Below are 518093 nucleotides of genomic sequence, written 5' to 3'. Positions count from 1 at the left end.
ACGGAAGTAATGTATGGACTTAGCGAAAATGATCTGCAGCATTGCTATGAACAGTGGAAAATTCGTATGGAGCGGTGTAGAGACCGAGGAGGAGAGTACATTGAAGGAGAGAACATGAAATTGTAAATAATTGTAAATAAATGTTTTTTCCAGCATCAGTCTGGTTTTTTTCTAGCCGCACCTCGTATAATGGTTCAGATATGAATTTAAAAAGCAAAAACTTTCAAATCTGTTTGTAAATCCTGACATTATCAAATGATGGAAAAAAATTGATCTTATATAAGGCTACATAACTATTTCATTCATTATCAAAGCTCTACATTTTCCAAAGTATTGCTTATACAAATATTGTTAATGCACGAGTAGAACCATGAACCCATAAAATTTGCTTTCTGCATTCTACAAATATTCCACGAGAGCCCCTCTGGCCATATGACACACTTCAAAGTGGTAGCCTAGTTCATTCTATATCTAACATAGCCACATCCTGTCAATGGTTATCACAACAGTATTGATGGATTCTCTGAGCTATTCCAATGTTTTTGGCAGTGGGGGTTCATAGATACAGTTCTTAATGTCACTCCAAAGGAAAAAGTCACAAGGCATAAGTCAGGTGATCTACAGGGTGGGTGAATGATGCTGTAAGGGAACAGAGCCACATCATCTTCATATTCATTGCAACACTTATCCAGCAATGTGGATGTTCATGGTTTAGGTAGTGAAAAAATCGATGGTTTAGCAAGTGGCTGGGGGAGGGGGTGTTAGAAGATGAAATTCCCAGAATTAGCAGTGTGGAAATAACCCTGCAACATATCAAGGTAAGAGGTACCTGTCACATTCTTATCACAGAAGTAAAATGGTCCATACAGCTTTGTATGTTATATTGCATAGGAAACATTGACCTTCTTTGAATCTTGATTGTGGTACAGAATTTCATGAGGATTGTCAGCATCTCACGCACATATTGTCATGATTTACCATTTAAGGTAAATGGAGGTTGGTTAGTCACTGAATATCACCTTGTTGGCACCCCCAGGGGCTCACCACACTTTGGCGGGTTTCTGTTTGGCTGCCATGGGGTCTCAGCCTTCGCAACATCTTTTCCCTTCTGTGCTGCATGCCTGTCCTGTTGCTATTCTTTTGTTCCCCCCTTGGGGAACATATCTGGGACATTTCTGGAAATGTGTTCTGCATTTTCAGTAGCTGACCTCAGACAGTCCCTCCATTGTTTTTTGTTCCTTTTTTTTTCTTTCTTTGTTCCCCTTCTCCTATCCTACCTCTGCTTCAGTGTTTGAGGTTCTTCTTCTTCTTCTTCTTCTTCTTCTTCTTATTCTTATTGTTCCCCCTTGTGCACTCTTGAAGGCCAGCCCATGCATCTGACATGTAACAGGTGCAGGGTAATGTGTAATTCCAGGCCACGAGTTGTCTGGTAGGGTTCTTATGAACCTCCAGTACAGGCCAGGCCCAGGGAGGGGCGATTGCCCAGGCTGCTGCCTTCCTAAATTGCCAATTGGTCACTGTGTCAAGTATTTGGGAGCTGTGACCCGAGGTATGAGCATTCATCTAAGTCAAGATCGTCCCCACTCTGGGTGGGTAGAGGTGAGGGGCGGTGGGGCTGGGAGTTGGAAGGAGTGCGCTGTCTAGATACTGGCAGTTGTGGGGGGTTTTCTCATACTGAGCCAATCATCATCTTCACAGTCGACATCTACTCAGACATAAATGGAATGAGGGTTACAATTCAACGGTCCTCCTAGCTGCACCATCGTTCCTCATGGTTTCATGTACTGACAATGGTCAGTCCTTTGCTAGAGTAGATCCATTTATTATTCAGAAAGGTGTTGGTGCAATTGCTGGCCCTGTGAAATTCTGCTCTCGTTTAAGTAACGGCTCTTTGTTTTTGGAGACTGCTACTAATTCTCAAGCACGGTTACTGCTTGCAGCTTTGCTCCTCCACAGCTATCCTACTTATGCCGAGGCCCATTGAACACCGTATTCTTCCTATGGTATTATTTACACTAGGCTGCTCGATGGTCTGGCCAAGGGGAAATCCAAATGTACCTCTCAGATCAGGGCATCATTGCAGTCCATCGTGTGATGAAAACCGCAGAATCATCCTTAGTGCCCAAATGCACTCTTTTTCTCCCTTTTGATAGAGTGGTACTTCCATCTAACATCAAAGAAGGTTATGAAGTTATCACAGTCAGACTGTATATTCCAAACCCAAAGTGCTGCTACCAGTGTCATCATTACACCACACTCGAGAGTCCTGTTGACACCGAGCCAAGTGTGTAACCTGTAGTAGGGACGGTCACGATGCAATGATGACCGTGCCACCACCTTCCATGATTGTCCCATGTATCTCGATGAGTGGGCTGTCCAGGAGATCTGGGTGAAGGAAAAAGTGCCTTACTCTGTCACTCACAAGTTGTTGGCTATTCGGAAACCCTGCATTCTGCCATCTGGCATCTAGAGTACTGTTCTTGCCACATCTCACTCCACAAAAGACATGGCCATGCTGACATGCAACCTAAAATTCAGCACCGCAGTTGTAAAATTGCTCAGTGTCATGGCAGCATCCCTGTCTCCTCCTCCAGCTGTGCAACAAGCCACCAAACTTTAACATCACTGGGCAAAGTCACCTGCTACACAAGTGGCAGGCCAAAAAGGACAGGAGGAGTACTCCCATGAAAACTTTGTTTCCCTCTAGCCAACAAACATCTGAGTGTTCCTCTGCCAACTGGAAAGATTCCAAGAAATTAAACAAAGACAAACAGTCTTCTCCTTCGCCGACTCGGAGATCCTCTTAAATGGTGTCGCCACGTGATACTCTCACCTGACTGACCTCCGTGTTGCCGGCGTGCACTGCCAACTGTTTTTCTGCCCTGGACTTGGCAGACCAACAAAAAGAGAATGCTGACACCTCTGTAGATCTCATGGGGCAAGAGCCTCCAGTCTCTGCACCCTGTACCTGTGAGGCTTTGAAGGTTGGTACTTGGCAGCTGCCGAGGTGACACCCCTTCATGTTCTCCTTCCTCGCCTTTCCTTGTCATGACTGTCCTCCATTGGAACATTCACAGTCTTAGATCCAACAAAGACAAATTATGGCTGCTCTTGGAATCACAACGTCCACTTATCTGCCTCCAGGAAACAAAATTGTGTCCTCACAATTTCTTTGACCTCTCATATTGGTTTGCAGTCCGCTTTGACCTTCTGCCCAAGGATGGTATTCCATCTCATGGGGGAGTCATGCTGCTCATCCAGGATGACATTCATAGCCAGACCATCTCCCTGGCATGTCTTCAAGCTGTTGCAGTTGACATTTTCCTTCCTCACTTCACCTGTTCCTTTTTACTGTTTGCATACCTCTATTATTCAGTGTCATGAGGGCAGACTTTCTCCAGCTTATTGGGCAACTATCTCACTCCTTTTTGTTGCTCACTGACTTTAACATGCACCATCCCCTTTGGGGCTCTCCCAGAACCTGTCAGAGATTCCATCTTGGCTGACCTCATCAATTCAATATCTGCCTTAATACTGTAGCATACAAGTTCCTTTCAGAATTCATGTGCACCTGTTCCTATTTGGACCTTTCCTCCTGCACTGCCCAGCTTCCCTGTTGTCTTGAGTGGTCTGTTCTCTCTGACAGATGCACAAGTGATCATTTCCCATGTGCTATCTGTTCCCTGACTCCTACCCCACCTATGTGCACACCCAAATGGCAGCTTACTAGAGCCAACTGGAGACTTCACTCCTCCCTCACAACCTTAACAAACAACATTTCCCCACTTGTGAAGACCAAGTAGAGTATCTTACAAAACATTATCCTTACCACCACAGAACATTCCATTCCTTCCACTTCCTCTTTACCATGCCATGTCCCAGTCCCTTGGTGGACTGAGGCATGCCATGATACAATTCGCTCAGATGTGCTTTCCCATATTTTTAACTGTTATCCTACAATGCCAAATGCATTCTTTACAAACAGCTCTGTGCGCAGTGTGGTCACGTTCTTTGGCATAACAGAAAAGCTAGCTGGGTTTCATTTACTAGTTCTTTTAACAGTTCCACTCCCTCTTCTGTAGTGTGGTCCAACCTCCAATGGCTGTCTGGGACCAAGGCCCATTCCCCAAATTCCATCCTGACTGTAGCAGATGATGCCATAGTGGACCCTATTGCTATCCCCAACACCTTGGGCCGCTATTTTGTGGAGATTTCGAGCTCCACCCACTATCATGCTGCCTTTCTCCATTGGAAACAAGTGGAGGAGGCTTGGATGAAACCCCCTCTTCTCAGAATCATGGGTCGTACAATGCCACCTTAACTATGAGGGAGCTAGATCATGCTCCAACTTCATTCCAATCCTCTACCCCAAGGCCAGACAGATGTTGCCGAACTTTTCTCTTGCACTGCCTCCTTCATACGTACAATCACATCTGGTGTGAAGCCACTGTCATACCCATACCAAAGCCCAGAAGGAAAAACACCTTCCTTCTAGCTACCATCCCATTTCTCTCACCAGCTGTGTTTGCAAGGTGATAAAATGAACGATTTATGCCCGGCTAGTATGGTGGCTTGAGTGTCTCAGTTTATAGCCGCTGCACAGTGTGGATTTTGAGTGTGCCGTTCTGCAGTTGACCATCTTATTACATTGTCAACCCATGTTTCCTGCAGAAAAACCAGATTGTGAGTGTGTTTTTTGATTTGGAGAAAGCCTACTACACCTGCTGGCAGACTGGTATCCCTTGTACTCTTGACACATGGGGCTTCTGAGGCTGCTTGCCCTGTTTCCTTCAGGAATTTTTAAAAGACGGTTTCCAAGGCATGTGTGGGTTCTGCCTTGTTGGACATATTTAGCCAGGAAAACGGTGTGCCTCAGGCTTCAGTCCTGAGCATTGCCTCTTTGCTATCACCATTAACCCTATTATGGCCCATCTCCTGCCAGGCATCTCCGGCTCCGTTTTCATTGATTATTTTGTCATATATTGCATTTTTCCACAGACTTGCCTTCATGGGTAGCATCTTCAGTGTTGTCTGGATTCTTGTTACTTGTCAACTGTTGACATTGGCTTTTGCTTTTCCACTGACAAAACAGTTAGTATGAATTTCTGGAGGCACAATTGATTTCCTCCATTGTCCTTATATCTTGGGCCTGTTGCTCTTCCGTTCATTGAAACAACATAATTCCTGGGGTTGATGCTCAATTGAAAACTTTCTTGTCCTTCCACATATCTTACCTGGTCACCTTATGTACGGTCCCGCAGTGTCCTATGTGTCCTCAGCGGTACTCCCTGGTGAGCAGATTGGACCACCCCCTCTGTTTGTACTGGTTCCTTGTCTGTTTGAAACTAGACTATGTGTGTTTCATTTATACATCTGCACATCTGTCCATCTTATGTTTGTCCCAATACACCATTGTAGTATACGTTTGGCCACTGGCGCCTTTTACCCTAGCCCTGTTGACAGACTGTATGCAGAAGCTGCCGAACTACCACTCTCATACTACTAATTTTCTCCTCAGCAAATATGCATGCTGTTTTCTGCCATGCCTGGCCACCCTTCCTATGCCTTCTTCTTCAAGGGTTCCTTTGATTGCCAGTATGGCATGCATCCCTCTTCTATGTTACCTCCTGGAGTGCTTTCGACAATTGCTCCAGCAGCTTAACATCACGCTAGCTGCTATTTTCCCTGTGGGTGTGAACCCTTCACCACATTGGCTTCATGCAGTGGCCCCTGTTAATCTTGGACTTCATTCACTTCCTAAGAACACTACTGCATTCTTGCTCTGTCGCCACGAGTTTCTCGACCTTTGCATGGAACTCCACGATAGTAGCGTTGTGTACACTCATGGCTCTCGGACTGATTGTGGTGTCGAGTGTGCCATTTTCAGTATCAGCTTCTGCAACACAAATCAGTATTTACAGTGAAGCTCCTTGCCCTGCATCAAGCCACACAGTACATCTGGCAACAAAGGCTTTTCAATTGTGTCACCTGCTCAGATTCTCTCAGTGCCCTTCAGAGCCTCTGTGTGATGTACATTGTCTATCTCTTAATGCAATGGGTCCAGGAAAGCTTTCAATTGTACACTCTTGAAGGAGTCACTGTGATGTTTTTGGGGGTCCCTGGTCACATTGATCTGACAGGGAAGAAGCTGCTGATGCTACTGTCAAGGCTGCAGTCCTTGTGCCTATCCCACTAGTTGTTCCATTTCCTCTGGTTGATGATATGTGTTGCTGTCTGTCAGCAGTTGGTATCACTGTGGCATTGCCACTTGTATTCCCTTCATGGAAACAAGCTCTGAGGAATTAAACCTCTCCCAGTGGCTTGGACAACCTCCTCTTGCCCATCTTGCTGTGAGCAGATAATTTTTGCTAGATTGTTCATTGGACACTGTCTGTTTAGCCATTGCTATTTGTTAAGTGGTAATCCCTCACCACTTTGTGCTCATTGACATCAACCTTTGATGGTTCATCATACTGTGACAGAATGTCCTTTTTTAACCACTTACATTCTCATTTATGCTTGCCGTCTAAGGTATCTGCCATTATAGCAAACATGTGGGTTATGGACCACATTTTACTTTTTATCTTTTGTTGCAATAGAGTGAAGGCCAGTTAATCTTCAGTTCAGGACTTCTGTTGTCTCTATGGCATATTTTATGACCCTTTCTTTTTAGCTGTCTTTCCTTGCATCAGTTGGGCTTAAAGTGTAGTCACTTTTAACTTCTTTTTCATCTTCATGTTCTGCGGTTCTGACATGGGCGCGTATGACCCTAGTTGTATTTGCACCCTAAAACCAAACAAAACAAACCTTGCAGGCAAAATGTTCATCCTCATGTGCTTCCTCCATTTTGTCAAGGCACTGCCCCATTACGCCAACTGGAGGGTGTCATAGCAAGAACAAACATGATTTGTGAAACATAGTATTTTAAAGAGCAGCACGTAAGATACAGGTTGTGTGCAGCACCAAACACATTGACTGTACAACGGTAACACAACATCAAGAAAACAATAGGCCAAGTAATTATTTGTGACTGTTCAAATAATGCTGTTGCATTGTTGACTCACTATAGTGTGCCGGGGGCTGATCCGGACAGCTCTATAAGCAGGCCTGTGAACTGTGTGGACACATGCTTTCTGAAATTGTGCAGGCAAGGAGTGAAGGTACATCACTCCCCCCTTCTAGGTGGATAGAAGATCACATACATCCATCCATACATATAACAATTGGCACAGAAAAATGCATGGTATAGAAAAAAAAGACACTGGTACGAAAAGGGCACTGTTACAGAAGAAAAAGCACTGCTACCAAAGGATGCTGGCACCATGGGGGGGAGAGGGAGAGGGGGAGGGGGAGGGGGAGGGGGAGGGGGAGGGCGTGCGCGAGCGCGCATTGGTCTCACAAGACACTGAGACTACAAGTCATGGAAAACACCAATGACGGTGCTGATGTCCATTTCATTGCCCAATGATGGCAACTGCTGCAACATGTGGCAGGCAGGCACAGGTGAGTTGGTCGTGGAAGTGATGAGGGGCATGTTGGTGCACTGTTCCTGCAATCGTGAGAGGCCATGGAGCAGGACCAGGGATGGCGTCTCCACAGAAACATCCTCAGCAAGGCGACTGGTCAGCGCCAGAGGCATCATCAGGGGCCTCAGAGATGACTGCCACACAGGACCCAGCAACAGAGATGGTGGTGGCTGCGGCATCAGGTGCAGTGGGGACTGCACCAGCGATGGTAGTCAAGCAGGGGGGCCGAGGCAGGAACCCCATATAGCGATCTGCCAGGCAGCTACCGCCTATGTGGCGTGAACAAGAATGTCTGTGACACAGGAACAGGCATTGGTGGCAGGGTAGGTGGTGGGCCCTCTGGAACAGGCCCTGCCATGTGTGACTGCAGCTTTGTTCGTGGAGGCAGTAATCGTAGAGATAAAGTTTACGTCCATCGGTACTACTGTGTCCGACATGTTTGAAGACCAAGTTACACACCAGTGCAAAGTGAAGTTTCTTTTGACATTTGTTGCAAACTGCCCAATACTTGGGGCATGTAGTACACTCATCTTGATGAAAGAAGTAAAAGCAAGATGGAAGAGGGACATATCGCCACTGCTGTGATGTGGCTTGTTGCTGCTGTGACCACAACAGACACTGCCCCAAACGAGACTGAATTGGAGATTGTACTGCTGCAGTGGCTTCCCCATCATCCTGAAGACTTGCTGAGTGCCTAACAGGGGTTGACTGAGCAACTTCCTATACCTCCCCCCATTTGCCAATCTGATTGCCTGTGGCCCGTGACATTTCAAAGGATTGTGCTGTATTGAGAACATCTGTAAGTGTGAGATTCTCGCACTGAAGCACTTTTTTGCAAACATCCATATCCGGGACCAGAGGAATCATATCTTGCAGCAGGTGATAAGGGCAGGACGGGTACTAGTGACAAATTTATGACGATGGCTCAATCTGTGTAACTCTGCAGAGTGGTTTGGTCATTTCTTACAATTGTAAAACTCTATGTGCATTGCACTGACATGCTTTCTGTCGCAGTAATAGGTGGAGAGAAGCTTGCACATTTCTTCAAATGATAAGCTGGCTGGTTCTTGCAAAGGTACAAGTTGGCACAACAACTGGTCCATGCTCAGTGAAAGCCAGGAAAGAAAGAGAGCCCTACACAGGTTTGCATTGACCACATAAAAAAACCTAAAAATGTTGGTGTAACCATGTCTCATAGGAGTCCCAATATTCAGCTGATTCATCATATGCCAGAAAGGGTGGTGGCTGCACTGATGGGATAGTAACATTACACAAATATGCTGACGCCACTTGATTGAGAGCAGTGGTGAGAGCCTGCTGTTGATCCACAAAAGCTTGCTGCTGGGCAGTGAGACATCGAAGCATTTCTTCCATTGAGATATTTGTTGAGTGATATAGCACTGACACTAACATGCAGAGAAAATGAACCCTTAACCATTGCCAAGTTTGTTACAGCAAGAACAAACATGGTTTACAGAAAAAAGTACTTTATAGAACAACACATAAGATACTGGTTAATGAACACTGAACACACTGACTGGACAACAGCAATACGGCATTGAGAATAGGCAGAGACCTCATTTGAGATAGCTGAAATAATGCTGTTTCTTCAGCAGCTCACCAGAGCACACAAGGGTGGTAACCCAAGAAACCTCTATTAGTGGGCCTGTGGACTATATGGATGTGTGCTCTCTGAAACTGCATACATCATAAGTGAAGGTACATCAGAGGGCACAATGTGAACTTGATGAGTTTATGGTTCAGTTTATGCATCCATCATATTTGCATATGTAATACTTCTGAAAATATGTCTTTGCAAATGAACTAATGAAAATGAACTTGCCTATTTGTAAAACATTAAAAAAAGAATTTTACAAAATCTTTCAACTGATGGCTAAAAACATATTATGAGGACGTGCTGAAAAGTAATGCCTCCAGAGATTTTTCTCCTCTTCTTAATATCAACTGAGGTGTTACATGTCATTCATATTACTCGGTGACTTTTGTACTTCACTGTCACAAGCTGTAGCCCCCTAGTAGTAGAGGGCTCTGAATTCTAGTGGAAGTGTGTAATATTAACTACGTTGGTTTGTGAGAAACAGAGTGGTGTAATAGTGTTTCTAAGTGCAGAAAGTGGGCCTACAATTGAAGGGCATAGAAGGAAGAGAGCTGTGTACAGTGACTGTATTGACATAAGTAATGTGTGACATTGGGTTGTTCATGCTTGTAATGAAAGTGTGGCAGCAGACAATGTGGTTCAAGTCAACTATCTCTGTGAGAACAAACTTGTCTGTATTGTTTCTCTGGTCTGTCAGCTTGTCAGCCATGTTTTATACATTGTTGTTGTTATTTTCCATGAGCTTTATGTAAAGATACCATTAATAAGATATATATACTTCAAAAGTGTGTCCAGTACTTCTTACTATGAAGTAATTTTGGAGTATAAATGGTGGTGACCCCTTTATTATGCATTTACAAGTCATGTTGACTTTCCTCATTGATTATCACTGTTTGTTGTGAATAATGTTTCCCATGACCAGTGCTTTCTCGTTGAATCACGCATCAGAATTTGCATACCGACCCCTGTATTAGAGTGCAGTACAGTGTGTCACTGCAAGTATGTTGAACACCAGTTTCCATGTCGCAAGTATGTTGAACACCAGTTTCCATGTCGCCATCACATCCAATGGTTGGGTTCCTCCCCCACACCCCTCCCCCCATCGGCAGCAGACATCTACAACATTTCAAGATATAGCACAATGAATACTCAGCTTGAAGAAATAGTGCTCAAACAGGATCCAGGCATCTTGTCCCCAAATCAGACTATGCAGCACACGAGCATCTATCCCTCACAATTTGTCATTTTTTTCAGCCTTCGGACAGTGCTGCCCCGTCCGCTCAGTTTGAGCATTCTGGACTCTTTCATGATTTAACAGCCATGACCACACCTACCACACCCATCATGTCATCAGTATCATCTGCTTTCACATCCATGCTCATCTGCCACTATGTGTGATATCCCAAGTGCCCCCCCCCCCCCCCCCGCCCACCCTCCTGCCCCACTATGACTGAGACATCAGGCACCATACCACTGTTGCATGCTGCCCTCGCTCCATCGTGCGTGCTGGCCTTATCTAGCACCTGCTTTCGTGCTCCCGTGCTGGCTCAGGGCACCCCTCCCACTGGCTGCTTCCCTAAGCTACCTCCCCTCAACAAGGGTAGTCCTCACACAATGTTCACTGTGGTGTACTCTATTCTGGATGTTAGCAACATCGCCAGTGATGATGCATGTTTTGTATGCCTTACTGGACATTTACACACTGACCTGGAACTATTCAGGGGTATCATGCTGACCTCGCCTCTTCCTCCTAGATATCTTAACAGCAGGCAGATCATCGAAGAGTGTTGTTTTCATTTACTAAATGGTGCACTTCATCATGTAACTCATGTGGAACAAATTGTCAACAGGATGACCTCATAACTCTGGCATTGCATACATGCCCTTGTTGATTCTAACATTAAGCCAGACACTGCCTTGTGGGCCATAAGACATCCAGTTACAGCTCTTATCTTTGTCCATAGAACTACTGCACAGATCACATGTATCGAGTGATGCAACACCACCAGCATGTCACTTCTGCAAGAACAGATTCTGCTTTCTATGTTAGCAGTCCTCCTTCAGTTATGGATATGCCTCCTTCTTGCCCATCTGGAATAGATTGCGTGAGATCTTGTGCATCACGCAATGGAGCAGTGAAGCCTCCTAGTGGCAGACAAGCTGTTCTACCTGTACTCCCTGCCACCCTCTCCTCACCTTCTACTCTTGACGGCTCCCAGAGCAATGTGGCAGTAGACGTCGGAACTTCGTGTCCTGCTCCCCACCACACCTACCTGCTATGTTGGTTCCACTCAAACTTCGCAGATGCCACTTGTAATTGCTGCATCCCATGTGCGATGGAAAACCTACTTCTGGATAGGCTGCAGTAGGCACTACATCCTGCACTACTTCTCCAGGGCCCTGGCTTCAAAATCAATCATCAATCCAATGTTCACCTCATTTCTCGATGCCTCTTTAAGCTCGACAATTCCCCAAGATTCACGTCCTGATTGGCACCGATGCAGATGTAAGCATTATTCTGCCAGCTCTCGCTCTGCCAAGCATCCTCCTCTCACCTGGTCTCACCTGGTACATTGCACACCTCTAATAATTCAGATGTCGAAGTCCGTGGTGCAGCAATACTATAGCTGCAGCTCATCCCTCATCTGCAGTTCTCGTGGCCTTCCTTCTGCTGGATGTTGAGAGTCCTGTCCTCAGGAGGGGCAAAGCACTTTGGCCTCTCGCCGCACATCCAGTCTGTAGTGCTGCTGCATCATACTCAACAGGTACTCAACAGGTCAGTGGCTCTTCTTGTATCAGTGTTGCACCCCTCCTGCACTTCACACCTCATTGCTATGTGAAATGGTACCTGTCACAGGTTAAAGATGACTGAAGGGCCCAACCAACCATTACAAGGTGAGGTGCCTAGCCACACAGGAACTGTTAAATGCAGGTGTAGTCCACTCCTCTTCAAGTAAAAAGTCTCCACCTCTCCACCCAGTACCTAATAAAAGACAGCACCTACAGCTTGTGTGGAGCCAGCCACAATGAATGCACAAACTCAAGCAACAGCTGATTGGCACTTGTGTGTTTAGCATCATACTGCCACAAGGCTTACTATAAAATACCTATGCAAGCTGATGACATTGCAAAAACTGCCATTATTACACCATAAGCCTAGTCAAATATTGTTTCATGCCTTACGGACTGAAAAATGCTGCCCAGTGCTTTATTCATACTCTACTTTTCTCTCTGCCATTCTGTTATGCATATCTGGATGACGTCCTTATTGTCTCCTCTTCTGATGACGAACATGAGAAACACCTGTCAAGTGTGTTGTCCTTGTGGACAATGGTGTCAAAATTAATCATGAGAGAACTCAACTTTGCCACAGTAGTGTCACCTTACTTAGTCATGTAGTTAAATGCCAAGGGCATTAATCTAACTTCCAACCATGTTGTCTCAATCTCTGACCTACCAATACCTGAAACCTACTGTGATCTTCGCAGGTTTTCAGGTATGGTAAACTTTTTCAGCCACCATATACCCCATGAAGCCTCACTTCAAGGCCCTCTCACAGACGCTTAAGCAAGCAGGAACACTCCTGGATCACATGGAATGAACTGGTCTGATGCTATGTTACAAGCTTTCGAAAATCTCGAGGTTGCACTCTTTAATGCTGTTACACTCGCACACCCCATCACCGTTGTGCGGATCTCTATTACCACGGATGCTAGAGACTACTCTCTCAAAACTATGATTCAGCAACAACTCACAGGCTCCTTGCTTCTTCTTCAAGAAATTTTCCTCCTGCCAGTGCAAATGGTGTGCTTTTGACAGGGAGTTATACACTATTTGCGAGGCAGTGAAATAATTCCAAGAAGACACTGAAGGTTGTGAGGTTACCATTTTTATGGACCACTGCTCCCTTGCGGATGTATGATGGAATCCTGCTACCAACTTTCCCCATCATTTCTGACATATGGATGTAATTTCTCAGTACACTATGGATGTCCATTACATGAAACGTGCTGACAATATCTATATCATTGTGGACTATGTGTCGAAAATTAACTCCATTACCTTTCCCCTTGACGTGGATGAGTTGGCTCACTTGCAGCAACAAGATACCATTGTACAGAACTTGTTACAAGACTCTACTACATCCCTTAGAGTGGAATCTCAACTCCTACCTGGATCAGCTACTGCAGTGTTGTGTGAGACTAATACTGGCATGCCACATGCCATAGTTCCTTTTGCCCTGTGACACACAGTTTTCAACACTATTCACAACGTCTTCCACACAGGCATCAAAGCCACTACTAACCTGCTTATGGAGCATTTTGTTTGGCTGAACATAAAAAATTACTGCCGCATTTGGGTATGTGTCTGCATTCCCTGCCAACATAGCAAGATTGGTTGACATGTGCTAGCTCCTCTCGGACCTTTCAGCAACCCAAAAGGATGTTTTCACCATATACATTTCAATCTGATTCATCTGCTCCCTCCTTCAGAAGTTTTCAAATACATTCTTTCTACGATCGACTGGACTAGGAGGGTGGAGGATGCCCCCCTTGCTGACATATCGGCCAACCCGGTAGCCTGTGCTTTCGTTCACACGTGGCTTGTCTGCTTCGGCTGCCCATCATCTGTCACTGCAGATCAGACTTGGCAATTCACATTGGTCCTTTTCACTAAGCTCTGTAATCTGTGTAGTGTTGCCAGGTTCCATACCACAGTCTACCATCCACAAAGTAATGGACTTTTGAAGCTCTGGAATTGCACTCTGAAAGCGATACTCAGGTGTCACACCAGTGGCTGAGTGGAAGCACTGACATGTGTCCTCTTCGGCATACATATTGCCTCCAGACATGATATTCAATCATCTTTAGCCAAGGTACTGTATGTCAAACCTTTGGTCCTTCCCATAGAGTATGTTGAGAACTGATCTCTTCCTCCCTCTGTTCTACCCCCATTGGTCGAGTGTATCCACTCACACATATCACACATTCTCTTGTCCCTTCCCTCCCCACTTCCACAAGACTCCTCATGCTTTTATTCACAGCAACCTCACCACATGCACCTATGTCACACCCTGTGACGACTCAGTTTGTGTGGCTTTGCAGCCCTCTTATTAAGGCCCTCATGAGATACTATCACACTCTAACAACACGTTTGTTATTCATCTTGATGGTAAGCCACAAACTGCATTCTTGCACAGGTTAAAACTGCCCTTGAGAATTGAAGACACTATGAATGGCAACCAACCACCCAGTGAACCTACTCCAGTTGAGTGTGGTGACACATTGTTAGATCAAAGCACACCGATTCTTGCATCTGCTTCTGAACCTCCTTCCTTCCAGTGATACTGTGATACCTACAGTTTTATGGTTGGGAAAACTGATTATCATGTGCTCATTCTGATGATTCATCTCTCACCAGCACCACCGAGTGTCACAACAATCTCTGTTGACGTCCCACCAAACACACTCGAAGATCTTTCAATCCAGATCCATGATGATACCATCTTCCTTCTCCATACCCCTCTGTACTCCTTCGAGGCCCCCAACACCACCCACATTACCCTTCTGAAACATTACCCTTTACTTCCTTCTGCAGACGAAGCCAACATTACTGCCTCCATTGACTCAATCGGTCATCTTACCATTACCATACCTCTCCTCTCCACATCCTCAACCCATTCGGTCTCCCCCTCCCCTCACATTCTTTTATCCCATGCAGGTCACCCCCTCCACCCCCTTCTTGGCACCAAGATTACATGCTTTCCTCATACCCTCCCCTCTTGCAGAGCAGAGGTCCAGCCTTCCCCCCATGGCATCTACAGCACACCTATCACACTGGGAGATCCATCACTGGTTTATATGCCATTCTTATTATTCATCATGAACTTTGTGTAAAGATACTGTTAATAAAGTGTGTGTAATTCAAAAGTATGTCTCTACTTCCTGCTTTGATGTGGTATTGGAGTACTCGCGAAGTGGTTGTAACTTGAACTTGGCACCATCTGATATGCCTCAGTTTCAAAACTTAAAGAAAACCTTCAAGTATTACACTTTGATAGTGATGGTGTGCAAGCAGAGGTGAGGTTGTGGCTCCATCAACAAAGTTAAACATTCTACAGTGATGGTATCAACAAACAGGTCTCATGTTGGGAGAAATGTTCTCATCACCAGGTTGACTGTGTTGAGAAATAAATGTGAAGACCTGAAGAATAAAGATGTAGAATGTTAATAACGTTTGTGTGTTTTGAAAGCTTAAAGAGTTGTCACGTAGAAAATTCAGAGACTTTACTTTTCAGCACACCTTTGTACATAACAGTTCATCACCAGTACTAGTTTCAGTTGCTAAACAAGCATCTTCAGATCACTCAAGGTAAATACACTATGCCTACATTCACTGTAGGCTAGAACACTATCACCTGATATTATATCATTCTATATGTTCATAAATTAGTCAAGTTTCAATACAATGTTGGTTGTTTCAACTAGGTTAGAGTGCAGCTTTGAACCCTTCTTATTAAGAAGTGTACTTGTGTATGAAGTTTACACACCCTCGTTATGAAATGCAATTAGTCAAGAACAAGAACGTGAAATACAAAAATATACAAAGTTGATCAAATTGGTTTGTCACCGCACTTGTGTGTTCCAGTGACATCAAATGGTGACAATATATGTAGAGACAGTATCTCTACCATGAATGATCTGAAATTAGTAATCAATTGTAAGGTAATATATTTTTTTTTTTTTTTTTTGTGATCAACACAATTAGAAGATTTTGTAAAAATTATTTTTTAAAAAGTTTCAAGTTTTGTAATTGATTAGGTTTACAGGGTTTAATGTAAATGATTTCGTTTTCAATAATGTAAATAAATGCCATCTTCAATGTCAGTACAGATAATACAATTGATAGGCATGTTTTAATTTTCAACATAACAGTGTAAAACAATTGAATAAAACAAAAATAAGTAACATAAGGTAATCAAAAATGAGCTGTCAGAAAATATCAGAATTGCCAAAAGAACTCCAAAATATGCAAAAGCATATCACAAAATTGGCACAAAAGTAACACAAAAATTGGGAAATATTAACACTGATTAGATTAGATTAGATTAGATTAGTACTTGTTCCATGGATCATGAATATGACACTTTGTAATGACGTGGACTGTGTCAGGTTAATAAAAGGTGTCTATACAAGATATTACATTGCACAAAATATTACATGACACTTTGGTTTATATATATATATATATATATATATATATATATATATATATATATATATATATATATATATAAAGAAAGATGATGAGACTTACCAAACAAAAGCGCTGGCAGGTCGATAGACACACAAACAAACACAAATATACACACAAAATTCAAGCTTTCGCAACAAACTGTTGCCTCATCAGGAAAGAGGGAAGGAGAGGGAAAGACGAAAGGATGTGGGTTTTAAGGGAGAGGGTAAGGAGTCATTCCAATCCCGGGAGTGGAAAGACTTATCTTAGGGGGAAAAAAGGACAGGTATACACTCGCACACACACACATATCCATCCACACATACAGACACAAGCAGACATCTGCTATATATATATATATATATATATATATATATATATATATATATATATATATATATATATATAATAGAGGGAAACATTCCACATGGGAAAATATATATATAAAAACAAAGATGCTGTAACTTACCAAACGGAAAGCGATGGTATGTTGATACACAATAAAAAACACACAAACACACACACAAAATATATGGAAACATTCCACGTGTGAAAAATATATATAAAAAACAAAGATGCTACGACTTACCAAACAAGAAAGCACTGAAGGATACACAATAAAAAACACACAAACACACACACAGATTTCAAGCTTTCGTAACCCAAGGTTGCTTCATCAGCATAATTTACCCCCTTCTGAGTTAAAGTTAGATTTAACCTTAAGTATTGAAGATCATCCTTCCTCTTAGTGTTGTAGCCATGTGCACTGCTGTTACTTTTGAATTCGTTGAGATTGTTAATAACAAATTTCATAAGTGAATATATATATATATATATATATATATATATATATATATATATATATATATATATATATATTTTTTTTTTTTAATAGAGGGAAACATTCCACGTGGGAAAAATATGTCTGCTTGTGTCTGTATATGTGTGGATGGATATGTGTGTGTGTGCGAGTGTATACCCGTCCTTTTTTCCCCCTAAGGTAAGTATTTCCGCTCCCGGGATTGGAATGACTCCTTACCCTCTCACTTAAAACCCACATCCTTTCGTCTTTCCCTCTCCTTCCCTCTTTCCTGATGAGGCAACAGTTTGTTGCGAAAGCTTGAATTTTGTGTGTATGTTTGTGTGTCTCTCAAACTGCCAGCACTTTCATTTGGAAAGTCACATCATCTTTGTTTTTAGATATATTTTTCCTACGTGGAATGTTTCCCTCTATTATAATTTTGCCTACACTGTGACGCATTCTATGTGGGAATGACCAGCAACAAACTGTCCATTCGCATGAATGGACACAGGCAGACAGTGTTTGTTGGTAATGAGGATCACCCTGTGGCTAAACATGCCTTGGTGCACGGCCAGCACATCTTGGCACAGTGTTACACCGTCCGGGTTATCTGGATACTTCCCACTAACACCAACCTATCCGAACTCCGGAGATGGGAAATTGCTCTTCAATATATCCTCTCTTCCCGTTATCCACCAGGCCTCAATCTCCGCTAATTTCAAGTTGCTGCCACTCACACCTCACCTGTCATTCAACAACATCTTTGCCTCTGCACTTCTGCCTCGACTGACATCTCTGCCCGAACTCTTTGTCTCTAAATATGTCTGCTTGTGTCTGTATATGTGTGGATGGATATGTGTGTGTGTGCGAGTGTATACCCGTCTTTTTTCCCCCTAAGGTAAGTCTTTCTGCTCCCGGGATTGGAATGACTCCTTACCCTCTCCCTTAAAACCCACATCCTTTCGTCTTTCCCTCTCCTTCCCTCTTTCCTGATGAGGCAACAGTTTGTTGTGAAAGCTTGAAGTTTGTGTGTATGTTTGTGTTTGTTTGTGTGTCTGTCGATCTGCCAGCACTTTTTTTTATATAAAAGTGGGCTAACGCTTTTGTGTAATGAACACTCTTTTACTCAATGACAAGTTACCCCAGAATATGATGCCATATGAAAGCAGAGAATGAAAATAGGCATGGTAAGCTAATTTACTGAGATGTATATCACCAAAATTTGCAATGATCCTAATAGCATAAGTAGCTGAACTCAAACATTTTAGCAAATCTTCAGTGTGTTTTTTCCAGTTCAACCCCTCATCAATGCAGTCTATATTTATTAATGATGTCATTCCATTTACTGTGTGGAATTGTATATACTGTGTTCTTGAGCATCCCGTCGGTGCTGAACGTTGCGGTTATGGCAGCCGTATCCACCCCATTTGGGATAGGGACTGTGCGCAGGATGGTGATGTGTGACGTGGGTGTGGACCCACGTGAAGTGTCCCCTATGCGGAGGACGAAGATGGATCCCTTGTGGAGCTGCAAGGAAAGCTCGTCGCGTTGGCAATCAGAGGTGTTGATTGCGATGCAAATTTCGACGACAGTGGATGTAGGGTGCACTAGGGGCGGGGGGGGGGGGGGGGGCGAAAAGTAACGTAGTTCAGGAGAAACATTGGAACACTCTGTGGAGGTATTGGGTACCAACACTTGGGATGGTGTAATGTCACACGCAACATGAGGTTGAGCCTGAGGTTGTGGATTGTCACACGCAGTGCCTGTTTGGAACGAGGGTAGAATGTCATCGTACGCAACCGCTGAGTTGCCCTTGGGTGTAGGCTCGGTGCACATACGGTCATGGTGGGACGCAGGAGGGTGGGTGGTCTGTGTGGGATCGGGGTCGTTACCATCTGATGGAAGAACACTCAACTCGGGGGGTGTGTTACAGATTCTTCGATCGTCCAGGCTGGTTTCATGCGTTGGAGGGAAACTGTCTGCCGGCGACCACTGACGAGAATGTCCATAGTATTTTCCCTGCGAGCCACTACTCGATGTGGGCCAGAGTAGGGTGGTTGTAATGCCGGTTTGACTGTGTCATCCCGTAACATGACGAACTCACAAGAGTCCAGAGCCACATGCCTGAACACGCGAGGGCGGGTATGTGGCCGAGGGGGAGGCGTGCGGATCGCTTCTATGTGTGTCCGGACCCGTTCAACTAGCATGGGGAGGTCGGACAGGTCGGCGATTGCTTCGTCGTTGACGAACTCTGCGGGGAGGACTATGGTCTCGCCATACAGGAGCTCTGCGAGTGAAGCCTGGTGGTCTGTCTTGTAAGACGTGCGTATTCCTAGCATAACCCAGGGAAGGGCATCACACCACTCACCACCGTGGCACACGAGTGCCGCTTTCAGCGTTCTGTGCCACCGCTCGACCAGTCCATTGCTGTGGGGATGGTAAGCCGTAGTGCGGAATCTGTCCACCCCACAGAGGACACAGAATTTGTTAAACAGCAGGGATTCAAACTGTCTTCCCTGGTCGGTGGTGATGGATGTAGGACAGCCAAATCGAGCTATCCAGGAGGATACAAATGTGTGCGCTACGGAATCTGCTGTGATGTCCTGCAGGGGGCTTGCCTCCACCCAACGTGTAACGCGATCAATGCCGGACAGGATATACCTGAAACCATCCAACACGGGTAATGGTCCTACAAGATCCACATGTACATGACGGAAGCGGCCTTTCGGGATGTCGAATTTACCTAGACTGGGTTGTGTGTGCCTGCCAACTTTGCTGCGCTGGCACTGTAAACAAGCACGAGCCCAAGTACGACAATCCCTCTTCACACCTGGCCACACAAAGCGTTCTGTAACCAGGCGCGTAGTAGCCTTAGCACCAGGATGTGCCAGGATATGTAAAGTAGTGAACACTTGGCGACGTAGCACAGGGGGAACAATAGGCCGAGCGGTGCCCGTGGATGTATCACACTACAGTGGCTTGGCCGAGCCCGGTAGGTTGCACGAAACGATCTGAAGGGAAGTATCTGGGTCCTGTCGGAGGTTGTGCAATTCGGTGTCACTGTCCTGTAAGTGGGCCAATTCATCGAAATTAATGGGGGATGAAATTGCAGTGATACGTGATAGGTAGTCAGCCACCACATTTTCTGACCCTCGAATGTAACGGATGTCTGTTGTGTATTGGCAAATTAAGTCCATTTGCCGGAACCTACGTGGAGGGAGGTCAGTAGCGGGGTTACGGATAGCCTCCGCAAGGGGGCAGTGGTCCGTGAAGATTGTTATATTCCTTCCTTCAATGTCTGTGCAGAAATATTTTACAGCTTCATAAACTGCAAGCAGTTCTCTGTCGAATGCTGACCATTTACGTTGAGCTGTAGATAATTTTTTGGAAAACAAAACGGAGTGGTTGAGTCATGTCATTGACATGCTGTTGTAGGACTGCACCGATTGCGAAATCACTTGCATCCGCTGTAATCGAGATGCAGGCATCTGGCAAAGGATGGGCGAGAGTGACACCACGTGCTAACGCTGATTTAAAGTCTTCAAAAGCTCTCACCATGTTGTCAGACCACGGTACTCGGCGACTGCCTGAAGTTTGTTTTCCAGCCAATGCACCAATCAAAGGGGCTTGAATTGCTGCCGCCATCATCAGGTTACGACGGTAGAAATTGACAGTTCCTAAAAACCGGCATAATTCGCGAAACGACACTGGGAGGGGTAGCTCACGAATGCAGTCAACCCGCTCCTGCAGGGGGAATATACCATCCGAGGAGACTGTGAACCTCAGAAAAGTGACAGCAGTGCAGCAGAGTTGTGACTTGTCATTATTGATCTCGACTCCGTTACGTGTCAATAAGTCCTGTATCGTGGCCAGGTGGAGTTCATGTTCCCTGTCAGAGGAAGAGAAACTTAGTATGTCATCGAGGTATGCGTAGCAATATGTGCAGTTAAAAAGAAGTGAGTCTATAAAACGCTGCCAAGTTTGGGCCGCGTTTTTGAGACCATAAGGCATGTAACAAAATTCGTACAGGCCAAAAGGTGTGATTACTGTTGTCTTTGGGATGTCACTCTGTTCCATTGGTATCTGTAAATATGCCTTGCAGCAGTCCAAGACACTGAAGATGCGTGCTCCGCTAAGTACTTGTGCAAAGTCTTGTATGTGAGGTATCGGGTAATTGTCTAATACCGTCCATGCGTTGAGGTGACGATAGTCGCCGCACAGATGCACAGTGCCATCCTTTTTGGGAACTAAATGTATGGGGGAGGACCAGTTACTGTCCGATGGGCGAACAATGCCTGTCCTTAGAAGTTCCTTCACTCCGGCTTTAGCAAGGCGTAGTTTATGTGGTGGCAGTCGGCGCGCTTTATGGCGCACTGGAGGCCCATATGTCGTGACAATTTTGTGTGTCGTGCCATTCGTAATAGCATTCAGCTTGGCTGGCGAACTCATTTGGGGGCCGTCGTGAACGGGGATCGGTAGCTCACAAGAGTCACTAACCTGATGTGCCAGGGAAGCAGTCTGCTTCGGTGTCGACAAAGTTCCATGAGGTGCATCTCCAGTGTCAGGTGGTGGCGGCATTGGCAGGCGTTGTACGAGGCGTCATGCCTCGGTGAGGGTTTGCGTAGCCGATGATCTGGCACGGTTCCGTTCGACGTTGTGAGGATGTAGATCGTCGACTGCAGGGCGTTCGGGCTGGAGATGGGTGGTGGAAATTGTGAGGCTGTCTGCCAATGAAGAGCACTTGATGGGAGCTGTGTCCAGCTCGTTAGGCAGCTGAGGGGGAGGGGGGGGGGGGGCCGAAGAGGCGACTGAACATGCAATGTGTGCGGACGAGGTGTGGTGCAATAATGCGGCTGACTGAAGATCTGGAGACAGTCCGAAGTGGAAAAGGAAGTCGATGCCTAATACTGGATCTTCGACATCAGCTACGTAGAAGGACCAAGTGAACTGTTTACCAGGTATGAGTTCAATAGGTAACTTGGCCAAACCCTCGACACGAAGTGTTGACTTATTTGCTGCTCGAAAGGACAGTTTGGTTGGTGTCATGTCCTTTACAGAAAATGTGGGAGGCATGACACTAACGTCTGCTCTGGTATCGACGAGAAAATACCGGCGCGAACCTACATCCAAGGCGTACAGATGTCCTCATGGGGTGGGGGATCTGACAGAATGCAATGTCTGTGTGCGCCCCTGCCTGTATCCGCGGGCCGTAGCGCCTACTGCGGCCCGCGTGCGGCGTTTGGGAACGCGCAGGGCGGACAGCAGTTGCGAGCGGCGTCCCTGAAAGTGGTGTGAAACCAGCATATTCGTGAGTCGGCTGTACTCGTCCCGCCAGCCGAAGCGTCAGGTGGGGGGAAGGCGGGGTGGGCAGGTGCTATCCCGGTTGGGGTGGGGAGCGGCTGTTGCCGACCCGCTGGTGGTTCCCGGTCTTGGCCACTAGGTGGCTGCTGTTCCGTGTGCTGTCCACGATACGCATGCGCCCGGCCTCTACAGCCCGACGGTGGAAGTATACACACAGAGTTACCAACCTCAGCGGTGTTAGACACTGTGCTGTGTCGAATAAAGGCGTATGCCTGATCCGCCAGCCGTAGTTTATCCTCGAGTGACGCTGTGGTATGTGGAAGCAAATGTAACTGTAGTTCTTGCGGCAGCTTCACCAACCACAATGCACAGAGCGCTAAGTTCGGCAGGATCTCGGTACCGACCTGTGCACGCAAGCGTCGTCGCAGCTGTGAGGGTGTTCTGTCGCCTAAAGTCTCGTCGTAAATTATGTTGTGAATAGTATCGGCCAGTGGACGAGAGAGGCGTTCGATAAGTAATGTGCGGGCAGAGGCATATTTGTTGCTCTTAGGTGGGTTCAGCAATAAGTCACTGATGAGATCAGGGTGGTCGTGCGGGTGGTTCACTAAACACACGAAACGGGTGCTGTCGTCCGCAATACCGTGTATGTCCAACATGTTGTCCACCAAGATAAACCACGTCACTGGGTTGTCCGGTTGTAACGGCGGCAGCTTCGGAAAACGGCCGGGGGCCAGTGTTTGCGGGGCTGTAGGAGAGGCACGAAACGCATGGGGATTCTGCACGGTGTTCACTGGTGCGAAATGTGCCTCAGTGGCAGGCGATGTGTTGCATTGAACGTCCGTTAGCTGTGTAGGTGAGACATGGTATCCAGTCCTTGTAGGCACAGAATCTGTACGGCCACACGACAAGCACAGCGTGGCAGGCACGGGCGGGTCAACTGCCGGTGCAGCCGAAATCTCGAGCAGAGGCGTGAGATCGCGATTGAGCACCGAGTGACGGGGCGGAACCACGGCAGGTGTGTCGCCCGAGGTGTGCGCGGGGCGGCAGGACGGATAGGCGTATAAATGGTCCGGCGCGGTTGGCGCGAGTGTCCCTTCGACCGGCGCAAAGGGGGGCATGTTACATGGCGGCCGTGCATGTGGACCCAGAAACTGCCCAGCTGCGTGGTCCATGCTGTGTGGGGTTTCCGGGGTCCTGTGCTGAAGGGACATTCTGTTGAGCGTAGAATGCCGTAGAAGGTGTCCGCGACAATGTGTACAGCGCCCGGTGTGGTATGCCGGCAGAGGTTAGAGTCGTCCGGCCAGGCGAGGCAAACACGGGAGATACGAACATTCCCGGTGTATTAGTGGCACACGGGGTGAAGCGTTGCGCTTCACAGTCGAATGTGCATTCTGCGGTCGCGGCGTCGTGCACTGCCGTAAAAACTGGAGGCTGCGACATTGTCTGTTGGCGCGAAACCGGTGATACACAGCGAGCGACTGCAACGTATTTTCGCGACTCGGGGTCACCAATGTGGGTATTTATGGCTATAGTGACGGTCCACGCACCAAAAATTCCAACTTATTACGATAAGGCACTTTATTTAAGGTTCGTATATTTACAGAAACACAAGGAAAACAATGCACAATTTCATGACACGTGTATCACTAGTCAAGTTGCAGACGGGACTGCCAAAGAAGCTCGAGTCTCCAAAGACCTTTTACTCTGCGCTTTGCCGGTGAAGTTACTGGCAGTTGACTGTCGCCACATATTTAATGATTTTCTGAAAAACATCGTTTACAATTTCACCAGTTAATTCTTGTCTGTTGAGTGTGATAGCTATACTTGTATCATCGGCAAAAAGTACCAGTTTTGCACCTTCGTGAATATAGAATGGCAAGTAATTAATATATATTAAGAACAACAGAGGACCCAAGACCGAACCTTGCGGCACCCCATTCTTGATTGTTCACCAGTTTGAGAAATCACCAGTTTTTTGCATATTATGTGAACTGCTTAGTTCACCTTATTGCACTCTTCCAGTTAGGTATGATTTAAACCATTCATACCAGTACTTGAGCTTATCTAGAAGTATTCCATGATTTACACAATCAAAAGCCTTTAATAGATCACAAAAAATCCCAACGAGTGACTTCTGGTTACTCAGGGCATTTAATATTTCGTTAGTGAAAGTATATATAGAATTTGCTGTTGAAAAACCCTTCTGGAAACCAAACTGACAATTTGTTAAAACTTTATTTTTACAAAGGTGTGAAGCTACTCTACAATACATTACTTTTTCAAGAATTTTGGATAAGGCAGTCAGAAGAGAGATTGGGTGGTAGTTGTTGACATCAGACATATCCCCTTTTTTATGCAGTGGTTTAACAATGGCATACTTCAGTCTATCTGGGAAAATACCGTGCTTCAGAGAGCTATTACATATGTAGCTAAGAATCCCACTTATTTCTTGGGAACAAGCTTTTATTATTCTGCTGGAAATGCCATCAATTCCATGTGAGCTTTTATTCTTGAGAGAGTTTATTATCTTCCTAAATTCAGAAGGAGAGGTGGGTAGAATTTCAATTGTATCAAATGGTGTGGGTAAGGCCTCTTCCATTAACTGCCTTGCTTCTTCTAATGAACATTTAGATCCTATTTTCTCTACAACATTTAAAAATGATTATTCAAAATGTTTTCAACTTCCGGCTTGTTGTTTATCAAGTTTACATTCGTTTTGATGGTGATACTGTCATCCTGTACTCTTGGTTGCCCTGTCTCCCTTCTAATAATATTCCAAATTGTTTTGATTTTGTTATCAGAGGTGTTAATCTCAGACATGATGCACATGCTTCTGGACTTTTTAGTAATCTTTCTTAATGTAGCACAGTAGTTTTTATAATATTTGGCTGTTTCTGGGTCATTACTCTTTCTTGTTGTTAGATACAGTTCCCTTTTGTGGTTACAAGATATTTTTATTCCTTAAGTAAGCCATGGTTTCTTGCATGGTTTCTTACAATTAGATTTAACTACTTTCTTAGGGAAACAGTTTTCAAATCTTGGGCTGCAGCAGGTAACAGTGTACTGATTGCTAGGGAGAGTGGCCTTTCCAATGTTTGTCATTAGTGACATTGCAAATAGAGGTGTTGGGTGACCTAAGAACTGAGATCACACCACACCCCCACAAGTAAAAGAAAAAAAAATTAAATACCTTGAGCTACAAAATGTATGCTCTCTCGAAAAGCGAAAAGCAGCTGCAGTTTTCATCTGTAATGTGGCGGGATGTTGGTGGGTCAGATGGTGTGTGGGTAACCGCTGTATCAGGATGGGCAGTGGCCATTTGGATTCCAACTTAGCCACTCTGCTCTCATTAATATTGTGCTGCCAGCTGTGGCCTGCTGTGTCAACTCATCGAGATGAGAGAATGTCTTCCAGTCTTTCTCTCTCTGGTCTTGTAGTAACCACCTGCAGAACAGAGGCCTCAGATACTTTGTATGGGATCTCTACCAGCATGCTCGAGTTTACCTTGTGCATTACCTAGAGCAGGATGCGATGCATCTCTCGGAAGCGAGTCATCTGTACGGACTGGAGGAGTGTGTCGCAGACATCCAGTCTGACCGAGGTGCAGAAGTATTGCAGGGATTATGACAGTTTCCTTTTACCATTTTACTCCCTGTACAACAACTACCCCAAGTGTTGCCTGTTAACAGAGGTAGGGTTGTCTGATGAGAAAGTAAATACATTCCTTTCACATAGCACCAAGACATTTGAAGACAGCACAGATTCAATAATCCTTGGATCCTTTTATTTGCATACTTACATCTGTACCTTTTGAACTATGCAAAGTGTAAATGACATTACACTATTTTCATTTTTCTAGTTATGTTTATTTGGAAAGATAGCCATGTCCTACATGGAGTTGCTGTCCTGAGCCACACAAATAAATGAGGAAGATGAGCATATTGCTCCAGGAGTCACTTATTTGCTGCTTTCTAGATCCAATAGAAGCTTTCTAGGGGCATATGTCACAGTTCAAGGGACAGTAAAAGTTTGAGACAGATATTATACATAGTGAGGTGGTCCACAAGGATGAACAATGTCAGATATACACATGTTATAAATGAAGTGACAACTGATTTTTAATTATCCATCTGGATTGCTTCAATTTTTAAATTGATTGTTGTAACTTCAATCTGAACCACCCTCATATTTGTAGAAAAAAGTAAAACAGCCAATCAAAATATGCTCTACAGTGCACAATGTTGCTATTATACCAAGCCACCAAAATATAACAGATTGTATGGATTACAAGAGTAACCCATGCAGCTTATCACCAAAGTTTACATTATGTCACATGATAGAACAGTGGTGTAGTAGAATCCACATTGATCATATAATTTGCAAGGCAACTGCTACATTTGTCACATATGAATGAAAAAAAAAATACATTTCCAAACTGAATTAATAATAACTATGTTTGTTCATTGAGAATACTGTTCTCGGAAATACTTCATTAAAACTTGTCATTTGTTACAAGTAAAACATAATAAACACATCACACAAATATGTAATCTGATAGGTGATGTCTGTATCCATGGTGCTGCTGCATACCTGTCTCTGTTGCAGTGTGTTCCACAAGTAGTCGCTGTTTTGGGGCTTTTGGAACATGCTGAGCAATCGTCCTCTAACTGCCACTGTGGGTAGAGGGCCATGCCAAAATAGGCCCCTTGCACACATCAGGCACAGCACCTGAAAGCCAGCTGTCCCATCACACTCACCTACTGCCTTGGACATCCAGAAGCAGTTGTCACCACCTTATCAAGTCTTCATAAATGTTAAAATAGACATTGTAATTGAATTCACTTTTCTCATTCAACGTTAGATTTCAGTCTTGCTTTCAGTGGCTGTGAATTTCGAGCTCCTCCAAGGCATTAATGAAGCAATCGTTTTTGAGCTCTGTATGGGATGTCCAAACTACAATCAATATCTGTGATAAGAGCCCTAAATTCTGTTCCATTCTGAGAGTGCACTGCTCCCTGATGGTGTTTCGAAGCTGCTCCTTAGGAGAACACCCCTCTGAAGATGTCCAGCGCAGCTCTGGACGAAACGTTAGGAGCTGAAGAGTTTCATGGACCACGACCTCACATCCCGGAAGGTTTACCAGAAGATATGTCATCCGGTCATGAAAGCCTTCATACTATGCTCCTTGTCTGCTGTGTGTACCATTTTCTGCAGTCATTGTGCTTAAAGCTATATATGTCTGAATCCTGAAGCTTTTTCCTAATATTACAGACTTTATGGTGAATGTAACAAAGCAATTGGATGTGTCCTTTCTGTCATGTTTTTATTCCTCCCAAATTTATTTTGTTAGCAGGTATCTCCAGTAATATTGTGATTCTTGAGTTTCTCCCGGCGTATTTGATAATCAAAATATCCAAGGGTGTGCTGCCGGTCTATAGTGTCCAACGGGCACAATATTTCAGCGATCATACATGTCGCCATCATCAGGTGAACTGACGGACTGAGCTCCTGTGAACGTGCCGGCACGGAGATCTGTACGCTATGGTTGCTCAGAGGGAACTGGGTTCGGTCGCCACGGCGGCCGATTTAAATACCCTCCGCCTGCGGCGCGCTCCCTCCGCCGTCCGCGCCATGGTGGAACAGATTGCGACAGCGTCTGAGATAACGTCGCTGTAATATTATTTAAATGGCAATTACACAATACGAAAATCTTGAATATTAACTCAAGCTTTAGCCTACTTAATTTTACTATCCATTACATTCTTTAGGGTAACTGGGATTCATAAGTGTGATTAGTTTATCAAAGACCCATGCTAATTATAAATGCCAGTAATTGCAAACTTCATTATCATTGTTTGTATGTGAACGTATACCTGATTGCCAACTTTCTGATTAAGTAAATGAAATATTTTAGTTCAGAATTATTACCATCCTTATGCAAGACATTGTTACTGAAGTAGAATCCCATATTTTGGCAAACTAGACAGAATACTCCAATAGCAATTATTGTTTTATCTGAAAGTTCTCAGTCGAACAAATCTTATTCCACTGTTCAGTTATTCGGAAATAAAAATCTTTAATTGTAATTTGTGAAAAAAACAACAGACAAGAGCTGAATGCACTGCTAATTATTGCACTCTTATAAAAGAGAGGCTGCTGGAAGCCAATTTGGTCAGTCTGTGAATGGCTATGAAATAAGCAAGACCTGTGCCAGAATTACTGGACAATGTACCACATATGACTTAGTCCTGAATACAAGTCAAAAATGCATTGGTAGTTATCTAGAGTTTGAGATTTTTATGGTGACTGGTTTTAATGATTGACTGTGAACTTGTAAATAACTTCATGAAGTGTATTAATTTTCAAACAATGCCATTTGCTAACTGTGACAACACATGTGGACTGTGGATTGTGTTATTTCTAAATTACACTCCTGGAAATGGAAAAAAGAACACATTGACACCGGTGTGTCAGACCTACCATACTTGCTCCGGACACTGCGAGAGGGCTGTACAAGCAATGATCACACGCACAGCACAGCGGACACACCAGGACCCGCGGTGTTGGCCGTCGAATGGCGCTAGCTGCGCAGCATTTGTGCACCGCCGCCGTAAGTGTCAGCCAGTTTGCCGTGGCATACGGAGCTCCATCGCAGTCTTTAACACTGGTAGCATGCTGCGACAGCGTGGACGTGAACCGTATGTGCAGTTGACGGACTTTGAGCGAGGGCGTATAGTGGGCATGCGGGAGGCCGGGTGGACGTACCGCCGAATTGCTCAACATGTGGGGCGTGAGGTCTCCACAGTACATCGATGTTGTCGCCAGTGGTCGGCGGAAGGTGCACGTGCCCGTCGACCTGGGACCGGACCGCAGCGACGCACGGATGCACGCCAAGACCGTAGGATCCTACGCAGTGCCGTAGGGGACCGCACCGCTACTTCCCAGCAAATTAGGGACACTGTTGCTCCTGGGGTATCGGTGAGGACCATTCGCAACCATCTCCATGAAGCTGGGCTACGGTCCCGCACACCGTTAGGCCGTCTTCCGCTCACGCCCCAACATCGTGCAGCCCGCCTCCAGTGGTGTCGCGACAGGCGTGAATGGAGGGACGAATGGAGATGTGTCGTCTTCAGCGATGAGAGTCGCTTCTGCCTTGGTGCCAATGATGGTAGTATGCGTGTTTGGCGCCGTGCAGGTGAGCGCCACAATCAGGACTGCATACGACCGAGGCACACAGGGCCAACACCCGGCATCATGGTGTGGGGAGCGATCTCCTACACTGGCCGTACACCACTGGTGATCGTCGAGGGGACACTGAATAGTGCACGGTACATCCAAACCGTCATCGAACCCATCGTTCTACCATTCCTAGACTGGCAAGGGAACTTGCTGTTCCAACAGGACAATGCACGTCCGCATGTATCCCGTGCCACCCAACGTGCTCTAGAAGGTGTAAGTCAACTACCCTGGCCAGCAAGATCTCCGGATCTGTCCCCCATTGAGCATGTTTGGGACTGGATGAAGCGTCGTCTCACGCGGTCTGCACGTCCAGCACGAACGCAGGTCCAACTGAGGCGCCAGGTGGAAATGGCATGGCAAGCCGTTCCACAGGACTACATCCAGCATCTCTACGATCGTCTCCATGGGAGAATAGCAGCCTGTATTGCTGCGAAAGGTGGATATACACTGTACTAGTGCCGACATTGTGCATGCTCTGTTGCCTGTGTCTATGTGCCTGTGGTTCTGTCAGTGTGATCATGTGATGTATCTGACCCCAGGAATGTGTCAATAAAGTTTCCCCTTCCTGGGACAATGAATTCACGGTGTTCTTATTTCAATTTCCAGGAGTGTATATTTACTGTGCACATTGTTTTCATTTTGATATGACTGTCTACTTGGAAGGACAATGTACTTATAGACTATACAGGGTGTTACAAAAAAGTATGGCCAAACTTTCAGGAAACATTCCTCACACACAAATGAAGAAAAGATGTTATGTGGACATGTGTCCAGAAACGCTTAATTTCCATGTTAGAGCTCATTTTAGTTTTGTCAGTATGTACTGTACTTCCTCAATTCACCGCCAGTTGGCCCAATTGAAGGAAGGTAACGTTGACTTCAGTGCTTGTGTTGACATGTGACTCATTGCTCTAAAGTACTAGCATCAAGCACATCAGTACGTAGCATCAACAGTTTAGTGTTCATCACAAATGTGGTTTTGCAGTCAGTGCAATGTTTACAAATGCGGAATTGGCAGGTGCCCATTTGATGTATGGATTAGCACGGGGCAATAGCCGTGGCACGGTACATTTATATTGAGACAGATTTCCAAAACGAAGGTGTCCCGACAGGAAGACGTTCGAAGCAATTGATCGGCGTCATAGGGAGCACGAAACATTCCAGCCTACGACTCGTGACTGGGGAAGACCTAGAACGGCGAGGACACCTGCAATGGATGAGGCAATTCTTCGTGCAGTTGACAATAACCCTAATGTTGTGCTGTACAAGGTAATGTTGACCACGTCACTGTATGGAGAGTGCTACGGGAGAACCAGTTGTTTCCGTACCATGTACAGCGTGTGCAGGCACTATCAGTAGCTGATTGGCCTCCACGGGTACACTTCTGCGAATGGTTCATCCAACAATGTGTCAATCCTCATTTCAGTGCAAATGTTCTCTTTACGGATGAGGCTTCATTCCAACGTGATCAAATTGTAAATTTTCACAATCAACATGTGTGGGCTGATGCAATTGTGCAATCACGTCATCAACACAGATTTTCTGTGAACGCTTTGGCAGGCATTGTTGGTGATGTCTTGATTGGGCCCCATGTTCTTCCACCTACGCTCAATGGAGCACGTTATCATGATTTCATGCGGGATACTCTACCTGTGCTGCTAGAACATGTGCCTTTACAAGTATGACACAACATGTGGTTCATGCATGATGGAGCTTCTGCACATTTCAGTCGAAGTGTTCGTATGCTTCTCAACAACAGATTCGGTGACCGATGGATTGGTAGAGGCGGACCAATTTCATGGCCTCCACGCTCTCCTGACCTCAACCCTCTTGACTTTCATTTACAGGGGCACTTGAAAGCTCTTGTCTACACAACCCTGGTACCAAATGTAGAGACTCTTCATGCTCGTATTGTGGACGGCTGTGATACAATACGCCATTCTCCAGGGCTGCATCAGCGCATCAGGGATTCCATGGGATGGAGGGTGGACGCATGTATCCTCACTAACGGAGGACATTTTGAACATTTCCTGTAACAAAGTGTTTAAAGTCATGCTGGTACATTCTGTTGCTGTGTGTTTCCATTCCATGATTGATGTGATTTGAAGAGAAGTGATAAAATGAGCTGTAACATGGAAAGTAACCGTTTCCGGACACATGTCCACATAACATATTTTCTTTGTGTGAGGAATGTTTCCTGAAAGTTTGGCCGTACCTTTTTGTAACACCCTGTATAAATTATTTAGTTGCCACATGTAAACTTTTGGGTCACTTCAGTTTTAAATTACTACACTCAAACACTCACAATATAGGACAACAGTGTAGTATGTGACTTATCCTTCATCTGTGCATAGATTATAATAAATAAGACTTGATCTGGCCATAAACTGTAGGTTATTTAATATCAAAGTGCAATTAAAATGTTTTGGTCTGTGAACCTGCTGTGGGAATCATCATTTGAAATACCCTGCTTTCACCATGTGATGGAGGTGCATCTACTGGAGGTATATTAATACAGACAAATAGTGTAATGTTACATGGAGTCTGAATTTAATTTTTGTACCTGCATTGGTTTTGCCTCTTTTGTATAATAAAATCGAGTAATCTAATATGTACACTAATATATGATCTCCTTTATAATGCCAGAATTTTCATCAAAGAATTCATTTTCCTGGTTATTTGTAAACTGTTCTCCATTGCCATTTCATCCATCTGTTGATCCACTTTTCCATTTAAGGTGCAGTAACTGAAAGCTGTACTATTTCCAACATTTCCTCTAGTTCAGTCACTTCTATTGTTATTTTTTGAATGTGAGGAGATTGTTGTTGATAATTTATATCATTTCTTTCATGGGGATACTTGTATACAAACTGCTAATGTTCACTGGCACTAGTGATACATGCTTAAGTATACCTTTGATTTCTACATCTACATCTACATCTACATCTATGTGGTTACGCTGCTATTCACAATCAAGTGCCTGGCAGAGGGTTCAATAAAACCACCTTCAAGCTGTCTCTCTACCATTCCACTCTCGAACGGCATGTGGGAAAAATGAGCACTTAAATTTTTATGTGTGAGCCCTGATTTCTGTTATTTTATCATGATGATCATTTCTCCCTGTGTAGGTGGGTGCCAAAAAAGTGTTTTTGCAATCAGAGGAGAAAACTAGTGATTGAAATTTCATGAGAAGATCCCGTCGCAATGAAAAATGCATTTTTTTTAATGATTGCCACTCCAATTCACGTATCATGTCGGCAGCACTATCTCCCCTATTTCACAATAGTACAAAACGAGCTGCCCTTCTTTGTACTTTTTTGATGTCATCCATCAGTTCCACCTAATGCGGATCCCACACCGCACAGCAATACTACGGAATAGGGTGAACAAGCATGGTGTAAGCAGTCTCTTTAGTAGACCTGATGCACCTTCTAAGTGTTCTGCCAATGAATCACAGTCTTTGGTTTGCTCTACTCACAATATTATCTATGTGATCATTAAAATTTAGGTTATTTGTAGTTGTAATCCCTAAGTATTTAGTTGAATTTACAGCCTTCAGATTTGTATGACTTATCGCATAATCAAAATTTAGCTGATTTCTTCTAGTAATCATGCGAATAACTTCACACTTTTCCTTATTCAGGGTCAATTGCCACTTTTTGCACCATACAGATATCTTATCTAAATCATTTTGCAAGTAGTTTTGATCATCTGATGACTTTACAAGACGGTAAATGACAGCATCATGTGCATACAATCTAATATGGCTACTCAGATTGTCTCCTATGTCATTAATATGGATCAGGAACAATAGAGGGCCTATAACACTTCCTTGGGGAATGCCGGATATTACTTCTGTTTTACTCGATGACTTTCCATCTATTACTCCGAACTGTGACCTTTCTGACAGGAAATCACAAATCCAGTTGCACAACTGAGGCAATACTCCGTAAGCACACAGTTTGGTTAGAAGATGCTTGTGAGGAACAGTGTTGAAAGCCTTCTGGAAATCTAAAAATATGGAATCAATTTGACATTCCCTGTTGATAGCACTTATTACACCATGAGTATAAAGAGCTAGTTGTGTTTCACAAGAACGATATTTTCTGAAACCGTGCTATGTGTTTTCTTTGAGGTACTTCATAATGTTAGAATACAGTATAAGTTCCAAAACCCTACTGCAAATTGACGTTAGTGATATAGGCCTGTAATTCAGTGGATAACTCCTACTTCCCTTTTTGGGTATTGGTGTGACTTGAGCAATTTTCCAGTCTTTAGGTACGGATCTTTCTAAGAGCGAGTGGTTTTTCTCAGCAAATTCATAATTGTACACAATATTAAAAGACCAGCTGATATGCATGCATGTGAGAATGTGCATGCCACCCCCCCCCCCCCCCCCCCACACCATCTCTTTCTCTCTCTCTTCTCCCTCCAGTTTTTTAGTCAATTCTGTATTTATTATGAGGCAACAGATGTTATTCACAATTGGAGGTATAGGCTGCTTTATTTGTGAGCATAATTTAGGGATTCACTGAGCCATAACTTTGTGTTTGAAATTCTCATGTGTGAAGAGAGACAAGCTGTTATTCGTTTTTTCCCTAACACCTCTCTGAATTTCCTGGTAGGATCATTCTTGACCTCTATTATTCCAATAGCTGTACCAGGCCATATTTTGCTGTGACTCAGTCTGCTTAAATGGAAAATAAAGAAAAGAGAAAATGCACATTTCTAATGTATATGGGAATTGGATATACATCCTTCTCTCCTATCTCTGTCAACTCCTCCTCCTTCAGCCCGCTTTCTATCCATCACCTCCTTCCCCATTTCTCTGTCGATCTTCATCTTCTCCCCCTCCCCTTCCCTCCATCTTTTTCTGCCCCCTCTTTCTGTCCATTTTGCATATCCTGGTTTCTATGTCCATTTCATCCCACCCCACTGCTCATCCCCTCTTGCCCCCCCCCCCTCTCTCTCTCTCTCTCTGTGTCTCTCTCTCTCTCTGTCTCTCTCTCTCTCTCTCTCTCTCTCTCTCTCTCTCTTTCTGACCTTGAGCCTTGTTTCTAGATGCTACAAATTCAGATTTTTGTTGTGGTATTCCAGTCATAAACCAATAACCCCTAAACACAACTTTCCTGTAGCGGAGATGTTGAGTTGTAGACAGACACCATAAAAAGAGTACTAAACACATACGCTTTTGGACAGAAGGCCTTCGTCTGAAATAGACAATATACACACACATTCATGCAAACAAAGCACACATGACCACTGTCTCTGGCTGCTAAGGCCAGACTGTGAGCAACTTCACATGATGGAAGAAACAATCTGGGTGGAAGGGGTAAAGAGGAGATGGGAAAGGTAGGGGGAGGAAGCAGGATACGGGGAACACTAAAGTACTGTTTGTGGGAGCATGGAGGGAGGAGGTGCAGAGAGGATAGGGAAGCTAGGTGCAGCTGGGAGGTCAGATGGAGGGTGATGGGAGAGGAAAAGGAGAGAAGTAACAAGGCTATGAGTGTGCTTGTGGAATAGACGGCTGTGGAGTGGGTACAGGGTAGGAGATATGTGGGTGAAGGACAATGACTTTAACAAGGATTGAGACCAGGAGGATTACAAAAACATAGGATGTCTTACAGGGAGACTTCCCACGTGTGCAGTTCAGAAAAGGTGATGTTGGTAGGAAGGATCCATGTGGCACAGGCTGCGAAGAAGTCATAAAAATGAAGAACATTGTGTTGGGCAGTGTGCTCAGCAACAGGGTGGACAGACAGTTTGTTGGTTGTCATGTGCATGTGGAATGAAGGATAGTGGTTGCAAATTAGCTTGTAGATTGAGCCCTACCTTGGATGGTATAGATGATACTTGTAACCATACTGGAGTAGGTGTTGCTGGAAGAATGTATGGGACAGGTCTTGCATCTAGGTCTGTTACAGGGATACATGCCATGAGGCAAGGGGTTGGGAGCAGGGGTTGTGTGGTAATGGACAAGGATATTGTGTAGGTTTGGTGGGTGGAGGAATACCACTGTTGGTGGGGTAGGGAGGATAGTGGGTAGGACATTCCTCATTTCAGGCATGATGAGAGATAGTCCAGTCCTAGGTGCTACTGAGTTACGAGTGAAATGATTCCCTATGGCCACACAGGGGGATTTTTGGAGGTGGTGGGTGACTAAATAGATGAGGTACGGGAGATTTGTTTCTGTACACAATTGGGAGAGTAATTATGGTCTGTGAAGGCCTCAGTGAAATCCCTGCTGTATTTTGAGAGGAAGTGCATGTCACTACAGATGTGATAGCCATGGGTGGCTAGGCTGTGTTGAAGTGATTTTTGGTATGGAATGGGCTTTAGCTACTGAAGTGGAGATATTGCTGGTTGTTGGTAGGTTTGATATAGATGGAGGTACTGATGTAGATGAGGTACGGGAGATTTGTTTCTGTACACAATTGGGAGAGTAATTATGGTCTGTGAAGGCCTCAGTGAGATCTCTGCTGTATTTTGAGAGGAAGTGCATGTCACTACAGATGTGATGGCCATGGGTGGCTAGGCTGTGTTGAAGTGATTTTTGGTATGGAATGGGTTGTAGCTACTGAAGTGGAGATATTGCTGGTTGTTGGTAGGTTTGATATAGATGGAGGTACTGATGTAGATGAGGTACGGGAGATTTGTTTCTGTACACAATTGAGGTGGAGGTCAACATCGAGGAAGGTGGCTTGTTGGGTTGAGAATGATCCAGTGAAGTGAATGGGGTATAAGGTGTTGAGTTTCTGGAGGAATGTGGATAGGGTGTCCTCACTCTCAATCCAGATCATAAAGATATCATCAACTGAGGGGAAGGGTTTGGAATTCTGGGTGGTTAGGAAGGAATCCTCTGGATGGCCCATGAATAGGTCAGCATAGGATCATGCCATGCAAGTGCCCATTGCCATATGCTGGATTTGTTTGTAGGTGATGCCTTCAAAGGGAAATTAATGGTGGGTGAGGATGCAGTTGGTCATGGTGACAAGAAAGAAGGTTATACGTTTGGCACCTGCAGCACAATGGGAAAGGTAGTGTTCAATAGAGATTAGGCACTGGGCATTAGGGATGTTAGTGTACGTGGAGGTGGTATTAATAGTGCTGAGCAAGGCACTGTATGGTAAAGGAACGGGGGCTGTGGGCAGTTGGTGGAGAAATGGTTGGTATCTTTTATCTAGGTGGGTGATAGGCTGAAGGTGTTGGTCTACGAGAGCAGAGAGTCTCTCAGTGGGAACACAGTAACTGGCCACAATGGGGTATCTTGGGTTTATAGACTTTAGGAAGCATGTTAACAGGAGGTGATTTGGGTGCAGTGTTGGTGGTGACTCAGGCAGGGTTTTACATTGGTCTTAGGTTGAATCTGATTGGTAGGGTTGTTGGCTAAAAACTGTTTCCATTGCAGGGTTGGGGAGAAGGAGACCAATCAGACACAACATATGATCTAACCTCCCAACTGCACCTAGCTGTCCTACCCTCTTGCCACCCCATCCCTGCATGCAGCACTTTACCATCCCCCACCCTATTCCACCTGCCCCCCTTCTGCCTTAGCCCCTCATCACCCAGCCTGCTTCCCCCATCATGCACAGTTGCTTACAGCCTGGCCACAGCATCCAGAGACAGTGGTCATGTATGTGTGAGCAGCATTTGTGTGAATGGGTGTGTGTATGTTGTCTATTTCAGAAGAAGGTCTTCTAGCCAAAATTTTACATGTCTCGTAATCTTTTTGTAGTCAAAATTTCAATCAATTGGTCAGAACTTTCAGAGATACACAATATTGAAGAAACAAACATTATTTTTATTTATATAGGTTATCAATAAAAGTTTGAAACTCAATTCAGGGTGTACATGTACTTTCAGAACAAAACAGTGTTTCAGGTACGTACACCAACTTTAAAGCACTCCATCACAAATATTGAACAGAATTTGGTCACCCTAACAGAGCTCAAAAGGAATGATTCCTTAATGTGTTGGAAGAACTTCAGATTTACAGTCACAAAAAACTGGATCCCAATCTAATTTTGAGTGAGCATAGTGAATTCCATCACAGTGTCTGTTTTAACATTTATAGAAACTTAAATAAGTTGGCAACTGTTGCATGTGGTTGTTCAAGATGGTTGGTGAGAGTGAGTGTGCAGTTGAACAAATGCAACACATGTGCCGTGCCTCAAATTGGTGAAGGGACACTTCTGTACTGCCCTCTGCTCAAGGCAGCAGTTAGCAGATGACTGTTCAGCTTGCTGCACAACACCAAAGCAGCGACAATGAGAGGGGGCATGCTGCGATGGAGACAAGCCCTGCAGTAGTGCTGCCATCTAACATTCAAATTACACATTTCTGTGATGGTTTTATAATGTTTTTCCTTGTGACAAACCACAATGAAAACAATTATATGTAACTAGCTCTTACCTGCACTACTCTTGCATATCAGTAGTTTTGTAATGATGGGTGATGGTAGAGTAAATTTTATAGCACTGATATGTGTAGTGGTAGCTTCCCTCACTTGTCTGCTTGTTTGAGTGATCATACGTCATGATGTGCCCCTCCCACCCCGTGCCCTAATGCACGCTGGCATGGCTTGCATAGTGTCACTACTGAGTGGTGTGGTCAGAAATGCTCATCTGTGTATCATGCTGTTTGAGCAGCTGTGTGTTATACAACATGTACACTATACAACAAATTCAATAATTTTTAACATGGTTTGTGTTCCCTGATGTACAAGTCATTCCATCCCTTACTCCACTCTCTTAGGGACCAAAGTTTAGTAAGTATCCTATGTGCTTCATTAAAGTCTTAAAGTCATTTCAGCAATTCAATCATGAGAGTGTAGCAAACAGTTACTTCCGCATTTGTAGTACTAACATGGATTCAGTTTGGAAATGTTTTCGTTAATATGTGACAAATGCATCAGACACCAACTGTTTGTAGTTGCCTTTTAGAGTATCAACATGGGTTCTGCCAGAGCACTATCTTATCGTGTGACATATCATGTAAATTTTGTTTAAGTTGGATGGGTTACTCTCATAAACAATACAGTCAGATAAATTCTGATAAATTTTATGGTAGATGATGTGGTGTAATAGCACCATAGTATGTCATAGAGCATACGTGGATTACTTATTTTATTTTTACCTACAGATTTGAGGATGGTTCAGATGAATCAAAACCAGTCATTTTAAATGGAAAAATTAAAAGCAATCCAGGAGGACAGCAACAAAATTTCTTTTACAATATCTGCTTCCGGATCTTCTCTGAGGATATTATGTCAATTTTTCTCAGACTGTTATTAAATAACTAATATCAAGCTTGTCACCCCCCCCCCCCCCCCCACACACACACACATACACAGGACACAGCTGATATGGAAAATGCTGCTTTTACTATCAGTTGTCCTGGAAATGGGAGTAAATTCAGATTATCAGCAGTTGCCAGTATCAAAATCACAAACTAAGTGCTTAATGACATACCTAAATTTATAAAGTTCAATGTGTTCCACTTGACAAAGGTATGAAGGTGAAATACAAATACTCAGTCACTGATGTGGAAATTGGCAAAGTTGTTGAAGAAAAAATACTGCTTAACTGTCACTTTACTGCTTAAGTACAAAAATGCATGAAATCACAGCACTTGGTTGTTGCTTGTTGTGTACACCTCTCTCAGCAAACAATTATTGAGAGATGGCTTCAGTGGATGAAAACTGACAGCATTTCACAAATCGACCTTTTCACCAAGAAAGAAATTGTTGTGCAGTTGAAAGATGCATATAAAAGAGATGATTTGTTTTAGGATGTGATTGATAGTTACCAGCAACTGTAGCCATCAACCAATCCTCTGCATGTTCTTTCTGCATTTCACTAATCTTCTGGCATTGCAACCTTCTTATAGACAACAGCATTATCAGAGAATTGCTTTAAGGGGGCTACAGCACCCACGTTATGTGGCATTTCATTCTTTTGCAGTTATACAGAATTTTCACTTGTTTTTTAAGTTACATGACTTACACAGTTCTCTATCAGCTTCATTTTCATTTTCAGGAATTGACAAATTCATCATTCCTGCAATAACAGCAAGTGCACAGAGTCAAATGTGACAACTGACCAAAATCTATGAAAACTGGAAGAACTTGTTATGTGGTATTATTTCTTAAATCACCATAAGTTATTTCATAGGTTCCAGCATCGATGATGACATTCAGGTATGAAAACCAGTCAGATAATAAGCAGTAAGAAACAGCTCTATAAATTGCTGCATCTGGATACAGTACCCACATTTGCTATCGTGTTATGGTCTAGAGCATCAGTCATAAATTACAGGTCAGGGCATCTTCACTGTTGCCTGCAGTTTGCTAATAACATGATTCACACAGAGTGAAAACAAGGCAGAGGGTATACATAAGATTGACTAGCCAATGACTATAATTTATCATACTTGCAGGCAAATGGAATAAACATCTCAATCCATATTTACAGCACTGATTATCAGATATTGCACTTTCAAACTATGACCATATGACTTGCACATCAGAAATTGGTCTAATGTATTTCCATTATCTACAGGCTTTAGCTCAATTGCTACATGAAAAAATAATAAAAATGCTATGCCACTAATGAAAGTCAATAGAGGAGCAGAACAGATGGTTAAACTAATGTTACACAGTATATTTCATGTGGCTCCATTTCAGTTATGCTCACCTGTACTTTGATGTGACTTCTGAATCTGTAATGTTATGTGAGCCTCACTGCCCTTTCTTTTAACTAATTAAAAAGTGAGGACAACAACTTAGAATTGGAGTTGAATTTTTTAAAGAGGACATTGAAGGCAAATGGGTATGATAGTTATTCAATCGACAGGGCTTTTAGGTGGAATATTAATACCACTAATAAGAATGATGAGGAACCGCCTTCTCACTGCGTCAGGTTACTGTTCGTTTCTGGGGTCACTGACCACATTGGCAGAATTTTAAAGAAAAATGGTATTCAGACATCTTTCTTTAGTCAAAACAAAATAAAAGACTTTTTCCAACAGAAAACGGATGCACCTGATTACCTCCACAATGCAGGTGTCTATCAAGTTTCCTGTGGCTTCGGCAAAGTGTATATAGGCGAAACGGGAAGAACTGTTGAGAACTGTTAGAGAATGCATTAAGGAACATGAATGGCACATGAGGCTAAAACAAAGTGAAAAATCGGTAGTAGCGGAACATCATGAGAACTGTGGCTCTGACATCGATTTTAATAATGTATGTGTACCGGCTAAAGAAACAAACACTTATAGAAGAAAGGTCCGAGAAGCTGTTGAAATTCCTAAGAATGCATCTAATTTCAATAGGGAGGATGTCTATAGGCTTCCGGCATTGTGGCTCCCCACCATCAAGGAAGTAAATACGTGGCTGCAGTGTGTGAGCGGCATAAACAACGCGCTGCAAGTCACCTAGGCGGACAATAATATTTTGGGTGAACATTCCCCCTCTCTTGCTCTGTCCGCTTCGAAATTAGCCACTGATGATGACCAACCTATAGCAGTAGCAGGCATTTCAACTAATAACCCTTCTCTAGCATAAGTGTGGAATAGTGCCTTTCTATCCAATGACGAGGACTGCCAATGGTATCCACAGGAGATGAGCTACCAATGCCCATTCTTCTGTTTTAGCCAATGACTATGGCCCACCTATGGTAGCCATATGAATTTTAGCCAATACTATCACTTCTCCAGCACGAACGCCAGAAAATTCCCTCTTTATAAGTGGATGTGACACTTGTCTCTGACAGTGTTCTAGCAGTGATGGACACCAAAAGATCCTGAGGAAGATCCCAGCAGAGAGTTCGAAATGTCAAACATTTTAGAAGAAACATGAAGCAGCCGAATAACCCAGAAGATTTTAACTTCAGTGACAATGGACATGAAAGCCTGCAGATTTACACAATTAAAATTTGTTCCTGATTTTATTCTGAGAAGTTCAGTAATGTATGTAAATACCGTAAATGTGAATGTGGTTCAAAAAGTACTTGATGTGAAGCAAAGTGCAGCTGGACAGCAAGAAACTCTTTAGTGCGCAATCCCCGCAATGATAGTAGTTGTGAATCTTTGAGTATGGACTCAAAAAAAAATGACAATTGATTTATTAAAAAAAGAGAGGACTGTTAATCTGTATCTTGTGGAAAGAGGAGGTGTTGCTAGGCCATCACTCAGAATGTATTGTTGCATGTAATGAAAATTGCTATTGTAGTGATAAAACTGAGTAAAGTATGTGTGAGAGTTGCCAAACATTTATGTATACAAATTTTCTGGAAGTGAGGAATAGAAATATCTTGTTTTTGGAAAAGGAGGTGAACTTCATTGTCGTCGATTTGTATCAATCGACAGAATTGTAAGTGTACAAAGCTCACTAAAATACAGGAAAAGAAATGCATTCTCTATAGTTTTCATTCAATATGTAACAACCTCTTATAATTTCTTAATTACAGTAATTGGATAATGTTCTTGTACAATAGTATGGTGCTGAACTCCACTGACTAATTTTGATGTAGCAAGATGGGTAGTTTGAAGGAAGTTAGTTTGCCAAGCAATCTCCTTTTCTCACGAAAAGCAGATTGCTGTTTGATCGTATTTACTTACAACAGTGGTCCCTTAGGTATGATAAGCTACGAAAACTTGGGCTCAAAGCTATCCGCAATACAACCAAATTATAATACATCACCAACTGGTGCAGAAGCTGATCATTTAAGGAGGCAGCAACCAAAATTCAAGTACCAGTTACAACTTAATGTAAAATCTCAATCAAAATCAATCTCTCTCTCTCCAAACATGTATATAAATATTCATATTATTAAGATAAAAGTCATTTTATAAATCAGCATTATGTCTTCCGACAAATGCATCAACAAAGAACTCCATTTGCTTTGGTTGCAAAGTATCAACACCAATAAATACCCACTAGTGGCTACGAGCAAATCTATCATATGTCATCAAAATATTTTCACAGAATTATTAAAATTAGCACTGTTTATGGAAGGACATATGAAAGATAAGAGTACTGCCCATAAAAAACATAGTTTGGGGTCAGAGTCCTCATCCAGGTTGTAGATTTAATCTTTCAGGAAGTTTCAACTCAACCTAGTACTTTCTCCTAGTGCTTTGTGAGAAACGCCTTCACAGAGATGTCATATTTTCAAAAGAAGATAGAAACATTGAGACCCACACAATATTTCTTATTAATAGACCTTATACAGTCTAAAACAGAGGAATTAAAGACAGACATATTCTCAAGATGGTTGGCACATATTTGTGTATTATTGCCTCAAGAATATTTATTATATGATCAGTACTGTGTGGTTTTGGATAAACTTGATAAATAGGTTTACCACGAAGGTCTATGAGAATGTGAGAAATAGAGCTTTCTGTACTGTAAGTGCAGCAAATTCTGTTTATTTATACAAAAATAAGTTGTATAATGATATTTATTTTCTATTTCAATTTATATTTGAAATTATTACAGCATTGATAAATATTTTAACAGCTCCACAAAACAGAGATTTATAAAATAATTCCTATATGCACATTTCTCTTAAAATAATTTAATATTCTTTGGTTTTGAAAATTAGTATTTTGGTATATAAAATAAATATTTTCTCATATCAGTTTAAATAAAATTTCAAAACTGATGTTTCAGCTTTGATAAATCAAGAGGTACAGTCCTGAGGAAGCTTGCACTGTCACGAGCGTGAGTGACTTGATGGGTGCTGTCAATAGATGTCTTCTTACTCGTGTCCATAAGAATTACTTCGTCTTTGGATTCCTTTTGTCTGCTTATCTGGTCAGCCTCCTCACCTGTCATGCCATACCTGTAAAAAAGTTGATAATATTACTGACAAAACTTTTAAATTTTGAACATGGTAACACTGAAAGCTTAATCAAATGAAAAAACAGCATGAACATGGTCTATAACAGAAGTGCAGCTTATGTCACAGTCTTTTTTTATCATTAATCATCAAATACTGTGTCATAAAACATACAAATAAAGGCTCCAAAATGGAACCATCTTAGCACACAATATACTACCTGATAACAGACCAAAAAGCTTCTTATCAGAGAGTATCAACAATGTAAGGAAAAGATAGGTTGCCACTTACTGTAAAGACAACATGTTAAGTTGCAGACAGGTGCAACTAAAAGACACTTACATTTTAGCTTTCAGGCATTCTGGTTCAAGCTTCTGGAGATGGCAGTCATTTGTGTGTAAGGTGTGCTTGCTTGTGTGAATGAATGTGTGTGTTTTCTCTTTCTGATGAAGGCTGTGATGAAAAGATAACATGTAAGAGTCTCTTAGTTGTGCCTGTCTGCAATTCAACATGTTGTCTTTACAGTAAGTAGCAATCTGTCATTTCATTACATTGTTTATATTCCAGTAAGGAGTTTCCATTGTTTGATCTTATCAGTGAGTATCACAGACATAGCAACAAATCAATAAAAATATTAGTTTCTGGAATTAGGGGCTTCTTCAACCAGTAAAGTGGAACAAAAGAGTGTACAAAAGACATACATGCCATTTCTGATGACCCTCGTTAATAGTATGTTGCCACAGGATATAAGGAATTTGGAGTAATCTGGATCTGTACAGTAAAATCTCCCGGGACTCTGGTTGGAAGGGAGGATAGACAAACCATGTGAGAAAGAGGCACATTCACACACAAAAAATCAGAAATAGCTGCTGTGTTGGAGGTAGGGCATTTCTGTCACTACAACAAGTGTAACACTTTAGTATGTCACATGAATAAGATTATGTCAGACCATGTTCAGAGAGAAAGTCATGTGCAGGATGGGAAAGACATGCAGTATTGGCTGAATAGAATGTGACTATATCATAGGTGCCCAAATCATGGACAAGCCATCACTGAGCTCTTGCAGGGACTGGGCGTTTCACAGCCCATGCACCAAGAGAGTTCAGGAGCACTTTGATTCAGTAAAACATTTCCCAGACAAATTAGGTGTCATATACCTAGACCTCCACCAATGGGATGGTATAATATGATAAGCACATGAGGCTATGCATTCCTCTAATCTACAAGGGGCCCATAACTTCAGCAAAATTGTCAGTTCAAAATTGTGTTTGGCATAGTATGAAGAACACTCCCCAGGCGATGAACATTCTTCTTGTTTGCACCTCCCTCCAGATCTGCTGCCTTCAATCCTACTGAGAATATCTGGAATCCCATCAACTAAGACTGCCAAACCTGGAACCACTGCTGACCAGTCTCCATTTTTGGGATGGTGACTGAGTAGTTGCAGATCAAAATGGCATCCTGACACACACACACACACACACACACACACACACACACACACACACAGAGTTTAGTGGAGTCCACACCATGACTTGCTGCCATCGTCATTGTGGTGAAAAAAGTACTACATGCTACTAGGTGTCTTTAATGTAATTACTCATGAGTGTAATACAAAACTACATAAATTAGAATATAGAAAGTATAAAGACCGTTCCATCTCAAATCAACAAATGGAACTATGATTTTCAACCTGTTGGATTTATTTAGTATAAATGTAGTATTTGTAAATTGTAATGCAAAACATTTTTTTCACATTTTTCTGATGTAAGATTACTGAGTAATGGGCGCTTAAAATGTAGAAAAGAAATCAAATTTTTGACTTCCAGAACAACATTGATTTGTTCATGACTTGTGTTCTAATTAATCTAGAACACTAAAATTTAGTTCATTTGAAAGCTCTTTTAAAAGGCTTTCATATGATACAAACAATTACTATTTGAAAAAAATATATACTTTTTAAATTAAAAAAAACATCATTACTGAATTTTGAAAAAAGTGCATTGTTAAAATTATTAAGAAAACCTATATGAAAAATAGCACTTTCTTCTAATATTCTGAAAATTTCAACTTGGAATGGTGTGTGGGATCACTATCAAAATTAATTTTATGTTTAAGATGGTGCTGTAAAACCCCCTCAAAAATTAATTTATTGTGAATACTGGGCCTAAGTATTATGGTATAGCTCAAGGTAGACATCAAAATAAAATAACTTATAATAGATTAAAAATGAAGATTCCATGACTTACCAAACGGGAAAGCGCTGGTAGATAGACACAATAAAAAAACACAAACACACACACAAAATTTCAAGCTTTCACAACCAACGGTTGCTTCGTCAGGAAAGAGGGAAGGAGAGGGAAAGATGAAAGGATGTGGGTTTTAAGGGAGAGGGTAAGGAGTCATTCCAATCCCGGGAGCGGAAAGACTTACCTTAGGGGGAAAAAAGGAAAGGTATACACTCGCACACACACACACATATCCATCCACACATATACAGACACAAGCAGACATATTTAAAGGAAAAGAGTTTGGGCAGAGATGTCAGTCGAGGCAGAAGTGCAGGCACTTCCACCTCAACTGACATCTCTCTCTTTGCCTTTAAATATGTCTGCTTGTGTCTGCATATGTGTGGATGGATATGTGTGTGTGTGCGAGTGTATACCTTTCCTTTTTTCCCCCTAAGGTAAGTCTTTCTGCTCCCGGGATTGGAATGACTCGTTACCCTCTCCCTTAAAACCCACATCTTTTCGTCTTTCCCTCTCCTTCCCTCTTTCCTGATGAAGCAACCATTGGTTGCGAAAGCTTGAAATTTTGTGTGTGTGTTTGTGATTTTTTATTGTGTCTATCTACCAGTGCTTTCCCGTTTGAAATGGACTGTGATAAAAAGGAAAACAAATCTCTCGGAAAAATGAAAAAATGTTGTTTGTATACACTAGAACTAAGAAAATAAACTTTTCATGACTTTTAAACTATATACAAATTAACAAGGTTACTTGTGAAGCCAAGAAACTGTATAACAGGGAGTTTATATTCTACTCCAGGAGTAAATATAAAGCCTTGTGTGGAGTTGCAATGATAAAACATGATGTACTGCCAGTTATAATGTACTGAAGAATGGTGTTAGCTGAAAATTTAATGTGTAAACAAAACAAATTCAGAAATAATGTCATGTCTTGGGATCGAAAAACATAGGGTTTTATGGGAGTCAGATATGTAAAATGCTGCTAAAGCTTCTCAGTTAGATTTTCAGGAAGCCAGTTTTCTTGGAGTACCAATACTGTACTTTCCCTTGTTTGGTTCTTTATTATGGCATAACGCCATACATGCTAGAAGATGAAAATGTGCTCTTGAAATTCAGCAAACAGTTGAAACTAGCCAATGGTGTGGAGTGAAAGACTTTGCTCCAAATAAATTGACTGCCTCTGGAGGAAAGATTAACAAAAGCCAAACTTCTTCAGCAAACCATTGTTTTGCAAAGCAATTAATGCTTGACTGCCAATAATGTGGAAATAAAATAAAATCAGGAAACTGAAACTAAAATATATATTTTAGTCTTCTGTAATTATGTGAATGTATTTGACTCGTTCCACATCATTACGAAATATCGTATTCATGATCCATGGAACTAGTATTAATCTAATCTAATCTAATCTAATCTAATTCGTCTGATATCTCCTAGTCACAGAAGTCAGTTTTGTTTTCATTTGATACAAGAGCTGCAAATGAAGAGAGAACAGAAAAATCATGAATAAATATGAGTCATGTGGAGACTTCTCCTCACTACAACTCTGACTGCCCTGCACATGTGCAAAACTAGCAGCTTGGACACATCAGAAAAATTTTACCATTTAGCACATGGCTGCTTGCAGTCACTGCTTACACATCTAACAGCCACACTTTGCTACAAGTAGCGAGAAGCAGGAGAAGATGCTACTCATATGTGACTTCAGCTCTGCGCATGCACATGAACCCAATGGCAACTGCTCAAATTATCCTAATTTAAACAGTTGTGACACTATGCTCATCAAAAGCAACTATGGATGAAAATGTTCCTGGCTGTTTCCCAGATTTCCTGGTTATCCTGCAGTGTATACCCCCTGTAATGACACGACTTATTTGTTTGACTTTAAATTCTCCTAGCTGGGGCTGTAATTCCTCTCTGTTTTCGTGTCTTTTAACATACCTTAACAACAATTTTCCAATGCAGAGTGTCATGTGCAAATTCCAAAACTTCTTACCCAAGTTTTACTTTTAGTTTCATTATATATCTTTATTTTTGCCACAGGTGATTGTATTTTCCACTGCATAAAATTTTCTATTTTTTTTAGTTGTTGGTTCAGTCTCCAGTCAGGGATAGCTGAAGAATGCAGTGTCATGAGGAGCATATGTGTTCAGAGAGGCTACCAAAGGCCAAAGATGAAGATTTGGAAACTCAGAGAAATGATTTTACACCATGTGTACCTGTCTCTCTTTCTCATTTACTGTCACTGTACGTCAGTACCACCGTGGAGAACAGCATACTGCAGTCAGAGAGAGAGGAGTCAAAAGGCGCATTTCACAGTAGAGCCACGCTTCCCCACCAGCTGTGCACTAGGTCAAGCTTGGGCAAGCGTTTAGTGGCTTGACGCTCATCGCCGATCGTAAGGGTGAAACAGTCAAGACAGTTGGAAAACGGCAATGTGGATACTGCCAGCAGCAGCGGTGTGCCAAATCCGATATCTTGTCGAGGGCTGTAAGATCTCACTGACCATTATCTTCTCTCTTTGGCTAACTCTGCTATTGTCTTCATTCATCTCTCTTTCTCTCTCACTGACATTTTCTCTCCCCCACCATCACTGCCTCATCTCTCATTTTCCACTGGTACTGTCTCCTCTCTCTTCCACTGCCACCATCTCTCTGCTACTCTCTTTCAGAACAAAAAAGTGCTTAAGTGTTCGCATGCCAGACTTTTTTTTGTGAGTAAGGCCAAATGAGGATTTAGGCAGCTGATTTCCCACTTTTACCAGAGCCTTTTAAAGAGGAACATATTTGTCTTCTTTTATGCTCCAAAAGGAGCAGTTTTCCACTGGCTCTCTGTTTCTCCTGCTACAATAAGGTGTGCTGCTTATATGAAATGAACTTTATAGATCAGTGAAGTTTTTACAGATTATATAATTTGCCACACATGAACAACAAATAATATCACGTTAACACAAAGATCATTTCCTTTACATTTTCCTGGATACTTTGCTCATCAGTTATTGAAAAGAAAGAAGGACAGCTAAGGAATTTTTGAAGTTCCATGAGGACATCTTCTTAAGAATATATGGTACGAATTTCAACAATCTCCCATGAACTGAAACTATAAAAGTGGCCATCGACGTAACTGGTGCTTTTCATGTGCAAAAATCATGGTTTTTCAGGGTTTTCTCAGGAACTTTCCATGAACAAATGGTGCTTTCATTAGTCACCTAAGGCCCACCCTAGATCACACCTAATGCTTACGGTATGGCTATTCTTCCAATAGGTATACAAATCTTTGTTAGTCCAAGGGCTATCCAAAACACTCGACCCCTTAATTCTGTGCTGAATAGAACCCAAGTTATGACCCCCTTAAAAACCAGCTTTTCGCACAAGGCTCTCCGAAACATATTGGTACCATGATGCAGTGTTTGACATGGACCAAACTACTTTTTAAGTGGCCCTTTTCCATGGTTTTGTGCTGTTTGTGCATCAACTTATAGTACAAATAAGTTGTGCTAGTTACTTTGTAGTTGGGTTCCTTCTGCCTTCTCTGATTGACTCCTTCCTCTCATTTGACTTGATTTTTTATTAGTAGTATCCAAAAAGGTTTCATGTAATAATGTATTAAGGCTGTTCTTTTTAATTCTGACTTGTCTTGGAATGTTTTAAATACACTCTTCCTCAGATAATTACAAACAACTCTCAAGTCACCATTTTTGTAATAGTTGATTGCGAAATCCTCAGATGTCATGGCAGCATTTGATTCTTTGTAGTTATAAACAAACTGCAAATACAATTCACAACTGTGGCTACTGATGCTGATTACAAACCTATAAAATTATTTGTCATAGGCTCAGTACTAAATGACAAAAATTCCCCACAAACATTTCGTCAGATGGTTAAGTGGGGAATACAGATGATAACTGTAATAGTTTCAGCTGATGTCTATGTATTATATTATTTTCTTTAAAGTGTTTAGCATTTCTTAAGAACATACTTTCAAACATTAACTGATATTCATTTTCATAAATATTTGGTTTTAATTTATCTTGGTAGGGTGTCATTTTATGCCTCTCCAATACTGTAACAGTACCTGTTCTCTGTGAAATGTGCCAAACAATAACTAGAAATATAGCTAAATATATAAAATGGAGTGAAAGTAGCAAAGATAACAGAAATAGGAGAAAAACACTTTAAGAAGCAGTATTTCATACCAGTTATCTATTCAGGTAACTAATTCTGCAGACGACAGCAGTTGTGTAATATTGTAATTGTAAGACATGTCTGCTCAAATATTAACTGTCTATTTTCTGGACGTGAACTATGAACTCAACAGAAGGAGCTTGCTCCTTTAACACTCAATGACTGAAAGAAGATGCCAACATTCAGCCTTAAAATTAATCTCTGAGTGGTGGATAGCCATGTGAAATAAAGTGACCTCATAGGCTTTTGAACTATCACTGAGAGCACCCAGTTTGAACAGAGAAATTTATATGAACTTCTGATTCCACAGCAAAATATGGAGGTCTAAAAAGGACAAACCATGGAATGAGAAGATGATTGAATGTTTACTAAAGTGAACAGACAGGGCAGGGATATGGGAAGACAGGGGCCACTCAGAAAGATCAGTAAAAGCATGGAAAGTTTCCTCTTTCTTTTCTGTGTGTGAAACTGTCCCTACTTTCACGTTGTTCTAGAAGCTTTCTCAGTATTCTTACAGGTATCTTCCTCTTAATGATGAAAATTTAGCATTTATATAAAACAATCTTAACTGTTACATCAACGGTCTTAAATGCACAGAAGTTCTTTGTTACTGCAGATAAAAATCATGTACACAATGCCCATATGTGACAATTTTACTTCCAGTTTGCCATCTTTCTTTTTTTTTTTTTTTCTCTTTTTTTTTGCTCATGTAGGAATTGCATGGGGTGTGGGATATGAAATCTGCTATGAAATTTACAGTAAATCAAACAAGAAGAATGAAGATGTTCAAGAAACTGACAATGAGCACCATAAATTTACTTAGTGTAGTATACCATCAAATGATTGTGCACCTTCTGATGATGGATATGGATGAAAATGTCCAAAACCAGCAATGGAAGATAAAACCAAGTAAGATTAGCTTCCGCAATTCCTCTAAAATAGACATGTTGCTCAGGCAATTAATTGCCTAAAAGATTAAGTATAATTTCTCAGTTTTGTAATTATATTTCTAGCTCCACTATCACACTAGGTGGTAACATACCTACAAATACATATAGTGGATTTCTTATGACCACAGAGACTGAAGTGATACTTACATTCTAGCAGACGAATCAGTATCAGGAGTCACACAAAGTGCATGAGGAGTGGAACCAGTGACTGCCAGCCCAAGCTGGGGAGGAACAACAAACCGCACTGGTGCAGTCAGAGGGTAGAATCCTCGGTGGAGGAGTGGAGTCACAGCTGCATTACAGTAGGGGTCCACAGAGAACATTGCTGGGTTTGTAGTGGCGTGCGCAAATGAAAACATTTCAGGTCGCAGTGTTGGTAAAACTGCTCCAGGACCACTGAGTGGTCGGCACAGCTGGCGTGTATCTTCACTTCCATCCCTGTTTGTAAAGGAAAAGAAAAACAGAATTAATGTCTAATGCATAACTACTTGCAGTAAGTGTCTAATTAGCATAATACAAAAACACAGTTCCACTACCGCACTAAAAAAATCTCAAATCATTGATTCTACTGCTCATAACATGTCATTTGTCAGCAGTGTGTCTGTGAGCATAATGGAAACAAGTGGAATAAATTTTCTACATTTCAACTCTCATACATTTTATTCATTTTTTTTTTATTTTGTAGACCATACATACGCCTATGACATGATATGAAATTACACATAATAACATCACATTTGCAAGTATCAGACAATGTAAAAAAATGGTATTTTGTTGATTTTTAAGACAAATACGGTCAATAGTGACAACAACAAAAAATCGGCTCTCACAGGGTGTGAGGGCAAGTCCAGTAAGTGCCAGTGGTTTGAAGACAGGTTTCATTGGTGGTATCATCATGCACCACAATCTGTTTGGTGATACTTATTTGAAACTGACAGTGATTCATATGTTGTTTTGGATTTGGCAGCTATTTCAGTAAATCACACTAAATGGTTTGGCAAGAGCATAGTATCATTCGGTGATTTCTTTTTGAATAAGGAAATATTTGACAAGATAATAGTGAAACTGGCTGCTGTCTTTGATGAACTTGCATCAATGACAAAAATTTGGGGATGCCAGGCAGATGTGGTTGTCAAAGAAATCATTTAAGCAGTCCACTACAAAATTGTCATAGATCATTTCACAACAGTGTGCAAAGTGTAGGTAGTAGAGGCATAGATATCTTAATGGACATGGAAATTAGTATTTCACATGATACTTTGGCAATGAAAACACATTTTCAGCCTGATGGTAGTTTTGACTGTTAGTGGCACATGACAAGTGCATTCAAATTTTTATTACAAAGCTGTGCTTGGAGCAATTTAAGTGAGATCTGAAGTATTTTTCATGTTATCACCATTGGTGAGACCTGGATTTAATGTTACAACCCAGATGCCAAGGAACACATAACATACCGCATTACTGCTGGTGAATCTGCTCTAAAAGACAGTAAAGACTGTCCCATTAGTTAGAAAAGTTATGATAACTTTCTTTGCAAAAGGCCTCAAACTCATGAATTCTTAGAAAAAAGAAAAACTATATTTGGACATTACTACAGTCACTACTGGACAATATTGTAAAAAACCTGAAGCAGAGACGGCTCCATTTGGCAAAGAAGGAAAAGTCAGTAAGAGGACTGAAATCATCTGTTAAGTTGCTGAGTGATCATTCTGGCACCAAAACAGAAGATAACAGAGGAAAGGGAATACTGAATTCACTCTTCCAAAATTGTTTCACCATTTAAACTCTTAACAGTGTTCCTCCACTCAATAATCACATGAACGCCAAAATCACAATATTGAAATAAGTAGTTGTGGAATAGAAAATCAACCATAAGTGCTAAACAGTGGAAAGACAACTATAGGGGATGAGGTACATGTGAGGACCCACCAAGGTTATACAAAGGAACTTGCACTCCTCCTTGCAGTGTGTTTTAGACTCTTGGATTATATTTTTGCAGAATGTAAATCTCCTCTATAAAAATCAACATGGGTTCCGCAAACAGATTTTTTGCAAAATTTAGCTAGCTCTGTTCATACATGAGATACATAATGCCATAGCCAATGGTGCCCAGATATACTTCATGATGCTGGAAAGCATTTGATACATTTCTTGCATTATTGTTTAGTGAATGAAATATAAACTTACCAAATATTGGATCATATGTGTACGATTGGATACAGAAGTTTCTTGCAAATAGAACTCAATACACCATTATAATTGAACAAAATCAAAAAATGTAAAAGGGTCATTCCATATCAAGTCAACCAGATGTCCTACGCTGACCATCTTGAATTTTGTTGAGAAAACCTTTTACCATAGCTGCAGGCACAACACAAAGGAAATTCTGTAAAGTTTAAGCTGTTGGCACCAGAACTGTCAGGTTGGAAGTCAACAACACTGTATAAGTTGACTAGTGCAGTGAGAAATCTGAAGATTGGTATACCCACTCAACTTTTGGTGCTGAATTCAAACATAACATGAACAAGATCAATGAGGTAGCACATTTTCATCAATTGCTGTTCAAAGTGGCCAAAAAATATTTCCCACAGTGTGTCACCCCAGTTTCAACCATTAATATCTCCAGCCTAAAATATTTTACATTTCTTTTACGAAGGCTAGGTATTCATATATGTATGAAAATATTAACTTTCAAGGTTGTTTAGTTATCAAGATATCTCAACCTACACTGGGTGTCTTAAATTTTATTCTCAAATTCGACCAATGTTCAGGATCAATTATCTCAAAATGATGGACAATCAATTTTTCGTACCTAGTTTCACTACAAACTGCAAATTTTTATCTCCTAGGCACTGTTTTTGTTTGTTGGTACCTTTTGTTTAGGGTAAGGCTGGGCAAATAGCAGACTGCGGGTCGCATGCAGCCCACTAATAGTTTTTGTGACCTTGCAAGACAGTAAAAAATTTAGCAATGAACCAAGATTTTCTTCCATGGATGACTGAGGACTTCCACTAGCAAGGGCACACCAATATGCATGTGTAATGCACAGTGTAGATACTGTTAGCACAAATGAAGTAGTGGACAATTGGAGTGACCCTAAAGGCGTTTTTCATTTACTTGTTGACATGCAGTCAAATCATACTGTGGAAGACATTTCATGCTGTGACATTATTTGACTTTCACAAATCTTTGCTGAAAAATTTCTGTGTATCAAGAAGTTTGCCGGGAAAATGTTCTTTATATTTGGGCCTACATATGTTTGTGAGCAAAGTATTTCTTGTTTGAAAAACAACAAGGGTAAATGTACACCCCTACATGCTCTTTGACAGACATTAACTTGCAGCTTTAATTTTGAAAACAATTTCAGAAAGGGGTGATAGCATACATTTGTCTCCTTAAATTGATTCTAAAATTAAATGTGCCTTCATCTATAGATAATATGTAATTACCACAATACATATATTTATTAAAACTACCACTACTTTATTCAATTTGTATTTATTGATTTTTATGGTAAAATTCATACCTTTTCTGAAATGCAATGCTAACTAATGAACACAATCATTTTAAAATATGTGGCCCTCCTCTAACCTCTGTTTCCACAATGTGGCCCCTGAGCCACAACAATTGTTCACCCATGGTTTAAGGGGTAATATTAGCTTGTATACACGAAACTTTGTTGCAGCAAGTGCATAAGTGCATATTTGATGTACATGGATTCTTCAAAAACAATTTATTTTTAAGGCCATATAAACTGGAAATAAGCATTCTTTATGTAGTGAGTAGCAATCTATCCTTTCCATATTATTGTTATTCCATCCAGGACTTTCCATAATTTAATACACAATAAGGGATTACACAATAACTTAATGAAATCATAATTTTTTTTCTACACAAAATTAGAGATTGACTTAGAAACACAAATGTAATAGATTAATTATTTCTTGCAAACTTTGGTTTAAAATTATATTCTTCTTTTTTGTTTGACATAAAGACTCTTCAGTTTAAATGAAAGTTGGATATGTACCGTGTTCTAGATGCCTCCCGGAATCCTTTAGCAAAAGGGTTACTTGCAATCTTCAGACGAGTGATCTGGAACAAACAAAAGCACAACTTTTTAGTAATGAAGATATGTGCACGGTATACCTTTCATATTACCAACAATAGTCGTATTGACTAGGTTGCAATAGATATCCCAGATCTGAGACAGCTCTGCTACTGTATTGCAGAAGAACTGTGAATATATTATATAGAAATGTGACATGTCTGAATGGGTGATACACATGATAATTCACAGCTACTGAATAATTGTGTGCATTTGGTCTCTCCAGAAATAAGCTCCCAATTTATTGAAAAAAGTATAGGAAAGGAGAAACTTTCTGGAGACATATAGTACCTTCCATCAGAAGTAAAAGTGTCATATGTAACTGAGGATGAGCATCTCTTTTGGACAGAAAACATTGTCATCACATGAAGTGAGACCTTCATTTGTCTCTATATGCTCCATAAATTTCAGAATACATTTCCACAGGATGTGAAATACACACTTCTGCAATAATTCATTCTCCTGAACATTCACTATTGCAATTCAATCAAACACAGCACCAGGAGTGATAACTCTGCATGGTAGAACTAACTATGGTTGCTTGTATATGTTACATCTGCAGTTTCCCTTTATTTGATACTGTCAGTACATCATATACTTAATCTCCTTCTTCCCCTCTTTATTCCTCAGTCAGTCACTCCACTTTTTTACCTGCTCTCTTTGTTATTTGTTTTCCATTACATTCCTCTCTCATCAATTCTCTCACACTTATTGTTGTCACACTCATCAGTTTAAATCTACCTGACTGCAATCAATCTGTGCTCTTCTTCTTTTTACAACTAATACAAACTCTGCTCATTTTTAAAGTTTCTTCTAATTTTCACTGTTTACATTATAGTTACTTCTATGTCTTGTAGTCCACATTAAATTTAAATCTTTTTACAACAGCTCTGTTACTGTGTGAACATAATGAAAATAAATTGATGAACCAAAATATTATAAATACTGCCCATTGTAAGACTGAGTGCTGCATGGTGTGCTGCCTACTGAGAACCTGTGAATCCATGACACCCGAACTCGCTGCTGTACAGAATCCCAATGCTGGACCAGTGCTAACAGGGATATCACAATGTTTTGGTTCATCAGTGAATAACCGTGCATCAGGGAACATTTGCAAATGTTCCTACTAACTCTGACAGATTGACAATGTCACTAGTTTCTTTATTTAGTGTGTGAACTGTGTCAGTGGATGCACAGAAGGCTGGACATAGTGAATCAAACTTTTTTGCCTAGGACACTGCCATCATCTTTCTCTTTCTTGTTATTTTACACTCACAACAAATGGGGTCTATGCAGTACTGTACAGCTCAATGTTAACTTGTTGACTTAGTGCCAGGACCTGTGTATGGTGGTTGATCAAATTTAAATTTATGATTGTCACCCATGATTCTTGCTGCTATTACTTCCAGAGTATTAAATACTGTACAGTTGGATTTACTGGATGAACCGGAAATCGAGACTGAAGAGGGCTGGACAAATGAGTTTCCACTGTACCTCCTGATCAAGCATGTCACAGCAACCTTGGCTGCAACTTCATTAATTCAATCATCTTGTTACATATACCCCAACACGAAGGAGTGTTGATGTTCCAAAACTACTTGCTCAAACTAATACAGAAAATACAGAATGTCAAAACAAATATATTTAGTTACAGTATAGATGATCCATGACAGCAATTTCTGTCACTATGGAAGATTTTCACAGTTAGCATGCTAATTACAGCAGAGGCATTCACAGGAATTGCTCAAGTGCTGGACCACTGCCCTGTATGCATGCAGTACATCGTAGGACCATCGACTGTTGTGTCTGTTTGAAGGTTCCCGGTATGCTCCCAATGGTACAGCCTCCAGCAGTTCTGGCAATAAGTCCACAAAGATGAGATATCTCAGTCTGTTGAGGTGGAGTGTAAAAATGTATGATCCAATCAACTTGTCACCGCTTTTATCAAGAGATGTTGATGTTTGTGAATGAATTGTCATATTTACAAGCAGACCTCAGAGCCTACCACCAATACACAGAGAAGTTTTGGATGTCAGTATACATTCCAAGTCAGTGACACCAACAACGGGTTACATCAGTACCAGTAATAAAATGTTCCCTATCATTACAAGTTCACATCAGAGACCATATGTTTCTTAACGAAATATATCTATTTTTATATTCTCTACCTTCTGTATTAATTTGAACAGTTTGGGAACACCCTGTATGTTAGCAAAAGATAGAAACTTTACCTGTAAACTGCATTGAGTGAGGTTTGCATAGAAAATTACATTGTAATCATATAAGTACAAATAGAGAACCTTCCTGTTTTAACTAGATGTCATGTGGTTTATGACAATGGAGACCTTTTTTATCACTTCCGATAGACACACATGCACATGCGTGTGCACACACACACACACACACACACACACACACACACACACACACACACACACACACACACACACACACACTACTCTGTTCTCAGCACATTTTGCAGACAATATCCATATGTACCACTGAATGTAAAAGCATAGGCTACCCTCAGGATATGTCATAAATATTGTGATGCATGAAAAACTAGCTTTTGCTTAAAATGGACTGCAAATTATCCAGACTAAAATCTTCCAATTTTTGATTATGAGGACCCTTGTGACTTCCAATAAACTTTAAACATAATTTCATATTTTTTCTTGCTTTCGTCCTTAACATCAAATGTTTAATGCATTAACTCATTTGTAAGATAAATAGAAGTTTGAAGCTGTTTTATACATGGGGTTTGCTCTTTAAAGAATTGGTGGTTCACTAGTTTATGTCTATCAGAAGTGATAAAAAAAGGACTCCATCGTCATAAACCACATGACATCTAGTTAAAACAGCAACTTTTCTCTATTTGTACTTCTATGATTATAATGTAATTTTCTATCCAAAACTCAGTCAATGAAATTTACAGATAAAGTTTCTATGATTTGCTTGTCTTTTACTAATATACATGTTGTTCCAAAAATATTTGTTCAAATTAACACAGGAGGTAGAGAATATAAAAAAAATATATTTCATTAAGAAACATATGGTCTCTGATGTCAACTTGTAATGATAGAGAACATTTTGTTATTGGTACTGATGTGACCTGTTGTTGGTGTCACTGACATGAAATGTGTACAGACATCCAAAACGGTTCTGTGTATGGATGGTAGGCTCTGAGATCTGCTTGGAAATATGGCAATTCATTCACAAACATCAACATCTTGTGACAAATGTGGTGATATATCTGTGTGTGTGTGTGTGTGTGTGTGTGTGTGTGTGTGTGTGTGTCTAAAATTTGTTGCAAGTGACTAAGTTCTCTCATTCTCAAATACTGGATAAATATTATCTGCATATTTGCACTGCCTCAGGACATATACACAGTTCCTAATGGTATTACTTATCATAGCATGTTAAACATTAGACATAATTTTATACCTCTTACTCTTAATTAGTAAATTATGAAGCATAGTGTAGACTTTTACCAACTGGACACTGCAATTACATATCCATCTTAGTAATTAGTAATACTACAGTGGATTGGACCTCAGACAGTGCTAAAACCACCAAAGTGACTTTTGTACTGATACACTGATGAATAACATACTTTTGAAATTCTTCAAAAAATTTTGGAGTAGCAGCATTTTTAATATTTTCTCATACTGAAGAAAATGTTTTATGCAATGCTGTAGGCTATATTTTCAAGTATATGTAGCAGTTCAAGTTGAGGAATGGTGGAACACAAGAGGCAAATAAGCTGACCAGGTGGGAAGATGGATTCTCACAGACAGACAGTGCAATACAGTATCTGTAGTATTATTCACAATATTGCTTATATTTTCACTAGTAAACAGAAATCTTCCATGTTACCATGAGACAGAACTCAGAGAGCCTCACCTGTTGGTTTTGATATGCGGTGACTGTTGTGAAGGCCGTCTCAGGGAATGTGTATGTCAGAGCTCGTTCCACACTCGCCTGCTGCTCTGCTGGAGTCTCTAGGTCTGTTGTCTCGAGTATGTGCACTCTCGGCAGGTATTTATGCATTGAGTGCAAGGAAACCTAAAATGTGAATTTCACATTTATTCACTAGTCTTTGGAAGCATTATATTATTCGTATAATTGTGTTGAAGAATTGTGTAGCTTTACTCTAAATTAATTTACCAACACCTATCTAGATGAACCATAGTATTTCATTCAGCTGCAATTAATATTAATGAATCAAAAATCAAGAATCTTTATTAGCCATTATTTATATGAAATCAGATAATCTTTATCATCGGTACCCAGTAAAAACTAACAAAGCTATGAAAATAAGAAATAAATAAAATTCATATGTAAGTAGTTACTAAATACAGTAAATACTGAAACAGTGAATAGAGAGATTATTTAATCATTCATATAAAATCAACAAATTAACATAAACTGATAAACAAAAAGAATTATTAAGGTGTCTAATGCTGATTGTAAATTGGAAGGATATGTAAGAGTGTGGCTAGTTCGTTTTTCATATAAAATCGGTTTCTATTGACCAGTTACACATTCTTTGTCTGTGATATTTTAATGGCATGGACAAAGCAGACTGTAACAAGTTATTGGAGGTTTTGAGAGATTTTGTGTGAGTTACTAGTTTTTGTGAGCTGGTGGCTTCATATATTTTAATTTGCCTTCATTTTGGTGGTGTATCTGTGTATTTACTCCCTGGTGACATGTATCATGCCATTATTTCTGGCAAAGCGTACACATATGTAAGTGTACAGATTTATTGTGGTCAATTGGCAACAGTGCTCCACAGGACTTGTCTCACACATTGTGTCATTGTGTACGAAATTCCTTTTTTTGTATTTTAAAATGTTGATAATGTGGGCAGTATATCCCCAAATAAAATGTGTGACTGCAAGAGTCCAAAACAGACAGCTCTAAGGAATGATACTGTGACTAACACCTTCAGGTGGTGAATTAAATAACTTTACTCTCTTTAAGTTACAATTTACATGAAGACCTTCAAGTACAAAAGTTGAAATTGAAATCTGCATATCACTGTTATCGACTGCTTACAGTCCATAAATTACAGTAAATTTGATAGCAGTCCTTGGAAGCAATGTGCTCATCACAAACAGTATGTTGTGAAAACTCATTATTATACAGAACAATTATGCCAAGAGCTAAAATGTCATGATGTATTCATCATTCAGTTTGGCTTGCAGATACTCTCAGAACAAGCAAAACTTGTGGTTCAGGCGAAAGTAAACAAGCAGTTACAATTAAAATAGAGCACACACAGAAGCAATATTATGGGGATATGAGCAGTACAATCAGTGTATTAGTGTTGAGTGTATGGAAGCTTATTGATGGGCTATGACATGTCAGTGACATTGACGTACTGCTAACACACACACACACACACACACACACACACACACACACACAGGCAGGCATGCACACGCCTACACGCACATGAAGTTCAGTTTTTATACATGGGGATGGTATGTACACGGCAACTAGCAGTGAATAAAGTTGTTTAAGTCAACAGTTTAAAGTATTAATCACCAATGTCATTCCTCCAGTACATCGCAGCTGTGGATGCCACTTAAGAAAAATCTTACATTGTTCCAAAATAGCCACTATTAATCACATCTCTACGTTTCCATAAGAAATAAATGGCTCATGAAATATTTATAAATACACGGGTGATGTGTCCTTACTAGTTAAGTTTGCATTTCTAATGGTTTGACAGATTTACTTTCTGTGCTCTTGGACATCATTAAATGGACACTGTGTTTTCTTTGGATCATAGAGAAGTTTCTTTGATGAGGGACATATAGTGAAGAAGCAAGTGCTTCCTGTAAAACATTGTCCTTGGCTGAGATGCCCTGATTTGAAGTCAGCAGAGATGTGTCAGCATAACATCATTTCACAATCTGACTACATAATGACTACATAATGAGCAATGATGAAAAAGGAGGCTCCGAGGACAGAGCCCTGTACCAACTGTCTTATTATGATGCAGTAATTTGAACAGTAACAGTGCACTGAATACTAACTGTCTTATTATGACCCAGTAATTTGAACAGTAATAGCACACCGAAAACAACGTATTATCAGTAATAACAGTTTTAAAAATAAAATCTGCTATGATAGGAAAACTTTTTCTCATATTACTCTTTATAGAATTCAACCAGCATCCACCAAAATTTGTTTTATAATGACTGAATATACTAAATCTTTGTGACAAAGTTGTGTTGAAATCAAGCCACAGCATCAGCCTGCAGTTTGTAAGAGCAATATGTGAACCTCAACATTCACTTCTATGGACTGGACAAGCCACTATACAATGAGGTGATAAAAGTAATGCGATACATCATTATGTCATGTTGTATCTTCTTTTGACCAGCATAATGCAGCAACTCTACATGGCATGGACTCAACAAGTTGTTGGAAGTCCACTGCAGATGTAATGAGACGGAGCGGGGTGACGCAGTGGTTCGCACACTGGACTGGCATTCGGGAGGATAATAGTTCCAACCCACGTCTTGCCATACAGATTTAGATTTTTCATAGTTTTCCTATATTGCTAGAGGCAAATACCAGGGTGGTTGCTTTGAAAGAGCACGCACAATTTCCTTCCCAATTCTTGACATGATAGGAGCTTGTGCTTCACCTCTAATGATCTGTATGTTGACAGGACGTTAAACACAATCTTTCTTTCTTCCTTCCTTCCTTTCCGATATAATGAGCAATGCTGCCTCTGCCCATTATGTTGCCTGTGCATGAACTGACCTCTTGATTAAGTTCCATTAATTCATTCATTTCATTCGTGTATTGAGCATCCATTTTATCATATACAATGATATAGGAGTTGTCATGTTACATTATATGAGTTTGTAATTATACAGTAAATTAATAACATAGGCCTACGGTGGTAAAACATATATAAATATACACTCCTGGAAATGGAAAAAAGAACACATTGACACCGGTGTGTCAGACCCACCATACTTGCTCCGGACACTGCGAGAGGGCTGTACAAGCAATGATCACACGCACGGCACAGCGGACACACCAGGAACCGCGGTGTTGGCCGTCGAATGGCGCTAGCTGCGCAGCATTTGTGCACCGCCGCCATCAGTGTCAGCCAGTTTGCCGTGGCATACGGAGCTCCATCGCAGTCTTTAACACTGGTAGCATGCCGCGACAGCGTGGACGTGAACCGTATGTGCAGTTGACGGACTTTGAGCGAGGGCATGTAGTGGGCATGCAGGAGGCCGGGTGGACGTACCGCCGAATTGCTCAACACGTGGGGCGTGAGGTCTCCACAGTACATCGATGTTGTCGCCAGTGGTCGGCGGAAGGTGCACGTGCCCGTCGACCTGGGACCGGACCGCAGCGACGCACGGATGCACGCCAAGACCGTAGGATCCTACGCAGTGCCGTAGGGGACCGCACCGCCACTTCCCAGCAAATTAGGGACACTGCTGCTCCTGGGGTATCGGCGAGGACCATTCGCAACCGTCTCCATGAAGCTGGGCTACGGTCCCGCACACCGTTAGGCCATCTTCTGCTCACGCCCCAACATCGTGCAGCCCGCCTCCAGTGGTGTCGCGACAGGCGTGAATGGAGGGACGAATGGAGACATGTCGTCTTCAGCGATGAGAGTCGCTTCTGCCTTGGTGCCAATGATGGTCGTATGCGTGTTTGGCGCCGTGCAGGTGAGCGCCACAATCAGGACTGCATATGACCGAGGCACACGGGGCCAACACCCGGCATCATGGTGTGGGGAGCGATCTCCTACACTGGCCGTACACCACTGGTGATCGTCGAGGGGACACTGAATAGTGCACGGTACATCCAAACCGTCATCGAACCCATCGTTCTACCATTCCTAGACCGGAAAGGGAACTTGCTGTTCCAACAGGACAATGCACGTCCGCATGTATCCCGTGCCACCCAACGTGCTCTAGAAGGTGTAAGTCAACTACCCTGGCCAGCAAGATCTCCGGATCTGTCCCCCATTGAGCATGTTTGGGACTGGATGAAGCGTCGTCTCACGCGGTCTGCACGTCCAGCACGAACGCTGGTCCAACTGAGGTGCCAGGTGGAAATGGCATGGCAAGCCGTTCCACAGGACTACATCCAGCATCTGTACGATCGTCTCCATGGGAGAATAGCAGCCTGCATTGCTGCGAAAGGTGGATATACACTGTACTAATGCCGACATTGTGCATGCTCTGTTGCCTGTGTCTATGTGCCTGTGGTTCTGTCAGTGTGATCATGTGATGTATCTGACCCCAGGAATGTGTCAATAAAGTTTCCCCTTCCTGGGACAATGAATTCACGGTGTTCTTATTTCAATTTCCAGGAGTGTATATCTTGTGCAGTGTATAGTAGATAATAACAAAACAAACAATAATTAATTATTTATAGTGCATACTATTTCATAGATTTGTTTTTCAGATATGACTTATCATTATCATTGACCACTCTAGTAGAGAATAACGGAACAAACCATAATTAATTAATTATAGTGTCTACAGGCAGACTATGTTCATACATTTGTTCAAATATGAATTATCATTATCATTGACCACTATGTCACTATGTTCTGAAAATCCATGTACTCTGTAACACTGTAAAAACATTCTCTTAATAACATTTTTAAGCTCATTTTTAAAAATGTAAAACTTTTCTATTTTTTTATGCTTAAGGGAAGAGCACTAAAAAGGATTTTGGGGTGATATATTGGACTTTTGTGATATTGGGCTGTTTTGTGTGTTTCTCTGTGGAAATAATTCCTGTGTCTTGTTGGGAAGTCATGGCACTGACTATTTAAAGAAGAAAATTGGGGGTGAGATTTGAAAAAGCAGATACTTTCGTAGATATATAAAGATGGAAGTGATATTATTTGAAATTTTTTGAAAATTTCCCTGCAGGGCAATGTGGATGACCAAATTATTTGCTTTAACTGTCAAGAATATTCTTCAAACCAATTGTTAACAATTCTGGCCCAGTGGCATGGCACATTGTAATGCATAAAAATTCCATCGTTGTTTGGAAACATAAAGTCCATGAATGGCTGCAAACGGTCTCCAAGTAGTCAAACATAACCATTTCCAGTCAATGATCAGTTCAGTTGGACCAGTTCCATGTAATCACTGTCCACACCATTATGGAACCACTACCAGCGTGCACATTGAGTTGTTGACAACTTTTACCAACTTGTAAGCTTTTACCAACTGAAATGGAGACTCATCTGACCAGGTTACAATTTTCCAGTTATCTAGTGTCCAACCAATACGGTCACGATCGCACGAGATGCGGTGCAGGCGATGTCGTGCTGCTAGCAAAGGCACTGACGTCAGTTTTCTGCCGCCATAGCCCAGTAACGACAAATTTCGCTGCACCGTCATAACGGATACGTTCGTCAGACGTCCCACACTGATTTCTGCGCTTATTCCATGCAGTGCTGCTTGTCTGTTAGCACTGACAACTCTCTACTCAAACGCTGCTGCTCTCGGTCGTTAAGTGAAAGTTGTGGGCCACTGCCTTGTCTGTGGTAGAGGTAATGCCGGAAATTTGTTATACTTGGCATACTCTTGACACTGTAGCTCTCAGAATATTGAATTCCCTAACGATTTCGAAAGTGGCATGTCCCATGCACCTAGCTCCAACCACCATCCTGTCATGCGGCCAAATCGCGCCGGGAACCTTTTCACATGAATCACCTAGCTAGAAATGACAGCTTCTCCAATGAACTGTCCTTTTATACCTTGTTTAGGCGATACTACCGCCATCTCTATATGTGCATATCGCTATCTAATGATTTTTGTCGCCTCACTGTAATGTATACAGGGTGGTCCATTGATCGTCACCGGGCCAAATATCTCACGAAATAAGCGTCAAACGAAAAAACTACAAAGAACGAATCTTGTCTAGCTTGAAGGGGGAAACCAGATGGCGCTATGGTTGGCCCGCTAGATGGCGCTGCCATAGGTCAAACGGATGTCAACTGCGTTTTTTTAAATAGGAACCCCCATTTTTTATTACATATTCGTTTAGTATGCAGAGAAATATGAACATTTTAGTAGGACCACTTTTTTCGCTTTGTGATAGATGGCGCTGTAATAGTCACAAACGTATAAGTATGTGGTATCACGTAACATTCCGCCAGTGCGGACGGTATTTGCTTCGTGACATATTACCCAAATTAAAATGGGCCGTTTACCAATTGCGGAAAAGGTCGATATCGTGTTGATGTATGGCTTTGTGATCCAAATGCCCAACGGCCGTGTGCTATGTATGCTGCTCGGTATCCTGGACGACATCATCCAAGTGTCCGGACCGTTCGCCGGATAGTTACGTTATTTAAGGAAACAGGAGGTGTTCAGCTACATGTGAAACGTCAACCACGACCTGCAACAAATGATGGTGCCCAAGTAGGTGTTTTAGCTGCTGTCACGGCTAATCCGCACATCAGTAGCAGACAAATTGCGCGAGAATCGGGAATTTCAAAAACGTCTGTGTTGAGAATGCTATATCAACATCGATCACATACGTACCATATTTCTATGCATGGCGACGGCTTTGAACGTCGTGTACAGTTCTGCCACTGGGCACAAGATAAATTACGGGACGATGACAGATTTTTTGCACGTGTTCTATTTAGCGACGAAGCGTCATTCACCAATAGCGGTAACGTAAACCGGCATAATATACACTATTGGGCAACGGAAAATCCACGATGGCTGCGACAAGTGGAACATCAGCGACCTTGGCGGGTTAATGTGTGGTGCGGCGTTATGGGAGGAAGGATAATTGGTTTATGTCTATCTTCAAGTATCTGCCATTTCAGTTCTTTAAAGATCTATGTGACGGTCCTCCGCAAACCTGTGACCACTCATACTGCACTTCCCTGGGATATGAGACAGCGCATTTAGTGTTATCACTGAATTACAGGAAAAATATTTAAACAAATTGAGTGAAAGGGAAATGAAACCAAATTTAAAAATAATTGCGAAGGCACGCTGAATAGAAGACCTATTTTTTAAACAGGTATCATAATTTTAGAAACAACAATAGTTACACTTCAAACAGCAACTACACTCCTGGAAATTGAAATAAGAACACCGTGAATTCATTGTCCCAGGAAGGGGAAACTTTATTGACACATTCCTGGGGTCAGATACATCACATGATCACACTGACAGAACCACAGGCACATAGACACAGGCAACAGAGCATGCACAATGTCGGCACTAGTACAGTGTATATCCACCTTTCGCAGCAATGCAGGCTGCTATTCTCCCATGGAGACGATCGTAGAGATGCTGGATGTAGTCCTGTGGAACGGCTTGCCATGCCATTTCCACCTGGCGCCTCAGTTGGACCAGCGTTCGTGCTGGACGTGCAGACCGCGTGAGACGACGCTTCATCCAGTCCCAAACATGCTCAATGGGGGACAGATCCGGAGATCTTGCTGGCCAGGGTAGTTGACTTACACCTTCTAGAGCACGTTGGGTGGCACGGGATACATGCGGACGTGCATTGTTCTGTTGGAACAGCAAGTTCCCTTGCCGGTCTAGGAACGGTAGAACGATGGGTTCGATGACGGTTTGGATGTACCGTGCACTATTCAGTGTCCCCTCGACGATCACCAGTGGTGTACGGCCAGTGTAGGAGATCGCTCCCCACACCATGATGCCGGGTGTTGGCCCTGTGTGCCTCGGTCGTATGCAGTCCTGATTGTGGCGCTCACCTGCACGGCGCCAAACACGCATACGACCATCATTGGCACCAAGGCAGAAGCGACTCTCATCGCTGAAGACGACACGTCTCCATTCGTCCCTCCATTCACGCCTGTCGCGACACCACTGGAGGCGGGCTGCACGATGTTGGGGCGTGAGCGGAACACGGCCTAACGGTGTGCGGGACCGTAGCCCAGCTTCATGGAGACGGTTGTGAATGGTCCTCGCCGATACCCCAGGAGCAACAGTGTCCCTAATTTGCTGGGAAGTGGCGGTGCGGTCCCCTACGGCACTGCGTAGGATCCTACGGTCTTGGCGTGCATCCGTGCGTCGCTGCGGTCCGGTCCCAGGTCGACGGGCACGTGCACCTTCCGCCGACCACTGGCGACAACATCGATGTACTGTGGAGACCTCACGCCCCACGTGTTGAGCAATTCGGCGGTACGTCTACCCGGCCTCCCCCATGCCCACTATACGCCCTCGCTCAAAGTCCGTCAACTGCACATACGGTTCACGTCCACGCTGTCGCGGCATGCTACCAGTGTTAAAGACTGCGATGGAGCTCCGTATGCCACGGCAAACTGGCTGACACTGACGGCGGCGGTGCACAAATGCTGCGCAGCTACCGTCATTCGACGGCCAACACCGCGGTTCCTGGTGTGTCCGCTGTGCCGTGCGTGTGATCATTGCTTGTACAGCCCTCTCGCAGTGTCCGGAGCAAGTATGGTGGGTCTGACACACCGGTGTCAATGTGTTCTTTTTTCCATTTCCAGGAGTGTATTTTTGTGTAAAAGATTCTCGGACTTCCTGCCGCGTCAGATCAGGGTAAAACTTCGAGCTTTCGTCAGTTACGTACATCGTCTTCGTCAGGATCAACTGACTGTCAAAACTGCTTTTTTTCTTTCTTTAGTGGATTTCGACATCCCGCTGATGGGGGGAGGGGGGGGGGGGGGGGCTGGCATCAACATAATACGCCACTCTGCAGCCTACAGATAAGTTAAAAACAGAATCAGCGGATATTGTAACCATAAAAGCAGGCGATAAAGTGGTGACTGTTAAAAACTGAAACACGGTGAAGAAGTTGCAAAGAAAATATAAAAACAAAGGGGTCGGCGATGCTGATTAAAACACATAGTAAATAGTCAGGCATGATTAAAAAACACGGCGACTGTCTGGTTTCTGTTCAGTATGACAGTGTTTGACAGTATGGTGTCTGTTCGCAACACTTAAAAAGGGGACGCACAACACTGTACACTCATGGAAAACACCGCACTATAGAGTATGAAGGCATATGGGGGTGGTGGGGAGGACCCGGACAGATGAGGGGAAAATGGTGGAGGAGAGGAAAAGCAAAAAAGGGGGGAGCCGATGGAGCGATAGGATGGAGGGGGCCAGGGTGGACGCTAGAAGGAGTGGGGAAGGAAGTGAAGGGGAAAGAAAAAAGACTCGGGCAGAGAAAGGTCAAAGAGAGGGTAGGCAGAGAAAAAAAACAGGATGGAAGGGGGAGGGAACCCGGGGAAAGGACAGAGGGAGGGAGGGGAAGGTGAGGATCAGAGTTGATAGGAGGGATAAATGGAGGGAGAGAGGGCATCATCTGGGAGGGGGAGTTGACGGAAGCCACCTTGGGAAAGGAGATGAAGAGTGTAGAAGTGGAGGGTATGGGGGACACAATGGTGAAGGCACGGCAGTGGGCGGGGATTGGAGAGGAGAGGAGCAACTAGGGGATGGGGGGCATCAAGATGGCAGGTGATGTAAAGGATATGTTCGAGGAAAAGGAGCAGATGGGAGAAAGGAATCAGTTGATAGGGGATCCGCACTGGGGACTGGAGGTATATACAGATGGCGAGGCGGAGTGCATGGTGCTCGAGGATCTGGAGGGACCTATAGAATTGGGGGGGGGGTTCCAGGTGGGACTGGCATAACAGAGGATGGGATGGATTAAGGATTTGTAGGTGTGGAGGATGGTAGATGGGTTCAACCCCCATGTCCAGCCAGAGAGGTTTAAGGAGATGGAGGCAGTTGTGGGCTTTGAGTTGGACAGAGTGGAGATGAGGGATCCAAGTGAGGTGACGGTCAATGGTGAGTCCAAGGTAGGTGAGGGTGGAGGAGAGGCAGACAAGACGGGTGCAGAGGGTAAGGGAAAAATCAAGGAGCCGGAAGGAGCGAGTGTAACTACCTACGATGATTGCCTGGGTCTTGGAAGGATTGATTTTGAGGAGCCACTGGTTACACCCTGTGGCAAAAAGGTCAAGGTGATACTGGAGAAGGCGGTGGGACCGTTGAAGGGTAGGAGTGAGGGCAAGGAAGGCTGTGTCATCGGCATACTGCAGGAGGTGGAGGGGTGGAGATATTGGGGCATATCTGCTATGTACAGGAGGTAGAGGAGAGGGGAGAGAACAGAACCCTGGGGCAGTGGAGTGGAAGGTATGGGAATCTGCGTTATGGATGGTAATGTAGGAGGGGTGGTGGGAGAGGAAGGAGGCAATCAGACAGACATAGTTGATATGAATGGCATAGGTCCAGAGAAGTGGAGAAAAGAATCAAGAGAAAGAGACCGAGGGATAATTTGGCTCCTAATAGAAATAAAAGTCTACAAAACTCCGTGAGAACTACAGGTCTTTCCCCTTTTGATCCAGAAGCCGTTTTGAAAAGCTTCCAGCATATGGCTCAGAAGACATTGGATGTGTTCTCGACAGCAGTCTTCTGGAGTTTTAAAAGACACAAGGGGCTACATCTCTGAAAGAACTCGACACAGAAGAGCAAATAAAGTCGTTCTTAAATCAGGTACACAGATATCTGTAACAAGCCAAGATGTCCCAACGATCGATGATGCCCCAAAAATGGAAACGGATGTCTCGGCTGTTGAAACTGTCTCAGCTATTGCGACAGATCAGACTTCTTTCGATGTAGACGTTCTTCTAAGTGGTTTGACTAGCAAGAAGAGAATAACTGGCAAGCAGAAAGGCAAGAAGAAGGACAACCACCTCTCTTACATTTGTAAGTGTGCCTGTATCACCAGATGCTGACTGGATTTGCTGCATCACTTGCAAAAATTAGATTTGTGGCATGTGTAACAAATGGTCAACCAATCCTGCCTTTGAATGTATAGTGTGCAAGGATACAGATTAATAATTATTTTTAACTTTTTCTATTGTTGTTCAAATTTGCTATGGTTATTGGTAAAGTTGACTGTAATAACGCTTAAGTTAATAATGAGTCTAAAGATAATTATAAGACCGATTATGTGCCTAAAATTGTACCTTAAGTGTCTGGTATTATTATGTTAAATATTTCTTTAATAAAAATGACGAACTGACTGTGAAAACTCGTTTTTAATTTAACTTCCTGTCTAATACATAAAATATTAATATTTGTTTATCAAAATGATGTCAAAGCAACGTTTAAACTTTAGATCTTTGACATAATTTGAATTCAGTGCATCATCAAAGCAATTCCACACTCAGAGTATATTTCACATTTTTAAAAAAAGACAATATGAAATTGTGGGGGCTAATGGGAATTGATATTGATATGCATTTGATAGCCGAAGGACACTGTATCCTGTTGCAGCAAAAAAATAATTAATTTTGGATATTAAAAAAAGTAAGCACAAAATAACTACAGAAATGTGCAGTGGTAGCCCCATTTTACGTTGATGTTATTGTTGAATCGGCTTACGAGCTTTTTCATTGCAGAAAATTAAGAATCTGCAACTTTGCTGTAGTTATAAAGATTAAATTTATCTTTGCATACCGCAAAAGTCTGTTTGCTGTATGCCACTTACCATCAGACAGAACAGGCAAAAATACTGACATATTTTACTAGAAGATGCTTGACACATTTTTACTATACCATATACAACTACGATTACTGAAAGAATGAACATGAGTGTCATTATAATTGATGTTATGCTTCATACAGAAATATGAAATGCTGTTGATGCATTTAGCAAAGAGTCTACGCAACTTATCGTTTGTAGCGGAACTGTTGTTAGAATTTCTGAATAATTTAGCGCCAAGAATATTCAGTCGGTTGTAACGAAGTTGTTGTTACTATATCCGATTATCAGATGTATTGGTTTTGTGCTAAACGTGAAACATTTGACACGTGATCTAGTTTGTAAAGTAGTCAGACGCTTGAAGGCCTTTCGATTCCCTAAGGAATCGAGGGTTGGGCTTGGGGGGAGGGGGGTTACTGGTTGACACTATTTTGTAGATTTAAACTGGGGCTGTTGATAAAATATCAACTTGTTTTCCCAAGAAATATTGATAAATATCGATGATATTACTGTTCCCAATATACCGATGTTGAAATGGCAATACAGAGTGCCGATATTTCTATTTTACATTATCTTTTTTTCGCAGTTTTTGCTAAATACACTCCTGGAAATTGAAATAAGAACACCGTGAATTCATTGTCCCAGGAAGGGGAAACTTTATTGACACATTCCTGGGGTCAGATACATCACATGATCACACTGACAGAACCACAGGCACATAGACACAGGCAACAGAGCATGCACAATGTCGGCACTAGTACAGTGTATATCCACCTTTCGCAGCAATGCAGGCTGCTATTCTCCCATGGAGACGATCGTAGAGATGCTGGATGTAGTCCTGTGGAACGGCTTGCCATGCCATTTCCACCTGGCGCCTCAGTTGGACCAGCGTTCGTGCTGGACGTGCAGACCGCGTGAGACGACGCTTCATCCAGTCCCAAACATGCTCAATGGGGGACAGATCCGGAGATCTTGCTGGCCAGGGTAATTGACTTACACCTTCTAGAGCACGTTGGGTGGCACGGGATACGTGCGGACGTGCATTGTCCTGTTGGAACAGCAAGTTCCCTTGCCGGTCTAGGAATGGTAGAACGATGGGTTCGATGACGGTTTGGATGTACCGTGCACTATTCAGTGTCCCCTCGACGATCACCAGTGGTGTACGGCCAGTGTAGGAGATCGCTCCCCACACCATGATGCCGGGTGTTGGCCCTGTGTGCCTCGGTCGTATGCAGTCCTGATTGTGGCGCTCACCTACACGGCGCCAAACACGCATACGACCATCATTGGCACCAAGGCAGAAGCGACTCTCATCGCTGAAGACGACACGTCTCCATTCGTCCCTCCATTCACGCCTGTCGCGACACCACTGGAGGCGGGCTGCACGATGTTGGGGCGTGAGCGGAAGACGGCCTAACGGTGTGCGGGACCGTAGCCCAGCTTCATGGAGACGGTTGCGAATGGTCCTCGCCGATACCCCAGGAGCAACAGTGTCCCTAATTTGCTGGGAAGTGGCGGTGCGGTCCCCTACGGCACTGCGTAGGATCCTACGGTCTTGGCGTGCATCCGTGCGTCGCTGCGGTCCGGTCCCAGGTCGACGGGCACGTGCACCTTCCGCCGACCACTGGCGACAACATCGATGTACTGTGGAGACCTCACGCCCCCGTGTTGAGCAATTCGGCGGTACGTCCACCCGGCCTCCCGCATTCCCACTATACGCCCTCGCTCAAAGTCCGTCAACTGCACATACGGTTCACGTCCACGCTGTCGCGGCATGCTACCAGTGTTAAAGACTGCGATGGAGCTCCGTATGCCACGGCAAACTGGCTGACACTGACGGCGGCGGTGCACAAATGCTGCGCAGCTTGCGCCATTCGACGGCCAACACCGCGGTTCCTGGTGTGTCCGCTGTGCCGTGCGTGTGATCATTGCTTGTACAGCCCTCTCGCAGTGTCCGGAGCAAGTATGGTGGGTCTGACACACCGGTGTCAATGTGTTCTTTTTTCCATTTCCAGGAGTGTATTTGAAATTTTTCTTTTGAAATTGTAGTAGAACTAATTCTACTATTTTACTTTCAGTGTGTGAAGGAGTCTTACTACTTTTTGGGCTTTCATCATCTCCAGTCTTTCTCTTTGAGTGTGTAAAGCAACTATAGGTGGCCCAAGCATGGTGTCCGATTGCTCTGGGGGATGGCGGTGTGAATGGAAGAACAAGATTCCCGATATGAAGAAATAGCACGCCAGTTGCGTTAAAAAACAATTTTTAATGTAACTATGTGCTATTTCTTGACTTCGGCATTCTTCAGAAACAGTTGCTGAAAATTATGAACAAAAATCTAAGTGACAAGATTGGTATTTGCGGTGGGTGGAGACGTGGAAATGTTCATGTAATCGGCGCTCGGTGCTTGTAACACAAACTGCAACGTTTAGCTTCACCGCGCAATTCTGTCGCAACTACTACGTCGCTAGCGTTTGCAGAAATGAGAAAAACAGGGAAGTCGACATGAAGTGTACGGAAAAATCCGATACGTGACGACACCAAACGACGGACCCGTCGGACACCTTTTATTGTGCCACTTGCATGCAGTTACTGTTGCTAGCAAAGTGGTTATCGGCCAGCGTTAACCAGCATATTTTCCTTTCAATTCTTGGTCTAAGGGGGATAAGAAGGCCGGTAGCTTGTTGGAGTACAGAATGTGTAATAATAAATCAATAATTACACTAAAACTCGCAGTATATTTACAATGTCCAGCCAATATTTTTATAGGCAGGCAGGTCGATATTTTTTTCGTCGATATATGTATATCGATGTATCGAGGGCTGATAATGTTTTTTTTTTCAAACATCCATGAATCGGATTCCCAATATTTTAAAAAAATATCAACAGTCCTAATGTAAACTGATCCGACTCCGGTAAGAAACGCCTCCTAGCACAATTCACATTGTGGACCGAGGGCCACGACACTGAGTTTAGTTCACGCAACATTATGGTGACTCCGAGAGAGAAAGCAGTTGGTTGGTTGGTTTTGGGGAAGGAGACCAGACACCGTGGTCATCGTTCTCATCGGATTAGGGAAGGATGGGGAAGGAAGTCGGCCGTGCCCTTTCAGAGGAACCATCCCGGCATTTGCCTGGAGTGATTTAGGGAAATCCTAAATCAGGATGGCCGGACGCGGAATTGAACCGTCGTCCTCCCGATTGCGAGTCCAGTGTCTAACCACTGCGCCACCTCGCTCGGTAAGAAAGCAGTGTATGTACTCTTGTAAGGTGGCATAGTCCTAATCTTCATTTCTTACGTATTCTGTCCTCACAGTCGTATTCTCCGCATCAAGATGCTACATTCGAACCCAAACTTGATAAGGTAGAGTCAATTTTGTATGAATTCATGCAAGCGATATGCAAATCTAATAAGTAAATCGCAAGTGCGCACCGAGGTTGAAAAAGTCGAGGCTGGCGTACACAACATGACAGCCACAGGAATTTTCGTTCTAGGGAGGCGGCCGGTCCGCTGGAGGCCCGTCCCTTCAGAGGGGAGGGTCGGCACACACCTACTTCGGCCGGAACGACCGCCCACAGAGAGGACAGGTTTTGCCAGAGGGAAAGGATAACAACCCCCGTCTTTGACTTAAAAGCAAATTCCGCTACATTTTGTGGGAGCGCCCAGAAGAGGCATTTTTTGACGGACCGACTGTGTAGTTACGGAGTTCTCCCATTTAAAAGAGCAATGCTGATTGGCGGAATATTTCTGATGCAAAGAGCCAGAGGAGTGAGGGAAGACAGCGAATGATATACCCTTGCAACTTTTCCAGAAAGAGGGACTGTTCAGTTGTCGCTCTTTGAGCGGGAACATGTAACGAGAACAAGTGCGCTCGTACGTGTACGCAAAGAGCGAGGAACAAAGTCTCTCCTCAGTACTTCACTGGGAGAACACCTCTGTCGTTAGTGAGTCGGAGTGATACTCTATACTGAGTCGCTCGCGATTAAGCATTGTTCACTGTGTTGGCCACCACACTTATTGTGCGGTGTGAACGGACAGAGTAATAGTTAAACGCTTGCGAGTGGATATTGAGTGGCATCGCGGTGGACTGGTTATCTGATTGGTGTACCGTGCCAATAGTTAGCCTAGGGGCAGACAGGAGTCTTTGACTTGATCAAGGCGTAGGGAGAGTTGAAGGTCAATCTGGATAGAAAGGGATAGTTGTGTTATTTATCAGCAGCGAGCCACGCAGGCAGCAGTCGTTGCAGCTCATGGTATTGTGCGCTACAGCATATGTGAGGCCCATCTGCCCTCCATAACAATACACTCCATTACATTTCTCATGCGACAGCCTTGACCGTACCTAGAAAAGTTATTCAAGTTGTGTAGGCGCAGGTCTCAGCCATTATGTTGAGTGAATAACATTCTTAAAGAAAAGGGAGAAAAGAACCTTTCCATATGAAACTTCCTGACAGATTAAAACTGTGTGCCGGACCGAGACTCGAACTCGGGAGGTTCGCAAGAGAGCTTGTGTTAAGTTTGGAAGGTAGGAGACGAGGTAGTGGCAGAAGTAAAGCTGTGAGGACTGGGCGTGAGTCGCACTTGTGTAGCTCTGTTGGTAGAGCACTTGCCCGCAAAAGGCAAAGGTCCCGAGTTCGAGTCTCGGTCCGGCACACAGTTTTAATCTGCCAGGAAGTTTCATATCAGCGCACACTACGCTGCAGAGTGAAAACCTCATTCTGGAACCTTTCCATACTTTGTAAATTAATAGCATTCCTATCCACAAGAGGCAATCTACTGTTCCGAAAAGAATCAGGAAATTTATTAATAAGAAAAAGTGACACTTGTCTTCTCAGAATTTTTTTCCAATAAATAATATTTTTCGTTCATTTTATGTTTTTCTTACACTAACTAGCAATACTCTAATCTCCAAGTAATCCACTTGTTACGTAAGAATATAGAATATTTTTGTGTCTTTTCCTTACAGCGGACGACTCCAGAAGATATTTGTTGCTGAATGCTTTTCAAGCAGTTCTTGTTGGTACATTAGGAGCGTCTGTCCGACTTCTGTAGTAGTGTGAGGTGGAAATTATTTCTTGCAGGACCTAAAGGGTACTTGTTGGATCAATCGATTGCGCAACCTGACAGAATAAAACCCACACACTCGCACGCTACGTAAGCCAGGTACAGAGTGCAGCGGCTCCCTCGGGTGGGTATTTTTAGGGGTGCCGCCCCGGCCCTTTTAAACGCGCGCCCGGCGAGGGTAATGGATGTCGGTGCTCGTCCGTGCCACGGCGCCGGGCGCGATAAACGCCTCCTCATCTGTTGCGTCCCCAGATTGCATTTTGATATATCGCGCCGGTTTCCCTCACTTGCGCAAAAATATCGACAGCCGCCGGAAGAGTAACGATAATGACCGCGCTTCTTACCGGCCCGTATCGACGAGAAATGTCGAGTGGCGGCAGGGGGCGGGGAGGCGATTATTTCGTGGCCGTATCCGACCACCTCCAAGCTACGAATGTGATTCTGGAAGGAGCGTAACAGGAGCTTTCGAGCGCGAACGTCGTCCCACAGACACCTTCCTGATGCGCACACGTCGGCATCACCGTTATCTCAACGCTTGTCCGCAGTCAGTACAATGAGACCAGTATGCACGTGGGGTAGTACGGGACAGCGCCCTGTATCGGACAAGGGCCGTTTCCAAACTCTAGCATTAGTGGCAAAACCTGTCGCGCCACTCCAGTGTCAACTATGAAGGAGCAAGAGATGTTACGTCGTTTTGAATGAAAAGAACATTGCATTTCGTAACGGCAACAAATTACCTTTTTCTAGTGAGTTTCTTAACTCTGGAATATTGTCTTTTAGTTCCAAGTAAGGAATAATACATTTTTATCGTTAGTAACGATGAGAATGTGCTGTTTGAGGCTTTCCCGGCGCTGCATCTGCTTGATAGGTTCCCGGGAATTACGCCGGATAATATTGTAGAAACCGCACAATATTTCAGCGACACAACTGCCCGCCATCTTCAGGTGCTACTGTCGCGTCGCTGGGAAGCTCGCCAATTTATATGCTGGCTTTCTAGAACAGCGCACCGTATGTCGGTGGCGTGTCTTTTAAGGTGGGCAGAATTTTCAAGAAACACCGGATAAAATGTGTTTTCCGGCTTCCAGCACGAGTGCAATCAATTCTGGGCTCTGTTAAAGACAACCTCGGCCTGAGGAGACCAGGAGTATATAAAATCCCGTGCCAATGTGGGAAGTCTTATATTGGCCAGACGTGTCGTACGGTTAAAGACAGATGCGACGAACATAAACGGTACGCGAGGTTGGGTCAGCCAGAGAAATCTGCGGTTGCCGAACACTGCCTTGACACGGGACACGGCATGAATTATGAAGAAACCAAGATCCTCTCGCATGCTTCCACATACTGGGACTCCATCATCAAAGAGGCGGTCGAAATACGTATAAAGAGTGACCTAATAAACAGAGACACGGGGTTTCACCTGAGCAAAGCCTGGGAGGCAGCCTTGGCGGCACTAACGAATCGTCAGCCACAGATTAGCAACCGCACCGAGTCAACGCAGATGGGAAGCCTTATCGCAGATGCTTAAATCGCGCGCGCGAACGGGGTCCGTCGCTCCCGGCCGCATTTTCCCGCGCCGCGGCGCGCTTCCACAGACCGCGACCCGTTTCTCCAGCAGAGGGCTCCGGTATTCGACGCTGTCTACGATTGGTCTTCGATGACGTTATGCCCCGCTGGCGCCTGCGCTGTTCTAGAAAGCCAACGCGAGCTTCTCAGCGAAGCGACAGTAGCACCTGAAGATGGCGGGCAGTTGTCACACTGAAATATTGTGCGGTTTCTACAGAATGTTTAAACTATCACGACAGTACTCTCGGGGATAAAGCAACTTACTGTTGTACCGGACGAAACAGATAGTGTAAGACCTAAATTTTTATGGTTTCTTTCTTTAGCAGGCAAATGTGGAGAAGTCATGTCATAAATGGGTTGAAAATAATATGAAGGAACCCGCAGAATAAGCCTAGCTTTTTAAACGACAACCAGGAAGATGAATGAGAAATATTAAGTTGCAAGAAGTGCACTACGAGACAGATTTACAGCTGTATGGGAACACGGACAGGTGGCCGTGGAACCTGTTTCGGGAAATAACAAGTCTTTTTGCAAGAATATTTAGTGGTGAACAGGAAACAGTATTGTACGATCCTGTTACAAATAAAAAATTTATCCTTATGAGTAAAGACGAGTCCTTAAGCACAGTGCACAAATATTCAAAGCAACTGAAAATGAAGCATCGGTACAATAACATAAAAATGAAAGCGAGTAAAGACTTTTATGAAAATACATGCAGACTCAAGGGTGAGGATAGCTGAATCCCCGAGTTCTGCAGGGGGCAGTGAGTTTCGGCAATGAAGAAACTGACGTGTTCTTTGACGAGCTAGGTGAGCCGAGGCGTAAGTTCAAGTTTATAACCATTTACGATCCAACTAAATATTTATTTCAACAAAATGAATTTTTTGACTCAATAAAATTTCATGTCCGATACAACAATTAAGGAATTCAAACGATCGAAATGGAAAGGGTGAAAAAAAAATTTAAGAAATCAACGAACGTATATTCTTACGACACTGAATTTTGCAACTGTAAAACTGTTGAAACCAGCAATGCTTCGCAATTTCTAAATATGTATGGGAATTGGATATACGACTGGTCTCCTCCCCCCGCCCCCCCCCCTTTTGTCCCTCTCTTTGTTTATCTCTTTCTCTTTATATCACTTCTTCACATCTGTACACCTATCGCCGCCCGGGGTGGTCGAGCGGTTCTAGGCGCTACAGTCTGGGACCGCGCGACCGCTACGGCGGCAGGTTCGAATCCTGCCTCGGACATGGATGTGTGTGATGTCCTTAGGTTTGTTAGGTTTAAGTAGTTGTAAGTTCTAGGGGACTGATGACCTCAGACGTTAAGTCCCATAGTGCTCAGAGCCATTTGAACTATTTTTTTGTACGCCCATCATCTCCTTCCCTTATCTCTCTCCCTTATCCCCCCCACCCCCTCCCTCTGTCCGTCTCCTCTTCCCCCTCTATCGCTCACTTTGAGCCTTCTTCATTGTTATACCCCATGGAAACTTGATTGGGAACTGAAATCGCTTAAAATAAATCATTGCTATGTGAGGTAAGAAAGACCTCTCCTGCTGCTGGATCTGTGAGGATAATGTAGCTTCAGTAATAGCATTTCGCATTGTATTACTCTGCAAATGGATAGTGTGCATTACAAGGTTTCGGATGATTCAGATTCCTTAGTAGTAGTATAATCATACGCTGATAAGTCATAAATACAACTTTCCTGTTATCTGCTCAAACCAACAGGTAGAAAGAAAACGGGAGAAACACTTTGTCTAATGGTTTAAATACCCTGCTATCGAAGCTAAAACTGTCCGCGAGAAAGAAAACGAAACCGCATATTCTCACAGCACAGCATTTTCTTTCTGGCAGTTAGTTTTAACATTGCTGATCGAAAAACGTATGTTCTAGGTCCGTCTGAATGTTCATGAGTATCGTATAAAAAGTTGAAATCAGTCCGTCCAAACTATTCGAAAGTTTTACTAACGTCTTTTCCCTACAGGTGGATGAGGAAGAGCAGTCCAATGACGTCTCGTGACCTCCTCTCGGCTCTACGCAGGCTTGTGTGAAGACTCTGCGACGTCATGCAGAGACAGAAGTTCGTTTGCATTTTTGTGGCGACGAACTCACTGAAGTCGTTTCTTCCATTTCCTGAAGGTAGCACAGGGCACTTCAAAAAATGGTTCAATGGCTCTGAGCACTATGGGACTTACAACTACTTAAACCTAACAAACCTAAGGACATCACACACATCCATGCCCGAGGCAGGATTCGAACCTGGGACCGTAGCGGTCGCGCGGTTCCGGACTGAAGCGCCTAGAACCGCTCGGCCACTTCGGCCGGCCCCACTTCAAAATCGACCGTTGCCATGAGGGGGCACATCCAGCACAATATTCTATTCTATTCTATCGCTTGCGCCTTGTCCCGCGATTACGGAGGGTCGGCCATGATTAATCGGATTTGGCATGTTAAGTGTAAGGGGTGGCCGGATGCCCTTCCTGCCGCGACCCCGTACCCACCCCCCCCCCCCACCACCACCCCCAGGACGGAATTAGTGTACCCCAGCTGTATGCCTCTAGTATAAATCGTGAAATAGTGTGAATGTGTTTCAAATGTCTCTGAGTCGTGTAACTGAGGCGGGACGGGGGTACCAGCCCAGTATTCACCGAGTAGGATGTGGAAAACCGCCTAAAAACCACATCGAGGCTGGCCGGCGGATTCGATCCGGGGCCGGCGCGCCTACCCGAGTCCAGGAAGCAGCGCGTTAGCGCTCTCGGCTATCCTGGCAGGTCACATCCAGCACAATAATCCCCTGAGAATCCCAGAAGCCCGCTGAAAGAGCGGGTTTAACTTTTTCTTCAGAGAAGGGAGTGTATGAGGCCACTCTATACACTGCCGTCTTGTTTCTGTCTGAAAGTGATGAGCCGACGTTTCATCGCCTGTGATGATGTTCGGAAAAAAATCGTCACAATCAACCTCGCAACGCGCAAGCAATTCGGCAGAGATGGACCTTCGACACTCTTTATGGTCTTTTGCTAGGCGGCGAAGAAACCACTGAGGACACACCGCTGATTATTACCCCAACTGGTGGACGAGTGCGTCACCGCGACCAGAGGAGACGTCCATTTGAGTAGCGAGCTGTTTGACTGTGGTCCCACCATGTCCTCGAATGGGAGCGGCCGCACGTTCCAACACTGCAGGCAAGCGGGAGGTCACACAGGTTTCCTCGACCTTTCTGCGATGATGACGCCTCGCCCAACGACTCACCGTGCTTTTGTTCACTGTCAGGTCTCTGTAGACGTTCTGCATGCGCCTATGGGTATCTGCGATGCTCTGGTTTTCCGCCAAAGGCAAATCAATGATAGCTCTCGGCTTGAAACGCACCTCCGTTACAGACACCACTTTGAAGGTTACGTATAGCGCTGCCACCAATAGGAACTTCATGAGGCTACAGGGGCTGAACTTAGAATATTCCACGATGTCCCACAGCAAATTCCACATTTTTTTAACTGAAACTAGCCGAGAGAAAAGAATGTGTTGCGTTAGTTATTGAACGCCCCTCGAATATTTAAAAAAAAAGGCATGTAACCTTTGTCTGTCTGAATGATTATTAGAGCATCCTGTAAAAGTTTGAAGTAAACAGGTTAAGTAATTATCAAGATTTTTGGTAACAACGTTAAACAACCACTTCTCCTTAGATATAGTGTTGTACGTGAACGCATCACAGTATTATTTAGTCTGAAGAATGTTCCGATATAATCTTTAGAGAAAATATGTAACGTCCCCTTAGAAAAGTTTAAAAATAACAGTGCTGGAAAGCCTCTTACATTATTTGATTTTCAAACAGGTGAGCAAAACTCAACATACTCAAACAGTTTTCTCTTTACTTATTCTGATCGTCACTAAACTGACACACAATATTTTTAGCGCAACACAATCTGACTTTCAATAATCCCTACAAAAGAATGGCCCTGACCAACAATAACCTATACCTTTCATGAATCACTTACCTTTCAAAAATCTTTGTTACTCGAACTACTGCAATACAGTGAGCGCCAGTACTTCCAGCTAAATAAAAGATTCTAACTACTGATGGCACTAACTACTGATAGGCATAGTTAGCAAATGAACGATTTTGATAGAGAACAAACAATTTAAGTCATCATATACAGGGTGTCCCAGCTATCTTGTCCACCCAAAATATCTCTGAAACAATAACAGCTATTGGAAAACGACTTTCACCGTTATCAATGTAGGGCTGGGGCCCATGAATGTACATATTTGGAAACATTCTAAAACGAAAGCATATGTGTTTTTTAACACAAACTTATGTTTTTTTTAAATGGACCGCCTATATTTTTTCTTCAGCAATCCATAGCATGACAAAGCACATACACAATGGCGTTGATTGCATCGCAATATTCCCATTACATCCCGAGATATTGAGACGCGAAGTTGACGCTTGAAACACCCGACATGCGCTGCTAGCGCACGTCCTGAGGCTCAGGCGTGAACCCCATGCTGCCCGTAATCGCGATGTGATTGAGATGTGTAATCACACCTCCATACTTATCAAGAGGTCCGAAACAACGGTAAAACTTTTAGTCTACTTGCTCGTTTCACTAAAACCATCAATATGAATTTTACTATTACGAGTGAATAATTAACTGTCACTTGCGCTAGATCTACAGTAAAGTTTTAACGTTGAACGGCATTACCTTTTTAGTAACGGATTAACGATAAGCGAAGTTAACTTTGTGACTAACGTTGCGGTACACAGATATGTTACAGAACCGCATCATCCCTAGCCTATGGGATAAATACCTGCTGGAATGTACGACGTTAATGCAGCATGCCAGCAGACCGTATTATTCGTTTCGGACCTCTTGATAAGTATGGAAGTGTGATTACGCATGTCAATCACATCGCGATTACGGGCAGCATGGGGTTCACGCCTGAGCCTCAGGACGTGCGCTAGCAGCGCATGTCGGGTGTTTCAAGCGTCAACTTCGCGTCTTAATATCTCGGGATGTAATGGGAATATTACGATGCAATCAACGCCATTGTGTATGTGCTTTGTCATGCTATGGATTGCTGAAGAAAAAATATAGGCGGTCCATTTAAAAAAAACATAAGTTTGTGTTAAAAAACACATATGCTTTCGTTTTAGAATGTTTCCAAATACGTACATTCATGGGCCCCAGCCCTACATTGATACCGGTGAAAGTCGTTTTCCAATAGCTGTTATTGTTCCAGAGAACCGAGCGAGGTGGCGCAGTGGTTAGCACACTGGACTCGCATTCGGGAGGACGACGGTTCAATCCCGTCTCCAGCCATCCTGATTTAGGTTTTCCGTGATTTCCCTAAATCGTTTCAGGCGAATGCCGGGATGGTTCCTTTGAAAGGGCACGGCCGATTTCCTTCCCCATCCTTCCCTAACCCGAGCTTGCGCTCCGTCTCTAATGACCTCGTTGTCGACGGGACGTTAAACAACACTAACCTAAACCTAACCTAATGTTCCAGAGACATTTTGGGTGGACAAGATAGCTGGGACACCCTGTATATATATATATCAATTGATGACATCCATCTTTACAAATTTCCACCGCTTGGGATTAGCCGAGCGGGTTAAAGGCGCTGCAGTCATGGACTGTGCGGCTGGTCCCGGCGGAGGTCGAGTCCTCCCTCGGGCATGGGTGTGTGTGTTTGTCCTTAGGATAATTTAAGTTAAGTAGTGTGTAAGCTTAGGGGCTGATGACCTTAGCAGATAAGATTTCACACACATTTGAACATCATTTACAAATTTCCTTTTTCTGGCGGACACACGTTCAGATCGTCCGCTTGTAGCAACCTCTCAAAACTCCGCCATCTCTCTCTCCACATCCACCACTGCTGGCGGCTCACCTCCAACTACCCAACGCTATGCGCTGTTCACATCCAACTGCCCAGCACTACAATAGCGAATATTCCAACAATGCCAACCAGCCACAGACTGCACACAGCACAGTCAGTGATTTTCATACAGAGTGCTACGTGGTCTTACCAACATAAAAACCTAAACAGCCCACTTACAAATATTACACTTCCGCAAAAACTTGTGTGTCCGGTACTACCTGCCGTTCCCTTATAGGAAATTAGCTTCCGTATGGTGGAGACGAGAAATGACGTCGGCATTAGCTATGAATAGCCTTCTTTGGCGGCTCTGGTAGATCGCTGGTTGTCACGCCCACGGTCTAGGAAGGGTGGTCCAGCAGCAGTACGGTTCAAAAATTTGAAGATGTGTGTCATCGACTGTGTGACATCGAGCACTGTCGTGCAGCGACCTGGCGTCCATTCGGAAAGGTACAGCTCATAGTGTGCCACTTTCGTCTCTCTCAATTCCCTCAGTATGTCATAATATCTGCCAGCAGAAAAAGAAGGAAGATTAAAGTTTATCGAACCGTCGACGAGTAGCTCATCAGAGATGGAGCACGAGGGTGGACTGGCAAAAGGAAATAACTCAGCATTCGCTTTAAGCGATTAAATGAAACCACGAAAACCAAAATCTAAATGCGAATCCACTGCGCCATCTCGCTTGAAACAATCAGCATTCGATCTCATCTCCTCTCAGCATGCATGAATAAAATCTTCTCGGTTTTCAAACTGCGACATCTCGAATAAATCCTCGAGCTTTCGAAAGCTCACTGCTTCGTCATCAGAACTAGTCGAAATCCCGAGGATTTCACTAGAATGATGTGGGTTGAAATCCAGAAGATTTTATTCCAGTTGAAATTGTAATAATAAAATCATACTATTTCTGTGGAGTACTATAACTTGCTTGGTAACTCTGAGCTGTAACTCGAGGACGTTTTGCAGGTCTCGCTAACCTGTGTATATGGGGACTATGGTATCAACTGAAATTCATCAACGTGATTCTGTAACCACTCTAGGAACATTTTGACCTTGAGGCATGCGTATTGGTGCCAATGGAAAAGGCCACATGCGCAATGGATGTCATCAGCTTTCAAAGTGCTTTGTACGACTACCAAAGATTCAAGATGGGTTCAAGCGACTATCCCCCAAGGCAGGATGCACCACTAGCCTGTACCCACTATCTGACCAAAAGTATCCGGACATCAATATCGGGCATGTCCTCCGTTCGCCTTTATGACGGCTTAAGCTGCTCTGTTGGGCAGACTTTCAATGAAGTGTATGAATGTCTATACTGGAATGCAGACCATTCCTTCTCAAGAGCCGAAACCAGAGAACGTTGTTGGACGCTGGGGTCCGGAACGAAGTCGACGATTTTTGCTGATCCCAAAGGTGTTCCATCAGGTTTAAGTCGAGACTCCAGGCCTGCCCATTTCATTTCAGGAATGTTATTGTTCGCAAACCATTGCCAGGGTGCGCTGTCATGCTGATAACGAACAACCATCGTCTCCGGGTTGTTCCTCCCCTGTAGCAGTACACACGGCTGTAAAATGCATTCATATCCTTCCACATTTAGCGTTTCCACATTTAGTGCAATGTGCAATGACGGGACCTCACTCTAAGCACGGGGAATACTCCCATGCCGTAATACTTGTACCACCTACTCTGTGCCTCACATTGGCACTACACATGATGGCCAGTAAAGGGCTCCAGGTATTAGCCAGACGCTTCCTATCGGATTACGACAATGTTTATCGTGATTTGTCACTCCAAATCACTCAAGTCATTCACTGTTCAGTGTATCTGCTCTTTACACCACCTTAATGGTTTAGCAATGGCTATAGAGATGTGCGTCTAAAGAGGATATGTGCTTGACCGTCGTACTTTTTTTTTGGTCATCAGTCTACTGACTGGTTTGATGCGGCCCGCCACGAATTCCTTTCCTGTGCTAACCTCTTCATCTCAGAGTAGCACTTGCAACCTACGTCCTCAATTATTTGCTTGACGTATTCCAATCTCTGTCTTCCTCTACAGTTTTTGCCCTCTACAGCTCCCTCTAGTACCATGGAAGTCATTCCCTCATGTCTTAGCAGATGTCCTATCATCCTGTCCCTTCTCCTTATCAGTGTTTTCCACATATTCCTTTCCTCTCCGATTCTGCGTAGAACCTCCTCATTCCTTACCTTATCAGTCCACCTAATTTTCAACATTCGTCTATAGCACCACATCTCAAATGCTTCGATTCTCTTCTGTTCCGGTTTTCCCACAGTCCATGTTTCACTACCATACAATGCTGTAGTCCAGACGTACATCCTCAGAAATTTCTTCCTCAAATTAAGGCCGGTATTTGATATTAGTAGACTTCTCTTGGCCAGAAATGCCTTTTTTGCCATAGCGAGTCTCCTTTTGATGTCCTCCTTGCTCCGTCCGTCATTGGTTATTTTACTGCCTAGGTAGCAGAATTCCTTAACTTCATTGACTTCGTGACCATCAATCCTGATGTTAAGTTTCTCGCTGTTCTCATTTCTACTACTTCTCATTACCTTCGTCTTTCTCCGATTTACTCTCAAACCATACTGTGTACTCATTAGACTGTTCATTCCGTTCAGCAGATCATTTAATTCTTCTTCACTTTCACTCAGGATAGCAATGTCATCAGCGAATCTTATCATTGATATCCTTTCACCTTGTATGTTAATTCCACTCCTGAACCTTTCTTTTATTTCCATCATTGCTTCCTCAATGTACAGATTGAAGAGTAGGGGCGAAAGGCTACAGCCTTGTCTTACACCCTTCTTAATACGAGCACTTCGTTCTAGATCGTCCACTCTTATTATTCCCTCTTGGTTGTTGTACATATTGTATATGACCCGTCTCTCCCTATAGCTTACCCCTACTTTTTTCAGAATCTCGAACAGCTTGCACCATTTTATATTGTCGAACGCTTTTTCCAGGTCGACAAATCCTATGAAAGTGTCTTAATTTTTCTTTAGCCTTGCTTCCATTATTAGCCGTAACGTCAGAATTGCCTCTCTCGTCAGTTTACTTTTCCTAAAGCCAAACTGATCGTCACCTAGCGCATTCTCAATTTTCTTTTCCATTCTTCTGTATATTATTCTTGTAAGCAGCTTCGATGCATGAGCTGTTAAGCTGATTGTGCGATAATTCTCGCACTTGTCAGCTCTTGATGTCTTCGGAATTGTGTGGATGATGCTTTTCCGAAAGTCAGATGGTATATCGCCAGACTCATATATTCTACACACCAACGTGAATAGTCGTTTTGTTGCCACTTCCCCCAATGGTTTTAGAAATTCTGATGGGATGTTATATATCCCTTCTGCCTTATTTGACCGTAAGTCCTCCAAAGCTCTTTTAAATTCCGATTCTAATACTGGATCCCCTATCTCTTCTAAATCGACTCCTGTTTCTTCTTCTATCACATCAGACAAATCATCACCATCATAGAGGCTTTCAATGTATTCTTTCCACCTATCTGCTCTCTCCTCTGCATTTAACAGTGGAATTCCCGTTGCACTCTTAATGTTACCACCGTTGCTTTTAATGTCACCAAAGGTTGTTTTGACTTTCCTGTATGCTGAGTCTGTCCTTCCGACAATCATATCTTTTTCGATGTCTTCACATTTTTCCTGCAACCACTTCATCTTAGCTTCCCTGCACTTCCTATTTATTTCATTCCTCAGCGACTTGTATTTCTGTATTCCTGATTTTCCCGGAACATGTTTGTACTTCCTCCTTTCATCAATCAACTGAAGTATTTCTTCTGTTACCCATGGTTTCTTCGCAGCTACCTTCCTTGTACGTATGTTTTCCTTCCCAACTTCTGTGATGGCCCTTTTTAGAGATGTCCATTCCTCATCAACTGTTCTGCCTACTGCGCTATTCCTTATTGCTGTATCTATAGCGTTAGAGAACTTCAAACGTATCTCGTCATTCCTTAGTACTTCCGTATCCCACTTCTTTGCGTATTGATTCTTCCTGACTAATGTCTTGAACTTCAGCCTACTCTTCATCACTACTATATTGTGATCTGAGTCTATATCTGCTCCTGGGTACGCCTTACAATCCAGTATCTGATTTCGGAATCTCTGTCTGACCATGATGTAATCTAATTGAAATCTTCCCGTATCTCCCGGCCTTTTCCAAGTATATCTGCTCCTCTTGTGACTCTTGAACAGGGTATTCGCTATTACTAGCTGAAACTTGTTACAGAACTCAATTAGTCTTTCTCCTCTTTCATTCCTTGTCCCAAGCCCATATTCTCCTGTAACCTTTTCTTCTACTCCTTCCCCTGCAACTGCATTCCAGTCGCCCACGACTATTAGATTTTCGTCCCCCTTTACATACTGCATTACCCTTTCAATATCCTCATACACTTTCTCTATCTGTTCATCTTCAGCTTGCGACGTCGGCATGTATACCTGAACTATCGTTGTCGGTGTTGGTCTGCTGTCGATTCTGATTAGAACAACCCGGTCACTGAACTGTTCACAGTAACACACCCTCTGCCCTACCTTCCTATTCATAACGAATCCTACACCTGTTATACCATTTTCTGCTGCTGTTGATATTACCCGATACTCATCTGACCAGAAATCCTTGTCTTCCTTCCACTTCACTTCACTGACCCCTACTATATCTAGATTGAGCCTTGCATTTCCCTTTACAGATTTTCTAGTTTCCCTACCACGTTCAAGCTTCTGACATTCCACGCGCCGACTCGTAGAACGTTATCCTTTCGTTGATTATTCAATCTTTCTCTCATGGTAACCTCCCCCTTGGCAGTCCCCTCCCGGAGATCCGAATGGGGGACTATTCCGGAATCTTTTGCCAATGGAGAGATCATCATGATACTTCTTCAATTACAGGCCACATGTCCTGTGGATACACGTTACGTGTGTTTAATGCAGTGGTTTCCATTGCCTTCTGCATCCTCACGTCGTTGATCATTGCTGATTCTTCCGCCTTTAGGGGCAATTTCCCACCCCTAGGACAAGAGAGTGCCCTGAACCTCTATCCGCTCCTCCGCCCTCTTTGACAAGGCCGTTGGCAGAATGAGGCTGACTTCTTATGCCGGAAGTCGTCGGCCGCCAATGCTGATTATTTATGGCGGGGATCGAACCCGGGACCTAGGACGTTTTGATTATGAATCAAAGACGCTCCCCCTAGACCACGGGTACACTCTTTCTAACACTCTACGCATTACCTTTCTGCTTGTTTCACGCTAGTTTTACATCCATTGACCAGTCCACTTTCGAAGTCACTGAGCTTCGCTAAACGCCATACTCCGCTGTTACCACTTCTCTACTGACAACAATATACTCCCTGCCTTCTTTTATACTGGCGGATTGGCCTCTTGTGGCATCTGTTGGTCTATTCCACAGTATATACGGATACTTCCGCTCAAATAGTGGGAGTGTAGTGGTGGATCAGCCGCGCAAGTGTTCTCCTGAAAGGTGTCGTATACCTGACCACAAAAGGATGTAACATGAATGAAGCGTTTCTGGTCGGATAACTCAGTTCCATCGATCTCCACATCTTCTCAGACATTCCATTGATGACTACAGCAACATAGTCAAAACTGATACGCTGAGAAGAACGCTAAAACTTCTGACATACATGCACAAAATTCGTCAATTCATACCGACCACACTTATTGATAATCTCACCAAAACATTATCCTATCTTGAAGATAACCTGATTGCTAATTATCCTAACTTTGGCTGCTCCGTGGCTCCCTAAGAGCAACCATGCATAACACTTCACCCATGACCCAAGTTTCCGACAGTTACTTAATGAACTACATGAGTATTTTAAATGTCTGCCATGTCACAGAACATTAAGAAAATATGCTGCGTAAAACACAACACATGAGCGTCCCTGTCGTAGCGGCCCCTTATCAGATAGAGGGCCCGCACAACAGACAAGAAAGGTGGGCTGCCGACCTTCCTTCAAGAGCTCTGATAGAAACATCGCCAGTGGATGTAAACGACAACAGATTTTCCGCATATACATGGAACTACACTATGTGATAAAAAGTATCCGGACACCCCCAAAAACATACGTTTTTCATATTAGTTGCATTGCGCTGCCACCTACTGCCAGGTACTCCATATCAGTGAACCCAGCAGTCATTATACGTCGTGAGAGAGCAGCCTGGGGCGCTCCGTGCAACTCACGGCCTTCAAATGTGGTCAGGTGATTTGGTGTCACTTGTGTCATACATCTATATGCGAGATTTGCACACTTGTAAACATCCCTAGGTCCATTGTTTCCGATGTGATAGCGAAGTGGAAACGTGAAGGGGCACGCACAGCATGAAAGCATACAGGCCCACTTTGTCTGTTGACTGATAGAGGCCGCCAACAGTCGAAGAGGGTCATAATGTGTAATAGGTATACATCTATCCAGACCATCACACAGGAATCCAAACTGCATCTGGATCCACTGCGCCCGCATCTCGTGGTCGTGCGGTAGCGTTCTCGCTTCCCACGCCCGGGTTCCCGGGTTCGATTCCCGGCGGGGTCAGGGATTTTCTCTGCCTCGTGATGGCTGGGTGTTGTGTGTGATGTCCTTATGTTTGTTAGGTTTAAGTAGTTCTAAGTTCTAGGGGACTAATGAACATAGATGTTAAGTCCCATAGTGCTCAGAGCCATTTGAACCATTTTTTTGGATCCACTGCAAGTACTATGACAGTTAAGCGGGAGGTGAGAAAACTTGGCTTTCATGGCTGAGCGGCTGCTCATAAGCACACATCACGCCGGATAAATGCCAAACGACGCCTCTCTTGGTGTAAGGAGTATAAACATTGGTCGACTGAACCGTGGAAGAAGGTTGTGTGGAGTGACGGATCACGGTACACATTGTGGTGATCACATGGCAGTGAGTGGGTATGGGGAATGCCCGGTGAACGTCATCTGCCAGCGTGTGTAGCGCCAATAGTAAAATTCGGAGGCGGTGGTGTTATGGCGTGGTCGTGTTTTTCGTGGACGAGGCTTGAACGCCTTGTTGTTTTACGTGGCACTATCACAGCACAGGCCTATGTTCAAATGTGTGTGAAATCTTATGGGACTTAACTGCTAAGGTCACCAGTCTCTAAGCTTACACACTACTTAACCTAAATTATCCTAAGGACAAACACACACACCCATGCCCGAGGGAGGACTCGAAGCTCCGCCGGGACCAGCCGCACAGTCCATGGCTGCAGCGCCTTAGACTGCACACAGGCCTACATTGATGTTTTAAGCGCCTTCTTACTTCCCACTGTTGAAGAGCAATTCAGGGACGGTGATTGCATCTTTCAACACGATCGAGCACCAGTTCATAATGCACGGCCTGTGGCGGAGTGGTTACATGACAATGACATCCCTGGAATGGACTGGCCTGCACAGAGTCGTGACCTAAACGCTATAGAACGTCTTTGGGATGTGCTGGAGAGCCGACTTCGTGCCAGGCCTCACCGACAGACATGGATACCTCTCCTCAGTGCAGCACTCCTTGAATAATGGGCTGCCATTCCCCAAGAAACCTTCCAGCACCTGATTGAACGTATGCCTGTGAGAGTGGAAACTGTCATCAAGACTAAGGGTGGGCCAATAACATGTTGAACTACAGCATTACCGATGGAGGACGCCACGAATTTGTAAGTCATTTTCAGCCAGGTGTCCGGATACTTTTGATCACATAGTGTCTTTCGTGAAAAGCCATGTGACAGAGATCTACCAATTGGAACTAATGTGAGTACGTGTCGCACTCCGCCAGCAGAGTCAGACTGGCAGTGCGTACCTACAGCTGGGACAGCTCCGGCCAATACCTAAGCCAGCTCTAGCATAGCAGACACTCGCTGTAGCATTCAGGAGAACGTTATATCTTTGTAGTTGGTAGAGTAGTATTTTGGTTATTATTTTATTTTAATCGTCTTGTACTGTTATCTGGTTTTTGCCACCCCAAGAATTGTTGTGCTTCTTGTTGTTCTTGCGTTTGGAAATTAGTGCACGCCAAGAAGGCGTTTTAGTTATACTAAAGTGTGTTCAAACTTGATTATTAGTCCTTTCCTATCGACCGCAGGACACTACAGTCCCCTCCCCCCATCCTCTCTCATCCACGAGTTCATCATATACCACCACCTACAAGAATATCCTTTTTCCTTTCCACGCACCTTCACCATGCAGTACAAAGCCATTCTGTTGCCATTCTGTTGCATTCGCAGGGCCGCATTAACTCTGCTAACCTCGTGTTCCCTCACGTCAATATTCCTGCGGCACTTCAAGTGACAAGATCGCTAAGTTCAAAATGGTTCAAATGCCTCTGAGCTCTATGGGACATATCATCTGAGGTCATTAGTCCCCTAGAACTTAGAACTACTTGAACATAACCAACCTAAGGACATCAGACACATCCATGCCCGAGGCAGGATTCGAACCTGCGACCGTAGCGGTTGCGCGGTTCCAGACTGTAGCGCCTAGAGCCTCTAGGCTACTCCGGCCGGCGATCGTTAGGTCTTTTAAGAGAATGGCTAAACGAAATTCGGCAACTTGAGATGAGTTATATTTCGCGAAAAGTCAGTTTCTTACTACGTCATTTCATTCAAACCAGGACTCGTAAAACGTTACAGGTCTTCTCCTAATATCGAGATTTCTCACGATCACGAACAGCAAAGCCGAATTTCATCAAAAAGAGAATTCCGATCTAAATTGGGTCTCTACATGTGAGAAGACAGGTTCAACAGTTTTGCTTCACTCAGTATTGAAACTTGTGCTCAAAGGCGAATAAAATTAAATAAAATGTCGTATGGAATTCCGATCTAAATTGGGTCTCTACATGTGAGAAGACAGGTTCAACAGTTTTGCTTCACTCAGTATTGAAACTTGTGCTCAAAGGCGAATAAAATTAAATAAAATGTCGTATGGAATTGTTGGTTATGGTGTTCTTCTTCAGCACACATTAGCCCCTTTCCATGCAGGTATGCTAGAGTTGTATAGGTCCCGAGTTCGAGTCTCGGTCCAGTACAATTTTAATCTGCCAGGAAGCTTCATATCAGCGCACACTCTGCTACAGAGTGAGTATCTGATTCTGGAAACATTCCCCAGGCTGTGGCTAAGCCATGTCTCCGCAATATCCTTTCTTTCAGGAGTGCTAGTTCTGCAAGGTTCGCAGGAGAGCTTCTCTAAAGTTTGGGAGGTAGGAGACGAGGTACCGGCAGTAGTAAAGCTGTGAGGACGGGGTGTGAGTCGTGCTTGGGTAGCTCAGTTGGTAGAGCACTTGCCCGCGAAAGGCAAACGTCCCGAGTTCGAGTCTCTGTTCAGCACACAGTTTCAATCTGCCAGGAAGTTTCATATCAGCGCACACTCCGCTGCAGAGTGAATATCTCATTCCAGTTGTATAGTTGTGAATTTGTGGAGTGTGTGTGATTGTAACCGGTGCGTGTATAGCGTAGCCCTATATTTGTGTTGTATAACGACGGTCAGTGAAGCTGAGGATGAACCCCGGCGCCGGCGCACAGCCTACTCTCCTCGAATGACACCTAGGGGAACGTCAAGCTTAACGTTCCCATCCGAAGGGCGGGGCATCAATCAGCAGAGTCGGATGCCCTCACTTCATCAGACATTGTGGAGAGGTTTGATACTTAAAGCAGGACATTGGCAAACATGTCCGATGATCAGGAACTTTATGGCACTGTCTTTCCTACCCTTTTCGGGCAAAAACTGGCAATGAAAATTTCACCCACTACCTCCGAGTCGAGTGCTGCCGCACAAGCGTGAGTCAGCGACCCCCGCTATGGGGGCGGTTTCAGAGGCACACGTTATCAGTGTATTATAAATACCTTATATAGTATGACATGTAGACGGAAACCAACTCTATATTTTACATCTGTACTCTGCAAATCACCGTGAGGTGCATGGCAGAAAGTATGTCCCACTGTAGCAGTTATCAGTGTTTCTCCCTGTTCCATTCACGTATGCAGCGCGGGAAGAATGACTGTTTGAAGGCCTTTGTGCGTGCAGTAATTATTCTAACCTTATCCTGGTGATCCCTAAGTGAGCGATATGTAGACGGTTTCTAGTATATCCCTGGCGTAATCATTTCAAGCCGGTTCTTGAAACTTTGTTAATAGGCTTTCTAGGGATAGTTTACGTCAAGAGTCTGCCAGTTCAGTTCCTTCGGTATCTCTACCACAGATTAAACAAATCTGCGACCATTCGTGCTGCCCTTCTCTGTATACGTTCAATATGCCCTGTTAGTCCATTCTGGTACGGGTCCAACAGACTTGAGCAGTATTCTAGGATGGGTCGCACCAGTGATTTGTAAGCAATTTCTTTTGTAAACTGATTGCTCTTCCCCAGCATCCTACCAATGAACCAAAGTCTGCCACATACTTCACCCATTACGGGACCTATGTGATCATTCCATACCATATCACTACAAAATGTTACATATCATAACCCTACAAAGTGTTACACCCAGGTATTTGTATGACGTGGACGACTACAACAGTGACTCATTGATATTACAGTCATGGGATACTACGTTTTTTGGTTTTTGAAATGCACAATTTTACATTTCTGAACATTTAGAACAAGTTGCCAATCTCTGCACCATGTTGAAATCTTATCAATATCTGACTGAATACTTACACAGCTTCTCTCAGATAGTACTTCATTATAGAGAATTGCATCTTCTGCAAAGAGCCAGATTTTACTATTAATACTGTCTGCAAGGACATTAATATACACACATCAAAAAGAGTTTTGCATCACCCCGGTTCCCAGACTTCTTGAAGATAGACGTTGACTGTGGATATTGTATCACAGACACAGTCCCTTTGACTGTTCAGATATGTCACTAAACCCGCCCGAAGATGTAGGCAACCACGCATGAGCAGCGCCCATTAGACGGTGGGCGTCCGACAGCCGATCAGTTCCAGTCATTCTACTGGGAACACAGCTCGTGTTGTCTGTAGTGCAACCATGCCTAGACGGTCAATACTGCGGTTAGATCGCGTCCGCATTGTTACTTTGAGCCACGGAGGTCTCTCAACAAGGGAAGTGTCCAGGCGTCTCTGAGTGAACCAAAGCGATGTTGTTCGGACATGAAGAAGATACAGAGAGACAAGAACTGTCGATGAAATGTCTCGCTCAGGCCGCCCAAGGCTACTACTGCAGTGGATGACCGCTTCCTACGGATTATGGCTTGGAGGAACCCTGACAGCAACGCCACCGTGTTGAATAATGCTTTTCGTGCAGCCACAGGACGTCGTGTTACGACTCAAACTGTGCGCAATAGGCTGCATGTTGCGCAATTTCACTCCCGACGTCCGTGGCGAGGTCCGTCTTTGCAACCACGACACCATGCAGCGCGGTACAAATGGGTCCAACAACATGCCGAATGGACTGCTCAGGATCGGCGTCACGTTCTCTTCACCGAATAGTATCGCATATGCCTTCAATCAGGCAATAGTCGGAAACGCTTTTCGAGGCAACCCGTTCAGGCTGAACGCCTTAGGCACACTGTCCAGCGAGTGCAGCAAGGTGGAGGTTCCCTGCTGTTTTGGGGTGACATTATGCGGTGCCGACGTACGCCGCTGGTGGTCATGGAAGGCGCCGTAACTGATGTACGATACGTGAATGCCATCCTGCGACCGATAGTGCAACCATATCGGCAGCACATTGGCGAGGCATACGTCTTCATGGACGTCAATTCGCGCCCCCATCGTGCACATCTTGTGAATTACTTCCTTCGGGATAACGACATCGCTCGACTACAGTGGCCAGCATGTCCCCCACACATGAATATCGAACATGTCTGGGATAAATTGAAAGGGGCTGTTTATGGACGACGTGAGCCACCAACCACTCTGAGGGATCTACGCCGAATCGCCGTTTAGGAGTGGGACAATCTGGACCAACAGTGCCTTGATGAACTTGTGGACAGTATGCCACGACAAATACAGGCATGCATCAATGCAAGAGGACGCACTACTGGGTATTAAAGGTACCGGCGTGTACAGCAATCTGGACCACCACCTCTGAAGGTCTCGCTGTATGGTGGTACAATATGCAATGTGTGTTTTCATGAGCAATAACAAGGGCGGAAATGAGGTTCATGTTGATATCTATTCCATTTTTCTGTACAGGTTCCGGAACTCTCGGAAGCGAGGTGATGCAAAACTTTTTTTGATGTGTGCACAAACAACATGAACAACAAGGATCCCGACACACTTTCACATCTGACGATGACTCACCATCCAAGATAACATGCTGCGTTCTCCCTACCAAAAAGTCCTCAATCCAGTCACAGATTTCACTTGATACCCCATATGACCTTACTTTTGACAATAAGTGTAGGTGCGGTACACAGTCAAATTCTTTTCGGAAATCAAGAAACACTGCATCTATCTGGTTGCCTTGACCCACAGCTTTCAGTCTGTCATGTGAGAAAAGTTCGATCTGGGTTTCACATGATCGATGTTTTCGAAATCCATGCTGGTTGGCACTGAGGAGGTCATTCTGTTCAATGTACCTCGTTATGTTTGAGCTCAGAATATACCGAAGTAATCGATGTCAAGGATATTGGATGGTGGTTTTGTATATCACTTCTACTACCCTTCTTGCAGACGTGTGTAACCTGTGCTTTTATCCAAGAATTGGGCACAGTTTTTTGTTCGAGGAATCTACGACAGATTATAGTTGGGAGCTCATTCAGCCATATTTGAGTATAGAATCTGCCAGGGATGCCATCGGGACCTGGAGCTTCGTTCAAATTTATCGATTTCAGCTGTTTCTCACACCACTAACATTAATGATTATTCCATTCATCTTTGCAGTGGTATGAGGACTAAATTGGGTCAATTCTCCTGGATTTTTCTTTGTAAAGGAACATTTGAATGCGCAGTTAAGCATTTAAGCTTTTGGTCTGATACCCTCAAATTCAATTCCTCTCTCATTCGCTATGAACTGGACACTAAATTCGTTGCGATTAACAGCCTTCATAGATGACCCGAATTTCTTTGTATTTTGTGAAATGTCATTTAACTATATGGTGCTATGGTAGTCACTGAAGGCATCACGCGTTGCTGTCTTGCCAACTAAACGCGTTTCATTCAGCATTTCTCTACCTATAGCCCTACGCTTTGTTTTACATATATCGTGCAGTAATCTCTGTTTCTTCAGAAGTTTCTTTACAGTGACAGTATACCATGGAAGTTACCTTCCATTATGAACTGTTTTACTGGGTACACGTCTATCCAGTATGTGGTCAACTATTCTTTTAAGTTTGAAGTTCCTCTACGTGCCTCTAACCTATGCTGGAAGTTTCAAGTTCCTCACTGAGATATGACACTACTGATTTTTTATCTCGTTTAGTGAATATGCATATCTTTCTGTTTGATTTAGTTGTCCATTGTACTTTGGTAACCATTGTTGTTAGAATCGCGTTGTGACCACTGATACCAGTTTCGATGTGGACATGCTCAAAGAGGTCAGGTCTCTTTGTTGCCATTACATCCTATACTTCCCATCATGAGTGGGGTTTCTAACAATCTGTTCTATGTATTTTCAGAGAAGACAGTAAAGTTTCGCAGGGTATGTAATTACTGCCACCACTAAAAAAGCTGTAATTTTCCCAATTGTTGGATGTTTACAGTCTGATTGCAGTATGATTGGGGAACCTAACGTACAAGTGAACTGAAGTTTTTTCGGAAGTTTTATGTTACATCAGGTGATGAATCTGCTGGCCCACAGGAGGAACCAATTATCATTTTATGTCTACCCCTGATACTGAGTCTTCCCCATACAATCTCACATGCAGGTTCAGTTTCTATCTCAGTAGATTTGAGTTTGTTTACAAAGACAAATACACCACCTCCGTTTCCCACTTGGCTATCCTTGCGAGATACACTTTAATTTTCCCCGAAAACTGATCAATCACGTTAATTAAGAACATATCAAGGCTGATTATTTGGGAAAGTATTGTATCTGTATTAAATACAGCTAAAATATGTTTGGTTGATTCATTCTTTTTGTTATCTTGCATTTGCCTTAGAACGATGTTTGCCTGTAGTTACAGAATATTACTCTTCAATTGCGAATACCGATTTTTGCATGAACATGAACGTTAACTTATTGTTCTTTTCTCAAAAAAATGTAGTTATTTATAGTGATGTTATTAAAACGATTGAAACCCAATGATGTCAGTTTTTAAAGCCATTTATTCATTAAATCGTGAACCGTATAGTAAAATTTTACACAATCAAATAATAAATGTTGCGGTACAGGCTTTTAATTCGAAAATTGCTCCCAAGTGTTATTTTCACAGGATAGTTATCACAAAAGAGGGTCCAAACCAGAGGTTCAGTCAAGGGGTCTATATATACTAAAAACGACTCTGTTTATTCTTTCAGCTCTAGACACCACGTAGGAAATCTCTTGCTACTGGTAATCCAGCCTGACATCCATTTTCAGCACTGATCTTAATCAACAATCCTCTTCACCACACCCAATGTGAGTTCTATTCCAGATACCTCGCTATATAACCTCTCAACAAATAATAATTTGCTCTCGTCCACCTTTGTCCTCCATAACCTTGAAAATGCCTTCGGCTATGCTTGTTAGTCCAGTATGCATTTCTAATCACTTAGGTTGGCCTGACTGCTCGTTTCTTGAAGAGCAGCACCATTACTACTGATTTGGTTGGGAGGGGGCGGGGGGGGGGGGGGGGAGGGAAGAGATTGAAACATTCTGTACACTGTTGCATCTGCCCAGGTTCCCGTTCTCCAGCCTTGAGTTCGTTCTCGCCCGGATGAGTTCCGTGCCGAGTCGTTGGTAGCCCTGCGGCTATCTGGAGTCCCGTAACGGCGGGGGTTCCCCGGCGTGGCGCACGCGGCGCGCCCGACCGTGACCCATCCCGACTACTTATCTCTTATTGGCAATTAATTCGTGGCCGCGCTGCCGGCCATATGGCCACAAATCGATCGGAAGCGGACTGCATCGACTCGGAAATTACCGACAGGCAGGTGCTCGGCCCGACCGCTGGAATCCCTCCCTCAGCTCATATTTCGAGCATCCTTCAGCAGCAACTGGGTAGCGGGGAAAGGCTGGACGGAAAGGTGTCACGCAGCCTGATGGCGCTAACACTGAGTGCACCCCAACACGCAGACCTTTCTCGGAAATGAAAGCTAAACACTAATTACGTATCTCTACAAAAAGTATGTTAGCATCGAAGTTGGGAGACTTCGCCAAAATCGGTCGAAATATTCTCAGTCAGAAAGAGACACGTTGGTCACCGGAAACCAGACAACTTTTTTTCGTATGAAAACGTACGTCATACATACAAAAAGACTGGGAAAACCAGATTCCACGATTATGTCTAATGCATACGCACAAACTGACAAGCCGCTACTGTGTGACGAAAAAATAGAGGGTACTGTTGACGATCAACTTGACTACCGAAAGAGACGTTCTCAAAAATGGTTCAAATGGTTCTGAGCACTATGGGACTTAACATCTGAGGTCATTAGTCCCCTAGAACTTAAAACTACTTAAACCTAACTAACCTAAGGACAGCACACACATCCATGACCGAGGCAGGATTCGAACCTGCGACCGTAGCAGTCGCGCGGTTCCGGACTGAAGCGCCTAGAACCGCTCGGCCACCACGGCCGGCGAGATGTTCTCGATGAAGGCCAAGATAACAACAAGTTCGAGAGGTGTCTGATGCAGTTAATGTACTTTCATGGTAGAGTGTCATTCATAGGCCGTATGTGTACAGGGGATGTGACGCAGGATGGTATGCAAAGAATCCTTAGAAGGACACAAGTCATCACGCCTACAGCTCTAGAACATCAGAACAGCTTCATCCACAAATAACGTCATGGCAACAGTCTTTTGGGACAACAAGGAAATATTTTGGTTTTATAAGGCAGAAGAATTTGATGGAAATGTTTTGCAGTGCATTAGTGGTGCTTCACGAATCATGCGGACGAAGTCCTACGAGATATGGAAATAATTCAATCATTTATATTTTCTGTACGTGCAAGAGCATGGAGGGGTTTAACATAAGAAATATTATTGTATCAAATGTTCAAATGTGTGTGAATTCCTAAGGTACCAAACCGCTGAGGTCATCGGCTCCTAGTCTTACACACTACTTAAACTAACTTATGCTAAGAACTACACACACACCCATGCCCGAGGGAGGACTTGAACCTCCGGAGGAGGGTATTGTTGTATCACGGGGCTAAACTAATAATAAAAACTCAGAGTATTAATTTTACGAGTTTCGGTGCTGATTCCCTTCTACAGAATAAAGAGAGATGTGGAACAAGAAGTCATTTCATTCAGTCTTAAACACATCTACGACACGTTTAATGTAGCGTGTCAGATTACTAAATACATGCGTACCTCTTTATCTGACTACTCTCTGTACTAATTTAGCCTCATGGAGCCCTTATAGAGGTTCTGTTAGGTTCACGGGTTGTTCTGTTTTTTAATAAAATATATTTCTTGCGGCAAATAACATCAGAAACTATATAATGTGAAACAGTTGTCAAAATATAAAGTTTTTGAACTCTTAAGGATGCTCTGGGACAAACATGGCCTATAACAGCTTCTCTGTTCCGAAAATACCATCACTATAAACTGATTTTTTCCCACAAGTAATCCGATAAGTCACTGGTGAATGGAAATATACAGGATAATCGAGTTTTTACGATTTGCTATCGCCCCTATGAGTGGCACTCAATAAAGAAAGCGACACATTTTTTTCTGAAAGTAGGTTGGTTTTATTTAGGATTCCTACACATATTTACCCCCCACCTTTTGGCTACAGAACCCTATTTTTCGACAAAATCTCCGTTTCATGCGACGGCCTTACGCCACCTTACTGGCGGGCCCTGTATGCCCGCGTGCCGCCACCACAACCACTCTACTGGTTGCACCAGCAACCTCCCCCTCATCCGTGTACTGCTTCCCACGGAGCGCTTCTTTTATTAGGAGAAATAGATGGGAAGTTGAAAGGTGTGACATCTTGCCTGTAGGGCGGATGAGGAAGAACTCACCTTTGAGTATCCCAACTGCTGTGTCAGCAGACATGTCCAATTACACACCGAGACGTCTGGCTGTGATCCGTCGATCACCTCGAGTGAGAGTGTCCGCACGTTCCGACATTGCAGGAGTCAGAGTTGTGTGCGGCCGGCGGCCGGCCGGCACCGACCTTGTTGCAATGATAACAGGTGCCTCCCCCAACAACTCACCGTGCTTTCGTTCACTATTAGGTCACCGTAGACATACTAAAAGCGCCTATGGGTATCTGCCATTCTGTAGGCGACGTATAGCGCTGCCACCTATCGGAACTCTTGAAACTATAAGTGCTGAAGTGGAAATATTCTACGCTGTCCTACAAAAAATTCCGATTTTTCCAAATGAAGTTGGACGGGAAAAAGGATGTGGTGCATTATTTATTGAACGCCCGTCGTATAAATGTAGGGCATTATCAAGAGCACTAACTAATACACAGATGCGGCTCCTTGGATCCACCGTTTGGGGCACCTTTTTGGAAGAATGTCTCAGCTTCCTGCAGGCCCACAGGTCCTCGTTGAAATTTTTTAAATTTTACAAACAGTAGTTATAGAAGCTGATATGTTAATTCAGTCAGTATTTGCCGAGCCAGTGCCATGTACAGATAGTATAGCCTCACCGTCTTCATAGTCTTGTGCTTGACTTAAACTTTCGTCTGCTTAAGTCAGGTCCTGTAGTTTACATTCCGTTGACCACTTACGTAGAAGTCTGTCGTGAGCGCATTTTAACATAACACTGCCTATCATATTCCCGGTACCTTTATAAGTTGACTTTTGTGTCGTGTCTACTGAAATCGATTTTGTCAATTTTTTTGTAGAAGGTTTCCGCAACAATTGGAAGTCAAACGAAGCCATTAGAAGTTGTCGTCACATATTATTACACGTACATTCAACATGTTATTAAATAGTGTCAATATGCTGCGCTTCTCGATGTAATTAGCGTTTCAATGTGTGCTTGTAAATATACCGGGTGATCAAAAAGTCAGTATAAATCTGAAAACTTAATAAACCACGGAATAATGTAGATATAGAGGTAAAAATTGACACACATGCTTGGAATGACATGTGGTTTTATTAGAAAAAAAAAGTATTGCTAGTCGCGTGAAAGATCTCTTTCGCTCGTCGTTTGGTGATGATCGTGTGCTCAGCCGCCACTTTCGTCATGCTTGGCCTCCCAGATCCCCAGACCTCAGTCCGTGCGATTATTGGCTTTGGGCTTACCTGAAGTCGCAAGTGTATCGTGATGGACTGACATTTCTAGGGATGCTGAAAGACAACATCCGATGCCAATGCCTCACCATAACTCCGGACATGCTTTACAATGCTGTTCACAACATTATTCCTCGACTACAGCTATTGTTGAGGAACGATGGTTGACATATTGAGCATTTCCTGTAAAGAACAATCTTTGCTTTGTCTTAATTTGTTACGCTAATTATTGCTATTCTGATCAGATGAAGGGCCATCTGTCAGACATTTTTTGAACGTTTGTATTTTTTTTTGGTTCTAATAAAACCCCATGTCATTCCAAGCATGTGTGTCAATTTGTACCTCTGTATCTACATTATTCCGTGATTTATTCAGTTTTCAAATTTATACTGACTTTCTGATCACCCGGTATTTAAAAAATGTTGAGATATTTACTAATTTTATACCATATATTATTCATGGCGTATGTGAAACACAAACAGGAGTTAGGAGGTTCTAAACTGTGGAGAATCCCAGAAGAATAGCCTTCATGTCACCTTGTGGCAGATTTTGGTAACGCAAACAAAAGAGCTGTGACTCGGACGTAAGACAGCTGCTGGTACATCGAAAACATTTTGAACGCGTAATTGTGTTGGAAAGCAACCGAAAGAGAAACACGTCGCCACATTGTGGAAGTCAACAACGATTCTACTCTCTCCAGAACACTGTATATCGGCCAGTATGGTGGCACTCCGTAGTGAATGCGTATTAATCGATTATACGCTGTCCATATTCCAAAAATTGTAATATCGATACTATTCTTCGAATTTCAACCAGAAGGTAAGTATTATTGCGGGTATCCATGGATGTACCACATCGCCGTTGGCGTTTACCACAAAGTCGTTATTATTGTGCATAACATAGACCTCTAGCAAGAGGCCGAATTCCCCTACAGTTACAACACCATACAGTTCCCTCTGGTGGGCGTGGAAGTTACTCCTTGATGTCTTACCAAATGCCCTACCATCCTACCCCTTCTCCTTCTCCTTGTCGATGTTTTCCTCACTTTCACGCAGGATAGCAATGCCGTCAGTGAACCTTATCATTGACCAGCGAAGCTGGCAATGCTTCGCAATTTCTAAATACGTATGGGAATTGGATATACGTGCTAATCTCCTTCTCTCTCCATCTTTGTCCATCTCTTCGTCCTTCTCCCTCTCTCTGTCCATCACCTGCTCCATCCCCCCCTCTCTCTCTCTGTCCATCTCCTGCACCATCCCTCTCTGTCCGTCTCCTCCTTCCCCTCATTTATGTCCATTTTGTCACCCCCCCCCCCTCCCATCTCCTCTTTGTCCACTTTCTCTCCCACTCTCTCTGTCTCTGACCTTGAGCCTTGTTTAGTGCTATTGCAAACGACAACTTGATTGGAAACTGAAGTCGCTTAAAATGAATGGTCATTGGTACACAAAATACGAGAGAGACTTCTCCATCTGCTGGATGTCAAGATAGTAGCTTCAGTGACAGTATTTCGCATAATTTTATTCTGCGTATTGGTAGGATTAAAAAACTTTCAGACATTCATATTCCGTAGCAGTATGGCAATGATATGCCGATAAGCCGTAAATACAATTTTCCGGTTTCCTGTTAGAACCGACTGCGAGAAAGAAAACAAAACAGCATGATGTTATGTATACAGATCTTATTTAAAATTATACATATGGGAAACACAATTTATCTAATGGTTTAAACACCCTGCTATCTTAGTTAAAACTGACTGCAAGAAGGAAAACGAAACAGAACATTTTCGCAACAGAGCACAGCACATTTCCATCCTCGCCGACAGCTTCAACAGAAAACCTGTGCATTTGTTTATTAGAGGATGCTATAAAAATCTGAAATAAATCGCTCAAGAATTTCTCGAGGTGTTTTGAAAGAACGCTTCGCCTTTGCATACTACTAGCTGACCACCTGGCGGAGCCCAGGTATGTATTTATTTTAATTCCAGTAGTCCACCACTTCCTCTCCCTTCTCCCTGTCTCGCTCTCTGTCCGTCTCCTTCTCCTTTTATCTGTCCACTTTGACCATGTTTGAAATTGTTGTGTGTAAAGCTTTTTTTTTCAAATCACTGAGCGCTGTCGTTGTACAAAAAGCATTTGAACCGTATCACGTAGCACATATTAACCAACAAAAGCATTGTTACAAATATGATAAAGTTCGAAAGTCTAAGAGTAAACAGTTTTTCAAAGAGTATGTCTTTTCCGTAATTCACGTAAAATTCTTCAAATCAATAAGTTTATTGTACTATAAACTTTCTAAAGTAGTGTGTCTTCTTCCTCAGCTTTCAAACTGGCCAGAATGCTGAATAATGTCGCAAATTTTTCTAGGACGTTCGATAACGTTTTAGAATGTTTCAGTATGTTTGGTAATATTCTCGAATGTTCCGTTATGCTGTTGTGGTGTTGATGTGCCCCAGCTAAGATAGGTATATGTAAGCAATGGCGAGCATTTGCATCACTTACCTTTTGCAAATCAATAAAGGTGGATCAACGAAATGAGAAAACGATAAAATTGCGTAAGGTAGTGAACTGTGTGTTAAGTGGAATTTTAGTGTATTAATCAAGCTTAACAATAAATGACGCCGATTCGTAAAAGAGGAGAAGATCTTACCACTGGTGAACAGAAAAGATGGAAATAGAACAGTGACGAAATGAAACAGAACAGGAGCGAAAAGCGTGATTAGCTTCACAATTTAATTAACAAACTGAGAGAAAGAAATGAACAACGAGATGAAATTAGAGAAGAGGATCGAGTGAGACACTTCGCAAGGTGAGAGAGAAACTGCTGAACAAACAAGATTACGAAACTAAGTAGTTCCAAGGAGTGATAGAATTTGTTGCATAAGTGGAAAAATTTGATTAGCACCAAATACGGCACGGTAGCTCACAGTGTTCGGTCAGAGGGTTAGCAGCCCTCTGTAATAAAAGACTGAGTTAATGGACCAACGATGAACTTAAACAAGCGTCATGGGACGTCCGCCCTGAACAAATACATCGAAGAATAACGAACAAAATGAGATCAACGAAAAAGAAGTGGTTCAAAAAATCTGGAGGTGCCTCTACCACAATTATAACATGACTGAAGAAACTCTGGAATCAAAAAATTTCTACAAAATATGAAAGTATACGATGCTTCCTCTGAAATTACATCATTGGTGCTACTTCCATGAGCTGTGAAGAACGTCAGTTCAATCCTGTGTTTTAGATTAAAGGAGAAGTCTGTCATAGAGTGAGATCAAACGAATCATCAATTTTTAAAAGTGTATTTCATTGGCGACCGACAGTTTCCAAAGTTTTCCTTCACGTTCATTATTTATGATTTGTTTATAATGTTACCGAATGGTTTAGGATGTTCACGAATTTTTGGAGCGTTCTCGGCGTTCCATAAAGAAATATTGAGTGAGTGAAAGAATACTTTATTTCAAATTAGGTTATTGTTGAATACTGAACTCACAATATTTTTAAGCATTTGAGAGTGCTTTTGAGCGTGATATACTAACAGTTTATGAATTTGTTTTATTGTTTTCGAGTAATCTGGGATTTTTTCAGAAAACAAATCAAAAGAAAGACTAAGGGAAGTGAACCTTTTCAACTAGTGTATATACCTATACTGACAATAAAACCGTCGAGTCTCTCTGTTTTTGAACACAATGATTTCCAAACATACTCTACGGATAACGATGGAGTTTTGTCTGGTAACTGCAGCGTAACTTGAGACAACGTACAAGCTTTATTTCATCGATATCGGATCACCAAATGAAAATGATGTCCGTACATAGTATAAAAACGTATGTATGTATGTTTGTCTTTATGTTCCACATCACCTAAGAAACCACTGGACCGATTACAACCGCTCTTGGTACACATATGACGTACTGTCAGGGAATAATCGTTTGGGGGTAAGAAGCACCTACCTTTCAAAGGCGTAGGGGTAAAAAACAATTGTAGGCCACGACGCGCGAATACACAGACATAATTCATCCTGTATTTGAGAACGAGAGCACTTAATAAGTTGCAAAAAACTTCACGCACAAATTCAAACCTCTGCGAAGCTTTCTCTCGCTGACAACCCTGACAAAATAATGAAAGGAAAAACGTTATCGCTTATTAAATTTTCGCTGTACATGCAGTAAAAATTCCATATCAGGTAAGACTTTCAATTTATTAATAGTAACCCGCTGAACAGATTTCGATGAAATTTCGTATCGAGACGGTCGCGGCCACTTCGGCACCCGATTAGCAGCTGCTTCACCACCTTTCCATAAGAATTCTATTGGTGCAACTTCGAAACCAACCCCTGCAGCTGAAAACCGAAACCTTCTTCATGGATGGGGGGATGGAGGGCTACCGTACCACATAATCTCCATGTTGCGAAGTTATAGCAGCACGCAGAGAGACACCACACTTGTATTTATTATATATATTGATTTATACATTATGCATATTACAAATATGTGGCCTATGTCCGTCAGAATGTTTATTAGAGCATCGTGTAAAATTTTGAAGTAAATCAGTCAAGAAATTTTCGAGGCTTTTAGAAACAACGTTAAACTGCTGCCTTTATATGGTAGTATAGAAAGATAGATATCTTTTCATCCTGAATTTTAATCTCCCTCTTAGATTCTTTCTTAAAATTTATTTTCGTCATCGCTTCTTCGATGTATAGACTAGATATTAGGGTGCAAGACTGCATCCTTGTCTGACATCCTTTCTATTTCGAGCACATTGTTCTTAGCCTGCCAGAGCTACATTGGGCACTAACAGAGACTTAAAACGATAATCATTACTACAGTGATGCAAATAGATGAAAATTGCAGTCTCGACACTATTCTTTAACTTTAAACCGAAAGAAATTATTACTACAGATATCCACAGATATACCTCGCGGGTATCCGGATTGGCATTGGCTTTTGGCTGAGCATATACGCGGATGTATCCGAGGATATGCGCACCCGTGCAATCACTTAGAGAGCGGTCTGAAAGTATTCAGAACATTATGTGGAGGCGAAAGCGTTCGAGACTGCCATATCCCCACTGCACACACCGCTGATCTCAGTGGCAGCAGGTACATCGGACGTACAAAGGCACGTTTTCAGTCGCAGCGACTGATCAATGTAACTTGGACGTTTTCTGTAGCGCCTTTGCCTGACGTCTCTCGACGAGGGTTCCTACCCCTCAGCTTGACCTTCAAGATACGATATACAGCCCCTCAAAGGTTCTCTGTTATTATTTTTTAATACCTTTTACAGCGCAGTGCTTAGAAACGTTTCCTTTACTGCTCTCTATCTGTGCCTCATAAAACTATGATGTTTGTATGTTAAGGGCTTGCAAGTGTCCATTTCTCAGTCTGCTGCCGAGCATTTCGGTCAGCTACTAATTTCTTGTAGATTTTACGCAGAGGAGAATGCGAAAGTACATTGAGGGCTTCTACGAGACAGAGAGACTATCTGCTGAGATTATAGAAAACTAAATCGGTGTCTATTTGGAAGACATCACGGAATTCAGCGCTTCGGAAGTTGACAAAGCCTTAGAAGATTTATTATAAAATTAGGCTGAAGTTTTAAGTGTGAGTTGACAACTGAACGATTACTACAGTTTGTGTGTAGGATCTACAAGACTTTAGACATACCATCCGACGTTTGCATGAATATTATCCTCGGACTCCCTAAGATATCCATGTGTATTATTATTTTATTATTATCATTATTACTATTTTGTTTGGCCCTTTAAGGAACACATACAACTCCTAGTTGCCTTTAGGCTCCTTGTTCTTCTTATCCTCCCAAAAATACGTCGTCCTGTCTCTATCGGTCTGTTGTGCCAATGCGTTTTATTCGCTTATCTGCTACGGGGTGATGTTAGGAGAGCCTTATTTAGTCTGTGTGTCGTCCATGTAGTTGCCAGTGGGTCACTAACGCCCTCTTTGAAATCTTTCTGGGTTTCGTACTTTGGTCTCGAGTGTCGTTTATGATTTTGAAGACTTTCTTGGTCAACCGTGAGCCGTCCATTTCTGCTATATGTGCATAAAATTTCAGACGTCTTTTCCGTTCAGTGAAACTAAGCCGCTCTTTCAGCAAACACAGTTCTTCTGAGCATTATCGTCTTGGATCTTTTCCACAGTATCCGTCGCTCAGTCAGTTTCCTTGAAGATACTGACACGGATGGCTAATGATGTCTCACCTGCGTAGAGTGCTCCTAGGAGCCGCAGTGTTTGGTGACGGTGTCATTTGGCTTTGGTGGAGAGGGATTTCTTGTTACAAATGATTCAGACGATTGTGTGGACTTTGCACAGTTTCTCTTCACGATTTTTATTGTTCACTTTCTCATTGTCATAGTTCCTGAAACTATCGCCTAAGTGCTTCTAGTGTTGAGCCTGAGAGATGTTGCCATATTTTGCCACGAGGGATCTGAGCCGTGAGGCCAGTTTTCACCGGCTCACACCAATTCCGCAGCTGCTGCCTCTTCAACACACATGCCCAGAACTGCTCTTATAGAGGGTACAATGACTCCGCAACTAGCGGCAGACCTGCTATTTTCTCGTGAGCACTTCTCTCAACAGTGTAGCAACGAGTATTATTACATTTTTATTACAAAATTTACAAAAAGACAAATTATTAACTTATATATAGTCCATCTGACAGAAGGAGGACGAAAAGATGTTTAAAGGAAAGAAATTGTATAACGACTGTCAGCTGAAAATAATTTTATTCAGGAGATATTTTTAAACTAACGATAATATCAGGCTTTGTACGAAATACACCTCATAAAATGTCATGTATCCATTTGATCATTGCATAACTTTGTCTCTCTCGTATTTTTTAGTTTCCTTGTTAGCTTTCCGTGCCGAACCCGATCTGGCATTATTCACCCTACTGTAAGACTCTGCTTGAATTCTTTCAGGTTACAAAAATGTATCCAGAATGACATTTTCACTCTGCAGCGGAGTGTGCGCTGATATGAAACTTCCTGACAGATTAAAACTGTGTGCCGGATCGAGACTCGAAATCGGGACCTTTGCCTTTCACGAGCAAAGGTTTTATTCATTAGTAGATCACTTTTACAACGATATTGGACACATCCTGATATTACAATTCAAGAACAACAAAAATAAAGTATGTACGTAGGTGTACAGGCATTTACACCTTACAAGGATGAGTCAGTGGGTCGGGTAGTGGGCCGTGGCCATATAGTAGAGACTCTTCCCCCCTTTGCGAAAGCCAAAGGTCCCGAGTTCGAGTCTCAGTCCGGCACACAGTTTTAATCTGCCAGGAAGTTTTACAAAAATGTAACTAAACTTTGGAGTGAATCGATTCAAACAAGAGGTAAAACAAGAATAAAAACTTCCGCACGCACTTGTCGTTCTCTAAAGCACAGAACACTGGTCAGCCAAAATAAAAGGAGAGAAAGAAGCTTTTTTTCACCAATAAAATTTTTTTTATGGAGGTCGCCAGCGAACTGCGCCAGTAACGGATCTTCTGACATGATGATCATTACATCACGAAACGCCTCTCACATTTCTTTACGTTTTAAGTAAGCTAGAGAGAAGCCACCGCCCTAATGTAACACAGTTAGTAAACAGAGTGGCACTGTATTCGGGAAGATGGAGGCTACAATCTCCATTCAGCCATCCTGGTTTAGGTTTCTCATGGTTTCCCACTACCCGACCCACTGATTCATACTTGTAAGGTGTAAATGCCTGTAGACCTACATACTTACTTTATTTTTGTTGTTCTTGAATTGTAATATCAAGATGTGTCCAATATCGTTGTAAAACTGATCTACGAATGAATAAAACTACCAAAAGTACTACTACCACCACTACTACTACTGCTACTAGTAGTAGTAGTAGTAGTAGTACTAGTACCAACCACCACCCCTTTCTTCACACTCCGTTTCCTTTCTTTTTCGTTTCATTTTTTGCCGATTTCCTGTCCACCTCTTGTACTGAAGATAGATGATGTACAGAGACTAAACATGACCACTTCGCACTCTAAAAATTTTGCAACTATTTGTTCATGGTAGAGCAGCTACAATCCAGTTCACCGGTAGATTTCACTTACCTATAGTAACGGAATGTACAGCTTCACTGTACGTTAATTGCACACTGTTCTCCTCCATCTTCTGCATCACTATCCTGCTATAATTTTACAATTATGTCAAACTCCTAGAAGACAGCGTCCCAGATCTCAAATGTATTAGCTGCGCCTGTCAGTTTCATCCACCGTAAATCTCAGCTCTTAAGCTTGAGAGCATGTTTGTATCTATGTGCCACGAATTGTGGAGAATTTTCCCCATAAACTTTAAATGGAATAATTAAATTACATTAAGAGCAATTAAAGCTAACATTTCAAAGCAAAGTAATTCGTTTTAGAATGTCAGACGGTTGAAATATGTAAAAGTTAGTGACATTCTGGAGGGGACTACTTCGCGTGTGTGGGATGTGGGACAAGTAGAGCCGGCTGCGAAAGGACCCAGGTATACAAAGCTCGGCGCCTTCTCGTTGGGACTGTGCTGGCGTACAGACGTTATGATTGGAATAAAGTGCAACACGTCCTTTACAGCGACTTTTTCTTTACCAACTACCTTCATACGCTTTAGTAAGTCATGATTCAGCTCAAAACTGGCATTGTAAAGTGGCAAAGAGCTGAACATTAAGTTACACAGTAGTTAGCTAGTAATGTTTTACGTGAAATTTTCGCGGCCAGCAGTGTTGGTTAGCGTTATACCGCGTGTCTAACGCCACTTTCCAGCAACTTGCTCTCTCGGTACTGAGCCCTCTCTAACGCCACCTACAAACTACTTTCCCTTGCAGGGGCATGCACACATTCAATATTTATAGATAATAGTAATTTTCCAGCCCTTCAACTACTGAAACGACACACTCATCATCAATGTTATTGTCAATGCTGTTAGTTTGTACAGCGATTTTTTAATATTAAGATGTCGAACAACCAAAAGAAAGAGCCTGTCCCAAATGTATTAGCTGTAAGAACAAAAACAATGGGGGAATGGGAAATTGGTCAGAAAATGGCTGAAAAAGAGGAGCGACTTATCGTTGTGTTAATTTACTGACTGAAATTAGAAACACGTTCCCAAAAATTTCATAAACTATTTTCATATCACTTCTGCATCGTACGAAAAATTATTAATGTCGATACGTAATAAAATGGAGAGGAAAGTACGTTATTGAGGAATCAGTCGCTGCAGAGGATGGATTACGAGTAACTTCGAGATTCCTGGCGACAAGCATTTGACTAGAATGCGTTAAGTTTCGTTATATAATATCAGTAAACACAATTAGTAAAATTGTATGGATACATGTGAAGCAATTACATCGTCGGTAAAGCAGATGCCAGACTGAGATTCATTGAAAGAATCCTAAGGAAATGCAGTCCGAAAAAAAAGGAAGTAGGTTACAGTACACTTGTTCGCCCACTGCTTGAAAACTGCTCACTGGTGTGGGATCCGTACTAGATAGGGTTGATAGAAGAGATAGAGATGATCCAACGAAGAGCAGCGCGCTTCGTTACAGGATCATTTAGTAATCACGAAAGCGTTACGGAGATGATAGATAAACTCCAGTGGAATACTCTGCAGGAGAGACGCTCAGTAGCTCGGTACGGGCTTTTGTTGAAGTTTCGAGAACATACCTTCACTGAGCAGTCAAGCAGTATATTGCTCCCTCCTACGTATATCTCGCGAAGAGACCATGAGGATAAAATCAGAGAGATTAGAGCCCACACAGAGGCATACCGACAATCTTTTCTTCCACGAACAATACGAGACTGGAATAGAAGGGAGAACCGATAGAGGTATTCAAGGTACCCTCCGCCACACACCGTTAGGTGGTTGCAGAGTATGGGTGTAGATGTAGATGTAGATGTCGATGCCTGGCAAAAATACGTCCAGGTAATTAACGTATTTTTTCGAAGTGGAAACGTTTTTCCCACGCTGCTATCTAATTCACCAACATACACTATATTTTTAAACTAATAAAATAAGTAGTGTCAGCGAATGCTGCATTCATCATCCTAAAGTGGTATAAACGATGATTAGGCAATTTTTATAATCGTATGGCAATGGGGCCCCCGTCGGGCAGGCCGTTCGCCGGGTGCCGGTCTTTCAATTTGACGCCACTTCGGCGACCTGCAGTCGATGAGGATGATAGGATGATGATGTGGACAGCACAATCGGGAATCGAACCCGGGTCCAGAGGATTGATAATCCGACACGCTGACCATTCAGCTACCGGGGGCGGACGTATAGGCAATATTGTTTGGTGTTACAAGACTACTTGAGAAATTGGTCAATACTTGATCTCACACGTTCAGTATTTTTATTCACAATACTGAGAATATTTTAGGGCCGTCAGTACTGCTCGTTAGTGTTTATAGTACTGTCATACGTCAATACGCGCCCTAAAACGGTCAATATATTGACGATTTGACAATATTGTCCGACGTGCGACTGCCCCTTAAAGTGACGTTGCCGGACGCATCTGTTTGATGGAAATCGCACTCCTCTACCCGAGGGACAAGCTGCGGACTTCGTGTCTGCGTTTTGACAACGATCCCATGGAGCTTGCCTAGAGTGTGTTTGGTTTCACTGCTAGATATGGAAATAAATGCTAAATCATTAGCAATGGAAAGATGTTTTATAACTGTTCTTTTACTATTTAGCCGGACGAAGTGGCCGTGCGGTTAAAGGCGCTGCAGCCTGGAACCGCAAGACCGCTACGGTCGCAGGTTCGAATCCTGCCTCGGGCATGGATGTTTGTGATGTCCTTAGGTTAGTTAGGTTTAAGTAGTTCTAAGTTCTAGGGGACTAATGACCTCAGCAGTTGAGTCCCATAGTGCTCAGAGCAATTTGAACCATTTTTTTTTTTTTTACTATTTAGTGCGATGTGTATCGTAGACATTTCTTTCTTTTCACAGTGAAAAGCAATAGAGATCAACTTGCTTTATACCTGCTTCTATATAAAGAATGGTGTATGAATGTCGTGGGCCCTTTGAGGTAGTGGGAGTGTTGTAGTGAACTTCAGAATCCGGGAGAAGGTGATTGTGGTGTGCGTACTGTAAGACCTTCGGTACACAGACCATCAGATTATTTGATTTGTCGCTCTAACGAAGTAGGCGAGTGTCAGCAATATGTCTCGTGGTCTTATCGTGGCGTGTTTATCTTCTGCCGTTAGGTCAGACGATAGAAATGCCACTTGCACGCTTAGAGTAGCAGATTGACGGTGACCAACTTTAAACAGAACTTGATTAATTTTCACACACATTTATTACAATAATAACAATCATAAACCTTACTTAACTTGATTCTGGATGCTATTTACAATTGAAAATCTGAAGTTCCTTTGGTCTTGGTACGTTAATCTTATTCTCACATATCTCTGATACTTGACAAAGTGTCTACACATTTCTCTTCATGGCGATGTACAGGAATACGATAATCTTATTAGGCGCAGACTGAAACTTGACTATAAACTGGTACAGGCTAATGTAGACTGGTACAGACAGGTGCAGACTGGTGCAGACGAATGCAGACTGACTAATCGGAGGTCTGTACACTCGTTATAATACCTCGCGCGTTCAGGTATCATTGCGCGAGAGTGATCCGCGAGGAGAAAAGGTTCTACGTTAGCAGCAACCTCACTGGCTGCGTTACATATTAATACGGGGATCGGCGGAAGCAGAATTTGGCCCGTCTTTATGGCAGCGCCATCTCGTAGAGCGGAGACGGACTAGCGCTGCGCCTGCTCTGTTGTGCTTAGCGGGGCGCGCTCTAGTGGGAAAGTTGTGTACGCGCTGACTACGTGGAACTATGTACACAGCAGTGATGCTTGGTGAACAACCGAGCAATTTGTCGCAGGGCGTGTGGATTTCTTCTTGGGCACTTCTTTGCTTGTCTCGGTGAACGTTGTAGATTAGGCAGAGATGACTTCTTCGGTAAAAAAGCGTAGATTAGGCGGAGATGACTTCTTCGGCAAAAAAGCGACCTCAGCAGAGGCGTGCAGCCATTAGTTAGCTAGAGATGATGATGGATGAAAGTGGCGGACTCGATTAGAGTTAATTCTATCAAGTACACTTCGCAACACAAATACAGGGTAACTTTCTCGAAACACCTTAATCTGTAAGGTGCCTACAGCGTTCCTCTGTAATCATGCAAAAGCATGGCTCCCTACGACGTCACCCTTCAGCTTGCCAACGCTTCAAACAGCAAGATATCGATGCATGTGAAAGAAAGGCCACAGCTCAGAAGTTCACGCGACGTGTAAGGTGGGTTAATATGTCACATCAGCACCAATATCCTGCCCACTCCTCAGTGGACGTGTCACACCTTGGAAAGGTCACCACACTCCTACTTACATTTCACCCCCCTTTTTTTTTTATAATCATCGACGCCTCTTCACTGGAGGTCAGAACCGTGACGCCCAGCATTGAAATCACGTAGTTTTCTTATCACTGCTCGAGAAAAACATTTCAGGCATTGCACCGCTCACAACTGACACCAAAAGGCGTCAACGGTTGGCATAAAGAGCATCAGTGAAACAAGCCCTTTCCTTGGGTTATTGATTCCCACACATTTGGCGGAAGACAGTTCGCCGTGCTACGAACAACACGAAAACTTTCTCGACTGCCTTTCGCACTGATGACACCCTGCGTGCTATTCAATACTCCTCTAAGGACATCGTGCGCCTGTAATCCCATGGCACACCATTTAAGGGGAGTTGGACGTCAAACGGGCCGACTTGGAGCAGGATAGCCACCACAGACGCTGTAATTTCCAGTCTAGCATTTATTTAATTTATGAAAAAATGAATGAGCTGCTACATTTTAAACCATATGAAGCCTCGAAATTTTATAGTTATCTTAATATTTATCACAGTTCTTAATAGATTTGGAAAATTCTAAAGTTTCATACACCTGTAAGTTTGGTTTGTATGCTGTGCGCAAAATTCATCGAAGTCTGAGAATTCATCGTGCCCTTGACACACTCTCCAGGACAATTCCCTAAACATTTTGAGGATACTGAGTCTCTTCATCTATTTTTAATCTGTTTTCGAGACTTTTTTCCATTTCAGTAGAAAGTTCCTCTGTGCTTGTAGAGATGTAACTGACTGACCTGCAAGCTAATTATCGTTTTAAAGACAAATTGCTTTAACGTTAAAACTGTTCACGAAATCTACGTTGCTTTCCTCACATGGACTTTACACGTCTCCATTGTAAGGTTGCAAAAGCGTTACAACATTTCGAACAATATTTGTGTACGAGAGGCGTTTTTTCAACTACGGAACTGTACAAGTCACAATTATGTGGCAACCTGAATTCAAAAGTGTGAAATTGTCTGTGTGCCTGTGTGTAAAACGATCTAACAGTGTTCAGAAAGTATAGATTAAATACGGATGGTGTTGGAGTATTTAGTGCTGTCAGAAGTAGTTTGCCTTGTAGTGAAATTGAAGTAGATATCCTGCGAAATAGTATAGGTAGGGGTTATACTTGACAATCGGACTAAACTATTAACTGGATCTTTTACCGACCCCCCCCCCCCCCCCCCGATTCAGAAGATACAGTTACTGAACAGTTCAAAAAACCTTGAGTCTCATTTCAAGTAGGTTCCCCACCCATCTGTTATAGTAGGTGGTGACTTCAATCTACCCTAGATATGCTGGAAAAATTATACGTTTAAAGCCGGCGGCAGGCATAAAACGTCATCCGAAATTGTAATGAATGCTTCCTCATACAATTATTTTGAACCATTAGTTCATGAGCCTACTCGAATCGTAAATGGCTGCGAAAGCATACTTGACCTCTCAGCGACAAATAATACTGGACAAATAGGGAGTATCATGTCGAATACAGGGATTAGCGAACACAAGGCAGTTGCTGCTGGGCTGAATACCGTAACACCCACAACCATTAAAAAGAAGAGCGAAGTACATCTATTTAAAAAAAGCTGATATAAATACTCTTAACGCCTTTTTATGAGACAGTCTCCACTTCTTCCGATCTGATCACCTAAGCGTAGAAAAGATGTGGAATGATTTCGACGTAAGTTGAGAGATATGTACCAGATTTATTTATAAGAGATGGTACTGATCCCTCACGGTACACAAAACGGGTGAGATCGCTGTTGGAGAAGCAACGAACAAAGCATGCCAAATTTAAAAGAACGCAAAATCCCCAAGACTGGCAAAGTTTTGCAGAAGTTCGAAATACAGCGCGTGCTTCAATGCGAGATGCTTTTAATAATTTTCGAACATATACTGTATTCGAACATTATGAAGTACCTTCAAGAAAACGATTTGTTGACACATAGTCAGCACGGATTCAGAAAGTATCGTTCTTGCGGAACACAACTAGCTCTTTATACTTCTAAACAAACTGCGTGCCTGTGGAATATCGCCTCAGTTGTGTGACTCGATTCGTGATTTTCTGTCAGAAAGGTCACAGTTCGTAGTAGCAGATGGAAACACATCGAGTAAAACAGAAGTAATATTCTGCGTTCCCCAAGGAAGTGTTATAGGCCCTCTATTGATCCTGATCTATATTAACGACATAGGAGGCAATCTGAGTAGCCCTCTTATATTATTTGCAGATGATGCTGTCATTTACCATCTTGTAAAGTCATCAGATGACCAAAACGAGTTGCAAAATGATTTATATAAGATATCTGTGTGGTGCGAAAAGTGTAATTCATGAGTACTAAAAGAAATCAGCTAAATTTCGATTACGCGATAAGTCATGCAGATATGAGAGCTGTAAATTCAACTAAATACTTGATTACAATTACAAATAACCTAAATTGGAACGATCACATAGATAATGTCGGTAGAACAAACCAAACCAAAGAGTGAGATCCATTGGCAGAACACTTGTGCAACAGGTCTACTAAAGAAATGATTACACCACACTTGTCCGTCCTATTCTTGAGTATTGCTGTGCGATGTGGGATCCGCATCAGGTGGGAATGACGCATGACATCGAAAAAGCTCAAAGAAGGGCAGCTCGTTTTGTATTATCGCGAAATACGGGAGATAGTGCCACAGACAGGATACGTGAATTGGAGTGGCAATCATTAAAACAAAAGCGTTTTTCGTTGCGGCGGGATCTTGTCATGAAATTTCAATCACTAGTTTTCTCCTCCGATTGCGAAAACATTCTGTTGGCACCCACCTACATAGGGAGAAATGATCATCACGATAAAATAAGAGAAATCAGGGCTTGCACAGAAAAATTTAAGTGCTCGTTTTTCCCGCGTGCCATTCGAGTGTGGATCGGTAGAGAGGCAGCATGAAGGTGGTTCATTGAACCCTGTGCCAGGCACTTAATTGCGAGTAGCAGAGTAATCACGTAGGTGTAGATGTAGATGCTGACAGTTGTGCTAGATTAAAAGTGTATGTCTTCAGCGCGCCAGAAATAAATAATATTGAAAATTTGTCTTGTTTCTGATCTATGTTGTTGAGAAATGTGAAACGTAAAAGCAAGTGGTTGTAGTATGACTATGTAGCCATTTAAATGTGGCTCATTCGTAGTTTCCCCCTCTTCCCCTTCCTCACACTAAGACACTGTGGTGCGGGCCGGCCGAAGTGACCGAGCGGTTCTAGGCGCTGCAGTGTGGAACCGCGCGACCGCTACGGTCGGAGGTTCGAATCCAGCCTCGGGCATGGATGTGTGTGATGTCCTTAGGTTAGTTAGGTTTAAGTAGTTCTAAGTTCTAGGGGACTCATGACCTAAGTAGTTAAGTCCCATAGTGCTCAGAGCCATTTGAACCATTTTTGTGGCGCGGTGGTGGGTGAAGCGTACAGCCCGTCAAGTCTTTAACAAATGTCCTATCTTCACAAGCTGCGACACTGTCGTGAATAAAACAGTGACCCGTAAATGCAATAAGTTTCCTTTACTTTACGTCTATGGTCACTAACTTTTTGTTAACATATTACCGGTTTCGATCTATAATGACCGTCATCAGATCTGTTTCATAAGGACTTTATTTTTATGAAACAGATCTGATGATGGTCATTATAGACCGAAACCGGTAATCTGTTAACAAAAAGGCTGTGACCATAGACGTAAAGTAAAGGAAACTTATTAAAATGTCCTGTCATCCTTTCCCTTCTTCTTGTCAGTAGTTGGAGGTCGTGCTGAGGGTGAAAGCTAGGCCGGCGAACGTTGCTTAGACTGATATTCCTGTTTACGAATGCAGAGAATTCATCCTGGGTTGTCTATGAACGCTTCCGATTACATCTGCGAAGCGGCACGTCGCGTCATTTCTTTCGCACGCCGCACTTCGCCGAGAGGCTGAAATCGTTATAGGTACAGAGAGCTGGCTTAAGCCAGAGATAAATTCTGCCGAAATTTTTACAGAGGTACAGACGGTGTTTAGGAAGGATAGATTGCATGCAACCGGTGGTGGAGTGTTTGTCGCTGTTAGTAGTAGTTTATCCTGTAGTGAAGTAGAAGTGGATAGTTCCTGTGAATTATTATGGGTGGAGGTTACACTCAACAACCGAGCTGGGTTAATAATTGGATCCTTTTACCGACCTCCCGACTCAGCAGCGTTAGTGGCAGAACAACTGAGAGAAAACTTGGAACACATCTCGCATAAATTTCCTCAGCATGTTATAGTCTTAGGTGGAGATTTCAGTTTACCAGATGTAGACTGGGACACTCAGATGTTTAGGACGGGTGGTAGGGACAGAGCATCGAGTGACATTATACTGAGTGCACTATCCGAAAATTACCTCGAGCAATTAAACAGAGAACCGACTCGTGGAGATAACATCTTGGACCTACTGATAACAAACAGACCCGAACTTTTCGACTCTGTAAGTGCAGAACAGGGAATCAGTGATCATCAGGCCGTTGCAGCATCCCTGAATATGGAAGTTAATAGGAATATAAAAAAAGGGAGGAAGGTTTATCTGTTTAGCAAGAGTAATAGAAGGCAGATTTCAGACCACCTAACAGATCAAAACGAAAATTTCTGTTCCGACACTGACAATGTTGAGTGTTTATGGAAAAAGTTCAAGGCAATCGTAAAATGCGTTTTAGACAGGTACGTGCCGAGTAAAACTGTGAGGGACGGGAAAAACCCACCGTGGTACAACAACAAAGTTAGGAAACTACTGCGAAAGCAAAGAGAGCTTCACTCCAAGTTTAAACGCAGCCAAAACCTCTCAGACAAACAGAAGCTAAGCGATGTCAAAGTTAGCGTAAGGAGGGCTACGCGAGAAGCGTTCAGTGAATTCGAAAGTAAAATTCTATGTACAGACTTGACAGAAAATCCTAGGAAGTTCTGGTCTTACGTTAAATCAGTAAGTGGCTCGAAACAGCATATCCAGACACTCCGGGATGATGATGGCATTGAAACAGAGGATGACACGCGTAAAGCTGAAATACTAAACACCTTTTTCCAAAGCTGTTTCACAGAGGAAGACCGCACTGCAGTTCTTTCTCTAAATCCTCGCACAAACGAAAAAATGGCTGACATCGAAATAAGTGTCCAAGGAATAGAAAAGCAACTGGAATCACTCAACAGAGGAAAGTCCACTGGACCTGACGGGATACCAGTTCGATTCTACACAGAGTACGCGAAAGAACTTGCCCCCCTTCTAACAGCCGTGTACCGCAAGTCTCTAGAGGAACAGAGGGTTCCAAATGATTGGAAAAGAGCACAGGTAGTCCCAGTCTTCAAGAAGGGTCGTCGAGCAGATGCGCAAAACTATAGACGTATATCTCTGACGTCGATCTGTTGTAGAATTTTAGAACATGTTTTTTGCTCGAGTATCATGTCGTTTTTGGAAACCCAGAATCTACTATGTAGGAATCAACATGGATTCCGGAAACAGCGATCGTGTGAGACCCAACTCGCTTTATTTGTTCATGAGATCCAGAAAATATTAGATACAGGCTCCCAGGTAGATGCTATTTTTCTTGACTTCCGGAAGGCGTTCGATACGGTTCCGCACTGTCGCCTGATAGACAAAGTAAGAGCCTACGGAATATCAGACCAGCTGTGTGGCTGGATTGAAGATTTTTTAGCAAACAGAACACAGCATGTTGTTATCAATGGAGAGACGTCTACAGACGTTAAGGTAACCTCTGGCGTGCCACAGGGGAGTGTTATGGGACCATTGCTTTTCACAATATATATAAATGACCTAGTAGATAGTGTCGGAAGTTCCATGCGGCTTTTCGCGGATGATGCTGTAGTATACAGAGAAGTTGCAGCATTAGAAAATTGTAGCGAAATGCAGGAAGATCTGCAGCGGATAGGCACTTGGTGCAGGGAGTGGCAACTGTCCCTTAACATACACAAATGTAATGTATTGCGAATACATAGAAAGAAGGATCCTTTATTGTATGATTATATGATAGCGGAACAAACACTGGTAGCAGTTACTTCTGTAAAATATCTGGGAGTATGCGTGCGGAACAATTTGAAGTGGAATGATCATATAAAATTGTTGGTAAGGCGGGTACCAGGTTGGGATTCATTGGGAGAGTGCTTAGAAAATGTAGTCCATCAACAAAGGAGGTGGCTTACAAAACACTCGTTCGACCTGTACTTGAGTATTGCTCATCAGTGTGGGATCCGTACCAGATCGGGTTGACGGAGGAGATAGAGAAGATCCAAAGAAGAGCGGCGCGTTTCGTCACAGGGTTATTTGGTAACCGTGATAGCGTTACGGAGATGTTTAATAAACTCAAGTGGCAGACTGCAAGAGAGGCGCTCTGCATCGCGGTGTAGCTTGCCCGCCAGGTTTCGAGAGGGTGCGTTTCTGGATGAGGTATCGAATATATTGCTTCCCCCTACTTATACCTCCCGAGGAGATCACGAATGTAAAATTAGAGAGATTAGAGCGCGCACGGAGGCTTTCAGACAGTCGTTCTTCCCGCGAACCATACGTGACTGGAACAGGAAAGGGAGGTAATGACAGTGGCACGTAAAGTGCCCTCCGCCACACACCGTTGGGTGGCTTGCGGAGTATGAATGTAGATGTAGATGTAGAGGGAGCGGATTCTGGCCCCGGCGCCGAGGATAGGAGGGGGTTCACCGCCGCTGCTTGTCACGGCGGAGCCTCCCTGGCCAGTGGCTCTGCGGGCGTGGCCGGGCTGCCGCCTCATTGCGCCGGCCTAACTGCTACATCTAGCACTGCGCGCCGTGCAGACAATGGAGCGCCCCGTCTCGTTAGAGCCGATCCGCCCCGGAATTTACCAGCAGCGGGCGAGCTAAGAGGCCGGCGCCTCTCGTATTTACATATAGATGGGCAGACCGGGCAGGAGCGGCGGCGCGGAAGCGGAAGCGTGGCAGACGTCGGCGCCTCGACACCAATATTCGGTCCGGCGCCTCGGCGCCATCGACGCACACTGGCTGCGATAACCGACGTCACATCAGCGAGGTGCACTCTCCGAGCAGACCATCCATCAAAACTCTTTAGAACTCTACATGTTTTCAGTGCGTTCTTTAATTTCTTCACGAAAATGTGTCGAGGGTTTCAAATACACCGATAACTTAGCAAACTTACCGATACGATGGGTACATACAGGGAGGTCCATTGATAGTGACCGGGCAAAATATCTCACGAAATAAGCATCAAACGAAAAAAACTACAAAGAACGAGACTCGTCTACCTTGAAGGGGGAAACCAGATGGCGCTATGGTTGGCCCGCTAGATGGCGCTGCCGTAGGTCAAACGGATATCAACTGCGTTTTTTTTAAATAGGAACCCCCATTTTTATTACACATTCGTGTAGTACGTAAAGAAATATGAATGTTTTAGTTGGACCACTCTTTTGGCTTTGTGATAGATGGCGCTGTAATAGTCACAAACATATGGCTCACAGTTTTAGACGAACAGTTGGTAACAGGTAGGTTTTCTTAAATTAAAATACAGAACGTAGGTACGTTTAAACATTATATTTCGGTGGTTACAATGTGATACATGTACCATTGTGAACTTAGGATTTCTGAGAACGCATGCTGTTACAGCGTGATACCACATTAACGCAATAAAAGCTCAAAATGATATCCGCCGACCTCAATACATTTGGCAATACCTGTAAAGACATTCCTCTCAACAGCGAGTAGTTCACCTTCCATAATGTTCGCACATGCATTGACAATGCGCTGAGGCATGTTGTCAGGCCTTGTCGGTGGATCACGATAGCAAATATCCTTCAATTTTCCCCACAGAAAGAAATCCGGGGACGTCAGATACGGTAAACGTGCGGGCCATGGTATGGTGCTTCGACAACCAATCCACCTGTCATGAAATATGCTATTCAATACCGCTTCAACCGCACGCGAGCTACGTGCCGGACATCCATCTTGGCTCTGAATGGCTCTGAGCACTATGGGACTTAACATCTATGGTCATCAGTCCCCTAGAACTTAGAACTACTTAAACCTAACTAACCTAAGGACATCACACAACACCCAGTCATCACGAGGCAGAGAAAACATCCATCTTGTTGGAAGTACATCGCCATTCTGTCATGCAGTGAAATATCTTGTACTAACATCGGTAGAACATTATGTAAGAAATGAGCATACTTTGCACCATTCAGATTGCCATTGATAAAATGAGGCCCAATTATCCTTCCTCCCATAATGCCGCCAAGGTCGCAGCCATTGTGGATTTTACGTTGCCCAATAGTGCATATTATGCGGGTTTACTTTACGCCTGTTGGTGAATGACGCTTCGTCGCTAAATTGAGCGCGTGCAAAAAATCTGTCGTCGTCCCGTAATTTCTCTTGTTCCCAGTGGCAGAACTGTACACAACGTTCAAAGTCGTCGCCATGCAATTCCTGGTGCATCGAAATATGGTACGGGTGCAATCGACGTTGCGGTAGCATTCGCAACACCGACGTTTTTGAGATTCCCGATTCTCGCGCAATTTGTCTGTTACTGATGCGCGTATTAGCCGCGACAGTAGCTAAAACACCTACTTTGGCGTCATCATTTGTTGCAGGTCGTGGTTGACGTTTCACATATGGCTGACCACTTCCTGTTTCCTTGTTGTTGTTGTGGTCGTCAGTCCTGAGACTGGTTTGATGCAGCTCTCCATGCTACTCTAGCCTGTGCAAGCTTCTTCCAGTACCTACTGCAACCTACATCCTTCTGAATCTGCTTAGTGTATTCATCTCTTGGTCTCCCTCTACGATTTTTACCCTCCATGCTGCCCTCCAATGCTAAATTTGTGATCTCTTGATGCCTCGAAACATGTCCTACCAACCGATCCCTTCTTCTAGTCAAGTTGTGCCACAAACTTTTCGTCTCCCCAATCCTATTCAATACCTCCTCATTAGTTACATGATCTACCCACCTTATCTTCAGCATTCTTCTGTAGCGCCACATTTCGAAAGCTTCTATTCTCTTCTTGTCAAAACTAGTTATCGTCCATGTTTCACTTCCATACATGGCTACACTCCACACAAATACTTTCAGAAAAGACTTCCTGACACTTAAATCTATACTCGATGTTAACAAATTTCTCTTCTTCAGAAACGATTTCCTTGCCATTGCCAGTCTACATTTTATATCCATTCTACTTCGACCATCATCAGTTATTTTACTCCCTAAATAGCAAAACTCCTTTACTACTTTAAGTGTCTCATTTCCTAATCTAATTCCCTCAGCATCACCCGATTTAATTTGACTACATTCCATTATCCTCGTTTTGCTTTTGTTGATGTTCATCTTATACCCTCCTTTCAAGACACTGTCCATTCCGTTCAACGGTTCTTCCAAGTCCTTTGCTGTCTCTGACAGAATTACAATGTCATTGGCGAACCTCAAAGTTTTTACTTCTTCTCCATGAATTTTAATTCCTACTCCGAATTTTTCTTTTGTTTCCTTTACTGCTTGCTCAATATACAGATTGAATAACATCGGGGAGAGGCTACGACACTGTCTCACTCCTTTCCCAACCACTGCTTCCCTTTCATGTCCCTCGACTCTTATAACTGCCATCTGGTTTCTGTACAAATTGTAAATAGCCTTTCGCTCCCTGTATTTTACCCCTGCCACCTTCAGAATTTGAAAGAGAGTATTCCAGTTAACATTGTCAAAAGCTTTCTCTAAGTCTACAAATGCTAGAAACGTAGGTTTGCCTTTCCTTATTCTTCCTTCTGAGATAAGTCTTAAGGTCAGTATTGCCTCACGTGTTCCAATATTTCTACGGAATCCAAACTGATCTTCCACAAGGCTGGCTTCTACTAGTTTTTCCATGCGTCTGTAAAGAATTCGCGTTAGTATTTTGCAGCTGTGACTTATTAAACTGATAGTTCGGTAATTTTCACATCTGTCGACACCTGCTTTCTTTGGGATTGGAATTATTATATTCTTCTTGAAGTCTGAGGGTATTTCGCCTGTCTCATACATCTTGCTCACCAGATGGTAGAGTTTTGTCAGGACTGGCTCTCCCAAGGCCATCAGTAGTTCTAATGGAATGTTGTCTACTCCCGGGGCCTTGTTTCGACTCAGGTCTTTCAATGCTCTGTCAAACTCTTCACGCAGTATCTTATCTCCCATTTCGTCTTCATCTACATCCTCTTCCATTTCCATAATATTGTCCTCAAGTACATCGCCCTTGTATAGACCCTCTATATACTCCTTCCACCTTTCTTTCTTTGCTTAGAACTGGGTTGCCATCTGAGCTCTTGATATTCATTCAAGTGGTTCTCTTCTCTCCAAAGGTCTCTTTAATTTTCCTGTAGGCAGTATCTATCTTACCCCTAGTGAGACAAGCCTCTACATCCTTACATTTGTCCTCTAGCCATCCCTGCTTAGCAATTTTGCACTTCCTGTCGATCTCATTTTTGAGACGTTTGTATTCCTTTTTGCCTGCTTCATTTACTGCACTTTTATATTTTCTCCTTTCATCAATTAAATTCAATATTTCTTCTGTTACTTAAGGATTTCTATTAGCCCTCGTCTTTTTACCTACTTGATCGTCTGCTGCCTTCACTACTTCATCCCTTAGAGCTACCCATTCTTCTTCTAATGTATTTCTTTCCCCCATTCCTGTCAATTGTTCCCTTATGCTCTCCCTGAAACTCTGTACAACCTCTGGTTCTTTCAGTTTATCCAGGTCCCATCTCCTTAAATTCCCACCTTTTTGCAGTTTCTTCAGTTTCACTCTGCAGGTCATAACCTATAGATTGTAGTCCGAATCCACATCTGCCCCTGGAAATGTCTTACAATTTAAAACCTGGTTCCTAAATCTCTGTCTTACCATTATATAATCTATCTGATACCTTTTAGTATCTCCAGGATTCTTCCAGGTATACAACCTTCTTTTATGATTCTTGAACCAAGTGTTAGCTATGATTAAGTTATGCTCTGTGCAAAATTCTACAAGGCGGCTTCCTCTTTCATTTCTTCCCCTCAATCCATATTCACCTACTATGTTTCCTTCTCTCCCTTTTCCTACTGACGAATTCCAGTCACCCATGACTATTAAATTTTCGTCTCCCTTCACTACCTGAATAATTTCTTTTATCTCGTCATACATTTCATCTATTTCTTCATCATCTGCAGAGCTAGTTGGCATATAAACTTGTACTACTGTAGTAGGCATGGGCTTCGTGTCTATCTTGGCCACAATAATGCGTTCACTATGCTGTTTGTAGTAGCTAACCCGCACTCCAATTTTTTTATTCATTATTAAACCTACTCCTGCATTACCCCTATTTGATTTTGTATTTATAACCCTGTAATCACCAGACCAAAAGTCTTGTTCCTCCTGCCACCGAACTTCACTAATTCCCACTATATCTAACTTTAACCCATCCATTTCCCTTTTTAAATTTTCTAACCTACCTGCCCGATTAAGGGATCTGACATTCCACGCTCTGATCCGTAGAACGCCAGTTTTCTTTCTCCTGATAACGACGTCCTCTTGAGTAATTCCCGCCCGGAGATCCGAATGGGGGACTATTTTACCTCCGGAATATTTTACACAAGAGGACGCCATCATCATTTAATCATACAGTAAAACTGCATGTCCTCGGGAAAAATTACGGCCGTAGTTTCCCCTTGCTTTCAGCCGTTCGCAGTACCAGCACAGCAAGGCCGTTTTGGTTAATGTTACAAGGCCAGATCAGTCAATCATCCAGACTGTTGCCCCTGCAACTACTGAAAAGGCTGCTGCCCCTCTTCAGGAACCACACGTTTGTCTGGCCTCTCAACAGATACCCCTCCGTTGTGGTTGCACCTACGGTACGGCTATCTGTATCGATGAGGCACGCAAGCCTCCCCACCAACGGCAAGGTCCACGGTTCATGGATTAAATAACGTAATTATGCGTCGAGCGGTCCGGACACTTGGATGATGTCGTCCAGCATACCGAGCAGCATACATAGCAGACGCCCGTTGGGCATTTTGATCACATTAGGCATACATCAACACGATATCTTTTCCGCAATTGGCAAACGGTCCATAATAATGTATCACGAAGCAAATACCGTCCGCACTGGCGGAATGTTACGTGTTACCACGTACTTATACGTTAGTGACTTTGCATCACCATCTATCACAAAGCGAAAAAAGTGGCCCAACTAAAACATTCATATTTCTTTACGTACTACACGGATATGTAATAAAAATATGGGTTCCTATTTTAAAAAACGCAGTTGACATCCGTTTGACCTATGGCAGCGCCATCTAGCAGGCCAACCATAGCGCCATCTGGTTTCCCCCTTCAAGCTAGACGAGTTTCGTTCTTTGTAGTTTTTTCGTTTGATGCTTTTATTGCGTGAGATATTTTGCCCGGTCACTATCAATGGACCACCCTGTATAAACTTCCAATCACCACCCCCAATAAATTGTAATTGTGCAACAAATTGTTTTTATTCGTAGGCACATGTCTGCAGCGCTGGCGTATACCGAAATCCCTGCGCCACAGTACCGGAGTATTCTGGTTGACGTCAGAAAGAAACCACGCAGCCAGTCTCCACTTTAACGCTAGGCTGCGACCATCTTGCGTTGGATGTCCTAGTGGCGAGCTACAGTACTGTGGCGCGGGGATGTCAGTGTACGCGAGCACAGCATACCTGTGCCTACGAACTACACAAATTAATTACAGAATTAAATTTTGTTGGTGGTAATAATTACAGCTTCACTTGTATTCCACGTTCACACTCGTACAAGGGTTGCATAAAAATGTGAAAAGACAGCGAGAAATGCATGACTGAACATACGAAGATGCTTTCATAAGTCTGGAAAAGAAAGAAGGAAAAAATATGTTTGCTCCTTTAACAACACACCTTATTTCTGGACATAGTCTCCTCCGGTCCAGCAATCCTCCAGCTTTTTCATCCCATGGGAGAGTAAGATTCTGTCAAACTCCTCAAAATACTGGTTGTCTGCAACTATCACGTCGTCATTTGACGAAAATATTTACCCAGCAAGCCAAAGTTTCAGGTTAGGGAACAGGAAGACGTAACTTGGATCTAAATCTGTTTAATAAGGTGGATGAAGAACTAATTCAAAGCGTAACTGCCAGCCGTGGTGGCCGAGCGGTTCTAGGCGCTACAGTCTGGAACCGCGCGACCACTACGGTCGCAGGTTCGAATCCTGCCTCGGGTATGGGTGTGTGTGATGTCCTTAGGTTAGTTAGGTTTAAATAGTTCTAAGTTCTAGGGGACTGATGACCTCAGAAGTTAAGTCCCGTAGTGCTCAGAGCCATTTTGAACCAAAGCGTAATTCACGGACTTTCGCCATTGTTATCGCTCTTGCATTATCCTGGTGAGCACCCTTTTGCTTGTCTGTCTTGGTCATTTTTCAAACAAAGAAACTTTTAAACGAACGAACAATGAAGCATGATTGGGTCCAGTTATAGTTCTGCCTTTTTACAAGTAATTTATGTGGGTTATTCCTTGCGAATCACCCCCCTCCCCCTCCCAAAAAAACAAAACAAAACAAAAACGTGGAGTTTGTGTACGATATGAAATGTTCACAAGCTAATATCTCCTTAAATAAACCACCTACAAGGCTCAGACTTTCACAAAATACTATTGTAGTCGCTTTTCGTCGGCGACACGGGAACCAATCAAACGCGCGAATTTCTTCATTTTGGTACAAATCTGATCAGCGTGGTTTAACATTCTGGAGGTGCTTATTAGAAGACGGCTCTCGACCGATTATTTCGACTCATAGATCTGAGGCACAAAGCCCTACTCAAATGCGAGGGAAACGCTGAATTCCTATTGGCTAGTATGTTAAACAGCCAATCGGATCATCTCGAGCACTTGTATAGTGCGCTTCAAGCTGGAATCACTCGACAGGTTCGGATCCTGCCTCAGGCATGGATGTGTTTGATTTCCTTAGGTTGGTTAGGTGTAAGTAGTTCTAAGTTCTAGAGGGCTGTTGACCTCAGATGTTAAGTCCCATAGCGCTCAGGGCCATTTGTATAGTGGCGGTATTTCTAATGTCAGCCATTCAGATTACCATACGTGGACTAGAACTCTCGTAATTCTGAAACTAGTTCAAATTTAATGAAAACAAAATACGATTCTATTCCACAATTTAAGTTACTAACCAGTGTGCTACTCAACGTCCCTTGTGGCTGGCCTTTACAAAATCAAGCTCACTCTGACACATTTTCCCCTTTACACAACTTTCTCACACTTACATTTACATAGTGTTGATAAAATATAACATTCTCACTTTATATATGTCCTTCATTTACTCTCTCAGTCTCTCCAAAACACTCACACAATAAGACACAATGAAATAATAATTTTCAAGTGTACCGTTAATTAAGTCAGACATCTGTGGCGATGAAACTAAAGAAAATTCCAGAAAATTAGATTAAATGAATCTATCCTTTTGGTTGTAGTTTCAATTGATACTGCAGGTGAATACATTACAGCCCTAACTCGGTTTCGCAATGCGAGCACGGTTATTATGTGTTTTAGGTAAAAATTTATTTCTCCGAAAGTATGGAAGTAATTGATTCGAAACTTTAACCGTATAGTTATGTTACCAATAGAATTTGATGTACAAAGAAAGAAAAAGATCGATTAATATTTAATAGTACTTCTTCAGATTTATAGAGAGTATGTGTAACGTATTGCACGCAGTGTTAAGCAAGTAGCCATGTAAAAGCGGTGGCTCGTTTTATTTTTACAGGTTACTATTCCTATCTGTATGGGCTGTGATTTTTGATATTTTTTGTCTAAACTAGCAAGGCAAAACAGGGGCCACTACTTCCATCACATGAAGTGGATTTAGTGCTCACGTACTCACACTGAGCCGTGAACACTTCCCAGTTCATCAGTGGGGAATAGTTGAACATGATTACTACTGTTATCGGTGCCATGCGTGCAATGGGCGTGCCAGGCGCGCGATATTGAATCTTTATACTATCGTTAGTGGCGCGAGACCTGCACGACCTTATAGCAACCGTTATAGTTACGCATTATTCTGTTACACTAGGGGTGAGTTCACGTAAGGAAAAAGAGAATGTAAGATTAACGGACGCATTTATTAAACAGCTGAGAATCGAACAATAATACAACCAAATGGGGGGGGGGGGGAGAAAGATTAGAGTTCAGCAGCCTGCCCCAACGTACGTTCATAACACACCACGACAGCAGGAGGAATGGAATTTTAGTAACGATCACCGTATTATCAAATAGAAGCCCATTTAGTAAAGGAAGGGGTTGCAGGCGTGCAACAACCACCACCAGGAATTAGCCAAAGACTGAGAAGAATCGTTCGATAGCCTCCCATACTAAAGCAATAAGACCCGCAAGACGCGAAAATATTCACAGTGACCGATAGGTTCCTTCTGGGCCGCAGGGCGCGAATCTACAGCGCACGTCGGCGCTCATGCTTACCGAACTTCATCTCCTGGATTAGGCACCTGTGGTATCCGGCACGGTCACACTAGAACTGCCTTACTGCCCCTTTGTCCACTATCCAGCCGCGGATGGCGGTTGGCGCCTACCCGCGAAAAACGGGCGCGCACCTGTACTGGCCAATCATAGGGCCGGAATTTCACAGGGAGGCGACCTCGCGACGTTAAAATCGAGAATGAATAGCAGTTACAAGGTTGGTAAGGCAGGTTGGGGGACTGAGGAGAACTTTGGCCACCACTGAATGTTCAAACGACACCACGTGCTACCCTGTCGATCGGAAAAAAGGATGGGAAACGGGAAGCCATCATGGCTGCTAGGAAGACTGCTGCCCTCGCCCATAAATCAAGAAAATTTCTAACGCCAAGTTCCTCTCACAGGTCAGTGTGGGACAAGCTGTAAAAATCGTCAAATAAATCAGGCAACCCATAGAAATTATTAATATTGCCTGAATTATTATTTTACCGAATACCAGAATGCTGGGATTAGAAATATGAAATACGAGCACTGAATGGTGAGTGAAGTGCACGTCTTTCAGCCAGCTCGCGTGCTCCAGTGGCCACCTTCCTGCTCTCTTCCGCTCTCCAAGGCAAACCACGCTTTCAATGCAAGTAATAATTTGCTACGTCACAGTAGTCCAAACCATCAACGAACCACTCTCCCGTTTCATTCTTCGCACGTGATCTCGGCCAGAAGTTTGATACAGTGTGCAAGACGACACATCCGACCAAATGAGATTCTTCCCTTGCTCCATAGTCCACGTTTTGTGGCTTCGGCGCTACATTTTCGTGTTACGGGCATGATGTGCGGTTCTGGAATTCCAAGTTGCCCTGAACTTCCTTGCATCTGGAGCTCCTATCGTGTTGTTTTGATGCTGACATCGTTCGCGAGTGCCACATTCAATTGTGCAGTGACTTTTGTTGTTGTACTCAAAGTTTTCGTCACATTCCTTTTCAATGACAATCTGTCCGAATTACTCAAGACACACCATCGTTCGCATATTGACTTGGACAATGTTTTTCCGCTTTTCCTAGATGCGATGTAATCTTTGATACGGTGCCTCTTGAAACACCAAACACTTTGGCTCCCTCCATGCGAGCACCAACAATTTGTCGACTTCAAATTCACTTAGCTCCGGCTACACTGTTCTGGCCGCGACTGAAACTCGTAACGTGCTGAGGACACCGCACTTGTGCCGTTCGTGGTCAAGTACAGCAGCACAAGCTGCAGGCTTGGCGTGCATCTGCGATTGTGACAGAAAGTGCATTGGTCACGGTGTTCCCATATTTGTGTAGAAGCCCTGTATTTTCTACTTGGATTTCCAAGAGACATTCATAGCTAGAGACAAAAAAAAAAATAGTTCAAATGGCTCTGAGCACTATGGGACTTAACGTCTGAGGTCATCAGTCCCCTAGAACTTAGAACTACTTAAACCTAACTAATCTAAATACAGCACACACATCCATGCCCGAGGCAGGATTCGAACCTGCGACCGTAGCAGTCGCGCGGCTCCGGACAGAAGCGCCTACAACCGCTCGGCCACCGCGGCCGGCGAAAAAGAAAGAACTGGAGGAAGTATTTAGGATAAAGGTTGCGTATTTCATGCAACTGTCTCTGAGAATAGGACTCGAATCTGTACGTATGGTTTTCGCTGTCAGTGCTGCCCCCGAACTGCGATATTAGCAGTGCCTGTAGAAGGCAGCGGTCCTGGTATGTGTCTAGGTTAGGCACAACCTTTAAACAGAATGAGATTTTCACTCTGCAGCGGAGTGTGCGCTGATACGAAACTTCCTGGCAGATTAAAACTGTGTGCCGGACCGAGACTCGAATTCGGGACCTTCGCCTTTCGCGGGCAAGTGCTCTACCAACTGAGATACCGAAACACGACTCTCGCCCCGTCCTCACAGCTTTACTTCCGCCAGTACCTCGTTTCCTACTTCCCAAACTTTACAGAAGCTCTCCTGCGAACCATGCAGGACTAGCACTCCTGAAAGAAAGGATAATGCGGAGACATGGCTTAGCCACAGCCTGGAGGATGTTTCCAGAATGAGATTTTCACTCTGCAGCCGAGTGTGCGCTGATATGAAACTTCCTGACAGGTTAAAACTGTGTGCCGGACCGACACTCGAACTCGCGACCTTTGCCTTACGCGGACAAGTGCTCTACCATCTGAGCTACCCGTGCACGACTCACGACCCGTCCTCACAGCTTTACATCTGCCAGTACCTCGTCTCCTATTTTACAAACTTCACAGAATCTCCTGCGAGTTCGAGTCTCGGTCCGGCACACAGTTTTAATCCGCCAGGAATTTGCCTATCAGCGCACACTCCGCTGCAGAGTGAAAATCTCGTTCTGAAAACATCCCCCAGGCTGTGGCTAAGCCATGTCTCGGCAGTATCTTTTCTTCCAGGAGTGCTAGTTCTGAAAGGTTCGCAGGATAGCTTCTGTGAAGTTTGGAAGGTAGGAGACGAGGTACTGGAGGAAGTAATGCTGTGAGGACGGGGCGTGAATCGTACTTGGGTAGGTCAGTTGGTAGAGCACTTGCCCGCGAAAGGTAAAGGCCCGGAGTTCGAGTCTCGGTCCCGCACACAGTTTTAATCTGCCAGGAAGTTTCACAACCTTTAAACGTTTCAGAAACTCTCGTAACAGAATACGGGACAGTCGTTCCCTGTACCCGTGCTGGAGCTCCTCCTGGCGGCAGGCGAGCACCGAGATTTCTGGCCGCCTTAATTCGATCTATAGCGATATCTCGAAACACTGCTGCGGTGACACTGCTGTGCTGTCAGCGGTGGGTGGAGTGTCTGGGCTGTTTCGGTGACCGCCGCGCCCGCCCGGGGAGAGGGCGTCAGAGAGCGGCCATTCTGTCAACACGCGGCCAGTTATCTTCGTGTTAACATTTCCGCTACAACTTGTTCGTGATAGCTTTGAGCGGTTTCCACCTGCCGCCCGAGTAATATCTGAACCCATTCCACGCTTCGTCACAGGCGTGCCGACCAAATCCGACGGTTCTTATCAGGAGTTCCCTAAACTGAAGACAGTCACCGGCACATTACGCATTTTTCCTTAAAACCAGCTGTCGCAGGTTTCTATATGTCGTCAATATACACTACTGGCCATTAAAATGACGTGCTACAGAGCCGAAATTTAACCGACAGGCAGAAGATGCTGTGATATGAAAATGATTAGCTTTTCAGAGCATGCACACAAGCTTCGCGCCGGTGGCGACACCTACAACGTGATGACATGAGGAAAGTTTCCAACCGATTTCTCATACACAGACAGCAGTTGACCGGCGTTGCCTGGTGAAACGTTGTTGTGATGCCTCGTGTAAGGAGGAGAAATGCGTAACATCACGTTTCCGACTTTGATAAAGGTCGAATTGTAGCCTATCGCGATTGCGGTTTATGGTATTGCGACATTGCTGCTCGCGTTGGTCGAGATCCATTGACTGTTAGCAGAATATGGAATCGGTGGGTTCAGGAGAGTAATACGGAACGCCGTGCTGGATCCCGGCGGCTTCGTACCACTAGCAGTCGAGATGACAGGCATCTTATCCACATGCCTGTAACGGATCGTGCAGCCACGTCTCGATCCCTGAGTCAACAGATGGGGACCTTTGCAAGACAACAACCATCTGCACGAACAGTTCGACGAAGTTTGCAGAAGCATGGACTATCAGCTCGGAGACCAAGGCTGAAGTTACCCTTGACGCTGCATCACAGACAGGAGCTCAACGACGAACCTGGGTGCACCAATTGCAAAATATCATTTTTTCGGATGTGTTACAGAGAAAGCCTGTGGGCACCTTTGAGGCAAATTTCAAGCTTCTGCCTCGCAGTGGGACTGCATGAAATACGCATCATGACGGTCGGATCCGTGTTTGGTGACATCGCGGTGAACGCACGTTGGAAGCGTGTATTCGTCATCGCCATATTGGCGTATCACCCGGCGTGATGGTATGGGGTGCCATTGGTTACACGTCTTGGTCACCTCTTGTTCGCATTGACGGCACGTTGAACAGTGGACGTTACATTTCAGATGTGTTACGACTCGTGGGTCTACCCTTCATTCCATCCCTGCGAAACCCTACATTGCAGCTGGGTAATGCACGATCGCATGTTGCAGGTCCTGTAGGGGTCTTTCTGGATACATAAAATGTTCGACTGCTGCCCTGGCCAGCACATACTCCAAATCTCTCACCAATTGAAAACGTCTGGTCAAATGTTGCCGAGCAACTGGCTCGTCAAAATACGCCAGTCACTACTCGTGATGAACTGTGGTATCGTGTTGAAGCTGTATGGGCAGCTGTACCTGTACACGCCATCCAAGTTCTGTTTTACTCAATGCCCAGGCGTATCAAGGCCGTTATTACGGCCAGAGGTGGTTGTTCTGGGTACTGATTTCTCAGGATCTATGCACCCAAATTGGGTGAAAATGTAATCACATGTCAGTTCTGGTATAATATATTTGTCCAATCAATACCCGTGTATCATCTGCATATCTTCTTGGTGTAGTAATTTTAATGGGCAGTAGTGTAGTAATGAAAGTCGCTGTTTAAAAACACTTTTCATTGTTGCAGTTACTCAAAGATCTCTACTATGGTACTACAAGTGCGCTCAAGCTGTGTTGTTGCTTGTCAGTATAGTGGATGTATCATGCAATCTTACTCTGTTAATGAGCCATTCTTTCCACTAGAATGGTACAAGTCTACATTTGAAAATTCCCTTGAAAGATCGTATCTCAAATGTGAATTAGCATGGTCGGTGGACTGATCTGGACATTGTAGGACTTAGTAATACATGCTACTTCGTCAGAGGCTCTCGCAAAAGGATGTGCACAATACACTGATGAGATAAATAAATTGTAACCACCTGCTTAATAGCATGTTTGTTGACATTTGAAACGCATTACGGGAGCGGTGCTGCGTGGCATGGATATAGCATACCTCGGTAGCTTTCCAGAGGTATGTGGTAAGAGAGGTCTGCGCACAGGTCACGCAACTCCAGTAAATTACGTGCGGCTGGCTTGTGAGCGCAGAGCTGGCGCCAGACAGAGTCAGAGAAAGGTTCAGATAACTTGAATTTTGTGGCCAGGACATCAAAGTGAGTTCACTACCATGCTACTAAAAACTACTGTACTAACCATGTGACTGGAATATGCCATCGCAGTCAAGAGAGACATCAAGCAGGTCGTCCACAATGAAGTTGACATAGTCCACAGCTATCACGGTCCCTTCCTGCGCTTAAACATACCGAGCAATACAATTAAAAGACCAGTTACGCCGTAATTGTGTCCCACTGCGAGGCAGAAGCTTGAAATTTGCCTCAAAGGTGCCCACAGGCTTTCTCTGTAACACATGAAAAGTACCGGCAGTTGCGAATATGGTCAACCATCCGCTATATAATGGAATGACGACAATGAAAATTAGTGCGGGAGCGGGACACGAACCCGGATTTCACGCTTATCGCGAGCGGTCGCCTTACCATTTGGCTATCCGAGCATGACTCGCGGCTAGCCCAATGTTCCATATGTCGTCAACCATGCGTCTACGACCTGTACTTGCGCATCCGTTACGCATATTCCCGTACAGGGGAGACATTTTACTTGAAGGTCGCTTGCCAGGTGTCAACGGATAAATACGATACTTCAGCGACAGTCTAAACAATGCTGTCGGTCAACGTTCTCGTCCGTCTGATGGGAATCTGATGTTGGTTGGCGGAGTATATAATTTCATCATCAACAAGCAAAAAAGTTGTCTATGCATCATTTTATCATTTCAGAAGCTTGCCACCACTAAAAGCAATAAATTTAGTATTACATTATTTAAAAAAAATAATAAAAAATTAAACTGGCTACTGTGTAATTATACGAAGGATATGATTTCTAATCATCTTCAATGTGAAAGTGAGATAATTATTACATTGGTTATTCAGGTACTGTTCGTCTTGTGGAATGATTTGTATTAAATGATAGTCTCAGTTACCGCGTTTACGTTTCAGTATTTACAGATCGGAACCCCTTGTTCGCACTGAATACTACACTCCTGGAAATGGAAAAAAGAACACATTGACATCGGTGTGTCAGACCCACCATACTTGCTCCGGACACTGCGAGAGGGCTGTCCAAGCAATGATCACACGCACCGCACAGCGGACACACCAGGAACCGCGGTGTTGGCCGTCGAATGGCGCTAGCTGCGCAGCATTTGTGCACCGCCGCCGTCAGTGTCAGCCAGTTTGCCGTGGCATACGGAGCTCCATCGCAGTCTTTAACACTGGTAGCATGCCGCGACAGCGTGGACGTGAACCGTATGTGCAGTTGACGGACTTTGAGCGAGGGCGTATAGTGGGCATGCGGGAGGCCGGGTGGACGTACCGCCGAATTGCTCCACACGTGGAGCGTGAGGTCTCCACAGTACATCGATGTTGTCGCCAGTGGTCGGCGGAAGGTGCACGTGCCCGTCGACCTGGCACCGGACCGCAGCGACGCACGGATGCACGCCAAGACCGTAGGATCCTACGCGGTGCCGTAGGGGACCGCACCGCCACTTCCCAGCAAATTAGGGACACTGTTGCTCCTGGAGTATCGGCGAGGACCATTCGCAACCGTCTCCATGAAGCTGGGCTACGGTCCCGCACACCGTTAGGCCGTCTTCCGCTCACGCCCCAACATCGTGCAGCCCGCCTCCAGTGGTGTCGCGACAGGCGTGAATGGAGGGACGAATGGAGACGTGTCGTTTTCAGCGATGAGAGTCGCTTCTGCCTTGGTGCCAATGATGGTCGTATGCGTGTTTGGCGCCGTGCAGGTGAGCGCCACAATCAGGACTGCATACGACCGAGGCACACAGGGCCAACACCCGGCATCATGGTGTGGGGAGCGATCTCCTACACTGGCCGTACACCACTGGTGATCGTCGAGGGGACACTGAATAGTGCACGGTACATCCGAACCGTCATCGAACCCATCGTTCTACCATTCCTAGACCGGCAAGGGAACTTGCTGTTCCAACAGGACAATGCACGTCCGCATGTATCCCGTGCCACCCAACGTGCTCTAGAAGGTGTAAGTCAACTACCCTGGCCAGCAAGATCTCCGGATCTGTCCCCCATTGAGCATATTTGGGACTGGATGAAGCGTCGTCTCACGCGGTCTGCACGTCCAGCACGAACGCTGGTCCAACTGAGGCGCCAGGTGGAAATGGCATGGCAAGCCGTTCCACAGGACTACATCCAGCATCTCTACGATCGTCTCCATGGGAGAATAGCAGCCTGCATTGCTGCGAAAGGTGGATATACACTGTACTAGTGCCGACATTGTGCATGCTCTGTTGCCTGTGTCTATGTGCCTGTGGTTCTGTCAGTGTGATCATGTGATGTATCTGACCCCAGGAATGTGTCAATAAAGTTTCCCCTTCCTGGGACAATGAATTCACGGTGTTCTTATTTGAATTTCCAGGAGTGTATTATCCTGACAAACAACCACACTCTCGACTCACTTGTTAGGGACACCTGTCCCCCTTCCGTTTCCTTTGCGCACAATTCATTAAATACACCTGAGTTGTAAGGGGGGGCGGGGGAGGGGGTGCGATCTGTGCATAGAACAGTTTCGCTCGATCCAGACCCAGTGGCGTCTTGCAGCTCTTACCATAATTTTGTGCACCAATACCGTGGCAACAAAACTTCTGTGTGTGTATTACTTCTACTAAAGTTTTCGCAGTTTATTGATGTACTTTGTGCTTTTTCCCTAATCAGTGCGAACTGTGCATTATGTCGTTAACACTGCCTTCTCGTCCCCCGTTTCCAGATATCAAAAGTCAGAGCTTTCTGGTCTAAATATTTCTCTCTCTTCGATTGTCGAGAAGTACATGTATTGTGATATAGACACCGGAAAATAGTCTTGTTTCTCCACGTGTTTTCCAGATATGCTTCCAAACGGAAATTTTAACCGAGACAATCAATTCGAGGGTATATCCCTCCAGACGTAGTTCGTTTTGTCTCTTTACTAGGCCTGTACCTAATCATCTAGAGATTCTACGAATAAAATAAACCTTCTTGCACTATTTTCATTGTTTCCTTGTCTCTTCCAAGTCGCGCTCCCGGGTTCATATTGATGCGAAGTATTCGACTTCAGAGCACTGAAGACGACCATGATATCGTCTCACTTTTTCGTATATATTAACAACTATGTAGCCGGCTTGCTTATTATGTTCTATAATGACCTGCTCCTGAATGAACTCTGAGCTCACACTGTGCATCATGGCAGACACCTGAAACTCCGAGGAAGTGTTCCAGCTGCGAGATATGTTGTACCTCAACAATAATAGCATGTTATCTTTTTAGGACGCAGCTGACAATTTTATTACTCACTTAGCTCTCGGGGTTCACTACCGTAATCCGTTCTCAGCTTGCTTACCGGTTTCTCTCTCATGTGGTTCACGACACTGAATGTATGCCACAGTTATTGTCACTGCCGTAATTAGATTTTGCTGGGATTGTATCCTCTGAGCCTTAAAACTTCTTGCCAGCGCTTCGGTAAAGTTTTTTTCTGGACATTCAAGTGATACCTGATTAGCGTGATAATTACCCGTTTGATTAAAAGCATCCAGACAGCTATTAGAGGACATCAATATAGGATGCGTCCATCGTTTACTTTTACGACGGCTTCAGCTCTTCTGGGCACGCTTTCAATGAGGTGTTTGAATATCGGTGGAGGAATGGCAGCCCAGTTTTCCTCAAGAGCCGATACCAGAGAAAATAATGATATTGGACGTAGTGGTCTGTGCCGAAGTCGACATTTTAACTATTTCCAAAGGTTCCAGAATGAGATTTTCACTCTGCAGCGGAGTGTGCGCTGATATGAAACCTCCTGGCAGATTAAAACTGTGTGCCGGACCGAGACTCGAACTCGGGACCTTTGCCTTTCGCGGGCAAGTGCTCTACCATCTGAGCTACCCAAGCACGACTCACGACCCGTCCTCACACCTTCAATTCTGCCAGTACAGAAGCTCTTCTGTGAAGTTTGGAAGGCACGAGACGAGGTACTGGCAGAATTGAAGCTGTGAGGACGGGTCGTGAGTCGTGCTTGGGTAGCTCAGATGGTAGAGCACTTACCCGCGAAAGGCAAAGGTCCCGAGTTCGAGTCTCGGTCCGCCACACAGTTTTAATCTGCCAGGAAGTTTCATATCAGCGCACACTCCACTGCAGAGTGAAAATCTTATTCTGGAAACATCCCCCAGGCTGTGGCTAAGCCATGTCTCCGCAGTATCCTTTCTTTCAGGAGTGCTAGTTCTGCAAGGTTCGCAGGAGAGCTTCTGTTAAGTTTGGAAGGTAGGAGACGAGGTACTGGCAGAAATGAAGCTGTGAGGACGGGTCGTGAGTCGTGCTTGGGTAGCTCAGTTGGTAGAGTACTTGTCGCGAAAGGCATAGGTTCCGATTTCGAATCTGTCACACTGGTGCAAATAATCATCGCCTCCGATATTTACGGCGCTGCGGTTCTCATGGAATAAGAGAGAGCTGAGTTACGCTGGATTTCTGTTTGAGGAATAGATATTGATTTTTGTACAAGAGATTTTCGTTCTCCAGAAACGTCATAACACATGAGAATTGAACGTGTTCCATTATTCTGCATCAGATTGACGTCAGTGATATATGCCTATAATTATGTGTATCTTTCCTCCGATCCTTCTGTAAAACGGCAATGACATGTGCTGTTATCCAGTCGCTGTGTTCCCTTCGCTGCTCCAGCGGCCTACGACAAACTGCTGCTGGATGGGGGAGCGAGTTATTTCGTATAATCTCTGTTGAATCTCGTATCTATATCCGGTCCAGATGCCTTTCGTCCATCAACCTATCGTAACGCCTTTGCTACTCGGTGTTGCCTTATCTCAATATCTGTCATCTCATCGGTCGTCCAATGACTGAAAGGCATAAGCGTTTTACGATCTTCCGCTGCGAATCACTTTCGAAAGATCGATTTTAGGATTTAGTATCCATTTGGTTCATCTTCCGTTACGGTGCTAGTATGGTGATTAGGCTACTGAATAAATGACTTCGATCCGCTTAGTGACTTTACATAGAGCAAAACTTTTTAGTACCTTTAGTCTGATCGGTTGATAAAACGTTACTTACAGGTTCACTGAACACTATTCGTAGGCTAACTTTCGCTTCGGACAGCTTGTGTCTCTCAGGCAGGCTTTGATTTGGCTAAAATCTGTGTTGAAGCTGTCTCTGCTTTCGTGGCAAATTTCTAACACGGCTACTGAAGCACTGCCATCCCTCATAGCCTTGTTCGGAGTATACCAATCTGTGCGGGTGGGCATGGGTGAGATTAAGAGAGAGTGAGTCCAGTTTCATTTCAGACTGTTTTTTATTCCTTTTATTGCACACACACACACACACACACACACACACACACACACACACACACACTCGCACACACACACTCGCACGCGTGTAAAGTATGACTGGACAGACTGAAGCTTTAACGGAGTGGAACGTAGATATTTACCCAAAAGAAGAAGTGCCAGAGTGCACACAATACACAGTTCATGAATTGATGATGTGGATAATTCTATTAACAGGTAGCAATTTTTTTCGATATTATGGAAAATACAACGAAATACAGCAAATAAACCGTAGGCAAAATCTTACCTGGAAAGTACGTACTTAATGCACCTTAAGGCAGACAACCCGTGCGTGGATGATGATCATCCAATTTAAGACAAGCAGCGCAGATTACATTTTCCAGTATAGGGTACCTCTTGTGTTAAAGCGACGTTTTATTTCCCTATTTTCTGTTTTACAATTTTTTATCATATTCTGTGAGTAAAGCGGTACTGCAAATCGGACACAGTCTGAAGTAAGATTTCAGTTCACACGCTGGCTGTAGAAGCCTGTGGACCATATGGCGTTACCAGTGGAAGCTGGTGTGAGGCGCCATGGATAGACATGAGAACGCCCGTTGCGTCAGCAGCAAGGAAAGCGCAGTTCTTCTGGAGCGAACCAACTAACCCTGCTAAATACAGTATGTGCTAGTTAAAGTCGCTTTTTCCAATACAGATATCAGGAGAAGCCTACAGGTCATAAGTACTTCCTTACAACAATATTACAACGCTAGGAAAAAAAATGATTCAAATGGCTCTGAGCACTATGGGACTCAACTGCTGTGGTCATCAGTCCCCTAGAACTTAGAACTACTTAAACCTAACTAACCTAAGGACATCACACACATCCATTCCCGAGGCAGGATTGGAACCTGCGACCGTAGCAGTCGCCCGGTTCCGGACTGCGCGCCTAGAACCGCGAGACCACCGCGGCCGGCTACAACGCTAGGAATCGACCATAAGTCAATAATGTTTAACCTAACGAAAATGTAGTGACGCCTTCGAAATATCACAAGTACGAGGTACAGGCTACGCCCCATAGTCTTCAGTCACCGACAGGATACCTTCCGATCTAGTTCCGTCGTAAGACCACTTTCTCACGAAATTGTTAATTTTTAGTTAATCGCATAATTGTGTCGAAATTTTCAGCTTATAGTGTTTAGTAAATAAATACACTCCTGGAAATGGAAAAAAAGAACACATTGACACCGGTGTGTCAGACCCACCATACTTGCTCCGGACACTGCGAGAGGGCTGTACAAGCAATGATCGCACGCACGGCACAGCGGACACACCAGGAACCGCGGTGTTGGCCGTCGAATGGCGCTAGCTGCGCAGCATTTGTGCACCGCCGCCGTCAGTGTCAGCCAGTTTGCCGTGGCATACGGAGCTCCATCGCAGTCTTTAACACTGGTAGCATGCCGCGACAGCGTGGACGTGAACCGTATGTGCAGTTGACGGACTTTGATCGAGGGCGTATAGTGGGCATGCGGGAGGCCGGGTGGACGTACCGCCGAATTGCTCAACACGTGGGGCGTGAGGTCTCCACAGTACATCGATGTTGTCGCCAGTGGTCGGCGGAAGGTGCACGTGCCCGTCGACCTGGGACCGGACCGCAGCGACGCACGGATGCACGCCAAGACCGTAGGATCCTACGCAGTGCCGTAGGGGACCGCACCGCCACTTCCCAGCAAATTAGGGACACTGTTGCTCCTGGGGTATCGGCGAGGACCATTCGCAACCGTCTCCATGAAGCTGGGCTACGGTCCCGCACACCGTTAGGCCGTCTTCCGCTCACGCCCCAACATCGTGCAGCCCGCCTCCAGTGGTGTCGCGACAGGCGTGAATGGAGGGACGAATGGAGACGTGTCGTCTTCAGCGATGAGAGTCGCTTCTGCCTTGGTGCCAATGATGGTCGTATGCGTGTTTGGCGCCGTGCAGGTGAGCGCCACAATCAGGACTGCATACGACCGAGGCACACAGGGCCAACACCCGGCATCATGGTGTGGGGAGCGATCTCCTACACTGGCCGTACACCACTGGTGATCGTCGAGGGGACACTGAATAGTGCACGGTACATCCGAACCGTCATCGAACCCATCGTTCTACCATTCCTAGACCGGCAAGGGAACTTGCTGTTCCAACAGGACAATGCACGTCCGCATGTATCCCGTGCCACCCAACGTGCTCTAGAAGGTGTAAGTCAACTACCCTGGCCAGCAAGATCTCCGGATCTGTCCCCCATTGAGCATGTTTGGGACTGGATGAAGCGTCGTCTCACGCGGTCTGCACGTCCAACACGAACGCTGGTCCAACTGAGGCGCCAGGTGGAAATGGCATGGCAAGCCGTTCCACAGGACTACATCCAGCATCTCTACGATCGTCTCCATGGGAGAATAGCAGCCTGCATTGCTGCGAAAGGTGGATATACACTGTACTAGTGCCGACATTGTGCATGCTCTGTTGCCTGTGTCTATGTGCGTGTGGTTCTGTCAGTGTGATCATGTGAAGTATCTGACCCCAGGAATGTGTCAATAAAGTTTCCCCTTCCTGGGACAGTGAATTCACGGTGTTCTTATTTTAATTTCCAGGAGTGTATATTATAATGGCATCCCTCTGAACGTTGTGCCGAATAGATCAGCTTCCCGTTTCATCACTTAGAATCACGTGAAGTGGAATTGCATTTTACGGAGAACCCGACGGCGCTGCTTCTGGGAGAGACATAATCTGCGCAAAAATCGGATGGAAAACGACGGCCAGTCATACTGCGGCTCTTATACCATCCTGAACGGACTCACTAGCTATACTGAGAAATTTCGGAAGGCTCAGTGTAAGTTGAGGGTTGTTGCACAGGTAAGTTTTGTTCTGTCCTCGCTATACAGAGTGTTTCAAAAACGACTTTACAAATTTGAAAATTCATATAAATTACGAGTAATTCATATTACCTACTGAGGTGATTGTAATATCAAGTTGTAGGGAAATACATCAAGTTTTATCTCGCGTAGTCCGCTAGTGCCGAATCGCACCCGAGCGTGCAAGCTTTGTGTTTTGGTTTGAAGAATCGAAGTCGGCGACAACAATTCGGCGTAATTTCCGTAGCAAGTACGCTAAAGATCCACCTAGTAGGCCTAAAGTTTAAGAAACACGGCGCTCGGTAAGACATGGGAAATCAACAGGTAGTCCAGGCACATCTGACGACGTCATTGAGCGAGTGAGACAACGTTTTTCAACAGCCCTGCGACATCGACCCGGCGTGCACCTCGAGAACTGCAAATCGTGCATACGACTGTCTGACGTGTGTTGAGAAACCGTTTAAATTTGAAACCGTTCAGATTCACGATCGTTCAAAATGGTTCAAATGGTTCCGAGCACTATGGGACTTATGAGGTCATCAGTCCCCTAGAGCTTAGAACTACTTAAACTTAACTAACCTAAGGATATCACAAACATCCATGCCCGAGGCAGGATTCAAACCTGCGACCGTAGTGGTCGCGCGGTTCCAGACTGTAGCGCCTAGAACCGTTCGGCCACCTCTGCCGGATTGACGATCGTACAAGCAATAAAAGACACTGATAAATTTGCTCGCAAGAACTTCTGTGCGGAAATGTTAAATCGATTACACGAGGATGAACATTTCTTGGACAAAATCATCTTTTGTGACGAGTCGACTTTTCACTTAAGTGGCAACGTTAACACACCTAACTACAGGATTTGGGGGAGTGAAAACCCACAGTAATCATTGCAACATGTTCGTGATAGCCCTAAACCGAACGTTTTTTGTGCATTGACCAAGAACAAAGCGTACAGCTCCACTTTTTTCCGTGAGACAACCATCAACGGGTTAGTGTACCTGGATGTGTTATAACAATTTTTGATACCACAGATAGGTGAGGATGACCAAGAACGAACTGTTTACTTCATGCGAGACGGTGCACCACCCCACGTCCGGGAATTTCTCAGTGACCGCTTTACACATCAATGGATTGGCCGTCCTGCGAAAATTGCATGGCCCCCACGTTCCCCAGACCTGACCCTACTCGATTTCTTTTTATGGGGGTTCATCAAGGATATCGTGTTTATACCTCCTGTGCCAGCTTTTCTACCTGAACTTAGAGCAAGAATTTACGGCGCTACTGAACAAGTTACACGTGCTACAGCGAGCATGGGAAGAAATTGGCTTCCGATGGGGTGCGTGCAGGATAACCAACGGAAGTCACATACGAGGGCAGTTCAATAAGTAATGCAACACATTTTTTTTCTCGGCCAATTTTGGTTTAAAAACCGGAAATTTCTTGTGGAATATTTTCAAACATTCCCGCTTCGTCTCGTATAGTTTCATTGACTTCCGACAGGTGGCAGCGCTGTACGGAGCTGTTAAAATGGCGTCTGTAACGGATGTGCGTTGCAAACAACAGACAGTGATCGAGTTTCTTTTGGCGGAAAACCAGGGCATCTCAGATATTCATAGGCGCTTGCAGAATGTCTACGGTGATCTGGCAGTGGACAAAAGCACGGTGAGTCGTTGGGCAAAGCGTGTGTCATCATCGCCGCAAGGTCAAGCAAGACTGTCTGATCTCCCGCGTGCGGGCCGGCCGTGCACAGCTGTGACTCCCGCAATGGCGGAGCGTGCGAACACACTCGTTCGAGATGATCGACTGATCACCATCAAACAACTCAGTGCTCAACTTGACATCTCTGTTGGTAGTGCTGTCACAATTGTTCACCAGTTGGGATATTCAAAGGTTTGTTCCCGCTGGGTCCCTCGTTGTCTAACCGAACAGCATAAAGAGCAAAGGAGAACCATCTGTGCGGAATTGCTTGCTCATCATGTGGCTGAGGGTGACAATTTCTTGTCAAAGATTGTTACAGGCGATGAAACATGGGTTCATCACTTCGAACCTGAAACAAAATGGAGTGGCGCCACACCCACTCCCCTACCAAAAAAAAGTTTAAAGCCATACCCTAAGCCGGTAAAGTCATGGTTACAGTCTTCTGGGACGCTCAAGGGGTTATTCTGTTCGATGTCCTTCCCCATGGTCAAACGATCAACTCTGAAGTGTATTGTGCTACCCTTCAGAAATTGAAGACACGACTTCAGCGTGTTCGTAGGCACAAAAATCAGAACGAACTTCTCCTTCTTCATGACAACGCAAGACCTCACACAAGTCTTCGCACCCGAGAGGAGCTCACAAAACTTCAGTGGACTGTTCTTCCTCATGCACCCTACAGCCCCGATCTCGCACCGTCGGATTTCCATATGTTTGGCCCAATGAAGGACGCAATCCGTGGGAGGCACTACGTGGATGATGAAGAAGTTATTGATGCAGTACGACGTTGGCTCCGACATCGACCAGTGGAATGGTACCGTGCAGGCATAGAGGCCCTCATTTCAAGGTGGCGTAAGGCCGTAGCAATGAATGGAGATTAGGTTGAAAAATAGTGTTGTGTAGCTAAAAGATTGGGGAATAACCTGGTGTATTTCAATGCTGAATAAAACAACCCCTGTTTCAGAAAAAAAATGTGTTGCGTTACTTATTGAACTGCCCTCGTATAATACGAGGGTCAGTCCAAAAGAAATGCAAACTATTTTTTTTAAATACATCTTTTATTCTACATGTTTGAAAGTTTTACAGTGTGTAGATACATCCTTTAGGAACAATAAGCCGGCCGGGGTGGCCGAGCGGTTCTAGGCGCTACAGTCTGGAACCGCGCGACCGCTACGGTCGCAGGTTCGAATCCTGCCTCGGGCATGGATGTGTGTGACGTCCTTAGGTTAGTTAGGTTTAAGTAGTTCTAAGTTCTAGGGGACTGATGACCTTAGAAGTTAAGTCCCATAGTGCTCAGAGCCATTTAGGAACAATATTTTCATTTCTCCACATAATTTCCATCCGTCTCAAATGCCTTACGCCATCTTGGAAAAAGCACCTTTATACCAGCACGGTAAAATTATGGACCAACGTATTGGAGCGACTGTTTGGCGGCGTGCACAAGGGAGTCATCATCTGCAAACCTTGTTCCACGAAGAGAGTCTTTCATTTTCCCAAAGAGATGACAGTCACATGGAGCCAGGTCAGGACTGCGAGGCGGGTGTTTCAATGTTGTTCATCCGAGTTTTGTGATCGCTTCCATGGTTTTTTGACTGACATGTGGCCGTGCATTGTCGTGCAACAGCAAAACATCCTGCTTTTGCCGATGTGGTCGAACACGACTCAGTCGAGCTTGACGTTCCTTCAGTGTCATCACATATGCATCAGAATTTATGGTGGTTCCACTTGGAATGATGTCCACAAGCAAGAGTCCTTCGGAATCGAAAAACACCGTAGCCATAACTTTTGCAGCAGAAGGTGTGGTTTTGAATTTTTTTTTTCTTGGGTGAATTTGCATGATGCCACTCCATTGATTGCTTCTTCGTCTTTGGTGAAAAATGATGGAGCCATGTTTCGTCACCTGTCACAATTCTTCCAAGAAATTCATCTCCACCATTCTCCTACTGTTCCAAAAGTTGGGAGCATACCGTTTTTCTTGTTTCTTTGTGAGCCACCGTCAACATCCTGGGAACGCACCTGGTACAACCCTTCTTTAATGTCAACACCTTCAGTATTCTGCAAACACTTCCTTCACCTATCCCAACGTAGCGTGACAAATCGTTCACTGTGATGCGTCTGTCAGCAGTCACCAATTCGTTAACTCTCTGCACATTGTCTGGAGTGTGTGCAGTACGAGGTCTGCCACTGCGAACACAATCCTAAATTTTAACTATATATGACCATGCAGCTTTATTAGAATTGAAATGATAATTAAATGAACACCCTAACTGCAAGCAGGCGTGATACACTTCGTTGGGGACATGTTGAAAATGTGTGCCCCGACCGGGACTCGAACCCGGGATCTCCTGCTTACATGGCAGACGCTCTATCCATCTGAACCACCGCGGGCACAGAGGATAGTGCGTCTGCAGGGACTTATCCCTTGCACGCTCCCCGTGAGATCCACATTCCCAACATGTCCACAACACTACATTCGTACATGGATGGATAGAGCGTCTGCCATGTAAGCAGGAGATCCCGGGTTCGAGTCCCGGTCGGGGCACACATTTTCAACATGTCCCCAACGAAGTGTATCACGCCTGCTTGCAGTTAGGGTGTTCATTTAATTATCATTTCAATTCTAATAAAGCTGCATGGTCATATATAGTTAAAATAAATATGGGTTCCCGGCCTTTGACCTTCTTGTGTGCGAACGCACACGCTATGCCCGAACTCGTACGGGACTTGGTAGATTAATCTGCCACGAGTAATGAGTATGATGGGCAAACATCTAATAGGCGCACTACGAATGTAGTGTTGTGGACATGTTGGGAATGTGGATCTCACGGGGAGCGTGCAAGGGATAAGTCCCTGCAGACGCACTATCCTCTGTGCCCGCGGTGGTTCAGATGGATAGAGCGTCTGCCATGTAAGCAGGAGATCCCGGGTTCGAGTCCCGGTCGGGGCACACATTTTCAACATGTCCCCAACGAAGTGTATCACGCCTGCTTGCAGTTAGGGTGTTCATTTAATTATCATTTCAATTCTAATAAAGCTGCATGGTCATATATAGTTAAAATAAATATGGGTTCCCGGCCTTTGACCTTCTTGTGTGCGAACGCACACGCTATGCCCGAACTCGTACGGGACTTGGTAGATTAATCTGCCACGAGTAATGAGTATGATGGGCAAACATCTAATAGGCGCACTACGAATGTAGTGTTGTGGACATGTTGGGAATGTGGATCTCACGGGGAGCGTGCAAGGGATAAGTCCCTGCAGACGCACTATCCTCTGTGCCCGCGGTGGTTCAGATGGATAGAGCGTCTGCCATGTAAGCAGGAGATCCCGGGTTCGAGTCCCGGTCGGGGCACACATTTTCAACATGTCCCCAACGAAGTGTATCACGCCTGCTTGCAGTTAGGGTGTTCATTTAATTATCATTTCAATTCTAATAAAGCTGCATGGTCATATATAGTTAAAATAAATATGGGTTCCCGGCCTTTGACCTTCTTGTGTGCGAACGCACACGCTATGCCCGAACTCGTACGGGACTTGGTAGATTAATCTGCCACGAGTAATGAGTATGATGGGCAAACATCTAATAGGCGCACTACGAATGTAGTGTTGTGGACATGTTGGGAATGTGGATCTCACGGGGAGCGTGCAAGGGATAAGTCCCTGCAGACGCACTATCCTCTGTGCCCGCGGTGGTTCAGATGGATAGAGCGTCTGCCATGTAAGCAGGAGATCCCGGGTTCGAGTCCCGGTCGGGGCACACATTTTCAACATGTCCCCAACGAAGTGTATCACGCCTGCTTGCAGTTAGGGTGTTCATTTAATTATCATTACAATCCTAAATATTGCCGTGCCCGCTTTCATCACGTAACCTGCTTGCCCACCACCTAACTGTACTGCGATCGACAGCAGCATCTCCATACACCTTTTTTAACCTCTTATGGATCTTTCCCACTGTCTCGCTTTCACAGCACAGGAATTCTATGACAGCACGTTGCTTCTGACGAACGTCAAGTGTAGCAGCCGTCTTGAAGACATGCTGTGAAGGCGCCACTCACGGGAACAGGTTGAACTAAGTTTGAAGACAAGCGGGAAGTATGTGTCTACACACTGTGAAACTTTCACACATGCTGAATGAAAACTGTATTTTTACAAAAATAGTGTTCATTTCTTTTGGAGTGACCCTCGTGTGTTTAGTTTAAGATATGGAAACTTGATGTGTTTCCCTTCAAAATAACACTAAACACAGCTCTATATCTTCTTTCAATAAATTCATATGAATTTTTAAAGTTGTTAAGTCCTACACTCCTGGAAATGGAAAAAAGAACACATTGACACCGGTGTGTCAGACCCACCATACTTGCTCCGGACACTGCGAGAGGGCTGTACAAGCAATGATCACACGCACGGCACAGCGGACACACCAGGAACCGCGGTGTTGGCCGTCGAATGGCGCTAGCTGCGCAGCATTTGTGCACCGCCGCCGTCAGTGTCAGCCAGTTTGCCGTGGCATACGGAGCTCCATCGCAGTCTTTAACACTGGTAGCATGCCGCGACAGCGTGGACGTGAACCGTATGTGCAGTTGACGGACTTTGAGCGAGGGCGTATAGTGGGCATGCGGGAGGCCGGGTGGACGTACCGCCGAATTGCTCAACACGTGGCGCGTGAGGTCTCCACGGCACATTGATGTTGTCGCCAGTGGTCGGCGGAAGGTGCACGTGCCCGTCGACCTGGGAGCGGACCGCAGCGACGCACGGATGCACGCCAAGACCGTAGGATCCTACGCAGTGCCATAGGGGACCGCACCGCCAGTTCCCAGCAAATTAGGGACACTGTTGCTCCTGGGGTATCGGCGAGGACCATTCGCAACCGTCTCCATGAAGCTGGGCTACGGTCCCGCACACCGTTAGGCCGTCTTCCGCTCACGCCCCAACATCGTGCAGCCCGCCTCCAGTGGTGTCGCGACAGGCGTGAATGGAGGGACGAATGGAGACGTGTCGTCTTCAGCGATGAGAGTCGCTTCTGCCTTGGTGCCAATGATGGTCGTATGCGTGTTTGGAGCCGTGCAGGTGAGCGCCACAATCAGGACTGCATACGACCGAGGCACAGAGGGCCAACACCTGGCATCATGGTGTGGGGAGCGATCTCCTACACTGGCCGTACACCACTGGTGATCGTCGAGGGGACACTGAATAGTGCACGGTACATCCAAACCGTCATCGAACCCATCGTTCTACCATTCCTAGACCGGCAAGGGAACTTGCTGTTCCAACAGGACAATGCACGTCCGCATGTATCCCGTGCCACCCAACGTGCTCTAGAAGGTGTAAGTCAACTACCCTGGCCAGCAAGATCTCCGGATCTGTCCCCCATTGAGCATGTTTGGGACTGGATGAAGCGTCGTCTCACGCGGTCTGCACGTCCAGCACGAACGCTGGTCCAACTGAGGCGCCAGGTGGAAATGGCATGGCAAGCCGTTCCACAGGACTACATCCAGCATCTCTACGATCGTCTCCATGGGAGAATAGCAGCCTGCATTGCTGCGAAAGGTGGATATACACTGTACTAGTGCCGACATTGTGCATGCTCTGTTGCCTGTGTCTATGTGGCTGTGGTTCTGTCAGTGTGATCATGTGATGTATCTGACCCCAGGAATGTGTCAATAAAGTTTCCCCTTCCTGGGACAATGAATTCACGGTGTTCTTATTTCAATTTCCAGGAGTGTATTTGAAACACCCTGTACTTAACAGCTCTTGTATGACAGAACTGGTCGTCAAGACTAGCAAGAAACCTCCGAGAAAAATTTCGTCCATGGGAATTGGTTTTCAAATTGCGATAATTAAGTAGTCGTTACGTGCGAAGATGATAGTTTGCAAAATTAGAGTTTTACGAAAATGAATCACGATCGAAGTAAAGTGAGTAGCTGTTTATTCAGACAAAGTGCGGAGTCATTCGAGTGTGAATCAATGTTATCTGAGAGATAGTGAATAAGAGTCAAACAACAGCGCCTGTGGAGATTCACTTCTGGTGAATGCAGGGCATCGACGTACAGACGTGTGGCGTGTGGCAGCGCTGCGCTCTTGTCAGCTGCCTCCGCCTCGCGTCTCTCTTTCTGCAACAGATCTGCCGCCCTGGCGAGGCCTCGAGCTCGCCTCTCAGGGGCAGCAGGTGTGCTACCACGAGCTGGTCGCTCGGCAGCGCTCGGCTGTGAGAGTGGCTGAGTGACTGACCTGGCCTCGGACGAGCGGCCGGCGGTTGTTTGTGAGCTTGAGCTTGTCGAAGGCGACGACGCCCTGCGCCATCCACAGCTGGCCCGTGGCCGGCGAGTCGGGGTGCACGTACACGTTGTGTGCCAGCGGGGGGTCCCCGGAGCCCGCCACCATCCACTGCGAGCTGCAACAGGCCGACACACCTCGTCGCCTTCACACCGTCTCGAGAGCGGCTGGCGCAGTTTCGTATTTTTTTTATGTCTATAGTATGCGATGACACTGTAATTCTGTCAGAGACAGCAAAGGACTTGGAAGAGCAGTTGAACGGAATGGACAGTGTCTTGAAAGGAGGCTGTAAGATGAACATCAACAAAAGCAAAACGAGGATCATGGAATGTAGTAAGTCGGGTGATACTGAGGGTATTAGATTAGGAAATGAGACGCTTAAAGTAGTAAATGAGTTTTGCTATTTGGGGAGAAAAATAACTGATGATGGTCGAAGTAGAGACGATATAAGATGTAGACTGGCAATGGCAAGGAAAGCGTTTCTGAAGAAGAGGAATTTGTTAACATCGAGTATAGGTTTAAGTCAGGAAGTCGTTTCTGAGACTATTTGTATGGAGTGTAGCCATGTATGGAAGTGAAACGTGGACGATAAATAGTTTGGACAAGAAGAGAATAGAAGCTTTCGAAATGTGGTGCTACAGAAGAATGCTGAAGATTAGATGGGTAGATCACGTAACTAATGAGGAGGTATTGAATAGAATAGGGCAGAAGAGGAGTTTGTGGCACAACTTGACAAGAAGAAGGGACCGGTTGGTAGGGCATGTTCTCAGGCATCAAAGGATCACAAATTTAACATTGGAGGACACCATGGAGGATAAAAATCGTAGATCAACAGATGAATACATTAAGCAGATTCAGAAGGATGTACGTTGCAGTAAATAATGGGAGATGAAGAAGCTTGTACAGGATAGAGTAACATGGAGAGCTGCATCAAACTAGTCTCAGGACTGAAGACCACAAAAACAACAGTATCCGAAGTTCAGAAATGTCCGATACGTCCCATTGTGAACTCTATCAATAGCCCAAGCTATAAAATCACCAAAAAAGTTAATGATATTATCCGCAAGGCATATGTATTTGAAAATAACTACTCCATTAAAAACAGTTATGAGCTCATCAATAGTATAAAAGATATCCCCATCCCAGTCACAGCCAAATTTGCATCTCTTGACACAGTAAACCTATATACAAACATACCTGTCAAGGAAACAGTTTCATAAGGAATAACTTACTGAAACATGGGACAATGGGTAGAGCTGAAATCTATGAACTCATAGAGATCCCAGAACTTATATTGTCACACAACTGCTTCCTGCTCAGCAACAAGTTTTACATTCAGGAAGATGGACTGGCAATGGGTAGTAGTCTTGCAGGCTTGCTAGCAGACATATATATCAATAACCCAACTAAAAGATAAGCTGCTTTATTACAATTCTGTTCAATGGAGCAACAGAAGAAATAGATAATCTAGCCAAAGAACTTAATAAAATACACAATAAAATCCAATTCACAGTAGAACATGAAACACCAGAAGGCATTAACCATCTTGATCTAACAATCTCAAATAAAAATCAGAAGCATAAATTTCAAATTTTCAGAAAGCCAACAACCACCAATGTTACCATACACAAATCCTCTTGCCATCCAGACCAACATAAAAAAACATTCTTCAGAACAGTGCTTAATCGCATGCTTAAAATCCCAATGGACACAAGTGAAAGACAAAAAGAAACAGAAATTATTAAATCAATTGCCTCCACCAATGGGTACAACACTGCAATAATAGATAAACTAATCCATACAGCAAAACTAAACCACCTGCTGAACATCCACCCACAAACAAGGAAACCACATTTGTTAGCCCGCCTTTCCTAGGGAAGATTTCTCACCAAATTGCCAACCTCTTCAAGACATACAACATAAAAATAAGTTTCTTCACCAACAACAAAATACAAAATAAAATCATACACAGTACCAAAACCACTATACAACAGTATCAAAAGTCGGGTGTGTACAAGCTCACTTGCAACTCATGTCCAAGCTTCTACATTGGACAAACTGGTAGAAGCTTCACAACAAGATTTAAAGAACACATTGATGCATTCCGTCTCTACAACCTGAACAAGTCCAGCTTTGCTTCACATCTTGCCCAACACAATCATTCTGAAAACAACATAGAACAGGATCTCCGAAAACTACATTTTGCCAACAAAATACTTGACCTTCTTGAAGAAATTGAAATATTTATCTACACAAATACAGCACCTGACTACCTACTCAATGATCAAACTGAACTGAGAAACAAATTTTTCCTTCAGAACTTTGAAGATCTAGTAGATCAAAACAAGTAACCACCCAACGAACCCTACACCGCCTACCCAGCCGCCCCCCCTCCCAATCACCCACCCCCTCCCTCTCCTTACATATAACCACACCGGTGTCAATGTAATATACTACCACAAAATAAGCCCTGTACCATATCTCTAAATGTTAAAGCTCTCCATGGCTAACATAAATTCTAGCTGGAACAAACAGAATTTGCCTCTACCAATATCCCAGATCTCTCAAATGTTAGAATAAAAATAAGTCAAAAGTTAAAGAATTTTTGTTCATGATTTTCTAAATATTAAATGTACGGCCATACAAACAGTTTTAGTCCATTACAATCACTATAACTCTTATACATGTACCTTTAGCTAAAATAAACAGAATCTGCTCTTGATAATACCCCAGATCATGTTAACGTAACAACAGAAATAGGCCAACAGTTCATCTGTAGATTTATTATTAATTTAAATACACAGGCCCTAGTCATACAGACAGCTGCATCTCACTGCAAATACAATAACCCTGTATTATTGATTCCTTGGGATTCATGTTAATGCCAAACATGATAATTGCTATTATATATAAAAAAACAACCTGCCTGTAATATACAAGTAGAAATAAGATATCAGATCACCTGAAATTTGTTCTTGTTTTAATTTATTTATTTTATCTCGTGCTCTCATGTTATCGCCATTAAAATACTTGCCCTTATATTGACTTTAACACATGTAAAGAACAACAAATTACATCTCTGTACAAAGTAGGTTATGCCATATCTTTCTGTCAAGATCTTTGTTACAAGCAACAGTTGTAAAGCGCATGCTGGATGCTGGTAAAGTGTAAACTAATACGACGTGTGGCTAGAAAAAAACCGGACTAGTACTGGTGAAACAATAAAACGAATGCAATAAGGTTGAAAGTCGCGTGGCCTGTCACGTGACTCTCGCTCCGCCTACTGCTCGAGTTTCATCTGCCTCCTGCACTCAGTCTGCCCGTGGCGTCTGTTTTAAGTAGTTGACGTTTTGTCTGTGCGTCGGAAAATGTTGAGTGTACAGAAAGAACAGCGTGTTAACATCAAATTTTGTTTCAAACTAGGAAAATCTGCAAGTGAAACGTTTGTAATGTTACAACAAGTGTACGGCGATGATTGTTTATCGCGAACACAAGTGTTTGAGTGGTTTAAACGATTTAAAGATGGCCGCGAAGACACCAGTGATGACACTCGCACTGGCAGACCATTGTCAGCAAAAACTGATGCAAACATTGAAAAAATCGGTAAACTTATCGACAAGATCGCCGTTTAACAATCAGAGCAGTGTCTGAGTTAACAGGAGTTGACAAGGAAAGTGTTAGGCAGATTCTTCATGAAAGTTTCAACATGAACAAAGTGTGTTCAAAAATGGTTCCAAAGTGTCTCACAATTGAACAGAAGGAACGCCGAAGGATGATTTGTTCTGACATCCTGGAAAACATTGAAAGTGATCCCACCTTCTTACAAAATGTTATTACTTGCGATGAATCGTGGTTTTTTACTTACGATCCCGAAACTAAACGCCAATCGATGCATTGGAAAACTCCTGGTTCTCCACGACAAAAAAAAGCACGAATGTCAAAATCGAAATTCAAGGCAATGATTTTTTTGTGCACATTGATTGGGTACCAGAGGGACAAACAGTGAATCAGCATTACTACATTAGCGTCCTGGCTACCCTACGTGAGCGAGTACGGAGAAAACGGAACGATTTGTGGAGAAAAAAGTCATGGATCCTTCACCAAGACAATGCCCCAGCTCACTGTGCGTTGTCAGTGAAGACGTTTTTGGCAAAACACAACATTCACATCTTAGATCATCCACCCTACTCACCTGATTTGGCCCCCTGTGACTTTTTTCTTTTCCCTAAAGTCAAGTCAGCTTTGAAAGGAACTAGATTTGAGACTGTTGAAGCAGTAAAAGAAAAAGCGACGGAAGTAATGTATGGACTTACCGAAAATGATCTGCAGCATTGCTATGAACAGTGGAAAATTCGTATGGAGCGGTGTAGAGACCGAGGAGGAGAGTACATTGAAGGAGATAACATGAAATTGTAAATAATTGTAAATAAATGTTTTTTCCAGCATCAGTCCGGTTTTTTTCTAGCCGCACCTCTTATAGTTCGTGTGAAAGTGTTCTGGACATCAAAATGGAGGCAGACAGATCCGGAAAAAAAAAGCCGCCTATACTGTCACAGTAAGAAAAAACTAAATTTACATCCATATCGACAGATAAGCTGTAGTCATGGCGATACATTAAAGCGTGACCCATCTTTCTCCCATAGAAACAGCACCCAGCATTATGCTACTACCAGTAATGATGTAACTTCCCGGATCCTCCAGAAACCATCTGAAGATGAACCTGAAAAGGTTTGAAAACCGGTTTATGGAATAAAGCATTATTATTCAAAAAAGTGACTGGTTGCAGTTGTGTATAACTTATTTACATTCAATATACAGTCACCGTTCTAAAATATCCGTAATGGATAAGCATAAAATATCGAACTTCTAAAGCAATAGACGCAAGTCTAAGAAATTCTCGACGAAATCGCCATGCAGCTTCTTTGGCCGCCTTTTAATACCCTAATGTAAGGTCGTTCTTCTCAACGACCTTGTCGCTCTGTAGGATGATCTTCGCTTTTCATGTGGACGGCATGCGTGCGGCTAACGGCGGTGGTAAATTCTTAAATAATGGTGGATGCTCCATGAGTATTTCCATGAAGCGTATCGTACTAAAGGATGAAAAGATAATGTTTTGATTCTTTTAACTTTAAACAATCTTTTTTAAAAATATTTAATAACAGATGCGAAATTATGAATTTACATTTTCAATGAAAATAATATATACACTACTAGCCATTAAAATTGCTACACCAAGCAGAAATGCGGTCGTGCATTATCCTGCTGAAATGAAGGTTTCGCAGGAATCGAATGAAGGGTAGATCCACGGGTCGTAACACATCTGAAATGTAACGTCCAGTGTTCAAAGTGCCGTCAGTGCGAACAAGAGGTGACCGAGACGTGTAACCAATGGCACCCCATACCATCAACCCGGGTGATATGCCAGTGTGGTGATGACGAATACCCGCTTCCAATGCGCGTTCACCGCGATGTCGCCAAACACGGATGCGACCATCATGATGCTATAAACAGAACCTGGATTCATCAGAAAAAATGACGTTTTGCCTTTCGTGCACCTAGGTTCGTCGTTGAGTACACCATCGCAGGCGCTCCTGTCTGTGATGCAGCCATGGTCTCCGAGTTGATAGTCCATGCTGCTGCAAACTTCGTCGAACTGTTCGTGCAGATGGTTGTTGTCTTGCAAAGGTCCCCATCTGTTGAATCCGGGATCGAGAGGTGGCTGCACGATCCGTTACAGCCATGCGGATAAGATGCCTGTCATCTCGACTGCTAGTGATACGAGGCCGTCGGGATCCAGCACGGCGTTCCGTATTACCCTCCTGAACCCACCGATTCCATATTCTGCTAACAGTCATTGTATCTCGACCAACGCGAGCAGCAATGTCGCGATATGATAAACCGCAATCGCGTTAGGCTACAATCCGACCTTTATAAAAGTCGGAAACGTGATGTTACGCATTTCTCCTCCTTACACGAGGCATCACAACAACGTTTCACCAGGTAACGCCGGTCAACTGCTGTTTGTGCATGAGAAATCGGTTGGAAACGTTCCTCATGTCACCACGTAGTAGGTGACGCCACCGACGCCAACCTTGTGTGAATGCTCTGAGAAGCTAATCATTGGCATATCACAGCGTCTTCTTCCAGCGGGTTAAATTTCGCGTCTGTAGCACGTCGTCTTCGTGGTGTATCAATTTTAATGGCCAGTAGTGTAATTATAAATAACCATACGAGAAGTTTCCGTAAGAATAACAAATATGTCTTCATTAGCACATATTTGATGACTTTATATTTAAATAATGCTCGTATTCGGACTGAATGGGGGAAAAAAACTAAAAAAAAGTCGATGCGAGACATCAACCAATGATCTCGGGATTACCGTTCTCGAGCACAATTGAATTTTTTATATTATGTATTACCACTTCACAGAAATCCACACAGAACATGCATCTTTGTTAAAAACTTACGTGAGCCAGAAAATGAACCCAGGTCACTCGCGTAGAAGGCGAATATTTTAGCAGAAACCCACATTCCCTCCCGAAAGAGGTCGACCTCATTGCGTGGTATTAAAAACAAAACATCAAAGTCGACTTTCTCGAAAATTGTTTAGAACTGCATCGAACTGCTTTGGAATATTAATCTTTGAGTACTGAAGTTCACATACCATAAATATAAAACAATTACAAAACCAGCAACTCGCTTCCATCTCTCATTTTTTACACAAGCAATCTCCCATGAATAAGACATCTTGAAACCTTTACAAATGAGTTGATGTGTAAAACATTTGGTATTAAGCATGTAAAACTCTTACAGCCGAACACGCAATACCCCATTACGTTCGTTCTGTTCGTTTCGTACTACTCACCCATTTAGTAATGAAAAATATAAAATATGAAAAAGATTCCTAAACGTTCTAAATTATGTGTAAAGTTTGCTGCAAGTCGCAAAGTGCTCTTATCCTCAAATATTGGACGAAAATAATCTGGTAATTTGTGCGCTGAGTTACACTGCTGCAAGACATATACATAATTGTAATACTTACCTTACTGCGGTAAACTCTAATGTTCGTTCTGTTCAATCTCTCAATGTGTATATTATGACAGCATTTAAAATTAAGTAAAACACTAAAAATCTGATTCTTGTTGCTCCTTGGAGGCGTTAGACAGAGGCCGGCCGAAGTGGCCGCGCGGTTCTGGCGCTGCAGTCTGGAACCGCGAGACCACTACGGTCGCAGGTTCGAATCCTGCCTCGGGCATGGATGTGTGTGATGTCCTTAGGTTAGTTAGGTTTAACTAGTTCTAAGTTCTAGGGGACTAATGACCTCAGCAGTTGAGTCCCATAGTGCTCAGAGCCATTTGAACCATTTTTTTCGTTAGACAGACAGCCTTCCACTGGGACCGGCGTTACGAGCCGAGTAACAGTGTCCCTTTAGTAAATCACACATGCTGGATACCCACTTCCTGTGACACGACGCGGTGTATGGGAGACTTTCAGTCATTAGGAGACTCTGTCCTTGAGTTAAGGTACACGGTATCAACTCCCGTACAAAACTGAAGGCAGTATACATAACTGATAATGTTTATGATTAATAAACAATTTTTTAAAAACGCAAGCTGACCATACTAGAGTTCTTAATAATACTGACTCTCCATATTTTCAGTATTATTATTATGTGCGATTGGACCCATACGGATCACGCAAAGCTTTTCCGATTCAATTTTTTAATTCTCCAAACTTCTCGCATTCTTTCCCCATGAATTCTCTTTCTTTCCTCTGTCCATTTTGTCCCCTGTCTCTTGCAAACTTCATTCTCGGGTTGTACTTTCCAACTATTGATTTTTTGCCTGTATACATTTCTGTTTATAACTTCTGAAGAATTTATTTGTGCATTTGCTAGATCTGTTTTGGTTTCTTTTATCCAGGGTATGGTTTTCAATTTTTCAATGTATATTAAAATTTTGTGGGAGAGTCTGGGTGTTGGGAGTCTGTGGATATGACCGTAAAATTTTAGTCTTCTTTTCCGGATGTCTGCGGCGAGGTTAGATAATTTTTCTGTAGTTTTCCGAGACTGTAACCTGTATCCATCTTCAGTTCTTTTTGGGCCAAGAATCTTTCTGATAATTTTGCGTTCCTCTTTCAGGATGCCTTCCAGGTCGCCTTTTCTATGGAGTGTGAGTGTTTCGCTGGCATATAGTGCTTCGGGCTTGATTACTGTATTGTAGTGTCGTATTTTTGAGTGAATGGAGAGACACTTTTTATTGTAGATGTTGTGGGTTTTCCAGTATGCTCTTTTCAGTTTTTGCAGTCGAACTTTTTGTGCAGTTTTCTCTCCCCCTGTGGGTTCTAGGACCTCGCCTAAGTATTTAAAGAATGGAACTCTATCAATTTGTCCATATTTTGTAGTCAGTTTTTGAGTTTCAAATTTTGAGCAGTATTATTTATTATAAAGAACTTTCTGAATAGACACTTTATAAAAATAATGTCACGAATGTCGGAGGAGACGGGTGATCTTTGACAAACCGCACCTTGCGCAGGCAACTGACACACTGTTACAAGTGGTAGTTAGACAGTGTAACTCCGTGCTCCGTGATGTTAACACATAATCCGTTGCCGAATGATCAAGTTATGATTTTGCATTTAAAAGTAACTTAAAAATGTTAAAAGGGTCTCGGGCAACGACTGATACAATACCAAGCGATTTTCACTAAAGCAGCTCCCGCGCATTGAGCATCATTGAGACAATACTATTGTGTCAGTGTACTGCGCAAAAGTGAAGTGCCAAGAACGGCACAATATTACCGCACAATATTTATGCCAAGGACGCATCAGTCAGAACTCTACCTTTATAGCGAACACACCAGTAATCGATTGACCGTCATTGTCCATTGACCATCATTCTGTCCACCAAACAGTATACAAGGTAATGGTAGTCAGATATATCCACATCTCTGGTGGAGCGGTTCTAGGCGCTACAGTCTGGAACCGCGCGACCACTACAGTCGCAGGTTCGAATCCTGCCTCGGGCATGGATGTGTGTGATGTCCTTAGGTTAGTTAAAAAATGGTTAAAATGGCTCTGAGCACTATGGGACTTAACATCTATGGTCATCAGTCCCCTAGAACTTAGAATTACTTAAACCTAAGGACATCACACAACACCCAGTCATCACGAGGCAGAGAAGGTTAGTTAGGTTTAAGTTGTTCTAAGTTCTAGGGGACTGATGACCTCAGAAGTTAAATCCCATAGTGCTCAGAGCCATTTGAACCATATCCACATCTGCCTCATCTACTGTACTACCTCATCGTTAATTTTCAGTACACATTTGTGCACACAACATCAAAAAAGTTATATACTATATTTTCACATCTACCTCATCAACTTCATCATCATCATCATCATCTCTCTGATTTATACACGGCAGTAAATTTCCCTCCCTCCGTAATGCTTACTTAAATGAGACAACATCATATATGTGTATATTTTAGAGGCTATACAGTTTTCCACTGTGTAACAAACAGATGTTCAGATGTGTGTGATATCTTATGGGACTTAATTGCTAAGGTCATCAGTCCCTAAGCTTACACACTACTTAACCTAAATTATCCTAAGGACAAACACACACACCCATGCCCGGGGGAGAACTCGAAGCTCCACCGGGATCAGACGAAAAGTCACAAACAGAAAACGACAACGTTTTATGCTGTGCTGGTAGTAGGCATTATGATCGTAATGTTATTTGTTCAAAGTTGTACGGTTAACTGTTTCCTGCACTGTTGTCACCGTTCACTTTGCTGGTTATCGGTGTACTTCAGGCTGTAAGTTAGATCTGTGATAGTACTCTAGCTGAATGTAATGTTGTCAGTAAGGGAGTTCTGTGTATTTTAATGAGCTATGCAGACAATTTAGATGCAGAAATATTCAATTGGAACTTCCCTTGTGCTTGCAAAGTATGATAGGAATACCAAACTTTCTGCGTGTTTTCAACGTACGAGTAACAATGCTAAGTTTCGGTGCAATTTAAGCTGGGTATTTAGATATGGATATATTAATTTTAAGGTTACAAGAGCTTGAAAAGAGTGGTATAGAAACCGAGTTTTCGGCGTTTACGAGCGCTGTCTAACCGAAAAGTTTCTATCAGCAGTGCAAGTATTCAAGCTGCATGCATTTTAATAAGTAATAAAATTTAGACGTGGGAATATTTAATTTGAATACTCACTGTGCTTGCAAAATGCGTAATCTAACATAATTCAAGAAAAAATGCTATTTGATTTGCTCGTATTTTCGTAGATATCTGTCATTATACTTGCATATTACGATGAACATTGAAGCTTCGTATATTTTAATGGTAATACACACAATTTGGATGTGGAAATATTTGTATTTTGTAGAGATCTGTGATTACACTTGCTTATCAATAAGCAACCTGCATATGTATGTGTGTGTACGTGTGTGTGTACTCGATAAATAAGTTTATCAAAGGATTTACTTTCGAGATACTGAGTCTGTCATTGTGTTTGGGTATGTTACATGTCTATCAATGTGTTTGATCATGTGGTGTACACACACAACACGATGAGAAACATCGATAGACATGTAACATATCCAAAGCAGTTATTCTCCAGTTTAAGTGATACATCGTAAGAAAACACCTCCTTCCGTCATTTTAAAAAATGCGTTTGGCTATGTTGTGTGTGAATGAGTGTGTGTTATCACATTGTGTGCTTTTATTGGACTCATTATAGGACATACTGTCTGTAAACATTTTGGAGAGCCTTAGCACCACAGTTCCCTATTTGAAATATTGCAACCTTCTTCGACAGTTGTTACTGCACATAACCTCTAGTAGGCTTGTGTCATTTGTAATAAAAGTAGTAATTGGAAATAAATATCATTGATTATATGTTTATAGTGTATAACATGATTTATATCTTTGACCCTCCTAAAATGGTGCTTGAGAACAATTTAGACAAGGAAATACTTAATGTGAAGTCGTGAGGGAAAATGCCCACTTCATGGCTACCTCTGAGATGCTGTGTGCCACCGCTCAGACGCCGCCTATAACACCACGCTCAAACTCACTTAAATCTTGATAACCTGCCACTGTAGCAGCAGTAACCGACCTAAGAAATGCAACAGACACTTGTTGCCTTATACAGGCGTTGTCTACCGCAGCGCCGCATTCTGCCTGTTTACATATCTCTCTATTTGAATACGCATGCCTGGAACAGTTTTGTTTGCTGCTTCAGTGTAGCTTGGAGTGAAAATGTGATATCCGCATGCATGTAGTACAACGCCTCTCATTGCATCAATATCCAAGAAACCACAGTGTAACTTGTATACTTCAGATCTTGGACTCTTTTTTAGCAGGAGCAGAAAAGAGACACACCTGTGGAAATCTGCATTTTTCTAATTTTTGCAACAGATCGTACAGATACGCCAGCATAACAGGCGGCAAGTAGACAACATTGTTTTACTATATATTTAAAATTCCCCGCCTTTCTTCTTGATCACATGATTTATAATCTTCTTAACTATTTCACTACGCTCCCGATGAATCGTCTGTCCAGTCTTGTGATCTGAAGGCATTGTAGAGGCAGAAGATATAATCCCAGTGACTAATGGCTCACCAGTCATCGAATTGTCCGCTGTTTTTGGAAAAATAAAAACGGTAACGAAATAAAACAGCGAAACTATACAGAAGTAAAAGACTGAAAAACGTAATGTACGAATGAGAAAAGATAAAGAGCTTGAATGGCAGAAACGAAGCACTACTCAACAACAGGAAAGTTCGCCGGCCGGTGTGGCCGTGCGGTTCTCGGCGCTTCAGTCTGGAACCGCGTGACCGCTACGGTCGCAGGTTCGAATCGTGCCTCGGGCATGGATGTGTGTGATGTCCTTAGGTTAGTTAGGTTTAAGTAGTTCTGAATTCTAGGCGACTGATGACCCCAGAAAAGTCGCATAGTGCTCAGAGCCATTTTAACCATATAAAACATATATGTTCGAGAGAAATGTATGACATGTTATTTGGTGTTAAGTGTGCCAATGTGCAGTGCCATGCCTTATCACACAGCATTCTTCTATCGCACGTCACTGTATTTCGCTCTGTGGAATTCAAACGTGTATATTTTGTACTGGAGACCATCAAACCTACCTTTAGGACAGTGGAAATTAAAATGTCCTGTGGTGACTCTCCTGCACTCAGTCGGCCGGTTTGACATCGTATCCCCCTTAAAAAGCTCACAATTAATTCTGGGACAATAAGAACTTTTCAGAAAATTTGCACTCTTTTTGCCTATTAGCTAATAACTTTCTGTTAAAATGAAATAGAGGAAACATACAACCAGTAAAGACAAGAGGCAAACAAGACAGAATACACTTCTTCAGTGCGGATCCTAGAATTTTTTCTCTGTCATCTTGCTACAACTTTACACAGCGTGCTTTCCTTTCTGCGAAAGTTCGTCAAACGTTTTTATACATGGAAAATCCAAATATCGTTGTCTAATACTGAAAAAGGTGGTAATATGAATATTACCCAAGACTGGCATGGTTTCTCGATCTGATTATCTCTGTTTTGTCACTGTCTGCTAGACAAAATGAAAAAGGTCTTTCTATTATTGCATTAATTGTAACACGCAGCAAATATGCGAGACTGTTTTGGCCCAAATGGTCATTTCTACCTACCTCACTGACATAGATAACACGACAGAATATAATTTACAAAGTACCAACATCAAATGCCTATTAGGCCCAATACAAACAAAAAGCTTTATGTTAGGAAATAGCTTCATATTTCATTCATACGCTCCAGTTTCTCAAGCACGAGATCGATTAGCAGTACTACGAAATTTCTGTATAAAATTGGAATCGTCATTTTCTTCCATATAATTTGTGAGACATCCCTGTTTTTTCTCCTTCCTTGTTCCAACAAACAATCTTGTCGTCACCAATTCTGTAACTGTTCCTCCCATTCTCAAAACTTATTCTTCTGTTAACTTCATTAACATTGCCAGAATCAACAATTTAGCTACCCCGCGTTTATTCTACGCTTAGGCATTATTACATCTTCGCACAACGCGTTTTCCGCGCTGTTCCGAGAACAGAGTTTAAGTGGCTGATAACCGGGGACTGTACAACTGGCCCTTAGTAGTGCAGCCATCTGGCAAAAATTTTCTGTAAAATTTTTTTTTTTTTTTTTGATACACCAAGAAGATCATTCCACTCAAAAGTCTGAATCTATGGATTTTGCTAGTAATTATAACAACGCTGATCATTCGCACACCCAGTCAACCCCATAAGCATATACCGATTGCCATTCACCCGTTCGGGTTTACTCGGCTCAACTCGTATAGCCCCGACCCCCTTTTGTCTATGAGAAAGTTTTTAATTTCTAGATGCGACAGGGATTCCCCTGGCAGAGACATCACGTAGGCCTACACTATGCACGCATTCAAAAATCAACTTATGATTCGTTCAGAAATCAACTTAGAATGTATCAAAAGCCAACAGTGATGCGTTTCAAAATCATACGTATAATCGATGTTAGCCACTTTGTGAAACAAGGTTTTTTCCTTCGAGAATATGTATTTAGCGCGCCCTGAAATTGCCGCGCGGTGCAGATACTCCGGTTTGTCCCCTGCCCCCTAGCTTCGGGCATGAGCTAAGCTCGACACAAGTCAAATAAATCGAAATATTGTCAAACTTTGTTGTAAACCTCCACACTGAATTTCATTGGTCGGCGCAGTAGACGTGTACGCGTAATACTGACACTGCACATTTGTAGTCACTTCATGCTAGAAACACTTGTTACAAGTATATTTCTTATGTTTGGTGGGGGTCAACCCACAGCGAACGGGGACACACGCTGAGCTGCTACGATATTCGTCCACCCGCTACGCCATTGCAACCGCCACTCACTCTACTCCCTTCACACTGACTCGCTTGCTTCCGACGGCAACATCACTCGGCGCTTCACTATCGATTCTCGGCCCTACCTCGACCTGTACGAATAAAATACTGTTAGCTTTCAGCAAGGGGAAGTGAATCCCTTATACAGTAGCACCTCTGAGTGTGCTGGGCGTCGATGTGTTGGAAAGCGTTTGATTATCGAAATTGAACTTTTGTTTGGATTCGTTCCGACGATAGTCAAAACCTGTCTTGTATCGCGGCACCATCAATCGTCTTGCACAGACGCTCCAATTAAACCGGGAAAGCATTTGTGATGCCCCAGGCACGGACGGAAGGTTAAGCTGTTATCCAGCAAAGCGCACGAAATACCGCTGAAGCGGAGATCTCTTCAAACATAAGCCCGCATCTCGTGGTCGTGCGGTAGCGTTCTCGCTTCCCACGCCCGGGTTCCCGGGTTCGATTCCCGGCGGGGTCAGGGATTTTCCCTGCCTCGTGATGGCTGGGTGTTGTGTGATGTCCTTAGGTTAGTTAGGTTTAAGTAGTTCTAGGTTCTAGGGGACTGATGACCATAGATGTTAAGTCCCATAGTGCTCAGAGCCATTTGAATCTTCAAACATACGGTTATATTTAAAAAAGACGAATTTAACATTTTTGAATTTATGTATAAAACAGAAACTATGGCTGTCAGGAAAACTTATTTCAAAGAAATATCTTACATAGCTTTCGAATTTTGACGTTTGAAATTTTAGATTTCGAGTAGCTCAGTTCGAAGAGATTCTCATCTTTCTCTGGATGCATTGAGTAATGGCGTCCAGTTTCTAGATTGAATTTCGTATATTTGGTTCTCCACAAATTTCTCTGGATTCACAGTAGGAATTATGTTCAGTTCAGTAGATAAATGAATCACTAAATATACTTATATTGGGAAGGTGTCCTCAAATAAAGTTGTTTTCCAAAGATTCTATATAGTTATATTCATATGTTGGACGCAATTTCTATTTCGACCGATGATTATATATCTTCCGAATTAATCCTCAACAGAATGGATTTGGTAGCAGGGTTTGGATGCATTGCAATTCTACAAAATCTCGATGTCGTGTGAATAAAAATTTCTGAATATAGGCGCATGGAGATACTCAGAAATAAAATAATGAGGTACAGTAAACAGAAAAAGCAGGAGCGACAAAGAAAAAAACTGTAGCAAAGCACTATGAATGTGGCATCTTTAAGACTGTCTCTTTTAATATAATGTGAATTTTGTACGTATGTCTTTAAATGCTGCTTTTGGCAACTTACAGTTTTGCTCATGCAAGGTACCTAGTGTCAAAACCGACTTCCAGAACGGAATGAAATTTTTAGATTACTTTCTTCTTGCTCATGGGTATCGTGCAAAGAATCAGATTTGAGTTATTTTGCACCAGCGAGGAGACAAAAGATTAATAGTTGAAAACTACAATAAAAATATTTCTAAAGTCGTATAAGTTTTTGTACTTTAAGTGTAACAATTTTGTTTCATCAGATGCTATCGTAGCTTTTTGTCTGAATAAATCATAAGTTTCGCCCTTCTGCTGTTAATACCTTTTCAGAAAGGCACATGGTGTAATTCAACTGTAACAGCGAATCCGTTTACATTTGGAAGCAGCAAGTTCGACTGAATTACTGTTTTTTAGTTACGTAGCATTTGAGAATAATTATAGACAGAATGGAACAAAAAGTTTATGAGAAGGTGATTGTTGAATGTTTTGGTACAATTACTAGCTCACCGCCGCCTACATTAAACGGTTACCCAACACGACACACAGACTCCAGTCAGGAACAACGTAGTCCACGCACACTGGCTGCCTTGCACCAGTATCCTTGTGAGTCACCACCGCACGGAGCGGACAGAGTGAGGGGCTAAAGGAAAACCCCGAAGGCCGCGGCACGATGAATGGAATATCAACACGGGAGCACTTTCTCGCCCTATCAGCGCTGCGCTTAGAGTAGCTGTTGGGAAACCTGGCTGCTAAATTTACTCCGTCGCCTGACTAACGTAATCTCAACCCAGCGGGAGAACGCGTTTATGTGCGCGGTGTTATGTGCGAGCGGAGACTGCGTGTTACCACGTGGGACGGCACGGGCCAGGTTCATCTTGCTGATACTCACAGAGCACTACAACATTGCCTAGGAGCTGGTAAATCTTTACCGTCTTTCAACACAACCGTAACCTGATATGCCCTCACCTCCCAAGTAATACCACTTGTCAAATGAGTAACCACTTTTTGTAGCGAGAACCGCCGCAAGACGTGCAGGAAGAGAGTCAGTGTGGTTCTGGAAGGTACCGACAGCGATATGCAGCGAAGCTGGCTCCAGTACTGTGACCAGCTGCCCTACTTTTCTCGGTTTAGCATCTATGGCGCGAACAGCCAGATGGAGGTGGTCCCAGAGATTCTCGATTGTGTTTAAATCCAGGGAGCTTGGTGGGCAGGGGAGTATGGCGAACTCATCCTGGTGCTCTTCGAACTATGCCCGTACACTGTGAGCTGTTGTCCCGCTCGTGGATGCCATCGGGCCGAGGAAAAACAAACTGGATGTTGCGCTGGACATGGTCCCCAAGAATAGATGCATACGGCGTCAGTTCAAAAAATTCTGGAACTCTGACCACAAAATTTTTCTACGCTTACCTTTTACTTATTCTGCACGGTCTCCTTCTCCTTAATTGATACACCGTTCGGAACGCCGTTTCAACTTCCGGAAGCAGTCTTGTTATGTGAAGCACCGTCTGCAAAGTTTCTTTTATCTCATCTATCATTGCAAATTTTCATCTTTCAACAGGGTTTTCAACTTTGGAAATAAAATATGTGCGAGGGCCAGTTCTGAACAGTACAGAGGATGAGGCACCGCAGAGCTTTCGTTTTCTGTGCAATAGTCATGCACCAACAGGGACCCATGAATTGTGTCGCCACATTTCAGGCCGTTTCCTTCTCACATTTTATCATAGGCGTCGCAACACGTCCCGACAGACCCAGCGATTAACAGTTCATCTCTGTGGCACGAATTCGTGATGAACTAATACTTCAAAGTCACAGAAAACTATCAGCATGGCTTTGACATTTCACTTGACCTGACAAGCTTTTTCTGGTCTTCGAGAATCTTTGCTGACCCACTGTGAACACTGGACTTTCGTCTCAACATCATAAGTATTGGAACAAAACAAATTGTTGCCAAATGTATCCAAGATGGCGGAGTGTAGACTTGGCAACAGTGCATGATGTCATCCAAGATGGCGGCCATCACATCATTCAAGATGGCGGATTTTGGCGAAGAGTTTGTTATTTTGGCGGGAAGAAGGTCACCTCCACTAACCTAACCTCCTCCCTGCCCACAGAAAAATGGCTGGAACTTCAAATTTCAACAGGATAATGCATCACACCACTTGAAACCACCCCTTAGAAAAATTTATGAATTACTGTGGTGGTAAACCCCTTACGTTATTTGATTTTCAAACAGCTGAGCAAAACTGAACGTACTTAGAAATTCACTAAACTGACACACAATACTTTTTTTTAGCACAATGCAATCTGACTTTCAATAATCCCTACAAAAGAATGGCCCTGACTAACAGTAACATATACCTTTCATGAATCACTTACCTCACAAAAATCTTCGTTACTCAAACTACTGCAATACAGCGAGTGCCAATACTGCCAGCTAAATAAAAGATTGTAACTACTGAAGGCAGTAACTACTGATAGGCATAGTTGGCAAACGAAAGATTTTGATAGAGAACAAACAATGTATTTACCTTAATGATGTTCAAAAGTCATCATATTATATATATATATATATATATATATATATATATATATATATATATATATATATATATATATATATCAGTTCATGATATCCAATATTACAAATTTACTCTTTCTGATGGACACACGTCCAGATCGTCTGTTCTCAAAATTCTGCCATCTCTCTTCCCACATCCACCACTGCTGGTGGCTCATCTCCGACTGTGAAATGGTATGCGCGGTTCACATCGTTTCTCTACCAAGCTAAGAAAATCACGGGAAGATAGGTCACTTGGCCTATGTCCACTAACCTAAGTCACCCGACTGCCACCTCTTCATAGGAACTGACGTCAACTTTGAATTTTGGCAGTAAAGAAAGGTCACTTCGGTTTTCGCTACCAACCTAAGAAAATTGGTTGAAAGAAACGACACTTGGACTAACCTCAGTTAGGGAGAAGAGGAGGTTAGGTTCGTGGAGGTGACCTCCTTCCCACCTCTGGAACTGCGCGACCACTATGGTCGCAGGTTCGAATCCTGCCTCGGGCATGGATGTGTGTGATGTCTTTAGGTTAGTTAGGTTTAAGTAGTTCTAAGTTCTAGGGGGCTGATGACCTTAGATGTTAAGTCCCATAGTGCTCAGAGCCATTTGAACCATTTTTTCTTCCCACCAAAATTCAAACTTCCCACCAAAATCCGCCATATTGAATGACGTCATCGCCGCCATCTTGGATGACGTCATGCAGTGTTGCCAAGTCTACATGCCACTATGTTGGATGACATCATCTTGGATACATCTGGCAACAATGCAGTGTGCACCAGTATCTGATTTGTTGCAATACTATCATAACCATAGAGTCATGTCTTACCACCAGTTATTATTCTCTTAAAGGACATCTCGTTCTCATTTGTGCGATCAAAAGCTCTTCACAGATTGCAAGGTGAAGGCGTTTCTGGTTTAGACTCATGAGCGGTGGGACGGACTTGGTGGCAACACCATGCATTCCAAGATGCTGTGTCAGGATTTCATGCCCCATTCAACTGAAAGCTCTCGGACAATAGGACTGCGATGTCACGCACAATTTCGTTGACGTTCCTGATATGACGTTGAAGGATGTCCTGACCGAGAGTCAACTTTAACTTCATCTGGCCATTTTTAAACTGTGTGAACCATTCGTAACATAGAGTATGGCTTAAGCATTCATCACAGTAGGCTTCCTGCATCGTTTGGTGTGTCTCTGTAAGGGTTTCTTGAGTTTCACGCAAAATTTAATGCGGCCGCGTTGCTCATCTACCTCTACCAACTCGAAATTGTCAAATGTGCAACACAAAATACTACTCAATGCAGCATTGAGTAAAGTCTAACAGACGTACAACAATGAAGCTTCTGGCAGTTACACACTAAAAAAATGCGTGTGCAGGGATGCAAACCTCGTTTCGTTCCAAATTTGAGCGAGGTTACGAATGTTCCGGAATATTTTGAACAGAACTCGTATTTGTGTTGATCCGTTTTACCTTCCAGAATGACGAGAAAACCGAGAAAACGTTCCCATACCATAGTGCAAAAAAGTATGTTTCCTTACAGACGTTTCACGCCGTCTGTCCGATGGAATATAAAACGTGATTAATCTGAAAAGGCCAAAATTCGAAACGAAAAAGCCTTCACAGTCTAGACTGACGACTGGAACTAGTCTTGTTGAGGAAGGCGGGACAACAGTGTCTTCAACGACAAATAACCACCCAGAACAATCTTTATTATGTGTGGATGTCAGAACAGTTTCGTCAGTCTGGAGCTAAGATCTTCATTATGGCTACTTGCGATTCCTGCGTTAAAATGACTAATTCACAGTGTCTGTGTTCTGCTATTGATAGTTATTCTTGCAATATATATTACGCTGACAGAATGTATTTCCAATTTACGACCTTCAGCACAGCCGCTGTTATAGTACGGAATATAGTCTTCTTTAGCTGACGACGATAAGTATACAACATTACAGAAATGAAGCCAAGTCGTCCAGAGCCCGGCCCGATTGGGCGTCGATGAAGAGATCGACGAGGTTTCCTGACATATCGACGAGTGTCGTTCATGGAGGATTTTCATCTGTGGCGGTCTCAGCTCCTTAGATGGTCACGTCGGTTAGTTTCGCTTTATTCGGCAGCTAGGAAAGCAGGTGGTACCTGTGTGAGGCGAAGGAAATCGATTACTGCGTGTTTGGTAGAGACCTCATGTAGGGTACGGCGATAGGTTTCGTCCCACAGGTTGACTATACTCATTTGCTGTTAACTGGCTTTAACAGAACTTTTATGGTTGTTAACCTTCTTTCTCTGAAATAACGTTCAACGTGTCCAGGGTGTCGACATAGGAAACAGGCCGGCGTGTTGTCAACTGACCTTCCAGTGTCTGCTATTCTACGGACCGTTATACCTGGCGTAGCAGTTGAATGTACCTGCGTTGGCAGGATGCTGGATTGTCGTCTGATGACTGTGGTATAAGTCGGAATTGATCGAGTCATCATTTCTGGCGCTTAAGATCGATACGTCTCTTCTTCAACATCCTTCCTTCCCTCCTGTCGTATGAGGTTAACACTGACGTCTGCTATTTCTTGTGTCATCGATCTCATAATTCCCGTTGCCATTTGCTGCTACATCCCTTCCCTTAGAACCTGGCATATGACAGATGCGAGGTCGTGTTTGTATTGTACAACTGCCAAAGGGACCACATTCGGGAGTCGGTGACGACTCTTTCGTCCGACTCGAATCGCTTACACTTCTTCGAAAATTGTTCTTTCGATGTGACATCATTTACCAGAAGAGCCAGGTCCATGTCTTCTGAGATTCCTTTAATCATTTTTAAAATTTTGTCCGCTTGAGTCATATTTGGATCCACAATGCGACACAGGGCCAAAATACTCTTTGATTAAGACTGTATCATTTCCCCATGACGTTTGGCTCTGTTGTTCAGTTGTCCTTCCAGTAACCAGACTTGCTGCAGATTGTCACCAAAATTTTTTTCCAATTCGACTAGGAATTTGTTCCAGGTATCGAGCTTCTATTTTCTGATCTCGAGCCACTGCTTGAATGTACCGTCCAGGGAAAAGTACATATTTGCGAAACACCTCATCCTACCTGTTATAATTGTCGACTCGGTGGAATGTTTTCCGTTATTCCTTCGGGTTCTGACGAGCGTCTTCGGAAAACCCTGATGGATCGCTGATGTGCAGCTGACTTTTTGCTGTTTGTAAATCGATTGGCTTACTGAACATATGAAACTCGGGTACGATACACTAAATGTATTGTAGGTTATGCCCGTGTGGGCGACGGTTTTTACGTCGCCTAATTGGAGACTCAATGATACAGGAGTTTTGAACTACATGGCGTCTCCAACAAGCAGTGTCACATCGTAGCAACAATCAACTCTAAATCCGAAAGGAGATCGTCCTAAAGTACATCACTTAACACTGAAAGCACCTTTATTACAGACACCAACATAGTAGAACTACCTCCTGAACGGAAATTGCTGCTTTTTACACAGTCATCGAATATTCCAGAATATGCAGACATTGCAAACATAAGACATTTCGTGCACCTAGAAATGGTAAAGACTAAACAATAAGGATTAAAATTTGAACTGATGACACGCAATAGAGCAGCCAGTAAGGATAACACAGTAGAGCAGTGCCTGTTCCTACAGTGCCAGCATAGTTCGATGCAACGCCGCTTCGGACACGCATGCTCGAGTAAAGTGGGAAGTCACGGTTCGAGTCCCGCTCCGACACAAATCTTCATATGTTACTAGTAAATCATACAGACGCTGTGCAATGGTATTCACAATTCGCGAATGCGTGTCAAGGTTTCATACGGCCCCGTCAATCGTCAGCAGCGTCACATCATCGAACTATACAGGCACTGTAAAACACAGACACTGCCCTACAGTTGTTGTTGTTGTTGTTGTTGTTGTTGTCGTTGTGGTCTTCAGTCCTGAGACTGGTTTGATGCAGCTCTCCATGCTACTCTATCTTGTGCAAGCTTCTACATCACCCAGTACCTACTGCAACCTACATTCTTCTGGATCTGCTTAGTGTATTCATCTCTTGGTCTCCCTCTACGCTTTTTACCCTCCACGCTGCCCTCCAATAGTAAATTGGTGATCCCTCGATGTCTCAGAACATGTCCTACCAATCGATCCCTTCTTCTAGTCAAGTTGTGCTACAAGCTCCTCTTCTCCCCAATTCTATTCAATACCTCCTCATTACTTATGTGATCTACCCATATAATCTTCAGCATTCTTCTGTAACACCACATTTCGAAAGCTTCTATTCTCTTCTTGTCTAAACTAGTTACCGTCCACGTTTCACTTCCATGTAAATACTTTCAGAAACGAATTCCTGACATGTTAACTCGATGTTAACAAATTTCTCTTCTTCAGAAACGCTTTCCTTGCCATTGCCAGTCTGCATTTGATATCCTCTCTACTTCGACCATCATCAGTTATTTTGCTCCCCAAATATCAAAACTCCTTTACTACTTTAAGTGTCTCATTTCCTAATCTAATTCCCTCAGCATCACCCGACTTAATTCGACTACATCCATTACCCTCGTTTTGCTTTTGTTGATGTTCATCTTATACCCTCCTTTCAAGACACTGTTCATTCCGTTCAACTGCTCTTCCATGTCCTTTGCTGTCTCTGACTGAATTACAATGTCATCGGCGAACCTCAAAGTTTTTATTTCTTCTCCATGGATTTTAATACCTACTCCCAATTTTTGTTTTGTTTCCTTTACTGCTTGCTCAATATACAGATTGAATAACATCGGGGAGAGGCTTCAACCCTGTCTCACTCCCTTCCCAACCACTGCTTCCCTTTCATGCCCCTCGACTCTTATAACTGCCATCTGGTTTCTGTACAAATTGTAAATAGCCTTTCGCTCCCTGTGTTTTACCCCCACCACCTTCAGAATTTGAAAGAGAGTATTCCAATCAACATTGTCAAAAGCTTTCTCTAAGTCTACAAATGCTAGAAACGTAGGTTTGCCTTTCCTTAATCTTTCTTCTAAGATAAGTCGTAGGGTCAGTATTGCCTCACGTGTTCCAACATTTCTATGGAATCCAAACTGATCTTCCCCGAGGTCGGCTTCTATCAGTTTTTCCATTCGCCTGTAAACAATTAGCGTTAGTATTTTGCAGCTGTGACTTATTAAACTAGTATGTCATGCCAAAGCAAGGCAATCTGACGAGCAAAACAACGTCTCTCCCAGCACGGGAATCACACGATTTGTAGGCGAGCACTTTGGGTCGTAGATAATAGGACATACCGAAGCTACCGAGAGAGATGGCATAGTAGTTAGCACACTGGACTCGCATTTGGGAGGACGACTGTTCAAACCCGAGTCCGGCCATCCAGATTTAGGTTTTCTGTAGTTTCTCTAAATCGATCCAGGCAAATTCCGGGACGGTTGCATTGTAAAGGCCACGGCCAATTTCCTTCCCTGTCCTTGACACAATCTGAGCTTGTGCTCCGTTACCAATGGCCTTGATGTCGACAGGATATTAAACACAATCTTCTTTCTTTTTCGTACGGCCCTGGAGGCTTGCTCGGATGGCCGAGACGAATAACACGACCGTTCGCGAAAAGTAGGAGATGCGGGTTCGAGTCCTGATTCGGCACAAAGTTTACTAGTAAACTGTATAGCCTTATATAATCGTGTTTTGCGAATGCACTTACAATAGTAACGATAACCGCAACGTCATATGGTATGCTGCATAACTTGCAGCAGTGTCACACGCACGTAGATAAAATGGATAACTGTTTAACTAAGGGTGGACTACTGAAAGGGGTAAAACAAAAAAAAAATAAATAAATGGAACAAAGCAAGCGTTAAAGAGAAAACAAACATTTCAAGCAAGTACTCGTAATTTCAAGCAAATAGTAATACGACCATGAATGAATAGCATGCTGAATTAAGGATGATTATTCGAGAGGATGTGGGTAAATACAATGGGGTTAGAAATCTGGTGTGGGTAGATTCGCACTTGTCATGCAACGACGAAAAAAAATCGCAACACCAACAAATAAATAATTTGTAGTAATGAAAGTTTGTACAGAAACCAGATGGCAGTTATAAGAGTTGAGGGGCATGAAAGGGAAGCAGTGGTTGGGAAGGGAGTGAGACAGGGTTGAAGCCTCTCCCCGATGTTATTCGATCTGTATATTGAGCAAGCAGTAAAGGAAACAAAAGAAAAATTCGGAGTAGGTATTAAAATCCATGGAGAAGAAATAAAAACTTTGAGGTTCGCCGATGACATTGTAATTCTATCACAGACAGCAAATGACTTGGAAGAGAAGTTGAACGGAATGGACAGTGTCTTGAAAGGAGGCTATAAGATGAACATCAACAAAAGCAAAACGAGGATAATGGAATGTATTCGAATTAAGTCGGGTGATGCTGAGGGAATTAGATTAGGAAATGAGACACTTAATGTAGTAAAGGAGTTTTGATATTTGGGGACCAAAATAACTGATGATGGTCGAAGTAGAGAGGATATAAAATGTAGACTGGTAATGGCAAGGAAAGCGTTTCTGAAGAAGAGAAATTTGTTAACATCGACTATAGATTTGTCAGGAAGTCATTTATGAAAGTATTTGTATGTAGTGTAGCCATGTATGAAAGTGAAACATGGACGATAAACACTTTGGACAAGAAGAGAATAGAAGCTTTCGAAATGTGGTGCTACAGAAGAATGCTGAAGATTAGATGGGTAGATCACATAACTAATGACGAGGTATTGAACAGAATTGGGGAGAAGAGGGGTTTGTGGCAGAACTTGACTAGAAGAAGGGATCGGTTGGTAGGACATGTTCTGAGTCATCAAGGGGTCACAAATTTAGCATTGGAGGGCAGCGTGGAGGGTAAAAATCGTAGAGTGAGCAAGAGATCAATACAGTAAGCAGATTCAGAAGGATGTAGGGTGCAGTAGGTTCTGGGAGATGAAGAAGTTTGCACAGGATAGAGTAGCATGGAGAGCTGCATCAAACCAGTCTCAGGACTGAAGACCACAACAACAACAACAAGTAATGAATTTTCGGAAATACATTTTAAATGATTAGCATTGCAAGATCACAGGGTAAGGTAAGCGCAAGATAAGCCACTGCAATTGCGACATGCCTGTTGTACTTGGTAGGTCAATACAGGGACAGTTAGTGCTGTTCGTGGATGCTGTTGTCCGATGATGTCGATTGGAGACAGGTCTGGTGATGGAGCAGACCATGGCAACATTCGACAATCTGTAGAGCATGTTGAGCTATAACAGCGGTATGTGGGCGAGCATTATCCTGTTGGAAAAGCAATCCCTGAAGTTCTGACCACGAATGGCAGCACAACAGGTCGAATCACCAAAGTACAAATTTGCAGTCAGTGTGAGTGGAGTAACCACGAGAGTGTCATACGAAATCGCACTCCAGAACATAATTCCAGGTGTAGGTCCAGTGTGCCTAGCACGGAGACAGGTTGGTAGCAGGTTCTCAACTGGCCTCCTACTAACCAACAAACAGCCATCACGGCGCGGAGGCAGCAGCAGCTTTCACAAGAACACACAAAAGACCTCCACCCTGCCCTCCAGTGAGCTCTCGTTTAACACCTCTGATGTTGCAAAGGCGATGGTTTGGAGGTAGTGGGATGCATGTTACATTGCGTCTGTCTCGGAGCTGTCCTTGAAGTAACCGATTTGTAACAGTTGGTTGTGTCACTCTGGTGCCAACTGGTGCCCAAATCGCTGCTGCGGACGCAGTACGATGCGCCAGAGCCACACGCAGAACACGTCTTCCCTCCCGGCAGTGCCACGTGGGGTCCGGAGCTAGATCTTCTTGCGACCATACATTCTGGTGTCCACCGCTGCCAGCAGCTGTGTACAGTGGCTGCATTCCTGCCCAGTCTTTCTGCAATATCGGACAAGAAACCTCCAGCCCTATTACAAGATCTCGTTCAAAGTGAGTGATGTGTTGATAATGGTGTCTTTGTCGTTTTCAAGGCTTTCTCCACTAACGTGAACTAAGCATTTACGATCTTCCAGCACGCTGGAGTAGCTTGGGTCAGCTATTACTGATCAACTGCCGCGCGGGATTAGCCGAGCGGTCAGAGGCGCTGCAGTCATGGACTGTGCGGCTGGTCCCGGCGGAGGTTCGAGTCCTCGATCGGGCATGGGTGTGTGTGTGTGTGTGTGTGTGTTTGTCCTTAGGATAATTTAGGTTATGTAGTGTGTAAGCTTAGGGACTGATGACCTTAGCAGTTAAGTCCCATAAGATTTCACACACATTTGAACATTACTGATCAACTCACTATGTCCTGTCTCAACGATAAATACGTTAACGACCGTTAAAGCGTGTATTTTAAAGCAAACCTCATTTGAATCTTCATAGTGGTGCTTCTAGCGCCACTCTTATGCGACTGGCGTGAAATCTGAATAGACATCATCTTTCAGATATAGAAAGACACCTGCCAAGTTTCGCTTATGTCGCAGAAGTCCTTCTCGCAATTTCGTTATTGTTTCCGTCGCTATAGTTTACTGATGATTAAGGTCCCTGTTATGTGTATCTGCTTTGTTTATCATCCTTATCGAAAAATTTGCGATGTTGTGCACCAACCCAACAGCTGTCCTATTAACAGTCCCTTGACGTACACCCAGAGTTTCTTTCGTGTCTGAAGATTTCTGTCCGTTAAGAATGATATGCTGTGTTCTGTTTGTTAGGAATACAGTGATACAGCAGGAGTAGTTTTCTGTACGCTCGTATTTTCATTATGCGGCAGTGCGGAACTAACGGATGATCAAAAACTCAGTATAAATTTGAAAACTGAATAAATCACGGAATAGTGTAGATAGAGAGGTACAAATTGACACACATGCTTGGAATGAGATGGGGTTTAATTAGAACCGCAAAAATACAAAAGCTCAAAAATGTCCGACAGATGGCGCTTCATCTGATGAGAATAGCAATAATTAGCATAACAAAGTAAGACAAAGCAAAGATTATGTTCTTTACAGGAAATGCTCAACATGTCCACCATCATTCCTCAACAATAGCTGTAGTCGACGAATAATGTTGTGAACAGCACTGTAAAGCATGTCCGGAGTTATGGTGAGGCATTGGCGTCGGATGTTGTCTTTCAGCATCCCTAGAGATGTCGGTCGATCACGATACACTTGCGACTTCAGGTAACCCCAAAGGCAATAATCGCACGGACTGAGGCCTGGGGACCTGGGAGGCCAAGCATGGCGAAAGTGGCGGCTGAGCACACGATCATCACCAAACGCCGCGCGCAAGAATCTTTCACGCGTCTAGCAATATGGGGTGGAGCGCTATCCTGCATAAACATCGTACGTTCCAGCAGGTGTTTATCAGCCATGCTGGCTATGATGCGATTCTGTAACACATCGGCGTACCTCTCACCCGTCACGGTAGCAGTTACAAAACCAGAGTCACGCATTTCCTCGGAGAAAAAAGGCCCGATAACGGTAGATGTGGTCCTAATAAAACCCTAAATCGCTCCAGGCAAATGCCGGGATGGCTCCTTTCAAAGGGCACGGCCGACTTCCTTCCCCGCCCTTCCCTAATCCGATGAGACCGATGACCTCGGTGTCTGGTCTCCTTCCCCAAAAGAAATCAAATCAGACCTAATAAAATCCCATGTCATTCCAAGCATGTGTGTCAATTTTTACCTCTCTATCTACATTATTCCGTGGTTTATTAAGTTTTCACATTTATTCTGACTTTTTGATGACCCGGTATATCTAACACGGAGGTCAAGCAACACGACATGAAACTGGGCTCGGGTGTCAGGATGTAGCCGACGAACAGAGCGAGCTATGTTTCACACGATATATGTTGATTCCTACAGAGAACATTTATATCGATAGCGATTTGCGCTTAGAAACAGGTTGTGCTCCTCATCGTAATGTGTTACTGCAGCGCTCTCGAGAGGCTGTTGTCAGCTGTGTCTGACTGGCAAATCACACGCTTTGTTTACGAAGAAGAGAGCGCATAAAATGGCTACGTTCACACTACTGAACGCGCATTTTTTCCTTTGTTCGTTGCCTAGTTATGTTGTTCTGCTTGTAGAATACATAAAAGAGACTTCAGTATCCTACAGAAAGAAATTTTGTGTCCACTCTATAAGGACACTAGCGATAAAAATTTACAATAGTCTTCCACATAAGATTAAAAAATTATTTCACCATTCTCACTTTTTAGTAAAGGTCTCAGGTCCTCCTTACTGTATCACTGCTTCAGTTGAGTAGCAGGATTTTCAATTGTGGAATATAGACGTTAAATAACGTAGAACAAAATATTCTAATGCACCTAATCCTACCTCTCTTGTTGGTAAAGCCAAAACAAAAATTTATTTACTGCAACATCACTGTTAAATTTTCTATACATCATGTAAGTTTGCTTGTGTGTGTATGTATCGTACATTAATACGTGTATATGTGTGTACACCCACACAGTATGTGTAAAGTGCGGAAATCATATAAAATTCTTTGAATGAGTAAATAAATAAGTACTGAACTGCGATCGAATCAGGCAGTGACTTAGAGAGCAATCCTGGAATTCGTTGGACGATATATCCTGTAGTGTCCACAAAACGAACAAACTCGCTCCTGACACAGGGCGCTATTATACAGGGAGCCCCAGGAGGAATGGTCAATATTATTAATAATAACGATTATTAGAAGCACAATTTTTAATAAACATGGCGTCTAAAGTGTATACGTTAAGAGCACAGAACATTCGTTCACCTTCGCTGCTGTGGAACACAATTGTACTACTGAACAAGTGCATTAAGGTATGTATTTTAGACGCCATGTTTAGCTGACATTTTGCATCGAATTGCCGGTCCTATCGTATCCATCAATACTGACCATTCCTCCTGGGACACCCTGTATACACATAGAATATTAGGGCCTACAGAAAGAAGTTCCATTGCTTAATAACAAAGCCCCACAATGTTTTAGAAACATGTAGGTGAATAAGACAATATTTGGCTACAGCTAGATGTGAACCAAGCGCTTAAGAGTTCTATCCACTGCCGGCCGCGGTGGTCTAGTGGTTCTAGGCGCTCAGTCCGGAGCCGCGCAACTGCTACGGTCGCAGGTTCGAATTCTGCCTCGGGCATGGATGTGTGTGATGTCCTTAGGTTAGTTAGGTTTAAGTAGTTCTAAGTTCTAGGGGACTGATGACCACAGATGTTAAGTCCCATAGTGCTCAGAGCCATTTGAACCACTACACTGCAGGCAATTTAACGTTGTTAGTGACCATGTGTTAGAACCTCATGCAGGGTTTAACCGCGTATATGTTATTCACTGACTATTTATTATAAAAAGTCGAAACAAGGACGGCGTGCTTTTCATGAAGCTTCAATGCGACATTGCCTTGATTGGTACACTTTCGTACTACGCGGGTTATAATACGACAACAATCAATTACGAAAATTCTTTATCCATCAATACAACGTTTTTCTTCATTTTGTTAAAACGATCATTTTATAAGCACAACAAAGGCAACACTTTTTCGAGAGATTCTTGCCATGCTGGTGCTTACAAGGGAACCTCCCCATCGCACCCCCGTCAGATTTAGTTATAAGTTGGCACAAAACCGAACACAGATCAATCGAGACAACAGGAAGAAGTTGCGTGGAACTATGAAAAAAATAAGCAAAATATACAAACTGAGTAGTCCATGTGCAAGATAGGCAACATCAAGGACAATCTGAACCCAGGAGCGTCGTGGTCCCGTGGTTAGCGTGAGGAGCTGCCGAACGAGAGGTGCTTAGTTCAAGTCTCCCCACGAGTGAAAACTTTAATTTCTCATTTTCAGACAATTATTATCTGTCCGTCCGACGCGAGGTAACTGCGCCGTAGTATGGGGACGTTGTACGAAAACGTTAAAAACATATGTTTTGACAGAGAACAGGGAAAACTGTGCGACTTTGAAACTGTTGCATTCATTTGTTGCAGTTTATGTGACAAACTCTTATGTCTTCATCACTTTTTTGGGAGTGATTATCACATCCACAAGAAAACCCAAATCGGGCAAGGTAGAAGAATATTTTTACCCATTCGCCAAGTGTACAAGTTAGGTGGGTCGACAACATATTCATGTCATGTGACGCACATGCCGTCACCATTGTCGTATAGAATATAGCAGACGTGTTTTCCTGTGGAGGAATCGGGTGACCTATGACCTGGCGATCAGATGTTTTCGGTTCCCATTGGAGAGGCACGTCCTTTCGTCTACTAATCGCACGGTTTTGCGGTGCGGTCGCAAAACACAGACACTAAATTTATTACAGTGGTCAGAGACGTCAATGAACGAACGGACAGATCATAACTTTGCGAAAATAAAGAAAGAAAACTTTTCACTCGAGGAAAGACTTGAACCAAGGACCTCTCGTTCCGCAGCTCCCGACGCTAACCACGGGACCACGGCGCTCCTGAGCTCACGTTATCCTTGAAGTTGCATATCTTGCACATGGACTACTCAGTTTGTATATTTTACTTATTTTTTTCATAGTTCCACACAACTTCTTCCTTATTTCTCGATTGATCTGTGTTCAGTTTTTCAAGGCCTATCCACTGGGCCAACTTATAACTAAATCTGAGGGGGGTGCGATGGGGAGGTTCCCTTGTTAGAAACAGCACATATTCATAGGACGTAAGTTATAAAACCCAACATATATAAGAGATTCAGCTATGAACTACCAAATAGAATATGGCGTCTCCAACGTTCTGCTTCTGGCTTAGAAAGCGACACTGCATGCGACTGGCCATGTTTCTCTGCACGAGGTGAAAATCTGACTTGTCTGTTTCAGCGTTTCGCGTTTCGGAATGTTGTGGGACGTAGAATTGTACGTTTTGTCGCTATGAAACGCGACAAACTGCTCCTCCACGATCGCTTTCTCGTCGCGTGTCGGGCCGGATCAGCTCGCGGACACTTCCTACAGTGCTTGCTGTGCTCGGAAACTGCTGGAGCGGCAGGCTGCTGGATGCCGGGGCGCAGCTACCCCGCGCTGAGAGATGCGGGGGCGGCGATTGCGGCGCGCCGTGGCGCTAATGGGCCGGAACCGGCGCTTTCCCGGAAACGCGCCCACTGGTCCAGTCCAGTCCAGCACGGCACGGCGCGGCGCGCTGCTGGAGCCCGGCCGTGCCGACACTGCCAGTCTCGCTTACCCAGACTGACTACATGCTATCCTGCACACTGATCAACCAGAACATTATGACCACCTACCCTATAGCCGATATGTCCACCTTTGGCACGGATAACAGCGGGGACGCGTCTTGGTATAGAAGCAATTATAGGTCACTGCAGAAAGTTGGCACCGTACCTGCACCTAAAAGTCACCTAATTCCCCTAAATTCCGGGACGGGGTCCGATGGGCTCTGACGCCATGTTCAATCACATCCCAGATGTGTTCGATCGGGTTCGGATCTGGCGAGCTGGTGGGCCAGCACATCACCACTGTGGTCCTCGAACCACTCCATCACAGTCCTGGCCTTGTAACGCGACGCATTATCTTCTTGGAAAATGCCGCTGCCGTCAGGAAACATGACGGCTATGAAGGGGTGTACGTGGTCTGCAGCCTGTGTACGATACTCCTTGGCCTCATGGTGCCTTGCATGAGCTCCACTGGACCCATGAATGCCCACATCAATGCTCTCCAGAGCGTAATGGACCCACCGCCAGTTTGAATCCGACCCGCCGTACAGGCGTCAAGGAGCTGTTACCCTGGAAGGCGACGTATTCGCGCCATCCCATCCACATGATGAAGGTATCGTAATTCATCAGAACATGCAACGCTCGACCATAGTGCTAACGTCCAAGGCTAACATCACGTGACCGTATCACTCATAGTTGCCACGATCGTGGTGTTAACATTGGCATATGCATCGGTCGTCGGTTGCGGAGGCCCATCTACAGGAGTTTTCGGTGCACTGTGCGTTCAGACACACTTTGGCTCTGCACCAAAGTCTGATGTTAGTTCCACCACATTTCACCGCCTGCCCTGTTTAACCAGTCTGTCCGACCTACATCTGAGATCACAATGAGGTGCGGCCGCCCAACCCCACGACGTCTGGACGTTGTCTCACTTTGGTTTCGGGACGTGTTGAAGACATCCATCAGAGCACTCGTTGACGTCCGACAAATCGTGCAGTTTCGAAATGCTCGAGCCGAGCCTCCGGGACATAACAGTCTGCCCTCGGTAAAACTGACACAGATCTCATACCTTCTCCATCCTACACATGGACAGCAGGCTCCCTGATACTACATGCACCGTGCATGTGTCTGACTAGAGTGATTCACGGACGGCTTTATATCGATAGTAGCTCCGTGATGATGATATTCTGTATCGATCATACCATGTTTTGAACTTTGCTTTGACGGTTTATTACACCACAGGCGTTTTACTTTGCAGTGCACAATTATCTCAGTACTTCGTGTTGTGAGTTCGACGTTGCACGGAGGTCCCAACAGCGGCACACGCTGTGGCCCATTCCTCTTGTTGTGTTAGGTGAAGTATCGGTTTCAATCAAAGTGGATTAGACCAGTACCTCTGCATCCCATCTATATCTCTACACAATGGAAGTCCCACGTACAAAACAGCTTCAAAAGTTTGATTACAAATTAAGTTGTAACTCAGAGATGTAGACGAGGAGTGGTGAAGCCACGACTGCAACCATGTCGAGTCTTCTGACAAACAGAGAGTTGTCGCAGTTTCGTATTGCTTGTAAAATTACGAATCAAATGACAGCAACCACAGGTTGATCGAGCTATTAATGCAAAATAGTATAAAATTAATTAATTAATGGCCCAGCGGTTCTAGGCGCTTCAGTCTGGAACAGCGCAACCGCTACGGTCGCAGGTTCGAATCCTGCTTCGGGCAATGATGTGTAATGTCCTTAGGTTAGTTAGGTTTAAGTAGTTCTAAGTCTAGGGGACTGATGACCTCAAATGTTAAGTCCCATAGTGCTCAGAGCCATCTGAACCATTTAATCAATGAATAAATGGTATTAAATCAATTTTCCCCAACAATCTGACGAACAATGGCCAGCCTGAATAAGGAACTATGGGCTTCTGGGGCCGGAGAAATTTTCAGGAGGACAGATTTTTGTTAATTATAGGCACGTTGGCGAAATTCTGCTGAGATTGCGAGACGTTAGTTGAAAGTTTCAAGCCACATCTACTGGTGCCACCTCAGTCTCCCCAACTCCTGAACGGGGAGGCTGAACCGTCACCGGCCGGAACAGATTCTAGCCGCCACCGCCTGTTATTTTCTTTGGCTTTCGGTACGTGCCTACACAACCATCTCAACAGTGGAAAGACGATACTACAGTGTCCTTAGTCAATTCAGAATATTCTTTAGGGTCACGCCGTACGCTGCTACGAAGTTACCTAGGCTTAGTCATGTGACGCCATGGAGGTGATGACGATAAGAAGATGAGGGGAAGTTGAGACCCAGTGTGCGACCGGAGAAAATCACCGACCCGTCCGGGAATCGAGCCCCGGGAACCGCCTGATAGGGTGGATGCGGGAACGTGAACGTCTTTCTACCGGGGGACGCCTACTCTCGACGTGCAACCGAACTGGCGGAAGTGTGGACACCCACTCTCAGCGGCCTCTTTCGTTCCAATTCCAGGATGAAGCCACTTCGTGAATAGCAACAGAGCGACGGACATTGCGACTCTTTCCATACTGTCCGCAGCTAGTGGTCTCGCGGTCGCGTTCTTGCTTCCCGAGCACGGAGTCCCGGGTCCGATTTTCACCTGCCTCGAGATGACTGGGTGTTTGTGTTGTCCCCATCATTTCATCATCTTTCATGAAAGTGGCGGGATTGGTCTAAGCAGAGGTTGGGAGTTTGTACGGGCGCTGACAACCGCGCAGTTGAGCGCCCCACAAACCAAACATCATCACTATCTTTCCATAATGACTCAAATTAGTCTCTGGGCTTTCAGTGAGATCTCGTTTCTGTTGATCATTTCTCTTTTGAATGCATTCTCCAACAGAAAGAGGTTCCTACTCAATAGTCTGAAGATGACCACAGTAGTGGTCGAAAGCGGTCACCTTGTTAAATAAATCGTGATCAAGACTGTTTTTAATAGTAATTATTTCTCTTTTGATTAAAATTCTCAAGTTTCTTTGTGATTTTCTGTTAGGACACTCTCTCTGAGAGGTTGTTCATGTCTCGTCCCTATGTTCAGCGATATTTATTGTTTTGTCTTGACCTACAGCGAGACATTTGCGTGATAAGTTATTTCATTAATTTTGAGTGGATCCATCTTTTTAATGGCAGGTTTACAAGCCACCTCTCATTTCCATGTCTTATTTTAATGAATACACGGTGGCCAGAAACAGTCTGAGAAGTTTGTAAGGGCCTTTCAGGGTAGAATGTGCTAAGAAATAATCAGGCCGTGGCGTGCAAAAATTCAGGTTTCTTTCTGATTTTCTGCTAGGGAACTCATCTCTGAGAGGTTGTTCATGTTTCGTCCCTGTGTTCAGCGATATTTATTGTTTTGCCTTGACCTACAGCAAGACATTTTCGTAATAAGTTATTTCTTAATTCTGAGTGGATCCATCTTTTTAATGGCAGGTTTACAAGCCACCTCTCATTTTCGTGTCTTATTTCAATGAATACACCGTGGCCAGAAACTGACTGAGGAGGTTCTAAGGGCCTTTCAGGGTAGAATGTGTTAAGAAATAATCAGGCTGTTGCGTGCAAAACTTCGGGCGATCCGCCAGAGACTGTGCCGCAAACGTATTCTTCGTTTGGTTTCCTAAAACCGAACAAGAGAGAGATGCAAAAATCGGATATGGGACTATAGTAAGGACCGATCCCGACCCAAAGGATTAGCAGTCTCGTCCGCCATTATCTACTTTATGACAAAAACAAATACTAACTGTATATGGCGGACCTCCTGAGCATGCACGTGCAACAACCTTATTGCCTAACCTGAATGGTAATTAACTCGGAGACGGCTCAGCGTGTCGCATTTTTTTTTGTTATCAATTGTTTCTCATCGCAGTCTACGCTACAACAGCTTTAGAAGCTTTTCAGGCTATTTCTGACCAACCTGTATATCTAATTTATATCGAAATCTGTCACTCTAGTGGTCTGTGCCATTCCCTTGTTGCCCAAAAGCGGCAAGCTATTGTACATAGCTATCGAAACCTCTGCTAGATGTGAAGAAATCCGATACCACCAAGTTTACGCGAACAGCCGATTGGCAGGTGCGGTTAATGCACCAACTAATAGGGAATCAGCGGCAGGCAGTTCACACACGTCTTTCCCAATCACGTCGCGTCCTATAAAGCGCAACAGCTACATGTTATTCTGTGAAATATTTAACGTTAAGCATTTAAAACCTTTATGGCTGAAGATACAAAACGCAGGGTGGAGCACGGTAAATTGCTTCTTTGCGAATGAAATAAAAAAATAATGAACGCTTAGCAACTTACGTTTTTATTTGTCTCGTGTTGGACAGAAATGGAAGTTTCAAATTACATGGTTTAAACAGTATAATTGGCAAATGTCTACCTTCACAATCCACACACTGCCGCAGTCGTTTTCTGACATTCTCATGCACTCTTTCAGGCACGTCTTTTAGTATTCTTGCACTTTCAACCTCAATGTCGTTCCGTAGATCTTCCAGGGTGTTGGGACAGTTGCAATACACGTTTGACTTCAGGTAACCCCAAAGAAAAAATCGCAGTGGGGCGAAGTCCGGTGATTGTGCGGGCCAGTTGACATCCCCCATCTGAGAGATACGCCTCCTAGGAAACCTTTGCCTCAAAAAAATCATGGTAATGCCCCTGTGTGTGCAGTGGCACAGTCATGTTGAAACCAGGTATCCTGTAATTGCATTGCCTCGACAGCCAGCTAGAAAATTACAGCATAGTTAAGTAACGATCCGAATTCACAGTTACAGCACTACGGTATTCCTGGAAAAAGTAAGAGCGAATGATGCCCATGCGGTCTGAGTGCAGGGGTTCAAATGGTTCAAATGGCTCTGAGCACTATGGGACTCAACTTCTGAGGTCATTAGTCCCCTAGAACTTAGAACTAGTTAAACCTAACTAACCTAAGGACATCACAAACATCCATGCCCGAGGCAGGATTCGAACCTGCGACCGTAGCGGTCTTGCGGTTCCAGACTGCAGCGCCTTTAACCGCACGGCCACTTCGGCCGGCTATGAGTGCAGGGGTCTCTGGTGAATTTGCCTGGAGTTTGTATTCCTCCAGTACCGCATATTCTGTTTACACACCTACTGAGGTCAAAATGTGCCTCATCAGAAAAGAACACATATTCATCATTTTGATTTGCAGCTCCTTGTGTTGGCCGTGTTAGCAGTTAAAATTGTTGGGCGTGAGGTCCGCCAGATATGCAAAACACGGTTCTTCTTCAGTACCCAAACATGTTTTGGCACCACTGTGCCATCATCAGTGGGTTTTCGTTTTTATTTATTCTGTAATGTGAACATTTTTGTTAAATGATTATAAAATTATGTGAGTCTTTAGTTCAAACAATAAACCTTTACATTTGGTGTGCATGAATTTTTCTGGATCACTTGTGTGTTAATTACTACAGGTAGCTTGTCATCTGCAACCAAACGATGTTGATGAGAAAGTTATTTGCAGAGAGTAAACCTATATTCTAGATTGTTATTTAGTTTGTCGCGATGTTTTCGCTCCTATATTCGTTTTTACTTACGTTTTCGTGTGGAAGGCACTTCCGTTCTCCGCCTCATGGTGAGGTGTTGTTACGAACACGTAACTATAAGAAGTATTTTCCACAAATAATGTAGTAAAACACTTTTCAGTTCAGCAAAACACAGTGTGATTGTGGTTTGTTGTGTGTCCCAGCCCAGTCAGTGTTCACCAGAGAGTTTGGCGCCACATTGGAATTTTCTTTGCATTTTATCTTTGTGTGTGTGTGTGTGTGTGTGTGTGTGTGTGTGTGTGTGCGTATGTGTGTGTGTGTGTTTTCTGTGCGCTTCTTAGGTGTGCATGTTGTTTTTTATATGGTATTCCTCTTGTGTGTAAAGGGTGCGTCTTTGCAGATGCCGGCCGGAGTGGCCGTACGGTTCTAGGCGCTACAGTCTGGAACCGAGAGACCGCTACGGTCGCAGGTTCGAGTCCTGCCTCGGGCATGGATGTGTGTGATGTCCTTAGTTTAGTTAGGTTTAATTAGTTCTAAGTTCTAGGCGACTGATGACTTCAGAAGTTAAGTCGCATAGTGCTCAGAGCCATTTGAACCATTTCTTTGCAGATGTTAGTGTATATATTTTCGTTTGTGTGTGTGTGTGTGTCTGTGTGTCTGTGTGTGTGTGTGTGTGTGTGTGTGTGTGTGTGTGTGTATGTGTAGACTTCATCTGTTTGTGCTGTTTTTATTTGTAAAGTCCTTTAAGGTGTTTTAATTTGTAAAGTTCCTTTAGTGTGTTCGTTGAAGGCCTGTTTTCCTTCTGCTATTGCTTTCTGTATATGGAAGTCTTCATCAATTATCAGTTTTCTGTATAGGCTGTGGCTGGATTTTAGTATTCTTAAGTCTGTTTCTGTTGTGGTTAGGTGGTGATTATGGGCTACAAGGTGGCCAGCAAATGTGCTATGGGAGCTGTTGCTTTTTAAAGCTCTGAGATGTTCTGACTATCTGGTTTTGAAATTTCTGCATGTTTGTCCTATGTACACTGACTGGCAAGTGTTGCATGTGAGTTCATATATTTTCCTGATCTGTTAATTTTATCCATGGGTCTTTCTTGTGTTCTGATCTTTTTCTGTGTTGTGTTCTCCATCCTGTATCCTATTTAAGGTCCCTGTTTCTTTAATATGTTGCCTATTCTGTGAACAATCTTGTTATTGTAGGTGAGTGTGTGCCATTTCGTTTTGTAAGTGTGTGTTGTTGCTCTGTTGTGTCTTGTGTGAAGTCATTGTTTGTGTTTTGTGTTGTTCTGTGCTGGGTGAGGATTTGTGTGTGTGGTATGTTCATTTTTGTACTGTTTTTTTTATTTAACTTGTCTACCATATGGGTAGTATAACCATTTTCTACTACTATTTGTTTTATTGTGTTTAGTTCTTGTGTGTAGTTCTGTTTGTTCACGGGTGTTGTGCTTAATCTGTGGAGCATGAATCTGAAGTTTGCTTGCTTATGTGTCAATGGGTGGTTTGATAGGTTATGAAAGGTGGTGCTTGTGGTTGTCGGTTTCCTGAATATTGTGAAGTTGTATGTGTTGTTTGTTTTATGTATGGTGGGATCTAGAAAATGTAGTATGTCGTTAGTATCTGTTTCTAGTGTGAAGTTAATTTTTGGGTGTAAGTTGGTGATTTCATTGTGTAGCTATCCTATGTGTGAATGTGGTTCATCAATCTGGCATATTATGTCATCAACATGACGGTACCAGTATATAACTTTGTAGTTTTTTGGTTTTATTATGTGTCTGAAGATCATGTTCTCCAGGTTGTCCATGAACATGTTAGCTAGGAGGCCACTGATTGGTGATGCCGTTGGCAGTCTTTCATGTTGAGAATAAAATACTTTGTTGAATTCAAAATAATTTTGTGATGTTATGGTCTTGTGTATGGTTGTTATTTCATTGATGTGTGTGTCTGGTGTGTTTCTTTGTTGTTTTAATCTTTGTATGATGACGTTGATTACTTCATTTATTGGAATACAAGTGTTCATTAATGTGTCGTCGAATGATATGAGGGTTGCTGTGTCCGGTATGTGTATGTTATTGATTTGTCGATTAACTCCTGTGTTTTCCGTATTGTTATGAAAAGTGTACAGTTTTTTCAGTAGTATGTGCGTTTGTTGGTGGTAGGATGGAGCATTTCCGAAGTTCGTGACGGGCCATAATGGGATATTATCCCTGTGAACCTTTGGTAGGTAATTTAGGGTGGGTGCTTATGGATTTTTCTGTGTCATCCTCTTTAACTGGCCTTTTAAGAATGTATTATTGATGTTTTTCAGTGTCTGTTGAATGTTTTTCTGGTATCTTGCTGTTGGGCCACTGATCATTTTTGTGATGTTGATGTCTCTGAGAAAATCTAGTGTTTTCTCTATGTATTCTTTTTCATACATAATTACAGTAATATTCCCTTTGTTTGCTCTTGTTACTTTGGCATTATTCTGTTTTAATTTTTGTTTTAGTTTGCTGGCTGTGATGTCCTCTGATGTTTTGTGATTAGAAATGGTTCAAATAGCCCTGAGCACTATGGGATTTAACATCTGATGTCATCAGTCCCCTAGAACTTAGAACTACTTAAACCTAACTAACATAAGCACATCACACACATCCATGGCCGAGGCAGGATTCGAACCTGCGACCTTATCGGTCGCGCGGTTCCAGACTGTAGCGCCTAGAACCGCTCGGCCAATCCGGCCGGCCGATTAGAAATAATTGTGGATTTGTGTGTTCTGATAATCTGTGCTATTTCTGCAGCTACTAACTCTCTTGTCAAGTTTGTATTAAAATTTGGTGTGCTCAGTCTTTTTTGTTCCTTTATAATGTGTTCTGATTCCGTTATGTTTTCTATTGTTTTGTGTGATATGTTTGTGTTAATGTCGTGTTTTGGTCCTTTTTCTATTAGGCTCTTTTCTTGTTTGGTAAGATTTACGTCAGTTAGGTTAATGATACTGTCATGGAACTTATATTGATGGTTGAGATTTTTTTAGCGGGTGTGTTTGTGCTGTTGATTATTCTGTTGAGTTTTTTGTTTTGTTTCTTTCGTTTTTCTTGCATTACTTTCTGAATATATGTCTCTTCTCTCTCTGCTATTTCCTCAAAGTGAACTGGTATTGTAAATTTGTAGGCCAAATCTAAATGTGTTTGGTAAAGTTCAGTGTTGAGCGACTGCTTTTTAGCATATAATTATCTAATTTCCTGATTTAGCTACAAAATCTCCACTTTCTTTTTCACTTTCTTTGGTGCAACTAAGAAGCGCACAGAAAACACATAAATACACACACACAAAGACAAAATGCAAACAAAATTCAAATTTGGTGCCAAACTCTCTGATGAACATTGACTGGGCTGGGACACACAACAAACCACAATCACACTGTGTTTTGCTGAACTGAAAAGTGTTTTACATCGCTATCTGTGGAAAATACTTGTTATAGTTACGTGTGCATCACAACACCTCACCATGATGCGGAGAATGGAAGTGCTTGCCACACGAAAACATAAGTAAAAACGAATATAGGCGCGAAAACATCGCGACAGTGTAAATTACATTCCCAGCTAAAAACTTTCTCATGAACATCGTTTGGTTGCAGATGACAACTTACGTGTAGCAATTAACACACAAGTGATTCAGAAAATTCGTGCAGACCAAATGATACTTGCGAAATGTCCGATGTTCAAAGTAAAGATTCCGATTCCTAACTAGGAAATGAGCAAGTAAGTTAAAAATGTAAAGCTCAAATCTACTGTTTGACTCCAGTGTAATACGTTTTTCATCAACTACACACTCGCTTGTGTACCACATCAATTTATCTAAAAGTTCGTGGACAACTGCAAAAGAATGAAACGAACACGTAAAATTGTAGAAGGTGCATCGAAGACGTGAAATTGTCTGCAGGACTCAGAGAGTACTTTGAGCAGTTCTACAAAACGCGTCCAGCATTTGAGTCTTTATCAAGTAGGTATGACAGAAGATCAGGTACGAATTCATAGAGCTGCCACTACGTTGTTATCGAGAAATGGTTGGGTTGGGTTGTTTGGGGGAAGAGACCAAACAGCGAGGTCATCGGTCTCATCGGATTAGGGAAGGATGGGGAAGGAAGCCGGCCGTGCCCTTTCCGAGGAACCATCCCAGCATTTGCCTGGAGCGATTTAGGGAAATCACGGAAAACCTAAATCAGGATGGCCGGACGCGGGATTGAACCGTCGTCCTCCCGAATGCGAGTCCAGTGTGCTACCACTGCGCTACCTCGCTCGGTCGAGAAATGGTGTCTATTCTATTGCCAGCATCGTCTACCTCGCGCAGGGACAATGAGGGTTAGAGTGCATACTGAAGCACAATCATTTCTCCCTCAGTCAGCACACCATTCGCCAGAGGTCAGCGCTGTAGTCTAATATACTGATGAAATACAACAATATGAGCATCTGCAAATTAGCAGGTTGTTTCACCTTCGGAACATGATTCAGTAGCGATATTGCACAGCACAGATCCGATAGCCCTTAGCAGGTTTCCGGTAGTATGTAGCACAGCTTGTCTACGCAGGGTCACGCAATATCCATAAATTAGGCGCCGGTCATTTCTGGGCGCGGAGCTGGTGCCTGTAGCGTCCCAGATTAATTGGATATTCGACAAATGTGAGCCCGATTGGATGTTCACTGTTGCATTCCTCAGACTATATAGTAGCTCGATTCTGGCTTTGTGACACTGACAGTTATCCTGAAACTTCCTGGCAGATTAAAACTGTGTGCCCGACCGAGACTCGAACTCGGGACCTTTGCCTTTCGCGGGCAAGTGCTCTACCATCTGAGCTACCGAAGCACGACTCACGCCCGGTACTCACAGCTTTACTTCTGCCAGTATCTCGTCTCCTACCTTCCAAACTTTACAGAAGCTCTCCTGCGAACCTTGCAGAACTAGCACTCCTGAAAGAAAGGATATAGCGGAGACATGGCTTAGCCACAGCCTGGGGGATGTTTCCAGAATGAGATTTTCACTCTGCAGCGGAGTGTGCGCTGATATGAAACTTCCTGGCAGATTAAAACTGTGTGCCCGACCGAGACTCGAACTCGGGACCTTTGCCTTTCGCGGGCAAGTGCTCTACCATCTGAGCTACCGAAGCACGACTCACGCCCGGTACTCACAGCTTTACTTCTGCCAGTATCTCGTCTCCTACCTTCCAAACTTTACAGAAGCTCTCCTGCGAACCTTGCAGAACTAGCACTCCTGAAAGAAAGGATATAGCGGAGACATGGCTTAGCCACAGCCTGGGGGATGTTTCCAGAATGAGATTTTCACTCTGCAGCGGAGTGTGCGCTGATATGAAACTTCCTGGCAGATTAAAACTGTGTGCCCGACCGAGACTCGAACTCGGTCGGGCATACAGTTTTAATCTGCCAGGAAGTTTCATATCAGCGCACACTCCGCTGCAGAGTGAAAATCTCATTCTGGACAGTTATCCTGTTGGAACCTGTCATCGCCATCGGGAAACACATCAAGAATGAAAGGGTGCTGGTGGTCCCAAACAGTGTTCGCGAACTCCACAACTCTCTTGGTGTCTTCGATTACCACCACAGGTCTAATGAAGCCAAGATGCAGGTCCCTGATAACGTAATACTGCAGCCACAGGCCTGCCCCCGGTGCATGTTTCGAGCCGCCGTTTGCGTGGGCGACTACCTATCCAGACACCACCATCGCTCCTATTAACAAGAGACGTGATTCACCCAACCAATGGACACGTTTCCACTTATCGGTAGTCCAGCCTAGATGATACCGCGAACACTGCAGTGTACTTCCAGTACCTTGTCACCTACGCTTACTTTCACCGTACTTCAGTCTATCTCCATAAATGATCACGACAGCAGCACACTGACACCCACTGATCTGTATAAAAGTGTTCAAATGCTATATTTTGCTCCAGAACTGAGTATGAGGAACAACCACAAACGTGTGGACGGCTGCCCGACAACATAGCTGATCAAATATTTCCGTGACTTAAACCGACGTATCGCACCATCTTACATATTGTTCCTGGTCTTCGACAAGCAAAAGGAATTCAAACGAAGTAGCTGTCTTGCGACGATACTCAAGATAAGTGTCGATCCCCTTTAGGTTTTCTGTAGTTTCCGCAAATCCTTTAAAAAGGACGCGGCCTGTTTAGTTGCCATTCCCCGTCCCCCGTCCCACTGCTACCTCACGGTCCTACAATAAAGTCAACAGGACCATACCAGCACTTCTCTCAGTTCGCTCCTTCTTGGGTTTAGGAGATGAAGAGTGTCTTCAGTCCACTCAAGCCCACTTTTGCTTAGGCTCATGAAAATTCACCCAGCGTCCATCTCCCGTTACAATATCGTCGTACCCCTTCAGCTCACGGGCCACATTCATGCGCCTTTCTTTCATTTCTGATGTAGCACGCATTTTCGTGAACATCTGTACGTCATGAGCAATATGGTGGGCTGATCTGACGCTAATGTCGATCGTTGCTGCAATGTTTCCCGGTCTCAGCTCTCGCGATGTTGTTCTCCGTGACTGCACACACAGAGCTTCCTGGGCGTGGCGAGTCTTCATCACTTGTTACACCCAGTTTGAACTCACCTGCTCACTCGTATATTAATTGTTTTCGACTCAAACTTTCATCATATCGCACTGTCGGCCGACGGCGATATTCGATCGGTTTCAACGCCTCAGCTAACAGAAATCTAACGACATGCAGCTACTGCAGGTTGGTACAAACCTGCTTGGGTGCCGCCATTAACCCGTCCGCGAGGTCGGCGTGCGAGGTTGGTTGGTTTCGTTGCTGGCTGGCTGGATGATTAAAGGGACCAAACTACTAGGTCATCAGACCCTTTTCCCTCCAACAGGCATGTCCACATGACTGCAGAACGGAGATAGCCTACCGCCCAAAATCCAGGGAAAGAAAGCCCCAAGGCCTATAGAAGATCAACGGAGGCGCGATAAGGAAAAAAAGTAGAAGAAAGGGAGAAAGAGGAAGGAGGGTAGGGTAGGTGTACAATCTAGAGAGCATAGTGCATTGAGAGGACATACATCCCCAGCCTCTGCACTTACCAGAGGTATGCCAGAGATCGCCTAGGAAAGACTAGCAGCACGGACAGAGTAAGAGAAGCACAGAGAGACAAGAGGAGCAAGTCTGACAGATCACGCGAGAGGAGGGGTGGGGGGTGAAGAGTAAAAGAGCAGGTAGGGCGAGAGCCGGGCTGGACCACCAAGTCCAGACTGTCGCAGCCAGACCCTCTGCCCACGGGAGGCAATAGTGTGTTGCTTTAGCCCTTCAATGGCCCGATAAGGTTAAGCGGCCCTCCATTAAAGAGAATGACAACAGCCCCCTTCATGAATGAAACGTAAAACTGTCAGCTACTGAGGAATCGTGTCCTAACACGAGGGGTAGCGAGTCAGGGAGATTAAGAATGCGCTGCAGGACGGCTAGGTTGGGACAGTCCAGCAGAATGCGGAGCACAAACGGGAACGACAGCGGCAGTGGGGTGGATCCTTGCGACGGAGGAGATGACCATGAGTGAGTGAAGTATGGCCAGTGCGAAGGCATGCCAGGCCCATTTATTTTTTAATTTTTTTTTATTTACTCATCAAGTTCCGTAGGTCCAAATTGAGGAGCAAATCTCCAAGGTCATGGAACGTGTCAGTACATGAACTTACAACATAAAAGTAATAACAGATAAAAATAAATGTTCATGACCCTTAGAAAAGTCAGTCCATAAGTTTAAGTAAACGCTATCAGCAATACAATAAAAATCAGCTTAATTTTTCAAGGAACTCCGCGACAGAATAGAAGGAGTGACCCATGAAAAAACTCTTCATTTTCGTTTTGAAAGCGCGTGAATTATTGCTAAGCTGCAGCAGTATACTGCACACCTTTTTGCACAAGAGTTAAGGAAGTCCAATCCAAATGCAGGTTTGATTTCTGCCGAGTATTAACCGAGTGAAAGCTGCTTCTTCTTGGGAATAAACTTATATTGGTAACAAGAAACGACAATAAGGTATATACGTATTGAGAGGCAAATGTCAAAATACCCAGACTCGTGAACAGAGATCGACAAGAAGTTCGTGAACTAACACCACGTATTGCCGGAACCGCCAGTTTCTGAGCCAAAAATACCCTTCTAAAATGAGAAGAGTTACCCCAAAATATAATACCTACGACAATAGCGAATGAAAATAAGCTAAGTAGATTAATTTTCGTGTCGAACACTCACTCACTTCTGATACCGTTCGAATAGTAAAAATTGCAGTATTAAGTCGTTGAACAAGATCCTGAACGTGGGCTTTCCACGACAGCTTACTATCTATCTGAACACCTAGAAATTTGAGCTGTTCAGTTTCACTGATCATATGCCCATTCTGTGAAATTAAATCGTCAAGTTTTGTTGAATTGTGTGTTAGAAACTGTAAAAATTGAGTTTTACTGTGATTTAGCGTTAGTTTATTTTCTACAAGCCATGAACTGAGGTCATGTACTGCACTATTTGAAACCGAGCCAGTGTTGCACACAACATCGTTTACTACCAAGCTAGTGTCATCAGCAAACGGAAAAATTTTAGAGTTACCCGTAATACTAGAGGGCATATCATTTATATAAATAATGAACAGGAGTGGCCCCAACTCTGATCCCTGGGGTACCCCCCACTTGACAGTACCCCACTCAGATTCCACATCACAGCCGTCATCAACATTGTGATCCTTTTGCTGCCTATTCCTAAAGTAAGAGGTGAACCAACTGTGAGCTACTCCCCGTATTCCGTAATGGTCCATCTGACAATAGTTCTAGAACACCATAAAAAAATAACAAAGCACAGACTTTGACTTAGTTCTGATTTTTAGAATTTTTCAGTTTTTTTTTTTTTTTTACTGAATGGACTTCGTATTTTTTCGGGCCAGTTTCATTTTTCCCACCCTGTATTTTACTGGTGTTTTCGTCATTTTCTCTGACAGTGGCTGATTGCTGGCGCTCCTTACCTGTGGTAGACGTAGCGGTAGCGCTTGTCGTCCAACGGTACGATGTCCAGGAAGACGATGTAGGTGGCGCCAGGGTCCAGCCCGCCGAGGCGCACCTTCACCGTGGGGAACATGCGCCTGCAACAGCCGCACCACACACCGCTCACACACCGCCCCTCACTGCGGCAACTACACGAGCACAGCCACGTGGCGGGAAAACAGTCTACTGTGGAAGTACACGAGACTGATTCCGAAAGTAACGCTTCCTATTTGTCTGTGTGAACTTTGAGTGTTCTAGAGACATTATGTTGGTGTAATACCGTTTTCTGAATTTTTCTGCTGATGTCCTGTGGCAGATAGCAAGAGCAGTTGTAACGTCACAATAGGTTTCGTTACATGGTTAAAATCAGTGTTATGTTGCTATCAGCTGATAGACATTATAAGCGTAAATTCAATTACTTTACATAATTAATGAACAGTGAAATAATCTCAGCCCCAAATTACATGCATGTAGAAACAATTATGGATCAAAGTCTTTTATTCTCATTACAATTTACACGTCCTGTGTCTCTATTTACATTTCCCCACCTCTCCTTAAAGTACGTTGTCAGCTGTGAATGTTTTGAGTGTGGTAGCAGACGAACTAGAGATGTATTGGGTCTCGGAATCTTCTACCAACTTTAACACGGACAGTGGAAGGCAAAAAGCAGGACCAGGAGGGTTCGACAAGAGGTGCGAAAGTCTAAAAAAAAAACCGTTTTCTTAGCAGAGGTTGGTCATGGGCTTCCCCTACCACCTCGCGCTGCTCGGAGAGAAAGAGCTGCGCAACGGTTACGAGGAGTTTTTTGGAAGACAGCTAAGTGACCAAACGTTCCCTCAGAACGCTGCGTCGAAATCAGAAGGTATTTGAATGTTTAAATATGTTTAATGTCAACAATTTATTTATCAGAGGCTTTTTCGCGATTGATTAATTAAGAACCATTTATTGATTTTTGTTCAATTCATCCAGTAAAAGAATAATCTTCTCTGTTCGAGATTTCCGCTACGACCCGGCACGTGGTGCATAGTTTCAAACTGCAACCGCCGAGAAAGATAATAAAGGGAGTTGTAGCCAGTTTTTGCGATTGCTGAACATTTATACTAGCGTGTGTAGATGTTTAACAACTTATTGAAAATTTAGTGACGAGTGTAGTTTTTCTAAGATGAATCGTTTCGTATTCAAGCACTTCGCGCTGGAGATACCAGCCACGAGTCCTGCTCGATGCCAGCCACTGTACATAGAAAATCTGCATAGAGAAATAGTTACGATATTTGCATTTCAGTGATAACTTAGTGCATATGTATGTATCAGCATAGTAGTGTAGTGACCAAGTGCTCTCCAAGATTTTCCTTCCCCCCACAAGACGATGCAAATCAAAGGCAACACGGCTTGTAATTCAAACACAGTTAAACAATCTTTGTCCATAGTTAAATGAAAATTCAAAGCAGAATTAGTGAAATGTGTATTCAAAAGATTGTTAAGAAGTAACTTCGTCAATTTTTGTTAAATGTTTGTTAAATGTTGGTTAAAATAAAATTAACTTTATTTTTCGAAGTAATTTCCGTTCTCCGCTTGCTCATTTAAACCATACCGTAGAAAGGAGAATCATATTAATCACGCTGTCCCTTTACTAAAATTACTGGTACAAGACCAGATTCGTGCAGGACGTAGTTTTTTCTGACCACCCCCAAAATTACAATTGCGTTATACGTTGCGACCTCAAATTCAATCGATAAGATTGTACTTTGAACTTTGATGGGCGTAAACATCAATTCTAAAGCGGGCAGAATGGTCAGGGAAGGGTAGGCTGCCGAGAGAGAAAAAGTGTGCATAAGATCCTTCCCTACAGCAGGCTTATATAAAAATGCATAAAAGTAATCCCTGCTGATAAAATTAAGCAAACCCCCTTCTCAGCCCGCCACAGACAAGGAAAATTAACGACATTTACTACCTAAATACCAGTCGTTGGGAACTTGCACAGTGGGGATTCCAAATATGGCGTGTGATACCGATGTGCGCATAATAGACGTAAGTGTCACTGAATTCCACTTTGCCAAACAAACTGCGCCAACTGAAATCCGTGGACGCTTGGTGGAGTTGTATGGAAGACGGTGCAGTAGACGTGAATAATGTTAGCCGGCGGGCACCGAGTCTCATCAGTACTGGAAAGCTGTGCACGACAACCCAAGGCCCGGTCGACGCTACTCAGCTGCCATCCCACATAAAGATTAGATTAGATTAGATTAGATTAATACTAGTTCCATGGATCATGAATACGATATTTCGTAATGATGTGGAACGAGTCGAATTTTCCAATACATGACATAATTAGGTTAATTTAACAACATACTTAAGTTAATATAACAACTTTATTTTATTGTGTTTTTTTGTTTTTCTTTATTTTTTTCTTTTTTTTCTTTTGGTTTTTTTTCTTAATTTATATCTAAAAATTCCTCTATGGAGTAGAAGGAGTTGTCATTCAGAAATTCTTTTAATTTCTTCTTAAATACTTGTTGGTTATCTGTCAGACTTTTGATACTATTTGGTAAGTGACCAAAGACTTTAGTGCCAGTATAATTCACCCCTTTCTGTGCCAAAGTTAGATTTAATCTTGAATAGTGAAGATCATCCTTTCTCCTGGTATTGCAGTTATGCACACTGCTATTACTTTTGAATTGGGTTTGGTTGTTAATAACAAATTTCATAAGAGAGTATATATACTGAGAAGCTACTGTGAATATCCCTAGATCCTTAAATAAATGTCTGCAGGATGATCTTGGGTGGACTCCAGCTATTATTCTGATTACACGCTTTTGTGCAATAAATACTTTATTCCTCAGTGATGAATTACCCCAAAATATGATGCCATATGAAAGCAATGAGTGAAAATAGGCGTAGTAAGCTAATTTACTAAGATGTTTATCACCAAAATTTGCAATGACCCTTATTGCATAAGTAGCTGAACTCAAACGTTTCAGCAGATCATCAATGTGTTTCTTCCAATTTAATCTCTCATCAATGGACACACCTAAAAATTTGGAATATTCTACCTTAGCTATATGCTTCTGATTAAGGTCTATATTTATTAATGGCGTCATACCATTCACTGTATGGAACTGTATGTACTGTATCTTATCAAAATTCAGTGAGAGTCCGTTTACAAGGAACCACTTAGTAATTTTCTGAAAGACAGTATTGACAATTTCATCAGTTAATTCTTGTTTGTCAGGTGTGATTACTATACTTGTATCATCAGCAAAGAGAACTAACTTTGCCTCTTCATGAATATAGAATGGCAAGTCATTAATATATAATAAGAACAACAAAGGACCCAAGACTGACCCTTGTGGAACCCCATTCTTGATAGTTCCCCAGTTTGAGTAATGTGCTGATCTTTGCATGTTACGAGAACTACTTATTTCTACTTTCTGCACTCTTCCAGTTAGGTACGAATTAAACCATTTGTGCACTGTCCCACTCATGCCACAATACTTGAGCTTGTCTAGCAGAATTTCATGATTTACACAATCAAAAGCCTTTGAGAGATCACAAAAAATCCCAATGGGTGGTGTTCGGTTATTCAGATTGTGGTGTCACAGCCAGACACCACACGTGCTAGGTGGTAGCTTAAATCGGCCGCGGTCCTGTAGTACATGTCGGACCCGCGTGTCGCCACTGTGTGATCGCAAACCTAGCGCCACCACAAGGCAGGTCTCGAGAGACTGACTCTAACTCAGCCCAGTTGTACGGACGACAGAGCTAGCGACTAGACGTACGAAGCCTTTCTCTCTCATTAGCCGAGAGACAGAATAGCCTTCAGCTAAGCTAATGGCTACGAACTAGCAAGGCGCCATTAGCCTTACAGTGATTGTAATTAAAGTCTCCTTTGTGCGATGTACCACAATGATTGATTAAAGATAAGTATTATACCAGCTACGTACTTTTCTTCATAGCATTAATTACGTATCCTGTTCCAGTACTTCACGCCCGTCTGCGTTAGTCTAGCGTGCCTTTTAAGCCACCTCTATCTACAAGGTGTTGGCCCAGCTACCGACACATCACAGATCATTCAAAATTTCACTGGTGAAAGCATATATGGCATTTTCTGTTGAAAAACCTTTCTGGAAACCAAACTGACATTTTGTTAGTACTTCATTTTTACAGATATGTGAAGCTACTCTTGAATACATTACTTTCTCAAAAATTTTGGATAAAGCTGTTAGAAGGGAGATTGGACGGTAATTGTTGACATCAGATCTATCCTCCTTTTTATGCAAAGGTATAACAATAGCATATTTCAGTCTATCAGGGAAAATGCCCTGTTCCAGAGAGCTATTACACAGGTGGCTGAGAATCTTACTTATCTGTTGAGAACAAGCTTTTAGTATTTTGCTGGAAATGCCATCAATTCCATGTGAGTTTTTGCTTTTAAGCAAGTTTATTATTTTCCTAATTTCAGAGGGAGAAGTGGGTGAGATTTCAATTGTATCAAATTGCATAGGTATGGCCTCTTCCATTAACAGCCTAGCATCTTCTAATGAACACCTGGATCCTACTATATCCACAACATTTAGAAAATGATTATTAAAAATATTTTCAACTTCTGACTTTTTGTTCGTAAAGTTTTCATTCAATTTGATGGTAATACTGTCTTCCTCTGCTCTTGGTTGACCTGTTTCTCTTTTAATAATATTCCAAATTGTTTTAATTTTATTATCAGAGTTGCTGATTTCAGACATGATACACATACTCCTGGATTTTTTAATAACTTTTCTGAATATAACACAGTAGTTTTTATAATTTTTGATAGTTTCTGGGTCACTACTCTTTCTTGCTGTCAGATACATTTCCCTTTTGCGGTTACAAGATATTTTTATACCCTTAGTAAGCCATGGTTTGTTACAAGGTTTCTTACGAGTATATTTAACTATTTTCTTGGGGAAGCAGTTTTCAAATGCATTTACAAAAATGTCATGAAATAAATTATATTTTAAATTGGCATCGGGTTCACGGTACACCTCATCCCAGTCTAACTGCTGTAGGCTTTCCCTGAAATTTGCAACGTCTCCCTCAAAACATCCTTGACGACCGGCGGACTACGACCAGCTGAGTGCACAGTTGAATGCCGCCTGCAACGCGTCAGACAAATTGTTACGCAATCTCGGTTATAGAAGATTGCATGCGTAATGGGTACTGCGAATGCCTACATGAGATATAAAAAAACCGTAGGTTGGAAATTTTTCACCTGCTGGGACGATACGACGCTTAACGTGACAATTTTCTGAAGACCATTATCACCGGACATCATCTGTGGTGTAAAGATGAGCTGGAATCTATAAAGATAGTCCATGGAGTGGTGACATGCGAATTCTTCAACACAGAGAAAGTTCAGGACACAGCCCTGTGCTAGCAAAGTGAACTATACAGTCCTGTGGAAGAGCCAGTGTGTGGTTCTTTGGATGTCTTGGTACCCAAACCAACGGTCAACTGAGGACGCGACAAGACGACACAGACAAACCCGAAAGCCCGGATTTACAGAGTCAAACACAAGAAGAAGACAAAATTCTGTTTCCAACACGATAACGCCAGGCCCCACCGCAGTTTTGCGACCACAGAACTCACTGTCTTTCAGCATCCATCGTAAGTCCTGATTCACCAGATTTGTCTCATAGGGGCCTGTGAAAGACGGAACAGGTGGCCAACGTTTTCTAGACTCAGACACCGTCCACAAATCTGCAACATGGTGGCTAGCTTCAGCCCGTTCGGGTTTTTACGAGTGCGGCCTGCAGGCTCGCGTCCAGAAAATATTAGAAACGCCTAAAAGGCAGCAGGCTCGTAACACGACAGGCGCCTGGCGTGGTTCCAGGTAGAGAAACCACTATCATATTGTTATCGGTTCAAATGTCTCTAAGCACTATGGGACTTAACTTCTGAGGTCATCAGCCTTCTATAACTTAGAACTACTTAAACCTAACCAACCTAAGGACATCATACACATCCATGCCCGAGGCAGGATTCGAACCTGCGACGTAGCAGCCGCGTGCTTCCGGACTGAAGCGCCTAGAGCCGCTCCGTCACAGCGGCCGGCTACGATACTGTTAATACGTGTAGCCGTCTTTTTCCTCAGTTGCTACTAATAACTTCAGTTATGTTTTATCATAATGGTAAGAAAACCTTCAGCCTTTTGCAACTACGGCGTTGTGACTTCTACTTTACAATTTCAGCAAACACGCGAATTTCACGCGAAATCACGAGCCAAGCTACGAAAAGTTTCTAACATGGTTCGGAGATCTGGCGAAACCACCTGGGTGACGCGTGGGCACACAATGAGCAAATCAACAAATTTAAGCGATTTGGTCGAAAGACACACCGTTACGATCCAGCGGCTATCCACGAGTGCCAGAGATCCGCACCATACATACAAGAGGGATAATGATCAAATCCTGAGTAAATTCGCAATTTAGCACGGCCTTAAATAGATGCTATAATAGTTTCCACAAAGAAACTTTGTCTCTGAACCTGGCAGGAAATCCAAAGAGATTCAGGTCGCTAGCGCAAGACACAATGCCTTCTCTCCGTGATAGCACGCGTCACCCAGGTGGTTTCACTAAATCCCCGAACCGTGTTATAAACCTTTCGTAGTTTGGCTTCTCACTTCCCGTGAAATTCGCGTGTTTTCTCCAATTGTAAAGTAGAAGTAACAATGCCGTAGTTGCAAAAGGCTGAAGTTTTCTTACCATGACAGTGTCACTAAGATGGATGTACTAAACACGGTTTTCCGAAATTCCTTCATCAGAGAAGACGAAGTAAGTATACCAGAATTAGAATCAAGAACAGCTGCCAACACAGGTAATATAGAAGCAGATATCCTCGGAGTAGTGAAGCAACTTAAATCACTTAATAAAGGCAAGTCTTCCGGTCCAGATAGTATACCAATTATGTTCTTTTCATTGGAGTCGGCTTCCTTAAATGTGTCAGGAACATTGCTGACGACTGGAATCCCTTCGTAACTAATGCTTCGTCCATCAAAAATTGTAGTGTTTCAATGTTCAACTAGGATGCTATTCCACGGATATTCGTTGTGTTACATGTGATCAGCCATAAGCTATTCAGTACACCCAAATGGAACATGTCCAAAATATTGTAAATTATTTCAAACATTACACTATGAACTGAAATTTAGCAACACGCCTCTTTCTTAGAGAGTAGACAGTAGATTTATTCACAATATACATAAATGACCTTGTGGATGACATCGGAAGTTCACTGAGGCTTTTTGCAGATGATGCAGTGATGTATCGAGAGGTTGTAACAATGGAAAATTGTACTGGAATGCAGGAGGATCTGCAGCGAATTGACGCATGGTGCAGGGAATGGCAGTTGAATCTCAATGTAGACAAGTGTAGTGTGCAGCGAATACATATAAATATAGATCCCTTATCATTTAGCTACAAAATAGCAGGTCAGCAACTGGAAGCAGTTAATTCCATAAATTATCTGGGATTACACATTAGGAGTGATTTAAAATGGAATGATCATATAAAGTTGATCGTCGGTAAAGCAGATGCCAGACTGAGATTCATTGGAAGAATCCTAAGGAAATGCAATCCGAAAACAAAGGAAGTAGGTTACAGTACGCTTGTTCGCCCACTGCTTGAATACTGCTCAGCAGTGTGGGATCCGTACCAGGTAGGGTTGATAGAAGAGATAGAGAAGATCCAACGGAGAGCAGCGCGCTTCGTTACAGGATCATTTAGTAGTCGCGAAAGCGTTACGGAGATGATAGATAAACTCCAGTGGAAGACTCTGCAGGAGAGACGCTCAGTAGCTCGGTACGGGCTTTTGTTAAAGTTTCGAGAACATACCTTCACCGAAGAGTCAAGCAGTATATTGCTCCCTCCTACGTATATCTCGCGAAGAGACCATGAGGATAAAATCAGAGAGATTAGAGCCCACACAGGAGCATACCGACAATCCTTCTTTCCACGAACAATACGAGACTGGAATAGAAGGGAGAACCTATAGAGGTACTCAAGGTACCCTCCGCCACACACCGTCAGGTGGCTTGTGGAGTATGGATGTAGATGTAGATGTAGGTGTAGATTCAGTTGCTGATAATGTCGAACGCCTGATGTGTGTGCATGGATATGTAATATGGTACAGATAAAACGTAAGAGGTGCTAACTGGACAGAATATTGTCGCAATCACTCATTCATTCATACAGAAATTTCTAAGATGCAAACGACTGAAAGTAAAACTTAAACATAGGAGTAAAGAAAAGCAACTGGTGGAACGTAATCTCTGCACTGCATCAACAAGAGACTATCACTGTTCTGCTTAACGATATTTATGTTTATGAAGGCTAAAGTAGCAATTTAGGAGAAAAGCCACTTCCTCAGTCGTATTATTTACCAACAATTGGTAAATTAACATTAACAAGATTACAATGGTATTTTGGAAAAAAATAAGAGGTTCGTGGATAAGTTCGTAGGGTTTTTGTTTTAATTGTATTCCGGTTGCTATGGGTTTATCTATTGATTGTCTTTTCATTTATAATTTACTCTTGCTATTTGGGTTTACATATTGTTATTTTGTCATCTCTGGAAAGTGAGTGGAGCTGTGTACGCTACAAAATGGACTGCCAAGTGCAGAATCGCAACATTTTCAACACATTCTTCTGTTTGAGTTCAGTAGAAGTATGACAGCAATGGAAGCAGCCAGAAACATTTGCGCCGTATATGGGATTAACGCTATTGGACAGAGCACGGAAAGAAAATGGTTTTCTCGTAGCAAGGAGGATCGTTTTGATATTAGTGACTCTCGACATTCAAGAAGATGGCTGGCTCTGAGCACTATGGGACTCAACTGCTGTGGTCATAAGTCCCCTAGAACTTAGAACTACTTAAACCTAACTAACCTAAGGACAGCACACAACACCCAGCCATCACGAGGCAGAGAAAATCCCTGACCCCGCCGGGAATCGAACCCGGGAACCCGGGCGTGGGAAGCGAGAACGCTACCGCACGACCACGAGATGCGGGCATTCAAGAAGACCTTCGGGGTTAGATGAAGAATGTATCAATCCACAATAACCCACATCACTGCACTCGAGAACTGGCAAATGTCACGAACTGTGATGGTTCCACCATCGTGTGACATTTTCATGCAGTGGAGAAGGTTCAAAGATCGACGGTGTGGGTACCGAATGGTCTAAGGCAAAATCATGAAAATCTGGGTAGCCATACGTCCATCTCTGCTTGCTCGTCATCAATCGGCTCGTGAAGAACACCGACCATTCCTGTCCTGTATCGTTACTTGTGACGAGAAATGGTGTCTTTATGCTAACATAAGGAAAAGGAAGAAATAGTTGAGCTCAAACAGAGCGGCCACTCCCCATAGAAAGATCTGCGTGCATCCACAGAATGTAATGTTCCCCATCTGGCTGAACAACGACAGTGTGATGTGCTACGAATTGCTTCCCCGAGGTGCAGCCATCGCTGCTGACATTTCTTGTCAACAACTGAAGCGTGTTGCAGACACAATACACGAATGACTTGCAGGAAGGCTGTGTGTACTGATGCTACTCCACAATAAACTTATGGAAAGACGCTACGAACTTTTTCACCAACCCGACAGTTGCGTACACTTCTCCTTGCTGTGTAGCTCCCGGAAATTTTTAATTGTTGGATTTCAATCTACTCCTCTCTTACAGCTAGGTCTATACGAACATAAATTTAAAGATATGTGGAAGGATTAGACACATATCCTACATTTTCGAGTGCCTAATAATTCATATTGTTACTATATAAGAGCAAGAGCAATTCTTCTGTACTGAGGAAGTGGTAACGAAAAGTAGATTATTGAAAGTTGACAATCTGCGCTCGGAAGAGTTCCATAAAAGAGTTTTTTTCATAAAACCACTAATGTACAAAGTGGTAAATACGGTGAAAAGAAACGATGAACATGTGCTGCAATAGCAACAATGGTGTCTTTATAACTATTCAAGTTCTTATATTTCGCGGTTGGGATGATACTTTGGAAATTCGTTAAAGAGTGCGAGATGGGACGAGACATCCAGAATGAGATTTTCACTCTGCAGCGGAGTGTGCGCTGATATGAAACTTCCTGGCAGATTAAAACTGTGTGCCGGACCGAGACTCGAACTCGGGACTTTTGCCTTTCGCGGACATGTGCTCTACCATCTGAGCTACAGCTTCTATTCTGCGAGTACCTCGTCTCCTATCTTCCAAACTTCGCAGAACCTCTTCTGCGAACGTTGCAGAACTAGCACTCCTGGAAGAAAGGATATTGCGGAGACATGGCTTAGCCACAGCCTGGGGGATGTTTCCAGTTTCCAGAGTGAGATTTTCACTCTCCCGAGTTCGAGTCTCGGTCCGGCACACAGTTTTAATCTGGCAGGAAGTTTCATATCAGCGCACACTCCGCTGCAGAGTGAAAATCTCATTCTGAAAACATCCCCCAGGCTGTGGCTAAGCCATGTCTCCGCAATATTCTTTCTTTCTTCTTTCAGGAGTGCTAGCTCTGCAAGGTTCGCAGAAGAGCTTCTGCGAAGTTTGGAAGGTAGGAGACGAGGTACTGGCGGGATGAGACAACGCTGATCAAATCTGGACTCTAGTAAGACTTTGTAGAGTAATCGCACGAACGAGTGGTTTTCCCCAGAAGCAGGATGGAAAGTTCGTACTGGATCCGTTGTCCTGAGCAGACAATACGTGTCCCGGACACTGACTACGGCTGCCAAGGACTCGTACTAGGGGAGCGATCAACTCAATGAACAGTATACGTCAGCACTGGCTGTTAACGTCTACAGCCAAATTCGGTGTGCTCACTGATGCTGTATACTAATAAGTTGGCCTCTGTGAACAAAGTATGGTTTCTCGTTCCCTTAAGTGGAAACCGCGGTTAGTTGGCTCCATCAGTACTTTCGTATGAGCTACAGAAAATGTAAAGAACAAAATCATTACTAGTAAATTGAGTGTAGTTTGGAAGAAAAGAAACATTTCTGAGGCCCCAGACGAAGAAAACGGTCAGTCACTTCATTTTCGTGTTCATTTGAATAAAATTCATTCGCAGGCTTCCCACCAATCCTTTTTCCTGCGAGTTATGCGCGTAGTTGATTTTTTCTAGTCTAGTTTACGTTATTCAGTCTAACTTTTCTATGTGAATGTGCTAAACGGTGGTTATTTACGGATTCGATGTTTGTACGACAACCGGAATACGTGGAAACAGAACAGGTAAGCGGAATGCAGGCGTCGGAGGTTGGCAGAAGCGCCCGACTGGCATTACGAGCTCGAGTGGTCGGCCACTCGTCGGTCGGAATAGAGGGCCCTGGTGGAAGCGGCCAGAACTGATCTCGTTAATTAGCCCCGCTCGTGGAACGGGCGAAATTGAATCGGGAACGCAGCAGTCGTATTCAATATCGCGGAGCGAAAAGAAGCGCGCAGCACGTCCCCGCGAACAGACCGGGTATCAGAGACCGGAGCGCCGCGTTAATTAACGTTCTGCGGTGGTAGGGTGGGGGAGGGAGGGAGGCCGATGGTATCTCGCCTGCTATCTCAGTCACGCAAGTCGTCATAAGCGCTCCCAGCTCCCCTGGAGAACACAGCTCATCCGCATCCGCTCCTGTTCAAGTGCATAGTCTCACCTTGTAGCGATTCAGTTAAATTTTTTCACACATTTCATACGCTCTGAACATCACCCCTTTCGTTGCCGCGGATGCCAGTGTGGCCTTCGATCCGGACTAATGTTACTTCTTTCTACTGATTTTGCAGCCTAATGACCTGCTAACGATTGGGTAGTTGTGTCACTGTGTAAAATGATTTCCAAGATATTGGTTGCTTCTCGGGAGTCGGTTAAGCGGGGTAGGACGTCAAACGGGCCGACTTGGAGCAGGAGAGGCACCACAGGACATTTTATTTTCTACTGTCTATACTTTTACAAAGAAATTCATAAAACTTTGTCAGCATGACCAGGAAGGATTCAGGATTGACACTCGTAGCAGCGGAAGTTCAAAAACATAACGAAATAATTTTTTTACATGTGAAATTTCATCATTTTTTTCACTTACTATTGGCTGCATTTGTTGCTACAGGTACACTTTTCTTCATAAGTAAGAGAGACTATTCGATGAATTTTGCACAGCATACGAACCATACTTACACGTGTCTGAAACTCTAGAATCTATTTAATTTATGAAAAAATGAATGTTATGTTTTAAACTTTATATTTAGAAAAAAATCAAATTGTGTAGTTAATTATCTCAATTTTTACCACAATTTTTAATAGATTTGTAAAATTCTAGAGTTTCATACACCTGTAAGTATGGTTTGTATGCTGTGCGAAATTCATCAACGAATCTCTCTTACTTGTGAAGAAAAATGTACCTATAGGAACAAATGCAGCCAACAGTAATTGAAAAAATGATGAAATTTCATATCTAAAAGAAATTCATTTTGTTACGTTTTTGCACTTCCACTGCTATGAGTGTGAATCCTGAATCCTTCCTGGTCATGCTGACAAAGTTTTATGAATTTATTTGTAAAATTATAGACAGTAGAAAATGAAATGTCCTGTGGTGCCTCTCCTGCTCCAAGTCGGCGCGTTTGACGTCCTACCCCCCTTAAGATAATTTTGCCGTCATTGCAGTTTCATGAGTAGTTAAGTGCTTCTAAAATGGCTACTAGCTCTGCCGTCATGACAGATATTTCCTCACGCAGCCGACCAATTGTCTAAGCAATGCGCAGCTTCAGGAACGCCATGTCGTCCAACGGCGCCGCACACAGACTGAAGAACTATGCGAATGGGGTGGGATGAGGAATAGAGAGACGAACCAACGATGAAGGGAGACGTTATAGAGCAATACATCCTTTGATTCAATCAAGGCATTGGTGCGTGAAGCACACAGTGTCAAGAGGATTTTATACTACCACTGCACTAATGAAATTCAGGACAGGTTGACCGCTCTATTTGTAGTTGTGGAGAGTAAGACGACATGAGCCATATAATATTAGGATATTCCCAGAAGACGGACAGGATAGCTGAAAGTGAGTGCAAAAGGCCACCACCGCGTCACTACTCTTTTGGCAACAAGAGACGTTAGCGTGTACAAACTCAATACACACAGCTCTCGAGGAACTCACGAGAGTATCGCCCGAGCCTCCTCCACTCGTCTCCGATGGTGGAAGGCGGGATTATAGTGGGAGGAGCTCGAAATTTCCGCAAAATGGCAGCACGAGGTGTCCGAGATAGCAGAAGGGTCCAAAATGACATCGTCTTCTACTGTCAGGAGATAAATTGGGACACGGATCTCGGTTCCAGAGAGCCGTCAGAGGTTGGCCCACATGGCTGAAGAGGGAGTGGAGCTATTAAAAGAATTTGTGAATGAAATCCAGCTAGATATTTTGCTATCCCGAAGAACGCGACACACTGTGCACGCATCTGTTTATAATGAATGCAGTTTTTTATCGTAGGATGACGGTTAAAAATGCGGAGAGGGCGTCTCCACACAAGAATTGCGTCGCGGCAAGCCTCAGTCTACCGAGGGTCTGGGACACGGTGTGGTAGTGAGAAAGTGTGAGGAATGGAGCGTTCAGTGGCGTTGAGGATGACGTTTGTAAGAGATTCCACCTGGGCGTCACAACTGGGGGAAGGTCGCCAATCGGCCTCATTGAGCTGCCATCTAGGTACTACGAGCGCGGCAGGGAGGAGGCGGAGACCAGCAACACGGGACCATAGGCGCAGGCGACCACTCCGAAAGGCCGAGCACAAACGAAGAACTGCATTGCGGAGAGGACGGACCCCAGTATCCAGTACGTCAGATCAGAAAATGTCGGTGTATTTGTGCAGTTATTCAGTCAAAGTACTACATCTTCTGTTGTGACAAACTATACGTTAAATTTGGCACAGAGGTAAGTCGTGTGAACACATAGTAATTTTATAAAATTTACACTTATTTTGTTATAACTGCATTGACATTTGTACATAGATATCAAACAAAACTGACAGTTGGTACTGATGTGTTTAAACTATGGTTGGTTGTATGGTCATGAAACCAAAAGCCAAAATCAAATAAATAAACAAACAATTTAACAACAAATGTTCAAATGAGTGTGAATTCCTAAGGGACCAAACTGCTGAGGTCATCGGTCCCTAGACTTGAACACTGCTTAGCACTGTATAGCATGGGTATGTGTGCTAAGAACAACACACACATACCCATGCCCGAGGGAGGAATCGAGCCTCCGGCGGGAGGGACATATAACAACACCCCTTCGGAAGTAAAGATGTGTCGCTGCTAAAAAGGTCCCACTCTGAGAAATAAATAAATTAAGAAAAGGTCTCTGATGATCTAAGAAATGTATCGAGAACATCTACACTACTGGCCATTAAAATTGCTACACCAAGAAGAAATGCAGATGATAAACTATTATATATTATACTGCAACTGACATGTGATTACATTTTCACGCAATCTGGGTGCATAGATCCTGAGAAATCAGTACCCAGAACAACCACCTCTGGCCGTAATAACGGCCTTGATACGCCTGGGCATTGAGTCAAACAGAGCTTGGATGGCGTGTACAGGTACAGCTGCCCATGCAGCTTCAACACGATACCACAGTTCATCAAGAGTAGTGACTGGCGTATTGTACCGAGCCAGTTGCTCGGCCACCATTGACCAGACGTTTTCAATTGGTGAGAGATCTGGAGAATGTGCTGGCCAGGGCAGCAGTCGAACATTTTCTGTGTCAAGAAAGAGCCGTACAGGACCTGCAACATGCAGTCGTGCATTATCCTGCTGAAATGTAGGGTTTCGCAGGGATTGAATGAAGGGTAGAGCCACGGGTCGTAACACATCTGAAATGTAACGTTCACTGTTCAAAGTGCCGTCAATGCGAACAAGAGGGGACCGAGACGTGTAACCAATGGCACCCCATACCATCACGCCGGGTGATACGCCAGTATGGCGATGACGAATACACGCTTTCAATGTGCGTTCACCGCGTTGTCGCCAAACACGGATGCGACCATCATGATGCTGTAAACAGAACCCAGATTCATCCGAAAAAAATGACGTTTTTCCATTCGTACACCCAGGTTCGTCGTTGAGTACACCATCGCAGGCGCTCCTGTCTGTGATGCAGCGTCAAGGGTAACCGCAGCCATGGTCTCCGAGCTGATAGTCCACGTTGCTGCAAACGTCGTCGAACTGTTCGTGCAGATGGTTGTTGTCTTGCAAACGTCCCCATCTGTTGACTCAGGGATAGAGACGTGGCTGCACGATCCGTTAGAGCCATGCGGATAAGATGCCTGTCATCTCGGCTGCTAGTGATACAAGGCCGTTGGGATCCAGCACTGCGCTCCGTATTACCCTCCTGAACCCACCGATTCCATATTCTGCTAACAGTCATCGGATCTCGACCAACGCGAGCAGCAATGTCTCTATACGATAAACCGCAATCGCGATAGGCTACAATCCGACCTTTATCATAGTCGGAAACGTGATGGTACGCATTTCTCCTCCTTACACGAGGCATCACAACAACGTTTCACCAGGCAACGCTGGTCAACTGCTGTTGGTGTATGAGAAATCGGTTGCAAACTTTCCTCATGTCAGCACGTTGTAGGTGTCGCCACCGGCGCCAACCTTGTGTGAATGCTCTGAAAAGCTAATGATTTGCATATTACAGCATCTTCTTCCTGTCGGTTAAATTTCGCGTCTGTAGCACTTCATCTTCGTGGTGTAACAAATTTAATGGCCCGTAGTGTACAAAACATGGTGGCAGCTTTATATGATTAATGAGTTCGTACGAAAAAGACTTTAATTTTTTTACGATGTCCCTTACGATGGTAGCATCAACTTCGCCCGTCTTTGTCTGAAAAGGAAAAAATACATTGGCGAGTCTAACAAGGGAACGATCTGACAAGTGGGTCACCGATTTTGGTAAAGTCTGGAAGGACGTCCTGTATTGAAAATACAGATATACGTGTTTCGGCTTTTTGCATGAAACCGCTTAGTTTTCGAAAACATCGAAGTTAAATTTGATGAAGGAAAGCCGTATTTTCAACGCTACTCGTCAAGAGCTCCTCCAGAAACAAACATTTTAATTGATATAACGTTAACAATGTTCGTGTTATTAAGGTTCTTGCATCTTCATGTTGTAGCTTGGGTACACGTCATTTCAGTGTTGTCAGAGTCTGAAGTCAAGGAATTAGGGTACCAAACCATAGGGCCGTGTTCGATTCATCGTTGTGACTTTTTCTCAGTCTATGTTTGTTTCAGTGTTAACTGATAATGCAATACTTTTCTTTGCCCTTTTTTACAGTAAAACATCAGGACGTGTTATTAATAACTAAATAAGTATATGTTATAATGTTCTGACAGTTATTTTCACTGTGATACACAGTGCAAAAATACACCTAAAGTAAACGTAACTGTTCGTCTATTCGTAAGCGTTGTCACAATAATGTGGCGAAACGTATCATAGAAACAGGCAAAAAGAAATATTTTTAGCACCATGTGGAACACATGAGCGAAATCTCACCACATTATTTTGTTTTCCGCTACATTGTTCGTGAAAAACATATCTGATTCACGTCGCTAAAAATAGATCTATGACATATAAATTTGAAAAAAAAGGAAAGGTATCCTCGTTAGCAGAATATTATCAAATACACAAAAAATATGGAACGAAAAAATAAAAATGTAAGACCATGAACCGAACACCCAGCTGTTTGGTGGCCTAATTCCTTGACGCTCGACCGCCGACTTCGCTCTGCTGAGCACATTCAGTGACGCGTACCCAAGCTACAACATGAAAACAGAGCAACGCTGATAACTCTAACATCACTGAATTTGGACCCCATGTTATAAAAATGTTTGTTTTTTAACGATATTATTATGCATAGCATTGAAAGCACGACTGTCCGTCGTCAAATTTTACCTCGAGTTCTTCAAAAACTAGAGGGCATCTATTAAAAGGCCGAAAGACGTGTATCTTTATTTTCAATATAGAACTTCCTTGCTAAACTTGATCAAAATCGGTGACCCGTATGTCAGACGCTCCCCTTGTGAGTGTAGAGAGCGTGAGACAAGAGAGCACGTTGTCGTTGTTGTTGTTGTTCTTGTTGTTGTTGTTGTTGTTGTTGTTGTTGATGTGGTCCTCAGCCCGCAGACTGGTTTTTCTGCACCTACCCACTGTACTCGTCATCTCTGCACAGCTACTGCAGCCTACAGCCATGTGAAGCGGCTCACTGCAGCCGTGCCTCGGTCTACCTTTGAAACTTTTGCCCGACATACTTTCTTCCATTACATAACTAAGAACTGGTCCCTTAGGCGGTCTTCTATCAACCAATCTCCTTTCAGTCAACTTGAGCATACATTTTTCCCCTATTTGAATCACTACATTTTCTATGATTGTTCTGCGCACCCATATAGTCTTTAGCATTCTTCCGTAGCACGACATTTCAAAAGCTTCTACTGTCTACTTCTGAACTCTTTATTTTGCACGTTTCACTTCCGTAAAAGGCTATGTTCATGACAAATACCTTTAAAAAGCGACTTCCTAATAAATTAGTTAACATAATTTTCTTTTACGGTACTGATTTTCTTGCTGTTGCCAGGCTTGCATTTCACGTTCCTTCTACTTCGGGAATCGTCACTTATTTTGCTGCCCAAATAGCAAACCGGATCTACTGTTTTAGCGTATCATTTTCTAATATAATGCCTTCAGCATGACGTGATTTAATTCAACCATATTCCATTACCTTTCTTATAATTTGGTTGACGTTCATCTTACAGGGTGTTTCAAAAATGACCGGTATATTTGAAACGGCAATAAAAACTAAACGAGCAGCGATAGAAATACACCGTTTGTTGCAATATGCTTGGGACAACAGTACATTTTCAGGCAGACAAACTTTCGAAATTACAGTAGTTACAATTGTCAACAACAGATGGCGCTGCGGTCTGGGAAACTCTATAGTACGATATTTTCCACATATTCACCATGCGTAGCAATAATATGGCGTAGTCTCTGAATGAAATTACCCGAAACCTTTGACAACGTGTCTGGCGGAATGGCTTCACATGCAGATGAGATGTACTGCTTCAGCTGTTCAATTGTTTCTGGATTCTGGCGGTACACCTGGTCTTTCACGTGTCCCCACAGAAAGAAGTCACAGGGGTTCATGTCTGGCGAATAGGGAGGCCAATCCACGCCGCCTCCTGTATGTTTCGGATAGCCCAAAGCAATCACACGATCATCGAAATATTCATTCAGGAAATTAAAGACGTCGGCCGTGCGATGTGGCCGGGCACCATCTTGCATAAACCACGAGGTGTTCGCAGTGTCGTCTAAGGCAGTTTGTACCGCCACAAATTCACGAAGAATGTCCAGATAGCGAGATGCAGTAATCGTTTCGGATCTGAAAAATGGGCCAATGATTCCTTTGGAAGAAATGGCGGCCCAGACCAGTACTTTTTGAGGATGCAGGGACGATGGGACTGCAACATGGGGCTTTTCGGTTCCCTATATGCGCCAGTTCTGTTTATTGACGAAGCCGTCCAGGTAAAAATAAGCTTCGTCAGTAAACCAAATGCTGCCCACATGCATATCGCCGTCATCAATCCTGTGCACTATATCGTTAGCGAATGTCTCTCGTGCAGCAATGGTAGCGGCGCTGAGGGGTTGCCGCGTTTGAATTTTGTATGGATAGAGGTGTAAACTCTGGCGCATGAGACGATACGTGGACGTTGGCGTCATTTGGACCGCAGCTGCAACACGGCGAACGGAAACCCGAGGCCGCTGTTGGATCACCTGCTGCACTAGCTGCGCGTTGCCCTCTGTGGTTGCCGTACGCGGTCGCCCTACCTTTCCAGCACGTTCATCCGTCACGTTCGCAGTCCGTTGAAATTGTTCAAACAGATCCTTTATTGTATCGCTTTTCCGTCCTTTGGTTACATTAAACCTCCGTTGAAAACTTCGTCTTGTTGCAACAACACTGTGTTCTAGGCGGTGGAATTCCAACACCAGAAAAATCCTCTGTTCTAAGGAATAAACCATGTTGTCCACAGCACACTTGCACGTTGTGAACAGCACACGCTTACAGCAGAAAGACGACGTACAGAATGGCGCACCCACAGACTGCGTTGTCTTCTATATCTTTCACATCACTTGCAGCGCCATCTGTTGTTGAAAATTGTAACTACTGTAATTTCGAAAGTTTGTCCGCCTGAAAATGTACTGTTGTCCCAAGCATATTGCAACAAACGGTGTATTTCTATAGCTGCTCGTTTAGTTTTTATTGCCGTTTCAAATATACCGGTCATTTTTGAAACACCCTGTATAACCGTTTTTCAAGACACTATCCGTTCTGGTCAACTGCTCCAACAAAATTGCAGCGTCGTCCGCAGACATCAAACTTTTATTTCTCCTCCTTTAACTCCAGATCCTTTCGAATTTGCTACCTGTTACTGCTTGTTCAATGTACAGATTGAATAACATGAGCGATAGGATAGAAATCTGTCTCACTCCCTTCTCGGCTGGTGCCTCCCGTTCATCTCCTTGTAACTGCAGTCTGGTTTCTGTACAAGTTGTAAATAATTTTTCGCTTTCTTTATTTTATCCCTGCTACCTTCACCGTTTGAGAGAGTGCGTTCCAGTAAATTCGTCAAAAACTTTCTCGAAATCTAGAAATGCCATAAACGTAGATTTTCGTTTCTTCAGTCCATCTTAGTAAGTAAGTGCTAGGGTGAGTATTGACTCGCTTGAGATCGTAGCAAAGGTAATCAAAGTAATAAGGACAAGGGAAGCTCACTCACGACTTCGGCGGCTATGCTGTGGCCAGCAGCTTCCTTCCTTTGCAAAAAATCATTTCAACTAATAGCGTGAAGCGTCTCTTTTTGCTGTTATTGCAATACTGACTAATTTAGAGAAATCTGCTGTTAACACGTTCACTGCCACTGTAATTGGCCTTGCTTTGCCACGTAACCAATATTTTTCTTAATAGAATCTGAAAATATATTGCTAAAAGTAATATAACATGTATTTATTTTATAAGTACACAATCAAATTTACTCTCGTGAATCAAAGTTGTTTTGGGGCGCACTAAGGCGTCAGTGGCATATCAGGCCATATTCTGTAGCGGGTGGCCGTGGACGCGCCAATGCGTCTAGTGTATTGTTCCTGGTTAGTGTGACAGTTTAGGTTACTACAATTTCATTTTATATTCATAAATGAAACGAAACATCCTACTGACAAACGACATATTTATTGGACAAAAAATATAGTAGAAACATTCAAATACAAACACAAGATCTCGAAGAAACTTCTGAAATAAAATGTATGTCAAATCTAAGAAAAATACAATCTAGAGCTTTATCCATTACTCTCAAACAAATAAAATAAATACAAAGTTTAAGAATAGTACCGACACATAACTGTCGAAAAATAAATGAGCAACGAAAGTGCTATCTGCCTTTAGAGGTGGTGAATAACACAACAATTCAAACAATATCCTGCTTTATTTGGGCAATCTAGGCACTCGTAAATCGTGTCTGTTCGTTGTCCACGGCTGGCGCATGATCTGCACTTTTTTCGCGGTGTTTTTGATTTTCCATTTGATTCTCGTTTTACCACAACATGTTGGGGATTTCTGACTGGCCGTTCTACCTGCTTTCGTGGCAATAGTGCTCTTATAATACTGAGTCTAAATTCTTGGAGGGGCATTTTTGTGCCACAATATTTATTGTGTAGGGCATGTGCGTTTGTCAGTATCATTTCCACAACGTGGATAAAAAGTTTCTTGTACCAGCGTATGGTTTTGCGTTCCGAGAGGTAATATGATAACATCTGATCGTGCCGATCAACTCCCGCCATAAATTTATTGTAGTTTACAATGGCCAAGGGCTTAGATTTCTTCTCCTTTCTTTTGGTTTCAACCTCAACCATTTCATTTGTAAATGCATTAGAAATGTAGCAAACCTCCCTCTTATCACGCCACTTACCTATCATAACTCCTTCCGCAAATCTGGCAACGGCTTCACCTTTTCGTAGTTTTGCTTCCTGTATTTCCTTGGGTGTATCCTTCCTATTCGCCCTCAGAGTTCCCGTGCAGTGGGTCTTCTTATCCAGGAGCAGCTTTGCCAATGCGAAGCTGTTATAGTAATTGTCCATGTACACATGGTGACCAGCATTCAACTTTTCATCTAGTAAATGAAGAACAATTTTTTGCGCATGGCCTCTTCCTCCTAAATCGTCCAGCATGCCAGTGTATACCGCGAATTTTAGGACCATTCCAGTGGGAGTTGTCAAAATATATAGCTTTATGCCATATTTGTGCTTTTTGTTTTTGATGTATTGGCGGAAAAGTAATCGTCCACGCCAAAGGATCATTGATTCGTCCAGAGACAGTTCCCGTCCAGGGTAGTAAACTTGGCACATCCTTTCATTGAAAAAATTGATAACGGGACGTATTTTATACAACCTGTCGGATGGTGTTGGTTTGCCCTGTTTTGGATTTTCAGAAAAGTGTAATGCACGTAGTATTAGCAGAAAACGATTTCGTGAAATACTATCGGCAATTCCTTTCACGTTGAATAAAGCGTCCTTTTTCCAATAGTCCTGCAAATTCCTCATCTTTACATTTCCCATGTGCAGGAAAACTCCCAAGAACACTAACAATTCGCCAACAGTCACATCTTTCCAACAGTTTATTCGTGATTGTCCTTTGGTTCCCGCAGAAAGGAATAATTCAATCGCGTTTCGATTTGTTTCTTCTACAACTGTCAATAGAAATTCGTCCGTCAGCAAAAGACGAAAATAATCTAAGGGAGTGTTTTCCGTCGGTTGAATAAGCAGTCCCTCATTTTTTATAAATGGGCAATTTATCATTCCAACTGGCTCTCTTTCCCACGCAACAGTTGTATCAGCTGCGTTATCTCTTGTTACCACTCCTTCTGCCATTTCCCTGTCGCTAGGATTCACAGCCATTTCTACAGTCTCATCTAAAACAAACTCGGCTCCGTCAGACTCTTCACTGGATTCCACGCCGTCCTCCTCACTGGCCAGTTCCGTTTCCGAATCGCTTTCTTCTAATATTCGTAATAATTCCGCATCCGTTAGTTTTTGTACGTTTCTTGTGTCCTGTGTTTTACGTTTCTTAGGTTCTGAAGGGCCCGCCGTGTCACGATTGTCTTCCATTTTCAGTCCCACAACAGAGAAAAACTGTAGGGAAAACACACGAACCGCACCCGCAAAAATTGAAAACAATACGTTCTTAGAGTGCCTGCGCAATGAACCACACCGAATGGCTGTGCCCGACTAAACTGTGGCGCTGAGAAACAGCTGAGTGTCTCGCCGCGCAGGCGCGTCGACGGCATATGCACTAGTATCGGCCGGACGCGCTGGTGCGCCGATGGCAGTGAACGTGTTAACTTTCTACACTGATGTCCAGGTTTTGTCTGAGCTGATCTGAAACAAACTCACCGCCAGAGTTACTCCAAAGATATTGAATGAAGTGTAGCACACCTGGTCTTCGATCGGCCAGTCTAGTAAATGCATGAGATCTTTGTAGAAACACGATGTAATACTCTTTGTTTCGCAGCCAGGCGGATTGTAGACTGACGCACAACATGCTACTGTCTAAAATGTGTCCATGACTACCTGGGTGCATTTCGCCATTGACTTAAACTGATCGTCTCAGAAGGCGAACTGCTGCACCCAAGGTACAGTCAGGCAGATAACTTACGCCAAGACCACGTACATCAGTATGAGTCCCACATCATATCTCGCGACCAATTTCGCGACAAAATCTTCTTCTACTAGTCCACAGACGTTGTTTCAACCACTTCGAGCCATGTCGTCCATTTGTTTTTGCTATTAGAACGCGTGGGTAGCAAGACGAGGCACATCTACCATATTTACAACTCATCTGAGATTGTGAGTATGCTATGCTCACAGGTTGCTTTTGTGTATACAATAATAATAATAAGTAGTAGTAGTAGAATAATAATAATAACAATATGTTCATTTGGTGTATACGCAGTGCTGGCCATTAATATTGCATCAGCAAGAATTACAGCAAATAAGAAAATAACTTATTGTACGCATTAAGTGCTATGTGATTAAACTGTAAGAGATTTGGGGGTATAAAAGGTACATTTCCTACAAAGAGTAAGAATGGGACTAACTTCACTGAACATCTTAGACGGGCAGAGAGAAGTGCTGTGTGAAAAGTGTAGTAATACAAGCAGAAACTGGCCAGCTAGCAAGAGTGAATTGATACAACTCTTTCTAAAAACCTTTTACAAAATTTGTAATTCAATCAAAGTTCTAACTTTTAAAAAATCTGTAATTCAGTCTAATTTCTAACTGTATTAATTTCAGTCACCAATTGCAAAACGAACTCCATAGTAATTTAAAGCAGTATCAATTTAGAGAGAAATTACGCAATAATTGGAACATAATCTTTCCTTGTAATTAAATAAACCGAAACATGTACAAGTAGTATTACTCTATGAAATGGAACATGTCAATAATAATAATAATAATAATAATAATAAGATTGATAACTCCAATGGCCACCGAATGGAAGGCAGTCTGCCTGTCTTGTGGTGGCTCGTTGACGCCGGGTGCAAGTCTTTTGAGCTGACGCCATTTAGGCGACTTGCGTGTCAGTGATCACGAAATGATGAGAACAACACAACACAACACCCCGTCCCCGAGTGAAGAAAATTCCTGACCCCGTAACTACTGACAAGTACAGAAACGTCATTCCACCCCGCTTCATCTGAGTTCATCAAGTCTCAGTAAGGCATGACCAGGTGTTGTGAATGGATGAAAGGTCTGGAGAGTTTGCTGGCTAGATGAAGTTCGTTATCCTCGGTATCGAGATCAACGTGTGGTCTCGCATTATCTGTTTGAAAAGTTATGTTATGGGGACCTCTAACCAGAACACGCCCATTGGCCTCGACAAGTCAGAAATATGATGGCCTCCTAACAAAAGTACCAGCCGTGCGGACCTGCGCCGATCGTGTTGTGCACCCAGCGGAAGCTGATACCACCACGTTTTGAGCTGGGCCCGTATGACGATGAATGCAGTGTGTGAACGTGTGTTCTCCATCAAGACTCGCCTAAAAAGACGGCGCGGTGCCACTCCTGCGTCACTGCGAGCACCACTGCTTCTTCCTGCCGCATCAATGCAAGCTTCACTGACAATCACCATGCACACAATACGTGCCGCTCCAGGAGCCATCGCACTGCCCGGATGGATCATTACCTTGCTGTCAACAAGTGCCAATAAGTAGACACAGTGTGAGCTGTAACTATCGTGTGGCAGCGAAGCTTGGTAGATAAGCTAATGCGCTAATGTGTAACCGATCTACACTGCGAAAAACCATTAGTTCCAACTGTGGTCACCTGGTGACAATCTCTCGATGTGCACTGTCTGTATGGCGGTATGAAGTTCACGCTGTCATTTCATGAGTCATGACGTGAGCGAACATTATGGCTATCAAGGAAACAGAACGTGCGCTGTTAGTGAAACTGTTTTATGCGAGCGGCAGCAACTATAGTGCTGCATTAAGAGAGTACGAAAGGTCTGAGGAGAGGACCGATGACATTAAACGGTTTAAAGATGATAATAGAATTCGAAAACACAGGTGCGCTTGGTGTGGTACCATGAAGAGGCAGGCGTGCTATGTAGTGAAACTTATTGACGAGGTTGTTGACTGACGGTGCTAGTGCTAGTGCTCGAGCTGTGTAACGATAATTATCCACCCCCCCCCCCTCACCCCGCCACTGGTCAACAGAACGGAAACCAGAATGAGATTTTCACTCTGCAGCGGAGTGTGCGCTGATATGAAACTTCCTGGCAGATTAAAACTGTGTGCCCAACCGAGACTCGAACTCGGGACCTTTGCCTTTCGCGGGCAAGTGCTCTACCATCTGAGCTACCGATGCACGACTCACGCCCGGTCCTCACAGCTTTACTTCTGCCAGTATCTCGTCTCCTACGTTCCAAACTTTACAGAGGCTCTCCTGCGAACCTTGCAGAACTAGCACTCCTGAAAGAAAGGATACTGCGGAGACATGGCTTAGCCACAGCCTGGGGGATGTTTCCAGAATGAGATTTTCACTCTGCAGCGGAGTGTGCGCTTCTGTAAAGTTTGGAATGTAGGAGACGAGATACTGGTAGAAGTAAAGCTGTGAGGACCGGGCGTGAGTCGTGCTTCGGTAGCTCAGATGGTAGAGCACTTGCCCCCGAAAGGCAAAGGTCCCGAGTTCGAGTCTCGGTCGGGCACTCAGTTTTAATCTGCCAGGAAGTTTCAACAGTACGGAAAGTTTTGCAATTGATTTTGCACTGGTACCCGTACAAGATCCAGAGGGTGCACCAACTGAAACCTCATGATCCGTACCAACTTTCCTCTTCGGTTTCTGGCACGGATCGAAGCTGATGGCATGTGGTCGGGCAACATTCTGAGCGACAAGGCACATTTCGCACTACTGGGTGCAGTGGATACACAGAAATGCCAAATACGGGGTTCTGTTAAACGTCGTCTTACGCGCGAAGAGCCATTGCACCCGCCGTTTGTGACTGTGTGGTGTGGACTGACAAGCTTCTTCCGTTCGTCTTTGACGAGAATGTGCCCAGATGTCTTTGAAGAGAATGTACCAAGACGGCCTCATACATCTACCGTGAAATCTGCATGTTATCGAGACCTCCTTGTAGAGCATGTGAGTCCTGGTTTGGAACAATGCGACTGTGTGGAAACCGCTGTTTTCAAGCAAGATGAGGCAACACCTCATGTCGCTCGCCTAGTGAAAGGTCTGTTTATTACAAACTTCCACAAACGTGTTATCCAGAGGTTTTCCAGATGCATGGCCTGCAAGACCACGTGGTCTCAACCCATGTGACTTTTCGCTCTGGGGATATCTAAACGAACTCGTTTGTCAGGGACACGCTTGGTCTATACCTGATCTGAAGGCCACTGTGCCGGAACTGCTGCGAGCAACTGTTGATGTCGTTTTACAGATGCAGAAGCTCATCGACGTCTCCAGTGCTCATACCGAAGAAATACGTAAGTTAATAATAAAATCAACATTATGCCCATGTCACTTGTTTGACCTCTGCCGACGTCCAGTTCCTAATCCAATACAAATGCAAATATTCATTTTCATCTTCCTTACATTCACAGCACCAAATTTGACCTGGTCGTCAGAATTGTAACTAATTTTTTCCCAGCGTAATTCTGTTGCTCATTAACTCACTATAATATCTGCCAATGTTCTATCCCATATGATAATTACACCCCACACTGGACCTCTGTCAGTAGCTCTACTTTAATGATAAGCAAAAAAAGTGGTTCAAATGGTTCTGAGCACTATGGGACTTAACATCTGTGGTCATCAGTCTCCTAGAACTTAGAACTACTTAAACCTAACTAACCTAAGGACATCACACACATCCATGCCCGAGGCAGGATTCGAACCTGCGACCGTAGCAGTCGCGCGGTTCCGGACTGCGCGCCTAGAACCGCTCGGCCACCGCGGCCGGCCTAATGATAAGCGACTGGTAGCTCTAACCGAGAGGACAATACCAGTACGTGTGTCAAAATGGCTCTGAGCACCAGTACGTGTGTCCCCTGGGGCGCCAGTCGCCTCGAATGGTCCTTCTGAACGCTTAGAGTTCATTTTCGCTTGCGCGTCATGCGATCAGGACCAACGAGATTACCGATACAGTGGGCAGAGATGATGATGATGTTTGGTTTATGGGGCGCTTAACCGCGCGGTTGTCAGCGCCCGTACAAATTCTCAACCTCTGCTCAGACCAATCTTGCCACTTTCGTGAATGATGATGAAATGATGAGGACAACACAAACACCCAGTCATCTCGAGGCAGGTGAAAATCCCTGACCCCGCCGGAAATCGAACCCGGGACCCCGTGCTCGGGAAGCGAGAACGCGATCGCGAGACCACGAGAAGCGGACGTGTAGGCAGAGAGGTTCCCCACAGAACTTCGTGGTATACTGCACACTTCTGACTTGGGCCAGACGACAGGGGCACACACACGAGGATCAGTACACCACGACTAGAGACGAAACAGCTCGGAAAGGAATCGACGGTACAGCAGACTCGATCTCAAAGGTCCTGTGTGGTGTCACCGCCAGACACCACACTTGCTAGGTGGTAGCTTAAATCGGCCGCGGTCCATTAGTACATGTCGGACCCGCGTGTCGCCACTGAGTGATCGCAGACCGAGCGCCACCACACGGCAGGTCTCGAGAGACTTACTAGCACTCGCCCCAGTTGTACGAATGGTTCAAATGGCTCTGAGCACTATGGGACTTAACAGCTATGGTCATCAGTCCCCTAGAACTTAGAACTACTTAAACCTAACTAACCTAAGGACAGCACACAACACCCAGCCATCACGAGGCAGAGAAAATCCCTGACCCCGCCGGGAATCGAACCCGGGAACCCGGGCGTGGGAAGCGAGAACGCTACCGCACGACCACGAGATGCGGGCCCCAGTTGTACGGACGACATTGCTAGCGACTACACGTACGAAGCCTTTCTCTCATTTTCCGAGAGACAGTTAGAATAGCCTTCAGCTAAGTCCATGGCTACGACCTAGCAAGGCGCCATTAACCATATCTGGAGAGAGTCTCACTTGTATTATCAAGAGAAATGTACCACAAAGAATTAAAGTTAAGTATACGAGAAGCTCCGTTCTTTTCTTTATGGCTTTCATCACGTATCCTGTTTCAGACTTAACGCAAGACGGCTTGAGTTGACGCGTGCCCTTTCGGCTACCTGCCTTGTGTCTAGACTGTCTTGTCTAGACACAGCATCCTGCACCTTCAGCACGTAAAAGAACAAAATATACCTGTCATGAGACCAATGACACAATAAATAATCAAAACGCCGAACACCTCAGAGTAAGATGGCGAAACTGACTCATCCAATATATGTCATATGATGACATGATAGAGACCGTGGCTGTTGTTTGAAGACAAATGTTGATGGTGTTGGGACAGCAACCAGCCACAAATTTACTTTCAGTTCCTTTATTCAAAGGGTACCGTTACCGGTTTTTGTATGTATCAAAACATGTGGTGCGTGATAGAAATATTCTCAGTGACAAATCTAGTGTTCAGTGAGAAAAATTTACGTGTGCAACAATAAGAATGCAGTGGGAATATATTCACATCTGTTGGACGAATGTTATGAAAATAAACACTCCAAACCGACATTTCACGACAATTAATCTGTAAGAAACACACCACATGTCATAAAGAAAGGGTGTAAACCGTCTGAGGATGAATCAGAACGATTCGGAACGGGTTACGGTACCCTTTGAATAAAGGAACTGAAAGTAAATTTGTGGCTTGTTGCTGTCCCAACACCATCAAGATAGACGTTGATGACAACACGTTACTTCACCAAATCACCTACTACATAATCCGTGACAGGTTATTGAACCCAGGGTCAGGAAAAATCCTGTACAGTGGCACAGCCCAATAGCCCAATTACAACAAGAACCAGCGGTGGGCGCATGGCTCGCTTTTATCCGGATCACGTATTTATCACCACCACCACCACCACATGACGATGATTGTTATTATTGTCATTGCTTTGTGTTAGGGAGTTGGTGTTGAGTGGAAGGATACTGGGCCACAAATTTACTACGATATTTGTAAAAACGCAAATCAATTTATTAAATCGCTGAAAACAATGCAGGACAATCAGAGCAGCTATCCCCGGAAATCAAATTTCAACAACATAACTGTTGGTAAAATTACATAACTTTGAGAAATGACTGAATGAAATTTAAATGAATTATGTTTTGAGAACAACATTATTTTTTAAAAAAAAAATGATAGATGCTTAGCACAGGAGCTAATCAGATCACAAGTCTATAAAATTAACCTGCATATTCCACATTACAAGTTTCAAAACATATTGAATGAAACAAACAGTTGATTAACATCAGCCATCAACTATCACAAAACTTCTGCACATAATTCGAAGGAAGACCACTCATTCCACGCAAGCGCAATAACATTACATTCAGAGCATGATGCAAGTGGGAGTTGCAGAGCAAAGCAATTCCTCTTTCTTCACTTTAGCTTGGATGGAGATCGCCAGTAGAGACGTAGACACTCAGTAAAGGCGTTTATCGTACCCCGGCCTTTTTAGCTACCTTGTAACACACGAACCAGTAATCAACAATTTGCGTTTAGAACACAAACAGACACTGTAAATACACTGCCGGCCGGAGTGGCCGTGCGGTTCTAGGAGCTACAGCCTGGAGCCGAGCGACCGCTACGGTCGCAGGTTCGAATCCTGCCTCGGGCATGGATGTGTGTGATGTCCTTACGTTAGTTAGGTTTAAGTAGTTCTATGTTCTAGTGCTCAGAGCCATTTTGAACCTTCCACTCAACACCAACTCCCTAACACAAAGCAGTAATAAATAATAACAATCATCATCATCGTCGTATGGTGATGGTGATGAAGATAAATACGTGATCTGAATGAAACCGAGCCATGCACCCACCGCTGGTTCTTGTTGTAATTGGGCTATTGGGCTTTGTGCATTCCCCCACTGTACAGCTTTTACCTGATCCTGGGTGCAATAACCTGCCATGGCTTATGTAGTAGATGATTTGGTCAAGTAACGTGTCCTCATCATCGTCTATGTTGTTCGCTAAGTCAGTTTCGCCGTCTTACTCTGAGGTGTTCGTCGTTTTGGTTATTTATTGTGTTATTGGCCTCATGTCAGGTATATTACGTCGTTCTTTTACGTACTGAAGGCGCAAGACCTTTGAGATCGAGTCTGCCGTACCGTCGATTCCTTTCCGAGCTGTTTCGTCTCTAGTCGCGGTGTACAAATCCTCATGAAGGGCCTAACTCCAAAATGAACAACAAATTTTCTAATTACAGGTGCCGCCAAACTTAGTCAAACATCTAGAGCACCACTTGTTTAGTCACATAGACATTCAGAGAAACGTAACTCGCGAATGAAGATGTCTGCATGTCACGATGGATAACCAGGATGGCGAGCTAGAATAGCCATTGCGCGACACATTAATAATGCACACGGTAATCGACTTGCAGAGCGAAGCGTAAGTTAAGAAGCGCACGACCACGGGCAGTCATCAAGTAGGTGTTATGACCAGTTTGCCAAGAAGCGAGAACCAACGGATGCTGTTCACCAGATAGCCCTGCACCCGCTTCTTGAAACTGACAGGAACCCAACCCGGCACCACAGAAATTCAAATGCCGAAAACAAGTCGGATTCCGTACATCACGCAGGGATAGCTTTGCCGACGAGCAATCTTCACTGCCCCAGCCAAACAACTGTCAGTCCCACCGACCTCGCAGTGGCCAAAAACGCGACTTTTATCAGCGGACCAAGAACACTGTCGGCCACTGCGCCCAGACGTTTACTCCGGCCGCTGTCGAACACACACCGCCTCAGCGCTTAAATGCCGGCCCGCAGACCTGCCCTCTGCAGGCGAAAAGCCGCTCGAGAAGCTATTGCGCCAGGCAGGCTAATAGCGAGCGGCCACTGTCGATGATAAAACGTGTCCGCACGGTACAATTATGTGGCCTGAAACATCGGCTCCAAATGGCGGACGTGATGAAGGAGTTGCAGCTCCTCGGACACAATACTGCCGTGCATATGCGAACGGTAATGTAAGGTAGGTAACTGTACGAATTGACAACTCCCAGTTGGCTGAGAGATCTTTCGCATTGTTTGTGATGTTCAGGAAATGCTCTTTTCGTAAGCTACTTTATGTATTCAACTTGTCAGATGCGTCTCGTTTCAAACTGTAGTTACTGGTTTCTATCCGTCGTCATGGATTCTGACGACTGTATACAGAGTGGTCCATTGATCGTGTCAGAGCCAAATATCTCACGAAAAAACTACAAACAACGAAACTCGTCTAGCTTGAAGGGGGAAACCAGATGGCGCTATGGTTGGCCCGCTAGATGGCACTGCCATATGTCAAACGGATATCAACAGCGTTTTTTAAAATAGGAACCCCCCTTTTTTATTGCATATTCGTGTAGTACGTAAAGAAATACGAATATTTTAATTCGACCACTTTTTTCGGTTTGTGATAGATGGCGCTGTAATAGTCACAAACATACGGCTCACAATTTTAGACGAACAGTTGGTAAAAGGTAGGTTTTTTAAATAAAAATACAGAACGTAACTACGTTTGAACATTTTATTTCGGTTGTTCCAATGTGATACATGTACCTTTGTGAACTTGTCATTTCTGAGAACGCATGCTGTAACAGCGTAATTACCCGCAAATACCACATTAGTGCAATAAATGCCAAAAATGATGTCCGTCAACCTCAATGCATTTGGCAATACGTGTAACGACTTTCCTCTCAGCAGCGAGTAGTTCGCCTTCCGTAATGTTCGCACATGCGTTGACAATGCGCTGACGCATGTTGTCAGGCGTTTTCGGTGGATCACGGTAGCTTCAACTTTCCCCTCAGAAAGAAATCCGGGGACGTCAGATCCGGTGAACGCGTGGGCCATGGTATGGTGCTTCGACGACCAATCCACCTGTCATGAAATATGCTGTTCAATACCGCTTCAACAGCACGCAAGCTATGTGCCAGACATCCATCATGTTGGAAGAACATCGTCATTCTGTCATGCAGTGAAACATCTAGTAGTAACATCGCTAGAACATTACGTAGGAAATTGGCATACATTGCATCATTTAGATTGCCATTGATAAAATGGGGGCCAATTATCCTTCCTCCCATAATGCCGCACCATACATTAACCCGCCAAGGTCACTGATGTTCCACTTGTCGCAGCCATTGTGGATTTTCCGTTGCCCAATAGTGCATATGATGCGGTTTACGTTACCACTGTTGGTGAATCACGCTTCGTCGCTAAATAGAACGTGTGCAAAAAATATGTCATCGTCCCGTAATTTCTTTTGTGCCCAGTGGCAGAACTGTACACGACGTTCAAAGTCTTCGCCATGCAATTCCTGGTTCATAGAAATATGGTACGGGTGCAATCGATGTTAATGTAGCACTATCAACACCAACGTTTTTGAGATTCACGATTCTCCCGCAATTGTCTGCCACAGGTGTGCGGATTCAAAATGGTTCAAATGGCTCTGAGCACTATGGACCTTAACGTCTGAGGTCATCAGTCCCCTAGAACTTAGAACTACTTAAACCTAACTAACCTAAGGACATTACACACATCCATGCCCGAGGCAGGATTCGAACCTGCGACCGTAGCGGTCACGCGGTTCCAGACTGAAGAGCCTAGAACCGCACAGCCACACCGGCCGGCTTCAAATCACAGCCTGACAGTTCTGCCGTAGTGTGCCCCAAATGGCTACATGGTAATGTCGCAAATGCGAAAACAATTTGACACAAGACTCGTCCGACTAGACAACATGTTTCCAGTCATCAACAGTCCAATGTCTGTGTTGACAGGCAAGGCGAGGCGTTAAAGCTTTGTGTTGTGCAGTCATAAAGGGTACACGAGTGGGCCGAAGACCCATATCGATGATGTTTCGTTGAATGGTTCGCACGCTGACACTTGTTGATGGCCCAGCACTGAAAACTGCAGCAATTTGCGGACAGGTTGCACTTTAGTCACGTTGAACGATTCTCTTCAGTCGTCGTTGGTCCCAATTTTCACGATCTTTTTCCAGCCACAGCGATATCGGAGATTTGATGTTTCACCGGATTCTTGATATTCACAATACACTCGTGAAATGGTCGTACGGGAAAATCCCCACTTCATGGTTACCTCGGAGACGCTGTGTCCCATCGCTCGTGCGGCGACTATAACACCACGTTCAGACTCACTTAAATCTTGATAACCTGCCATTGTAGCATCCGATCTCACAACTGCGCCAGACCCTTGTCTTATAAAGCCGTTGCCGACAGCAGCTCCGTACTCTGCCTGTTTGTATTCGAATACCCACGCCTATACCAGTTTCTCTGGCAGTTCAATGTAACTTGGAACACGTACACCCCATCAACGGACATTTAAACCATTCCAGGTGCATTTCTGTGACAGGTAGAACGGCAACCAGAATGGAGGTTTGTGTTTACAGTTGACACAGGCGTGGTACGACGTATAAGAGGCGTGAACAGCCTCAGATGTTGAGTGATCACTTCGAAGGGCACTGACTTGCTGCGTAGACGCGTGGGACAGCGTAATCAGCACCTAACAGGATTTGAAAAGGGTCACATTCTGGGTCTGCATCTGGCCGGCTGCTCGAGTCGTCTAACATCCATATTTATGGGGTATTCGGGTGAGACAGCGATCCGATGTTGAACAGCGTAGCAACGTGAGGGGAGGGCAGGCACACACGTCATCAAGACTCCGATCGATCACGTGTGACGATTACAAAGGAGGGTCGCCGTGTCGCGCAACCAAGAACTTTACATCCCCTTCATCTGTGCCTCCCATCCGAGAACACCGTTGAATCGTGATTCTGCTGCTCCAGTGTCTCGGAGGAGCACAACGGCGTCACTCGTGGCGTCATGAGGAATGTCTTCACGTTACGGTGGGCAGAGATCGAAGGAAGTCTGACTGCACAACTGTACGTCACGGACATCTTGCGTCCTCACGTGCTACTTGTCATGTGACAGTATCGTGGTGTCATTTTCCAACAGGACAATGCTGGTGCGCACTTGGCAAGTGTCCCTATGAACTGTCTGCGAGGTGTTCAGGGCCTCCCGTAGGCAGCAGGATACCCAGATTCGTTACCGATAGAACATGTGGCACTAACTAAGGAGATGATACACCAGTTTCATGAAACCCTCCCCAACCGTGAGTTCTCGCATCCGTGCCAGACTAGGTGCAACATCACACTGCCAACGCCCTCGTTAATCTAACTCTACTCTGTAAGCACTGATATAACATCACGTTACCTGGTTGCCCACTTTCACAGGCATTTCTCTTTCTTTTCTATGTTTCTCTTTTCTCGTAACTCTCATAGTGGTGTGTATAATGAATGCGGTTGTGTGTCACGTTGCTAGACGGTGGCGTAGTCTGCTGCAGAAAATCTGTGATAGTCATACAGATTCAGCAGCAGTTGTACAGAATAGCCAACTCTCGTAGTGGTCAAGTAGGCAAAGAGGTTTGCGCTACTGGTGAGAAATCCACCTGCGTTAGGTTGGTGGTGGAAATGGTATCTTCGGGTTTTCCGGGCCACGCGGAGCGTGGAATAGGCTGGAGAAGAAAAAGGGACGCAGTCTGCCGCCGGTACGGGAAGCGTCCACAGCTATGCTCCAGTCGAAGAAGGGTGAGTTAGACTGACCGCGTGGCGCGTTGTTACTTGGCGAGAGGAGAGCTGTTAGCTTTTGGTCTCGCTTTTCAACTCTGAACAGCCAGAGCGAGAGCACCAGCAGCAGCGAGTACTGTTTGTATAAAGCGTTTATTTTGCATTTTGTTTACGACCTTCCACTAAGGAAGGGATTCTATTTGTGTTTATCTGCTCTGCATAGTAACTAACAGTTCTTGATAAAACTTTACGTAGTTTTCGTGTTAGATTTCTTAGTGTTTTCTTGATCGTTTAGAACAGAAAGCGCCCTAAAACCGTCTTTTGTTTGTTTCGCGGCCGTTAGCCAGTAGTCACTTGAATCAGCAGTTGTCTTGTGACAGCCAGAGCGAGAGCACCAGCAGCAGCGAGTACTGTTTGTATAAAGCGTTTTTGTACTTATTTGCTGCGCTTAGCCTTTAAATAGTTTTTCTGGGAAAACCCAGCGTAGTTTTCGCGTCTCGTATTTCAGTGAGTGTTTCTTGATTATCAGAGTAGCTCATCAGAAGATTATCTTGGGAATTTGTCACCGTATAGAGTAGGGTAAACATAGTCATGTGTAGGGACTGTGGTTGTTGTGAGCGGACGCAAGGAGAATTGGCCACTCTTCGGGGGCAGGTGGAGGCTTTGTCTGTTACGCTCATCGAGCTCGAGGCGCAGGCGTCGGCTCGTAGTGGCGTTGGGGCAACTGTGGTGAGACCTATGCCTACTTCGGTGGCCTTGGAATCACATGGAACCCCTGATGTCGCTGCGTCTTCCGGCAGTGAGCATCTTACCGGTCAGCCATCACTCCAGGGTGAATGGCGGACAGTGGTGGGCTCGCGCGTGCCTGGCCGAAAGGCGAAGGTGGGATCTGGCCGCGTGGCAGCTGCCTTACCCCTTTCCAACAGGTACGGGGTGCTTCCTAGTGGTGATGACATCGTTTCCGAGCCACCACAGGATGCCTCGCCTGTTGGGCCAGTGGCCGATTCTCCGGCAAGGTCCCGACAGTCACAGAGGGCGGGCCTATTAGTTATAGGGAGCTCCAACGTTAGGCGGGTTATGGAGCCCCTCAGGAAAATAGCGGGTAGGTCGGGGAAGAATGCCAGTGTGCACTCGGTGTGCTTGCCGGGGGGTCTCGTCCGTAATGTGGAGGAGGCCCTTCCGGCAGCTATTGAACGCACTGGGTGTGACCGGCTGCAGATAGTAGCACATGTCGGAACGAATGACGCCTGCCGCTTGGGTTCTGAGGCCATCCTTGGTTCCTTCCGGCGGCTGGCTGATTTGGTGAAGACAACCAGCATCGCACGCGGAGTGCAAGCTGAGATTAATATCTGCAGCATAGTGCCCAGAGTCGATCGCGGTCCTCTGGTTTGGAGCCGTGTGGAGGGTCTAAACCAGAGGCTCAGACGACTCTGCGACTATAATGGTTGCAAATTCATCGACCTCCGTTATTGGGTGGAGAACTGTAGGGCCCCCCTAGACAGGTCAGGCGTGCACTACACACCGGAAGCAGCTACTAGGGTAGCAGAGTACGTGTGGCGTGCACACGGGGGTTTTTTAGGTTAGAGGGACCCCCCCTTGGGCGAAACGATAAAATACCTGACGGCTTACCAGAGAGAACATTATCATCGTTGATAAAGAACGTCCGTCCTCAGAGACCAAAAACAGGAAAAGTTAACGTAATATTGGTAAACTGCAGGAGTATCCAGGGCAAGGTTCCTGAATTAGTATCTCTTATTGAAGGAAATTGTGCGCATATAGTATTAGGAACGGAAAGTTGGTTAAAACCGGAAGTGAACAGTAACGAAATCCTAGACACAGAATGGAATATATACCGCAAGGATAGGATAAACGCCAATGGTGGAGGAGTATTTATAGCAGTAAAGAATTCAATAATATCCAGTGAAGTTATTAGCGAATGCGAATGTGAAATAATCTGGGTTAAGTTAAGTATCAAAGGTGGGTCAGATATGATAGTCGGATGCTTCTATAGACCACCTGCATCAGCAACCGTAGTAGTTGAGCGCCTCAGAGAGAACCTGCAGAACGTCGTGAAGAAGTTTCGTGATCATACTATTGTAATAGGGGGAGACTTCAATCTACCAGGTATAGAATGGGATAGTCACACAATCAGAACTGGAGCCAGGGACAGAGACTCTTGTGACATTATCCTGACTGCCTTGTCCGAGAATTACTTCGAGCAGATAGTTAGAGAACCAACTCGTGAAGCTAACGTTTTAGACCTCATAGCAACAAATAGACCGGAACTTTTCGACTCCGTGAATGTAGAAGAGGGTATCAGTGATCATAAGTCAGTGGTTGCATCAATGACTACAAGTGTAATAAGAAATGCCAAGAAAGGAAGGAAAATATATTTGCTTAACAAGTGTGATAGGGCACAAATCGCAGAATATGTGAGTGACCACCATCAAACGTTAATTTCTGAGGAAGAGGATGTGGAACAAAAATGGAAAAAATTCAGAAACATCGTCCAGTACGCCTTAGATAAGTTCGTACCGACTAAGGTCCAAAGCGAGGGGAAAGATCCACCGTGGTATAACAATCATGTACGAAAGGTACTACGGAAACAAAGAAAGCTTCATCATAGGTTTAAGAGTAGTCGAATCATAGCTGATAAGGAAAAGCTGAACGAAGCGAAAAAGAGCGTAAAGAGAGCAATGAGAGAAGCATTCAACGAATTCGAACATAAAACATTGGCAAACAATCTAAACAAGAACCCTAAAAAGTTTTGGTCATATGTAAAATCGGTAAGCGGATCTAAATCCCCTATTCAGTCACTCGTTGACCACGATGGCACCGAAACAGAGGACGACCGAAGAAAGGCAGAAATACTGAATTCAGTGTTCCGAAACTGTTTCACTGCGGAAAATCGTAACACGGTCCCTGACTTCAGCCGTCGCACGGACGCCAAAATGGAAAATATTGAAATAAACGATATCGGAATTGAAAAACAACTGCTATCACTTAGTAGCGGAAAAGCATCCGGACCAGACGAGATACCCTTAAGATTCTACAGTGATTATGCTAAAGAACTTGCCCCCTTTCTATCAGCAATTTATCGTAGATCTCTGGAAGAACGTAAAGTACCTAGCGACTGGAAGAAAGCGCAGGTCGTTCCCATTTTCAAGAAGGGTCATAAATCAGATGCGAATAATTATAGGCCTATTTCGCTTACGTCAATCTGTTGTAGAATAATGGAACATGTTTTGTGTTCTCGTATTATGACGTTCTTAGATAATACAAATCTCCTTCATCATAACCAACATGGATTCCGCAAACAGAGATCATGTGAAACTCAGCTCGCCCTATTTGCCCAAGAAATTCACAGTGCCGTAGACACTGGCGAGCAGATTGATGCCGTATTCCTGGACTTCAGGAAGGCATTTGATACGGTTCCGCACTTACGTTTAGTGAAAAAAATACGAGCTTACGGAATATCGGACCAGGTTTGTGATTGGATTCAGGATTTCCTAGAAGAAAGAACACAACATGTCATCCTTAACGGTTCAAAATCTGCAGATGTAGAGGTAATTTCGGGAGTACCGCAAGGAAGCGTGATAGGACCTTTATTGTTTACAATATACATAAATGACTTAGTTGACAACATCGGTAGCTCCGTGAGGCTATTTGCAGATGACACGGTTGTCTACAAGAAAGTAGCAACATCAGAAGACTCGTACGTACTCCAGGAAGACCTGCAGAGGATTAATGAATGGTGCGACAGCTGGCAGCTTTCCCTAAACGTAGATAAATGTAATATAATGCGCATACATAGGGGCAGAAATCCATTCCAGTACGATTATGCCATAGGTGGTAAATCATTGGAAGCGGTAACGACCGTAAAATACTTAGGAGTTACTATCCGGAGCGATCTGAAGTGGAATGATCACATAAAACAAATAGTGGGAAAAGCAGGCGCCAGGTTGAGATTCATAGGAAGAATTCTAAGAAAATGTGACTCATCGACGAAAGAAGTAGCTTACAAAACGCTTGTTCGTCCGATTCTTGAGTATTGCTCATCAGTATGGGACCCTTACCAGGTTGGATTAATAGAAGAGATAGACATGATCCAGCGAAAAGCAGCGCGATTCGTCATGGGGACATTTAGTCAGCGCGAGAGCGTTACGGAGATGCTGAACAAGCTCCAGTGGCGGACACTTCAAGAAAGGCGTTACGCAATACGGAGAGGTTTATTATCGAAATTACGAGAGAGCACATTCCGGGAAGAGATGGGCAACATATTACTACCGCCCACATATATCTCGCGTAATGATCACAACGAAAAGATCCGAGAAATTAGAGCAAATACGGAGACTTACAAGCAGTCGTTCTTCCCACGCACAATTCGTGAATGGAACAGGGAAGGGGGGATCAGATAGTGGTACAATAAGTACCCTCCGCCACACACCGTAAGGTGGCTCGCGGAGTATAGATGTAGATGTAGATGTAGATTGCTTTGCCTTGTCGCAGCAAGGAATGCAAAAGTTTGGCAGATTTCTCTTTTAGTAAATATCTATAGAAGACTTGGACCCGCCGGAAGAACGCCACACATAGGTGTCGATAAGAAGTGAGCACTCGCTTCTGTATGAATGTCTATTTGCCTTCAGCTGTGCCTGTATAAGCTTTTATTTTTCTAAATATTGATAGCGTTGCATTCTCGTAAATTTTCCTTGCTTTATGTATCTTTCGTCCGTGGGGAGCCAGCCATGTGGTTGAACATTAGAGTTTGTTGGGCTACCATCACCACTAACTGTCCGATCTCAGCCGCGCGGGATTAGCCGAGCGGTCTGAGGCGCTGCAGTCATGGACTGTGCGGCTGGTCCCAGAGGAAGTTCGAGTCCTCCCTCAGGCATGGGTGTGTGTGTGTGTGTGTTTGTCCTTAGGATAATTTAGGTTAAGTAGTGTGTACGCTTAGGGACTGATGACCTGAGCAGTTAAGTCGGATAAGATTTCACACATATTGAACATTTTTTTGTCCGATCTCATGTTTGTTCTAAAGAATGTTAACTGTTCATGATTGTGTGATGTGATATTGTTGCAACTTGGCCACGATACCTAGAAATTGCATCTCCACAAACCACGTGGGCACGCGGGTCTACTGCGAAACGTGTACCGTTTCACGAGTTATTGCGACCAGTTATCACCAGCAGTTGTATGAAATATTCACACCAATGATTTTACGTGTAGACCATAACGGTGAATGTATCGATGCTTTCCTTTAATGTTTTAGGAATTAATGTTATCACGAGTTGTGTACATGCCTCACATCCATAACTTAGGAATAAATGGTTTTATCCACAATTTTCTCTTGTTCTCCGAGGTTACGCTTTCGCACCTAAGCCACTCACCTCGTAGCTTTCCCGTTAGCACATCCACGCGTTTCCTTACGCACAGGTCCAGGGATTACTTTCCCCTTATATTTTAAAACAAATGCTTTAGATTAAGTCTTATTTTTAGGTGTGTTGCTGGGAGGTGTTGATTTTATGCAAAGTGTTCATACATTTTCTATTTTATTTTAAATGTTTGATTCTCGTGAACAGTGCACGGTCAATACTACACTACTGGCCATTAAAAGTGCTACACCAAGAAGAAATGCAGATGATAAACGGGTATTCATTGGATAAATATATTATACTAGAACTGGCATGTGATTACATTTTCAAGCAATTTAGGTGCATAGATCCTGTGAAATCAGTACCCAGAACAACCACCTCTGGCCGTAATAACGCTCTTGATACGCCTGGGCATTGAGTCAAACAGAGCTTCGATGGCATGTATAGGTACAGCTGCCCATGCAGTTTCAACACGATACCATAGTTCATCAAGAGTAGTGACTGGCGTATTGTGACGAGCCAGTTGCTCGGCCACCATTGACCAGACGTTTTCAATTGGTGAGAGATCTAGAAAATGAACTGGCTAGGGCATTAGTCGAACATTTTCTGTATCCAGAAAGGCCCGTACAGAACCAGCAAAATGCGGTCGTGCATTATCCTGTTATAATGTAGGGTTTCGCAGGGATCGAATGAAGGGTAGAGCCACGGGTCGTAACACATCTGAAATGTAACGTCCACTGTTCAAAGTGCTGTCAGTGCGAACAAGAGGTGACCAGACGTGTAACCAATGGCACTCCATACCACCACGCCGGGTGATACGCCAGTATGGCGATGACGAATACACGCTTTCGATGTGCGTTCACCGCGATACCGGCAAACACAGATGCGACCATCATGATGCTGTAAACAGAACCTGGAATCATCCGAAAAAAATGACGTTTTCCCATGCGTGCACCCAGGTTCGTCGTTGAGTACACCATCGCAGGCGCTCCTGTCTGTGATGCAGCCATAGTCTCCGAGCCGATAGTCCATGCTGCTGCAAACGTGGTCGAACTGTTCGTGCAGATGATTGCTCTCTTGCAAACGTCCCCATCTGTTGAGTCAGGGATCGAGACGTGGCTGCACGATCCGTTACAGCCATGCGGATAAGATGCCTGTCATCTCGAGTGCTAGTGATACGAGGCCGTTGTGTTCCAGCACTGCGTTCCGTATTACCCTCCTGAACCCACCGATTCCATATTCTGCTAGTCATCGGATCACGACCAACGCGAGCAGCAATGTCGCGATACGATAAACCGCAATCGCGATAGGCTACAATCCGACCTTTATCAAAGTCGGAAACGTGATGGTACGCATTTCTCCTCCTTACACGAGGCATCACAACAACGTTTCACCAGGCAACGCTGGTCAACTGCTGTTGGTGTATGAGAAATCGGTTGAAAACTTTCCTCATGTCAGCACGTTGTAGGTGTCGCCACCGGCGCCAACCTTGTGTGAATGCTCTGCAAAGCTAAACATCTGCATATCACAGCATCTTCTTCCTGTCGGTTAAATTTCGCGTCTGTAGCAGGTCATCTTCGTGGTGTAGCAATTTTAATGGCCAGTAGTGTATTAATTACGTCGCACCGCCTATGAGCGACATCACAACGTATGCATTTTTATAAGTTTCTGGTCTGTGATCAAATTAGTTTATTTTCCGGCTCGGCCAAACCTTTGATTAGTTGTATGGCTAGCGTCGGTGGCGACTCTAATCTTAACGTAATAACCAGTAGAAACTGGTCAGTTACACCGTCCCACCCCGTGAAGTTTCATTTCGTGTCCCTCTCACCGCCTTTTGTCACGCAGTGTGCAAAGTGCATTCCGCCAGCATTTGGGACTTTTTTCTTTTTCGCCGCCGGCCAGTGACGAGTGGACAGCGGCGGCGAGGCCTGGGCGGTGGCAGACGAGGCGGCGGAACCGCAGAAAGGCGCCGGCCGGCCCCGTTTTCGGGACGATGATCTCATCTGGCGATAGCGGCTTCATCAAGGCGGCCATTAACACCTTGAAATACGGCGGGCGCAGGCGCGGGGCGCTGGCAGCCCCAGCCGCAGGTATCCGCAGCCATCTGCGCCGCCTCAGCCAGAACAATACCGCATAAAGCAGGCGCGCTGCCCGGCGCTCTCGATACCAGCCACGCGCGCGCCCGGCCATCGCTTCCCAGAGTCCGCCGGCCGCGGCCGGCTTTCCCCTTCCTGCCGCATCCGTGCCTCGCTTTTCCGAAAAAAATTCATCTCGGGGAAAGGCATCTCTAATGACCGAAGCGGCCAGACGCAGCCGAGACGTCACGCTCTGACCTTGCGCCTCGCTCAGGTCAAAAGGTGCTAACTCCTGCAACAGCTCCCCTAATCGCCCTCGGCAGCACTATGATATCCTAGGAAGGAAAGTTGCATGTCACAATCCCGGCAACGCCCGCGTCATTAGTGACTGAAGCTTATGACGGATCTTCCGGAAGACCCGAGAGGACGCGAGTTCGGATCCTGGTCGGGCCACGGAAATATTCAGCCTGCCTTTAATGTAGCCTTCACCTGTCAACGTTGTGACGAGTCGCCGGCAGCGATACGCGGTTGGATTCCATATTAAAGTTATGAAACGTCCCCTTAGAAAAATTAATGAATTACTGTGCTGGTAAACCACTTATGTTATTTGATTTTAAAGCAGCTGACAAAAACTGAACGTACTCAGACATTTCTCTCTTTACTTATTCTGATCATCACTAAACTGACTCACAATATTTTTAGCGCAAAGCAATGTAACTTTCAAAAATCCCTAAAAAGAATAGCCCTGACTAACAAAAACCTATAACTTTCATGAATCACTTACCTCAAAAAAATCTTTGTTACTCGAACTACTGCAATACAGCGTGCGCCAACTACTGAAGGCGCTAGAGAACAAACAATGTATTTACCTTAATAGTGTTCAAAAGTCATTATATATATATATATATATATATATATATATATATGTGTGTGTGTGTCAGTTCATGACATCCAGTCTTACAAATTTTCTCTCTCTGATGGACACACGTCCAGATCATCCGCTCTCAAAACTCCGCCATCTCTCTCCCCACATCCGCCACTGCTGGCCGCTCACCTCCAACTGCGCAATGCTACCCGCTGTTCACATCCAACTGCCCAACACTACAATGGCAAATGTTCCAACAATGCCAACCAGCCACAGATTGCACACAGCACAGCCAGTGATTTCCATACAGAGCGCTACGTGACGTTACCAACATAAAAACGTAAACAGCCTACTTACAAACTGTAGGTCCCCATTCCCTAGTTGGATAACTGGGATCTCTTAGGGACATACCTGATGCTGACGGAATTAGATTAGGAAATGAGACTAGAGTTTTGTTATCTGAGAAGCAAAATAACTGATGATGGTCGAAGTACAGAGGATATAAAATGTAGACTGACAATGGCAAGAAAAGCGTTTCTGAAGAAGAGAAATTTGTTAACACCGAGTACAGGTTTAAGTGGTATGAAGTCCTTTCTGAAAGTATTTGTATGCAGTGTAGCCATGCATGGAAGTGAAACATGGACCACAAACAGTTTACACAAGAACAGAACAGAAGCTTTTGAAATGTGGTGCTACAGAAGAATGCTGAAGGTAAGATGGGTACATCACGTAACTAATGAGGAGGTACTGAATTGAGGAGAAGAGAAATTTGTGGTACAATCTGATTAAAAAGGGGATCGCTTAGTAGGGCACATTGCCGGCCGGGGTGGCCGAGCGGTTCTAGGCGCTACAGTCTGGAACCGCGCGACCACTACGGTCGCAGGTTCGAATCCTGCCTCGGGCATGAATGTGTCTGATGTCCTTAAGTTAGTTAGGTTTAAGTAGTTCTGAGTTCTAGGGGACTGATGACCTCAGAAGTTAAGTGCTCAGACCAGTTTGAAGTAGGACACATTCTCATCAAGGGATCACCAATTCAGAACTGGAGGGAAGCTTGGGGGGCAATAATAGTAGAGGGAGACCAAGAGATGAACGCACTAAGCAGGTTCAGAGGGACGTAGGCTGCAGTAGTTACTCGTAGATGAAGAAGCTTGCACAGGATACAGTAGCGTGCAGAGCTGCATCCAACCAGTCTTTGGACTCAAGACCACAAGAATAGGGATACTCGAGTCGCCGAATTGACTGATTTGACTGTATTGACCACAAAATATTACTGCAGAAGTTGGACCATTATGGAATAAGGGGGGTAGCTTACAATTGGTTCGCCTCTTACTTTAAGAACAGAAAGCAGAAGGTAATTCTCCGCAATATTGAGAGTGATAGTGATGTTCAGTCACAATGGTGCACTGTTAAGTGGGGCGTTCCCCAAGGGTCGGTGCTGGGGCCACTGCTGTTTCTTATTTATATAAATGCCTTCTAGTATTACAGGTGATTCAAAAATATTTCTGTTTGCTGATGACACCAGCTTGATAATGAAGGATCTTGGTTGTAATATTGAAACAGTATCAAATAATGTAGTTCATGAAATAAGTTCGTGGCTTGTGGAAAATAATTTGATGCTAAATCACAGTAAGACTCAGTTTTTACAGTTTCTAACTTACAATTCAACAAGAACCGATATTTTGATCAGACAGAATGGGCATAATATAAGCGAGACGGAACAGTTCAAGTTCCTAGGCGTTCGGATATATAGTAAGCTGTTGTGGAAAGCCCATGTCCAGGATCTTGTTCAGAAACTAAATGCTGCTTTATTTACCATTAGAACAGTATCTGAAATAAGTGACACTTCAACACGAAAAGTAGTCTACTTCGCATATTTTCATACACTCATGTCGTTTGGTATCATTTTTCGGCGTAATTCTTCTGATTCAAAAAGGATATTTTTGGCTCAAAAACGAGCTGTTCGAGCTATATGTGGTGTAAGTTCGAGAACCTCTTGTCGACCCCTAATCAATAGTCTGGGAATTCTGACATTGCCCTCACAGTATGTATTTTCTTTAATGTCGTTTGATGTTAGCAATATTAACCTATTCCCAAGAGTTAGCAGCTTTCACTCAGTTAATACTAGGCAGAAATCCAATCTGCATGTGGAATGCACTTCCTTGACTCTTGTGCAGAAAGGAGTGCAGGATTCTGCTGCATCCATTTTCAATAAACTACCACAAGAACTCAAAAATCTTAGCAGTAGCCCAAACTCTTTCAAGTCTAAACTGAAGAGTTTCCTCATCGCTCACTCCTTCTATTCTGTCGAGGATCTCCTGGAAGAGCTAAAAAATTAAGCAAATTCCAGTGTTACATTGTTGATTTTCTTTATTTAATTTTACGACTTGTCACCTGAATATGTTTTTTATATTTCATTTTATCTGTTTCTAATATCGTGTTATAATTTCATGTACTGACTCGTTCCATGACCATGGAGACTTCTCCTTAATTTGGTCCCACGGAATAATAAATAAATAAATAAACCCTCAGTCAGCTTCCCGTAACCGCATCAGGAGATTTCTGTAGTATGTTCCTGTGACGGTTGACCCTTACTAGCGTAATCTGTTAGCATGACACCATGGCAGACCAAAAAAGAAAAATACTAGGCATCACTTTCCCCTGTAATGGTTGGGTCTTTGCATTTTTGGTGGTCGTGAATCCACAAGTTTCCACTCACTGCTTTCCACCTTTGCTTCGGATAGATAGTTCTACACTCAACACTTGTCCATGGTGATTAGGTGATTTCATTGTGCTGGCAACATTTCTGCTGCTCTTTTGTTCAGCGTGCCTTTTGAATGGGCATGGGCTGTCGCAGAACCCAGGGAGCGACGACACATATAATGTTCCAAACATGATGAAAGAATTTGAAAACTGATCCTTGACTGAGTTTAACTTTTTCGACTTTCGCTTCGGTCGTACACGCCGTCCTTCGGCAAGACGACCTCAGCTACACTTGCCATTGGCGGTTGTTGACAGAAGCATTGTCTCACATGTGGTTCTTCATCATTCACACGTATTTGACCACAATGGAGGTCTCTGGCCAGAGACCCACTATGTCATATTATGATGAGTTTTTGCTGTGTACTTCTGCCAACTCAACACAGATGTTTTCATCATTGTTCTCCGTCAAATGCAGATAACGAACTCTATTTCATCGAAATGATGCGCCATTTTGTTTTGACTTATTTAACAGGGTGTTACGATACCGTAGCGCCGAGATCTGAATTGTAAAACATATACTAGAAAAGAGCCAACAAATTAATTACGTTACTTTATTTTTTCGAACTGCTCAGGACCTGAGACTGGAGAATGCCGTGGAAAGGAATTCGTTGCCTTTTTGAAGGAACCTTTGCGTCATCCGCCCAATCTGTCTTAAAGAAATTATGGAAAATCTGTCGTGATCATCGGATGTGTATTTGAATTTCGCTTCTTGCGAAGGCAAATTTTACGAATGTCCCACTTCATTCGGAGAGCCACCTAAAGGGGCAGATTCAAAAACGTGCAAAGTTGTTCTCGTTGTTAGTTGTTGATCTTGTCGTCTTCAGTCTGAAGATGTGTTACGTAACTCTCCACGACTGTCTTTAATGAACAGATAGCGTCGTCTCTGCAATAGTAACTGCAATATACATCCACCTCAAAATGCTAACTGTAGTCCAAACTCGGTCACCTCCACAGTTTAATGCCCGCCCCCCTCCAACTTCTTCTATTACCAAATTAACTAATTTCCATGCCTCAGGATGTGCCTAACCACCTAACCTCTAATCAAGTTGTGACGTAAATCTTTGTCTTCCCCCGCTCGTTTCAGAATCCCCTCATTACTTAGTCGATCTACCCATCTAATCTTCAGCGTGATTCTGTAACACCACATTTCAAAAGCTTCTGTTTTCCATTTGACACTTACATAAGGCTACACTCCCGACAAATACTTTCAGACAAGACCTCCTAACACTTAAATTTATATTCGAGACCAACAAATATATCTTTTTCAGAAATTCTTAACGTCATAACTTAGTTTTCTGTCCAAATAGCAAACCCCATTTACTACTTTAGCATCTCATTTTCTAATCTAATTCCCTCAGCATCACCTAATTTAACTCGATTACATTACACTACCCTTTTTTTCTTTTTTGATTTTCATCTTATAATCTCTTTGAAGACACTATCTACACCATTCTACAGCTGTTCCAAGTCCTTTGCCTTCTTTGGCAATATTACACTGTTGTAGATAAACCTCAAAGTTTCTATTACTTCTTCCTGGTGCGGTAGCGTTCTCGCTTCCCGCGCCCGGATTCCCGGGTTCGATTCCCGGCGGGGTCAGGGACTTTCTCTGCCTCGTGATGACTGGGTGTTGTGTGCTGTCCTTATTTAGGTTTAAAAAGTTCTAAGTTCTAGGGGACTGATGACCATAGATGTTAAGTCCCATAGTGCTCAGAGGCATTTGAACCATTTTTTGAACTTCTTCCTGAACTTTAATTCCCTCTCCCGACTTCTGCTTGGTGTACTTTTCTGTTTGCTCATCGTACACACTCTGTAGCCACTGAGCACCAGATCTAATGTATGATGGCAAATAAATAATTAAATAAATCTTTGTAACCTCAGCTTGAGAGAGATTATGGAGGGGAAAAACCACATTCGAGAACTGATTTACAGAAAACATTCTGTGTAATCGAATCACAATATGTACTACACTTGAAATATTCAGGTACGAAGTGCTTGCATGCGCAATCTTCTACGGTGCAGTTACTCCTCTTTTTGGACTGATGACTAAAAAATTACGACGACCAGCTTAGTAGCGTGTTGGTCCATCTTTGGAATGCATTACAGCAGTGATTCTGCATTGCGTGGATTCGACAAGTTCTTGTAGGTTACGGAGATATTGGGAACCAGATATCTACGTACAGGTCACACAGTTGCCATAAATTATGGAACATCGGTTTGTGAGCAGTAACATGGCTTCCGATAGCTTCACAGATGTGTTCCATTGGGTTCAGATCGTACGAATTTGGTGTTCAAGTGGTTCAAATGGCTCTGAGCACTATGGGACTTAACTGCTGAGGTCATCAGTCCCCTAGAACTTAGAACTACTTACACCTAACTAACCTAAGGACATCACACACATCCATGCCCGAAGCAGGATTCGAACCTGCGGTCGCGCGGTTCGAGACTGTAGCGCCTAGAACGGCGCGGCCATCCCGGCCGGCGAATTTGGTGTCCAAGACAATCATGTGAATTCATATCGCGCACCTCAAACACCACTATAGGACGATTCTGGCCTTGTGACACACACTGTTATCCTGTTGGAATGTGCTATCGGCATCCGGAAAGTCCACAACTGCCATGATCCTTTGAGCTACTACCAAAGGCCACCAGAAGCAAAGGTCACAGCACAATATGCCCCCACCATCTTGCATCCGTGGCGAGGTGCAATTCCTCGCCAGCCGTTCACATGGATGACGGCGTATCCACAATCGATCTTCCGCCAGTTGTAACAAGAAACGCGATTAATCCGAGCAGACGGCTCGTTCCCACGTAGCTACGGTCCAGTGTCGATGATCCAGTATCTGTTGCAGTCTTAACTGACGACGACGTTGGGTCAACGCGGAAACGCACAGGGATCGTCGGCTGCGGAGCCTCATGTTCAGCATACATTCAACGTTGTGCTGTGAAACACTTGCGCTTGCACCAGCATCGTAAGCTTTCGTCGCACGTGGCCCAGGTGTCCGCCTATGCTGCTTTACAAGGCGCATAAGACTCCGACCTCCATGTTCTGTGACGCAGCCTGGATGTCCAACACCTTGTCGCCGACTCCTAGTTTCACCGTCCTTCAACCACTTAACATAGATACTCACAACAGTAGCAGGCCAACAGCCGACCAGTTCCGCCGTTTCCAGGATGAAGCAACAGGCTATAAGTATCTACTTTGCCTTCAATGTCGCTTATGTCAACGTATTTCCCTGTTACGAGCCCGTATCGTTGCTAGAATTCTTTCCCATTCGTCTGTTCTCCGCTTATACACTGAAGCGCCAAAGAAACTAGTAGAGGCATCCGTATTCAAATACAGAGATATGTAAGGAGGCAGAATACGGCGCTGCGGCCGGCAACACCTATATAAGACAACAAGTGTCTGGTGCACTTGTTAGATCGGTTACTGCTGTTACAATGACAGGTTATCAAGATTTAAGTGAGTTTGAGCGTGGTGTTATAATGGGCGCACGAGCGATTGGACACAGCGTCTCCGAAGTAGCGACTGTGGGGATTTTGCCGAATGACCATTTCACGAGTGTACTGTGAATATCAAGAATCCGGTAAAACATCAAACCTCCAAAATCGCTGCGGCAGGAAAAAGATCGTGCAAGAACGGGACCAACGACGACTGAAGAGAATCGTTCAACGTCACTGAGTGGCAACCCTTCCGCAAATTGCTGCAGATTTCAAAGCTGGGACATCAGCATGTGTCACCGTGCGAATCATCAATATGGGCTTTCAGAGCCGAAGATCCAGTCATGTACCCTTGATAACCGCACAACACAAAGCTTTGCGCTTCTCCTGGACCCGTCAACACAGACACTGGACTGTTGATGACTGCAAACATGTTGCCTGGTCGTACGACTCTCGTTTCAAATTGTTTCGAGCGGATGGACGCGTCCAGAACTGCTACAGAGCGGCTCCAGAAACACTTCCGCTGGCCACAAAACTCCCCAGACATGACGATTGAACAGTTTAAAAACGTTGTGTGGAGTGACGAATCACGGTACACAATGTGGGATCCGATGGCTGGGTGTTGGTATGGGGAATGGACTGGCCTGCACGGAGTCCTATAGAACACCTTTGACATGTTTTGGAACGGCTACTTTGTGTCAGGCCTCTCCTCAGTGCAGCAGTCCGTGAAGAATGGGCTGCCATTCCCCAGCACCTGACTGAACGTATGCCTGCCAGAGTGGAAGCTGTAATCAAGGCTAAGAATGGACCAATACGATATTGAATTCCAGCATTACCGATGGAGAGCGCCTCGAACTTGTAAGTCATTTTCAGCCAGATGTCCGGATACTTTTGATCACAAAGTGTACATACAAAATTACATTTGCTATGATCAAGCCTAAAATAAACGGACTGACGCTATGCACTATTTCCCGTAAAGGTCTTACATGAATGTTGAAAAATGTTAACTAGTTTTCTGATTTTGGATACAGCTTTATCGTTAGTATATGGGTGAACAAACTTAAGCTAACAAAACCAACGTAATTGTAATCAGATGTATGAAGCTGTTTTATACGTGGGAGTTCAGCTTTTTGAAGAATCGCTAGTTCAACTTGCTAGTATATTAAAAGTATGTGCCGCACCGCGACTCTAAGGCATGAGCACTGATGCGCGAGGGAATTTCATATCAGCGCACACTCTGATGCAAAGTGAGAATTCATACTGGAAAAAATACTCTGTGGCTACGCCATGTCTCCTCTACGTCCTATTTTCCAGGACTGTTAGCCCCGCATTTTTCTCAGGAGAACTTCTATGAAGTTTTGAAGGTAAGAGACGAGGTACTGACAGAAGTATAGCTGTGAAGACAGGTCGTGAGCTGTGATTGCGTATCTTAGTTGGCAGCACACTTGGCCGCAAAGATATGCAAAAATGAACTTTTTGTGCCAATTACTTTCCTCAGAATCGATTCTATCTGACCAGGCCTTACCAGAGATCTGTAACGCAATCTACTGCGGCGACAAACCTGAATGATACAGTTACAGGCAATAATCAGTTTACACACAGTTTTTACCACATTTACGAACCAACCTAGTAATAAGAATGATTCTCTGCCTCGTGATGACTGGGTGTTGTGTGATGTCCTTAGGTTAGTTAGGTTTAAGTAGTTCTAAGTTCTAGGGGACTGATGACCATGGATGTTTAGTCCCATAGTGCTCAGAGCCAATAAGAATGAAATTTTCACTCTGCAGCGGAGCATGCGCTGATATGAAACTTTCTGGCAGATTAAAACTGTGTGCCGGACCGAGACTCGAACTCGGAACCTTTGCCTTTCGCAGGCAAGTGCTCTACCAAATGAGCTGCCCAAGCACGACTCACGCCCCCTCCTCACAGCTTTACTTCTGCCGGTACCTCGTCTCCTACCTTCCAAACTTTACAGAAGCTCTCCCGCGGGCCGTGAGTCGTGCTTGGGTAGCTCAGTTGGTAGAGGACTTGCCCGCGAAAGGCAAAGGTCCTGAGCTCGAGTCTTGGTCCGGCACACAGTTTCAATCTGCAGAGAGGCAATTAATTCTGGAATCGGTGGCGGGGTTACTGGTTTAAGCTAAGAGGCTACAAAGGGACCAGGCGTTAGGTTGCATGAACTGCTGGCAAAAACGTTAGCGACAAGATGGAGACTTGTTTACAAGCACTAGAGTAGGGCCAGTGTTTTGACCTCGTATCCTGGAAGGAAGGAAGGAAGGAAGATTGGGTTTAACGTCCTGTCGACATCAAGGTCATTAGAGACGGAGTACTAGCTCGGATTGTGTCAAGGATGGGGAAAGAAATCGGCTGTGGTCTTTGAAAGGAACCGTGAATACTCAAGAGTTGCAGAGTCGCGCGACGTGAGGTGAGCTGAAGGGAGCTACTAGCCAGCTAGCTTGCGTGGTCCCCCTCCCCCACTGGGTGAAGCGCTACGCGCAGCATTGTTCCACGCAGTGCTGTTGCACGGCGAGAAAAAATGCGGACATCTCTATCGCCTGGCCCCTCCCACCAATCTGAACAAATTATCGATATAAGAAATCAAGACGCCGCGATCTGCGTGTAACTAAATTAGATAGGCGCGGAGCGTGCGCGGGGCGGCGGTAATAAAGACGGCGGAGGCGGCCGCCGGCAATTAGGCATAAAGATGTCTGCGGGCGCCGCCGATTATAGGACGCGCCGCGCTTTGGCGAGGCGCTCTAATGACTGCCTGACTTACGGCCGAATTAAACGCCGGCATTAAAAGCCACTAAATAAGCGTGCGGACAGCCGCGGCGGTGCCCGCGGGCCGCGCCTCCGCGCTGCTCGTGGGCCAGTGCCAAAGTCTGCTCCGTCACGTACTCTCCTCACGCATTACAGGAGCCGAGAGTCGTCTCTGTGGTGGGCAGTCACAAGGTTTTAACTGCCACCTCGGAAGACGCAAGGTGAGACCTCGAAGACTGGTGACAGTGTCAATATGTTCATCCTCTGCTGTGTTGGTTCAAATGGCTCTGAGCACTATGCGACTTAACTTCTGAGGTCATCATTCGCCTAGAATTTAGAACTAATTAAACCTAACTATCCTATGGACATCACACACACCCATGCCCGAGGTATGATTCGAACCTGCGACCGTATCGGTCGTTCGGTTCCAGACTGTAGCGCCTAGAACCGCACGGCCACCCCGGCCGGCCCTCTGCTGTGTCCTCCAGTAAATGCGGCACACAGCCGTACGTAGAAGAGTGACGAGCCGCATAAGGCTATGGTTATGGTTATGAAATGTTATGGTAATTTATTTTAAAATCTTGAAAATTTTATTGTGGGACTTCAGCCGTTTAGCACCTTGCATATGTTTGTTCTATCTACTTTGCCTTGAGGCTTTCGACCTAGGTGTGATATACATATTTTAATTATTTTATTGGCTATTTTAACTGCATTTTTGTCTTCTTGATTTCTTGTTTGGGGGCCTTCAGCCGTGAAAGAATTGCATTTTGAAACTCGTACATGTAAAGGTTCGGCTGTGTGCCGTATTGGTTTAGTTGTTGTTGTGATGGTCTTCAGTTCTGAGACTGGTTTGATGCAGCTCTCCATGCTACTCTAACCTGTGCAAGCTTCTTCATCTCCCAGTACCTACTGCAGCCTACATCCTTCTGAATCTGCTTAGTGTATTCATCTCTTGGTCTCCCTCTACGATTTTTACCCTCCACGCAGCCCTCCAGTACTAAATTGGTGATCCCTCGATGTCTCAGAACATGTCCTACCAACCGATCCCTTCTTCTAGTCAAGTTGTGCCACAACCTCCTCTTCTCCCAAATTCTATTCAATACCTCCCCATTAGTTATGTGATCTACCCATCTAATCTTCAGCATTCTTCTGTAGCACCACATTTATTGGTTTAGAGGTGTTATTAAATTACAGTAAATTACAATTTTAAGGTGAAACTGACCCCAACGTTATTTGGCCTTATCCACAATCCTAACCACCTGTTCTGCGCAGCGGGTTTAACGGGCGTTTCATGCCTGAAATACACTGTCCAGTCACATTAATGTGACCGCCTGTCAAAAGCCTGAATAACGACCTTTTGCAACGTGCATCGCTGCGATACGTGCAGGAAGAGTCTCACTGAGGTTCTGGAAGTTACCGACAGGGATCTGGAGTCAAGCCGACTCCAGTGCCGTCGCCAGCTGGGCTAGGTTTTTCGGTTGAGGATCCATGGCGCAGACAGCCCTATCGAGATGGTCTCGCATATTCTTTATTGGGTTTAATTCCGCGGGGTTTGGTGGTTAGGGGAGTACGCTGAACTCATCGTGCTGCTCTTCGAGGTGTGTGACAAGTTGCATCATCCTGCTCGTAGATAGTATCATGCAGAGAAAAAACAAGGTGCTTTTAGGGGTGGGCATGGTACGCAAGAGTAGAAACAAACTTTTGTTGGTCCACTGTGACTTCTAGAATGACGAGATCACCCAGGGAATGCCATGGGAAATTTCCCCGAACCATAGCGCTCCCTCCTTGTCTGTTTTCACACCTTGCACGTCAGCGCCCATCTATCTGATGATACATTAAATGTGATTCATATGAAGTGGCCATCTGTCACCAGCAGCGCGTGGTAGCCGCGCGGTCTAGGGCGTCTTGTCACAGTCCGCGCCGCTCCCCCGTCGGAGGTTCGAGTCCTCCCTCGGGCACGGGTGTTGTGTCGTCCTTAGCATAAGTTAGTTTAGGTTAAGTAATGTGAAAGCTTAGGGACCGATGACCTCAGCAGTTTGGTACCAATTAAAAGACCTGTCGCCGGCTGGTGTGGCCGTGCGGTTCTAGGCACTTCAGTCTGGAACCGCGTGACCGCTAAGGTCGCAGGTTCGAATCCTGCCTCGGGCATGGATGTGTGTGATGTCCTTAGGTTAGCTAGGTTTAAGTAGTTCTAAGTTCTAGGGGACTGATGACCTCAGTTGTTAAGTCCCATAGTGCTCAAAGCCACCTAAAAAAAAAAACTGTCGCCACTCACTTGACGCCCAATTGCGGTACTGGCGTGCAAGTTCCAGCCTTCATCACCCATGAACAGCAGTCAGGATGACAGTGTGGACAGGCGCCTGCTGTAAATGCCCATACGTAGCAACGTTCGGTGAATGGTCGTTGGTGAGAAACTGTTGCTAGCTTCTTGTTTCGTCTGGGTGGTCAGTCGCTCAGCAGACGGACGTCTATTCGCCTGTCCTCATCTCTGCAGCTGTAGTTCACCCCTTGTCATGTATGGACTGTGGACACCACAGCTGCGCTGGTGCCAGTTTTGGACAGCGCCGTTTTGCCATGCGCGGTATACTTCAACCATGGCGGTACGCGAATAGTTTACAAACTTAGCCGTCTCGGAAATGCTTCCACCCTTGGCCCGAAAGCCAGTGACGATACCCTTTTGGACATCAGATAAATCGCTGCGGTTATGCATCATAACAACTGTACTGTTTTCCGCGTCCCTTCATATACCCTCTACTGCTAGTGCTGGCATGTGCCGTCTGTGAGTGCATAGGTGAACATAGGTCACGTTAATATGACTGAAGCGAGTATTTTACCCATTCTAAGCGCCATACCTAACACCTATCAAATGTATAATTGAAAACACACACACATGCTGTCAAGGTCTCTTGCTGTTATGTATTCAGATAGTCGGTTTCCACTTGCTGCTGATATTTCCTTCAGATCCTGAGAGAAAGAACAAAAGGTGGGGGGGGGGGGACATTAGCACAAAAACGACCGTAATATGAATTGACTAACCCAACTTTCGGCAGTATCTTATCTTTGAAGAGGGTTTGTACCGCCTGGTTACAGGAGACTTTCTGTAAAGTTTGGGACGTAGGAGGTGAGGTACTGGCGGAAGTACTTGGACAGCTCTGTCGGTAGAGCAATTGCCCGCGAAAAGCCGAGGTCCCAGTCTGGCACACACTTTTAATCTGCCAGGAAGTTTCGTATCCGCGCGGACTCCACGGAAGATTAAAAATTCTTTATGCATTGATTTATTTCACTAATTATTCTTATTACATCTTTCCTTTACGAAGCCAAGCAACCTGCCAGGTCACTCTTTCAACATTCGAGTATAACTGAAGTGTGCTGTCGTCTGACATACATTTTCAAACACCGTGTGATGTGATCTTCTAGTCACTCGAGAAACATAACCAGAACGTCTTTTTCGCGTTTTCTACGCTTTCGATTTTTTTCTTTACAATACCCAAACAAAGCGAAAAAGTTCTTGGTAGGACGTTATTTTCTCACCTGAATGTTCCGCGCTGAGAAATCAGCAGTTATTCAAATTTTTTGACACCAATTGTCCTGTTTGTGACCCCCTGGCAACCAGCGACCCACCTCAGGACAGTGATACAGAGTCTGCCAACCGTGGTCTGTAGACCGTTCAAAATGGTTCAAATGGCTCTGAGCACAATGGGACTTAACTTCTGAGGTCATCAGTCCCCTAGAACTTACAACTACTTAAACCTAACTAACCTAAGGACATCACACACATCCACGCCCGAGGCAGGATTCGAACCTGCGACCGAAGCGGTCGCGCGGTTCCAGACTGTAGCGCCCAGAACCGCTCGGCCACTCTGGCCGGCAAACGCAACAGTCCATGCTGACTTCATTGATGTGTGCGGCTGCAATGCACAGACACAAGACAAAAGGGTTACGGGGCTCGGACGCTCCGGTCTGGTAAGACAAGCGTAAATGTTGAAGAACGACGTGGTGGACCATATCTTTGTCAAGAAATGGAGACCGCATGCGGAGGAGCATCTGCTTAAACACCAGAGTATTACAATCTAGGGTACATTAGAAGAAGTGAAAATCAGCCACAAACCAGTTTTTAACATTTTGCACAGTATTTTGAGTCCGACGAACGTCGCCGTCCACTGCACTGCACGCACGACTGCTATCATCCGCTCTCATCCGCTCCACACGTCCGCCGAACACCGACAGCAACGGAATTGCTGTGGCTTTGTCACTTCGGATTTCTTCCTTAGGCAGCTAATCAGTGTGGGCGAACGCTGGATTATGTCACAACGACACGAAGACAGTGGAGCAGCGCGAAAAGTGAAAACACGTGGATTCAGCACCGCCAGGGCAACCGAAACACAATCACAGTCCGCCAAACTAATGCTGAATAAGTATCACGTATGCTCGGTTCTCCGCAGGTTGTAAATATACGTTAAAATAGATTTTGCCATATACCGTGAGCTTCGTGTAAAATATTTAATTGCAAACCAATATTCGGATCTACAGAGTGAACAAAAATTCCCATACTCGGACTTCGCAGCGCGAGTCCTTACTGTTGTGGATTGGCAAGACAGCCAATCCACTAGGAGGAAGCCGAAAGGCACGCGTTTAAGCTCACGCAGGCTGGCGTGAGGTCTGGAACAGGACACGGAAATGAGAATAGCCAAAAACGTACGTAGCTGCTGGAAATACTTAACTTTAATCCATAATTGGTGAACATCGCTCTTGACGGTACATGTTTTACAGCATCAATAGTGACTGGTAATGGCGCCTTGCTAGGTCGTAGCAAATGACGTAGCTGAAGGATATGCTAACTATCGTCTCGGCAAATGAGAGCGTAATTTGTCAGTGAACCATCGCTAGCAAAGTCGGCTGTACAACTGGGGCGAGTGCTAGTAAGTCTCTCTAGACATGCCGTGCTGTGGCGCTCGGTCTGCAATCACTGACAGTGGCGACACGCGGGTCCGACGTATACTAACGGATCGCGGCCGATTTAAAGGCTACCACCTAGCAAGCGTGGTGTGTGGCGGTGACACCACACTTACATACTAGCAGTACAAAAGTGTCCCTCACAAATTTTCGTCCTGTGCATATTACGGGCAGTAAATAAACGTTAAAGATTGGCCGTCTGGCAACTCTGTAATCATATGTACGTAACTACCTCTGTCACGACGTAGAGCAGTGCTGTCCAGTTGGTGCGGTGAATAGCGTTTTACGTTAACATGCAGGATGTCGAGGGTGCGATTGTGGTTTGAGGCTTATTTATTTTTATTTGCTGAAAATAGTCTGCGTGGTACGGTATCTGACGTCTTAATCATCATACAGCCATTATAGTAGTTCTTCAACAAAATATTTGCAGTTACATTCTACGAACACGGAAATATAATCATTTTCATTGGTCATCTTCTTAAGAAGCCTTTTGAACGTCATGAACGCGAATTGCTTCGCACCACTGCATCTAATACATTCCAAACATGTTCTATGTACCCTCCCCGAGTGGGCCCTATCGAAATTATTTGCAAAGCGCGTTGCTAGACCTATTGGTGCTGTAAGGCGCTAACGAAATCTAATGCACCTGATCGTGGCAAGAATAATAGTTCGTATTAATCGATGGGATCTTCGGGGGAAGGTACACATAAAACAGTTTGGAATCTACTGGATGCAGTGGCGCGAAACAATTCGCGTCCAAGACGTGCAGTGGGTTTCTTTTAAAGCTGACTAATGAAAACAACACACCGTATTTCCATCTCTGTGTATGTAGTACGTAACTGCAAATGTTATACAGAAGACCAATTGTAATCACTATGTAACGACTAAGACGCCAGATATCGTGCCACAAAGACTACTTTTAACAAATAAAAACAAATAACCCCGACCCAGAATCGAACCGTCGAGCTCCTCCGTCCTAACCCAAAACGCTATCCACTGCACCAACTGCGCAACACTGCTGGTATATCCTGACTGACGCAGTTACCGTACACATGATTACAGTGTTGCCAGATTGGCAATCTTTAACGTCCATTTACTGCCCGAAATATCCGCAGTATGAAATTTTATGGGAGACATTTTTGTAATGCTAGTATGTGAGAAACGCGCTGCGAAATCCGATAGCGTCAATTTTTCTTCCCCCTGCATAGCGCATCATCAGTGGAGTACACAGAGTGTCCCAGAAATGTTGCGACAAGCTTCGGTGGGTTGTAGAGGGTGTCTTGAGGTATAAATCAACGATAGGTACCAGAGTTCATAAACGCCACCCAACGACATTAGAGAGCGTCGAAGTTATCGGTGCTGGCGCCTGCCACTAGGTAACCACTTTGGCAACAAACGTGCGTTTGTACGCTGGCAGACCGTAGGCGGAATGTCTCCCAATGTTGTTTATTATTCGATGATCGTGACTAATTGCAGCGATCGCTGGTGGGGAAGATGGAGCTAGCTGCTGCGTAAGCCAGCCTTGTCTCCTATGGTTGCTATGCTCTGTTGCACCGGCAGATGACGGATTCAGATACAGGTTTCCATCTGCAGTTTATTTTCTCCTGTATACCGAAAAACGTTGACGGTATTAAAGGGGTCCAGGAGAAAAATAAACTGCAAACGGAACCCCGCGTCCAAAGCCGTCATCCACGGAGGCAACTGACCATCACATTCATAGGCGACGAGTCCTTTCTATGCAGCAGCTAGCCCCATATTCTCCACTGGCGATCGTGGCAATCGGTAGCGACCACTCAATTAGAAACAACACTGCGAGACATTCCACCTATGGTCCGTGAGCGTACAAAGTCACATTTTCCGCCGACGGGGTTGCCTAGTGGCAGGTGCCGGCGCCTAAAACTTCGGCACTCTGTAGCGTCGTTGGACGTAGTTTCCGTACACGAGTTCCTATCCTCGGTTTATTCCTCAGCGCATCTATAACCCCTGGCAGTTTGTCACAACATTTCTGGGACTCACTGTAATGTGTACACCTACATCAAATGACATATGTGCCAAGTATGAAACCTTCATGATATCAATACTGATGTGGGTTTCTATGGCAGACAAGTATCGTATGTACATGTTTTAGCTGTCAAACGCTAAACGGCGTGACTCTATTGTTCAGTGTGCACCAGATTTAAAATCAGATAAGTTAAGTGATAAGACGGATTGTCCGAGAAATGATAAAGTAGGCAACTATCTGAAGGAAACGCTACGACTAGCTGTCAGTGGCACACACTCGACTTTGACAGGTCTCAAGGAAAAAGTATTGGCAGCCTTGTATCTGTAAGGAAACGCCCTACACATTCACTAGAAGTACAGCTGTATCAAAAAGAATCATCCGATTAAAAAAATCAGAACTATTATGTTATTTGAGATAGGTGTGTCAACAATGTACTGTTGGAAACAGCAAACTCTCTAGTTTTACATGGGTCCCGCTAGGTAGCAGCAGTGTTCGCCCACTTCAGTTCTAGTAAAAATTGTGTCCGAACTACAGAACTCGTTTTGTGTTCTACGTTTTGCGCATTGCGGTTCAATAATAACTGTTCAGCGTGACTTTCGTCCTAGGTATGGTGAGGATCCTCCTACAGGACAGACCATTAGACGATGGCATGAACAATTCCCAGAAAAAGGTTGGTAGTGTAAAGGCAAATCGCCGGGCCGTTCCAGAACGTCTGACACAGATGTCGAACGCATCCGCCATAGTTTCATAAGGAGTCCGCAGAAATCCGGTCGCCGTGCAGCTCGACGGCTCAACATGCCCCCAACGTCCGTCTGGCGTGTATTGCATCGACGTTTACACATGAAACCGTACAACATTCAGCTACTGCAAGCTTTTCGTGAAGGTGACAAACAACGACATGTGGGGTTCCGTAATTTCGTTCTTGGCAAGATGGAGGATGACAGTTTTCTTCCACTCTTGCTGTCCAGTGACAATGCAACATTCAATTTAAATGAAAAGGTGAACCTTCATAATGTGAGAATATGGGGTATGGAACAACCACATGAAGTTCTACAATATGATCTCCAAAATAAAATGTGTTTTGTGCAGCTTCAGGAAGAAAGTGTGCGGTCCTTTTTTCTTTGCCGAGAACAATGTTACAGGAAGCACGTATCTCGATATGCTTTAGACCTTTCTTTTCCCACAGTTGGAGGCTGATTCGAACGACTTCATTTACCAACAGGATGGGACACCGTCTCACTGGCATCTGGAAGTGCGGGAATTTTTAATTCAAAGGATTACTGAACGATGGACTGGTCGCACTGAACCAAATGATTCACTCTTGCATTAAGAGATCGCATAGCAGCAGCAGTGGAAGATGTAAATCAAGACGCGCTCGCCGCAGTGTGGGGACAATCTAAATACCCCAGTGACATATGCCATGCATCTCAATGGTCCCTCCGTCGGAGGTTCGAGTCCTATCTCGAGCCTGGGTGTGTGTGTTGTACTTAGCGTAAGTTAGTTTAAGTTGGATTAAAGTAGTGTGTAAGCCTAGGGATCCATGACCTGAGCAGTTTAGTCCCATATGAACTTATCACCACCACCATCTAAATGCGGCATATTGAACACCCATGCAAAGGTATGAAAAAAGCTTTTTGAGTTTCCTGTTCATCAAAAAACAAAATTCATTGTATACGTTTATGAGTTTCGGATTATTCTTTTTGATACACCCTGTACTTCAGAAAGAATGCAATCCAGCACAAAAGTTAAGTGTGTGAACAATTCAATGCAGTGTGTGCTCTGCTTAAGACTTAAATGCCGCCATCTCAGGACGCACATGAGACTGTGGTTAACCTGAACTACTGAACACTGTGCTCCCCTCCTGCCCCTCTCCAGAGTAGCGTTGCAGGGGAGCCTCCGTGGATTTTGAGAAACGAAAGGCAAGTCGACTGAGAGCGCGCTTAGAGCAAAAGGCAACAGCTGTCGGCAAATTTATTTTATTTTATTTTTATTTTTATTTATTGATTTATTTAACCTGGCAAGATTAGGGCCATCAGGCCCTCTCTTACATCTAACCAGGCATTCTACTTATTTTACATTCATATGTTTTAGTAGGCATGTTAAACTACATCTAGTACAAAAAGTGAAATAAACAATTTGAAAGGTACACCTGGAAAAATACATACATATAGAGTTTATATTCTTAGATCACAAGTACTGTTATAATTAGACATTATTGAACAGACAGATTTGAGATAGGAGTGCTGGCAGCAGGGAGTATGAGGGAGACTCATGGTGAAGGGAGGAGAAGAATAGAGAGACATGATGAAACATAATTAAGGAAATATAAAGGAAAAGAATATTGCGTGGCTAATAGAGATAGATGAAGAGGAAGGCATCTCAGGAGCAACATAGGAGACGCTAGCTTTGCTATTTGACAGATGAGGGGATTGTCCTTGTACATTAATTTTGTGGAGAACTTTATGAGGATGATAGTAGGAAATGCTTCAACTTCTTCTTAAAAGCAGCAGGAGATTGAATTTCGCGCAAGGTAAGGGGCATTTTGTTCCAGAGGCGGACAGTTATCCAGATTTCGACTTCCCGCAGTTCCTCACTTGGCAGATTTTCGAACTGAGTTTTCGTTATCAGAATAACTGAATCCGAGTGAACTGTAAACTCTTTTCGGCGAATACACAGTCGAGTAGTTAACTAATATGCGGATGGGCACAGGTATGCAAATAAGCCGATTCTAGACGTGTAACCTCACCACCACCCTGACAGCGCTGAAGGGGAGTTTACTCTTACAAATATAGGCTGATATGGGCTATTATTACTTGCAACATTCCCATAAATGCAAGTCACCACTGATGTAGAAATACACGGATGTATCTTCGGATATGTGCAGTAATAATTACTGCTTGGTTAAAATTTAAAGATCAGTTTCACTGTTACGACTTTCGCCAATTTTTGCATTACAATCGATCGATAATAATGATTATTATTACCCGTTCGGGACGAAATGCTTCTATATTTGCTTGAATGCGCAGTATTCTGGAGACGGCGGATGTGTGGTGGATATATGCAAGGTGTAAAGCGGTGACGTAGCCAGCTCCCTCATTTTCAGCACAATATGACGTAACTTACAACTGCTTCCCCAGTACCAGCTGCTGTCTCAAGCGTGCGTCCTTCCGTTTTGATTTACATTAACAGAGATCACTTACAGAACTTCAGAAAGCTGCCACAAGGTGACTTCAAGGCTGTTCTGGGACACAACAACCTGTGCAGTCTTTCCTCATGGTATGTCTCCTGTGTGAGCACTATGCGACTTAACTTCTGAGGTCATCAGTCGCCTAGAACTTAGAACTAATTAAACCTAACTAACCTAAGGACATCACACACTTCCATGCCCGAGGCAGGATTCGAACCTGCGACCGTAGCGGTCGCTCGGTTCCAGATCGTAGCGCCTAGAACCGCACGGCCACTCCGGCCGGCGTTTGTGTATCACATACGACATAAATGTTTCGTATAAAATCAGTCATCGTATCAAAGTAACTCACAATGTCCCCGTTACGCGATGCAACGCTCGTTGCATTGAGAAGTGCAGGATATTAACATTATATAACGTTATGACGAATTAATGCTACACCGATAAACGAACTACACTGCTGATAAAAAAGTACGACGCACCCAAAAGATATGGTCGGATATCAATGTAACTTCGTATGTATATGCAACATCAGCGGATATGTAAATTATTAGATTTGCAATAGGTAGTACTTTGTGACAAGTAGATCGGCCACTAGAGTGCAGTAGTTTAGCTTGTGTTTTGCGGCCGGCCGCTTTGGCCGAGCGGCTCTAGGCGCTTCAGTTCGGAACCGCGCTCCTGCTGCGGTCGCAGGTTCGAATCCTGCCTCGCGCATGGATGTGTGTGATGTCCTTAGGTGTGAAGTCCCATAGTGCTTAGAGCCATTTGAACCATTTTTGTATTTTGTATTGGTATCAGGCCTCGTAGGATACACGCTGACGGAAAAAAATCGCAGCACCAAAACGTAATTAATGTAGCTTCATGAAATTGCGGGAATACATTTGCCTAGATAACATAATTAAATGATTAACATTGCAAGATCACAGGTTGATGTAAGCGTGAGATAAGCCATTGCTGGTATATTAATAACCACTGTAACCGACAAAATGTTGAATGCAAGCATGCAAACAAGCTTGCATTGTGTTGTACAGGTGCCGGATGTCACTTTGTAGGATAGAGTTCCATGCATGTTGCACTTGATACGTCAATAGACGGACAATAAGTGCCGTTTGTGAATTGCGCTGGAGTTGTCCGATGATGTTCCGTACGTGCTCGATTGGAGACAGATCTGGTGATCGAGTAGGCCAATAGAACATATCGCCACTGTAGAGGATATTGGATTACAACAGCGGCATGTGGGCGAGCGTTATCCTGTTGGAAAACACCCCCTGGAATGCTGTTCATTAATGGCAGCTCAACAGGTTGAGTCGCCAGATAGCACAATTTTCCAATCATGGTGCATGGGATAACCACGAGTCATACGAAATCGCAATCCACACCTTAACTCCAGGTGTAGGTCTATCAGGTCTATTGCGTCTAATATGCAGACAGGTTGGTAGCAGGCCCTCAGCTGTCCTCCTAACCAACACACTGCACCGAGAAAGAACCAAATTTCATCAGACAGCAGAACACACCACCATCCTGCCGTCCAATGAGCTCTCGCTTGACACCACTGAAGTAGCAATTGGAGTGGTTTGAGATCAGTGGGAGGCACGCTACAGGGTGCCTGGCTTGAAGCTGTTCTTTCTGTCACTGTGATGCCAACTGCTGCTCACAAGGGAACCTCCCCATCGCACCTCCCTCAGATTTAGTTATAAGTTGGCACAGTGGATAGGCCTTGATAAACTGAACACAGATCAATTGAGAAAACAGGAAGAAGTTGTGTGGAACTGTGAAAAAATAAGCGAAATATACTAACTGAGTAGTTCATGGGAAGATAGGCAACATCAAGGACACTGGGAGTGCAGGAACGCCGTAGTCCCGTGGTAACGTGAGCAGCTGCAGAAAGAGAGGTCCTTGGTTCAAGTCTTCCCTCGAGTGAAAATTTTCTTTATTTTTGCATAGTTATTATCTGTCCGTTCGTTCATTGACGTATTTGTTCACTGTAATAAGTTTAGTGTCTGTGTTTTGCGACCGCATCGCAAAACCGTGCGATTAGTAGACGAAAGGACGTGCCTCTCCAATGGGAACCGAAAACATTTGATCGCAAGGTCATAGGTCAACCGATTCCTACACAGGAAAACACATCTATTCTATACGACACTGGTGACGGCATGTGCGTCACATGACAGGAATATGTTGTCGACCCACCTAACTTGTACACTTGGAGAATGGGTAAAAAGATTCTTCTACCTTGCCCGATTTAGGTTTTCTTGTGGATGCGATAATCACTCCCAAAAAACTGATGAAAACATAATAGTTTGTCACATAAACTTTTCACTCGATGAAAGATTTGAACCAAGGACCTTTCGTTCCGCAGCTGCTCACGTTACCACGAGACCACGGCGCTCCTGCACTCCCAGTGTCCTTGATGTTGCCTATCTTCCCATGAACTACTCAGTTTGTATATTTTGCTTATTTTTTCGCAGTTCCACACAACTTCTTCCTGTTTTCTCAATTGATCTGTGTTCAGTTTTTCAAGGTCTATCCACTGTGCCAACTTATAACTAAATCTGAGGGGCGTGCGATGGGGAGGTTCCCTTGTCAGATTGCTGCTAAAAATGCCGTTTCATGCGCCAGAGCCACATGACGAACACGATGGTCTTCCGTCTCGGTAGTGTCACGTGGCCGTCCGGAGGTCGCTCTCCTTGCGACCGTACATTCTCGTGACTATCGCTGCAAGCAGCCATGTGCAGTGGCTGCACTCCTGCCAATTCTTTCTGCAGTATTGCGGAAGGAACATCCAGCTTCTCGTATCCAGCGATGAGTTGATAATGGCGCATTTGTCGCATTAACGGCATTCTTGACTAACATCAATTGACCATATCCAATATCAATGGTAACTAACGCTCACGATATAAAGCAAATGTGATTTGCGTCCTCACAGTGGCGCTACTAGCACTACTCTTACACGACTGGTGCTAAGTTTGAATAGACGTAATCTATCAGATGTATGAACACGCCTACCAACTTTCGTTTATGACGACAATTCTTTCGTGGTGTTGTGATTTTTTTTCCGGCAGTGTATAAAGATGTCAGATGTTGAGTGATCACTGTGAAGTAAACCGACATGCCGCGTACCTCTGTGAGATAGCGTTATCAGAACCTGACACAGTGTGGGTCTCCGTTTGGCCGATTGGTCGGATCGTACAATATCCTGATCTGTGGGAAATTGGGATCTGACAGGTGCTCACTGTTGGACTGCGTAGGAACGTAAGTACATGTACTCTCGTCACCAAGGTTCTGGTCGACCACGTCTGCGGTGCACCAACCACATTATGTTCACATTCACGCCTACCATCCGGGAACATGTAATACAGTCCCTGCAACGATCTGTGTCATTACACGGCATTGGTCCGAGACTTGCAGCAGCCCAGTAGAGAGTGACAGTCCCACGGGGGGCTGCAGTTAACACCATAAAACAAACGGCTGCGTTTGGAGTGGTGGCGTGATGGAGAAGCACGAACATGAATGAACTCTCAGTGTCTTAAGCCACGAATCGCGGTTCTACACTACAATGGACGACCATCTTCGGCGAGTGTAGCGGCGACCACGCTAATGGTTTCATTCTTGCAACGATTTTGACAGGCAGAGTGGTGTTACATCTTGCGTCATGGCGTGCTGAGCCGTCGGATATGACTTCAAATCACGGCTGATAGTGATTGAGAGAGCTGTTCGTTGTGCCATTTTTCAAGAGGACAATGGTCGTCAGGACACGGTACGTGTTCCTATGAACTGTATGCGTGATATTGAGGGCCTCCCATGACCAGGAAGACCCACAAATCTGTCCCCAATGGCATATGTGTGGGACCGGCTCTGACGTCGAATCCATCCCACCGCCAGTATCCAGCATACCAGGGACCAGTTACAGCAACAGAGGGAACAGCTCGCTTCAAGAGGCACGATTCCCAACCGCATCAGTGAGTGCATGCAAGGCCAGAGTGGATGCAACGACATGATTGTAACCGGGCCCGTACTGTCAAGTTCTTTACAAATCTGGCTCGGTGTTGTGATCATTACAACAACATCACGTGGTCTGCAGCTCGTGGTATTGCGGTCGCGTTCTCGCTTCCCGAGCACGGGGTCCCAGGTTTGATCCCCGGCGGGGTCAGGGATTTTCACCTGCCTCGAGATGACTGGGTGTTTGTGTTGTCCTCATCATTTCATCATAATTCACGAAAGTGCCGAGATTGGGGTGAGAAAAGGTTGGGACTTAGTACGGGCGCTGATAACCACGCAGTTGAGCGCCCTGCAAACCAAACATCATCATCATCAACAACATCACGTGTTCTGTCAACACGTGAAATTCCTCCCCTAGTGCCTAATTCACCTTTTTGTCAGGTATTGTACATGAATGATAATTAACAGCATGTAAGGCGTGATGACAAAAAAATGTAATGCAACTTCATTTGATTTCCCAATGTTGAGGAAATATTCTGTAGAAAACGTCACCAAATACACTCATGGAAATGGAAAAAAGAACACATTGACACCGGTGTGTCAGACCCACCATACTTGCTCCGGACACTGCGAGAGGGCTGTACAAGCAATGATCACACGCACGGCACAGCGGACACACCAGGAACCGCGGTGTTGGCCGTCGAATGGCGCTAGCTGCGCAGCATTTGTGCACCGCCGCCGTCAGTGTCAGCCTGTTTGCCGTGGCATACGGAGCTCCATCGCAGTCTTTAACACTGGTAGCATGCCGCGACAGCGTGGACGTAAACCGTATGTGCAGTTGACGGACTTTGAGCGAGGGCGTATAGTGGGCATGCGGGAGGCCGGGTGGACGTACCGCCGAATTGCTCAACACGTGGGGCGTGAGGTCTCCACAGTACATCGATGTTGTCGCCAGTGTCGGCGGAAGGTGCACGTGCCCGTCGACCTGGGACCGGACCGCAGCGACGCACGGATGCACGCCAAGACCGTAGGATCCTACGCAGTGCCGTAGGGGACCGCACCGCCACTTCCCAGCAAATTAGGGACACTGTTGCTCCTGGGGTATCGGCGAGGACCATTCGCAACCGTCTCCATGAAGCTGGGCTACGGTCCCGCACACCGTTAGGCCGTCTTCCGCTCACGCCCCAACATCGTGCAACCCGCCTCCAGTGGTGTCGCGACAGGCGTGAATGGAGGGACGAATGGAGACGTGTCGTCTTCAGCGATGAGAGTCGCTTCTGCCTTGGTGCCAATGATGGTCGTATGCGTGTTTGGCGCCGTGCAGGTGAGCGCCACAATCAGGACTGCATACGACCGAGGCACACAGGGCCAACACCCGGCATCATGGTGTGGGGAGCGATCTCCTACACTGGCCGTACACCACTGGTGATCGTCGAGGGGACACTGAATAGTGCCCGGTACATCCAAACCGTCATCGAACCCATCGTTCTACCATTCCTAGACCGGCAAGGGAACTTGCTGTTCCAACAGGACAATGCACGTCCGCATGTATCCCGTGCCACCCAACGTGCTCTAGAAGGTGTAAGTCAACTACCCTGGCCAGCAAGATCTCCGGATCTGTCCCCCATTGAGCATGTTTGGGACTGGATGAAGCGTCGTCTCACGCGGTCTGCACGTCCAGCACGAACGCTGGTCCAACTGAGGCGCCAGGTGGAAATGGCATGGCAAGCCGTTCCACAGGACTACATCCAGCATCTCTACGATCGTCTCCATGGGAGAATAGCAGCCTGCATTGCTGCGAAAGGTGGATATACACTGTACTAGTGCCGACATTGTGCATGCTCTGTTGCCTGTGTCTATGTGCCTGTGGTTCTGTCAGTGTGATCATGTGATGTATCTGACCCCAGGAATGTGTCAATAAAGTTTCCCCTTCCTGGGACAATGAATTCACGGTGTTCTTATTTCAATTTCCAGGAGTGTATTTTAGTAGAACTGACATGTCATTACATGTTTACGCAATTTGGGTGCATAGATCCTGAGAAATCAGTACCCCGAACAACCACCTCTGTCCGTAATAACGCCCTTGATACGCCTGGGCATTGAGTCAAACAGAGTTTGGATGGCGTGTACAGGTTCAGCTGACCATGCAGCTTCAACACGATACCACAGTTCATCAAGAGTAGTGACTGGCGTATTGTGACAAGCCAGTTGCTCGGCCACCATTGACCACACGTTTTCAATTGCTGAGAGATCTGGAGAATGTTCTGGCCAGGGCAGCAGTCGAACATTTTCTGTATCCAGGAAGGCCCGTACAGGACCTGCAACATCCGGTCGTGCATTATCCTGCTGAAATGTAGGGTTTCGCAGGGACCGAATGAAGGGTAGAGCCACGGGTCTTAACAGATCTGAAATGTAACGTCCAGTGTTCAAAGCGCCGTCAATGCGAACAAGAGGTGAACGAGACGGGTAACCAATGGCACCCCATACCATTACGCCGGGTGATACGCCAGTACGGCAATGACGAATACACGCTTCCAATGTGCGTTCACCGCGATGTCGCCAAACAGATGCGACCATCATGATGCTGTAAACAGAACCTGGATTGATCCGAAAATGTGACGTTTTGCCATTCGTGCACCCACGTTCGTCGTTGAGTACACCATCGCAAGCGCTCCTGTCTGTGATGCAGCGTCAAGGGTAACCGCAGTCATGGTCTCCGAGCTAACAGTCCAAGCTGCTGCAAACGTTGTCGAACTGTTCGTGCAGATGGTTGTTGTCTTCCAAACGTCCCCATCTGTTGACTCAGGGATAGAGACGTGGCTGCACGATCCGTTACAGCCATGCCGATAAGATGCCTATCATCTCGACTGCTAGTGATACGAGGCCGTTGGGATCCAACCAAGGCGTTCCATATTACTCTCCTGAACCCACCGATTCCATATTCTGCTAACAGTCATTGGATCTCGACCAACGCGAGCAGCAATGTCGCGATAAGATAAACCGCAATCGCGATAGGCTACAATCTGACCTTTATCAAAGTCGGAAACGTGATGGTACACGTTTCTCCTCCTCACACGAGGCATCACAACAACGTTTCACCAGGCAACGCCGGTCAACTGCTGTTTGTGTATGTGAAATCGGTTGGAAGCTGTCCTCATGTCAGCATGTTGTAGATGTCGCCACCGGCGCCAGCCTTGTGTGAATGCTCTGAAAATCTTATCATTTGCATATCACCGCATCTTCTTCCTGTCGGTTACATTTCGCGTCTGTAGCACGTCATCTTCGTGGTGTAGCAATTTTAATGGCCAGTAGTGTATCTTGTGCGTTACGAGGCTGATCTTGACAATTTTTTGTCGAACATTGTCACATGAAAAATGGATTCATCACTTGCAACCAGAAACAAAACGCCAATCCGTGGAGGCGTCACACCACCTATCCGGCAAATAAAAAGTTGAGAGTCGCATTCTCAGGCGGCAAAGTCATGGCAACGGCCTTCAGGAACTCTCAAAGGATTATTGTGCTTGATGTGCGCCCTCATGGTGCAACTATAAATTATGAATTGCTACCCCGAGGAAACTTATGAAACGCCTTCAGCGTATTCCTCGCCACAAAAATGCAAACGAACTTCTCTTTCTCAATGACAACGCAAGACCTCACAGAAGTATGCCCAGCCTACAGCTAGAATCTCGCACCTGCCGAATTCCACCTGGTTGGCCCAATGAAGGACACAGTCCGCGGGAAGCCGTACATGAAGATGTGGAGTTTACTGATGCAGCCAGACGTTGGCTCCGACGTCGCTACCATGCCAGCATGGTAAGTAAGGTGGCGTAACGCCGTCTCACTGAACGGAGATTATATTGAAAAATAGCGTTTTCTAGCAAAACGAGTGGGGAATAATGCGGTGCATTGTAATCCTCAATAACTTCTTTCACAAAAAAATATGTTGCTTTACTTATTGAACAACCCTCGTACTTCCGAGACTGGATCATCAAAGTAAATAATGTTCCGTTGTTAGGCCTCGGACAATACTCCGACCAAGCTGCTTGTGTAGTGGGCAGAGGTTGCACGGTCATGGATGAGAATGGCTTCTAAACACTTTCTGCATGTCACGGATGCCATACCATAACAAGCTGCTAATAGAGTGATGCATGCTAATAGCCACATGGCTTTTTATAATTCAATTGGTGAACCAACAATGATATAGGTTTTACGTTGTATGGGTAGAACTGTGATCAGGGGAACACTGGGCTGGTTCAGTAGCAGCCGTGAATCGCAACAAACGGTCAATCTATCTTCCACTTGCCGCAGTGGACCCTTTGGTATCTTCGTCTACCTCTGTATTCACCGAACTATTGTGTAGTGCATGGCAGAGTATTCTTTGCAATGTATCAGTTGTTGGGGATTCTTCTCGTTCCATTGACGTTTAGAGCGCGGGAGGAATGTTTGTTTAAATGCCTCTGCTCATGCTGTTAGCTAGTCTAATCTTACAGTCAACGATCCCTACGTGCGGCATGTACGGTCTTGTGGTATTTTACTAGATTCATCAGTTACAGCTGGTTCTTGAAACTCTGCAAGTAGGCTCTCATTGGATAATATACGTCTATCTTCTCTAGTCTGCCAGAGCGGTTTGTTTACTCTCCATCCTGTCCAACAAACCTGTGGCCATTGGTGCTGGTCTTCTTTGCACACTTTTAAATCTTATGTTACTCCGGTTTGCTACGGATCGCATACACTTGCGGAATATTCTTGGATGAGTCATAGGAGTGTCTTGTAATCAGTCTCCTACATAGATTGATTGCATTCCCCGGTATCCTACCAAGGAATCGAACTCTGCTAACTGCTTCACCTACGGCTGAGAGTATCTGATGGTTCCATTTCACATCCCAACAAAATGTTACACTCAGGTTTTTGTATGAATTCGCCAACTCCAGCTGTGACTCAGTGATATTGTACGCTAACAAACTACGTTTTCTTCGTGTTGTGAAATGCAAAATCGCACATTTGTCAACTTTTGAAACAAGATGCCAATCTTTGCACCACTTTTGAATGTTATCAGGAACTGACTGAATGTTGGTGTAACTATTTTTCAGATAGCACTTCGTTACAGATAACTGCAACATCTGCGGAAGTATAAGATTACTATTAATATTTTCTCTGATGTAATTAATACACAGCGTGAACATGAAGAGTTGCGCAGCATGCTCGCCTGGGGCAGGTCTGATAATGCTTCTACAACATTCCATGATTCCCCATCCAAGATAACTTGCTACGCCCTCCCTATAAAATATCTTCAATCCAAATATCACTTGATACCCCAAATTCTACATTTTGATACTACGTGTAGATATGGTACTGAGTCAGATGGTGAGAAATACTGAAAATGACTGTCGCGCTCTTTGACTAAACCAAGGCTGATTCCGTTGTGAATCATTTCGGAGCGCACGGTATGTCTTCCTGAAGATGTTCTTCATAGTCATTCGCACTTGTATACAATAAGGACTTTGAATGTCCCCATAGATATATACCCATGAATTAGATACACTATGTGGTCAAAAGTATCCGGACACCTGGCTGAAAATGACTTCCAAGTTCGTGGCGTCCATCATCGTTAATGGTGGAATTCAATATGGTGATGGCCCACCCTTAGCCTTGATTACAACTTCCACTCTCGCAGGCATACGTTCAATCACATTCTGGACGGTTTCATTATTTTATATCACAGATATGATTCAGAGCGTCTTAGAAACATGGAAAACTGTAGTTGTTCATGGAATCGAACTAACCGTACAAATGCCGCACTTTTTAGAGCTGCCACCGTTCCAGTTTACTCTGAACCCAAAAGAACTCCTCTGTCAGACGTACTGGAACTAATACACGAAGCTTTGTCACATGTGACTTCATAACGCTGGCAGGATACAGAATGTTGATCGCCTCGTTATCAACGCAGCAGACGACAGTTCCAGTACCGAAATGTATTTCTCGAATGCGGATATGGAAGGAGTTCAGAGACTACCAGACGACTGACTAATCATCATCCTCAATGTTTAACTATACGATGAAAAACGGTTCAAATGGCTCTAAGCACTGTGGGGCTTCACATCTGAGGTCAGCAGTCCCCTAGACTTAGAACTACTTAAACGTAACTAACCTAAGGACATCACACACATCCATGCCCGAGGCAGGATTCGAACCTGCGATCGTAGCAGCAGCACGGTTCCACACTGAAGCGCCTAGAACCGCTCGGCCACAGCGGCCGGCAACTATAGCGTGAAATCCCTGCTTTGCGCTTTCACGTGACACATATCTCGCTCGTGAAAATTACACTGTGAGTTGTGTTTAAGTTGGGAATTTTCGTCACTCTTGTTTCTAATTATGGTACACTGTTAGTTAAGAATGAGAGCTTATGTTTTTCGTATTGTTCCCTAAGAAGTGCAATGCCGGCGTTTTACCGTATAATATGCCATTCCGTTCAAAAATTAAATGAGATTGAGGCTATGTTGTTTCTGGTCTCTTTCTACGTATTAGCTGCAATTGCTCACATCACTGCAGACTAGACGGACCAGCTGGCTAGACACTGCCGCAGAGACAATGCGACAGCTGTTATCCCGCGTTATAACTGAGTCTATGTGCGCCTAACGCACAGCATAAAACGTTTCTTTGTTATAGTGCTTCACTTTACGCGGGACAGCTCGGCTTCGGCACCACATGGAACAAAGCCCTATGAGATTCCAGCAAACGCGGCAGAATACACTGTGTGATGTTTACATCAAATTCACTCTTAAAATGAACGCACGTGGCACGAGACGCCAGGCTGCCAGCCGCCAGCTGCTGCGCCCCGCCTCTGCCGCTCCACCCCCGCCACCTGCGCCGCCGGAAGAAGATGTTCAGCGCCGCAGCAAATTGGAACGCCAGCAGGTTGCCTACGTTAATGCTTCGCTCTCCGCTACAGCTACTTCCTATGGGCCGCTACCTCGTAACCCACAACTGCCCAGTAACGAATTTGTTACACCTCCTAAACAAAAGATCACCCAAACTCGAGCCATAAACATCTAGAGTCTACAGAAGGTGTCTTCAAAATGCGTTTACGCCTGCGCGCCTTGCGCCAAGCACCGTGCATCTATTTTCGCCTCCGATGAAAGTAGAGGCGCGCGAGTACGTGTTACCATTTTGCGCGACATTTGAGCAGGCGTGATTCCGTTCACATCCACATACACTATGTGATCAAAAGTATCCGGACATCTGGGTGAAAATGACTTACAAGTTCGTGGCGCCCTCCATCGCTAATGCTGGAATTCAATATGGTGTTGGCCAATCGTTAGCCTTGATGACAGCTTCCACTCTCGCAGGCATACGTTAAATCAGGTGATGGAAGGTTTCTTGGGGAATGGCAGCCCATTATTCAACCAGTGCTGCACTGAGGTGTCGATGTCAGTCGGTGAGGCCTGGCACGAAGTTGGCGTTCCAGTACATCCCAAAGATTTTCTATAGGATTTAGGTCAGGACTCTGTGCAGGCCAGTCCATTACAGAGATGTTACTGACGTGTAAGCACTCCGCCACACATTGTGCATTGTGAACAGTTGCTCGGTCGTGGTGAAAGATGCAATCGCCATCCCCGAATTGCTCTTCAACAGTGGGAACCACGAAGGTGCTTAAAACATCAATGTAGGCCTATGCTGTGGTGGTTCCACGTAAAACAAGAAGGTGTGCAAGGCCCCTCCGTGAAAAACACTACCACAGCACAACACCACCACCACCAAATTTTACTGTTGGCAAATGACGTTCAGCGGGCATTCGCCATACCCACACCCAGACATCGGATCGCCACATTATGTACTGTGATTCGTCACTCCATACAACGTTTTTCAACTGTTCAGTCGTCCACTGTTTACGCTCCTAACACCAAACGAGCCGTCGTTTGCATTTACCGGCGTAATGTGTGGCTTATGAGCAGCCCCTCGACCATGAAAACCAAGTTTTCTCACCTCCTGTTCAAAATGGTTCAAATTGCTCTAAGCACTATGGGACTTAACATTCGAGGTCATCAGTCCCCTAGACTTAGAACTACTTAAACCTAATCAACCTAAGGACATCACACACATCCATGCCCGAGGCAGGATTCGAACCTGCGACCGTAGTAGCAGCGCGGTTCCGGACTGAAGCGCCTAGAACCGCTCGGCCACAGCTCACCTCCTGCATAACTGTCATGGTACTTGTAGTGGATCCTGAAGGAGTTGGGAATGCCTGTGTGATGGTCTGGATAGATGTCTGCCTATTACAAAAAATGGCTCTGAGCACTATGGGACTTAACATCTGAGGTCATCATTTCCTTAGACTTAGAACTACTTAAACCTAACTAACCTAAGGACATCATCACAGACATCCATGCCCGAGGCAGGATTCGAACCTGCGACCGTAGTAGCAGCGCGGTTCCAGACTGAAGCGCCTAGAACCGCTCGGCCACAAACGCCGAGATGCCTATTACACATTACGGCCTCTTCAATCGTCGGCGGTCTCTGTCAGTCAACAGACGAGGTCGGCCTGTACCTTTTTGTGCTGTATGTTTCCACTTCACTATCACATCGGAAACAGTGGACCTAAGGATGTTTAAGAGTGTGGAAATCTCGCGTACAGACGTGTGACACAAGGGACACCCATTCACCTGACCACGTTCGAAGTCCGTGAGTTTCTCGGAGCGCCCCATTCTGCTGTCTCACGATGTCTAATGATTACTGAGGTCGCTCATACGGATTAACTGGCATCACGATGCATCTAATATGAAAAACGTATGTTTTTGGGGGTGTCCGGATACTTTTGATCACATAGTGTAGAAGCACGCAATCTGCCTCCAGTGATCGATACGTCCGCTCTCTTAGCAGCAACTGTCGCTGCAGTCGGTATATTTTCAGGAAGAGACGAAGTCGTAGTAAGAAACCCAACTATTGGGATAATTAATACCTTCTGCATAATGCTAACGTGAGCTTGGTGTAACAGAGAAAGATGATAAGGTTTAGTCTGTTTAATAACTATGCTCGTGATTTCAAAGTAATTCTTCATCCTGTTGTGCCAATGACGGCGAATGAAAATACAAAATATAGAGATAGGTTTAGCTCTTGCATATGTCTTGCCACTGCAGACAACTGCTCCAGTTTCAACGTATCTACTGCATTGATAGCCAATATTTTCTCAGCATTTTTGCGGACTCTGATCAAATCCCTAGAAAATAACATCAAGGTAAGTTGATAAAAACTTAAAATTCCTTTCTGTGGAAAACGAGAAGCTTATGTATGCTAACGCTCACAGTCATTACTCCAAAAATATACCCATATGTGTTTATTTCTGAACGTGTAACACTGCAGAGCTACATTGAAGCGTCAAAGAAACTAGTATAGGCATACGTATTCGAGTACAGAAATATGTATACAGGCAGAATACGACGCTGCTGTCGGCAACGCCTATATAAGACAACAAGTGTCTCGCGCGGTTTTTAAATCGGTTGCTATTGCTACAATGGCAGGTCATAGAGATTTAAGTGAGTTTGAACGTGGTGTTATAGTCGCCGCACGAGCGATGGGACACAGCACCATCTAGGTAGCGATGAAGTGGGAATTTTCCCGTACGACCATTTCACGAATGTACAGTGAATATCAGGAATCCGGTAGAACATCAAATCCCCTATTTCGCTGCGGGACCAATGACAACTGAAGAGAATCGTTCAACGAGACAGAGTTGCAACCCTTCCCCAAACTGCTGCAGATTACAATGCTGGGCCGTCAACAAGTGTCATCGTGCGAACCATTCACCGAAACACCATAGATATGGGCTTTCGGAGCCCAAGGCCCACTTGTGTACTCTTGATGACTGCACGACACAAAGCTTTAACGCCTCGTCTGGGCCTGTCAACACCGAAATTGGGCTGTTGATGACTGGAAACATGTTGCCTGGCCGGAGGAGTCTCGTTTCAAATTGTATCGATCGGATGGATGTGTACGGGTATGGAGACAACCTCATGAGTTCCTGGACCCTGCATATCAGCAGGGGACTGTTCAAGCTAATGGAGGGTCTGTGATGGTGTGGGGCGTGTGCTGTTGGAGTGATATGGGACCCCTGATACGTCTAGACACGACTCTTCAGGTGACACGTACATAAGCATCCTGTATGATCACCTGCATCCACTCATGTCCATTGTGTATTCCGACGGACTTGCGTAATTCCAGCAGGACAATGCGAAAACCCACACGTCCAGAATTGCTACAGAGTGGCTCCAGGGACACTCTTTTGAGTTTAAACGCCTCCGCTAGCCACCGAACTTCCGAGACATGAACATTATTGAGCGTATCTGGGATGCCTTGCAATATGCTGTACAGAAGAGATCTCCAGCCCGTCGTACTGTTACTGATTCATGGACAGGCCTGCAGGTTCGTTCATGGTGTCAATCTCCCCCCCCACCCAGCACTATTTCAGACATTAGTCGAGTCCATACCACGACGTGTTGCGGCACTTCTGCGTGCTCTCGGGGGCCCTCCACGATATTAGGCACGTGTACCAGTTACTTTGGCTCTTGAGTGTATAACTCATTCCCTTTACATCTATGCCAGCGTTGGTGTGTGTGTGTGTGTGTGTGAGTGAGTGTGTGTGTGTGTGTGTTTGGGGTTTGCCTTTGTTGTTTCCAGTTTGTTCTTATTTGTGAGAAAGAGAGTCACTTCGTTCCATTCCGCCTGTAGGATGCACAGAGTTAGCCAGCTACAAAGAAGAAAGTTCACTGTAGTATGTTTCTCATCAGAGCTCGCGGTCAAAGCGCTAGCGCAAAGGCAAATTAGAACGCGTGGGAAAAACTGAATCTTTTAAATGTAAGACTTAAGAAAAGAAAGTACCACAAGGAGAGAACAGCCCGGCCGTTGCACTACACGTGTGTTCCCGCCTTGGATGGGGAGGCTTTCGAACGCGCATTCAGTGGCACATGCGCACAAATCTGAGGCGTGCGTGACTTTGCAGCGTTCGATGTGCGCCTTTGTCGCCTGATTCTAGTGCGCACAGAAGGCTGGAAAGACGCTAGCGTATTTTTAAGGGATTGCGGACAACAAACCAAGCAATACTACAGGACGTCGTACTACTGAGTGAAACGCATGGTGCTAGCTCGCCCAGCCAGAAAAAAACTTGAGTTTACTCGATGACAGATTGCGGGTGGAGCTCCCCGCAGTATCCTGTCTAATGGCTCCAGTAAAGCATCAAACAATTTGTCGAACATTACTTTGTTTGCACAATATCTGACCATACACAGCGCTGTTTGACATGTTTGAGAGAAAGTTTGATCGACGGAAAATTTCACAAGATGGAAGACGTCATTTGTGTTGATACTTCGCCGACGTTTAGTGTTTTACAACAATTTATCTCAATTTATCGTGGGTTTCGACACCTATGGAAACTACGATGAAGGATGAAAACACAATAGCACTGGCAAGCACCAAAATGTGTGGAATTTTTCCGAGCCATAGTCAGTATTACGTAGGAAGACGTTAAGAAGAAAATCAACGTTCTACGAACAACATACCGGCGGAAGAGCACTAAAACAAAAAACCATTCAACAGATGATATAGGCTATATCTTCTCACTCTGTGGTATTTTAATGAACTGTTAGAGAGCCCGGTAGGAGACAATGAATTTTCTCGTAAGCTTCTTTTTTATTGTGAGGGCGGAGTAAGCAAGTTATTAATTGTTTCACTGTGCATTCGGAGAAAGGTGATGTAATCATCATGCTCCGAGTGTAAAATTTCGTTTAACAGATTTTCATATGTATTTCTAGCTTTCATTTTAAACCATTACTTAGACCAGCGTCTTTTGTTCTTCTTCTTCTTTTCTTCTTCTTCTTCAAGTCACTTTCTCGAAGTCCTTCTCAGTAGCAGGAAGTTGTCTCTGGAATAATCTCCCTCATTATATTAGAGAATCCTGCATTACTTCCACTTCCCTCGGATCTGATTTAACTTCTTTTATCCACGTTATTGATGTTTTGAGCTCCTGTCAAATAAGTTAGAAATTATTTCCATCTAGCTTTTTTAGGTGTTTATAGACTGCAACTCTTGTCTTTCTCATCCTGTTTGATATTCGTTCTATTTTTTATAACTTCTTTATTATTTTTCAATTTACATTTCCGATTCTCATATTATGGGCCCAAGATTTTTCGGATAATTTTCCTTTCCTTTTCTTCTATTTCATCTCAGTTTTTGGCTGTATTTAACGAAAGACATTCTGACGCATAAAGGGATTCTGGTTTAATGACAGTTTTGCGGTTACAGAAATACACATATCACAACCAGTTTTGCATCACCCCGGCTCCCAGAACTCTAGACGGTTGACTATGGATATTGGCCGGTCGGAGTTGCCGAGCGGTTCTAGGCGCTTCAGTCTGGAACCGCGCGACCGCTACGATCGCAGGTTCGAATCCTGCTTCGGGCATGGATGTGTGTGATGTCCTTAGGTTAGTTAGGTTTATGTAGTTCTAAGTTCTGGGGGACTGATAACCTCAGATGTAAAGTCCCATAGTGCTCAGAGCCATTTGAACCTTTTTTTTTTTTTTTTTTTTTTTTTTTTTTGTGGATATTGCATCACTGATACAGTCCCTCTGACGGTTCAGATACGTCACTAAACCCGCCCAAAGATGTAAACAACCAAGCATGAGCAGCGCCTATTAGACGGAGGGGATCCGACAGCCTATGAGTTTCAGTCATTCCACCAGGAAGGAGGTACACGGCTCGTGTTGTCTGTAGTTCAACCGTGCCTAGACGGTCAATACCGCGGTTCGATCGCGTCCAGGTTGTTACTTTGTGCCAGGAAGGGCTCTCAACAAGGGGAAGTGTCCAGGCGTCTCGGAGAGAACCAAAGCGATGTTGCTCGGACATGGAGGAGATACAGAGAGACAGGAACTGTCGATGACATGCCTCAGTCAGGCCACTCAAGGGCTACCACTGCAGTGGATGGCCGCTATATACGGATTATGGCTCGGAGGAAACCTGACAGTAACGCCACCATGTTGAATAATGATTTTCGTGCAGCCACAGGACGTCGTGTTACAACTCAAACTGTGGGAAATAGGCTGCATAATGCGCAACTTCACTCCCGACGTCCATGCCGAGGTCCATCTTTGCAACCACACCATGCAGCGTGGTACAGATGGGCCCAACAACATGCCGAATGGACTGCTCAGGATAGGCATCACGTCCTGTTCACCGATGAGTGTCGCATATGCCTTCAACCAGACAACCGTCGGAGACGTGTCTGGAGGCGGCCCCGTCAGGCTAAACGCCTTAGACACTCCAGCAACGTGGAGGTTACCTTTTTTTTGGGGGGGTGGCATTACGTGGGTCCGACGTACGCCGTTGGTGGTCATGGAAGGCACCGTAGCGGCTCTGTGATACGTGAATGCCACAATCCGATCGATAGTGCAACTATACCGGCAGGATAATGGCGAGGCATTCGTCTTAATGGACGACAGTTCGCGTCCCCGTCGTGCACATATTGTGAATGATTTGCTTCAGGATAACTAGATCGCTCGATCCGTTAAGAGGACGTGATGACTATACTGAGCGGTAGCACACAACTGACGAGCAGTGGAGAACGTGACGCCAGTCCTGTGCCAGTTTTGATCTCAAAAGACTTAGAGGTTTGGGCTAGAAATTTAATTTTGCAGTTTGTTATTATTATTATCTTCTTTCCTTTCTCAGACGTTATGTCTGGTTAAAAATGGAAAGTGACGTGGACCTTGATCAAGCGTGACTTCCTTTTAACTGTACGGTATATGTTATATTGCATTTAGGAACTTTCGGGTAATTGAACATGTATCAATAATTACAGATTTCTGTAGTTGTATATATACGTTTGGATGTTGCTGTATTGCGTTATGTACTGGTGAATATTGTGTGGTATGACTCCTGTAGTTGATAGTATAATTGGTATAATGTCAGCTTTATCCTGATGCCACATGTCCTTTACTTCCTCAGCCAGTTGGATGTATTTTTCAATTTTTTCTCCTGTTTTCTTCTGTATATTTGTTGTATTTGGTATGGATATTTCGATTAGTTGTTTTAATTTCTTCTTTTTATTGGTGAGTATGATGTCAGGTTTGTTATGTGGTGTTGTTTTATTTGTTATAATGGTTCTGTTCCAGTATAATTTGTATTCATCATTCTCCAGTACATTTTGTGGTGCATACTTGTATGTGGGAACGCGTTGTTTTATTAGTTTATGTTGTATGGCAAGTTGTTGATGTATTATTTTTGCTACATTGTCGTGTATTCTGGTGTATTCTGTATTTGCTAGTATTGTACATCCGCTTGTGATGTGATCTACTGTTTCTATTTGTTGTTTGCAAAGTCTGCATTTATCTGTTGTGGTATTGGGAGCTTTAATAACATGCTTGCTATAATAACTGGTGTTTATTGTTTGGTCCTGTATTGCAATCTTGAATCCTTCCATCTCACTGTATATATTGCCTTTTCTTAGCCATGTGTTGGATGCGTCTTGATCGATGTGTGGCTGTGTTAGATGATACGGGTGCTTGCCATGTAGTGTTTTCTTTTTCCGGTTTACTTTCTTCGTATCTGTTGATGTTATGTGATCTAAAAGGTTGTAGAGGTGGTTATGAAATTGTAGTGGTGCAGCCGATGTATTTATATGAGTGATTGCTTTGTGTATTTTGCTAGTTTCTGCTCGTTCTATAAAGAAATTTCTTAAATTGTCTACCTGTCCATAATGTAGGTTTTTTTATGTCGATAAATCCCCTTCCTCCTTCCTTTCTGCTTAATGTGAATCTTTCTTTTCCTGAATGTATGTGATCTATTCTATATTTGTGGCATTGTGATCGTGTAAGTGTATTGAGTGCTTCTAGGTCTGTATTACTCCATTTCACTACTCCAAATGAGTAGGTCATTATTGGTATAGCATAGGTATTTATAGCTTTTGTATTGTTTCTTGCTGTCAATTCTGTTTTCAGTATTTTTGTTAGTCTTTGTCTATATTTTTCTTTTAGTTCTTCTATAATATTTGTATTATATATTCCTATTTTTTGTCTGTATCCTAGATATTTATAGGCATCTGTTTTTTCCATCGCTCCTATGCAGTCGCTGTGGTTATCCAATATGTAATCTTCTTGTTTAGTGTGTTTTCCCTTGACTATGCTATTTTTCTTACATTTGTCTGTTCCAAAAGCCATATTTATATCATTGCTGAATACTTCTGTTATCCTTAGTAATTGGTTGAGTTGTTGATATGTTGCTGCCAGTAGTTTCAGATCATCCATGTATAGCAAATGTGTGATTTTCTGTGGATATGTTCCAGTAATATTGTATCCATAATTTGTATTATTTAGCATGTTGGATAGTGGGTTCAGAGCAAGGCAGAACCAGAAAGGACTTAATGAGTCTCCTTGGTATATTCCACGTTTAATCTGTATTGGCTGTGATGTGATATTATTTGAATTTGTTTGGATATTAAGTGTGGTTTTCCAATTTTTCATTACTATGTTTAGGAACTGTATCAATTTAGGATCTACTTTGTATATTTCCAATATTTGTAGTAACCATGAGTGGGATACACTATCAAAAGCTTTTTGGTAATCAATGTATGCGTAGTGTAGCGACCTTTGTTCGGTTTTAGTTTGATATGTCACCTCTGCATCTATTATCAGTTGCTCTTTACATCCTCGTGCTCCTTTGCAGCAGCGTTTTTGTTCTTCATTTATAATTTTGTTCTGTGTTGTATGTGTCATTAATTTCTGTGTAATGAATGAAGTTAATATTTTGTATATTGTTGGTAGGCATGTTATGGGGCGATATTTTGCTGGTTTTGTGGGTTTCTTCTGTGTGTAGGTTGGTTCTGATCTCTGCCTTGTGTGTATATTTAGTGTAGTGAGTGCTCCTATATGAACCAGTAGTTGTGTCTTCCATAGTTGTATTTTCATTTATTTTGTTGTGTATGATTGTGTTGATAGTTGTTATTCTTGTTTCGACTTGTGTGTTATTTGGTGGTCTATGCAAGAATGGTCTAATGTCTGTATTTGTGTCTTTGTATTCTATATATGTCAGCTGAAATTTTTCTTCTATATCTAACGTGTGTCACTTCGTGTTCTATTTGTACTTGTTCTGGTGGCTGTCTTAAGATGTTGTTTTCCACTGATTGTATAATTGATGCGTGTTGTTCCTTGTTTGTTTGCTCTGGGATGTTTGAGTCCATTTCTCTATTTTCTTCTTCTTCTTCTGATTGCACATTATTTTGTTCCAGTATTTGTTGTACTTGTTTGATGTTTTCTAATTCTGACTGGGGTATCCTGTTATTTTTGATTACTACACGGATCTGATCAGCTAGTCGTTGTTGTTAAAAATTTTAATACTGGGTATCTGGTAATAAATGTTGTGTATACTTGTGATCTGTATCCAGTTGTGTTGGTTCCTAAGTTTGTTGCTTGGTAGTAACAGAACATGAGGTGTCGGTTAACTTCATCTGACCATCTCATCCTCTGTCTTTGTTTTCCTTCTAGTGTGCTTGCAAGAAGCATATCCTGCAAAACACCTCTATTTGGATTTAAATCATTTTCCAGTTGGCTAGCAGTGTCGTTACCATTGTGGGCGGGCATAGGGTTCAAGCGTCGTCCCCGACCATGACAGCGCTTGTCCGAGGCTACATTAGTTCTATCCTGAACCAACTAATCACACTAAAAGGGGGGTTAGCCCTATTAGTGGTTTGTTCTTTTCGTCGCCTTTTACGACTGGCGGAACATACCGGAGACCTATTCTTTTCCCGGGCCTCCACGGGGTTTATTATTATTATTATTATTATTATCACTATTATTGCTATTACTGTCATTATTAGCGGCAGCAGTATTATGTACTCAGATTGTCACTGTAGAGACTCCGATGATTTTAATAGTATTCGTTGTACTAAAGTTATTATGTCTTAGGTAACTATGATGTAAAAACGGTTCTGTATATGTGAAACGTGTCTCCGATGTAAGGGAGGGTCTGATGGTCCTAATCAGACAAGGTTAAATAAACAAATAAATGAAAGCAGTGCCGGAGTCAACGCTAGAATTTTGCTGTACGCATTTGTAGCCATTCTCACTAGTGTCAATATACAGGATTCACGAACAGTGTCTCCTTCAAAAGTGAGGTTAAATTGACAAACTCTGTCGGTAGGTGTAAGGGCTTATTTGACAAATTCGTGGTTAGACAGGACGGAATTTGACAAACAGGTTTGAACGTTTACACACGTGTCACAAGAAGAGCGCACGGACCGCTAGGTGCAGTGGCCGGACGTTTGATGCCCGAGGCATGGCGTGGCGTGGCGGCCGTTGTTCTCCCCTGTAAAGACCTCCACACACGCTACTGCATGCTTCACAATCACGCTTGCACAAGCGTGCTTGTGAAAGCTTGCTTGACCGTGTGTAGGGTAAATTAGCGCAAGCATCAGGCTTGCACAAGAATCTTGACGCTAGACCGAATTTCGATTATGCATGCTTGTGCAAGCCTCCAAGCGTATCCATGCTTGCTCGTGTATGCCTAAAGTAGGGAGGCTTGAACAAGCACACATCTGTCATTCGGACACAGACTGTGGAGAGCGCTCGCTTATTCAGATTTCGTGTCGTTTCCTTCTTCGTTCTGATGTCGGACCGGGAAGTGTTGGAGGAATTTATTGCATGCTACGAAAGATACCCATGTTTATGGAATATTAAAAGTAAAGAATATCACGATAAAATGAAAAGAGACGCGGCATATGAGGTGCTTCTCACAAAGTACAAAGAAATAGAGCCATAAGCAACTAAAGATACTGTTATTAAGAAAACTAATACATTGCGAATGAGTTACAGGCGAGAAAAAAGGAAACGTGACAGCACTTACAAATCATGGGCTGCAGCAGACGAAGTTTACAGACCTGTTCTGTGGTACTTTGATCTTTTCAGCTTTTTAAATGAACAGGAGACACCAAGATGCTCTTCGAGTAATTTAAGAGGAACAGAGGTAAGTGAGATAGGTTGGTAGTGGTATTCAGTTGCAGTAGCACTCACTGCTACAATCAAGATATATGCCTGTGCTCTTATTTGTTTATACTGAACTGCAATACACATTGTTTTCTTTTACATTTTTCTATACTGTTAACGCACAAAATTAAATTTCCAAGGAACTTGTCCTTCATTCACAATGTAGTTCATAAATTCCTCTCTCACATGTTTATCATCATGTGGAAAGTTTCCTGCAGTATACCTTTGCAATGGTAGCATATCCTCTGTTGTTAAGCCATAAGGCGTCACGAGGGACAAAAGATTCAAATACGTTTCCTCATTCATCTTGAGGTAATTATGCCAATAACGAGGATGTTTCTTCAATTCACTCCGTAAATTTGTATGAGAATACGATTTTCGTTTTTTAAGCCACTCTTTACTCCACATATCGCGTTTCCCCTTGTTTTTTCCGTAAAACAAGCGAAAAGGTTGCAACAGCAAGCGCATCGTCGTCTGTGCTCGACATTTTCCAATGTAAACAAACTGATACTTGTATGTGCGTGCTTGAGTCGTGTGCAGACGCAAGGAATTTGTGCACGCTTGCGCAAGCGTGACTGTCAAACATGCAGTAGCGTATGTTGGAGCCTTTACTTCGACGCTCTGTAGCATTCTCGAGTGGTGCTGACAGACATTGGTTCGTATCTTCGAGACACCAGTTACCACCTCTCTAAGTTTGTCAGCAGAGTTGTGGTTACTCCTTTCATTTCCATATTTTGAGTTGTAGTGAAAAATTAGGAAGTGTTAAATTTGCTTTCATAAAACTGAACAGTTCGTAGATTCCTCCCAATTGAAAATTTTGTAAATTTTAACCTAAGGAATAAGCCGAACATTTCGTGTAATACCCTGAAGCCTTAATTGTATTTTTGAGCACTGTACGACACATGAGTCTAATAGTTTTTAAAATAAGCTGTAATTAATAACAGATGACACACCAATCATTTTTGGGCCTGCCTAGTTTTGTGGCACACATTTCATGAATCAGCTCCTAGTGTATGCAAAATGCTGATCATTAGAGCAATTCGAAAAGTCAAGCATATTTAGTTAAAAGTGCAAGAAGTTTTATTTATCCTGAACAATATCAGTGTTTAATAAACGTAAACATTGTCCCCAGTAGGCTGTAACGAACGTGATTTTTATTTAATCGTGCGATTAGCTGATTTCGACTTCTTGCCATTGTCGACTACTTATGAAACTACCATGAAAAATTACTATATGGTGATTTTACAAGTGCTTGAGAATGACAAGTAGTCTAAATGACCTAATCGCACGATTAAATAAAATTCACGTTACAGCCTACTACGAAACATGTTTATGTATGTTAAGCATCTGGATGCTGTCGATCCCCAAAAATACAAAAAAAATTAATATCAATGTTCGCAAGGTGGATCCTATTGAGAGGTGGCATGCCTTTAGATGCACACAGTGACTTACCCCCTCTCATATTCATATCTTACTCTGAGTAATTCGATTTGGGGAAGAATAACCGAGTATGGTAATTACAAGGCTAGTAGTGAGAACTCAGAAGATATGAATATTTTCCTCTCTAATTGCATGCGGCGAAAAGTTGCTATTCCATCACATGCGGACTTCCCACGCAGCGTCTCTCGTCAGCCGGGTGGTCCGGTGACAGGTGGGTTCTGCTGATCTTGAAAGGGTTATGCCGATGGGTGTGAGGGAGTCGAGTGGATGCTGTCCAGACGCCGACATTATCATCAGAGCGGGAGCAACACACCCACAGGGGCCTGAAGGAGCCGCTGGGGCTAGAGATTCCGTTACTTCACAGAAACTTAGTGAAAACACTGTCTGACGGGGTACCAGTAAGGCGTGGGAATGATTTGTGTTCCCAGGCAGTCTTGGCGGGCAAATTCCTGTGTTTTCTGCATAATCATAACTGTGATTGGCTTGCTCAGAGGATAGCTCCGTGACGTAGCAAAATCGGCGCAGAAATTGGCGCCAAGTATCTCCATTGGAATAGTAGTGCTTCGGCAACAGAGTGGAAATTTTCCGCCGGTTTTCGAGTTGCTGATTGGCACGTTTAACCACGGCCACTGTCGTGGGGGCGGGAATGTTCTATGTTCGGCTTGTACAGGTGCTCTTGAGGGAGTTGGCTCTCACCTTTCGGTCGGAGTAGGCTACAAGACCGAGCTCTCGCTGCTCTGGACAGCCTACCTTCCGTTGGCTGTCTAATATTCTTTCTTTTAATTGTAACTGTTTGACGAAATTGCTGAAGTTTCAACTTCAACAGTACAGTTGGCAATTGAGCGTTCTGCATACAAGCGGCCAATGTTGTCTGTCTTGAACAGTTTTGGCTAAAGTTGAATGTATCGGAGTTACTGTGCGACTTCGCTTGTTAAAATTTGTCACTGTACCATCAGTGATTGTGTAGCGGCCTTCTTCGTCTCCCTCAGAGGCGCATTTGTGTTGTTAGGAAGTCTTTAGTCTGGAACAACCAGACCAGGATAATTTGTTTTGGGCTATACTCGCGACATTATCATCACCACGACTGGACTTCGAAGCAACCAGCCATTGCCTCCGGTATGCCAGATCGTGTCCTTGCATTTAAGAAGACAGCTTGGTAAAGTACGTCTGCAGCACCGGCAGATTAGGGAATTTAGCTATGTGACAATCAGCAGAGGGCGTCTGTTCCCGTCTTTTCTAACGTGGTTCTGTCTTGGGTGTTCATTGTCTGAGTTCTCACTACAGTAGCACCAATTAATGTTGGGTTAGCTGGGTGTTTCTCTTAAGATTTGAGTTGCAAGGAATTGGATCCACATACCACTTGGTCATAAACGTCACAAGCTAGTTTATGGACAACTTCACCTTCACAGCATTTATTTCAGGATCCAATTTGACGTATTGTAAGTGTTTCATGTATTTCGTTTATTATCTTGAGTTTAGTCATAATAAATCAAATTGTTACTTTGGACAGAACTTTCATTCTGTTAAGCGGTACAGCAACCCTTTCATTTCTCACTATGTTAATGAAACTTTCCTTTATCAAATTAATTTCTATCAAATTAAATTGTTGCAGGTGCCAAACTGTTTTCTACTCCACTTGCAGGGTTGATTGCAGTCAGTTCGTGTTTCTTCTTAATCCAGGTGCAACAGCAAAAGTCGGAGATAGAAAAGGGGGGCTTAAAGCATCATTACCATATTAAGATTCTAGAAGAATTTAGTGTTAAATACACTGCTAGCTGCGGCACCTCGCACTGTAACACATTTATTCAACATCAGAAGTCGATATACTGTGTAGTTGTTTGTTGGAGACCATTTAAAGTTGTAAACTCCACACAGCACTTCGCTTCCTCACTGTCATTCGCCTTGGCAACAAGAGCTGGCATCGGTCAAGTAATATGAGACATGGACAACAACTTTCGTCCCAGCTCAGGCGCAGCAGTAGTCACCACGAATCGCAGTCCTTGACATTGGCACACTGAGCTGCCGAAGCCGTGCAACAGCCAGTAACCCAAATCCCGCCGAATACGTAATTCATGTGATCAGGACTCCGAGCGGAACGGCCAGACAAACCGTTGAGCCAAAACAGTATCACCACTGTCCACCCACAAATTGAATGTCACGTGGTGGCGTGACGGTCTCGCAGCGTGATACAAATTGGTTCAAATGGCTCCGAGCACTATGGGACTTAACATCTGAGGTCATCAGTCTTCTAGAACTTAGAACTACTTAAACCTAACTAACCTAAGGACATCACACACATCCATGCCCGAGGCAGGATTTGAACCTGCGACCGTAACGGTCGCGCGGTTCCGGCGCAGCGTGATAAGGAAAGAACACAATTAAAAGATAACTTTTTCGAAACCCCATAACTCACATTTCGACACAAACGTTTCACGTTTGGCTCAAAGGTGCCTACAACGTTCTTCTGGTGCAAAAGTGTGGCGCCCTGTGACGTCACCCTCAGGCTCGGCGACGCGTCACACAGCAAGGTGTCGCACATACGAGAAAAAGGCCAGAGCCCAGAAGCTGATGTGAGGTGTGCGGTAGGTTAATGATGTCACATCGACACCAGATTTTATCACAAATCTTTCTTGACAATAGTAAAATGTACCTGTAGAGAGACATCGACAGCCTTTCAGTAAGCGGCGCTATGCTGGTGCCCTAGCGCCTGCAGGCAAGCAATCCCTTAGACATCTCTTATCTTCCGTATGCCAGCAAATAGGCGCTGGAACAGCAGCGCAGAGCCACTTAGCTACGAGGGTTGTCCAGAAAGTAAGTTACGATCGGTCGCGAAATGGAAACGACTATGAAAATCCGATAAAGCTTTGCAAAGATGTGTTGGGCAGTGTCTCTAGTATGACTCTAGGTAGAATTATGTCGCTCTTTTCATTCCTGAGCTCTTAGTGAGCGCGTAAAGATGTTATAGAAAATAGTGTCTCCCGCCAAGTACGAGGGCCTGGTGAGAATTTTCCCCTGAAGCTATGCAACCAACATTACATAACTGTCGTGCGGTTTCTTCTTCAAGACAATTCTCAGCCTCATTCTGCAGGGGCAATGAAGATGTTCCTGCATCGTTTCAATTGGGAATGTTTGGTTACCCACAATACAGCCCGTAATTGTCTCCCACTGAGTTTCATCTCTGCTCAAACGAACCGCTGGCTATGAAGACAACATTTTGGCACAGACAACGAGCTTTAGGCCAGCGTAGAGAATTGGCGGAAAGCACGGGCGGCTGCCTTCTATGATGAGGGTATTAGAAAGTTGGTACAACGCTACGACGAATGTCTGAGTCAGAACGGCGACTACGTAGAGAAATAGCTGAAAGGTGTAGCTAACTGTTACAAATGAAACATTTCTGATTTTCACTGTGATTTTCATTTCGCGATCAATCGTAACTTACTTTCCGGACAGCCCTCGTATATGGGTGTTGAAGTCAACCTTTACCGTGCGCACTAGCGTTAGAACTGGTAAGTGTAAAATGATTGTGTTATTATGGCTCTAGTACGTGGTGGTCAAGTGGAGACTGTATCAGGGCTGGAGACTTTTAACAGCCGAGAAGTTATTGGTTATCGCACATTTCAGACATTTGAAGTGTAACAGAGATCGTGGTACTTCTTATTATTTGTCTACAATGCCATTGGTTCTTAGAACGAGGAATCGTCGTAAAGTAAATGAATCAGAGTCTGTGTCCGTATGGGTTAAAGGTGCACTATATTGTGCTAAGGTTAAAATTTTCGGTTACGTCACGCATAATTTATTTTCTCAAGGTCAAATAAGGAAAGGACAGGTAAATTTAAATGAAATAATGTTACGTTAGGCAACTGTTTATGGATAAATAGCATATTTTTCTCCTTCATTTGTTTATTCATTGTTAATAGTTTTTATTGGCATTATTGATCATGTTTGCTCGTAACATTTTCAATTATAATAATTTCAATAACACATTTTTCTCATACATTATAATATAGCATTATCATCAAATTCCAATAAAGTATTATTATCAATGTCTGTCTAGGTTATTACTTTATCATCATCATTACTAAAAATGAAGAAGACAATTATATATATATATATATATATATATATATATATATATATGTGTGTGTGTGTGTATATATATATATACAGGGTGATACAAAAAGGTACGGCCAAACTTTCAGGAAACATTCCTCACACACAAATAAAGAAAAGATGTTATGTCGACATGTGTCCGGAAACGCTTAATTTCCATGCTAGAGCTCATTTTAGTTTCGTCAGTATGTACTGTACTTCCTCAATTCACCGCCAGTTGGCCCAATTGAAGGAAGGTAATGTTGACTTCGGTGCTTGTGTTGACATGCGACTCATTGCTCTGCAGTACAAGCAACAAGCACATCAGTACGTAGCATCAGCAGGTTAGTGTTCATCACGAACGTGGTTTTGCAGTCAGTGCAATGTTCACAAATGCGGAGTTGGCAGATGCCCATTTGATGTATGGATTAGCACGGGGCAATAGCCGTGGCGCGGTACGTTTGTATCGAGACAGATTTCCAGAACGAAATGTGCCGACAGGAAGACGTTCGAAGCAATTGATCGGCGTCTTAAGGAGCACGGAACATTCCAGCCTATGACTCGCGACTGGGGAAGACCTAGAAGGACGAGGACACCTGCAATGGACGAGGCAATTCTTCGTGCAGTTGACGATAACCCTAGTGTCAGCGTCAGAGAAGTTGCTGCTGTACAAGGTAACGTGGACCACGTCACTGTATGGAGAGTGCTACGGGAGAACCAGTTGTTTCCGTACCATGTACAGCGTGTGCAGGCACTATCAGCAGCTGATTGGCCTCCACGGGTACACTTCTGCGAATGGTTCATCCAACAATGTGTCAATCCTCATTTCAGTGCAAATGTTCTCTTTACGGATGAGGCTTCATTGTAACGTGATCAAATTGTAAATTTTCACAATCAACATGTGTGGGCTGACGAGAATCCGCACGCAATTGTGCAATCACGTCATCAACACAGATTTTCTGTGAACGTTTGGGGAGGCATTGTTGGTGATGTCTTGATTGGGCCCCATGTTCTTCCACCTACGTTCCATGCAGCACGTTATCATGATTTCATACAGGATACTCTACCTGTGCTGCTAGAACATGTGCCTTTACAAGTACGACACAACATGTGGTTCATGCACGATGGAGCTCCTGCACATTTCAGTCCAAGTGTTCGTACGTTTCTCAACAACAGATTCGGTGACCGATGGATTGGTAGAGGCGGACCAATTCCATGGCCTCCACGCTCTCCTGACCTCAACCCTCTTGACTTTCATTTATGGGGGCATTTGAAAGCTCTTGTCTACGCAACCACGGTACCAAATGTAGAGACTCTTCGTGCTCGTATTGTGGACGGCTGTGATACAATACGCCATTCTCCAGGGCTGCATCAGCGCATCAGGGATTCCGTGCGACGGAGGGTGGATGCATGTATTCTCGCTAACGGAGGACATTTTGAACATTTCCTGTAACAAAGTGTTTGAAGTCACGCTGGTACGTTCTGTTGCTGTGTGTTTCCATTCCATGATTAATATGATTTGAAGAGAAGTAATAAAATGAGCTCTAACATGGAAAGTAAGCGTTTTCGGACACATGTCCACATAACATATTTTCTTTATTTGTGTGTGAGGAATGTTTCCTGACAGTTTGGCCGTACCTTTTTGTAACACCCTGTATATATATAATTTTAGTACAGTTCTGTTCTTCCCGACACACACACACACACACACACACACACACACACACACGCTGTTTGAAAAACTGAAGCAACTTATTTTACTTACCAAAATTTTAGTACGGTTCTTCCCGACACAAACACACACACACACACACACACACACACATATATATATATATATATATATATATATATATATATGTGTGTGTGTGTGTGTGTGTGTGTGTGTTTGTGTCGGGAAGAACCGTACTAAAATTTTGGTAAGTAAAATAAGTTGCTTCAGTTTTTCAAACAGCGACAGCAAAGCTAAATTCTGTTACTGAAGTTCACCAGTACTGTGGAGTGTATTAATACGTCGGTTTCTTGTTCTTGGAAAACGCAAACGCGCGACGTATTTAAGTCTTGCGTCCCTGCCGAAGTAAACTGCCGCATCGTATTCGCGCAGCGCGAAATTCCTGCTCCTGGGAAAACCTTGATTTGCCGCTGCCATTACCGCACACTCTCTGGAAACTACATGCAAACCGTGGGCAGGCAGAGCCTTAACAAAGATACGAACATAGCCGGTTTCCTCCCATAAGGCGCAGCAGATAGAGAAAAGTTGCTTTCCAATACCCGAAAAAGTGTATGCTGTTGAAGCGGGGGAACGTTAGAATTTAGAAGAGGTCCTACTCAGTGCTGTCCTCTTCCCTTCAGTTGGGTATTCAGGAGTACTTACGGCCTCGACGTTAAAGGATTCTGGTAGCTCAGATGAAAAATAATGCATTACTGGTGGGGCAAAGTGACGTGAGAAGCAAAGAGGTCACAAGAAGTGTACTAGAATCAAACATACGCCTTAATTTGCGGAAGAAGTTTCTCAGAAAGAACGTTTGGAAAACAGGATTGTACGGAAGTCAATTATGGATTGTGAGAAATAAAAAAAGAAGGGAATCGAAGGGTTCGCAATGTTGTGTTACAGAAGTATGCTGAAAGTTAGGTAAACTAATAAGAAATTTGGTGCTTTTCCGCAGAATCTTCCAGGATAGGATCAAGTGGAAAACACTAAATGGAAGGAGCCACAGAATGATAAGACACTAGTTAATGCACAACGCAGTACCTTCCATCTTACTTAGCCTTAAAGGTTGTAAGGGGAGTTGGAGACTGGAATACATAGGGCGGTTCAGAGTCTTTGCATCAAACATCTACCGATGATAAGACACTTCAAGTGGAAATTTTTTGTTGGACACGAAATGTTTGCTGTCATTTATTGGCAAAGTTAGGTATCTTTTACGAGGGCTGTTTCTTTTTCTCTGTCACCCTTCAAGCTCCGATCGATAGCAAAATTAAAACCACAGCGAATCTGGCGAAGCTTTGCGCAGATGTATTACACAGAATCTCTCGTGTGCCAGCCAGTCACACTTTCCAGTTCTCAGCGCACAGCGAGCACGTAAAGATTCTTAGCAGAATAGTGTCTCCCGCCAAGTGTGAATGTCACGCAAACCACATAAAGTAACTGCCAGGCGCTTCCTTGTTGGTGACTACACTCGCCCGTAACAACGCTACTGGAACGGAGACGCTTCTGGACCGTTTTCGACTGGCAGCGTTTGCTCACACACGGCGGTGCCAGGAACTGGCTCTCTCTCATTTTCATCTCTTCTCTCACACAAACCGCTGGCTATGGGGACAGCATTTGGGTGCAGACAACGAGCTGCAGAGCAACATAGATTGGCAGAAATCACAGGCGGCTGCTTTCTATAATGAGGGTACTGGCAGATGTCTAAGTCGCGACGGCGACTATATGGAGAAGTAGCTGGAATAGTGTAGCTAATAGCTAAAAATAAAATATTTGTTATATTCACTGTGGTTTCCGTTTCGCAACCGATCAGAGGCTGAAGAAACAAACAGCCCTCGTATTATTGGTAATATCTTTGCGAGGCAGCAGGCTAAAATATCGTTCTCCGCTTAGAGACGATCATTCTTAGGATTTTCTTGTTGATATAACCACTGTCACTTTAGGGGGGGGGGGGGGGGGGTAGTATGCAGCACGCCTGCTAAGCCGAGTGTGCTAGTTCGGTAAAATCTCGATGTCGCAGTGCCAGCGAATTCGGTCACAAATCTCTGCGAACATTTTGTCTGTAACAAACGTTATTCCCCATGACGTGGTCTGTCACCGTTAGACGTTTGATGTAAGGATTCTGAAACACCCTGTATACAGCAAATAATTGCGGCCGTCGCGTGTTAGCTCCTACTGTAAGATGAAGTGACTTGTGCAACAGGAGCATTTCTGAAGCAGACAGAGATGACCTCTGGACCGCGAGTGAGACAATAAATTGTGACAACGGGATGAATAAGCCCAAGCTTTGTATTTCTTTTCGTTAAAAATGAAAAGCGTAATAAATTTCCTTGAAAGTAGACAAGTGCGAATACGTATGTATTATTGGTGGTTTACTTGGGAATAAATAAGCAATCGTTCTTTTTTTGTTGTTACTGTTTATTGCACTATTAAGGTGTTTTAGAACCAGTGCATAGTCATCATCAGATGGACGTGTTACTGCAACATCATATCAACTTCCTGTGATAAGTTCAAATGATAACGAGATTGCACTGTCCGCCACATTTTACTTGACTGTCCTTTATTCTCTGACCAGAGGGCGGTGGTTTCCTTGCCACCGGATTTGCCCTCTATTTTGCAAGACGACGCAACGACTGTGGTTAAGGTCTTACGGTTTTGTGTCCTGTACAATTTGTTGCCTCGGATTTTAGGGAGAGAATTTTAATGTGCTGCTGGGTGACTGGCTCACCCAGGCTTTAGGTAAGAGGTCCGCCAGTCACGATTACCTACTTGTTTCACTTCGATTGCTGTTCTTTTTTCCTTGTGTTTCCTTTCCTTTTTTAGTGCGTTTCTTCTCCTCTTGTTTTGCCTCTGTATGTGAGGATTTGTAACTGCGTCAGGTCTGTGTCTTTTAGCCGTTCCCCTTGTTCGCTGTCCGTCTTCGTCCCTTCACTGCATGTGTTCCTGTTTCTATGCGTTTGGGCGCTGATGACCACGCTGTTTAGCGCACGAAAACCTCAGACCACACACACAGATTGCACTGGGTCGAAAACATGTTAATGGTACAATAAAACGTATCAGAAATTTAAAAAAAACCGACTGGTTGTATAGTTATTCCCACCGAGCGAGGTGGCGCAGTGGTTAGCACACTGGACTCGCATTCGGGAGGACGACGGTTCAATCCCGTCTCCAGCCATCCTGATTTAGGTTTTCCGTGATTTCCCTAAATCGTTTCAGGCAAATGCCGGGATGGTTCCTTTGAAAGGGCACGGCCGATTTCCTTCCCCATCCTTCCCTAACCCGAGCTTGCGCTCCGTCTCTAATGACCTCGTTGTCGACGGGACGTTAAACACTAACCACCACCACTTATTCCCAAACAAATCGCCAATTTTAATTACATCTACAGATCGTCATCGATAATGGACATACCGTATTATTTATGTTGAGTGAAACACAAATATATTCTCGTTGGTCACGTTAATGGTGTCTGTAATTACATGGCTGATGTAGTACTCTTATGTTATAAATTATTGCTGAATAAAAATGATGTACCTGGGGTGACGCTGTCTGTCCTCTAACAAACTATATAGCAGATTTTTCTCTTTCGAACCCTCCAGTGTAAACGATTGTTCACAGATACAAACGAATGGAAGCGAACGCTGGCAAATCGTCTGCGAATTCGCTCCAATGTAAAGGGGACTTGAGTCAGTGAAATAGTGATAATGGTGAATGGACACTTCGATTTTACGTTGCGTTAATTATGACGTTGTCAGAGTTGTGGGAGTTCGTTGACATAGTTTCTAAATTAACTGCGTAATACCTCAACTCCACAAATTCTTTGACGTACGTATTTCAAATGCTGTACTTGCCTGAAATGCAGCTTGTTGCATGTTACTTTGAAGTTCTGTACTAAGCACTTACGTAAACGAATTATTATTATTATTATTATGTTAACCTGTTTCATTATAATTAACTAATTACTAAATAAATTAAATAATTACTAAAAGTAAACTGAACTCCTCCCTAACAGGCCATGAAGGCCCAACGGTACACACCGGTCACCGTGTCATCCTCAGTCCACAGGCGTCACTGGATGTGGATATGGAGGGGCATGTGGTCAGCACACCGCTCTCCCGGTCGTACGTCAGTTTCCGAGACCGGAGCCGCTACTTCTGAATGAAGTAGCTCCTCAATTTGCCTCACAAGGGCTGAGTGCACCCCGCTTGCCAACAGCGATCGGCAGACCGGATGGTCACCCATCCAAGTGCTAGCCCAGCTCGACACCGCTTAACTTCGATGATATGACGGGAACCGCTGTTACCATTGCGGCAAGGCCGTTGGAAATTACTTTATTACTGCTACATTAAAACGTTCTATGCATTTTGTTGTTATTATCATCAAAATCATAGGTATCTACGAGTATGAGACATAAAAAATGCGCACCGAGCGAGGTGGCGGAGTGGTTAGCACACTGGACTCGCATTCGGGAGGACGATGGTTCAATCCCGCGTCCGGCCATCCTCATTTGGGTTTTCCGTGTTTTCCCTAAATCGCTTCAGGCAAATGCCGGGATGGTTCCTTAGAAAGGGCACGGCCGATTTCCTTCCCCATCCTTCCCTAATCCGAGCTTGTGCTCCGTCTCTAATGACCTCGTTGTCGACGGGACGTTAAACAGTAATCTCCTCCTCCTCCATAAAAAATTCCTGTGATGCCAAATTATATTTTTGGAGGTGGTAGGAGACGGGTGTGAGAGGAGAGACAGTACAACCGTTGGGATCAATTCTAGTGTCGGATTGCACTCGTCGGCTTTGTGCAATGACATCTTACCTAAGGCAGAGACGCTACGTAGAGGCAATCTTTGAAAGCAACTGATCATATTCGTAAACAAACGAATGTAGCATACGATAAGGTTATAATAACAGTTCATGTGATTAATTATTTAGCCACAAATTATATCGAAAGAACTGAAGGTAACGAAAATAAATAAGAACAGAAAAAGAGTAGTATACATGTCTGAATAAATTATTATCGTAATTTATGCCAAAAGGAAAAGCAAAGAGTAGCTTTTAAACCATTACAGTATAGCGCATGATGAAGATGTAACAATGTGAAATAGCGTTAATTTCTAATAATAATTATTCAATCTAACGAGACTAGTGCACAAGTAATGGAAGTTCACAAAATGTAGGGCCTAAAGAATTTTGGAATGGGTAACTAGATTCCAAGCATTCCATGGTACATTGCGGTTTTTCCACCAGTTGTGTGCACACAAATGTAATAGGATTTCTGCATTTGTAATAAATGACTAATAGTGGAACCGGTAACTAGAATTGACCAATACAGTTTAATCCTAGTTACCGACTCCAACCATTCCACGGTTCGTTATTTAGATCATTTTAACAACCAGTGTGTGCACTGTAGTGTTACAGGATTTCTACATTTGGTATTACTCTCTTCATTACTATGAAAAAGAAAAAAAAATCTGATATCTGAATCTACAATATTTTTTACTTTCTTTAGTAATCTGAGATCAATGAGAAATCTAGAAATCCTACAAAAATCTAGTCCACAGATTTACTGCAAAAATGTCCAAAACCACGAATCATCGAACAGTTGGAATCGGTTGCTAGAATTGACCTCCTATACAGGTCATTAAGGTTCAAATGGCTCTGAGCACTATGGGACTTAACATCTGTGGTCATCAGTCCTCTAGAACTTAGAACTACTTAAACCTAACTAACCTAAGGACATCACACACATCCATCCCCGAGGCAGGATTCGAACCTGCGACCGAAGCGGTCGCGCGGTTCCAAACTGTAGCGCCTAGAACCGCTCGGCCACACTGGCCGGCATGCAGGTCATTATTTAGATCGTTTTATCAGCAGGTGTGCGCATTAAAAAGTAGTCTAATAGGATTCATGCACTTGTAACTGCTCTGTGGACTACTGCCAAAAAGTTATTAATATTGGAATCAGTAACTAGAATTGTTCTACATAGTCAATTGTGGTTACCGTTTCCAAGTTTTGTTATTTCACCGCAATAGTTTTAGAGAGCAATAGAAAAGTTAGAAACGCTATTGCGTTTCAGAGCATACAACTGTTGAAATTATAATTTACATATGAATCATGGAACGGTTAAAATCGGTAATTTGTGGATTTTCGTTAGTTGTGTGATGGCTTTTCTTCTAGAATTTCGTGTGTCGCCTTCTGCACATTTCATGCTGCTTTTTCGTATTTGTTGTCATTCATTCCATTTTGACGTTTTTCTGATACATCTTAGCTTGTCCTCATCCAAAAGCCCAACTTCCCTGCGTTTCTCGCGCTAGAGTCAACAATTAAGAATAAAATTAACGCTATTTTATAATATTATGACTTCACCGTCACCGTAATGCAATTTAAAGGTTCTCTGCGCTTCCCTACTCGCATAAACTACGAGAATAATTCTTATCAGACATGAAGATTTGTTTTTAAATCTTGTTCTTATTTATTTTCGTTATCTACAATTCGTTTCGATATAATTGATAATAAGTAAAAGCGTGAAATGTTATTGTAATTTTATCGCATGGTATATTCGTTTGTTTACGAGTATGATCCGCTGCTTTTATTGACTGCCTACGCGAACCGTCTTTGCCTTATGTACGGCTTCGTTGCTCAAAGCCGACGAGTGGAATCGGACAATACCGGGTGATTAAAAAGTCAGTATAAATTTGAAAACTTAATAAACCACGGAATAATGTAGATAGAGAGGTAAAAATTGACACACATGCTTGGAATGTCATGGGGTTTTATTAGAACCACCCCATACTGCTAGACGCGTAGAAGATTTCTTGCGAGCGTCGTTTGGTGATGATCGTGTGCTCAGCCGCCACTTTCGTCATGCTTGGCCTCCCAGGTCCCCAGACCTCAGTCTGTGCGATTATTGGCCTTGGGGTTACCTGAAGTCGCAAGTGTATCGTGATCGACCGACATTTCTAGCGATGCTGAAAGACAACATCCGACGCCAATGCCTCACTATAACTCCGGACATGCTTTACAGTGCTGTTCACAACATTATTCCTCGACTACAGCTGTTGAACGGCGAAGAATTGACTCCTTCGAATTGTGGTGTTGGAGGAAACTTCTTAGAGTTCCATGGACTGCAAAGAGAACCAACAGATCAATATTGGATCAAATAAAACCATTCTAGGCGCTCAGTCCGGAACCGCACGACTGCTACGGTCGCAGGTTCGAATCCTGCCTCGGGCATGGATGTGTGTGATGTCCTTAGGTTAGTTATGTTTAAGTAGTTCTAAGTTCTAGGGGACTGATGACCACATAGCCATTTGAACCATTTGAGCCAAATAAAACCAGATTTCTCCCTGGAAGGTCTAATGTTAAAACAAAAGCTGATCTACTTTGGACACACAATGCGAAGGCATGCCTCACTTGAAAAAACATAAATGCTGGGGAAGATTGAAGGAACTAGAAGAAGACGTCAGAGGATGAGATGGATAGATGGCATCACAGAAGCAATGTGTTCCAACCTGGTAGGTCTACGGGAGAAAGTGCAAGACAGGAAAAAGTGGCGTGATTTGGTTCATGGGGTCGCGAAGAGTCGGAACCGACTAAACGAATGAGACAGTTGTTGTTGAGGAATGATGGTGGACATATTGAGCATTGCCTGTAAAGAAGGTCATCTTGGCTTTCTCTTACTTTGTTATGTTAATTATTGCTATTCTGATCAGATGAAGCGCCATCTGTGGGACATTGTTTGAAGTTTTGTATTTGTTTGGTTCTAATAAAACCCCATGTCATTCCAAGCATGTGTGTCAATTTGTACCTCTCTATCTACATTATTCCGTCATTTATTCAGTTTTCTAATTTATACTGACTTTTTGATCACCCGGTACACAATTTGTCCCCCAGTTGACCCTTCCAGGACCGACTCGTGGATCCGCGTCTCGACCTCGCCGACTGTGGGTAACTTGAAGCCGTTGAAGAAACTATCGCCTGTTCTATCAGAGCCAGCCACATATTCAACTATGGGTGACCTCTGATTGATCGTGTCGTTCCTGTGTGCGTTCCCACTGCGGCATCGAGTAGAACAGCGCCGGCTGCGAGGAAGTGTGCGAGGCTGGCGGCTGATTTTGGCAGCGGCGGCGTTGCCAGGCGGCGGTGGTCCTTCCCCCCCCCCCCCCCAGACGTCTCCTTCCCTGCCCCCCCCCCCCCCCCCCCGCCAGCTCACCCGTCTCCGGCAAATGGAAACGCCGTCCACCTCTTTACGAGCGCGGCTGACTTAATGTATTCGTCAGCGCGCTTGATGGCGGCGGCGCCGCGCTTTACGGCCGCTGACGTCACAGGCGGCGGCTTCCGCGGGCCGTGGCGGGGGCGAGGGGGCGAGGCGGCGAGCACCCACGCAGCTAGAGCTCTGTCCCCCGTCTGCTGCTGCGACAGCCGGCTGCGCGCCCTCACACGCACACAGCGTGCGCGCCGGCTTTACTCTTCATGACTCCCAGTCCCAGGGCGGTCGACACTTGTCTTCATCAACATAACACTTGCTCAAGTGGTATGCCGCGCTCTCCTTCTCACGGTATACGAAGTGTTTCCGTTATATCACACGTCTCGCTGACACCATCTACATCTACATACATACTCCGCAATCCACCATACGGTGCCTGGCGGAGGGCACCTCGTACCACAAGTAGCATCTTCTCTCCCTGTTCCACTCCCAAACAGAACGAGCCCTAATCTCTCTAATCTTATTTTTGTGGTCTTCCTCCGAAATATAAGTTGGTGGCAGTAAAAGTGTACTGCAGTCAGCCTCAAATGCTGGTTCTCTAAATTTCCTCAGTAGCGATTCCCGAAAAGAACGCCTCCTTTCCTCCAGAGACTCCCACCCGAGTTCCTGAAGCGTTTCCGTAACACTCACGTGACGATCATACCTACCAGTAACAAATCTAGCAGCCCGCCTGTGGTGTGCGTACTGTAAGACCTTCGGTACACACACCATCAGATTATTTGACTTGTCGCTCTAACGAAGCCAGCCGGGGTGGCCGTGCGGTTCTAGGCGCTACAGTCTGGAACCGCGTGACCACTACGGTCGTAGGTTCGAATCCTGCCTCGGGCACGGATGTGTGTGCTGTCCTTAGGTTTAAGTAGTTCTAAGTTCTAGGGGACTGATAACTTTAGAAGTTAAGTCCCATAGTGCTCAGAGCCATTTGAACCAAGCTCTAACGAAGTAGGCGAGTGTCAGCAATATGTCTCGTGGTCTTATCGTGGCGTGTTTATCTTCTGCCGTTAGGTCAGACCATAGAAATGCCACTTGCACGCTTAGAGTAGCAGATTAACGGTGACCAACTTTAAACAGAACTTGATTAATTTTCACACACATTATTAAAATAATAAAAAGCATAGAAATTACTTAACTTGATTCTGGATGCTGTTTACAATTGACAATCTGAAGTTCCTTTGGTCTTGGTACGTTAATCTTATTCTCACATATCTCCGATACTTCACAAAGTGTCTATACATTTCTCTTCATGGCTATGTACAGGAATATGATAATCTTATTAGGCGCAGACTGAAACTTGACTATACACTGGTACAGACTAACTCAGACTAACGCAGACAAATGCAGACTGATTAATCGGAGGTCTGTACCCTCGTTATAATACCTCGAGCGTTCAGGTATCACTGCGCGAGTGTGATCCGCGAGGAGAAAAGGTTCTACGTTAGCAGGACTCTCATTGGCTGCGTTACATATTAATACGCGGATCGGCGGAAGCAGAATTTGGTCCGTCTCTAAGACAGTGCCATCTCGTAGTGCGGAGATGGACGAGCGCTGCGTCTGCGCTGTTGTGCTTAGCGGGGCGCGCTCTAGTGGGGAAGTTGTGTACGCGCTGACTACGCCGAACTATGTACACAACACCGCCTCTGAATTGCTTCTATGTCCTCCCTCAATGCGACCTGATAGGGATCCCAAACGCTCGAGCAGTACTCAAGAATAGGTCGTATTAGTGTTTCATAAGCGGTCTCCTTTACAGATGAACCACACCTTCCCAAAATTCTACCAATGAACCGAAGACGACTATCCGCCTTCCCCCAAAACTGCCATTACATGCTTGTCCCACTTCATATCGCTCTGCAATGTTACGCCCAAATATTTAATCGACGTGACTGTGTCAAGCGCTACACTACTAATGGAGTATTCAAACATTACGGGATTCTTTTTCCTATTCATCTACATTAATTTACATTTATCTATATTTACAGTTAGGTACCATTCTTTACACCAATCACAAATCCAGTCCAAGTCATCCTGTATCCTCCTACAGTCACTCAACGACGACACCTTCCTGTACACCACAGCATCATCAGCAAACAGCCGCACATTGCTATACACCCTGTCCAAAAGATCATTTATGTAGATATAAAACAGCAGCGGACCTACCACATTTCCCTGGGGCACTCCAGATGATAGCCTCACCTCCGATGAACACTCACCATCGAGGACAACGTACTGGGTTCTATTACTTAAGAAGTCTTCGAGCCACTCACATATTTGGGAACCAATCCCATATTCTCGTACCTTAGTTAGGAATCTGCAGTGGGTCACCGAGTCGAACGCTTTCCGGAAGTCAATGAATATGGCATCCGACTGATACCCTTCATCCATGGTTCGAAAGATATCGTGTGAAAAAAGGCGAGTTGCGTTTCGCAGGAGCAATGCTTTCTAAAGCCGTGCTGATCCATGGACAGAGGTCTCAAGGAAATTCATTATATTCGAACTAAGAATATGTTCGAGAATACTGCAACAAACCGATGTTAAGGATATTGGTCTGTAATTTTGAGGATCCGTCCTTCTACCCTTCTTATATACAGGCGTCACCTGCGCTTTTTCCAGTCGCTCGGGACTTTACGTTGGGCAAGAGATTCGCGATAAATGCAAGCTAAGTAAGGAGGCAATGCAGTACTCTTTTTAAAACCGAACTGGAATCCCATGAGGACCTGGTGTCATTCATTGTCACCAGACAACGAATGAAGCGCCAGACACACAAGTGCTCGTCAAGGGCCGGTCTTAGAGCAACTTTGATTACGTTCCTGCGTAAGTTCGTAGCGTTCTTGTTTTGCATGTGCTATTCCAGTTGCTATGGGTTTATTTATCGATTGTCATTTTTTGTTTGTCGTTGACTGTTGCTAATTGAGTTTACGTATTGCCTTTTGGTTATTTGGAGGTACTGAGTGGAGCAGTGGATGTTACAACATGAAGTGCCCAGTGGAGAACTCGGAACTTCTCCGCCATATCCATCTGTTTTATTTCAGTAGAGGCGTGAGAGCAGCGGATGCAGCTAGAGACATTTGCACCGTGGGGTAGTGCCACCGGAAAGAACACAGCAAGAAAATGATTTTCTCGTTTTGAGGAGGATCGTTTTGACATTGATGACTCTTCACGTTGAGGAAGACCTCCGGGGTCTGATGAGGTTCGTTTAAACGAATTAATCCCCAGCGATCCAGAGCAGTATATTCGGGAACTGTCAAATGTGATGAATTGAGATCATTCCACCATCGCGCGACATTCACATGAAATGGGCAACGTTTCAAAGTCGGGCATGTGAGTACCGCATGCGCTATGCCACGATCACAAGAAGCAGTTGGTGGCCATATCTGTATCGTTACTGGTGACGAGAAGTGTTGTCTTTAACCTGAAATAGGGAAAAAAAAGGAATCGAAGAGCCCAAACAAAGCAGCAGTTGCTCGCACTCCGCGCATCCAGAAGAGGTAATGTTATGCATCTGGTGGAACAGCGACGGTATGGTTTGCTACGAATTGCTTCTCCGACTTGTAGCCAACACTGATGACTTTTATTGTCACCAACTGAGACCTCTTGCAAACGTAATCCGACAACAGCGATTAGGAAGCCTGCGTGAAGTGATGCTGTAATACGATAACGACTGCCCGCATTCTGTTACTCTGACAAAAAATAAATAAAAATAAAAAAAACACTATTCAGCAGTTAGATTGAAAAATCATTCCGCACCGTCCTCATTTACCCAATCTTGCGGTCTTACGTTTTCACCTTTTCCTCTCTCTATCGAAAAAACTTCAAGGGACTTCCTTTCCGGATGAAAATGCGCTCCGAACATGACCCGATGAGTTCTTTTCTCCAAAACCACGTGTTTTCTGCAGTGCCGGCGCTTGACTTTACGCCGAAACGCAGGCAGTGAAGTCCTTTCTCCATGACAGACTTATTATTCTGTTTACTCGAGAGACGATTTTTTACCTCTCTGTGTAGTGTGACAAACATTGAAGTTCGTAGAATGAGATTTTCAATCTGCAGCGGAGTATGCGCTGATATGAAACTTCCTGGCAGTTTAAAACTGTGTGCCGGACCGAGACTCGAACTCGGGACCATTGCCTTTCGCGGGCAAGTGCTCTACCATTTGAGCTACCGAAGCACGACTCACGACCCGTCTTCACAGCTTCAATTCTCCCAGTATGTCGTGTCCTACCTTCCAACCTTCAGAGAAGCTCTTCTGGAGCTGTGGCTAAGCCATATCACCGCAATATCCTTTCTTCCAGGAGTGCTAGTTCTGCAAGGTTCGCAGAAGAGCTTTTGTGAAGTCTGGAAGGTAGGAGACGAGGTACTGGCAGAACTGAAGCTGTGAAGACAGGTCGAGAGTCGTGCTTGGGTAGCTCAAACGGTACAGCACTTGCCCGCGAAAGGCAATGGTCGCGAGTTCGTGTCTCGGTCCGGCACACAGTTTTAAACTGCAAGGAAATTGAAGTTCTTCTTTACGAGAGGATACTTGATTCGAATTTCTGTTCCTGGCTGGTGAGCCAAGATAAATCTTTACTAGTGTTCCGTTTTGTGCTGAGGTAATTTCAGCGCTAGGAGTTTCCAGGAGGCATACTGCGTCCACAGGGAACGGCAGGAATGTCACGTACGTCATCTGCACAGCCTCCAACGCCCCAGAGCACAGATCATCGGTGCAGTACAACTGCTATCAGTACCCCAGTACGTGATATTAGCACTCCGGTTCGGCGGATAGGGAAATGCACGCAGTACATATGTTGAGTTCCATTTGCTTGTCTACTGAGCATTTTCTGAAAGAAAAACGTTCAAATGTGTGTGAAATCTTATGGGACTTAACTGCTAACGTCATCAGTCCCTAAGCTTACACACTACTTAACCTAAATTATCCTAAGGACAAACACACACACACCCATGCCCGAGGGAGGACTCGGACCTCCGCCGGACCAGCCGCACAGTTTCTTAAAGTGCCAGTCAAGGTGGAGGTCTTCTGTTTCTCACCGCTAAGCAGTAGCAACCAGCTCTGTGTCCGTCTAATACTGGGCAGCGTGATCTAAAGAAAATCGAACATACTGTATTTTCTGCCGGTCTCGAAATTACATGTAGGATAGAATCCGATATTATGAACTTCATATTTATACAATTTTTTGTCCTCTACACGTGTTTTCAGAATAAGTTATAGTACCCACGTTCTAATTCACTGTAGTAGCATCCAGACAGGAATGACTGCTTTGGTGTGCTACACTGAAGTGAATGAAAACCACAACATTATACTTCGTTGTATGGAAATCTCTAGGTTTAGGCTGTCAATGACAGGGTCATATTAATCATTTGCAGGAGTGAGAACTGGACTGAGGAGACAACATTAGGCAACCACACATACACACGTCAAATGTTAGTTTACAGACATTATGTCAATTTAACATCTTCAACTTTTGTAGTCCTGTCTTCCTCAGTTGCGTGTAATATTACGGTGTATTGATAATTTTATATTTTGGACCGTCTGACTACAATTGTCCGCGCATCCTGTAAGTACAGGTCAAAATATGACTACATAAGAGCAAAAACCAACCACCAGAAATGTTCATAACCTATACGTACATTGCCCAAAACGTAAACTAAATAGTAAAAATATGTACATATTCCAGGCCACTGAAGATGCCTTGCACAGAATAAAGGCGAAACGCCTATGGCACGAAAATTTTGTTTCATTCGGTTGTAGTCAGACGGTCCAAAAAGTAAAAATTATCAATATACCTTAAATTTATGTCAATTATTAAAGTTAGAAACTGTGTATACATCTTGAGGCAGTGCAAGTCACGATACACAAATTACCCAAAGTATTGCTTGAGTACATACACCAAATAGCTGCTTACAATAATTAATCTTTATTTACGAAAGACTGGACAGCCTGTTTCGACTTAATCGCCATTTTCAAGTACCTGCAAATACAATTTTGATGAGAAGGGGTATGAATGCCAATGTCATTCGTATTAAAGTAGCTGTATTGTACTCACGTCTACATTGATATGACGTCCATATTGCGTCGTTAGTGGACTGTATTGTAACTGTCACTGGTTTATACCCAAAATATGTTCATCCACCATCTGAGAATCAGAGCATTTAGCATCTTCCACCAAACTTCATACGTAACTTTAATCCTTTTCGAAACATTTTCTCGCTTACACTGTCCACAAAATAATCAGAGAAAATAAGTTCATCGATTACTACATTTTCGATGTTCATGCAATAAAACCTCAGCATCTGATACGATGTTTAAATTTATAGCTTCTTTCCTACTAACTCTATTCGCGACATATTTTGCAGACAGTATCTACATATACCACTAAATGAACGTGCAAGACTAAATGATTTTATGACACATGGTTCCGGAGATATGACAATATTGAAGTAAGTAAAAAGTAAAACTAACTCTAAACTCCGTCCGAACAAGCCTTGGAAGGCACAACGGTACCGACCGGTCGCCGTGTCATCCTCAGCCGATAGGCGTCACTGGATGCGGATATGGTGGGGCCTTGTGGTCAGCACACCGCTCTCCCTGCCATACGTCAGTTTACGAGACCGGAGCCGCTACTTCTCAATCAAGCAGCTCCTCAGTTAGGTCACCCATCCAAGTGCCAGCCCAGCCCGACAGCGCTTAACCTCGGTCATATGACGGGAAAAGTAAAAAGTAGCATTCTTTAAATCGGAGCTGTTCATACAAGGGAGCTGGAGTCTTTGAAGAATCGGGGATGTGTGGGTTACTGACTAAATTGTTGGCGAAACAAGAAAATGAAAGAGGAATTTTCGCCTTAAAATTATCTCTCTCTAATGTAGCTATCGTTTAAGCACTGGAAGAAAATATGTAGAGAATGAGTGTCTCGTGTAAAAACAAGAAAACTTCTTATAGATATTTGCAAAGTTTCCAAGTTGTGTGGTCATGCGTAGTGGCTACTGTCACATTAGACGAACGATCAACGTTTCAAGTGCAACACATGACGTAATTACGTGGATGACCTCAACGGAGCAGTCCTTTCGAGTTCACGCTTACCTGACTATAACCAATTTCTGTCTGAAGGGTTATTCTGCAGCAAACCCCCAGGTATGTTAACGGACGATATCATTCTGTTGGAGGATAATGCCCGTCCGCTTACTGCCAAGGTTGTCGGGACTACGTTGCAGAAGTCTGTCTAGGAAGCCCTTACACATCTTCCATACGATCTCGACCTCTTGCTATGTGATTTCCGTATGTTGGGAGCTCTGAAGAAAGAGATCGTCAATTTTCTTCGGACGAAGATATGCACGCCTGAATACAATCGTGGTTCTGTAGGCAACCGCAAACAATTTTTCATTGAGGCACTGACCATACGGTGTGACAAATGTATTAACAGTTATGGCGATTACTTTTGAAATAATAAAAAATTTACATACTTTACTCCATCTGTCTCGTTTTCATTTGACTGCCCCACTGCAGATAGATGTGTGCATAAATTTTTCCGTTCCTTAAGAGACCATAGGATTAAAATCTCTAGGTCCCACCAAGGCACTGATGCACTTTCTGGCCGGACATCGGTTCTATTTCGAGTACGCGCACAGCATAAATACGCCAAAATATGGTCTCTGTAATTGCGGAAACGTCGTCGACACACACTGGGAACTCCCAGTTTCCACCAAAGAGCGGGGTGAGGGCCTTCCGCTCTACAAGGATTGAGAGCGCAGCTGAGGAACCGTGTCAACGGGTGTACATTAGGCCATGTAGCGCAATCTGTATCCAGTACACACCCGGGAACGTTCCTAAAGGGACGAAAGGTAGCGACCCTTCACAAAGGGGGAGTTCAGACATGCCACTGAATCCTAACTCTCAACGAAACAAATGGACCTGTAATGAACGCTCTGGGACTGACGGGGATACACGGGCAAACCTGCGTTCGACAGCTGGCAGGTCTGGACCACCTTTTCGTACTTGACAACGTGATTCGATCTGGGCTGAAGGCCTACACTCACTGTCTGGACGCTACTGCACAGTAGCATGACCCCGATCAGGCCGGTTCTGCGTTCTTAGATTTCATTTTCGGATGCCAGGAAATACTGGTTGAGGGACTCTGTGTACTTGTGCTACAAGCAAGTTGCGCTGTCCAGCCGGGAGGCCTACCTGCCGGCCTTGGTGATGATCATCTCGGTGCCGAGCGCGTGGAACCTCCGCCAGAGGTCTCTGGAGCACAGCTCGACGCGCAGCTCGGACCGCCGCTGCTGCTGAGTGCCCTGTTGAGGAGTCTGCGGCTGAGGGGCCGCCAGCGCCGGCTGTTGAGGTTGAGGTTGAGGCAGCGGTTGAGGCTGGGGCTGCTGTTGAGGTTGCGGCGCCTGCCCCACGTCCGCGCTGTCGCCCTCATCTGCGGAACACCCAATAAGCTCACGGTCCCACTGCTTACACCACCCACTAAAAAACTGAATAGAACAAGCATCATTCTCAGAAGGTACCAATGATAGAATTTTTCATGTTCCTGGAGACCTGTTAAAGCAAATGACAGGTTTTGATTTGTTGTTGCTGTGGTATTTACTCTGAAGACTGGTACGATGCAGCTCTCCATACATGGCAGTCCTGTACAAGGCTCTTCATCTCCGAACAACTACTGCGACCTACATCCATTTGAACCTTCTTCCTGTATTCTCTATTGCACTCCATCTACAATTCTTACTTCCCTCCATCCTCCACACTTCCCACCAATACCATATCGACAATTCCTTGGTACCTCAGAATGAATCTTATCAACCAGTGTCTCCGTTTCGTCATGTTGTGCCGAAATTTCTGTTACCCTTAATTCGATTCATTAGCTTCTCATTAGTTTTCCGATCTACCCCTATACTTTTAAACATTATACTGTAGCACCGAACTTTTTATCGTTCGCATGTCAGTTCCAAACCATTCTACACTATAGACACACCTTCAGAAGACTTCCTAATACTTAAACAGGCGGGCCGCGGTGGCCGAGAGGTTCTAGCCACTTCAGTCGGGAACCACGCGGCTGCTACGGTCGCAGGTTCAAGTCCTGCCTCTGGCACGGATGTGTGTGATATCCTTAGGTTAGTTAGGTTTGAGTAGTTCTAAGTTTAGGGGACAGATGACCTCAGTCCTATAGTGCTTAAAGCCACTTGAACCAATACTTAAACCTACATTCGATGTTAACAAATTCTTTTTTTCAGAAACATTTTTCTTGCCATTGCTAGTCTCCGTTCTATATCCCCTCTGCTTCGGCGATCAGTTATTTCGCTGCTCCAACAGCAAAACTAATTTCAGTGCCTTATTTCCCTCACCATCGCCTGGTTCGAATGGACTAAAGTCCATTATCCTTGTTTTACTGCTTTTGATGCCCATCTTATGACCTTCTTTAAGATACTACCCGTTCTGATCATCACACCTTCAAATTTCTCTGCTGCGTCTGACAGAATAACAGTGTCATCGGCAAACCTCGAAGTTTTTATTTCACCTTACTGAACTTCAGTTCCTTCTACAAATTTTTCTTCCATTTCGTTTACTGTTTGATCAATATACAGAGTGACTAACATCTGGGGCAGTCTACAGCCCTGTCTCAACCATTGCTCCCTGTTCATATCCTCCGAGCCTTACAGTTGCAGCGTTGTTTCTGTACTTTCGCTCTCTGCTATCTTTCGAGGTTCAGGGACTGTAGCTCGGTCAACATTCTAAGAAGCTTCTTCTAAATCTAGAAATGCTATAGGCGTACATTCGCTTTTCTTTAACCTATCTTCTAAGATAAGTAGTTGCGTAAGTGTTCCTTCACACGTTCCTTCATTTCTCTGGAACCCAATGGTTCACATGTTTCTTCATTTCTCTGGGACCCAAACTGATCTTCGGCTTTTGATTTATTTATACGGTAGTCGGAAACTGCTGCTTTTCTGCGAAAGTAAATTAACATGCTGCTACTACTACTGAGTGCGTGTGTTGGATATTTGTAGGGAACACAAGCATACAAAGAAGGACAGCCCTAATAGTCAGTGGCTTCCTTTGACTAACGGAAAAGTGTAAAAGAAATTCAGCAAAATCTGATTCGGCAGTCATGAAATAAAGACTAATTTTTCAAGAACTCATGGCTAGAGCAATTGTACATTCAATTTTGAGGGCGAATATCTACTAGTGTCCTTAATTCCCTACATATTGCTGCCATTAGGAAGATGAAGATAAGAGCGACGTTTCCGTATCTCTCGATGCACGAGAGAAAAGAAAGGGGAAAGTCAGCCGTATGACATCCACTTCTGGGTAAAGGCCTCCGCTAGACCTTGCCATGAATTGCAGTCTTGATCTGTATGCATTCAGGTTGTTCTTGCACTTTTTAATGTCGTCCATCCAGCTCCACATTAGGAAGTTTTCTCATCCGCTTCAGCAAAGAACTTCCTTGATCTTGCTACACCCATCTGTTTTGCTACTAATTGGGCAACATGAAACTGGCCCAGAAAGTGCGCCTTAACATGGGAAACCGAGTTTACATCACCCTTTTTACGCAGGACGGATACTGCCTGTCTTAAGGAGCGTGAAACATTTTCTTGGTCGTCTGTATTTTGGACAACTTGTATATACGCACTCCTCCATTCTGATCTGATTGCAATGCAAATTACATCTGTTCCTTGATCTATTTTTTCCGTGTCCCTCCCAGCAATCTGCAACGTATATCTAGCCGTAACTTGCTTATCAAGCCTCTGTTCTTGAATGGTTTTAGCATTGAAAGTCTTGTGTTGGCAGAAGAGCCAACACCGTGTTACTAATGGAGGCCGAAATGCACGCGTTTTAGCTCACGCAGGCTGGCGTGAGGAGGGAAGGACTATACTGACGTTAGGTCTGGAACATGACAAGGAATTAGAATTCAGAAAGCAGACATAATTAGTTTGATACTTAACTTTAATCCATTAATGATGAACGTCGCTCTTGACGGTACATGATTCACAATATTATCTGTTCAGAATTATAGTAACTGATTATGGCGCCTTGCTAGGTCGTAGCAAATGACGTAGCTGAAGGCTACGCTAAACTGTCGTCTCTGCAAATGAGAGCGTAAGTAGACAGTGAACCATCGCTGCAGTCGGCTGTACAATTGGGGCGAGTGCTAGGGAGTCTCTCTAGACCTGCCGTGTGGCGGCGCTCGGTCTGCAATCACTGATAGTGGCGACACGCAGGACCGAGGTATACTAACGGACCGCGGCCGATTTAAAGGCTACCACCTAGCAAGTGTGGTGTCTGACGGTGACACCACAGAAAGTCCACGCATCACTGTCATGAATCAAAACTACTTATTTACGCAGACTAGAAATTTTCTTTCAGCTCCGACGGAAGCCCTGTTTGGAAAACTGTGTTCAGTTAACCATCCAGACTATTTCTGCTCCCCGTTTATTTCTTTCGCTATCCATCCACTCATCGTCTTCAACTGACTAAAATACTAAAACTTATCCACTGGTTCTATGTCTTCATTGTTTATCTGGACTATTGTCTTTTTGACATGTTGGTCGCATATTATTTTAGTTTTATGGTAATTGGTTTTCAAGTTTAGTTTCCAATTTGCTCTACTGATATGATCTCTCAGGTCTTTTGGAGCGGACATGGAACACTTAGAAGCAAAGTCACTAGAATTCGCCAAGTTCAGATCAAAGTATTTCTATCGATACTCAACAACGCGTCTGTGGTACGGCCAGATGGAACAGAAAAACTTGAGTCACTGGATCTCTTAAACGCTATTCATTCTAACATAAAATTTCCGATGGAACTCAAAAAAAAAAAAAGAGGGCCACCTGCCTTTCCATGACGTGTTAGGTAATCCCTGGAGAGTCTATGTTTCACGGAATGTCAGTGTAGACTCTGAAATGGGGTAGTGGCTGTCCGAAATCTAACTCAGTTATAAATAACGGTGCAAGACAACAAGTACTTTGCAACCTGGTTGGAGTCCAAGGAGTGAGTGCGTATAATAGCAAGATTAACATCACCTAAAGAAGATGGCTGGGTCGGTCGTCAAAATATCGTGCCTAAAATGGAAACGACAACTCGGATAGACACCCGCGTCTTCCATTCGCTGTTGAAGTTTCTCTGCAACAGAAGCAAACAGTACGATGCCACCACGAAAACTAAAGTGTTTCAGATTTTCATTAACAGGAATTCCTTCTTCGTTTTCGCAGCTTGAGTGTGTGAGAACGCCCCTAGGACTGCAGGGAATAGTCAGTGTTGAATACCGGAAGCGAGTATTCCGCAGAATCTGAATTGAAACATGTGAAGAAAAATGGCAAATTTTTCGCGTAACAATGATTAGAACAATCGAAGAACAGTTTTCTTAGAGAAGGACATGATTATTCCCAAGTAGCTCGCGTATTGCTGTAGTAAGAGCAGGAAGACGAAAAAAAAGAAATCAGATTCATAACGGCATGCCCAGATGCATATAAGCCGACATTCCCCCAATATCTGTAATGAATGTAAAGAGAACAGTAGTGCGCTATCTGTGACGCACTTGACTGTATGTGTTCTCGTGGATACTAACGTCTGCACCCAATGGATGAGAAGAAAGCGCTTTTACTACGTGGGTGAGCACTGCTGTTGCCAAGCACTTCGGATATTTCTGTCTCACACACGATAAAGTATTTAGCACTTATGTGACCTTCCTCGAAAATTATAAAACATACAAATACAAATATAAGACGTGCACAGATTTATACTGAGAGTAAAATGCAAGGCGTTTAGAAAAAATGGCTTTTACGACGGCACGTTTCAATTAAAATTGTTAGACACTATTTATCGCACTTCAGGGAAATTGTTCTGTTCAACGGATTAAAAGAGTAATATTTATAAGTAAGGTGTTACAGTAAACGGTACAGTATATTCCATAAAGTGACTTAAAATTCATTAACTTGAGATGATTAGTTTTTGAGTTCTGACAAGAACGAAAGCATTTTATGTGAAATTTTTAGAACTTCGCAAAGTATCAAAGAATAAAAGATTAAAGTACAATTACCATTAACAAAATCGTGCTAAAGTGACGTAAAGGCCCCGTCCTACGCCAAAAGAAGGAAAGACAAAGACAGACATCTCGAGCTCTCAGCCAAACAGGTGAGACATCATCATTACGCACACTCTGTGTAATGCGTGAAGCCTAACAGCGCTACGTGTGGGCAGATTGCACTCTGGAGGGAAAGCAATGGAAGAGGTTGTAAATGATATTTTCTAAAAAATTATAAAGTAGTTCTTAGAAAACGGATTCTCCACAATTTTTGAAAAACCATACTGCATTCACTTCTGTACAAAAAACAGAGTAATGCCAAGAATTACTGCAGCACACAAGCATAAGCCAGGAGATCAGGTAGAACGCTCCAAATTTTTTGTGGATGCGTACTGATGATGATGATGATGATGATGTTTGGTTTGTGGGGCGCTCAATTGCGCGGTCATCAGCGCCCGTACAAAGTCCCAGTTTTTACACAGCCAAATTTTTGTACACAGTCCCATATAGACACTGTCTCGAATGATTATGATGATGATGATGATGATGATGATGATAACAACATAAACACCCAGTCCCCGGGCAGAGAAAATCACCAACTCGGCCGGGAATCGAACCTGGGAACCCGTGATCGAGAGGCAGCAACGCTAGCCGCTAGATCACGAGCTGCGCACGTGCATACTGATGAAGAGTTGAACTGAAAGGCCCACAGCACGGTCCTCCTACAACAGTTACATTCAGCTACTTTTGCTCTTCGTATTAGACATTTTAACTACGCCGTCGCTAGTGGAATTCCTCATAAATAATCCATCGCAATTTGAGAAGAACATTCATGTCTTTATCTAGAACACTAGCGAGAGAAATGACCTTTATCACCCATTATTAAAGATGTCAGTGGCTCAGATAGGAGTTCAATATACAGCAGGAAATAGTTTGTTCATTTTCCCTACAATGTAGGATGTCGAGATGTAGCAAAGTAAATTTTAAATCACCTCAAATCATTTCTCCTCCATAAATCCTATTCCATGGACAAATTTCTATTTAAAAACTGATAGCCTGATTTTTTAAAAGTTTGCTTCTAAGTAGCTGAGTATAAGTGGGACAAAAAAATAACGTTAACACTAATCATATTATAGATACTGTACAATGACGCGTTCTCCATCATTTCGGTAGGAGAACCGTACAAACGATATATTGAACAGGTAACTACTGTGGGGGTAGTTGTCTCTGGAGTCAGCGACGCCTCAAGCACCATGTAAGTTTTCGGAGGCTTCCAAAGTGCTCCTACAAAATCATATTCGCGTCCTGTAGATTTGTCCGTGACATCATCATGACGGCGTGCCATATGGTGTGGGCAAAGAAAGCATTTGCATGGCTGTTAAAAATACACATAGGTTACAATAGCACAATACTTGTTAGTCGTTATTGCGAAAAATACGAATTTAGCGCTCTGCTTCGTCTTTCCTTCGTTATAGCAGCCAACTTATACGACCTTAACATTAGGAACAAAGGCCACCACCGCTGTGTAGTTGTCAGTGTTGCTGGATACTGAGATGAGACTCTGTAATGTTAACTTCTTTAATCAACGCTACCATCCTTCTACAACGCACGGACTGAGTCACTTTCTACGTCCCTAAACTTGAGGCAACTGGATGGTTGGCGCAGTGGCACACTAAATTCTTTGATGCGAGAGCCGCTCGCAGAAGTGATCTTTGGTAGTTTGCTTGCGCCCATTAGCGCTTAGGCTGCCGTGGAGTGCGGTTTGTTTCTGGAATTGGGAAGAGTCGGCACCAAACAGCACGAGCAGCCGTAAAGTGCTGTAGGGACTGAAAATCAAACAACCAGACACTGTATGTATATTAACTGGCGAATGGTCCCTGACACATGTAGTATGTGCATTGGACACACACGCGGTCTGGCTACGGTTTTCCGAATTGACCTTTCGTTAGAAACATCTTTTGCAGAAAGTATTCTTTGTACCTTGTTCTGAGATGGATCTTTCTTACATGTGATTTTCATTGAATTTTTTTGAATCTTGGAATGGTCATATGGTGCCCATCATCAACTTGTAAGAGTGTAATACATGTGTCTTATGATTATTTCCCATGGGGTTTTTCTACTACGTAATATACTGCTAGAGGAAGAGATCAGTATTTAACGTTCCGTCGACCACGAGGTCACTAGAGAAGGAGCACGAACTCGGATTAAGAGGGATGGTGAAGGAAATCGGCCGTGCCCTTTCAGAGGAACCATTCCACCATTTGCCTGACGTGGTTTTGGAAAATTACGGAAAAATTAAATCTGGATGGCTGGATGCGGGTTTGAACCGTCGTCCTCCCGAATGCGAGTCCAGTGTGCGAACCACTGTGCCAACTCGCTTGGCAACTGGGTACAGAATCCCACACCACGCCAGCTCAGCTCCCCACGTTGCGCACGTGGGTTAGCAAATGCATAGACCTGACAAGTACATATGTCGGGCCAGAAGTGCTCAAAGGTCCTCAATAGCACTATGTGAAATCTGCTAACAAGGTGGGGTGGAAACTAAATAAAGGAAAAATGTCGCAAGGCAATAAAAGCTCTGAGAGAAACAAAAAGTTCGATGTTTGTCGATGATACCGTAATTCTTTCTGAGACAACAAAGGTCTTGGAAGAGCAGTTCAGCGGAATCGATAGCGTCTTGAAAAGATGTTGTAAGATGAATATCAACAAAAGAAGGGTCACGGAATGTACCTGAATTAAATCAGACGCTAACAGAATTAGGAAATGCGACACTGAAAGTAGTCCACGAGTTTCGCTATTAAATGACTGAGTATGGCGGAAGTAGAGATGATATAAAATGCAACCTAAAAAGAGAAATTAATAAACATTCGGACTAGCATCGGTCATACATTTTTAAATCTGTATGATATGTGCATTTAATATGAAGGGGAAAAGCTGTTTGCAAAATTCTCGGAAATTTCTTAACTGAAATTTCCTGGTAGATTAAAACTGTGTGCCGGACCGAGACTCGAGCTCAGGATCTTTCCCTTTCGCGGGCAAGTGCTCTACCATCTTTTTTCGGCTTTGTTCGTTGCGTTTTTGGTCTAGGGGGACATCACAAGAAATCCGTTCAAATTGATCGTTGATACCTTTACTCAGTTTTTGTACTACAGAGGGCGAGCAGCCCTCTGAGCGAGCTGAGCTACCGTGCCGGCGTGCATATGAGCTACCCAAGCACGACTCATGACCTGTCCTCACAGCTTTAATTCCGCCAGTACCTCGTCTCCGGCCTTCCAAACTTCACAGAAGCTCTCCTGCGAACCTTGCAGAACTAGCACTCCTACCGTAAACGTCATAGCTCCTTAACTGTGGAACTTTCTTTCTTCTACGCTAATTTTACTATGTCTCTGTTCTGTGAGACATAGACCTACTTACAGTTTATATGAAAACGAGTCCCCATCAGATACACATCTCCGTGTGTACACGAGGGCGTGATGAAAAGTAATCCCTCCCAGTTTTGTACTATGTCCTCAGTATGGGTTGAGGTATTACGTGTCATGCATGTTACTTGGTCGAATTTTCCGCATCGCTGACGCAACTTGCAACCCTCTGCCGCTAGGCGGCTATGAACCTGAGCTTGTAACATGGAGGTGTATAACTGAACTACGTCGGGTATAAGAAACAGCGTGCTGTAATCTAGTTTCCAATTCGAAGAGTTCGTCCACACATGTAGTACCCTCTTCGTCAGTACGACAATCCCACAGAACACTCCAGTTCTTCGACATTTAAAATAATCCGACGCCTTGGGTTCAGTGTCATCGATCGTCCTCCATACGTCCCGAACTGGCCCTGTCCGATTATCGCCTGTTTCCAAAACTTAAAGAACACTTCCGAGGACTTCATTTTGACAGCGATGAAGCGGTGCAAGCAGAGGTGACGTTGTGGCTCTGTCAACAAACATTCTATAGTATCACCAAACATTCTATAGTATCACCAAACTTGTCTGTCGTTGAGAGAAATGGGAAGGGGAATTCCACCTTATGCAAGACACCTTTGGAGTGATCATATGGTCCTCATCATCAACTTGTAAAAGTGTAATATATGTGTCTTATGATTATTTCCCATGGGGTTTTACAACTATTTAATATACTGCTAGAGGGAGAGATTAGTATTTAACGTCCCGTCGACCACGAGTATAAGGCGGAATTCCTCTTAGCATTTCTCAGCAATCACGGACATAACAAGAAGAACTGCAACACCACAAGATGATTATTGCTGGGAGAAATGTGTACGTCACCAGGTTGACTACGTTGAGAAATAAATACGCAGACCCGAAAAATAACTGTAGAATGTTAAAACGTTTGTCTTATTTAAAAAGCTTCAAAAGATTTTACGTAAAAAATATTGAGGCATTACTTTTCAGCAGGCTCTCCTACTTCCCTTCTGGTCTTTCGTAATGGAGGGTGGCAGATCCACAGCTACATATTTTTGTGTGGTATTTTTTTTTAAGTTTGTAAGTAACGGACTAAAACTTCGTCTAATGTTTATTTCTCAGACTTCCAAAATAAAAACAGCTACACTAGCGAGATGCAGTCGACTATCTCGCTGCATCAGGCAAAAACAGTATAGCGCCATGTTTAAAAAATACACGCATGTGTACCTATCAAAGTGTCTGCTTGCTAGACTCGTCGCTATTGTCCCAGGAGTATAGCCATAAATGGCACTACTGCACACTTCTCAGGCAAAGCTGCATCTGCTGTCGTGCTGACATGTGAGGAAATTTCAATGATGCCTCACAAGCCTTAAGTCAGAGTCATGTTGACGGCCAGTTTTACAGATAATTCAGTGTACCCAGATGAAACGGTGAGTCAAATCATCTTTGTAATACATTTATCGGCAGAAGTGTTTTGAAAAGGAGTGGAAAGGTCAACAACACAGAAAAGCAAAAATCACAAGAAAATGCCAAAACAGAAATGAAACCGAGCGAGGTGGCGCAGTGGTTAGCACACTGGACTCGCATTCGGGAGGACGACGGTTCAATCCCGTCTCCGGCCATCCTGATTTAGGTTTTCCGTGATTTCCCTAAATCGTTTCAGGCAAATGCCGGGATGGTTCCTTTGAAAGGGCACGGTCGATTTCCTTCCCCATCCTTCCATAACCCGAGCTTGCGCTCCGTCTCTAATGACCTCGTTGTCGACGGGACGTTAAACACCACTAACCTAACCTAACCAGAAATGAAACAATGTTATTGTGACTAATAACAAAGGATTCCGTTTGAACAGGTGACAACGAAATTGAAACTGCATTTTGAATAGGGAAAGGGTGTCATCAGTCCTTGTAAGATAGTTCATCGATCCTGACCTCACGAAACGTATTGTATCACTACCAATAAGAGGTTTTTCTGACAGAGAAATGGCTCTGAGCACTATGGGACTCAACATCTGAGGTCATAAGTCCCCTAGAACTTAGAACTACTTAAACCTAACTAACCTAAGGACATCACACACACCCATGCCCGAGGCAGGATTCGAACCTGCGACCGTAGCAGTCCCGCGGTTCCGGACTGCAGCGCCAGAACCGCTAGACCACCGCGGCCGGCAAATTCTGACAGAGAATGCATGTTCGGAAACGTCGGGATAATTTCTAAAAGAGAAACCAAATACGAAAAATTTAAGCGTATGACGAAAGCTGTAAAGTAATTATAAATAAAAATATCGACACGGAAACGGATGGATAATTTCAAGCGATTTTATGTTTGCCGATAATATCTGTTGTGTTACATCAGATGCAATTTTTATTACGTAGAACTTTATGATATGAATTTTCAGTTGCAACAATCGATCTCGAACAGCTCGAGTGGTCGCCATCGATATCGAATTTACGAAACGATTGGCGAGTGCAGTAGAGTTGTTCAAAAATGGTTCAAATGGCTCTGAGCACTGTGGGACTTAACTTCTGAGGTCACCAGTCCTCTAGAACTTAGAACTACTTAAACCTAACTAACCTAAGGACAACACACACATCCATGCCCGAGGCAGGAGTCGAACCTGCAACCGTAGCGGTCGCCCGGTTCCAGACTGTAGTGCCTAGAACCGCAGTAGACTTGTATCGCACTGCCGTGAAACGTGTGACTTGTGTTTTCATAAATGAGCTGTGAAGCTGCGGAAACTCGTATCCTGCCCCCCCTCCCCACACACCTCCCCCCCCCCCCACCCCATTCTCCTACTCGGCGACAGCTCAGCTCACACAAGGTGCGGGCGTGCCGCCCTGTCACTCAAGGCGGGACTGACAGACGTGCCGTGACGTGACGTGACACGCCGGACAGCTGACGACGCCCACACCACGGCGGACTACGGCACGCCACGCAGACACGCCCACTGCTCACAGCCTCTCCCAGGCACCGTGTGGGGCGCACCGTACAAGCTACAAGCGGCCGACTCTGCAATAGAATCTCCTCCAGGGCGACTAAATACCACTCCAAGTGTTCCTGCTTAAAGTCGAACGTCGGCAAGCCAGTCCGGAACATCAGAGCAGAGTGACAGTGAAGAAGACGCCAGCCAATTGTACGCGGACCGACCCCTCTCTAGGACGACAACGCGACGGCAGCGCCCTCTACGCGAAGAGAACACTAGCGCTGCACTCGACTGGCCGCGGCCAGTTCTAGGAGTTCTACAGAAGCGTCAAGATCAGCGATCTGGATAGAAGCATCCACTGTATTACTTCACTTGTATTAGGACTTCTGCTTCTTCTTCTTGCGTTACGGCCTCTGTAGGACCACGGGTAGCCCCTTCGTGGACTGCATTTTTCTCTTCTTCTCCCAGAACCTCTTCATTCTTTCTCTTCTTCTCTCCCGCTCTTCTTCCGAGATCTTCAGTATCCGTTTCTCCTGTCGGCTCCACTGGTGACACACTAATTTTTCCCGTATTCGTCTCTGTCATTGATCCCCGGCATATTTGTCGGTGTATATTCATTCCTCCAATTTTCCTTTCCTTCGACCTTGATCCCCAATTCCAACCAGTCCTTCCGAAGTTCAACAACCCACTTGGTTCCTGTCTTTCTCCCTGTCTGTTGTTTCCCACACTCTCTGCGTCATTCTGTCCATACTCATCCTAACTACATCCCGGCGGAGGTTCTAGTCCTCCCTTGGGCATGGATGTGTGTGTTTGTCCGTAGGATAACTTAGATTAAGTAGTGTGTAAGCTTAGGGACTGATGACCTTAGCAGTTAAGTCCCATAAGATTTCACACACACACACACACACACACACCTAACTACATGTCCAGCAAAATATGTTTTGTGGTTTTCATTGACTTCGCCCTCTAATATTAGATTCATATGCTTATCTAGAATGAAGTACTGTTTGAATAAGGCTTCACTAATATTCATTCACATCTTGACAAGACTTCAGTCTAGTTCAGAGATGAGGAAGTTGCTTTAAATATTCAGATTTGTAAAATTTTGCACTCCATAAACCGAAAAAAACGTGGTATGACATGACAACACATCAGTGAGTAATAGTTGGACTTCATCAGTTCATGCAAACACCTGGGTTTAAAAACTGTCGGGATATGATATGGAATGACGTCATGAGTTCAGTCATAGGTGTGGTGGATGCCAAACTTCGATTCATTGGTAGAATACTAGGGAAATACGTTCAGTCTACAAAAGACATTGCTTACGAAACACATGTGCGACCCATCTTAGAATACTGTTCACGTGTTTCAGAGCTGCACGAAATAGCACTGACTGGTAGCAGCTACTTCTGTAAAATATCTGGGAGTATGCGTGCGGAACGATTTGAAGTGGAATGATCATATAAAATTAATTGTTGGTAAGGCGGGTACCAGGTTGAGATTCATTGGGAGAGTCCTTAGAAAATGTAGTCCATCAACAAACGAGGTGGCTTACAAAACACTCGTTCGACCTATACTTGAGTATTGCTCATCAGTGTGGGATCCGTACCAGATCGGGTTGACGGAGGAGATAGAGAAGATCCAAAGAAGAGCGGAGCGTTTTGTCACAGGGTTATTTGGTAAGCGTGATAGCGTTACGGAGATGTGTAGCAAACTCAAGTGGCAGACTCTGCAAGAGAGGCGCTCTGCATCGCGGTGTAGCTTGCTCGCCAGGTTTCGAGAGGGTGCGTTTCTGGATGAGGTATCGAATATATTGCTTCCCCCTACTTATACCTCCCGAGGAGATCAGGAATGTAAAATTAGAGAGATTCGAGCGCGCACGGAGGCTTTCAGACAGTCGTTCTTCCCGCGAACCATACGCGACTGGAACAGAAAAGGGAGGTAATGACAGTGGCACGTAAAGTGCCCTCCGCCACACACCGTTGGGTGGCTTGCGGAGTATAAATGTAGATGTAGATGTAGATGAAGTGCCCTCCGCGACACACCGTTGGGTGGCTTGCGGAGTATAAATGTAGATGTAGATGTAGATATTTAACGCATACAGAGAAGGGCTTGGCATAGTGTCACGGAGATGCACGTAACGGTCCGTCCACCGTTCATACGCGTTTTTTACCTCCTCTGTCAAGTGCTGAAGCAACGAAAATGTGAAGACAGCCACTAATTATGAAATGTTTTGAATGGTGGAATCCGTATGAAAATAACGTTTAGAAGGAGGATATTTTACCACATTTACTTGCTCCGTTGAGCTACCGAGAAGAAAATGTAGTAATCTTAGATAATATACTGCAATGTAAAGCTTCTCGACATTGGAAGACTGAAATTAACATTTTTCACAATAATATTTTCGTGGATTCGACGAAGATTTATACGGATGGGTCCAAAGCCATCGACGGTCATAAAGTACGAGGGTTAACTGAAAAGTAATGCCTCCACAACAGTTGACATCATTGGTATGCGGCAGGTACTGGCTTGTTCCGTAGCCTCTTCTCTACAGCTCCAGTTGGCGGGAAGCCTTACAGTGTAAAGTATGGAACCCTGCGCAGATGGTCGATGAATGCGATTTAAGCAACGTGCAGTCATTGAATTCTTGACAGCAGAAGGTGTCACCCCAAAGGAGATTCATCAGAGAACGAAAGCAGTTTATGGTGATTGTGTCGATGTGACTACTGAGCGTCGTTGGCCGAGCAAGTTTAAAGATTTTGAGGCACAACATCTGACCTGCTTGACAAACAAAGAGTTGGACTTCCTAGTTTCACAAGCAAAATGTTGACAGATTGATTCAGAACGATCGTCGTATCACTGAGAGAGAAATTGCAAGCACAATCGGCATTTCACAAGAGCGTGTGGCCATGATTTTTCCAGCTGAGGGCTGCGTCTTGAATTTCTTTTTCTGGGGCGAGTCTTTGTGTCGATATTCCATAGGCTGACGTTTCGTCTCCGGGTCGTAATGGTGTACCCACGTTTCGTCTCCTGTCACAATTAAATGGAGAAAGGCGTCAACTTCATTCTCATAATGCGAGAGGAGTTCCTGGCATATTTCAAGTCTGTGCGCTTTCATTTCAGGAGTCATCGTACCCATCGTACACAGATCTTCCGATAGCCAAGCAAAGCAATAATGTGACCCACACGTACTTGTGAAATGCCGATTGTGCTTGCAGTTTCTCTCTGAGTGATACGACGATCGTCCTGACTCAAACATTTTGCTTGTGAAACTCGGTGGTTGCTGTCACAGGACGTTCAACACTTTGTTTGTCACTCGGTCAGATGTTCCCGCCCTAACATCTTTACGTACATAGACTGCTACTTTCATCTATATCTCAGGTTTTAGAATCTCTACTGCACTAGTATTTTGTGGGTATAGTCTTATTGTGATTTGATTATCACTTCACCTTTTTACCTACTTTTAATCTATATTTTCAGTACAATTTGTAGATTCCGGTTTTATTTATCACGTTTTACTGTCACTTTTCTCCTTTCTGAGAGTAGATGATTCAAGTCTCCAAGTCATTGTGCCTCAGAAACCCTTTCGTTAAATACAGCCAAAGAATTAGGTGAAATAGAAAAGAACAAAAGGAAAACATAAAATCTTGGGCCCAAAATATGAGAATGATAAATAGTAATTTAGAAATACCAAAGAAATTTATGAAAAAATAGAATGAATATTATACCCAATGCCTACGGGAAGAGTTGTATTCTCTGGACACGTAAAAAAGCTAAATGATAAAAGAATACGGTGACGAAAAGAAATTTTTTGACAGAAACCCAGAAACATCAATGATGTGGATCAAAGAAGTTAAAGCGGAGCTGTAGGAAAATGGAAATAACGGAGGAAGACATATGAGAAAGAGAAAAGTTCAGAGGAAAAACGTTGACATTAGTAGGGAAAAAAATGCAGGTTTACATGCGTAAACAGGGATTTCTCAAAGCGATACAAGAGCAGGTCATTGCAGCGAGGAACTACCGGAAGTATGTCCAGGAGCAAGGAATGATGGCAACTAGAGTGTGGGGGATCGGGAGCAAACCCTATGAAACAGTGCATCGCGATGTGAAACCTTGGCACGCACAAATTATTTGAAGGGGCACGATGAAGTCATCTGACAGTCTGTCGTACGTCGGGTCAGCAGTATCAGTTAATAGAAGGCGTTCCTCTATACTACGGAAACGATCCTCTGACTGTGGCAGAAACTGGAAAAGTCATAATTTACTGGGGCTGGAACATAATAACCGATAAAAAAATCTATTGGAATCGACCTGATATAAAAATGGCGAATAAAGTTAACAAAGTCGTCTCCCTAACAGACATAGCTGTAGCAATGTGCAAAACGCACGCAGTGGGAAACCGGAGAAGTACAGGAATCGGAGAGATGAGGTAAAAGCAGTTTGAGAACACCGTGGTAATACCGAATACCGGTGTTTTCCCACAATATACTGTGAAGAGGCTACACGAGCGAAAAATGCACCCTTCATGCTGTTGTCAATTTCAAAATTGTTCGTGTGGCTCCTCGAGAACATTTTTGGCAAAAGCGCTTAGTGGGACTGACAACTGCCATTACGTGTAGGAAGAAGAGAACAAGACTAGGGTTTAACAACTGCTCCACAACGACGTCATTAAATACGGAGCAAAAGCTCGAACTGAACAAAGATGAGGCAGGAAATCGGTCGCACCTCTCTTAAAGTAAGCATCCTTACATTTCCCATAAGCGAATTGGAGAAACAGCAGGAAGCCAGAATCTTGATGGATGGATCCCCCAGTTTCCGTGGATACCCACTATCTTAACCACTGCCCGTCGTAAGATTGAGAAGGAATCCGTGGCGGTAATATTAAACGCACTGACCGAAGATGGATGATTAACAAATGGGGAAACTACAATCAAAAAGCATTTCTGTGTGTGTAAATACATTCTGTACAGCCAATGTTCTGCTTTTGCTCACCGTTGGAGCCATTAAAGAGCTTGATCACTGATCTGTACTTCGGTCGGTTGCAGATGTTATCGTGATTGAGTACAATGCTCCTCAGGTCCTTTCTCACCATGTCGTACCATTTATCGGATTCTGTCTCTTCGACAATACACTACTAACTTACGTCATTAGTTGTGCTGCATCCATCCAGAATTGTCCAATCGTTATCCCTGTTTGAGCCTTCTCTTTCTCTCAGTGTACACTGTGTTACGACACATTTTCCGGAGGATCTCGTAGCTGGCCAGAATTTGTGAGTTGCGCGTTCGGTACGCCTTTCGACCGGCGGCCGCCACTAACTTTCCTCCTCCTCGACGTCATCTAGACACGAACAGGGGCGCACGCTCCACCTGGAGACCACTGCGACCCTCGTACCTCGAACAGACGCCAGATGGCAGAAGAGATACAGCAAATGAGTTTTCTGTGTTCCCCCGGCGGTTCGGGGCCGGGGGTTTCGAGGGGTGAAGGTAGGAGTTTAGCCGTGCCCGGATGTCAACAAGAGTCAGCGAGAAGGTAATTCGGAATTGCCGAGTGGCTGGCGGCAGTTATCGTCCGCCTGTACAAGTTGTCGGGGACGGGTATTGATGCCCTCGCGTGTTGGCGCGCCCTGTGACGAACTGCCGGCGGCCACGGCAGCGGCCCGTCCGCAGGCAATTTGTCGGCGCCCGCCAACGACCTGACAACTCGCGGGCCCCCTGCCCCCCGGCAAGAGGAGCCGCGCGTGGGAGACGCCGCATCTGGCCGACGCTCCATACCACTCCATTCCACTCGGCACACCACACAGCCACGGGCCCGCTACCTGTCGGTACCTGCGCTGCTCGCTGCCGCTTCTGCCTCACGTAATTGCCCACTCCCAGGGAGGATGAGCACCACTTGATAAGACTATTTAGCACCGTATGAGCCGAGCCATTGCATGTTTAATATGACCATCTGATCTCCAAATACGGAATACGAGGTCTGTTCCTGAAGTTCTAACAAGAGCTTTGTAAAGGAGTATATTGCTTTCTAACGTACAAAACATTAAAAATCTTCAAATTATTCATTCCGCATCCCTCCATCGCTGCCACTGCTTAGCGCAGTCCACACAGTTATCCATTGCGGACATCCTAGCCTGTTGAAATCGCCTTTATCCCCTCCAACGACAGTGATTCAGATTGTGCCGAAACTCCACATCTGGTCGCATATCACTACTAGGTCCATAGAATCGGCGATACTTTCGCGGCGCCCTAACTCGCGTTATTTCAGCATAACGAGTGAGACGCCCGCTAAAGCCGCTGGGCAGAACAGGTGATCTGGATTGTGGAAAGGGCCAAATAAGGTGTCGGTCAGTTTCACTTCAAAATTGTAGTTTAATGTAACTTAATAACACCTTTAAACCAAAACGAAGGCCGCAACGTTTTCGCTTAAGGGGAAATTTTGAGAACAAGGCTTTAAGCGGCTGAAGGCCCACAGTTGATTTTCCAAAAATTCAAAAATACCTTAACCTTTAGGTTTTCAATGGCCGAACGCACACTAAATGAAAAAGCAACGCAACGAAAATAACTAAATTTAAGAACAAAGTTTTAAGGGACTGAAGGCCCACAATTGATTTACATAAAATGATTTACATAAAACACGATAATTTTTTTTCTTTTAAAGCATCAGTAATTAATGTAGTGAGGTGGAAGTACGTTAAAAACAGGGTGTAAAATACATGCTGGCGGGAACATGAGCCACGCACGGCTCAACGAGTTTCCTTCTATTCATCAACAGAGCGAGATGAGTTTCGCAGGGACTCTCTTTGCGGAATCCGTGTTGATTTTTTATAGAGGAGATGTTCATTCTCCAAAAACGTCATAATTCTTGAGCATAAAACATGTTCCGTAATTCTAAAACAGATGTCAACGACATAGGTCTATAATTGTGTGGATCTGTCTTACAGCTTTTCTTTAAAACAGGAATGACCTCCGCTTATTTTCCAGTCGTTAGGTACCTTTCGTTGCTCAAGCGATCTACTATAAAATACTGCTGGAATGGGAGCAATTTCTTTCGCACAGTCTTTATAGAATCTTATAGGTATCTCATCTGATCCTAACGCCTTTCCACTACTAAGCGATTGTAGCTGCTTTTCAGTTCAGTGATCCGTTATCTCAATATCTGCCATTTCGGCGTTCGCACGACGATTGAAAGGAGGGACAGTGTTACGATCTTCCGCGGTGAAACAACTTCTGAAGACCGAATTCAGTATTTCGGCCTTCTCTCTGTTATCTTCCGTTGCGGTGTCGATGTGGTCGCTGAGAGAATCAATATATCATTTTGACACACTTACTCATTTTATATACGAACAAAATCTCTATGGGTTTTTACTCAGGTCGGTTGACAACGTCTTACTTTCAAAATAATTGAACGCTTCTCTCAGTGCTCTCCTTTGCTCATTTTCGTTTCGTTCCGCTTTTGTTTGTCAGCTAGGTTTTTACTTCTCTTGAATCTGAGGCGAAGTGCTCTTTGTTTACGTAGCGCTTTTCTAACACAGCTATTAAACCATGGTGGATCTTTCCCGTCCCTTAAAACTTTACCCGTAACATACTTGTCTATGGCATATTGAACAATTTCTTCCATTAGTTCTCCACATCTTCGTCCTCATGACCGGATATTTGATGCTGACTGCTAACATATTCTGAAATTTGTATGTATCCTGCCACCCTTGCTGAGAAGCCGGCCGAAGTGGTCGTGCGGTTCTAGGCGCTGCAGTCTGGAACCGCGAGACCGCTACGGTCGCAGGTTCGAATCCTGCCTTGGGCATGGATGTGTGTGATGTCCTTAGGTTAGTTGGGTTTAACTAGTTGTAGGTTCTAGGGGACTAATGACCTCAGAATTTGAGTCCCATAGTGCTCAGAGCCATTTTTTGAACCTTGCTGAGAAAATATATCCGGCCGCTGTGGCCCAGCGATTCTAGGCGCTTCAGTCTGGAACCGCGCTGCTGCTGCAGTCGCAGGTACGAATCCTGCCTCGGGCATGGATATGTGTGATGTCCTTAGGTTAGTTAGGTTTACGTAGTTCTAAGTGTAGGGGACTGATGAAAAAATGGTTCAAATGGCTCTGAGCACTATGGGACTTAACATCTATGGTCATCAGTCCCCTAGACGTTAGAACTACTTAAACCTAACTAACCTAAGGACATCACACAACACCCAGCCATCACGAGGCAGAGAAAATCCCTGACCCCGCCGGGAATCGAACCCGGGAACCCGGGCGTGGGAAGCGAGAACGCTACCGCACGACCACGAGATGCGGGCGGGACTGATGACCTCAGATGTTAAGTCACATTGTGCTTAGAGCAATTTGAACCATTTGAGAAAATATATCTTCCTAGCTTCCTTAACATTCCTTGTAGGATCCGTCGTCATGGATGCTGTCACAGCCTTATGATCACTGTTAACTTCCTCTACGTTAACTGATTCGATAGCTTCTGGTCTGTTTGTTGCCAGGAGGTATAAGAAGTTACCCTCACGAGTTGGTTCTCCATCTGCTCAAGGTAATTTTCGGACAAGACATCTAGAACAGTGCCACACGAATCCTTGTCTCTGGCACCAGTTTTCATGGCATAACACTCCTAATCTTTACCTGACGAGTTGACGTCAGTCGCTATTAGAGCGGCATAAAAAGCTAAACTCCTCCCGAACAGGCCACGAAGGCCCAACGATACCGACCGGCCGCTGCGTCAGCCCGCAGGCGTCACTGGACACGGATATGGAGGAGCACGTGGTCAGCACGCCGCTCTCCCGGCCGTATGTCAGTTTCGGAGGCCGGAGCCGCTACTTCTCAGTCAAGCAGCTCCGCTTGCTAACAGCCATCCGAGCCATCCTAGCGCTAGCCAAGCCCGACAGCGCTCAACTTCGGTGATCTGAGGAGAACCGGTGTTGCCACTGCGGCAAGTTGAATGGTTCAAATGGCTCTGAGCACTAAGCGACTTAACTTCTGAGGTCATGAGTCGCCTAGAACTTAGAACTAATTAAACCTAACTAACCTAAGGACATCACACACATCCATGCCCGAGGCAGGATTCGAACCTGCGACCGTAGCGGTCGCTCGGCTCCAGACTGTAGCGCCTAGAGCACTGCGGCAAGGCCGTTGGCATTACAACGGCATGATCAGGAAAATTTTTAGTAATATTCTTGAAGTTCCGTTTGAAGCGCTCTACAACCACAGATCCTGACCCAGGTACTCTATAAAAGCATTCGATCACCATGTTTGACCGTTCTTTGATACTCAACTTCTTCCATATTACTTCACATTCGTAATCCGTGATAAACTCGCTAGATTTCAACGAATTTTTTACTGCAATAAACACGCGGCCACCATTGGCGACTAACCTATCCTTACGATAAACATTCCAATCTGAATTTAGCATTTCGTTGTCATTGACGTCTGGTTTCAACCAGCTTTCTGTTCCCAATACTATCTGTGCATCATGACCTTCAGTAAGCGATACTAATTCTGGGACCTTTCGTTGGATGCTCCTAGAAAATCATATAAATCTTTTCTATCTCTGATCTGCGAGGACCAAGATTCTCTGAGGTCACTGTGGATGATTTAACACGCAAATCGTCTTTGGGATTCTCTAACCTAAAAAAGCCCCATATGCAAGTCACACGTTCTCCGCTACCCTAGCAACCGCTTCCTGCGTGTAGTGCACGGCTGATCTATTAAGGGGAACTCTACAATTCTGCACCCGATAGCGAAGGTCGAGAAATTCGCATCCGATACCGTAGCAGAGTCGTCTGAGCCTCTGGGTTAGACCTTCCACTGCTCCAAACCAGAGGACAGCGATCAACCCTGGGTACGATGCTACAAATAGACAGCTTGGCCTGCACCCCGAGTACGTTGCTATTTGCCTTAACCGAATCAGCCAAACGTCGAATGGAGCCGAGGATGGCCTCAGAACCTAAGCGGCAGGTGCCATTTGTGCCGACATGTGCCGCTACATGCAACCGGTTGCACCCACTGTGCTCGATAGCCGCCGGCAGGGCCGCCTCCACATCACGGATAAGACCGCCCAGCAAACATACCGAATGCACACTGGAATTATTTCCCGCTTTGCCTGCTATCTGCTTTACTCCGGGATGATGATGGCATTGAAACAGAGGATGACACGCGTAAAGCTGAAATACTAAACACCTTTTTCCAAAGCTGTTTCACAGAGGAAGACCGCACTGCAGTTCCTTCTCTAAATCCTCGCACAAACGAAAAAATGGCTGACATCGAAATAAGTGTCCAAAGAATACAAAAGCAACTGGAATCACTCAACAGAGGAAAGTCCACTGGACCTGACGGGATACCAATTCGATTCTACACAGAGTACGCGAAAGAACTTGCCCCCCTTCTAACAGCCGTGTACCGCAAGTCTCTAGAGGAACGGAAGGTTCCAAATGATTGGAAAAGAGCACAGGTAGTCCCAGTCTTCAAGATGGGTCGTCGAGCAAAAAAATGGTTCAAATGGCTCTGAGCACTATGGGACTTAACATCTGTGGTCAGCAGTCCCCTAGAACTTAGAACTACTTAAACCTATCCAACCTAAGGACGTCACACACATCCATGCCCGAGGCAGGAGTCGAACCTGCCACCGTAGGAGTCGCGCGGTTCGGTCGTCGAGCAGATGCACAAAACTATAGACCTATATCTCTGACGTCGATCTGTTGTAGAATTTTAGAACATGTTTTTTGCTCGAGTATCATGTCGTTTCTGGAAACCCAGAATCTACTATGTAGGAATCAACATGGATTCCGGAAACAGCGATCGTGTGAGACCCAACTCGCTTTATTTGTTCATGAGACCCAGAAAATATTAGATACAGGCTCCCAGGTAGATGCTATTTTTCTTGACTTCCGGAAGTCGTTCGATACAGTTCCGCACTGTCGCCTGATAAACGGTCTACGGAATATCAGACCAGCTGTGTGGCTGGATTGAAGAGTTTTTAGCAAACAGAACACAGGATGTTGTTATCAATGGAGAGACGTCTACAGACGTTAAAGTAACCTCTGGCGTGCCACATGGAAGTATTATGGGACCATTGCTTTTCACAATATATATAAATGACCTAGTAGATATTGTCGGAAGTTCCATGCGGCTTTTCGCGGATGATGCTGTAGTATACAGAGAAGTTGCAGCATTAGAAAATTGTAGCGAAATGCAGGAAGATCTTCAGCGGATAGGCACTTGGTGCAGGGAGTGGCAACTGTCCCTTAACATAGACAAATGTAATGTATTGCGAATACATAGAAAGAAGGATCCTTTATTGTACGATTATATGATAGCGGAACAAACACTGGTAGCAGTTACTTCTGTAAAATATCTGGGAGTATGCGTGCGGAACGATTTGAAGTGGAATGATCATACAAAATTAATTGTTGGTAAGGCGGGTACCAGGTTGAGATTCATTGGGAGAGTGCTTAGAAAATGTAGTCCATCAACAAACGAGGTGGCTTACAAAACACTCGTTCGACCTATACTTGAGTATTGCTCGTCAGTGTGGGATCCGTACCAGATCGGGTTGACGGAGGAGATAGAGAATATCCAAAGAAGAGCGGCGCGTTTCGTCACAGGGTTATTTGGTAACCGTGATAGCGTTACGGAGATGTTTAATAAACTCAAGTGGCAGACTCTGCAAGAGAGGCGCTCTGCATCGCGGTGTAGCTTGCTGTCCAGGTTTCGAGAGGGTGCGTTTCTGGATGAGTTATCGAGTATATTGCGTCCCCCTACTTATACCTCCAGAGGAGATCACGAACGTAAAATCAGAGAGATTCGAGCGCGCACGGAGGCTTTCAGACAGTCGTTCTTCCCGCGAAACATACGCGACTGGAACAGGAAAGGGAGGTAATGACAGTGGCACGTAAAGTGCCCTCCGCCACACACCGTTGGGTGGCTTGCGGAGTATAAATGTAGATGAATGTAGATGTAGATGTATCTCCCTGAGGGGCTGCATCACCCGCCTGACAATGGAGCTCCTAATGACAAGCATTTGCTTTTGTGCGGACTGGGCAGGAAAATCGAGTGCTGGCCCAACAGGAGAGGCACCCCATGCTGGCTCAGTTATCGTCAACACTGGGTAGCACCTCTTACCTGTTGCTAAGACGTAGGGAGCCAGCTGCACGGCCTGATCCCTCTTTAACCTTCCGCCCAGTGATACGCGAACCCATCACTGTCTGGCACCCTCTATGGAGTGAGGATGGACCGATGTTGCGTATCAGAAGCCGCAGCGACATCCGGGTCACCAGGGGACTCCAGTGGCACCAAGAGTGTCGCAGGTCTCGTCACTGGCGCCCCGACGTCACCGAAACTTCGAGCACTAGCTAGAAGTTTGTCGACGGTAGACAACGTAGCTTCAAGCTGCTTACGGACAGCAGCCAACTCTCCTTGTGTCCGCTCACAACAAGCACAGCTCTAAGCCATATCGTACTGCGTATGAAGTAGATATAAGGTCTCAAATGGCGCTACTGAGTTTGAAATGTATACAAAATATACCAAAGGAGAATAAAGTAACACTAAGAGTTGCTGCGCAGATTTCTCACTATACTCTGAGACCGCAAGCTATTAAGCAGAAATAATTTTTTTTACTGAAGTTGATGTGTTTACAGATACCTGTTACTACACTCATGCTCATAAATTAAGGATAATGGTGATACATGGTGAAACAACGCTCTGGTGGGTGGTTTGCGGGTTTAAATCACCTCGGGGTATGACCATGCGGTGCATTTGAGCTGCGGTCGTCGCACTGTGGCACTGGCAGCAGTCCACATATGCAGAGGTGTGTTGCTGTATGTCAGAGTACAGTGCAGCGAGTAGGTGTGCAGACGTTTTCAGACGTGCTAATGGTGATTGTGTGTTGAAAATGACCCAAAGAACACATATTGATGACGTAATGAGTGGTAGAATACTAGAGCGACTGGAGCTGGTCAAACACAGCAGGTCGTATCACGGGCCCTCCGTGTGCCACAAAGTGTGATCTCAAGATTATGGCAACGATTCCAGCAGACAGAAAATGTGTCCAGGTGCTACAGTACGGGACGTCCACAGTGTACAACACCACAAGAAGACCGATATCTCACCATCAGTGCCGGCAGACGGCCACGGAGTACTGCAGGTAACCTTGCTCGGGACCTTACCGCAGCCACTGGAACAGTTGTCTCCAGACACACAGTCTACAGACGACTGAACAGACACGGTTTATTCGCCTGGAGACCTGCAAGGTGCATTCCACTGATCTCTGGTCACAGGAGAGCCCGTAAACCCAGGTGTCAACAACACAGTGGTCCCAGGTTATGTTCACGGACAAGTCCAGGTATAGCCTGAACAGTGATTCTCGCCGGGTTTTCATCTGGCGTGAACCAGGAATGAGATACCAGTCCCTTAATGTCCTTGAAAGGGACCTGTATGGAGGTCGTGGTTTGATGGTGTGAGGTGGGATTATGATTGGTGCACCTAAAGCCTTGCATGTCTTCGACAGAGGAACTGTAACAGGTCAGATGTATCGGGACGTCATTTTGCACCATGTTTGCACCATGTCCGCCTTTTCAGGGGTGCAGTGGGTCCCATCTTGCTCCTGATGGATTATAACGCACGGCCCCATAGACCTGCCATCGTGGAGGAGTACCTTGAAACAGAAGATATCAGGCGAATGGAGTGGCCTGCCTGTTCTCCAGACCTAAACCCCATCGATTACGTCTGGGATGCTCTCGGTCGACGTATCGCTGCACGTCTTGAAACCCCTACGACACTTCAGGAGCTCCGACAGGCACTGGTGCAAGTATTGGAGGCTGTACCCCAGCAGCTGCTCGATCACTTGATCCAGAGTATGCTAACCCGTTTTGCGGCCTGTGTACGTGTGCATGGTGATCATATCCCATATTGATGTCGGGCTACATGCGCAGGAAACAGTGGCGTTTCGTAGCACATGTGGTTCGGAACGGTTTTCTCAACTTATCACCAATACCGTGGACTTACATATCTGTGTCGTGTGTGCTCCCTATGTGCCTATGGTACTAGCGCCAGTTTTGTGTAGTGCCACCTTTTGTGGCACCACACTCTGGAATTATCCTTAATTTTTGAGCATGAGTGTAGAAATCCTGTTTACCGACAAGTTACTGCACGAGATAAATATTCAAACTAGATGGCACTGATCTAAACTGTATGCTGTCTACTAGCACAAAATTAAAACTAAGTGGCCTGACGGAATTTCTGGCGACGGGAAAATTTACACTACGAAGCCGCTCTACACAAGGATATTCACAAGACTTACGCAAAAACAAAAACTACGATTATTTTCTAACCACTAGTCTACACAGTAAAATACACACATATAGTTCACTTCTTTGCAGAAGCTCGTGAAAAAAAGACAAAGACAAAATTAATTTAGACTACTGTTTATCAGACAAGTGCTGCTGTTGCTGCGCGTCCTCTCGGCTCGGCGACTGCCGCTACTCTCTGGTGTAACAAGAAAAGTCATCTATCCTAGGCGACATTTCTGTATTGATCCACGGTCTAGGGTGTACCATCTCTTGCCCACTGCGCTACTAACTGGCTATGTCGTCGTGTGAACACGGGAACACCCAGTGGTCATCTGCTGTGGGGCGCAGTGTTCCACAATGGTCTTTGAGTGGTGAGATCCGAAACGCTTGTGTCTGCAACACCATTGTACTCTGTCCTAAGTCTGTCACATCGCCTCCTACCCTGAATCAGCAAAACGGGATATTCAAGTCCTTTGATCGGACGTGGACGTCCAGCACCTTGTCGCCTACTCGTGGTTTTACTGTCCTTCAGCGACTTGCCATTAATGACCACGGCATTAGCACACGTACAGCCAACCTGCTTCGCCGTTTCCAAGATGCTGGTTGCCACGCGAGATAATCTGCCCTCTGTGAAAGCAACTTATGTCAGTGGATTTCCCAGTTTGCGGCCCGTATCGTCGCTAGAGGCATTCTCCATTGACCCTCAGCTCCAATTACATGCGTTCCTTACGGCGCCACGTGTCCGAGGCACCACCAGACGGCAATCGATGTCACGGTGGGCAGTTGTCATAACATTCTGACTAATTACTAGATATGAACATACATATGGTACGTGTTCTCTCAAATAACATTGCTATGACGATTCCCCGGGAACATAAATTAGCAGATTTTTTTGGCTATTACTACACAAATATGTGGTTAGCGTACACTGCCTGAGAAAAAAGAATTGAGCGCCAGGAAGGGGAGATGCAATCGACATGGAATTTCCCGGATTGAGATATTATATGATGCCATTTCAGTAATTAGAAACTCGAATAAAATTTACAAAGAACTTGGAAGTATAAACCCACTTATCGGTATCTACATCTACATCCATACACCGCAAGCCACCTGACGGTGTGTGGCGGAGGGCACCTTGAGTTCCTCTATCGGTTCTCCCTCCTATTCCAGTCTCGTATTGTTCATGGAAAGAAAGATTGTCGGAATGCCTCCTTGTGGGCTCTAATATCTCTGATTTTATTCTCATGGTCTCTTCGCGAGATATACGTAGGAGGGAGCAATATACTGCTCGACTCCTCGGTGAAGGTATGTTCTCGAAACTTCAACAAAAGCCCGTACCGAGCTATTGAGCGTCTCTCTTGCAGAGTCTTCCACTGGAGTTTATCTGTCATCTCCGTAACATTTCGCGATTACTAAATGATCCTGTAACGAAGCGTCCTGCTCTCCGTTGGATCTTCTCTATCTCTTCTATCAACTCTATCTGGTACGGATCCCACACTGCTGAGCAGTATTCAATTAGTGGGTGAACAAGTGTACTGTAACCTACTTCCTTTGTTTTCGGACTGCATTTCCTTAGGATTCTTCCAATGAATCTCAGTCTAGCATCTGCTTTACCGACGATTAATTTTATATGGTCATTCCATTTTAAATCACTACTAATGCCTACTCACAGATAATTTATGGAATTAACTGCTTCCAGTTGCTGACCTGCTATATTGTAGCTAAATGATAAAGGACCTTTCTTTCTATGTATTCGCAGCACATTACACTTGTATACATTGAGATTCAATTGCCATTCTCTGCACCATGCGTCAATTCGTTGCAGATCCTCCTGGATCAGTACTATTTTCCATTGTTACAACCTCTCGATATACTACAGCGTCATCCACAAAAAGCGTCAGTGAACTTACGATGTTATCCACAAGGTCATTTATATATATTGTGAACAGCAACGGTCCTACGACACTCCCCTGCGGCACACCTGAAATCACTCTTACTTCGGAAGACTTCTCTCCACTGACAATGACATGGTGCGTTCTGTTATCTAGAAACTCTTCAATCCAATTACACAGTTAGTCTGATAGTCCATATTCTCTTACTTTGTTCACTAAACGACTGTGGGGAATTGTATCAAACGCCTTGTGGAAGTCAAGAAACACGGCATCTACCTGGGAACCCGTGTCTATGGCCCTCTGAGTCTCGTGGGCGAATAGTTCGAGCTGGGTTTCACACGATCGTCATTTTCGAAACCCACGCTGATTCCTATAGAGTAGATTTCTAGTCTCCTGAAAAGTCATTATTCTCGAACATAATACGTGTTCCAAAATTCTGCAACTGACCTACGTTAGAGATACAGGTCTATAGTTCTGCACATCTGTTCGACGTCCCTTCTTGAAAACGGGGATGACCTGTGCCCTTTTCCAATCTTTTGGAACGCTACACTCTTCTAGAGACCTACGGTACACCGCTGCAAAAAGGGGGGCAAGTTCCTTCGCGTACTCTGTGTAAAATCGAACTGGTATCCATCAGGTCCAGCGGTCTTTCCTCTTTTGAGCGATTATAATTGTTTTTCTATCCCTATGTCATCTCTTTTGATATCTATCATTTTGTCATCTGTGCGCAATCTAGAGAAGGAACTACAGTGCAGTCTTCCTCTGTGAAATAGCTTTGGAAAAAGGCAATTAGTATTTCGGCCTTTAGTCTATCCTGTATTTCAGTACCATTTGCTCTCCTGAGGCCAACTGATTCGCGACGTTTTTTAGTTGTCCTCGATTTCCTGGATAATGGCGAAGAGGCGTCGTTAACGTGCGAGCTGCTGCCGCAAGTGTTTTGTTGGGAACGGATCAGGGAATCTTGCTGGCAATGGGAGTACTGCAACATCGCGTAGAGAGTTCATGGAGACATGTGCCGTGTGTGGACGAGCTCTGTCCTGTTGAAAATGGCACGACAGTACTGCTGCGTCAGGGTGGACACGTTGGGACAGAGTGCCGTCAGAGTTCCCTCAACCACTACGTGCCGAGATCATAAGTCATACCCGATGGCTTCCAACACCATGACGCAAAGAGTAACACCGCCGAGTCTCTTGGAAGAATGAGGGCTCTCCTCAGATCGCTACCACACTCGCCAACGATAGCCACACGGGTAGTGCAGAACTATGGTTCATCGTCGGATACAGTGTCGCGCCATTCATCAGCAGTCCACGCTCCCCGGTCACAGCACCATTCCGGAAGCAACCGTTTGTCTTGTGCTACGAATGGCAGCCTACATCTAGGACGGCAATTCCCCAGTCCGGCTCCTGCTAGTCTCCAGCTAATGGTGTGGGATGACACAGAACGTTACAGGCAGACCATAGTTTTTTATCGGATAGCAGACGCGTGTCTGAAAGGGTTACGATGTGGTAAGTGCACAGTACAGAAATCCTAACTTGTGGTGCTAACACGTGGTCTGATGCAACATTGACGACTAGTATGCAGTCCGACGTCGGCCCGCTGTTACATCCGAATGCCCTACAAATCTAAATACTACACGATTCGACCAGTCGAAACAAATAGAGACCCGCAAAGTGGCCCCTTTCAAACTGTGCCAGGTGCTGATAACGCTGTCTCAGAAGTGAACGTGGCGTGTCAGTGTACTTCACAGTGGCCACTCAACATCTGACATTGTTCGTACTTCTTATAACCCTACCTCGCCTGCCAAGAACACTAAACACGAACAAAACTAATGCAGTGTGGCGACTGTTCCACCTGTGACACAGAACTGCAGTTCTAATCATTCACCTTGTTGTGACTTGGCAAGACAGCCAAGCCGCTAAGAGATAGCCGAAAGGCACGCGTTTAAGCTCACGCAGGCTGGCGTGAGGTCTGGAACAGTTAAAGGCGTTGAGTCTAGTAAATAAAGTACGGAGCTTCTGCAATAAACTTTAATCCATAATTGGTGAACATCGGTCTGACGGTACATGCATCACAAATATCAAATGATAATGGCGCCTTGCTAGGCCGTAGCAAATGACGTAGCTGAAGGCTATGCTAACTATCGTCTCGGCAAATGAGAGCGTAATTTGTCAGTGAACCATCGCTAGCAAAGTCGGCTGTACAACTGGGGCGAGTGCTAGGAAGTCTCTCTAGACCTGCCGTGTGGCGGCGCTCGGTCTGCAATCACTGATAGTGGCGACACGCGGGTCCGACGTATACTACCGGACCGCGGCCGATTTAAAGGCTACCACCTAGCACGTGTGGTGTCTGGCGGTGACACCACACACCTACCCGCCAATGTTGCGCTGGTGTACGAAGTTGTAGGTTTACACCCGACAGTATCTTGTGGGTGTTGTTGATAATTCTTCCGGGTTATATGACCGTGGTCCATGGAACCATAACCCGGAAGAATTATCAACAACAGTACCATCCGGTCGTGAAAGCCTTCATTGAATATCTTGTGGGTGCCCCACTTTTTTGGTCAGACAGTGTACATTAAAATCTGCCAACAGACTTGAGAAACGTCTATGTGACACACATCGTGTTAATAGATGCCTGATAACATAAACAAAAAACAGGGGCCGAGCCATACGTTCAGAGTTCACTGACTTCCACTCCCTGCATTTTAGGCACATGAAGAGACAGTACACGAAATTATAAAATGCGTTTCACAGTCATGCCTTTGTCACATCTCCAGCCAAGCAAAGCCATGTTCACTTATTATTGGATCATCGTGCCGGTGGGGGAAACTGTCTCAGTTGACAGTGTCCCATTCTTTACCAGGTGAGCGTCACTTCTTTCCATCTGTGTGGCTGGCATGGGGTTGAGCACGCCAGGGGGGTCAATTCGGTTGACCGAAGTTTGTCGTTTACCACCTCCAACCGCGCATCTTCCCGCTGACGCACGACCCTTCTTCCCGACTACGTGCAGGGGGAATGAGGCATAGAACCGCAATACCTGCTCTACACGCTTACTTGGCTGTTCTATCGGCTACATCATTCCCCCACATTTCGACGTGTCTTGGTAAAGCAGCAGAATACCATCTCCTGATTTCGCATCCGCTGGAAAGCATCTTGGATGGAATGAATCATTTGTTCAATATGATAAACTTGTTTTATATGTGGACGGCACTGAGAGAATCAGAGTAGATGAGAAACTTTGTACTGACGTAACGTCTCACGTGATCCAGCGCTTTCATGATTCCGTTAGCTCCTTACAGGATGGACTGGACAGACAAACGCCTGTGCCTGAGTTAGCCCATGCTTATACTGTAATACATCATAGATCCCTTGAACAGAAAACGATGTTGAGTTGTTGATCGATAGCACAGCTCACATCCGTTTACAAGAGTGCTAGCAGAAGTCCATCTGTTATGGTATATTAGAACAATTCTGGGCCCAAACGTAATAACATATCTCGAACCGAATGACCCCATCCACCGCAACCAGCACAGATTGCGATGACACCAACAACCTGAAACCAGTTTCCACTTTTGTCACACGACATCAAAAAAATGGTTCAAATGGCTCTGAGCACTATGCGACTTAACATCTAAGGTCATCAGTCCCCTAGAATTTAGAACAAATTAAACCTAACTAACCTAAGGACATCACACACATCCATGCCGGAGGCAGGACTGAAACCTGCGACCGTAGCGGTAGCGCGGTTCCAGACTGAAGCGCCTAGAACTGTTGGGCCACACCGGCCGGCTCACGAAATCCAAAAAGTCATGGATCAAGACAATCAGGTACATACACTACCAGCGAAAAAATGCTCCTATCTCCTGTCGGAGTACAAAAATGGGAATATGTTCCAGTTTATTTAAGACTCTGACTCAAAAATGGGGTGTCATTTGCCTCAAACTACCTCCCTCAGCTCCTTTAAAAATTTTCGCCCTTTTTTTTAACATGCAACGCACCTCAAACTCACACAAGCCCCCCTAACTGCATCTTACCCACACCCATTAGTTCATTTCTGTAACTCGCTCAAACCCATTCACTGCCATGTTGCCCTTTCTCACTCACTCGTTCAACTCATTGTCATTATTTCCTTATGCCTCTCTGTCATTGTGCCCTCTGTTACAGAAACACTTACCTTCGTTCTGTCCTACTACAACAGTCTCCTCTCACTGTCGCTGTCTCCTTCTTGCTCCCTCTCTTACTGCTAATACCTCATTCCTTCCTTCCTATTTCTGCTGTCTCTTCTCACTCTATCTCTCTCTTCCTCGTTGTCATTGTCATGTACTCTATGTCACTGGCTCTTACCTACCTCCACGTTATCTTTCTCTTTATTCCTGCCCGCCTGGCAATGCCTCCTTCATTCTTTTCCCAGCACTGTTCTGTCACTGTCAACTATATTCCACTGCCACTGTGTCCCTCTCTTTCCCTCGTGCTGTTATTGTCTTCTTCGCTCTTACTACAACAACAACTGTCTACTATCTTCCAGTATTTATTACTTTTCCGGCTCTTTACTACTGCTACTACTTCTTCTCTTTCAGCACAAAAAAGCACGAATATGTCCACATCTGAAAATTTTTGTAAAAATTTTAAAGGTGACGAGGAAGATAGAATGAGGCAGCTGGTACCCCACTTTTCATTCTTTTAAACAAACAGGAACATATTCACACTTCTTGTATTCCGTTAGGATCATTTTTCTGCTGTTTCCCTTCTTTTCCCTGCTACAGCAGGGCATGGAACTTACATGAAAAGAAATGTATTGGTCAGCAAAATTTAGATAGTTTACTTATCAGAAACTGAAATAATGCAAAATTAATTTTACACCTCAGACCGGGTTTCTTATGAAAAAAAATTGCATGTCCTTCAGTGCTACATTACTGGGTTCACAGATGATGACTGTGACACTTGGCAGTATCAGTATATTTCTCCGTGCTACGTCGCTTTATAAACTACGTTTTCACTCAGACCGGGTTTAACGTGCGTATGGCCGGCCAGTGTGGCCGAGCGGTTCTAGGCGCTTCAGTCTGGAACCGCGCGACCGCTACGGTCGCAGGTTCGAATCCTGCCTCGGGCATGGATGTGTGTGATGTCCTTAGGTTAGTTAGGTTTAAGTAGTTCTAAGTTCTAGGGATTGTAAGACATTTCCAGGGGCAGATGTGGATTCTCACCACAATCTATTGGTTATGAACTGCAGATTGAAACTGAAGAAACTGCAAAAAGGTGGGAATTTAAGGAGATGGGACCTGGATAAACTGAAAGAACCAGAGGTTGTAGAGAGTTTCAGGGAGAGCATAAGGGAACAATTGACAGGAATGGGGGAAAGAAATACAGTAGAAGAAGAATGGGTAGCTCTGAGGGATGAAGTAGTGAAGGCAGCAGAGGATCAAGTAGGTAAAAAGACGAGGGCTAGTAGAAATCCTTGGGTAACAGAAGAAATATTGAATGTAATTGATGAAAGGAGAAAATATAAAAATGCAGTAAATGAAGCAGGCAAAAGGGAATACAAACGTCTCAAAAATGAGATCGACAGAAAGTGCAAAATGGCTAAGCAGGGATGGCTAGAGGACAAATGTAAGGATGTAGAGGCTTGTCTCACTAGGGGTAAGATAGATACTGCCTACAGGAAAATTAAAGAGACCTTTGGAGAACCACTTGTATGAATATCATGAGCTCAGATGGCAACCCAGTTCTAAGCAAAGAAGGGAAGGCAGAAAGGTGGAAGGGGTATATAGAGGGTTTATACAAGGGTGATGTACTTAAGGACAATATTATGGAAATGGAAGAGGATGTAGATGAAGATGAAATGGGAGATAAGATACTGCGTGAAGAGTTTGACAGAGCACTGAAAGACCTGAGTCGAAACAAGGCCCCGGGAGTACACAACATTCCATTACAACTACTGATGGCTTTGGGAGAGCCAGTCATGACAAAACTCTACCATCTGGTGAGCAAGATGTATGAGACAGGCGAAATACCCACAGACTTCAAGAAGAATATAATAGTTCCAATACCAAAGAAAGCAGGTGTTGACAGATGTGAAAATTACCGAACTATCAGTTTAATAAGTCACAGCTGCAAAATACTAACGCGAATTCTTTACAGACGAATGGAAAAACTGGTAGAAGCGGACCTCGGGGAAGATCAGTTTGGATTCCGTAGAAATGTTGGAACACGTGAGGCAATACTAACCTTACGACTTATCTTAGAAGAAAGATTAAGAAAAGGCAAACCTACGTTTCTAGCATTTGTAGACTTAGAGAAAGCTTTTGACAACGTTAACTGGAATGCTCTCTTTCAAATTCTGAAGGTGGCAGGGAGCGAAAGGCTATTTACAATTTGTACAGAAACCAGATGGCAGTTATAAGAGTCGAAGGGCATGAAAGGGAAGCAGTGGTTGGGAAAGGAGTGAGACAGCGTTGTAGCGTCTCCCCGATGTTATTCAATCTGTATATTGAGCAAGCAGTAAAGGAAACAAAAGAAAAATTTGGAGTAGGTATTAAGATTCATGGAGAAGAAGTAAAAACTTTGAGGTTCGCCGATGACATTGTAATTCTGTCAGAGACAGCAAAGGACTTGGAAGAGCAGTTGACAGTGTCTTGAAAGGAGGATATAAGATGAACACCAACAAAAGCAAAACGAGGATAATGGAATGTAGTCAAATTAAATCGGGTGATGCTGAGGGGATTAGATTAGGAAATGAGACACTTAAAGTAGTAAAGGAGTTTTGCTATTTAGGGAGTAAAATAACTGATGATGGTCGAAGTAGAGAGGATATAGAATGTAGACTGGCAATGGCAAGGAAATCGTTTCTGAAGAAGAGAAATTTGTTAACATCGAGTTTAGATTTAAGTGTCAGGAAGTCGATTCTGAAAGTATTTGTATGGAGTGTAGCCATGTATGGAAGTGAAACATGGACGATAACCAGTTTGGACAAGAAGAGAATAGAAGCTTTCGAAATGTGGTGCTACCGAAGAATGCTGAAGATAAGGTGGGTAGATCACGTAACTAATGAGGAGGTATTGAATAGGATTGGGGAGAAGAGAAGTTTGTGGCACAACTTGACTAGAAGAAGGGATCGGTTGGTAGGACATGTTTTGAGGCATCAAGGGATCACAAATTTAGCATTGGAGGGCAGCGTGGAGGGTAAAAATCGTAGAGGGAGACCAAGAGATCAATACACTAAGCAGATTCAGAAGGATGTAGGTTGCAGTAAGTACTGGGAGATGAAGAAGCTTGCACAGGATAGAGTAGCATGGAGAGCTGCATCAAACCAGTCTCAGGACTGAAGACCACAACAACAACAACAAGTTCTAGGGGACTGATTACCTCAGATGTTAAGTCCCATAGAGCTCAGAGCCATTTGAGCCATTTAACGTGCGTATTTTATGTCTACGAATAGGGTAACTTTGAACCTCTAACAACCCTACCCCAACAAAGGTCAGTATTTAATAACGATTATGGTGTTGCTCACGCTTCTAAACACTGCATTTTCGGGTAACAACAGTCATATTATGTGGCATGTGTCATTAGAGCACATTTAATAGTCATTTCATGTAATAATGAAAAAACTAGGCACTCATTTTTTTGTGTTTCCCACGCTGGTCTCGTCGTAAAATCATGGCTCAGTCGTTGAAAATCTAGGTGGTTACGATTCCAAGCTCGGATGCAAAGAAGCCTAGGTTTTATTCTGCTATATTCAAAAGTTTTGTAGATACGCTTCACAAACCATCCTTGAAGATTACAGCTTTGCTGGACAATGGTGATGTAAAAAAATAATCAGCACTCCGAATTTAAGTTACACTTTCTTGTAATTGCTTTTATTGCAATATCACGTGACACACTAACATCACTTCACAATACAAAACATACTTGAAAACATCTTCCTCACAGTCACTGTTAAAGTACACAGCTGACTACGTTAAGCGTCTTTCCATCATGACGTCCAAGACTGGACTTTCTCAACGTCCGATTCTCTAGCAAGTTAACAACTAACTAACTATCGCTTACGCGCCCAAAAAATTAGAGTCACAAGTACGTCGAAGATCATAGTGACAAAAGAAAGAATACACATAAGAATAATATCATTGCAATATAAACATATCGATGTATCACAAATGAAATCAAATCTGAATGTTGTCTCAGAAATATGTAAACTACTTTACAGAAACACAGTAAAAATTACTGGTATCGAGAGGTTTAGGTGAGGTGCCGTAATGATTGCGTATATTCAAGTACCATTACAACCCTCTGCAAATTTTCAAGGTTATTCGAGATCGGGATAGCAAAAATTTCAGCCATTTGTAGTGCATAGCCTTCTTCGAATCCTCGATTGGGTTTTGGTCCGCTGGCGACGGAAAAAATAAAGTAAAAAAGACCATTTTGGGGGATATTCCAAGGTAACAACCATGAAGTAACGGCGTCTCCATAAATGCCATCAGGCCACAGTAGACCACTTAGGGGCGAATTGTCTAATATTCATACATTTTAGCTCCGTACTGTGGGATAGGGACATTAAGGCGGTCCTTCTGTTGGCTATACAAATAGTCCCTTGCCCAAGCTCTATCCGAAAAACTTGACCTTATCTTTTTATCGCCAATAGAATCCGAGGTATGAGCATCGGAAAATCTACATCTACATCTACATTTATACTTCGCAAGCCACCCAACGGTGTGTGGCGGAGGGCACTTTACGTGCCACTGTCATTACCTCCCTTTTCTGTTCCAGTCGCGTATGGTTCGCGGGAAGAACGACTGTCTGAAAGCCTCCGTGCGCGCTCTAATCTCTCTAATTTTACATTCGTGATCTCCTCGGGAGGTATAAGTAGGGGGAAGCAATATATTCGATACCTCATCCAGAAACGCACCCTCTCGAAACCTGGCGAGCAAGCTACACCGCGATGCAGAGCGCCTCTCTTGCAGAGTCTGCCACTTGAGTTTGCTAAACATCTCCGTAACGCTATCACGGTTACCAAATAACCCTGAGACGAAACGCGCCACTCTTCTTTGGATCTTCTCTATCTCCTCCGTCAACCCGATCTGGTACGGATCCCACACTGATGAGCAATACTCAAGTATAGGTCGAACGAGTGTTTTGTAAGCCACCTCCTTTGTTGATGGACTACATTTTCTAAGCACTCTCCCAATGAATCTGAACCTGGTACCCGCCTTACCAACAATTAATTTTATATGATCATTCCACTTCAAATCGTTCCGCACGCATACGCCCAGATATTTTACAGAAGTAACTGCTACCAGTGTTTGTTCCGTTATCATATAATCATACAATAAAGGATCCTTCTTTCTATGTATTCGCAATACATTACATTTGTCTATGTTAAGGGCCAGTTGCCACTCCCTGCACCAAGTGCCTATCCGCTGCAGATCTTCCTGCATTTCGCTACAATTTTCTAATGCTGCAACTTCTCTGTATACTACAGCATCATCCGCGAAAAGCCGCATGGAACTTCCGACACTATCTACTAGGTCATTTATATATATATTGTGAAAAGCAATGGTCCCATAACACTCCCCTGTGGCACGCCAGAGGTTACTTTAACGTCTGTAGACGTCTCTCCATTGATAACAACATGCTGTGTTCTGTTTGCTAATCCTGTTTTTATGCGCGGCGTTTTGGCCATATTACGTAGGCATGCTGTCGTATGCATACCGATTTATTGGCTTCCGAAATGCATTTGACACATTACTTCAACAACATTTATTAACAACAGTACGGTTGTAAAGGATAACAAATGAAATTTGTGACTGTACTGAGAATTTATTGGTATGTTCGACGCGGTATATTATCTTTGTATCTTTGATGGAGAGTCATCGACAGATGCAGAAGTTTCAAGCATGCTCCAGGGAACCGTGTTGTGCCCCCTTGCAGTTCATGCTGTACATTAGCGACGTTGTGACGATAGTAATAGTAAGCTCGTACCTTTTGCATAAACCATTGTAAAAAGGCTAACTCCTTTTACCCAGGTTCTGTTTGCAGTAAACCCTTCGTACTCAGCATCTCCCTCTCGCTGTCACTGTCTGAATGTGTCTCTCTCCTACTGTCTCTTTCGTCTGCCATTCATTTACAGTATATCCACAGCCTCTGTCTCCTTTTGTCTTTCCTTTCCACTATCACTGTCGGCAGCTCAAAAATTCTGGTGGTCCAACATATTTTTCCCTTATATCCACATGTGTGACTTCGATCCAGAATGCGCCCTCCCCTATACCTATGTATGATCTCCACTCATCAATTTTGTTTTCCATTTCCACTGTCTCCTCTTTCTTTTGCTACCACTGTTCCTCTCTCCAACTAACTCTCTCTCTCTCTCTCTCTCTCTCTCTCTCTCTCTCTCTTACTGCTACTGTCTCTCACTGACCATCAGCATCTCCTCTCTCTCTCTCTCTCTCTCTTGGGCTCCTACTACCATTGTATTTATCCATCTCTCTCTCTTTCACTCCACTTTTGTCACTGTCTCGTCTCTCTTTCTCCCATAGGCACTGTCTCCTCTCTCTCTTTCTCTCCCAAAAGCACTGTCTCTCTCTTTCTCTGCCATTGGCACTGTATCCTCTCTCTTCCACAATCATTGTCTCTCTGCTACTCTCTTCCAAGACAAAAAATACGTTTGCACGCCAAAATTTTTACTGGGGAATGTGGAATGAAGACTGAGGCAGCTAGTGTTTCAAAGAGGGACATATTCGCCTCTTTTTGCGCTCGGACAGGAGCATTTTTCCGCTACTTATATAAAACAAATTCTATAGGTCAGTAAAGTTTTGACAGTTTATTTATATAAATCGACACATTCATGTACTTTGACGCATATAAACAAGAAATAAGTACATATAACATCAGGGTAACACAAAATCGTTTGCTTTACATTTTTTCCGGATTGCCGATCGCAGTTCGTAGACTATGCCCAGTTTACGAGTAGTATTATATAGGAATAAAAATGTTAGAAATATTTTTCTGAATTTGCACTTTTTCAAGTTTTACATAATTTTTGGCAGTAATTTTAAATCCTTTTGAGGCATGTTAAGACCCGGTTAGGCGCAATTTTGTCACAGAAGAATCAGATCGAGTATATTTCCATAAGCGTGAAGTGTCTGTTGTAAAGAAATAGCGGCTCATAAAGTTTTATTGGTCAAAAATGCTGTCTAAAAACACAGTTTTCTGATATCAGAACCCTTGCGATGTTCCTATAATCATTGCCATGTTTTCACTATCGACCATTAAAAGTAGATTTACGCCTCAGATGGGATATTACGTACAGAAGTACGGTAACTTTGAATCTTTAAATCTCTGAATCTCGTAACAGATTTTGATATCAAAAAACGTTCCCCGAGAATATAATATTAAGAACATATTGTAAAAATTTTGATGATCTGCCATGAATAGAAGTGATAGAAGTAGCCATCCCCACAATTGGTAATTTTCACAGTTTTTCGGGTGTATCTTGATACGTATAATGATTTTCGAAAACGGGAAAATGACATTTCTAGATAAATATTGAAAGAACGTGCACTTGAAACTTGAGCCATTTGCTATACTCAATTACTTAGATAACTGCGGTGAAAGGTGCAAAATCGGCAAAACTTTTCGCACCCAAAAACCATGGTTTTTCAGAATATTCTCAGTAAGCGCCCATGGACAAATGGCTCTGAGCACTATGGGACTCAACTGCTGTGGTCATCAGTCCCCTAGAACTTAGAACTACTTAAACCTAACTAACCTAAGGACATCACACACATCCATGCCCGATGCAGAATTCGAACCTGCGACCGTAGCAGTTGCACGGTTCCGGACTGCACGCCTAGAACCGCGAGACCACCGCGGCCGGCGCCCATGAACAAATAGTGCTTTTAAAAACCACCTAAGGCCCGCGTTAGATCACACCTAATGCAAAAGAACCAATAGATTAGCTCAATTTGCCTGAGCTGAAGTAAGTGCATAAGCTTAATTTTGGTCCTGTACTGTAGCTTCTTCCGATAGCTAAAGAAATGTTCGCTAGGCCAAGGGCTATCAGAAACACTTGACCCCTTATCTCTGTAATCAACACAACCCAAGTTATGACGCACTGAAAAACTGCATTTTCGCGAGTGGCTTTTTGGAACATACTGATCCCGTGCGCTATCGTGCACAAACAGATGACGCAGTAGTCTGTGTTGAGTTACAGTGCAGATAGCCTATACTACGTCAGATCTTGGTAAGATATCCTAGTGGCATGTTGCATTAAATGTTCAGAAATATTAAACAGTGAGCTTCACAACAAGCATAATTCCTATGAGTACAATATCAATGATTCACAATTCGAATCATTCAACTCATACAAACATCTGGGAGCAATGGTTTGTAGGAATACGAAATGCTATGATCATATAGCCACAGTCGTAGGTAAGGCAGAGTTCGATTCGTACGTATGTTACTGAGAAGATGCAAATGTGTGTGAAATCTTATGGGACTTAATTGCTAAGGTCATCAGTCCCTAAGCTTACACACTACTTAACGTAAATTATCCTAAGGATAAACACACACACCCATGCCCGAGGCAGGACTCGAACCTCCGCCGGGCTACTAAGAAGATTTTATCACTCTACAAAGGAATTTGCTTACAAAACACTCGTGTGACCCATCCTAGAATGTTGCTGAAGTGCAAGGGACCCGTACGAAATATGACTGTCAAGGGATAGTGAAAGTGTAGAGAGAAGGGAAGCATGAGTGGTCACAGGTTTGTTTGATACATTCGAGACTCTCAAAGAGATTTCGAAGAAACAGAAGTAGGAGATTCTTTAAGCTACACGCCAATTATTCGCCGAAGGAATGCTTACAAAGTATTATGGATCGAATTTAGTGAGGAATGTGGAAATATTCTACAACCCATTACTTGTCGAGCCGGCAGGAACTCCCATGTTCGAATCAAGTCATTCCGCTGTAATCTGTTAAAAAGTATTTATTGCCACTGCAATTTCAACACACGGTCATCACCTTGCAGTCTCAAAGCAATGATTCACGAAATAAAATACACGTAATTACAAAACTGACAAACGTTCAAAAATGAACATTTTGTCGCTACTTACGTGTTGTTGTTGTTGTGGTCTTCAGTCCTGAGACTGGTTTGATGCAGCTCTCCATGCTATATCCTGTGCAAGCTTCTTCATCTCCCAGTACCTACTGCAACCCACATCCTTCTGAATCTGCTTAGTGTATTCATCTCTTGGTCTCCCCCTACGATTTTTACCCTCCACGCTGCCCTCCAACTGCCTCAGAACATGTCCTACCAACCGATCCCTTCTTCTGGTCAAGTTGTGCCACAAACTCCTCTTCTCCCCAATCCTATTCAGTACCTCCTCATTAGTTATGTCTACCCTACTTACGTAGGACATTGTAACAAAATGAATAACAGAAAACTGTGTCACGTCGGCGGGGGGGGCCGAGCGGTTCTAGGCGCTACATTCTGGAACCGCGCGACCGCTACTGTCGCAGGTTCGAATCCTGTCTCGGGCATGGATGTGTGTGATGTCCTTAGGTTAGTTAGGCTTAAGTAGTTCTAAGTTCTAGGGGACTGATGACCTCAGAAGTTGAGTCCCATAGTGCTCAGAGCCATTTGAACCAACTGTGTCACGCTAGAACGTAGTTCCTAGCAGGGTAAAAGCAAAGGCATGTGGCGGTGTAAGTTTATTCTCTGCTCCACACACTCTGCTCCACACACCATGCGAGCACACGTTAGAAAGGTAGCCAAATAAGAGGAGATTGTGATACACGCTTAAAACACAATCTCTATAGTAGATGGATCCCAATAGCGGCGACGATGCAAACGTACAAAGAGCGTGACTCTTACGGTGCAAAGACGCTAGAGTCCCTTTGTTTGTATAATGTGTGCACAGGAAGGAGGAAAGTGACAGAAACAAGTGTTAAATAAAATTCAGTCAATAATACTAAGAATGTAAATTACACATAAGTAAAAAGATGAAGTGAAAATCGAGTGCCAATCAGCTTTGAAATTTCCATTTTTAACGTTTGTCAATTTTGTAATTACGTTTATTTTACTTGGTGACTGACTACTTTCAGAATGCTTCATAGCCACTGTGTGGTGAAAATGCAATCGCAATAAATAATAATTTAACAGCTTAAAGCAGAATGACTTCATTCATTCAATAATTTCACGAAGGCTGTGGAGCTAGTGCTAATCAGAACTAAGCTCAGACTACTTATAATGGGCACATTTCTCTGCCTGATACGCTGGGATGATGACACCTACAGCTCCAGCCGGCACCTCCTAAAAAAAGGACGCCCGCCCACCGGTCTATGACGTCACGAGCGTGGTCCGAGGCCGGACAGACTGCCTCGCGCGGTCCGGGCGGTAGAGGGACCCGGAAGTCAAAAATTCGCGAACAACTAAATTTTAACTCTCATGATTTACGGAACAGCAATATTTCCTCTTTGAAACGACATAACTGTCTTAACTACAACTTATATCTAAGTACATTTCAATGGTTTCGAAACAAAATTATGTGAATGTTTATTTGCATGGCAATGCTCCACAGCATATGTTATGTATACATTACAGTTCTTTATTTTCGCCTTACTTATTCCAAGAGCAGGTTTCCACAAGACTTGTTCTGTTTTTACTTACGAATTTACGTTTATTGTTTTTCCCTATCTTATTGCAATTTGAAGAAGCTTTTCACCACAATCGTTTCACATATATTTATAAACCATCTTCTATATTTATTGGTATCTCTTTCTCTTCATTACGTGTTTTATAGTCCACTGTTTTTTCCTTCGTTGAGGTTGGAGAAGAAAAGAAAAGCATATTTGCACTAGTGCTGAATTTGGAACAGGTGAAACTACAGTTCTATTTCAATGTAAACAACTTTTATCAAGCTTACAAAAGCGAAGCGCAAAAAATTACAAATGCCAGAAAAGAAAAAGCGTGTTTGTGAAAACCGAGAAAAAGCGCAATCATGCTTTTTTTTACTCTGAACTCCGCTAATAACAGAGGGAAAAACAGCTGACTTTAAAACATGTGAAAGAGAGATAAAAGGCAAGCGAACACAGAAGACGTTTTATAAATACAAACGAAACGCATCTGGTGAACAGTTTCTTAGAAAATAACAGCAAGAGTAAGACGAGAAAACATATTAATTCCTGCAAATAATAAAGTGACTGTTCTTCGCAGCCTCTCCATTCAAATGTTCCTCCCACTTGTTCAAGACTCGTCACTTTATAAATTTCAAGGTGTTCGATTTTGTCCGCATGTTAATTGTATTTCAGTCAGTATTTAGAAATGTTTTAGCTCGACTTGATATGAAGAGATTTTTTTTTTTCATGCTCACATTCTCAAAAACTTATATTGTCCTGATTTTAGTTGTAATGTATAAATTGCAATATTTCGAACAATGTTCATTCACTGTCTTTTTCACTACTGAATCACATTTCACACTAGGTGAGCTCGTCAGATCACTTATCTAAGCAAGTGACTGAGAAGTTGCAGCTTCCATAGTAACAATTTTACAGCGTCTGGCTGTGACTTTAGGCACAGCTAGGTCACAAGTAGCACCGGGAAGTGGCATTTAAGCATTACAACATTCTATACGGTATGCCATCTGTTGACCGACGTTCGCAATTCGTTCTAAGAACTTTTTACCTCACGCAACACGTAACCTACCTATGGTCGAAGAAATGAACCAAGAAGCTAATTTGTCATGAGAAACATTTTACGCTTTCGTTTTACCTGGCAGCAGCATTGATGTGTTTGGATAGGGTGTGCAGTGTGATGTTGGACGTCCTGCCCCCTACCTCAACCCCCAGAGGCTGAGGTCTATGTTAGCTTGAAGGCCAAAGAGTGTGAATGCTACAGCGTAGCCTAATATTTATCTTCGTGGCATATTTAAATACTTTACGCAATTTCGTCATAAAATCTGAAAGTGCTACGTAAACTCAGAAAACGTTTCTTAGATAATGGACAGACGGAAAACGCGTCTGTCTTCCTCTACAAACAAAAATATTCTGATGTTACTACCGTGTAAAAAGTAAGCTACTGAATTTTTCAAGTACAAATTGTGCGCCATCTTACGACTACGTTTGGGAGAAACATCGAATGCTGCTTTTGTGAAAAATGGCTCTGAGCACTATGGGACTCAACTGCTGAGGTTATTAGTCCCCTAGAACTTAGAACTAGTTAAACCTAACTAACCTAAGGACATCACAAACATCCATGCCCGAGGCAGGATTCGAACCTGCGACCGTAGCGGTCTTGCGGTTCCAGACTGCAGCGCCTTTAACCGCACGGCCACTTCGGCCGGCTGCTGCTTTTGTGAAACCCCAACGCAGTAATGCAGGGTTAACGAAATGATAATGAAAAAACGAATACTTAGTTACATTTGCACTGAAGACTCCGTCTTTAGGCCACAAGTGGCCCTTCCGGGACCGTCCGGCCGCCGTGTCATCTTCCGAGGAGGATGCGGATAAGGAGGGGCGTGTGGTCAGCACACCGCACTCCCGACCGTTAGGACGGTATTCTTTGACCGAAGCCGCTACTAATCGGTCGAGTAGCTCCTCAATTGGCATCACGAGGCTGAGTGCACCCCGAAAAATGGCAACAGCACATGGCGGCAGGATGGTGACCCATCCAAGCGCCGGCCACGCCCGACAGCGCTTAACTTCGGTGATCTCACGGGAACCGGTGTAGCCACTGCGGCAAGGCCGTTGCCATTTGCACTGAACTGTCACAAAATTCATGTAAACATGTGTAGTACTTATATGCACTGAAATTCATTGCTTTTTTGCAGTTGAATGCAAAATGTGATTTTTGGCGGTGACATTTTATTCCTGATAGCACCCACTTACTGTATAAGTAAATGAGAATAGCCAAACTGAAGATGTTCTCCTACAAACGGTCTAGGCACACACACAGGCATGGAATTTTTACTGCAGATTTGTTGAGCAAATGGACTATAAATGTAGCCTGCGGAAAAATAGTAGTGATTTCAAGGGAGCTCATAAACTACTGAAAGATTGTAACTCTAATTTGTTTTGCTGAATAGCGTAAGATTGTGACTTGAATTTGGTATGCTGAAATCGGGTGCTAATTAGACCATGAAAGCGGTTTAAAACTGTGAGCTGTCTTGTGAGGTTAACCGTGCGTTTACTGGGCCACTGTTTCACGACTGGGTAACTAGTCTAGGTTTACCACATTACCAATCAGACTATCATTGATTATAATCTTTTACAGTCATACAACAACCGGTAATATATCTATATAAAAAGGAGAATTTAAATAAAAAGAAAGAAATCAGTTTATATTTGCAAATTTATTTTAAAGATTGTTCATTGAAATTTCAGCATATTATACGTGAGTTATAACTGAGCTGGTGCCTTATTTACGATTGTGAGACTGTGAGATTGGAATATTACGGAACACATAAAATATGGAGTCAAGATTGGGAGACTGGATACAACACTGCATTCATAAAACAACACACAAAGAACATTGAAACGCATGCAAGAGAAAGTTAATCACTACAAACAGATTCAAATTTTTACCCAAAGAATTTCCGTTCGAAGCACAATCCTGTCCGTCATGTAATTACCACACACTGGTATACTAAATTCACATTAAATCTTTGTGAAATCTTCCCAAGAAGAATAGCTGATGGCTACTTTGGTGATTACACCACATGCTCCACGTGGTCAACTTGATTTACAGAAAGCGTATAACTCCACAATAATTTAGATAATAAAAATACATTCGATCGAAAAGCAAATTACAAAAGAAAAACCTCGAACTGGTTACTAACGTCTTACTACTAACCTGATGGGTCAAACAGTTATATAAGCACGTGGTACTGGTCTCACAAAGTACACGCCACGTGGGTTGAACATAAAGAAAAGTTGGTATATTCAAAATCTTTTCAAGACGATACGTTATAATCACACAAGCATTTGCCTTTAAGACTGATCTTACTTAGAGTTACTGACCAACACGTGGTTCCACTTTACTCACAAAGTAATAACAAAGCAACTACCGCCAATTAATCTGAACTGGACACGAGAATTACACTCCGCTGCAATTAAAGATAACCTTAGCTATTTTAAAGCTAACCCGAAATAAAATGATTAAATTCTCAGTTAAGCTGAACTTAACAAATCCATTGTCCTATGGACTTAACAGACACGCGCTTAGCCGGAGATCTTACCATTTCAGACGCTCGCTACCGCCAGACTGCTACTGCTGGACTGCCCTGCGCTACCACTGGACTCCAACTGCCGACTGCTCGGCTGCAACTCTCCAACTGCCAGACTCCCACTGAACTACCCAGCGTGCTCCCGAGAGTCGCTCACAAAGACCAACGGAAGGCGCCAGAGGGGCAGCTTCCTATACCAACATGACAGGGGACGGACCGGACCATACTAAGAATGGAAACCTCTCTGCTTTTAGGAACCGTAGCTACCTGTTTCAACGTTGGTCCTACTGTTCTCTAGCAGACAGCCTTGTCTGCTACCCTCAAGCATGCAGCTACAAACACATTTGATCATTCATCCTCTCACACAGAAGGGAAGGGGGATGACAGTATCTTATCATACACAGTATATAAAAGAAAGCGGATGTAGGTTCCGTATGAGACTGTGTGACATGAATTACATATAAGAATTACATATAAACTGTGCTTTAAAGTGTAGTAGTGTGAGAGATCGTTCTTGTTTACGTGTAAAAGTAACACGTTCCACTACTCAGTCTCCTCCCAGATAGTCAGAAACGCCACAGTAAATTTAGAAGAGGAATTTATTCCTTAAAAGACAACAAATTTGAGAAATTAAACATGAAAGGAATCCAACAGAGACCTTTCATAACCCCAACGCTCCGGGAAAAGACTGTGCAGGGAATTTTCTGGCCATGCTAGGACATTCCCAAGCAGGCTTCTCACACCCTACTTAAACCAAAAGTGTAAAGAAAAAGGCAAAAGGTCACCAGCTACTTGCTAAAACACAATAATTTCAAACATCTTTACAATCTACCAATTTTAAAGAAAAAAAATAAAAACACACAATCTGTGACACCTATTTAAAAGATCATGTAGACCTAAATCGGTCAGCAAGTAAAAACAATGGTTCCTGTGTCATTAATATGAAAACAATTTCTGGTTGTTACCCTTATGGAGTTCACCAGTATTTGCTCATTGCAAGAGCCAACTGATCACAGGCAAATTTATGACTGTTTATTAACAGGCAAAATTTATGAAAATAGCAAAGGTGCCACAGCAATTAAAAAAAGAACATCAAATAACATCAGTATCATAAAGTAGAACATTACAATGCACAATTCGCAGAAGCAAAAAATCGACAAAAAAAACATGTTTTACTAAGTGGTTATCGCAAAAAAATTCTATATCTTATAAAACTAATAATCTGTAGAATTAACCTAACTATGTGGCACTAATTTAATCACTCTACAATATTTCAGTTAGTTAGCAAACAATGAGCACTGTGTCATTATACTGAAAGTACAATAATTGTGTGATTGTTACCCTTAAGGGGTTCCTCACAATAAATATGCCCCATGCAAAGGCTAATCGATCACAGTCCAATGAGAATGAATAGCTATCTGACTCATAAAGGAAGCAGTGCCACAGCAATGAATTTTCTAAACAAAATATCACAGATCCAATACCTAACACAAGAACAAACATTGATCAATAAAACAGTACAATAGTCAACATCTAAAACAAAACACCAATAAATAAAACACCTGCAAAATACAACAGTCAAAGTTTTTAAAAAAATATAGAACACCTGCAAAATACAAGAGTCAGAGTTTAATAAACACCAATAAATCGAGTCCCTGCAAAACACACGAGTCAAAGTTTCTGTGACAGAAACACACGTATATGCATTGAACTAAGAACCGTATAATCACTGTTCACTGATACACTCACTAGTTCCACTGTTCCGTGGCACAATATAAGGGGAGGGGGAGGGGGTTCGTCGCCGCAGCTGTCAGTAGGGATTTTTGTCCATCTGTTGCGTGCAATCCCGCCGTCTCTGCCCTCTCATGAAGTCTCTCCCGTGTCACGTACATCTCGATTTTGTTCCATGTTTGTATTGTCAAATTCGTGCGGTATCCTCGATTGACACGCTAGGTTGATATTCCTGGGCAAGGATGACACTTCAATGGCTCTTCTTTTGTGCCACCCTTAGCGACCAGAGAACATCTAACCATGAATTACTGTCGCTTGACAGTAGGCATCCGTCAGGAAATGTCGATAGGCGTCGTTGACGTCTGCAAGTTTCTTTGGACAGTACCTGTCAAAAGGCTCCACGCCCTTTGTGTTGTTACACCGCAGCCGTCTCGTCACGGTCGCGTGCGTGAGGTGCGTTGCCAGGAGATGGATTTCCGCGCGGTGGACCGCTCGCCCATCTCAGGTCATTCCCTTCAGCTAGGGTCGCGCGGGGCGGCCGCCCATTAGCTGCAGGTAAAGGGAAAGTGTTTGCGGCGTCCCATCCTTCTTTTGTTGTCGGCCGCGCTCCCAAAGTGGCCTGGCTGACAGCGTGTCCCGCTGGGAAACCCGCCAGTTTACAACTACCTGGCTGCTCCCGCTGTCTCTTAAGAGTTTTGCCGGTTCGCTTTCACGTTCTCAACTGCATTCACAGAAATTTTTTTATCATCCTTATGTGATTACACAATGTCATACATAATACCACTTAGTATTGTCTTTCACAATTTTTAAGAACAAAGTTATATGAATCGACAATATAAAATTAAAAGTTAAATGACTTGACAATATAAAAAAATAAAAGTGAAATGACTTTACAATGTAAAAATAAAAATTAAATGAATTGACAACATAATATTTAAATCCACATCACTAATGTGGTTCACTTGTGTTTTAATAAATCAAATGCCACTTATTAATTCACTAAAATGAATAGGGTTATGTCTTGCGCAAGTATAGGTTAGGAGAGCATGGGGTTCACATGTTATTTACACACACTCATGCACACCTGTTGTCTATTCTACAAACTAACTACCCATAAACATGCATTACTCAAAATTCTACTTCTATCTACTACTAATTAATCCCACAAGCCACTTCAATGCTACTTCAACAAAGTGTTTATACCACTACAACATTTTTTATACTTCGTACTCTTCTTGACGCTCGCGGCATACGTCTTGTCACATGATAAATATGTAGAAACTTTCCTTAAACATACACAGTAAAAAGAACAATGGTTATTTACACGCAAAAACATTTATACCAGTTCGCACACCTGAAAAGAGACTCGCAATTATACATTTATCATACTTATATCTTCACACATAACACAGTAAGAAAATTTCATCTAAAATTACGTTATTACAAGAATTAATCACACAGATGGCTCTGAGTAGGTAAAATATTTTAATTATACAGGTTATATTACATTTTCTTACCCATTTTGCTTCGATTTCGTTCCTTCTTTACGTTACCTTTCGCCTTCAAATCAGTTATTTCGCCTGTGGTGGTTATTCTGGATTCATTTCTCATGAATGGCAAAATTGTGGTCACCTCTATTCTGTAAAACAGTTTCATCTTTTACATATTTGAACTTACAACAGACACAAAAGATCCGAATCCTCCTGTGGTTTAAATGACAAATGTTTTGCTTCATCCTTATTACCTTAAACCAAGCTTTCCTTCGTTCCCATAATCAAAATTATTTAATCATCCTCTACCTTCAAGAGGGAAACTTCCTCAGTACAAACCATATAAGCTGCAGTGCATCCCGCACCAGCGAAAACAGTAGGCTGTAATGCTCACAGCATCAGCAAAATCACATAAACGTCGCTTTTCTAGGACAAGTATTCACGCAGAATAATTTTTTTCGGGCTTTGGCTCAACATCAATCAAGACTACAAAAAGGATCCACATTTCCGTTCCATTCTCTATTTGCTGAAAAAACTGCTCGTATTTGACTACCACAATAATATTTCAGGGCCACGTAAATTACACAAACCACAATTCTTCTTTCACCTTGAAGGGAATCAATATACTTACGAAATCCACAGACATCACTTTACGTACTCAGCTATAAAGAACAAAAAAGACATATATCATCAATATTAACATATCATCGCATATTGGGAAGCCAATGGTTAAACAATCGTATTATCGCATCCTGTTTTCAAGATTCCAGATTTACTCATTCCTTTCTCAGAGTTCTCCTATCTTAAAATATTCATACAGCACGCATACTATAGTAAGAGATCCTCATTTACACTGACAGATATAGAATAGTAATAGATAGATAGTAGCACTGAAAGCAGAAAATCGGAAATAAGGCTACTAACAGCTGGGGACCTGGGTTTGCCAGACCCATAATACCCACAGATCGGATATTCCCCTGAGTTCTTGCAATTTCAGCAACGATCTTGCTTCTCTCAGGAGCAACTCTTTTCAATTGACACAAAAAAAAGCATTTCACTTGTTCACAAGGAAACCTTTTATCCTTACGTTTGAATCAAATTAAATCCTAATTGCACAAGGAAAGAAAACAAATTAACAACATCACTTCAATCAATCACATAAAAATATCTTTATCACTATATTTACCATCATATTATTCAAAATGCCTACGCCATAAATTTAAACTAATCAATTCTCTCTCCTCACCGTCCTCTCTACTTCTCACTGTCCTTTCTACTCAATGTATGGTTTTACGTTTGACACATGGTGTAGCCCTTTTGATTTCTTCGATCGAAGAGTTTCCACTTCTATGGCGTTTTCATGGGGAATCCTCCTTATCCGATACGGGCCGCTAAAGAGATTAAAAAATTTCTTGCAGACACCTGACCGTTTGTTAGACAGCTTGTGTGATCTGATAAGAACTTTTTGTCCTACATGAAACACTGTTTTTCTCACGTGTTTCTTATACGCCTTGACTCTGGCTTCTGCTGCACGCTTGATGTTGCGTAAAGCTAAGTCAACAATTGCGTTCCGGCGTAGTCTCGGCTCTAGTGGCCAAGGCACCACCTCTTTGATTTTGCTTGGGGGCTCCTTGTTTTTCAGCACAGTGATTGGCGGAAGCTTTGTTGACGTATTAGGCAACTCATTAATTATATTCTGAAATCCTTTTAGGTGTATGTCCCACGATCGGTGATCACGACTGCAATATAACCTACATAATTTTCCTAATTCACGCATAATACGCTCACTGGGGTTCGAGCTGGGGTGAAAGAGAGAGATATATATAGGTTTAATTCTTCTTCTTCGAAGCATCCGCTGCCAGTATTGCGATCTAAATTGTGGTCCATTATCCGAGATAACCCTTTTCACGCTCCCAACTTCATGCAGAAACTGCTTTGCAAATGCAGTTGCCACTGCCCTTCCTGTGGCTCGCTTCAACGGAGTCAGACACACAAACTTGGAGGTTAGCTCTACCGCTACGAAAACATATGCAAAACCTGATTTAGATCGTATTAGTGGCCCAAATAGATCCACGGCCGCGAGGTCACAAAGTTTGCTTGGTATTATCGGGTGCAATGATGCAGCATAAGTCACTGTGGCCGCCTTTGCTCGCTGACAAGGTCCGCACACTCTAAGTACACCACGAATACGCCGTAGCATGTTATTAAAATAGCATGTCTCTTTCAGTTTTTCACAACATTTCTGTGCTCCGAAGTGACCATAACTCAAGTGTATGTACCATATAATTTTGTTTACGAGTTCCTCCGGAATCACCAACACCCATCTGGAGTCGTCCGGGGCTCGTTTCTTGAATAATATTCTGTTGCGCACTAAGTAGTACTGGCGTATTCCTACATTCTCCTTGTCCTCCCACTTCTTCTTTATATCTTTCAATACTGCGTCCTTATCCTGTTCGTCCGCTATACTCCCTAAAGAGGTGGTAACAAAATTCTCGAACGCTACATTCTGTAAGTATAGGATGCTAAAATTATTTTCACCGAGTTCCCTTTCTTCTGTGTGAACCAAACCTATAGGCATGCGCGATAAAGCGTCAGCAATTACATTTTTCTGTCCAGGAATGTATTCTACAGTGAAGTTATATTCCTGTAGGTATAGTGCCCAGCGTCCTAGTCTCCCATGCGTGATTTTTGTGCTCATCAGAAATTGGAGTGCACGATGGTCAGTGTACACCTTGGTGGTCCTCCCAAATAAAAAATACCTAAATTTTGAGAATGCCCAAACTATCGCGAGTGCTTCGAGTTCCGTCACGGAATAATTTTTTTCACATCGAGAGAGCACCCTGCTCCCAAACGAGATTGTTTTCCAAGTTGTAATATCATCATTTCCTTCCGTTTGAAACAGTACCGCACCTAATCCTGACAAGGAACTGTCCGTCATTAAACAGAATTCTTGTGTCAGGTCGGGATGCACGAGGATGGGAGCCTCTACCAATGCCTTTTTTAATTTATAGAATTCATCCTGTGCCTCTTGATCCCAGACCCACAAAGCGTTCTTCCCTGTTAGTCCACATAGACGGGGTGTACCAAGTACACTAAAATTTATAAATCGCTTATAAAAATTACACAGGCCTAAGAATGCTCGCAACTGTTTTTTATTTGTCGGCATTGCACACTCCGCTATCGCCGCAATTTTCTCCGGGTCAGGTTGTATTCCATTTGCTGAGACAATATGGCCTAAGAATTTTATGTTCTCTCGTCCGAACTGTGACTTATCTAAGTTGACTGTTACACCTGCCTTCTCAAAAACATCCAGTAGTCTGTTCAGAACGTCATTATGGTCCTCCCACGACTTTTCCGCAATTAATATGTCATCCACGTAAATTGTCACTCGCTGTTTCAAATCATCAGGTAAAATGCTATTTAATCCCCTTATAAAAGCAGCTGATGAGACGTTTAGTCCGAACGGGAGACGCCGGAATTGGAAACAATTTCCGTAACACAGGAACGCTGTATATAATCTGCAAGATGGGTGTAGCACGATTTGCCAAAAACTCGAACGGAGGTCGACAGATGATAGTACCTTTACCCCGTGGAAACGTTGTAAGAGTTCCTCAAGGCTCTCAGGCCTGTCCGTTTCCGACATGATAATTGTGTTTATCTGTCTCGAGTCTAGCACCAAACGAACTGAGTTGTCGCGTTTTGGCACGACAAGCAAAGGTGAGTTGTACGAGCTTACTGCCCGCTCAATTATTCCTTGTTCTAACATCTTGTTTATTTCCTCCTCCACCTGTGCTTTATACGCCACGGGAATAGGGTATGGTCTAACAGAAAACTTCTGATGGTCACGTACTCTGAATTGGTACATAAAACCCTTAATGGCCCCCGGAGTCTCAGAAAATACCCGTTCATGATTCCTAAGTAGGCAATACAATTTCTCCTTTTCCCTGTCCGTGGTTCTGACACCCGCGATGCTCTTTCTCAGTGCATCAGCAAAAGCAACATCTTTCCCCTGCTCACCAGACATAGAGCACGACTCACTTACATAGTTCACGAGTAGCTCCAGTCTGGGTTGCGACTCGGTTTGAGCTTGAAATTTTAGGCAACTAATTTCTGATTCGGCACGTAATATGCATTCATCAAATACTAAATTAATTTGCTGATCCCCAACTTGAACTGTCATTACTCCTCCACCCATGTCAATTACCGCATGGTGGGTATTCATGAAGTCATTGCCTAAAATCATTGCCACATTCAGCATTGGGAGCACATAGAAATTGTACTCAAACTCTCTTCCCTGGCAGGTAAAATTAAGCCGAGTCTGCCTTCGGATTTCTACGCTCTTACCGTAGATTGCGCCCTTCACCTTTATTCCTCGCACTTGAAAAACGGGCCAAGTCCCAGTCCCTTCGCATTTTTGAAATGCTGCCTCGCTCACTATCGAGAAAGGGCTTCCAGTGTCAATGATACACTTAAAACATATTTCGTTTACTGCAACTGTCACGACTGGATTTATTCCCGAAATTTTAGCACTCGTAGTTTCTTGCAACAGATCCTCTCTAATATCTTCCCTCTCTATATACCGTATGCACTCCTTTGCCATGTCGTTCATTGGTTCCGATTGGGCGCCTTCTGCGCTGATCGTTTGTCATTGCCGGTTTTGTTCATTTCCATTTGCTGGATTATGTCTAGGGTTAGCTGGCCGAATTTCAACATCATGAGGTGCTCCGCCTATAGTCCTATTCCCACCGTGTTCACCGTAGTATCGATTCTGGTTGCCGTAACTGTTCCGTTCACGATTCTGTCCACGTCCTCGATCATTTCTGTTGCTCCACCTGTGTTCGCGACTGTTACCCCAGTTTCTATACGGCCTGTCTCGATTATTGTTTCGTTCGCGTCGCGACGACCAGTCACGCCGTTGATTAGTAATACGGCCACGACTGCGATCGCGCTGCTGAGCCCCGTAATAACTTTGTGCCTGATTAGGCGGGCATTCTGGTGTATTGTATTCCAACTCTTGGAGAAGCGTTTTAAATGTTTCCACGTCCTCTTTGCATCGTCCCGCAAGAATGACGTGCCGCAAGTGCATCGGCAATTTGGTGATGCATATCCTAATTAGTTCCGCAGGTCCGTATGGGTCGTATAAAAATTGATTTGCCTGCAGCATGTGGTCGAATAGGCGTGCAGGGCTGCCGAAACCAGACTGGTTCAAATTTGGCAGCATAATTATGCCATGTTTGACCCTATCTTGTGCCGCTTCCGACCAATAGGCGGAGAGAAAGGCTTGTCGAAACTCCCGAGTGGAGTTGCAGTGACGCGCTGCCAACCTCATACGACTCGCCGGTTCGCCTTCCAAATAGCCACACATATACTCTATTTTATGTGAACTTGCCCAGTCGGGAGGAAGACAGAACTCAAATTGCTCGAGCCATGCTCGTGGATGTATGCCTTTTTGAGAATTTCGGAATATCTCAAATTTTCTTACCGTAAGGAAATGTTTGAAATCAAATCCCCGCATTTCCTCCTGGCGAGGCCCTTGAATGTTTCTATTTGTCTCATGTCTGCCCCTTAAATTACATTCTTCCCTGTCGTCAAAATCTCCCTCGTGGCCGGAGTCCCTCTCTGCACTGTTCGTACGGCTATTTTTATTGCTATTGGCGAGTTCGGAATCACACGCCATGCGGTTTTCCAGATGCGCCACGCGTTCTTGGAAATCGCCTGTTACAGCTTTGTGCTGTCTGTTCACTTCAAACTGTCCCTTCTGGAATTGAAGAAGCGAACGCACTTCTTCGGTCTCTGCGGCCGCTACCTGTGTGATATTGTTCTCGCTTTCCGTCAGCTTCATCGTGCCTACAATGTCCGCTAATGCCGCGATCTTCTCATCTATTTGTCTCTTGTCCTCCGCCCCAGTCTGCTTCAATTGTTCGACCTCCTGTTCCAACGCGTGGATCGCTAAACTGTTGTCCGCTATTGTGTTGCTAACGGCCGTGGGACAATGCGTTTCAGCTTCTTGGACCCTCGAGAGTACCTGCTGACGATCTCTTTGGCATTGTTCTCTCAGCTCTTGGAAATTCCTAAGTAGCCGTTCTTCGCTTTCTTTAGATTCGGCCTCGCCACACCGCTTGCTCTGTTCTAGGGCTTGCAGACGGTCGTCGATTTGTTCAAATGTACGGCCTAATTCTTTCATAATGTCACTTTTTATTTCACTTGCCAGATTGTTTATTCTTTGTGAGATATCATCGGACACTCTCTGCATCGACTTGTCAACTTTATTTGTCTGCTGGATTAATTTTTTGTCTATTTGTTCGCCTAGCTCGCGGATCGATTTTTCGGATTTCTGCGTCATTTGTTCGCCTAGCTCGCGGATCGATTTTTCGGATTCTTTTTGTTCTCGGAACAATTTTTCTGATAATTCTTTTTGTTCTCGAAACGATTCTTTATTTTGTTGTAATAAGGCTTTCACGAGTTCTGCCAAATCAATTTGGTTAGTTGGAGGCACATTAATTTGTGACTCTGATGTGAGGCCGTTCGTGCTGTTTTGCATTTCGTCTGAAGTATTCCCCATTGCATTTTCGGAACCGCCCGACGCGTTAATATTGGAAATCAAATTATCCCCTTGGTCCATGTTGCTTAAGTTGTCGGACCGCTTACTTTTAGCTTGGTTACGTGTCAGCATTAGTGCAATTTACACCCAGTACGCAACACACTAATCACAATAAATGTGTCCCCCAAAAATTACGACAGTCACACGAAAGATACTCAACCTAGTACGCACTTTTTCATACGCAAAACAAATTTTTTATCTTTGTTCGAAACAGTGGAATTTACAAGCGAGAAAAAAAAACACACATATATAGAACAAACAAATATAGAAAACAAAACAAGACAAACAACACAACGCCGCTCAACAACGCCGTGAATCTTTTGAACGTCTGCTCAGAAACAACTCAAAAGTTGTTTGAGCGCTGTAGGGAAAAAAAATTAAGATTATACAACGCTTGCAATCTAACGTCTCAGAGATTCCAGAGTCTAGCGGAATCACAGAACAGGGTCGCCATGTGAAAGATTGTAACTCTAATTTGCTTTTGCTGAATAGCGTAAGATTGTGACTTGAATTTGGTATGCTGAAATCGGGTGCTAATTAGACCATGAAAGCGGTTTAAAACTGTGAGCTGTCTTGTGAGGTTAACCGTGCGTTTACTGGGCCACTGTTTCACGACTGGGTAACTAGTCTAGGTTTACCACATTACCAATCAGACTATCATTGATTATAATCTTTTACAGTCATACAACAACCGGTAATATATCTATATAAAAAGGAGAATTTAAATAAAAAGAAAGAAATCAGTTTATATTTGCAAATTTATTTTAAAGATTGTTCATTGAAATTTCAGCATATTATACGTGAGTTATAACTGAGCTGGTGCCTTATTTACGATTGTGAGACTGTGAGATTGGAATATTACGGAACACATAAAATATGGAGTCAAGATTGGGAGACTGGATACAACACTGCATTCATAAAACAACACACAAAGAACATTGAAACGCATGCAAGAGAAAGTTAATCACTACAAACAGATTCAAATTTTTACCCAAAGAATTTCCGTTCGAAGCACAATCCTGTCCGTCATGTAATTACCACACACTGGTATACTAAATTCACATTAAATCTTTGTGAAATCTTCCCAAGAAGAATAGCTGATGGCTACTTTGGTGATTACACCACATGCTCCACGTGGTCAACTTGATTTACAGAAAGCGTATAACTCCACAATAATTTAGATAATAAAAATACATTCGATCGAAAAGCAAATTACAAAAGAAAAACCTCGAACTGGTTACTAACGTCTTACTACTAACCTGATGGGTCAAACAGTTATATAAGCACGTGGTACTGGTCTCACAAAGTACACGCCACGTGGGTTGAACATAAAGAAAAGTTGGTATATTCAAAATCTTTTCAAGACGATACGTTATAATCACACAAGCATTTGCCTTTAAGACTGATCTTACTTAGAGTTACTGACCAACACGTGGTTCCACTTTACTCACAAAGTAATAACAAAGCAACTACCGCCAATTAATCTGAACTGGACACGAGAATTACACTCCGCTGCAATTAAAGATAACCTTAGCTATTTTAAAGCTAACCCGAAATAAAATGATTAAATTCTCAGTTAAGCTGAACTTAACAAATCCATTGTCCTATGGACTTAACAGACACGCGCTTAGCCGGAGATCTTACCATTTCAGACGCTCGCTACCGCCAGACTGCTACTGCTGGACTGCCCTGCGCTACCACTGGACTCCAACTGCCGACTGCTCGGCTGCAACTCTCCAACTGCCAGACTCCCACTGAACTACCCAGCGTGCTCCCGAGAGTCGCTCACAAAGACCAACGGAAGGCGCCAGAGGGGCAGCTTCCTATACCAACATGACAGGGGACGGACCGGACCATACTAAGAATGGAAACCTCTCTGCTTTTAGGAACCGTAGCTACCTGTTTCAACGTTGGTCCTACTGTTCTCTAGCAGACAGCCTTGTCTGCTACCCTCAAGCATGCAGCTACAAACACATTTGATCATTCATCCTCTCACACAGAAGGGAAGGGGGATGACAGTATCTTATCATACACAGTATATAAAAGAAAGCGGATGTAGGTTCCGTATGAGACTGTGTGACATGAATTACATATAAGAATTACATATAAACTGTGCTTTAAAGTGTAGTAGTGTGAGAGATCGTTCTTGTTTACGTGTAAAAGTAACACGTTCCACTACTCAGTCTCCTCCCAGATAGTCAGAAACGCCACAGTAAATTTAGAAGAGGAATTTATTCCTTAAAAGACAACAAATTTGAGAAATTAAACATGAAAGGAATCCAACAGAGACCTTTCACTACATACACCATAGTTTTCGGAGATCTGTCTGACAGACATTTTACAGACGTGCGTCTACTGTTGACCGTAGAATCAAAATAAAAGTGCAAATAATGTAATGTAAAAGACAAGTCATGAAAGAAGTAAAAATGAAATATGGGGAGAAAATGTGTAACGACTCTGAAAACCTAGCTAATGGTAAAATATATAACAAAACTTTTAAGGCTCAATTTCTTTACATTTGTTTTTCGTATATAAGCAACATTTGAGAGCAAAGAATGGAAGCTAAAGATTAAAACGTTTTGGGTGTAGTAGTTATATGTCAAATGTAATCAAAATTGCTTGCTAATATGCAAGAAATAGTTTAAGTTCCTCGACAATAAGAAATATCATTCAAAGCTGTTGAACGCTGGGACGCAAAACACGTACGGTAAATTTTTTATACACTCCTGGAAATGGAAAAAAGAACACATTGACACCGGTGTGTCAGACCCACCATACTTGCTCCGGACACTGCGAGAGGGCTGTACAAGCAATGATCACACGCACGGCACAGCGGACACACCAGGAACCGCGGTGTTGGCCGTCGAATGGCGCTAGCTGCGCAGCATTTGTGCACCGCCGCCGTCAGTGTCAGCCAGTTTGCCGTGGCATACGGAGCTCCATCGCAGTCTTTAACACTGGTAGCATGCCGCGACAGCGTGGACGTGAACCGTATGTGCAGTTGACGGACTTTGAGCGAGGGCGTACAGTGGGCATGCGGGAGGCCGGGTGGACGTACCGCCGAATTGCTCAACACGTGGGGCGTGAGGTCTCCACAGTACATCGATGTTGTCGCCAGTGGTCGGCGGAAGGTGCACGTGCCCGTCGACCTGGGACCGGACCGCAGCGACGCACGGATGCACGCCAAGACCGTAGGATCCTACGCAGTGCCGTAGGGGACCGCACCGCCACTTCCCAGCAAATTAGGGACACTGTTGCTCCTGGGGTATCGGCGAGGACCATTCGCAACCGTCTCCATGAAGCTGGGCTACGGTCCCGCACACCGTTAGGCCGTCTTCCGCTCACGCCCCAACATCGTGCAGCCCGCCTCCAGTGGTGTCGCGACAGGCGTGAATGGAGGGACGAATGGAGACGTGTCGTCTTCAGCGATGAGCGGCGCTTCTGCCTTGGTGCCAATGATGGTCGTATGCGTGTTTGGCGCCGTGCAGGTGAGCGCCACAATCAGGACTGCATACGACCGAGGCACACAGGGCCAACACCCGGCATCATGGTGTGGGGAGCGATCTCCTACACTGGCCGTACACCACTGGTGATCGTCGAGGGGACACTGAATAGTGCACGATACATCCAAACCGTCATCGAACCCATCGTTCTACCATTCCTAGACCGGCAAGGGAACTTGCTGTTCCAACAGGACAATGCACGTCCGCATGTATCCCGTGCCACCCAACGTGCTCTAGAAGGTGTAAGTCAACTACCCTGGCCAGCAAGATCTCCGGATCTGTCCCCCATTGAGCATGTTTGGGACTGGATGAAGCGTCGTCTCACGCGGTCTGCACGTCCAGCACGAACGCTGGTCCAACTGAGGCGCCAGGTGGAAATGGCATGGCAAGCCGTTCCACAGGACTACATCCAGCATCTCTACGATCGTCTCCATGGGAGAATAGCAGCCTGCATTGCTGCGAAAGGTGGATATACACTGTACTAGTGCCGACATTGTGGATGCTCTGTTGCCTGTGTCTATGTGCCTGTGGTTCTGTCAGTGTGATCATGTGATGTATCTGACCCCAGGAATGTGTCAATAAAGTTTCCCCTTCCTGGGACAATGAATTCACGGTGTTCTTATTTCAATTTCTAGGAGTGTATATGGGTATCGCACTTTCAGCCACTGTAGCACAACAAACCGACAAGAAAAGAACATCTCTTGGATAGATCTTTAAAGCGCTGGAGCACTGAAACTGCATATTTGCGGAATAAGGAAGTGTAAATACGAAATTCACCAAATACGGCACGATAGCTTCGAAAACTGTGGATGATGTACTTTTGTTACGCAATCTGTACAAAGGACAGTATAGCAGACGTGATCTATTTAGCCAACACAACTAGGTGAATATTATGTCGCGCGCACACACAAACTAAAATACATACAGTATAGAAATAAGCTGATTATGGCTTCATCTATAATTTCGGTTCTGCTTTTTTTCCCTCAGAGATGTGGTTAGGCTGGAATGTAAGACATCTTAAATTGATTCGAATGAAGCAATGACATTGCTACTCTTGTCTGAGAGAACTTTATGGCTATTTTATTCCAAACATTTCTTGGTTTCCACATCGCTATTTCCGAAGGTATTGTATGGCTTGGGTGTAGCAACAGAACTTAATTCTAGAACAGTAGAGGGGAGGACATTGAGACATTATTACGACACCATCGTAAATTTTACTGCTCCATATTATATTCAAAAGAAGTCATAATTTATAGTTTATGAACTAGTTAATTACAGCTATAAGGTTTCCAGTGGTATTTCACATAGAAAATAAATACAAAATGTCCTGTTTTACACCCTATACTAACAGCTGCCCTGATCAAAATGTTAGCGCGAACCACGAGTTGGTACTAGCTACAATCGTTAACTCTAGAAGGATTTATTGATCTAGAGTGAAATTTGCTCGGAATGAAGCGGTGGCTTTTATATTGGTTGATGTTACAAAAACTTTGGTTGTTGTTCTACGAACAGCTCGCGATGTCCAGGAGTGTGGTGACAGACTGATCTGTAGCGTAGCCAGAGGTCTAGGTTAGGTTGGAATGCAGTAATTTGGTTTGTCTGTTTTGTTTTATAGTGCAAAAACTACTAAGGTAATATGCGCCCATGTCAGAACCGTAGAACACGAAGACGAAAAAGTTAAAAACGACTACACGTTAAGTCCAATCGATGGAAGGAAAGGCAAAAATATGGACGTTCTCTTGGAGAAAGATCCATAAAATATGGCATAGAGACAACGGAGGTCCTGAACTAAAGATTAAATGTCCTTCGCCATATTGCTACGACGGATAAAACGTAAAAGGTGGACAGTGAGAGGGCCGAGATGAGATAGGCCAAATCACTGAAAGAGGTTTAATCCTCCAGAGCTTATTCCTATGAAGGGAAGACCAGTGGTGAGGCCAAAGGGACACTGCCCGCTCACAGACGGCAACACAGAGGTCATCGGAGGGAATGGAAGAACCAGCAGGCCGAGGTAGGGGGACTGCAGCTTGGCAGCAGCGCCAGCGGCCTCGTTTCCCATCAGACCGACATGACCAGGGACTCACATCAACGTCAAAAAGTGGCTCCGTCAAGATTGAGCAAGCAGAAGCTTTCCTGGACCCCTTGCGCTAAGGGATGGACCGTGTACAGCACGTAGAGGATCCGAAGGGCACTGAGAGAATCGGAGCAAATGACATAATTGAGAAGCCTGTGTCGTCAGGTGTACTGTGTGGCCTGATACGGGAAGAAGGGCTTTGCTGTAAGTATTGAGCAGTTTTGCAGAAGCCGATACCGAAAAACGTCAGCGCCAATGACGAAGGCACATCCAGCACCACTATCAGTCCGAGAGCCATCAGTGTACACAAAGGTGCTATCGCGAAGTTCCGTGCGAATGTCGAGAAACTTATCGCCATCGAGCGAGTCTGGAGTAGTGTCCTTAGGAAGCGATTGAACTCAAAGGTGAACACGGGCCGCCGCACGAAGCAAAGGTGGTGAAGGCTTCAATGCCATCGGGAAAGTGGCAGGTAGCGTGAAGTTAAACTGGCGGAGCAATAGCCGAAAGCGAACCCTAGGAGGTAACAGAGAAGAGCGGCGTACCCCATACTGGCGGTCAAAGGAGTCATCGGAGTGATAGGATGGGTGGACAGGCATGGCAGGGAAATGGCACTCATATCCGCTAAGGTGAACATCACGTGAACGGTAGTTCAGCAGCTTCTGCATACAGACGCAACCAGGCTAGTGTAAAATGCATCAGTGGCCAAACGGATGCCACAATGGTGGATTTGTAAGCTTATTTGTCCGTCGCTGACATAGAAGACCGCAAACCTTCTTTCCTTCCCGTCTAGGCAAGCTGTGCAGTGACTAGAGTACATGTAAAGCTTCTGGGACAGGGTAAATTCTAGATACAATTAAATCGATAACTTGATTGCAATATTGGCATTTTAATTTGATATCCCCCACAGCTGACAAAATTTACAAAAAAAAAAAAAATGTGAATTTCTTTGTCCACCCACACACTCCTGAGAATGGCACATTAACAATTTGCAATTACGCGCCCCTATTACCGGTAGCTGCGTTGATAAATACTCGGCACCTCACAAGGATAACTACCAGATCGAGAATATTAGGCAAGTTATTGGAAGTGGTTAAGCGCTGGTGAAAATCTCGCTTCTGAGCACACAAATAGCTCTGACCGCAGAACTCTGCACGGAACACGCGTTGGTGCAGTGCTGCGATACAGACCGTGTATATCCCTTCGAAGACGATGGCCGAGACGCCGCCTCCAAGTCCGTACCGCTCGATGGCTGAAGGCGAAGTCTACTCTCTCCACAATTCTCCCGTCTCCCACGCGCACGAAAACGCGGCGGAAGAATACTCAGCTTCGGCCAATGTCGAACGCTCTATCATCGCCGAAATCTCTCCAACGGCATTTCTCAGATTTACGCAATGATCAAGTAACTCATAACGTCCCTAGGCAAACGAAATTCCCGTCTTCGCCACGTGTTGCCCAGCACAGGTGGCCCGGGCTATCCCCAAAAGCGCTCTATTGTCCCGCGTTTCCGGTGACCGCTACCTGCTGGCCACGGCGGCCCGGCGAGCTACGGCCATCTGCAGACTTTACATTCCACAATTCTCAACTTCCGACACTTTTCACCAAGGCCTTAAGTTAGTGGCTCAATCATGCAGGCATGCGGGGAATACTGCTCGAGAGTGCCTCATATTTATTATAATTTAATAGAGTCATGATCTGATGCCCTTGCCAGTCCCTTTATTGTTAATACTAATGTTGGTAAGCTAACGTGTAAGTGCCCATGTCCTGGCACCTTACAGATTGTATTAAGATAACGTAAGATGGACGGACGTGCAGATGTATAATCGAAACCCCCATAGTCTAGTATCGAATGGACAAGAGATCGGTACAAACTGAGGAGGGTGGTCCGATCCGCTTCCTGGGTAGTACCGTTGAGGGCACATAGGACATTGAGGGATGGGGTATAGGAGATTGTCAGGTAAGATACATGAGAGAACCAAGAAAGTTTCCTACCGAGCATGGGCCCCAGAAATTTCGTAGTTTAAGTGAACGGGACAGCAACAGGCTCAAGATGTAAAGACAGTGGAAGAAACCCACCGCGCCGCCAGAAATTCATACACACGGTTTTGTCACTGGAACACTCAAAACCACTGCCGATGCTCCACGAGTAAAGACGAATGAGACATCGTTGAAGACACTGCTCAAGGAGACAAATCCGTGGAACTGTAATAGATAGAAGAATCGTCTACTAGAAGGGAGCCGGAGATGCCTTGTTTTTCAGTTTGGGAAACAAGAAAAACGCTGCTGGGCCTACTGCGGAGAATACGGTGGATGGGGCACAACGGGAGTGTGGTGGTTTGCAAGACAGCAGCAGGTAAGGACTGAAGCGTGAGCTGCCGCATTGTGATGATGCAACATCCAACTCTGGTTTCCCCACAATTCATGCCTCTTTCTGTGCACAGCATCTCTCATGTGCAATAGGGTTCCCTGGTAGACTTCCCTGTTTACCATCTAACCATGTGGAACTAATTCATGATGGATAATGCCTTTGTCGAAACAAGGGCCCGGAAGTAGACAACATTCCATTAGAAATACTGACAGCCTTGGGAGAGCCAGCCCTGACAAAACTCTACCATTTAGTGATCAAGATGTATGAGACAGGCGTAATACCCTCAGACTTCAAGAAGAATATAATAATTCCAATCCCAAAGAAAGCAGGTGTCGACAGATGCGAAAATTACCAAACTATCAGTTTAATAAGTCACGGCTGCAAAATACTAACGCGAATTCTTTACAGACGAATGGAAAAACTGGTAGAAGCCGACCTCAGGGAAGATCAGTTTGGATTCCCTAGAAATATTGGAACACGTGACGCAATACTGACCCTACGACTTATCTTAGAAAATAGATTAAGGAAAGGCAAACCTACGTTCCTGGCATTTGTAGACTTAGAGAAAGCTTTTGACAATGTTGACTGGAATACTCTCTTTCAAATTCTGAAGGTGGCAGGGGTAAAATACAGGGAGCGAAAGGCTATTTATAATTTGTACAGAAACCAAATGGCAGTTACAAGAGTCGAGGGGCATGAGAGGGAAGCAGTGGTTGGGAAGGGAGTTAGACAGGGTTATAGCATATCCCCGATGTTATTCAGTCTGTATATTGAGCAAGCAGTAAAGGAAACAAAAGAAAAATTAGGAGTAGGTATTAAAATCCATGGAGAAGAAATAAAAACTTTGAAGTTCGCCGATAACATTGTAATTCTGTCAGAGACAGAAAATGACCTAGAACAGCTGCTGAACGGAATGGACATGTCTTGAAAGGAGGATATAGGATGAACGTCAACAGAAGCAAAACGAGGATAATGGAATGTAGTCGAATTAAATCGGGCGATGATGCGAGAATTAGATTAGGAAATGAGATGCTTAAAGTGGCAAATGAGTTTTGTTATTTGGGGAGCAAAATAACTGATGATGGTCGAAGTAGAGAGGATATAAAGTTTGGGCTGGCAATGGCAAGGAAAGCGTTTATAAAGAAGATAAATTTGTTAGCATCAAGTATAGATTTAAGTGTCAGGAATTCGTTTCTGAAAGTACGAGGGCAGTTCAATAAGTAATGCAACACATTTTTTTTCTCGGCCAATTTTGGTTGAAAAAACGGGAAATTTCTTGTGGAATATTTTCAAACATTCCCGCTTCGTCTCGTATAGTTTCATTGACTTCCGACAGGTGGCAGCGCTGTACGGAGCTGTTAAAATGGCGTCTGTAACGGATGTGCGTTGCAAACAACGAGCAGTGATCGAGTTTCTTTTGGCGGAAAACCAGGGCATCTCAGATATTCATAGGCGCTTGTAGAATGTCTACGGTGATCTGGCAGTGGACAAAAGCACGGTGAGTCGTTGGGCAAAGCGTGTGTCATCATCGCCGCAAGGTCAAGCAAGACTGTCTGATCTCCCGCGTGCGGGCCGGCCGTGCACAGCTGTGACTCCTGCAATGGCGGAGCGTGCGAACACACTCGTTCGAGATGATCGACGGATCACCATCAAACAACTCAGTGCTCAACTTGACATCTCTGTTGGTAGTGCTGTCACAATTGTTCACCAGTTGGGATATTCAAAGGTTTGTTCCCGCTGGGTCCCTCGTTGTCTAACCGAACACCATAAAGAGCAAAGGAGAACCATCTGTGCGGAATTGCTTGCTCGTCATGTAGCTGAGGGTGACAATTTCTTGTCAAAGATTGTTACAGGCGATGAAACATGGGTTCATCACTTCGAACCTGAAACAAAACGGCAATCAATGGAGTGGCGCCACACCCACTCCCCTACCAAGAAAAAGTTTAAAGCCATACCCTCAGCCGGTAAAGTCATGGTTACAGTCTTCTGGGACGCTGAAGGGGTTATTCTGTTCGATGTCCTTCCCCATGGTCAAACGATCAACTCTGAAGTGTATTGTGCTACTCTTCAGAAATTGAAGAAACGACTTCAGCGTGTTCGTAGGCACAAAAATCAGAACGAACTTCTCCTTCTTCATGACAACGCAAGACCTCACACAAGTCTTCGCACCCGAGAGGAGTTCACAAAACTTCAGTGGACTGTTCTTCCTCATGCACCCTACAGCCCCGATCTCGCACCGTCAGATTTCCACATGTTTGGCCCAATGAAGGACGCAATCCGTGGGACGCACTACGCAGATGATGAAGAAGTTATTGATGCAGTACGACGTTGGCTCCGACATCGACCAGTGGAATGGTACCGTGCAGGCATACAGGCCCTCATTTCAAGGTGGCATAAGGCCGTAGCATTGAATGGAGATTACGTTGAAAAATAGTGTTATGTAGCTAAAAGATTGGGGAATAACCTGGTGTATTTCAATGCTAAATAAAACAACCCCTGTTTCAGAAAAAAAAAGTGTTGCATTACTTATTGAACTGCCCTCGTATTTGTATGGAGTGTAGCCATGGATGGAAGTAAACGTGGACGATAAATAGTTTAGACAAGAAGAGAATAGAAGCTTTCGAAATGTGGTGCTACAGAAGAATGCTGAAGATTAAATGGGTAGATCACGTAACTAATGAGGAGGTATTGAATAGAATTGGAGAGAAGAGAAATTTGAGGTGCAACTTGACTAGAAGAAGGGATCGGTTGGTAGGGCATATTCTGAGTTACCAAGGGATCACCAATTTAGTATTGGAGGGCAGCGTGGAGGTTAAAAATCGTAGAAGGAGACCAAGAGATGAATACACTAAACAGATTCAGAAGGATGTAGGTCGCAGTAGGAACTGGGAGATCAAGAAGCTTGCACAGGACAGAGTAGCATCGAGAACTGCATCAAACCAGTCTCAGGACTGAAGGCCACAACAACAACAATGCCTTTGCAGTCAAAAAACACAACCAACATCATCTTGATCATCTTAATTTTTGAGCGACTCGTGAGTGCCTTTTTGGGATGAGGTGACCCATTGCCCACCCACTGCGACGACTGCATCTTAGTTTCAGCATCATTGCCGTACACCCACGTCTCATCGCCTCTTATGATGTTCTTAAGAAAGTTTTCATTGCAATTAACAAATGGTTCAAATGGCTCTGAGCACTATGGGACTCAACTGCTGAGGTCATTAGTCCCCTAGAACTTAGAACTAGTTAAACCTAACTAACCTAAGGACATCACACACATCCATGCCCGAGGCAGGATTCGAACCCGCGACCGTAGCGGTCTCGCGGTTCCAGACTGCAGCGCCAGAACCGCGCGGCCACTTCGGCCGGCTGCAATTAACAGCGGCAAGCAGTTCCCCGCACATTTCAAAACGGGTCTGCTTCTGATCTTCAGTCAACAAACACGGTACGAATTTTGCACTGACACGATACATCTCAAGTTTTTAACTCAAAATTTGGTGACATGATCGTACGCTGAAGCCCACTTCCGCAGCAACTCCCGAACAGATAAATGACGACGTCCGCGAATTACTGCACGAATGCTATCCATATGGCCATCATCTGTTGGTGTGGAAGGACGTCCAGACTTGGAATCGTCTCAGACTGACACTCTGCCCTGTTAAAACGTTGCATGCAGTCGTGTGACGAGGGCCTCCCGTCGGGTAGACAGTTCGCCTGGTGCAAGTCTTTCGCTTTGACGCCACTTCGCCGACTTGCGCGTCGATGGGGATGAAATGATGATGATTAGGACAACACAACACTCAGTCCCCGAGCGGAAAAAAATCTGCGACCCAGCCGGGAATCGAACCCGGGCCTTTAGGATTGACAGTCTGTCGCGCTGACCACTTTTTTTAATCTCATTTTGTTCGTTATAGTTCGTTGCAATTATTCGTGGCGGACGTCTCCTGACGGCCATTGAAGTTCATTATTGATCCATTTACTCAATTTTTTTACTGCAGAGGGAAGCTAACCCTCTGACCGAACACGCTGAGCTACCGTGCCGGCAACCACTCAGCTACCGAGGACGGACGTTAGAAACGTTGAGACCACTCGTATCACTGCGTGTGACTCATAGAGTCATCCCTGTATGTTTGGCTAAGAACATCAAATGTCTCTGTGCAAGTTTTGCTATCTTCGTAGCAGATTTTCACATACACACGTTGTTCTTCAAGCTCCTTCGTTGCACTAATTCGACGAGCAGGCTGTACACGTGCTTACTTCAGCAGCTGTGGTTCGCACGCTAAAAGCGAGACGAGGCAAAAAGCAGTTTATTGCCAACACCTGCCACTAGGTGTGCTCGGTAGCCGCAGCGCGCTCTCTCCGCTGGTTGGTTTCTTTCTGAACACACCTCATATTGTATCTGAATCAAGTCCTCGATGATATTGCCATTTTTTCCGGCTGTGTATTTTCCGGGACACTTATTTTGGCCACCCTGTGTCAGTAGGCGGGCAGTAGACTCACGTACTTGAAAGCGGGATGGTCTTTACGTGTTCAGATGTTTACCTAGGTATTGTCGGTACTGTCCCCCGAAGAAAATTGGAGGTAAATAAGGAAGGAGACCGGGTTATCGGGCAGGCGCCAGTGGAGGCGGGGGTCAGTCAGGGAAGTGTTGAGGCGGCGGCCGGCCCTGACCGCCGCTGTTCTGGCCACAGTGGAGGGCGGCCGACGAAGAGCCCGGCGGGCCGTTTGAACCGGCGGCGGACACGGGGCGGGCGCACGTGGGAACGCCGGCGCGGCTATCTGGCGCGGCGCCACTGAAGGCGATAAGGCCGCGGCACAGCAAATACGACACGGAGCGCCGAGGCGCGCCACTTAGCAGATAACGCCGACGCCGGCCCAGGCGACTTCCTTCCTAACCCGCTGCGCTCCAGGAGCTGGCGACCGCCGGGCGTGAAGCACGGTCTCCAGCTCTCGGCGCGTATCTTGCAAACATCATTATAACTGTGCAGGCTTTCGTGGCCGTTGTCACTGAAGTTAAAATCTTCTGGGTTATTAGGCCGCGTCATGTTTCTTCTAAAATGTTCGACGTTTCGACCCCTCTGCTGGCATCTTCCTCAGGATCTTTTGGTGTCCACTACTGCTAGAAAACTGACGAGCAGTAGTGGACACCAAAAGATCCTGAGGAAGATCCCAGCAGAGGGGGTCGAAACGTCGAATATTTTAGAAGAAAGATTACGCGGCCTAATAACCCAGAAGATTTTAACTTCATCATTATAACTACTTGCTGGCGTCTGTATTACTGCACGGCTAGCACCTTACGAGTATCAGAGACGCAGGAATAATTTATAAACAGCACCCGACCTCTGATATAGCTCTCTCACCTTCAAGCAATATGCAATCGAGTTGGTCAATCTGTGAGGAAGGCAAAGCTAAAATATGCCCACCCGCTATCTGACGACTTTCATTGACCCTCCGTGTCGTGGAAAAATCTACGAGGCCTAGGAATGGGCAAACACGAATCCGCAGCTGAGCCTCTAGCTCCCATTGAGGATCGAAATGCGGGGTTCCCCGACTGGCTGCTGCGTCTCATACACTCATACCTCGCAGACAGGAATTTCAACACTGACTTTCAGGGAAAACAATCAACACGACACGGTATATACGCGGAAGTACCCCAGGGAAGCATCTTAGGGCCCCTACTCTTTAACCTCTGCATAAACGATCTCCCAACCACACACAACACAACGATGGCAATCTATGCGGATGACACAGCCATCCTCGTGCAAGATTGGAAACCATCAAACATTACGTCACGCTTACAAATGGCTCAAATGGCCCTGAGCACTATGCGACTTAACTTCTGAGGTCATCAGTCGCCTAGAACTTAGAACTAATTAAACCTAATTAACCTAAGGACATCACACACACATCCATGCCCGAGGCAGGATTGGAAACTGCGACCGTAGCGGTCGCTCAGCTCCAGACTGTAGCGCCTAGAACCGCACGGCCACTCCGGTCGGCCTCACTCTTACAGATCGCACTCAGAATGGCCGAGCCTTCGTTAGAGAAATGGCGTGTTAGAGTAAACGTCGACAAGTGCGAAGCCATTCTGTTCACTAGAAGACCGAAGCAACTGCTCAAACACCGATACTGCAGACCCATAACACTACATGCACGCCCAATACGTTTCTGCGAGAAAGTCAAATACCTCGGTGTCTGGCTGGACCGGAAATTACTCTGGGGGGACCACATACAACACATGACCAACCGAACGAGCGCGGGGCTCAAACAGCTCTACCCTATGCTGAACAAGCGTAGCACACTGAACAGTCGGGTGTTGAGGTCCACGTACATGACACTCATTCGACCCCTGATGACGTACGCAGCTCCTGTCTGGGGACACGCTGCGCCCACACGCCTGCGCCGTCTAAAGCTCATACAAAACAAAGTACTCAAAATCATAAGCAGTGCTCCGCGATACACATGCATCGCGGACCTTCACTGGGAATACCGACTTGAGACTCTCACGGAGGTAATCCACAAACTCACCACAAGACATTCGCACAACCCGTTTATTCTGAATCTGGGGAATTACGACCACAACCATAGATCGAAACATAAAAGACCAAAAGACATACTTGTAAGGACCTAACATCTATGGCCAAGTACACGCAAACACAACGGTACAGGTGAACCCCTCTTAATCAGACACCATTACTGGACATCCAGTTGGAACACACTTGCCGAATAACTGGCACCACGCAGGGAAGCCGTCCCGTACACTGCATGCAGACAAGCTCCACACATCCCTACACAGTGAGATGATCTATGGCCGATCTCCCACTACTGTATAACGATCTTGATTGTTCCAGGGATGCTGTGGCTGCAGCAAACCGGGATACATCGCCATCGCTTGGCACGGTAATGATGCATGATACCCATACTAACAAATCCAACCTTGCATGAACTATCGCAGCTAGTAAGCCACTACTGCTCTTACTACCCATTCCACTGTCGCAGAGGTTTTCTTCCCACGGCACGAGCCTTGTCAGTTTTTTCCCTCTGCTCTTCAAATTGCTACCCTCATTCGCGTTTCGTCCACTATCTATCACCTGATGGACCGTGTTAATGCGTAGTCTTATCTAGACGCACGGATAACATCATAGCCCATAACTCCGTCAACTAACATGTTGACGGAGGTGACAGTAGAACTTTTGGTTTGGTCACCCCGTTGGTGCAGGCGTGGAGGGGCCCCATCTCCATTATATCGCCTTGCCTACATCTCTACTTGACCGACGCTCGAGGACGAAGACATCTATTCGCCTGAAGTACCAGTGCATCCGGTAGCCTTAACACCGTTAAGAAGTCAAATGCGCAAATTCGTTCAGCAACTGCAGGACTGGACAATTCACCGATGAGCCCAAACATTATGACAGCGTGTTGTTCGACTTTTCAAACACGGTACAACAGAGATTCTGCTTGGCGTGGATCCTACAAGTCCTTGATAGCTCTCGGAGTCACAAGTCAAGCAATTTTCGAAAATTGCGGGATGGCGCTTTGTGGGCACGCAGCTGGCGCCCGATATGAGTTCCAGTTGGTACAGATCAGGCACACTTGCTGGCTAAGACATCAATGTGAGTTCACTATAATGCTCCTCAAACCACTGCAGCATATTCTGCCCTTGTATCGCGGAGAGTAATACTGCTGGAAGAAGCCATCGCCCTCAGAGAAGACTTCAACCATGAAGGGATGCAAGTAGTCTGCAATTACATTCACGGAGTTCATTGGTGTCATGGCATCTTCGAGTACTACCATAGGTACCATAGAAGCCCACCTCAAGCCGGCTGGTATAGCCGAGTGGTTCTAGGCTCTACAGTCTAGAACCGCGCGACCGCTACGGTCGCAGGTTCCAATCCTGCCTCGGGCATTAATGTGCGTGATGTCCTTTGGTTAGTTATGTTTAAGTAGTTCTAAGCTCAAGGGGACTGATGACCTCAGAAGTTAAGTCCCATAGTGCTCAGAGCCATTTGAAACATTTTTTTGAGCCCAACTCAGTGTAACCCATACCATAATCCTGGTCTCACCGGCCCGTATCAGAGACGCGGTATATGTTCCGTGCAGCCATTCGCCTGGACGACGGTGTGTAAAGACCCAACCATCGATTCATTCGACAGATGACATGTTCCTATCGATCCATGGTGTAAACTCAGTGATGCTGTGCCCACTGCAATCATAACTGACCATGTCGTTGGGTCAAGACAGGAAGATGTAGGGACCGCGTGTGATGTGGAGCTCCATGTTAAACAATGGCCTGTGGAGGGTGAGTTCCGAAACACTTGAGCCTGCACCAGCATTTTACTCTGACGTCTGATCTGCCACAAATCGCTGCCTGTCGTGCACCACGCAATGGGGGATCCTCTGACCTCTGCGTGTTGTTACGAGACGTGGTCGTCCAGTACCAGTCGTTATTTCACCATCCTTCAACCACTTTATATAGGTGCTCACGACAGTAGTACGCCAACAGGTGACCAACTTCGCCGTTTCAGAGATTCTTGCTTCCAGCCTCAGCACCACAACAATGTGGCCTTTGTCAAAACCGCTTATACCGGAGGATTTCCGCATTTGCGGCCCGTATCTTTACTACACTGCTGGCCACCGTAAATGCAACACCCTGAAGGAAGCATCCGAATCGAGTGAAATTTACGCCATGAGTTTGCAGCGATGAGAGATGCAACTGATTAGAATTTCAGCGCAGACGCACATCACGCGCGCTTGTGGCGCCACCTCATAGCGCCATTTAAGGCTTGGCGATTTCGACGAGTGTACGTTCGGCACGTGTGTTGTGGTTGTTTCACAAGACGATCAGTTATGCCTCGTAGACAACAGCGAACATCGTTTCATCAAGTATCCGAGTTCGACAGAGGAAGGATAGTGGCTTACCGAGATTGTGGATTATCATACAGAGAAATCGCTAGTCGTGTTGGACGTAACCAAACAACTGTAATGCGGATATGTGACCGTTGGATGCAGGAGGGTACGACGGACCGACGTGGTCGATCGCATTCACCATGGTGCACCACTGCACGTGCTGATAGGCAAATTGTGCCCATGGCAGTGACGCATCGCTCAGTGACATCCCGAACCATAGCACAGCACATTGCGTCTGTAACGCATCATCTAGTGTCTGCGCGTACCATTCGACGCCGTTTAGAGCAGAGTGGTCTGTCCGCAAGACGTCCATTGCTTCGTCTACCATTGACACAGAACCACAGACGTCTCCGTCGCCAATGGTGTGATGACAGACGGATGTGGATGGCAGAATGGAATGACGTTGTCTTTACCGACGAGGCACGCTTCTGTCTGCAGCACCACGATGGTCGGATTCGAGTGTGGAGACACCGTGGTGATAGGATGCTAGACAGCTGCATTATGCACCGCCACACTGGTCCTGCACCGGGTATTATGGTATGGGGCGGTATTGGATATTACTCTCGCACGCCTCTAGTACGCATTTACGGTACTTTAAATAGCCGGCGCTACATATCCGAGGTGCTGGAGCCAGTTGTCCTTCCTTACCTTCAGGGCTCGGCCACAGCCATATTTCAACAGGATAATGCGCGACCACACGTGGCACGCATTGTCCAAAAGTTCTTCGTCAATAACCAGATTGAATTGCTTCCCTGGCCGGCTCGCTCTCCGGATCTTTCGCCGATAGAAAACATGTGGTCCATGGTTGCTCAACGAGTGACCCAGATTACATCCCCAGCTGCCACACCAGATGATCTTTGGCAACGTGTGGAAGCTGCTTGGGCTGCTGTACCCCAGGAACACATCCAACGTCTCCTTGACTCAATGGCGAGACGTGTGGCAGCGGTGATCTCCAACAGTGGCGGCTACTCTGGCTACTGATTCTGGCAGGACCACATGTCACAGACGTCTGTAAACGTAATCATTTGATACTTGGTCAACATGTTCTCTACAAAATAAATTTTGTTGTGGTACCTCTTGTCTTTCTTGGTGTTGCATTTACGGTGGCCAGCAGTGTATAATGACTGCCCATTCGTCTCTCTTCCGCTTACATTCTTTCCTTACTGCGTTACGTGACGGAAACACGATTAGGAGGCATTCCTCCTCGCGGATGGCAGGAGTTTGAATGATTTGGTTCATCAGTGTATTACAATGCATATGATCAGTTTCCTCGTCGTTTGACTGCTGTCCATAATAACGGATATTTTTAACCATTCTCTGACCTCCAGCATCTTCCCATTATCCAGCAAGCAGGGACTCAACCTCTACGCAACAAGGAATCTTGCAAGAACCCTCTGACTACAGACATATTTGCGTTCTACAGGCTTCACCTAAGGCTTTGGAATACATAGTACACGATCACCTCACAAGTTACTCGACATCAACTAACCTTATAGATGAACACACTCAGGTTTCAAAAAAAAATCACAGCACGACGACTCCTCTCATAAAAATGATTGAGCAGCTGAAAAAAACTGTGGACAAACAAGGGGCGGTTAATGTGTGCTTTGTGAATTTCAGAAAAACTGTCGAGACCGCCGACGCTGATATTCTACTTGCTAAAAACAGTCAAACGTTCCTTCAAGTGCTGCACAGTGGTTCCACTCACACTTTACATCCCGGCAACAAAGAAGTCGCAATGGAAGTACATAGTATCAGGGGTCCCACAAGGATCGGTATTGGACCCATTACTTTTCTCATTATATGTTAATTATGTGTCGTATTTTTGACTACAGTGGTCCAATGACGGCCATAAAATAAATAATAAAAAATAAATAATAATATGTGTCGTATTATCTCCTATTGCAAATATCATTTATATGCTGTCACCTTCAGTTATACCACAGTGTAACCCCAAAAAACCTACTCACAGCCATCCAGCACGTAAATGCATACTTACTTGCTTTATAAGAGTGGCGCAGAACGTGCTTCTAAAACTTAACCCATCTAAAACGCAACTAATCTTAGTCGCTCACAAAATACCTATTACCTCTCAGTTCAAAGAATCTCTTGCATCCTAAATAGCACAGAAACAACCATGTATTCATCTGCAAAGAATTGGGAATAAATCTGGAGCATCTCTTGCGCTATTTAAAACACACAACTGCAGTCTGTAAGAAGGTGTCACCATTACTTCATTACAAAACATATAAAAAGCTTTTCCCCTCCAGCTTAAAAAGAAACTCGTTGACTCACTAACACTGGTGACCCTGTTCTGCAAGGACTTTCGTACGAAAGCTCATGCCGGCTCCAACTGGGGATGAATGCTTGTGTGCTGTTTCGACCATGTCGCTCCTGCCTACGAACAAGTTATCACACCTTGTGTTTACTCTATCGTCTTTTCGGTCATCGCACTCCCTTTTACTTATCTCCAACTCTTAAAATACATTCCTGGAAATTGAAATAAGAACACCGTGAATTCATTGTCCCAGGAAGGGGAAACTTTATTGACACATTCCTGGGGTCAGATACATCACATGATCACACTGACAGAACCACAGGCACATAGACACAGGCAACAGAGCATGCACAATGTCGGCACTAGTACAGTGTATATCCACCTTTCGCAGCAATGCAGGCTGCTATTCTCCCATGGAGACGATCGTAGAGATGCTGGATGTAGTCCTGTGGAACGGCTTGCCATGCCATTTCCACCTGGCGCCTCAGTTGGACCAGCGTTCGTGCTGGACGTGCAGACCGCGTGAGACGACGCTTCATCCAGTCCCAAACATGCTCAATGGGGGACAGATCCGGAGATCTTGCTGGCCAGGGTAGGTGACTTACACCTTCTAGAGCACGTTGGGTGGCACGGGATACATGCGGACATGCATTGTCCTGTTGGAACAGCAAGTTCCCTTGCCGGTCTAGGAATGGTAGAACGATGGGTTCGATGACGGTTTGGATGTACCGTGTACTATTAAGTGTCCCCTCGACGATCACCAGTGGTGTACGGCCAGTGTAGGAGATCGCACCCCGCACCATGATGCCGGGTGTTGGCCCTTTGTGCCTCGGTCGTATGCAGTCCTGATTGTGGCGCTCACCTGCACGGCGCCAAACACGCATACGACCATCATTGGCACCAAGGCAGAAGCGACTCTCATCGCTGAAGACGACACGTCTCCATTCGTCCCTCCATTCACGCCTGTCGCGACACCACTGGAGGCGGGCTGCACGATGTTGGGGCGTGAGCGGAAGACGGCCTAACGGTGTGCGGGACCGTAGCCCAGCTTCATGGAGACGGTTGCGAATGGTCCTCGCCGATACCCCAGGAGCAACAGTGTCCCTAATTTGCTGGGAAGTGGCGGTGCGGTCCCCTACGGCACTGCGTAGGATCCTACGGTCTTGGCGCTCATCCGTGCGTCGCTGCGGTCCGGTCCCAGGTCGACGGGCACGTGCACCTTCCGCCGACCACTGGCGACAACATCGATGTACTGTGGAGACCTCACGCCCCACGTGTTGAGCAATTCGGCGGTACGTCCACCCGGCCTCCCGCATGCCCACTATACGCCCTCGCTCAAAGTCCGTCAACTGCACATACGGTTCACGTCCACGCTGTCGCGGCATGCTACCAGTGTTAAAGACTGCGATGGAGCTCCGTATGCCACGGCAAACTGGCTGACACTGACGGCGGCGGTGCACAAATGCTGCGCAGCTAGCGCCATTCGACGGCCAACACCGCGGTTCCTGGTGTGTCCGCTGTGCCGTGCGTGTGATCATTGCTTGTACAGCCCTCTCGCAGTGTCCGGAGCAAGTATGGTGGGTCTGACACACCGGTGTCAATGTGTTCTTTTTTCCATTTCCAGGAGTGTATGTTAATTATGTGTCGTATTTTTGACTACAGTGGTCCAATGACGGCCATAAAATAAATAATAATATGTGTCGTATTATCTCCTATTGCAAATATCATTTATATGCTGTCACCTTCAGTTATACCACAGTGCAATCCCAAAAAATCTACTCACAGCCATCCAGCACGTAAATGCATACTTACTTGCTTTGTAAGAGTGGCGCAGAACGTGCTTCTAAAACTTAACCCATCTAAAACGCAACTAATCTTAGTCGCTCACAAAATACTTATTACCTCTCAGTTCAAAGAATCTCTTGCATCCTAACCAACCATGTATTCATCTGCAAAGAATTGGGAATAAATCTGGAGCATCTCTTGCGGTATTTAAAACGCACAACTGCAGTCTGTAAGAAGCTGTCACCACTACTTCATTACAAAAATATAAAAAGCTTTTCCCCTCCAGCTTAAAAAGAAACTCGTAGACTCACTAACACTGGTGACCCTATTCTGCAAGGACTTTCGTACGAAAGCTCATGCCGGCTCGAACTGGGGATGAATGCTTATGTGCTGTTTCGACCATATCGCTCCTGTCTACGAACACTTTGTGTTTACTCTATCGTCTTTTCAGTCATTGCACTCCCTTTTACTTATCTCCAACTCCTAAAATACTATCTTAACGACGCAGCAGAAATACTCGTTCTCAACAAACTTAAATCATATCTGTATCACTACGTAACACTATCATGATCTCAAAATCATTTTTTGTATCAGTAACCAGACTGTCGAAGAATCTTCCAGAGAATATAAGAGAAGTTAAAATCCTTTCAAACTTAAGAACACAGCTAATGGTCCACCTGTCTTTTAATATAAAACAAGTCTCCAAATGCGCTAAACTAATCAGTATCATTTTTAATGCCTCCATTCTTTTATTATTATTATTACTATTACTATTACTACTACTACTATTAGTATTTATACTATTATTATTTTATTGACAAATATTATTTTTATTAATAATGCCAATTAATGCTATTATTGATTGTTACATAATATTTTTTGTATGTGGTGTACCTGGTCAAACGTAAGAGATACCTTTAGGCCCTAATCTGGTCAGGCTAAAAAGCAATAAACAACTAAACGGCGACTCCACTCCAACTGAGGCTTGCCAATCGAACTGCCTCCAGGGGCAATATAAACTTTTACCTTCGGTACGGAATTTCACGTCAGTACTGACCGAATTTTAAATTTTAAATTCTGTCATAGTGTACACATTAGGAGATATAATCTACACTACTGGCCATTAAAATTGCTACACCACGAAGATGACGTGCTACAGACGCGAAATTTAACCGACAGGAAGAAGATGCTGTGATATGCAAATGATTAACTTTTCAGAGCATTCTTACAAGGTTGGCGCCGGTGGCGACACCTACAACGTGCTGACACGAGGAAAGTTTCCAACCGATTGCACATACACAAACAGCAGTTGACCGGCGTTGCCTGGTGAAACGTTGTTGTGATGCCTCGTGTAAGGAGGAGAAATGCATACCGTCACGTTTCCGACTTTGATAAAGGTCGGATTGTAGCCTATCACGACTGCGGTTTATCGTATAAAGACATTGCTGCTCGCGTTGGTCGAGATCCGATGACTGTTAGCAGAATATGGAATCGGTGGATTCACGATGGGAATACGGAACGCCGTGCTGGATCCCAACGGCCTCGCATCACTAGCAGTCGAGATGACAGGCATCTTATTCGCATGGCTGTGACGGATCGTGCAGCCACGCCTCGATCCCTGAGTCAACAGATGGGGACGTTTGCAAGACAACAACCATCTGCACGAACAGTTCGACGACGTTTGCAGCAGCATGAACTATCAGATCGGAGACCGTGGCTGCCGTTACCCTTGACGCTGCATCACAGACAGGAGCGCCTGTGATGGTGTACTCAACGACGAACCTGGGTGCACCAATGGCAAAACGCCATTTTTTTTAATGAGTCCAGGTTTTGTTTACAGCATCATGATGCTCGCATCCGTGTTTGGCGACATCGCGGTGAACGCACATTGGAAGCGTGTATTCGGCATCGCCATACTGGTGTATCACCCGGCGTGATGGTTTGGGGTACCATCGGTTACACGTCTCGGTCACCTCTTGTTCGCATTGACGGCACTTTGAACAGTGGACGTTCCATTTCAGATGTGTTACGACCCGTGGCTCTACTCTTCATTCGATCCCTGCGAAACCCTACATTTCAACAGGATAATGCACGACCGCATGTTGCAGGTCCTGTACGGGCCTTTCTGGATACAGAAAATGTTCGACTGCTGCCCTGGCTAGCACATTCTCCAGGTCTCTCGCCAATTGAAAACGTCTGGTCAATGGTGGCCGAGCAACTGCCTCGTCACAATACGCCAGTCGCTACTCTTGATGAACTGTGGTATAGTGTTGAAGCTGCATGGGCAGTTGTACCTGTACACGCCATCCAAGCTCTGTTCGACTCAATGCTCAGGCGTATCAAGGCCGTTACGACGGCCAGAGGTGGTTGTTCTGGATACTGATTTCTCAGGATCTATGCATCGAAATTGCTTGAAAATGTAATCGCATGTCAGTTGTAGTATAATATATTTGTCCAATGAATACCCGTTTATCATCTGCATTTCTTCATGGTGTAGCAATTTTAATGGCCAGTAGTGTAACATTACAGGTTTAACACAATAAATCAAGTACTAAACTGTGTATATATCTTGAGTCAGCGTAGCTCACAGCACGCATTTAACTCAGACCAAGCTCCCCCAGTATTCCACAATGAGAGCATTTGACGACATCCAACAAACTTGGATGGAGAGATATGGGATCCCTGATTACGTCTAGATACAACTCTGACAGATGTCACGTACGTAAGCATCCTACCTGATCACCTGCATCCATTCGTGTCCATTGTGCATTCCGACGGACTTGGGCAATTCCAGCAGGAAAATGCGACACTCCACACGTCGATAATTGCTACAGAGGGGCTCCAGGAACACTATTCTCAGTTTAAACACTTCCGCTGGCCACCAAACTCTCCAGACATGTTGCAATGTGCTGTTCAAAAGAGATCTCCACTCCCTCGTACTCTTACGGATTTATGGACAGCCCTGCAGGATTCATGGTGTCAGTTGCTTCCAGCACTACTTCAGACATTAATCGCGTTCATGCCACGCCGTGTTGTGGCACTTCTGCGTGCTCGCGGGGGCTGTACACTATATTTGGCAAGTGTACCAGTTTCTTTGGTTGTTCGGTGTAAAAGATGGGTTTACGAGTGGAATTAAAATTCATAGTGAAAGTATGTCAATGATAACATTTGCTGTTGACATTTCTATCGTCAGTAAAGATGAATCAATCACAGGGCGTTTTGAATGGAATAAGTAGTCTAACGAGTACGGAATGTGGATTGAAACTAACCTGAAAGAAAGACAAAAGCGATGAGGAGTAGCAGAAGCGAAACTACCGTCAAACTCAACATTACAATTGGTGACAACGAATTAGGCGAACGAAAGTAAGTCAGCTACCTTGAAAGCAATACAACCCATGACGGACGAAGCAAGGACGACATAAAAAACAGATCAGCACAGAGAAGAGGGCATTCGTGGCCAAGAGACTGTACTAGCATCAAACATCGGGTTGAATCTAAAGAATAAATTTGTAAGAAGGTACAGTTGTAGCCTAGCATTTTACGGTAGTGAATCATGGACCGAGTGAAAACCGGAAAAGAAGTGGGCGGTAATAAATGATGGACTGAGTGAAAACCGGAAAAGCAGGCAATCGAAGCGTTTGGGATTGGGTACTGGAGAAGAACGTTGAAAATTAGGTGGACTGATAAGGAATGAGGATGTTCTCCGCAGAATCGACGAAGAAAGGGACATATGGAAAACACCGGCAAGGAAAAGGGGCAGGATGATAGGAAGTACGCCAAGGCATCAAGGAATAACCTCCGTGGTACTGGAGGGAGTTGTTGAGGGTAAAACTGTGGGGTGTCAGACGTTAGAATACATCCAACTGGGAACTGAGGACGCAAGATGGCAAGTGGTGCTTTGAGATCAAGAGATTCGTATAAGAGAGCGTCAGTGCAGTAGGTAGGCAGATGCTAGCGAACCTAACTTGATGGCTATATGACGATGTTCAGAACCCAGTGGACTAAGAAATTAGGAAGGAGAAAGAAGTAGAAAACCGCACGAGAAAAAAAGACTTTGAAAAATGTCCATTTGTAATTCAGCGTAGCACATTGAAGGCCAATAACTACACACATCAAAAAAGTTTTGCATCACCTCGGTTCCGAGACTTCTGGAACCTGTACAGAAAATTGGAATAGAGATCAACATAAACATCATTTTCGCCCTTTTTATTGCTCATGAAAACCACACATTGCATTATGTACCACCATACAGCGAGACCTTCAGAGCTGGTGATCCAGATTGCTGTACACACCGGTACCTCTAATACCCAGCAGCACGTCCTCTTGCATTGATGCATATACTATCCATAAGTTCATTAAGGCGCTGTTGATCCAGATTGTCCAGCTCCTCAATGGCGATTCGGCGTAGATCCCTCAGAGTGGTTGGTGGGTCACGTCGTACATAAACAGCACTTTTCAATCTGTCTCGGGCATGTTCGATAGGGTTCATGTCTGGAGAACATGCTGGCCACTCTAGTAGAGCGATTTCGTTAACCAGAAGGAAGTCATTCACAAGATGTGCACGATGGGGGCGCGAATTGTCGTCCATGAAGACGAATGTCTCACCAATATCTTGCCGATATAATTCTGTCGGAGGATGGCATTCATGTATCATACAGCCGTTACCGCGCCTTCCGTGAGCACCAGCGGCGTACGTCGGACCCACGTAATGCCACCCCAAAACATCAGAGAACCTCTACCTTGCTGCACTCGCTGGGCAGTGTGTCTAAGGCGTTCAGCGTGACCGGTTTGCCTCCAACGATTGTCTGGTTGAAGGCATATGCGACAATCATCAGTGAAGAGAACGTGATGCCAATCCTGAGTGGTCCATTCGGCAAGTTGTTGGGCCCATTTGTAGCGCGCTGCATGGTATCGTGGTTGCAAAGGTGGACCTCGCCGTGGACGTCGGGAGTGAAGTTGCGCATCACGCAGCCTATTGCGCACTGTTTGAGTCGTAACACGACGTCCTGTGGCTGCACGAAAAGCATTATTCGACATGGTGGCGTTACTGTCAGGTTTCCTCCGAGCCATAATTCGTATATAGCGGTCATCCATTGCAGTAGTAGTCCTTCGGCGACCTGGACGAGGCATGTCATCGACAGTTCCTGTCTCTCTGTATCTCCTCCACGTCCGAACAACATCGCTTTGGTTCACTCCGAGACGCCTGGACACTTCCCTTGTTGAGAGCCCTTCCTGACACAAAGTAACAATGCAGGACGCGATCGAACCGCGGTATTGACCGTGTAGGCATGGTAAACTACAGACAACACGAGCCGTGTACCTCCTTCCTGGTGGAATGACAACTGATCTGCTGTGGGACCTCCTCCGTCTAATAGGCGCTTCTCATACATGGTTTTTTACATCTTTGGGTGGGTTTAGTGACATCTCTGAACAGTCAAAGGGACTGTGATACAATATCCACAGTCAACGTCGATCTTCAGGTGTTATGGGAACCGATGTGATACGAAACTTTCTTTGACAGGTGTATTCTAGGATTTCGTATCGTTCCACTCGCGTCAGGTTGCGCGAGACGAATCACTGCTGGAAGGCTCTGTGCATGCCGTAATTAGTCTACAGGAGCGACATGTAGTGGGTTGTAGCTTATTTATAGTCTCCACCTGGTTCTGAGTCTTGAAAATTTTAACGAGGCTTTCGCGGAATTCTTGGTGTCTTCGAGATGTACAGCGTCTTTCTTCGACAGTTTACCTGTTCAGCTCTTTCAGCACCTCCGTGACGCCCTGCCGTGGTTCAAGCAAACCTGTCGCCATTCGTACTGACCTCCTTCATACAAGTTCAGTCCCAGTCTGAACCGGTCTCACACATACCTGTATATTATAGGATGGATCGCCGAGTGTTCTGTAAGCAAACACGTTTGTAGCGTGGTTGCATTCTCCCTTTATGCTCCCCATGAACTGAAAACTCCCATCTGGCTAACCTATGAAAAAGCATATGTCGGTGTCATTCATTTTCATATTCGCACAAATTGCCACACACAGATATTAGTATGGTTGACCTGTTCCAAATGTGACTGATTTTTCAATCATAGGCTAGGCCTATTACATTTCTGAACATTTAGAGCGAATTATCAATCTTCATAACACCTTTAAATTTTATCAAGATGTCATTAAATATTTATGAAGCTTTTTCTGGCTATACTTCTTTATAGACAAATATGTCATCAAGGAAAAATATCTCGGGTTACTTCGTCAAAGAGCCATCGCGACTGTTCCCCATAAAAGGGTGCTACGATGCGAATCTGGAGTCCCATCCATCCCGAAAAGGTCTCTATAACTTTAAGGTACAGAAAAGCATGAAGCACGAATCCCCGTCGGTGACAAATGTACAGACGGTGCAGATTATGAACCCAAAAAATTGGCTTACATTACAGATGCAGAACATGTACCAACTATAACAACAGACTGGACAACAGCAGAAATACTTGAGTTGATCGACCAAAGACAGAACTACAAAAATGTCCAGGGACAGCCAGGAATAAGTCACTTAGGAATGAAATATACAGGAAGTACTGGAGAGCCAAGGTGAAATGACTGCAGGAAAAGTGTGAAGAAATACAGGAGAAATAACTGTCGGAAGGACTGATTCAGTTTATAGAAAAGTCAAAATAACAACCATCAGTGAAACGAAAACCAGGAATGGCAACATTAAGTGTAAATTGGGAATTCTACTGTTGAACGTAGAGGAGAGAGTAGGTAGGTGGAAAGGGTACACTGAAGGCCTATATGAGGACAGGGAATTGTCTGGTGACGTTATACACTGCCGGAAAGAAACCAGAACACTCTTTCACAGGTTTCGAAGGCACTCAAGATTTATTGTTGCAACAGTGCATACTTTGCACATTTGCCGATGAGTAGCATAAGCGGTTCTGAGGCAGCAGGTATTGGCCCGTTGTGAAACACGCACACTAGTACGTGGTGTAGCATCCACGGGCGGCATTTCAGGCGCTAACTCTAGCGTCCAGTCGATAGTACAGATGGCGAGTACTGTCCAGGGATGCGGTGTTGCCTGCCTGCTCGACCTGTTCACCTAATTCTGTAAGAGCTGTTGGCTGACGAGTCGCACGAATTGCTTCTCGTCCCATCATATCGCACACGTGCTCAATTGGAGATAAGTCCGGAGATCGTCTTTCCCATTAAACTTCCTGCATGCATTGCACAGCACGCTGTGTTTCACGGGCAGTGTGTGGACGTGCATTTTCCTGTTGGAGCAACACATCACCTGCCTGATGGAAGAACGGCAAAATAATGGGTCTAACAACATGCGGCACCAAACGTGAACGAGAATTGTAGCTTATCGCACCCCAGACCATAAGAACTGTGGTGGGTTTTGTGTTGTCACCGCCAGACACCACACTTGCTAGGTGGTAGCCTTTAAATCGGCCGCGGTCCATTAGTATACGTCGGTCCCGCGTGTCGCCACTGTCAGTGATCGCAGACCGAGCGCCGCCACACGGCAGGTCTTGAGAGACTTTCTAGCACTCGCCCCAGTTGGACAGCCGACTTTGCTAGCGAAGCTACACTGACCAATACGCTCTCATTTGCCGAGACGATAGCATAGCCTTCAGCTACGTCATTTGCTACGACCTAGCAGGGCGCCATTACCAGTTTATATTCAGTGTAATAATGTCTAAACAAGAGCGATGTTCTCCAATTGTGGATTAAAGTATTCCAAGAACTACGTTCTTTTCTTTATAGGATAATTACTTTACCTTGTTCCAGACCTCACGCCAATCTGCGTGAGCTTAACGCGTGCCTTTCGGCTACCTCCGAGTGGCCTGGCTGTCTTGCTACGCCACTACAGGGTTAGTGTGTCTTGGACAATGCACTCTACGAGACTGCACTCACCGATTCTACATCGCACGTGCAGACGACCGTCATTTGCGTGCAGGCAGAAAGTGCTGAGGCCGGCCGCGGTGGCCGAGCGGTTCTAGGCGCTACAGACTGGAACCGCGCGACCGCTACGGTCGCAGGTTCGAATCCTGCCTCGGGCATGGATGTGTGTGATGTCCTTAGGTTAGCTAGGTTTAAGTAGTTCTATGTTCCAGGGGACTGATGACAGATGTTAAGTCCCATGGTGCTCAGAGCCATTTGAACCATTTGAACCAAGAAAGTGCTGAAGACCACGGCGCGCCATTTCATCTTCCAACTGATTCTCTGATGGCACCAGTCGAGTCGTGCACGTCAGTGCTGTGGTGTGAGTGGAAGACGGGCTAGAGGAGTGTGTGCCGATAGTCCTAATGCTAATAACCGGATCACAACAGTTCTGGTTGACAAGAAAATTAAAACACATAGAAGTCATCCACAAACAAAGAACATTAGACAGGACTTTTCACTAACCGACGTAATGCTATTAATAGCTATGGCAAACACACTTGAAACACTACCTTGAGGGACACCGTTCAGCTCGAAGCGATCAGACTGGACGCCATCTAGTCGGTATCGAAAACACCGTGGTGAGGGAAAGGACCGAATAAAAATGGGAAGACAACCACGAAAACCACATTCGTGAAGCTGCTCGAGGATGCCTCCAAGTAGTACCGTAAGCCTTCTTGATGTCAAAAAATATATCTAGAAGGTGATGCCCACGCAGGAAAGTCTGTTGTATAGCCACCTCCAGGAGGACCAGGTTATCAAAGGTGGAGCGATACCTCCTGAGCCCACACTGAAAGCGACTAGTAAGCTGCCTGGATTCTGGGATCCAAACAAGGCGGCGGTTGCCCACTCCAAGATATTTCCCACGCAACTAATGTGTGCAACGCTAGAATAACTACTCGGCCACGTACGGTCTTTCCCAGGTTTTAAAAGAGCAATCAAAATGGCCTCATGCCACGAGTCGGGAAAGTGACCCGACGCCTAAATGGCATTAAGAGGTGCAAGGAGGATATCTTTGTTTTGCCTTTTGAGGTGCCGCAGCATACTGTAATCGATTCTGTCACGACCAGGGTATTTGTCACGAGCTGCAGACAATGCAGAATCCAGCTCCCACATGGAAAATGGGCAGCTGTAATCTTCATGACGTGGACCGGAACTCCAAACTGCTACTCTCAGCAACCGCTCTATGGTGCTGGGAACCTGGATCCTGGATTGCGCTTGCAATAACTGGACAAAATAGACTGGCATCGTCTCAGTGTCTCGCGGACTGGTTTGGAGAGTGCTGTTCCGCAATGCAGCAGCCATGGGGCACCTTCCTCCTCTCTCAGAAATTCTTCTGATGGTCTCCCATACAACAGAGCTCTTTGTGGAACGATTAATGGTGTTCAGGAATCGTTGCCACGACCTTCTTGCTCTCTCGAATAATCCGACCACCCGAAAGGCTGCAAGATTCTCTGCAGTTGGCTGGCACTTGAACTTACGCAGTGCAGCACGCCTAGTTCTGATTGCAGAGCGGCATTCGCCACTTCACCAAGGGTCAGGCTGCCTCCTCAGTTGTCCTGTGGACTGTGGAATGGGTGCTTCAGCGGCGCGGTGGATCATGTTGGTGATACGATCCACTCATTCCTTAACATTGACATGATGTTCAAACTGGGCTAGCTTTCTATAAAACGTCCAGTCTGCTCTACTGAGCACTCATCGTGGCGGTTTCCTTTCAGGTTCCACCCTATCTGACAAGTGGATTCAGATCATGAAGTCCCGTGAAAATCGACCACTTTCCATTGAGCTGCATGAACAAGGGCTGGACGGCAAAGTGAGAGATGAGTGGCAGAAAACGACCCAGTTGCAGTGCAGAAATGCATCCTCTGTTCCTTATTTATCAAATACGAATATGATGACATGAGAAGCCTGTCAACTGCTCTACCCCTGGGACAGGTAGTTGCAGAGCCCCAAAGCACACTGTGTGCATTAAAATCACCACAGAGGATGAAGGGGTGGGGGAGCTGTGTAAAAAGATTGTCGAGTGCATCATGTGGTGGCAGGTAAAGGGAACTGTCTATGGATGTCAATGGATGACTCACATGCACCGACATGGCAACTGCTTGCAAATTCGTTATAGGGAGAGAGGCGAGAATTGGTAGTCGATACTGACGAAAATACAGGGGCTACAGGCTGTGAAACACTTGTTGCTTTGCAAGTGCACTGACACATGCAGGTGTTAGTGCCAACACTCGCCACCTCCGTTTGCGTAGAGGCATGAGCTTCTGGAGTAAGCTTCTGAAGCATTGATGCAAAAGATGAAGCAAATATGGAAGCTGCATGGACGTGTAGATCTTTTTGGCCCCACCATAGGGGATACGTTTGGTTGTTTTGATTTCCTGTACTTTGCTTTCCCCTAGACAGGTTCTGCAGTCCCTATTTCATACAGGGTGATTTCCAGAGCAACTAATACGTTTGGCTGGAGACGAACACCGAACTCCTTCATGAGCGGCCATACCGCAGTTGTCACACCTCGCTTCTCCGTTACACGCTAGTGTTGTACGCCCAAAACGCTAGCATTTAAAACAAGCGCATTCTGTTTGGAACATATGTTCATGCGTTTAGTCGAAGAAAACCTGCCTTGACGTGCTCTGGGAGTTTGAGGGTGTTGAAGGTAAGAATGAAAGCGTCAGATTTCACCATGCTTCCGCCCACCGTTTTCATAACGTTGTCAACATCCACAATTCCCTCCGCAGCTCACTCACTCTTCATTTCTTCGATTAGTAGATCAGCTAGGTCCATACATGACATAACATCTTTGCTGAAGTGCTGTGGAGCTCTGTATCGGTGGCATAATCGCCAGGCACTTGGCGCTGTGTAGTTTAACAGCTTGTTGGGAACTGGATGTTTCAACCAACAGCGTCCCATTTCGCAACCACTTTGCAGATTTTAGATTTCCAGCAATTCCTTCTAAGCCCTTCTGGATGTAGAAATGCGAGACTTTCTCGAAACTTCCTTTTTTTCATTACTAAACACACATTACTCTTTACCACGGTGGCCGTGTACTGACCTACTCTCGCATCTGGAAGGGTGGCTACTGGAGTCCTCTTATTAGTTGGGGTGGTACTACCTTCCAGCAGCCCCACCTTTCCGCTGGGAGGAGGAAAAGAAAATTTCGGAGGATCAATTTCGGCCCCACGAGCAGCTAAGGTGGGTTCACTCAGACAGAGACCCGAGTGCCTGTGTAAGCCTTGTACAACTGACGTGCGGCAGGTTCCCCAGAGGTTGCCCGCTGGCGACTGTTCCACGTCAACAGCCACGATTCTTATCAGCACGCAGCACACTTCTAGTCTGAGGTTTTTATATAGAGGTTTTTGCCAGTCTCGCGACCCGGGCGGTTAAGCCAAGTTCGCCGTTCCATGTTACATACAACGTTCCACCGCCACGCCGCATGGTGGTCGCTGAAGCATGCCCAAGGCTTACGGTGACAGAGGATTGGCGGTCCTGATTAGTCCCCAGCGCAGGGAAGCAGGGTTCGCCAAGCCCATACCAAGCAAACAAATGCTGAGCCCCTGACGTCGAGTAATCTTGTGTGGTCATATAATCTTCCACTGCCTTAGGACACTTGTGCTGTTTATGATCTGGTGGATTGCATCATGGCTGTTTATAACCTAGGATAATCGCATAAAAGTGAAAGTGGGCAAGGGTAATTAGGGTATGACCTTGAATTGCCCTAGTCTACACGATTAACCCCTATTATTATGGGAAAAAAGAGAATCTAAGTGAAAGCATCGTTGTAGAAGGATGTAGAGAATTAGGTGGAAATATAAAGTGAGGAATGAGATTGTCCAAAGAAACGAGGATAGGAATTCGTGCTGGACACCACGTCGTAGCACTCAGGAATAAGTAGTGCCGTGTGGACACACTAGGAGATTCAGTATTATCTTCTTCTCTCTCCTTTCTTTTTTTTTCCCCTTTCAAACACAAAAATTTCAACATTCCATGGACGATTAAGGACTTAGAGACGAAGCAAAAGCTCCAAGAGGGCAAGGATGGGAAGCTATGTGTTGTTCGAAGTAGCAATCCAGGCAGTCGCCTTAATGGATTCAAAATCATTGACATATAAATCTTTGTGGCAGTATTCGTGGAGTGACGACATGTGTTGTTGATGGCGATCCTTGTGTTGGATGGAGACGTACAGCTCGTCGGCCCCTTGCTGCTATTGGAGAAGAGTAGGCTCGTGTCGATACCGGGTTTCAACGCTCTCCACTCTCTCAGCATCGTCGTAAACACTAAAGTGACACCGCAGTATATACATAGGCCCTTTACAGCCACCTACACTTAACAGATGCCCTTAAAGACGTCACTGAGGGCTACTAGCGGTGTTCTAGCCGACAATGCGCGGAAGGGTTTTCTTTGCTTACCGCTGCGCTACCTTCTTCAGTAAATGCCAACACCTGCGCCTGAAGCAGTCCTTGTATAACAGGTTACAGCGGAATGACCACCTCTCTCTAATCAGTAAGATGTTGTGATTCGTATGCAGGAGGCGTTAAAAGGGAAGACACGTTTATATCTGGGACAACTCTCAAGATTTATATCGCAGCGAATAGTCGTAAATTTCTGATAATATTGACATTAGCACCGATAAGTGAGTGAAGATTTGTTAGCAGGTATTATCGGCGCCATCCGAATAAGTGGAGAAAAAACACTCACTCCTCGGTAGGAGAGATAACGAGCAAGTGTCCTCGCCAGCGCCGTGAATTCTGTACGCAGCCTCGAGAACAGGTGTTTCCACGGCTACCTCGCACTGTCGCCTCTGGCGCCTTCAGCCCGATAGCACCGCTCCCCTTATCTTTATTCCTCCGGTGTCATTTTTGCGACACAGTGATTTACAGTGACGGAGATAAATGTCAACAGCATTGCTCTTCAACTGACGCTCTGCTTTCGTAATGTTTCAGGATGACATTCTCCATATAGAACTTTCTTTCACCTGTAGGACACAATTTAGAAATTTGCCTACAGTTTCTAGACCTACAGGTACACCTCCACTTCACATACTACCTTATGGTGTGTAGCGGGAGGTCCATTGTCTACCACGGTCACTTTTCTGTTTCCTATCCCCGGTAATAACATTGGTTAGTAAATCTCACTGTGAGTGTCTTTCCGCGAGATACGTGTGCGATGAAGCAATATGTTTGTTAACGTTTCTAAGAACGTATGCTCTTGGCATTTCAACGGTAAACCGAGCCGGCCGAAGTGGCCGTGCGGTTAAAGGCGCTGCAGTCTGGAACCGCAAGACCGCTACGGTCGCAGGTTCGAGTCCTGCCTCGGGCATGGATGTGTGTGATGTCCTTAGGTTAGTTAGGTTTAACTAGTTCTAAGTTCTAGGGGACTAATGACCTCAGCAGTTGAGTCCCATAGTGCTCAGAGCCATTTGAACCATTCAACGGTAAACCACACCGTGGTGAACAACACCTCTCTTTCAGTGTATGCCTCTGGAGATGGGTAGTCAACTCCTGGACGCTTTCGCACTAACTAAATGAACCAGTACAAGAAATGTGCTACTCCTCTTTGGATCTTACACACCGAACGGCCAATAAAACTGGTACACCTCCCCAATATCGGGTAGGACCCCCGCGAGCACGCAGAAGTGCCGCAACATGACGTGGTATGAACTCGACTATATCTGAAGTAGCGCTTGAGGCAACTGATACGATGAATCCTGCAAGGCTGTCCATTAATTCGTAAGAGTACGAGGCGAAGGAGATCTCTTCTGAATAGCACGTTGCAAGGCATCCCAAATATGCTCAATAATGTTCCTGTCTGGAGAGTTTGGTGGGCAGTGGAAGTGTTTAAACTCAGAAGAGTGTTCTAGGAACCACTATGTAGCAATTCTGGAGGTGTGGAGTGTCGCATTGTCCTGCTGGAATTGCCCAAGTCCGTCGGACCGCACAATGGGCATTAATGGATGGACGTGATCAGACAGGATGCTTACGTACGTGTCACCTGTCAGAGTTGTATCTAGACGTAATCAGGGATCCCATACCACTTCAACTGCATACGCCCCACACCATTGCCAGTGTGGCCGTGCGGTTCTAGGCGCTTCAGTCTGGAACCGCGTGACCGCTACGGTTGCAGGTTCGAATCCTGCCTCGGGCATGGATGTGTGTGATGTCCTTATGTTACTTAGGTTTAAGTAGTTCTAAGTTCTAGGGGACTGATGACCACTTATACACTCCTGGAAATTGAAATAAGAACACTGTGAATTCATTGTCCCAGGAAGGGGAAACTTTATTGACACATTCCTGGGGTCAGATACATCACATGATCACACTGACAGAACCACAGGCACATAGACACAGGCAACAGAGCATGCACAATGTCGGCACTAGTACAGTGTATATCCACCTTTCGCAGCAATGCAGGCTGTTATTCTCCCATGGAGACGATCGTAGAGATGCTGGATGTAGTCCTGTGGAACGGCTTGCCATGCCATTTCCACCTGGCGCCTCAGTTGGACCAGCGTTCGTGCTGGACGTGCAGACCGCGTGAGACGACGCTTCATCCAGTCCCAAACATGCTCAATGGGGGACAGATCCGGAGATCTTGCTGGCCAGGGTAGTTGACTTACACCTTCTAGAGCACGTTGGGTGGCACGGGATACATGCGGACGTGCATTGTCCTGTTGGAACAGCAAGTTCCCTTGCCGGTCTAGGAATGGTAGAACGATGGGTTCGATGACGGTTTGGATGTACCGTGCACTATTCAGTGTCCCCTCGACGATCACCAGTGGTGTACGGCCAGTGTAGGAGATCGCTCCCCACACTATGATGCCGGGTGTTGGCCCTGTGTGCCTCGGTCGTATGCAGTCCTGATTGTGGCGCTCACCTCCACGGCGCCAAACACGCATACGACCATCATTGGCACCAAGGCAGAAGCGACTCTCATCGCTGAAGACGACACGTCTCCATTCGTCCCTCCATTCACGCCTGTCGCGACACCACTGGAGGCGGGCTGCGCGATGTTGGGGCGTGAGCGGAAGACGGCCTAACGGTGTGCGGGACCGTAGCCCAGCTTCATGGAGACGGTTGCGAATGGTCCTCGCCGATACCCCAGGAGCAACAGTGTCCCTAATTTGCTGGGAAGTGGCGGTGCGGTCCCCTACGGCACTGCGTAGGATCCTACGGTCTTGGCGTGTATCCGTGCGTCGCTGCGGTCCGGTCCCAGGTCGACGGGCACGTGCACCTTCCGCCGACCACTGGCGACAACATAGATGTACTGTGGAGACCTCACGCCCCACGTTTTGAGCAATTCGGCGGTACGTCCACCCGGCCTCCCGCATGCCCACTATACGCCCTCGCTCAAAGTCCGTCAACTGCACATACGGTTCACGTCCACGCTGTCGCGGCATGCTACCAGTGTTAAAGACTGCGATGGAGCTCCGTATGCCACGGCAAACTGGCTGACACTGACGGCGGCGGTGCACAAATGCTGCGCAGCTAGCGCCATTCGACGGCCAACACCGCGGTTCGTGGTGTGTCCGCTGTGCCGTGCGTGTGATAATTGCTTGTACAGCCCTCTCGCAGTGTCCGGAGCAAGTATGGTGGGTCTGACACACCGGTGTCAATGTGTTCTTTTTTCCATTTCCAGGAGTGTATTTATCACTGTGCTCTCTGTTTTTTGTGTTATTTTGTATAATATAAATTCCTTCCATATTTTCTTTCAGTTCTCCAGTAAAATTACCGAATTCTATGTGTCTTGACTATAGTGCCTAATTCTTATATATTTATCTTCCTGAACAGATAACGTACCTAGTAGGGCATCCCATTTTTTTATTTACTCCTTGGACTTGTAATTCTAAATGCCAAGATTTCTGACCTAAGCTGTCTCTCAGTTTGGCGATGTTGATAACTGAGAGATTTCTTTTGTAATCATATTTCTTTTTCCAAGGATCTTCCTTTAGCACCAATTGTTGGCGTATATGGTGTAATCTTACCCTCCCACACACCACCAGTAGGTTTCCACTCTTCTAAATAATTGGTGCGTTGCACAAGCTTCGAGAGGAGTATGATTTATAAACAACTTTTTTTACTTATCTTCTTTCTTTGTTGTTGGCTGCAGTTCATCACGTCTAAGGGTAGATTCTTGGGTCTGAGGTTTTTCGCTCTGTGGGTTTCAGGTGATATGATAACTGACGAAGTAAGCCTGCTGCGTAATTTCTGTTTCTACGACTTTTATTTTATCCTATTTTTCTATGTCACACTGTCTTCACAATCTCCACTTTAAAACAGAAATTTACTTTGTTATTGCCAAACATAAAAACACGTCCAGTTCCATTATAGGCATGGCCAATACTACTTCTCCTGTCTTAGTAACAATATTCCAAATAGTTTACGAAACAAAAAGAGTTTACAAACTTTCTTGACAAAAGAAGAATCTTCACCAAGTCATATCATTATTTTGTAAATGAACCAGACCTAGATCAGGGCAGCAATGGCAGTGCAAAGCATGGTGAAGTGTGCGTAAGCTGCTCACCGGTTTGCGTACTGTTCGATAGCGTAGACGTCCTTCTGCCGACAAACTAGCTCCTTTGAGACATGTAGAATGGTTTGCCTGAACCGCCCGAGTATCCGGTCGTCGTATTTGGCCGCTGCGTCAGAGCGAGCCATAATTGCACTGTAGGATCAAACATTAGTTTGAAAGCCTACCATTCCTTTGAACCTTTCTTGGTGTTTATCTTATTACCTGTTTTCAAGAAACTATCCATTCTGAAACTTCATGGCAGATTTAAACTGTGTGGCGGACCGAGACTCGAACTCGGGACCTTTGCCTTTCGCGGGCAAGTGCTCTACCAACTGAGTTACCCAAGCACGACTCACGCCCCGTCTTCACAGCCTTAAATCCGCCAGTACCTAGTCTCCTACCTTCCAAACTTCACAGAAGCTCTCCTGCGAACTATCCATTCTGTTTAACTGCCTTTTCAAATTATTCGCCGTCACATAAGTACGAGAGTATGATGAAAAGTAATGCCACCGAATTCTTTATTCTGTTCTGGATGCCGGTTGAGGTATTTCATGTCATGGATATTACTCGGTTGAGTTTCCCGCTTCACTGACGCAAGTTACAGACCTCTGCCGGCCGCTGTGGCCGAGCGGTTCTAGGCGCTTCAGTCTGGAACCGCGTGACCACTACGGTCGCATGTTCGAATCCTGCCTCGGGCATGTATGTGTGTGATGTCCTTAGGTTAGTTAGTTTTAAGTAGTTCTAAGTTCTAGGGCACTGATGACATCAGATGTTAAGTCCAATAGTGCTCAGAGCCATTTGAACCATTTTTTTCCAGCCCTCTACCGCTATCCGGCTCCGAATTGTAGTGTGCAACGTGACGGTTTGTAACGCGACTATGTCGGCGCCTGACAAACGGCGTATTGCAATCGAAAGCATGAATACGAAGAGTTGGTTCACACATGGAACACCTTCTGCTGCCAGATCTCACCTGCAGGAATCCGACGCCTTGGGTTCACTGTCATCGATCAACTTCCATACAGTCCCGACTTGGCCCCATCCGATATACATCTGTTTCCAGAACTTAAAGGACACCTTCGAGGGCCTCACTTCCATGCAGCGGCGTATGCAGGGATGAGGTTGTAGCTCCGTCAGCAGGTGGTCAAACATTCTACAATGACGGTACGAACAAACAGGTCTCTCGTCAAATAAAATGTCGTGTGACTAGGGCCTCCCGTCGGGTAGATTGTTCGCCGGGTGCAAGTCTTTCGATTTGACGCCACTTCGGCAACTTGCGCGTCGATGGGGATGAAATGGTAATGATTAGGACAACACAACACCCAGTCCCTAAGCGGAGAAAATCTCCGAACCAGCCGGGAATCGAACCCGGGCCCTTAGGATTGACATTGTGTCGCGGGGAAAAATGTATTCGTCGCCAGGGTGAGTACGTTCAGAAATAAGTACATAGACATGAAGAATAAAGAAGTAGCATGTTAATAACATTTGTTTTACTTAAGAAGCTGTTTCCACATAAAAATCCCAGGGGCATTACTTTTCAGTACGCTTTCGTAAAGGGTCATCGGCAAACATTAAAGTTTTTAGAATGAGATTTTCACTCTGCAGCGGAGTGTGCGCTGATATGAAACTTCCTGGCAGATTAAAACTGTGTGCCCGACCGAGACTCGAACTCGGGACCTTTGCCTTTCGCGGGCAAGTGCTCTACCATCTGAGCTACCGAAGCACGACTCACGTCCGGTACTCACAGCTTTACTTCTGCCAGTATCTCGTCTCCTACCTTCCAAACTTTACAGAAGCTCTCCTGCGAACCTTGCAGAACTAGCACTCCTGAAAGAAAGGATACTGCGGAGACATGGCGTAGCCACAGCCTGGGGGATGTTTCCAGAATGAGATTTTCACTCTGCAGCGGAGTGTGCGCTGATATGAAACTTCCTGGCAGATTAAAACTGTGTGCCCGACCGAGACTCGAACTCGGGACCTTTGCCTTTCGCGGACAAGTGCTCTACCATCTGAGCTACCGAAGCACGACTCACGCCCGGTACTCACAGCTTTACTTCTGCCAGTACCTCGTCTCCTACCTTGCAAACTTAACAGAGCTTCAGTTGGTACAGCACTTGCCCGCGAAAGGCAAAGGTCCCGAGTTCGAGTCTCGGTCGGGCACACAGTTTTAATCTGCCAGGAAGTTTCATTAAAGTTTTTATTTGTTCTCTCTGAAATCTAATTGCCCTTCCAAATTTCTCCTTGGTGTTCTTTACTGCTTGCTCTATGGATAGACTGAATAACATTGGGGATACGTTGCAACCTTGTACCATATCCGTTCCCAATTGCTGCTTCTCCTTCATCTTCTTCGACACTAATAAGAGCCATCTGGTTTCTGCACAATTTCAGATGTCGTTTCGCACTCTGTAAATTATCCTTGCTACCTTCGAAACTTTAAAGACTTTATTCCAGTCAACATTGTTTCTGGATGCTGAATCGTATCAACGCTTTTCAAACAGACTTTGCTGTAGTTTAGTAGAAAGTAGCTACTGGGTGATGTAGATAACTTATGGCAGTAAAGATTTATGCAGTTTGTTTTAATAGTTATAATGATTTTCCTGTGTTGTTGATTGTTAGATTGTTGTTCATAACATTGACCATGGGGCTCGTGATGTGAAGCATCATTCCCCCACGCAACACACACGTGCTGGTGCTAGGTGGCGGCTACTAGCTCCTTCGCCATGCTCACGTACGAACTGAGGGTCGTACTGTTGGAAGCTAAGAGTACTGCGCGGTCGAATCTTACAAGCGGTGTCGAGTTGTTCCACAAGAAGTTCTTTGATGCCCCTGTTTTCCAGGAAAGACAACAGTTTATCACGTTGTGAAAGTGGTAATGAAAGAACTCGAACCCGTAAGCCTGATGTGTTAACAGCAGAATTTACGGAGCGTGTTCAGTAGTTTCTGCTGCGATCTCTTGGTAGATAACTACTTCGGCTGTCGCAGAAGCTTGGGGCACATTGTTTAGTCTACCACCGATCCAGTCAACGTCTGAGGATACGGGCATACCGAGTTTGAGTAGTTCAAGAACTGCGTCCTCTGGATTCAGGAAAGCGTGTCGTCTATTGCCAAGTTGAACTATACTTTTTCAGTGATGCAGCATTAACGTATATGTTAAAAAAGCTAGAACACTCGCATCTGGGCTGCAAATAACCCTCACACATTGCATGAGACCCAACTTCACCCACAAAAAATCGGAGTGTGACGTGCCATATCTGGAGAGCGAATTTTTAGACCCATATTTTTTAACACAAGTGTTACTTTAGTTCTTTATGTACACTTCATAAATCAGTTTAAAGCCATTAATGAAGTGAAGGAAGCGTTATTGTTGGTTTCAACACGACGGTGCAATGTCTCGCACCTCCAATGAAACGATAACGATTCTCCGTGAGTCCTTCGATGACCGATGAATACGTGGCCCCCGTTCTCACCAGACCTGACTTCCCCAGATTTTGTTTCGTGGGGCGCAGTGCTTAATTTCTCAAAATTTAGGTGACTCTTCAATCATACAAGACCCCAGCCCTCTCCCCCTGTCCCTTAGCCATAAAAATCAAGTTTCGATTTTTGAAAACTTGTGATAAAACGTAAAAAAATAAGATGTTTCACAAGGTACCTTTCTAAAATACATTTTTTTAAATATAATTTCTTATAACCAAAACCACAAGTTTTAATGTAAACAGCAGGTGCCACCGTCTGTCCGCGCAGCAGTGCCACTTTGTTGCCTCGTAGTCTTCGTGACTATGATGTCATGTTTTCAACTGCTGCCAACTTTCAAAAAGTTACATTGCACCTGCTTAGTGAACGTGTGTCCAATATTTATTAAGAAACCACTCAGCAATGAATATATTAATGGCCCGTCAGGGTTACATACAATTCCGACTTTCCGAGGGACTGATGACGTCAGATGTTAAGTACCATAGTGCTTACAGCCATTTGAACCGACTTTCCAGAGAGTTAACAAAAAAAAGCACGATGTGACATGAAAGACGGAGTTAGATGTTCAGTAAATGATTGAAATGTCAGCTGTCAGCAGCTATGGTGTCACGGAAGAAACAAGATGTGAAAGCACATTACATAGATCTTCATGTTTAAACACTCCTTACGTTATTTGTTTGTCACTGACACACGTAACACGATACGACGCCATGCTGCTAGATCGCTGAAGTTGCTGGCAGTCGCAAAAAAAAGGCGATACGTGCCGATTACAGCTTCGGAACGGAGTTCAACTTTTCTTGGGTATACTCAACACACACACACACACACACACACACAGAGAGAGAGAGAGAGAGAGAGAGAGAGAGAGAGAGAGAGTTGATCACCCACGCAGCATGTCATTCTCAATGGAGAGAAGTCTTCCGAAGTAACAGTGATTTCAGTTGTGCCGCAGGGGAGTGCCATAGGACCGTTGCTATTCACAATATACATAAATGACCTTGTGGATGACATCGGAAGTTCACTGAGCCTTTTTGCAGATGATTCTGTGGTGTATGGAGAGGTTGTAACAAAGGAAAATTGTACTGAAATGCATGAGGAACTGCAGCGAATTGACGCATGGTGCAGGGAATGGCAATTGAATCTCAACGTAGACAAGTATAATGTGCTGCGAATACATAGAAAGATAGATCCCTTATCATTTAGCTAAAAAATAGCAGGTCAGCAACTGGAAGCAGTTAATTCCATAAATTATCTGGGAGTACGCATTAGGAGTGATTTAAAATGGAATGATCATATAAACTTGATCGTTGGTAAAGCAGATGCCAGACTGAGATTCATTGGAAGAATCCTAAGGAAATGCAATCCGAAAACAAAGGAAGTAGGTTACAATACGCTTGTTCTCCCACTGCTTGAATACTGCTCAGCAGTGTGGGATCCGTACCAGATAGGGTTGATAGAAGAGATAGAGAAGATCCAACGGAGAGCAGCGCGCTTCGTTACAGGATCATTTAGTAATCGCGAAAGCGTTACGAAGATGATAGATAAACTCCAGTGGAAGACTCTGCAGGTGAGACGCTCAGTAGCTCGGTGCGGGCTTTTGTTAAAGTTCCGAGAACATACCTTCACCGAAGAGTCGAGCAGTATATTGCTCCCTCCTACGTATATCTCGCGATGAGGATAAAACCAGAGAGATTAGAGCCCACACAGAAGCATACCGACAATCCTTCTTTCCACGAACAATATGAGACTGGAATAGAAGGGAGAACCGATACAGGTACTCAAGATACCCTCCGCCACACACCGTCAGGTGGCTTGCGGAGTATGGATGTAGATGTAGATGTAGAAGGAAATGATAGTTACGTTGCGATGTAATACACGTACACTGGTCTAAATCTCCGATGTCTAATAGTTCCACCGAGTTAAAAAAAAAAAATCCTTGGGAGGTTCTGGAACGCGGTTCCCTGGCGTTCAGGCCGAAATTAAGCCCTGGTGGGTGTTAAGGAGATGTTATTCTCCAATTATGAGAGGACGCGGTAGGATTTAAAGAATGAGATTAACGCTGCTGCAATGGCGTTACAACGGATATACTGAGACGAGTGTCTGCAGACATGTGCTGTCTAGTCGATATATGCTTTCTACAAAATGGAGGACATTTCAGCATCTTTGATAAAGGTCGCTGTGTGTAATGAATGATGTTGATAAAGAGTATGGTGGTTAAGTGTATGAGTGCTGATTCATCTGAATCAAGAATGAATTCACAAACTGCGAGCGCAGCTGCGTCAGTTGCAGAATATTTCGGAGCAAATGAAAATGTGTGCCGGGCTGGGATTCGAACCCGAATTTCTCGCTTGTCATAAGCGGTCTTTTTAACCACTTCGGCTTGCCACGCACGCTTCCAGAAGAACCCCAAATCTCGATTTGTCCTGATGACTACTCTTCGTACTATTTTACCGTGATTCTCGTACAGACTGAGATACTGTCTCTCTCGTCATTGCCTTGATATGACAGCCAAACCTCCAGAAGTCAGACACTCAGGTCGCTACCAGACATTTTATGTGGATGGAGTATCAAACAAAACACCGATTTAGTTCGTGCTACGTGCTGTCGTCCAGAAGAAAATGCGTAGACGGTAACTAAAAGTAACACCAGAACGGCGGAGGACAGGAAAAGCGTGTCTGTTGATCATCGGTTGGAGATGTGAATTGGTTCAGCGTGATGTTATCAGTTCAAAGGTCCTGTGTTCAAGCCCCACAGATGACAATTTTTTAAAACTGTTTACGCGTGAAATTGTTACAAGGAAGAACATTTTCCTAACGTGTAAAGGACTTTTTGGCGTTTGTAGCAATGTTCTCTTGGCAGTCTGCTTTCGCTTCGTCAAATGAAAGTATCGAAGCTATAGAGTGAGTTTATGTAGATAGGTGTGGTCTCGTTGGACACGTGCGAGAGAACAGACACCAGTCTTGATGAAGCAGCTAGTGCATTCGTAGTTTCACAGAACAAACATAAACAATCGGAATAGCAGAATAAAGAAACAATTGCGTCACAAATAACGCTTTCATGCATAACACAGTAAAAAACAAAACAATAACATAAAAAATTGCTATCTATTGGGTTAGGACCCTGAACCCCTGGTAGAACGATCTAACGTTCTATCAACTTCCCCATGCAAGCTATATGGATTAGTTAAGCACAGTTATACTTTTCCCGTGTTTCATAGCTGTCGTGTTACTTTTAATTCAAGTTTACGGCCGTTCTGCTGAACGAAAGCACATTGTTCGAGCTAAGTCGGAGTTTTGGTTGACACCCTATCGACACACAACTTTTGGTACCGATCTGGGTGTCTGACACCTGGAGGTTTGGGTTGGCGATGAACAGCCACTGTGCGGGAATGACGGTAACAAAATGCGAGCACAGTGGTGAGTAGTCACAGTGTGCGGACATTTGCCACGCCGGACATTTGCCACAATTTTACCTGCTCCGAAGGTTTGGGTCCCTTGTCTCCCCCTCCTCCTCCTCCTCCTCCTCCTCCTCCTCCACCCCATCGCTTACTGAGCCTTTCCGCTGGTTTACTTAACACAGAACCAGAATCTCTTTGGATTTTCCACCACATGTCTAGAGAGAGTTTCGTTGTGGAAACTATTAAATGCATCTCCCATTGAAATCCGCACCAAATTTCGAGCCTCAGTAAAACTTCGCCAATCTTGGAGATTTTGCGTTCGTCTAAATTATACTTACCTTTTTCGGTACTCCTGCAGCAGTTTCTGTCGTGTTTTGTGTACCATGGGGTATCAGTTCCGCCTCTAATTAATTTATTTGGTATGAATCTCTCGAGTGCTGTTGATACTATTTCTTTGAACTTAAGCCACATATGGTCTTCACTTGTACAGTTTGGAAGAATTGGAGATTGTTAGGAAGACGTCAACCGAATTTTTAGTTGATTTTATAAATAGTTTTGTTTCGCGTTTAATTTTGGTGAATTTCTATGTTACGGAACTGAGCCTCGCAACAACTGTGTGTTCACTAATCCCTGTATCCGTCGTGATTCTCGGGATTATTTGTGGCTAAGAGGTCAACTGTGTTTTCGTAACCATTTACAATTTGAATGGCCTCGTGAACTAATTCTTCAAAATAATTTAAAAAAAGTATTTAGAACAATTACGGAAGTTGTTTTATATCCACAATAGGATCTGAAAATGTACTTTTGTCAACATACAGAAGGTAGAATGAAGTCACTGCCAACTATAATTGTATGAGTTATGAGTGTGGTACCTATTTGTGATGTGACTCAAGTTTTCTTTGAACTGTTCAGCAAATGTTTCATCTGAGACCGAGGGTCGATAAAAGGAGCCAGTTATTAATTTATTACGGTTGTCGAATATGACCTCTGCCGATACTAAGTCACTGGAACACAAATTACATTATTTTTCCTTTAGTTTTGCTTCTTGTTTCTGTTGTAGTGCAGATCATTTCAATTACGGCTTTCCCTCCAAAACCTCGGATGCTTTCTCTGTGACCCTGTAAATACCAGAGCTAAACAATGTAGAACAACAACGTACGTTACAGGCATAGCATTCTGTATTAGTTCATTTCCTTATTTCTAACATTTTAAAATTGTATGTCGACTTTAGATGACGTGTCGATCATATATGCTCTTATCTCTATTTAGTGAACGTATTTTCAGTCATGTTTTGAACATTGTCAAATGGTTCAAATGGCTCTGAGCACTATGGGACTCAACTGCTGTGGTCATAAGTCCCCTACAACTTAGAACTACTTAAACCTAACTAACCTAAGGACAGCACACAACACCCAGCCATCACGAGGCAGAGAAAATCCCTGACCCCGCCGGGAATCGAACCCGGGAACCCGGGCGTAGGAAGCGAGAACGCTACCGCACGACCACGAGATGCGGGCTGAACATTGTCCCGCTAAACTTTATTGACTAATGTTTCGCCGCAAGGGATATCGCATTTTAGAGCGTAAATTAATATGGAGTATGTCGTTCTTCTTTTCAAACATTCACATACCCATTTCTTCTTCCTTTGTTGTCTTTTGGGCATGCAGTTGTAGTAATTAAAGTAGGCACAAAAGGAGTGAGCAAAAAGAATGACTAGCGTACATTCGCATTCTCTTTACATCGTTCCTTTCTTGTTGCTCCCATGGCGATGATCTCGTGGTCGTGCGGTAGCGTTCTCGCTTCCCACGCCCGGGTTCCCGGGTTCGATTCCCGGCGGGGTCAGGGATTTTCTCTGCCTCGTGATGGCTGGGTGTTGTGTGCTGTCCTTAGGTTAGTTAGGTTTAAGTAGTTCTAAGTTCTAGGGGACTGATGACCATAGATGTTAAGTCCCATAGTGCTCAGAGCCATTTGAACCATGGCGATGGACTGTTTCTATCGCAATCAGTAAGCGTGAAAGGAAGCTACCGTACAGACAGAGGAATCTATATTTATACTTGGCAGAACTAATCACATACTGACATAATCGTCGGTATTGCTTTCGTTTCCCAAACTACTACTACTACGTGATCAGGCCCACTGGACCGCACGCATCTACAAGTTTCCTCCTCCACAGTATTCTGTCCATTGCTGCTATCCGCCATTCGTCCACATCCATTGACACTTGGTTTAAATCTTCATGGAGGCCATCCCTCCAACGCTTCTTGGGTCTCCCTGGCGGTCTCTTTCCCGTAGGTCTGAAATTCACGAGCTTCCGAGGCCATCTGCGACCCTCCATCCGGGCTACATGGCCGGCCCACTGCATTCGTTTGGCTTTGACAGTTCCTGCTATGTTGGGCTGCTGGTATAGTTCCACAAGCTCTTGGTTGTATCTGATCCTCCTTTCCCCTGTATTTGCATCCAGAACCGGACCGAAGATCTTCCGAAGCACTTTTCTCTCAAAAACAAGGAGCTTATGGAAGTCCTGTTTCCCAAAAGTTATAAATATTTCGATTTCGGAAAAGAAGCTCTGTATTTGGCCAATGTCGAAGAAGAAGGTCCCTTACTTACTGGTTGTATCGAGTAAAATGTGAAGACGGCGGTTTGAAAGCGGGCAGAGGAAGGGCGAGGAAGGGCGTCCCTGTACCTGAGGGATCGCTACCTGGCGAAGGGGCAAGTGTGGCAAATGTCCGGTGTGGCAAATATGTCCGGCATTCAGTAGTGACAGTACAAACGGAGATTTGGGGCGCTTCTGGAAGCGTACTCGGATATCCGAAATGGTTAAGGCGACTGCTAGTGACAAGTGGGAAGTCCGGGTTCGAGTCCCGCGCGGCACAAATCTTCCCCTGTTACCACTCACACGTTTCAGTGCCAAAATGCGACTGCTGTCATTAAAACCTTTGAACGATTAGTGTCCGAAATGTCGCACTGCAGTTGCGTCTATCAGCCTGTGATATGATACGAGAGCTACAAGAACACAAAGCAGCAGTGACGTATTACGTAATAAGTTGTGCCGCCGGTGACGCCAGCCTGCGGCGTATTATTTGGCGGGGCTGGCGCGAAGAATCGGCCATTCTTCTGGCGGCCGCCGCCGACACCCCGCCGTGGCGCGCTTTTGTTCCGAGGCGACAATCGAAGGACGCGAGGCGTGCCCGCCTGACGGATACCTCGGGGCGTCGCTTCCGCGCTCTTCCATTGCGAATGACTCGCGAGGTACCGATACGGCGGGGGAACGCACGCGACGGCAGCAGAGCTGCTGGGAGCGCGGGCTGGAACGAGGCATTCGGTGCGAGCTGATGGAACAACAGGGGAAGGAGCGCCAGAGTTCAACGTCCCCTTCAGACAGAGGACAAGCTAGGACGTGTAAGCGTAAAACCCTACTACCACGTGGGAACTTCAAGATCACTCTGAAAACATTGACTGGCTCGTTCTCGGAGATTCCGTGGCATTATACGAGGTCGGAATCCACGCGAACTTTGGCGAGCGATACAAACTGCGCGACGTGTTTGTTGCTCCAAATACTAAATAGGAAACGTTTATTGGTGGACCTGGTTCAGTTTACTCCAATGATCTACCTGCAAAATACACTACTGAACATTAAAATTGCTACACCACGATGATGACGCGCTACAGACGTGAAATTTAACCGACAGGGAGAAGATGCTGTGCTATGCAAATGATTAGCTTTTCAGAGCATTCACACAAGGTTGGCGCCGGTGGCGACATCTACAACGTGCTGACATGAAGAAAGTTTCTAACCGATTTCTCATACACAAACAGCAGTAGACCGGCGTTGCTTGGTGAAACGTTGTCGTGATGCCTCGTGTAGGGAGGGGAAATGCGTACTATCACGACTATGATAAACGTCGGATTGTAGCGTATCGCAATTGCAGTTTATCGTATCGCGACATTGCTGATCGCGTTGGTCGAGATCCAATGACTGTTGGCAGAATATGGAATCGGTGGGTGCAGGAGGGTAATACGGAACGCCGTGTTGGATCCCAACGGCTTCGTATTACTAGCAGTCGAGATGACAGGCATCCAATCCACATGGCTGTAACGGATCGTGCAGCCACGTCTCGATCCCTGAGTCAACAGACAACAACCATCTGCACGAACAGTTCGACGACGTTTGCAGCAGCATGGACTATCAGCTCGCAGACCATGGCTGCGGTTACCCTTGACGCTGCATCACAGACAGGAGCGACTGCGATGGTGTACTCAACGACGAACCTGGGTGCACGAATGGCAAAACGTCATTTTTTCGGATGAATCCAGGTTCTGTTTACAGCATCATGATGGTCGCATCCGTGTTCGGCGACATCGCGGTGAACGCACTTTGGAAACGTGTATTCGTCATCGCCCTACTGGCGTATCACCCGGCGTGATGGTATGGGGTGCCATTCGTTACACGTCTCAGTCACCTCTTGCTTGCATTGACTGCACTTTGAACAGTGGACGTTTTATTTAAGATGTGTTACGACCCGTGGCTCTACCCTTCATTCGATCCCTGCGAAACCCTACATTTCAGGAGGATAATGCACGACCGCATGTTGCAGGTCCTGTACTGGCCTTTCTGGATACAGAAAATGTTCGACTGCTGCCCTGGCCAGCTCATTCTCCAGATCTCTCACCAATTGAAAACGTCTGGGCAATGGTGGCCGAGCAACTGGCTCGTCACAATGCGCCAGTCACTACTCTTGATGAACTGTGGTATCGTGTTGAAGCTGCATGGGCAGCTGTACCTGTACACGCCATCCAAGCTCTGTTCGGCTCAATGCCCAGGTGTATCAAGGCCGTTATGAATGCCAGAGGTGGTTGTTTTGGGTACTGATTTCTCAGGATCTATGCACCCAAATTACGTGAAAATGTAATCACATGTCCGTTCTAGTATAATATATTTGTCGAATGAATACCCGTTTATCATCTACATTTCTTCATGGTGTAGCAATTGTAATGGCTAGTAGTGTAAATCTCGCCAGTCTCACTTGAACTGCGAGTGAGGGTCTAATTAATCGATTGTCCAAAACCGATACGACAATCAGTTTGGCTTTAGAAAAGATAAACGCACCAGGGCGGCAATTATAATATTGCGCTTGATAATGGAAGTAAGGCTTTCAAAAACCGAGACAAATTCGTGGGATTTACCGACCTAGAGAAAGCGTTTTTCTATGTAAAACGGCGCAAGATTCTCGAAAACCTCAGAAAATTATGTGTAAGACGTACGGAAAGACGGGTAATCTATAGTATGTAGAAGAACCAATAGGAAAAAGTGAGAGTCGAAAATCGAAAACCATGTGCTCAGATTAAGAACGGTGTAAGACACGGATGCATCCGTTTCCCCAGCTGATGAGTCTACACAGCGAAGAAGCAATGACAGAAATAAAAGAAGATAGGTTCAACAGTCAGTTTAACATTGACGGTGTAAATGTATCAACGTAAAGATTAGCTGTTCACATTGCTGTTGGCAGTGAAAGTGAGGAAGAATTACGGAACCTAAGGAAATAGAAATGGAATGAGCATAATCTAGGGACTGACAGCAAACCGAAGAAAGACCAAAGTAATTAGGACCTCCAAAATGGGATTAGAGGTAAGTTTAACACCAAAATTGGGGACTACGAAGTAGGAAGTAGATGAAGGAATTCTGTGACCTTGGAAGCAAAACAACACATGACCGACGAAACAGGACGCAAAAAGCGGACTGACAGAGGTTAAAAACGCTTTCTTGGCCAAGATGGCGAACTGTCACCTCGGAGCATAGAAGTTATGCTTCTCTGTATATTTTCGTCGTGCGTACCCTATACCATGTTGTTGTCAGTAATAAAGGATTCAGTCGGTTTATATAAGCTACGAATTTTGCAACCTCTCCTGCGATTTTATTCCTGCATATGCAAACAAAAATCGATAAATATATCCTGTTCTTTGTGCTATGTATACCCTGCAGGAAATCGACAAGAATTCTCGACATCCGCTATGCCTTGCACATGCATCTCCCCATTTAAAACAAGCGATATATAGCATTCTAAAATGAAGATGTTGTTGTTGTGGTCTTCAGTCCTGAGACTGGTTTGATGCAGCTCTCCATGCTACTCTATCTTGTGCAAGTTTCTTCATCTCCCAGTACCTATTGAAACCTACATCCTTCTGAAGCTGTTTAGTGTATTCATCTCTTGGTCCCCTTCTACGATTTTTACCCTCCACGCTGCCCTCCAACACCAAATTGGTGATCCCTTGATGCCTCAGAATATGCCCTACCAACCGATCTCTTCTTCTAGTCAAGTTCTGTCACTAATTTCTCTTCTCTCCAATTCTGTTCAATACCTCCTCATTAGTTATGTGATCTACCCGTCTAATCTTCAGCATTCTTCTGTAGCACCACATTTCGAAAGCTTCTATTCTCTTCTTGTCCAAACTATTTATCGTCCATGTTTCACTTCCATACATGGCTACACTCCATACAAATACTTTCACAAACGACTTCCTGACACTTAAATCTATACTCGATGTTAACAAATTTCTCTCCTTCAGAAATGCTTTCCTTGCCATTGCCAGTCTACATTTTATATCCTCTCTACTTCGACCATCATCAGTTATTTTGCTTCTCAGATAACAAAACTCCTTTACTACTTTAAGAGTCTCATTTCCTAATCTAATACCCTCAGAATCGCCCGACTTAATTCGGCTACATTCCATTATCCTCGTTTTGCTTTTGTTGATGTTCATCTTACATCCTCCTTTCAAGACACCATTCCGTTCAACTGCTCTCGCAAGTCCTTTGCTGTCTCTGACAGAATTACAATGTCATCGGCGAACCTCAAAGTTTTTATTTCTTCTCCATGGATTTTAATTTCTACCCCGAATTTTTCTTTTGTTTCCTTTACTGTTTGTTCAATATACAGATTGAATAACATCGGGGATAGGCTACAACCCTGTCTCACTCCCTTCCCAACCACTACTTCCCTTTCATGACCCTCGACTCTTATAACTGCAATCTGGTTTCTGTACAAATTGTAAATAGCCTTTCGCTCCCTGTATTTTACCTCTGCCACCTTCTGAATTTGAAAGAGAGTACTCCAGTCAACATTGTCAAAAGCTTTCTCTAAGTCTACAAATGCCAGAAACATAGGTTTGCCTTTCCTTGATCTATTTTCTAAGATAAGTCGAAGGGTCAGTAATGGCTCACGTGTAATCTTACCGAAAACTCTATATTTTATGTCCTGCTGAGTGAAATACATAGTCGAATTTGGGGAAGGCTTCTCTATGACAAAGAATGTCAACAAGCGATGATCAGCCAACATTTTTCTGACCACCTGTTTAACAGAGCGTTAGCCCACCACGGGAACACAATACAGCGTGAAATGGTTTCGACAAGTCCATGGTAGGTTTCCGGAGGTATGTGGCAATATATGTCTACGTGTAGGTCACGCAGTTCCCTTGGATAACGGACCGGTGGTTTGTCGGCGTGGAGCTGGCATTCGAGAGCGTGCGAGATGTGTTCCACCGGGTTCAGATCACGCGAACTGCCGGCCGAGACCTGGACGTGAGTACACTGTCGTGCTCCTCAGATCACTGTAGCACGACTCTGGCCCTGTGACACGGAGAGTTATCCTGCTGGAACATGCCGCTGGAAAAGACATCAAAAACGAATAGATCAGGTGACCAGCAATGATGTTCACGTAGTTCACAGCCGTTACGGTGCCTTGGATAACTACCAAATGTCCCATTGAAATCCACGTGAAAATCCCCATAGTTTAAAACCTGCATATTTCGAGCGGCTGTTCACCTGCATAACGGCGAATCCGGACAGGATGATCGGCCTGTTGCGATTCCCCCGACCAAAGGACACTTCTCTATTTATCCACAGTCCTATATCGACGATACCGTGCCAACTGTAATTGGGGATGTCGTTGGATCAAGTTAGGAATAAGTAGTGATCGTCTGCTACGGAATTCAACGTTCAACGATGTCTCTGACAGAATTAAAATGTGATGGAAAGAGCTCAAAGCTTTTATTTCTCTAGCTGAACTCTAATTTCCTACCCAAATTTCTCCTTACTTTCCTATACAAATTGCTCAGTGTTTAGACTAAATAACATGTGGCACTGTCTACATTCGTGTCTCACTCCTTTCTTAATTAATGCTTCCCTTCTATGTCCTTCGATTCTTACAATTGCAGTCTACTTTTCGTGCAGGTCGTAGGCAACTTTTCGCGCCCTGTATTTTATGCCTACCACCTTTGCAATTTCGAAGCGTAAAGATCAATCAACACTGTCAAAAACCTTCTATAATTTATGGATAGCTGCATGAGATATTCTGTAGTAGGAATAAAACATTTTTGTAAACATTTCGTGAAAAATGGGTTCTTATAGCACAGAATATCGTGAAACAAGTTCGGTAATATCGTACGCAGTGCTGCAACAATTTTGTGCGTTAATCGATCAGTGAGTTTCTCTCACTGCTATTATTGTTCGATGTCCGACGTTTAATAAAGTATTTCATAATTTATTCTGGAGTGTACAAAGAAGAATAAACTGTCTATTTAGTACAGGGTGATGCAAGTTAAAGTACTTTTGGTTTTCGGAGTTTTAATTTTATCATCCGAACATTTCTTTTGCCTGATTTGGTAATTATCGGTGGTCCACGTAACATGCAAGCTTACCATGGGCTTTACAATATGAAGAACAAGACACAGAGTTGCTGATGACCAATAAGGAGAAGGAACTGGTTATTAAAATTCCAGCTACCTACAGTTACAATTTACTTACTTTATTGTATGGACTGCTGTCTAATATTTAGTGACATCCCAAGGAAAGGTTATAGTAGTTGGCAGATTAGACTGGGCCAGCCGCGGTGGCCGAGCGGTTCTAGTCGCTTCAGTCTGCTACGGTCGCAGATTCGAATCCTGCCTCGGGTATGGATGTGTGTGATGTCCTTAGGTTAGTTAGGTTTAAGTAGTTCTCAGTTCTAGGGGGCTGATGACCTCAGATGTTAAGTCCCATAGTGCTCAGAGCCATTTGAACCATATGATTAGACTGGCTACTGGACTATGTGGTTATTACTCACATTTAGACGAGGGATATTTTAATAGCATGCGAAGTTGGTAGAAGAGGGCTGAATCCTCGTTCATTTTTCTATGCTCTACTTCAAAACGTCCTGAGAGACAGAGATTTTCTTCCAAATTTACCGATATTTTACTTTTTACGAGATGAAAGCAAAAACACTGATGCCTATACTTGTAACAGTATTCTTCAGTTTTCCTCTGGAACACTTTTCTGGCCCTTAAAATCTGATTTCGCTCTATAGTAGGTGGTAAATGCTTCCTCCCACGGTGTTTCATTTCTAACACAAACACAAGGTCCCAGAAGCGCAGGCATGAAACGGTTAGGTCGGAGCGTGCCGTGGGCATACTCTGTTTAGACTGACCTTCAGACAGGCGGCTGCCTTACTACCACAGAAACAATGGCCCGTTAACTTCCGCATGAGGGGCGGCCAAGGAAGCAATGATCCGTTTCTTCGACACGAGGGAAACAGGAAGTGTTCAACTTGCGCAGTCGTGGTACGCCTGCTGTACGACGTATCACTGCCAGCACTCTATAAAATACTATCTTCGAGATATTTAAGGTAAAAACGGGACAGATGACGAGGGGGACTGTCGCCGCACTGCCAAGGAATTCCTTACAAGGGTACCTCCCCATCGCATCGCCGTCAGGTTTAGTGGTAAGATCGCCCAGTGGATAGCCCGTCAGAAACTGAACACAGGTCAAGCGTGAAAATAGGAAGACTGTGTACTGAACTCCCAAAACATAGCAGAACAGAACCTGTGAACGGTCCAAACTCTGAATGAAGCTGTATGAAAATGAGTAGCTCAGATGGAAAACCAGCAGTAAGCAACGAAGGGAAGGATGAAAGGTGCATATAGAGGGTCTCTACAAGGGATATGAACTTGGAGGCAATATTACAGAAAGGGAACTGGACGTAGATGAAGATGACGTGGGAAGTATGATGTGAGAAGGGTTTGACAGAGCACTGAAAGACCTGAGTCGAAACAACTTTGCCGGAATAGAGGGCATTACGTCAGAACAACTGGGAAACTTCCGAGAACCACCCATGGCAAAACTATCGAATCTGATGTGCAAGATGAATGAGACAGGCGAAATACCCTCAGGCTTCAAGAAGAATATAATAATTCCAGTTCCAAAGAAATCAAGTGTTGACTGAAATATCAGATTAATAATTCATGGTTGCAAAATGCTAACACGAATTCTTCACAGAAGAGTGGAAAAACTGGTAAGAGCCGACCTCGCCGAAGACCTGCTTGAATTGGTTCAAATGGCTCTGAGCACTATTGGACTTAACATCTATGGTCATCAGTCCGCTAGAACTTCGAACTACTTAAACCTAACTAACCTAAGGACATCACACAACACCCAGCCATCACGAGGCAGAGAAAATCCCTGACCCTGCCGGGAATCGAACCCGGGAACCCGGGCGCGGGAAGCGAGAACGCTACCGCACGACCGCGAGCTGCGGACACCTGTTTGGATTCCGGAGAAATGTAGGAACACGCGAGCCAATACTGACCCCCACGACTTTTCTTGGAACACACGAAGGCAAACCTACGTTTATAACAGAGATGTAGGTTTAGAGAAGGCTTTTGACAATGTTGACTGGAATACTCTCTTTGAAATTCTGAAGGTAGTAAGGGTAAAATGCAGAGAGCGAAAGGCTATTTACGGCTGATCCCGGCGGAGGTTCGAGTCCTCCCTCGGGCATGTGTTTGTCCTTACGATAATTTAGGTTAAGTAGTGTGTAAGCATAGGGACAGATGTCCTTAGCAGTTTAAGTCCCATTTCACACAAATTTGAACATTTCTTTGAAAGGCTATTTATAGTGTGTTGTTTGTGTTTTTGAGGTGTACGGGCGCTCAACGGCGAGGTTATAAGCACCCTTACAAATATTAAAAGAGACGGATACGGGTAAAACGGCTAAAAATGTAGTCACTTACAAACTCTTACCTTACTCACGTTGATCTACTCCATCACTCCACATCACATGCCGTAAAACAAAGATATGTTGAACGGTATGAAAACAGAAGAGAAACGACAGAGGAGTTAAAAAAAATGGTTCAAATGGCTCTGAGCACTATGGGACTTAACTTCTGAGGTCATCAGTCCCCTAGAACTCATAACTACTTAAACCTAACTAACCTAAGGACATCACACACACCCATGCCCGAGGCAGGATTCGAACCTGCGACCGTGGCGGTCGCGCGGTTCCAGACTGTAGCGCCTAGAACCGCTCGGCCACTCTGGCCGGCGAGGAGTTAAAACAACGGAACCGGGATATGTGACTGGCTGACCACTTACGAAAAACGTGGGTGAGCCAGTGACCGGCTATCGTAGAAATCGGATGGCACTAATAAGGCTCAAGGTGCATGAGGCGCAAGCAGTGGTTGAGAATGAGTGAGTGAGACAAAGTTGCAATCCCCGATGTTATTCAGTAAGTACATTGAGCAAATAGAAAAGGAAACCAAAGAAAAATTTAGAGTAAGAATTAAAATTCAGGGAAAAGGAATAAAAATTTTAAGGTTTGCGGTGACAGTGAAATTCTATCAGAGACAGCGAAGGACTTGAAAGAGCAGTTGAAAGGGATAGACAGCGTCTTGGAAAGGCGTTATAAGACGAACATCAATAGAAGCAAATTAAGGAGCATGGAACGTAGTCGAACTGAGGGAATTAGATTAGGAAACGAGACAATAAAAGTGGTAGATGGGTTTTGCTATTTAGGCAGCAAAATATACTGAAACGCCAAAGCAACTGGTATAGGCATGCGTATTCAAGTACAGGGAGAACACGGCACTGCGGTCGGCAACGCCTATACAAGACAACAAGTGTCTGGCGCAGATGTTAGACCGGTTACTGCTGCTACAATGTCAAGTTATCAAGGTTTAAGTGAGTTAGAACGTGGTGTTATAGACGGCGCACTAGCCATGGGACATAGCATCTCCGAGGTTGCGATGAAGTGGGGATTTTCCCGACGACCATTTCACGAGAGTACCGTGAATATCAGAAATCCGGTTAAACACCAAATGTCCGACATGGCTGCGGCCGGAAAAAGAGTCTCAAAGTACGGGACCAACGACCACTGAAGAGAATTGTACAACGTAACTGAAGTGCAACCGTTCCACAAATTGCTGAAGATTTCAATGCTGGACAATCCACAAGTGTCAGTATGTGAACCATTCATCAAAACATCATCGATATGGGCTTTAGGATGCGAAGGCCCACTCATGTACCTTTGATGACTGTACGACACAAAGCTTTATGCCTCGCCTGGCCTCGTCAACACCGGCATTGCACTGTTGATGACTGGGAACATGTTGCCTGGTCGGACGAGTCTCGTTTCAAATTGTATCGAGAGGATGTACGTGTACGGTTATGGAGACAACCTCATGAATCCATGGAACCTGCATCTCAGCAGGGGACGGTTCAATTTGGTAGAGGCTATGTAATTATGTGGGGCCTGTGCATTTGGAGTGATATAGGACCCCTGATACGTCTAGACACGACTCTGATAGATGACACGTACGTAAGAATCCTATCTGATCACTTGCATTCATTCATGTCCATTGTGCATTCCGACGGACGTGGGCAATTCCAGCAGGACAATGCGACACACCGAGCGTCCAGAATTGGTACAGAGTGGCTTCAGGAACACTCTTCTGAGTATAAACAGTTCCGTTGGCCACCAAACTCAACAGACATGAACATTATTGAGCATATCTGGGATGCCTTGCAACGTGCTCTTGCGGATTTATGAACAGGTCTGCACGATTTATGGTGTCAGTTCCCTCCAGCACGTACAGTCTGGAACCGCGCGACCGCTACGGTCGCAGGTTCGAATCCTGCCTCGGGCATGGATGTGTGTGTTGTCCTTAGGTTATTTAGGTTTAAGTAGTTCTAAGTTCTAGGGGACTTATGACCTCATCAGTTGAGTCCCATAGTGCTCAGAGCCATTTTGAACCTCCAGCACGACTTCAGACATTAGTCGAATCCATGCCACGTCGTGTTGCGGCACTTCCGCGTGCTCGCGGGGACCCTACACGATATTAGGCAGGTGTACCAGTTTCTTAAGCTCTCCAGTGTATGTGACTGTAACTGATGGTGTCCGAAGTAGAGAGGATACAAAAGGTAGACTGGGAAGAAGAAGAGAAATTTGTTAACGTCGAACATAGGTTTCACTGTTAGCAAGTCTTTTCTGAAAATGTTCGTATGGAGTGTAGCGATGTACGGCAGTGAACATAGGCGACAAGACAAGAAGAGAATAGAAACCTTTGAAATTTGGTGCTATAGAAGAATGCTGAAGATTAGATGGGTAGATCGCGTAATAAATGAAGATGTACTGAGCCGAAATGGACACAACCTCACTAGAAGAAGGTATCGATCAACAGGACACATCCTCAGGCATGACGAAATCAACAATTTAGTATTTTAGGCAAGAGTGGAGGTAAAAATTGCAGATGGAGACAACGAGATGAATACAGTAAGCAGGTTCAGAAGGATGTAGGTTGCAGTACTAATTCGGAGATGGAGAAGCTTGCACAGGATAGAGTACCGTAGATAGTGTACAAATGTCACAGTGAAATTTTGTAAATCTTACCTTTGCCTCTCGTTCCCAAGCAAGACTCTTGCGATCTGTCCATCGAGCAGCGGACTGTGAAGACTCGGAATAAACTCAAATCAAAAACTTTTCCGTCTCGTAACGGCAGTTATCAGCTCTGGATGCATAGAGATTTCGAGCAGGTAGGTTTAGTTACTTTTGTTTGTTTTCATTTTCAGTGGCTGCATACCTTTACTTGGCCGCTAAATATTGGTCGTCGGCAATCACGCCACTTTTGCGTAACAGAGTTCTGCGAAAGTGGGGACACCACTCGAGTCCAAGTAGCGCCGGTAATTAACTGTGGAGAGATTCGCATCAAATACCTGCTACCTGTTTATCTCCGCATCTCTGGCCGGGAGATCTCTGCACACGGTTCTGCACTCTGCCTCAACACTCGTGTAATTAAAGGAATTAGCACTGCCGCTGATAGGACGGCAAGCGGTGGGCGGCGACCGATACCGCGGCGGGCGCGGAGTGCAGCGGAAGTGGCGGCCGGGCGCGGGACAGCGATACTCTCCGACACTTGTCGCGTGCGCCCATTCTGTGGTAACGTGTGCGGTCGTGGTCTAGACCTACTGCGCAACTTAGCGCGGTGTCGGTTGCTATTACAGGAGAAGAACTAAGAAAATTATAGGCATACATATGTGTGTGTGGACTGTTCTGTCGGATAATGATGATGCAGATACGCACCAGGCACCAACTCGTGAGGGAAACGATGGAATGCCGCGAGTAATGAGCGTAGTGGGCAAGGGGCACAACACTAAAAGTGTGTGGCTTAGTTGAGATATTGGGTGTGACGGGGGACTTACTAGGGTAGTTCGCACAGTCTCAAGCACAACCATGCGCGGGTGGCTTAGTGGTTACGGCATCTGCGTAGTAAGCAGGAAAGCGGTTTCGAGTCCCGTTCCGGTACAAATTTTCAATTTCCCTACCGATTTCAATCAATGCCCACTCGCAGCCAATATCTGCAATTCCTTTGTGTCTTAATACACTACTGGCCATTAAAATTGCTACACCGAGAAGAAATTCATTGGACAAATATATTATCCTAGAACTGACATTTTCACGCTATTTGGGTGCATAGATCCTGACAGATCAGTACCCAGAACAACCACGTTTTAAGGGCCTTGGTACGCCTGGGCATTGAGTCACACACAGCTTGGATGGCGTCTACAGCTACAGCTACCCATACAGCTTCAACACGATACCACAGTTCATCAAGAGTAGTGACTGGTGTATTGTGACGAGCCAGTTGCTCGGCCACCATTGACCAGACGTTTTCAGTTGTTGAGAGATTAGGAGAATGTGCTGGCCGGGGCAGCAGTCGAACATTTTCTGTATCCAGAAAGGCCCGTACAGGCCGGCCGAAGTGGCCGCGCGGTTCTGGGCGCTGCAGTTTGGAACCGCGAGATCGCTACGGTCGCAGGTTCGAATCCTGCCTCGGGCATGGATGTGTGTGATGTCCTTAGGTTAGTTAGGTTTAAGTAGTTCTAAGTTCTAGGGGACTAATGACCTCAGAAGTTAAGTCCCATAGTGCTCAGAGCCATTTGAACCATTTTGAAAGACCCGTACAGGACCTGCAACATGCGGTCGTGCATTATCCTGCTGAAATGTAGGGTTTCGCTGGCATCGAATGAAGCGTAGAGCCACGGCTCGTAACGCATCTGAAATGTAACGTCCACTGTTCAAAGTGCCGTCAATGCGACCGAGACGTGTAGCCAGTTGCACCCCATACCATCACGCCGGGTGATACGCCAGTATGGCGATGACGAATACACGCTTCCAATGTGCGTTCACCGCGATGTCGCCAAACACGGATGCGATCATCATGATGCTGTAAACAGAACCTGGATTCATCCGAAAAAATGACGTTTTACCATTCGTGCGCCCAGGTTCGTACTTGAGTACACCATCGCAGGCGCTCCTGTCTGTGATGCAGCGTCAAGGGTAACTGCAGCCATGGTCTCCGAGCTCTTAGTCCATGCTGCTGTAAACGTCGTCGAAATGTTCGTGCAGATGGTTGTTGTCTTGCAAACGTCTCCATCTGTTGACTCAGGGATCGAGTTGTGGCTGCACGATCCATTACAACCATGCGGATAAGATGCCCGACATCTCACTTGCTAGTGATACGAGGCCGTTGAGATGCAGCACAGCGTTCCGTATTACCCTCCTGAACCCACCGATTCCATATTCTGCTAACAGTCATTGGATCTCGACTAACGCGAGCAGCAATGTCGCGATACGATAAACCGCAATCGCGATAGGCTACAATCCGACCTTTATCAAAGTCGGAAACGTGATGGTACGCATTTCTCCTCCTTACACGAGGCATCACAATAACGTTTCACCAGGCAACGCCGATGAACTGCTGTTTGTGTATGAGAAATCGGTTGGAAACTTTCCTCATGTCAGCATGTTGTAGGCGTCGCCACCGGCGCCAACCTTGTGTGAATGCTCTGAAAAGCTAATCATTTGCATATCACAGCATCTTCTTGCTCTCGGTTAAATTTCGCGTCTGTAGCACGTCATCTACGTGGTGTAGCAATTTTAATGGCCAGTAGTGTAATTATACGCTCACGAATAGAAGTGGATCATATTTTTCTTTTCCGTTACGGCATTGTTGTTGTTATCTTCAATCGGAAGATGATGTTCTTCACGCTAGTCTATCTTATGCAACTCTGTTCATCTATGCGTATCTACTTCAACCTATTTCCATCTGAACTTGCTTACTGTGGTCGAGCCTTGATCTCTCTCTCTGCAGTTTTTACCTCTAATACACTTGCTTCAATTACCAAACTGATAATACCTTGATGCCACACGATGTGTCCTATCGATCAATACCTTGCTATACTCAACTTGTGCTATCAATTTCTTTTTTCCCAAATCCTATTCAGTAGCGCCTCATTATTGATTTCATCTACGTAATTTATCTCCAGCAGTCTTCTGTAGCATAACATTTCCTAAGCTTATATCGTCTTTCGAACTGCTTGTCTACCATCGATACACTACAGACAAATCTTCCGAAAATACTTTCTAATAGTTAAATTTACGTGGGGTGTTCGGTAAATATTACAACAATTTTTTTGCGACTTTCGGTTGACAAAATAAGTAATTTGTTGTCGAACGTCGTGGAATATTCCCACTTCAGGCCCTGTTGTCCCACGAAGTGCCGATAGGTGGCGACGCTATACGTAACATTCCAAATGGCGTCTGTAACGGAGGTGCGTTACAAGTAGAGAGCTGTCATTCAGTATCTTTTGGGGGAGAACCAGAGCATCGCAGACATTCGTAGGCGCCTGCAGAATCTCTATGGAGACAGGACAGTGAACAAAAGGACAATAAGTCGTTGGGCAAGGCGTCTGTCATCACCTCAAATCTGTCCTACCTTCCGCGTGCTGGCCAGCTGTACACAGCTGTACCTACTGTAAAGTTGGAACATGCGGACACTCTCATTCGAGGTGATCGACGGATCACAATCAGACACCTCGCTGATGATCTTGTAACACCCCACCCGTCACTTATCTGGTTTTGGCGTGTGTTCACCCCAGGTGATTGACTAACAGATCAACAGAGAGTGCAAAACTGCCGCAATGTCGGATAATGCAAAGAAAGTAATGGTTCAAATGGCTCTGAGCACTATGGGACTCAACTTCTGAGGTCATTAGTCCCCTAGAACTTAGAACTAGTTAAACCTAACTAACCTAAGGACATCACAAACATCCATGCCCGAGGCAGGATTCGAACCTGCGACCGTAGCGGTCTTGCGGTTCCAGACTGCAGCGCCTTTAACCGCGCGGCCACTTCGGCCGGCTAAAAAAGAAAGTAATAAGGCCCTGTGACTCCTGATTGAACTGCGGTGGCAATGTTGACATTTATTGATTCAGAATTGATCCCTTTTAATTTAAAAGGGGTGCGCAATGATGTTATATTCAACTATTGAACGCCAGACGCAAATGTTGAACATAAAATTAATTAAGAAAGTGACTTAGGATTTCAACTACTTGATTGAAAAAAGATGCAGTCGATTAGTACAAATTTATTTTAACTCACGACCTTCAATCATCACATTATATGACTCTCCTAACAGGCAGTGGTAATAAATTGCGTTTGCGTGGAGCAAAGCGCGATAACTCAAAAGTAATTCCTATCGACTGACCCAGGCGCAATGCGAAGTGCGAGAAGGATTCTACAATACACGGCCCGTGAAACCCTCATGGAAACTTCCGTGATCCAACGAATTAATCAGTGGCCTAACTCAAGGTGGAGCGGGCGCAATAACACCGAATTCAGCGTGGCGGGGCGGCGTCGTTGTGCGGACGTTGGCCGACCTCGCGGTGCTGCAAGGCTGCGCTCGTCTATTCACTCCTAGCTATCTTGCTCAGACGTAGCTGAACAAAAACTTTCTATCTCCAAGATCAATCGTTCCGTTTGCTAAGTCCTAAACTGCAGAGATGCTCACTCTCTCTCAGGCAAGCTGGGTAAAGAACGCCACGTCCGCACTCAAGGCAAGCTGGGAATTGAAGACCTCTATGGAGACTTCTGCCACTCCGCTCTTCGCCTCGGTTTCCCCTCCAGCAAAATCACTTACGCCAATTGCAGCGCAAGTCGCGTTAATTATGCGTCGCTTCCCAGCGCCGACCAATGCCTGCTCTGGGAAGTCAACAAATTCCCACAAAATTTCCCTTCCCCTCAACTTCTGCTATATAGCTCCTCCCAGGCCACCCATCGAGGTTAGCGTCTGCACAAAACACCAATTTTTCCGGAATTTCAACTCCCAGAAGAGTACTTCAGATTCCTTGGTCCTACGTTCCCATCGGAGGCCGGCGTATTTCTGGCCCTCTTCACCTGATTTAATTCAGACTCTGCGGACTGTGAATTCAGCATGAAGTTGCTATAGTCACGAACACGCATATTTTGGCCTCTGTTGACCGCTCCACCATACCTTTGCGCGGTTTTCTCGCATGTTTCACTGAAAACGGGACGACGGACATTTATCAACAGGCGTACAAGTTCTCCGTCTGTTGCCCGGTACCCCAGCATGGGGTCAACCACCCCCTCACTGTCACTCATCTTAAGGCAGCTGGAGGCCGCGCCCTGTTACCGCTTTCTCAGAGTTTGAGCCGTCCTGAGCTGCCTATTGTCGCTTCCCTTCGCCGCTCCCCAGCTCGGTCGCGGTCAACTCTGAATACTTCCTTGGGATAAACTAGCCTCCACTAAATCGACGCGTTTCCACAAAGTTTTCATGTCGCTTGAATTACTTTAAAACCATCACCCAACATTAATTATTCCAATACGTCCATACTACACCCTCTAAAAGATGCATTGTGTCTTGTCAGTCATTTTTGTTCAGCCCTACTGTTCACTCAACGTGAGTTCGGTGATTTTTAATGACTTCATGTAAGGGGCATAGTTCTTGCCATCTTACAATCTTAACGTCGATGTTGGTAGTGCTGATACACTCATCCACCAGTTGGGGTACTCAAAGGTCTGAGCGTGCTGGGCTGCCCATCATCTAAGACCATAAAGAGCAACGAAGGACCATCTGCACAGAACTGCCACAAAAATGCAAACGAACTTCTCTATGACAACGCAACGCCACACACACGTCTGCGCACCCGAGAGGAGCTAACAAAACTTCGTTGGACTGTTCTCCCTCATTCACCCTACAGCTGGGATTTCGCACCTTCCGACTTCCACCATCTGTTTGGCCCAATGAGGGATGCACACTGCGGGAAGCAGGGGGAGGTTACTGATGCAGCAAGGCGTTCTCCGACGTCGACCATTAGAGTGGAACCATGCGAGGATTCAGGCCCACCCAGAAAGGTGGTATACGGCCGTCGCACTGAAAGGGAGGAAGATTTGGTTTGTCTCGTCTACATCGAGGTCATTGGAGATGGAGCACAAGCTCGCATTGTGTCAAGTATGGGGGAGGAAATCCGCCCTGCCCTTTGAAAGCAACGATCCCGGCATTTTCCTGGAGCGATTTAGGGAAATCACGGAAAAGTTAAATCTGGATGGGCGGACGCGGGGTTGAACCGTCGTGCTCCCGAATGCGAGTCCAGTGCGTCACCTCGCTCCGTGCCGTCTCACTGAACGGTGAATATGTTGAAAAATAAGGTTTTGTAGCCAAAATAGTGGAGAATAGTATGGTGTATTGGAATTCTGAATAAAAACAACCAACTTCAGAAAAAAATGCGTTGCTTTACTTATTGAACGCTCCTCATATATTAGATCTTAACAAACGCCTCTTTCTCTTTTGGAGAAGTTTGGTGCTGTTGGCAGATGTCACATTTAATTCTCTCTACTTCGTCCAGCTACATCTACTTACGTACTCCGTACGTACTCGCTCCATTACACACCGTTTTCCAGCGTTACATATCAATATTTAATAGACGTGACTGTGTAAAGGAACACACTACTAAATACTGTATTCGAGTACTGAGAGCTTGCTTTTCCTTCTCGTCTGCATTAACTTGTATTTTTCTACATTTGGAGCAAGCTACGATTCATCAGACCAAGAAGAAATTCTATCTAAGTCATCATGTATCCTCTTACGGTCACTCAATGGCGTCACCTTATCGTACACCACGGCGTCATCAGCAAACAGTCACAAATTGCTGCTCACCCAGTCCGTCCCATCATTTATGTACACAGAGAATATGAGCGGTCCAATCATACTTCCCTGAGGCACTCCAGACTACGCACTTGTCTCTGATGAACATTTCCCGTCTAGGACAACGTACTGGATTCTGTTACTCAAGAAGCCTTCGAGTAACTCACATATCTGGGAACCTATTCCGTCTTATGCTCGTGCCTTCGTTAACAGCCCGCAGTGGGGCGCCGTGTCAAACGATTTCCGAAAATTTGGAATCTGCATGTCGTCTATCATCAGTTGTTTTGCTGTCCAAATACCAAAACTCATCTACCAATTTTAGTGTATCGGTTCCTAAGCCAAACCTCGTCAACATCGCTCGGTTTAATTGGACCACATTCCGTTACCCTTATTTTACTTCTTTTATTTTCATCTTATACCCACCTTTCAAGACACTTTCTGTTTCGTTCAACTGTTCTTCTAGGTCGTTTGCCCTCCCTGACAGAATTGCAGTGTACTAGAAATACCTCAATGCTTTTATTTCTTTTTCCTAATCTTTAACTGCCTTTTCAAATTACTCTTTGATTGCCTTTGGCGCTTGCTGAACGAACAGAATTAATAATATGAGGGATAGGCTGTGACCCTATTAGTGTCTCATCTGTGCTACTGCTTCGCTATACTTCAAAATTTATTTAAAAAAATTACTGCATCAACTCTGTTAAGAACAATCTATAGCGACAGAACTGGTTTCCTTTAACCTGTCTTCCAAGCGAAATCGTGGGGGCAGTATTGCCTCGCATGTACCTAGACTATGTGATCTAAAGTATCCGGACACCTGGCTGAATAAGTTCGTGCCACCTTACATCGGTAATGCTGGAATTCAGTATGGTGTTGGCCTTGATGACAGCTTCCAGTCTCGCAGGCATAGGTTCACTCAGGTGCTGGAAGGTTTCTAGGGGAATGGCAACCCATTCTTCACGGAGTGCTGCACTGAGGAGAGGTATCGATGTCGGTCGGTGAGACCTGACACGAAATCGGCGTCCCAAAACATCCCAAAGGTGTTCTTCAGGATTCAGATCAGGACTCTGTGCAGGTCAGTCCATTACAGAGACGTTTTTGTCGTGCAACCACTCTGCCACAGGCCGTACATTATGAACAGGTGCTCGATACTGTTGAAAGATGCAATCGCCATCCCCGAATTGCTCTTCAACAAGCAAGAAGGTGCTTAAAACATCAATGTAGGTCTGTGCTGTGAAATTGCCACGCAAAACAACAAGGGGTGCAAGCCCCCTACATGAAAAACACGACCACACCATAACGCCACTGCCTCCGAATTGCCGCGCGGGATTAGCCGAGCGGTCTGGGGCGCTGCGGTCATGGGCTGTGCGACTGGTCCCGGCGGAGTTCAGAATCCTCCCTCGGGCATGGGTGTGTGTGTGTTTGTCCTTAGGATGATTTAGGTTAAGTAGTGTGTCAGCTTAGGGACTGATGACCTTAGCAGTTAAGTCCCATAAGATTTCACACACACCTCAGCCTCCGAATTTTACTGTTGCCACTACTCATGCTGGCAGATGACGTTCACCGGGCATTCGCCATGCCCACACCCTGTCATCGGATGGCCACATTGTGTACCGTGGTTCGTCACTCCACACAACGTTCAGTCTTCTAATGTTTACGCCCCTTGCACCATGCGAGGCATCGTTTGGCATTTACCGGCGTGATGTGTGGCTTGACCATACTTAACACCCGATCACTTGACGACGTTCGAAGTCCGTGAGTTCCGCAGAACGCCCTATTTTGCTCTGCCTCGATGTCTAATAAGTCGCTGATATGGAGTAGCTGCCAATAGGTGGCAGCACAATGCACCTAATATGGAAAACGTATGTTGTTGGGGTGTCCGGATATTTTTGATCACATAGTGTACATTTGTTCGGCAAGAACTGATCTTACTCGAGGTCGGCTTGCATCAATGTTCACATTCTTCTGTAAATAATTCGTGTCAGTATTTTTTAACCGTGGCTTATTAAGCCGTTAGTTCGGTAATATGCGTACCTCTCAGCAAGTGCCCTTACTGGAATTCGAATTGTTATGTTGGTCTTGAAGTATGAGGGTATTTCGCCTGACTCACATGTCCCGCACACCAGGAATTTCGTCTAATACAGGCACCTTGTTTTGAGTCACGCATTTCATAGCTTCGACAAATTCTATTTGCAGTGTCACGTGTCCTGCAGATATTCATACGCTTCGTCTTCCCTTTATACCAGGGCTTAACAACTGGCCGGTTTTGAGCGCGAGTACTCGCGTCTGCTCAGGCACGTGCTCGCGAGCAGCTGCAAGGTCGGGAGTAGGGAGGGAGGGGAAATGCGCGCGCACGTTTGAATAGGGCCGCAGCGTGCCTATTGAATTCGCGCCGACTGTGTAACGTTTAAAGTACTACGATCAGCTCTTAACAGTCACTTCGCTGGTTAAGAATCATGTGAAGTCGCCGTTGTGTAACCCCAACCATGCTTTCGCAGTTCAACCCCCATTGGGAGGAATTTTATCTGTTTACTGAAAAAGATGGTGTTGCAAAATGTTTAGTATGTCACAAAACGGTGAATTCTTTTACGAAATTTAATTTGCAGCGACATTATATGTCGTACAACGCGAAAGACTACGGACGTGGAAAATGTGATTGACCAGATCGTGCACAGGAAGTTATTAAACATAAAAGGAAGCTATCCGAAGAAGATCTGGACGACGAAGAAAAATCAACTGAGGCAACTCTCAGAGTGGGTTACAAAATTGCTTTGCTTTTAGCAAACTCCCTGCGCCCCTTAACTGATGGAGATTTAATAAAAGAATGTTTGGTAGTTGCAGCGGAACATTTGTGTCCATCTCAAGTTGAACAGTTTCGGATTTTGCCATTATCTAACATGACCATTATGTGTCGCATACAGGACATGGCAGACGACGTCCAGAGCCAGCTTGCAAATATCTGTTAAGATTTTATGGCGTATTCTCTAGCTCTGGACGAAAGTGTTGATATCACTGGAACAGCGCAGCTTGCCATATTTATTAGAGGTGTTAACAGAGACCTTCAGGTGAGGGAGGAGCTCCTCGATGTAGTAGCCATGAAGAACACTACAACCGGAGGTGATATTTTAAGTAGTGTTGAAGAAAGTGTTGAAAATATAGGATTGTCGTGGAATTCTTTAGTTTCAGTGTCTACAGATGGTAGAGGCATACACTAAGCTAATAAAATTATGTGGCACGTGTACATTCTCCTTTATTTGTTTCATTTGTCGCAGTAATAATTCGTGAGTGATATCCCTGCAGCTGGCCGCGGATTTACATCGACTGGCGGCAGCTGTTGTGTACCCCACGTGACTCTCCCCACTCTCCGCTGTGGTCCGGTAGTGGGGGTAGCGTGCTCGCGCTGCTCCGTGCTCGCGCCTTGCTGCTCACAGCTTGCTCCGCGAGCACGTATGTTGTGAAGCCCTGCTTTATACACTTTTGCCTTGTACGGGCCATCTACGTAATGGTTCCACCTTTCAGTATTCTCTTAGCTTGTCGTCGAAGGTCTTGATAACTATGTAGCTGATTCTCTGTCCTCTAAGGGTTTGCTGACTTTTCTTGTACACGGAATAAATCTTTTCCACAACCAAGAAAACTTCTACAGACTTGTACTTTTTCCGTTAGTCGTTCACGGTTTGCCGTAAGGCTCTTCTTGTTAACGTCATTTTTCAGTCATCTATATTCCTATTTGCCTACTTCATTTGCTGCATTTTCAGATTCTCTCATTCATCAAATAAATTCAGCAGCATGTGTGTCATACAACCATTAAAGTTAAATGGATCAATCGGCAATCGTATACCCGATACCTCGGATGTCAGCAAGAGTAATGTTTGAACAGTGGCTCTGAGAGGTACGTTCAAGGTACAACAGCGACTTTTTGTCGCAAGCTAACCACATGGAAACTGTAAACAACGTGTCAATTCTCGACGTAACCTTCCTGCAGCAGTACACATTTTGTCACAACGCCGACGCCATTATCCCATGGCCCCGAGAATGCTTCTTTAGGAGTTCTGTTTGACCACTTCGGTGACAGTGTGTGTGTGTGTGTGTGTGTGTGTGTGTGTGTGTGTGTGTGTGTGATCGCGCGCTTCCACAGTGCTGGCGCGTCGTTTCAGGATTTAAAAAGGGCATGCACTACTCACCCACTGTCACAGTCGATGAAAGAAGAGTCTCATTCACGTTGTCATCACGCGTCAACATTGCCTGCCAACATACCACGTGTGCAGTTTTGTCGTCGTCCGCTAGGATTCATGGCATCCACGTGGATGACTCAACTCGCATTTTCAAGTCTTCATGCGGGACTCCGTGCACAGACCGAACGTAAATACGAACTTCCGAGGCGTTGTGCTCCGCCGTCTTCCGGTGACCCTCCGAAACAACTTCTTCCACTAGCTCGACCATGTTGTGAGACTGGGTGTTGCGAGGCCGAAATTTTCTCGGTTTGTTGTCACGATGTTCTGCCTTGTATGACCTGTTGCAGCCATAAATGCCCATTAGACACATCCGTGACGCCATCGCCACATGTCTCACTCAACTGGTGACGGATTTCAACCGGTGTCAGACAACACAGACGGAGAAAACGAATGATCACACTCGGTTCTTGTAATGAAAACGTCGCCATTGTAAGTGAAGTAAGCTAGTTTGGCCCTTTGGGGGTGACTTCAGCCCACTAGTCGGCCAAAGTTTAAAATATTTTCTCGCTAAAATGACATTAGGTTGAAATAAGCAAGTCAATATGTTTTTACGGTGTGTGAATAACGATCTAGAAGGTTGTGAGTTCGACGAAATAATATTGTGTTCGCAGCAGTGAACTCAATGTTGGCAATACATATTATAATAGCTGTTAGGTCCTAATAACTTCTCCCTGGAGGGTTCACATCAGATAAATTAAAAATACGATGTGTGTAATTTTATATTCTGTCATTATTAAGTAATAACTTGAGGAACTGCCATTTGTATGATATTGAATTTAGCTAATATATTTAACACTTCTGTAAAACATCACATATTTTTGAAAAATATGGGATTAGTTTAGCCTGTAACCACAAAGTGAAGATTAAACGTTGCTAGAATCTTACGGCGATTCAGAAAATTTATCTGACGTATAAGATGACGTCCAGCATTACAAAATGGTGCAAATGACTCTAAGCACTATGCGACTTAACATCTGAGGTCATCAGTCCCTTAGTCTTAGAACTGCGTAAATCTAACTAACCTAAGGACATCACACATATCCGTGCCCGAGGCAGGATTCGAATCTGCGACGGTAGCAACCGTACTGAAGCGCCTAGAATCACTCAGTCATAGCGGCCGGCCCAATATTACAAAATGCTGAAAGATAAATTAGCTGTTGGGCAGTATGCTACAGTTTTATACGACAGTGAAGAATACTCCGGGACTGGAACTGAGATGAGTGATGAGGTGCTAAAGTGAACTGTATGGGAAAAGCAAAGTCCTGCTGCAAATGGCCAGAACAAAGAGGTAAACCGTTTTATACTTGGCGTGGGGGGGGGGGGAATTCGATAAGAATTATCACTCCAATACAACAAACAAAACTGTGTAGCCGGCCGGCGTGGCCGTGCGGTTCTAGGAGCTTCAGTCTGGAACCGCGTGACCGTTACGGTCGCAGGTTCGAATCCTGCCTCGGGCATGGATGTGTGTGATATCCTTAGGTTTTTTTTTTTTTGGTCATCAGTCTACTGACTGGTTTGATGCGGCCCGCCACGAATTCCTTTCCTGTGCTAACCTCTTCATCTCAGAGTAGCACTTGCAACCTACGTCCCCAATTATTTGCTTGACGTATTCCAATCTCTGTCTTCCTCTACAGTTTTTGGCCTCTGCAGCTCCCTCTAGTACCATGGAAGTCATTCCCTCATGTCTTAGCAGATGTCCTATCATCCTGTCCCTTCTCCTTATCAGTGTTTTCCACATATTCCTTTCCTCTCCGATTCTGCGTAGAACCTCCTCATTCCTTACCTTATCAGTCCACCTAATTTTCAACATTCGTCTATAGCACCACATCTAAAATGCTTCGATTCTCTCCTGTTCCGGTTTTCCCACAGTCCATGTTTCACTACCATACAATGCTGTACTCCAGACGGACATCCTCAGAAATTTCTTCCTCAAATTAAGGCCGGTATTTGATATTAGTAGACTTCTCTTGGCCAGAAATGCCTTTTTTGCCATAGCGAGTCTGCTTTTGATGTCCTCCTTGCTCCGTCCGTCATTGGTTATTTTACTGCCTAGGTAGCAGAATTCCTTAGGTTAGTTAGGTTCAAGTAGTTCTAGGTTCTGGGGGACTGATGACCACAGATGTTAAGTCCCGTAGCGCTCAGAGCCATTTTTCGACAAACAAAATGTGGCTATTTTTAAGTACCACAGCTTCACTAATTTTTGTAACGTGGGTCATATCCATACTGTACAGTATCCTCAACATATGATATATTCTTTTTTAAAATGGTCACCACAGCGTAACGTGTAACTTGAAAATTAATTAGGCAGTTGATGAAACATACAACACTTGTACATTTACTGTACCACTCTGTGAATAAAGTTAAATACTGAGTGTTTTATTTGCTGTCCGTGCTCCTGAGTATCTGCTCTAGAGACAGTCATTGACTTTACTGTGCGCCATCATCACGTTACCACTTTTTGGGTTCCCTACCTCAACCGGTGAAAACGAAACCCTTTTAGGGTTGCTTTCTTGACCGTCTGTCTGTCCGACTGCTAAAAACCCTTTTTCTTAGGAACAGGTAAATGTATCAAGTTGAAATTTAGGTGACATACTGAGATCTGTGGTGCTTTGGCAATGTTAAAAATTGAAGCTCCTAAATCATCGCAATCAAGAGATACCGCCGTTTATGTCATATATTTTAAAACTCGCAAACTCACTCATCAAAACGTATAGGGTACTTCGTACTGACCTAGGATGATGAAATTTGGAAAAAAGGAAGGTTTGACAGTAGAACCACAGGAAAACTACAAAAACCGTAACTTTGTATTTATATCACGCGATTTCTTTGTCATTTCTTATCTGACTGCCCGTTCGTCTGTCTGTTAAGACCCCTTTTTTCTGAGAAACCTGTAAACGTATCGAGTTGAAATTATGTCACATTCTAAGGTGTATAGGCACTTGGCCGTGTAATAAACGCAAGCTTCTACGTCAATGGAGCCAAAAGCTACGGTCATTTATGTCACATATTTTGGTACTCGCAAACTCACTCATCAAAAGCTATAGGGTACTTTCTGTTAGATTAGAATCATGAATTTGGCAAGAAGCAAGGTTTCAAAGCAGATTCAAAACAAAAACCGGAAAACTGTTAATTTGTGATTATATCAGATGAAAAACATATTTCTTTTGTCATTTTTCATCCGATGTCAAACTTGAAGTTAAAACAGTCAGCAGTTCCGCGTTCAGGGTGACTGGATCGCAGTGGTTAAAGTCAAACGTCAGGCAGGGATTGACTTTATTGCTCGTATGGCGCGTTTCGGGATTTTGCATCATCACATATCCAGGGGCGATTATCGCACGTAGATGTGGTGTTTCAAGCTGTATGTGAAATAAACATTCACAGACTAATCTTGCTGCTAGATATCTGACGATGGATGAATTCCGACGTCATGCGAGCAATAAAGTCATTCCTTCGCTGATGATAATAATGGTCGCCTGCTTCCTACATAATCTTATGTCACAATTGTACTATTGGAATTAAAACAGTCTCGAAAATCTTGGAATCCCTAGGACTTTCCAGAATCAGTGCCGATAAGAGACAAAAATGGTCGAGATTCTCGAATCCCACAATGGATGATGCAGCTATATACACCATCAAGTTTGAACGAAACTCTCAGTGCGCGAGTTCTGTTCGCTCCTGGCCAATTTTGTCATGAAGAAATGACGAAATGGGTGAAAGTAGCCCCTAGTGCGGATAATATTGGCTCGCCTTTTTTTAAATGCTTCACAACAAGAAGTGTAATGTTTATTGTTTCATAACTTACTTAATGGAAATGAAGTCCCATGTATCTTGACAGAGCGTAGGGGAACGGTGCGGGAGATCCGCACCGCCGTACTAGTCAAAATCTTAATGGAGGTGGTTTGTCGTTGTCTTCTTCCGACCGTAATGGGGATGAATGATTTTAAGTAGGCTGTTTAGGTTTTTATGTTGGTAACGCCACGTAGCGCTCTGTATGAAAATCACTGACTGTGCTGTGTGCAGTCCGTGGCTGGTCTGCATTGTTGGAATTTTGGCCATTGTCGTGCTGGGCAGTTGGATGTGAACAGCGCGTAGCGTTGCGCAGTTGGAGGTGAGCCGCCAGCAGTGGTGGATGTGGGGAGAGAGATGGCAGAATTTTGAGAGCGGACGATCTGGACATGCGTCCATCATAAAGAGTAAATTTGTAATACTTACAATTTTGAACATGGCCGATAATGCAGCAACCGTAGACGAAATTTATAGTATTTTTTTACTTCTGATGAAGGCTGCCTTAGAGCAGTTGAAACCTAGGTAAAGTTGAAAATTTTTTACCTGTGCAACCGAAGAGCTGTATTTTCAAGTAATGTTATAAATTTGTAATACTGTATATCATGAACTGATATGTATATGATGACTTTTGAATATTATTAAAGTAAATTCATTGTTTGTTCTCTACCAAAATCTTTCATTTGCTAAGTATGCCTATCAATAGTTAGTGCCTTCAGTAGTTAGAATCTTTTATTTAGCTGGCAGTATTGGCGCTCGCTGTATTGCAGTAGTTCGAGTAACGAAGATTTTTGTGAGGTAAGTGATTCATGAAAGGTATAGGTTATTGTCAGTCAGGGCCATTCTTTTGTAGGGATTACTGAAAGTCAGACTGCGTTGCGCTAAAAATATTGTGTGTCAGTTTAGTGTTGATCAGATTAAGTAAAGAGAGAAATGTCTGAGTACGTTCAGTTCTGCTCAGCTGTTTGAAAATCAAATAACATAAGAGATTTATCAACACAGTAATTCATAAATTTTTCTAAGGGGATGTTTCATTATGATGAAGACGACACAGCAACACCCAGGCATCTCGGGGCGGGTGAAAATCCCTGACCCCACCGGGAATCGAACCCGGGACCCCGTGCTCGAGAAACGAGAACGCTACCGCCAGACCACGAGCTGTAGACAAATTACTTAGTAGATACTAAAAATCTTCGACAGAACTAAAGTATTTGAAATTTTATCTCCATCACTATCCATTGTTTTCTTACCACAGATAAAAAGCAGTAGAGAAAAGCATTTGGAATTTTATCTCTGTCACTATCCATTGTAATAAGTTTCCTTTAATTTGCGTCTATGGTCACAAACTTTTTGTTAACAGATTACCGGTTTCGGTCATTCATGACCATCATCAGATCTTTTTCATAAAAACAAAACAGATCTGATGATGGTCGTTAAAGACCGAAACCGATAAAATATTAAGAAAAAGTTTGTGAGCATAGACGAAAATTAAACTTATTACATATATGGGTCACAGTTTTTTCTCGACGATGCCGCAGCTTGTGAAACTATCCATTGTTTTCTTGCCACAGATAAAAAGACAGTCAAAAATTGGATCAGAGTTTACGGTTTACGATAACGAACCAGTCCGCAGTGCCACACAGTGCTGCCATCTCTGTCAAGCATTCGCAGCGAGTGCGCACGTGTTTTAAAACAATCGAATGTGCCTGTCTGCTTCTAGACCTCGTAGCGGGCGGCAGAGAGACGCGACTGTAGGTGAAGAGTTTCCACGGAGGAGGCGGAGGTTGTGCTGACGCTGCGGCGGCCTCCTGTTGCTGAAGTTTTGATTGTCTGCCGGCGCTGACAGGCATAAATCAGCGCAGCGTCGCTACCTGCCGGGACCAGGCAGGCTCTAGGGTTAGGGCCAGGGCGAGGCGGGCGTGATTTAGGGCCGGATATTGCCCCGTGGCAGACGCACATGCCCGCTCCCACAACGCATTATCGCCAGCTCTGCGCTGCCCTAGCCGGCGGGAGCACACTCTGCAGCCGTACCCTACAGCCTGATGCCACGCACGTTGCAAGTTGCTCTTCCCTCACTTTGTTGTTGGCACGGATATACAGTGATCGGCCAGAACATTATGACCACCGACCTATATCGATAGAAACCCGTCCAGGCGATAGCAGCATCACCTGGCGAGGAATGACTGCTAGTCAGACACACCACCGCATATGCTGTAGTATCAGCGAGCGTGCTGTCGGTGTGCAGAATGGGAAAGGCGCGCGACCTATCTGAGTCAGACGGAGGGCAGATACACTACTGCAAATTAAAATTGCTACACCAAGAAGAAATGCAGATGATAAACGGGTATTTATTGGATGACTAGAACTGACACGAGGTTACATTTTCACGCAATTTGCGTGTATAGATCCTGAGAAATCAGTACCAAGAACCACCACCTGTGGCCGTAATAACGGCCTCGATACGCCTTGGCTGGCGTGTACAGGTACAGCTGCCCATGCAGCTTCAACACGATACCACAGTTCATCAAGAGTAGTGACTGGCGTATTGTGACGAGCCAGCTGCTCGCCCACCATTGACCAGACGTTTTCATTTGGTGAGAGATCTGGAGAATGTGCTGGTCAGGGCAGCAGTCGAACATTTTCTGTTTCCACACAGGCCCGTACAGGACCTGCAACATGCGGTCGTGCATTATCCTGCTGAAATGTAGCGTTTCGCAGGGATCGAATGAAGGATAGAGCCACGGGTCGTAACACATCTGAAATGTAACGTCCACTGTTCAAAGTGCCGTCAGTGAGAACAAGAGGTGACCGAGACGAGTAACCAACAGCACACCATATCATCACGCCGGGTGATACGCCAGTATGGCGATGACGAATACACGCTTCCAATGTGCGTTCACCGCGATGTCGCCAAACATGGATGCGACCATCATGATGCTGTAAACAGAACCTGGATTCATTCGAAAAAAGACGTTGTGCCATTCGTACACCGAAGTTAGTCGTTGAGTACAACATCGCAGGCACTCCTGTCTGTGATGCAGCGTCAAGGGTAACTGCAGCCATGCGGATAAGATGCATGTCATCTCGACTGCTAATGATACGAGGCCGTTGGGATCCAGCACGGCGTTCCGTATTACCCTCCTAAACCCACCGATTCCATATTGGATCTCGACCAACGCGAACAGCAATACGATAAACCGCAATCGCGATAGGCTACAATCCGACCTTTACCAAAGTCGGAAACGTGATGGTACGCATTTCTCCTCCTTACACGAAGCATCACAACAACGTTCCACCAGGCAACGCCGGTCAACTGCTGTTTGTGTACGAGAAATCGATTGGAAACTTTCCTCATGTCAGCACGTTGTAGGTGTCGCCACCGACGCCAACCTTCTGTGAATACTCTGCAAAGCTAATCATTTGCATATCACAGTATCTTCTTCCTGTCGGTTAAATTTCGCGTCTGTAGCATGTCATCTTCGTAGTGTAGCGATTTTAATGGCGAGTAGTGTAGTTATGGCCCGGAGGCTCGACATGAGCATTTCGGAAACTGCACGACCTGTCGTGTGTTCGAGAATGCTGTGGTGAGTGTCTTCAACACGTAGCGAAACCAAGGTGAAATCACAATCAGAAAGTCGTGAGGTCGGCCGACCACCCATCATCACAGTTGTCGGACGTCGTAGGCACGACAGACTATTGAAACAGGACAGGCGGCGAACTGTGGCGGAAACATCGACTTTAATACTGAGCAGAGTACAAGTGTGTCTGAGCACACGGTGCACCGAACACTCCGAACGATCGGACTCCGCAGCCGACGATCCGTGCTTGTACCAATGTTAACACCACGGCATCGGCAACTACAACTGAAATGTGCACGTGACCATCGGCACTAGGCGTAGGCGCAGTGGTAGAGCGTTCATCATGCCGATGGGAGAACGCGAAGAATCCGTCGTCTTCCAGGGGAACAGCTCTTTGACACCTGTACTGCGGGATGGGCACAAACTGGCGGCGGCTCCGGGATGCTCTTCAAACATTCACGTGGCCATCTATGTGTCCAGTGGAGCTTGTGCAAGGCACGATAGTGGCCAAGGAGTATCGTACATTGGTTGCAGACAACGTACACCCCTTCATGGCAGTGCCATTTTTCAACAAGACACTACGCCATTCACAAGGCCAGGGTGGTTCAAATGGCTCTGAGCATTATGGGACTCAACATCTGAGGACTTAAGTCCTCTAGAACATAGAACCACTTAAACCTAACTAACCTAAGGTCATCACACACATCGATGCCCGAAGCAGGATTCGAGCCTGCGACCGTGGCGGTCGCACGGTTCCAGACTGTAGCGCCTAGAACCGCTCGGCCAGTGCGGCCGGCGTGATGGAGTGGTTAGATGAACAAAGTGCCCTATTCGCCAGGTCAAATATATCTGGGATGTGATTGAACGTGGCGTCGGAGCTCATCAGCTCCCTCCCCAATATTTTTGGGGACTAGGTGACTTGAGTTCACGGATGTAGTGCCAATTGCCTCCAGCGACCTTCCAAGGCATCATTGCTTCCATGTCACGACGCGTCGCCGCTGTTTTCTGTGCCAAAGGTGGACACAGCGGCTGTTAAGTAGGTGGTCATAATGTTCTGGTTGATCATTGTACAGTGAAGGGCAACAACACCTTTTGACGTTATAAATGCAACAACGTGGTGCCAGCATGCAACAAACATAAATCAATTCTAGTACAATTTCTAGAATGTAAATGATTAGCATTTCAACGCTACTGCTCAAAGCAGGAAGTAGTAACGGCATCTATATTACGTACAGTGGTCAGTCAAAATGTAATGCCTTCTATTTTCTCTCCTTAAGTGGAGGTTGTTAAGTGTAAAATTTGAATTTGGTGCTATTCTGCAATGCTTCTTATCCAGTCCTCTGCAGTAGTAACTTTCTGCACCAACAAATGTCAGTACTGCGCCCAGGAAAAATACGGGCCCCGCAACGAACTTGTGACGTCATACTAGTCGCCCTGTTCGCTGTACTACGCGAACGTTCCTACCATAGAATCGATGGGTTCAGGGAAGGAGCATACTCATCACCGTGCAAGACCGCAGTGGCCGCGAAGTACTGGCGCCTCGAAGGACACACACGCTTTTCAATCGGCAGTGTAGGATTGTACAGGTCACCATCTTTAGTAAGAAAACGGGCACGATGCTGTAAGACAGGTGGGCATCCACACGGAAAGCGCGAAGACGTCTGACAGTCGCCATGGCGACCATTATTGCGGCTTCCCTCGACGTGGCAGCAGAGAGAGAGAGAGAGAGAGGTGTCTCGACCGTGGGCGGGCTCAGCGAGCAGCCTGGACGCAGGGCTTGTACAGTATCACGAAGACGTGACCACTCACGGAGACTCCGAGGAGAGCAAACGTAGCTCGACTGCACTCGTCATCTTCATGCGAGTCCGACATCTGTCGTGATGAACTCATGTGCTACCACTCGTTACACAACACGGTCATCTGTGGTTCCCACAGATGGTTCTCTGGACGTTTCCAACTCGTTAACACCGTTGGGTCTCATCTCTCTTCGACGTCACCGTGACGCGATACCACACGTTTTCCATGTTGCCCTTATCTACCTCAATCCATAGGGCACATGACTGTAGCTCTGGCCACGGCATTCTGCAGAAGTTTCACTGGAAATACGTGGGCAAGCGTTTGCGCCCCACCACTGCCCCACTGCACGTGATCAGCGTTCCCACAGAGGTCGAGCAGCGTGGAATGACGTTCCCGTATCTACACTGAAGCGCCAGAGAAACTGGTACAGGGATGCGTATTCAAATATTGGGATATGTAAACAGGCAGATTACGTCGTTTCTCAGCAAGGTCTATATAAGACAGTTGTTAGATCGGTTATTGCTGCGACAATGGCAGGTTATCAAGACACACAACTGCATTCTCAGGCAACTGAAACCACAGTTGCCTGAGACTGCAGGCGTGTGAGCGAGTTGCGTTTGAGTGTGCTGTGTTGGCAGAAGAGCCAACACCGTGTTGCTAGAGGAGGCCGAAATGCACGCGTTTAATTACACGCAGACTGGCGTGAGGTCTGGAACAGTTAAGGGAATTTTTAGTAGCAAATAAAGTACGTAGTTGATGTAATACTTAACTTTAATCCATAACTGTAGAACATCGGTCTGACGGTACAGTAATAAGAAGCTCAATATAAATTGGTAATGGCGCCTTGCTAGGTCGTAGCAAATGACGTAGCTGAAGGCTATGCTAACTATCGTCTCGGCAATTGAGAGCGTATTTGTCAGTGTAGCATCGCTAGCAAAGTCGGCTGTACAACTGGGGCGAGTGCCAGGACGTCTCTCTAGACCTACCGTGTGGTGGCGCTCGGTCTGCAATCACTGACAGTGGCGACACACGGGTCCGACGTATACTAACGGACCGCGGCCGATTTAAAGGCTACCACCTAGCAAGTGTGGTGTCTGGCGGTGACATCACAGAGTGATTCTGTGTGTATATGTGTGCGTATCTGTGTCTGTTGTTGATGAAGGCTTTAAACGGCCGAAAGCTATATTGTGAGAGTCTTTTGTTGTGCCTATCTACGACTCAGCATCTCTCGTTCTCAGAATATTGTTACATTCCATCCCCGATTTTCCGTTGTTTTATTTTAATGAAAGTCTATTCTGGACTAGTACATGCATAAATTAACATAAATTAGCATCAAATGTTTTGTTATTTTTAATTTTTTTAAATAAAATTTTACAGGTGGTATCATATTTCATACCTGCTGACTCATCTGTTACATGAAAGGAAAAATCACATTATGTTCTTACTTTGCATTTTTAAGCTTCAGCTTCAAGTAATGTAGTTTTTTGGTTACCTATTATAAAACTTCAAGAAACAGTTGCGTTCCCTTGTGATGCTTAAAAATACCTTGGATTCTGTGCAACATCCTGTGAACCAACATCTGGATATGCACTTCCGCTGAGATTTTCTAATCTTCTCTGGCGAGTGTAAAGCGTTTGATGACCTAAACTGAAGTGGTGGCATTGCCTGGGGTACTCTCAGATGTTTGGTCTCTGCCTATCCGATATCCTCTTCTGAGCTGCTTCCATTTCGTTCGGCAGGCCTCTTGTAGCATACCATATTTTGAGCAATATCAAGATTAAATGCGTAATACTGCATTATATCCTTTCTTCCCCATTTATTTAGGATAGCATCCTGTCTGTATTCTAGCCATGTAGCAGCCATGCAAAGACCACAGAATGATATGTATTCTTAATGTCCACATTTGTTTTAATTCTGCCTCCCACTGCATACTTCCCTACAAGCCTCTTAAAATTTTAATGTCAAAGGCATGATATTTATGCGTAAGATATGGCTGACAAACGTTATTTTAGTAAAAGAGTCCGGGGTAACATAGATGATACCATGAGAAAACCGTTAGCAACAGTAATATCACTTTCAAGCGCTGGCTTTTGCGTCATGTTAGTCTGAAGACATATTAAAAAGAAGATACAAAAACATCAGCAGTAATCGACAAAGCTCCTTAATTTACCTTTGCTGATCCACATATCGTTGCAGTACAGAAGCCGCCACTACTGAACCGGGCTGCCACCTGCTGAGATTGTTGAGAATGTGAAACAACTGATATACGGCAAGCGCGTAACCTTTAGCATACGATACCAGCAGCCCAACTCGCTAGCGTCAATGCACGACGCAATAAAAAATAAAAACCTGCGGTATCACAAAGGACACAGGAGGATATAAACACAGGTCGTAGTTTTTAACGTTACTCTCAAAAATCACGAAGAGTTCTTGACCGGTTTACTTCAAATTTTTACACGATACACTGTTAAAAATTCAGACGGACATATGCTTTACATATTTAAAAAAACAATGTGCAGTTTTTCTGTTTAAACCGACTGCGAGATAGAAAATGCTGTACTGTGTTGTGAAAATCTGTAGGTTCGTTAACTTCGTCAGTTTTAGCTGCGATAGCAGAGCATTTAAAGCATTAGACAAATGGTTTCTCACAGTAGGAAGACATTATTTACGACTTATTGCCTCACGATTAGAAAACTGCTACAGAATCTGAATCGTCCGAAACGTTGCAATCCTACCTGCATACTGTATACTATCCTTATTGGTCCAGGAAGTGCACACGTCTCTCTCATACCCCGTATACTAATGATACCAACCAGTTTTCCCATTAATTTTAAGCGACCTCAACTCCGAATCGAAGTTCCGTTTGCAATAACGGTCGAGGGTCGAAGAGGAGATCGACAGAGGGTATATATGGACGGGGGGGGGGGGGGGAGGAAACAGTGAGATAGAGGGGGGGAGGAGGACAGAGAGAGGAGGGACGAGGGAGAGATGGATACAGAGAGGGGGAATTAGATGGACAGAGGGACTGGGCAGAAGCAGTATTCCAAGTCATATACATATTTAGCAATTGTGAAACACTATTGGGTTCGCTAGTGCAGTATACGCAAGATAAGTAAAATTTCGTTCTTTTTTATCATGCATGGTACCGCAAATATTATGGCCAACAGTGCATATTTAATGTCCGTCAACCGTCTGTAAGATAGATTTTTTTAAGAAACCTTTCTGTATTTCAGACCAAAAGTCCCACCATCATTTTAACTGGTGTGCTAAACCATGAGCTGGCGAGGTAGTCGTATCTAAGGGAGGTCACGCTGCAAATCAGTGGCAGGGTGAATGCCCCAGATATCGCTCCTGTCATTAACATTGACCATGTTTCTCATGGTGACGATGCGCACGGCGCATCTGATTTCAAGCGCTCCGCTTCAAACTTTGCAATGCCACTACTCACAGTGCTAGATGTTTACCAGCAATAGACGAGACATTGATGGTGACGGATGTTTTATGACCTTGTTCGTTATTATTTGACGCTGACTCCAACTACGCAATCTTCTGTTTATCACCACCGTTTGAAAGGACCTTAAGTGAGGATACCAATATTATAATATCTTGAACAAACAGAAAAAACCACCTCCTGAACTGCCACTCTTCGGTCGGTTATACCAGCTGTGAAGTACGCTTTGTATAGCCCCCGGTTTCGCCTGTGGGTCATGTTAGGAACATTCATACTGTATATCATTTGCCTACGTATCCTTAAAGTTTGGACAAAACTGATACCAAGCGAGGTGGTGCAGTGGTTAGCACACTGGACTCGCATTCGGGAGGTGATTTTCCTAAATCGCTTCAGGCCAATGCTGGGATAGTTCATTTGCAAGGGTGTGGCCGACTTCTTTCCCCATCCGTCCCTAAGCCGATGGGCCGATGACCCCGTTGTTCGGATCGTTCCCCAAAACCAACCAACAAAACTCATGCGTAAAATGAAAGGAGTATAGGACCAGATGCCGAACCCTGGGGAGCGCCTCATGCTACCTGTATGCAGCCGGAGATGACGCATTGCTGCCGAGACGTCAGGTATGACCGAAACCATTTCACTACAGATTAAAACTGTGTGTCGGACCGAGACTCGAACTCGGGACCTTTGCCTTTTGCGGGCAAGTGCTCTACCAACTGAGCTATCCAAGCACGACTCACGCGCCATCCTCACAGCTTTACTTCTGCCAGTGAGGACGGGGCGTCAGTCGTGCTTGGGTAGCTCAGTTAGTAGAGCACTTGCCCGCGAAAGGTAAAGGTCCCGAGTTCGAGTCTCGGTCCGGCACACAGTTTTAATCTGCCAGGAAGTTTCATATCAGCGACAATCCGCTGATCTCATTGTGCATTTCACTACACTTCCTCTCTCCGCTAGAAAACTGTGCAATCAGAGGTGAAGTAAAAATACTAGCGAAACCGTGGCAGGCTGCAGACTGTTTAGTTTGGCGCGTCGTAAATGTTCGAACAAAATGAGCAGAATTAAATGAAGCATGTTAGCATAATGCAGACTGGAGTTGCTGCAAAGTGAAATATGGTACGAGGCACAAGGGATGCGCAGACTCGAGGTTAAAGCAGATAAGGCGATGGTGCTGTAAACACGTCAGAGCCGTTCTTACGGCCGCTCCTGGGTGCGCCCCACATCGCGCTGGAGGCTGCGGTAGACAGCAGGGCAGCCACACACGCACCGACACCGTGTACAGTGGGCGGGAACCGTATTAAGTTGAAGAAGGTTTTGCTACCGATACTGAGGCACAAGAAGCAAAATTAAGATTCCAGATTCTGCTATCAATCAGGTAAGTTATGGAGGGAAATTTCTTTAGTGTCCAACGCAACATTAAGCAAATTATTACGTAGGTTAACGAGAGAATCTAAGTGCAGTCCTAAACAGCCTGGCTATCTAGTTTTTATTCTACCGACTGTTTATCCTTTCACGCTAAAAGTACTGGCATTTAGACAAAAACCTCTGTAGACGAATAAGCACTTCATTTCCGAAGCTAGTTGTCTGTCACACATTGCGCTGCACTTCGTTTTTCTGTCGTATTAAAACATCTCCACTGTAGTAAACTTCCTCTCAGGCTGGGCTCTTTGTGTTGCCACGTTCATGTACCGTCATATTGGCTCTTACAGGCAAGTAAAGAGGGCATATTGCGGGTCCCCTGTTAGATAGCGCGTTCAGAATAACACCAAAAAAGCTTTGCGGGTTGAGCCGTGTCACGGCTCAGCTCATTTGATTTACCCGCGAGATTATTTCACTTGTTTTCGCCGCAGCGATAGGGGGCGTGATCGCTGTGCGCTGTTGGCGCTGGTGCGCGAGGCAACAGTTTTGGGAGGACGGCTCGGTCGGGATATGGCGACAGGAAGGAAGCGGCGGGGAGCCAACTGGTGCCTGCCGATTAAGGACTGCGATGAGTGTGGCTGTTTGCGAGCATGTGGGGAGGACGGAATGCTCGCTTGCTTAGCGTGGTTCTCCATGACCAGCTGTTGTTTCTTGGGCCTAGCACTCGAGTGTAACAGGAAACTGCATTGGTGTGGTTCTCGTCACCTGGCTAAGGCCGAAATTTTCATATATTTTTATTATATTTAATGATCATTACTTTATTATGTGGTTGGTACTTGTAGCCAACATTTTGTGATTTGAAATACTTCAGAGAATATCATCATGTGCCAGGTGTCTACTCTGAATAATTCTTAACTTCTCTCATAGTGTATGGCACGGTATCCACTATCATCGATCGTTTTATGAAAGTTCTGTCCAAATTATTATTACATTAGACTTTGTTAAAATTGATGCATTTAAAATGCAAATTTCTTAATTCTACTAATATTGCTTGGGATAAACCCATCTATTTCTTGATATTGCCATATTTGTGTATTAAGTTGTGTTTCTTCTCGAGACTGACTGAATTGACTTTGGAACACGTGGGGGGAGTATTTAAATTAAATTTGCTAGATAACACAACCGTCGTGAAACTGAAAACTTCACAGAGTTTACTCATGTCACCAGTCGTTAATGTTATTTCTGTCTTGTACCTTACTTAACTGATATAAAAAAAAAATAGAAATTTTGTGTATTTGTCACGAAAGGTGACCTCATGTCACATGAGAGAAAAATAAGTGACTTTTGTGAAGGTTTACGTAAGCTTAAGTGAAATCAGTAGGTAAAAAAAAAAAAAAAAAAAAAAAAACATGATTATCATTGCCACATTTTCTTAAGCAGGCAGTAGGGAATTTGTTGCACTCTTCCCAAATTGGATTTATTTAAGGTTTGATTTACATGTAGTACAAATTACAAGTTCAATATTTTTCTGGTGTAATTGTTAATATTTGTACATGTTGCACTATTGTACGATATAATATAATCTTTACTAACAGTACCTTTATGTAATGTTTCAGAGTGGGGCTACATCTTCTTCTAGAGAATGTTTAAAAAAATTTATTGCTAAAATTTCCTTTTAAACTGTTAATTGTATTAACTTGGATGTATAAGCAATTACTGATAAATAATAAATTTGTGTCAACAAGGCTTGTACCAAATAAATGTGCCTAGACCTTCCCCATCCTGGCTCTGCTGCCGTCTGTACATCACACGGCTGTTAAGAGTTGCTGTACCTAGCTTCAAGATACCGTACAGAATTCATGGGAAAACTTCGTCTATTACATATAACACTCGAACAAAACGTAAGCTCTCTGTTAGAGACAGAAGGGCATGAAGGGTTCTGTTGGGGCCATCAGAAATACCCCTGACAGCGAAGTTTCTTGCGACGTCACTCTTGTATGAAACATTCTCGGTGTCTTTTCCGCGTCAGGTCTGGGGAAAACCTCGAGCTTCCGCCGAAATCCTCTATTATCTTCGTCAGGAGTAACTGACAATCACATGGACCTGACAAGGAAGGAGGAGGATTCTTCTAAAGCTCGATGTTTTACTCATATTAGGCGAGAGAAAGAAACCAAGAGTGTTTTATACAAGATATGTTGTAAACGTGAGTACAGACCACAATACGCTTCTAGTGTAAACTGTTTCAACCAAGTAAGAAAGTAAGGAAGATTAAATGCTAGCATCCCGTCGATAACGTTATCACTACAGGCTGAGCGCTGAAGAAACAAGTCCGCCAAGTCCTTTTGCTGCGCCTCCGTGGAGGTACGACGCTCAGCCTACATATAAGAGCCCCAAGCTTCCTACGGTTCAGGCGCAATGTACTCGTACGTAAGGTTAGAGTGCAGAGGGGGCGCATTGTGTTACACATCTGCCTGATCCCAAGTGGACATACATTCCACCAAACGTGGATATAATCTGGCACATGGCTCCGCGCAACAGGTTGACAGTTGCCAGACAATCGTCAGACGATGTCAGCATAGCATCTATCCACGTGTCCGGGACTCATCTACAGTCTCCGCAAACGAAAACCTAACTAGACATTCTACAAGTAATGTTGGTCATTGTTCACGGGATTTAGGACTACGCCAAAGCTTAAAGACAGATCAGTCTAAGTGAACACTGCACTCTATTGCCATGCACCATCTTCTTACTCCATTTTAGTACTGCAAAAGTTCTGTTGATAAATTATTGTACATTGTTGCTAATCCGAGTTGCCTAACCATCTTCGATCCAGTGATGATGCTGCAAAATTGCTTCGTGTAAGCAAGTAGCCTCATAAGAGCAGCTACTTTAGTGGTAGGTGGCTCTCTTCCTGCCATAATTATATCTTTGATGCCCAGTGCATTTGATGAATACAACATGTTTTGAAAGAAACCATCCCGGCATTTGCCTTCTGCAGTTCAGGGAAAGCACGAAAACCTAAATCTGGACGGTTAGGGGGAACAGACACTCTCTACATTGCGAGGCCAGTGTTTTAGCAGTGCACCACCTCAGCGCACTGCGTAAGTCTGGGGCTACACAAATAAAATGCACGCTAAGAATAATGAAAAAAAAAAAAAAAGAATTGTCCGGTTGCGACTAAAACTTGTAGATGCGATGTTGTACACATACAATCGAACATACGATTACAATTTCAGATAAATTGGGTGGTTTATTCAAGAGAAAAAGCTACACAAATTGAGCAAGTGAATAAAGCGTTGATACACATCTGGCCATTATGCGAGCAGTATTCGGATTGGCGCTGATTGATACAACTCCTTCTGAGGAATGTTGTACAAAGCTATGTCTAATTGGTGAGTTAGGTCGTCAAAATCCCGAGTTGGTTGGAGGGCAGACCTTCCTGGCCCAGGCAGGGTTTGGCAGGCACGAAGACAAGCAGTAGAAACTCTGGCTGTTGGCAGGCGGGCTTTATCTTGCTGAAATATAAGTCCAGGGTGGCTTGCCATGAAGGGCAACTAAACGGGGCGCAGAATATCGTCGACGTACCACTGCGTTGTAAGTGTACCGCGAGTGACAACCAAAGGGATCCTGCTATGAAATGACGTGCCATTCCAGACCATCACTCTTGGTTGTTGGGCCGAATGGCGGGCGACAGACACGTCTTCGCTGGTCATCAGAACTCAGTTCGAAGCGGGGCCCATCATTGAAGACAATTTTACTCCAGTCAATGAGATTCGAGGTCAAATGTGCCCGACACCTCTACAAGTGGTCTCGCTGGTGTACAGCGGTCAATGGTAGTCGGCGCAGGGGGCGCCGTGAGCTCAGCCCCCTTTCTGTGAGCCGCATGTTAGTGCCCCTTGTAGTCACTGAGGCACCAGTTGTACGCTGGATCGATCAAATGATGATCTGGGGCTCTGGGTGCCTCTCTGTCGATTGCTGGGTCCTCTCGTTCTGTCGTCTGTCTAGGTAGCCCACTTCCTGCTAGAGACTGTGTTTCGTCCTTTCCTGACATCGAATACTGGCATCGCTCCTATTCAAATGTCGAGCGATTTGCCTATTACTCCCAAGTCATTGAGTCCATCTACACATTTTCTCTCAAATGCTGTCATCTGCGTACAGGGTGGTCCATTGATCGTGATCGGGCCAAATATCTCACGAAATAAGCATCAAACGAAAAAACTACAAAGAACGAGACTCGTCTAGCATGAAGGGGGAAACCAGATGGCGCTACGGTTGGCCCGCTAGATGGCGCTGCCATAGATCAAACGAATATCAACTGCATTTTTAAAAATAGGAACCCCCATTCTTAATTACATATTCGTGTAGTACGTAAAGTAATACGAATGTTTTAGTTGGACCACTTTTTTCGCTTTGTGGTAGATGGCGCTGTAATAGTCACAAACGTATAAGTACATGCTATCATGTAACATGCGGACGGTATTTGCTTCCTGAAACATTACTCGTGTTAAAACGGACCGTTTACCAATTGCGGGAAAGGTCGATATCATATTCATGTATGGCTATTGTGAGCAAAATGCCAAACGCGCGTGTGCTATGTATGCTGCTCGGTATCCTGGACGACATCATCCAAGTGTCCGGACCGTTCGCCGGATAGTTACGTTATTTAAGGAAAATGGAAGTGTTTCAGCCACATGTGAAACGTCAAGCACGACCTGCAACAAATGGTCATGCCCAAGTAGGTGTTTTACCTGCTGTCGAGAAAAATCCGCACATCAGTAGCAGACAAATTGCGCGAGAATCGGGAATCTCAAAAGCGGGGTGATGAGAATGATACATCAACATCGATTGCCCCTGAGCACAAGAGAAATTACGGGGCGGTTACAGATTTTTTGCACGCGTTCTATTTAGCGACGAAGCGTCATTCGCCAACAACGGTAACGTAAACAGGCTTAATATGCACTACTGGGCAACGGAAAATCCACGATGGCTGCGACAAGTGGAACATCAGCGACCTTGGCGGGTTAATGCATGGTGCGTGAAGCAGTCGCCCTCCATTTTCTGGCGGTGGCGCCGTTGTCGCAATTGAAGGTTTCGGTGTCTCCCTCTAGCGGGAAAGGGGAAAAATGGGCTGTTTGCGTGGGTTTAAGAAGTGGCTCTATGGGTTCTCGCGGAGAGTTGGCAGTCGGTGCATCAAGAAGCGATTTCTCTGCCGTTCCTAGAGGGACAGCACGCAGACCGCGGCATCAGCGTAAGCGACGCCAGCAGCGGCTCCGTGCTATGGGGCGTTAACTGCTCGTCGCGAAAGGAATCTTCCTGAGCGTGGGTCTGCGAGGGACCTAATCTGCAGTTCGGCCGTATGCTGTCGACCGGCGAGGAGGTTCTGAAAATCGGCGCGCCTTCCTGCTCGGCAGAGCATTTGGAGGTGCTGCGCTGGTTCAGTACTGAGAGTCGTTACGCACCAGAAGTTATTGATTGTTAACAGATTTTATGAAGTTTAATTGAATTCAATTTACTTATTCTTGTTAATTATACCAGCCGTATTTTTAGGGGGTTTCCCCCCATTCGTTCTCATCTGCCCACCCGCGGGAATGTGGTAATATTAGAAAGGGTGATCCGTTTGTCCCCTTTTGGGACGAAAGGGGGGGGGGGGGGAGTCAGAGTAAATCTGTGGTTCGGATTGCTTCTTTCCCCTGCCATCTTATCTACGGATTTATTCGACTGTTAGCCTCTGCCATGTCTGTGCAAGGCTAAGGCACCCATGACTGTACTGTTTAAGATGCAAGGCACTAAGACCTCATCCATTCTCTCGCCTGCCATAGCTAGTATTACTAGACTCACGTGTAAAAGGTTAAGAAAGAAGAAAAATTCCTTTTGCCTCGGGGTAAGAACTAGTCAATTGCATAACGAATTCCTCCTCATCTGGAAGCTGTAACTTACGTAAATTTGTGTTAATGTATATTTGGCTATAATCAAGCAAGGTTGTTAATGTACGCCGTAGTGGATTTTTCATATTGTTTCTAGTCAGCAAAAACTGTTGTGCGTTTTTTTCCAATTCAATACCTTTTAAGCCTTTTACTCAACGTGCTTATGTGTTTTATACAGGTAGTTGGTTATTAGTGTATTAACTTGCCATGCAAAAGTTCGCCATGACATTACGGGTAGAATTTGTTGTCTTGAAAGGAGAATGTTGTAAAAGTTTGCAAGTCCTACCTGGTGAGCGTGTGTGTTTGCCGTAACTTAACTGTTAGAAATTTGTAAAATTTGTTTTTTTATATGTTTTGAAAATGTTAACGTTATTAACTGTGATTCTCCCCCCTCCGTGTGCTTAACTCATGCATTTTGGTTTTTCTATTTTGAGAACTTTTGTAAACAGGATTGTCTTTATATGTTGCAGACAAGTTAGATTCTGCGCCATTTAATGAATGGAGTGAAATTGACCTGTAATTTAGCTGAGTTTGAAATATTATACAGCGTCGCGTTGTATATGTTAAATTGCTTGCCTGTACTTGCCTTTTACTGGCGTGAAATTTTTTATAATAATTTTTTAATTGAAAAGTCCTTTCCTATCGTAAATTGTGACCTATTTGTTAAATAATTGTTGGTTTTTTTTAAATATCGTCAAGTCTTGCACCAAATTTGAATAAAAAGTATTACTCAAAATTGTGTGTAATTTCACCAGTTATTCCTTGGCACCTAGTTCCACTCTACATTTTGTGTATTGATTGAGATTAATAACCTTTGGTGAACCAGTAGTAATTTTACGGTGCAAAGAGGATATTTCAGTACGTCTCAGACAAAAGTTAACGCTTTATAAGATATGCAACGTAAAGTTGCAGCCTTTGCAAAAATTCAGATGACCAGTTAGTAGATCGTCGTTTCATAACCACTTTTTGTTGACAGTCACAAAATGAGACTCCAATCACTTTTTTAACATGTTTCAGTTTCATGTAATTCAGCCCTACATCGAGAGAGGTGATCCTGTAAATCTGCGTTCTTTTGCCTAACCTCTTGTATTTCTATTTGCATTACTTGTAATTGCTGGCGTAAGCACGCATTGTCGCATTTAAAACAGTGTTTGCTTTCACGGTTTTCTCCATTAATAATTTCTTCATTAGTTGGTAATATATTTGCCTGTAAAATATTTTCTTTACGATAGCTTCGTTTTCGTCCTTTATATTTCTCACATTATTAGGCTCGTTACAACGCCCTAAATCAGCAGCCGGCCGGGGTGGCCGAGCGGCTCTAGGCGCTACAGTCTGGAACCGCGCAACCGCTACGGTCGCAGGTTCGAATCCTCCTCGAGGATGGATGTGTGTGATGTCCTTAGGTTAGTTAGGTTTAAGTTGATTTAAGTTCTAGGGGACTGATGACCTCAGAAGTTAAGTCCCATAGTGCTCGGAGCCATTTGAACCTAAATCAGCACAGGAGGATGGTAAATTAGGGGTTGGAACAAAATCAGTCTTCAAATAGCGTTCCGAAGGAATCTTTAACAGTTCATTTTTCAAATCCGTTTCATAATCCGAATCAGTGAAATGTATTGAGCAAACATGATAATTTTCAACTGAAAACGAATCTGCAGGCTTACAAGCATTTATCGATTTTCGTTTCGACCCATTATTTTTAGGAAATACGTGAAGTTTAATTCATAATATACTTAGTTGTCTGCTGTCGTTAGTACAACTGGCGATCGCGCGACAAACCATTGATTTTCACTTAAAAACTTACTTTAAAAAATCCGTCGATATACTGATAATTACGGCGTAAGTCTGAACTCAATCGCCAGTTACTAATAAAAATTCTCACTGCCGTAAACAACCTTGTTTTCGCTCATAAACGCAATTACAACAAAATACGTACGTTATGGGAACTGCGGGCTACTGGCCGCTGGTTGTGTTCACTCTGACGTCAGCGGCGCACTTTCTCCTAGGGTGGTCCACTTGTCTAAGGGGGAAACCAGATGGAGCTATGGTTGGCCCGCTAGATGGCGCTGCCATAGGTCAAATGGATATCAACTGCGTTTTTTTTTAAATAGGAACCCCCATTTCTTATTACATATTCGTGTAGTACGTAAAGAAATATGAATGTTTTAGTTGGACCACTTTTTTCGCTTTGTGATAGCTGGCGCTGTAATAGCCACAAACGTATAAGTACGTGGTACCACGTAACATTCTGCTAGTGCGGACGGTATTTGCTTCGTGATACATTACCCGTGTTAAAATGGACCGTTTACCAATTGCGGAAAAGGACGATATCGTGTTGATGTATGGCTATTATGATCGAAATGCCCAACGGGCATGTGCTATGTATGCTGCTCGGTATCCTGGACGAGACCATCCAAGTGTCCGGATCGTTCGCCGGATATTACGTTATTTAAGGAAACAGGCAGTGTTCAGCCACATGTGAAACGTCACCCACGACCTGCAACAAATGATGATACCCAAGTAGGTGTTTTATCTGCTGTCGCGGCTAATCCGCACATCAGTAGCAGACAAATTGCGCGACAATCGGGAATCTCAAAAACGTCGGTATTGAGAGTGCTACATCAACATCGATTGCACCCGTACCATATTTCTATGCACCAGGAATTGCACGGCGACGACTTTGAAAGCCGTGCACAGTTCTGCCACTGGGAACAAGAGAAATTACGGGACGATGACAGATTTTTTGCACACGTTCTATTTAGCGACGAAGCGTTATTCACCAACAGCGGTAACGTAAACCAGCATAATATGCACTACTGGTCAACGGAAAATCCACGATGGCTGCGGCAAGAGGAACATCAGCGACCTTGGCGGATTAATGTATGGCGCGGCATTATGGGAGGGAGGATAATTGGCCCCCATTTTATCGATGGCAATCTAAATGGTGCAATGTATAGAGATTTCCTACGTAATGGTCTACCGATGTTACTACAAGATGTTTCACTGCATGACAGAACGGCAATGTACTTCCAGCATGGTGGATGTCCGGCACATAACCCGCGTGCGGTTGAAGCGGTATTGAATAGCATATTTCATGGCAGGTGGAGTGGTCGTCGAAGAACCATACCATGGCCCGCACGTTCACCGGATTTCTTTCTGTGGGGAAAGTTGAAGGATATTTGCGATCATGATCCACCGACAACGCGTGACAACGTGCGTCAGCGCATTGTCAATGCATGTGCGAACATTACGGAAGGGCAACTACTCGCTGTTGAGACGAATGTCGTTACACGTATTGCCAAATGCATTGAGGTTGAGGGACATTAGTTTGAGCATTTAGTGCATTAATGTGGTATTTACAGGTAATAACGCTGTAATAATATGCGTTCTCAGAAATGATAAGTTCACTAAGGTACATGTATCACGTTGGAACAAGCGAAATAAAATGTTCAAACTTACGTACGTTCTGTATTTTAGTTTAAAAAACCTACCTGTTACCAACTGTTGGTCTAAAATTGTGAGCCATATGTTTGTGACTATTACAGCGCCATCTGTCACAAAGAGAAAAAAAGTGATCCAACTAAAACATTCATATTTCTTTACGTACTACACGAATATATAGTAAAAAATGGGGGTTCCTATTTATAAAAAACGCAGTTGATATTCGTTTGACCTATGGCAGCGCCATGTAGCGGACCTACCATAGCGCCATCTGGTTTCCGCCTTCAAGCTAGATAAGTTTCGTTGTAGTTTTTTCGTCTGACGCTTATTTCGTGAGATATTTGGCCCGGTCACGATCGAGGGACCACCCTGTATATTCATGTGGGTATACTTACTGGTACAATACTGGTAGAATAATCTGGGCTTCTTCAAACTGAGTGGCTGATTTGGGTTGCAAGTACTGTGATCCTTTCTATATGTCATATAAATCACTCCGTTTCCGCATTACGTCATGACTACACTGTTTTCCTCGTCCTCCAAACTCGCACGGCTAAACTCAAAACATACTGGATTAGCAAAACAGTATTTATGTGAAATAGTTACATCTGTAACGACGATAAGTAACGAAAGTAACGAGTAAAGAATACTTCGTAACGTGTACGTGCCTCGTCAGCACCAAATACACACGGTTCAAACTCGGTCGGCGTTCGCACAGTCCTAACCGCTACTGTACGATGCCGACTAAAGGCCGTCGGGTTGCAGTCAGAACGGGGTCGCGAACACAGGACCGGGTCGTGGGTACTGCTAGCCGCGTAGATGGCTGTCTGCGAGGCAGGGCGACGCCACGCCGCACCCTGCACCGTATTTACTGCCTCGGCGTACCGCAAATGCACACAGAAACGTACCACCGCCGTGTCGGCTCGCCGCCTTAAGCAAACGCGCAGTGGCAGACGCATGCAAGCTGTTGCCATTAAACTGCTACTACCTGTCGTGTTCGCTGACTCCGCCTTATTAAAACATTTGACGCGGCGCACCGTATTCGTAGATCGCACAGTCTGTTCTCTCACTCCACACTCCCACCGAAGCTGCCGCAACCCTGCACTTCACGTAGTCGTGGTCGTGTCTAAGGCGGACATTCTTCTTCGAGGCGTGCTGCATAGCTGTCAGACAGCCGACGGTATTCTATTACATCTTACGCAGTCCAATCACATTGATGTGACCGCCGGTCACAAGTCTGAATAAACTACCTTCTGAGAGTGGACCGCTGCGCGACGAGCAGGAAGAGAGTCAGAGGTCCTGGAAGACACTGACTTGGACGTGAAATCCAGAAGACTCCAGCGTCGTGTCCAGCTGCGCTAGGTTTCTCGGTTGAGAACCTATTCGAGGTGGTCCAAAATGGTTCAAATGGCTCTGAGCACTATGGGACTTAACTGATGAGGTCATCAGTCCCCTAGAACTCAGAACTACTTAAACCTAACTAAGCTAAGGACATCACACACATATCCATGCCCGAGGCAGGATTCGAACCTGCGACCATAGCGGTCGTGCGGGTCCAGACTGTAGCGCCTAGAACCGCTCGGCCACCCCGGCGGGCCCATTCGTGGTGGTCCCACAGATTCTCGATTATTTATTTTTTTTCTGCGTGGGCCCCACAGTCTCAACAAATTCTTCAAGTCGACGTTTCTCAACCATACTGTCTATATTTTTTTTTATTTTTCACGCTACCCGTTTCTGGCCTTGCACAATGCCCAGCACCTCTGCACCATCATCAGTGGGTTTTTTGTTTACTGAAAAACTGTAATAATGGTTCAAATGGCTCTGAGCATTATGAGACTTAACATCTGAGGTCATCAGTCCCCTAGAACTTAGAACTACTTAAACCTAACTACCATAAGGACATCACACACATCCATGCCCGAGGCAGGATTCGAACCTGCGACCGTCGCAGCAGCGCGGTTCCGGACTGAAGCGCCTACAACCGCTCGGCCACCGCGGCCGGCGATAAACTGTAAAAAGTGGAAATATTTTAGATTATAATTGATTTAAGAACGTGGGGCCTAAAGAAAGTTTTCATTCGTTTTGCTTCTTACCGTAATTTTACCTTATGTGGTTTAGCAAGACTGACTCCATTGTGCTCTGCACTGATAGTTTGCCATCTGCAAAACAAACGAAGTAAATGTAAATTTCATCGGCGGTTTAACACATCCCTTGATTTTTAAAACGTGATCTGTTAAATCGCCGATGAAATTTACATTAACCTGGTTTGCTTTGCAGATGACTAAAGAGTTGGTCCTGCAAAACCATATAATGTAAAATCAGGTAAGGCGCAAAACGAACGAAAACTTTCTTTAGGCCTCACTTTTTTAAATCAATTATAACCTAAAATGTTTTCGCTTTTTACAGTTTTCCAATAAACAAAAAAACCAATGATGATAGCACAGAGGTGCTGAAACATGTCTGGGTATAAAGAAAAAGCAGTGTGTTTGCAAAACCCATATCCTATAATATAACTGCAAATGCGTAAAGAAAAGACGAGAGCTGCAGATCCAAAGGATGAATATGTTTCTAGTAAAATATGTGGCTATGCCGTCGTCATTAATTTAAAAATCGCGTATCATGCGTAATTGTGCAAAACACAGTCGTCAGACGCCCTCAACTTGCAGTTAGCCCTACATAACACACTGTATACACTCACTCAACGACATGTCACATGTGCAGTTTCCGTGGGAAATTTTGAACAATTCCCATTCAAAATTCATAGAAGCTTGCATAGTTTAATTTTCAGAGATATACTTCAAGTGAGCTTAATTTTTAGGATAAATAATAATTGTAGATTGTTTACAATATAGTTTCCTTTTCCAAACAGCTTTTTTTTAACGCTTAGAGGAAATATTAGAAAAAAACGGTAGTTGGAGTTTATATCTCTTTCATATTCAGCTTGTTGGAGACAGAGCACCAAGTTAGTTGGAAAAATATGAGGGAGACCGTGTTGAGACAACAATTGTGACATTTGCCTCAAAAGGCTGAGAGAAACCCTGCAAAAACTAAATGATAGCAAACATAACGCAAACTTGATCTCCTAACAAACGATCCATCTCTATCGGGAGGCACCTTTATATGCTAAATGTTCTTTGCTGCAGAAGTAACTATCATTCAGTAGGAAGTGTGTGTAATAGGACTCACAGAGGATGACATACTCCTGTGTCTCTTTAACTTTTGCATATGATGCTATTTGTTCATTAACTCATTCCACATTTGTGAATATTATTAATTTTTGTGAAAGGGTACATTCATGTCGTCACATCGTCAACTATTCGAGATGTGTGATTATTAATCGTAAAATATATTAACGTTAGTGCTTTATAAAAGATACCTGCTATCTGCAGTGTTCCTAAATCAGAGAGAACAAATCTGTATGAGACATGTACATAGTACTTTGCTGTCAGGCAGGTCACGTCCAAATATATGCCATTCCTTTCATTATTCACAGTTTTCGTACATTTTGGTATTGGGTACTAGCATCAGAAGTAATATCGCTAACTGAAGGCACAACGCTTCTGTAAGCTTTTGCAATCAATATCCATCTCGCAATTTCAGTTGCAAGGAGAACAGCGGCGAACGGCAAAATAATTTCGAGATTTAGCGACATTTTCCTGTGCGCACACAGTATCCACTGCAAGGGCTGCGTTTCGTCATTCTAATACTCAGTTAATACTGCTCTGTGCTGTAGGGCAGGATTTTTCTCAACTCGTATAAGGTATTGCAGTGGTTTTACATGAAGCGCTCACAATAGTTTTAATAACTTCTTCCGACAAGGTGATGGCTCATTGGGAAAATACGCTGACGGAAAAGAAATCGCAACAGCAAAAATTAATTAATGTAGAGTAATGAAATTTCTAGAATACATCTGTCTAGGTAAAATATTTAAATGATTAACACTACAGGATCACAACGTAAGCGCCAGATAAGCCATAGCAAATGTGAAATGCTGAGACATTAATAACCTGTGTAATCGCCAGAATATTGAAGCCAAGCATGCAGATGGTCATGCATTGTGTCGTAGAGGCGCCGGGTGTCAGTTTATGGGATGCAGTTCCATGCCTGTCACACTTGGTCGGTCAATACAGGAACGGTTAATGATGTTTGTGGATGACGCTGGAGCTGTCGTCCGAATATTTCTCACATGTGCTCGATTAGAGACAGATTGAGTGAGCGAGCAGGCCAAGGCAACGTGTTAACACACTGCAGAACATGTCGAGTTTCAGCACTGATATGTGAGCAAGCGTTGTCCTGTTGGAAATCACACCCCTTGAATGCTGTTCATGAATGGCAGTGCAACAGGTCGAGTCACCAGACTGGCGTACAGTTTTGCAGTCAGAGTGCTGTCACACGAATTCGCACCCAGGACGATAACTCCAAGCGTAAGTCCAGTGTGTCTAACACGCAGAGAGGTTGGCTCGAGGCGCTCAACTGTTTAGTTTCTAACGCACACACAGCCATCACTGGCACCAAGACAAAACCAACTTCCATCAGAAAACACAACAGACCTTCACTTCGCCCTCCAGTGAGTTCTCGCTTGACACCACTGAAGTAGCAAATGGCGGTGGTTCAGGGTCAGTTGAATGCACGCTACAGGGCGTCTGGCTCTGAGCTGCCCTTGAAGTAACCGATTTGTAACAGTTAGTTGTGTCACTGTGCTGCCAACTGCTGCTCAGATCTCTGCTGCAGTACGATGCGGCAGTGCCATAGGCCGAACACGGTGATCTTCCCTCTCCATAGTGCCAACGTGGCCATCCGGAGCCCTGGTCTTCTTACGACTGGACATTCTCGTCACCACAGCTGCCAGCAGCCATGTACAGTGGCTACATTACTGCCAACTATTCCTGCAGTATCGCAGAAGGAACACACAGCTTCTCGTCGCCCTGTTACACGACCCCGTTCAAACTCGTGAGGTGTAGATAATGGCGTCTTTATCGTCTTAAAGGTATCCTTAACTAACATCAACTCACCACGTCCATTCTCAATGGTAATTGACGCTTACGAGCGTTTAAAGCAAATCTGATTTGCATCCTCCTAGTGGCGCTACAGGCGCCACTATTGTGCCACTGGCGCGAATATTGAATTGACATTATCTTTCAGATTTGTGAATATTGTTAATTTTTGTGAAAGGGTACATTCACGTTGCCATATCGTCAACTGTAGCAGATGTGTGTTTATCAATCGTAAAATATATTAATGTTACTGCTTTATAAAAGATACCCTGATATCTCCTGTGTTCCTAAATCGGAGAGAACAAATTTGTATGAGACATGTACATGTTACACTACTGGCCATTAAAATAGCTACACCACGAAGATGACGTGCTACAGATGCAAAATTTAACCGACAGGAAGAAGATGCTGGGATATGCAAATGATGAGCTTTTCAGAGCATTCACACAAGGTTGGCGCCGGTGGCGACACCTACAACGTGCTGACATGAGGAAAGATTCCAACCAATTTCTCATAAACAAACAGCAGCTGACCGGCGTTGCCAGGTGAAACGTTGTTGTGATGTATCGCGAAAGGAGGAGAAATCCGTACCATCACGTTTCCGACTTTGAAAAAGGTCGGATTGTAGCCTATCGCGATTGCGGTTTATCGTATCGCGATGGTGTACTCGACGACGAACCTGGGTGCACGAATGGCAAAACGTCATTTTTTCGGATGAATCCAGGTTCTGTTTACAGCATCATGATGGTCGCATCCGCGTTTGGCGACACCGCGGTAAACGCACATTGGAACATGCTGGCGTATCACCCGGCGTGATGGTATGGGGTGCCATTGGTTAAACGTCTCGGTCACCTCTTGTTCGCATTGACGGCACTTTGCACAGTGGATGTTACATTTCCTACAGTCATGAAGTGTGCGGCTGGTCCCGGTTCGAGTCCTCCCTCGGGCATGGGTGTGTGTTTGTCCTTAGGATAATTTAGGTTAAGTAGTATGTAAGCTTAGGGACTGATGACCTTAGCAGTTAAGTCCCATAAGATTTCACACACATTTGAATTTTCGTTACGTCTGAGATGTATTACGACCCGTGGCTCTACCCTTCATTCGATCCCTGCGAAACCCTACATTTCAGCAGGATAATACAAGACCGCATGTTGCCGGTCCTGTACGGGCCTTTCTGGATAAATAAAATATTCGACTGCTGTCCTGGCCAGCACATTCTCCAGATCTCTCACCAATTGAAAACGTCTGGTGAATGGTGGCCGAGCAACTGGCTCGTCACAATACGCTAGTCACTACTCTTGATGAACTGTGGTATCGTGTTGAAGCTGCATGGGCAGCTGTACCTGTACACCCCATCCAAACTCTGTTTGACTCAATGCCCAGTCGTATCAAGGCCGTTATTACGGCCATAGGTGGTTGTCCTGGGTACTGATTTCTCAGGATCTATGCACCCAAATTGCGTGAAAATGTAATCACATGCCAGTTCTAGTATAATATATTTGACCAATGAATCTGCATTTTTTCTTGGTGTAGCAATTTTAATGGACAGTAATGTAGTTTGCTGTCAGACTGGTCACGTCGAGATAATTACCATTACTTCCATTGTTCACAGCTTTTGTAGATTTTGGCATTGGGTAGTAGCATCAGAAATATCAGAGTATAGTGGATTGGCCGGACACTCTCTCGCTGTTTGATTGAGTGGTGGAGTGAATATCTGTATCGATGATGTTCTCACCGGGGGTCGTTAAGCTGCGTTATGAGCTGAACACGGCACGCTTGCCAACTTGCATTTATGTCGCACAAACCCTTCTTGGTGTTGCCATTTTTTTCCGTCACTGTATTTTATTTTATCTGAGTAGCCTCACATATTTCACGTAGATCAGTGGTGTGCGGTTAGTGAAGTTAGACGGAACCCTTTCTCCGCGGTTATCACGTCAAAGTACAGTGGATCGGTCGGCACACTCATTCGCTGTTTGATTAAGAGTGGTGAAGTCAATATCTGTATCGATGATGTTCTCACCGGGGCTCGTTAAGCTGCGTTATGAGCTGAACACGGCACGGCTGCTTGCAAAGGGCGGTGCCCCGAGGGCTTATCTCTGCATTACTGAGTTCCCACTCTCCACTCTTCACCTCAGCCCACGTACTGTCATTACGTGGTACCGCCCACCGACGCTGGCAAATTTGTAGTCCGATTGGCAAACAAAACCTGGAGAGCGGCAATCAGAGACAAGATCATTTATAACTCTTCATCTCTTAACATAGTACAACATGCCGCTTCAGTCTGTTGACTAATTAAAGCGTATGATAGGGTGCAATCTAGGAAAGGAGAGATTTATTTGCGGCTGTTGGGAAAGCGAAACCGGCTGCGCGACGAAGGCACACTGCAGCAGTCCGAATTCTAAATTAGAATTTCCTTCCAGCATTCCGCGTGCTGCAGATGGACCCCGACGTGTTCCAGTAGGAGTCTGCGACCGCTGGAGGCCACGTGTATACGCGAAAAATTGAAAGACCCTGGCCCACCATGCCGAGAAACATATCAGCTTTGACGAAAGCCACATGTACTGGATATTCTGTGAAATCTCTGAATTATATCGGCGGTATTCTCTGTCCAACTGGATACGCCGGACAGGTCAGGGTTGAAAGAGGTCCTAATAGCGTTGAAATTTCACTTCGAAATGTTTTTCTCGTGTCGCTGACCAATGCCAATCGCAACTAAAAAAGTGAGCACGGAAAATATTTGCCTGTATCTGAATTTTACCTGCCTGACACCAAAATAATCTATACATATTATAAATTATAGTTGAACCGTAAAATTACTACTGGTTCACCAAAGGTTTTTAATCTCAATAAATACACAAAATGTAAAGTAGAAGTAGGTGCCAAGGAATAACTGGTGAAATTACCCACAATTTTCAGTAACTCTTTTTATTAAAATTTGGTGCAAGACTTTACGATGTTAAAAAAAAACAATCATTTAACAAATAGGTCACAATTTACGATAGGAAAGGATTTTTAAATTATTAAATTATTATAAAAAATTTCACGCCAATAAAAGGCAAGTACAGTCAAGCAATTTAACGTATACAACGCGACGCATTAATATTTCAAGCTCAGTTAAATTACAGGTGAATTTCACTCCATTCATTAAATGGCGCAGAATCTAACTTGTCTGCAACATATAAAGACAATCCTGTTTACAAAATTTCTCAAAATAGAAAAACCAAAATTCATGAGTTAAGCACACGGAGGGGGGAAAATCACAGTTAATAACGTTAACATTTCCAAAACATATAAAAGAAACAAATTTTACAAATTTCTGCCAGTTAACTTACGGCAAACACACACTCTCGCCAGGTAGGACTTGCGAACTTTTACAACATGCTCCTTTCAAGGCAATAATTTCTACCCGTAATGAAATGGCGAACTTTTGTATGGCAAGTAAACACACTAATAACCAACTACCTGTATAAAAAACATAAGCACATTGAGTAAAAGCCTTAAAAAGTTTTGAATTGAAAAAACACACAACTTTTTGCTGACTAGAAACAATATAAAAAATCTACTACTGTGTACATTAACAACCTTGCTTAATTATAGCCAAATATACATTAACACAAATTTACGTAAGTTACAGCTTCCAGATGAGCACGAATTCGTTACGCAGTTGACTAGTTCTTACCTCGAGGCAAAAGGAATTTTTCTTCTTTCTTAACCTTTTACACGTGAGTCTAGTAATACTAGTTATGGCAGGCGAGAGAATGGATGAGGTCTTAGTGCCTTGCATTTTAAACAGTACAGTCATCGGTGCCTTAGACTTTGACAGACATGGCAGAGGCTAACAGTCGAATAAACCCGTAGGTAAGGTGGGAGGGGAAAGACGCAACCCGAACCACAGATTTACTCTGACTCCACACCCCCCCCCCCCCCTTTCGTCCTCAAAAGGCGACAAACGGACCACCCTTTCTAATATTACCACCTTCCCGCGGGAGGGCAGACGAGAATTAATGGCGGGAAACCCCCAAAATATACGGCTGGTATAATTAACAAGAATAAGTAAATTGAATTCAATTAAACTTCATAAAATCTGTTAGCAGTCAATACTCAACTTCTGGTGTGTTACGACTCCCAGGACTGAACCAACGCAGCACCTCCAAATGCTCTGCCGAGCCGCCCGTTGCCAGCCGTTTCAAGGGACGCAGGAAGGCGCGCCGATTTTCAGAACCTCATCGCCGGTCGACAGCATACGGCCGAACTGCAGATTAGGTCCCTCGCAGACCCACGCTCAGGAAGATTCCTTTCGCGACGTGCAGTTAACGCCCCATACCACGGAGCCGCTGCTCGCATCGCTTACGCTGATGCCGAGGTCTGCGTGCTGTCCCTCTAGCAACGGCAGAGAAGCCACTTCTTGATGCCCGACTGCCAACTCTCCAGGAGAGCCCATACAGCCACTTCTTAAACCCCCGCAAACAGCCCACTTTTCCCCTTTCCCGCTAGAGGGAGACACCGAAGCCTTCAATTGCGACAGCGGCGCCACCGCCAGAAAATGGAGGGCGACTGCTTCACGCTACGCGCTGCGGTGCGCTTTTCAAAGCTAACTTTACTACGGCTCAATAGTTCCCCGCTGCTAAGCTCAGAAAGTATTACACGGACTTCGATATGGGTTTCCCTGATAGACCGAGTCACGACAAAGTTTTGTATATTTATTACCGCTACACCAGACAAGTCGCGCGGCCTTATGTACTTAGTGTCACCCGTGCGAAGCCGTGACGGATCGCTTGTAAATACTAACCTCATAAAAACCGTACACCGAGGTGACAAGTAACGGGATACCTCGTAACATCGTGTGAGACGTCCTTTCGATCGGCGTAGTGTAGCAACTCGACGTGGAATGGACTCAACAAGTCGCTGGAAGTCCACTGCAGAAATATAGGCACAGCAGGATCTTGTGCACGAACTGACCTCGCCATTATGTCCCATAAATGTTCATGGGATTAATGTCGGACGATCTGGGTAGCCAAATCATTGGCTCCAATTGTCCAGAAGTTCTTTAAACCAAGTGCGAACAATTACGGCCCTGCTACAAGGCGGCGCATTGTCACCCATAAAAATCGATCAGTGTTTGGAAACGAAGTCCATGAGTGGCTGCAAATGGTGTCCAAGTAACCCAGCACAACCATTTCCAGTCAATGATGGGCTCAATTGGACCAGAGGATCCAGTCCATCCATGTAAACACAGCATACACCGTTTTGAAGCCACCACCAGCTTGCAAAATGACTTGTTGACAACCTGGGAAGTCTGAGCCACACTCGCACACTACCATCAGCTCTCAGCAGCTGAAATCGGAACTCATCTGACCAGACCATTGTTTCCCAGTCGTGTAGGGTCCAGCCGGTAGGGTCACGAGCCCAAGAGAAACGCTACAAGCGATCTTTCTGTTAGCAAAGGCAGTCTCTTGCTTCGTCTGCTGCCATAGCCCAATAACGCGGCACTTTCCTAACGCATTCGTTCGCCGAAGTCCCATACTGATTCCTGCGGTTATTTCACGCAGTTCTGCTTCTCTGTTAGCACTGACAATTCTAAGAAAACGCCGCTGCTCTTGGCCGTTAAGTGAAGGTCGTCGGCCACTGTGTTGTCCATGGTGAGAGGTAATACCTAACATTTGGTATTCTCAGCACACTCTTGACACCGTGAACCATGGAATATTGAATTCCCTAACGGTTTCCGAAATGGAATGTCCAATTACCATTCTGTATTCAAAATCTGTTAATTCCCGTCGTGCGATCATAATCTCGTCGCAAAGTAGAGTATGAAACGTCGCCTTAGAAAATTATGTATGAGTGTGCTGGTAAACCTCTCACGTTATTCGTTTTTCAAACAGCTGAGCAAAACTGAACGTACTCAGACATTTCCCTATTTACTTATTCTGATCATCACTAAACTGACACATAATATTTTTAGCGCAATGCAATCTGACTTGCAATATTTCCCACAAAAGAATGGCCCTCACTAACAATAACCTATACCTTTCACGAATCACTTACCTCACAAAAATCTTCGTTACTCGAACTACTGCAATACAACGAGCGCCAATACTGCCAGCTAAATAAAAGATTCTAAGTACTGAAGTCACTAACTACTGAAAGGCACAGTTAGCAAATGAAAGAGTTTGATATATCATGACCTCCATCTTAGCAAGTTTCCTTTTTATGGTGGACACACGTGCAGATCGTCCGCTTAACCTCTCAATATTCTGCCATCTCTCTCCCCACATCCACCACTGCTGGCGGCTCACCTCCAACTGCGCTGTTCACATCCAACTGCCCAACACTACAATAGCGAATATTCCAACAATGCCAACCAGCCACAGACTGCACACAGCACAGTCAGTGATTTTCATACAGAGCGCTACCAACATAAAAACCTAAACAGCTTACTGACAAGTACATAGGAGCTAGTAAGTACCTATAATAAAGTCGTAGTGTTACTATGCCTGATGATTAATAAACAGTTTTTCAGTACTTTTGATTTCTATTTTCGAGACAGTGTGCTACGTTTACTCGATCATTTCGACTTACTCAGATGTAGCAAAATTTCCCCTCTCCCATCCCCCCAACTTCTTGCACTGATTTCAATGACTGTATAGGGTTTTCAGAACTAATACTCCGACAGCTGTCAGAAGCAAAATTTATTATCAGTGTATATTACCAGTTTTGAACTATGGCAGTCAGACATGGACTTTTATTGCGAAACCAGTTAAAAAACAGAGCGTGCTTAGCAGCAGTGAACGTTGGGAACTGAGAGACGGGAAAGGGACAAGTGCCGTAGGAGACGGACTCGAGAAAGACAACGTCATTTTGACCAGATGGAAGTGAAATTACGGCTTCCACGCTGGCGAAGAGATACTCTTTGCTGGGATACAAGACTGAAGAAAAGACCTGGACGACGACGTTATATAACGTGGGTAGACGGAACTAGAAGACATGCAAGGACGATACGGATGTGTAAGGCTGGGGTCCGGAAACAGTGGAAAAGAACAGAGGTGACTTGTATCTCACAGCATATATGATAATGATGATGATGATGATGATGATATTGTCTCAAAACAGAAGTGAAGACGAAATCCAAAAATTTATTATTTCTCGTTTTAAAATGTATATAAAATTGTCAAATTAACAGATACACATACCTCACCTCAATAGAGATAAATGAATGAGATTTAGCAATGTAAAAATTGAAGAACAGAAAAGCAACAGGGCCGGACGGAATAAACGTCTAATTGTTTAAATGTGGAAGTTTTTCACTGTTGGCTGAACTTTTCTCCATATTCAAGGACGGCAACAGTGGGATCCAGACAACTATACACAAATTAGCCTCGTTAACTCAGGTTATAAATGTGTAGAATATCATAAATAATAGACTGCACCCTGTCTCTGATACAGTTTTATTAGAAGAACGAATAGAGTTGACGATCCTCCGCTGATGACGTTTTTAGTCTAAAATAGGTGGAAGAGAAAAGGAAACACTTTAACTAAGACAAGCCCATAGCGCTAGTAGGTTATGAAAAAACTTTTGTCAAAGTCGCTGATACCTATTGTGGAATATTACACAAAAAATAGGCTCTCTAATACATGTAATTGCGTCTGTAAAAGCTCTTTACAGGGCTAAAAATTATAATCAAAGTTGGAGATAACTTGTCCAAACAATACAGCGATGACTGTGGCCTGTCACCAGCTTTATTCAACAGTTACATAGATTATCTAGTCAGGGGTTGGAAACAAAATATCACCTGGGACACAAAGACCACACGGAGAAACATGTTAAAACTCTGATAGACACACATGACCAAATGATTAATAAAGAAAACGAAGACAATATTCAAACAGCAGTTCGTCACCTTAATTTCCTGGCTTCTAAATGCACTGTGAACATCTCCACCAATAAAACATAGGTTAGGTATTCAGGCGAAAATCGCCTATAAGATCTAAAATTATGATAAATAACGTAATAGTAGAACAGGTAACCCACTTTCAGTATGTCGACTGTGACTTACGACGAAATTTCGTTAGTGAAATTAATAATAGGCTCCTAAAATTGATCGCAATCCGTGGAACAAGCCATTGTTTAACGTTGTTAGCAAAAATGTGGAAAAGTCTTGACCGATTTGGCAAAATGGCTCTGAGCACTATGGGACTTAGAACTACTTAAACCTAACTAACCTAAGGACATCACACACATCCATGCCCGAGGCAGGATTCGAACCTGCGAACTTAGCGGTCACGCGGCTCCAGACTGTAGCGCCTAGAACGGCACGGCCACTCCGACCGGCTCTTGACCGATTTACTTCAAACTCTTGCGTCATACTCTAATGTACATTCTGACGGACAAAGTTTATATATTTTGAATATATATAATGTATAAATCTATACGTAACATATAAAGAGAAAAATCTCTGGTAGTTCTTGACCGATTTTATTCAGATTCATACTCGATTCTCAAATAAACATTCAGATAGATGTAGGCTATAATTTTTTTAAATAACAGACAGATAGTCTGTGCTGTGAAAATACGGTATTTCCATTTTTTTTCTCGCATTCGTTCCAATTAAGAAAGTAAGGGATGTGAACCGTTAAACGAATTGTTTCTGCCCAATACATTTTTCTCTTTACGTATATTTACAAAGAATAACTGTAAACACCACAATGTGCTATTTTGTTTTCTTACTCGCCAGCGGTTCTACAGAAGGTAGGAAAGCTGTATTTACCGACTGTCGGTGTGGTAATTGGAATACTAGTACAGAACTTGAATAGTCCGAAACTTTGTAATCCTCCGGTTCGCAGATCGAAACTATGCGAAATATTGTCATTGAAGCCGCTACCCTTACAGATCCAGCAGCTGGCAAGGTCTTTCTCATGCCCCATACAGCAATGATCCAACCGATTTACCCTTTAATTTAAGCGATTTCAGTTCCCAATCAAGGTCTTGTATCCAATAGCAATAAACAAGGCTCAGATTCAGAGAGATGGGAGATGAGGTGGACAGTGAGGGAGGGGGGGGGGAGACGAAAAGTACATGGAAAGGGGGAAGGAGAAGATGGACGAACAGAGGGGGGGGGGGGGTTAGGAGATGGAGAGAAAGGAGGGAGAGGCTGGAGGGAGGGAATGAGTGATAGACACAGAGAGGGGACAGGAAGACGAGGAGACTGAGGAAGAGATGGAGAGGAGGAAATGTCCAGAGAGAAGAGGAGGAGGGAGTTTAGGTCGTGTGAAATTTCCATACGTATTTAGCTACTTGGAAGCATTGCCGGGCTCGGAATTACTCAGTAAAAACTAGGCAATGGCAGGCGATGAAAACCTCGTAGCTCCACTTCGTAAATTTTGCAGGAGGAGCCAAAAAATAATAATAATATAAAGTGACACAGATGAAGTTGCTACAAGTGTAACTAGAAACCTAGTTGTTGACAGATCACAGGAATCCTCGCAGTTTCAAATCTTTCTTTGATAATGGAGTTACTGGTTGCAGGAATCGCGAGGTTTCCATAGAGAGACGGAGTTACGAGAGTTTCATTGCCTACCATCGAAGCAATCCCCTCGCAGAGTCAAAGAACTGCTCTTGAAGTGGAAATGGCTTACACTCAACACGTTATGATGGGATCTTGGTGAAAATGTATGTCAAAACGATGATCTACGGGCGCAACTGTGGCTCTGCTGGACTTTCTTTTTTGCCCTAAACCGAAAAACAGAAAGAAAACGAGAAATACAATGGCATTAAACGCTGTATCAATAATCTGATTATGTGATTTTTTTTTAGTTTGTTACTGATAACTTATTTCCGTAATATCCTTTGGTCCAATAGTTATTTTCAGGGTGAGATGGTAAACGTTTAATGACGTTCCAGGGTGTCATCGTCTGACGTACCAGCCGGTTTCGATATTATTGCGAACATATTTACACAGATTCTGTCAGCAGCACAAGCACAAAATGCTGAACAGGTACGCTTTTCCGCAGCACAACTGCATCGCAGCATTGAGCATAGAAGCCCTGGGAGCATCTGCATCGAATCATCGGAAGAATATCTGCCGAAGCTGCAGGTAGTTTGTCCGGTATTGTCACTGGATGTACAACTTCGGTCGCTTCGTCACGACTCCATCCACATTTCAGAAGATCCGCTGCAGACTTCCAAATTGCACACTACAGATGTGTGCATTTGACGTGTTCATGGAGGGCTTCATTCGTCAGGGCCAACGATTTTGATTCTGGAGCAGATACAATTTTCAGTTTTGCCATTGTTGTACTCGAAACGAAAAATCGCATGTCGGACATTCTTTCTATTACTCGGTGCAGTGATAGCAGTGGCCTCTTCGACGATGCCCGATAGGTCAAACGTTTGGGTACCCAAAGATGAGATGGTACTCGATAACCTTGTTTCAACTTCTGAATTATTCTCTTTTTCCCCACTCCACGACAAGCTTCCAGCAGTGTCACATAGAGTGTATGCTGCAAGGAGGTTAGTGCAAATATCAGCACACTTCGACACTGTTGCTTCTAAAGCAAGACATCCTCGAGTTGGTTGGTTCCAGGGCTACCTTGCTTCTATCCCAGAATAAGAACTAAGACATCAGTGTCACCTGATGTCACCTTAATGTGATCACTCACATTTTCCCTTGCCAGCCGTGATGCCTGTTGAACGACTGTATAATCCACTTGGTCATGTTCGATGTACAAGTTTGTTCTCGGCTTTGATTCTCTGTCTACTATTTCAATGGGCGCATTGTCTTTACTGGTGACAACGAGCCTGTGGACTTCTGTGATAGAAAAGTGCCAACAAGATGTCTGCATAGGATGTCACTCACTTGCCATTTGTTTTCAGTAGCATTCAGTACTGTTTGCTGTGGTGGGAGGGCTGCTTGCAGATTGAATTGACGTTTCCTCGTCACATGTGAACCCGCGCACACGAATCTAGTCAGGCTTTTAATACTACGTGCGTCGTATTGATCAAATATCAGGTACACGTCTGAGTCACAGAGCTTGCTCCCCACAAAATGAGTAGCCTTATGAACAAAGTCAAAGACTGTCCCATTTGTGAGACAGATGGTTGCCCAGAATACAGCATATCCATTAAAGATAACTGCATTCAGAGATGTCTGAAGTCTCTCGATGCTTCAACTTTCATGAATCCCATTTCCCCATCATCTCTGAAGAGGAAGGTGGGAAAGGGTGCCAGTTTGTGCTTCGACAAGTCTGCAACGTCAGTTGATCTAGAAGATATTAAGCCAGTTACCCTTGAGTACATCAGACATGTATTTAATTCGAACTAAGTATCTACCTTCAGTTTTTTCCTCATGCCAGATGGTGTTACAACTTTTTTTCAGGACGGAGTTGCGGATCCCTCCTTGCCACGGTTCTTCGAATGACTGCATCTACTGCCTTCCGATAGTAACTGCTTGGTCCACATTTACTGTGGAAGATGGAACCCCGCCGCTCATAATATTTACTATTTCAACACGATGTGTGCCGTCTCTTTCCATTAAGTAATGCATGGCACATAGCATACAAAGTTGAAGAGAATCAGAGGCTGGAACTTCGGAACGACGACGTTTTTCCAGTGTTTCACTTCTGGATTCTCTTACAGTTTTGTGGTTTTTTTTTGACGAACTTTGCGATATGCAAAAAAAACCGTTATCGGTGTTCTACTGTCTACCTAAAATTGCCCAGATGTGCCAAAATTGCAACTCTCGCTCCCCCCCCTCCCCCCCCCCCCCGCGATTTTTTTTACTTGCATATTTTCTGAGCGGATTTCGTGACAAAACTTTGGGTGTCAATCATTTCCATTTCCTAGGTTTCTGCCACCGGACTACTTCGACTTCACGCCTTTTTCGAAACGCTCATACCACTCGTAAGCCCGTGTTTTATTCGTAGCATTCACAGCAAAAGCAGTATATGTTTCTGAAGCTTTGCTGCACTTCATAGCTAAACTTTAATACAAAATGTCTGATCCGTTTTTTTACGAAATAAATAACTGTCGGTACTAGCAAAACACGTCACATTTCTGACAGCTGACAACAGACCAACATCCGAGATGTCCATCACTGCAGAGACAGTGTTGAAGCATGATTTATAAATCCAACAAGCTAATCGGACAAATGCAACAAGCAAAATTACAAATGTCTCCTTACTTCTTGAACACACCTCTTATTAGGAACCACCAATCACGATATGGAACTGTTTCTGTGACAATCGTCCGTAGAATGCCACGAATATAACAGCAAAGCACTTGCCAGAGATTACCTTTCGTTACGCTATATGTAGGGTGTTTCCGAGTCTTTGCACGAGACGTCATGGGCAACAACTTCTGTTACAGACAAAATGTTCACTGAGGCTGCCCGTCGGTGCTAGGCGTCGTTTAATATTCGCCGGCCGTGGGACGATTTCATCGAACGGGCAACGTCTACTATCCAGATGCGATGTATCTGCGTACCTTACTACTTGTCGCGGTCAATAGATGAGTGATTTTGAACGAAAAAACATTAAGAATAAACGTCTCTAAACGAAGAACAATATTTTACAAGAAAATGAGGTACTTTAATTTTGCTGGGCCTATCAGCTTTCATACGGAGCTGATGACTGGACTGTAAGCAAAACACGAGGCAAACGCATGTTGGAGACTGCCTATGCCTGCCGCCTCCCAGGCGCATAACCAATACGAACGAACGCCTAATGCCGGAGTGAATCGTCAGCGGTCACTTCGTCTCTGACAAAAGTTGTTGTCTATGATGTGGTCTGTCACCACTAGACGTTTGGTGCCATGTTTTTGAAACACCGTGAATTAACGGATATCCCGTTCGAATCACAATTGAAGCTTAAGGTGACTGTCTGCCACTGTGTGCGCTGTAATTACTCTGGTGACTTCTGCGCCGTCTCTGACGAACCAGTATTTACGAAAGTGTCGGAGTCTCCTACATTTGTTACCGAAATTAGGACATGAAATTCCACGAATAGGTTTTCGTTAGAAATCCGACTGCTTTCACTCGAACTCCACGACTCCAGAGTTTTCAGCATGCCTGTCACACTTGTTTCACATCAAACCGTCCTGCCACATTGTTAATAAATTCTAAAATATAATGTTTCATAATGTGACATACTATTGTCAGATTTCACTTAAAATATACATTCATGAATATTAGGTATGTAAAATCTCATCGCATAATGTTAATTGCTGATAACGGAAGCTAGCTAAACTCCAAGGATAACCGTAGTTCATTTGTTAATCAATCACTAACAATGAAGAGCATTTGGACGCGAGGCGAATATTGCAATTCTATTGTACAAAGAGAAAGAAAAAAAGTACTGATGTCTCGAAACTCTGACATCCGCTGATTCTTTTTTTAGGACTTCATTGAGTTTTCGGAATATTTCGTATTATTTTGAGTGGCTAACACGTAACTTATCTAGCGCTGCCACATTATGATTCAGGAAACACGCATAGCAAAACAACCAATTCTGTTTAATTATTGCAACGGAAAGCAGTGTTGTCTGCTACTGAGTAAGCGGCTATTGCTGCACCAGTTACTCGACCCTTTAATTATGTAATTAAAACCTCCGCTGCGTCTACTCATGTTGTTGTTATCGTCACTTACAAGAAAAGCCGTAACCTGCGTGAGAGACAGAAATATGGACGTGATAGGACAAACTCTTCTGATTGCGCGCGCTACACACACACACACACACACAAAAAGATACAGCTACTGTTTATTGCCTGAGGCAACAAGTTACGTAAACCGAGTGTCACATTAACATCGCGATACTATACGATACGAAGCGCAATTTCTGTGTTATTAATGAGAACACAACGAGAAAAATGTTTTATCTACGTATGAAAAACGTGGCGTTAGTCGGAAATCGATGTGTTCGATGATAAAAATTTATCAGCCATACCAACGTCAACAAAAATGAAAGCAAAATAAATTTTTGCGAGCTACGTCTTGCTATATTTGACACGGATTCTTTTCCTCAGTGGATGAGCCTTTTAGAAAAATAATTAAGTAGTTGTATTTGTTCGAACGCGACAAGTGTTATATTTACAGGATGGTTCTCTTCAAACGGCTTGGGTATTATACAATACTGTCACGCATTACCTAAAATTAATTCCAATTATGAATCGTATATCATGAAGGAAATATCAGTACGGCAGTACGGAAAAAGGATTTTTCAAAATTTCAAACGTACCGGTTACTAAAAACGTGTCCCGTGCTGTGAGTTTCCTTAAACATTTTTCGTTTATGTGATGGGACATATTTACAATCAGTTATGTCTCACAAATGACCTAGTTTACCTATTTTCATTACTTAAACTGTTGTCCGTATTATGGAAACGTTACTTCCTGCACAAAGATTTATAATATTTGGTGTAGAGAACTGTTTAACTTTATTGGCGTCTTTTCATCTGTATATTTATTTCCTTTGTAGTACGAGGGTAATCCCAAAAGTAAGGTCTCCTATTTTCTTATAACTACATAGACCTGTTTATTTCTACAATGTTTTACATCAGTTTACAGCTTGAACATTTAGCTATTTTTCGACATAACCACCATTTCTGTCGATGCATTTTTACAGACGCTGTGGCAGTTTTTGTATGCCCATGTCATACCAGCTCGGCGCCTGTTGTTCAGAAAGGTATCAACCTCTTCTTTCATCTTGTCGTCGGAGCTGAATCGCTGGGACCACCATTAACGCTGAAAGAAACTCAAACTGGCAGTTCAGAAACGGAGAAGAGGAATGTTGAACAAGGGCGTACACATTCTCCATGACAACGCTCGCCCACACATCACTCGGCAAACCGTTGCTCTCCTGCAACAGTTTCAGTGGAACGTAATCACCCACCCACCCTATAATAATGACTTGGCGCCCAGTGACTATCACCTGTTCCCTAGGTTAAACGAACATTTGCCCGGAAAGCGATTCAGCTCCGATGACGTGGTGAAAGAAGAGATTCATAACTTTCTGAACGGCATGGCAGGGAGCTGGTATGACATGGGCATACAAAAACGGCCACAGTGTCTACAAAAATGCATCAACAGAAATGGTGATTATGTCGAAAAATAGCTAAATGTTCAAGCTGTAAACTGATGTAAAACAATGTAGAAATAAACAGGTCTATGTAGTTATAAGAAAATAGGAGACCTTACTTTTGGGATTACCCTCGTATATTAGCAGCGTCCGACAGCAATGGAAAATGACAGTTCGTAAGCATAGTGTTACGATGGAATGCAACTTCCGGTAGTCGTACACTGATCGTCAATTCGTCATAGCCAACCAGTAAAACATGCAGAAAATTAACAACTTATTTTCTAAGATGCTTCAGAATGTGATTAAACATTATTAGCGTTTGAAAATCTGACTAACATTAACAGATGCAGTTATTGACAGGTGTTATCGCTACAATACAAAGCGATTTTTTTTCTATCAAAAACAAAGTTTTCGTTTGATGCTTCAAATAATGTATTGCTTAGAACTGTTTATAAGACAGTATATCTTCTCTTCTAGTAGTGCCTTTCGTCCACAACAAACAGGCGCTGCTCATATTGTGTAAGAATCGAAGCGGAGTCGTAATGAAACACTCTTGTGAAAAATAAGCCACGTGGTCAGAAGTGGCATGTTTAACCCTGGCTCTCGATCAGCCATTTACCAAAGGGTAAATGATCTGTCAACAAATAAATGTACGTATTCCGGGTGCACCTAACAGATTGACAAAAACAAAGTGTAAATATGTGATTAGTGTGATTAATTCATCCAAACAATATAAATCTTGATCATATAGGTAAAGCGATTGCGAATGTTAGTGCTAAGTGCATTGTTCTAGTAAAAATATAGGGGAATAACCCTACGAAATTATTGAAAAATATTATAATGAATATTGGAATAAAGTCCCTGCATTCTGCAGAATATGAGCGAAACTGTCGTGCGGAGCTGGCAATCGGGCGACCATACGCAGATGCCCAACACATAAAATCACATACAACAGATATTTAGGCAATCCACGATTACAACAATCAGAAAATTTACTAATACTTATTCATCAGTAAGGAAATAAATGGCTGTTTCACGAGTTTGTAACTTCAGGAAGCAATCCGTTAGGTCTACACGTAAAGAAAACAAAAAGTAGAACACATACATCATTAAGATAATTGTAGTCAACATTCTTCCAAAAAATCTTTCCTCAAAAAATATTATATGACAAAATCTAAGAAAATTGCACTCGTTGGTTGGTTTTGAAACGCTAAGCGATACTAGATTACTTCGAAAATTTTTGTTCAAATGTGTGTGAAATCTTGAGACTTAACTGCTAAGGTCATCAGTCCCTAAGCTTACACACTACTTAACCTAAATTATCCTAAGGACAAACGCATACACCCATGCCCGAGGGAGGACTCGTACCTCCGCCGGGACCACCCGCACAGCCCATGACTGCAGCGCCCATGACTGCAGCGCCCAAGACCGCTCGGCTAATCCCGCGCGGCACAATTTTTTTTAACCAGCTCATAACACATTCAACAAACGGAAACCAGGTGTGTACAATACTTCGCTTCTTATGTGAAAGGCCTCCTGCATCACCGCCTCGTGGTCGTGCGGTAGCGTTCTCGCTTCCCACGCCCGGGTTCGATTCCCGGCGGGGTCAGGGATTTTCTCTGCCTCGTGATGGCTGGGTGTTGTGTGATGTCCTTAGGTTAGTTAGGTTTAAGTAGTTCTAAGGGACTGATGACCATAGATGTTAAGTCCCATAGTGCTCAGAGCCATTTGAACCATTTTGAACCTCCTGCATCAATAAATAGTGAATGAGTTGTTTAGAAAGTGATATGTTTCCTTCTGAACCTAGAAAGCTGAATTTTTGTTAACTTTCTCCCTTGCATAAATAACAGTCGGCGATGATAGGTGGTTATTTCGTCTGACGTTGTCGATACGAATGGTGACGGATGGCAGGAGAAGTAACCATTATGAAAATCGTCACGAAAATAGATATCTCATAAATATCGCATTCTCTAGTTACTGCGAAAGCTCGTTTTTATTTAGTGGCGCACTTACTGTCAGCATTTTGTTAAATACCTCGACATTTTCTTTTCAGCAGTTGTTACTGTTTTTGAAGTTGCAAGGGCTACTTGTTTTATAAGCGCAACATTGCTTTCACACCTAACTAAAGTTTGCTATACTGGTTGCCTGCGACTGCCAGTATTTCACGGAACAAGTTTCCAATTTTGAAATTTATGTGCTCATAAATCTCTACTGTATTTGGATCACGTAAAAATGGCGCTGAATTCGTCATTGCTGTTTGCTCAGGTGCAGAACGGAAGAACATTATACCTTCAAGTGTACGACAGCAATAAAATGGAAATTTGTTACACATGATTCCATGTATGGAAGACAGCGTTCTGCAGGCAATCACTGGGCTTGCGTCTTATTTATACGTAAACTTTACACTTGCGCACCATATATGCGTGCCGCATTCGGGAGGACGACAGTTCAATCCCGCGTCCGGCCATCCTGATTTAGGTTTTCCGTGATTTCCCTAGATCGCTCCGAGCAAATGCCGGGATGGTTCCTTTGAAGGGGCACGGCCGACATCCTTCCCTATCCTTCCATAATCCGATGAGACCGATGACCTCGCTGTCTGGTCTCCTCTCCCAAACAACTCAACCCATATATGCGTGCAATAAATAACGAGAATAAAACAAGTGTCGTCGCTTAGAGAGACCTGACTGTTTCTGTCCAAATTTTTGGCTTCTTATATACGAGACGAAAACTGAAGAAATTTTAGCAAGTGCAGGAACGTAATCCACCAAACTTCTGTTGTTGTAATATGCCCAATAGTTTTCTATGTCTTATCACATCTGAATTACTTTTGCATGTTTATTAGAATAAAGAGAATATCAAGAAGAAGGAGCAGAATCTGTTACGTACATTCCAAGATAAAGTAACAGCCTTTGTGGGATCTCAACTGAATTTCATTACTTTGCACCTTTATCGTATGTTCACTATTCTTCAGGCATGAGAAAATTTCTTATAAAAGATTTTATATTAAATACGTGAGGATGTAAATGAATGTTTTAGATATCTTGCAATTTGTTGTACGTAAGTGGTTACATAAAACTTTCCCTAGTAACTCTGTAATCTCTTGAATCAGAAGTTTACGTAATAAAACCTTAATTTCAAACAACGTTTCAATTTATATTAATCATGTGATAGTAAGATACTGATTTATATTGCACGACGACGGAATAATGTATTCGAAAATATCTAGAACGTACTTGTAACGACGTTAACAGTGCCATAACACCGAACAGAACGTAAAAAGTCTCACGAAAAGACTGTTTAAGGCTTAGCCTTTCTAAAGCGTGGCTGATACCATCTGAAGTTTCTTCGAGTTCGGAATAACAGAGACGCATTTGTAAGAAACGCTGCTCACTGGCAGTGACATATGTTCTCAGAGAACTGACTTCTTTACATCTCTACAGAGAAGATATTTCGTTATTATTGTATAGGAATCGTAGTAAGCACAGTAATGGGATTCCTTGACCCGTACTTTTGTATTTTTGTTTGTAACTATGACAAATCCACACATCTATACTGCATAGTGTTCCGAACTAGAAATATTGTCTCTGTTCTCTCCCTTGACGATGATTAAACAAGCATCCTTGTGCTTCGTACATTTGATTAGAAAATCTGAAAGTACCACGCTTAATTACATTTTTTGTGTAAACTTAACAATAGAAAGTGGCATATCAGTAGTAGTATCTTGTATGTAGAAAGTACCTGGCGCAATGGACTGTATTAGATTTATTATCAGGTCACATGTGATAATGCGGGTGTGATGTGGCAGTTCAGCAATAGTTTGCAGGTTCGCATCAGGAGTGGCGAGACACGAGTAATTCCGAAACCGCCGCTGGTTTGTAGGAGTAGCCTATATATTCGTAGAATATGCTAATTAGATTTTATTGATTTTCTTCAAATTTTACGTCATATTTGAAGTTAATAGTTTTTGTATTTGGTGAATTTCCTAGTTGACAACATTTCATATTTGTTTCTAAGACATGCTAGTATAAGGTACACAGCAGAATGTAGAAAATGAAGAAATAAATTTGATTAGCAAATTGTAAGGAACAACTAAAGGTGAGGGAGTTGGTAGGTTGTTGATACTGTGGCCTTCAGTTCGAAGACTGGATTGATGCAACTCTCTGCGCTATTCTATCCTGTGCATTCCTCTTCATCTCTGCATAGCAACAGCAACCTACATAATTTAGACATGCATTCTATATTCATCTTTTGGCGCCTATTCTTTTCCCTCTACACCTGCCTCCGCTGTCAAATAACGGTTCCTCTACGCCTCACTATGTACCAACAGATCCCTTCTCTTAATCAAATTCTGCCATAAATTCATTTTTCCCCTAATAAGATTGATTACCTACTCATTGATTACCTACCCATCTAACACTCTGCTGGAGCACCACATACTAAAAGCTTCCATTCTCGTCCTGTCTGAAAAGCTTATCGTCCGCGTTTCACTTCTGTACACACCAAACATCTTCAGAAAACATCTCCCGAAAATTAAATTTATTTTAGAATTTAACAAAGTTCTCTTATTCAGACATGTTTTTTATATCCTCTCAACTTCTGGGATCATCAGTTATTTTGCTGACCAGGTTTATTTCTTCCCCTTGAACTTTAATTCCCTTCCCAAATTTCTCCTTGAATTTCCTTACTGGTCGCTCAAGGTACAGATTTAATAACATTTGTCTTTGCTGGTGCCCTAGTGTTAGAAACGAATACCTCGAAACCGATAGGTCGCGGAAACGATGCCCTGTCGGAACACGGATCTTTCCGTCTGCGTTTTAATCTAGCCTTAGCCTCTCAACGATGTCAAGCATTGCCAGAAACAGTGCGTGGTTCGGATTCCACGTTTAACAGTAGGTCCCCTTCTCCCCGCTGGATGAGTGGGGTGGATTAGGAACACGCAAGTCACCGAAGTGGCGTCCAACTGGAAGACTAGCGTCAAGCAATTGAGCCACACGAAATCGTTACAGGTTTCAAATAAGTTTAATAAACACAACAGATACGCATAACAGCGACTTTATTCACCAATAGTATATTATCCTTCACCGTTGACAATAGCCTGCCATTTTTTCGGTTCCGCGACTGTAGAACTCACGTGTTTTTGATGCGAAGAAATCTCCGATACATGTTAGGAGCGCATTTTCATCGGGAAAGAAGTTCCTTAAGGCCGTTCGATAGAGAGCGGAAAACCTGAAAATCTGAGAGCACCACAGCAGGTGAACGAGGTGGGTGCGGAATGACTTTCCGACCCAACTCCTGTGTAATGTTTTTTGTCAGTCCAGCAGAACGCAGGCGGGCGTTATGGTGGAGTAGCATCTCTTCACGCAGCCTTCCTGTCTTGGACTGCCCCTACAAGACGCCTCAGTTGTTGACAATAAGTGTCAGCAGTAATGGTTACTCCTCCCAGAAGCAATTCGTAGTACACCACAACATGCACAACATTATCTTCTGTGTTCTTTGTACGGGGAGCTGGCGCTTTGTTTGAGCTCAGCCATTCCTTTCTTTTCCTTATGTTAGTATAAAGACACCATTCCTGGTCACCAGTAACGATACAGGGCGGGAATGGGCGGTGTTGTTCATGATCGAATTGAAGACGAGCAAGCAGGGACGCACATATGGCTACCCGCTGATTTTTGTGATTGTGGCTTAGAGCATGCGGTACCCATACATCCGATTTTTCAACCTGACCGTTTGCATCCAAATATCGTACGACGGTGGAATGATTGCAGTTCATTATATTTGTGAGATGACGAGTATAATTACGTGGATCGTTGCGGATTAATGGGTTAATAGGATCTTCATCAAACTCCGAAGGTCTCTCTGAACGTGGCGAGTTACTAACGTCAAAACGATTCTCCTTAAAACCAGAAAACACATTTCTTGTCGTGCTGTACCCGGTGGCATTATAACCAAGCACGACTCAAACGTTTCTGGCTGCCGTCATTACTGTCACCCCTCTGCTGAAATCACACAGAAGAATATGACGGAAATGTCCCGATTTCTTCAACTGGCACTCCATTTTCTAGCGACCGCGGCTCCACTTGCTGTCTCCAAATGACAAAATGAAAATACGTTAACTCAAATAGCAAGTGTTAACTTCAAATAAAAAATAGCAGTCGACAAAGAAAGCCATAACAACAGGAATACGAACATGCAAAACATAAAAGCTGCGAACGTCTACTTCTACATCTACATCTAAATCTACATCATTACTCTGCAATTCACATTTAAGTGCTTGGCAGAGGGTTCATCGAACCACAATCATACTATCTCTCTACCATTCCACTCCCTAACAGCGCGCGGGAAAAACGAACACCTAAACCTTTCTGTTCGAGCTCTGATTTCTCTTATTTTATTTTGATGATCATTCCTACCTATGGAGGTTGGGCTCAACAAACATTTTCGCTTTTGGAAGAGAAAGTTGGTGACTGAAATTTCGTAAATAGATCTCGCCGCGACGAAAAGCGTCTTTGCTTTAATGACTTCCATCCCAACTCGCGTATCATATCTGCCACACTCTCTCCCGTATTACGTGATAATACAAAACGAGCTGCCCTTTTTTGCACCCTTTCGATGTCCTCCGTCAATCCCACCTGGTAAGGATCCCACACCGCGCAGCAATATTCTAACAGAGGACTAAAGAGTGTAGTGTAAGCTGTCTCTTTAGTGGACTTGTTGCATCTTCTAAGTGTCCTGCCAATGAAACGCAACCTTTGGCTCGCCTTCCCCACAATATTATGTATGTGGTCTTTCCAACTGAAGTTGTTCGTAATTTTAACACCCAGGTACTTAGTTGAATTGACAGCCTTGAGAATTGTACTATTTATCGAGTAATCGAATTCCAACGGATTTCTTTTGGAACTCATGTGGATCACCTCACACTTTTCGTTATTTAGCGTCAACTGCCACCTGCCACACCATACAGCAATCTTTTCTAAATCGCTTTGCAACTGATACTGGTCTTCGGATGACCTTACTAGACGGTAAATTACAGCATCATCTGCGAACAACCTAAGAGAACAGCTCAGATTGTCACCCAGGTCATTTATATAGATCAGGAACAGCAGAGGTCCCAGGACGCTTCCCTGGGGAACACCTGATATCACTTCAATTTTACTCGATGATTTGCCGTCTATTACTACGAACTGCGGCCTTCCTGACAGGAAATCACGAATCCAGTCGCACAACTGAGACGATACCCCATAGGCCCGCAGCTTGATTAGAAGTCTCACTCAGGTAGCAAACGGCACTTATGCAGGAACCAAGTATAACAACATCTGGATTAGGCTAAAACCCTGTCCCATTCCATTCTAAACTACTGCTTCCGTTTCATGTTCGTCGATTCTTAATAAATGCCGCTAGTTTCTATATTGTTTGTAGAAAACCTTTCGTTCTCCGTATTTTACGTCTGCTACCTTCCACTCAACACCGTCAAAAAGATTTCTCTAAAATGACAAATGCTATTAAAGTTGGTTTGCATTTCTTCAGTCTGTCTTCTAAAATAACACATCCGTTTTGGTGGATTATCGTAGAACCGTCACCTTTTATCTACAAAGGTATTAAGAAAGGAGTAAAGTTGATTTCGTTGCAGCGAACCGTCTCTGGTTCAGTAAGCACAGCACTGATACCCATCGCATTTCAAACGTAGAGATTTTGAATAGGGCTTTGCATATGTCTGCTCGTCATATAATATGAAGCAATTGCCTAAGTACTGCGCCGTAACAATGAACGAATACTTACGAGCTTTTAATTACTTTGTTGTAGCGTTTGCAATTTTAAGTGATTTCCTCTAGATGGAGAAAAACACACTGGTAGTCATAGCGATTAGACACAGACAGGTACCTAGGGGTAGAAGTTAATGTAGCAGCGTCTTCAGAAAACTTTTCTACCAAAGGGAGGTTGACAGAATCTTACTCAGGTAGCAAACGGGAGGTTTGGATGAGTTAAGCAATTTAGGTTCATGTAATAGTAATTTCAGGAGAGAAAAGTCATATTTGTGTGGACAGGAAAACAGTAATCGATGTGGCGTACATAATCGTTGGTGGTGTTTACTTACTGCAGCAAGAAGAAAGGGAGACTGGTCGCTCTTTCAGCGTAACTGCTGTAGATGTACGAACGTCTTGCAAAAGCTGGAGATTGTTCTTGCAGCCACCTTATTGCACTGTAGTAGAAAGAGCTCGCAAGAACTCCTACAACGAATTCAAACTGCCGTGGAGGAACTTTCGACCACGTTTATAGCCTCCTACCAGCGTAGTCTATTGGATGTTCTAATATTCCTTACTGAAGATGGTTTCCTAATGTTTTGCAGACATTTTACGAGATAAAACTTTTTCGGTTATTAGCAACTTTTTCTTTCGTAGACGAATAACTGCTTTGCAGTTTCTTGTCAATCATGCTCAAGTGCTCCGTTTGCTATAGCTTCCTCCGAATCAATGTGCAGTCAGACTTTTTTACGAGATAAAACTTTTTCGGTTATTAGGAACTTTTTCTTTCGTAGACGAATAATTGCTTTGCAGTTTCTTGTCAATCATGCTCAAGTGCTCCGTTTGCTATAGCTTCCTCCGAATCAATGTGCAGTCAGACTTTTTACGAGATAAAACTTTTTCGGTTATTAGCAACTTTTTCTTTCGTAGACGAATAACTGCTTCGCAGTTTTTTGTCAGTCATGCTCAAGTGCTTCCTCCGAATCTACGTGCTCGTTCCGTTTAAAGTTCCTATACCTCTTGTTCCGATTCCTGAACTGTTTCCGCAAAAACTACTATAGTGCATTTACGCGACGTTGTATTTCTGTTTAGCGTTAACCACGACTAGCACGGGGACCGTAATGCTGGAAATTTTGCAAATTTATTCTTTGTTTCACTTTGCGGCCTGTTGCCGTTCCCGTCCCCGCAGTCAAAGTAAGGAAGTCGTTTACCCTAACTTATGTGAATATGTGCGATATCGTATTTTCATTCTTCGTGTATCGTATTTTCTGACGCGATAATTGTGAAAAAGCCCAGCATTTGCCTGAACGAGCGAGGGAAAGCGCCTAAAAACCACTCTCGGGCACCAGCCACGGTCGTTCAGCCGTTTCGCGGGTTGGATCCGCGTTAGGCTGTCTCTCCTGTCTCGCTTTACGCTATACGAGCATCCACGCGACTAGGGAAATATTTATCTGTACTTAGATTCAGCGGCCAACGTTTGCACTAGCCTCCAATGTTTCCAAAACCCGTTCAACATTGGCCCACTTCTCTTCACATAGCACTTCCTCTGCCGTCGTCGGCAAAATCTCGACTCACTATTGCAGTTACGCGGGCCACATATACATCTGCTTGTGTGTTTGTAGTGATACCTTGTGCTGTGCAATCTTGCGACACGCTAACACTGCGTGCCGGAACGGTACTCGAACCGGTAGTCTTGTCTGCGGCGTGTGGAATTCTTACCTGCTGAGCTGTCCCAGTAACATGGGCGTTTCACGGTCCTCCACAGCTACAAATCCCTCACGCGACCCGTCCTCTGCTATGCAGATGTGGCGTTTACTTCTTCTCTGCCTGTTTCTATCACGCCCTACAGATCCTCGAACGCCACGCATTGCGCTCAGCCTTTCGGATCTGCTTACCCTCCCCTATCCGAACCCTCAACCAGCGTATAAAATTCCCCGCCCTGCTCTTCCATCTCGGACACTTGCGTGTATCCAGCGGTACCCGGAAACTCGACACTAACCACCTCCCACTGCTGTCTGATCCTGGTATTCTGCCGCGCCTCATTCCCCCAACACCACACGACCACACTCTCCACGTACTGTCCCAGCAAAACTTTAATCGCCTTCCCTTACCAGGCCACGAAATCCGCCCTGATATATACTCCACCTACCAGACCCAGGAGATCCATACCAAACCTCCCCTTGTCAGGGCTCCCTTCCCCTCCACCCACGTCCTAAAACATCGTCCGGAACAGCGTCCCTCTTCTCTCTCCGAAATCCCTCCTCCAAATATCCGCCCACGCAAACTCCTTCCTACACACTACCAGAAATGCTACAATTCGATGACACCCCATTTCCGACATTCTACATCCTCTCATAACTTTTCATATGTGTATCTATTTTAAACAATCAACTCATCGGCTTTTTATCTTTTAATTTATTCAACTGAGCATCTGTGTTTTAAATTTTATGAAAAATCTTTTAATTTACGCAACTGACCTTACGTCTTTTTGTTGTACAAAACATTCATTCATGAAAAACATTCACTTTTTTCGACTTCCATGTAAGATTTTCAATATTTCACAAGCTGTGACATAGACGCGAATTGAACAGTGACGGAATATAGAATAAATTTCGTTCACGTCTACGGTCACAATTTTTTTGTCATCATACTACCGTTTTCGGTCTATAACAACCATCGCTAGATCTGTTTCATAAAAACATGACCTAATATATACTATGACTCTATACTATGGCTCCATTATATTAGGACATGTTTTTATAAAACACATCTGAAGATGGTCATTATACACCGAAACCGGTAGTCTGATGACAAAAGATTTATCGCCATAGACATGAAGTAAAGGAAATTTTCAATATCTTTTAAAATTTTTACAACTGTTTGGCTGAAGAGCGGCGAATTGTACCCGCTCTCAACCCACACGCATCCCGTATGGGGTGAGGGGGATGAAATAATAATAAAGGAAATAAAGAACAAAAGCTGTCCCAGCACGAAATATGATCTGCCACCACACCTTCAAAGGAAGCCAGGAAGGAAAATTTCTGTGGAGCTTGCAATCGCTAATACAAACTAAGCTCTGAGGCTGGGATAGCTCATGACGTAAGAACGTTGTTCGTAAAAGAAAGGGGTCCCCGTTCGAGGCCCAGCCCGGCACATAGACTAGTTTTAATCGGCCAGGAAGTTTCATGACGAAGAAGAGTTGACAGACTAGTTCCCGGTACCGCGTTTCGCTTGTTAAGGAATCCTCAGTCCTGTGAATAACCTGATTAGTTGGTTCCTTATGGGGCCGGTGCTTCTTTAGTCAAGTAGCTGCTTATTCGGCCCCACGGCGTTCAATAAACATCATTCTAAACCTAACTCAAATAAAAAGTGATTCTCTCGTTATGTCTAGCTGTGTTTCCCTCATATTTCATCAGCAGTTGTGTGCGATTGTCGCAGGACAGCTCTCAAAACACCATCGATGAAAACTTCACGCTTTTTTTTTTCCCCCAAGTGTGACGAGTGCCCTGATCAAAGTCGCTCAGCTGCCGCGCTTGCATCCATTCAGCTGCAGAGGAGGTCACAGCACGAGGACAGAATAAACTAGAGAAACACCAAACTAATGCGGAGTAGCGGAAATGGTACTAGCGATTAACTTATCAGCAAAATTGGGGACCACGAAGTAGACGAAGTTATGGAATTTTTCTACCCTATGATCAAAATAACACATGATGGACGAAGCTAGGAGGACCTTAAAAGAAGATGAATACAGTCAAAGAGAGCATTCCGCAAAAAGAGGACTCTACTAGTATCAAACATCGGCCTTAACTTGAGGAAGAAATTTCTGAGAAGGTAGGCCTTTATTTGGAGGACAGAACTGTATGATAGTGAATCACACACTGTGGGGAAACCAGAAAAGAAAATCGAAACATCTGACAAGCGGAGGCCACGACGTTGGAATCACGGGTTTACTCCAAACTCTGTACACCTTTAGTAGGCCGCTAAAACAACATAATGCGAAAGTAGTAAGGTGCACTACCCTGGCAATTCCGAGAAAATCGCAAGAGAAGTTTTACGCGTCTATTGTGTAACGATGTATCTGTGCGAAGGCGTAGGCTGTAACAAGTCAATGTGTCCAAGTGGTTAGCAGCTGCGCGTAGTCGCCGGTACGGTAACTCATCGCGTTCGGTCAGAAGATTAGCTGCCCTCTGTAATAAAAAAAAAACTGAGTTAATGGATCAACGACGAACTGAAACGGGTGTCTTGCGACGTCCGCCGCGAGCAGATACAAAAAACGAAGACGAACAAAAAAAGATTAAAAAGAAGAAAGAAGAAGTAGTTATCAACTGCGCATAGTATGTGGGTCGTAGATGAGGCCACGGTTCAAATCATCCCAACACTTGTTTTTTCGTCTATATTTTTTCCATCACTGGTCACATTATTTAACTTACATGACATTGAGGACGTAATATAAAGAAAAAAAACCAAGTGCATTTTCATGAAGTTGTAGTGAATTTCATATGTTATTTGTCTATTTATAATTAAACTTTCAAGGGCGAGGGACACGCTTGGAAAACCAAAGACAAACTTCGATAAATAATTATGCGAATGGGGTTATTCACTAATGTAGTAAATCATAATGTACCTGATCACAAGACTAAGGTACAATCATTCGTCGGATGCGCTCTAGACATCACATGTTGCGGAATGGTATTTGGCATACAGACTTGGAAAACACACACCGGAACGTCATCTGCTACATCGAATGAATGTAGTTTTCCTGCATTTACAGATAATGTTCAGGGTTTCTAAGAGAAAGCACAGCTCGTTGAGTGTTTGAAAAATTTCTCTTTCTTCAGATAGTACAGATTAAAAATTAAATTCGAGCGAGTGTCGAACCGTCGCCTCAGACATGTTCGTCTTACGAATCTCGAGCGGTATTCACTTTTTTTTTTAAGCCTCATTTTGTTCGTTTCCATTCGTTGCATCTGCTCGGTGCGGACGTCGCAAGACGCTCGTCTCGGTTTGTCGTTGATCCCTTAACTCATTTTTTTTTATTCCAGAGGCCAGCTAACCCTCTGACCGAACACGCTGAGTTACCGTGCCGGCCACTTGACCACTATAAACTCCAGCCCCTACTCACACATACTGTAAGTAGGCTGTTTATGTTTTCTTATTGGCAACGTTATGTAGCGCTCTGTATGAAAATCACTGGCTGTGCTGTGTGCAGTCTGTGGCTAGTTTGCATTGTTGTCTGCCATTGTAGTGTTGGGCAGCGGCAGCTGGATGTTAACAGCGCTTAGCGTTGCGCAGTTGGAGGTGAGCCGCCAGCAGTGGTGGATGTGGGGAGAGAGATGGCGGAGTTTTGAAATTAGTAAGACTGGTTGTCATGAACTGCTATGTATATTATGATTTTTCAACACTATTAAGGTAAATACATTGCTTGTTCTCTATTAAAATCTTTCATTTGCTAACTATGCCTATCAGTAGTTAGTGCCTTCCGTAGTTTGAATCTTTTATTTAGCTGGCAGTAGTGGCGCTCGCTGTATTGCAGTAGTTCGAGTAACGAAGATTTTTGGTGAGGTAAGTGATTTGTGAAAGGTATAGGTTAATGTTAGTCAGGGCCATTCTTTTGTAGGCATTATTGAGAGTCAGATTGCGTTGCGCTAAAAATATTGTGTCAGTTTAAGCACAGTCATGTATAATTGTTCAAAGGGGACGTTTCAATACATAAGCCACATAATAGACGCGTAAATCTTCCATCTCGATTTTCTCGGAATTGAAAGAGTAGTGCACTTTACTACTTGCGCACTATGTTGCCTTAATGCCCTACTAAAGGTGTACAAAGTTTGAAGTAAATCCTTGATCCCAACGTCGTGGCGTGGCCCTTGTGAGATGAGGGGCTATAGAAGATTGTTGAACTGATGTAGACTGATGAGATGAGGGGCCGTAAGAGTCAGAAAGAGAACATTCTTCGAAGAAGATTCATAGAGCAAAAGCACATTCTCCGAAAAAGTTCTCAGCTTCGTATGAATAAAAAAGCCTAAGCATATTCTCTGACGAGGGTGTCCCTACTCACTACCTCTCCTCCTTCTTAAGAATGTTCTCGGTGTGTGTCGTCTGCTGCGTCTGGCACAGAACACACACGTAATCTTAGAATTCATCGACTCGCTTAAACAGGCGAGGTATTCAGTGTACAAATGTGGAACTGGCATCAGAGTCTTCCCGAACGGTAGTTCCACGTTCCAAAAAACAAAAAGGTCCAATGTGTGTGAAATCTTATGGGAGTTAACTGCTAAGGTCATCAGTCCCTAAGTTTACACACTACTTAACCTAAATTATCCGAAGGACAAACACACACATCCATGCCCAAGGGAGGACTCGGACCTCCGCCGGGACCAGCCGCACAGTCCATGACTGCAGCCCCCTAAGACCGCTCGGCTAATCCCGCGTGGCTCCACGTTCCCATTTTACTTTTATGTGAGGCAACAAATTATTAAGATGATTACGCACAGTTTATGAAAATGCGTTTTCTGTCGGGGTTACCGAATTTTCAGCACACGACAAAAGTTTTTGATGTTGACGCGGGGTGAACATGTTACCTTAAGAATACCTCTCATTTCCATCTACTCCAAACCAGAACTCGGTCAAAGTTTTCTAACAGGAGGTGATTTTGGTTAAATATGACGCGTAATGGTTCGCTCCAGCGTGCGGTTTCGTGACGAGGAACAGTTTTGTGTATACTGTGTGTCTGCTAACTGTGAATTACGGAAGGCAGTCTTTTAAAAGCGACAAATGAAGGAAAGAAACTCGACAAGCAGTAAACGTATTTCCGAGCCACTTCTGACACTATGTATCACTGCTGACGCAATTAACATCTTGCTGAACTTTCTCGGTACCTCTGTCGAATACAAATATAGTATTTTTTGGAGGGGGAAGGGGAGGTGCGCTATATTATATGGAACCTGGATTTTGAATGACGCGGCACATGTGAGTACCAGAAGTAGCAAAACACAGAATAGATCCAAACACTGCTATGGCGGTAGCTACATCTACACCCAAACTCCGCAAGCCACCTTTCGGTATGTGGCGGAAGACAGTTATCCTTCCGCTGTTTTCCCCTTTCCTGTTGCATTCACGAATGGCGCGTGAAAACACGAAGGCGCGTGAAAACATTCATTACGGCAAAGATCCGTAAGGCCTCTGATTTCTCTAGTGTTTTTCGTCGTGATCATTTCGCGAGAAGTACAGGGTGACAGTTATTGAACTACATGAAAAAAACGTAAATTAGTTTCAAACTACGCCGTGGACACACTTTATTCAACATGTAAACGTCACTACAGATATTTGAATTTAGGTTATGACATGTTCGATGTGCGTGCAATCATTGGCGATGATGTGGCGCAGACGAATAGCGAAAATCTGCATGACCCGCTGAAGTGTCGGAACATCGATGCTGCCGATGACCTTCTGAATGGCTTTTTACAGCTCACCAATGGCTTTTGGGTCATTACTGTGCACCTTGTCTTTAATATAGACCCACAAAAAGGAATCGCATGTGATCATATCCGGAGAATACGGCGGCCAATCGAGGCCCATGCCAGTGTCATCTGGGTACCCCAGAGCCAGAATGCGGTCCCCAAAGTGCTCCTCCAGGACACAAACACTCTCGTGCTTCGATGGGGTCGAGCTCCGTCTTACATAAACCACATCTTCTCGAAACCAGGGTCACTTTGGCTAATGGGGATGAAATCATCCGCCCAAACCTTCACGTACCTTCCGGTAGTCACCGTGCCATCAAGGAGCATCGCAGCGATTACATCTACATCTACATCCATAATCTGCAAGCCACCTGACGGTGTGTGGCGGAGGGTACCTTGAGTACCTCTATCGGTTCTCCCTTCTATTCCAGTCTCGTATTGTTCGTGCAAAGAAGGATTGTCGGTATGCCTCTGTGTGGGCTCTAATCTCTCTGATTTTATCCTCGTGGTCTCTTCGCGAGATATATGTAGGAGGGAGCAATAGACTGCTTGACTGCTCGGAGAAGGTATGTTCTCGAAACTTCAACAAAAGCCCGTACCGAGCTACTGAGCGTCTCACCTGCAGTGTCTTCCACTGAAGTTTATCTATCATCTCCGTAACGATTTCGCGATTAATAAATGATCCTGTAACGAAGCACGCTGCTCTCCATTGGATCTTCTCTATCTCTTCTATCAACCCTATCTTGTACGGATCCCACACTGGTGAGCAATATCCAAGAAGTGGGCGAACAAGTGTACTGTAGCCTATATCCTTTGTTTTCGGATTGCATTTCCTTAGGATTCTTCCAATGAATTTCAGCCTGTCATCTGCTTTACCGACGATTAATTTTATATGTTCATTCCATTTTAAATCACTCCTAATGCCTACTTCCAGATAATTTATGGAATTAACTGCTTCCAGTTGCTGACCTGCTATATTGTAGCTAAATGATAAAGGTTCTTTCTTCCTATGTATTCGCAGCACATTACACTTGTCTACGTTGAGATTCAATTGCCATTCCCTGCACCATGCATCAATTCGTTGCAGATCCTCCTGCATTTCAGTACAATTTTCCACTGTTACAACCTCTCGATATACTACATCATCATCCGCAAATAGCAACGGTCCTACGACACTCCCCTGCGGCACACCTGAAATCACTCTTACTTCGGAAGACTTCTCTCCATTGAGAATGACATGCTGTGATCTGTTATCTAGGAACTCTTCAATCCAATCACACAATTGGTCTGGTAGTCCGTATGCTCTTACTTTGTTCATTAAACGACTGACTGGACATTGTACACCACACCGTCGAGCGTGAAGAGATTTCTCGATCGCGGAATGCGGATTCCCAGCCCCCCAAATGCGCCAATTTTGCCTATTGATGAACCCATTTGGAAATTTGTTGTAAGTAGGTTACTATGGGACTAAACTGCTGAGGTCATCGGTTCCTAAGCTTACACACTACTTATTGTAACTTACCCGGCGGCCAACAGTGCAGTTTGAACGTCCTAACGCAAACCGTTCAGAAGCTACGACGATTTTACTTCATATAGCTCAGTAATTCATGGACAATGACAGAAAGGGACTGGAGCAGACTGCAAGCAGGGGAAAAACAAGAATGGACAGAGTAAGGAATGTAGAGATTAGAAAGGACCTCAAACAAGAAAGTATGAGAGAAGAAATTGAAAGAAAGAGATTAAGATGGTATGGGCATGTTAAGAGGATGCATGGGCAGAGACTCCCCAGAATTATGGAAGAACTAAAGATGGATGGGAAAAGACCTAGAGGGCGCCCAAGAACACGGTGGAAAATGGGAGTGAGAATATATGTGGAAAGGAGAGGTGTGACCTGGCAGCAAGTGGAGGAAGAAAAGTGGTGGGAGGACCGAGCCAAATGGAGAGGACTCATCAGCACCCAGACCCGGCAGTAGCTGGAGCGGGATTCGGATATAGATAGATAGCTCAGTAATTGTCACCCCGTATGTTGGTGAAAGTAATAAATTGTTATCGAAATTTCGAAGCAAACCTCTACGTGATGCAGAACGCCTCTCTTGTAGCGCCTGCCATTGGAGCCAGTTCAGCACCTCTGTTTCGCACCAAAGACTCCGCGACGAAACGCGCCGCTCTCTGCCGCATGTTCTCGCCTATTCGCCCGCAGTACGCTGTATTTATTTACGTTCAGAGGCAGCTGCCAGTCCTCTACAGGTCGTCCCCCATTCTGCCGCCTTGGTATGGAATTGCAACCCTGTTATAGACACCAGCATCGTCCGCCAAAAGCCTCGTTGGGTTACCAAGTTATTCACTACATCATTTATGTATATTTTAAACAGTAACGGTCCTACAACGTTCCTCTGGTATACGAAATTACCTTTACAAAAAAAATGGTTCAAATGGCTCTGAGCACTATGGGACTCAACTGCTGAGGTCATTAGTCCCCTAGAACTTAGAACTAGTTAAACCTAACTAACCTAAGGACATCACAAACATCCATGCCCGAGGCAGGATTCGAACCTGCGACCGTAGCGGTCTTGCGGTTCCAGACTGCAGCGCCTTTAACCGCACGGCCACTTCGGCCGGCTTTACCTTTACACCCATAGGTTTCACTTCTTTAAGAACAACGTGTTGAGTTCTAGCTGCAAGGAAGTCTCGAATGAAGCGATAACTTTGTTCCGATACTCGGTAAGTTCGTGTTTCGTTCAGTGGCCGACAGTGCGAAACTGAAAATAATCCGTTGCGGAAATCAGGGGACACGGCATCAGCCAGGGCGTCTTTTTCTATGGCGCCTCGTGTTTCACGGGCGGTGTGTCCCATGTAAGTCTGTCGGCACCTTTGCTGTTGCTGTTGCGGAAAATATTAATAGTAACCTCAAACTTTTTGGAGATGATGCAGTTATCTGTAATGAAGTACTGTGTGAAAGAAGCTGTATAAATATTCAGTCAAACCTTGACAAGATTTCAAAGTGGTTCAAAGATTGGTAACTTGCTTTAAATGTTCAGAAATGTAAAAATAAATGTTTCACAATACGAATTACGTAGTATCGTACGACTATAATATCAGTGAGTCATAGTTGGAATCGGTCAACTCGTACAAATACCTTGGTGTAACACTTTGTAGGTATATGAAGTGGAATGATCACATCAGCTCAGCCGTGGGTAAAGCAGGTGGTAAACTTAGGTTTGTTGGTAGAATATTCGGGAAATGCAATCAGTTTGTAAACATCATTTCTTACAAATCACTCTTGCGACCCTCCATAGAATATTACTGAGCTTTGTCGGAACTGTACAAAATAAAACTAACACGGAATACTGAAACTGTATAGAAACGGCCAGCACGAATTGTCACAGGTTTGTTTGATCCGTGGGACACAGATGCTGAAGAAACTGAACTGACTGAGTCTTTAAGATAGACGCAAACTTTCCCGAGTAAACCCGCTAACACAGTTTAGAGAACCGGCTTTAAATGATAATTGGTAATATCCCACAACACCATTCGTATCGCTCACATAGGGATCTTGAGGACGAGAGGCAATTGAACAATCATTCCTCCCGCGCTTCTCACCTGAATGGAACGGGAGAAGACCCTAGTAACTGCTCAACGGGACGTATCCTCTGCGATCACTTTACAGTAGTTTGCAAGGTATTCATCTAGATACAGAACGAGATGTGTTTCGGCAAGATCCCTGTTTACGGAATCCATTTTGGCGGCGGGAGACACGATATTACTCTGTAACGCTGTTGCAAAGCTACAATTTCGTCCTGAAACTAGGCCCTGGGCATTCTACGCCATTCTCTGTCCCGGAGAAGCTAGTCCAGCAAAGCAGGCCATCCACTGTGCGGTTTGCAAAGCAGGAGGAAACTACGATTTGGTGGGCTGTTTGGCGCCATACCAGCCCTTGCTAAGGTCTCGCTATATCATACAGAGTAAGTAGCGTTATGAATGTTGCTGACAGCAACTATTCTTCTTCTCATCTTCTTCTTCTTCTTCTTCTTCTCTTCAGAGGAATTTTGGACCATACGACCCATTCCGCCTCCCAACATTCTCATCTGTCTCTAGGACTTCCAATTCTCCTTCGAGCCACTGCTTGCAGTTGTAATTTATTTTTAGCATTCTGCTACTTCCCAACCTATTTAAATGATGTCCTCTTTCCTTCTACTATTTTTCATTTTATCACTCGTATTGCTTGTTTAAGCTGTATTGCTTCTTGTTTCATGTTGTAATGTAAGCGTACCTACTCTTTCATTTACGTAAGGAGTTACATCTCTGCTCTCCCTATACGATTTCGTCCTTTTTGGACATTACCGTCGTTTCATTCCTATAAAGAAGTTCTGGTATAGCTGCAACTTTATGAAATCTGAGTTGTGTTTCTATTCTTGTTTTCATTCCAGAGTGTGTTTAATTGTTCCGCGCGTAGCTTCGGATCTGTTTAGTTTCATCTGTTTATAGTTTCATAGTTATAACTGGCATCGAAGCCTAAATAGGTAAAATAAAAAAATTCTCTCAGGTTTCGTCAGCGTGACTGTTTAATGGTGTGCTACTGGGTGGTCAGCCAAGTTGTTGATTCCATTCTAAGCCAAAATTTCGACGACTGATCTAGTCATCTGCTTGAGGCGCAACACCTGGAGAAGAAACACTGTGCATAAAATGGAATCCGTTGATCGCCCACAAGCACTGCATTAATAAGAAACTAGTTTCATTGGCTTATTATGAAGAGCTAGTCTTCATCTGTATGCGCATTTTCCAATAAATGCCATTACTTTACTTTTACTTTTCCCGGTTAGAAAATTGTGGTCAGAGCAGATCTCATGCTGTTTACGAATAGAGATCAGCCTGCTTTCTGTGTCGTCTACAGCTAAAAGATCGTCAGCGAAGATAATGCCCTGTTGTCTGTTTTTTCTCCTATAGGTTTCAGCGGGGCGTCGCCTAGATACATCTTAAGAAGCTTAGGTGAAAGGCTGCATCTTTGTATGACACGTTCTCGTAAATATATTTTTTGGAGGTCAATCGCTATTTCGGTATGCTTTATCCTGTTTTAATATTGGCCATGATAGGTCTATATTTCGGATATCAGTTTTCTTGAAGGAGACGCCGTAGTTTTCTGTTCACTCGGTCGAAAGCCTTTTCGAAATCTATAAATACCACAAGAGTAGCTAGACTGAATTCTCTTCCCCTTTCAATTATTAGTTTAATAGTAAAAATATTATCAGTACTTGAATTTTGTTTCGCTGATAACCTTTATCCTATGGTTTTCTCTCCTACAGTATAATTTGCAGTCATTTTTTACCACAGTTCTACTTCCGTAACCTCTTTTCTCGTTTCCAACTCGCGACTGAGATGTTCTCGAACGGAGGTAGTTACATCGCAATTTACTATTTCTCTCTTTACTGGATTATGACTGAAAGTTAACCCCACCATGATAGCAACATCTTGCGTTTCCTTAAATTAAAAGTCATTTTCTGCTATCAAGCTACGAAATTAATATCTCTTGTAGCACGTTGTCTGTTAATAGGCCTAGATAGTGTCCAATAAACACAGCAATCTAAAGTTATATTAGTGTAGGCAATAATTCTATTAAGGAGCGCGTCTATAGCGTTTATGAAGTTATCGTCAAGTTTTTCTGCTACGAAATAACATTGCCATCGTTCCCACCACGACCCGGTCTATGTTGTGGAGGTTCACTTGTTCAGACTGCGCCGGCTGGCGGTTACTTGAGGCTACCCGGTGCCATAGCGAAAGTTTCCTACAGCCCTAAAGTAATATCAGCACTAGCAGCATTTAAGAAAAAAAGGAAAATGAACACCACACATCATAGTTTCATGTGCCACAGTATCTGTGCTTTTCTAGTTTTGCGTGCAAGCATCACAGTCAAGAGGAAAAGAATACTTTGAAACGCTAAACGACTTCATTTTTAACTAATAATGGTCGGGGTTCACAGTCGTGTAGAGTTTTTTAAAGGACATCATATTCGCCGTTGACTGTAGAAATTATATATTTCGCTATTCCAATTTCGGCGTTTGTAACATAAGATCTGAGCTTCACGTCTGATGTTACTGTATTTCTACACTGAAAAGACCTATTTTTTATGATGACATGTGTACATGACGGAGGATTTAAAGTCTGACATGTACTGAAGCAAAATCTTTTGCAATATCACTTTGCAATGACCCAAACGCCGAAATGTCATTTTGAAGTAAATAATTTCTAGAGTCAACGGCGAATATGATGTCCTTTAAAAAAGTTTTAATTTTTCTCATTCTGTTTCCATTTTTCAGGCGCACATTTAAAAGTAAGAAATAATTGATTCTCCTTCTGTCTAATGTGAGTTATCTCACGAAAATCCGTCTGATTGAAAACTCTTCGCAAATGCTACCCAGAAGTAGTGCGAATCATGTTAAGAAAACCGCTTTTTCTCCGTGCATGTTAGCAATGTAAAGATCTACACATATTCTCGCTCTGAGTCCGCTATTTTTTAACTGCAAGAAAAATATCTGAACAAGACAAAAATGAAAATTACTTGAGGATTAGAGAACATATATTTCTCGCACTCTGTCGACTTTACTGTAATTTTAGTGACTTTCAATTTCCGTAATATACAATAACAACCTTTACTGTACTCTAGATAATATCATTTTAATGGCGCAGTCTAGAGCAATTACCACTCCTCGGGAAAACAAATGTTCCTTAGTCGTTCATGGTTAATGTCGAATAAAAAAAACAAATGCGATATTTTACTCTCCAGGGATGATGAAAGTTAAATCCTTGGGGGCAAAAAATTAATGTGTGGTTTCATTTCTTAAAAAATATATGCATCATAAAGATGACAAAAAACAGGATTTTCTGGGATTAGCTAAGTGTACCAAAACCGCACTAAACAGTGGCAGTTAACAGACGGGTTAGTTTGCGAGATGCAAAAACTTGAAGACCTATGTTTCTCCAAACGAAGGAGTAAAAAAATAATGCGAATGATTACGTGTCACAGAGGGCAATGCTATTTAAAGATATTAGAAAATTAGATAATACATACAGCACGTCCAGATAATGTCTGTGGTTAGCAATAACGTGATGGCGCTGAAGCTCTTCCAGCTAGTCTGGAAAAAGTCTTCGTAAGTAATCGTCGATGACGTAACATTAGTGGAATGAATTTTTCCTCCTTGGGGAAATATTTCTATTGAAATGTTCGTATTAACAGCACAAAATTATTTTATGTCCTACCTGCTATCATTCTTATTTAATCTGTTGAACAGACGTAAAACATGACTTTAAACGTCACGCATATAAGTAAATTAAAACATGTTGCTTAAATTCACCGCAAGTGGCTGTGTGACTGTGTGGAGTAATGGGGTTAAGATACTATAGCTAGACACATGACTTCCATATGAAAGACTAACCCTTGAAAAGGGCCACGGATAAAAATAATTACTATTTGTTATTGCATGCAGTGAATTCTGTTTCTCAGTCCTTATAAAGCAGTTTACGAGTGTCAAACACCAGATGCATTACACATACTTTTACATTTTAAAAAATGGTGTTCAGAGCATCATAATAATCAGACTATTTTTAGAATTTCAAGAATCCGAATAAATGTTTACACTCTAGGTTTCCAGTTCAAAGTGTTCTCCGACAATGGAGCAGTACATTCGCAAGTAAACTTATCGACAAGTGTTTTCAGAGGACGCTAGTTTATATCAGCTTTAACTAGACACAATGCTGTTCTGTGGTGAAAAGTGATGACATGTGGATTTAGATGAGAAACTAACGGCTATTAAAGCGTTTATTTATAATGTAATTGCAAGGTAACGAGTTACCATACACACACAACTGAAATCAGGCAGTTCAAAATGAACAGCAGATTATGTTTAACTTCATAGCTCAGCAGAGCAGTTATTGTTTCAGTTGTGTTTTAATTGTTATATCGGCAGCGAAACACTAAATTATGTCGAGCATTGGCGACAAATACAAAAGGCTACTAGCGTCTCCACAAGTAACCAGCTGGATTTCTTCATATATGCATTCAGGCTGTGTCCGTACTTTTCAGTATGCTACAGTTCCACTTCCCAACCCAAAAGATAAAATTCAGCTTACAGATTTTTCTTGGGTATGGGGTTCCAAAGTCTGTGAACCTAGGCGTGTTTCGAACCGTAAGTCATTACAGACTGTTTTATCCATTTACTTTGGGACGACAAGTTTTAGAGACTTAAAATTACTCTAAGAATTAACAGAAATTAGCCAGAGATAAAGACTAAATTCTGTGAAACGTTTCGAACGCAAATAAAACGCTGCTATATTTTTATGGTCGAATACAGATGTATACCATAAAGTAACTGTGAGTGCGTAGCCCGATAGCATTTGTTTGGAATGGTCTCTACGCATATTTTAAAAAAGGGTCATTTTGTTCCAGTTCGGCAGCATTCAAATACATTTTTCTATGCTTTTATTCACATCGTGGATTTCGTTTGGTAACAAAACTTACAATATTTTCAATATATTACTATTATCACGTCATTCGCCCACGCACTGACGATGGTTTGGAAATATTCAAACATCTTTCAGTGAGGATTAAAAACATTACCGGAAACCAGTCCGAAACTGAATTATACAGGGGGATTCACGAAGATATGCAAATATTTTAACGTTATTCTACAAGTAAAAATAAAGAAAAAAGTTGATATAAACGTAGATCCCCAAATGTTTAGTTACGGAGTTAGGACTAATAAAAGAATTTGTCTGAAATTTAGCAACTTCGCTAATACGAAGCAATCGCAAAACTGTACGAGGTTGAAGTAAAGCATCATTTCCATTTATTTTGTTGTTATTGGTCTGGTGAATCTAGTAAAACATGTCTCCGACGTGTATCTGCAGTAGTTTTCCTAAACATCCAGAGAAGCAAGCAACAAAAAAAGCAAGGAGCAACAAAATCTGTTCATACACGTTCAGCTTAATGTATTGAACTTGGTGAAAATAGTTTTGAACATTTATTGTGAATGTATTGTGAAACTTTATGTGCACTGTACAACTTCCCCAACACTGAGCTTTGTTTTTTTCCGATTTAATATGAATTCACGTGTGCTATGATATTAATATAAGCAAATTATCTGACACATTCATACAGTTTCAGTTAACGTTATTGCTATCAGTTTTCCAAAATTAAATTCTCTGCAACTTCTGTTGAAAACTTTGTGCAATTGTCTGAAATTTAAAAAACAAACTGAGCCAAGTAGTAAATACATTAAAAATTTTACGAAATTACGTCTTTGCTCCACAGGATGTTCCGGAAAAGTACTGCAGATACACGCCTGGTACATGTTTTATTAGATTCAACAGACTAATAACAACAAAATAAATGAAAATCGTGCTTTACTTAACCTCGTACAGTTCTTCGATGGCTTCATATTAGCGAAGTTGCTAAATTTCAGGCAAAATCTTTTATTAGGCGTAACTCCGTAAGTAAACATTTGCGGACGTATGTTTATATGAACATTTTTCTTTAGTTTTACCTGTAGAATAACATATTAAAATATTTGAATACGGTTATGAAAGATCAACACTAAAGAAAACGTAATCACATTGCTGCAATAAAATCTGTTAAACGATCACAGGTTGTAAAAATTTTATTCAATGTGTGTGAAGCATAATGGATCTCAACACAGCATAAATGTGCACCATTTTGCTACTTGTGCAAGAAATTCAAGTTCTCTCACCAAATGGTGAACCACTGCCACTTTCTGAAAAACACAGTGTAATATAGCGTGGAAGGCCACAAAATTCCACGCTTCCTCCTGTGTCATGAAATATTTTTTCTGGAAAACCGAAGCTAGGACAATATTTACTATCGAAAATAAGGAATAGAGTATAGTACATAGTTTCTGACGATAGGTTATACAGCGACAGCTTGAAAGGATCTTGAAACTGCTCCACATAAATTCTTTACATACCAGTCCAGTTAGTAAAGACCTGTTTTACACAGGATTTAATAGTAATTCGCATATGGTCTGGCAGCCTTGACAATGTCACGAACGGGAAATATTTTATTCCGATACAAAACATTTTTTACAATACATTCTTAATTCAAGAAATTGCATTTAAAATTTTAACGTTAATTAAAAGCATATCTTACTAAACATTTGCCTTGTAAATTAACTAAAAAATTGGATTGTTGGTTATCAAATTGTCTTTGGCATTCAGCGAAAAAGAGTAATTAATCTCCAACGATACTATGGACAGTATTAAATGTCATCCATCATCTGCAGTCAGACAATGCAATTACGAGCGGCAGCTGACTACTAACAGGTGTCCGGGAAATAAGGACGAATTTGAATTTTGAGCCATGTTGTCATATGATGGTTGGCAGCCGTCGTTTTTTCATATTTGTTATCTGCGATCCTTCCCATTGGTAGCCTGATAGCTTTTGAGTGTTGAGTATTGTTGTTTGATGTTTATTTTCGCGATGGAGCAAATGACAACCGAGCAATGTACGAAGGCATAAAAAGTTATTACAAAAACAGTGAAAGTCCCACGGTAACCGTTCGTGAAATGCGTGTGACACTCGGACGAAATGCTGATCCAACCGGATCATGAGTTCGGAAGTTGGTTCGGAAGTTTGAGACCAAGGGTTCTGTTTCAAACTTTGAAAAAAACAGGGCGACGGCGTTCCGTTCGAAGAGAAGAAAACATTGTTGTCGTGCGTGACAACGTGACCATAAGCCCCAGAAAATCGGTTCGCCGACGAGTTCAACAAGTGAATTTATCACCTGCATAAAATCCTTTCAAAATATCTGAAAATGCGTACTGTGTGGTTTGGGTTCTGGGTACGAGAAGTGATCGGCTCACACACAAATGATGAGGGAGCTGCCGTCACTGCGAACGGCGATCGTTGCCGAAACATGCTTTCTGTCTTTTTCTTCTTATTGGTGAAAATGACGATTTTTTTTGTTTAAACAAGATGGTGCGACGTGTCATACATCCCGTAAAACGATTGCTCTGCTGAATAAAAAGTTACCTCCAAAAAATTGTCTCTTCGCGTGCCAACCAGGAATGGCCTCCCACACCATGCAATCTTACCCCTCGTGACTTTTTTTGTCGAGATTTGTGAAATCAGAAGTGTACGACAACAAACCACGAACAATACACCAACTGAAAGATGAAATTAAAACGGTTGTTAATGGTTTCCGTCAGATGTTTGTGAACGTGTTAACGAGAACTTCATTGATTGCATTGCTCGTTGCCGCGCGGCGTTGTGAGATCACATGGAGGATACAATTTTTCATACATAAATGGGAGAAGTTACTTAATACATCTGTAAAAACATCGTTACATTTCAATAAATTTTGTATGTACTGTAGCACTTCAATATTCGTCCCTACTTCCCGGATACCCTACACAATTCGAAAAGCAGCAGCTTTTCTGAAAATAGCCTCTGATCAGTTAATTACATGAGAGTGTAATTTGCCAGCATTTTAAGTGTAACTTGGAAAGGCTCTGGCAAGCGCTTTTCACAGCTATTATTAGCTATTATTTTTCAGCAACCGTAGTATATATTCCAGAATAACAACGTGCATGTACATAGAGATGATTCTTTTACTGTTGATTATCAATCTGTCTATCTGTGTTTACAATAATCGCACTCGCTATGTACGCTTTGGACATATTATGGCATTATGCACCTGTGAAGAAGACACTGACTTTTGATAAACCAACACTACGGTTTTGATAATGACAAATTAGTCTGGCGAAAGCACTAAAGCGAAATAAAAATAGCCGTCCAATTGATGATTGAAATTTATTCTGAAATTCTATTCTTACGTGAGATTACCGAGTGTCTTTCAACATCCCCCAAGTGCTCGCCTTCGTAGGGGTCCACAGCATGCGATGCGTGAGAGAAAGAATTATACGTATTCCGTGTAAGTGAGAAATTGTCCAAGAGTTACGCCGATGTTATCACACTGCCTACCGGCTACGAATAAATTCGTACAGCTAAGCGACAACTCACAGTGGTTCCAAGAATAAGCATTCCAACAGAAACACACACCGTAATTGTAAACTGTTATATTACTCATTCACTGTCAGTGTCCTATTCCCCATCTCGTCGATTAGTAGCGCTCTACAACTGCGTAATAATCCCACGACTTTCACTATATTCTTGCTAAATAGATATTCATTTAATGATATATTATCCTAAGTTTGAAAGGTACCTAGACGCCGCTGTTCCACAGAATACAAGCAGATTTATATAGTATCATCACAACCCAAAAGTGGTCTACACAGTCATTTTTTATGCTTTTTACGTTTAATCAGACACCACTGAGTTCATCTAATCCTAACTAACCGTAAATATCTGTCTATATTAACGGTCTACAAAAGTGGATAGCACTGAAGCCATATTGGTGGAGGGTCGCCTTTGCAAAATACAGTTATCTGAGTTTGTTTCGTGTCTCAAACACTTCTTCCTAGCCACAACAAGAATGAAGGTGATGAAATTATAGTGCCTCAATATGATACGGTATCTATTAATGAAGGATCATGGATCAAACAGCGTCCACAGAGGATAAAACACTGCAGAGAAGCATTTTTGGGACAAAAAATAAATAAATGAATAAGTAAATAAAAGAAGAGATGAAATACTTGTTCTGCTGATTAGTCTGCATTTGAGTTCATCCACAACGGATAAGATATCATCATAAACAGCTAATTGTGTTGTATAAGTATGACTTATATCAACACATTTTTATCCCTCCAGCAAGGAGTTTGAACACGGTTTAAATAAGTCCATAATTTCATTCATTTCTACACTTAATTTCGGAAAGCTACCATCGACGGTCGGACATAAAACGTAAACTGATATTGTCATTTTTATGTTTTCTGTCGTTCCTGAGGTACTTCTATTTTACTATTACTGTTATCTACTTGGAGATGCTATCCGTATCCGTAACTAGATAAAAGGTTGTTCGTTTTTAAGCCATTCGTGTTTCGCTTGTTTTTATTTACTTACGTGCAGTGACCTGTAATAAACTTTTATTTTATGCATATAATACAGTAAATGTTGTCTCAGATATTTACGATATTATAGTCTTTTTTCCTTATTCTCGCATTTTTTGTTAACAAATATGTTTCTGCGGCGTGTGCAAGGAAATCATTCATCGTAACATCTCGGTAATGCTTCTGTTTTTCTCTTATCAATCTCTGAATAACGTTTGTGTCAAATTCTAGGCTTTGGCAATTATTGTTATAATTACTGAACCAAAAAATCTCCAGCCATTGGTACTTTTATGCTTCTGCCCTACGTTTAAGATCCATATAAAGATCTAGACCTAAACTTATCTGATATGTAAGGTGAAATTACTGTTTGGTTCTAGTTTCGATTTTTCGGAATCTTGCTTTAGAACAGAACAGTAATTAACATTACGAAACTTCCGCTACAAAATGTTATTTCTTACCGTACAGTAAGGATAACTTACAGCAAAAAACCTGTAATATAGTGTGTCTGAACATGTTTAGTGCAATTAATACATTGGTACAGCAAACCTCTAAGTTATTATAGGCCAATGAGGATGAATTCAAAATAAAAATAAGCGAAATGTGTATAGAGTAAAAGTTAATAACCTTTTATTTAGTTGCAGGGATATGCCACATTTTCAAGGAGTTATTATTATTATTATTAATTAAAATTACTATTATTATTATTACTATTGGGTGTCTTCACGTTTTCCCGGCGCAATGACTGCTCCGTTACATTTCGGCCTTGCAGCGGCATAAATTCTGTTTCTTCTTCTAATGTACCTGCGGTATACCGCAGTCATCTTCAGAGTGGGCCGGAAGACAGTCTTCTTTCTCACTTTAAAGATGGTTGTACGAAGCACGGCGAATATATTACAAGAATAAACGGAATTTATGCACCTGTACGCCCGAAATATAACGAAGCAGTAATTATTATTATTACTATTATTATTATTATTATTTATTTTTTGACTGTTATTATCCGTTCCCGTATGCTGTTCATATGTTGTTTAATTCGATATTCCATAGTATTTGACGCAAGATTTTCTGTTATTGCAAGACGCATTTCAGGATACTCAAAATATAGTACATACTGCAGACTAACACATATGAGTAAATGTAATAACTCGAATCGTATTGAGCCTGACGAAGTAATAATTTCTTTGCTGCCCTAAGCTATTCGAGCTACTCATGTTTTGCTTCTTCCAAATGACGATATTTGGGCGGAACGAAGTGAATATGCAGCCTGTGTGGGACTGACCTGCGGTCCTCTTGTCGCCGATGAGTGCCTCGACGGAGAAGGCCCTGGCGCGGCTGCTCAGCTCGCTGGCGTCCCTCTTGAGCGTCATCGCCCGCGCCGCCTCATCCGCCGCCGGGTGCCGGCCGGGCGCCGAACCCTCGTCCCTCGGGTCGGACGGCTTCGCCACTACGTCTCCCAAACCCCCGACCGCTGGCGGAAAGCTACATCGGTACCCGACCCCTCCGCCGGAGAAACAGTGAGTCCCTTTGTTGCCGCAGCTATCAGTCTCGGAGGTCGGGCCAAAGAGATGACACACCGACTGTCAGATTCCAGCAGCGGCAGCGATGACGGACGCGGGTTGTTCCAGAGAGCAGCCTTGTAATGCAGGATCTCTGCTCCCGAAGTGACAGATAAGGGCCGACGGAGCGGGAAGGGGTGCGCCGCGCGCTATTGGTCCGGCGGCCGCCCCCCACCACCCTCTGGCCCCGCCCATCGGGCGGCGCCCCATTGGCCCGACGTTTAACGCTTCGTTTGGCAAGCGCCGCTGCTGGCTGTGGGCGTGTTTTGGCGCCGCGAGGGGCGACAGCCGCCTAAGTGACACAGATGTTATCTCTGCCTGGCACCCTCATTGTCTGTTTCCCCTCCACCCCCGCCCCGTACCACGCCTCACCCGCGGCTAACCGACAAAATTAACTTTCTTGTCGAAACGGTTTACAGCGCTGTCAGTTCATTTAACTTGTAGTACTCGAATTAACGTTGATGTTTTCCTTTTCGTTTTTCTGTGCGCCATAATTAAGGAAATAAACGTTGCAGTTAGAACACGAGCCACCATAACTCGCAGCCGAGACGGAAACCGTTCCCGATAGTAGCGCAGCTAGGATTTATTCTAGAGAAGCTCGCAGCAATCGGTTGCAAGAGGTTATTTTATTATGTTTATAAAAGAAGATACTGTCGATATCTTATGTAAGAGCGAGTTACTAGTGTACTATCGCAGGATTCGAACGATGGATTTTATTTTATTTTTATTTATTTATTTATTTTTCTTTAGTTCCTCAATACTCGAATTATGGATGAAAACATTTCTGTTTTGTTCCGTATACAGAAGTATGCGTCCAGCCGCGTTTGCTGCATAGGTTCAGGTTCCATTTCTCCGAATTTTAGTTTACATTTCGGCAGTATCGTAAGCAGTTTGATCCATACGGATAGCCGCGTGCGTTACTGCGCAGCTTCCATGATTCAGGGAGCCATGCCGGCCGCAGTTGAAATCCATTCGGCGGATTAACAACGAGGGCCAGTGTGCTGAGCAGCCTGGATGTGGTTTTTAGGCGGTTTCTCACATCCGGCTAGGTGAATACCGGGCTGATACGTAGCATAAATTACACTTCGAATACCGTTCTCACTCTTTCACATGGGAATGTGTCAAAAACAGCATTACAGTTTCCGTCCGATATTTTCATGGTTAGTGGGTAGCCCTGCATACGCATGTGCAACACAGGTATTAATAAAATGATTGCAACTTCATGATAAAAACAGATAGCATGGGGCTACAAAACAAATAATTGAAGAGGGGACAAAGAAAATGACACCTGGTGTGGCTGAAATGAAATGAAAAACATGTAAGTAATCGTAATCTTAAGATGACGACCGGTTATATGTACAGTATTTAATAACTGATTTCGGTTGTTAACGCTCAGGCACAATGTTACAAGTCTGAAAATTTCTTTTCTTCTATATCCACATATGTATACTGTGCAAAGAACTATAGCTCGTCCACTGCCGAGTTAGAGGGTGCCAGAGGGGAAATGTTCCATTGTTTGTCTTCCAGGGCTGAAAACTGACGGGTGTGAGCGACTGGTACCGATCAGCTACCGTGGCATAAATTGTGACAGAGAAGTAACGTGGATTCGTGAAAGCCCATCATAGAGACTGTCATTTCCAAATGAGGTACAGATTTGTAGCAAGGAATATGAAATTAAACTGAGACTGTTTTAAAAATCTGGCAATGAGCAGAAGAAAAATTACAATCAAAACATTTAGCAAACATTTGCGACCGTGTCTGATGTTAGATAATGCGTTGAAGTATGAGTACGGTTATTGTTATTAATCAGTTAATCATCCGCTCACACAAAGAACAGGACAATAGTTCGTCAGGAAATTACAGAGTCACAACTTTGGTGTCAGCTGAGGGTGGCAGAAATCTCAAACACAGAACTTTCGACACGAAGTGTTCCGAAAAGTGGCCTTTACTAAAGCTAGTGTATTGGGGGCGCATAACGTACTTATTTCTGTAGCTTTCCAAACAATAATAAGATCGGTACTTAAGCGACCCGGGAAGAAAAATGACAAGCCGAAAACTCGTAAGTTTTAGTTTGTCACTGAAAAGTACGTGTGAAATGCTCCAACTTTCACGAAAAATATAAAGGAATTTACTGCCAAAAATACTTACTTGAAATTTGAAGGAAAGTATATTACTTCAATATACGTTTTATAGTATTAATTCTTTATAAGACAAGTCTTCTCAAGAACTGCTTTTTTTTAACTGTGTCACTTCTCTTGCCGGGGTGTGCATTAGACTATTTGACCCGAGATGCGAACTCCACAATGTCCGTACTGGTTCTTGAACTGAAAAGATTGACGATCTCTGCTCTAGATTCTTCTTAAAAATTGGTCTCTCGAAATTATGTAACTAAAGTTTCGCAGAATAATTTTTGTCTGTCTTCAAGCGCATGCCAATTCAAGTTTTTCAACATTTCCGTGGCGCTCTGTGATGTGTCATACAAGCTTGTGATCATTCGTGCTGCTCTCTTTTGAGTACGTCCAGCATCAGCTGTTAATCCTGTTATATCTCACACCACTTCAGCAATATTCTGAGATGGGATGCAAATTGCAAATGTCATTTCTAATCAGTCTTCTTCGTAGATTCACGGTATTTTCCCAGTGTCCTGACAATGCACAGAAGTCAGCCCCCCCCCCCCCCTAAGCCGGCCGTGGTGGCCGAGCGGTTCTAGGCGCTTCAGCCTGGAACCGCGCTGCTGCTACGGTCGCCGGTTCGAATCCTGCCTCGCGCATGGATATGTGTGATGTCCTTAGGTTAGTTAGGTTTCAGTAGTTCTAAATAGGGGACTGATGACCTTACATGTTAAGTCCCATAGTTCTTAGAGATATTTGAACTAAATTACTATTTTCGTTCTAGTTGTCTTGTTTCAGTATAAACAAACTGTGTTGCTGTGATTCTGTTTCTCATCACCGTCAAGCACCAGTCGCCTCTGGTAATTAAAGTGACTAATTGACGGAAGTTTTCCACCTACCGGCAAGGTTTTCATAACTGACAGTTTTCATGTCGGGTAGGCTCAAAAATGGTTCAAATGGCTCTGAGCACTATGGGACTCAACTGCTGTTGTCATCAGTCCCCTAGAACTTAGAACTACTTAAACTTAACCAACCTAAGGACATCACACACACCCATGCCCGAGGCAGGATTCGAACCTGCGACCGTAGCAGCAGCGCGGCTCCGGACTGGAGCGCCTAGAACCGCACGGCCACCGCGGCCGGCGGGTAGGCCTATTACTATTTTATGTGCTTAGACGACCAATATAGTTTAGGTTTTAGTACCAGTAGCGTTATCTTTAAGAACAATCAATTTCTGAAAATTGTTATAAATATCTTTAATGCATTCTGCATGAGCCTCAAATCGTCATCTCCAAATCTTATGCAGTGAATGGAGGTACGAATCACCTAAGTCAGATATTTTTCCTTTGAAGATTTCCTGTGCTATGAATAAGGTATTAAACCAATGTCGTGAGGAAAACCGTAACGTCTTTTTCTGTTTCAGTTTTTGATTGTATCTCTTAATTTCTATCTTTACGCTTAGAATTTTGCTCTTGTCCTAGCTAAATGTTGTTTTTTCCAACCAAGGGCGAAAAATCTAAGTCCCTGGACTGCTACTTCTAAGCAACGCAATGACTTTCTTTTTGTTCAATTTGCAGTATCACAACCTGTCTCTGCCAAATTCATATTCAACTTTTTCTTAATTAGTAAACAATTCCGCCTGCAACATTTGTGTGTGTTTCACTGATCAGCACTGACGTATTTGTGACACAGTTCACAACTGTCGTATAGACGCTTAATGATTACGCTTGGTTGCATGTGGAGGTCGAGGTCGTCTATCGATACATGTTACTGTTGTTGCTACTCACATACGTTTTTTAATATAGTAGCGTCTGAGGAGGTATCTAGCAGCCTGTGTTCTTATTATGTTGATAACTAATTAATAATACACCTACAATGCAAACAGCTAAAGTGTTTACAGCTTGTATCCACTTGTACACAAGGTTGTACACACTTCATCAGTAGGTGGTCATTAAGTTGACTAAAAAACATGTGTAAAAGTCTGTAAGTTACAGCCTGCAGTTCGTCTACGATAACGAAATTGTTGGTAAAGTAAATAAACTCCTGATATGAATCCGCGGTCATTGTGAACTTTACGAATATTTCCGCCTAGAAAGCTTAACAGCTTTTTATATACCGCACATGTCGTGGAACTTGTTTCTGCTAATGTCATCATCGTACCGTATAATTAGGATTAAATGTGATATAAGAAATGAAAAGTATTATGTAGGTCTACTAAGTGCATATTACAATAGTAAAATCTCAGCCACCAAATTTACAGCTCCAATATGAAGTTCAGTCTCAAGTTAATACACAATAAATACCACTCCAAGATAGAAACCGATGGCAACTCGGCTACTACAGTCGCAAAGGAAGTTTATTATTGTCGTATCGTAGCTGCATACTGAAAGACTGCACTTGTACGAAATCATGTTTACACAGGTGCTAGTGCCGGCCAAGTGCAAACGATAATGAGGGATACGATGAGTTTATGTTTTTTGGTCACGTACATAGGAAATGACATGAACAGCATTTGAAACTGGTAACACTGTACTAAGTTAAATTACGAAACACGATTTTTAGTGTTTTTTTTCCCTTATGGTTCTTGTTTTGTTTGATTCTCGCCGGCACAAATTTCTCGGCTCTGTCAATGTCCTGAGGAAAAGTAACACCAGCAGACAGGCAGCTCTGAATTGCGATTGATAATCGAAGCAAGGCTTAAGAAAAGTAACAACATGTTCATAGGATTTGTTGACCCGGAAAAAGCACTCGACAATGTAAACTCATTCAATGTGTTCGAAATTCTAAGGAGAACAGGAATAAGTTATAGGGATAGATGAATAATACGCAATATGTACAAAAACATATAGAGGAACATTAACAATGGAAGACAGAGAACCACGTGCTCTGATTAAAAGGGTTGTAAGACGGGGATTGAGATTTTCACCCTTGCTGTTGAATCTGTACACCGAAGAAGCAATGACGTGATAAAAGAAACGTTCAACAGAAGGATTAAAACACAGGATGAAACGGTATCAATGGTAAGATCCACTGATGACGTTACTACATTCAGTGAAAGTAAAGAAGAATTACAGGACGTGTTGAATAAATTTACACTCAAATGAGTATAGAATATGGATCGAGAGTAAAGCGAAGAAAGACAAAAGTAATGAGGTGTAGCAGAAATGAAATTAGCAATAAACTTAACATCGAAAACCGAGCGCATGAAGTAGACGAAGTTAAGGAATTCTGCTGTCTTCGAAGCAAAGTAAATGACGGACAACGAAACAAGGAGGACATAAAAAGAAGATTAGTACAGGCAACAATGACATTTCCAACCAAAAGATGTCGACTGTTATTAAACATTGACCTTAATCTGAAGAAGAAATTTCTAAGAAGTAGGTCCTACGTTTGAAGCACATCATTGTATGGACGAGTTTGGGAGGTGGGAAACACGGAAAAGAAAAGAATCGAAGCGCTTTAGATGCTGAAAGTTAGGTACACTGATAAGGTAAGGAATGAGGAAGTTCTCCGCGGAATAGAGAAGAATATATGGAAAGATTGACAATAAGAAACAACAGGATGATAGGACGTGTGTCAAGATGCCAACAATCTGATAATATTCTAGGCAGGTTCTATTAGAGCAGCGGGCGTCCAAATCGTTTCTGCTAAATAGCCAACACTGACATTGTAGGGCGGTGTATCGGGCCGCCTACGTATCAATTTTCTTATTAATTAGCAACCTTCATGTATCAGTATGACTGACAAGCTGCAGCATAGGCGTTATAAGTTGGCCGCAGGCTCCCAAGTGCTGATCGTTAAAAGTCAACAACAATTAGAACTTTTCTTATCGGCTGTTCTCCGTCTCACATTGCTACCAACCTGTCACCTTTATCGACTCAAAGTTGTGAAGTATTGTTGCATTGTCTGCGTGAGCGAATGATAAACTGAATAACAACAGTAACTGTACTTACATTTAAATGCGTTATGGAATGAAAGATACACTACTGGCCATTAAAATTGCTACACCACGAAGATGACGTGCTACCGACGCGAAATTTAACCGACGGGAAGAAGATGCTGTGATATGTAAATGATTAGCTTTTCAGAGCATTCACACAAGGTTGGTGCCGGTGGCGACACCTACAACGTGTTGACAAGAGGAAGGTTTCCAACCGATTTCTCATATACAAACAGCAGTTGATGGGCGTTGCCTGGTGAAACGTTGTTATGATGCCTAGTGTAAGGAGGAGAAATGCGTACCATCACGTTTCCGACTTTGATAAAGGTCGGATTGTAGTCCATCGCGATTCCGGTTTATCGTATCGCGACATTGCTGCTCGCGTTCGTCGAGATCCAATGACTGTTAGCAGAATATGGAATCGGTGGGTTCAGGAGGGTAATACGGAACGCTGTGCTGGATGCCAACGGCCTCGTATCACTAGCAGTCGAGATGACAGGCATCTTACCCGAATGGCTGTAACGGATCGTGCAGCCACATCTCGATCTCTGAGTCAACAGATGGGGACGTTTGCAAGACAACAACCATCTGCACGAACAGTTCGACGCCGTTTGCAGCAGCATGGACTATCAGCTCGCACACCATGGCTGCGGTTACCCTTCACGCTGCATCACAGACAGGAGCGCCTGCGATGGTGCACTCAACGACGAACCTGGGTGCACGAATGGCAAAACGCCATTTTTTCGGATGAATCCAGGTTCTGTTTACAGTATCATGATGGTCGCATCCGTGTTTGGCGACATCGCGGTGAACGCTCATTGGAAGCGTGTATTCGTCATCGCCATACTGGCGTAACACCTGCCGTGATGGTATGGGGTGCCATTGGTTACACTTCTCGGTCACCTCTTGTTCGCATTGACGGCACTTTGAACAGTGGACGTTACATTGCAGATGTGTTACGACCCGTGGCTCTACCCTTCATTCGATCCTTGTGAAATCCTACATTTCAGCAGGATAATGCACGACCGCATGTTGCAGGTCTTGTACGGGCCTTTCTGGTTCCAGAAAATGTTCGACTGCTGCCCTGGCCAGCACATTCTCCAGATCTCTCACCAACTGAAAACCTTTAGTCAATGGTGACCGAGCAACTGGTTCGTCACAATTCGCCAGTCACTACTCTTGATGAACTGTGGTACCGTGTTGAAGCTGCATGGGCAGCTGTACCTGTACACGCCATCCAAGCTCTGTTTGATTCAATGCCCAGGCGTATCAAGCCCTGTATTACGGCCAGAGGTGGTTGTTCTGGGTACTGATTTCTCAGGATCTATGCACCCAAATTGCGTGAAAATGTAATACATGTCTGTTCTAATATAATACGTTTGTCCAATGAATACCCGTTTATTATCTACATTTCTTCTTGGTGTAGCAATTTTAATGGCCAGTAGTGTAGGATCAGAAATGATTTCAAAGTATTTTAAATGTCTGTTTTCTTTCCTGTACTCATTACGCTGTATTACAGTAGTCGTTAGCTTCATATGTCCCACATTTAAATACAACCGTCTCACGAACCGATTTTACTTCTGTGTTAAGATTTACACCATAGTAATTGATCGGCACGTATTGCGCGCACCCTTAAATTGTCAGCACTGGAAGACAAACAGTGAAACATTCCCCCCACCCCCCCCCCACCCCCCCCACCCCACCCTCACATCCGTTGACTCGGCAATGGACGAGCTACTCAACCCTCTGCCCCTGAGGTAAGTGGCCAACTGTACTTAGCTCTCGGTCGAACGTCAGTTAAACTTGAGCACATATTAAAACATTACGGTCTCTTATTATTTGGTACTAAGCTGGAAAACTATTCCCTTAATAACCTCTTAACTTTACTTGACGTTTTTGGATTCGTCTGTTGGTTGCTATATGGATATTATTATAAATTATGGGTGAGAACCGCGGGCCACGCGAGTACTTGATTCGGGCCGCAGTTTGACGACTACTGTACTAGATGGAGCTGTAGAGTAAAGACTCTAGGGACTACAGAGATTGGAATGCATACAACAAAAAATTTAGGACGTACGGTGAAAGAGTTGCTCTGAGATGAAAAAGGATAAAAACAAAATCTCTGTCTTCTGCTACAGTTTTTGCCCTCTGCGTCTCCCTCTAGAACCGTAGAAGTTACGCCCTGAATCATCCTGTCCCTACATTTAGTCGTAGTTATAGTATTACCTAAAAAGCAAAAAATTTAATAAGTGATCTAGGCAGTATTAATCTTAAGTAGCGACGTTACTTAAAGCATCTACATTTATATCAATATCGTACGGTGCACGTACCATTACTAGTCATTCCCTTTCCTGTTACATTCGCAAACGGAGCGAAGGAAAATTGACTTGTTTCTATGCATCCTTACGAGCCGTAATTTCTCTTATCTTGTCCTGTCGATACTTACATGAAATGTAAGCTGGCTCCAGTGGAATCGTTCTACAGCCAACTGCAATTTCCGGCACTCTAAATTTTCTCAACAGTGTTTCGCGAAAACAACGCTGTCTCCACTCCAGCGATTCGCATTTCAGAAGCATCTCCGTAATACTTGTGTACTGATCGAACGAGTCTAGCAGAACTCCTCCGAACTGCTTCGATGTCTTCCTCTGATCGGACCTGGTGTGGATCCCAATCAACTCGAGCAGTCCTCAGGAATGGGTCATACTGGTACGCAGCCTCCTCTAGAGATGATGTACACTTCCGTAGAATTCCCCCAATGCACCGAAAAGGAACATTCGTGTTTCCCTCTATCGACCTTAGGTTTCATCAGGTTACGCAATAGAATATTTGTCAAATTACGCCGATTAATACAGCTGGTAGAACATAGCAAGGGTACTACAGGTTCGACGGAAAATACGGTTGGTGTCGTCTTCACCACGTGCGCACAGCAGGGATGGTGGAAATGTTACTGGTAGCAGCGTGCTAGCAACTCAGGCGAGAGAAAGATGGTTGCGACGTTACTGTCACATCGACACATGTTCAAAATGGTTCAAATAGCTCTGAGCACTATGGGACAACATCTGAGGTCATCAGTCCCCTAGAAAGTAGAACTACTTAAACCTAACTAACCTAAGGACATCACAGACATCCATGTCCGAGGCAGGATTCGAACCTGCGGCCGTAGCGGTCGCGCGGTTCCAGACTGAAGCGCCTAGAACCGGTCGGCCACAGTGGCTACTGTTGTTATTGTTGTCGTCGTTGTTGTTGTGGTATTCAGTCTGAAGACTGCTTTTGATATACTCCTGAGCGACAGTTCAACTCGTGAGAGTGGCTTCGTCTCTGTGTGGCTGTGGGAGCCTGCCTCCACTTGAGCGTGCTTACTGGAGACTGCAGACCCCCCACACTTTCCTTTATTACCAAACTTAAGATTTTTTGGCGCTTCAGTGTGCGTCCTGCCGAACGATTGCTTCTTTTAGTCATTTTGTGCTATTAATTTTTTTCTCTCCGTTTCGATTGAGTACCTCATCATAAACTTGTCCAATCCTTCCATAAAATCTTCAACATTCTTCTGTAATACCTCACTATAAAAGCAACTACTCTCTTCTTGTTCACAGATTGTAACAAAAAGGTATAGCTAAACTTTCAGAAAACCTCTCACACTCAAACAAAAAAAAAAAAAAAATACACTGACGGAAAAAACCGTACCACCAGAAAATAATTTCTGTAGAGTAATGAAATTTCGGGAATATATTTATCTAGATAACGTATCTAAGTGATTAACATTGCAAGATCACAGCTTAATGTAAGCACGAGATAAGCCATTGCAAATGTGAAATGCTGGTGCATTAAAAACCGTGTAAGTAGGCTGTTTAAGTTTTTATGTTGGTAACGCCACGTAGCGCTCTGTATGAAAATCACTGACAGTGCTGGTGCAGTCTGTGGCTGGTTTGCATTGTTGGAATATTCGCTATTGTAGTGTTGGGCAGTTGGATGTGAACAGCGCGCAGCGTTACGCAGTTAGAGGTGAGCCACCAGCAGTGGTGGATATGGGGAGAGAGATGGCAGAATTCTGAGAGCGGACGATCTGGAGTATGTCCGTCAGAGAAACGAAATTTGTAAGACTGGATGTCATGAACCGATATATACTGCATATATTATGACTTTTGAACACTATTAAGGTGAATACATTGTTTTTTCTCCATCAAAATCTTTCATTTGCTAACTATGGCTATCAGTAGTTAGTGCCTTCAGTAGTTAGAATCTTTTATTTAGCTGGAAGTATTGGTGCACGCTGTATTGCAGTAGTTTCAGTAACGAAGATTTTTGTGAGGTAAGTAATTGAGCCGGCCGTGGTGGCGGTTCTAGGCGCTTCAGTCCGGAACCGCGTGACTGTTACGGCCGCAGGTTCGAATCCTGCCTCGGGCATGGATGTGTGTGATGTCCTTAGGTTACTTAAAGTAGTTCTACGTTCTGGGGGACTGATGGCCTCAGAAGTTAAGTCCCATAGTGCTCAGAGCCATTAGAACCATTTTTTAAGTGACTCATCAAAGGTATAGGTTATTGTTAGGCAGGACCATTCTTTTGTATGGATTACTGAAAGTCACATTACGTTGCTCTAAAAATATTGTGTGTCAGTTTAGTGTTGATCAGAATAAGTAAAGAGAGAATTGTCTGAGTACGTGTAGTTTTGCTCAGCTATTTGAAAATCAAATAACGTAAGGGGTTTACCAGCACAGCAATTCATAAATTTTTCTAAGGGGATGTTTGAACCGGGGTAACAGCCACAATGTTGAATGGAAGCATGCAGACATCTATGCATTGTGGTGTACGGGTGCCGGATGTCAATTTGCGGCATGCAGTTCCATGCCCGGTGCACTTGGTCGGTCAATACAGGGAAGGTTAATGCTGTCTGAGCCGCGCAGGATTAGCCGAGCGGTCTAGGGCGCTGCAGTCATGGACTGTGCGGCTGGTCCCGGCGGAGGTTCGAGTCCTCCCTCGGCCTTGGGTGTGTGTGTTTGTCCTTAGGATAATTTAGGTTAAGTGGTGTGTAAGCTTAGGGACTGATGACCGTAGCAGTTAAGTCCCATAAGATTTCACACACATTTGAACATTTGATTTTTTTGCTGTTTGTAGATGACACGGGAGTTGTCATCCGATGATGTCCCATACGTGCTCGATTGGTGACAGACCTGGAGTCCGAGCAGGCCAAGGAAACATCTCGACACTTTGTAGAGCATATCGGGCTACAACAACAGTTTGTAGGTCAGTGTTATCCTGAAATGCCATTCATGAATGGCAGCACAACACGTCCACTCATCAGACGTACAGATTTGCAGTCAGGGTGCATCGGATATTCTCGAGAGTGCTCCTGCTGTCATATGAAATCGCATCTCAGACCGTAACTTAGGCGTAGGTCGTGTGTGTCTAGCGTGCAGCCAGATCGTTTTGCACGCCTACAAGTAACCTTCTTCTGACTACCACACGGCCCTCGCTAGCACCGACGCAGGCCAGCGCTTTCACTAGGAAACAGTTCCAACTTGCCCTCCAACTCTCGTTTGACACCACTGAACTTTCACCAAGAACATTAACACATTTAATCACACTAGGTGAGCGTGGAAGTAGTTGCCAGGAAGTAACTGATAGAAAATAAAATTACCTTTAATAAATGTGAATTTTATTCCTAAAAGCCTTTTCAAAAAACAGATTTAAAATTACAATCAGAAAGCACGCTCTAAATATCAAGTTACGATTATTCAAAGGCAGAATAACAATTTTATTTATTTTTCTAGGAGCCTTCGGGCTGAGTAGCTTCCGCTCCCTTTCAACACGGCAGTAGTCACGACCGCTCACAATGACCTCTGAAAAACTACACTGGTGCAAATCTTCAACACACCAGATTACTTTAAACTAAAAATTTTAACAACTCACACAAACATGTTAACTATGCACCACGTAAGAGGGATGCAAATGGTACAAACACTCATACTAAGAAATTATTTGCCACCAAAAGTCAAATTTGTTTTTAAAAGGGCTCTTACGGTGGAAGGATGGCAAATTTATAAAAATGCCTATTTAAATAAAACCCATGAAATTCAGACTTACATAAAGTGTACAACATGCTCTACATTACACACATACCGCCTCGCAAGATGATAGGCAAGATAGAAACATATTTCAGGAATTCGGCCTTTACCTTAATTCTATAAATTCGTTAACACCGAATCCGACAAACATGACAGAGGCAGCTATTAACGTATTGCAGATTGACGGGGGGGGGGGGGGGGGGGGGCAAACGGAGAAGAATGGTGGGACGACCCCAAAACAAGGTGGCTGGTGTCCTCACCAACAAAACAAGTAGAATTTAACAAGTAAATGAAACAACATATCTCCAACCTGATGTGTCGGCAGAAGTGCCAACACCGTGTTGTTTGAGGAAGCCGAAATGCACGCTAGAAACTCACGCAGGCTGGCGTGAGGTCTGAAACAGAATACGTAATGAATGCTATAAGGAAAAGTACGTAGCTTCTGGAATACTTAACCTTAATCCATAATTGGTGAACATTGGTATTGTTACTGTACATGCTTCATTAGATACATAGCAAAGGAGAAATGGCGCCTTGCTAGGTCGTAGCAATTGACTTACCTGAAGGCTATGCTAACTATCGTCTCGGCAAATGAGAGCGTAATTCTCAGTGAACCTTTCCTAGCAACGTCGGCTGTACAACTGGGGCGAGTGCTAGTAAGTCTCTCTAGACCTGCCGTGTGGCGGCGCTCGGTTTGCAATTACTGACAGTGGCGACACGCGGATCCGACGTATACTAATGGACCGCGGCCGATTTAAAAGTTACCACCTAGCAAGTGTGGTGTCTGGCGGTGACACCACACAACCTCTTAACTTCTAATAAACTGCGATTTCTGGCGAAGACCTGGCGCAGCACCCCCGAACTCTCTCCCGAACCGTCCACTGCCAGCCGCTTCAACGGACGCAGGAAGGCGCGTCGATCTCCCGTCTCACGGCGTCGCAGCTCGCCTCGGCCAGCTCGATGTCGTGGTTTCTCTCCTGCTGCTCTCGTGTGAACCGCGAAGCCACTACCCCTTTCTATACGGCGCTGCCCACTGGACTCACGTGCGGACCTCACATGCGCCGACGCTCAAGGCGGACAAGTCATCTCGTGTCTCAGTGCGCGACCGACCGACCGACCGATCCAACCGCCAGTGACCGTTGCCCGAGCAACTCGAGCTGGCGGCCTAACGCGCAGACTCAGATGCAGGAACTCAGCCCCGACCGGGCGACCACTAGCTGAGTTCTGTTACTGGCGGAGTGGCAAGACTCCCATTTTCTGGCTTTAAAGTTTGATCCAAAGGACAGAAATACTAGCACTCCGACGACAGACAGACACTAACTGCCGCACAAATGCAAACGAGAGACAGGCCAGCAACTGGTGACGCGAGACTGACCTAGCCTCACTCCGACAGACCCCCACCTGCCCAGCTTGTAGTGGCCCTTAAATACACGTGAATAGGCAACTTTTCCCTTTTCGCACCAGAGGGAGACACCAAACCTGCGATTGCCACAGCGGCGCCACCGCCAGAAACGGAAGACGACTGCTTTACACTACGCGCTGCGGCGCGCTCTTCAAAACAGCAATGTTTCCACGGCTCACGGTGGTTTGCGATCAGCGGGATGCACGTTACAGGGAGTCTGGCTCGGCGTCCTTGAAATAACCGATTTGTAACAGTTCTTTGTGTCACTGAGGAACAAACGGCTGCTCAAATACCTCCTGCTGATGCAGTATGAGTTCCTTCCAACTATAACCTGGCCTTGTCCCCCCCCCCCCCCCCCCAGGGCCCTCTCTTTCCTCTTCCCTCCTCCTCCCAGAGCGGATTTTCCTCCTTCCCCCGCTCCCCTGAGACCCTGCACCCCATACTTGCCTCTTTCCTTCCCACATCCCTCCCTACCTGGCTCTCTTCAGCGCGCCCCCCGCTCATCTCCCCCATCTCTTCCCCTCCCGCCCTTCTTCCGCTCTCCCTCATCTCCTAGCGCCTGGCAGATCCTCTGTATTGATCATCGTCAGTGTGCCACGTCAGTGTTGTGTTTAGTGCTGTTTCTCCTATCCGTCAAGAGGTGTGATTTTAATTGTGTACTGCCTTGAGGTTCGACGTCAGTGTTTATGTGCTACGCCAACCGTCGATACCTTTTATGCTCCAGTCATACTGTGCCTTGTGTTCTTTTACTTGTCGCAGTGTCTGGCGTTTTGTGTGTGCTACTTTTAAACAGTTTTTTATCTCCATTTGACTCACCCCGTTTTTTGTCTATTGCCTTCCAAGATGTTCTCCCTTTTTTTATATCTACGAGGTGTGGCTAGAAAAAAACCGGACTAGTACTGGTGAAACAATAAAACGAATGCAATAAGGCTGAAAGTCGCGTGGCCTGTCACGTGACTCTCGCTCCGCCTACTGCTCGAGTTTCATCTGCCTCCTGCACTCAGTCTGCCCGTGGCGTCTGTTTTAAGTAGTTGACGTTTTGTCTGTGCGTCGGAAAATGTTGAGTGTACAGAAAGAACAGCGTGTTAACATCAAATTTTGTTTCAAACTAGGAAAATCTGCAAGTGAAACGTTTGTAATGTTACAACAAGTGTACGGCGATGATTGTTTATCGCGAACACAGGTGTTTGAGTGGTTTAAACGATTTAAAGATGGCCGCGAAGACACCAGTGATGACACTCGCACTGGCAGACATTTTGTCAGCAAAAACTGATGCAAACATTGAAAAAATCGGTAAACTTGTTCGACAAGATCGCCGTTTAACAATCAGAGCAGTGTCTGAGTTAACAGGAGTTGACAAGGAAAGTGTTAGGCAGATCCTTCATGAAAGTTTCAACATGAACAAAGTGTGTTCAAAAATGATTCCAAAGTGTCTCACAATCGAACAGAAGGAACGCCGAAGAATGATTTGTTGTGACATCCAGGAAAACATTGAAAGTGATCCCACCTTCTTACAAAATGTTATTACTTGCGATGAATCGTGGTTTTTTACTTACGATCCCGAAACTAAACGCCAATCGATGCATTGGAAAACTCCTGGTTCTCCACGACAAAAAAAAGCACGAATGTCAAAATAGAAATTCAAGGCAATGATGGTTGTTTTTTTGACATCAAAGGGATTGTGCACATTGATTGGGTACCAGAGGGACAAACAGTGAATCAGCATTACTACATTAGCGTCCTGGCTACCCTACGTGAGCGAGTACGGAGAAAACGGAACGATTTGTGGAGAAAAAAGTCATGGATCCTTCACCAAGACAATGCCCCAGCTCACAGTGCGTTGTCAGTGAAGACGTTTTTGGCAAAACACAACATTCCCATCTTAGATCATCCACCCTACTCACCTGATTTGGCCCCCTGTGACTTTTTTCTTTTCCCTCAAGTCAAGTCAGCTTTGAAAGGAACTAGATTTGAGACTGTTGAAGCAGTAAAAGAAAAAGCGACGGAAGTAATGTATGGACTTACCGAAAATGATCTGCAGCATTGCTATGAACAGTGGAAAATTCGTATGGAGCGGTGTAGAGACCGAGGAAGAGAGTACATTGAAGGAGATAACATGAAATTGTAAATAATTGTAAATAAATGTTTTTTCCAGCATCAGTCCGGTTTTTTTCTAGCCGCACCTCGTATGTTCACCATATTCTCTCCTTTGTTATTTTTAATGTCTTCTATTGTTTGTTCTATGTCTTTCGGCTGAAGAGCAGCGCATATGCTGCTGCCAGCCCGCCCCGATGGGGAATTGAACTACAATAAAGAAAAAAAGAAAAAGCAGTATCATGCGCCGGAGCCACAGACAGGAAACGATGGCCTTTCCTCTCGGTATTGCAACGTGGCCGTGCGGGGCACTGGCCTTCTTACGACCCTACGTTCTCGTGACCACCGCTGCTAACAATCATCTACAGTGGCTACATAACTGCCAAGTCTTTCTGCAGTATCGCAGAAGGAAAACACAGCTTCTCGTTCAGACTCACTGAGATGTGTAGATGATGGCGCCTTTAAGGAGTTCTTAACTAACATCAACCCACCACGTCCAATCTCAAAGATACACTACTGGCCATTAAAATTGTTACACCACGAAGATGACGTGCAACAACGTGAAATTTAACCGACAATAAGAAGATGCTGTGATATGCAAATGATAAGCTTTTCAGAGCATTCACACAAGGTTGGCGCCGGTGGCGACACCTACAACGTGCTGACATGAGGAACGTTTCCAACCGATCTCTCATACACAAACAGCAGTTAACCGGCGTTGCCTGGTGAAACGTTGTTGTGATACCTCGTGTAAGGAGGAGAAATGCGTACCATCACTTTTCCGACTTTGATAAAGGTCGGATTGTAGCATATCGCTATTGCGGTTTATCGTATCGCGACATTTCTGCTCGCGTTGGTCGAGATCCAATGACTGTTAGCAGAATATGGAATCTGTGGGTTCAGGAGAGTAATACGGAACGCCGTGCTGGATCCCAACGGCCTCGTATCACTAGCGGTCGAGATGACAGGCATCTTATCCGCATGGCTGTAACGGATCGTGCAGCCACGTCTCGATCTCTGAGTCAACACATGGGTACGTTCGCCAGACAACAACCATCTGCACGAACAGTTCGATGCCGTTTGCAGCAGCACGGATTATCAGCTCGGAGACCGTGGCTGCGGTTACTCTTGACGCTACATCACAGACAGGAGCGCCTGCGATGTTGTACTCAACGGCGAACCTGGGTGCACGAATGTCAAAACGTCATTTTTTCGGATGAATCCAGGTTCCGTTTACAGCATCATGATGGTCGCAACCGTGTTTGGCGACATCCCGGTGAACGCACATTGGAAGCGTGTATTCGTCATCGCCATACTGGTGTAACACCTGCCGTGATGGTATGGGGTGCCATTGGTTAAGCTTCTCGGTCACCTCTTGTTCGCATTGACGGCACTTTGAACAGTGGACGTTACATTTCAGATGTGCTACGACCCGTGACTCTACCCTTCATTCGATCCCTGCGAAACCCTGCATTTCAGCAGGATAATGCACGACCGCATGTTGCAGGTCCTGTACGGGCCTTTCTGGATACAGAAAATGTTCGACTGCTGCCCTGGCCAGTACATTCTCTAGATCTCTCACCAACTGAAAACGTCTTGTCAATGGTGGCCGAGTAACTGTCTCGTCACAATACTCCAGTCACTATTTTTGATGAACTGTGGTATCGTGTTGAAGCTTCGTGGGCAGCTGTACCTGTACACGCCATCCTATCTCTGTTTGACTGAATGCGCAGGCGTATCAAGGCCGTTATTACAGCCAGAGGTGGTTGATCTGGGTACTGATTTCTCAGGATCTATGCACCCAAATTGCGTGAAAATGTAATCACATGTCAGTTCTAGTATAATATATTTGTCCAATGAATACCCGGTTATCATCTGAATTTCTTCTTGGTGTAGCAATTTTAATGGCCATTAGTGTAACTAACTCCCACGATCGTTAGAGTGCGTACTTAAAGCGAAACTGATTTACATCGTACTTACACGATTGGCACGCA

General features: G+C 44.1%; 1 protein-coding gene and 1 non-coding gene across 3 annotated transcripts; both read right to left on the bottom strand.

Annotated features, from left to right (window-relative positions):
• Positions 1–43284: 43284 nt before the first annotated feature.
• LOC126203526 (T-box transcription factor TBX18-like) lies at positions 43285–500547 on the bottom strand. Of its 2 annotated transcripts, none has more exons than XM_049937851.1 (8): positions 500214–500547; positions 303238–303475; positions 195881–195997; positions 150450–150612; positions 58951–59112; positions 54970–55034; positions 51090–51380; positions 43285–43566 (listed from the first exon to the last, which is right to left on the bottom strand). In XM_049937851.1, the coding sequence occupies exons 1-8, from the start codon at positions 500299–500301 to the stop codon at positions 43377–43379; spliced, it is 1314 nt and encodes a 437-aa protein (XP_049793808.1). In that variant the 5' UTR covers positions 500302–500547; the 3' UTR covers positions 43285–43376. The 2 variants fall into 2 exon arrangements, with proteins under 2 accessions (XP_049793808.1, XP_049793809.1); XM_049937852.1 differs by lacking the exon at positions 500214–500547 and adding an exon at positions 416509–416564.
• On the bottom strand, positions 440613–440687 carry Trnal-caa (transfer RNA leucine (anticodon CAA)). Its single transcript has one exon. It is a non-coding gene; the product is annotated as a tRNA-Leu (tRNA).
• Positions 500548–518093: the final 17546 nt, after the last annotated feature.

This window comes from Schistocerca nitens, chromosome 9 (genome assembly GCF_023898315.1).
Source record: "Schistocerca nitens isolate TAMUIC-IGC-003100 chromosome 9, iqSchNite1.1, whole genome shotgun sequence".
In the NCBI taxonomy this organism is placed as follows: domain Eukaryota; kingdom Metazoa; phylum Arthropoda; class Insecta; order Orthoptera; family Acrididae; genus Schistocerca; species Schistocerca nitens.
Note: the sequence above shows the minus strand (reverse complement) of the source record. Positions and strands in the feature narration are given on the sequence as shown.

What these genes read in the sequence shown, in the direction of transcription:
- LOC126203526 (XM_049937851.1), bottom strand. Translation starts at nt 500,301, where the DNA reads ATGACGCTCAAGAGGGACGCCAGCGAGCTGAGCAGCCGCGCCAGGGCC. An exon ending in ATCATCACCAAGGCCGGCAG is followed by an intron (nt 195,998 to 303,237) that starts GTAGGCCTCCCG and finishes CGGCTGTTGCAG; the next exon opens with GCGCATGTTCCCCACGGTGA. An exon ending in CCGCATATCAAAACCAACAG is followed by an intron (nt 55,035 to 58,950) that starts GTGAGGCTCTCT and finishes TGTTTGTTCCAG; the next exon opens with ATCACTCGTCTGAAGATTGC.